Source organism: Syngnathoides biaculeatus, chromosome 18 (assembly GCF_019802595.1).
Source record: "Syngnathoides biaculeatus isolate LvHL_M chromosome 18, ASM1980259v1, whole genome shotgun sequence".
NCBI classification, from domain to species: domain Eukaryota; kingdom Metazoa; phylum Chordata; class Actinopteri; order Syngnathiformes; family Syngnathidae; genus Syngnathoides; species Syngnathoides biaculeatus.
The window spans coordinates 8,830,941-9,326,269 of record NC_084657.1 but is presented as its reverse complement, the minus strand read 5'-3'; the positions used below and the strand labels follow the sequence as shown (position 1 = coordinate 9,326,269).

General features: G+C 50.2%; 58 protein-coding genes and 3 non-coding genes across 165 annotated transcripts; 29 read left to right on the top strand and 32 right to left on the bottom strand.

The window, feature by feature from the left end:
• Nucleotides 1-10,126: 10,126 nt before the first annotated feature.
• LOC133492247 (uncharacterized PE-PGRS family protein PE_PGRS54-like) lies at nucleotides 10,127-17,428 on the top strand. Its single transcript, XM_061804324.1, has 29 exons — nucleotides 10,127-10,195; nucleotides 10,451-10,540; nucleotides 10,616-10,708; nucleotides 10,933-11,062; nucleotides 11,153-11,302; nucleotides 11,388-11,417; nucleotides 11,501-11,665; nucleotides 11,876-12,052; nucleotides 12,138-12,170; nucleotides 12,258-12,341; nucleotides 12,686-12,763; nucleotides 12,841-12,882; nucleotides 12,980-13,027; nucleotides 13,220-13,273; nucleotides 13,481-13,576; nucleotides 13,643-13,666; nucleotides 13,749-13,769; nucleotides 13,854-13,880; nucleotides 13,954-13,998; nucleotides 14,084-14,287; nucleotides 14,383-14,646; nucleotides 14,913-15,134; nucleotides 15,395-15,616; nucleotides 15,882-16,079; nucleotides 16,165-16,362; nucleotides 16,447-16,485; nucleotides 16,571-16,962; nucleotides 17,037-17,279; nucleotides 17,357-17,428. Exons 1-28 carry the CDS (start codon nucleotides 10,127-10,129, stop codon nucleotides 17,259-17,261), a joined length of 3,420 nt encoding a protein of 1,139 aa, XP_061660308.1. The 3' UTR covers nucleotides 17,262-17,279; nucleotides 17,357-17,428.
• A 5,314-nt stretch (nucleotides 17,429-22,742) lies between these two features.
• Nucleotides 22,743-30,124, top strand: LOC133491424 (LIM domain kinase 1-like). The gene is given in 14 exon segments (XM_061802502.1): nucleotides 22,743-23,116; nucleotides 25,520-25,658; nucleotides 26,333-26,442; nucleotides 26,518-26,679; nucleotides 26,748-26,853; nucleotides 26,937-27,184; nucleotides 27,261-27,588; nucleotides 27,656-27,787; nucleotides 28,105-28,164; nucleotides 28,239-28,304; nucleotides 28,395-28,563; nucleotides 29,083-29,138; nucleotides 29,303-29,460; nucleotides 29,527-30,124. Coding segments are annotated over 14 exon segments (2,283 nt in total). The 5' UTR covers nucleotides 22,743-23,072; the 3' UTR covers nucleotides 30,032-30,124.
• A 935-nt stretch (nucleotides 30,125-31,059) lies between these two features.
• LOC133491427 (septin-5-like) lies at nucleotides 31,060-36,950 on the top strand. Of its 21 annotated transcripts, XM_061802529.1 has the most exons (12): nucleotides 31,119-31,956; nucleotides 32,550-32,825; nucleotides 33,314-33,410; nucleotides 33,483-33,569; nucleotides 33,670-33,793; nucleotides 33,869-34,003; nucleotides 34,931-35,048; nucleotides 35,125-35,226; nucleotides 35,303-35,399; nucleotides 35,830-35,876; nucleotides 36,077-36,179; nucleotides 36,575-36,950. In XM_061802529.1, exons 1-12 carry the CDS (start codon nucleotides 31,906-31,908, stop codon nucleotides 36,907-36,909), a joined length of 1,572 nt encoding a protein of 523 aa, XP_061658513.1. In that variant the 5' UTR covers nucleotides 31,119-31,905; the 3' UTR covers nucleotides 36,910-36,950. The 21 variants fall into 21 exon arrangements, with proteins under 21 accessions (XP_061658500.1, XP_061658505.1, XP_061658513.1 ...); XM_061802523.1 differs by having other exon boundaries at nucleotides 35,125-35,399; nucleotides 35,830-35,992; XM_061802532.1 differs by lacking the exon at nucleotides 36,575-36,950 and having other exon boundaries at nucleotides 35,830-35,992; nucleotides 36,077-36,353.
• An 8,987-nt stretch (nucleotides 36,951-45,937) lies between these two features.
• On the bottom strand, nucleotides 45,938-55,642 carry LOC133491444 (lissencephaly-1 homolog A-like). Of its 5 annotated transcripts, none has more exons than XM_061802564.1 (11): nucleotides 55,512-55,642; nucleotides 51,404-51,595; nucleotides 50,353-50,437; nucleotides 49,474-49,548; nucleotides 49,199-49,405; nucleotides 48,917-49,085; nucleotides 48,739-48,841; nucleotides 48,373-48,601; nucleotides 48,203-48,304; nucleotides 47,440-47,596; nucleotides 45,938-46,645 (listed from the first exon to the last, which is right to left on the bottom strand). In XM_061802564.1, exons 2-11 carry the CDS (start codon nucleotides 51,433-51,435, stop codon nucleotides 46,572-46,574), a joined length of 1,233 nt encoding a protein of 410 aa, XP_061658548.1. In that variant the 5' UTR covers nucleotides 51,436-51,595; nucleotides 55,512-55,642; the 3' UTR covers nucleotides 45,938-46,571. The 5 variants fall into 5 exon arrangements, with proteins under 5 accessions (XP_061658548.1, XP_061658545.1, XP_061658544.1 ...); XM_061802561.1 differs by lacking the exon at nucleotides 55,512-55,642 and adding an exon at nucleotides 55,054-55,208; XM_061802560.1 differs by lacking the exon at nucleotides 55,512-55,642 and adding an exon at nucleotides 54,843-55,043.
• A 1,422-nt stretch (nucleotides 55,643-57,064) lies between these two features.
• On the bottom strand, nucleotides 57,065-59,103 carry LOC133491446 (coiled-coil domain-containing 92B-like). The gene is made up of 4 exons (XM_061802567.1): nucleotides 58,984-59,103; nucleotides 58,731-58,906; nucleotides 58,130-58,180; nucleotides 57,065-58,014 (listed from the first exon to the last, which is right to left on the bottom strand). The coding sequence occupies exons 2-4, from the start codon at nucleotides 58,861-58,863 to the stop codon at nucleotides 57,353-57,355; spliced, it is 846 nt and encodes a 281-aa protein (XP_061658551.1). The 5' UTR covers nucleotides 58,864-58,906; nucleotides 58,984-59,103; the 3' UTR covers nucleotides 57,065-57,352.
• A 1,074-nt stretch (nucleotides 59,104-60,177) lies between these two features.
• On the bottom strand, nucleotides 60,178-65,445 carry LOC133491426 (F-box only protein 40-like). 2 transcript variants are annotated; one of them, XM_061802511.1, is made up of 10 exons: nucleotides 64,871-65,445; nucleotides 64,320-64,474; nucleotides 63,752-63,787; nucleotides 62,969-63,491; nucleotides 62,372-62,889; nucleotides 61,700-61,879; nucleotides 61,293-61,534; nucleotides 60,987-61,115; nucleotides 60,603-60,870; nucleotides 60,178-60,382 (listed from the first exon to the last, which is right to left on the bottom strand). In XM_061802511.1, the coding sequence occupies exons 2-10, from the start codon at nucleotides 64,407-64,409 to the stop codon at nucleotides 60,179-60,181; spliced, it is 2,190 nt and encodes a 729-aa protein (XP_061658495.1). In that variant the 5' UTR covers nucleotides 64,410-64,474; nucleotides 64,871-65,445; the 3' UTR covers nucleotide 60,178. The 2 variants fall into 2 exon arrangements, with proteins under 2 accessions (XP_061658495.1, XP_061658496.1); XM_061802512.1 differs by having other exon boundaries at nucleotides 62,372-62,883; nucleotides 64,320-65,443.
• LOC133491431 (F-box only protein 40-like) lies at nucleotides 63,855-72,071 on the top strand. Of its 2 annotated transcripts, none has more exons than XM_061802538.1 (7): nucleotides 63,855-64,281; nucleotides 65,616-66,653; nucleotides 66,724-66,965; nucleotides 68,518-68,649; nucleotides 68,927-69,197; nucleotides 69,422-69,582; nucleotides 71,933-72,071. In XM_061802538.1, exons 1-7 carry the CDS (start codon nucleotides 64,279-64,281, stop codon nucleotides 71,964-71,966), a joined length of 1,881 nt encoding a protein of 626 aa, XP_061658522.1. In that variant the 5' UTR covers nucleotides 63,855-64,278; the 3' UTR covers nucleotides 71,967-72,071. The 2 variants fall into 2 exon arrangements, with proteins under 2 accessions (XP_061658522.1, XP_061658521.1); XM_061802537.1 differs by having other exon boundaries at nucleotides 66,724-67,010.
• liat1 (ligand of ATE1) lies at nucleotides 71,963-73,304 on the bottom strand. Its single transcript, XM_061802578.1, has 2 exons — nucleotides 72,811-73,304; nucleotides 71,963-72,276 (listed from the first exon to the last, which is right to left on the bottom strand). The coding sequence occupies exons 1-2, from the start codon at nucleotides 72,923-72,925 to the stop codon at nucleotides 71,963-71,965; spliced, it is 429 nt and encodes a 142-aa protein (XP_061658562.1). The 5' UTR covers nucleotides 72,926-73,304.
• Nucleotides 73,305-80,222: 6,918 nt separating this feature from the next.
• LOC133492246 (trafficking regulator of GLUT4 1-like) lies at nucleotides 80,223-81,225 on the top strand (the record flags this gene model as incomplete). The annotated part of the gene is made up of 2 exons (XM_061804323.1): nucleotides 80,223-80,351; nucleotides 80,692-81,225. Coding segments are annotated over 2 exons (477 nt in total), but the record flags the coding sequence as incomplete, so codon positions are not given.
• Nucleotides 81,226-86,003: 4,778 nt separating this feature from the next.
• Nucleotides 86,004-96,448, bottom strand: LOC133491447 (beta-crystallin A3-2-like). Of its 6 annotated transcripts, XM_061802573.1 has the most exons (7): nucleotides 88,044-88,170; nucleotides 87,430-87,541; nucleotides 87,270-87,340; nucleotides 86,929-87,047; nucleotides 86,653-86,794; nucleotides 86,435-86,577; nucleotides 86,004-86,321 (listed from the first exon to the last, which is right to left on the bottom strand). In XM_061802573.1, exons 3-7 carry the CDS (start codon nucleotides 87,306-87,308, stop codon nucleotides 86,174-86,176), a joined length of 591 nt encoding a protein of 196 aa, XP_061658557.1. In that variant the 5' UTR covers nucleotides 87,309-87,340; nucleotides 87,430-87,541; nucleotides 88,044-88,170; the 3' UTR covers nucleotides 86,004-86,173. The 6 variants fall into 6 exon arrangements, with proteins under 6 accessions (XP_061658557.1, XP_061658558.1, XP_061658552.1 ...); XM_061802574.1 differs by lacking the exons at nucleotides 87,430-87,541; nucleotides 88,044-88,170 and adding an exon at nucleotides 96,385-96,448; XM_061802568.1 differs by lacking the exon at nucleotides 87,430-87,541 and having other exon boundaries at nucleotides 88,044-88,244.
• On the top strand, nucleotides 88,338-93,318 carry vtnb (vitronectin b). Its single transcript, XM_061802558.1, has 6 exons — nucleotides 88,338-88,439; nucleotides 88,532-88,780; nucleotides 89,737-89,876; nucleotides 90,769-90,925; nucleotides 91,095-91,649; nucleotides 91,720-93,318. Exons 1-6 carry the CDS (start codon nucleotides 88,382-88,384, stop codon nucleotides 91,854-91,856), a joined length of 1,296 nt encoding a protein of 431 aa, XP_061658542.1. The 5' UTR covers nucleotides 88,338-88,381; the 3' UTR covers nucleotides 91,857-93,318.
• Nucleotides 93,519-101,754, top strand: aldh3a2b (aldehyde dehydrogenase 3 family, member A2b). Its single transcript, XM_061802553.1, has 11 exons — nucleotides 93,519-93,675; nucleotides 95,269-95,431; nucleotides 95,868-96,099; nucleotides 96,525-96,610; nucleotides 97,003-97,211; nucleotides 97,293-97,410; nucleotides 97,945-98,086; nucleotides 98,166-98,332; nucleotides 98,892-98,991; nucleotides 100,401-100,639; nucleotides 101,274-101,754. The coding sequence occupies exons 2-11, from the start codon at nucleotides 95,270-95,272 to the stop codon at nucleotides 101,304-101,306; spliced, it is 1,488 nt and encodes a 495-aa protein (XP_061658537.1). The 5' UTR covers nucleotides 93,519-93,675; nucleotide 95,269; the 3' UTR covers nucleotides 101,307-101,754.
• Nucleotides 101,755-103,176: 1,422 nt separating this feature from the next.
• On the top strand, nucleotides 103,177-106,603 carry ca4c (carbonic anhydrase IV c). Its single transcript, XM_061804322.1, has 8 exons — nucleotides 103,177-103,333; nucleotides 104,742-104,789; nucleotides 105,242-105,406; nucleotides 105,544-105,689; nucleotides 105,830-105,922; nucleotides 105,988-106,054; nucleotides 106,195-106,358; nucleotides 106,418-106,603. Exons 1-8 carry the CDS (start codon nucleotides 103,273-103,275, stop codon nucleotides 106,601-106,603), a joined length of 930 nt encoding a protein of 309 aa, XP_061660306.1. The 5' UTR covers nucleotides 103,177-103,272.
• Nucleotides 106,479-116,960, bottom strand: asl (argininosuccinate lyase). Of its 4 annotated transcripts, XR_009792409.1 has the most exons (18): nucleotides 116,762-116,960; nucleotides 116,562-116,641; nucleotides 115,956-116,150; nucleotides 114,486-114,569; nucleotides 112,604-112,660; nucleotides 112,434-112,531; nucleotides 112,086-112,262; nucleotides 111,908-111,985; nucleotides 111,055-111,107; nucleotides 110,914-110,976; nucleotides 110,729-110,843; nucleotides 109,764-109,843; nucleotides 109,521-109,580; nucleotides 109,380-109,463; nucleotides 109,240-109,320; nucleotides 107,995-108,101; nucleotides 107,816-107,918; nucleotides 106,479-106,598 (listed from the first exon to the last, which is right to left on the bottom strand). XR_009792409.1 is itself a non-coding variant. In XM_061802547.1 (17 exons), the coding sequence occupies exons 2-17, from the start codon at nucleotides 116,571-116,573 to the stop codon at nucleotides 107,741-107,743; spliced, it is 1,527 nt and encodes a 508-aa protein (XP_061658531.1). In that variant the 5' UTR covers nucleotides 116,574-116,641; nucleotides 116,762-116,958; the 3' UTR covers nucleotides 107,536-107,740. The 4 variants fall into 4 exon arrangements, 3 of the variants coding, with proteins under 3 accessions (XP_061658531.1, XP_061658533.1, XP_061658534.1); XM_061802547.1 differs by lacking the exon at nucleotides 106,479-106,598 and having other exon boundaries at nucleotides 107,536-107,918; nucleotides 109,764-109,848; nucleotides 116,762-116,958; XM_061802549.1 differs by lacking the exon at nucleotides 106,479-106,598 and having other exon boundaries at nucleotides 107,536-107,918; nucleotides 109,764-109,848; nucleotides 112,086-112,163; nucleotides 116,762-116,955.
• Nucleotides 116,961-117,059: 99 nt separating this feature from the next.
• Nucleotides 117,060-121,450, top strand: crcp (calcitonin gene-related peptide-receptor component protein). The gene is made up of 6 exons (XM_061802579.1): nucleotides 117,060-117,193; nucleotides 117,751-117,787; nucleotides 117,947-118,045; nucleotides 119,405-119,499; nucleotides 119,588-119,645; nucleotides 121,125-121,450. The coding sequence occupies exons 1-6, from the start codon at nucleotides 117,186-117,188 to the stop codon at nucleotides 121,251-121,253; spliced, it is 426 nt and encodes a 141-aa protein (XP_061658563.1). The 5' UTR covers nucleotides 117,060-117,185; the 3' UTR covers nucleotides 121,254-121,450.
• A 142-nt stretch (nucleotides 121,451-121,592) lies between these two features.
• tpst1l (tyrosylprotein sulfotransferase 1, like) lies at nucleotides 121,593-127,192 on the top strand. 4 transcript variants are annotated; one of them, XM_061802557.1, is made up of 7 exons: nucleotides 121,593-122,352; nucleotides 122,642-122,812; nucleotides 123,893-124,410; nucleotides 124,504-124,662; nucleotides 125,809-126,062; nucleotides 126,143-126,390; nucleotides 126,825-127,192. In XM_061802557.1, the coding sequence occupies exons 3-7, from the start codon at nucleotides 124,003-124,005 to the stop codon at nucleotides 126,893-126,895; spliced, it is 1,140 nt and encodes a 379-aa protein (XP_061658541.1). In that variant the 5' UTR covers nucleotides 121,593-122,352; nucleotides 122,642-122,812; nucleotides 123,893-124,002; the 3' UTR covers nucleotides 126,896-127,192. The 4 variants fall into 4 exon arrangements, with proteins under 4 accessions (XP_061658541.1, XP_061658539.1, XP_061658540.1 ...); XM_061802555.1 differs by lacking the exons at nucleotides 121,593-122,352; nucleotides 122,642-122,812 and adding an exon at nucleotides 122,819-123,145; XM_061802556.1 differs by lacking the exons at nucleotides 121,593-122,352; nucleotides 122,642-122,812 and adding an exon at nucleotides 122,819-123,227 and having other exon boundaries at nucleotides 126,143-126,335.
• htatsf1 (HIV-1 Tat specific factor 1) lies at nucleotides 127,187-131,161 on the bottom strand. The gene is made up of 9 exons (XM_061802559.1): nucleotides 130,767-131,161; nucleotides 130,229-130,387; nucleotides 129,908-130,163; nucleotides 129,680-129,834; nucleotides 128,971-129,134; nucleotides 128,619-128,715; nucleotides 128,449-128,538; nucleotides 128,226-128,363; nucleotides 127,187-128,136 (listed from the first exon to the last, which is right to left on the bottom strand). The coding sequence occupies exons 2-9, from the start codon at nucleotides 130,385-130,387 to the stop codon at nucleotides 127,903-127,905; spliced, it is 1,293 nt and encodes a 430-aa protein (XP_061658543.1). The 5' UTR covers nucleotides 130,767-131,161; the 3' UTR covers nucleotides 127,187-127,902.
• On the top strand, nucleotides 131,161-133,782 carry bod1 (biorientation of chromosomes in cell division 1). Its single transcript, XM_061802580.1, has 3 exons — nucleotides 131,161-131,352; nucleotides 132,471-132,595; nucleotides 132,675-133,782. The coding sequence occupies exons 1-3, from the start codon at nucleotides 131,209-131,211 to the stop codon at nucleotides 132,850-132,852; spliced, it is 447 nt and encodes a 148-aa protein (XP_061658564.1). The 5' UTR covers nucleotides 131,161-131,208; the 3' UTR covers nucleotides 132,853-133,782.
• A 147-nt stretch (nucleotides 133,783-133,929) lies between these two features.
• crebrf (creb3 regulatory factor) lies at nucleotides 133,930-148,706 on the bottom strand. 7 transcript variants are annotated; one of them, XM_061802508.1, is made up of 10 exons: nucleotides 147,944-148,706; nucleotides 144,288-144,448; nucleotides 142,862-142,987; nucleotides 142,012-142,193; nucleotides 140,900-141,939; nucleotides 140,606-140,803; nucleotides 139,394-139,583; nucleotides 139,248-139,321; nucleotides 138,120-138,239; nucleotides 133,930-137,038 (listed from the first exon to the last, which is right to left on the bottom strand). In XM_061802508.1, the coding sequence occupies exons 2-10, from the start codon at nucleotides 144,294-144,296 to the stop codon at nucleotides 136,920-136,922; spliced, it is 2,058 nt and encodes a 685-aa protein (XP_061658492.1). In that variant the 5' UTR covers nucleotides 144,297-144,448; nucleotides 147,944-148,706; the 3' UTR covers nucleotides 133,930-136,919. The 7 variants fall into 7 exon arrangements, with proteins under 7 accessions (XP_061658492.1, XP_061658493.1, XP_061658491.1 ...); XM_061802509.1 differs by having other exon boundaries at nucleotides 148,104-148,706; XM_061802507.1 differs by lacking the exon at nucleotides 147,944-148,706 and adding an exon at nucleotides 147,374-147,935 and having other exon boundaries at nucleotides 133,930-134,039.
• Nucleotides 148,707-149,738: 1,032 nt separating this feature from the next.
• On the bottom strand, nucleotides 149,739-154,831 carry LOC133491439 (prenylcysteine oxidase-like). 2 transcript variants are annotated; one of them, XM_061802551.1, is made up of 7 exons: nucleotides 154,547-154,831; nucleotides 153,230-153,436; nucleotides 152,956-153,130; nucleotides 152,644-152,855; nucleotides 151,787-151,927; nucleotides 151,058-151,466; nucleotides 149,739-150,233 (listed from the first exon to the last, which is right to left on the bottom strand). In XM_061802551.1, exons 1-7 carry the CDS (start codon nucleotides 154,677-154,679, stop codon nucleotides 149,990-149,992), a joined length of 1,521 nt encoding a protein of 506 aa, XP_061658535.1. In that variant the 5' UTR covers nucleotides 154,680-154,831; the 3' UTR covers nucleotides 149,739-149,989. The 2 variants fall into 2 exon arrangements, with proteins under 2 accessions (XP_061658535.1, XP_061658536.1); XM_061802552.1 differs by having other exon boundaries at nucleotides 151,058-151,463.
• Nucleotides 154,832-155,764: 933 nt separating this feature from the next.
• On the bottom strand, nucleotides 155,765-170,489 carry tcerg1b (transcription elongation regulator 1b (CA150)). Of its 4 annotated transcripts, none has more exons than XM_061802499.1 (20): nucleotides 170,428-170,489; nucleotides 169,350-169,620; nucleotides 169,037-169,189; nucleotides 167,494-167,797; nucleotides 166,536-166,778; nucleotides 164,342-164,401; nucleotides 163,850-164,053; nucleotides 162,882-162,988; nucleotides 161,825-162,074; nucleotides 161,683-161,764; nucleotides 161,485-161,620; nucleotides 159,418-159,507; nucleotides 159,215-159,333; nucleotides 158,992-159,142; nucleotides 158,599-158,763; nucleotides 157,862-158,044; nucleotides 157,608-157,787; nucleotides 157,443-157,526; nucleotides 156,862-156,962; nucleotides 155,765-156,775 (listed from the first exon to the last, which is right to left on the bottom strand). In XM_061802499.1, the coding sequence occupies exons 1-20, from the start codon at nucleotides 170,472-170,474 to the stop codon at nucleotides 156,574-156,576; spliced, it is 3,132 nt and encodes a 1,043-aa protein (XP_061658483.1). In that variant the 5' UTR covers nucleotides 170,475-170,489; the 3' UTR covers nucleotides 155,765-156,573. The 4 variants fall into 4 exon arrangements, with proteins under 4 accessions (XP_061658483.1, XP_061658484.1, XP_061658482.1 ...); XM_061802500.1 differs by having other exon boundaries at nucleotides 161,825-162,071; XM_061802498.1 differs by having other exon boundaries at nucleotides 161,683-162,074.
• Nucleotides 170,490-171,085: 596 nt separating this feature from the next.
• LOC133491437 (clathrin interactor 1-like) lies at nucleotides 171,086-178,825 on the bottom strand. Its single transcript, XM_061802546.1, has 12 exons — nucleotides 178,640-178,825; nucleotides 176,963-177,067; nucleotides 176,794-176,890; nucleotides 175,824-175,932; nucleotides 175,477-175,653; nucleotides 175,039-175,207; nucleotides 174,679-174,925; nucleotides 174,382-174,463; nucleotides 174,223-174,303; nucleotides 173,348-173,652; nucleotides 173,096-173,261; nucleotides 171,086-172,419 (listed from the first exon to the last, which is right to left on the bottom strand). The coding sequence occupies exons 1-12, from the start codon at nucleotides 178,678-178,680 to the stop codon at nucleotides 172,247-172,249; spliced, it is 1,752 nt and encodes a 583-aa protein (XP_061658530.1). The 5' UTR covers nucleotides 178,681-178,825; the 3' UTR covers nucleotides 171,086-172,246.
• Nucleotides 178,826-182,948: 4,123 nt separating this feature from the next.
• LOC133491436 (transcription factor COE1-like) lies at nucleotides 182,949-196,438 on the bottom strand. Of its 2 annotated transcripts, XM_061802545.1 has the most exons (17): nucleotides 196,198-196,438; nucleotides 195,778-195,934; nucleotides 195,618-195,681; nucleotides 194,342-194,397; nucleotides 194,148-194,221; nucleotides 192,548-192,616; nucleotides 188,328-188,409; nucleotides 186,734-186,875; nucleotides 186,499-186,632; nucleotides 185,790-185,916; nucleotides 185,186-185,274; nucleotides 184,778-184,843; nucleotides 184,395-184,539; nucleotides 184,128-184,319; nucleotides 183,827-184,039; nucleotides 183,642-183,707; nucleotides 182,949-183,458 (listed from the first exon to the last, which is right to left on the bottom strand). In XM_061802545.1, exons 1-16 carry the CDS (start codon nucleotides 196,320-196,322, stop codon nucleotides 183,643-183,645), a joined length of 1,800 nt encoding a protein of 599 aa, XP_061658529.1. In that variant the 5' UTR covers nucleotides 196,323-196,438; the 3' UTR covers nucleotides 182,949-183,458; nucleotide 183,642. The 2 variants fall into 2 exon arrangements, with proteins under 2 accessions (XP_061658529.1, XP_061658528.1); XM_061802544.1 differs by having other exon boundaries at nucleotides 184,128-184,539.
• Nucleotides 196,439-197,573: 1,135 nt separating this feature from the next.
• On the bottom strand, nucleotides 197,574-203,728 carry LOC133491429 (RING finger protein 145-like). 3 transcript variants are annotated; one of them, XM_061802536.1, is made up of 13 exons: nucleotides 203,443-203,728; nucleotides 202,241-202,486; nucleotides 202,007-202,115; nucleotides 201,826-201,917; nucleotides 201,485-201,720; nucleotides 200,361-200,536; nucleotides 200,137-200,277; nucleotides 199,883-199,946; nucleotides 199,764-199,819; nucleotides 199,540-199,687; nucleotides 199,334-199,456; nucleotides 199,028-199,261; nucleotides 197,574-198,907 (listed from the first exon to the last, which is right to left on the bottom strand). In XM_061802536.1, the coding sequence occupies exons 2-13, from the start codon at nucleotides 202,422-202,424 to the stop codon at nucleotides 198,593-198,595; spliced, it is 1,878 nt and encodes a 625-aa protein (XP_061658520.1). In that variant the 5' UTR covers nucleotides 202,425-202,486; nucleotides 203,443-203,728; the 3' UTR covers nucleotides 197,574-198,592. The 3 variants fall into 3 exon arrangements, with proteins under 3 accessions (XP_061658520.1, XP_061658519.1, XP_061658518.1); XM_061802535.1 differs by having other exon boundaries at nucleotides 199,764-199,946; nucleotides 203,356-203,727; XM_061802534.1 differs by having other exon boundaries at nucleotides 199,764-199,946; nucleotides 203,443-203,726.
• Nucleotides 203,729-205,035: 1,307 nt separating this feature from the next.
• On the top strand, nucleotides 205,036-211,694 carry ublcp1 (ubiquitin-like domain containing CTD phosphatase 1). The gene is made up of 11 exons (XM_061802566.1): nucleotides 205,036-205,241; nucleotides 205,364-205,531; nucleotides 205,792-205,883; nucleotides 205,994-206,079; nucleotides 208,018-208,133; nucleotides 208,208-208,306; nucleotides 208,381-208,418; nucleotides 208,494-208,592; nucleotides 209,614-209,730; nucleotides 209,795-209,922; nucleotides 211,162-211,694. The coding sequence occupies exons 2-11, from the start codon at nucleotides 205,378-205,380 to the stop codon at nucleotides 211,187-211,189; spliced, it is 957 nt and encodes a 318-aa protein (XP_061658550.1). The 5' UTR covers nucleotides 205,036-205,241; nucleotides 205,364-205,377; the 3' UTR covers nucleotides 211,190-211,694.
• A 2,149-nt stretch (nucleotides 211,695-213,843) lies between these two features.
• On the bottom strand, nucleotides 213,844-217,586 carry ubtd2 (ubiquitin domain containing 2). Of its 3 annotated transcripts, none has more exons than XM_061802575.1 (3): nucleotides 216,993-217,586; nucleotides 215,758-215,994; nucleotides 213,844-214,560 (listed from the first exon to the last, which is right to left on the bottom strand). In XM_061802575.1, exons 1-3 carry the CDS (start codon nucleotides 217,105-217,107, stop codon nucleotides 214,136-214,138), a joined length of 777 nt encoding a protein of 258 aa, XP_061658559.1. In that variant the 5' UTR covers nucleotides 217,108-217,586; the 3' UTR covers nucleotides 213,844-214,135. The 3 variants fall into 3 exon arrangements, with proteins under 3 accessions (XP_061658559.1, XP_061658561.1, XP_061658560.1); XM_061802577.1 differs by having other exon boundaries at nucleotides 215,758-216,030; nucleotides 216,993-217,133; XM_061802576.1 differs by lacking the exon at nucleotides 216,993-217,586 and adding an exon at nucleotides 216,070-216,945.
• Nucleotides 217,587-218,097: 511 nt separating this feature from the next.
• nup98 (nucleoporin 98 and 96 precursor) lies at nucleotides 218,098-237,129 on the bottom strand. 2 transcript variants are annotated; one of them, XM_061802490.1, is made up of 34 exons: nucleotides 236,970-237,129; nucleotides 236,101-236,210; nucleotides 235,760-235,855; nucleotides 235,488-235,679; nucleotides 235,237-235,376; nucleotides 234,627-234,734; nucleotides 234,359-234,539; nucleotides 233,735-233,901; nucleotides 233,445-233,582; nucleotides 233,238-233,373; nucleotides 232,866-232,961; nucleotides 232,262-232,402; nucleotides 232,034-232,167; nucleotides 231,435-231,622; nucleotides 231,242-231,358; nucleotides 230,711-230,885; nucleotides 230,097-230,196; nucleotides 229,920-230,033; nucleotides 229,679-229,817; nucleotides 229,443-229,620; nucleotides 228,890-229,327; nucleotides 226,524-226,641; nucleotides 226,155-226,393; nucleotides 224,843-225,027; nucleotides 223,750-223,997; nucleotides 223,209-223,466; nucleotides 222,897-223,054; nucleotides 222,668-222,808; nucleotides 221,939-222,105; nucleotides 221,644-221,865; nucleotides 220,451-220,692; nucleotides 220,201-220,355; nucleotides 220,033-220,144; nucleotides 218,098-218,706 (listed from the first exon to the last, which is right to left on the bottom strand). In XM_061802490.1, the coding sequence occupies exons 2-34, from the start codon at nucleotides 236,177-236,179 to the stop codon at nucleotides 218,531-218,533; spliced, it is 5,478 nt and encodes a 1,825-aa protein (XP_061658474.1). In that variant the 5' UTR covers nucleotides 236,180-236,210; nucleotides 236,970-237,129; the 3' UTR covers nucleotides 218,098-218,530. The 2 variants fall into 2 exon arrangements, with proteins under 2 accessions (XP_061658474.1, XP_061658475.1); XM_061802491.1 differs by lacking the exon at nucleotides 235,760-235,855.
• Nucleotides 237,130-237,331: 202 nt separating this feature from the next.
• trappc14 (trafficking protein particle complex subunit 14) lies at nucleotides 237,332-248,518 on the top strand. Of its 4 annotated transcripts, XM_061802540.1 has the most exons (13): nucleotides 237,332-237,719; nucleotides 238,646-238,953; nucleotides 239,026-239,121; nucleotides 240,071-240,200; nucleotides 241,206-241,292; nucleotides 241,363-241,483; nucleotides 241,666-241,813; nucleotides 242,037-242,119; nucleotides 245,202-245,353; nucleotides 245,605-245,741; nucleotides 245,883-245,961; nucleotides 246,212-246,326; nucleotides 246,947-248,518. In XM_061802540.1, the coding sequence occupies exons 1-13, from the start codon at nucleotides 237,524-237,526 to the stop codon at nucleotides 247,113-247,115; spliced, it is 1,821 nt and encodes a 606-aa protein (XP_061658524.1). In that variant the 5' UTR covers nucleotides 237,332-237,523; the 3' UTR covers nucleotides 247,116-248,518. The 4 variants fall into 4 exon arrangements, with proteins under 4 accessions (XP_061658524.1, XP_061658523.1, XP_061658525.1 ...); XM_061802539.1 differs by having other exon boundaries at nucleotides 238,646-239,121; XM_061802541.1 differs by lacking the exon at nucleotides 238,646-238,953 and having other exon boundaries at nucleotides 237,585-237,719.
• A 249-nt stretch (nucleotides 248,519-248,767) lies between these two features.
• trnav-uac (transfer RNA valine (anticodon UAC)) lies at nucleotides 248,768-248,840 on the top strand. Its single transcript has one exon. It is a non-coding gene; the product is annotated as a tRNA-Val (tRNA).
• A 132-nt stretch (nucleotides 248,841-248,972) lies between these two features.
• On the top strand, nucleotides 248,973-249,045 carry trnav-uac (transfer RNA valine (anticodon UAC)). The gene has a single exon. It is a non-coding gene; the product is annotated as a tRNA-Val (tRNA).
• A 223-nt stretch (nucleotides 249,046-249,268) lies between these two features.
• trnaa-cgc (transfer RNA alanine (anticodon CGC)) lies at nucleotides 249,269-249,340 on the bottom strand. The gene has a single exon. It is a non-coding gene; the product is annotated as a tRNA-Ala (tRNA).
• A 2,452-nt stretch (nucleotides 249,341-251,792) lies between these two features.
• On the bottom strand, nucleotides 251,793-255,145 carry LOC133491433 (endosialin-like). The gene is made up of 3 exons (XM_061802543.1): nucleotides 254,902-255,145; nucleotides 254,098-254,651; nucleotides 251,793-253,947 (listed from the first exon to the last, which is right to left on the bottom strand). The coding sequence occupies exons 2-3, from the start codon at nucleotides 254,435-254,437 to the stop codon at nucleotides 252,401-252,403; spliced, it is 1,887 nt and encodes a 628-aa protein (XP_061658527.1). The 5' UTR covers nucleotides 254,438-254,651; nucleotides 254,902-255,145; the 3' UTR covers nucleotides 251,793-252,400.
• Nucleotides 255,146-259,899: 4,754 nt separating this feature from the next.
• Nucleotides 259,900-275,568, bottom strand: LOC133491421 (EH domain-binding protein 1-like protein 1). 5 transcript variants are annotated; one of them, XM_061802493.1, is made up of 25 exons: nucleotides 275,187-275,568; nucleotides 274,121-274,178; nucleotides 273,588-273,683; nucleotides 273,463-273,516; nucleotides 272,965-273,143; nucleotides 272,557-272,675; nucleotides 271,276-271,392; nucleotides 270,804-270,963; nucleotides 270,489-270,653; nucleotides 268,725-269,921; nucleotides 267,947-268,141; nucleotides 266,113-267,573; nucleotides 265,590-265,847; nucleotides 264,983-265,052; nucleotides 264,767-264,915; nucleotides 264,641-264,689; nucleotides 263,767-263,998; nucleotides 263,519-263,544; nucleotides 263,411-263,459; nucleotides 263,305-263,318; nucleotides 262,342-262,462; nucleotides 262,138-262,237; nucleotides 262,009-262,082; nucleotides 261,817-261,931; nucleotides 259,900-260,960 (listed from the first exon to the last, which is right to left on the bottom strand). In XM_061802493.1, the coding sequence occupies exons 1-25, from the start codon at nucleotides 275,288-275,290 to the stop codon at nucleotides 260,873-260,875; spliced, it is 5,250 nt and encodes a 1,749-aa protein (XP_061658477.1). In that variant the 5' UTR covers nucleotides 275,291-275,568; the 3' UTR covers nucleotides 259,900-260,872. The 5 variants fall into 5 exon arrangements, with proteins under 5 accessions (XP_061658477.1, XP_061658479.1, XP_061658481.1 ...); XM_061802497.1 differs by lacking the exon at nucleotides 266,113-267,573 and having other exon boundaries at nucleotides 259,901-260,960; XM_061802496.1 differs by lacking the exon at nucleotides 268,725-269,921 and having other exon boundaries at nucleotides 259,901-260,960.
• A 795-nt stretch (nucleotides 275,569-276,363) lies between these two features.
• znrd2 (zinc ribbon domain containing 2) lies at nucleotides 276,364-279,837 on the bottom strand. Of its 2 annotated transcripts, none has more exons than XM_061804009.1 (4): nucleotides 279,716-279,837; nucleotides 277,662-277,813; nucleotides 277,497-277,581; nucleotides 276,364-276,931 (listed from the first exon to the last, which is right to left on the bottom strand). In XM_061804009.1, exons 1-4 carry the CDS (start codon nucleotides 279,786-279,788, stop codon nucleotides 276,495-276,497), a joined length of 747 nt encoding a protein of 248 aa, XP_061659993.1. In that variant the 5' UTR covers nucleotides 279,789-279,837; the 3' UTR covers nucleotides 276,364-276,494. The 2 variants fall into 2 exon arrangements, with proteins under 2 accessions (XP_061659993.1, XP_061659994.1); XM_061804010.1 differs by lacking the exon at nucleotides 279,716-279,837 and adding an exon at nucleotides 279,559-279,709.
• Nucleotides 279,838-280,709: 872 nt separating this feature from the next.
• On the bottom strand, nucleotides 280,710-284,831 carry LOC133492076 (arrestin-C-like). Its single transcript, XM_061804008.1, has 13 exons — nucleotides 284,742-284,831; nucleotides 284,588-284,632; nucleotides 283,032-283,211; nucleotides 282,895-282,954; nucleotides 282,445-282,521; nucleotides 282,239-282,374; nucleotides 281,987-282,144; nucleotides 281,777-281,914; nucleotides 281,532-281,615; nucleotides 281,426-281,449; nucleotides 281,292-281,341; nucleotides 280,982-281,001; nucleotides 280,710-280,907 (listed from the first exon to the last, which is right to left on the bottom strand). Exons 1-12 carry the CDS (start codon nucleotides 284,808-284,810, stop codon nucleotides 280,997-280,999), a joined length of 1,026 nt encoding a protein of 341 aa, XP_061659992.1. The 5' UTR covers nucleotides 284,811-284,831; the 3' UTR covers nucleotides 280,710-280,907; nucleotides 280,982-280,996.
• A 4,106-nt stretch (nucleotides 284,832-288,937) lies between these two features.
• On the top strand, nucleotides 288,938-298,987 carry LOC133492046 (proto-oncogene DBL). 3 transcript variants are annotated; one of them, XR_009792547.1, is made up of 26 exons: nucleotides 288,938-289,163; nucleotides 290,118-290,252; nucleotides 290,450-290,572; nucleotides 290,652-290,801; nucleotides 290,873-291,000; nucleotides 291,127-291,241; nucleotides 291,324-291,443; nucleotides 291,523-291,714; nucleotides 291,786-291,977; nucleotides 292,066-292,258; nucleotides 292,627-292,715; nucleotides 292,810-292,910; nucleotides 292,986-293,052; nucleotides 293,178-293,293; nucleotides 293,413-293,482; nucleotides 293,558-293,650; nucleotides 293,728-293,820; nucleotides 293,894-294,019; nucleotides 295,035-295,244; nucleotides 295,319-295,411; nucleotides 295,484-295,553; nucleotides 296,978-296,996; nucleotides 297,070-297,259; nucleotides 298,459-298,574; nucleotides 298,667-298,779; nucleotides 298,847-298,987. XR_009792547.1 is itself a non-coding variant. In XM_061803948.1 (26 exons), exons 1-26 carry the CDS (start codon nucleotides 289,113-289,115, stop codon nucleotides 298,926-298,928), a joined length of 2,931 nt encoding a protein of 976 aa, XP_061659932.1. In that variant the 5' UTR covers nucleotides 288,938-289,112; the 3' UTR covers nucleotides 298,929-298,987. The 3 variants fall into 3 exon arrangements, 2 of the variants coding, with proteins under 2 accessions (XP_061659932.1, XP_061659931.1); XM_061803948.1 differs by having other exon boundaries at nucleotides 297,186-297,259; XM_061803947.1 differs by having other exon boundaries at nucleotides 297,093-297,259.
• Nucleotides 298,966-306,012, bottom strand: f9b (coagulation factor IXb). 6 transcript variants are annotated; one of them, XM_061803953.1, is made up of 11 exons: nucleotides 305,433-306,012; nucleotides 305,158-305,349; nucleotides 303,681-305,016; nucleotides 303,497-303,590; nucleotides 302,586-302,755; nucleotides 301,720-301,744; nucleotides 301,538-301,651; nucleotides 301,337-301,468; nucleotides 300,976-301,274; nucleotides 300,774-300,918; nucleotides 298,966-300,690 (listed from the first exon to the last, which is right to left on the bottom strand). In XM_061803953.1, exons 4-11 carry the CDS (start codon nucleotides 303,576-303,578, stop codon nucleotides 300,131-300,133), a joined length of 1,527 nt encoding a protein of 508 aa, XP_061659937.1. In that variant the 5' UTR covers nucleotides 303,579-303,590; nucleotides 303,681-305,016; nucleotides 305,158-305,349; nucleotides 305,433-306,012; the 3' UTR covers nucleotides 298,966-300,130. The 6 variants fall into 6 exon arrangements, with proteins under 6 accessions (XP_061659937.1, XP_061659938.1, XP_061659939.1 ...); XM_061803954.1 differs by having other exon boundaries at nucleotides 304,360-305,016; XM_061803955.1 differs by having other exon boundaries at nucleotides 304,409-305,016.
• Nucleotides 306,013-306,095: 83 nt separating this feature from the next.
• LOC133492055 (fibroblast growth factor 13-like) lies at nucleotides 306,096-309,645 on the top strand. The gene is made up of 5 exons (XM_061803970.1): nucleotides 306,096-306,280; nucleotides 307,702-307,812; nucleotides 308,301-308,404; nucleotides 308,667-308,865; nucleotides 309,376-309,645. Exons 1-5 carry the CDS (start codon nucleotides 306,097-306,099, stop codon nucleotides 309,510-309,512), a joined length of 735 nt encoding a protein of 244 aa, XP_061659954.1. The 5' UTR covers nucleotide 306,096; the 3' UTR covers nucleotides 309,513-309,645.
• Nucleotides 309,646-311,551: 1,906 nt separating this feature from the next.
• LOC133492047 (actin filament-associated protein 1-like 1) lies at nucleotides 311,552-326,046 on the bottom strand. 2 transcript variants are annotated; one of them, XM_061803949.1, is made up of 19 exons: nucleotides 325,887-326,046; nucleotides 321,497-321,625; nucleotides 321,265-321,345; nucleotides 320,766-320,842; nucleotides 320,547-320,676; nucleotides 319,975-320,067; nucleotides 319,684-319,898; nucleotides 319,433-319,615; nucleotides 318,860-318,952; nucleotides 318,601-318,703; nucleotides 317,356-317,511; nucleotides 317,060-317,274; nucleotides 316,575-316,720; nucleotides 316,421-316,487; nucleotides 315,528-315,639; nucleotides 314,289-314,459; nucleotides 314,042-314,211; nucleotides 312,629-312,763; nucleotides 311,552-311,865 (listed from the first exon to the last, which is right to left on the bottom strand). In XM_061803949.1, the coding sequence occupies exons 1-19, from the start codon at nucleotides 325,906-325,908 to the stop codon at nucleotides 311,839-311,841; spliced, it is 2,325 nt and encodes a 774-aa protein (XP_061659933.1). In that variant the 5' UTR covers nucleotides 325,909-326,046; the 3' UTR covers nucleotides 311,552-311,838. The 2 variants fall into 2 exon arrangements, with proteins under 2 accessions (XP_061659933.1, XP_061659934.1); XM_061803950.1 differs by having other exon boundaries at nucleotides 319,975-320,064.
• LOC133492050 (lactoylglutathione lyase-like) lies at nucleotides 324,284-331,430 on the top strand. 5 transcript variants are annotated; one of them, XM_061803960.1, is made up of 8 exons: nucleotides 326,237-326,360; nucleotides 327,501-328,450; nucleotides 328,600-328,785; nucleotides 329,319-329,401; nucleotides 329,490-329,630; nucleotides 330,736-330,803; nucleotides 330,877-330,966; nucleotides 331,225-331,430. In XM_061803960.1, the coding sequence occupies exons 2-8, from the start codon at nucleotides 328,319-328,321 to the stop codon at nucleotides 331,317-331,319; spliced, it is 795 nt and encodes a 264-aa protein (XP_061659944.1). In that variant the 5' UTR covers nucleotides 326,237-326,360; nucleotides 327,501-328,318; the 3' UTR covers nucleotides 331,320-331,430. The 5 variants fall into 5 exon arrangements, with proteins under 5 accessions (XP_061659943.1, XP_061659946.1, XP_061659944.1 ...); XM_061803959.1 differs by lacking the exon at nucleotides 326,237-326,360 and adding an exon at nucleotides 324,284-325,809 and having other exon boundaries at nucleotides 327,501-328,785; nucleotides 331,225-331,360; XM_061803962.1 differs by lacking the exons at nucleotides 326,237-326,360; nucleotides 327,501-328,450 and adding an exon at nucleotides 324,288-325,809.
• A 199-nt stretch (nucleotides 331,431-331,629) lies between these two features.
• On the top strand, nucleotides 331,630-333,781 carry rnasekb (ribonuclease, RNase K b). Its single transcript, XM_061803969.1, has 3 exons — nucleotides 331,630-331,969; nucleotides 332,887-332,969; nucleotides 333,431-333,781. Exons 1-3 carry the CDS (start codon nucleotides 331,892-331,894, stop codon nucleotides 333,573-333,575), a joined length of 306 nt encoding a protein of 101 aa, XP_061659953.1. The 5' UTR covers nucleotides 331,630-331,891; the 3' UTR covers nucleotides 333,576-333,781.
• A 144-nt stretch (nucleotides 333,782-333,925) lies between these two features.
• On the top strand, nucleotides 333,926-337,552 carry c18h17orf49 (chromosome 18 C17orf49 homolog). Its single transcript, XM_061803967.1, has 6 exons — nucleotides 333,926-335,092; nucleotides 335,634-335,728; nucleotides 335,820-335,921; nucleotides 336,514-336,716; nucleotides 336,804-336,893; nucleotides 337,228-337,552. Exons 1-6 carry the CDS (start codon nucleotides 335,072-335,074, stop codon nucleotides 337,290-337,292), a joined length of 576 nt encoding a protein of 191 aa, XP_061659951.1. The 5' UTR covers nucleotides 333,926-335,071; the 3' UTR covers nucleotides 337,293-337,552.
• Nucleotides 337,553-337,706: 154 nt separating this feature from the next.
• Nucleotides 337,707-341,626, bottom strand: LOC133492053 (uncharacterized). Its single transcript, XM_061803968.1, has 8 exons — nucleotides 341,492-341,626; nucleotides 340,889-340,967; nucleotides 340,058-340,113; nucleotides 339,929-339,986; nucleotides 339,790-339,854; nucleotides 339,651-339,706; nucleotides 339,315-339,399; nucleotides 337,707-338,196 (listed from the first exon to the last, which is right to left on the bottom strand). Exons 1-8 carry the CDS (start codon nucleotides 341,578-341,580, stop codon nucleotides 338,109-338,111), a joined length of 576 nt encoding a protein of 191 aa, XP_061659952.1. The 5' UTR covers nucleotides 341,581-341,626; the 3' UTR covers nucleotides 337,707-338,108.
• ovca2 (OVCA2 serine hydrolase domain containing) lies at nucleotides 341,614-343,606 on the top strand. Of its 3 annotated transcripts, none has more exons than XM_061803965.1 (4): nucleotides 341,614-342,058; nucleotides 342,338-342,536; nucleotides 342,916-343,216; nucleotides 343,352-343,606. In XM_061803965.1, the coding sequence occupies exons 2-4, from the start codon at nucleotides 342,362-342,364 to the stop codon at nucleotides 343,548-343,550; spliced, it is 675 nt and encodes a 224-aa protein (XP_061659949.1). In that variant the 5' UTR covers nucleotides 341,614-342,058; nucleotides 342,338-342,361; the 3' UTR covers nucleotides 343,551-343,606. The 3 variants fall into 3 exon arrangements, with proteins under 3 accessions (XP_061659949.1, XP_061659948.1, XP_061659947.1); XM_061803964.1 differs by lacking the exon at nucleotides 341,614-342,058 and adding an exon at nucleotides 342,070-342,270; XM_061803963.1 differs by lacking the exon at nucleotides 341,614-342,058 and adding an exon at nucleotides 342,071-342,236.
• Nucleotides 343,607-351,555: 7,949 nt separating this feature from the next.
• On the top strand, nucleotides 351,556-361,614 carry smg6 (SMG6 nonsense mediated mRNA decay factor). Of its 2 annotated transcripts, none has more exons than XM_061804423.1 (20): nucleotides 351,556-351,718; nucleotides 351,824-351,956; nucleotides 352,460-353,707; nucleotides 354,105-354,702; nucleotides 354,811-355,003; nucleotides 355,076-355,186; nucleotides 355,363-355,469; nucleotides 355,929-356,007; nucleotides 356,090-356,425; nucleotides 356,806-356,867; nucleotides 356,959-357,104; nucleotides 357,180-357,305; nucleotides 357,380-357,548; nucleotides 357,620-357,839; nucleotides 358,355-358,534; nucleotides 358,717-358,878; nucleotides 359,261-359,405; nucleotides 359,530-359,771; nucleotides 359,895-359,976; nucleotides 360,822-361,614. In XM_061804423.1, exons 2-20 carry the CDS (start codon nucleotides 351,869-351,871, stop codon nucleotides 360,950-360,952), a joined length of 4,425 nt encoding a protein of 1,474 aa, XP_061660407.1. In that variant the 5' UTR covers nucleotides 351,556-351,718; nucleotides 351,824-351,868; the 3' UTR covers nucleotides 360,953-361,614. The 2 variants fall into 2 exon arrangements, with proteins under 2 accessions (XP_061660407.1, XP_061660406.1); XM_061804422.1 differs by having other exon boundaries at nucleotides 351,566-351,718; nucleotides 357,174-357,305.
• A 2,313-nt stretch (nucleotides 361,615-363,927) lies between these two features.
• Nucleotides 363,928-381,567, top strand: LOC133492303 (serine/threonine-protein kinase TAO1-like). Its single transcript, XM_061804424.1, has 21 exons — nucleotides 363,928-364,305; nucleotides 367,603-367,840; nucleotides 368,869-368,940; nucleotides 369,062-369,163; nucleotides 369,921-369,966; nucleotides 371,059-371,155; nucleotides 371,240-371,353; nucleotides 372,467-372,558; nucleotides 372,641-372,734; nucleotides 373,604-373,685; nucleotides 373,793-373,960; nucleotides 374,573-374,794; nucleotides 374,861-374,986; nucleotides 375,865-376,101; nucleotides 376,650-376,778; nucleotides 376,942-377,025; nucleotides 377,693-377,812; nucleotides 377,895-378,134; nucleotides 378,213-378,425; nucleotides 378,761-378,943; nucleotides 379,495-381,567. Exons 2-21 carry the CDS (start codon nucleotides 367,709-367,711, stop codon nucleotides 379,954-379,956), a joined length of 3,015 nt encoding a protein of 1,004 aa, XP_061660408.1. The 5' UTR covers nucleotides 363,928-364,305; nucleotides 367,603-367,708; the 3' UTR covers nucleotides 379,957-381,567.
• mat2b (methionine adenosyltransferase 2 non-catalytic beta subunit methionine) lies at nucleotides 378,701-385,119 on the bottom strand. Of its 7 annotated transcripts, none has more exons than XM_061804436.1 (8): nucleotides 384,402-384,528; nucleotides 383,784-383,978; nucleotides 383,176-383,290; nucleotides 382,960-383,112; nucleotides 382,692-382,885; nucleotides 382,141-382,254; nucleotides 378,967-379,075; nucleotides 378,701-378,840 (listed from the first exon to the last, which is right to left on the bottom strand). In XM_061804436.1, exons 1-7 carry the CDS (start codon nucleotides 384,516-384,518, stop codon nucleotides 378,974-378,976), a joined length of 990 nt encoding a protein of 329 aa, XP_061660420.1. In that variant the 5' UTR covers nucleotides 384,519-384,528; the 3' UTR covers nucleotides 378,701-378,840; nucleotides 378,967-378,973. The 7 variants fall into 7 exon arrangements, with proteins under 7 accessions (XP_061660420.1, XP_061660417.1, XP_061660415.1 ...); XM_061804433.1 differs by lacking the exons at nucleotides 378,701-378,840; nucleotides 378,967-379,075; nucleotides 384,402-384,528 and adding exons at nucleotides 381,712-382,074; nucleotides 384,627-384,737; nucleotides 384,832-385,119; XM_061804431.1 differs by lacking the exons at nucleotides 378,701-378,840; nucleotides 378,967-379,075; nucleotides 384,402-384,528 and adding exons at nucleotides 381,712-382,074; nucleotides 384,627-384,737; nucleotides 384,832-385,118 and having other exon boundaries at nucleotides 383,784-383,981.
• A 349-nt stretch (nucleotides 385,120-385,468) lies between these two features.
• slc23a1 (solute carrier family 23 member 1) lies at nucleotides 385,469-394,594 on the bottom strand. Of its 4 annotated transcripts, XM_061804427.1 has the most exons (15): nucleotides 393,902-394,594; nucleotides 392,411-392,514; nucleotides 390,757-390,894; nucleotides 390,539-390,696; nucleotides 390,373-390,461; nucleotides 390,225-390,292; nucleotides 389,964-390,145; nucleotides 389,764-389,884; nucleotides 389,529-389,685; nucleotides 388,182-388,329; nucleotides 387,977-388,082; nucleotides 387,780-387,909; nucleotides 386,597-386,740; nucleotides 386,428-386,523; nucleotides 385,469-386,012 (listed from the first exon to the last, which is right to left on the bottom strand). In XM_061804427.1, the coding sequence occupies exons 2-15, from the start codon at nucleotides 392,435-392,437 to the stop codon at nucleotides 385,762-385,764; spliced, it is 1,815 nt and encodes a 604-aa protein (XP_061660411.1). In that variant the 5' UTR covers nucleotides 392,438-392,514; nucleotides 393,902-394,594; the 3' UTR covers nucleotides 385,469-385,761. The 4 variants fall into 4 exon arrangements, with proteins under 4 accessions (XP_061660411.1, XP_061660410.1, XP_061660409.1 ...); XM_061804426.1 differs by having other exon boundaries at nucleotides 389,529-389,884; XM_061804425.1 differs by lacking the exon at nucleotides 392,411-392,514 and having other exon boundaries at nucleotides 389,529-389,884.
• Nucleotides 394,595-396,102: 1,508 nt separating this feature from the next.
• Nucleotides 396,103-403,343, bottom strand: pwwp2a (PWWP domain containing 2A). Its single transcript, XM_061802457.1, has 3 exons — nucleotides 402,384-403,343; nucleotides 402,150-402,351; nucleotides 396,103-400,451 (listed from the first exon to the last, which is right to left on the bottom strand). The coding sequence occupies exons 1-3, from the start codon at nucleotides 402,922-402,924 to the stop codon at nucleotides 398,873-398,875; spliced, it is 2,322 nt and encodes a 773-aa protein (XP_061658441.1). The 5' UTR covers nucleotides 402,925-403,343; the 3' UTR covers nucleotides 396,103-398,872.
• Nucleotides 403,344-403,999: 656 nt separating this feature from the next.
• Nucleotides 404,000-412,213, bottom strand: oatx (organic anion transporter X). Of its 7 annotated transcripts, XM_061802446.1 has the most exons (16): nucleotides 412,144-412,213; nucleotides 412,034-412,069; nucleotides 411,893-411,950; nucleotides 409,640-409,944; nucleotides 409,437-409,566; nucleotides 409,062-409,165; nucleotides 408,552-408,706; nucleotides 408,274-408,442; nucleotides 408,077-408,200; nucleotides 407,777-407,892; nucleotides 407,508-407,562; nucleotides 407,275-407,434; nucleotides 406,933-407,041; nucleotides 405,661-405,739; nucleotides 405,456-405,583; nucleotides 404,000-404,444 (listed from the first exon to the last, which is right to left on the bottom strand). In XM_061802446.1, exons 3-16 carry the CDS (start codon nucleotides 411,917-411,919, stop codon nucleotides 404,306-404,308), a joined length of 1,800 nt encoding a protein of 599 aa, XP_061658430.1. In that variant the 5' UTR covers nucleotides 411,920-411,950; nucleotides 412,034-412,069; nucleotides 412,144-412,213; the 3' UTR covers nucleotides 404,000-404,305. The 7 variants fall into 7 exon arrangements, 6 of the variants coding, with proteins under 6 accessions (XP_061658430.1, XP_061658431.1, XP_061658428.1 ...); XM_061802447.1 differs by lacking the exon at nucleotides 412,034-412,069 and having other exon boundaries at nucleotides 412,144-412,211; XM_061802444.1 differs by having other exon boundaries at nucleotides 412,034-412,198.
• A 121-nt stretch (nucleotides 412,214-412,334) lies between these two features.
• zgc:110540 (deoxynucleoside kinase) lies at nucleotides 412,335-417,647 on the bottom strand. The gene is made up of 8 exons (XM_061802450.1): nucleotides 417,452-417,647; nucleotides 416,728-416,855; nucleotides 416,539-416,622; nucleotides 416,350-416,459; nucleotides 415,504-415,651; nucleotides 415,315-415,430; nucleotides 414,253-414,352; nucleotides 412,335-414,152 (listed from the first exon to the last, which is right to left on the bottom strand). The coding sequence occupies exons 1-8, from the start codon at nucleotides 417,555-417,557 to the stop codon at nucleotides 414,126-414,128; spliced, it is 819 nt and encodes a 272-aa protein (XP_061658434.1). The 5' UTR covers nucleotides 417,558-417,647; the 3' UTR covers nucleotides 412,335-414,125.
• A 237-nt stretch (nucleotides 417,648-417,884) lies between these two features.
• Nucleotides 417,885-419,056, top strand: pfdn1 (prefoldin subunit 1). The gene is made up of 4 exons (XM_061802456.1): nucleotides 417,885-418,105; nucleotides 418,525-418,691; nucleotides 418,760-418,844; nucleotides 418,933-419,056. The coding sequence occupies exons 1-4, from the start codon at nucleotides 418,073-418,075 to the stop codon at nucleotides 419,014-419,016; spliced, it is 369 nt and encodes a 122-aa protein (XP_061658440.1). The 5' UTR covers nucleotides 417,885-418,072; the 3' UTR covers nucleotides 419,017-419,056.
• Nucleotides 419,057-419,096: 40 nt separating this feature from the next.
• ttc1 (tetratricopeptide repeat domain 1) lies at nucleotides 419,097-423,429 on the bottom strand. Of its 3 annotated transcripts, none has more exons than XM_061802451.1 (8): nucleotides 423,281-423,429; nucleotides 422,447-422,726; nucleotides 422,318-422,378; nucleotides 421,215-421,327; nucleotides 421,088-421,124; nucleotides 420,275-420,423; nucleotides 419,342-419,396; nucleotides 419,097-419,278 (listed from the first exon to the last, which is right to left on the bottom strand). In XM_061802451.1, the coding sequence occupies exons 2-8, from the start codon at nucleotides 422,711-422,713 to the stop codon at nucleotides 419,145-419,147; spliced, it is 816 nt and encodes a 271-aa protein (XP_061658435.1). In that variant the 5' UTR covers nucleotides 422,714-422,726; nucleotides 423,281-423,429; the 3' UTR covers nucleotides 419,097-419,144. The 3 variants fall into 3 exon arrangements, with proteins under 3 accessions (XP_061658435.1, XP_061658436.1, XP_061658437.1); XM_061802452.1 differs by lacking the exon at nucleotides 423,281-423,429 and adding an exon at nucleotides 423,119-423,274; XM_061802453.1 differs by lacking the exon at nucleotides 423,281-423,429 and adding an exon at nucleotides 422,928-423,104.
• A 1,490-nt stretch (nucleotides 423,430-424,919) lies between these two features.
• LOC133492244 (arf-GAP with Rho-GAP domain, ANK repeat and PH domain-containing protein 1) lies at nucleotides 424,920-434,553 on the bottom strand. Its single transcript, XM_061804321.1, has 25 exons — nucleotides 434,359-434,553; nucleotides 434,210-434,247; nucleotides 433,213-433,527; nucleotides 433,071-433,130; nucleotides 432,495-432,653; nucleotides 432,293-432,380; nucleotides 431,774-431,875; nucleotides 431,321-431,425; nucleotides 431,175-431,235; nucleotides 430,986-431,106; nucleotides 429,805-430,069; nucleotides 429,334-429,533; nucleotides 429,172-429,257; nucleotides 428,901-429,083; nucleotides 428,764-428,832; nucleotides 428,602-428,701; nucleotides 428,345-428,528; nucleotides 428,156-428,255; nucleotides 427,520-427,721; nucleotides 427,392-427,437; nucleotides 426,654-426,850; nucleotides 426,325-426,537; nucleotides 425,417-425,522; nucleotides 425,131-425,272; nucleotides 424,920-425,063 (listed from the first exon to the last, which is right to left on the bottom strand). Exons 1-25 carry the CDS (start codon nucleotides 434,439-434,441, stop codon nucleotides 425,013-425,015), a joined length of 3,276 nt encoding a protein of 1,091 aa, XP_061660305.1. The 5' UTR covers nucleotides 434,442-434,553; the 3' UTR covers nucleotides 424,920-425,012.
• A 1,896-nt stretch (nucleotides 434,554-436,449) lies between these two features.
• Nucleotides 436,450-444,458, top strand: LOC133491365 (platelet-derived growth factor receptor beta-like). 3 transcript variants are annotated; one of them, XM_061802369.1, is made up of 28 exons: nucleotides 436,450-436,586; nucleotides 436,958-437,036; nucleotides 437,349-437,423; nucleotides 437,519-437,613; nucleotides 437,702-437,900; nucleotides 437,967-438,227; nucleotides 438,298-438,428; nucleotides 438,627-438,708; nucleotides 438,788-438,862; nucleotides 438,932-439,121; nucleotides 439,717-439,832; nucleotides 439,901-440,012; nucleotides 440,098-440,188; nucleotides 440,258-440,366; nucleotides 440,438-440,532; nucleotides 440,604-440,736; nucleotides 440,818-440,922; nucleotides 441,391-441,495; nucleotides 441,594-441,696; nucleotides 441,810-441,886; nucleotides 442,742-442,857; nucleotides 442,940-442,999; nucleotides 443,141-443,252; nucleotides 443,317-443,416; nucleotides 443,702-443,807; nucleotides 443,874-443,976; nucleotides 444,050-444,185; nucleotides 444,249-444,458. In XM_061802369.1, the coding sequence occupies exons 3-28, from the start codon at nucleotides 437,366-437,368 to the stop codon at nucleotides 444,316-444,318; spliced, it is 2,940 nt and encodes a 979-aa protein (XP_061658353.1). In that variant the 5' UTR covers nucleotides 436,450-436,586; nucleotides 436,958-437,036; nucleotides 437,349-437,365; the 3' UTR covers nucleotides 444,319-444,458. The 3 variants fall into 3 exon arrangements, with proteins under 3 accessions (XP_061658353.1, XP_061658350.1, XP_061658351.1); XM_061802366.1 differs by having other exon boundaries at nucleotides 442,940-443,062; XM_061802367.1 differs by having other exon boundaries at nucleotides 437,349-437,451; nucleotides 442,940-443,062.
• Nucleotides 444,459-445,608: 1,150 nt separating this feature from the next.
• csf1rb (colony stimulating factor 1 receptor, b) lies at nucleotides 445,609-457,130 on the top strand. 6 transcript variants are annotated; one of them, XM_061802360.1, is made up of 22 exons: nucleotides 445,619-445,795; nucleotides 447,554-447,823; nucleotides 447,915-448,223; nucleotides 448,702-448,838; nucleotides 448,903-449,065; nucleotides 449,735-450,077; nucleotides 450,348-450,463; nucleotides 450,535-450,643; nucleotides 450,714-450,871; nucleotides 450,950-451,053; nucleotides 451,161-451,290; nucleotides 451,393-451,494; nucleotides 453,371-453,481; nucleotides 453,558-453,693; nucleotides 453,771-453,832; nucleotides 453,920-454,011; nucleotides 454,087-454,209; nucleotides 454,564-454,675; nucleotides 454,756-454,855; nucleotides 454,932-455,052; nucleotides 455,133-455,226; nucleotides 455,371-457,130. In XM_061802360.1, the coding sequence occupies exons 1-22, from the start codon at nucleotides 445,747-445,749 to the stop codon at nucleotides 455,430-455,432; spliced, it is 3,003 nt and encodes a 1,000-aa protein (XP_061658344.1). In that variant the 5' UTR covers nucleotides 445,619-445,746; the 3' UTR covers nucleotides 455,433-457,130. The 6 variants fall into 6 exon arrangements, with proteins under 6 accessions (XP_061658343.1, XP_061658344.1, XP_061658341.1 ...); XM_061802358.1 differs by lacking the exon at nucleotides 445,619-445,795 and adding an exon at nucleotides 446,791-446,915; XM_061802359.1 differs by having other exon boundaries at nucleotides 445,609-445,795; nucleotides 450,714-451,053.
• A 101-nt stretch (nucleotides 457,131-457,231) lies between these two features.
• Nucleotides 457,232-467,171, top strand: tmprss15 (transmembrane serine protease 15). Of its 3 annotated transcripts, XM_061802364.1 has the most exons (27): nucleotides 457,232-457,853; nucleotides 458,045-458,175; nucleotides 458,247-458,314; nucleotides 459,370-459,506; nucleotides 459,565-459,621; nucleotides 459,722-459,841; nucleotides 459,921-460,011; nucleotides 460,106-460,215; nucleotides 460,958-461,098; nucleotides 461,178-461,327; nucleotides 461,478-461,583; nucleotides 461,655-461,811; nucleotides 462,264-462,405; nucleotides 462,490-462,579; nucleotides 462,702-462,827; nucleotides 463,267-463,410; nucleotides 463,500-463,610; nucleotides 463,694-463,817; nucleotides 464,446-464,541; nucleotides 464,655-464,704; nucleotides 464,777-464,833; nucleotides 464,975-465,119; nucleotides 465,192-465,367; nucleotides 465,750-465,845; nucleotides 465,926-466,065; nucleotides 466,138-466,192; nucleotides 466,270-467,171. In XM_061802364.1, the coding sequence occupies exons 1-27, from the start codon at nucleotides 457,715-457,717 to the stop codon at nucleotides 466,383-466,385; spliced, it is 3,075 nt and encodes a 1,024-aa protein (XP_061658348.1). In that variant the 5' UTR covers nucleotides 457,232-457,714; the 3' UTR covers nucleotides 466,386-467,171. The 3 variants fall into 3 exon arrangements, with proteins under 3 accessions (XP_061658348.1, XP_061658347.1, XP_061658349.1); XM_061802363.1 differs by lacking the exon at nucleotides 458,247-458,314 and having other exon boundaries at nucleotides 458,045-458,246; XM_061802365.1 differs by lacking the exons at nucleotides 458,247-458,314; nucleotides 465,750-465,845; nucleotides 465,926-466,065; nucleotides 466,138-466,192; nucleotides 466,270-467,171 and having other exon boundaries at nucleotides 458,045-458,246; nucleotides 465,192-465,592.
• Nucleotides 467,172-467,366: 195 nt separating this feature from the next.
• Nucleotides 467,367-479,912, top strand: LOC133492083 (A disintegrin and metalloproteinase with thrombospondin motifs 2-like). 2 transcript variants are annotated; one of them, XM_061804022.1, is made up of 25 exons: nucleotides 467,368-467,654; nucleotides 468,550-468,941; nucleotides 470,500-470,680; nucleotides 470,756-470,853; nucleotides 470,915-470,998; nucleotides 471,677-471,760; nucleotides 471,838-471,991; nucleotides 473,058-473,163; nucleotides 473,248-473,391; nucleotides 473,900-474,032; nucleotides 474,255-474,368; nucleotides 474,437-474,582; nucleotides 474,816-474,908; nucleotides 475,801-475,883; nucleotides 476,047-476,180; nucleotides 476,406-476,529; nucleotides 476,794-476,874; nucleotides 476,946-477,109; nucleotides 477,675-477,834; nucleotides 477,899-478,031; nucleotides 478,150-478,357; nucleotides 478,423-478,552; nucleotides 478,665-478,739; nucleotides 478,804-478,915; nucleotides 479,108-479,912. In XM_061804022.1, exons 1-25 carry the CDS (start codon nucleotides 467,594-467,596, stop codon nucleotides 479,622-479,624), a joined length of 3,711 nt encoding a protein of 1,236 aa, XP_061660006.1. In that variant the 5' UTR covers nucleotides 467,368-467,593; the 3' UTR covers nucleotides 479,625-479,912. The 2 variants fall into 2 exon arrangements, with proteins under 2 accessions (XP_061660005.1, XP_061660006.1); XM_061804021.1 differs by having other exon boundaries at nucleotides 467,367-467,654; nucleotides 470,500-470,853.
• A 719-nt stretch (nucleotides 479,913-480,631) lies between these two features.
• ndufa2 (NADH:ubiquinone oxidoreductase subunit A2) lies at nucleotides 480,632-483,251 on the top strand. Its single transcript, XM_061803708.1, has 3 exons — nucleotides 480,632-480,809; nucleotides 481,679-481,785; nucleotides 483,056-483,251. The coding sequence occupies exons 1-3, from the start codon at nucleotides 480,706-480,708 to the stop codon at nucleotides 483,145-483,147; spliced, it is 303 nt and encodes a 100-aa protein (XP_061659692.1). The 5' UTR covers nucleotides 480,632-480,705; the 3' UTR covers nucleotides 483,148-483,251.
• A 187-nt stretch (nucleotides 483,252-483,438) lies between these two features.
• On the bottom strand, nucleotides 483,439-485,945 carry LOC133491945 (ribonuclease kappa-B). Its single transcript, XM_061803707.1, has 3 exons — nucleotides 485,693-485,945; nucleotides 484,649-484,731; nucleotides 483,439-484,187 (listed from the first exon to the last, which is right to left on the bottom strand). The coding sequence occupies exons 1-3, from the start codon at nucleotides 485,768-485,770 to the stop codon at nucleotides 484,043-484,045; spliced, it is 306 nt and encodes a 101-aa protein (XP_061659691.1). The 5' UTR covers nucleotides 485,771-485,945; the 3' UTR covers nucleotides 483,439-484,042.
• A 2,761-nt stretch (nucleotides 485,946-488,706) lies between these two features.
• Nucleotides 488,707-494,934, bottom strand: cdx1b (caudal type homeobox 1 b). 2 transcript variants are annotated; one of them, XM_061803704.1, is made up of 3 exons: nucleotides 494,100-494,934; nucleotides 491,562-491,710; nucleotides 491,199-491,479 (listed from the first exon to the last, which is right to left on the bottom strand). In XM_061803704.1, exons 1-3 carry the CDS (start codon nucleotides 494,662-494,664, stop codon nucleotides 491,312-491,314), a joined length of 882 nt encoding a protein of 293 aa, XP_061659688.1. In that variant the 5' UTR covers nucleotides 494,665-494,934; the 3' UTR covers nucleotides 491,199-491,311. The 2 variants fall into 2 exon arrangements, with proteins under 2 accessions (XP_061659687.1, XP_061659688.1); XM_061803703.1 differs by having other exon boundaries at nucleotides 488,707-491,710.
• Between the last annotated feature and the right edge of the window lie 395 nt (nucleotides 494,935-495,329).

The window sequence follows — 495,329 nt, the reverse complement described above, 5'->3', positions numbered from 1 at the left end:
TTAAGACAGTGCGTAGTAAATAGGGACGGATTCCCAATGCATTACTGAAAAAGATATCATGCTAAGAAATAATAAATAGCTGAGTCCTTGTGTAGAAAGTAAAAGACGCGTGTGGAGTCGGAGGCCAGAATCCTGTCGCTAGTGTGATAAATTGCGTTTTCCGCGCGCGCTGTTTTCAGACGGCGACAAACAGCAAAGCGGGACGGAAAGCGAACAAGTGGACGCGGGTCACTTCCTCCACGGGCACCACAAGTTTGTTATTTGCAACCTTTTTACGACACAATGATTCCCCCCCCCCCCGGCCCCCATGAATGCTCGCTCTGTGGCGCGCGCTCGCCCGCGCATGCTAACTTTAAAGCGTCGCCGCATTGCGCCGCGCTTCGTGCACGGCTAGCTGTCATGCGTCGACGCGAGGAGGCCGCAACATGTCAGCTAGCCGCACACGTGTGCGGCTGACATGTTGACGGCGTCGACTGCCGCAGGTGCGACTGCGATGATGTCACGCTAGCTCGAGGATGTGAGCGCAGTGGAAAGCCGCCCGTGCACACAAACACACACAATGTTGCCACTACACAACGTGTGTTTGTGCACGTGAATGCTTTCACTGTTTGTTAAGTGTGGTTGAATGGGGCCACTCAACGCAACGCGAGAAAATAAACGAAGCCGCGTAAACGGCAGCTGCCAAAAATGACAGCCCGTCAAAACGCCGCGTCTGGTCGGATTGGCCCCTTCCAACTCGTGGACCCGAGATAAAATGTCCAATAAGAAAAAAAATTCCTAATAAGGAATGAGTCCAGGAAGTCCAAGAACGGCAAAAAAAAAAAAACATGGAAAATTACTGTGCGAGAAGAGCAGTAGAATAGCGCCTGCAATTTAGTAAACAACAACGTATTTTTTTGTGGATTATTTTGCAGACGCGCGAAATGTTCATTGCCAGGGTTTTGGTCAATTCGCTCATCACGTTGCTCATAAGTGTGAACGTCCGGAGGCCAAACGAAAGCTAACAGCAGCTTAGCAATGTCGGCTTTCTGCAAAAATGGCGGAATCGAATCGATCAATGGAATTGCTCCGTGTTGCCACATTATCTGGGGAGCGTTATGATATGATGTGACATCATCTAAGAATGTCTTGGTGACAACGGGAAGGTTTGCAATGTTTAAACACACACACATGAGCAAAGCGTGCATATGGCTGCGAGCGAACATATACTTTCGCCCCCCCCCCCATTTCTTCTGGTGAGCGCGGCCACGTTTCAGCACATAACTATGCGCTGACATCAACGCAACGCAGGAGACGCAAACCAAACGCACACCGCCAAGTATGGCGGCTCAGGTAGGCATGTGCACACGCATGTCCACGCGTGCGCACGCGCACAAATCACACACGACGACGTGTACACGCTGCGCTCGACTAAAGTCACTAAATATGACGTCACTTGCCGGCCGCATAAATCAGCGCAATCAGTTTTGTCGCTCAATCAAAGCATTTGATGAGACATGATGGAGAACGTCGTCACGGCGACTATCATCATCACCATCTCCGCGACCATCTTCATCATCTCCATCATCATCATCACCAACTTCGCTACCATCTTCATCATCACATCTTCACATCTCCATCATCGTCATCATCATCAACACCACCATCACCAACTTCGCCACCACCATCATCATCATCACCATCTTCGCTACCATCACCGTCATCACCACCACCTTCATCATCATCACCATCTTCGCCACCACATTCTTCACCGTCATCATCACCACCATCATCATCATCACCACCACCATCATCATCATCATCACCATCTTCGCCACCACATTCATCATCATCATCACCAACTTCGCCACCACCATCATCATCATCATCATCATCATCACCAACTTCGCCACCACCATCATCATCATCATCATCATCATCATCACCATCTTCGCCACCACATTCTTCACCGTCATCATCACCACCATCATCTTCACCACCACCATCATCATCATCATCACCATCTTCGCCACCACATTCATCATCATCATCACCATCTTCGCTACCATCTTCATCACCGTCATCATCACCAGCTTCGCTACCATCATCTTCATCAACATCATCATCATCATCATCATCACCATCTTCGCCACCACTTTCATCACCATCACCATCGCCATCTTCGCCACCACCTTCATCACCGTCATCATCACCACCATCATCACCATCTTCACTGTCACTTTCATCACCATCATCACCACCACCTTGATCATCATCACCATCTTCGCCACCACATTCATCATCATCATCTTCGCTACCATCATCTTCATCAACATCATAATCTTCGCCACCACCTTCATCACCGTCATCACCACCACCTTCATCATCATCACCATCTTCGCCACCACATTCATCATCATCATCATCACCACCATCATCTTCACTGCCACCTTCATCACCATCATCACCACCACCTTCATCATCATCACCATCTTCGCCACCACATTCATCATCATCATCATCACCACCATCATCTTCACTGCCACCTTCATCAACATCATCACCAGCACCTTGATCATCATCACCATCTTCGCCACCACATTCATCATCATCATCTTCGCTACCATCATCTTCATCAACATCATAATCTTCGCCACCACCTTCATCACCGTCATCACCACCACCTTCATCATCATCACCATCTTCGCCACCACATTCATCATCATCATCTTCGCTACCATCATCTTCATCAACATCATAATCTTCGCCACCACCTTCATCACCGTCATCACCACCACCTTCATCATCATCACCATCTTCGCCACCACATTCATCATCATCATCATCACCACCATCATCTTCACTGCCACCTTCATCACCATCATCACCACCACCTTCATCATCATCACCATCTTCGCCACCACATTCATCATCATCATCTTCGCTACCATCATCTTCATCAACATCATAATCTTCGCCACCACCTTCATCACCGTCATCACCACCACCTTCATCATCATCACCATCTTCGCCACCACATTCATCATCATCATCATCACCACCATCATCTCACTGCCACCTTCATCACCATCATCACCACCACCTTCATCATCATCACCATCTTCGCCACCACCTTGATCATCATCACCATCTTCGCCACCACATTCATCATCATCATCTTCGCTACCATCATCTTCATCAACATCATAATCTTCGCCACCACCTTCATCACCGTCATCACCACCACCTTCATCATCATCACCATCTTCGCCACCACATTCATCATCATCATCATCACCACCATCATCTTCACTGCCACCTTCATCACCATCATCACCACCACCTTCATCATCATCACCATCTTCGCCACCACATTCATCATCATCATCATCACCACCACCATCATCTCACTGCCACCTTCATCAACATCATCACCAGCACCTTGATCATCATCACCATCTTCGCCACCACATTCATCATCATCATCTTCGCTACCATCATCTTCATCAACATCATAATCTTCGCCACCACCTTCATCACCGTCATCACCACCACCTTCATCATCATCACCATCTTCGCCACCACATTCATCATCATCATCATCACCACCATCATCTTCACTGCCACCTTCATCACCATCATCACCACCACCTTCATCATCATCACCATCTTCGCCACCACCTTGATCATCATCACCATCTTCGCCACCACATTCATCATCATCATCTTCGCTACCATCATCTTCATCAACATCATAATCTTCGCCACCACCTTCATCACCGTCATCACCACCACCTTCATCATCATCACCATCTTCGCCACCACATTCATCATCATCATCATCACCACCATCATCTTCACTGCCACCTTCATCACCATCATCACCACCACCTTCATCATCATCACCATCTTCGCCACCACATTCATCATCATCATCATCACCACCATCATCTTCACTGCCACCTTCATCACCATCATCACCACCACCTTGATCATCATCACCATCTTCGCCACCACATTCATCATCATCATCTTCGCTACCATCATCTTCATCAACATCATAATCTTCGCCACCACCTTCATCACCGTCATCATCACCACCACCTTCATCATCATCACCATCTTCGCCACCACATTCATCATCATCATCATCACCACCATCATCTTCACTGCCACCTTCATCACCATCATCACCACCACCTTCATCATCATCACCATCTTCGCCACCACATTCATCATCATCATCTTCGCTACCATCATCTTCATCAACATCATAATCTTCGCCACCACCTTCATCACCGTCATCACCACCACCTTGATCATCATCACCATCTTCGCCACCACATTCATCATCATCATCATCACCACCATCATCTTCACTGCCACCTTCATCACCATCATCACCACCACCTTCATCATCATCACCATCTTCGCCACCACCTTCATCATCATCACCATCTTCGCCACCACATTCATCATCATCATCACCATCTTCGCTACCATCTTCATCACCGTCATCACCACCACCTTCATCATCATCACCATCTTCGCCACCACATTCATCATCATCATCTTCGCTACCATCATCTTCATCAACATCATAATCTTCGCCACCACCTTCATCACCGTCATCACCACCACCTTCATCATCATCACCATCTTCGCCACCACATTCATCATCATCATCATCACCACCATCATCTTCACTGCCACCTTCATCACCATCATCACCACCACCACCATCATCATCACCATCTTCACCACCACATTCATCATCATCATCATCACCATCTTCGCTTCCATCATCTTCATCAACATCATAATCTTCGCCACCACCTTCATCTCCGTCATCATCACCACCACCATCATCATCACCACCACCATCATCATCACCATCTTCATCATCATCATCACAATCTTCGCTACCATCTTCATCACCGTCATCATCACCAGCTTCATCATCACCATCATCATCGACACCGCCATCATCCTCATCACCATCACAATCTTCGCTACCACCTTCATCACCATCATCACCACCACCATCATCATCACCATCTTCGCCACCACATTCATCATCATCATCATCACCATCTTCGCTCCATCATCATCACCACCATCATCATCATCATCATCGACACCGCCATCATCCTCATCAAGAAGGCGGCACGATTAAAAGTCCGCTGCGCGTCTGTCTTGCTTTCAGCGCGGCATTCATCCCTCGAGCCTTTTCTCCGTGTCTTGGGGACGCGGGAGGAAGACGGCAAGGTTTGGATGGTGAGGCCGACGTGTTGGCCGCGACTCCGCTGTGCTTGCGGCCCACAGCGAGGACGGGGTGGACTTTCGTCCGCCATCCCGCAAACAAAGAGCGAAGGCCCGCGGGTCGTCCTGTTGCGAGGTCTCATTTACTTTAATGGCTCCATCCATCCATCCATCCATCCATCCATCCATCCATCCATCCATCCATCCATCCATCCATCCATCCATCCATCCATCCATTATGGCTGCGTTTTTTAATTTGAGTCCGTTTCCTTCAGACCTACCCCCCCAAGCCCCCCCCCCCACTTGGCTCTCCATGTTCTCAATGTGGTTGGCAGCAAAGAGGTAAATAAACGCGTGCAGTGTTTGTTTGTTTTAATGTGGTGATCCAATGTGTTTTTCGCTGGTTGTCTATCTTGGTCTGGGAGACTGGTCCAATTAAGGAGTCCCGTCCGTCTAGCCCCCCCCCGACGGTCTGCCCCGATTAACCACCCCCCGCCCCCGCCGCCCCGCCGCTCTCCACAAAGGCCCACTGGAAGCTCGGAGGGATAAAACGGGCCGGCGCGCAGCGGCCCAGGACATTTGGGAGCAGGATGGCTGGAAGGACGTGGCGTTCGTACCTCGGCGGCGTCGCCCTCGGCCCCGTCCTCGTCCTCCTGGCGTTGTGCCGGCTCTCGCTCCAAGGAGGTGAGTCGCCGGCGCGTCACACGTTGGGCAACTAACGCAAAACAATTCCACAACATTTTCGCCTCCAGTTGAGTTGCCGCATGCGACACTGCTGACTAACGTCGTTGCTTTTCTTCACATCTCCGCATTCGAGTTGCGACAATTCATTGATTAGCAAATTCATCAATCATTTTGTTAAATAATCATTTAATTGTCCAAGTCCTTGAAATTTCAGCCTCAATAGATATGAAGGCAATATCTGTCATTTTTGTTCTGGTTGTTTTTTTTTTTGGGGGGGGGTGTCATTGCAAATGTAAATTCAATATTTTTGAAGATTTGCTGCACGATTTTAAGGAGCATATAAGAAACTAAATCACAATCAGTTTACGTTTGTGCATCGTCTGCTCTGTCGATTTCGGTTTTTAAATCAGGAGATGGAAATCAAAACCCGTTTTATCCAATAATGTCAATGTAATATAAAATTGACAAGTAAAGTGAGTATTTAAATAATGTTTAGTTGCAGCCTTTTTCATATTTCTTCACACGCCGATCACATCTGCACATCACCGGCATTGGGAGAAATCTCGCATTTCCTGAACTTTTTATGTCTTGATCCGTTCAATTTAGAAACATTTTTATTTCTTGTCATATGCTTTCCATCGCTCAATCATTTGTCAAAATAACACACGTCTGGCCGATTTTTGGAAAAAGTTAAAAAAAAATGGGGAGAATTTGCACATCCGGAGGTTTCCGGGCGACGATCTTTTCTCGGCCTTCGGGGTCACTTGAGACTGAGCCTGAAGAATTCTGCCTAGCAACAAGCACGTGACAAGCCAGGGCACATCACTTTGCCCATTCTTAGCCGCTTATCCTCACGAGGGTCGCGGGGAGTGCTGGCGCCTATCCCAGCTGTCAACGGGCAGGAGGCGGGGTACACCCTGAACTGGTCGCCGGCCAATCGCAGGGCTTCGTGGAGACAAACAGCCGCACTCACGATCACACCTTGAGGCAATTTTAGAACGTGCAATTAATGTTGCATGTTTTTTGGGGATGTGGGAGGAAACTGGAATGCCCACCCGGAGAAAAGCCACGCAGGCGCGGGGAGAACATGCAAACTCCACACAGGCGGGGCCGGGATTGAACCCGGGACCTCAGAACTGCGAGGCGAATGCTCTAACCAGTTGCTCCACCGTGCCGCCCTTATCATCATTCAATTAATAATTGTTCATAGTGGACCGACCTCATGACGGATGGATTTTTTTTTTTTTTTCATACTGAAAATAACTTTGTGGGAGGAGTCGGGGGGCTCCAGCAGAGTCTCGGTGGGCTTGCGGGGGGGGGGGGGGGGGGCGTGCGTACCGTACGTTTAAATGTAACAATACGTGACATCATAATGAGATTAGTAATTCACATTCTTTAGGAATCCCAACACACTGCCATATGTTGTTGTTTTTTTTTTAACCAATCGTAACTTTTCCTTTTATAGCCAACGTTCTATTTATGGACCTCGGTTTTCATTCAACACAACATGTCGGAAAAATGTGGATCGGTGTGTGTGTGTGTGTGGGGGGGGGGTTCTTCTGGACTCGGACCGCTCAAGGCGCGGACACAAACGGAAGCTCACATGCAGATAAAATCAAACCTCGTTGGTTCTCGTTGGCTGTTTCCAAACTGGGTCTTGGCACTGAAAGGATTTGCGCGTGCAAAGTCATTCAGGACTAATGAAATATTCAAGTCTAGAGGAACAGAACTAAGTCCCAGAAAACAAGTTCTTGACCCAGACTTCAAAGTCATCTAAGTGGACTCCGAAATGGACTTGGTGTGCAGGTGTGATCTTACCTTCCGGTGCCGGAGGAGCAGCTGGAGCTGGCGCGGTCGCCGGGACCGGATCGGGTCAGGATGGAGCGGGAGTCGGGTTCCGACAAGGCGGCGCGGGCACCGGATTCGGTCCCGGTGGCGCAGGCTTCGGACCAGGCGGCGCAGGAGGTTGGTGCTGTTGATTTGAAAACACAAAGAAAGAAAGAAAGAAACTTGTCTTCGGTGTCGCTCGGGTGGTTTTGTCAGTCAAGGACCGAGCAGTCCAGCCAGTGGTGGACTGGGAGGTGTGCTTGGAGGTGTTAGAACTAAATGCACATTTTATATGGGGCAATTTTTTTTTTAAAGATTAAAATGTTAATGATTGAAAACATTTCTTACAGGTGTGAAGCCCCCTAAATCAGGTAAGACTTTCTGGTCCTGCTAGCGAGCAGTATTTGATGGCTACAAGTCAATAATATTATGTATGTCTGTAATAAATTCCATGTCAAACTCGCCTGAAGGTGGCGCCTACGGTGGCCAAGGAGGAGTGGTCGGAGGCTTTGGACCAGGACAAGCAACTGTGGGTGGAGGGATAGCTCCAGGTGGACTTGGGGCAGGAGCACTTGGCGGCTATGGAACTGGGCTCGGGGGACCCTCTGCGGCCGGTTTGGGTCAAGGGGGTGCGGTCGGGGAACTGGGATCACAAGGCCCCGGTCAAGGAATCGGAGCAGGCCTCGTACCTGGAGGTTAGTTAAGAGCTTTGTTCCAGTCATCACAAGGAGGCAGCACCATCATGTTCGATGGAAGGTAAATCTGTGGATTTTCTGTTTTTATTAAGGTGGCTTTGGAGGAGGTTACGGCCAAGCTGGCAGTAGGCAGTACCCAGGACTTGGTGGAACTGGAGCCAAACCTCCAAAATCAGGTGAACTGATCAGCAACATATGTTCACTTGATTAAGAAACGGAAAATAACTGTGATTGTCATAACAGGTTACGGCCCAGAGGGTACGGGATTCGGACCTGGTGGTGCAGGGATCGGACCAGCGGGTGCTAGAGATGGGCTTGGGTTTGGACCTGGGAGTGCAGGGGTTGGGGCTGGACTTGGACCTGGGGGTGTTGGGTTTGGGCCTGGAGGTGCAGGATTGGGTCCTGGGGCTGCAGGAGTTGGGCCTGGAGGTGCAGGTTTTGGACCAGGAGGCGCAGGGTTTGGGCCAGGAGGTGCAGGGTTTGGGCCAGGAGGCGCAGGGTTTGGACCTGGAAATACAAGATTTGGACCCGGGGGTGCTGGGGTTGGACCTGGAGGTGCTGGATTTAGGCCTGGAGGTGCAGGGGTTGGGCCCGGAGGTGCAGGCTTTGGACCAGGGGGTGCAGGATTTGGCCCCGGGGGTGTAGGCGTTGGGCCAGGTGGGAAAACTAGTGGCAAAGCATCAAAACAACTTCCAGGTAAAGTCCTTTAGAAAACAACTTATTTTGTAAAATTTGGATGCTAAACCTGGGCTGTGCACTCATCCAGGAGTTGGGGTTCCTGGACTGTATCAGGGTGGATTTGTTCCAAGTCAAGGTATGTAAAAAGACACATACCAGGTCAAATTACTGAGACAAAAAAAACAACAACTAACAGACGAAACAATTTTTGCTTTCATTGGCTAGATTTTGGAAGCCGAGGTGTTGTCCCCGGAGTGCCCACTGGAACTGGACTTGGCCCTCAGACAGGTGCGAATCCGAGACTAGAGATATGACGTCGCTCCACAGAGCATAGCATAACAAGTTCGAGTGTTGCCTTCTACCTTGCAGGTGGTGGGGTACTTGGCCAAGGTGGAGACAGTAAGTGAAAACATCTTTTGAAACGGCAACCAAAAATTGAATTATGATAATTATCCAGATATAAAGATCGCAAATAAAAAGTTCCCCTAGCACGACTCAGTCAAAAACGGATATCTCGCTCTTAAGATGGTCGAGGGCAGCAGCTGCCGGGGGTTTTTCGTGGTTATCCCCTCATATCACCAAAGTCAGGTAACTCAAGTCTGAATTGGAATCATAATACCGAACCGGTTATTTTTGACAGAAGTAGAACCGGATTTTGTTTTATCAGGAACAGGGAAATCCAAAAGTCCGGCCCAAGCAGCAGCCAAGTATGGTAAAGGCGCTTGCTTTTGGTCTCTTGCCAAATGTCTCCGAGCATTATCCGAAACAAGAAATGCTTGAGATAACCTCATTGTGTCCACTAGGGGGAGCCGGAGCAGGTGCTCTCGATCAAGGTGGTGTCGGACTACCTGGAGGAGCAACAGGTTTCCCTGGATTCGGAGGTGGACCTGGAGCTTTTCCCGGATTTGTGGGAGGAGCTGGGACAGTCGGCGGGCCAGGAGCTGTTCCCGGATATGGAGGTGGAGCTGGAACAGCCGGCGGACTAGGAGCTGTTCCTGGATATGGAGGTGGAGCTGGAACAGCTGGCGGAACAGGACCAATCCCTGGATATGGCACTGGAGCTGGAACAGGTAGCCTCCCAGATTTAAGTGTATTTTCTCAGTGTTCTTCTTTTCAAGCAAAGCATTCATCATAAATGAATAAATGTTATTTAAGGGATTGAAGTCCATCAATGTTTTGTGCACTAGGTTACGGTCCTGGCTCAGCCAAAGCACTCAAATACGGTGAGACATTTTCACCATATGTTTGCATGCTGTGAATTGAAGAACCTTGAACAAGGCAAGTCTGGGATCACAGAGGACACACTCAAAAAATATTATGTCCAGGTCAGAGCGGTGGAACTGGAGGCCTTGGGGGACTGGGAGAAAGAGCTGGTGTTGGCACAGGTGGCCCCGGATATGCTCCACGTGGCGCCGGTTACGGCCCAGGCTCTACTGGAACTGGGTTAGGTGGTCCTGGATATGGGCAAGTTGCTTCTGGAACTGGTTTAGGTGGTGCTGGCAGTGGACCTGTTGGAGGAGGATTTGGGCCAGGTAGTACTGGTATTGGACCAGGAAGAGTCGGAACAGGACCGGGATCTGGGGGTAATTATGATTCAAAAGATCTTTTTCAGTAACTCCAGGAGCAGGTTGAGATGTGTTCATGTTGGATTATCTTCATATTTCAGGATACGATCCCAATGCCAAAGCCCGTAAATACGGTAGGACGGGTCATGCCGTTCAAAGCATATCAAAAGTTGCATTTACTGTTTGGTTGCATTTACAAAAGAAAAAAATATCCCCTGATAGGCATGTTCAGTGGCGCACAGGGCAGTCAAGGAATAAGCACTGGAAGACTTGGACCAGGTAGCGGTAACACAAGATACGGAGCAGGAGGAGTTGCTCCAGGTGGTGCTGCAGCAGGGTTTGGTCCAGGAGGAATCAGACCTAGTGATGCAGGTAAAAGTTACGGACCAGGAGGAGCAATTGGACCTGAAGGGGCTGGTACAGGTTTTGGACCAGGAAGACGAGTTGTCCCTAATGGATTAGGTACTGGCTATGGACCAGGGGCAGGAATTGGGCCAGAAGGTGGCGCCACTGCATTTGGACCAGGGGGACCACTTGGGCCCGGAGGAGCTGGCACTGGATTTGGACCAGGGGCAGGAGTTGGACCTGGAGGTCCTGGATATGGACCAGGAGGTATGAAAATTGATAAAGATTTGCTAAGTGAGGTCCAATGACTAATTCTCTGACTCTGAGATGTTGATTTGTTTTACTTTTTCAGGTTATGCAGGTGCCAAAGCCCGCAAATATGGTAAGAGAGACAATTTTCAATACTTCCTTCAACAAAACAAAATACAATTACAATTTTAGGTCTTAAAGTAACTTTGGGTGCAGGAGGAGTTGGTGTTGGAACGGGACCAAGTAGTGGCCTTGGAGCAGGAGAATTCCAAGGACGAGGTGCGGGAGGAGCTGGTGCAGGACTAGGGGCAGGTGGACAGGCTGGTTCCGGTGTTGGAATTGGGGGACAAGCTGGCAGTTTCGGAACAAGCGGTGCCGGAGGTATAGGTTCAACTATCACTTTTTAATAATTACTGCTACTGCCTGTTCTTATTGATTATTTTTAACTATTCAGAATATAATAAACAGTCTGGTTTCAAGTTGTGGTGGTGACAAGTCTCTCAAAAAACTAACTTGTTTTTTTAAAGCAACACTTGCTGTCATGTCAAATCATCTCAACAGATTTGATCAGATTGATCTTAAACTGTTCAGGTCTTCTTGGTGGTGGAAGAGGTCCTGGGACAGGCGGAGACGGAAGACAAGGGGGAGCACTGGGGACTGGCGGAACTGGATATGGACCTGGCGGTTACGGCACTGGAGTTGCCCCTGGAACCGGTTTAGGACCAGGGGGAGGCTACGGAGCAGGGACAGGAACTGGATTTGGACCAGGTTCATATGACTTTATAGAGCTATCGGATTGCTCAAAAATCTAAATTCTAACTGTGACTGAACTAAGCAACGTGTCATTTCACAGGTTATGGAGACGGCTCCAAAGGTGCCAAATATGGTACAAATATCTTCTTTGATTTTATTAAACATTATGAGATTATTATCCTCGCTCCAGTACTCTGAAGGATCCGTGTGATCGGTACAGGTCAAGGCGGAGGACTTGGAGGAGGACCAGGACAAGGTGGAGTCAGCGGTGGTGTACTTGGAGGCAGTGTCCAGCAAGGTGGTGGTGGGTTGTTTCTGTTTCAAGGTCATTTTTTGTCACTGATCATTATTTCCTTGTCACTGATGGGGACACACCGTGCTAAACCTTGAACGACCCCTAGTGGCAATAGAACAAATGACAGCAGCCTAGACTTGCAGTTCTTCACCTAACACACACACATCGACCAGAGCAGAAATCACTGGGGTGCTCGCAAGGGATCTTGCTGATTTGAATTTTCAGGTTGTGGTACAGCTAAGTCCAAGGCAGACAAATATGTATCAGAGAGTGTCAAGGTTTTGAGGAAAGCATTCAGTCATTGATTGGTGGCAAATTAAGCGCAATCATTTCATTATCCTGTGCATCGGTAGGACCAGTCAATGGCACCGGCGTCTACATGAACGGAACCGGCGCAAGCGGTACTGCCCACGCCACAACCGGACCCGGCGGTAAGATTCCGTCTGTGTGAGAATCCGATGAAAAGTAATACGACGCGAGTGGGTAATTCAACTGTGTGCTGGATCAGGACGAGGCGGTACACGCGGAATGCTGGTCCCGCTGCCAGAAGGTATGTCCACGGGACGCACGACACCACCTGCGAGTTTTAGTCGTTCTTCTAGCAACATCTTTGTGGGACCGTGACATATTATTTATGATTGATCCAGGGGGAACTCGCACTGATCTGGGAAAGGACCCAAAAGACATTGATGGAGGTGCGTGCCCAAAAAAAGGAGGACCAAGAAGGAGAAAATGACCTGAGATAGATTCCGTCAAAATGAGAAAAATGAATTGAAATTCACGGATATATTTCAATGCGTTCTATTCTGGTCTTCAGCTATCACTGTAAGCGTCACATTTTTTATGAGGACCACCAAGTTTAACTGTAACAATCTGTCCCATTCCAGGTGAGGACGGTCCGGGCGGCGTGATCGAGGGTTCTGGCATTGCTGCGGGAGAAGGTGTGTTGAAATGAAACCTGGTTTTTGTAGGGAGACAACATTGCGTTGTGCAGTCCGAATAGCCGCAGTCTTCAGACACGAATCAAGGGGGGCAGATTCATATTGAAGCCAGGATCATTTGGTTTTACCGAGTTGTTTTCCAATTTTGTTTTAAACGGTGTGCGCTGTTGGATACAAGTGCACATGAACACACCGCTATTGCGACAGGAGTCAGCGGCAGGGTCAGTGGGAGACCGTTTGGGGGAGGAGCTGATGGAGATGGTCTGAGAGGGACGGAAATTCCCGTCCTTGGAGGAAGACCAGGTACTTGTCACACGTTTGAAATGTTTCTTTGGAGAATGACTGTTGTTGACACTTTTTCTGAAACAGGTTTTGGTGGGACGCCTCTTCCAGGTCGGTGTTCGCATTGCAGATTGACCTTGTTTGTCTCGGTGGTCTATGTCTTACGTGGTTCTTGTTATTCCAATTCTTACAGGATCCACAGGAGCTGTACCCGGTAAGTTGATAGTTGAAAAGATGACACAACACCTACATGAAATTTCCCAAGACAAATTCTAGTTCTTATCTTCTCTTACTGCAGCTGGAGGAGGATCTGTTCAACCAACTGGTATGACTTTAGACATTCCTGTCAACTTACCCTGAGACAACCAGACCAAAACTGCCAGGTCTATTATTTGCAGGGGCAAGTGGGGTCCTACCAGGTGCTAAACCTCTCAAGCCACCAGGTGAACCACTGACACTTTTTAACTTGACCTTTTAATTTCTAATTATTAATAAACAACTGCTTGGTATTCTGTGCATTCCCTGAAGGAGTCCCGAGAGGCGATACACCTGGTGAAGGTCAGGGAGAAGCGCGTCTTGACGGAGGGACAGATGGCCGACGCAGGTTGGGAGGAAGGCGGACCGGAGTAGAAGGTAGCCCAACTGGTGCAGGACCAGTAGGAAGAACTGGAACCGGTTTTGGAGAAGGAGGATTAGCTCCAACAATAGAGTCAACACCAAAACCATCCAAAGGTGGCTCTTATTCCATTTAATTTTGTCTAAACGAGATCTTGCGAACACTGGAACAACATTTAAAAGCTAATCGAATCTAATGCATTTCAATACAGCATACAACCCAGATGGGACCAAAGTTGGACCTTTACCTGGTGGAGCAGGAGGCGGCACCGGGTTTGTAGGAGGAGGTCCAGGAAGATTTGGAACGGGACTCGGAACAACTGCAGAAGGTCCAAGAGGAGATGGGACTGGATCTGGTGTTGCTGGAGTAGGTCCAGGAGGATTCGGGACGGGACTTGGTGGAATTGGAGGAGGTCCAGGAGGAATTGGAAGCGGGACTGGGCAAATAGGAACAGGTCTCACAAAACCTGAAAAATGTGAGCTTCTTAAAAACTGCTCTTTGAACTGTGTGACACAATGAAGCTAACAGTGTAACTGTTCAACGCCTGATTTTTTTATCTTGATGTGTTGGGTCTGTCACAGACTAAACCTAAACCTAAAGAAAAATCCTGATGTATATACTAGTCCTTACCCTTGCCTTCGTCTCAGGTCTCGGCTTCTCGAATGGAGCTGGTGTCGGACGAGGATACTGAGTGAAAAACTGACATTCAAAAACAAATGTTTTTGTTTTCTTTTCGATCAGCATACGGGAATTCTGGAGCAGGAGGCCAAGGTGTAATTGGACCTGGTGGCTATGGTGGTCCTGGAGGTGTTGGTGCTGGTCCGGGAGTTGGCGCTGGGACAGGGATAGTTGGAGGAGGTCAAGGAGGATTTGGGACTGGACTCAGTGGGATTGGAGGCGGTCCGGGCGGAGTCGGAACTGGGCTTGGCGGTGTAGGGGCAGGTCTTGCAAAACCTGGAAAAAGTGAGCTTCTTAAAAACTGCTCTTTGAACTGTGTGACACAATGAAGCTAACAGTGTAACTGTTCAACGCCTGATTTTTTTATCTTGATGTGTTGGGTCTGTCACAGACTAAACCTAAAGAAAAATCCTGATGTATATACTAGTCCTTACCCTTGCCTTCGTCTCAGGTCTCGGCTTCTCGAATGGAGCTGGTGTCGGACGAGGATACTGAGTGAAAAACTGACATTCAAAAACAAATGTTTTTGTTTTCTTTTCGATCAGCATACGGGAATTCTGGAGCAGGAGGCCAAGGTGTAGTTGGACCTGGTGGGTATGGTGGTCCTGGAGGTGTTGGTGCTGGTCCGGGAGCTGGGGCTAGGACAGGCATAGTTGGAGGAGGTCAAGGAGGATTCGGGACAGGACTAGGTGGAATTGGAGGAGGTCCAGGAGGAATTGGAACCGGGAGTGGGCAAATGGGAACAGGTCTCACAAAACCTGGAAAAAGTGAGCCTCTTAAAACTGTTCTTTGAACTGTGTAACACAATGAAGCTAAAAGTGTAACTGTTCAACGCCTGATTTTTTTATCTTGATGTGTTGGGTCTGTCACAGACTAAACCTAAACCTAAAGAAAAATTCTGATGTATATACTAGTCCTTACCCTTGCCTTCGTCTCAGGTCTCAGCTTCCCAAATGGAGCTGGTGTAGGACAAGTAGACCGTGTGAAAAACTGTCATTCAAAAATAAATGTTTTTGTTTTCTTTTCGATCAGCATACGGGAATTCTGGAGCAGGAGGCCAAGGTGTCGTTGGACCTGGTGGCTATGGTGGTCCTGGAGGTGTTGGTGCTGCTCCAGGAGCTGGAGCTGGGACAGGAGGAGGTCAAGGAGGATTTGGGACTGGACTCAGTGGAATTGGAGGAGGTCCAGGCGGAGTCGGGACTGGGGCAGGTCTTGCAAAACCCGGAAAAAGTGCGTTGCTTAAAAACTGGTCTATGAAATGTGTGAAAGGTTCACAAGAAATGTGATGAAATTAACCGATTTGGCTTCCTATCAGCATATGGGAATTTCGGTCAAGCAAGCCGAGGCGGCAGTGGCCCCGGTAGCTACGGTGGCCCAGGAGGCGTTGGTGCCGGTCCAGGAGGAGTCGGGACAGGAATCGGTGTAATTGGAGGAAGTCCAGGAGGATTCGGAACCGGTCTTGGCGGCGTGGTGCCTGGCGGAGTGGGAACCGGTTACACAAAACCTGGAAAAAGTGAGATGCTCCAAAACAAATGAACCACATGAACAGTACACATTGAAAAATAAATTTCTTAATTTCAACTCTGATGCGTCCCAGGTTATGGTGCTGGCGGAGGTGGACTTGGACTTGGTGGAGGTACAGCAATTGTATTTTACTTGCAGAACAAAACACAGGACATTATTTTAAAATCCAGCGTAACTCTATGGGACTTCCATTGCAGGAGGCCAAGGTGGGGTTAGACCTGGTGGTCCCGGAGGTGTTGGCGCCGGTCCCGGAGGTGTTGGCGCCGGTCCGGGAAGCTACGGTACAGGCCCAGGAGGTTACGGCACTGGACTCGGAATGTATGGCCTTGGACCTGGAAGCTATGGTGCCAAGACAGGAGGCAGGGGTGTGCAAGGTAGTCTTGGTGGAACTGGGACCTTTGGAGCTGGTGCTGGTGGAGGTTTGGGAGGAGGACCAGGTTATGGTGATGGCGCAAGAGGACTGGGTGGATATGGTGGTAATATAATATTTATGAAAGCAAGGTTTTACGTCTTTAACAGTAAACATTATATTGATGTACGATGTCATCTTATTCAGGTTCAAGGTATGGAGCAACAAAGCCATCAAAAAGTACGCTGAGAACGACAAATAACCAGTCGGGCCTTCACCTTGAGATCTTTAACAGAAACCTTACTTCTTTGCAGGCTACGGGGCAGGTGCTGGTGGCTATGGAACTGGAGCAGGTGGAGCCAGTTCCGGTCCAGGGGATTTCAGACCAGCTGGCACCAGGCCTGGAGCATACGTGCCTGGCATGGCAGGAGCAACTTTGGGTGGTGTCGGAACTGGGACGGGTGGCTACGGACCAGGTGGTGGTGCCATGGGACCTGGAGGTTATGGGACTGGTGGAACAGGTCAAGGACTGGACATGAGGAAACCTCCTAAATCTGGTATGATGACAACATCCTACCCTGACATTGAAAATGCAAAGTTTCTACATTTCCTGTCTTTTTGGTCTGTATGACAGGCTACGGTTCACCCTCACTTGGAGTAGCTGGCTATGGCACTGGTGGCTTTGGACCAGGTGGTTCTGTCGCAGGAACAGGTGGATTTGGACCAAGTGGTGGCTTCAGACCAGGTGCTGCCGGCGCAACAACAGGTAGCTACGGTCCCGGCGGTGCTGGCCTCGGAACCGGTGGCATTGCACCTGGAGGTGGTTTCAGACCAGGCGGTGTTGGCAAAGGAACAGGTGGCGTTGTACCTGGTGGTGGTTTTGGACCAGGTGGTGCAGGCACTGGAGCAGGTGGATTCCTACCAGGTGGTGGTGGGACCATGGGCACGGGAGGGTTCACACCGGGTGCTGCCGGTATGGGAGGAAGAAGTGGTTTTGGACCTGCTGGTGGCAGTGCAGGAGCAGGTGGTTTCAGTCCAGGTGGCCAAACATTTGGCAAAAGAAAACCCATGACACCAGGTGCGCTCAGATTACATTATGGACAAAATCACGACAACATTAGACACTTGGACCAGATGCTAATATTTCATCTTTAATTGCGTGTGTGTTTCCCAACAGGGGGTGTTCTTTCCAATGAAGTCGGACCCGGTGTCTACGGCCCAGGGGGATATGGCCCAGGGCCAACAGGGATGGGCTCTTTGGGCTACGGGCCAGGGGGTGCCGGACCCGTAGGCTACGGTCCGGGAGCGGTTGGGAGCGGACCGGCAACAGGCGGCTCTGCTGGATATGGACCTACAGGACAAATGACTGGAGCAAGTAAACCTGCTAAATCAGGTTACGGATCAACCTTAGGAGGAGCAGGCTATGGACCGGGTAAACAAAAAGAAAAACACAACTAAGCAGTTCCGAATTGTTTCCTCTGAAGGGCTTGAACTTTTAGACTGCTCTCGATGATATTCGCTGCTGTTCTGCTGATGTTTGTGATCCAACAAGCTAAACACGATCTGTGCTCAGCAGGGGGCGCCGTCGGGGGTCTTCCGGGCGCAGGAATCGGGGGACTCAACGGAGCGGGTCACGGTGAGTCTCATTCCCATCGAGGTAAACGTTCAAAGGCCAAAGAAAACTGAAGACTCTGAGGGCTTAGCAACTTTGTTTTTACGATTCAAAGCAACAATAATCAATATCAGTAAATCAGCACAATCCCATTTTGAGATTTGACAAGTGAAAAGTCCAACGTGAGTCTGTTTCTCCAGCAGGGGGAGCGCTGAACAGATTTGGCGGAGCAACTGCTGGAGGCTATCCCGGTAAACGTGCTTCATCTTGTCTGGTGCATTCGCACACCTTCAATTTATCAAAAAAGATTGGAAAGATTGTTCAATGCTCGACGTTTCCCGTCAAGTCCAAACAGAATTTTGTATCATATTTGTATTGTATTGAGTCAGTCAACATGCTAAGAAAACGAAAGTGGGAGACGCTTGCTTGCATCAGCGTGACCTAATCCTTCCTGTTTTTGTTTTGTAGGATACGCGGGCGCCGGACAAAAATGTAAGATGTCACAATGCGAGCTCTGGAATGTTCACGTTTCAGTCAAACGAGACCGAACGTCGGGACACGGGACTCTTAATCCGTCAGTCATCATCGGGAGCAAACTTTTCTGTTTCCGTCGCACTGCAAAACCGTTTCCAACGTCTTCCTCGCAAGTTTGTCTTGAAAACCGAAATTGAAAGGGTTAGGGTTAGGCCTAAACCTGGCTCGAAGTCCCGAGACTTGTTTCAAAAACCTACTATTAATTTGAATCCCTAATCCTGTCTTGAAACCCAAGTTTGAAACCGTAAGTGCGTCTTGAAACTCAAAACCTGGATTTGAAACTAACTTCAAAGTTGAAGTCTGGCTCAAAACCCTAACACTTGTTTTCAAAGACCTACTGTTAATTTGAATCCCTAATCCTGTCTAATCCTGTCTTGAAACCCAAATTTGAAAACGTAAATCCGTCTTGAAACCCAAAGACTTGCTTGAAACCTGAATTTGGAACTAACTTCAAAGTCGAAGCCTGCCTCAAAACCCCGAGACTTGTTTTAAAAACCTACTGTTAATTTGAAGTCCTAATCCTGTCTTGAAACCCAAACTTGAAACCGTAACTGCGTCTTGAAACCCAAAGACTTGTCTTGAAAAAGTAAATTGAAACTAACTTCAAACTCAAAGCCTGGTTCGAAAACCCAAGACGTGTTTTAAAAACCTACTGTTAATTTGAAGTCCTAATCCTGCCTTGAAACCCAAGTTTGAAAATGTAAGTGCGTCTTGACACCCAAAGACTTACTTGAGACCTGAATTTGGAACTAACTTCAAAGTCGAAGCCTGGCTAAAAACCCCGAGACTTGTTTTAAAAACCTACAGTTAATTTGAATCCCTAATCCTGTCTAATCCTGTCTTGAAACCCAAAGACTTGTTTGAACCCCGAAATTGAAACCCCTAACTTCAACTTGAAACCTTAAGGCTTGTATTTTTTTTGAAACCCTGACCTAAAGCCTGTCGTTAAAGCTCGAAAGACAGTTTTGAAAATGTCAAAAAATGACAAATGACCAAAAAAAAAAAAAGTCTCCAGAAAAACCAAAAACTGTTAAAGCCGGTGGGAGGAGCGGGGACTTTTGACGCGGACTGTCATTAGCACACATGCCGCTAGTGAGAATCCAAGCGTTGACCTCCACCGTTTCCCGGGTGTGTTGCAGCGAGTGCGCAGAAGGCGGCCAAGTACGCAGCCATGCAGAACTTCTTGGGAGGCGGAGCCTACACAGGTAAAAATCACAGACACGCTACGCAAGGGCTTCTCCAACCGGGCCTAGCTTGAGGCTCTGCAAATTTACACAAATTGCGTCGTATCATCTTCAGTTAAAACAAATACAGCGATGCCTCGATTCTCGACCGCAATCCGTTCCGGAAAACGCTTCGAGAAGTGATTTGTTCGAAAACCGCATCGATGTTTCCCCATTACAATCAATGTAAAAAGAGATAATGTGTTCCAAATTTTTGTTCGAAAACGGAGGACGTTCGAGAACCGAGGCTTCACTGTATAGCTAACCAGTGACAACTTAACCTCTCCTTTCCAGCTCTCTGCTGCACCGCGCTCGTGTGCAGCAGTTTGGCGACATATTTAAAAAAAATTATATATGACAGCTCGAGCAGAGTATTGTCGTATGTTGTTTTGTTTTCAAGTAGCAGTTGTTTGTTATTAGCCGTAACCTCTATGCTAATTTTTTAGCATGTCGATGACGTTTCACGTCACATGTTAGCATGAAGCTAATACACGCAGTTGTGTATCCACGGATCAGTCATGCGCGCATGTGCATCGTTGTTGTTGTCGTAGGTGGCGGCTGCCAGGGGAAATACTGCGGCCGAAGGAGGAAGTGAGAGCGCGGCGCACAGGAAGTGATCTCATTGCGACGACGGCGGTGCTACATTGACCCCCAAACTCAACACGTCCTACCTTCCGTCGGAGCTTCGGTACATCCGGCAGATGTCAGCAGCAGTTTGCCGCAGCCGCCGTCGGGATTTCCTCAAGCCAGACAAAATCCGCATTTAGACAAACGCTAAGAAGCACTGAAACCATGACGCAATCCTTCTGTCTGCGACACGTACGTGCACACTGCTGATGTGGCGGTGAGCCTCCGCCGAGGGAACCGCCTCGGAGGAGGTCATCGCGCCTTTGACGCTACTCGTGAGGATGTGAGCTGGCGATTTCATGCATAAACAACACAATAAATGTGAGGTGCCGCAAGCGCGAGGTCGATGCCACGTCCGCTCAATCCAGAATAGCGTCATATTATTATTAAAATTGCATCCAACACACTGTGAGGTCAAAATATAAAATATGATATGAAAACCCCGGAGGAGCCTCCGTCATACATCATGAGAGTGTGCGCGTGCGTTAATGTTCATGTGTATTCGCCTTAAATTATAATAGTGACAAAGAGCGCAAGAATACAATGTTGACGTGTTTTTGTTTTTGTTTTCGTGAATGAAAAGAATCTCATTTTGCATCTTTGCGAGTAACGACTTCATCATGTAGCTTTTTTGTTTTTGTTTTTGTTGTTGTCAAAACGTCGTCACGTTCCGTGGCGAGGAAATGTTGCGCTTTTGTATGCGGCGCCGTTCAATTAAACTATCGACTCATGAACGCACTGCGTCGTGGATCTTATTTCATTATTATTTGTTTTTTCTTTTTATGTTATTTTCACGTCATTTCAACGTTATTTCATTGAGCAAAACCCCCCAAAAAACGTGTGTGGACTCAATGCAAGGCACATTGAACATAACCGGGAGTCATCAAATTTGATATCTTCACCTGGGGCTGCAGGGAGAAGAGATGGCGAGGGTGGACGACTTCGAAAACTTGGGGTCAACATTCCAGAGCAATGTTGAGTGTGGTAAGGAAGTGAAGAAACGGGTCCGAGCGGGGTTGGAACAGCTTCCGGGGGGTGTCTGGTGTTCTATGTGAGAGAAGAGTCTTTGCTAGGATGAAGGGAAAAGTTTATAAAACAGTGGTGAGGCCGGCCACGGTGGACGGATTAGAGACGGCGGCACTGAAGAGACAACAGGAAGCAGAACTGGAGGTGGCAGAAATGAAGGTGTTGAGGTTCTGTCATGTCCCTGCCGTCCAGTCCTGGCTGGAGGCGCACACCTGTGCCGCACACGGTCTGATTAACTCTGGTATGTATAGGACCCTGGGGACGACTGGTCCTTTGCCAGATCGTTGCCTCTCATGCCTCGTTCCCGCACTTCCGAACTCCTGACTCCGACCTCCCGTGTTCCAACCTACGCCTGTCTACCGACCTTCCCCGTAAGCCTGCCGTTTCTGATCCTTCTCCTTGTTTGGACTTACTCGCTGATCTATGATACTGGAACGGATAAAGGCATATACCGCACCGTTTTTCTGCTTCGTGCTTTTGGGTCCGAACACGAGCTTCGTGCGTGACAGGTTCTCGCTCGGAGTGAGCGTGTTGGATAGGATTAGAGGTACAGCCAAAGTTGGATGTTTTGGACACAAGGTTAGAGAGAGAAGACTTCGATGGTTTGGACATGTCCAGAGGCGAGAGAGTCTGAGGATGCAACTGCCAGGCAAGAGAGCGAGAGGAGGACCAAAGAGAAGGTCTAAGGATGTTGTGAGGGAAGACATGAGGGCAGAGGGCGTGAGGGAGGAAGTTGCCGCAGATAAACATAGCTGGAAAAAGATGAGGCGCCGTGGCGACCCCTAATCGGGACAAGTCAAAAGGAAAACAACAAGAACTGGGATGAAATCTTACAAATCGAAAGCAAGGTTAAAAACTGTTGGCATTGGACTTTTTTTGAAAGAGCACCGGGGAGGAGGTGTGGGGGGGGGGGGCTCAGTACAAAAAAACGTGGCCACGCCGGCTCGACCCGGCCCTGCGCGTAAAGACGTGCGGATGTACTCGTGAGCACAAAGCAGTTGCAGTTCAGACTTCCTGAAAAAAGAAAGCTGCGGATGAGACTTGACTTTTCGGAAGTGGATCCTCAACAGGAGGGAACAGGACCAGGAAGGTGGAGTCTCACTCTTACATCCGGCCGTGGAAGAACCACCATCTGCTGGCAGATTTTTTTTTTGTTTTGTTTGTTTTGTTTTTTTAAGCGCTCACATTAGCAGGAAGTCAGCGCTCGCACACACGCACACAAGCAACCCGTGCGGCGCTGGCACAAGATGTTCCCCGTGAGGCGCTTCGTCTTCTTCTTCTTCTTCTGTCAACTTTAGCGGGACAAACGTTGACTGGAATATACGAGCATGTCTCGGCGGGACCAGAGGTTCCAGCGGGGAAGGAAAGGACGGTAAGAGACGGCGTCAGTTGTCAGATGCACAACAATGCAAACAAATTTGCACACACCCTTACTGTACTTCCCGGATGTAACAGGTCTACGGCAACATCTCGATCTTTTAGGGGTCCAAAAACTGATGTGATATTTTCATCAGATTTTCTCTGTGTACTCTGTGATCATCAAAAGGTTTTCAGCACTTTGAAGGTTTTTTGTATTTGTCTCACAATGCTCTTCAGTTCATGTGCCTTGTTTGCCTCATCAGATCTGGCACCAGAACTGATGAGGCAAACAAGGTGGGAAGTCCGGAACCACGGCCTGCTCTAATTCTTTAATCCGGCCCACCAAGGATTTGCCTGATCAAGAGTCCCCTTAAACAGGGAGTCCTCGGTCTACGACTGAGATCCGTTCCCGCAGTAGCGACTTAACTCGAATCTCGACTTAAGTCGGATTCCGCCATTAAAGTCCGAATTTACATCAAAATACTTTGTATAAAAAAACAAATTAAGAGGAGCCAGATGAGGTGGCTGGGGCATCTGATCCGGACGCGTCCCCGGTGAGGTGTTCGGGGCACTCCCACGGGAAAGAGACCCCGAGGACGACCCAGGACACGCTCTAAGTTTTTCCGCCTTTGGTTTTATCGTAAATTTCAAGTGGCAGCCCCGAACAGCTTGTGGCAAGCTTGCAGCGCCTCTTATATGGAAAATTGTATAATTCATTTCATCAAAACAATATAATAGGATAATCTTGACAGAAAGCGAGTGAGGTTAAGCAAACCCTCTGACATCGTCGACACGGGTGCGGCTGTAAAAAAACACGCCGAGGGGGCCGTTCAACTGCGTGTCAGTGCGGCCTCGGCGGGAGAGGAAACGAGGCGCAGTGGGACAGGAAGTGGCCGTCCCCCACGTTTGTGCTGGTTTGCAGATAAGCCACCAAAACACTTCCGCGCTGGACATCAAACATTGTCGTTGTACAATGTCCGCTCGCACCCAAGTGAGGCGCATGCAGTCCACAACGTAGCCACCGCATTTACGATCAAAGAGTGCTCGAGTAACGGGAAGCCGTCTTCTTTCTGTGGCTGGCTTGCCGAGCTCGAGCTTCCCCTTATCAAGCCTGTGGTCATCGTTGCCACACGCATGCAAATATTTGGACATACTGTACGACCAGTCGATTGGGAACCGACAATATCAACAGGCGGCTTGTTGAACAAGGCCCATCCGTTTTCGAGGGCACGCGTCCTGATTATGGGGCCTACCCAGGCTTATTTTGGGGCCGGGGGGCACAAACTGGACTGGTCGCCAGTCAAGGTCGGTGCACCCATAGACGCACAAGCATTCCCCCTTTACTGAGGACATTTTGTTGCTCTCCAACTGTAGCGCCTCTCTAGTATAAAATACTTCGACGGGGTACCCACCTGAGTTCTTTCCTCACTCCAAAGTAGGAAACTAATCAATGAACTCAATGGTAATTACTCTAAATGTAATAAATGCGTACACACTGCACACATGAGCTAGGCTAACCAAAGCTAAGGGCCCAAACAAAAATTAATCTAGCCGGCAAAGCAAACGAAATTCAAACCCCAAATGTCACTGCGGTGCTTCCCCAGGCAGGAGTGAAGAAAGGCGAAGGTGTTTTTTTTCCTCTGTCCGCCGTCCTCACGGTCCTCGTCCTTTTTTTTTTTACTTCCTTGAAGTCCAAACACAAGCCTCACTAGCCGCGCTAGCCCGATGCTAGCGCCCTTTGTCTTCTCCCTCGTGGTCCAACGCACAGGCCTTGGTAGCTAGCGTTAGCTGGTTGCTAGCGCCCAAGCCGAGTCCCCACGACTGCACTTAGCCCCTGTGGTAGTGGCTAACTGCACCACATTACGGCGTGATTTGAGTAGTCCACTAAATGACATACTATCCTTGTCCGAGTCCTTGTCGAACACGTTCATCAACTTTTGATAAATGTCCACCGTGACTTTATTAGTCCTTTTTCTCAACCATCTCTCCTGGTCACACTGTCCAGCCCCCCCGTCTCTCTCAAAACCCAGGTGACCAGAATAAATCGACCAAAAAAAGTATTTCCTTTTCACGAATGAATCAAACACTGAACTTTTACCTGTAGCGACTTTTAACCGGGTTACACAATGAAACATGTTGTCGGAATGTAGGAGGTCGCCGGAATACCCTGAGAAAACCCGCAGCACCACAGAGAGAACATGCAGAGTCCACACAGAAAGGGCCACAGACCGGTTTTCGAAACCTTATCAAAGTGAGACTGCCCTGCTTAACTACCCGCATTTTTGTAAAATCTGGAAAATCCACCGGCCCATGGATCAGAAAGTACCTGAAACTGAGACTTTTTTTATTTGGTTTTACTGTGTTTCTCACTGAAGAAGCTTTGGAATCACTGACGCTTCCGCCCCCTGGTGTGCAGGTGCCAGGAATGCAGCTGCACCCTGTCCCACTGGTACTACGAGCGAGAGGGACAACTGTTCTGCAAGAAGCACTACTGGCAGCGTTACGGCGAGAACTGTCAGGGTTGCAACGAGGCACTCCAGCCGGGACTCGTCATGGTGACCTCTTTCATTTGCATTTTTTTTTTTGGACTGTCAGATAAAGGCCACTCTCTGTCAACGCAACTCACGAGACACAGCTGAAATTCTGAGCGTGCATTTGGCATATTGACGGTTGTGCCTGAAGCCAATTTTTTTAAAACGAGAACCCCCGGAGTGATTTCCTGTGGTTGACTAAAAGCTCGTCTGTCTTGTTAAGCCGGGGAGGAAAATCCTATGACGGGCTCCTGACAATGCAGCACTGTTAAGCCTTTTGATGCAGGAATTGTCACAAGTTCCTACACTGTGGTGGAGCGGGGCGAGGCAGAAAATATTATAATAGTCCCACGATGGGGAAATGTACATCAGTTCAGGAGAAAATGAATTAGCAAGCAAGTAGGACAGTGCCGTTCGACAGAGTCTCCTCCCCGGTACGATATTCCCGTCGTCTCCTCCTCATTCCACGGGGAACGCCGAGTCACCCTTCCACGGGGATCGCGGTGCTGCTAGCACAGAGTGCCGCGAGCCCATCCCGACTGACAGCGGCGGCTCCAGACCCGCAACAAATTGGGCGCCGGTGCCCGTGCCTAAACAGCTTCGGAAAACGCACCGATTCTCAGAAACACGAACAAACATGACGGTGGCTACGTAACGTTAGAGTCCACCTCTAGAAAAAACATTACATGTGCCGACAGGTCGCTGGAGAGCAGAAGTACCACCCAGAATGCTTCATGTGTATCAAGTGCCAGATCTTCATTGGAGACGGCGACAGTTACACACTTGTGGAACATTCAAAACTCTTCTGGTGAGTCAAGATCTTTCAATCCTGGGGGTCTTTTCCAGTTCCTTTGGTGGTTGAAGTTGATGTTTTTTCTGGCAGTGGTCAATGTTTCAGTCAGCAGTCATCGCCTCCATCGCCACCCATCAGGAGCCCCCACACAGTGGCGCTGGTGTCACTTCCTCCACAGACAAACGGCGAGCGAGGGCTGACTGTGACCACAGAACTCAACCAAGGAAGTGGCCCTCTTGTTACTGTGACTGCGTGAGTCAAACTTCAGAAACCTCCTCAGCTTCAGTCTTTCACTTGCGTATTTCCTCATGCTCCTTCAGGATACACTCAGACGTCCTTGGTCCGGACCTGCTGTCTTCGGTCCACATTGGAGACAATATCCTGGAAGTCAACGGCATCCCAGTCTGCAACGTTTGCCCCGATGAGGTTCTCGATGACGAAATGAATGATCTGCGAGCGATGAGTCGGACAAACCAAAGTCAACCTAAGGCTAAACTTGCTTCCTTTAGGTAGATCATGTGATCCAGGACACAAGTAGACCGCTATACCTGACGGTTGAACACAATCCACGGTCCAATACTTCCACCAAGGTCCATCAAGACCTCACCCGTGTCTGCGAAGAAGTGCCTTCAACACACCCGCTCCCAAACCTGCTGGAGGAGCTTGGCGCAGAGGTGGAAACGCTGGAACCGATCACAATGAGTCCCTCCTTGCGTCAGCACCGAGGCCCCGCGGGAATGCGATCCCGACACATCCTGTAACATTAACTCCTGACTGTTTGATTGACCAAATCCACCTTTTCACTTCTGGATAAGTTCCTCTTCCTCTCTCAGGCGCAGCTGCAGCATTGAAAAGTCCTCCTTGTCGCTGCTATCGCAAAAGAAAGACATGGTGCGGTCCGAATCGCTGCGCGCCCACCCCGGAGATCGAACCCATCGCATCTTCAGGCCTTCGGACCTGATCCAAGGAGAAGTTCTCGGCAGAGGCTTCTTCGGACAGCCGTCAAGGTAGCGCCGTCTACTCACGATCGTGCCAGATCATTTTGAAGACTTTGATTTTCATGTCGCTGTCAAGGTGACGCACCAGGAGACTGGAGAGGTGATGGTGATGAAAGAATTGATCCGTTTTGATGAGGAAACGCACAAGACCTTCCTGAAAGAGGTGAATGTCCTTCGAGAGGCGACGTATTCTTCAGCCATTGTTCTCTGAACTTCCGTCTGGTCTTCAGGTAAAGGTGATGCGCGGTCTGGATCATCCCAACGTCCTCAAGTTCATTGGACTCTTTTACAAGAACAAGCACATACACTTTGTGTCGGAGTACATCCAGGGAGGAACGCTCAGAGAAACCATCTCCAAAATGGTACCGCAGCCTTACCTGATCTTATCTTTCCACAAGGTCCACCTCAGTTCGTCAGGGTAGGATTAGGGACTGAATATCATGCAGGCGGGATGGCCCGCGCTTTGCTAACTGAACAGAAGGCCTTGACAGTGGGAGGGAATCACTTTAACAATGTAGACGCAGAATAAAACAAAGACAAAACAATTGCGTACCACTCCAAAGCCAACTACAGGAAGCTGAATAAAGACCGTCTTGACAGCAGCGTGTACGCGTTGTCTATGTTGATACAGGTGCAAAGCATGCTAATGCTAACACTGAGCTCCTACTGGCTGTTTTAGGACAAGACCTTTTCATGGAACCTCAGAGTGAGTTATGCCAAAGACATTTCAGCCGGAATGGTGAGTCGTTAGGCACTGGAAGAGGTCTATGACAAAATTAGCATATCACCTGATATCATAGCTCTCCTTGTTAGGCATATTTACACTCCGTGAACGTCATCCACAGGGATTTAAACTCCCACAACTGCCTGGTCAAAGAGGTAAACTCGTCTCGCCGTTTTTCGCCAAAGTCATGAAAACTCATGTTTGGGATCGTTTTACATTGCAACAGTTTCTTTTTCCCGGTTTAGAATCAGTCCGTTGTAGTGGCGGATTTCGGTCTGGCTCGTTTAGTGACTGCCGAGAGGAATCGCGGGAGACCCCCGAAGGGAACTCTCTCGGACCTCCGCAAGCTGAACCGCAGGAAGCGCTACACTGTGGTCGGGAACCCCTACTGGATGGCACCGGAGATGATCAATGGTGACGTTTGACGGTGAAATGATACGTAAATGACGATGAAATGGAGCGGTGCCTTGACATACAAGTGACTCCCCTTAAGAGTTTCTCGAGATACGACGCGTCAATTGGCCGAGATTTCGCTTTGACTTGCGAACCCAAACGTGAGCAACGAATGCAGTATGGCAGCAGGAACTCTTGGCTGATGTAAGGAAATAATCCTTCAAAAACGGGCTTCAAGCTGTAAATTGCCGCTACCGGTTCAAGTTGTCTCAGAAACTAACCGCGAGACCGAGAGATTCACACGTGCATTTGAGAAAAAAAAAAAAAAAGTACACAGCCGCGATCTGACGGAGAACACCGCATCCGGTTGGCCACGTGGACTGAAGGCTGAAGGTACGCAGCACTCGCTGAGCCCAGGCCAGATCTGGAATTGGCGGCGGATGATTATTTGTCGCAAAAGAAAGCTGAAACTCGTATCTCAAGGCAGGCCCGCATCAGATGTGAACTTCACGATGCTTGCGTCTTCTTTGCACCTCTCAGGGAAAAGCTACGACGAACGCGTGGACGTCTTCTCCTTTGGAATCATGATTTGCGAGGTAGGCCTTGGATTTCCCGTTCTCTCCTCCCTCGTGGCTCAGTTTTAGTATTTGGGACATGAGAGGTGCGCAGACGTAAGACGGGAAGGAATTAGTCGGTCCGGAGTGCCAAACTAACGGCGACGAAGTGTGCGGCGTGCGTGAATCGCTCTGAATGTTTTCAGATCATAGGAAGGGTGAGCGCCGACCCGGACTTCCTCCCTCGGCGTAACGACTTTGGTTTGAACGTGGCCGCTTTCATTGAGCGGCACCAGCCCCCGGAATGCCCTTCGACCTTCCTGCCGCTGGCCGCCCTCTGCTGTGACCTGGATGCCGATCAAAGGTAACATCAACGCGCTTCGGTCAGGGTCCAAATCTTTGGCCTTTCATCTTGCCGAACCCGCCGTAGACCTTCCTTCTGCAAGCTGGAGGAGTGGCTGGACAATCTTCAGATGCACTTGGACATCGGCCTTCCGCTCCTCTCCGAGGTGGAACAGCTCTGCAGAACCTTTTGGTGCAACCGCCAACACCGCGCCGAAGTGGAAACCTCCTCTGCTTCCCCTCCACGTTGTCAGAGTCCCGAGCCGGCTCCCGACAATGGAAACAATCCCAATCAACCTCCTCAAAGTGAAAACTGCACACCTGAAAACACGAGCGAGCCACTGAATCAAGAACTCCCAGAGCGAGCGTTAAATGCCAGCCCATCTTCAAACGGTTTCTCAGGATCAGTCTCTTCCGAAAGCATCGGGCACTCGTGAGAGGACTCGGGAGAAAGCCAAAGGAAACTGGAATACTCGCAAGTCCACAGCCGGCGTGCGGATCCGCCTAGCGGCTTCGGAAGGATCTGCAGAGCTTTGTGGTGCAGAGGCGCACGGACCAAGCGTCTTTTATGTGATCTTGGGGATCTTATGTGAGCATCTTGTCAACAGGTCCAACACGCGTGGGCAGGTCCACTAGAGTCCGGGAAACCACATTTAGATGCAATATTTTGAAATAAAATCCTTTTACATAACAAGCCTTTGCAGTCGCAAAGAGTTTTTGCTCGGCTGTGAGATTTTTCTGTCACTGTTCAGCAGATATGCTACTCATGCACTTGTGCTACGGTCAACCTGTGGATTAGTTCGGTCACGAAATTCCGAGAACCGACCGCCATCTTCTTCCCATTTCACTGGTCTTTTTTTCTTATTGCTCCATGCAAGCTAATCGTTGCTCTTTTCCTACAACGTTATCAGCAAATTCCTTTCCGCCTCATTTGTGACATTTTCGATCCAGATGAGGTTTTCGTGAAAATGTTCGTCCAGTTCTGCGTCAGAAATTACACGTTCAAAGGAATTCCACACGTTTGATTTCTGACGATGCTCCCGGCGTGGTCCGAAATGAGACTACTCCGGCGGATGTTGCCATTGAAAAATAAACTAATACCGTAAACATCTACTACATCACCTAGTTCCTTCCAGAATTTCTCTTTCAACTCGAGGTCATGTCCTACCCGTGAGGCACAGCTGCTAATCACATTTTACGTAGCACCCTCAATTTCAAATGTCAGCCTCATCACTCGATCTGGTACTCTTTTCATGTCAAAGACATTCTTAGCCAGCTGTTCCTTGAAAATACCCCCTACTCCATTTCTACTACTATGTTAAAATAATTTCAACCCTGCTCCTAAACCTCTCGCCTTACTACCTTTGCACCTGCTCTCTCGGATGCAGAATACGTCAACCTTTCTCCTGATCATCATGTCAAGCAACTCCTGATCTTTTCCTGTCATAGTTCCAACATTCAAAGTCCCTTGACTCAGTTGTAGGCTCTGTGCATTCCTCTTCTTCTTGTGCCGACGAATCCGATTTCCTCCGCTTCGTTGTCTTCGACCCACAGCAGCTGAATTCCCACCGACGTCCTGCAGGTTAACGGTGCTCAGGGCGGGCGCTGTTAACCCGGGCCACACCGATCCGGCGTGGTATTCTTTAGCTGAACGCTCATATACGTTTGGCACAGTTTTACGCCGGATGCCCTTCCTGACGCGACCCTCTGCATTTATCCGGGCTTGGGACCGGCCTACGGATTGGACTGGTTTGTATTTCTTGCTTTTGCTCTGCCTCAAATGAAGAAATAGCAACGCAAAATAGTACGGGGCTGTGGTGACTAGCGAACACAAGCGCAGGTACCAAACTGCATCATTAGGCTTTGCTTGCCAAAACTACCGAACCCAGAACGCTAACTAGCCACTGCTCTTTCAACTGCTTCATAAGAAAAGGGCAGCGTGGACTTGTAGCGCTCCCCAGAGTTCCAGATGGGCCACAAAAGCCTTGTAAGACAGGACTCGGCAACATACTTGGCGACGGCGCACGCATGCGCACACTAATCCCGGTTGAGTGCGTCGTGTGCGCACTAGCGTGTTGTTTCCGTGTCCTCGGCATGGAGCGCGCGTCCTCACCGGTTCGCTTTCGCAGTGACGCCCGAGGTATGTCCTGTTATCAATAAAGTACATTGACTCGTACACCTTCCTCGCCACTACCACAGTATTACGGTACATTCCCGAGTCCTAGTTTACACCTGCTGATCCAGTTAAATGTATTTGAACCGTGATTAATTGACACGGCCAGTCACTCTTGTACCGCTAACGGTTGCGTGTTTACATGCTCTTCTAGTCTAGCTTATTTCCTGGCACGTTCACACCATGACGGGTAATACGTGGAGGGCGTTATACACGCATGATGATTGGAAAAATGATACTTATATTCCACGTCTATGTGTTGCTTGAAGGTTGCATGTACTTGTAATCGGCATCATGTGTTTGCGTGCATGCACACCGACAGCTGCAACTTTGTCAGAGAAGGAGGTAAAACCCTTTCGTTGTTCTTCGCAGAGCTAGCGTTTGTCGTCTGTGCGTCGTTGTGTTGTGTATCCGTGTGTTCAACCCCCCACCCCGCACCCCCACGTCTGAGAATTAGAAGCGGGATTAAGCGCCCGCAAAGCTCTGCGGGTAATGACAAATGACAGTTTAAAGGAGCCCACAAACGACGGCCGGTCCGGTCCCCGGCGGCGGGCCTTTCCCAGAAGTCTGTCACGATTGTGAGGAAGCGACACCCTTCCGGGGTCACAGCGGACATTTTAGGAGAAGCGGCCGCGTGGGTTGTGCCAAGCCTGCGGCGGGTGAAATGAGGACAAGGTGGAAGACCGAAGTGACGACTCCGGTCATCGGCCGGGAAAGTGCGGACCGGCGGATAAACGGTGAACCGGTCGGGGCGCATCTGCACAAAAAGTCCTTTCCCGCTCAGATTCACACCCGCAGGTTGCTGGTCTACGCAGGACCGCCGGAGATGACTTTGAAGCGTGAAACTCACTAGCGCGGGGGAAGTCACGTCGACTCCCGTCGACTGCGCTGCCCTTTCCTTTACGTGCCACCTTTAACACCGCCTCTTCCCGTGCCAGCTGTCTGGTCTACGTGTGATGGACGACGACGCGGTCCACTTCCCTTTCGCCTCGCGGTACCATTCCCCGGTGGGTCCCGAGAAGACGGTGGCGCCGCCCTTGTCACCCTCCCCCGCATCGAGGGTCCCCGTCAGCCCCGGCCGGGGGATTCGGGACTCGTCTTCCCCGCCCACCCGGAGGACGCCCGTGCCGCAACGCTCGGGGGACTTGCATCTCGGCCCCGCGTCCCGCCCGCACCCACCCTGGGGACGCTTCGACCCGTACGAATCGCCAGAGGTGAGAACTCGGCAAAGGCTAACATGCTCGCACCGCAGGCCTTTCGCGCTTGACTTGTCGCAGTATCACAGGATCATTGATTTGCTTTGTTATTATCATGAACTGAATTTTAGATCATAGATTTTTTTTTTGGGGGGGGGCTGGGATTTCGCAGTGATCGTTTCTCCACACAGACTCATGTTGCAGATAAGAGGGACCGAGAAGCCAGCAGAGTCTTGAGTCTAGACTCCAATTTTGATGGCTAAAATGGGTATAAAATCCGATATCAACGCGGAGGTTCTCGTAGCAGGGTGGCGACTCATCGAGGGGTAGGGGGAGTCACTGCGTCGCCTCGGTTTCCAGAGAACTGTTCCGCCATACTACTATCATATCCAAAGCAATATTTTTCCCCCTCCCCAATCTATTTAGGTACATCTACCCGCAAGCCTAAGCCTACAAAAGCAATCTCCAGTGGAGATATGACATGACATTTGTGTGCATTTGCGCAGGACCAGGACAAAGAGCTTGTGGGCTTTGCCGGTTTGCCCAGTCAAGTTCACAGAAAAGCCGTGAAGAAGGGCTTCACCTTCACGCTGATGGTGGCAGGTCAGCCTCCGCACGCCACCGCCACTGCCGCCACGCGCGGCCGCATCCGCAATGACGCCTCCGAGTCCGCAGGCGAGAGCGGCCTCGGGAAGTCGACGCTGATCGACAGCTTGTTCCTCACCGACCTTTACAAAGACCGGAAGATTCCCGACGCGGAAGGTCGGCGGATCGTTTCCATCCGCTGCGGTCGAGCGGCTTGTTCGTTTGAGTATCGCCTTTCCAAGGTTGTTCTTCGCGGATTTCTTTTTTCTGATTCTAGAGCGGATCGGTCGGACGGTCAGCACGCTCAAGCGGACGGTCAGCATCGAGGAGAAAGGCGTCAAGTTGCGGCTGAGCATCGTCGACACGCCGGGCTTCGGCGACGCCGTCGACAACACGCGAAGGTCTCGGCTCTGCGCCGGCCCGCCCGCCTTCACGCGTTCATTTTTCCGCATCCCGTTTTCCCCTCCGCACGGCAGCTGGAAGCATCTGGAGGACTACGTGGAGCAGCAGTTCGAACAGTTCTTCAGGGACGAGAGCGGCTTGGACCGCAGGAACATCCAGGACAACCGCGTACACTGCTGCCTCTACTTCATCTCTCCTTATGGACACGGGTACGCTCGCCGCGCACTGCTGCTAGCTTGATTTCCAACTTTCACTCGCGCCGTCCTCAACTTCGTACCTGCGGTTGTTGTCATCAATGTAAAGAAATTAACTCGTTGGATAACGTGCGTGTATGGACCGTAATTTTCCAGCCTACAGAGCGCACCTGGTTATGAGCCTCTCCCAGTACATTAGGAAAGGAAATACTATTTGGTACATGCCGCAATGCCCAGATTGAAACACGAGATATTTACAAAGTATGTACACAGAGTGTTTAATGCTAGCACCACCGTGCTAACGCTAATGCTAGCGCCGCACCAACAGGCCCAGTTGATAAAAACAGACCAGTAAAAATCAATGACCACCGCGCTAATGCTAATGCCGTCACGCTAATGCCGCCACGTTAACACATGCGCTGGGCTAATGGGGCCGGTTAAAAAAAAGACAGACTGGTAAAAATCACTGAGACACGGCAGTAACTTCCTAGCGCAGTGCTAACAGGGCCAGACGGGTAAAAGTCACTTCCTCGGCACATATAATCCACTGGTCTCACTCTTACCTTTTCTGCTCGAGTGCCTTGCGGCTGTTGGGGAAAAAAATGCACAAATTAGCAGCATCACCGCATAAACCGCGGGGTCGAAAGGGCGTGACAAAAAAATCGCGGCTTATAGGCCGGAAATTACGGTAATTAGTCTGCATACGTAGTATTCGTTTCTTGAATGTATGCCTTTAATGGGCGTGGCCTAGTGAGGGACATCAGGGGCTAGTTTGAGAGCAGCGTTATCGTTTCTATTTAGCTGTTTGACTTTTAACTGACTAAAATCTTCCATTCTTAACTGCTGGTGTCATTGGACAAAAAAAAAAAAAATGTCAAGGTGCGATACTCGCAAGTCATGCTAGTTCTGTAGTAATACGCGTTTGTGTGCGCATTTGCGCAGACTGCGACCACTGGACGTCGAGTGCTTGCGGGCCTTGCACGACAAAGTCAACATCGTTCCCGTGCTGGCCAAAGCCGACAGCCTGACGCAGGCCGAGGTGCGCCGGAAGAAGAGCAAGGTGGGGCGCTGACGCTAATGCTAGCATGGAGCCGGGCGCCGAGCATGACTGCGAGCACACGCGTTTTTCGGCGCAGGTCCGCGAGGAGCTCCGACGCTTCGGGATCAACATCTACCAGTTCGCCAGCTGCGACTCTGACGACGACGACGACTTCAAGAGGCGGGACCGGTTGCTCAAGGTTCCCCCGGCGAGTCGACAAAATAACGCCCAACGGAGTTCACCGCGTGACGGCCGCCGTGTCGCGTGCGTTGCAGGACAGCGTCCCGTTCGCGGTCATCGGGAGCAACGTCCTGGCGGAGAGTCGAGGGCGGAGGGTCAAGGGTCGCACGTACCCCTGGGGGGTGGCGGAAGGTAGCGCCCCCGACGGTTGCCTCCGTGCCAGATGGAAAAGTCTGGTCGCCTGTGGACAGCACTTTCATTTGAGGAACTGATCCTTTTTGTATTAAGTAACAGTGTCAAGTAGTAGTCTGAGAAGCACCGCGCCAATAGCATTTCCGGACTATTTCCCTTTTTCCGAGGCCACGTTGATCACGTACAGTTCGGGCAAAGCTCTCAAAAAGTCCAAGCGAACGGGTTAGAGTAAGACTGCGGGAGCGTGAGCACGCGACCAACGCTTGACGCTTGGTCAGTCGCAGCTTCTGTTTGATAGGTTGATCTTCCTTTGGCACGGTGGTTTCTGCAAATGATCAGTTTAAACTCCCATCCCAAATCCCATCAGAAGTACTGAAGACGAAGTACTTGGACCAGATCTTTCAGACAAGCTTCCTTTACTTCCTCGCAGTGGAGAGTCCGGCCCACTCGGATTTCCTGCTCCTGCGGGACATGCTGGTGAGGACCCACATGCAGGATCTGAAGGACGTGACCCGCGAGAATCACTACGAGAACTACCGGGCGCGCTGCATCCTCAACATGACGCGCATGGTGGCCCGGGACCGCAAGCGCAGGCACGCGTGACGTGGCGGCGCCGGTCCCGGTCAGCTCCTCGGCTGCATCTACATTCTCCATTCATATTTTTTTTGTTGTTGCAGCTTGCGTGCCAAATATCAAGGAGGAGGTGCCGCAGACATCCCGCTGCCGCTGGCCGCCTTCGACGCGGACAAGGGTCGATTCATCTCGGAGGAAGACCGGGAGGTGCGTCGCTCAGCTCCACGCGGTCCACGACTTCTTCGGCCTGCTGTTAATTTTGTCAGACGGGGGATCGTTTGTTAGATTCATTGTTTGATCGTCCATTTGCTTCGGTATTGTTCTCTTTGCGACCCAGCGGACGTCTAGGGGGGGCGACTTCAAAACAGAAACTCCTCAACACCACAAACACGCTGGAAAATCAGAAACCCGCTGATCTCGAGCAGCTTTATTCGGACAATGTTTCGGGTTCTCCCCGTACGCGCCGAATTGAAGACCTCTTCTGTCCCTTCATTTGCAGATTTAGTCCAGACCAGTTAGGGGTTTCAACCTAACTTTGTTAATTGAGGTTTTAAGGATTAGGGACAATTAATTTGAATAAACTACTCATTTCTTTTCCAAAGTCACAGGGAGCCACAATAGAAGGATGAACGGACCACCGGTGGCAGGTCTGGACGAACCGGGCCTGTGCACGTCAACGGCAAAACGAAGCTTCAGATCTCCAAGAAGTCACTTGCGGATCGGGGGAAGCCGGAATCGACAACACGACGACGCACGCTGTGGACTATCGCCCCCTGGTGGCAGCGACGTCCAGGCGGCAGCGACGCCCCGGATTCCTCTTCACCCGCTCTCACGTTCCCTCCTTTTTCCATTTTTGACATTGACTGCTGCTGTTTCTACCGCCCTCTATTGGTCATCCATTATCCATCGTTTGTGTATAGTTCGGAAAATCCAATAAAAACTGCTGAAATGAGGACCCAAAGGATGTGGAATGTTGTAAATGTAATAATATTTATTAAGAATATTTTGGATTAATATCATCATCGTGTTAGCGGTCTGATGATATAACTTAACAACTTTCTCCATAGGGAAAACAGCATTGCTCGTATTAATATATAATATCAATATAGCGCGAGCCCCGACATCCCCATCGTCGACTTGATGGTCCCGCAAACATGCACCGGACTTCGCCATCGCGCCAATCCCGACGACTGGAATAGCGCTCGTACACCAGACTAACGCGACACAAACGGAAGCAGAAGCGCAAAAATATGGGGCGCGGTCACGCGAGTGACAAAAGACGACCGGACCTTTTCAGTCCCAAAAAATGTTTGTTTTGTTTTCCCGTTCTTGTGTGCGCGGTCACAGTGCTCAAGAGGTCGCGCGAAAGCTCGCCGCTGAGGCCACGTTCGTGTCGACAGCGAACGGGTGACGTTTCGCACGTTTGCTCACAATTCAGAAAAACGAATAAAGTTTGCAACGGAAAAAAAACCAAAACGATTTTCTTACCGTCATCAGGTGCTTGTTGTTTCTGTGGGACGCAGCAGAGGGCGCTCCAATTGCCCGGATGCCGCAAAAAAAAAAAAAAAAAAAAAATGGGAGAAAGCCCGGATGAAGCTCGTCAACTCACTTCAACATACTTCCTTGGCAGCCGGATGGCGCCAAAGCAGTACTTTTATATTAGACAGAGCAGGGTAAATTTCGCTTAGCCATCATCCTGCTTCCGTCCTTTTTGGCCCAGAGTGACCGCCAACATTGCGTCCCGCCGGCGAGTCGAGCGTTCAGGCCAGTTTGATGGTGCTAACGGGAAAAGTGGGCACCGTTACCATGGTGACGGCCGCCTGGCCCACCAGCTGGGGATGGGGCGCCAGCACCGCGGCGGGTTTCACCAATGCCGCCGCCGCCTGCTGCCCTACCGCGCCGCCGGCCTGAGGTGGGCCAAAGGCGTGCGCGATGTGGCCCACCACGGCGGGCTGAGACACCGACACCCCCTGCGGGTACAAGGCGGGCAGCCGGGACGGGAGGGGCGCGCCCAGCCGCGCCGCGACGTGTCCGACGGGCCGGGCGGGAACGGGGGAGGGGGCGATGTGCGGGAGGTGCTTGTGAACGGCCGGCGGAGCGCGGCTGACGGCACGGATGACAGACGGATGCGACACGGTTGAGGGGCGGGGTCCCACGGCCGCGCGGGCGATAACTGTGGGCGGCGGTACTGACGCCCGGAGGCCACGCGACGTGGAGGAGGACGGCGAAAGCGGGGCGGCCGGCGGCGGCTCTCGGAGGGCGGCGGGGGCCGCCGCGTCCTCGTCGGTCTCCCGCTCCAAGTTGTCCTCTCCTTCTGCGGACCCCGAAAAAAAAAAATCGTGATGAGCCAGCGTTTTTCGACGCGTCGTGATGAATCGGCACGAGCGCATCGACGCACGTTAGCATTAGTCGGCGGCAGTGTTGGGACGACTCAGCGCTTACTGATTTACGTCGGCGCGAGTCAGTTGCAAAGTCAACACGAGTCCTCAACTATGTCTTGACTCAGCACGAGTCAAGATGGCGCGTGACAACCCAGCAAATCCAATGAACACATGAGTCAGCACGAGTCAGCAAATGTCAACGTGACTCAGCAGCAATGTTGTCACAGCGAACACACGGACGTGAGTCAGCAACGATGTCATGTTAAGTCGGGGCCAGTCGAGATGAGTCGGCAAACGTCCGCGATGTGGATTTCGGTCGACGGACGACTCGGTGTACGCGAGCGCGACCCGGCGCGGCTTACCCGAGGCGGTGGAGGTGGACGCCTGGTCGTCTTCGGGTTGGACGGTCTGCCGGATGACGCGCTCGATGGCGACGGCGTCCATTCGCTGACTCAGCTCTTTCTTCAGCTCGGACAAACGCTGCTGGGTGGCAATCTTTTCGCGGGCCAGGCGCTCCATCTCGTGCTCGTACTCCTTCTCCTTGCGCTTCAGCGTCTGCGGCGCGCAGAAGAGGAAAGCCAAATTCGCCGTGACGATGCGGCGATGAAAAAAAAAAAAAAATTTCGCTGCTCCGTTTGTGCCGTCGAGCCAAACGCGAACGTGACGGCGAGGGGGAGGAGCCACGAAGGATTCACGCGATGTGACAGGAAGTTGTGCCCGATGCCGCAACGAGGCACTAGTTACCCTTCGCTACTCTTTTCCAAGTATTTCACTTTTCTCATCCATCCATGCATCCACTTTCTTAGCCACTTATCCTCACAGGGGTCACAGGGAGTGCTGGAGCCAATCGGGCAGCAGGCAGGGTACACCCTGAACTGGTCGCCAGCTAATCGCAGGGCACATCGAGACAGCGTCCAATTAAAGTTGCATGTTTTTGGAACGTGGGAGGAAACCGGAGTGCCCACCCGGAGAAAAGCCAGACAGGCACGGAGAGAACTAAACTTCATTGGACACTCTGAATTGCCCATAGGTGTGATTGTGAGTGCAATTAGTTTGTTTCTATGTGCCTTGCGATTGGCTGGCGAACAGTTCAGGGTGTACCCCGCTTCCTGCCTGCTCACAGCTCCGTCGCTCCTGCAACGCTCGTGAGGATAAGTGGAGGGATATATATATATATATATATATATGTACATAAAGCTACGGGGGGGACCCCGACCTCCGTCCCACCAAATCCGGCGGCTGTTGCCACGGCAGCGACGACATCGTTGGATCGCGAGCCGTTACCTGGATGTAACGCAAGGCGCTGCGCAGGACGCTGAGGTTGGACGTCTTCTTGTCGTCCACGTTGGGGACGTTCTTCTTCAGCGTCTCGAAACATTCCTTCAGGTGAGCGCGTCTGAACACAGCAGCAAAAAGCACAAGCTCACTTTGATACCGTACTTTGGTTTCAAGCTAACGTCATGAAAAAGTCGCAGCTGATCCCACGAGTAACAAACATTTCAAACGTGATATCAACACTTTCAATCTTTTCTTTGGAGGGACCACAAAAGACGGCCCACATCCAAATTTGGGCAATTTCATCTTGGATTGAAAATGGCTGCCACCGCTTTGGTTGCTGTTAGCGGCTCGACAAAGGCGGCGACGTTTTGCTGCTTTCCCGAGAAATGAAAAAGTTTTGGAGAGGCGATCCGGATCCGCTTCAGCCGGACCCGAAAAAGCGCGATTTTTTTTGTTTGTTTCTGAGACGCACCGATATTTACGACGTCAGGGTGAGTTAGCGAGCGCAACGATTAGCCAGCAGTTGGACTTTTGTGTGGCCGACTTGCAAGAGCGCACTTGAGATGTGACAGGTCGCGATCGCTTTGTTGGTGAGCAATTCTTTTCAAAGCCCTTTCAGGTTCCTCCCATCTGAAGCAAAACATACACCGAAGAGAACAATATAAAATCATTTAAAAAAAAATAAGAGAATTTGGAGCACGCGAGCTACGTTGCCGTAAGGAAAGCCTGCCGCCTTCATGCTAGCATCAAGTGCTAAGGTTAGCGTCGTTAGTTGTGATTTTACAGCGGTTTATGGAGAGGCTATTTACACAAGGTCGTCAACAACAACAACAAAAAAAAACGCTGACCTAAAAAAAAACAAAAATGACTGCATAGCGAATACACATCGAGCAGAATGTCCATTGGTTGAAGCCATTGGCCGCCATCTTGGTACTCCCAAAACATGTGGCTGACACAGTCTACAGGTTGGATTATGGCGGTGTTTTTCCTCAAAGTTTCGTAAAACGTTTTTGGAGAGCGCAGAAAACGAAGACTGACAAGTGCCGCTCGCGCTCACAAACGTGACAAGTAGCGACGGCTAACGCACAAACCTGTTCTGCTCCAGCTTGTTGTGGACCTCCCTGGTTCCGGTCCTGAAAGCACAAAACAGCAACATGTCGCAGGTCAGCGCACGTGCGCAAACGTTTCGCGTTGCCGATCGCACGCCGACAACAAAACGCCACGACGCCGCGTCGCTACTTTTCTCCACAAAATAGGGAACTTGTTTTCAGCAACTTTTGTTGTGGAAAAGATCCCTTTACTTTCCTGAACCGTCCAGCAGAGGGACTTGAGAATTTTGCGGTGCCTCCGTAAGAGAGGCTCCCGTTTTTTAGGGGATTCCCACCGAGTTCCGCGGGGCGGGACCGGCGGTCGACGGGAGTGGGCAGAAACTATGAAAACAAAAATGGCTGGAATGGAAACCGCGACCGAGTTGCAAGTTAGCCAAACGAAGACACGAACATTTTCCCTTCAGCGTAAAGCGTAAACTTTGCTATTCCGGCTTTTGAAATCAAACGGAGCGGGACCGACAGGGAGTCTTATCCATCCATTTCCCAAGTCGCCTATCCTCACTAGCGTTGCAGGAGAACTGGTCGCCAGTCAGTCGCGAGCCACATATCGAAGACCGTCGCTGAGCGGGAATCGAACCCACGCTGCCCACAACGAAGTCAGCCGTATGCGGCGCCACACCATAACCGAACCGTTTTATCGTAAGCAATTTGACCTTTTCAATACCCGAATTCATCCAAAAGCAATTTTTCTTTTATGAAATATAAACTTCATTGTATAAACTTGTACACTTTAATAATAAAAAAATATTAAATACTTTTTTGTAGCGGAGCGGGGTTACTAACCCTCCAGACCTCCTCTTGGCGTTGGCCGCTCCTCTCATGTCATCCAGTGTCATCCCATTAGACCCCAAGTGGGATGTGGGCAGAGCCTGGTGGGACGCCAGGGCGGTCTGCGGGGCCGGCCCGTTGACCCCGCCGACGGGGGGCGGGTACTGAACGTGAACCTGAGGCCGCTGCTGCGAACTGCTGCACCTGAGCGGCTGCTTGGCGCCGTCCACGTTGACTTGGGGGGAGCACGGCGGCTGGTGGGGAGCCGAGGGGGGCGGCGCCCGCTGCGGGGAGCCCGACGAGCCAGCGGGGAGCGTTGCGACCAGAGGGAGGGGCGTCGCCGTGACAACCGGCACCATCGGGACGACGGCGAAGGGCATCCGCGGGTGGCCCGGAGGCCGGGGGGGCCGCTCGGCCCAGTTGACGTGGTTGGCGGCGATTGGCTGCGGCGAGACCTCCTCCGAGCGTTTCGACTCCGCCTCCTCGTTGATGAGCACCTTCACCTTGCTTTGGTCTTCCTCTAAAGAGGGGACAGGATATGATGTCATCTTTCTATTCGTGGCACAGGTTTGACAACAGCGCACGAGCGGCCAGCACGTCAGTTTGACCTTCCAGGGCGGAGTTTAGCCACGTTAGCTTCGTTGAAGAGCGTCCAATCTCCACACACACATCCATTTTCTAGCGCTTCTCTGGGTCAGGTCCCAAGGGAAGGAACTTCAGCAGGGATACCGAGACTTCCCTTTCCCCAGCCACTTCTTCCAACTCTTCCGGAGGGACCCCGAGGCGTTCCCAGGCCAACCGAGCGACGGTCTCCCTAGCATGTCCTGGGTCGTCCCCGGGGTCGTGCCCGGCACACCTCACCGGGGAGGCGTCCGGATCAGACGGCTCCTCTCAATGCGGAGGAGCATCGGCTCGACACTGAGCCCCTCCCTGATGACCGGGCTTCTCACCCTATCTCGAAGGGAGAGCTCGGACACCCTGCCGAAGAAAATCATTTCGGCCGCTTGTGGAAAAAAATAACATCCCACGTTGCCGTGGAAACAGAAACCAAGTCGGGAATACCCCCTCCCGGGGAATCCGCTGACGTCAAGCGCACACGACTTCCTCGTGAGACGAGCGCGCGCCCGCCCGTCACTTGGTCGAAATTGTCATCAAGTTCAACATTTTAGTTTTGCGGCGGTCGTGTGACGTCATCTGGGGGTTAAAGTTCACCTGCCCGCGCGCACCTCGGCTTTTAAAAGCGACGTCGCAATGTTTTGAATTCGCTTTTTTGGCAATAAATGCATTGAATTTGAAAGCGCATGATTTGGAGTTGATCGAAGCGAAGGACGAAAACTTGACCGAAAGAACAAGATCCCGGATACGAGGATCCTGAGTGTGTCCGGAATCTCCCTGAGAGGGGGCGAGAAGCTCAGTCAAGTCTCAGAGTAGACTTCCTTTTCCTCCGCATCGAGAGGAGCCAGGTGAGGTGGCTGGGGCATCTCATTGGGGTGAGGTGTTCCGGGCACATTCCGGCGAGAGGAGAGACCCGGGGATGACCCGGGACACGCCGGAGGGTCTACGGCTCTCGGCTGGGCCGGGAACGCATCGGAACCCCACCCCCCTGGAAGAGCTGGATGAAGTGGCTTGGAGAGGGAAGTTGGGTGTCCCAGCGAAAAGCTACGGCCCACGAGAGCGACGGATGGAAAAACAGAAAAGGAAAAAAATTATATGACGAAATTTGTTAAACGGTCAACAATGTAGACGCCGCGCGTGCGCTTCACTGTCCACGAACGTTACGTTATGTAACCGTTCAGGCTTCCGTCTGTGTGGAGAGAGCACGTGGTGGCGGTGGAACAAATATGAGGGGGGGGTCAAGTGGGGCGGGGGAGGGATCACGCCAGACTCCAACGTCATCAGGAGGGGGAATAACGCCCCCCCCCTCTCCAGCGCATTCCTTCCTTCCCGAGTGCGCGTGCTCGTCGTCAACAAACAAGCGCGGACGTGGTGCAGCGACGCGCGTGTCAGGCGATCAAAAGCGCCTCCGCGGGCACGCGCATCAAAGTGGGACAAGTCGAACGCGCGCGACACACAAAGCACGCTTGGCGCCGATGACGTCACGAATGACAAAAAAATGAGCTCGTGACTGGAACTCCCTGAGCGTGCACGCGCGTGTGCGTAGGGCTCGCAGCTCTTCTTTAAAAAAATTTTAAAAAAGCAGTGGGGCGAAGCTTTGGACCGGAAGTGGAGGCTCAGCGGGTGCGAAACGAACCTCGAGACCTAAAGCGAGGGAGGAGGCAACAACGCGACGAGGCGGGCGCGCACGTCCGTCGCTGGGGTTCTTACCGTCTGAGAGGCTCCGCGGTTGCGGATCGGCGGAGGCGTGCCGGTCCCGGTCCCGCTCAGCCTGCCACTCCAGGTACCGGGCGGCCTCGAGGAGCGTGTCGATGCTCATATCGGACGAACCGGGTCGGCCGGGACCGACCCCACGACGACGGCCGAGGAGTTCGAGACGAGAGGGGTCGGGATCACGGCGGCCGCGTTCACGCAAAGTGCCTGCGCGCTTCCGCGGGCGGCTCGGGAATCCGGCTGGCTCGGTGGACCGGGCCGGACCTGACCGGACCGAGCAGGTGCTGTTCGGCGCCTGCGTTGGAAAAGTGTTGGAGCGTCAAGATGGCGATGGTGGCTGGAACCGACTCACAACAAGCACGCACGTCCCAGCCCTCCCGCGGGCAGGCCCCGCCCACGTACTACCACTTCCGGAAAACTCAGAAAGCTGCACGTGCTTCTCGGCTGCGCGTCAACCTCTTTCAGCCCCCCCCCCCTCCAAAAAAAAAAGTCGCCGGAACGTCCTACGTGCCTCCAGATGTCAGCGTGACGTCGCCATTTGTCTTTTGTATTGAACCCACTTCCGGTTTTGACGACTGCACGGTCGCAGCGCGTGAAGATCACCGATTGGCCGGCCGGGCGACTGCCGACCAATGAGCGGCAAGAAAAACAAGCGTGGTGCTGGTCCACATGGGCACACCCCCCCTCCCCCACGGAGCCAAAACCCGCGATGTGCGCGCGCGCGCGTGTGAGATATGTATGACGAGCGCGTGACTCTTAAGCCCCGCCCCCTGTGAGAGAAGTTGGCAGTTGAAGCGCGCAAGGGCGGGTCCATTCTCGCTTAAAAACACAAAATCGGAAAATTAAAAAAAAAAACAAACATCTGTCATTTCGAGTCCCAAAGTCAATCACATTTGTGTAGTTATTACACTGTTATTACATAACCTTTTTTTCAAACTTGTTCTCGTTTGTTCTTGATATTGCTCTGAATTACATGTTTTCACATTACACATTTCTCAATAAAGTCCTTGACTTGAAAACACTTGTAGGTTAAAGCCAGTCGGTCCAGCTCTCCCAGGGGGATCCCGAGCCGTTCTCGTGCCCAAAATGCCGCAACGTGAGGTCTTTTCGTTCTACGCCAGCCAATCACAACGGAGCAGGGTGGGATTCCCGAGAACGTGGCCAGTCGCCCCCCCCCCCCCTCCCACCCATATGAAAATGAAGCTCGAGTGATGAAGATGAAATCAGCGCGCTTCCTCCCACGTCATCTTCACCTCGAGCGAGGTCGCCCCAGCAACGGTTGCTGGGGTTACCGGTGAGCAGGAAGTAGGATGGAGCCGCATCAATAATTGATGAGACAACTCCAGACGCATTTTCATGTTGTCGGCTGAAATATGGAGTGGAAAATCCTTTACGGTTAGAATCCGATCAGTTCATCACTTCCCGCTCGGTGGTGGCGTCAATTCCGCGACTGAATGGCGACCAGTTCGGGGTGTCGTCTCACCCACAAAGCTAGCCGGGATAGGCTCCAGCTTTCCTGCAACACTTGTGAGGATAAGTGGCTTGGATAAAATGACATGTATTTGCTCATCTGTCCATTTTCTGAGCTGCTTATCCTCAAAAGGGAAGCTGTAACGGGCAGAACTTGGGGTACACCCTGAACTGGTCGCCAGCCAATCACAGAGACAACACTCACAATCACACCTTGGGGCAATTTACAGTGTCCAATCAATGCATATTTTGGGGATGTGGGAGGAAACCCGAGTGCCCACCCAGAGAAAACATACAAAACTCAGCACAGGCGGGGCTGGGATTCAAACCCCAAGCATCAGAACTGAGACCGCACGACTCCCGCAGTCGGGGCAGGCCGACTCGCGCTGTTCCCTGGTGATAGCAGCGGTCACCCGGAAAAAAAAAAAAAAAATCCCAAATCCCTCCCAAAATTGTTTCCAGTTTTTGGACTTGCAGTCGCACCGATTTGTCAAGTTTCACGTTTTTTTTCGGCGCGTCGTCGTCGCCAGTCGGGAGCGTCGCTAAAACTGTTTTTGGGACTGACGTCCCCGTTCGCCATTTGCCGAAGCGTTGCTTGATTTTCAATGAGCAAATAGCAAAAAAAAAAAAGTGCTATTTACACGAGTTTATTGAAGTTGCAAACATGACATCCACAAATACAGATACACAACTGCTACTGTGTGTTGTGTTGTGTGCGCATGTGAGAAGGTCATTTTTGTGCAACGTGAGGCAGCAGCCCTCATCGGGGGTCAGCAAGGCAGGTTAGCGAGCACTGGACGACAACGCGCGACCACACGAGTGGGCGATTTCCTCCACCGGCAAGTGCGTGTGATGCATTAAGGTGTATGTGTGTGGGTGTGGATGTGGGAGGGGGGTCTGGCGGTCATTGAAAAATTATCGTCACACTAACGCTGTTAATCCGATTCATCTCACTTACACATAAGCACACACACACTTTTACGTGGTCAGTCATACACCCCCCCACGCCCCCCCAACGAGAACAAGGGCGAGGGAGCTAAAGGGGGCGTGGCCTGCGTAAACCAGGAAGCGATTGGCCATGCAAGGGCAAGCTTACGAGCAGTCGCTCGGCCGCCGTCGGTGCAGGGGAGGACGTCTGCAATAATTTATATAAAAGGATGATCGTCATCTTGGTGGGGGGGCGGGGGATGGTTAACGGGACGGGGTCACAAGGGGGTCGGGGAGGGGGACGCGAAGCGGGGGACACCTGCGGACAGGAAACTGATTCAGCGGCACTGCCACACTTTGACAGTCTGGTCCACGCTGCCCGTCACCATGTAGGGGGCGCTCTTGTGGAAATCTAATGAGGAGAAGGAAAGCTTTCAGAAACTGCTAGCAAGGCAGCAAACAATTTTATCCAATCAAAACAACCAATTACTCTTATTTTTAGACACTTTACCATATAAAGTGTGGTTACTGAATTATTGCTTAGTAAAAACTTACTCTAGAATTTTGGATTTTCATTTTCCATAAGCCATAATCAATGTAATTAAAACATATTCTCAAAAGGCATGAAATATTTCACTGATCGCGTGTAGAGCAATTTCTGAAAAAATGAATTCCACATTTGGACCTGCACTGTAAAACCCCCCCCCAAAAAAAACAAAAACAAAAACAAAAAAAAAAGTTTGGACGTTCCTGTCAGGTGACTTGAGGTCAAAGATGACCAACAAAATTATTTTGAATGCTGTGTATCATTTAAATGAATTTCTTATATTAAAAAAAGTAAATTATATACTTACATGTATATTTTTCATACAAAGATGGCAAGAAAAAAATTATGCAGGCAAAATTTACAATATACATACAACATATAAATTGGAGCAGATCTGAAGTTCTGTAACTACAGTGGAAGCCAGAAGTTTACATACCCAGTGGAAAAAAGTTAATTTTTTTGTCTTAATGTCCACAGTCCGATAAGACTAACCCTAACCCTGTTTAAGGTCAGTCAGGATCACCAAAATTATTTAATTTCACACTTTCTTCAAGGTCAGGGTTTAGCGTATGCAAACTTTTGGCTTAGAACAGATTTTACCAAAGATGCCAAAAGACTGATGAGAGGAGGAAGAGGAAAGCGCTGAGGATCTGACTGACCCAGAGAGGTGACGAAGTGCTCGTGAGCACTCAGCGTCTTGGTGCAGCGTTTGTTTTTGTAGTCCCAAACTCGCAAAGTTTTGTCGTCGGCGCAGCTCAGGATGAAGGAGCCGCCGGGGTGCACCAGGACGCCACGCACCCAGTTGTCGTGGCCCACCTGAACATTATTTAGGTCAGTTGAATCTTTTTCTGTCATCGCAGGCACTCCCGACCAACAACGAGGCACTCTAAAGTGGCTGCGTCGGACCCAAACGCAGGTCCACGTGCGAGCCGTGACGCCAGAGTACAAAACAAAAATGTCGCCTTCCTCCTTGTGATGTGCGCACACTCGTGGCTGACAATGAGGCAGTCTGGAGCAGTCGCAGCACCACAGTATCTGACACCAAGATGGATTTTCGTGGGTGTCGGTTTGATATTCAAATTTGGTCATGCTCTCCAAAAACACTATTCCAGCCAGAAGTACGTGACAAGTGTCCTGTTTTACTAAATCACTTATTTTGACGTTTGATGAGTGCTTGTGACGATAGCTTAGCAATTAGGGCGTTTGTGACACTTTTGGAAGAAGCACGCTAAGAAGTGGCACTTCTTGGCTAGCATGGAGGCGATGATCAGTAACTAATGCGTTAACGTTGGACGCTCATCTACATCTTTTGTAAAAATTGTAAAACAGTCAAATGTTCTGCCATATTTGAATGAAATATGTAAAGGCCTACTGATTGTAGTAAGTGGATGTTGTGTAGCGGTTGCATGTGGGCGCGGTCACCAGGGTCATGATGCAGATTCCGATGCTCACGTCCCACATCTTGATGGTTTTGTCTCGAGACCCAGAGAGAAGGAACGGGCCTGGCTTCCCGCTCTTCTTGTTCTAGGATCAAACAAAGCGTCAGGAACATTTGGAGCCCTCCCAGCCCCTCTGATTGGCCCACGGGGTACCTCCGACCCGGTGGCCTCCAAGATGGTGGGGTGCGCGCTGTCGGGGGCCCAGGACACGCACTCCACCACGTGCTCGTGCTCGCGCAGTTCCGCCTTGCACTCCTTGGACGACACGGCCCACACGCGCACCGTCTGGTCGTTGGAGCAGCTGGCAATCAGCGAGCCGTCCTGGTTGGGCCGCACCATCCGGACCCACTCCCGGTGGCCTGTGAACGTCTTCACGCAGTACCTGTACGCGTACGCAGACCTCTCAAGTTTATCCCCAAATTTTACGCACAAAATGAAATTCATTTGTGCGCAGCGTCGCTGTCAAGACTACAAAGAGGATCCCGAAGAGAATAAAGATGGTTCCGAGGGAGTCCGTACCCGGTGGCCACCTCCCACATCTTGATGGTCTTGTCTCTGGACGCGGACACAATGTGATCGGCGTTGGGCATGATGGCGACAGACGACACGTTGTGGTCGTGGCCTGCACACCAAATCTCTTATGTAGCACCACCTCATTGGAAATCATTCGCCGGCGCCGGCGTGCGTGCGTGCCCACCGTGCATGGTCCTGATGCACTCGAAACCTTGGAAGTCCCAAAGTTTGATGCTCATGTCTGCAGAACACGAAGCCAGCAGCTTGCCCGACTGGTCGAACGAGATGTCCTGAACGGAGTCCGTGTGGCCCTTCAGGGTCCGCTCAAAGTCCCCTGCCTCGTAGTCCCACACCTGACGCACACGAGTGGAAGCATTTTCACACGGTTTTGGAGACAACATGAAAGGAGCCTGCTAATTTCTTGCGGGGACCCAAGTCGGAAGAACCCAAATATACGTGCGATCACCTTGATGGTGGCGTCCTCGGAGGACGTGACCATGACGGAGAAGACGGGATGGAAGATGACTCTGGTGACGGGAGCGCGGTGCCCGCTGAGGGCGTATCGCTCCGGGGGACGAGGAATCCACTCTTTGGGATCTCTCTTCTGAGCCACTGGCACGCCGTGCGTTATCTCCTCCTTGGCTTCGTTCAACTTGGACTCCAACTCCATCACCTGCGCAGAAAACTGCCACTCAGCACAAATACAACAACAACAAAAGTCCGCGGAAAACAACTTCTCACCTTCTTCTGTAATCTGATGACGGACGTCCATTTCTTTTCCAGAAGACCCGCATACTTTTTGTCCACGTCTTCGTTCTGTGCATCAAATAAACAAATGACTTTGGGCCAATTTGATACATAATGCAGGATACAGTGGATGCCAGACATGGCCACACATCAAACTACTATCACACTACTTCCTTGTTTGAGATCTCGGGAAAATCAAAAGAAATTGGCCAGGAAATCAGAGAGAATCGTAGAGCTCCACAAGTTTGGTTCATCCTTGGGTGCAATTTCCAGATGCTTGAATGTGCCACGTACATTTTTTTTCTTTTAACCGACCCTGTTAGCGCTGCGCTACCGTTAGTACTGTGCTAGCATGTTACTGGCGTGTCTCAGTGATTTTTACCGGTATGGTGTTTTTTTTTTTTTTTTTAATTTATTTTTTAAATCGGCCCTGTTCGTGCTACCGTGTTGTTGCTATGTTAAGCTAAAGTATTAAAACTTTAGAGTCTTTGTAAATATCTTGTGTTTCAATGTGGGCACTTGCGACTTTTACAGCAAACCAAATAGTATTTACTTTACAAATGTACAGGGTGAGCCTTATAATCAGGTGCGCTCTGTAGGCCGGAAATTACGATAGTATTTTTTTGTTTTGTTTACGCGTGATAGATGACCCTCTCCCCCCGCCCAAAAAAAGCCCAAATCAAACTGAGTGGCCCATTTTCGCAGATTTTTCCCCTCTGTAAAGTTACTGAAGGACAGTCTTTTAAAATAAAAAAAAAAAAGTATTTTTTGTCTGTAATTCATAAATGTATTATTGTAAATATGAAGAGAATGTTTTGAAATGAATCTACTGAGGCTGTAATAATTGTGAAGGGCTGCGAGTGAGTTACTGACCACGTCGAAGTCGGCCTCCTTCTTGAAGGTGGAGTACGCGCCGTCGTAGCCGTTGGAGCGCAGATAGTCGGCGATGGCCCGGTTTCTGATCATGGCGTGACACGTTGCCATGGGAACCACACACAAACATTAGGAAGTACGCTACATTTACAAGCAACATTCCAGTATTAATTTTTCAAAAGTAAAAAAAAAAAAAAAAAAAAGTACATATACAAATGTACATTTAGGGGATCCGTTCAAACACGACAAACGTTAATTTGATCTAACCACAAGTGCAGCGATCGCACACGTTCTCACGGATCACAGGAAGTTGTAGGAAAAGCAGCAAGCAGGGATGTCCCCATACCTTTCTGTTTTGATACATATATGATATCAGCACCAATTGATCATTCCGTAAATTATTTTGCAGTATGGAATGTTAGAAAATGCTTCAAATGATGTGATTCTCAAACAATAGCTTACATCAAGTGGAATCTTACACTTGAATAAAAATAAACACTGAATACTGAAACATCCAAAGGAAAAAAAAATTGAATAAAATACACAAATGGCTTTTCAATTCTCTCAGTAGACTTCTTCACGTTTGCGGCGGGGAAATATTTGCCAACACAGCATCAAACTGAACTGTTTGTGTATTTTTCAAAAATGTTGCTTCCAAGACACTTTTGAACTTGTTCACAGATCGCAGGTAAAGTTGGATCGACAATATCACGGTGGAAAGGAATCATGCGGCTCGAGGTGCTTGGACTTCCCCCAGTTTGTGCGCACGATTCCTCCCGTTTCTGCCCTGACCTTTGAGGGGCAGTGCGGTGTAGCTATTATTTTGAGAGCTGAAAATGACGCGAGCTCAATGCTAATTTTCATTAGCTTGTCAAAAGTGGATTTAATTGTTACCTTAGAGCTAGTGATTTTTTTTTTTTTTTTGGGGGGGGGGGGAAGAGTCTGATGGATTTGAACATAAAACAGGCATTATTTAGCCTTTTTGTTTCACAGTGAAAGTAGTCAGTAATTGAAATGAAGCCCACATGTTCCGAAATGCGCGTGCACTTACAGTTCGTCTTTTTGTCTCTGTGACAGCACCATGATGGCGACGGCGTCTCTCCCACTCGGGGAGCCCAGATGAGTCGGGCGACCGTATGCCCCGTGAACACTCGCGGACAGGAAGTGGAGAACCAGCACGGGACGGGAATGATGGGAAGTGACGCTTTGGGACGCTTTCTCAGCAGTTAGCAGCAGCCATCACCTGAAGGAAGGGACGAAATGCAACTCAACCATCACGAAATCTTACTGACGCAATGCATCATGGGATAGCTTGGTTTCCTTGGTAACCGGGAGTAGTTTGCTATTTTTGTGGGCTACCTTGGGGGAACCGTCCGGGAAATAGCGTGAGGAACAATCAGCACAATCAAATAGTAGGGCGAAACTTGGTATCACAATCATTTTCCTCTGCCGATATGTCTCGAGATTTATTGTATCAAAGCTTGTGTTTATAACCGGACATGACTAAATTGATCTAATTAAAAAGCTGAATGTTTATTTTACAATTATAAACATCACAAATAAGTCACTTACCAGTTAATCATCTCAAAATTAGTGATGCATTGAAATGGAAATCCTTGACCATAAGCATAAGTATTGTTAAATAAGAAACCCAAAGCTGAAAACTGAAAGTGGTTAGCAAAAATTCTATATTCTATATTATGAGAGCAGAGAAGACAGTCGCTGGGCGGTATTTCGGGCAAGCGAGTTCGACGTCGACCCGCAAGCGAGTTCGACGTCGACCCGCAAGCGAGTTCGACGTCGACCCGCAAGCGAGTTCGACGTCGACCCGCAAGCGAGTTCGACGTCGACCCGCAAGCGAGTTCGACGTCGACCCGCAAGCGAGTTCGACGTCGACCCGCAAGCGAGTTCGACGTCGACCCGCAAGCGAGTTCGACGTCGACCCGCAAGCGAGTTCGACGTCGACCCGCAAGCGAGTTCGACGTCGACCCGCAAGCGAGTTCGACGTCGACCCGCAAGCGAGTTCGACGTCGACCCGCAAGCGAGTTCGACGTCGACCCGCAAGCGAGTTCGACGTCGACCCGCAAGCGAGTTCGACGTCGACCCGCAAGCGAGTTCGACGTCGACCCGCAAGCGAGTTCGACGTCGACCCGCAAGCGAGTTCGACGTCGACCCGCAAGCGAGTTCGACGTCGACCCGCAAGCGAGTTCGACGTCGACCCGCAAGCGAGTTCGACGTCGACCCGCAAGCGAGTTCGACGTCGACCCGCAAGCGAGTTCGACGTCGACCCGCAAGCGAGTTCGACGTCGACCCGCAAGCGAGTTCGACGTCGACCCGCAAGCGAGTTCGACGTCGACCCGCAAGCGAGTTCGACGTCGACCCGCAAGCGAGTTCGACGTCGACCCGCAAGCGAGTTCGACGTCGACCCGCAAGCGAGTTCGACGTCGACCCGCAAGCGAGTTCGACGTCGACCCCGCAGCGAGTTCGACGTCGACCCGCAAGCGAGTTCGACGTCGACCCGCAAGCGAGTTCGACGTCGGACCCGCAAGCGAGTTCGACGTCGGACCCGCAAGCGAGTTCGACGTCGGACCCGCAAGCGAGTTCGACGTCGGACCCGCAAGCGAGTTCGACGTCGGACCCGCAAGCGAGTTCGACGTCGACCCGCAAGCGAGTTCGACGTCGACCCGCAAGCGAGTTCGACGTCGGACCCGCAAGCGAGTTCGACGTCGGACCCGCAAGCGAGTTCGACGTCGGACCCGCAAGCGAGTTCGACGTCGGCCCCGAGTCGACCCGCAAGCGAGTTCGACGTCGACCCCGAGTCGACCCGCAAGCGAGTTCGACGTCGACCCCGAGTCGACCCGCAAGCGAGTTCGACGTCGACCCCGAGTCGACCCGCAAGCGAGTTCGACGTCGACCCCGAGTCGACCCGCAAGCGAGTTCGACGTCGACCCCGAGTCGACCCGCAAGCGAGTTCGACGTCGACCCCGAGTCGACCCGCAAGCGAGTTCGACGTCGACCCCGAGTCGACCCGCAAGCGAGTTCGACGTCGACCCCGAGTCGACCCGCAAGCGAGTTCGACGTCGACCCCGAGTCGACCCGCAAGCGAGTTCGACGTCGACCCCGAGTCGACACTCAAGCGAGTTCGACGTCGACCTCGAGTCGACACTCAAGCGAGTTTGACGTCAACTAGTGCACCAAACAACATTCGTCTCCCAAAACCAAACATGTCGTGTATTTCGTCAGCAGAATGTAAGGTCTCGTGAATTAAACACGAATTTCACTTTACCCTAACGCGAAAAACAACCATCACTTAAACCAGTGTAACCAAGACAACCAGTTTTCAATTAAAAGCACATAAAACTCATAATAATTAGACACCAGGACAGCTGTCTCATCTCCTACAAGTTGAAGGTTGGACGTGAAATTGCAGCAATAAAGATTAAGTGTCTATATAGCACAACCTTTGTCATCGATCGGTGATTATTTCACCGTGACGTGACCTTTAATCTCCAGCTTTCAGGCCGGTCAAGTGAAGCTACAGGACAAATTTCTCAGCTCGGCAGCACACTTTCATTGGTATTACTTAATTAAATAGTGAGAAGTTGGAATAAATGATTTTACAACTAATGCAAAATGATTCCTAACTCAATGATTCGGTTAATCGATGGAATAATTCAGAGAATGGTTGATTTTGAAAATTCCACCCGCAGGTCATTTTCGTTTCTTGTATAGAGTACAAAAGTAAAAGAACTTTTTAAATTAGAGCTAAACCAAACGACACCGTTTCCTTGTAGAAACAAACGAGATGTGCACAGAACAAAAAAAAAAAAATTTGGAGCCCCAAAATTGCAATGTACAAAACTGATGACTTATCGGTACGTCGTGCTACATTTAGCAAGCCGTCCCAAACTAATTGGTCACGTTTTCTTTTTGGTTTCCCATTGAAAAGAGAGAGAAGGACGGATTGACTCCACCTGCTCGCTCGTCGGTTTTCCTGGCAACGTTGCAGCCGGTCGAGGTTGAGCGGCACCGAAAGCAGCTACGCCCTTTTCGCGTGACGTTAGCTTAACCACGGGCTAGTTAGCCACGAGCTAGTTAGCCGGCTGCACCTGTCAGCCATCCACCGTCTGCGTGAGCCTACCTGCCGAGCTCGCGACTCCCGCCCGCGAAAGCCTCCAGCTCAAACGAACCGATCCGCTGAGCTGTAAAGCAACACAACTTTTGTTGTTAGCCGTGGACAAAACAGGGCGTCACACACTTGGTCGTTATGCGCACATGACGTCAGCCTTTCGAGCTTAGCATCCGACGAGCGGAACGCGTCCAAATGTCGACGCCACAACCACGTCAACACATTCAAAATCTGGACACGCTTAAGCTAGTCGCTCCCCGACACAACTTTGAAGGCTGCCGTTAGCCAGACGCCAACACGCGACAACGCTGGAGCTCAAAACCGGTTGACGACACTCTCGAGCCCGCCGCGGTCGACTCACTTCGCCGCGAGAACGCTCCGAGGTCGAATTTTTCACCGGGCTGCTAGCTTTGCTCCGCTTGCGGCCTCTCCGCCATTTTGGGACAGACGTGAGCGAGCGAAGGCACGCGTGCGCAGTGCGGCTTCGACGAAATCTCGACACCACCCCACCCACAAAAGTGTCTCCCCGGTGCCCCCACGCGGGGCCGCGTGTCGCGGGAGGTTTCACTCACCCGGACGCTGACAAACGTCGGCGTTAAAAAGTCTCGCCACGGAAAACGCCAAAACGTTCTCTTGGGCGGCGCGCGCGCGAGTCGGCCGGGAGCGAGCAGCGGGCGTTCTGCTTTGCTGCACGCGCACGCCAAAACGGCGGCGCGCACGCTAAGGTCACATCACAACGATTTACAAAACAAACAAACTTGTTTTTATTGTTTTTAATTTGACTGTTAATAATCAGCAGGGCTTGTGGCTGAGGTCCCGTGACCATATCAAGCAGATCAGTAGTCGGATCGACACCATCTTAAACTAATCAAAAACAAGGCAGTTTTATTCCTAAAAAAAAAAAAAAGTTTTTAATTTTTTTGCTGGGTTGCTGTAACATGAACACTGCATAACTAAATCAAATGGATACGGAACCACTTTAGGCTTAGTCACAGAAAAGGTGAAATCTCGGCTGACCGCCATCGCTCACATCTCCGGCTGTTTCTTTGGTTGACCGGGAAGCGGTCCGGTCCGGTCCGGGCGGAGGGCAGCGTGGTCCGGAGACGATTTAGGTTACGACGAGTCCTCGGGCGGGCGCACGTCACCCGTGATGCTTCCGGGCATCCTTTCAGTCGTAAAGTAGCGAGGGTGCGAACAGTTTTGGCGTGCATGACTGCATTTCTGTATTATTTTAATAGCATGAATAAATAAATGTGAGTGTCCCCAAAGACGATCCCTGACGTCTCCAATAGTGTTACAGAAGAACATTCTCATGTGAATGGACAATGACGTCATCAACCTGCAACTGCGTGCCGTGCATGATGTCACTTCCTGTCTCCGTCTGCCGCAACCTTGAGCGTCAAAATAGCGCGTGCGTGCGTCCTCCGCGGTCCGCTAGCCGGTTACCAGGGGCCACGCTTCATTCCAGCTCCAGTGAGGGATGGACGATGCCATGGCAACGAGGCCGCCGGCAACTCATCGACTTCCCTTGTGGGATTTTCAAAACAAGAATTGGAGATGATGACGACGTGATCCTGATCTTGACCTTCAAGTCTATATTCGTTTGGACGTTGTTTGTGTTTCCAGGTTGAGTTGCATTTCAGCAGCGTGAGAGCGAGTCACGATAAGGTTGTACTTCCTGCACGTGACGTCAACATTTTCAAGGCGCCATATTGCCGGTCAAACAGCTGCTCGACATCGTGGGAGACGTTAAACCAGAGGAGAATATTTACGATAACCGAGAGGTGTTGTGCTAATGGTTGTCACAACAGACGAGACATATTCAAAGAGATTATTCTATGCAATACCAGGTGAAAAGACCGGAAAATATCGATTAATTTCGGCAATTAAACGTGATGAATTTTTGCCCAACCAAAATACACGCCTATGTAGCGATCGCTTCATTTCAGCTAGGAATTATTCTTCTCAATTTCAAATGACCAAAAAGTATTTATAAATCCAAATTAGCTCATTTGATAACAATGCGTTTAAAAAAAAAAATCTGTCACAGACGTTTACGGCGGTTAAATGTGGCCGCAATACGCTTGTGTGTACGGAGGAGAGGACTTCCTGTCCTAATTTTTTTTTCCAAGTTTGTAAAACCAGGGGTCATTTATTTAAATATTGGTACTAGCTGAAAAGATTCCGGCAAAGGTGTGGCTGGACACGCTTCCGCGTTCACGAGCCGTCAAAACCGTCACTATGTGCGATTTATTCCTGATTGAGAACAGATCCAGCGACAAATTATTCGTATGCGTCTAGACTTTTCTACCCTTTCAAACTCTTCCGTGTAAATCTCGATGACTTACACACAAGATCCATTGCAATCGGGAACCAATTATAACAGTCCAATTTCTTATCGGCGAAAACATCGATTTCGGAATTAAATACGGATCCTCTATGCCAAGTTTATCTAATTTTTTCACGTAGCGTCGTTTATTTTCACCTTCTAAATGTCTGACAGTATCAGACAAGACTCTGGGCGTCGCGCGACAAGACACATTTCCGTCTTAGCATTGCGCAATGCTTAGCTTGACCGGCAATATGGCGACGTAAACAAAAGACACGGAACTTTATGACGTAGGTGCATAAGCTCTATTTAGGTTTGTCAATCTAATGATTTTTTTTGTTGTTGTTGTTGTTAAAAATTTGAAATGGAGACACCAAAAGTTTGTAAAGTTGTGACTTCATTTGTCATCGAGTCAACATGAAGACACAAAATTCTCGTGATGTCATCGAGCGCATCTGTCCGATAAAAAGCAAGAAAGTGCAAAAAAAATGACACATGCGCGCTTGGCTTCCTGCCCTTCCAACGTGAGCGAACGGACGCCATCACAAGGCCGTCTCCCCCTCGGCGCCGCCCATGTCCACGCGCCCCCGCAGGCCCCCGCCCTCGTCCACGTCCTCCCAGTCGTCCGCCCCGCCGTCTCGCAGTCCGATTTGTCGGCTCCAGCGGAGGAGGCGGTACCGAGGGGCCACCAGGAAGAGGTTGGGGTCGGGCATCGGGCCCGGCCTCTGTGGCGACGTCACCCTTTCCCGGGGGACGCACGCCCTGACCCGCTCCGCCCTCACGTTGGGTCTCGCCGGCGGGCGGCATCCAGGGGGCGGCGACGGGAGTCCCTCGGTGCCCCCGTCTTCGTCATCCGCCCCATCTTCATCCTCCGGGGTTAGCGGGTCCCCGTCTTCCTGGGCGGCGCCCGCCCCGCGACGCCGGCTGCGCAGTTCGGCGCGGGCGGCGCTCAGCTGGCGGCACAGGGCGGCCGTGGCGCCCTTCTGCCGCTGCAGCTCGCGACTCAGCATGGTGATTTTGTGGCTGCGCCGCTTCAGCTCCTCCAGGAAGTGGCGCTCGTCCCTGCGGAGGCTGCGTCCTAGATCGGATGCCCGCGCGCCCCCCAGGCGCAGCTCCCGGTGGGCGGCCGCCGTCGCGCCGCTCCGCTCCTCCAGGAGGCGCTGCGCCGCCTCGCAGCGCGAGGCCAGTTCCGCTTCATCCTCTCCTGCACGTAAAACCAGAAGAAGTGCTGCTTTCAGAGCCGATATAACATCTGGACTGCCACGCGGGAACCGCCACGGCGCGGCCACGACGCTCGTCATCAGTCGAACGGATCTCACCTGCCGTTGACGTCCGGTGTGGGAAGCGGGAGTCGAGCTCGCAACTCAGCTCTGCGTGCACACACATATACGGGAAGTTCATTAATCAAAGCACATTAATCAGTCTCTTGAATTCACTCACTCCTCGATTGCAATTCTATAAATCTAAATAAAACTATCTCCGTCGTCCATCGATTTTCTTAGATGCTTATCCTCACAATGATTGCAGGATCGCTGGAGCCGAGGCCATCTGTCATCGGGCAGGAGGCAGGGTCAGACAACAGTCACGCGCACAATCGCACTTTCAGGGGCAATTTAGGGTGTCCAACGAATCAGAGCATGTTTCGGGGATGTGGGAGGAAACCGGAGTGCCAGAAGAAAAGCCACGCCGGCACGGGGGACATCGTGGAGACTCCGCTGAGGCGGGGCCGGGATTTGAGCCCCCGGTCCTCAGAACTGCGAGGCCAACGCTCTAACCAGTCACTCGCTCCAAGACTGAAATAAATGAGTCCAATTTCTGGGAATAGATTCAGCCCGTCGGTGCAGGCGAAGGCCATGCCGGTCCTGACTGTTCGCCACCCGGAACCACAACGCGTGTGGGCGCCCGTGCGCGTGCACGTACCCTGGCATCTCCTCTTGAGCTTTGCGATTTCCACGTGCAGGCCGGCCAGCAGCGCGAGGTGCTCGTGCTCGAGGAAGACCATCCCTCTGTGCACGCTGGCCACGTGACGCTCCAGCCTACAGGTGGCGTCCATGGGCGAGCGGAAAGCGCCTGCGTGCACGCGCGTGGGGGGACGTCTGCGGGGGTTCGAACGCACAAAACACGGTTTTAGTTCGATGCACATTCGCAATAGTGGGCGCGCGTGCCGGCCTACCTCGTGACGTGACGCGGATTCCACGCAGCGCGAGAGAGATGCGTCGCGACGGCCCCTCGCCGGCCAGACAAAAGATGCACGGCAGACGGACCCCACGTGCGCGCGCTCCGAGCGGCCGTGGACGAACACGGGCCGGGGACGTCGTGGAAAAAAACAATAAAAAAAATTGCCTCGTCTTCGGCTTCTTCGTGGACGCGCTTAGGCGACACCTTCGCGTGCGCGACGAAACAGCCAGCTCTGCACGTGCGTGCGCAAGCGTGTTTGCTGGAGAGTAGCCCCACCTAACGGCCGGAAGAGGAACTGGCATGCGCGTTTGTTTTTGTTTTGTTTTCCCCACGTCCGAGCCTCACAAGGGTCGCGGTCGAGCCGGTGGCCTGAGCTGACAGGAAGACTACACCCTGAACTGGTCGCCGGTCAGTCGCAGGGGATACATCAACACTATCGATGAGCAGGAATCGATCCCGTGTTGCCCCGCACCCAAGCCACGAGTGTGTACCGCTACACCATCAGGGAAGGTGTCGATGGTTGCGTGTACGCGCGACAATCAAATGTTAAAATATGCGAAAACGAAAACCGAGCCCATCAATCAATTATGATAAAGATTTTGTATAAGCGGAGGACCAAAAAAATTTAATCGTTGTGCATTGCCAGATTCCATAAAAAGTTGGTTGGGGTATTTTTGGTGCGTTGCACGACGCCGAAAAGCCCGCTTTCTGCATCTTCTACTGAGTCCCCATTTGATGATTGGCAGCTGGATTAATTTAGTACGTGAAATGAATTTATATTTTTTATTGTTTTGCAGAAAAAGCTTCACTATTAATTTTCACAAAAAACTCCAGTAGTGTGAGGGGTGCTCTGGAGTGTCGGTGTTCTTTTTTTTTAAAGAACATTTCCGCCTGTTCTTTGGATTTCTTGGGAGAGTTCAGTCACGTGTCCCGAAAACATTTATATTATATAGTTGTAGGTTCAACTCTGTGTTGTTCCCAGGTACGAAAATGTAAGGGGTGTGTAGTTCCATTTCAAAATGCGAGCTTTGAGATACTATAGATTAGAAACGTTATCGCAGTAAAGTTCTCCTAAGACAGCGGTTTTCAAACTGGGGGGTGTGGCTCGGAGATTGCCCGGGAGTCCCTTGCCCGAGCATTCTTACAATGCAAACAAGCTTCCGTCTAAGGTGCCGCCACGCGTCCGCGCGTCATCGGCGCGAGGCCGTGAAATGCTTGACCAGGCTGTGCCTCCGCTGGCAGCCATCTCGCGGCGCGGCACTGAGGAGGGCGACGGGCCTGTCGGGCAGGGAGGTCTCGTAGAAGGGGCAAACTTTCAGGTGGGCCCACATCGGGGGGGCGTCGCTCATCCTCCACGACAACACCGGCGAGAATGCGCAGCTGAACTCCCAAACCTGCAACGGGACCGCCGGCCGGTCAACACCTTTGGCTCATCCTAGATCGGTCCCCTCTTTCAATTTCCAACAGCTCCCGGAACCAGTTTTCGATTCCAGCCCCCAAATGTGCATGTTAAAAATCAGGCAATTCAGAAAAGAAATAAGAATGAGTTACACGGGATCCAAAATGCATGCAAATATATCACGGCGGCGGTTCCCGGTCTCGACGCGGTCTCACCGGCTCGGACACCCAGCGGACGCCCCCCCCGGGGCGGGCCGCCTTCCTCCAGCGCAGCGAGACCATCCCCCGCATGGGCAGCAACGTGGCGCAGACCCGCCTCAGAAGGGGCGACGCCAGTGCCAGTTGTGACAGGGACAAAGCGTCCAGGAACGTGGCCACGTGACGCAGGACCTCAAAGGGCAGCGAGCTCAGAGCGTCAAACGAGTCGGCGGACGCCGGCGGAGCGTCGGCCGACGGACGCAGATTGAAGGAGGCCGCCAGGGGGCTGCGGTGTCGCACAGAATCAAATCTTCTCATAAAATTCGATTCAAGTCAAAGTTTCAAATCAAATTTTGCAAGAAAATGCTGGAATCAAATCTTGAAAAACGTCTGAGGTCTCACTTGTATGTGACGGCAGCGCATCCGGCGGGTCGGAACCTTGTGCAGGTGTAGGTGCAGCCCAGGTACGCCAGGGGGCAGCGCTGCTCGAACCATCCGCTCAGACCCGAGCGAATGTCGCAGTGGACGTTCCTGAGGGCACACGCGGGTGGCGGCGCATGACGTCACTGTTCCGGCGCGGTTCCAATATTGAGGTTCAACGTCCTTGCTACTTGCTTGACATTCGAGCCTTTTCTTGACTTTTATCCGAACCAGAACCATCTTAACTGATCAAAACCTTGTTTGCGTTTTGGACTTCCGGCTTCTCACCTGACGTGCGGAGCGTACTCCCGGCGCAGGAAGCTGCGACCGCACAGGAAGTTGAAGACGCAGCGGGCGCGGTTGTGTCGGCCGCTCGTGCTCTCGTCCCGCAGCGCCAGGTGAAGTCGTCGTGTCCGGCCCGCCGTCACCTGCGCCAAGGTGCTGTCCCGCTTGAACTGCGCAGAGCGGAACCGGTGCGTTTGCGTCCCCACGTCCACGTACAGACCGTCTCCCGCTTTCCACTCGCTGATCTGGAAAACGGGCAACAGCGCGTCGTACTTCGAAATCACAGCACTTCGATAGCTCAAAATGCGGCGCTGTAAGCTTATCAAGTCACTAGCGGGAAAGACTCAAGAACAACTATGAAACACAAATTAGTAGAGTACAATCCTTGTTTTAACGTAGCGCGTTCTGACCTTGTGTCCTCGCGCCTCCCGCTCGGCTAACTCCACCAGGGTGTCGTCGATTTCATCGTCGTAGAGGTCGTCCGGGCCGACGGGGAGGTCGGACGTGTCCCCGCCACGATGCTCGCTGGGGGCCCGGACCCCCGCGTCGTAAAGCTGTACGCGGCTGCAGTAGCGGTAGCTGGTGGGTACCTAAGTGTGCATCAAAACGCAACAGAGTTTCGGGCCGGGGTTCCAGTTTCAAGCTTAAAGTAGGGCAGGACACCATGGTTAGGGTTTCAAGTAAGAATTTGAACTAGGTTTCAAACCAGGGTTCTGGTTTCATACCGAGACCTTTGTTAAGGTTTCAAGTCTGGGTTAGAGTTTCAAACCTAAGTGAGGGTTTTGTATTAGAACCAGGATTTGAAATGAGGGTTTATCACCCAGAGTTAGGGTTTTCAAGACAAGGATGGTTCAGGTTTTAAACCAAGGTTTCAAATGAGCCCATAGATTCCAACCAGAGGTCTCCTTTCAGATTTGGTTAAGGTTTCAGGTTCGGCTTCCACGAAGTTTCAAGCCCGGGTTTGGGTTTCCACGTTTGGATTTCAAATGAGACTTTCGATCCGTGTTTAGGGTTTTTCAGTGAGGATTTCAAGACAGGGTTATGGTTAGGGTTAGCGTATGCTGTGCACGTTCGCAGGTGACCTTGAAGGAGCGCAGGGTCTGCACGGGGATGGGTTCCAGGCTCCCGTAGACGAAGTCCTCATCTCTGGGCGTGCAGGCGCGGATGTGTCCGAACGCCAGGAGCATGCGGCCGTGATGGACCACGTACATGTTGTACTCCTGTGGGCTGAGCTCCTGACCCAGACGCTCCAGAACCCCATCCTGCCAAGGCGCCAGGCCCATTTTTCCCATGTCCGGGGTAGCGTCACCGGCATTTCTGGCGCTCCCCGGACTGCTCTCGGCCCTCCCTGCGCTTTCACCCCTGGCTTCTGCGTGGTTCCCCTCGGCCTCGGCCGGCGCCCGGCCGCCTTCCTTCATCCCGGCGCTCCCCGGACCGCCCGGGGCCTTCCCCGTGCTTTCCCCGTCGGCTTCTTCGCGGTTCCGCTCCACCTCGGCCGGCGCGCAGCCGCCTCCCTTCATCCCGGATGTCATCTCAGTCACCTTCGACTGGTTTCCCTTCGGCACTGAACGCTGCTCGGCATTAGCACCCAAACCTGAACCTCAAGAGAATATCAAGCGAGAGAAAATAAAGTTGCAGAACATCACAGAAGGACATGCCAGGCATTTCCAGGACTCCACCTGTGTCCTGGTCTGGCCTGGACCTCAACTCTTCCTCCTGTGCCTGCTTCTCTTCTTCTTGCTCATTCTGCCACTCCGTCATCTCTGGGTAGAGTTCGCCCATCTTGAGACGAGCGAAGAGCTTGTCCTGGTCCGCCATCGCCAGGGCCGCGTCCAGAGCCTCGGGCCTGCCTCGCTCCTCCCCCTGGACGCAGTGCGGGTCCGTGCGGTCCACGGGCCAACGGTTCCACTCTGCGCCGCAGACCACCACGCTGGCGGGGCACGCCAGCAAGTGGGCGGCCAGCCGGTCGCGGGGCAACCGGGCGGGGCAGCCGTAGGCGGCGTTCAAACAGGGCACCTGGGCGCGGGGGCACAGCGGGAGGTGACCCTCTTCTTTGCACATGTGGAAGACCGCCCCGCAGCGCAGGCGGCACGCCACCAGGGCGCAGCAAACACCCGCCTCCACTTGCGCCCGGCAGCGTCCGCTGTAGCAGGACGCGCAGTGGGCGTGCTGAACCACCCCGCTGGACGCCCGACGGGCACTCTGAGAGGTGAAAGGGCGCAGTCAGTAGCAAATTCCGGGAGTTCACATGAACATGACAAAAATATATATCTATATATAATAAAAAGATAATGAGCAAAAGTAGTGCGGACTGTGAGAATCTAGGGAGTCGTAAAACCGGTAGCACGGAGTAGAACATGGCGACAACATCCCACGTGGAAGCAACATACAATGACGCAATGAGGAGAAACAAACAAAACATACATAAAATGACACACACGACAAGCTACAGACACACTTACCATAACGCTGAACTCTGCACACAGCCTTTGCCTGTCCTGGGAAAGACAACAAGGCCCCACAAGTGTTTTAGTGTGACTTGTGAAGTCCAACATTGTTCGTGTGTTAAAAACAGAGATAGTATGCGGGCACCATAAAATGTCCCGCGAGTCAAAAAGCAGGTTTGTGTTACCAGGAAGACAATTTTGCTCATTTTTATGTTGCACTTGGAGATGATTATTGCTGCTGAACACGTGGACGAAAACTTATATGAAAACACGGTTATGAACAGGTGAAAAGTGCGTGAAGACGTGAGGAGGACGGAGTGAGAACTCTCGCCGGTTTATGCGCCGTTTGGAAAAGTCGGGGGCGGGGCCGGTGCGGCGTTCGGCTAATTTTAACTTCAACAACTTCACACCTCCCGGAGATCCTTGAAGGAAAAGTCTACACGCACTTTCTGCTCCTCACAGAGGCGCACGTGTGAGTCCACTTTTGTTTTTCTTGGCAGCTGGCGCGATTTTAAGCTTGTGAGGACGCCCGTCAGGACAATATGGTGAGTAGGAGCTGTGAGACTAGGCCATAGAAACTCACCCTGTACATAGATAGCGCCGTTAAACGCTGAATCTTACGCCGATGTCGCCGCCATATTGAATCGACCAAGGAGGAACACGGAAGCCACATCTCGTTAGATTTCCATTAAGATGCGGTGACAAAAGCTGTTTTTGGTTCCTGTCTGTATCCCAAATCTGTATTAAAAGTAAATTTGTAAAGTGGACTTTAACAACTTAGTTCCAATAGCCTGAATGAGTTAACATCTTCCACATGTAATATGGCGGCTGCACCAAGTCAAGGCCCGGGGACCAGATTCGGCCCGCCGCATGATTTTATGTGGCCCGCGAAGGGGAATCATCGGTGTCAAAATCCGTGATTCTTGTGAAACTATATCCCAACATTTCAAATTGTCATGTCATAAATGATAATGTTGAGATATCATAAGCATTACCAAACATGAACAATGGCTGAAAAACCCATTTCTCTTGATTTCTGATTCCGAAACTAGTTTATAAATTTCATGTGTAAATACGATGAGGTGATTCAGGATTTCTGTGGTTTCACCATAACGGCCCTATGAGGGAACTCACAACTACAATGGTAGTCCGTGATAAAAATGAGTTTGACACCCCTGATGTAGAATAAAAACTCCACCGCGCACTCTGCATCCAACATTGGTACCGCCATGGTCAACGAGCTCTGACTTCCTGTCAGGGCCAAAAAAAAAAAAAAAAGCATGGTAAATAATACACACATTATGGAAAATTATGCAATAAATCTAGACACTTGGGATGTTTTGGATCCCGAGAAATATGAATCTAAACATTTGCAGCACGCCCAGGGAGGTTTAAGAGATGTATTGACACGCACATTCATAATTATAATAATTAATTCTGAAAGGTTAAACTGAAACATTGCGACTGCCTGCAGTTTTGACAGCCAACAGCGCAACAAGATTCACCCATATAGTCACCCAAAAAAAAAAAAATACTTAAACCGAACCTACCGCAATATTATGTTTCAAAATGTACAATTGTAAGGATATCAAAGGATGTCAACTTTCACGTGCAATTGTACCCAGAGCAACGTTTTGCCCTGACCGGAAGTTGAAGCCGAATTAGCACCTAAACAGAGTCTAGTTTTTAACTCTACGTCATTGAGCTGACTTGCAAGATGAGGTGTCGAGCCCTTGTACTGTTTTGAAAACAAAAAACAAAAACGCAATTACATTATGTTGTGGGTCATTTTGACCCGGATTGTGTAAATCCACTCAAAACGAGTCCCCCCAAAAAGATGGGTGTCTTGTGTGTGTGTGTGTGTGCGCGCGCGTGTCAGCATGCCCACTGCGAGTCCTGCTACAACAGGCGTTGCCAGGCCCAGGCGGAGGAGGGCGTGTGCTGCCCCCTGGTGGCGTGCCGCCTGCACTGCGGGGCGTTCTTCCACCTGTGCAAAGAGGAGGCTCACCTGCCGCTGTGCCCCCGCGCCCGTGTGCCCTGCCTCAACGCTGCCTACGGCTGCCCGGCCCGGCTTCCGCGCGCCCAGCTTTCCGCCCACTTGCGGGCGTGCCCCGCCAGCGTGGTGGTCTGCTGCATGGAGTGGAACCGGTGGCCCGCCGACGACGGCCAGTCGTACCCGAGCCCCGACCTGCACCGCAACCTGATGAGGGAACGGCAGCGGGGGGAGTCTCAAGACCAAGACCTGGACCTGGACCTAGCCCTGGCACTGAAGGACCAGGAACGCTTGTTCCGCTCGTTGAAGATGAGGAATCTTTTCCCGGAACTGACCCGCTGCGCCGGAGATGAGGATGAGAGGGAGACGAGGGAAGAGGAAAAAAAGAAGCAGGAGAAGAAGCAGGCTGCCTTGGAGAAGGAGGCGGCAAAAAAGACCTGGGAGTCTTTTAGTCCTTTTCAACTTAACGTCACCCCTGAGAAGGACGAAAACCTAGAAGAGGAGCTGAGTGAGCAGGAGCGTGAGGCTCTGGCCAGGAAGCCTCTGGAGGTGAGGGAAGCTGGGCTGGGGAACTTCAGCGCCTGGGAGAGCATGTTCAGCATGGCCATGGGTGGCTGCCGGGAAGCGGCGGACTGGGAGCAGGATGCAAGCGGGCCCAGGAAGCCAGGCGGCGTCACGGAAGGTGCGGAGATCCCCCGAGTCTCCCCAGAGTCGTTCCCCCTCGCCGAGAAGAAGGCCTTCCCGGATGTCCACGTGGAACCCATGAAGATCGTGACCGTGAGGACCTTCAAGGTTCCTAGCAGCTTTTTGGCCAAGCAGAGTCGCATCCGCAACCCAAGATTCTACAAGAAGGATAATAAGGCCGTCGACACCGCGGACCTACAGGAGGAACCGCAGGGTGTGCCTGTCTGGGAAGAGGTTCAGGTCAGACCGCACTTGACAGCATGACGCTGATGAGGATGATGATGATGATGAAGTGATTGTCGGTCATCAGGCGTCGCTGTTGTGCTGTCTGGAGAAGGAACAGCGAGGTCACCTGATCACAGAGAAGCATTGCACCGACGGCCTCCTGCAAGACGAGGGCACGCAGACTTTCCAGTTCCTGTCGGCGCCCTTCGCCAGCACCGCGTCCCTGGCGGACCTGACGGCCGGCCGGGAGCGGCAGCTGCACCTGCAGCTGCAGCTGGAGAACGTCAGCAGGCGCCACCACAAAGCCAGCTCGGCCTTCACCGCTGTGTGCGGGCACACCGTGCACAGGCGTGAATACGCTGCGCATTACAAGTTTGTCACGTGCACTTCACACTTGTGATTGGACTACCTTGATACACAGAATGTTGACCTGGTGACAACCATCACGACCGATCATTGCAATCTAACGCAGTTTTCCCATCCATCCATTTCCATTGGCACTTGTACTCATTTGGGTTACGTGGGTGTCTTGTGGGCAAGAAATTGGGGCATACCCTGGACCGGGTCCTCACATCACAATAACTAAACCTACCCATCCAGGTCCAAGGTGAGGGGCTCGAGAAAGTTCGACTAAAGGGAGGTCTTATGATTCAGAATAATGTTGAACCTAAATTTCCTTTGCCTAGGCAAGCCGAAGGAAAGCCTGGAATTGGGGCTTGATGAGATTGCTTGTAGCCAGGACTGTAGGACTGTACCAAGGGGGATTGGGCACAGCCCAAAGAGGCAATGTGGGTTCCCTTTATCGTGGGCTCCCCACCTGTGAGAGAGCCGAATGGGGTCGGGTGCAAGGTCAGCTGGCTGGCGACCGATGGTGGGGACCTTAGCGGTCCAACCCCATGCTACAGAATTTGCTTCTTGGGACATGAATTGTCTCCGGCTGGGAAGGAACCTGAGCTGGCATGTAATCTCGAGAGGGTCCGACTTGACATAACAGTATTTGCCTGATGTATGGCCAGGGCTACAGGACTGGGAACAGGTATTCTGGACCTTTCTACTATGAAGTTTCCTCTGCTGAGAAGTGCCAAGCAGATGGGGGCATACCTATTGTCCCCCAGCTCAGTGCCTCACCGTTAGGGTTCATACATAGTAGTAATAGCAGAGGCAGTCGATAACCAGAACCCGAGCGCTGACTTCTGTTCTCTTAACAGATTGTCCTTAACAAGCACCATATTCAAGCATCCTCTAAAGGTGTCCACACATACACTTGGCACCAGACCACCTGTGGAAACAGTTCCACAATGGGCTTTCTGGTCTGGTCATTGTACTTGCAGTTGCATGTCTTGGACACTCTGGTGGAGAGAAGGGCCAGTGCTGTACAACTAATCACAAGCTGGGGGTGTGTTTGCTTTTGTGGGTGGGGAAACCTTGCAGTCCAAAAGGTAACGTGAAGGTCCACTGACAAAGTCAGGCCGAGTTCCTCTTTAAAGCCCCACCTCTGGCAAAACTTTGACCATGTCCAGGGGGCGCGGAGGACAATGAGTAAGAGTAGGCCATGTTCCGTTGGGATCTCCTGAAGGAGCTGGACCAAGGACATGGGTGAAGGGAAGTCTCGGCTTCTCTGATTCGGCTTTCCCTCCATCGAGATTCCGATTAACTGGAAGAACATGGATGGATGTTCCAGGGTAAAACTGTGGCCACCATAAACTTAACAGTCATACAAATTCAAAGTAGAAGCAGAAGTAAGAGCAATAAAACATCCTTCAGTCGCATCTTTACATGACAAATCAAATCCAGCAATATTTTACAAATGTTACAAGCTTCCTCCCTCCTCAATGAGCAGTTTTACTTTGTTGCAGTCGTTGACTTGTTGTCGATGCAGGAACGTGCACAGCGACATTCAGATGAGCGTCAACGGATGGTTCCTGCAACGATGTCCGCTGGCGTACTTGGGTTGCACCTTCAGCCGGCCCAGGTTCACGCCGTCCACACACCAGGCCAACGTGGTCCTCACGTAGGTTCGACACAGCACTTGGGTCGGATCAGATCTGACTAGACGCACGTGGCTGCACTACACCATTTGCTTCTCATTTCTGGGTTGGATTCTCAGTTCTGGGCTTTCTGTACGAGGTGTGCATGTTGTCCACGCACTTCTGTGGGTTTTTTTTTTTTTATCTCCCATATCGCAAAATACATTTGAGCCTGTTTGCTGAAGACGAAGAAAGTATTCATGTGCCTAATTTTCCACGGAAACGAGACATGTACGTACTGAAACGGAATTGTTCCTCCAGGGAGGATCTGGGCTTCTTCCAGCTGCGTCCCGTCGTCCCGGCCGTCGAAAGTCGCACTTCCTCTTGCCTTACTCTCACCTCGCTGCCCTTCGAGCTCCTGTGTCACGTGGCGACGTTTCTGGACAGCGTGTCCTTGTCTCAGCTGGCTCTGGCGTCTCGCCTCACGAGGCAGGTTTGCGCCACGTTGCTGCCCACACGAGGGATGGTCTCGCTTTGCTGGGAGAGGACAGCCCACTCCGGAGGGGGAGTCCAATGGCGTGCTGAGCACAAGGTGAAGGGAAAATCATTTCACTTGCTTGAAGTTGGGGAAAATAAACTTCAGAAATTTGGTTTTTGGGGAGGTTGTTGGAGGTTTCCCTAAGACAGACATGCCTACCCAATTCCACGTAGCTTGGTTGAACTGGTTTCAGGAGCTGGATTTTCAAAAGGTCCCACAAATTGTCTCAGTGACGAACACACGAGTGAAACGTGGCCTCGGCTTGTGTTTGCACGCAGGTGTGGCACTTCAGCGGCAGCTTCTCGGCCGTGGACACGTGGAAGTTCCGGGAGGTTCCATCCATGTCGGAGCACTTGAAGTTGTGTCCGTTCTACGAGCGGGAGAGCAGAGGCGAGCGCTTTCTGCTGCCAGACGTAAAGCGCAAAGGTCATTCTGCGAGGTATTCAAATAATTACCAATTATTCGTTCTGCATACGATGAGAATGGTCTTCTTTTCCTTCGGGCTTGTCCCGTACGGGGTCGCCACAGCGCATCATCTTTTTCCATGTCAGCGTCTCTCCTGCATCTTCCTCTCTAACGCCGACCGCCCTCATGTCTTCCCTCACAACATCCGTTAACCTTCTCTTTGGTCTTCCTCTCCCTCTTTTGCCTGGCAGTTCCATCCTCAGACTCTCTAGTCTCTGGACAAGTCCAAACCATCGAAGTCTGCTCTCTGGGACCTTGTCTCCAAAACATCCAACTTTGGCTTCCCCTCAAATGAGCTCATTTCTAATCCTATCCAAGCGAGAACCTCAACATCTTCATTTCTGCCACCTCCAGTTCTGCTTCCTGTTGTCCTTAATCCGTACATCATGGCCGGCCTCCCTAACTGTTGTATAAACTTTGCCCTTCATCCTGGCGGAGACTCTTCTGTCGCATAGAACACCGGACACCTTCCAGCCAACTGTTCCACCCCGCTTGGACCAGTTTCTTCACTTCTTTTCTACACTCTCCATTGCTCGGTATTGTTGACCCAAAGTATTTGAAGCCATCCACCCTCGCCATCTCTTCTCCCTGAAGCATCACTCTTCCCCCTCCGCCTCTCTGTCACGTGCATATATTCTATATTCTTCCTCTCCTTTCCAGTGCATGCCTCCATCTTTCTAATTGTTCGTCCGCCTGCTCCCTGCTTTCACTGCAGATCACAACATCACCTGCGAACGTCATGCTCCAAGGGGATTCCAGTCTAACCTATCCATTACCACAGCAAACCGGAAGGGGCTCAGAGCTGATCCCTGATGCAGTCCCACCTCCACCTTAAATTCTTCTCTCAGAACTACAACACACCTCGCCACTGTACTCACCTCATACATGTCCTGTACTATTCTAACATATTTCTCTGCCACACCACTAGTACCACAGTTCCTCCCTTGGTACTCGGTCATTGGCTTTCTCTAGATCCACAAAGACACAATTTAGCTCCTTCTGACGTTCTCATGAGCATCCTCAAGAAAAATAACGCATCTGTGGTACTCCATGTCGGCATGAAACCATACCGTTGCTTGCAAACACACTTCGGTCCCAAGTCAAGCCTCCGCTGCTCTTTCCTACAACTTCATTGTTATCCAAGCCGCTTTATCCTCACAAGGGTCACGGGAAAGCTGGAGCCAATCCCCGCTAGCTTCGGGCGGAAGACAGAATACACCCTGAATCGGTCGCCAGTCAGTCACAGGGCAGCTATGCAGCTATCGACACCTGAGCGGGAATCGATTCCGACTTTAAAACGCCCGTCCCCCGTCCGCCATATTGTCTGTTCATGTTCGCCCTCCTTTTGAGACATGACGGACTCAAAGAAGAAAACCGTGTCTGCAGCCAAAAGATCCGTTACCATGGAAACGAAGCTCGAGATCATAAAAACAGTCAACAAAGGAGACACCGACGAACATCGGGAAAGAGCTCGGCTTCAGTCGGTCGACCACGGTAACTATTTGTAAAACCACTGGTGAGTCGTAGTCCAGGTGATGGTGCTTTTTATGTTGCGCCGTTGCTAATTTTCAGTTTTTAATTAAAAACCACAACCTCATTTGTAGCAAGTAAGGAGACAGAGGTCAGAGGTCATTAAGGTGTCTCCTCGTCAGGCCAACAGGGGCACTGGCTTTATTGAGATTGCCGAAAGTCTTGCGGGAAGTTCATATTTTTTTTAAACAGCCTGAAAATCTGAACTTGCTCCACCCCCCCCAAAAAATAAACTCCTTTCTTAAAAGAAATTACCGTAATTTCCGCCCTATAAATCGCAACGTTTTTCCACACGCTTTCAACCCTGCGGCTTGTGCGGTAACGCGGCTAATTTGCGAGCAGAAAAGCTCAGAGTGACACCGGTGGAATACATTTCCGAGGAAGTGCCTTTTACCGATCCGGCACTGTTAGCGCTGCGCTAGCGTGTTACTGTCGCGTCTCAGTGATTTTTACCAGTCTGTTTTTTTTTTTGTTTTGTTTTGTTTTACCGCCCCTGTTAGCGTGGTGGCGTTAGCTCGGCGGCATTAGCATTAGCGCGGTGCCGGTAGCGTTAAACTCTCCGTGTACCGTCTCTCTTTGTAAATATCTCGTTTCAATGTGGGCACTTGCGGCTTTTACACGGCTGCGGCCTACGTATGCACCAAATGTACTCGGTGAGGCTTATAACCAGGTGTGCTCGGTAGGCCGGGAATTACGGTATTCCTATCCATCAATAAATCCAGCAAAGCACCTGATTGTGTGTTTGTTTAGAAAAATAGTAATCATTTAAAAAGACATCTTGTTTGTTGTTGCAGAGGCGAGGACGTCCGTGGCGACCCGCAGAGCTAGTTTAGCTGAGCATCCCGCAGGGCCGCGTAACGGCGCCTCCTATTGGCCCGGTAGGCTTCCAGCCTTTCCTCCTCCGCCCAGGGGTCCGGCAGGACCCCCTCCCACCTCAGGCACTCCCTCGCATGCTCGTCCAGCACAGTCTCGTCCGGCGCAGTGACCGGATCGTCGTCGGGAGGGATGTCGTCGGCGGGTGGCGGCGGCTCCCTCGGCGGCTCTTTGTTCTTTTTGCACGCCGCTCGCCGTTTGGACGTTTGACCTCGGGGCACCGGGGTCACCCGCACGGCCGGCTCGACCGCTGGGTTTGGGTCAACTAGGGTTGACAAAGGTTCACTGGGGTTAGGGAAGGGTCGGCGGACGGAACGGAGGCGATATTTACAATCGATATCGATCAAATCGGCATCTTCTAGTCTCCCCGTCCAGACTGTAACAATATTAATGTCGTGTAAAGCTGTTTTTATCATTAAAGTTTCAAAGAGTTGAAATATGTATTCAAATTACATGTGTGTGTGTTTGGAGGTGTAGGGGGGTATGGCCCAGTATGCTTGAAGCGTATCAGGGCATGATCATTTTTACAGTATCATTTCACAAAAACTGTTCTATTATTTTTCATTTCACGTGACGATGAAGCCATCAAGGAATGAAATTAATAAAACCGCGACATTTCTGCGCCCCGTTCCCTCGACCCTTGTGAGGATAAGCAGCTCGAATCATGGATTGATGGATGGATGATGTGTACGTGGACTCATTTACAATAAACGTATGAATTAATAATATGTGATTATGACTTATTAAACATCATTGGAGGGCACGTTCATTTCCGTCTGAATGAAAACAGAAATGTTACCCGTGTATCGCGGAGGTGTGTGTTTCTTCCTCTTCTTCCTTTTCTTTCTCTTCTTCTTCTTGTCGTCCGAGCTGCTGGAAATCTTCAGCTTGTGCTGCTGCTCCTCCTCCGACATGCTAACAAACTAATGGCTGCAAAGACAAAAAAACAAACAAACAAGCGGTGCAAGATGTCGGGCTCGTCAAACCCCCGATAGACTTTACTTTAGTCCACTTTATTTGTTGTAAACTTCGCTCTCGGTGTACAAATTTGTTCAGGACGCCTTGACCGACACAAAAGTTTGACGACGAGCTTGGGCCGCGTGACGTTTCTATGGCAACAGCGCCGTATTGCTAATTGCCATTAAAAAAAATTGTTTTGAAATAGAAAACAACGAAAATGAGAATCAAATGACTGAAGAAATACAACAAGATCCGAACGAGTGTGTGTTTAGAAGATTACACTTGTGCGCTTTCAGTGAATATTTAACTTCCGGTTCTCGAGGAAGTCCGTCAGGTTGGAAAAAAAACCGACAAAAAATAAACGCGTCATCAAAGCTTCGGCGTGACGTTGTTCTAACGCGAAAACCTCTGATCCGGATGTACATTTAGCCTGCCAAACCATTTGCACACTATTTTACATTTTATCACTGTATAGTTTCATGCGTGCACTTTCATTTTCATAACGTGCGCGGCAGGTTGATCGAAGCCGAATTTGCTGAATGCGCCCCGCGACCAGTTCACATCCGCATCCGGTTCATCGCCCCAATAACTATTGATTGCTCAAAATAAAGTCAACCTTTGACCTCCTTCGTCACTCCGCCCTACTTCCGCTTCCCGTCCGCCGCACAGGCGACAGCATCGTCACCCTAAACATTAAAAAATGTGAACTACTTGCCCTCAAGACTTGTAATATCTCTTCAATCTGTAATATACCTGTAAAAGACTGCGTCACACATTTAGGCATATTTATAAATAAAGATATGGAAACTAGATGTGATTTAAACTTTAGTCCTGTTATCGACAAAACTCAGAAAAAACTTAATCAGTGGCTGCAAAGGGATTTATCTTTTAGGGGCAGAACTTTATTAACTAAAGCTGAAGGTAAATCCCGGCTCACCTATGCTGCCTCATCGCTTGGTGTTAATAAAAATATTCTAAAAAATATCGACAAAATGCTCTTTAACTTCGTATGGAAAAATAAAACTCACTATATTAAGAAATCGGTTGTAATGAATACTCATCACAAAGGAGGCCTAATTTTTTGAGACTTTCAAACATTAAATAATACTTTTAAAATTAATTGGCCGACCCCTCCTCAATTTGGAATTTCATACCAAATTTTGTCTTTTCTAAAGTAGGTGGCCTACATTTTCTTTTACTGTGCAATTACAAGATTGAAAAAATCCCATTGAAATTATCAAACTTTCACAAACAGATGCTTCTCTCGTGGTCTTTAATATATAAACATAACTTCTCTCCGCACAGATATTACATATGGAATAAAAAAGACGTAACATACAGAAACAAATCCTTATTTTACCCTGCCTGGTTTTCTCACAATATACTACTGGTTCACCAGCTGTTTGATTCCGATGGCTTGCTGTTTACTTATGAAGAATTGATTTCAAAACACAATGTGTTAATCCCTACTGACGAATTTAAGATAATCATTAATGCAATTCCTGCTGGTGTCTCTTTGCTATTTAGAAGCCCAGCGGACCAAATACCAGCTCCTTTGCATCTTGATCCATCTAAAAGCGAAGTAGGCAGGATTTGTTTCTCGAGAACACGTAAAAACAATCATTCCATACGTGCTTTATTTCAAAGGGACATAGTGTCTCTTCCTCGCATAACATCTTATTGGAATCAATTATTACATAATCTTGACTGGAAAAGAATCTGGATCTTACCAACTAGATATATGATTAACAACAAAATAAAAGAAGTATCTTTTAAGTTAATTCATCAAATTTATCCTTCCAAAATATTTATTTTACAGCGTTTTAAAAAACAAATTGATACTGATTGCTCTTTCTGTTCAAACTGCCCTGAAGATCATTTTCACTTATTTTGGTCTTGCCCTGTCTCCAATAATTTCTGGAAAGATGTTTGTATTTTTATTTCTACTTTTATTGACAAGTTTTACTCTTTGTTTTGAAAATATACTGTTTGGTTTCACGTCTTTTACCTCGTCTAAAAACAGACACTATTATACGATTAATCTTATAATTTTACTAGCTAAATTTCATATTCATAAATGTAGGTGTATTAATAAAAATCCTTGTTTTATTTTCTTTCAAAATGAAACTAGACAGTATATTCATACCATTAAGAATTCTTTGAACGCTCAAGCCATTAAAACGGTAAATTTGTGTAGTTTATTTCATGTTTTTCTGTAGAATGTAATCTTGTTTTTGACCCCCCTGGCAAATTGTCTTCTGGGTTGAATTGTTTTGTTCTGTTTAATGTTCAATAAAGAAAAAAGAAAAAAAAAAAGCATCGTCACCCTCGACGTCATCCTCATCACCACTGATGACGCGATCAATCGCTTCATTGAAACTTGGGTCATTTTCATATCGTGCAAAAATAATAATTCATACAAATCAGCATTTTTGATGGCACCGTGACTTCATCATGAAAATGCCAAGCTTGAAGTCATATTTTCAAAAAGCTATTTCAAATTGTTGCCATTCATAAGGTGGCAGCCTCCTGAAATACATTTCCTTTATGAAAATGACACCATTAAAAATATTCCATCCGTCCCTTTTCTTTGCCGCTTATCCTCACGAGGGTCGCGGGGACCATTCCCATAATGTTACCCTTCAAACTCTGCGGCTAAATTGCAATACGTGATCCAAACTGCTCATTAAAACCCTTCCAGCCTTGTCTTGATCCGACTGGAACACACAATTTCACAAACGTGTACATTTTTCATTCACGTCTCAGAAATCGCAAAATTTATGTTGCAATCTGCTCTTGTGCGAATGCAAAATGGCGGCCTCATGACAGATCCCGTCGGTGTATTGTCATAATTTAAAAAAAAAAGGAAGGAAGGGAGCTCTTTATAAGAATTTCGCAAATAGGAGAAAAATCTGATGTATCAAAAAAATTTAACCAATAATAATTTTTCAAACAAGATGAAAATGAGGCGGACGGGGCGGGGCGTGGCCACAATGAGCCAGGAACTCGTGCTTACCGAGGTCATCACGCAGGCAGCTGATCGGCGTGGGAAGCCGGCGGACTTGGGCGTGGACGCGCGCGTGTCTTGCGCGGAAGGTGGCCCGCAGCCCGCCAGCCGGACCGCCCCGCTCACTGGAACGCGACCGAGCCGGAAGCAGAAGCGGGACGACGATCGGCGACTATCGGCCGGTTCCGAACAAGGCGGGCCCGCGTGAGTGGTTGTTTAACTGGATGCACACCGATCGATCCGTCGGCTGCCGGTGGTTCCGAGACTTTTTAGTCCACTTGTCGTCCCCAGAGGGGTTGGGTTCGCCATACAGGTCCGGAAACATGGCCTGCATGCTCGTGGCGCCGAACGTCCGGACAACTTGACACGGGCTCGGTCCGTGCATTTTTTTTTTTTTTTTTTTTGACAGGACGTCGCCATGAGTGAGTCTTTTGGACTTCGGCATAAACGGGACCTCAAAATGGGGGAGCGGTTCTGTAGACTTGGCTACGAGTTGCGTCAATCTGTCCAGTTTCTCAAGTGAACGCGTTGATTTTTGCGCTGCCATTGGGGCGAATGAAGAAAAACTAAAAGTATGTAAATATTGTATATCTAAAGTCAAGAGGCAGTATTGATGTAAATAAAGATCGTGTGTATGCCTGACACTTGTGAGGATTGCGGTTCAAATTCCAGCCCCGCCTGTGCGGTTTCCAAAACATGCACGGTAGGTTCATTGAAGACCGTAAATTGCCTGTAGGTGTGAACTTGAGTGCCAATGGTTGATTGGCTGGTCACCGGTTAGCTTGGGATTGGCTCCGGCGATACTGCGACCCTCGTGAGGATAAGCGGCTCAGAAAATTGATGGCTGGACTATATTAAGATGGCGATGCAACTAGACACATATTTACATCTAGAAATATCTTTGCTGTTGGGGAACAGTGGATCAAAGCGTCGGCCTCACAGTTCTGAGGACCGGGTTCGATCCCCGCCCCGCCTGTGTGGAGTCTGCGTGTTCTCCCCGTTGCCTGCGTGGGTTTTCTCCAGGGTGTGCACTCCGGTTTCCTCCCACATCCCACAAATTGCCCCTAGGTGTGATTGTGAGTGTGATTGGTTGCCCGTTTCTATGTGCCCTGCGATTGGCCGGCAACCGGTTCAGGGCGGCGAACCCCGCCTCCTGCCCGTTGACAGCTGGGATAGGCTCTCGCGACCCTTCGTGAGGATAAGTGGCAAAGAAAATGGATGGAAATACTTTGCTAGTGTGTAGAAGGACTGCTAAACTAGTAAAATTAAGGGCGGGCGGAGAGCAGTGCAGTGATTTTAGCACGATGTCACGCGATTCTTTCTGGCTTTGTTTTGAGAAATTTGACTCTTGACACGGCTCAAAAGTGAAATCGCGACCGTCTTTTGTCTTCCCGCAGGATCGCCGGACGGCAAGTCGGTCCCCCTCCTCCCCAACGCCGGCGAGAGAGAGACGACTGGCGCGCAGAACAGTTTTTCAGCGGCGAGCTTTATGTCGGTGCCGCTTTCTAAAGCTGCCAGCTGAAGAACCGTTCTGGTCAGTTCTGCGGGCCCGCGAAACGACGACGATGGCGGCGGCGCATCCCGTCCTCAATATTCGGAGACGCCGTCACGGAGTGCGAATCGGGCCATTTTTGGGGGTCAACGTACGCGACCTTGGCGTCGACAGTCGATCGGATGTCGCTTTTGTGTCCGTTTTTAATACTGCACCATCGTTTAGGTCATTAAAAACAAATTTGTGCATGTGAGCTACACATAAAATGGTGTCAACAGCTATTTTGGACTGCGCTTCCTGTTATTGTTTAATGTGAGATCGAGATGAAAGATGAAAGTTCTCGTCCCATCCATCAGAAATTCCAACAAATATGATTTCATGTTCCAAATCTGGAAAGTTAGGTTGTCTGTCTCCGTCTGCTTTGCGATCGGCCGGCAACCAGTTGGGGGCGTAAGCCCGCCTCCTGCCCGACGACGGCTGGGATCGCCTGCGGCACTCCCGCGACCCTTGTGAGGATAAGCGGCTGAGAAAAGGGATGGACGGATGGAGTTCCAAAGAAAAGAAAAGGCTTTCGACAATGCTGCGCTTTCCCATTTTCACCGCTTGGTGGTGCTGTTTAAACCCGCTGACCTGTGCGAATCTTGGGAGTGCGTTTTCGAAAAGTCGCCAGTGTAATAATTCCACAAGGTTATTAGAAATAATTTTTTGATCGATTAATGTTGTAGTCACACCAACCGACTGAAATAAACTCCCACCCACCCCCACGTTGTTGCCTGCTTGATTCTATTAAGAACATTCTGATCAGTTCAATAATTGATGACTGCGCGCATTGCTTTCCATTATCACCGATTATCCACTTTAAAATGCACGTGACTTCCGGTTGAACGTGGCGTCACCACGGGGGGCCTGCCGCCCGGATGACGTCACCAAGTGACCGTGAATCAATTTGAAATGTAAAAGTGACGGAAAGTGGGGGCGGGGGGGAGTGGTTTTAGTGTTAAAGTGCAACTAGTATCCCAAGAAATTGCATGTTTCATTTCCTGCTACTAGTACCCACTTTTTGTCCGCACTGAATATTTGCACATGAGTAGTAGGATGACATATCGTTAATGAAACAAAAACTCCACTGTAGTTGACATCTGTGTACCACCTATACTGGCCACCAAATGTCATGCAGTACTAGTAGCGACGACGTACATTTCTCGAAGGTAACATCTTTGCTTCACGATACTAGTGCACTGATGTCACAGAGTGCACAGTTTCGCCTCACGAGGAACATGTGCAGTAGTTCTCCTACAAGTATGGACAACGTGTGTAGGAGTTCATGGGCCTTTTTTTGTGTGTGTCAAAGTTCTGAAAGAGTCCAGTTTATGGTTCATGTACAAGTATGCACTTTGTCATCACTCGTAAGACTATTTATCACACGAATAGGATGCCGAGCTTCAGGTCCACGTCCTAGTGTAGACTTTGTCCTCACTGTTGCTCGTGAGGCAAAACTGCATTCAAGTACACATTTGCTACTAGCAACACTATTGAATTTCTCTAGTTAACATTTAGTGCTTGACTAGTAATACTATTAGCCCGCAGATGTTAACTAGCTCACAGTTTGACAGGCAACCACAAAGTGCTGAAAGAGCATTGCTTCTGGTTCAGGACCACGTACTAGTACACTCCTTGTCGGGACTATTCAGCATACTAGTAGGATGTCAAGTTTGAGGCCCATGCACTAGTACACTCTTCATTCTCATGAATAAGCACAACTACATTAGTTGCGATGCAAAAATGAGTCGACGTGAGAGCTACTAGTGACGTAAGACACTCCTTTGTCGTAACTATTCAGCATAGTAGTAGGATGTCAAGTTTGAGGCCCATGCACTAGTACACTCTTCATTCTCATTAATAGCACAACTACATTAGTTGCGATGCAAAAATTAGTCGACGTGACAGCTACTAGTGACGTAAAATACTCCTGGTGAATATCCTTTGCTTCACTGGCAGTATTAGTAGCGTGCAGATACAGATGTCGTCGTGCTACTAGTAAGACGGACAAGTGAGATAGTAGTATATGGAAAAATGCCCTTTTGAAAAGCAGTCGGATCGTCTAGTATCGCGCTGAATTGTCTGAGCAGTAATGGCAGGGAGCGTAGCTACTAGTACATGGAGTGGAGCTAGTAGAATGTGGAACCTAAATCCGTCTCAGCACGAGAAGTCCCCAAACCGTTTCTTGAGCTTCACATTTTCTCACTGCTACTAGTGCTCTGAATCATCTCACTAGTGCTGACAAATTGTGTACTAGTAGAGGGAGAAGCGTTGAAAGCAGAATCCCTTCCTGAAAGGTCCATTAAGCGCAGTCCCAGTTCCGGTCCCGCTCGGACTGAGCGCGTTCATAAATGGGACGCTTTATTGCTGCGCAGGGGCGCGCATTGGGGGGGGGGGGGGGCGTGGAGCCGCGGGGATGAGCGCATCGCAGCCTCCGCGGCGCTCGCACTGATGGACGAGCGCGGCGCCGGACGGAATCGGTGAACTCGCGAGCCAAAGATCACATTTCCCGATCCGGGGCAACATGGCCGTCAACGGCGACAGCGTGGCGGCGGTCCGGAGAGAACCGCCCGCCAACGGAGACTCCCACGACACGGAGAAGCTGCTGGAGCGGCAGGGCGGCGCCGGCCACCCTCGGGACGCCGCGCCGGAGTCGGCCCCGCCGTCCCCCGGGCCTCCGCCGGAGGCCGCCGCGCCCCGCGGCCCGTCGCCGTCTCGGGCCGGGCCGCCGTCGTCCACCGCCGGCGCGGCGCCGCCGCCCAGCTACCTGTGGATGGCCGTCCTGTCGTGCCTGTGCCCCGGCGTGCCGCTCAACGTTTGCGCCCTGTGGTACGCCAGCGTGGTGAGTTTCCGCAAACGTTTGACGTGAGCGCTAAATTCCCTTCTTGGTGTCTCGGTTAAGCGCCAATGGCAAAAGCTTTCGCCCGTTCCCGATCTTGACGCGCCCTCTCCAGTTTTACGAGCTTCGGGACTTGCGAAAGGAAAACGACGTGGACGAATTTGGGAAGGCGGGTTCAAACCCACGTGGGGAAAAAAGCGACCGTCCGCTAACCGCTTGTGTCGAAATGAAACTCTTCAACTCACTTCAACACGGAGTGGGATTTGTAACATTTTTGGCCTCTGACGCGTACGTACCCTCACCCGACCTCTGACCTGTGACATGTCCTCTGCCCCCCCGCCAGTCGCGCTCGGTGCTGAACGACGGCGACGTGGAGGCGGCGCGCAAGTACGGCCGCGCGTCGCTGCTGCTCAGCTGCCTCGCCATGCTGCTGGGCGCGGCCGTCATCGTCTTCCTCGTCTTCACCGTCGGTACGTGCGCCGCCGTCTGCTCGGCGTCGCGGCCCTCGCGCCGGACAAACAACGAGACAAAAATGAAAACCGCCACGCGTGTTGAGGTACTGGCGTGTGTCATCATCAAGGAGAGGGAAGCCATTTTCAACAATTGTCCAAATAATACACGCCGGGAACGGCGCCAGAACAACCTTTTGGACTTTTTGTTTTCAAATTCAATGAATTTGAATTACTTTTAGAGCTAGGAGTCACCAAATGTTCCAAAAAAGTTGGGACAGTGTTGAGGAAAGCTACAAATATGTAAATACTGTCATTTCTGGTCCATTTGTAAAGGAAATACCATTTGGTACAAACATACGCCGTAGCCGTGTAAAAGCCGCAAGTGCCCACATTTAAACACGAGATATTTACAAAGAAAAAACGGTACACAGAGAGTTTAATGCTAGCGCTAATGCTAGCGCCGACATGCTAACGCTAGCTCTAGCACCGCCAGGCTAACGCTAACGCTAGCACCGCCACACGCGCTAACGCCATACGCTAACAGGGCTGGTTAAATATCAGTAAGACGCTAGCGCAGGGCTAACAGAGCCAGACCGGTAAAACTCACTTCCTTGGAACATATATTCGGTCCCACTCTTACCTTTTTCGCTTGAGTGCCTCCTTGCGGCCGTTAGCAAAAAATCGACAAATTAGCCGCGTCGCCGCAGGGTTAGCAAAAAATCGACAAATTAGCCGCATCGCCGGAGGGTTGAACGCGTGTGGAAAAAAGTCGCAGCTTGTAGGCCGGAAATGATGCTAACGTGTAACAAAAAGAGTGCACTAGTACGTGGATCTCAAGCAGGTTAGCGAGAAATGCGCATGTACATATCGTGAAAGCTCCATGAAACGCGTGTGTGCGTGCAGAGTTCCAGCAGTGACCCCGGGGTGACCTTTGGACTCCGACCCAGGAAGTGATGGAACGGGTGGAGAAGAAGAAGACCTGATGCGACAGAAGTGCAAGCGACCACATCGGCGGGATTCTGCGCTCCCGCTTGACCCGAAGGTCAGAATCCGAGGAAGGGGGGGGGGTGGGGGCTCGAGACCCACACATACGCACGCGAACACACTCGACAGCGCCACCTGCTGGCCACCGACGGAATTCTGAACAATGTTCCTCTCCAAGATGGCGGCCGGCGAGCGCTTTTTGGGGCTGCTCCCCGAAAGCCGACTGCACGACTGACACGTGTCCTTTCTTTTGCATGTGTCGAATAAACTGGAGAGAGACCATGTGCAAGTGCGACCTCTGACTTCCTCGAAAATTGCATTGTGCAAATTCAGCATCTTTGAGTTATGACGCTACTATTAAAAATAATAATTCAAAAAAAAAAAGAAAAGAAAAGAGAGGAACTTGCAGCTGAGAATGTCGATGGCGGGAACACCGAAGAACAGAAAGTCACGCATGTGTGGTCGCCACGGCGAGGAGGACTCGCGTGAACAAGTCCATCCATCCATTTTCATTGCCGCTTATCCTCACAAGGGTCGCAGGGAGTGCCGGAGCCTATCCCGGCTGTCGACGGGCAGGAGGTGGGCGGGGTACACCCTGAACTGGTCGCCAGCCAATCGTTGAGACAAACAACTGCGCTCGCAATCACACCAAGGGGCAATTTAGAGGGTTTGCCGGGGGAGAGAAAAAAAAATCAATAAAGGTTTCAGGCCCCGTCCGTCCTTCGATTTCTCCCCATGAGCCGCCGACAGGAAGCGCCGCCGGCACCGCGTGGCGCCTTCGCGGCCGGTCGGTCGAGCGTGAGCGTCCCGAGGAGACGGGTCACGTGATCGCACGCGGAAAAATGTCCCAAAAAAAAAAAGCCCGCAGAAGAGCGAGACGACGGTCCGGCCGGGGAGGTCAGACCGGGCCCCCCCCCTCCCTCCCCGAAGTCCCCGAGAGGTTGACGCGGGCCCCCGAAGAGCCCGGAGAACTTGGCCCGGGTTGGAGGAGTTCCAAGGCAAAGTTCCAACAGGGAACTGCCGACTTCCTGCAATTCGGGCTGAGAAGTATTCAATGCTTGCGAGAAACAAACAGGATCTTATTCACACGGCGTCATCATCATCATCCTCATCCTCATACTATGATTCTCATCATCATCATCATCCTCCTCCTCATCGTCCTCCTCCTCCTCATCATCATCATCATCCTCATCATCCTCCCTCTACCCCACCTCCTCCTCCTCCTCATCCTCCTCCTCCTCATCGTCCTCCTCCTCCTCCTCATCATCATCATCCTCATTCTCATCCTCCTCATCATCCTCATCATCGTCCTCCTCCTCATCATCATCCTCATTCTCATCCTCCTCCTCATCATCCTCATCATCATCATCCTCCTCCTCATCATCATCATCCTCATCATCCTCCTCCTCCTCATCCTCTTCATCATCCTCATCATCCTCCCTCTACCCCACCTCCTCCTCATCATCATCATCATCCTCATTCTCCTCCTCCTCATCATCATCCTCTTCTCCTCATCGTCCCCCTCCTCCTCCTCACTCTCCTCATCATCCTCCTCCTCATCGTCCTCCTCCTCCTCCTCGTCATCATCCTCATCATCGCCCTCTACCCCACCTCCTCCTCCTCCTCATCATCATCATCATCCTCATTCTCCTCCTCATCATCCTCCTCCTCATCGGCCTCCTCCTCTCTCTCCTCATCATCCTCCTCCTCATCGTCCTCCTCCTCCTCCTCGTCATCATCCTCATCGTCCTCCTCCTCCTCATCATCTCCTCATCATCCTCCCTCTATCCCACCCTCCCCCTCCTCATCATCATCATCATCATCCTCATTCTCCTCCTCATCATCATCAGCTTCCGCTCATCGTCCTCCTCCTCCTCAGACAGATCAGATCCTCAACATCAGCCTCCTCCTCCTCAGCATCATCTTCATCGGCCGCCGCCTCCTCATCCTCCTCCGCGGATCAGCCTCATCATCCGCCCTCTGACCCCACCTCCTCCTCATCAGCATCAGCATCCTCATTCTCCTCATCCATCAGCATCATCAGCTTCTCCTCATCGTCCTCCTCCTCCTCACTCTCTCAGATCCTCCTCCTCATCGGCCGCTCCTCCTCCTCGTCAGATCCTCATCGCCTCCTCCTCATCATCATCCTCCTCCTCACGGCCTCCTCCTCCTCATCATCATCATCATTCTCATCCTCCTCCTCATCATCCCATCATCATCATCAGGAATCCTCCTCCGCCTCGTCCTCCTCCTCCTCAGATCATCAGCATCTCATCCTCCTCCTCATCATCCTCATCAGCATCATCATCATCATCCTCCTCCTCCTCCTCCTCGTCATCATCCTCATCGTCCTCCTCCTCATCATCAGCCCTCCTCATCGTCCTCCTCCTCCTCCTCATCATCAGCATCCTCCTCCTCCTCATCATCATCCTCATCCTCCTCCTCCTCATCATCCTCCTCCTCTTCATCATCCTCATCATCCTCCCTCTAACCCCACCTCCTCCTCCTCCTCATCATCATCATCATCCTCATTCTCCTCCTCATCATCCTCCTCCTCATCGTCCTCCTCCTCTCTCTCCTCATCATCCTCCTCCTCCATCCTCCTCCTCATCGTCCTCCTCCTCCTCCTCGTCATCATCCTCATCGTCCTCCTCCTCCTCATCATCATCCTCATCATCCTCCCTCTATCCCCACCTCCTCCTCCTCATCATCATCATCATCATCCTCATTCTCCTCCTCATCAAATCATCATCTTCCTCCTCATCGTCCTCCTCCTCCTCATCATCATCATTATCCTCAACATCATCCTCCTCCTCCTCATCATCATCTTCATCGTCCTCCTCCTCCTCATCCTCCTCCTCTTCATCATCCTCATCATCCTCCCTCTACCACCACCCCACCTCCTCCTCATCATCATCATCCTCATTCTCCTCCTCATCATCATCATCCTCTTCTCTCTCATCGTCCTCCTCCTCCTCACTCTCCTCATCATCCTCTCCTCCTCATCGTCCTCCTCCTCCTCCTCGTCATCATCCTCATCGTCCTCCTCCTCCTCATCATCATCCTCCTCCTCATCGTCCTCCTCCTCCTCATCATCATCATCATTCCTCATCCTCCTCCTCATCATCCTCATCATCATCATCATCATCATCCTCCTCCTCATCGTCCTCCTCCTCCTCCTCATCATCATCATCATTCTCATCCTCCTCCTCATCATCCTCATCATCATCATCATCATCATCCTCCTCCTCCTCCTCCTCGTCATCATCCTCATCGTCCTCCTCCTCATCATCATCCTCCTCCTCATCTCCTCCTCCTCCTCCTCCTCATCATCATCATTCTCATCCTCCTCCTCATCATCCTCATCATCATCATCATCCTCCTCCTCCTCGTCATCATCCTCATCGTCCTCCTCCTCCTCCTCCTCATCATCATCCTCATCATCCTCCTCTCCTACCACCCACCACCTCCTCCTCAATCATGATCCTCATTCTCCTCCTCCTCTTCCTCATCATCATCATCCTCCTCATCATCATCCTCCTCCTCCTCATCCTCCCCCTTCTCATCAACACATCATCATCCTCCTCCTCCTCATCATCATTATCATCATCATCACACCTCATTGCCTGGAGTGGCTGCGGCGTCGTTATGGACGCTCGAGTCGTCAGCGGCATCTCTGAGAATCAGACGGGGGGGGGGGCGCAAACAATTTGGTGCGGTTGAATTTAGTGGAGGCACTTAGAAGTGAGTGGACCCCCAGGGAGGCGGGGGGGGGGGTGGGGGGGCTCCTATTACAGGGCCAACCATTGAAGAGGCCACCTCACAATGTTTGCTCTCTACTGCTGATGCCAAAAGAAAAAAAAACACAAATAGGAAATATGAAGTTGAAATTTCATTTCTCCGTCCCAGCCACCCAATCAACCACAATCGTAATAATAAATTTCACGCGTAAAATTCCTCATTTTACATGAACGCGGCTTTACTTGGGTGTTGCGGGGCAACAAAAAAAAACCAACAACAAACAAACAAAAGAAGCAAATCCACCCGAAGTGCTTTGAAAAGCTTCGCAATGTTGACGTGAGTCCACGTTAAGGTCGCAAAAGTCGCCGACCGAGATTGCCGTTCGGCTCGAGCTTTCTTTTTCCCGCGGCGTCGGACAACGTGAAAGAAAACGCGATCAGTCGTGGAAAAGAAGAGACGAGAGCAACGGGACGCTGGCGCTCTTGTTTCTTTATTCAAACAGTTTGAAGCGAGCCTGACGACGGAGCGACGGGCACTTCCTCTACTCGCATCTTTTGTCACGTCAAGGTATAAAAGTCTCGCAGCTCGCAGCCGAGCGCCCGGAATCGATCCGGCTCGGACCGTGGGAGGAAAAGGGCACGGGGGCCCTCAGTCCTGGATCCGCCTGACGGACTGGATCTGCGGGCTCCGAGCATGGGAGCCGAACTCGCGGTAGCATTTGTACTCGCCTCCGCCGAGGTCCGACTCCACTACGTACTGCTGGCCTCGGTAGCCCGGATACTGGTAGCACACGAACCTGACGGAGGAGAGACGGGCTTAATATCGGAAGCTAACAGGTTCGTATCGTACGTAAGCTAACAACGTTTACGATCACCGAAGGTCATCGAAGGCGGCGACCGGAGCACTTACGCGCCGGTCCGGACTCGCATGGATTCCACTTGGTTGTTGGACCAGCCCATGGCCTGCAGGGACGGGTAGTCGTCACACAGCTCTAGTTCCCGACCCGTCATGTTCTCCTTCTCGTAGATGGTCATGCGAGCCTCCTTTTGGTTCTGAAGGACAAGGAAAAGCGCGTCGCGTAAAGCGCATCGAGCCCGACGCCGGCGCCGGAGTTGTCGGGATCTTACAGCGCAGCGGACGGGCCTGAAGGAGAGCATCCTTTCGATGCGGTAGGAGTTGCTACCGCTGTAGGCCTCGAAGCACGGGTAGTCCCCTTTCTCCAGGACGAACTGCTGGCCGCAGAAGTTGGAGTGCTCGTAGCCCACCCAGCTGGAAGCAACCGCAATCAGTACCCGGTCGCTGTCACTCCACACCAAGAATCAGTTGTCATCTCGTCCTTCAATCGGCAACCTGAAAAGCGTCAAGGTCCCGCTTGAGGACGCCGGACGTCGCGGCATACGTACGCGCCGCACTCCACCTTGAGGGAGCGGACGTTGTCCAGGCCGCACTCCGCGACGTTGTGGCAGCCGGCCGCGAACTCCGCGCGCTTGCCCTGGAAGTGCTCCTGGTCGTAAACCGTGATCTGGACACACAAACCGCGTGCAAGCGCAAGCTAGCGTCAGCGTCGGAACCGGGACCGGGCCGCTTGTGTCGGATTGACGCGCGGTAAGGGTTCGGCGCTCTTCCCAGAGGAACCAATCAGGCCATGGTGATGATTTATCATGCGTGATTGACACGCGGTCACCCATCTCGGGTCGGTTATGATTTGGCGGATTTCGGAGTTCTCGTGTTTACGCAGACTCACCTTCCCGGTGCCCGCCAGCAATGGGTTGGTCGGCGCCATCTTCTTCCCGTCGGGGGTCACCGCAAACGTTCCTGTTCAGAAAAATGAGACCTCCGCGCGTACTCGTGCTTTAGTTCCCCCTCGGGTGTCAAGCGCGTGTCGCGGGGTTCCAGTGACGGACCTGCAGGGGCGCCGTCAGCGGGGGTTTATATACGATGGTTGGGGGGGGCTCTCGTGTCAGCACATTTTTTTTTTTGGAACTGATGTCGTTGCACACACACGCAGGCATGTTTCTACAGGACAAACACACACATACGCAAATTCCGCAAGACGTCCGGCACGATTTTCCGCCCTCGGACCCAGCTTGACCTCTATGGGGACGACCAAAAGAAGGAACGCGCACTTCAACGCACACTCCATTCACAAAAGTCTATTGTGGATTTTCGTTGATGCCTTTGTGTATAGGTGTGTGTGTGTTTTTGTGCTGACGTGTGCGCCTTTCGGACGCGACAAAGAGAAATGCAAAGTCAGCGGCGTGTCGACGTCACAACGAGGGGGAGAAATAAAAAGAATAAAAGAAATCATAACGCATGTCAAAAGTGTCATGGAATCACTTAGCTATGCATGCTAACAGGTTTTACGCAACGCAAGAGAAAAAGAAAACATCGGACTCTAACTCGCGACCCCAGAACGGCGAAGCAGACTCCCCCTAATCAGATGTTTTTTTTTTGTGGGTCGTTCCCATCGAGGTCGTAAGGTCAGGCGTGTGTTGTTTGCGTTCCCGCAAAAGCAAACCTGATATTTGACATTTTCGGCGGTCGGACCAATCGGATCGCAGGACTCCTGAGAGACGCCCACGCCGTCCCGCCGGACTCTGACCGGCACGCTCCGACGCTCGGGACGGTTTTCGGGCTTTCGCCGCCATGGAGATGCCGCGCTTCTTCGTCATCTCGTTGATGGCGATGGCGATGATGGACGCCATCTTGGCTGCAGATGGTACGCCAACTCCGACGCGCACACATTTTAATAAATTAGACGTATGTAATTGAGCGTGTGTGTGTGCTGCGTGCGCAGAAACGTGCACGGGTCGCTGCGGTTCCTTTGATCAGTCGAGGAAGTGCCAGTGTGATTCCATGTGCGTCTACTACGGGAGCTGCTGCGACGACTTCGACAAAACGTGCAGCATAAAAAGTGAGCACGACCGCCGTGCGCGTCCCTCGGCATGGCGCGACAGACGCCCCGAAATGTGTCGCCGACTTGACCGTATCTGCGCTCGCCTCCAGCGGTACGCGGCGACACTTTCGAGGAATACGAAGGGAACCAAACCACGTCGGCGCCGACCGCGGCGCCGACTTTGGCCGCGTCGCTCGCCGCCTCCGAAGAGTCTGCGCCCGTGCGGGCTACGACGACCGTTCAGCCGCCGACGCCCGTGCGGCCCACGACGCCCGCGGACCGAGACGCCGACGCCTGTTCCGAAAGGCCCTTCGACGCCTTCCTGCAGCTGAAGAACGGATCTGTGTACGCCTTCAGAGGTGCTCCCCCTACAGGAGAGACAGAACCCCACGGATTCCCTCGAATGTCCACTGAAATCTCCGATTTTGATTGCCGGTGCAACGACCGAGTTGGCAACCGTTTATCGTTCCCGCCTGCCAAATCGGTAGATACGTGTTTTTTGTTTTTTTTCCTAAAATTCGATTAATAACGGTAAAGACAAAAAATAAATCGATGCCTTCTTGGTTTTCCACGCGTAAACCAGGGGTGTCAAACTCATTTTTGTGGCGGGCCGCATTGTACGTGCGGTTTCCCTCAAAGGGTCGTTATGGCGGTGAAACGATGAAAATCTTTAACTGCCTCATCATATTTACACATGAAATGTATGAACTGGTTTTGGATTCAGAACTCAAGGGTAATTGTTTTTTCCAACTATTGCCCTTTGGTAACACAAAAATGTGTGTAATATCTCAACATTATCGTTTATGTAAGGACAATTTGAAACTTTGGTACAGATCTGAACAAAAAAAAAATCATGGAAGTTGATCATCATGATTTGCCTCCGCGGCCCACATGAAATCATGCGGCGGGCCGGATCTGGCCCTCGGGCCTTGAGTTTGACACTGTGGCATAAACGCTTGAAGTCCTCCATCTACCTATTTTCTTAGCCACTTATTACATTTATTATACTTTATTTATATACTTATTTTTTTATACTTATTACATTTCAAATGTCAGGGATTCATAGTACGGAGATAATTCTTCACTTGTGTTGGAAAAATAAAAAAAAGGTAGCGTCAATTTGATATTCTGAACTTTTATATACATAAAATGTGGATCGTCTCCTTTAAATTTCAAGGAAAATTGTGGCGGCACATTCAAATCGAATCACGATTTTTGTTCCCCCCCCCCCCCCCAATTCTGATCTTCGGAGTGACAATTCAAAATTCATTTTCCACGTGAGCCTGTTTGTTTGCTTTTGTCTTCCCCGTCGCAGGCGAGTATTTCTTCCAGCTGGACGACACGTCGGTGCTCCCCGGTTATCCCAAACTGATCCAGGACGTGTGGGGCATGCCGGGGCCCGTGGACGCCGCCTTCACGCGCATCAACTGCCACGGGAAGTCCTACATTTTTAAGGTGAGCTGAGCTACGCTCGTCTTAGCTAAAATAAGATCAGGGCTGCCTTTCCGAACCTCCGCCAAGCCAAGGCTGCCATTTAAAAAAAAATAATAATAATAATTCCCGGGAGGCGTGGAAGGAAGCGGGTGACCGTTAGCGACCAACAGATGCCAGCAGGTGGCGGCGTTGTGTCAGCATGGCTTTCGAGTAGAAGGGAAAGATTAGGCCCCGAATCTTGGATCCGTGAGAATGATTGACAGCTCCAGTTAAGTGTCATCCCTATCAACATTCCAAAATAGATATTGTCATAAAAAATACATATACCATTATTCACTTCAATGTCTATACCAAAAAATAAATATGAGCATCCAAAGTTGCGGAAGTGTCATTCGACGACATACAAGTGGTCGCCATGTTGGCTGTAGTGGAGACCAACGCGCCCCTTCTGACACGGAAACTCTTTTCCAAGAAGAGAACATCACACAACCGAGTAAAGTGACCAGGGCATATTTAGATGATATGCGGATCACTAACAACAGACTCCCGGACAGTATGTATGAGCCAGCCCGGCCGAAGGCGTGCTCGTCCGCGAGGCACGGCTTCGGCGGCGGCTTGTCCGCCCACCTACTATGGGACGCGCAAGCGCTGTTCGGAGAACAGGACATCTCACAATCGAGTAAAGTGACCGGGCCAGTATTACCCGATCCTTTCGAACCATATTCAGATGATATGCGATCACATCCGATCCATTTCCGCGGCGGGGATGAGCCATCACAGCTTGGCCGGGTGGCTTATCACGAAGCCGAGGCGGGCCGCTTTACGGCGTTGTCCATAGCCGCCGCCGTCCGCGATGAACAACACCGTTGAGCCGGGGCGCTTTACAGCGTTGTCGTTACACACGGCATCTCAGGGAAGGAGGTACTGGCGCTTTGACGGCGACGTCCTGGACGACGGCTTCCCCAGGGACATTTCCGAGGGCTTCGACGGCATCCCGGACGACCTCCACGCCGCCTTTGCCGTGCCTGCAGCCAATCACCTCGGCAAAGAGAAGGCCTACTTCTTTAAAGGTACCGACGACACCACGTGGACGTCGTGGAAGGAACTCCCGAGGCTTACTTCCTGTTGTTGGCGTGCCTCCATTTGCTATGAACAATAAGCTCCCATCAGCAAAGTTTCGCAGAGCGCTTCCGATTTTCAGCGGGCGCGTCTTTACCTGACGTGCGCACGCCTCCGCAGACGATCGCTACTACGTGTACAAGTTCCTCCGGCAGCCGTCACACGCCGACTGCGTCCAGACGACGCGCTCGTCGCCCTCGCTGGTGTTCTCGCGCTACGCTGACCTCTTCTGCCAGCAGGATTTGGACGGCCTCTTCGCCGATCTCTTCGGGACTACAGGTCAGGTGCCCGCAAGTCGCCCCCCCCCCCCCTCGCCATATCCTCTCCATCTTCATCGTTCTCTTTCAGCCGGCAGCCACTCTTCTGGACCGCACCGCATCGCCGAGAACTGGGCGGGCGTCGCCCCCCCGGTGGACGCAGCCATGGCGGGCCGTGTCTTCCTGAGCCCCAGACCGGCGCCGCCGCCCGCCAAGAGTCCAAACTCGCGCAGGTGGAGGAAGCCCAGCAGGAAGAACCGACGACGGCAAAGTCGACAAACGTTTTTCGACGACATCTGGAGCGATTTTTTGGATTTCGGCGGAACGTCGACGGAGGAGACCGTCGCCGCGACCGCGCCGGCACGGGCGGACTCTCCGGTCGTCAAGCCCGTTCAATACGTCTACTTCTTCAAGAGAGGTGAGACCGCGCACGAGCGCACGGGGCAGCTTCTCGAAGGTCACCCGCACTTGTACGCGTCCCTGTCCAGATAAATACTACCGAGTGGACCTGCGGAGTAAGCGCGTGGCGCCCGCCGCGCCGCCTTACCCGCGATCCGTCGCCAAGTTCTGGCTGGGCTGCCGGCAGGAAGACGTTCCTGACAACTCGCGCGGCGAGAGGAGATGAACAAAGGCAAGACGCGGCGGCTGCGCCAAAGTCTCATTCACGCGAAGTCAAAAATGAACTTAATCCAACTTTTCACCGTATCAGAAGTCTGCGGGGCGAAGACCGCCAGCGCGGACGGAGTCGGAGTGTGCGCGCAACTGCGCCCCCTGCCGGCTAAAGTCATCCTCACTTGCGAGCCTGCAAAATAAATCGAACTAATTCGAGCCACCTGCCACAAGAATGTAACACGAGCTGACTTTTTGTCTCTCTCTCTGTGCACTTCTTCAATTGATCAAGTCAGTTCTGTAGTTTTATTATTAACGCATAAAATCATAAATCATTTACCTGTCATTTCAAGACTTTCTTTCTGATGACTCAGACGTTCATCTTTTCATGTTCAGTCCTGCTTGTTAATTAGTGTTGACCGTTGTGCCTCGGTTGGAACCATCCATACATTTTCTTAGCCGCTTATCCTCACAAGGGTCGCGGGGAGTGCCGGCGGTCAAAGGGCAGGAGTCATGCTACACACCCTGAACTGGTTGTTAGCCAATCGCGGGGCACACGGAGACAGACAGCTGCACTCACAAGCACCTATGGGCAATTTTTTTGACTGTTGCATGATTTTGGGATGTGGGAGGAAACCAGAGTGTCCACCCGGAGAAAACCCACGCAGGCACCGGGGAGAACATGCAAACTCCACACAGGCAGGGTCCGGGATTGAACCCGGGACCTCACAACTGCGAGGCCAACGCCACCGTGCCGTCCCGATTGGAAACAATCCATGACAAATCATGAGAAATAAACAGGAACCGCAGGGATTCGAACCCAGGCTCTCCTATATACCAGGCAGGTGCTTTGACCAAAAATGTCGTGATCTGACGAGAAATAATGTTGCGTACTGCTTGTGATAAACTCGTTATCCACCGGCGGGACCCGCACCGCAGTTTGACTACCCCCGGACGAGGACATAATCGGAGGTCGGTAAATTTGAGGCATGCCGGTGGAACCCGCTCGCCACGCTCTCACGCATCTTGGACCACCTCACCCGTCGAACATTAACCGCGCACATAATCGCTCCCGATAAGACAGAAGCCGCCCGGTTTATGTGAACGGCGGCCGCTTGACCTGTGACCCCTAACGTGCGAACAAAGTCCGCGAACGAAGCGACGCGGCTGGAGAGATCTTTTCCCCGACTGTTGACCCGAAAGCGGCACGACGACGACACTTTGAATAAACTAAACCAAATGAACCAAAATAATTATTATTATGAATTTTTTAAATGAATTACTTATCAATGAATAACACTAACCCGAATTAAATGAAAGCTTTGAAATCAAAACAGCGGACTTTTTTTTTTCTTGCAGTTTTTTTATGCTGCACGGGAGCTCTGCATTCATAAAGTTGCCAGGATCTACCGGAAATCACCCCCCAACTAGTTTTCCTCGCTATTGTTTTCAAATTTGTATTCTGATGCAGAATAGTCGGTTTTCTTCTTTTGAATACGGTTGAAGTTTGCCTTTCATTGTGCTGCGTCACGCTGTGATGCTCCTTTTCCAGAACATTCGGCCTTTATTCTCTCCTTCCGCGTGGAAAAAAGAGGAGGGCCAGCCTCAATTTTTGTTCGTGGACTGGAATCGGATCGAAGGACCAAAGGACGCGCGGCGGCGTTCTTGTTGTTGTTGTTTGGTGTCGTCGGAGGCCCCGCCCACAAGGAGGCGGGACATAGCGGGACTTGCCTGCCGTTCCGACTCCGGCCAGATCCGCTAGCGTCCGGCCCAGACCGTCCCCCAGTCCGTTCGAGTCCAGAGGCACGCGCGCACACGAGCGGACCCCCCTTTAGGTAAGACCACCACACACAGCGGCCGACGTCTCCGCGTTCGGGTTCGCCTCGGGGACTACTTTTCATGGCGGAAGTACTCGCCGCCAATAAAAAAAAAAAAAAAGTCAAGAGCCGCTGATCGTGCACGCGCGTCTCCGCCAGCTCGCCCTTTGTGTGAGCGAGCGCTGCGCGCGCGCGCGTGCCCGAGCCTCGCGAGACGTTCACTCGGGGCTCGGAGAGAGATCATGTGACGCACGCGGGGGCGCGCGCCCACCCTTCTTCGGCGGCTTGCAGCGCGACATCCCATAATAAGCCAGCGAATGCTAAAAAAGTGAAAGTTTTGCGACTTTTGCTGCACGACGACACGCAATAAACATTTTGTGAGCTTGTAATGCCTGCCTGTGCCCACGAGGGGAAGGCAAAGGAGAAAGTACGGCACTTGGAATTCAACTCCGACATTGCAGTGAGTCCCCCCCAAAAAACCCAACGGATTGTTTTTCCCCATCAAGAAAATATAATCTTCTAATATAGTCGTGCGTGCATATATTGATCAAAACATAAAGCGCCCCTGTCAAAACTCAAGGGCCGGGGGCCAGATCCGGCCCGCCACATGGGCTCATGTGGCCCGTGAAGGCAAAATCGTGGATATTGACGTCCATGATTTTTGTTAAAAATCTGTGCTAAAATCTCCAATTGACGATGTTTCAATATTGCTCGTTTTGCCAAACATCAACAACACTTGATTTCTGATTCCAAAACCAGTTCATAAATTGAAATATGGTGGGTCAATGAAACATTTCTACGGCGTCATAATGGCCCTCCGTAACTACGACGTGGCCCGCGATTAAAAAAAAAATGACTTTTGACACCCCAGATGTAAAATATTACCGTGTATGGACACTTGCGCCACCTAGGGGGCAGTATAAAGCAATACAGTCATCGCTTTCGCTTCCTTATTAAAAATTATTGAAGCGGTTTTACAGATATTTACCACGTCTTTATGTAGCGCACCGGAAAGTGTTTTATAATTTAGATTATAAATTTATAATACTGCATGTGTTGTTTTTATAAGGTTTTATAATCAATTACCTCTTTTTGTCTCAAAAATGCAAAGTGCAAATACTTTTTACATATTTGGGAACATTCTGGTTCCCACATAAACAGAACCCCCCACACCCCCCGCGGTTTTTCGCTTTTCGTGGGTGGTTCAGGTCCCAACTCGCCGCTCTATGTAGGCGATAAAGAATATATGCTCGTGAGTAGTGTCAAATTTGTCGTTAAATTATTATAACACCGGAACACCGATGCTGTCCTTTACCCGATCAGGTGTTTATTACTATTATTATTATTTAAATCAACTTGTACCAAAAATTAAAAAAAAAAAAAAAAATCTGGTCACTCATATCTCAAAGCAGGGTTGAAAAAAAAATGATCAAGAAGTGGACCGCAAATCCGACATAGCGACAGTCCAGTTGGGACCGGCGCCTTCGTTGGGGATCACCACTGCCAAATACCAAAACGGGATTTTCCCGAATCGACAGGGCGAGTCCGCTAAGTCCGGCACGCCGAGGCGGTTCGGAATTTTTGCGACAGCCCGTTTTTTTCTTTTCGCAGGATGTCTCGCGAGCAGCAGGCGGTGGCGGCCGCCAGGCGGGCCTTCGAGACCGGCCGCTCCAAAAGTTTGGAGCATCGCGTCCGGCAGCTGAAGAACCTTCAGCGCTTCCTCACCGAGCGCCGCCACGACATCTGCCGGGCCGTCAAGAAGGACCTCAACAAGGTAGTACACTTAGAACTAGATCAATCTATTATTCTGGAAAAGATATCGTAAAAAGTAGTCCGATAGTCTGGACCCAGTTAAAAGTCAGCCTTTCAAAATCAAAGCAGGCCGGCATAAGGAACAGATTCGGCACCGCTTATCTGGCCCGATGGTGGCCTCTTCCGCAGTCCCAAAAATAGTCCCAACTATTTTGGTCTTGTTTCAGCGGGACCGTCATAATCAGTTCTCGTGGCCCAAAAGGTGTTCTGAAACTATCGTACTGCACGTTTTTATTTTGGAGGTTTGACTTGAAATAGGAAACTTGGAACTGTTTTCACGGAACTTCCGAACGACGGAAGATCGTGAAAACAGACTCCGGAAAACGAGCGAGACGGTCCCGTCGTCATCGCAACTCACTGGCTCGCCCCGCCTCGGCCCGGTTCCGTTTACCGTTCAGAGCGAGGTGGTGGTCCAGATGTACGAGACCCTGGGCCTGGAGGAGGAGATCAGCCTGGCCCTCCGGAAGCTGAAGGAGTGGGCGGCGCCGCGGCCGGTGGAGAAGAACCTGCTGACCATGTCGGACTCCGTCTACGTCAAAGCGGAACCTCTGGGTGTGGTCCTCATCATCGGGGCCTGGAACTACCCGTGGGCCATCACCCTGCAGCCGCTCGTCGGCGCCATCGCCGCCGGTACGACTTCTCTCCTAACAAATCTTCCCGTTTGACGTGACGTGAGTATAATTTGATACTTGTGCAGTCATGTGACCCAGTCGACGCTTCACTTCCTGTTCTCGTGCTCAATACTTCTTTGGCTCAAAGGTAAAACTCGAGTGACAGGACTTGTATTATGTTGAGTCAGCAATTTGAAAAGAGTGAAGAGTCACATTTTGGCATCAGTCCTCCTGTGAGAACAACTGCTGCTAGCTTGCGCGTACGCTAACGCTTTGTGATGTAAAGTGTACATATTTGTCTCACCAAAACCTTTGGTTTGCCGCTCGGTGGTGCAGCGGGGTCGGGTCGGGAAAGGTCCGCGTTAGCTAGCTCTTAGCGACCGAGCGCTCGGACGGACGGACGCGCGCAGCCCCCGCCGAGCTCATCGCTTGTCGCGTCGCCAGGTAACGCCGCGGTGGTGAAGCCGTCCGAGGTCTGCGTCCACACGGCCAAGGTGATGGACGAGCTGCTGCCCCTGTACCTGGACAAAGTAAGACATACGTGAAATTCGCGAATGGCGAACCGCCGCTATACTGGGGGCTACGTCGTATTACAGAAGAAAATGGTGGAAAACTAGTTTGGAAATCAAGAACTCAAGATTGTTTCTGGAAACTGTCAATTTTTACTTTAGAAAAGTGTTTAGTACAAAACAGTCTCTCAATAAAGGTGAAGACTGACGCACGTGATTAGCTGCAGCAGGCCACATCAAATAACGTGGTGGGCCAGACGTGACCCACGGGCTGCACGTTTGACACCGGCGCGTAGTGGGAAATAAACATACAAATGGACATTGAGATTTATTGAAGACGATTAAAAATGAAAAGGGAGGGTAGACACGGGCAGTGACGCGGGATCTCGTCAATCAGCTGTTGTGCCGACCAGGAGCTCTACCCGGTGGTGACGGGCGGCGTCCCCGAGACGCAGGAACTGCTGCGCCAAAGGTTCGACCACATCTTCTACACGGGAAACAGCGCCGTGGGAAAGCTCATCATGGCGGCGGCCGCCAAGCACCTGACACCCGTCACCCTGGAGCTGGGCGGGAAAAGCCCGTGTTACGTCGACAGCAAGTGCAACATCGCCATCGCCTGCAGGTAGCCAGAATCCCCGAATCCTCGCCCTCGGGCCGCGTCCTCCCGTCAGGACGTCTTCCTTCTTGCTCGCTCTGTGCGCAGACGTGTGGCGTGGGGAAAGTTCACCAACTGCGGTCAGACCTGCATCGCGCCGGACTACATCCTGTGCGAGGCGGCCGTCCAGGAGCGCCTCATCCAGGAGCTCCGCAAGGCCATCAAGGTACTACAGAGTCTGCTAACCTTAAATCAGCTCCTCACACCTTCACTCTGAATTTTCTCAACAAAACCTGCTTAGAGTACCTGGAGTGAGTCCACAAATCCACAGGCAAGGATTCGTATAGCTCTTTGGCAGAGACACGCCATTCCCGATCTGTTGTCTTTGCACTAGCTGGCTGTTTTTTCTTGACCCTGAACGAAACCACTTCAGGAGTCCCTTTCCAGGGCTTTCACTGCTCAGCGCACATTCATCCTTCCAGGATCAGGTCTCATTTCATTGTCCTAGTGACCGAAACTTTGAATCACTCACGCGAGATGAACAACTGTGGAACGCACTTGCACCTGAGCTCAGAACCAGCTCTTTGGTCAGACCTATCAGATGACTAATTGTTGTGTTTTGGTCTTGGTTTTTGAATTAACTGTCTCACGTTTGTGACTCGGTATTCTATTTTGTATTTTAAATGGAAAGCGCTTTTTGTATATGTCGTCTCTTTGAGAAGGGCCAGAAAAATCAAAACGTACCCGTGTTCTCTCGCAGGAGTTCTACACAGACGACCCCAAGACGTGCTCGGATTACGGCCGCATCATCAACCAGCGCCACTTCAGGAGGATCATGGCCATGCTGCAGGACAGCACCGTCGCCGTGGGCGGAGAGAACGACGAGGAAGACTGCTTCATAGGTAATGTTTGTGACATACTCACGTGGACCGCCAGGTCCTGTTGGGCGCTGACACAACTTCTGGGTGGGCGAGGGTCCAGCTCCCACAGTGCTGCGGGACGTCAAACCTGACGCCAAAGTGATGCAGGAGGAGATCTTTGGACCTCTGCTGCCCATCGTGACTGTCACTGGTGTGGACGAAGCCATCCGGTTTGTCAACAAGGGCGAGAAACCTCTCGCGCTCTACGTCTTCTCTGATGACGACAAGGTACCACACACAGACACACTCACCTGCACCCCAGGACTAAATACAGACCGGAAAATCTCTGAATTTCTGGACTAGAAAACGTGATCAGTCTTTCATTACTTTGTTTTCAAAGAACAATACGCAGCAAAATTGTAAATATTCCAAATTGCAGATTGTAAATACGCAGACAATAAAACAGAGTCAAATAAAATCATTTCCAGTGGGCGATATACTTCAGAAAACTGATGTTTTTTTTTTTTAAATCAAATTGTAACCAGTGTTTCTCGATCTCTATCGGATTGGCCTCACGCCAGAGATTCCAAACCCTACGGAGTATGTAGAGATAAGCTTCAGACGCCAGAATTTGGTTACGTAACAACCAGACATAGAACAAGAGACCCGAGCATGCGGGCATAACATTTTTTTCCCGTGGCAGTTAGTTACTCAGTTAATCGATGCAGTACCTGCGATCATCAGTTCCAGAAAGAGTCTCTTAGTGACAGGCCTGATTGCTTTGCTACTAAATGTGCTCGTGACATGAACTTTGACTCTGGTTTTTTTTTCCCTGCCCTGGTCGAAGGTCATCCAGAAAATGAGAGACGAGACCTCCAGCGGCGGACTTTTGGCCAATGACTGTCTGGTGCACTACTCGGTCAGCTCGCTGCCTTTTGGGGGTGTTGGTGAGCACGCACACCTTCTGATAAGAATCAACCTTCAGACCCAGGCAGAACTTTAGTCCTTTAACTATGAAGACATATAGGCGACAAGTGAAACGTTGGCATTTTGACGTATATTGTGCAGGAGTTCAACCCCGACAGAGCCCTTGTCTATCAGTCCTTCAGAGAGACTAAAGTCTTTCCAAGTGTTTAGGTCTTCATACTTTGAAAACCTTTAACCTGTGAGAATGTCCCCACTTACCCCTCTGTAATTTAGTCCTTGAGAAAGCCCATCTGGAATTCGTTCAGACCGTATGTTCTTCAGATCTAGTCCTTCTGTCTGTAGTTGAGGAGATCTTTACAACAGTCGCCATTCAGCTTGATTGATCATCAGTCCTTCTAACCCTTCAGCGCTTCAGAGGGTAGTCCTCCAGCTTCCCTTCTTCAGACCCCAAGTGTTTTTGCTGATTGTCCAATAGTCTTCAGTCCCTTAGATTTCAAGTCCTTTAAACCCCATATCCTGGCCTTCAGATAGTCTTAAATTTGCCTGTTTTTCCAGACCTAGTTCTTCAGTCAGTCCTTCAGCTCCTTCAGGGCCATCTTGTTTTCCTTTTAATCTAGTCCTTTCTTCAATCCATGAGACGAGTCCAGTCCTTTAAATTTTCAAATGTGCCTTTAATTCCTTCAGACTATTTGTCTTCAGCCCTTAAGACTCCTAACTCCTCAGGGGGTCCTGTTTTCCTTCAGCCCATCAGTCCTTCTACATGACACACTTTGGATCCTTCAGTTTCCAAGGTTTGCCCTTTAGTTTCAGTGCCTTATACGTCCAATCCTCCAAGCGTTCCTGCTTTTAGTCCTTCAGAGTTCAGCCCTTCTGTGCTTTGTTAGCCTTTCACCCTCTCAGAAATCCAGACCATTTCTGCTTTAGTTCTTTGGTCTTCATACGTCAACCCTCCAATCCTGCAAACTCGCTTACTGCGAGAGGTTGGAAATGACAAAACCTGAATCCAGTCAGACTCAAATCACCCAATTTTAGGACTCTACTTCACTTAGACTTGGTATTCCTCAGAGTAACCTTGACCATAACTTGACAAGTCTTGGCTGTTTACATAAAAAAAAAAAAAAAAAAAAAAATCGGCATTTTCAATACTGTGAAAGGAAAAAACCTGATCGAGATGAACAAATTTGGATTCAAGGATTATGTTTTGAGGAAAAATGGGGAGAGAGAGAGAGAATGCCACTATGTCAGTTTGTAAGTCAAAGATCGAAGAGGACAACTAGGATGTTTGGGTTCATCAGTCAGTCCAGAAGCCAGTTTCCCCTTCCGTCCTCCCGGCAGTAGTGTCGCCGTGCGAGACAAATGCCACGGTTTTGGCAATGGACGCAAGGCGCTGGTCCGTGGTGGTTCACGCCGCGTCCGTCCTGTCCCGCAGGTAACAGCGGGATGGGCTGCTACCACGGCAAGCACACCTTTGACCAGTTGAGTCACCTGCGGGCCTGCCTCATCAAGGCTCTGAAGATGGAGGGCATGAACAACATGCGCTACCCTCCCCACACGGCCAAGAAGCTGGGCTGGGCTCGCTTCTTCATCCTCAAGAACTTCAACTTGGGCGGGATCGGTCGCCTGCTGCTGCTCGCCGTCGTCGCCGTGATGGCCGCCGCCGTCGTCCAGGTGAGGGCGCTCTCGCCGCCTGAAACCGGGCACTTCCGTGCGGGCCGTTTGCGGTCCACCTGGCTTCTTTTTTCGGGAGCGGTTATTGCAAGGTGGGGATTTTTGTCGGATTCCGGAAGATCCAACTTCAGCTTCTTAAATTCATCAGAAATGGAGTTTTTGTCACATTGCAATTGAAACCCATGAAAATTCTGTTACTTAATAAATTGAACCACAGTTTGGATCAAAGGTTTTTTATTCTAGACTCTAGATCCTAGACTATTCTCGATTTTATGTTAGTCGACATCATTTTGACCAATTTTTGAGAGTAACCGCTTTACTCTCCAAAAGGGGCGTTGAGTGCACTTCAACAAGCAATTTTACAGAAGTGTGAGCGGCCCCCTACTGGCCGCAGGAAGAATGCACAGCAGACCAGCACATATTTTTGCGACTGAATCTCCGGCAAACTCACGTATTCGCTGTTATTTTGAAGGGGAAACCGACGCCCTGCTTATTTGGAATTTGTGGGGAAACTTCTTTCGTGGTTATAATAACGGAGCTTCAATTATGATTTATTATCGATGTTATTTACAGCCAGGTTTGGTCGCCATTGACGTCGACGTGCCAATGACTGTTTTGTTGTCGTTTTCCCCAGAAGTACCAGCTGCTGCAGAAGTACTACGGCTAAAGCCCACCAGGATCCGGTTCCCCCAGCACTCGGAACCGACGAATCATTCCACGCGAAATCGACCCGTTGATTTTTTTGTCCTTTTTCCTTTGTTTGGAACTTTTCAAAGCGGCTCGCGCATCCCGGAAAGCGAGCTGCACCTTTTGGTCTTCACGAGAAGGACCAAAACCTTTTTTCCTCCACTTCCCAGGGAGTCCTTTTCATTTCACGAGTCAGCGTCCGCCCGGACCAAAGTCTCCGGAAGGTTCTGACCTTCCGTTTCTTGTTGGTCGTCGTTTATTTTATGACACTCGAACGCATCACGTGGCTGCGTTAAGCAGAAGCCAGAAGGAACGCGTAGTGACTGTCGTTGCTCGAGGTTTTTACAACACTTGTAGGTTTTATGACGGAAAAAAACTTCACGTGAATCTCCTCTCGAATGATATTCTAATAAATACATTCAACATCTGCCTCTTGGACTGTTTTTGAATTATCTGTTGCTAGGAGGGGTGGCACGGTGGGATCAGCTGGTAAAGCATTGGCCTCACGGTTCTGAGGTCCCGGGTTCAAGCCCGGATCCGCCTGTGTGGAGTTTGCACGTTATTCCCGTGCCTGTGTGGGTTTTTTCTGGTCACTCGGGTTTCCTCCCACATTCCAAAAACATGCAACATTCATTGGAAAGTCTAAATTGCGCCTAGGTGTGATTGTGAGTGCGACTGTTTGTCGCTATGTGCCTTGCGATTGGCTGGCGACCAGTTCAGGGTGTGCCCCACCTCCCGCCCACTGACACCTGGGATAGGCTCCGGCACTCCTCGTGAGGATAAGCGGTGAAGAAAATGGATGGATGGATGTTGCTAGAAGAATATAACTTGTGATTTTTCCAACACGTATTGTTGCTAAAAAGGGAAAGTGGTTTGAATCTGGAGCCCATAATGGGCTGGGATTTGAACCATCCCTTATTAGCTGCTGATGGGCGAATGGTTGGATTCTCTGCCACGTACAAGATGGCGACTTCAAAAATGTGAAGGGAGCTCTTGAATATTTATATGTTGAATCCAGAAAGGTTCCGGTTTCAAGACCGGTTGGTGGTGTGAAAAGTCAGATCAGGGGTGACAAACTCGTTTTTATCGCGGGCCACATTCTAGTGACGGTTTCTGTCAGAGGGTCATTATGACCGAAATCAGGAAGATCTTTAACTGACCAATCCATCCATCCATCCATCCATCCATCCATCCATCCATTTTCTTCTCCGCATATCCTCACAAGGGTCCCAGGCTGTCAACGTGCAGGAGGGCGGGGGACACCCTGAACTGGTCGCCAGCCAATCGCAGGGCACACGGAGACAAACAGTCGCCCTCACAATCACACCTAGGGGCAATTTCGAGTGTCCAATTTGGGATGTGGGAAGAAACCGGAGTGCCCGGATAAAATCCACACAGGCGGGTCCGAGATTGAACCCGGGTCCTCGGAACCGTGAGGCCAAAGCTTTTAGCAGCTGATCCGCCGTCGTCGCCTCGACCCATCATATTTACGCATTTCAATTTACCAACTCGTTTTGGAATCAAAAATCAGGGGTAATTGCGTTTTTCAACTATTGCTGATATTTGGTAACACAAAAATGCTTGCGATATCTTGATGTCATCTTTTGGATGTGACAAGTTTGAAATTTTGCTTCGAATGTGAACAAAAATCATGGAAGTTGATTTGCCTTTGCGGGCAACTTAAAATCGTCTGGCGGGCGGCATCTGGCCCTCGAGCCTTGAGTTTGACACTTGGCATTAGATAGCAAACTTAATCGGGTCCTTATTTGCAATGACGTGACTTTTCCTGCAGGTGTCAGTGTTTTTCCGTGTTCAATCCAAGGCATAAACTGTACACTACACACCCACCTGGAGCGGGTGGAGATGAGTCGTCTCCTCCCCCCTCGGAGTGCCTCAAAAGTCACCTCAGAGGAAGGAGAACCTCCACCGTTGTTGGTAGTCCCACCATGGAACGTCGTCTGCTGGGCCTGATGCTGGCGCTTCCTCCCCTCTTGTCTCCGTGCGCAGGTGGGACATCGCGACGCCGCGTCTCGGCGACCTTCATTTTACCAATCTGAAGCGAGAAAAATCGGGCCACGGGTTTCACGTCGTGATCTTGACGGAAGACTGAAGGAGTTTTCTACCCCAAATCTTTGGGCAGCGGACAATTGTCCTACCGTCAATTTAGTCCACGATGACTGCAGAAGGGGCAAGTGGGAGGTCAAAGGGACTGAAGGGAGCCGGTCGGACGAAGCTGCGGATTTTGGCGAGGTGATGGGAACGCAGGTGTAGTTGTGTTTGTGGGGGGGGGGGGGGGGGCACACAACAGGTGTCCAGTCCCAGTCTGCACGCATGTGTGAAACGGGACCAGGTGCGTGTTAGGGAACAAAGACCGAGACGGGACAAGGTGACGGCGGGAAACTCGGGACGTCGGCGTGGGAAATCCGTCAATGTGAGGGAACGGCTCCGGCACGCGAGAAGGGAATCGTTCCTTTCGAAAACGACGGCGGGAGGAGAGAAAGAAAGAAAGAAGCAGGATGAAGGGGAGGGAAAGGAAACAATAGAGGAAGAAGACTCCGTTGTGAGGATTGGAGCAGAGGAGGAGGGGCTTCAAAACATTGGAAAAAAAATGTAATTCTGAATGGTTTTAAAAACAGAGTAGAAACACTAAAACTGAACGGAAACCAATGAGCAGTATATTCTACACACATAGTTTTTGTATACTCAACCGCAATCCGTTCCAGAAAACAGTCCGAGAAGTGATTTGTTCGAAAACCGAATCGATGTTTCCCATTACAATAAATGGAAAAAGAAATAATGTGTTCCAAGCCTAAAGAAATTAGGCTTTTTAAAGCAATTTTTTTTAGCTTTTCCTGATCATAAACTACAAAGTAGAAATAGATGTATAGTTTAAATACTTTACATCATAAAATAATGTAAGCAATATATTTATTTTTTCCTTCAAATGTATGCTTCAGTAGTAGCGTGCACCAGGCTGGGAGTGCATTGCCGTATCCGTAGCGACTCGGCCCCCGGCCTCGTAAACTTTTTTTATGAACAAAAGTTCATCATAACCTTAAACGAAGAACTTACCTTCTTTGGAGCCATGATTGGGGGTTCATACGGTCGAAAAACAACAGTCACTACCAGGACACGTCTGTGTACAAAGGCTGGGTTATACACAAGAACAAAAGTGCGCTGGTCGCGCCGCGTTATGTCATTTTAAATTTTTTTTTAAATTTTCGGGGTGCGTTCGAATAGACAATCACAAAGCGCGTCGCGGGTCAGCTGGTCTGGCCGCGCGCAGTATGTCATTTCTGGGTTTTGTCCGGGGGCCTTCGAGTACCGATTTTTGTTCAAAAACGGGGACGTTCGAAAACCGAAGCTTTACTGTACATATTTTTTGGCCTGTGCTGATGATGCTGCGTGTGTGTAGGAGGGTGGTGCTACCAGAACCAGTACTCCTGTGACGACACTTGCAGAGGTAAGGCCGCGTGATCTCTTGTGATGCAGATTTGCTTCCAGACCAGCAGGTGGCGTTGCAAGTGGCTGATAACCAATACAAAAATCTTTTTTGGGTAGCTAACAAGCATTTAAAATGGTTGAAATTATGAATTTGCCTTCTTTGTAAAAGGAACTCGTGCAAATTTTCACAGGGTTGAAAATATAAACATATCGCATTTACAAGTTTAAAGTGCTGATTTTTGTTGTTGTACACAAATCAGCAGATTTTTTTTTTTTTTAATTATTATTTATGTACAATGTGCCGTAGCCCAATCACAATTCAGCGTTCTCGGCCCCTCATAGATCAATAAAATTGGGATCAACACAATGTGGACGAATTATGATTTTTGTATTGGGTGTGATGAAGGGGGGGGGGGTGAGACACCTCATCAAGTCTCCGAGGCGTCGTCGGCATGTTTTTTTTGGGTCCAGACCCGAGCAAGTGGTTTTCGGACTTCCCTCGCTGCGGCGGCCTGCGCCAGTCGCCAATCAACATCGTCAGCCGCAAGGTTCACGTCAACACGGCGCTGCCCCCGCTGGAGTTCATGGGTCATACGGATCGGCTCAACGTCACCGTGGAGAACAAAGGACATTCAGGTAAACGGGCGACGTCTCAAAAGGGGCCGCGAAAACCCAAACGGGACGAGGCTGGATTCCGGAACCGGCGAAAGAGTCTGAGGGCTTTTGACTCACCCGCTCCTTCCTCGGTTTCTCCGGTTCCGGCCGGCGTTCAGCTCACTTCCACCTGCCTCAGTCGGTGCGTCTGACCGGCGGCGCCCTGCCGGGCCGCTACCGGGCCGCCCAGTTCCACTTCCACTGGGGGGCCAGCGGAAGCCCCGGATCGGAGCACACCGTCGACGGAGAGAGATTCCCCATGGAGGTCGGCCATCGCGACTTCCCGACTGTAACCTTTGCACCTGTCACACGACCGTTTCTGCACTTTCTACCCACCTTTTACAACCGCTTCCGTCATTTTGACGGTTTCTGGCCGCCCCGTTTTTCCTTCTACCGCGCCGACAGCTTCACATCGTGCACATCAAGGAGCCGTACGGATCGCTGACAGAAGCGGAACACGACATGGCCGGAATCGCCCTCCTGGCATTTCTCTTTGAGGTAGCGTCCCGTCCTTGATCCGTTAGCATGCGCGGGAAATAGCGGATCCGCCGTTGCGCTGACAGGAAACCACCGAGGACCACCCTCACCTGGACGCACTCATTGCGGCGCTGGGACGAGTGCAGCGCAACGGTAGGGGCCCGCTTAGGCCGCGGTCGGCCCATCTTTGTCCTGTCCTCCATCTTTGGTTCACTTCCCCCGTTACACGCGGGGTCACCTGTGCTCTTCCTAATTCCGAATTCCGGCCGCGTGTCGCTCCACCCGTCGCGCAGGCTCCACGGCGGTGCTACCCGACTTCCGGCTGAGCGACATCGTCCCGCCGTCCACGGAGCTGCGGGGCTACTATCGCTACGTCGGCTCCATGACGACGCCGGGGTGCGAGCAGGCGGTGGCGTGGACCGTCTTCCTCAAGACGCTGCCCGTCAGCAGCCGGCAGGTAGGAAGGCGGCGGACGGACGGACGACCGGTTTCTAACGGTCCGTGGGGCCTCCTCAGCTGGACGCCGTGGTGCAGCAGTGTCGCTTCTGGACGGGTCAGCCCATGATGGACATCTTCAGACCCACTCAGCCGCTGGACGGGCGCGTGGTGTATCGCTCCAACTCGGCCCGCGCCGTCACTCCCGGGCAGCTGCGCTCGGCCGCCTTCTGGGTCGCGCTCATGTCAGCCGTGCTCACTCCTTGAAAACACCGAAACATAAAGACGCAAACACCCTGCACACTACTTTGAGTTGAACTCAAATAAATGTTCCTCATTAAAATTCATTTATAAAGCTGTTTTCCTTTAAAAAAAATATTTTTCCTTTCAAAAAACATTTAAAAGGAAAAATATTTTTTTAAAACAAAAATCTAAAGAAATGATTTTTCTTTTACAAATGTTTCCTTAAAAAAATCTCCTCTCCCAAGAAATTCCTTTTAAAATAATTTTTAAAAATTCCTTAAAATAATTTATTAAAAAATATTTTTCCTTTAAAAAAATCTTTTTAAGAAGAATCAAAAAAGAATTTCTGTAACTGTAAACTTCACTTACAAAATAATCTATTCATTTCCTAAGCTGCTTATCCTCAAGAGGGTCGCGGGAGCGCCGGAGCCCATCCCAGCTGTCATCGGGCAGGAGGCGGGGCACGCCCTGAACCGGTCGCCAGCCAATCGCAGGGCACACGGAGACTCACGATCACGCCAAGGGGCAATTTAGACGATGTGGGAGGAAAGCAGAGTGCCTATCCAGAGAAAAGCCACGCAGGCACGGGGGAGAACGTGCCGACGCCACACAAGTGAGGCCAGGATTCGAACTGTGAGGCCAAGACTCTACAGCTGCGCCAGCGTGCCTCCCTCTTACGAAAATTGTTTTCTTAAAAAAATAAAAATAAATGAAATAAAAAAAACATTTCATTTCATTCCACCTGAAAAAAATGTTAATTCAACTTTTGAACGAGCGAGAAATTGTTCCATCTTTTTCATTTTCATGCTGGTTTTTCCACATGGACATTCAGATGGTCGTGGTTATTTGAAGATGAGGTTTAAAAAAATTAAAATAGAATAAAAAAGACGCATGGAAGGGACGGATAATAGACTTTTGGAGTAAAATAAACTTGACAAAATGAAAATCTTCACAACTATTTGCTTACACTCATTTATTGAACTCGATATGAACGAGCGAATTCAACAACTCGGCTAAATTAACATTTTTTTTTTTTTTTTTACTTTTTAAATTGACATGCACGGTTATGCCGCATGTTTTTAAAAGACACTTCATTAGGGACACCGTACGACCAATCCTGCACGATCGGTTCCGTGCGAGATTTTGAGCGTCTCATCTTTTTTATTCCGCGTCCGCCGACTTGACGGTTTGTGTTTGCGGCTTGTGCCGAGCCATCCAGGCGCGCAGTTGTTGTACCTGAGCGCGTACGCTGCTCTCGGCCGTGCCGCCCGCCGCGGCGTACTGCTCCACGCTCGCCGCGTAGTCCCACACGGACGCCACGTCACTTTCCACCAGCGGGCTGACCACAAACAACAAACAACACGCTCGCTATCGGTACGTTCGTGTGCGCGCGTGCCGGCGGATGAGCCAATCACCTGATGCCGCGCAGGTCCTCCAAAGTCAACTGGTTCAGGGGAACGTTTTTGGATTCGGCCGTGAAGACCGCTTTGCCCGCCAGACCGTGAGCGTCCCTGAACGCCACCTGGGAGGAAAAACGATGGCCCGTCACACGACTTTCAGCCGCCGCGTTAGCATCTGCTAGCGTCTTCGCTCGCTGCGCTGTTTCAGAGCCGAGCACAAATCTGTACGTGACTTTGTCTACTTCAATAAAAGAATAAAATAAAATTCTCCCTGAGTGTCTGCATGTCTCTTGAGTACTTATTTTCAGAACTAGCTAGAACTAACGATTATTTTAATAAACAAGGAAGCGGACAAAAGCATTTGTTGGTGTACATTATTTCAAATTGAGAGCGCTGAGACCACCGTGCCGCCCCCAGTTTATAACATCTGTCAGAAAATTGACATCTGACGAGCCGAACGCGCGTCGAGGTGGAAGTTCTCCCGAGGGCTATTTTGATGTGATTATGCCAAAATTAAACAAGTTTCAATTTTAACTCATCAAATCAAATTTAGAAATAATTACATTTTCATTTGATGGGACTTTAATAACAGACGGCACAATTACACGAACAACAATACATGCAGTCAATAGTATGCACTCACATTTGAAAAATGGACGGGTGTGGTCGGTCATGCCCACAGATATTAAGTTGCGGGTGTGTGTGTTCTGTTTGTAATTACGAGTGTACCCCTTTAAGAGTGGAGGGGGGCGGTGTCAGGTAAACTCGGAAGTAGAAGTAGGCTGGGCAGCAGGCTGTGGTTTACTGAGCTGGGTCGGTTTTCATGTGGGTTAAGAGTGTGGTGACAAGTGCGCAATTGCGCAGCTTAGAGGGCACATTGGTCATGACTACATGTAATAAGCGATGTATTTCAATATCTATGTATTTCTACTCGTAACAAAATTTTACGCGCGTGATTTTTTTGTGCTCGACTGTGCAAATATGAGAGTGCGATGGCGTGCAGGTGCATGCGCACCCATCAAATCACAGTGACGGAGTGTGACAATTTTTTTTTTTTTAATCATATTTTTACAACATCAACGACAAATGCTATCAGATTTGTGATTGGATGATGGAGGACGCGGGGGCAGAACTTGCTTGGAGCTGCTTGCCTGCTTTGTGGTTATCATCACACTTCATGTAATTGGCGGACGAGTGTTTGGACCTTTGGAGGTTCCGGTGTACGGGTTTTTTTCAACTGCGTGTACGGCTCGGGCTCACCCCCTTCCTCACGAGGTAGTACGCCAGATCGGTGGCCAACATGTCCGGACTCAGCGCCGCCTCCATGGCGCCGGGGTTGATCTGGAAAAAAAAAGGGTTAGCGACCTCTGAGCGAGCGCACGGCTGAGGCGTCCGCCGACCTTCAGTGTGGACACGACTCCGGCGGCGACCTGGAGGACGGCCAGGATGGAGTCGTAGCAGTCGAACATGGCCTCCTTGTCCTCCTGGCGGAACAACAACGCAAAGTACCACAGAGAGAACCACGAGAAAGAATCTGGTACCTGCAGGTCTTTGTTGTAGGAGCTGGGAAGGCCCTTCAGCGTCATCATGAAACCTGTGCACTGAAACGACACCAGGACGTCAAACGGGAAAAACCGCATCTGGCTCTGCTGCGGTCTTCTTTCGTAATGCAGCCGGAGGACAGGAACGGACAACCGACGGCGAGTCGAAGGAAGACCGAGAGTTCCGGCAGAGGTCGGGGCCCGACGCAAGTGATGGATGGTGTGAAAAGCGGGAGGTCTTACTCGCCCGAAGATCCGTCCCGCTTTGCTCCTGATCAGCTCCAGACTGTCGGCGTTCTTCTTCTGGGGCATCAAGCTGCTGCCTGTGCTGCACCGCACAAAATTTGGACGTCAAATGTGGATTTTGACACAACAGCTGCGGTGTCCAAACGTGCTGAAAAACGGAAGGCTAGCGCCGCGCTAACACTAGCACAAACGCTAATGCTAGTGCCGTGATAATGCTAGCGCCACGCTAAGAGGGCTGGTAAAAAAAAAAAAAAAACGTACCTCTAAAAAAAATCATTGGGACACGGCAGTAACATGCTAACGCTAGTGCCGTGCAAACGCTAATGCCGTGATAATGCAAGCGCCACGGTAACAGGGCTGGTAAAAAAAAAAAAAAAAAAAAAAAAAAAAACATACCTGTACAAAATCATTGAGACACAGCAGTAACACGCTAACGCTAGCGCCGCGCAAACGCTAATGCTAGTGCCGTGTTGATGCTAGCGCGCGCTAACAGGGCTGGTTAAAAAAAAAAACATACCTGTAAAAATCACTGAAACACGGCAGTAACACGCTAGCGCCGCACTAACAGGGCTGGTAAAAAAAAAAAAAACGTACCTGTAAAAAAATCATTGAGACACGGAAGTAACACGCTAACGCTAGCCCTAACGCTAGCGCTGCACACGCTAATGCCGTGATAATGCTAGCGCCACGGTAACAGGGCTGGTAAAAAAAAAACAAAAAAACATACCTGTAAAAAATCATTGAGACACAGCAGTAACACGCTAACGATAGTGCTAACACTAGCGAAGCCCCAATGCTAATGCTAGTGCCGTGATGATGCTAGCGCGCGCTAACAGGGCTGGTTAAAAAAAAACATACCTGTAAAAATCACTGAAACACGGCAGTAACACGCTAGCGCCGCGCTAACAGTCACTCCCTCGGCACATATATCTGAATATGATCTTGAGGAACGGCGGCCTCACCTGTAGGCGTCCGACAGCGAGACAAAGGAGAACTCTTTGGTGCTGTACAGCAGAAGGTCCTCAGCCATCTTACTCAGATGAGTGGCACACAGCGAGGCCCAGAACAGGAATTCCGCTGACACACACGGTACACACGTTGAACCCACTGGTCCGACTGACAGCGGATAACGCGCTGCTGGACCTACCGACAAAGTCTCGCTGTCCGGTCGCGTCCATGCTGTTCAAGCTGACGTCATCGAAGCACAACTCTGCCGACAACGCAACGCACGCTTAAGCCGACAGCGTGAACGCTCACGACACTCGCGGACGTGAACGTCGGCTCAGACCTTTCCTCAGAAGCTCCCTGTCGATAGCGAACGGCGTTCCGGCGACGGCGCCGCTGAAACCGCAGGAAGGAGTCCGGTCAATACGGGACGTCAAAAACACTGACCCACATTTACAAGCTTCGAAGACATTGTACCCCTAATAAATGTTGATAGTGATGGACTTGGCGCAGTTGGATTATTTCATTTCATATAGTACCGCTTAAATATATATACCGTAATTCCCGGCCTACAGAGCGCACCTGATTACAAGCCTCACCAAGTACATTTGAAAAGGAAATACCATTTGGTCCATACGTACGCCGCAGCTGTCTGAAATCCGCAACTGCCCACATTGAAACATGAGATATTTACATTGTACACAACAGACCTTAAGAGCTTAACGCTAGTACTAACGCTAGCCTCGCGCTAACGCCAGTGCTAACGCTAGCCTCGCGCTAACGCTAGTGCTAACGCTAGCCTCGCGCTAACGCCAGTGCTAACGCTAGCGCCGCGCTAAAGCCACTGCTAACGCCAGTGCTAATGCTAACGCCGCGCTAAAATAAAATAAATAAAATAAAACTTAGCAGTAAATGTCACTGAGACATGCCAGTAACACATCAGTAACATGGCAGTACAGCGCTAACGCTAGCACAGTGCTAAGAGGGCCGGAAAAAGTCACTCCCTCTGCAAATATAGTCCACCGATCTCATTCTTACCTTTTCTGTTTCTGGCCGTTAGAAAAAAAATGCACAAATTAATCGCACGGTTGAAAGCGTGCGTGGAAAAAAGTCACGGTTTGTAGGCCGGAAATGACGGTAATCGCGTTCACGTCATATCGACGGCGAGCGCCTCCAATGTAAAGGAAGTCACACACCTGCCCAGGGGCAAAATGTTGACGCGCTTCCGGATCTCCTGAAGCCGCTCCACGTCGCGCTGCAGAGCCACGGCGTGACTTCCCGAAGAAAGAAGTCGAAAGAACGGAGGCGACGTGAGATGAACAAGAGGACGGTGAGTAAAACGGGACAATAAATAAAACCCGTTTCCCGGCTTACCTCAGAATCCAGTGGCTCCATCTGATTGGCTGCGCCCGCTGCATGTGGGTGTAACCAGGAAACAGGACGTCGATCTCTCTAAAGAGAAGAACGACGAATAGAACTGAAGGTGATTGGAGGAGTTGCGGCTCTATGTACAGTATACGCCCAGGTCTGGCTTGTATCGCCCCCAGGTGGCTGAGGAACGACAAACCAGGAGGAGCAGCACAATGTCCCATGAAGTGAATCATTAAAAAAAAAGAACAAAATTCTCGACATTTAAGTGTTCCATTAATGTATGCCTTATAAAGTATAACATCATACAGTAACCGGAACGGAGGATATTCGGCGTTTGCGTCGTGGTCTTACGCCGCGGCCCGCTCCACCATGGCGGAGATAAGGACGAGGGCGTCGCCCGTCAGCGTGGCGACGGCGTCACGCAGCCACAGACGCATGTCGGTCACCACCTGCGCCAAAGACGCGTGTCAACCTCGCGGACAGGAAGTGGCCCCCGTGCGACATGGCGCCCCCCCCCCCACCTGGTCGTTCCTGCTCCTGCCCGTGTGCAGCTTCCCCGCCGCCGTGCCGATTAACTCCTGCGCACACAAACACGCGCCACCATCATACATCCGTATATTTACATTATTATTTCGACCTGCACATATAACCGTCGACCATAGACAACCGGTGTCAAATACGGCCCACGGGCCAGAACCGGCCCGTCAAAGTGTTCGATCTGGCCCGTGGGGGATTGGCGAACACGTTCACTGCTATCAATAAAAGTAACTTTTTGGTAATTTTGTCCACTAGAGGGCGCCCTGACAACACTTAGTTACATTTTTTTTAATCCGTACATTTACAAAGGACGCATAACTGAATAGTGCACGCGCAGCGATTTGTAATACTGTCGAAATCATTTTTGGTCAACATTTTCAAACTAGGGTTAGAATAATGAAGAAATGAGAGTATATCAAAATGAAGAAATGAGAGTATATCAAAACAATGGGGAATTTTAAAGCCATAAATATAGTAGCCCGGCCCACTTGAGATCTACCGTAATTTCCGGCCTACAGAGTGGACCGGATTCTAAACCTCACCCAGTACATTTTGTAAAGGAAATACCATTTTGTACATACATATGCCGCAGCCACGTAAAAGTGCCCACATTGAAACGTGAGATATTTACAAGAAAAACGTTACACGGAAAGCGTTTACAAAGTTTTTATACCTTAGCTTATCTTAACATAGCAGCAACATGGTAGCATGAACAGGGCTAGTTACCTAAATCAATGAGACGCGGCAGTAACACAGCAGAAACACGGTAGTGCGGCGCTGACGCTAGCATGGCGTTAACAGGGCCGGTTAAAATAAACATACCATTAAAAAATCACTGAAACGCAACAGTAACACAGCAGCAACACGCTAGCACAGTGCTAACAGGACCGGTAAAAAAAAAAATAGACTGCTAAAAATCACGGGGACACGGCAGTAACACAACAGCAACGCACGAGCACAGCGCTAACAGGGCCAGAACTCAGAAAAACTAAGCTAAACTAGCTCTGCGGGTCACCACGGACGTGCTCGCCTCTGCAACAACAACAAGATGCCTTTTTAAATTATTATTATTTTTCTAAACAAACACACAATCAGGAGCTTTGCGGGATTTATTGATGGATAGGAATATTGTCATTCCCGGCCTACAGAGCGCACCTGGTTATAAGCCTCACTTGGTACATTTGTAAAGGAAATACCATTTGGTACATACATGGGTCGCAGCCGTGTAAAAGCTGCAAGTGCCCAGATTGAAACGAGAGATTTACAAAGAAAGACGGTACAGAGTTTAACACTAGTGCTAACGCCGCCACGCTAACTAGGCCGGTTAAAAAAAAAAACAACAACAACAACAGACTGGTAAAAAACAACTGAGACACGGCGGTAACACGTTAGCGCAGCGCTAACAGGGCCGCTAAAAGTCACTTCCTCGGCACATATATTCCACCAGTGTTACTCTTAGGTTTTTCGCTCGCAAATTAGCCGCGTTACCGCATAAACCGCAGGGTTGAAAGCGTGCGAAAAAAGTCGCGGCTTGTAGGCCGGAAATGACGGTAATTGGGGTAAATGTGGGCCGCAAGCTAAAATGAGTTTTATACCCCTGCTAAAGATCATATGAAATGATCTACAAATGAAATATTTTGATATATTAAAAGATTTTTAGCAATTAAATTACGTAAAAAGGACAACGAGATGAGAATGGTCTCGAAACAATAGCTGAGATGTTGAGATTGATCATAAGAAATACTTTTGCTGTGAAATGTTTGCCTCGAAACCAAATGGCTAACAATGACGTGATCATCTCCACACACAATTATGCTCCTGCTCAAATCTTAAGCGAGATATGGATCACATGACTGGACTGCCCACCTTGAGTCTGCGTTCGTTGGCGGTGTGGATGTCTTCGTCGCCGTCTCTGAGCACGAAGGCGCCTTTGCGCCACTCCTCGCCGACCTGCAACCAGACCGCCGGCATCTTGGTCAGTATGACGCCATTTTTGACCGCTTTATATTCTTACGACTTCCCACACTTTCGACGTTTGTGCACGTCAAACTATTTATAGTTACTCCATTCCTCCATCCATACGCTGAGCCGCTTATCCTCACGAGGGTCGTGGGAGCGCTGGAGCCGATCCCAGCTGTCGGCGGGCGGGGGTACACCCTGAACTGGTTGCCGGTGTGACGAAAACTTGTCGCCGAGTGCTCACGTTCGCTACGGAGGTCTCACAAAAACGTACATATTTGTGTATATCTTTTTTTTTTTTTTAAATCAATTTTCTTTTGAAGTTTAGGTTAGGGTTAGCATATAACGTATGTTAGCTCGCTCTCTGTAGAGAATGGGAACGATGAGACCGGGTAAGTGTCTGATGCGTAAAGCCACACAGGCGGGAATTGAACCCCTGTCCTCGGGACTGCGAGGCCGACGCTTTCCTTGTGCATTTTCCCGCAGCACTTCTGAGGTTCCGGGTTCAACTCTGGGCCACGGCCGTCCCACGTGGTTTTCACCTCCCTGCGTGGGTTTTTTGTCCGGCTCATTGGGATTGAAAATTATGATTTTATTCACTTGGAGATTACGGCAAGAGTCGATCCCTTACGCTAGGGGTGTCAAACCACATTGTAGTTACGGAGGGCCATTGTGACTGTGAAACCATAAAAAAAAAAGTTTCACTGACCCACCATATTTACATATTAAATTTACAAACTAGTTTCGGAACCGGAAATCAAGGGGAATGGGTTTTTCCAAGTATTGTTGGTGTTTGGCAACACTTGCAATATTGAAATACTCGTCAATTGGAAATTTTGGTACAGATTTGAACAAAAAACATGGAAGTTAATATCTGTGATTTGCCTTCACGGGCCACATAAGATCATGTGGGGCGGGGGCCGGATCTGGCCCACGGGCCTTGAGTTTGACACCCGCGCCTTACGCAACCGGGCTAACACGGAGACGCTAATGCATGCTTTTCTTTTTTTAATCATCACTAATCAGATTGATTTGTGAAATGTTTTGCTTTCTGGTCTTCCTAAAAAAAAATGTGTTTCGGATTTACAAAAATCATGAAAATTGTTTTAATGTACAGCGCCAGTGACTGAAGAGCAGTTCGGGGCGTAGCTTGGCCTCTCGGCTCACTTAGTTCTCCCCCGAGCCTCATGAGTGGAAGCTGGGTGGAAAATGGATGGAGAACGTTTTAGCGCACGTCCTTTGTTTGGTGTCTGGATGTTTTGTTCCGAAGCCCCCCGCCTGTCTCGTGCACAGCAGGTCACGTGACGTCTCGTTTTGTCGTTCTGGAATGCGTCCCCACCTCGCTGACTCCCATTTGTGCGTGTTGCGCGCCCGCACCTGATCCAGGCCTCGCAAAATGGCGCCCATCTCTTCGGTGCTGACCAGGCCGGCCCGGCGCAGGGCCTTGACGTAGGCCCTGCTGCCCGTCAGGTCCGCATCCCACATGCGCTGGTCGTACGCTACGGACGTGTTGAAGCGCTCCATCACGGGGTCGGTGGCACCCACGAAGCGGCCCCCCCACAGCTTGGACCCCTTGACGCACAGAAGAAGACAAAGTCAATTATTTGTCGTTCTAAACTGCTAAATCTGATTTTTTTTGTAATAATTTCATATTGGAGTTCTGTCAAGCTGCATCATTTGCACAATTTAATATGATCAACATTATTGTACATTTCATTTTCCCAATGACTTCATGTACTTTTCACAATATAGTAAATAACTACACTTTCTCCTACAGCAGGCAAAATTCTTGATTTTTCTCATATTTGGGCAATTATGATCATTTTTAATTGCTCGTGTGAATACGAAAAGATATGACATCTATCCATGGTCACAATTACCCACATTAGGTACACCTATTAACGCAACGAATTGAAACATCGGGTGTTTACGTATAAATTTGTTTTTATTATTCTTTTTATTTATGTCAGATGAGTAACATACCTCTGCAGTCATCTCGAAGGAACAAAGTTGTCTCCTGTTCTTGAGCGTTGATAGAAGCTGATAAATCGGTCACAGCTTGACTGGTTTATTTCGTTTTAAAAGGACCAAACGAATAAAAGATGAAATGTGAAAAAAAAACTACATTTCTGTATCTGTTTACACATGACACCTGTAAATTGTTAAGACTTTAAAATACTTACTGTATGCCTACCGAGTGTTGAAACTCATACTAGCTCAAAAAAAAAAACAAAGGTACGTCAAAATTTTCACTCGATCAGAAAAATGAAAAAGGTTGACGTGTGGTTAAGCAAACAAAACAAATCAGAATAAATAAAATAAATCGACGGTGTCGGAAGTCAACTTCGGTGCAGTTTGCTTGTGGGCCGAAATGCATAATGGGATACCACGATTCAAAATACCTTCCTTTTGGCATCCTCACGAGGAAAAAAAATAATAAAATGAATAATTATTTCGATATATTCACACTGGTTTTGCGTGGAATTACTTTTCATTCCTGGATAATTTAGATTTTTTTGTTGCTTCTAACGCGGGTGTGTTCGGAACCAATGAACGTCTAATGCCTTGTTTCACACGGACTCTTTCGTCCGGAACCACAGCGGAAACATGGAAGTGTAAGTCACAAACAATATTTTATTTTACTCTTCTATGACTTTTTCTTCTCTCATTGGTATTCAAATACACCACATTTCTTTCACTTACAGATGATAATATTGATGATTAAACTCATGTATTCATTGTTTCCGCTTACTGATATTGTTCATGTCGACCAAAATGAACGTAAAATACAAAAATCGCATAAATACTGTTTGTTCTCTCTCTCGCTTTGTCTATCTATCTATCTATCTATCTATCTATCTATCTATCTATCTATCTATCTATCTATCTATCTATCTATCTATCTATCTATCTATCTATCTATCTATCTATCTATCTATCTATATACATGTGTAAAATATCACTAGAATCAAATACAGACAGTATATCATGTACTTGTAATGTTTTATAATTTACAAGTATATAATTATACTTGTATTATACTATATATGTGTGTGTATATATATATATATATATATATATATATATATATATATATATATATGTGTGTGTATATTATACTTATACTACTTGTTGTAAATAATAACAAGTAAACTCTGTATCTTCTTATTAGGAAAAATGCTAACGCAGCCATGCTCAGTAACTATGAGGTAAGACAATGTTCTCCGTCTCATTTCTATCCTCTACGTCCGTTCTGAATGTCATCGAAATGATGTTGGTTGTGTAAATATTGGCATACATTAATTTAAAAACAAATGTGTGTCGTGTGTACGTGTTTGTTCGTTGTACTGTCTAAATGTTTGCGTCAGGTATTCCAGCTGCTGACTGACCTGAAGGAGCAGAAGAAGGAGAGTGGCAGGAGCAAACACAGCGCCGGCCAGCAGAATCTCAACACCGTCATGTACGAAGTGAGCGCATTCTGTCGTCTTTCGCGTCACGCGCACCCTGGACCGAAGAAGATATACATATACTAATGCATATATAAAAAAAAAAAAACAATAATGGCAAAAGTGTTTAAAAAAGTGTACACACTGAATTAAACACAAGTATGAAAGTCAAACGTTTTATTGACTGAGACATTTTGCTAACGCTTCTATTTTGGCATATCACATTGCAGTAATCCCTCATTTTTCACTGTCAATGGGGACCAGGACCCCCCACCCAAATGTGAAAAACCGTGTAATAGGTCTCCACTGCCCCACACACAATTTTCATGTATGTATATCTGGGTACCGGAGTGACTAAAATATCCATCCATCCGTCCATTTTCTTTGCCGCTTATCCTCATGGGGAGAGGCGGGGTACACCCTGAACTGGTCGCCAGCCAATCGCAGGGCACATAGAGACAGACAACAGTCGCACTCACAATCACACCTAGGGGCAAGTTAGAGTGTCCAATTAATGTTGCGAGTTTTGGGGATGTGGGAGGAAACCCGAGTGCCCGGAGATAACCCAGGCAGGCACAGGGAGAACATGCAAACCCCACACAGGCGGTGCCGGGATTGAACCCGGGTCCTCAGTACTGTGAGCCCAACGCTTCACAAGCTGATCCACCATGCTGCCTGATTAAAATATGTAAACGGTATTTATACTTTACACACTAATATTACAACAATACATGTATTTACTTAAATCTTTAATTTTAAAACCAAAACATAAAAAAACAAAATTATTTTGACAATGCAGTCACTCACATTTGAAAAATGTACAGGTGTGGTCAGTCATGCCCGCAGTTGTTTGTGTGTTGTTTGTAATTATCAGTGTACCCCTTTAAGAGCGGAGGGGGGCGGTGTCAGGTAAACTAGGAAGTAGAAGTAAGATGGGCAGAGACCGTGTGCTTCCGTGTTAAAAAAAAAATGAAAAAACAAAAAAAGACGTCAGGCTGTGGTTCACTGCGCCGGATCGGTTTTCATTTGCGCGACAAGTGCGCAGTGGCGCAGCTTAGAGGGAACATTGGTCAAGACTACCCAAAATAAGTGACGTCTTTCCATATCTATGTATTTCTACTCGTAACAAATTTTAAGCACGTGATTTTTCGTGCTCTGCTGCAGATTTTAGACTGGGATGGAGCGCGGGCGCATACGCGCCCGTCAAATCACAGTGACTGCAATGTAAGGGGTATCAAGTACAAGTGTCTGTTTTCAAATGTTAGAGGGAGAAAAACTTGTTTCAGGTGCAAACAAGTGAAAGTAAATACAGCAACCAAGTATTTCTACGAGTATTTTTCCCACCCTTCCCTTCTCCCGCTCACGTCTCCCCAAATCCAGACGCTGAAATACTTGTCCAAGACGCCGTGCAGCCGCCAGAGTCCCGAGATGGTCAAAGTGTTTCTGTCCACCATGATGCGTCACAAACTCACAAAGTCAGTCAAAGCGTTTTCTTTCTTTCGTTGGCACGCACTTCTGTTTACATATTGATATCATCTCTTTGCCCTTTTCACACTTGAACAGAGCCGAGAAGCTGCAGCTCCTCAACCACCGACCCCAAACCGCGGTGGAGATGCAGCTAGTGAGTGTTTTTGCCTTGTTATTTTTTATCCTCATCAAGTCAAAAATACAAGTGCAGATTATTTATGTTGCGGCTCAAAATGGCTTGAATCCGCCCCAATTCATCCACGCAGCATACAATCAACGTGAAATCGGTGGCAAAATACAAAGACGACAGTGAGCGGCGCTCTACCGTGCGATGATGTATGAGGCAAATATGAAAAAATGTACATATACAATAATTGTCGGTCCATCCATCCATTTTCTTCGTCTTATCCGAGGTCAGGTCGTAGGGGCAGTAGTTTTAGCGGGTATGCCCAAATTTCCCTCCCCCTCTCCCCGGCCAATCGGTCCTACCCTTCCAGGTGATCCCGAGGCGTTCTGAGGTCAGTCGGAAGACAGACGTCTTTCCAGGGTGCCTCTGGTCGTCTGCTGGGTTTCCTCCCTGTGGGACTTGCCTGGACCACCTGACCAGGGGAAGTGGGCATCCGAATCTAACCCTAACCCATCCACTTCATTTGAGGAGGAACAGCTTTACTCTGAGGACCTCCTGGATTATCCAACTTCTCACACCGTTCTCTAAGGGAGAGCCCTGCGGATGAAACTCATTTCTGTTGCTACGATCAGTAATCTTGTTCTTTGGGTTACGAGCTGTGGGTCGTAGGTAGGGTCAGAACATAGTTGGGGGGGGGGTAAGTATACCCGCAACAGCTTGGCGCCTCTCACCCTGGGCAACTCCGGAGTGGAAAAGGATCCGACATCCTCAGGAGGCCTGGTACAAGAGTCCAAACCATGTGTGAAGGTGAGGGCGATGATATTTAGTTGGAACTTCTCCACCTCATACACCAGCTTGGGCTCCTTCCCTGCCAGAGAGGTGATGTTTAACATCCTCAGAGCCAGCTTCTGTAGTCGGGGATCGGTTCACCAAGGTCCCTGCCTTCAGCCGTGGCCAAGCTCACAATGCGCCTGACTCCCGTAGCCCCGCCCGCAGGTGGTGACCCTGTGGGAAAAGGGATCTAGTTACCCTTCGTGGCTGTCGTGGCCGGGCCCCACGGGTGCAGGCCCGGCCACCAAGGCCTCACCTCCAGGCCAGGGTTCGGCGATTGGTGACCCGCGTGCGGACAAGGGAAATGGATGTCCGTTCGTGTTAATCATCATGAGGGTTCATTGGGGCCGTGCTTTGTCTGGTCCCTCACCTAGAACTTGTTCGCCATGGGTGACCCTGCCAGGGGTATGAAACCCCAGACACAAAAAGTCCACCATCACAATCGAGGTCACAATTCTACTTGACATGAACTCGCTAGCACACGCTTGTGCAGCGTGTCTCCTCGGGATCCAATTCTTCAGGTACACCATCTTTTGACTGGTACCAAAGCCGGCCTGGAAAGAATTCTAACACCTTTCAGATACAGCCCGGCACCCGTTGCGAGCGTCCGCATGTTTACAACACGCGTGTGGTTGAACCTGTACTTTTTTTGTATGTGTGGCATTTGCACATCAGATGGTGGAGGAGAGCGAGGAGCGTCTGTCAGAGGAGCAGATCGAGGAGCTGATCCAAACCATCTCAGAACTGCTTCCCGGCGACCTGGAACAGGAAGACGCTGCAACTGCGGACGCGGAGACGGCTTGAGCGCACAGTGCTTGCCGTGGAGCTCCAACCAACGCGACAGCGTCGACCGCTCCGTCAGATATTATTGAACTCATCTTTAAAAGTTTTCCAGATGCCCTTTGAATGCACCGCAAAAAAAGAATAGAATGTCACATAACGAAGCGCTGCGCAACGTATGGACGATGACGGCCACAAGAAGGAAGTTAACCTTAAAAGGGTTTTGCGCTTCCTGTGTCGCTTTTCCTGTTTTCACACGACGCCACTGTGAGGCAACATCATGCTGATTTCGTTCCCAGCACTTCGGCTGTCGAGCACCTCGTTCTTCCTCTTCGGGTGGAGATAGTTTATTGGCTGCTGTCTACGTTTTGTGCAGCACTTGGCCAAATTAAAGTCCCTCAGGAGAGGAAGCCGATGGCTTTCAGGAGAGTTGCCTATGGACAATTTAGAGCTTCCTTCCTCCGGGTCCAGATGCAGAAAAAAATCGAAAGCCGCGGTGGCTACTTTGACGTCCTTTTGACTCTGATCAACGCGCTGAAACCGATCTATGAAGCGATTGTACAGTACATGCAAGTAGATTTGAGAAAGTGCTGCATTGCAGCTTCCTGTTCAAGATTATTTTTACAATTTGGGGGGACGAGGGAGGGGGGCTCAGCCCCACATCCCACTAGAATAGATCTGCCCGTGCCCTGAACAGATCTCCTTATTCACAAACTACAAAAATAACATTTATAATAATCTGCCAGAATTTAAACTAGTGATTTGTTCATTAAAAAAAAAAAGTTTGATGCGCAGCAGGAAATAGATGGAGACATTTTTGCTTCCCAAAAAACTTTTTTTCTTTATTCAATGCTTTATAAACAAATTGTCTTAGTATGTTAATTGGAATTTTTTTGTCAACAGCAAGTGCGCGTTATTTACGTCACTTCCGATTTGGCGGTCCAGCCATCTGGTCGGACCGGATAAATCAATCATTTATGACTGATTGACGTCTTATTATTGAGTCTGAGTCACGTGGGCTCACACTGCGCATGTGCGCAAGGCATCGGGGCTGCTTTATTCTTGGGAAAAAAAAAACTTTTAAAGCAATGTGTTTTCACAATTAAGTGACAAATTACTTGTGGTGAGTTTTGCACTCAGGAAGCTCGTCCCTGCTGAGCTTTTAGTGAGAATGTCAAAAAATAAGTCGTCTATTAAACGTTGTTAATGTCGAGTGGGGAAGTAAAATAGATTTTTTTTTTAGTCTTGTGCCGGAAATGACGTTTCATTGTTCTGCCAATGGGAAGGATTCAAATATGCACTCGTCCAATCGGCGCCTAGCTTTCACAAGCGGGCTGTCGTGAGCGGCAGTGTTTTTTTTAATATATATTTTAATATATATATTTTTTGTTGTCCCCCCCCCACCCACCCAGCCCTCGGTCGTGTACTCGTTCTGGTTGACGCCTTCTCGATACTCGCCAGCGGACAGCGACACTGCTCCCAACTTCATTTTGAGGACTGCACGGCAAAAGCGTTTCCGCCGCCGGAGGAAAGCTGAGAGTTTCCCCCCGCAAAAGCGTCTTTTCGTTCCGGGGGAGGCTCGGGTGAGTCCGGTCCGTTCGAGCTGTCGACGCCTGTTAGCGGCTAACTAGCTGCTTAATTCGGTCTTCGCGTTTGCTCGCGTTTTACGGGCCGGGTCGGACCGGGCCCCGTTCAGCTCCGACGCGGTCCTTCAGCCGGAGGTCGGCTGCCGCGGCCCGGCCAGATGTGGCGCCGCTGGCCGGCAGGCCTCGACGGGAACGCGGGGGCACATCGACCTGTTGATGGCGCTGCTCCTGGAGCTCTCTTCTCCGCTCGTCGCGTCATGGAACGCACGTTCGCTCTTCTTTGGATCACAGCCGACTTCGAATCACATATTAGTGCCTTACCTACAAGCAGTAAATTGTTGTCTTGAACCTTCAAATAATCTCGAGTTTCGTGACTTTGTTCAGATAACGAACAGCGATATATTCCGCGTCGGTGGGTAGAACCTTTCTATAAGTGAGCCATTTGTTGGGCTCCTTTCTGCGCAGAACCGATTAATAATCTGGTGAGCTCTATACTCTGGAAATTACGGTACTCTCAGAGGTCACATGAGCGCACTCGATGGAGGCACAGAACCAGAACGTGCCCAACTTGAAAGCAAGAAAGCGGTAGTGCTAATGAAGCTCCTGTCCGCATATTGGACCTCCACGCTCAGAACCGGGACCAGCTCGACTTGAAAACTAGAACGCGGTGCTCTGTGCTCCGAAACTGCGATGAAGTGTCGGCGCTAGCGGAGCGACTCGGTCTTCAGATGAGCACACTTGAGGCTATCTGGGTCGGACCCTTCTGTGCTCATAACCCGTCAAGAGGCCGAAGGGCTGATGGAACTCCTTCGTCCAGCGAGCACACGAGTGTCGTGTCGTATTAGATCTTGGGGGGGGGGGGGGGGGGAGGAAGTGGATCCGTAGGTGGGGTCAGCGCTTTTTTTTGCAAAATGAGGAAGTGTGCGGTTCTGCCAGGTCGATCGTAACGCTATCCGCCGGCACAGCTGATGAGGGTGAAGATGCGTAATTAGCGGAGTCGAGAACTCGGATCTGGCGGCGCCCCTCAAGTACGACGTCGGACGCGACGTAAACGGTCTGTTTTTGTTGTCGTTTTAGGTGGACACGATGGACGCGACCCGGCCCGCGGGCCCGGCGGGAAGCTTCCTCGGCCTCGTCTGAACGTCCCAGCAGAAACCGGGCCGGCCCGCGCCGCGGACTCGGCGAAGATGCGAGTGAGCCGCTCCGACGTGCTGCTGGGCTGCGTGCTCCTTTGCTCCGCCTCCCTGCTCTACCTGGGCCTGAGCGGGCTGGACTGCCCCCCCGAGAGTCCGCGGTCCCGCTGGGCCGAGCTCCGCCGGGCCTCGGCCGACCCCAACGCCTCGCTCAGCGAGCGGCTCCCCGAGGACACGCCCCTCATCTTCATCGGCGGCTTCCCCCGCAGCGGCACCACCCTGATGCGGGTCATGCTGGACGCCCACCGAGCCGTGCGCTGCGGGGAGGAGACCCGCGTCATCCCCAGACTGCTCACCATGCGCGCCTCCTGGAGCCGATCCGTCAAGGAGCGCATCCGCCTGGACGAGGCCGGCGTCACCGACCGGGTCCTGGACTCGGCCGTGCGCGCCTTCCTCTTGGAGGTGACGTCGGCGTGCGCGACAACCTAGTCCAAAAAAGTGAAAACGCCGCGTCACTGTCAAAGGTCTTTCTCTTGTGTGTGGGTGCGCAATCAGGTGATCGTGGGCCACGGAGAGCCGGCCCCCCGTCTCTGCAACAAGGACCCTTTCGCCTTGAAGTCGCTCACGTACCTGGCGCACATCTTCCCCAAGAGCAAGTTCGTGTTGATGGTGCGAGACGGACGTGCCTCCATCCACTCGGTCATCTCACGCAAGGTGAGCGCCGCCTCCCACTGCAGCTTCCAAAGTCCAGATATTCTTTTTCCAAACATTTTGGGGAACAGCGTATTGGGATGGAAATGAGGGGAAAAATGTAGGCAGAGGTGCCTAAGTGTAGCCAAATATAGTATTCAAGTGTTAGTACTGTTACTTTCGAGTAATATGACTCACGCAAACATAAAAAGTACCATAATTTCCGGACTATAGAGCGCACCTGATTATAAGCCTGACGCAGTACATTTTTAAAGAAAAAAACATTTTTTACATACACAAGCTGCACCTGATTAAAAGCCGCGTGTGCGCACATTGAAACATGAGATATTTACAAAGAAAGATGGTACACACAAGAGTTTTCAAAATTTTAATTATTTACCTTAGCTTTTTCTTTCAGGCCCGGTTAAAAAAAAAAATAAGACATACAGGTAAAAATCACTGAAATGCGGCAGCAGCACGCTAGCACAGCTCTAACAGGGCCGGATTAAAAATCACTGAGATGCAACAGCAGGTCGCTAGCAAAGCACTAACGCTGGCAGAACGCTAACAGGACCGGTTAAAAAATCACTGAGATGCGACAGCAGCACACTAGCACAGCGCTAATGCTAGCACAGCACTAAAAGGGCCAGTTAAAAAAAAAATACAGATAAAAATCAGAGATGCGGCAGCAGCACGCTAGCACAGCGCTAACAGGGCCGGTTTAAAAAAAAAACACCGTTAAAAATCATTGCGATGCGCCAGCAACATCCTAACCCAGTGATAACGTTAGCACAGGGGCGGTTAAAAAAAAAAAAAAAGAAACGGTGGTAAAAGTCACTTCCTCTGCACATATATTCCACCAATCTCACGCTTACCTTTTCCGCTCGAGTGACCTAGAAAAAATGCACAATTAGCAACATCACCGCATAAGCCGCAAGGTTGAAAGCGTGTGGAGGAGAAAAAGTCGCGGCTCGTGGGCCGGAAATTACGGTAGTCGTCCAAACTGCTAACATGACTTGACGCAGAAGTTTTTTTGCCGTGTGACACCGTAAGATCAGCGGGCGGTCATGTGACTGCCCTGTGATGTCTGATTTGGTTAATTGGGAGTTAAATGACGTGAACGACCGCGCCGTCGTAAAAGCTGCATAAATTCGCCGGTGCCGTCCTCAGGTGACCATCTCGGGCTTCGACCTGAACAACCCCCGCGACTGCCTGACCAAGTGGAGCAACGCGGTGGAGACCATGTTCAACCAGTGCGTGGCGGCCGGCCCGGACCGCTGCCTGCCCGTCCGCTACGAGCACCTGGTGCTGCAGCCCGAGCGCGAGATGAGGAAGCTGCTGCGCTTCCTGGAGCTCCAGTGGGACGCCGCCGTCCTGCACCACGAGGAGCTCATCGGCAAGGCCGGCGGCGTCTCGCTGTCCAAGTGAGTTGCCGCTATCGGAGGGAAAAGGGCTGTGAATGGGGGCCGGCCGGTAAACGAATGGCTGCGGACGGCGTGCGCAGGGTGGAGCGCTCGACCGACCAGGTGGTGAAGCCGGTGAACACCGACGCGCTGGACAAGTGGGTGGGCCGCATCCCCGAAGACGTCGTCGAGCACATGGCCGAGGTGGCCCCCATGCTGGCGCGGCTCGGCTACGACCCGCGCGCCAACCCGCCCGACTATGCCCGCGCGCCCCCGCTCGCCAAGCCCGCATTGGTAACGACCTGCGTTCTCCTCACAGACGTACACCGCGTAGAACCAAACCGACCAGGTACGACTCGTAAGTCATCCGAGTAGCGTTCAACCGCTGCGTACGCAAGTGCAGCGGAAGCGCACGGAAGTCGGGAGCAGAGAAATCGGCTCAACTTTTCGGGCGAGGTGATGCCGATATTTGGCGCCGGGCCTTTCCCGTCCCCAATTCATTAGAAAACGAATGCCGTCATTTCCGGCCTACAAGCCCACGACTTGTTTCACACGCTTTTCAACCCTGCGGTTTATGCGGCGCTAGTGTTAGCCCGGCGCTAGCGTAGGGCAGGGCTCGCGTTACCACACCTGGCTATAAGGCTCGGTACACAGAAAGTTTAACGCTAGCGCCGCCGTACGCTCTGTGGGCCGGCCGGGAATTACGGTACAATCTTTCCGAGGTGTCTTAATGTTTACTTAAAAAAAAAGGTGACAATAGTTCTTTTTGTTCTATGTTGTCAGCCTTGGAAGGGGGCGGAACCTTCCGGACCCGCTTAGACGGGCAAAAGAAGGGGAGAAGCTCCCGGACCTGACTTCACCACCACCACCGACCCACCTTCAAGGACCACTTCCTGTTTCCGAGGGCACCCGTCACATCTCTTTCTGTTGTTTCCTTCTTGCGGACGCGGCGCAAATGCGAACCGCACGCCGGAACTTTCCTTAAATTATTGCAGAAGACTGACAGACTCCTCCGGCGGCGGGCGTTTCCCGATCCGCGCCGCCCGACCGTACGGGAAACAGCCACACGAGGTCGCTGCCATTACTGCACAGCTCATCTCCATGGTGACCAACAAGCCAATAATAATAATAATAATAAACAAATGACACAATAGATGCTGTTTTATTTAGCGGCTAAAGGTTAGCTTCGGCGGTGTTGCGTAGCGCGCCGGCTCGCGGGCGAGCATGAAGTGTCGGACTTGATTCACTTGAATCCTTTCCGAGCTTTTCTGTGCATCGCATCTTTCAACTGCTCCTGTGTACGAAAATGTCATGATTTCAAATTCAATTTGTTCCAAATATATTGTGAACTTTGACATTTTCTGTTGGAAATTTTATTGCTTTTTTTTTAAGGGAAGGGGGGACCCACAGAAAAACTCGTACTAGTGTATTTTTGGTGCCTTCTGGACGCACATTGGTGCCATCGAATTTTTTTTTTTTTTTAGGTGGGCGTTAAACTGAGGGGCGGAGCTTAAAAATCCCATATTTAAAATGTAATCATATTTTGGGGGAATAGAAGAAATGCTTTTGCTGCCGACGTGTTTAGACAATAAGCCTTGATGGACGAGTGTCGATTGCTTGCGGATTTTGCGGTAGGACTGGGTCGCTCTTGGTCCCGGCCAATCGCGGGCCTTCCTTTGCCGCAGAGAACCAATCGAATGCCTGGCAGCGCTGAAAGTTGTGGGGAATTGTACTAGAACGGTGAGGTTGCGGATTTGCAGTGGAAAGCGGAATTTCCGTGTGCCGAAAATGAGTCTGGCGCCCGAAATGGACGGATGGAGCCACTCGATGAACGCACTGCGCCGTTCATCGCGGCGTCCAGTTAAGCGGCGTTGGCGTCGTTGTCGTCATCGTCGCTGCCGGCCAGGCTGCTGTCGGTCGACCCGGTTTCCTCTTCCTTTTTCCCTTCAGGCTGCGGCTGCTGCGACGTCCGAGTTTGGGGCGGCGCGCTGCCGGAAGCTCCAGCGGCGCCTGGGCCCTCCGCCGGCTTCCCCGCCTCCAAGAACGAGGACCAAGCCTTCAGACGCTCTTCACGTTCGCGGCTCGTCTCCTCCACCTTTACACGCAACATATGACGGCATCACCACGGCAACCAGGGTTCTTTAATCTACTTTGTGGAATAGCAAAGGCCCCGCCCACTCGTACCTGATAGTCAGTGTTGCCGTCCCAGAGCATCGCGGCAAGCTGGCGTCCGGCGAACCAGCGCCCGTGGAAGGACGCCACGCAGGCGTCGGCGTGTTCCAGCTCCTTGAAGGCCACCGACGCCACGCCGTCCGGGTGGCGCTAAGCGACCACATACAACGACAGGGTCCACATCCGGAACGGCCGATCGGGACGCGGCGACGACGACGGGCGGGCGGCCACTCACGTCGAACAGGATGACCTTCTTGACCTCGCCGAACTTCTCGCATTCTGAGCGCAAGTCGTCACGGTACTCGTTCAACACCAGGGGGTCCTCCTGATGCGCACACAAACACGGGACGTTTTGATTGCGGACGTCGGCACGACTCCCGTTTATGCCAGCGCACGTGGGCACACCTCAAAGTCGGCGGGACGGAACATGTTCTTGACGATGACGACCTTCTCGTGTCGCTTCCTGGCATCCGCTTGCTTCTCGGGCCGCCAGTCCAACTGCCTGCCGGGACAGACCCACCGACGGTTTAGCGGCACCCGCACACCTCCCGACTGGAGGTTCTGCTCCCGAGACGGATTGTGAGCAGAGTGGACCAGATGCAGAACATGAGCAGATGGTTCTGGTGTTACGTTCGCCGAAGCGGCCCCTTTTCCCACTTTGCAATCCAGACTCAGAACTCCTTTCTGAGGCCGATCACGGACCGCCTCCTCGAGCTCATCGACAAAAGAATCGGAACGACGGTTTGGACGCACGCACTTTTGCTGTTGCTGCATCTTCTTGCGGTACTCCTTGTTCTTCTTTTTCTTCTTGCTGGCGTCGTATTGCCCTTTGAGCTGGAAGCGAGCCACCTCCACGTGCAGCTTGTAACCTCTGACCTCCGACTCGTCCAGAAGACGCACGGCCAACTCCACCGACTCCCTCTGAACGCACACACAAAGACAGTTAGCCTCCGTAAAAAAAGAAAAAAAAAATGTCTGGCAGGGAAAGAAATGAAGCATTTTTGTCACACGGTTTCAACTGAAGGCTGCTGCGCCTACGCCACCTCGAGGCAGGACGGCGCCAACGCTGCCCATTCAGACACGTTTGTGTTCACAACACGCATGCTAACTAGTGTTAGCATTTAGCTACCAGGCCTCTCTTAAGGTAGTTTGTCCACTTGGTCTTTGTTTCGTGTTTATTTTGAGAGTAAACCTTAAATGGGAGTCGGAGTAACAGCTTGAAAGCACTTTTTTAATTAAATAATCAATTTTCCCAAATTCACCTAAAACGGATTCAAGTTCACTGTCGCCAGACTCGGCGTGTACTGGATATCGAGCTTGCGCTCGCAAAAGTTCGTCCGCATTATAAAAATGACAGCTCGTGTGTGGAAACCCAGAAGCGGAGTCCCCGATATAATGAGGATAAGCGGAAATAAACAGACAGACGGTCTTTAAGGCGCGTGTGCTCGGAGGTGGTCCGTAGAGACCTTGAGGTAGCAGCACAGTCCATCTCCTTTCAGGTTGCCGTCTTGGTCCTTGTACAGTTTGACCTTGTAGTCCTCGCTGAGCGGGTCCCGCATGACGATGCCGCACTTGGACATCAGGGCCACGAACTCGTCGGGGCTGGTGTCGGGCGGGAGGCCTGTGCACGCACGGGTCGACCCGTCAAGAGGACGTCGGCGCCGGGGGAAACTCGCGGGGCGGTCGCAACCCACCTGTCACGTACACGTTGGTGTTCTTGTCGTCCTCCATGTCGAACCAGCCCGGTTCTGGTTTCCTCTTCTCTCCTTTCTGCTTGCAGTCTTTAGCCGCCGCACTCTTTGGCTGCTCTGAGATCGGCTCTCGCGTGGTGGCCGCCGCCGCCGCTGGCTGCTGCTTCTCCGTTTCCGCCGCGGTGCCGCCGGCGTCCGGGTCGCCCTCCCGTCCGAAGCCGTAGTTGGCCTGATAAGCCGCCATGAAGTCCTCCGTGATCTGAACACAACGACGACAACGGTAGTCAAGGTCCACTTCCCGCGTGACGCGCGCGTTTGTCGTACTTTGGGGAACCAGGCCTTCTTGTCGTGGTCCCAGTCGTACACGGTGCCGTCATCGGGGTCCGTGTACGTGAACGGGTCGGAACCGTCCTGGCTTTTCCTGCTGTAGAGCTCCTGGAGGCGCAGCTGCTCCTCAAAATCTTTGTTGGCCTCGCCGCTCATCTACAACAAAAACAATGATCCGCCCATCCATTTGATGAACCGCTTATCCTCACAAGGGTGAGGAAGTGCAAGAGTATATCCCAGCTACCATCGGGGCAGGAGGCAGGATACACCTTGAACTGGTTGCCAGACAATCATTCATTCAATCATTTTTAACCGGTCTATATTTTGACACTAATTGAATCGCATTAATAATGATAACATGTTTTAGTCTGGTTGGGTGAGAGTTATATATTGCAGTGGTCTGAAATGTGAGGACGCTCGCTTCGAGCGTAAACAAATTTGAGTACTTGGGTTATTTTGGTGCATGGACGCGATCGCTATTTATACTAACACACGCACACTTGATGCTACTTTAGCCGGACTCGGCGAGTCTTACCTTCGGACGGCCTCGGGTGGTTAAAAGCTGAGAAGACGGTGCAGACGTAAGCAGGGATAAAAACCTCCTAAATAACCATAATTATTTAAGATAAAAGTGTTTTGAAATGAATTTCTTGAAGCTAACGACGCTATGCTATTGTTTAGCTCGACGGATTCGCGGTGAGGCTTGAATCAAACACATCCGGAATCGGAGTTCGACTACGCATGCGTGTTGGAGTCTCTGGCGAGCGTTCGATTTGTTGTATTCGCTATCCCTGCGAGGAGCGGTTCCGGCGCCAAATTACTGTACTACCCACCACTCCGCCCGCACATTAGGTTCTGGTCGCTAAATCCATCGTACATGCTTAAGCGAAATAGCGTCGTCGGGCTAGTTTGAGTTAGCCAGCTAGCTAGTTTCATTCAGGTCGTGGTTGGAGAGCTCCTCGAACCGTTCTTGGGTGATGGCGGAGGTCGGCGGGAGCGTGGACCCAACCAGCCTGCCCCCGGGGGACCCCCAGCTCATCGCCATGATCGTGGAGCACCTGAAGAACCGAGGACTTTTCGACGAGTTCCGCCGCGACTGCCTGGCTGACGTCGACACCAAGGTAGCCGCTGCCATGTTCACTAAGCTACATGCTAATTCACGTCCTATATATCGAAAATTATATAATTTCCAACCCGTATTCAACTTTTTATTTGAATTAGCCTAACGGGATAATCCCTTGTTTTTCGCGGTTAACACCCCCCTCCCTCGCGAAATGTGAAAAAACGCGAAGTAGGAAAACACACACACACACACACACACACACACACACACATGCGCGTTCCATGAGTTTTTGTGTGTATGGGTACCAGAATGATTAAAATATGTAAACAATATTTCTACTTTACATATTTGATACTAGCGGCACGTAGGGTTCAATAGGAAAGTGTTGGCCTCACAGTTCGGAGGTCCCGGGTTCAGTCCCGGACCTGCCTGTGTTGGAGTTTGCATGTTCTCCCCGTTGCTGTGTGGGTCCCCCCGGAGGACTTCCCAGTCGGTACAACAGCTGCGCAAAGTGGTTGATTCCTCCCACTGGATCCCTAAAAGGGTAAAATTGCTCGCGTTGTTAACACTTCTTGGGCGCTTCGGCTTGTCTTGGGCAACTGGATCTACACGTGGATCGGGTGAGTAAGTCGTCGAGATTTACACGGAAGAGTTTGAAAGCGTAGGAAAGTCTGGACGTGTACAAATACTTCCTTGCTGGATCTGTTCTCATCAGGAATAAATCCCACATAGTGACAGTTTTGACAGCTCGTGAACGCCGAAGCGTATTCGACTACACGTTAACCTTTGCCGGAATCCGTCGATCTTTTCAGCTAGTATTCAATACAAATACCGATAATCAAAGAAATGATGCCCTGGTTTTACACAAACTCGCATTCATTAACTATGATTGGGGCAGGGAGTCGGCTCCTCCGTCACCGTTGTGACAACCAACAGCACAACAGCTCTCGGGTATTGTGAATATTTCTACTCGTAACAAATTTTACGCGCGTGATTTTTCGTGCTCGACTCTGCAGATTTGTGGGCGCACATGCGCCTGTCAAACCACAGTGACTGATTACAATTTCCATTTTTTTACTCGTTTTATTTGGCCAAAGGGTGGGTAATAGCCTGAGGATAATTTAATCCGATAAGATTGTCTCGGCACGGTCCAAAATGAGTTCTTGCCGCTTTCAGCCGGCCTACCAAAACCTGCGTCAGAAGGTGGACAACTTTGTGACGTCGCATTTGAGCACTCAGGAGTGGAAGGCGTCCATTAACAAGAACCAGATGAGGAACGGACTCAGACAAAGTGTGGTCCAGTAAGTCTTTGTGTACTTACGTACTTTGTGTATGGGCGCGCGCGGGTTTGCTGACGAGCCGTGTGGTTTTTGTCCGGAGGTCGGGCATGTTGGAGTCAGGGGTGGACCGCATCATCACTCAGGTGGTGGACCCCAAGATGAACCACACCTTCAGACCGCACATCGAGACAGCCATCCAAGACTTCCTATCGGGAGACAAGAGGGACGAGGCCGCCGAACCCTCCGAGAAGCCGTCCGAGGAAGCCAAAACCCCTTAAGCCGCGCGGGTTGCGGATTGTGCCTGTCGAGGGGCGGGACTTGACAGGTGTTTAAGAAGCCCACGATGCGCGATGACGATCCGCGACGGAGACGATTCGTCATCCTGACGTCGCACGGGTTGCACGTCTTCTCCGGTCAGTCCCTGTCGTCCATTCTGGTGACCGCCAAAGATCGCATGACTGGGACGCGCCGTAAACATGTTTGCGTGGACTTCGTTCAACTTTTCTGACAACACTTGTTCCGTTTTTTTTTTTTTTTTTGGGGGGGGGATAATTTCCTCAATTCTTTTCACAGTGTGACATTTTCTAAGATGTTTGACATTTTTCAGAGGAATTATTAACCCGATTCCAATGATGTCGGGATGCTACTAAACGTCAATAGAAACAGAATGCAAATCATGTTTCACTTATATTTCATTGAATACACTACAACTTTCGGTCACGACCCGCAGCTCATGCCCATAGGTGGGGTTAGGAATGTAGATCAACTGCTACATTGAGAGCTTCGCTTTTCGACTTGGCTCCCTCTTTACCACACCACACCGGACCGATACAAAATCCGCATCACTGCGGACGCCGCACCGATCCGTCTGTTGATCTGCCGCTCAGTTCTTCCCTCACTCGTGAACAAGTTTGTTGAAGCTTTGTGAATTTGTTCCCATTCTAGCTTGTTGTACAGCGTCCGCTGTTCAACGGTCTGGGGTCTCCACTGTTGTATTTTACGGTTCGTAATCCGCCACGTGTTTTCAATCACTTAAAACAGCGGTGCCCAGACATCAGATCTACTTTTCAGGCAGCCGGCCTCTCGCGAGCTCCCGGTTTTCACATCGAAGTGATTTTAACGGCTTCGTTTGATCCGCGACTATTTCAGCGATCATCTCTGTCATGTTGTAGCGTCGTCGTACCACCCGTCGCTTCTCTTTGACGGGTTCAATATGGCGGCGGTGTTCGCGGAGGAACCCGAACCGGAACGGAGCACGACACGGAGATCATTGGCCGACACTGGCCACGCCCGCTCAACCCACCAGAAGAAAGGAAAAGGACCCTGATTGGCTAAAGAACAAGAAGACGAAGAAGAAGAGTTTCAGCATCCACGTTTATTATTGAACAAAGTAGCACACAGAACACCTCCAAAGAAGAGAACGACATTTACTGGCGGGAATTCTCTCTCCTTTCTTTTCCTCGACCTGGAAAAACCAAAAATGCCACAGAGTTCCCATCTTTGTCCCAACACGCACACGGACGCACTCACACACTTGGCAGCCAGTCGCCGTCAGTTCAGCCGGTGGTCGACCCCCCCACGCAACTGACAAAAAAAAAAAAAAAGTTTGCTACTTCAGTCGAGGTGGTTCTGAGCGGATCGGAGTCAGCGGCGTCCGCCCTCCCGGCTTTTTATTGATTTGTTGTCGAGTAGTTTGGTAGAAGGCCATAAAGTCCAGATTGAGTCGTGGTTGGAGGCGTGCCATTTACAGTACAGTGATATAGAACTTCTAAGCCCCGCCCCCTCATGAACTCACAAGTAGAAATCAGTTTACAAACGCGAACAATATAACGTTGAGCTTTCGAGGCTGTACATCACCCTGAAGAAAGTCAAAGCACAATTTGCTTTTCCGTAGGCAAATGGCTGGGCCCCCGCGCCTGGGACGTACGCCAGGCTTACCAGTAACCGCGCCCACCCGGTCCTAGAACCCCTCCCCTTCCCCATCCGGCCGGGTCGTGGACCGGCGGATGGGATTGCACCAATTTTAGGTGACGAGAGTCACAGACCGGGTTGTAGACCACACCGATCCGGGTCGAAGACGTTAAGTCGCAGACCGGATCCTAGGCTGCGCCCAGTTTGGTCAGGGACCACGTCGTGGACCGCGAGCCAAACTGCACCGAGCAAGGTCACGGCGCTAGACCGCACCCGGCCGGGTCGCAGACTCGTTCATGGAGACCGTACCACGGATCGAGTCGCAAGACCGCTACGATCCAGAACGCAGACCTACGTACGGACCAGGTCTTGGCCCAAACAATAGACCGCACCGAGTCGGGTCGTAGACGAGCCGGGTGATAGATGGGTCCACAAGGAGCGGCCTAGCAAGTGGCGTTCAAGTACACTTGCAGCATTCGCACGAGGCCTTTTTTTTTTTTTAGCAGCAAATGGAAGAAAAAATGCTTTTCTTTTTCTTTGTTTTTGTATTTTTTTTCTTTTTAAAACAAAGTGCAATTGCGTTAAACATATAATATTCTTATATATATATATATATATATATATATATGTATTATATATATATATATCTATCTATCTAGTGACTCTTCTATCGTGTCGATATCAAGCACACTTAACGTTTTGAACTATTTACAAAAGTGGAAATGGACGGGAGTGGAAAACGAGTCAAATAAGAATCTTGGATCATCGTTTCAAAGAGCACCAAGTTCTCCCTTCTTTAGACGGAACCACATCGGTAGAAATATAAAGGTTTATATATATATATATATTGAATATATATTTATGTACGTACGTGTAACACAACCCGCTTTTCAATCCAACTTTTTTTTTTTTTTTTTGTGGCGGAGAAACAACAATTCCGGAAGCGTCCACTCGACGCTTTCCGCGCGTGTCGAAATCCGCGGGAATGTCGGCCCGTCCTGAAACCTTCGATGCCGGCGAGCGAGCAAAAGTACAAAAATAGAAGCACAAATTCTCGAGGTTATTATTAGTATTTTTTTTTTTTTTTCAACGCAAAGGAGACGTGCAAGCGGGACGTACTCGGTGCCAACTGTGACTTTTCTGAAGCTTTTATGTGCAATTTTATAATTCATAATATTTTTGGTGCGGAATGCATCGCTTGGAGTTTATTCATTTCTCTAGGGGAAAGCCGATTTGAGTTACGATACTTTTGAAATAGGAGCACGGTGACGGAAGGAGCCCGGCTCGTATCTCGAGGCGGCAACCGTGTTCCCGCTGACGAGAAAAAAATATGGATTTGGGTAACTGTTGTCTCCAAAGTGTCGGTGACAAACAGAGGGAAGGAGCGGCCCGCCGTTTCCTTTCCGTCGTCGCGAGCGCGCCGATCGAAACGTTTGCGCGTCCGGCTTTGCGGCGCGCTCGCTTGAAGAGGAGCCGCTGCAATTTCAGAACACGTGTGGGGGCGGGGCGGGGTGGGCATTTTGCTTTTTTTTGTGTGGGCGACGTTTCCCGATAAAAAGCTAGCTTATCTAGTTAGCGCACTTTGCTCGTAACAAGGACCGGGGGAAAAAAAAAAAAAATCACGAAATGTTGTATTTGTGGACCCGACGAGCTTCACAGTTCCGTTGGGGTCCCTCGGCCCCCCCCCCTCCGCATCTACATTCAGTACGGCGTCATGTAAGCTGTGCAAAACCTTACGCTTGCCTGGCTAGCTCGCCATTTTGTTGCATGTCTTTGGTACAAAAACAATCAATGAAAATAGATTAATAAGAGTGTGCAAATATTTAGTTTTGTAACTCAAAACGAGCTCTCGGCCTCGCCCGCCCGGAGAGTACCAACACGCAACGGTCATCTATTGCAGAGGCCTCCCACACACACACTCGCACACATTCGCACACACAGTGACTCTGTGGCATCGCGCAAGCAGAGCTCTCATATTTACGCACATTTACAAGATCTTTGAACACATCACAACATGTCTTCCCCACACGCGCACAAATATTTTTTTTTTTTTAACCGCCGTCACGCACGCACAAGGCACAATGAATAGATTCGGATCACTCGCGACACTAGCATGAACCCACTCACGTCTACTGTACAAGACGGGGGCAGCGCCAGCTTCCTCTTTTCGTCTTCCCGTTTCCTAGTCCGACGCCCTGGTTCGGCCCGCCCACGTACAACTAGCACCAAACTACTTCCTGTTCCGCTCGGGAACGTCGAGGCGTGAGACGACGAGGACTTCCACGCGTTCACGTCACGGCCGGCCCGAGGGGCGGGAGGGCGGGGGTGGGGACGGGGGCCGGGGCGGGGCGGGCATGCGACGACATAGGTGCATGGACGTCGGGCGGGAGGGGCATGCAAAAGGGGCGTGGTTATAAGGAGGGCGGGCTTCCATCTACATTTTGGAGGTGGGCACCCGCAGGCCCACCAGCCCGCCGGTGGGGTCGCCGGATCCCGTGTTCTCCAGGATCTTGTTGACGAAGTCCGAAGTCTGCCCGGCCACAGGCGGCGACACTGCCGGCACAAGCGGGAGGTCGACAGAAGACAGGATGTTGACGGCAAGAATCATCAGAACGTCGTGGCGCAGCTCGGGGGAGTACCGCCATTCCCGGGCTACAGAGCGCACCTGGTTATAAGCCTCGGTACACAGAAAGACTTTTAACGCTAGCGCCGCGTTAGTGTGGCGCTAGCGTTAAAGTCTTTCTGTGTACTGTGTTTTATAACCAGGTGCGCTAACGTTAGCTAGCGCCGCATCACCGCATAAACCGCTGGGTTGGAAGCGTGTGAAAAAAGTCGCGGCTTGTAGGCCGGAGATCACGGTAATAGAATAGATGTCAGTTTTACGTCGTATTTATTAATAATCAAGTCATTGTTATTTTTACCTAATTACAGGTGCAACAAGTAATCGACATCCACTTTCATAATCGGTTGCACATGTAGAGACCTCGTTTAAATCAAAATTGCAATTCCCATCTGGGATTTGTGTCGTCGTCAATGGAAGCAGTCTTTTCAAGAGACGACATTTACACACGTCTGCTTTTACTTTGGAAAACCATCATCATTTTTGCTAATTTCCTGACGGATGTTACAGACCAAATCAGGAACGGAATCAGAGTCAGAGAGAGAGAACGTAAAGAAATGAACTTTTTAACGACTGTATGTACGGTAGTCTTCCTGAGCTCGAGGTCTGCCTTTAAGGAATGTGGCCTTGTGAGTGATGTCAGGATCTGGAATCTGCGTGTGAGTGTCTGGGCGTAAGATGTAACCTACAGCAGCTCCCTGCGAGTCCTCGCTGTTTGTTTAGTCCAATAAAGAGCAAGTGTGGATCCTCCGTCACAGAACCTTCGTCGATCCATTTTTCATTTCACTCGAGCGGCCGAGTATCTGACGTTATCTCGGAACTCAAATCGGCACTCACTACACGAAAGAAAAGTGAACCCGATGACGTTTGAGTTAGTGTGTACCGGAGTCGGGTGTTGGTTCAACTCGAAGCAATTGGACTACACGTTTAGGAAAACAGCCGAGTTCTGTCGCGTATCGCTGAGAGCAAAAACCTATCAGAAAATGCCAAATAGGACCTCAGGGCCTCACTCACCGAGCTTGTCCCGGATGATTCTGTCCAGCGTGTCGCTCATGCTCCCGGCGCCGGGGTTTGGGTCTTCCGCGCGGGTCACGATCTCCCCCTTGATGGCGTTGATGACGAACAGCAGCCGATCTACGCGCAAAGAGAGCCGCCGGTCAAACTGCGGTCGCCGCTTTTACGACTCGGATCGCAGCGGCACTTTGACGTAGCGGGCGACTCAAAGGCTGAAACCGTTCATAGGATAGTCTGATTTCTGTAGGAAAGATTAGGAGGCGTACCACCTTCTGGATTTGGTTTGTTTCAAGGTACGAGGACACCAGCTAAGGGAAAATACCGTACTTTCTGGCCTAAAAGCCGCGACGTCTTTCACATGCTTTCAACCCTGTAGTTTATGCGGTGATGCGGCGCTAGGGTTAGCGCACCTGGTTATAAGTCTCGGTACACAGAGTTTAACGCTAACTCTTTCTGTGTACCGAGACTTGTAACCAGGTGCGCTATGTAGGCCGGGAATTACGGTAACCATCTTTCAATGTGACATAACGTGAGGTTGCGTCGTAGCGTCCACCCATCCATCAATTTCCAGAGCCGCTTCTCCTGGTGCTCATCGCAGCTACTTTCGAGCGGGAGGCGGTGTACGCGCTGATAGCGATGAATCAACCAGACAACATGACGTAATCCGTACAATGCTTACCTCTGCCGCGCCCCTCGTAGGTATCGCACCGATCGGTATGCTCGGAAACAACATTCGTGGCTACCGATGACGTGGTTGTAAATGGTAAGAGAGAGACCGCGAAAGAATTCAACATCAATGAATCTATGGTTTGGCAGCGGAGGAATCACGAAAACGAACTGCGCCAAGTTAAGAAGACCAAACAGGAGTTTCCCAACTGGCCACAGTTAGAAGACCAACTTGAACAATGGATTATTGAACAGAGAACAGCCGGGAGAACCGTCACCGTTTGCCTGAAGGCCATCACGGTCGGATGTCATCGTTCTTGCTACGCGTCCGCCTGTCGGCCAGACCTTGTCTGGTTTTTTGCCCGGTTCATTCTTAACGCGTCTTGAAATATACCGGAGCAAACCTATTAACTGTCCTGAAAGCTCCGCGGGAACGGCGCGGCATCGAGTCCGGAGACGTACCGTACTCGGTGCTGAGTCCCCACAGCTTGACCTTGTTTGCTTCGTACTGCGCCTTCTTCTTCAGACGGCAGGCCCTGCACGCAGCCTCACGTGAGTGCGGCACCTGCACGATCGCGACCGGGGGCACGACCGGGGCGGGTCCTCACCTGGACGCCAGCTTGTTTTTTTCCTTGCGTGAACCCGGCCTGGCGATGAACGGCAGCTCACTGACGGGCGTCAGGTCCCCGATCACTTTGTTGAGCTTTCGGAGCTCGATGCCGATCTGCAGGAGCTTCCTGGGGTTGGGGGTCAAGTCCTCCACGTCGGTGCGCCGGGACTTCTTCAGTGTGTACTTCCCTGGCACACAACCACAGAGAGAAATAGATGGATAGGACACGCCTCCTTTTGAGTCGCATCTCTACGGCGACAGTCGGCACGTACCGCGTGCGAGGATGGCGGGAAATCCACAGGGATGCCGCCACGTCGCGTACGAGTTGTACGATGGCGTACAAAGTATCCTTTCGCAGGCAAAAATTTGTTTTGCGCACACTAGCGCCGACAAAAAAGTAAGCCTCATGAAAATCGGTTGAGAAATGAGCGATACGACTTCCTTCCGGTGTCCACGGCGCCCACTTTGATGGGAACGTCCGCCTCGGAAACATGGCCGCCACTCAAGCGTGCGGGTTAGCCGTATCAGCCGCATCTACGCCCAGATCGATTGCGGCACGTTCAGATGAAGATGTAACGTAATCCTCTCAGAATGTAAACATAAGATCCGCGTACGTAAGTCAGGCGTGCTAAATGTGTCGCCTCGTCCGCTGAGCGCGGCTCAGCCGGGCTGGCTCATACGTACTCTCTGGCAGTCTGTTGTTAGTTAGAAGTGAGCCGCATATCATCTAAATATGGCTCAAAACGATAGGGTAATATTGCCCCCGGTCACGGTCATGTTCTCTTCTTTGCAAAGAGCTTCCGTGTCCCATACTAGGTGGAACAGGGTATTTTCAATGGTCCAAATGACAGGTAGGTGTGTATAGAGCTACTAAAAATATATATAGTTTGGGGGGAGGCGTAATCCTCTCAGAATGTAACAAAAGATCTGCGTACGTAGGTCAGGGGTGCTACGGACTGCTTCAGTGGCGCCTTGACTGCTGTGGACGGCTTAGGCTCATCCTGTATTTGCAGTACCAAGTCAAAATAGACGGAACAAGGCTAACGCAAAAATAATGTACATGACAGCAACGCGGAGTAAATGTCTTTTGCAGCCGATACCGATCAGATCGGTGTGAAGTCTGTTAGGCATTAGGAGTCGCACACCGGCGGCGGCGGCGGCACGGGGACCCCGCACGAGATCCCGCTCGGAAACAATCTGGAACGTTTACCGTGCAGGGGTTTGTTCTTCTGGTACAGGTTGCTGGGCAGAGTTTGCCGGTCCCACTCGGACGGTTTCAGCAGGCGCTCCTGCTTGGATGGCGTCAGCTGCTCGCTGTACTCCCAGAAGTAGCGGTGCTTGCCGCGCTTGCGGCTCGACGCGCCCGCCGCCGAGCCCTTGGCGTCCTCCGGGAGGGACCCGTCGCCGCCTGCCGTCCCCCCGGAGAAGATGAGGAGAAAGGGACGAGTAGAAGATGAGAACGGGAAAGACAAAGAAGAAGAAGAAGGCGAGCACGCGTGCTTACCGGGCTCAGACAAAATGTCGCTCATGTCGCCGTCCTTGTCGGCCTCGTAGTCCTCATCCTCGTCCTCCTCCTCTTCCTCTTCCTCGTTGTCGGAGAGATCGTGCTCGGTCCCGAAGCCTTCGTCGCAGTCCTCGTTGTGGTCGTCGTCGTCCAACTCCTGCCCGTCGCCCTCGTCGTCTTCTTCATCTTCCTCCTCGTCCTCTTCCTCGTCGTCGTCGTCCAGCCGCGAGAGGCTCCTGGCGGCCTGGCGGCTTCGGGTGAGGAACAGCGAGTAATTGTGTTCTTCCTCTTTGCTCTTCTCCTCTTCGCCGAGGCCGCCGGCGCTTTTTGGGCCCGGGGCCTCGCCCTCCGGGGCACCGCGGACCTCTTCCTGCAGAGGAGCGGCGGCGGTGGGCTTCCCAGCACTGAAGCCGCAGCCGGTGGCCGGCGCCGGCTCGCCGTTGCCGGCCGACGCGACCACATCGAGCCGCAGAGCCGGGGGGACGTCCGCCTTCTCGAAACGGATCCGCGAGGGGGCGTGCAGCTGAGCTCTCTGAGAGCTCAGGCGGACTTTGGCCTTCCGCACAAAGTCAAAGTTGGTCGACGGAGCCGACGTCTCTGAAGCTCGCGCCGGGGCTTTGCCCGAGGGCTCTCGGTCACGGACGTGCCGCCGGTGCTCCTGAGTCTTGGTCATGGTTTCGGTGCTGGAAGGGACCGGCCGGGTGGCCTTCTGGAAGCCTTCTGGGAAGTCCGGGAGGAGGCTCCGGGAGAGGCGCGACGACGAGGCGCAACTGGCCGAGGGGCGGGTGAGGCCGGCGCCCCAACCGGGGAGCGGCATTCGCTCGGCGGGGGCCGGCGGCGGCTGGGGGCCCGGAGGAGTCGGTTCGGCGGGGGGGTAGAGGGCCTCGCACACGGGCTGTGAGTCCTCGCCGTTGAGCTGGGCCAGCGTGGGCGTCCGGCTGATCACCTCCTCATCTTGGTATGGACTGGAGAAGTCGTCCAAGCCCAGGAAGTCCACCTCCTTGGTGCCCCAGATGTCGCAGCTGGTCAGACGCGTGTACCTGCGGGCACCACAGCCGTTAGACCCCGGGAGCCGTGCGGGGTACCGACCGACGTGCGATTGTGGCGTCTACCTCGTGAGGTCCTCCCAGTACCCGTCCCACTCCTCAAACGCCGAGCCAGCCTGCGCCGCGTCGCACTCGCCGGGCGCCATCATCAGCTGCTGCTCGGGGCCCGCCTCGCAATCCTTGGCGCCGTCGGCCACGCCCGCCACGCCGTCGCCGTATGGGCTCTGTCGGTGACTCGTGTCTCTGTCCTGGGCGGCGGAAGACGTGAGATCGAGGGTGAAGCCGGCGACGTAGGCGCACCGTTTGAAAATAAATATCGTGAACACGACCAGCGGATTTTGCTGAAATCATAACGGCGTTCCGTTTGGCTCTCTTGACTTCGGTGACAAAACTCTTTCGGTCTGAAACTGATATTTTGGACCACTTCCAGCCAACACATTTTTGGGTGGCTGAAATTTCCACGCGTCGCTACCTCGGCATTATTTAACCGCAATTGAGCGTGGGTCCGTCTTCGATTGATTTGGTCTGGACCTGGACCGCGGTCCGCCATTTGTGGATAGCCACAACGGACTCTTGGGAGTTAAATTTCATGGAACAATTCTTACATTTTATCTCGGGAGAAGCAAAAAAATAAAAGCCGCGGAAATCTTTTGTTGTTCGTCAGCCGCATCTGAAGCCGTCACCGCTTGCTATCACATGCTAGCGGCTAACATTGAAAATCGATTGATGAGGATGAGGGAGCATCCGATTAATCGAGGTCACGCTCAGAAAAAGCCCGACGTCGTGATCGGGGAGCTGGCAACGAGGAACGGTTCCCCCGATCAGAGCAGCGAGCGACAACGGCCTCCGGTGCTCGTTGGAGAAGCAAAACCAAAACGGTGGCGTGCAGGACGTAAAACGCGCGCCCATCACTCACCAGTTCGTACATGAAGTCGGGGTCCAGGGTGTTGGCCAGCAGCTCGGTGCTGGTCAGCGCCTGGTCGGCAAAGAAGAAGTGCTGAAAGTCGTCCCCAAAGGGAGGCTCCATCCCATTCGCGCTGGGCTGCATCATCATCATCATCATCAACATTCACTTTCGTGGGGCAGCAACTCACAATTCATTTGTTTTTTGATTCACTCATAAATATGATTAAAAACACTTTTATGACCATCACATTCCGGCCGATAAGCCGCCACGTTTTTCGCACGCTTTCAACCCTGCGGCTTATGCGGCTAATTTGTGCATTTTTTTTTTCTTCTAACGGCCGCAAGGGGGGGCACTCGAGCGGAAAAGGTAAGCGTGAGACCGGTGGAATGCATGTGCCGAGGAAGTGACTTTTACCGGGCCGGCCCTGTTAGCGCTGCGCTAGTGCGTTACTGCCGTGTCTCAGTGATTTTAGTGTGGCGCAAGTGTTAGCGTGCCGGCGTTAGCGGGGTGGCATTATCGTTAGCGCGGCGGCGCTAGCATTAAGCTCTCTGTGTACCGTCTTTCATTATAAATCTCTCGTTTCAATGTGGGCACTTTTGTGGGCTTTTACACGGCTCCGGCCTATGTATGTACCAAATGATATTTTGCCGCGCTAGCGTGTTACTGCTGTGTCTCAGTGTTTTTTTCCAGTATGTCCTTTTTTTTTTTTAAAAGGCCCTGTTAGCGCGGCGGTGCTAGCGTTAAACCGTGTAGCGTCTTTCTTTGTAACTATCTTGTGTTTGCACTTGCGGCTTTTACACGGGTGCCGTGTTATGTATGCACCAAATGGTATTTCCTTTACAAATGTACTGGGTGAGGCTTATAACCAGGTGCGCTCTGTCGGCCGGGAATTACAGTATTCCGGTTTTAATCCACAATATCCATCCAAAAAAATCGGCAAATACGTTGAAATTTTTTTTCCCCACAAACTATAAGCAAATGTTTGCAAATGTCTTCTTTAAAAAAAAAAACAAAGATAATCACTTTGCTCTCATGGATAACAACAGAAATGAGATCATATTTAATGTTGAGAGGGTGAAATTCCCAAAATTTGGACAATTTGAAGCTAAACAAGGCTTTTAAAAGAAAAATAGTTGCGGATTCATTTGCTAATCGTCGTGACTGCACACGTTGTCGTACTCGTGTCGCATCAGCGGCTTCGGGGGTTGGACGGTCCGCCTGCATGTGAGCATTTCGGCGCGAGTTGGGGCTCACAGCAGGTTTAACGGCTTCGTTTTGTTTTTTTTTACCTCCCACCCGATCCGCGGCGTATCTGCAGCACGCTCGAAACGCGCATTTCAGCCGGCGGCGCAAAACAAGACATCGGTCGGGCGACGAGCACAAAAAAAAAAAAAACGGCAGGAAGCGACGCTGCACGACGCATGCCTGAGCCCACCTGAGGCATCGCAAGGCACAGCTTGGCGCTCCAGGGGTGGGGAACCTCCGGGCCCGGAGTCCGGTCCCAGCGGTGCGGGGGCACTCGGGCGCAGGGGGCGGGGAGGGGGGCACAGCGGCGGCGTGGGCGGCCCCTCAGTGTCCCGCCTGCTCGAAGAAGACCTACGAAAAAGAAACAACTGAATAAAACAAATCAAGTCCGACTTGGACTACGACAATTTTCACTCCATCTGTCCATTTTCTTTGCTGCTTATCCTCACAAGGGTTAGCAGCTAATAAGGGATGGTTCAAATCCCGGCTCATTATCGGGCTCCGGATTCAAACCACTTTCCCTTTTTAGCAACAATACGTGCTGGAAAAAGCACAAGTTATATTCTTCTGGCAACATCCATAGATCCATTTTCTTCAGCGCTTATCCTCACGAGGGTCGCGGGGAGTGCCGGAGCCTATCCCAGCTGTCAACGGGCAGGAGGCGGGTGGGGCACACCCCGAACTGGTCGCCTTATCTTCCATTATAATTCTGAATGACTTGATGAGAAAACTGTTTTCATATTTCACGTGCACCTTTGGCGGTCTGCATGTGTTTGAAGTTGATTTTGAACATAAAAAGAAAATCACACGAGTGAGAAGAAGTATTTGGATCATTCCTGTCGATTCCGCGTCGTGACAAAAAGTTCGGGTACCGATACGGCTCCGTGGGGGGCACCGGAGGTGGAGCCACATCAGTTGTGTGGAAAGACCTTGACCTGGGGGGCCTTTGAAAGTTTTTGCAGAAAGTACTACTTAGTAGTAGTACGCCACGGGCCAAAAACTCTGCAGTACTGCAGTAAAGTCAAACAGAAGTCACGCAAGCGACCGTCGCCTTCGCGCGCACTCAAAGTGACTCAGCACAAATCTGCAGAATGACTCAACAAGTGCATGCTTCTTTCAGAACATCACCGTTGTTTTCGTATTAAAAAAAATATCAAAATCAGCCCTTGTTGTATCACAATAATAAAAAAAAAATCTCTAATGTTTTCTTTTTCAAAGTGCATATTCAAGTGAGAATTTTGAATCGCGGGTCTTAAGTGCAGTACGCGGTTGTGCCGCAGCACGCCGGGCAGCTCCGAGCGCCACTGGAAGACGGCGGAATTAATAACTTATTAATAATAACAAGAAGAAGAGGCAGAGTAATAATTGTTGTTCAAACACGGGTGAGAGAAAATACGCCCATGAGTATCGTGATCAGCGCTATTTGTATGTTGCTTGAACTTTTTTGACATGATTTGTAACAGCTATGCTAATTTCCATCAGACCATCTGCTGGGATCCGCGTTAGCATTAAGCTAATTTCATTATTACACCATTTGGTTGAGTTCTAAAATCAATATTGTAATGAAAAATACATATAACATGATTCACTTCAATGTCTATAGGAAAAAAATAAATATGAGCGGAGAGGGCGTCATCCGTGTGCAAAGTCGTGGAATTCTCATTTGACGACATCCAAGTGGTCCCCATATTGGCTGCATATTCTGTCCGTGACATCACACCGCGACATTCGCCATTGAAAACACGCTGTGCCGACTGCTACGGGACACGGAAGCTCTTTTCGAAGAAGAGAACATCTCACCATCGAGTGAATATTACCCTATTGTTATTGTTTCATGTCATATTTAGATGATATGCGGAGCACTTCTAACTAACAACAGACTCCCCGACAGTATGTAGCGTACTCAGGAGGAGCCATGCCGGGCGCGGGGGAGGAGCTCCTTTCTTATCCCGCACGGGGCCAAACCAAACCATGTCCGCGTGGGGGCCAACTCGGAAGCCGTCGCCAGCGATCAAGTTGTCGGCTGGAGGGCGAGCTGTGGCTAGCGAGCCGACGCGCGAAGTTGGGTGCCCAGACGGCGGTGGGGGGAGAGCCCGGCAAAACCACCTCCCCGCCCGATTCACCTCCACGTCAGGGCTAACGGCGGGCTCGGCCTCGGCGCCGATCCACAAGGCGGAAGATGTCCAAAGCAACGCATCGACACATGTACGTCACTTCCTGTTTCTTCTCCAAAACAAATCCCTCGAGAGGATTTTCATGGCGGGAGGGACAAAAAGCCATAAATGTGAAAAAACAGATGGGTCCCAATCCGGCTGCCTTTTTTTTCCATTAATAACATACTAAAAATCACGCATTTGATGACAGTGGACCTTTAAATATAAAATGTCAAATTGTCTTTGTTGTTGTTTTCCAGTCACCTGACAAATGAACAGCTTGAAGCAAGCACGCTTGGCCTCGTTTTTTGTTGTTTTTTTTTGGGGGGGGGACTGCGAAAGCCGGCGCGTGACAACGAAGGAACACAACAAAAAATTGTTTTAAGACCAAAAAAAAAGTGTCTTAAAACAAGTTTTTTTGTGTGTTTGAAACAGCTGTGAGGGTTAAAATTATTGACAAAAAATATTTAAAACGTATATGAACAGATGGCTCCTTGAACACAGTCCGCCCGATAAACAATGCCGGGATTGTTTCTAATTTCATCACAAAAAAAATGTAACTTCATAAAAAGGTTTCCACGAGCTCTTAATGTGTTCACTTAAGTGACAAAAACATTGTCCACGACAGGTTATGAGTTCACTCCATAGCACAACACAGAATTTTTGCTCCATAAAATATGATGGCAATAATAAACAACACTGTTTGACACTTTTTTATGGAAGGGTTAAAACATCAGAGCAACAAGGAGGACGTATCCGCCGCAAATCCTTTCAAATTCAAATTCCTTCCAAAATAAAACCGTCCAAAAGCTGATTTTTGAGCATCCTTGCGCTGAGTTTAACTCACCGAAATAAAAAAAAAGCGTCGAAAACCGACGCGGGGCCAACACCCACGTAATCCCGCCTTCCTATTGGTCGAGCGACGGCGTCGGCACGCCTCCGCGCTCCCGCGATTGGCCGAGGGCAACGTCAGCGAACGCGCCCGCGCTCAAGGTCGGTTGAGGCGGCAGATAAACAAGTCGTAGGCCCGCGCGGCGTTGGCCCGACAAAAAAGACATTTCCGGCATTTCCGTGGTTGCAAACGCACAAAAACCTCGACGGCATCCACGTAACGAAACTCAACTCGACGCTCCGACGGCTAACTGCCGGATGTCGTCAATGGGGAGTGCACAAAAGCCCGCTTTCATAAACACGGGCGGTCACGTGACGTCCAAATTCGAAGCCACAGACGACAAAAAGTCTCTCAAAAACATTTCCGCATGTTTGTCTTGCTTTTTCGAAACAATTTGCTTATTATTTTTTTGTTAAACCGGGCGAGAGAATAAAGCGAGCCAAAGGATGAAGGGAATGTTCTAGCATGGCTCGCGCGCGTGCTCGTGTGTGTTTGGGGGGGGCGTGTACCCTCTGCGAGCGAAAGTCCCCCCCCGCGTTCCACGCGAGAAATCCGCACGCGGGTGGGAGGCGCGGTTTGCGTCCGTTTCCGAAGTTAACAAAAACGACTTGTTACATAAGTGTCATTTGCAGCTGTCGCCGCCAGGAATTAGACGGGCTCCCCGCGCGTGCTACATGCTAACCCGAATCGCGATGGGCTCGTGTTTACGTTGCATTCGAATGGAGGGAGCGAGTTTGTGGGTGTGCGTTCGCGGGGTGGGGGCCGCCAAGACGAAGCCAAAGACGTCCATATTGCTCTTACTCTTGTTGTTTTTTTCCGCCCTTTGAAAGGCGAGAGCTCCGTTGGATTGGGGCTCCGTCGGCCGCAGCGAACAAGGATGACAGCTCGTCGCCGGGCGAGTAATCCTGCGGGGAGGGGGGAGCAAGATCTTTTGAAAGCCAAAGAAGAAGCGCAAGCAAACCTTTCGCCTCGGTTTCGTCCCCCGTAGGAAAATAACTAAACAAACAAACTTCCGGGCAAGCCGCGCTTGGCGCCGCAGCGAAACTCCTCCGGTCCGAGTCCCGACTGGGACTGGGTTGGCTCTCGTGTATTTCTTTCCTTTCCCTTTTTCTTTTCCTCCTTTTCCTCGCTCGCTCGCTCTTGTTTTTGTTTTGTTTTGTCACTTCCTGGAAGGCGCGTGACTGCCGGACCACGTGGAAGGCGGCTCGGCCAATGGCAGCCGCCCCTTCCTCGCTCCACACCAGACACGCAGAATTCAACGGCGACGTCCTGGACAAAAATGGTTTTCATTTCTCTTCCCGATGACAACGCATTTTTCTTGGCACCTCCAAAAATATTGATATCTAAATAGGAGGCCCATGTCTTCACGAAAACGTCACAAGTCGAAGTAAACATCGTGTTCCATTTAGTCCGACTCACGTTTCCAACCTGCATATTAAATATATTATGATTTCTTGTATAAAAAAAGCCGCACTGAGATCCGACGGGAGCAAAATGGACATATTTCCCGAGTCAGCATTCATTCAATCTTATATCATGAAACACTTTCTGTACTGTGATGAATTCGGAAATCGCAGCGAGCCGGCAAAAAAAAAAAATCCAATTAAATTCAAAAAATTGCTCAGTTGATTAAAAAAAACTTTCTTGAGAATCTTGGCTATGAAAGGGAAATTTTAGATTTAAAAATTGTAATTTTTTTTGTTTTTACAGGCTTCACGGCAGCTACTTTTTGAAGTGAGCAATTGATTATTTGTTGCAAATCAGACCGATTTCACAATAATTTTGAACAAAAATTTTTTTTTGGGTCAACTGTATCAAATCATGACATGGTAATAGAGCTGTACCTGACGTAAAAGCCATCCTTTTTTTCCTTGCCGCTTATCCTCACGAGCGTCATGGGAGTGCCAGAGCCAATCCCAGCGGGCAGGAGGCGGGGCACGCCTCGAACCGGTCGCCAGCCAATCGCGGGGCACGTGGAGAAAAACAGCCGCACTCGCAATCACACCTTGGGGCAATTTAAAGGGTTCAATTCACATTGGGTGTTTTTGGGATGTAGGAGGAAACCCGAGTGCCCAGTAATCCCTCATTTTTCACGGTCAATGGGGACCAGAACCTCTCCAGAAATGTGAAAGGTCTCTACCGCCCCACACACAATTTTCATACATGTGTATCTGGGTACCAGAGTGATTAAAATATCCATCCATCCATTTTATTTGCCGCTTATCCTCACGAGGGTCACGGGGAGTGCTGGAGTGTATCCCGGCTGTCGACGTACACCCTGAACCGGTCGCCAGCCAATCGCAGGGCACATGGAGGCAAACAGCCGCACTCACAATAACACCTATGGTCAATTTAGTGTCCAATTAACGTTGGGTGTTTTGGAGATGTGGGAGGAAACCCACGGGGGGGGAACATGAAAACTCCGCACGCGCGGCTCCGGACTCAAACCAGGGTCCTCAGAACTGTGAGGCCAACGCTTTCCAACTAACCCACCGTGCCGCCTCTATGTTATTATTATATATTTTTTTTAAAGCGCTAATTACTCTTCCAATCTTTTAAAGTTAGCGATGATGCTAAAAAAAAAAACGGAAACAGACACGAAGCTATTGGGGGAGTCGGGGGGGGGTGGTGTTATTTAATGAACTAAACAATCCAAAAAGCCTCATAAATTGCCACAATTTGGCGGGAGGGGTCAAATTTATGGAATGAATATTGGACAGGATCCTCGTTGCAGCGAGCCGTACACGCGGCCCAGCCTGCGGCGTCCGGAACCCCAAACGTCCACGCCAGGCATGCTCAAATTGGACCAAACGCTACTTTCCAAGCCCCGCGAGGTCCCCCAGGAGGTCAAAGTTCAGTCTTGATCCTGTGCATGAGGTCCTTGCGGTCCACTTGGAGGCTGCGCCCGTACCAGCGGTGGTAAGCCAACAGGGCGACGTTCTTGGCGGCCACAGCGCTCATCTCCGCGGCACCGCCCGCCCGGTCCACGCCGTTCAGGTAGTAGAGGCCGGGCCGCATCTCCACGGGGGCCGCCGTCGACCCCGCCCGAGGGTACGCCTGCCACTCCGTCGCCTGTGCCGAGTAGTACGACCTGGGGGGGGGGGGGGGGGGGGGGCAGCGCAGTACACGGAATTTGGTTCACGGGGAGAAACCGAAAGAGTGCCGGACCGACGAGGTGCGCCGGAACCCGGCTGGAACCAAACAAAAATGCGGAGGTCGGGGGGTGGGGGGGTGGGGGTGTCTCATCTCCATGATGACAAGTTGGGAGTTCGCTGGAGTCGGTTCCGAGCGAGCTCAGTCGCGCGGACCGGCGCAACTTCACGCCAGGCATCCGCCGATAAGAGATCCGTTTCAAACCGTGTCGACTCCTTAGGGATGGATTTCAATTTTCAGACGCTGGGGATATATTTATTCGGTGTACAATTAAAAACTCAACATTTCAGCTCGACTGAAGGACACAACTTGGGGAGTTGTTGATTTCTTTGACTTTGTGCGTCTCGGGAGCCGCTCGGCCCTTCTGACAATTTGAAAACAAAAAAAAACGCTTTTGTCTCAGATCAATGAAAACCATCACAACATGTTTGGAATCCAAAAACCTTCGAGCAAGATCGAGATTTGGCGTTTTGTATTATTCCAAAACGGCAAAAAAATATCGACTGCGATTGTATTGCTTATCAGTCTCCGACAATGAAAAATTGCTATCGACCGCAAAAAAAAAATAGTTTTTGGTCTTTCTCTAGTTTTTGTCTCACCGGTGCAACTTTTCTTCGAAAACGTCGCAATTATGAGCACGCAGGTGATAACTCGAAAACGACATTGACCGTCATCGTAAATCCCGCCTCTCGCAAAAAGATAATTGACATAATCTGGTGGGGGGGGGGGGTAAATGGACGCCGAGGAGCGGCCGCGACTCACCTGAAGAGCGTCTTCAGCTGCTCCCTGGTCAGCACTTTGGGCGAGAAGACTTTGTAGACGCCGGCCTCGTGCGCCCCCTTGCGGCGGAAGCCCAGCGACACGTTGACGGGATAAACGGCGGCCACGCCGTTGAAGAACAGCGCCGGCGCGGCGGTGGTCAGCACGCCAGCGTAGGGGAAGAGGCGCGGGTCCGGGAAGCCGAAAAGCGACGTGTTGAGGTAGCCGTGCACCACCGTGGCCACCATGCCGTAGTAGTCGCCCTGCGCCGGCTCCAAGGGCGGGTCAAAGTCTAGGAAGGAGACGCCCGAGCCGGACCCCAGCGGCGCCGCCAGCACCACCGCGTCGTACGCCGCCGTTGCCGCCTCCTCCTCCCCGGCCACGCTCAGCTGGTACTGAAGCACGTCGCCTGCTGGACAAAACCCAAACATTAGCACCGTCGTGACCAAGAAATCCACGCATAAGTCCGGGGGGGGGGGGGGGTTGGAGTCCAGAAAACCCCCTCTGGCGGTTAACGTCGCGAGAGACGGCACCAGAACTCTCCGAACTTTCGTCATTTTGGATGAAATGTGACAAAGCGGAGAATCAACAAACGCTCCGCACGCTCAAAGACTTCGGCGACCGCGAATAGCCAAAGAACGACTCGCAGCGCATTCCCAAAAGTACGCGTCCGAGTAGAAAACGGACATGCGTCACGGTCTGTCGCACGCGAAAGTTGTTGTTTTTTCTTACCCGAGCGGAGCAGTCGCACCGAAGTGACCCGCGCGGGCACCAGGTTAGCGTTGGCCGTCTTCAGCAGCCCCTCGCAGACCAGCTTGTTCCCGCCTTCCACCGCCCAAAGGTTGGAATGGGCGCCCGCCAAAGACACCGCACCTGAAAAACACGACACAAGACAAACCGACAGACCATTCGAGCGATGGTCAAACGATGCCGCTTTGCAGGGAGACGTTTTTGCCGTCGCCCAATCCGAAACCTCCGCTCAACCGTTCGACACGTGAGGCAGCCTATTCCGATAGGGCGTACGCTAAACTCGATTGGAGCGACCGTGCGCATCACATCGTTTATCGAGAAGTGACCGGCGGTGGTCCGTCACCGTTTTGAGGACGTGGCTAAACGGTGACATCGCAGCGCGGGGGCGACTCCGCCCGGTTCCGCGCTGATCCGACGGGACGGTCGACGTGACAAACGGAACATTCCACCCCTGTGGAACCAAACGGGATTCCATTGGGATTCGGCCCGTTTACTTTCCGTTTGGATTTGTAAACCGATTCGAATCGGAATTTGAGACGCGCCGCGTCAACCCGGATGAAATAATCATGACGCGCTGAGTCTGGAATATTTAAAGAATATCCAAATCCAAAATTTTAAGTATTCGGGAGCGTTCGATTGGTGGTTCCATCCCTGGGGTGGATTATTCGATCCAACGACTCCCCAATCACCGCAAAAGAATTTTGAGCGGACTTTTGAGGAACTCCAGTCTCCAGATCCACGATCTCCAAATCCCGCTCTCGCGACGAGCTTCTGGCGTTGACAAATCCTCTGCGGAACGCGACAAAAAAGACAAAGTCCGACAAGCGAAGGGCTCTGACCCACGAAAGCGGGGACGCTGACGTTCTGGCCGTAGTTGAGCCTGATGACGGGCGCCACGACCTCGTCGATGAAGCGCTGGGACACGCCCAGCTCCAGCAGCGAATCCGAGAGCGGCCTGCGCGTCATGTTCAGGAAGCCGCTCCCGCCCAGCGAGTCCAGCAGATCCTCCACCGAGCTGAAGGCGTAACCGTGGGCCTGGTACTTGTAGATCCTACGTGCGACAGTCACACACGCTAAGCTAATCGCTTTGCTCGAGAACCCGAAAGAATTTGGCCATTGTTTTTCCTGCTGACTTGGATTTCAACACGCACCGGACAAACTTCTCCATGATCTCCTCCACCCACATCTGCAGGCGGATGAAGCTGATGCCGTAGCGCCACCACAGGCGGAAGAGGTCCAGCAGGTACCAGTCCGTCTCCTCCAGGATCACCTCGGCGCCGTCGAACACCGCCGTCTTCCCCGACACGCCGCGGCGGTACTTGAGGCCTGCGCCGCGCACACCGTCGCCCGCGTGAGCGCACGAGGGAACCTGCGCCTGCACGGCGACCTACGGCGTACGTACCGCGTGAAGGCGGCTTAGCTCACCCAGCTGCTCGACAAAGTCCCGCATGTGCAGGTTGAGCGAGTGGAGGACGGCTCCGCCCGACTCGTACCGCTCGCGGTTGACGGTGACGGTGGACAAGCGGCCTCCCACCTCGCCCTTCTCGTACACGTCCAGCTGCACGTCGGCGCCGAAGTGCCGGCGCAGGAAGTGGGCCGCGGCGCTGCCCCCGATGCCGGCGCCCACCACCGCTGGAACGACAGGTTGCCACGGTTACGTTTTGGGCGACACGCTTGCACGTGGACTCGCTAAGAAATCGAAATTCAAAGTTGAGCAGCAAATGCAATTTCTTGTTCGCAGGAACAGTGAAAGGACTGAAAGTTCTGCGCATGTCCTCAATCGGCTCAACGGTTCTGAGTTGAAAGGCTTTCGTTAAGTCAGTGGGGAAATTTGGAGCCGTTCTATAAATGAGCAACCCACTTTCAAATCGCGACGGCCTGTCGGAATCGGCTTCGACAAATGTAGCGAGCGTCCGGAGGCCGGGCCTGCACCCATGGGGCGTAGCCCGGAAGGGTAACGTGGGTCACCACCTCTAGGGGGGGAGCCACAGGGGTTAGGTGGCGTGTGAGCTGGGCGGGGGCCCAATGCCCCTGCAGAATTTACCTCGGCGATCCGATCCCCACCTACAGAAGCTGGTTCTAAGGATGTCGGACATGACCCTTCAGGCGGGGAAGGAGCCCGAGCTGGGGCGTCAGATCGAGAAGTTCCGACGAGATATCATCGGGCTCAGCTTCACACGCGGCTTGGAGTTGCGCCAAGCAGGTCTGGGTATGCTTATTGCCCACGAGCTTGGCACCTGGAAGTTGGGGTTCACCCCGGCGGACGAGGAGGTAGCCTCCCTCTTGTGCCTATAAACCAAACAGCAGTTCAGAGTCCCCACTCTTTGCCGGAGGTGGTCATGGAGTAGAACCGCTGCTCCTCCGCATCGAGAGGAGCCAGATGAGGTGGCTGTGGCATGTGATTAGGATGCCGCATCCCAGACCACCTCCACGGTGAGGTGTTCCGGGCACGTCCCACGGCAATGAGACCCCGGGGACGAGCCAGGACACGCTGGTGAGATTATGTCTCTCCAGGTGGCCTGGGAACTCCTCGAGGATCCTTCCGGAAGAGCTGGATGAAGTGGATGGGGAGAGGGAAGTCTGGGTGTCCCAGCTAAAGCTGCTAGCTAACGGGAAGAAAATGGATGGATGGATGGATGGATGGACTTCAATTGGGAATTTGAAGGTGGTAATAGGAAAGCAGAGCAAATATTTCCCGTTATGTCATGAAAATGATCAATGATGCCCCAAATGTGTTCTTGCCTATTCTCGAAGGCGGAGTTCCATCCACATGAGCGGACGCGGTTGCAGAGGAGGCCGAGGAGAGGGCCAGCAGAGCGGCCAGCAGCGGCCGGAAGCCTCCGCCTCCGCCAACGGACCCGGGGAGACGCCGCATGCTGCCCGCCTGCCGGCCGAGGAGGAGGAGATGAGCAGAGCGGACGGAACGTGTGAGACGCTCCCTTGGCTCGGCTCGGCTCGGCTAATGCTTTGCAGCTAGCAGGCTCGTCCACAACGCGGCCCAAAAAAAAAAAAAAAAAAAAAATATATATATATCGATCGATTGATCGAGTCTGACGGCGCAATATGGACGCGTGCCAAGTGATGACCAATCACATCAGAAACCAACTAATGACGTCATTTTTTGTCGACATGGACTGTACAGTGTACATTAATATTTATGGATATGATCTGCTCCAAGCGACATCGTTTCATATTTCAAGTTTAAAAAGGCACATTCATTATATATTATTATATATCACTATATTCTGCATGTGCTTTACTCAAGTCTTACAATTTACGGGACTTTGAACACCATCTTACAAATACTTTTCATCTCACTGACTTTTCATTTTAATTTCACATTGTAATTTACAAATATTTTTTACATTTAGGCCTACTAATTTTATTTTTCGCATTTGCCACGTTATGTATCATTTGTCCATTGTCGCACATTATTTTCATGTTATAGTTGTCTTAATTTTAAATTTCACTTCACTGACATCCATCCATCCATCCATTCCCTGAAGTGCTTATCCTCACAAGGGTTGCAGGAGTGCTGTCAACGGTGTGAGGGGGGGGGGGGAGCAGGGGTACACCCTGAACTGGTCGCCAGGCAATCGCAGGGCACATCGAGACAAACAGCCGCACTCACAATCACACCTTTGGGCAATTTAGAGTGTCCAATTAATGTTGCATGTTTTGGGGATGTGGGAGGAAACCGGAGTGCCCGCCCGGAGAAAAGCCACACAGGCACAGGGAGAGAACATGCAAACTCCACAAAAGCGGGTCAGAACTGTGAGGCCAATGCTTTCTGGCTGATCCACCGTGCCATCTCTTCTTTTCATGTTACTATTTAAAAAATGCTTACTTGCCATTTATTATTTTCATTTCTCTTACTTGTTTTTGTTGCGCATTTTTCAAAATGTTACACTTGGGTCAGCAGGTTACCCGGAAAGGTCCGGCACATCACGTTGACGCGGGTTGAAAAAGACAAGAAGTTGCATTTATTCGAACGTGGAGACAAAGTTGGGGAACATTCCAGATGGCAGCGGCGCTGCAAGGCTCCATCTTGCCTCCGATGCGCACGCAAACAAACGCACTAAAGAGGATTTACACGAACTATCGTACACCAGCGGCTGCGGACTCCGAGGAAGCCTCTCCGCCGTCGTGGTCGTCGTCATCCCTCGTGGCAGAGGTGAAGGGTCAAAAGGTCCCCGGCACCCCCGTCTTTATGTGGACGAGCCCCCGGTCGGCTTGCGAAACTCTCAATTTTCAAAAGATGGAAACTTTCCATGGGAATTGATGGAAGGTTCTCTCATCACAGGGAACTCCAACAGCCACGCAACTTCTATTTTGCCGCAATCCTGAAAACTACAAGCAGGTCTCATGCAAGTTGAGTACAGCGACCGACACGTGACTCCCACGCGCCCCAATTAGCCGTGTTTCCGGTAACGATTTGGTTTTTGCTCTCAGGCGCAAGCTTTAGTTTTGCTGCAAAGGAGCCGTTGAGGTCCTGCGGCGCCATCGACTATTCGCCGTCACTTTTGTGTCAAAATATTTGAACGCGATCTTTTCCGTGAGGTTCCCTGTAAATCCTATAAATTCCCACGGGAAGTTTCCAACTGGGAATTGTGTCCCTTCCCAAAACTGCCGGCCGAACTTCCCACGGAAACTTCGTTGGGAGCTTTCCATCCGTTTGCAACCGGAGCGCCCAGCGACAGCGCGGCCTCGACGGGGGAAGAGGGGCGCGCGCCGGGGCGAGGGGGGGCAGGGGGTGGGCCCCGCGGGGGTCACTTGGTGGAGCGGCGCGTGGGCTCGGAGGCGGTGGGGGGCGGGGGCGGGCCGCGGCGGTCCAGGTCCTCGATGTAGAACATTATGAGCTTGCGGCGCTCCTCGGGGACGCACTCCAGCACCAGGTAGCGCTTGTCGTTCTGCAGGATCTTCTCCACGTCCTTCAGGTGCTGCTCCGACTCCTGGATCAACTTCCGGGACCTGGGGGGGATTGTCAAAAGATCACGCGTCATAAACCTTCCGGCACCTCTTCGGCCGTCTAACGCGGGCGGGAAGGCGGGCCCGACCTGTACGTGATGAACTTTGTCTCCTTCAAGAGGGTTCTGAAGTCAGCTTTGGCGGTGATGTATTTGTCTTTGATGTAGTCCTCAAACTCGCGCTGTCGCTTCTGCAAGCAGCCAAACATTCGGGAGGACACTTGCTCATCGACCGCCAGACTTTCTACAAACTCTCTTGACAGTCCCGTGGCTAAACTCGTCCGATTTCCAACATTTGCCCCCTCGCAATCGCGGTTCGCCACCTCATCTTTATCATCTACTTAAAAGTTGTGCTGGTCTCCGATCCAAAACCGTGGAATGCTGCCATCTGGTGGAATCTATTCATTATTCCAATGGTTTACAAAGCAGAATTTGACAGACAAGCTGAGGAAGGCCGTCTTCCACGGCCTCCCACTGAAGAACGGACGTGAAGGAGTCACACGGATGTGTGTGAAAGGAAGGCGCAGACGCCGCTGTGCGTAACCATGACGACGGACCAGGAGAGAGGCAAATTTAAGAAAAGCCATTTTTTGCTTTAGCAATCTTAAAAGATGACACGCATTTTAGGCTATAAACCGGAACATCCATTTGTGAAAATTGCGAGGTCTTACTCTGTCACTGGAGGAGAATTTAATGCATCGAGGGTCCTCCTTGATGACCTTCTTGACCTCCTTCCAGGTGGTGGTCAGAGTGATCTTGAAAAGAGAAACCCGTCAACACAGATCAGCGTGGAGTCGCGCCGCTTCGACCCGTTAAGGCGACGGGCGGACGTTCACCATGGTGGTTTCGTCCAGGAGCTGCCTGAAATGCTCCTTCTTCTTCTTGGCCAGCGCCTCCACGTGGTCGTTGAAGAGCTTCTCCTTCTCCTCGCGCTCCAACAGCGACGCCGACTCCCAGCGGTGGTCTTTGCGGAGGTTCCGCCGCGTGTCCGACCACGTCGCGTCCGGCGAGCGCACCTGCAACCGGGAAGCTTGCGCGACTGAGCGTTCTGGAACACGTTTCGCAGGCGAGCTCGCGGTTCCTTCCTCACCATGTCGGACATGAGCGCTTTGAAGTGCTGGATGGCTTCTTCCCGCTTGTGCTGCTCTCGCTCGCGGTCGATCTCTTTGGTCTGTTCCGATCGGGCCTTCTGGACCTCCCGCTCGCGCTCCCTCAGGCTGGCCTCGATGCGCGCCTGACGCTCCAGCTCTCGCTCCTTCTCCAAGTCCAGGCTCTGCGGGACCGCAAGAGCACAGCGGCTCGGTTTAGGCGCGCTCCAGCGCTAAATAAATCACCGTTCCCGTGTCACGCTTGTACCAGCGTTCCTGCTCCAAAGTTATCGTCAGTCGTCTATGACATTTTTGCATTATAGGTTATCACTAGGCGAGTGGACTTGCTTCATTTGACCATGTTGATGTTCAATTGCGGAATGTTTATCAGAGTGCACCTTATAAGCCTCACCCAGTACATTTGTAAAGGAAATACCATTTGGTACATACGTACAAGTAAAAGTCGCAAGTGCCCACATTGAAACACGAGATATTTACAAAGAAAGACGGCACACAGAGAGTTTAAAAGTAGCGCCGCGTTGACTCTAAAGCTAGCACCATGCTAACAGGGGTCGTTTAAAAAAAAAAAAAAAACAAAAAACATACCGGTAAAAATCACTGAGACGCGGCAGTAACACACTAACAGGGCCGGACTTTCAGTTCAGCCATCCTAAGGGAAGTACTGTTCTTGGCCTTTGTTTTAAGAAGACCGCAAACATAGATCGTAAGCGGCGCTCACCTTGGCCAGCTTGTCCAGGTACTGCTTGAAGAACTCCTCCCTGAGGGCGGAGGTCTCCACTGCCTTGTAGCGGGGGTCCGTCTCCATCCTCTCCTTGACTTTGCTCCAGCGCTGCCCAGCTTCCACGTGCTGGTCGCTCAGCATCTCGAAGAAGTCCTGTCTCACCTGCCGCCAACACACACGTACACAGAACATCTCTCTTGAGACCAGACCGGCGAGCGCCATCGAGTGAAGGTGAGATTCTACGCGCTGTGTTTAGCAGTTGGTTTCATCTCTTGGAACACGGCTGCTGATAATCTCGACAGAAATTATGGCAGCGGTAAGACGTGCGTGTGTGAGAAAAAAAAAAAATGCTGGAAAACATTTGAAATCCTGGAACTTTGGTCTCCCAACCTTGTCCCCTCGGGACTTGGAGTCATCTTTGTCCCGCTTCCTCAGGGCCGTCATGTGCTCCACGAAGATGGCTTCCCTGTCCTTCATCTTGTCGATGCTCTTGAAGCGAGGGTCTCGGCCGTGCTTGATGGCAAACTCGCTGAAGGTGGTCCTGAGGAGAAGCGAAGACCGCGTGAAGACGACCGTCGGCGCCGGGCGGTCCGGGCGGTCCGGGCCTCCTCACCTGGCCGTCAGCTTGGCCTCGTCCATCATCTTCCTGAATTCGTCTTTGGTCTGCATCAGCTTGTTCTTTTTCTCCTTCCTCTCCTCCTCCGCTCTGGTCTTCACGTACTGGTCGAACACCTGCGGCACAGCGACGACAACGCGGGATCACGCCTGCCGGGCCGGGTCATGGGGTAGAAAGAACCGGGAGGCACGGGCGGCCACCTGCTTGCGTTCTTTGGGGTTGAGCAGAAGGTATCGAGGGTCGAAGACAATCTTGTGAAGCTCTTTGTCCCACGTGGAGAAAGCAGACACCTACGCGGGCGCAAACTTACACTGAATACTCGGTTCGCGAACACCCCTCGACAAAATCCAGAATTAATATAACGCGCGCGGCCAGATCAGTTAACAAACGACCCGCTTCGTTGTGAATTGACCCCTCCGTGGATATTGCGCAAGCCGCGTCACTGACCAATCAGAGGCCAGAGATCTGCATAAACCAAAGCCCGTTTTTGCTCCCGCCATTTTCCCAGACAACATTGCATGGTCCAGTATAGGTTTTGTTAGCGTTTTATCGCGTATTTGGGTTATTTAACAAAAAATATGGTTAAGAGGTGTAGTCACGGACTTTGTAATAGTGACGACAGGTATCCTGAAAGGCTAGTTGGTGGAGTTTGATTCGTACCCTTTCCAAAACCGAAGACCCAGTACGAAAAATGCCTTCGATGGATCAAACTTTGTGGAAGACCGTATCGTCAACTAAATCCATCTAATATCAACCGGAACACATATGTTTGCACGAAGGTATGCCCTATATTTGATTTTCAATACATGTCTCGTATAAATTAATTTGAAGTTCTTCGCTAGCATAACACCGCTACGTGTGAACAATTGACACACTTATTCTTTGTTGAGCGATATTTTGCGATGATCGGACTGCACAAACGTGTCGCTTTCTTGCTGGCTCGCGGCCGAAGCTTAACCAGACAGTGTTTGCACGAAGATATGCCATAAATTTGATTTTTAATACACGTCTCGTATAAATGAATGAGACGTTCTCCGCTAGCATAACATTGCTACGTGTGAACGATTGAATGAAATCAGAAGCATGGCGTCTGTCTCAGTTAACAATGTATTGTATTGTATTTGCCATTTTTTATGAATTGTTTGTCTTACGTCAGCGCACGTGGTGTGACGTCACTTCGGGAGGCATGGTTAAGTGCCCTGTACGGAGGGGTCAATTCCCACGCCGTCGAAAAACCCAGAAATAGCATAATGCGCGTGGCACAACCGGCACGACGCGCTTTATTACTCTGTATAACGCAGCCTCTGTATGCAGACGTGTCACGTTTTTTTATCTTCTTCTTATTGAGGACCATTAACCCCCATCAAGGCTCCAAAGAAAGTAAGTGGAAGCTCACTACCAAAGAACTCCTGCACCTTCAGGACGAACAGAAGATGAGCCTGATATCAAAGTTACTTGTGCTAAAGGGGACAAAATCCATAATTTCGTAGAACTTGATCATCCCGATAAAGCTGAATGTAGCAGAGCGCTGAAAGATTTTAATGTTGCGATGAGCCACTTCACAAAAGTGCTTAAAAGAGGGCAGAAACAGGTGACACTAGATTCCTTCTTTGTGAAAAGGGGGCGGGTCAGGCTGAAAAAAAAAAAACTGCTTTAAAAAGCACAATTTTTTTAGGCTCGGAACGCAATATTTCTTTTTCCATTCATTGGAATGGGAAATATCCATTCGGTTTTCGAACAAATCGCTTCTCGAACCGCCTTTTGGAACGGATTGTTGTCGAGAACCGAGGCTTTACTGTATTTTATCGTTTCAGTGACAGCTGACAGAGTTGTCGTCTCAGGCTCGGATCGCGTCAGACGCCGCAAATTGCAAAACCTCCTTTGCACGTCGTCATCTTGTGTGTCCTCGCGCTGCACCGAGACCGACCGACCGACCGGTCATTCATTTGAACAAACTTAAGACGCCTCCGTCAGACATCTTTGTAGGTTTTCGCCACTTCTCCTTCGGGGTCGGCGACAAGGCATTGAAAACCGAGAACCGATACGTTTCCATTTGAACGACTTAGAGAATACTGGAACGTTAGTCCCGGTTCCAAGTGGCTCTCGATGCCCAACCCTATCAATATCCTTAGTTGACGTCACAATCTCAAATTTCCCAACATTGATCCTGAATTGTTTCAGATTGCAGCATATATAATGGGACAACAGGATGCGGGCCGAGTACAAAACGGATTACCCGGGATGAGGGGAGAATGTTCGCGGCTTACCCCTCTCTCCAGCAGCATGTCTTTGAACTGCGTTATCCTGGACTCCAGGGGGACCACGGCTCTCTCCCGGGCCGCCCGCAGCTCTGCTTCCATCACTGCTTCCTTCTCTGAGTCTGCTTCGCTCACATCCTCCTTCCTGAGAACGAGAGCGAGCGATAAAACTGTCCGCTCAATATTATAAAGACGCACACGACTGACTTTCTCTTCTTTGCTTTGGAGGGCTCCTCATCGTGAGCGTCGTCCATGGTGAGGGCCAGCTCGCTATCGTCCTTGCTGAAAACTGTACACACAAAGAAAGTTACAAACTCAAATAACAGAAAAACCAAACGCGTCGGGTCACCTGTTCTTCTGGCGTCGTCGAGGCCCCGCTTGTGCGGGGGCTCCTGGATGTGTTTGTCGACGTCGGCGCGGCCCACCAGCTCGTCTGGCCGGTCCCACATGGACAGGCGCGTGGTGGGGTTGTAGAAGAAGACGCGCTCGTCGCCGGTCCACACCACGCACCACGGCGTGCCCGGGATGGGGTTGGTGGCCACCGGGCGAGCTTTCTGGGCCGCCTTCTCTTCTTCGCTCATTTCTTCCTCCTTGCGCTCCTTCGGCAAACGAGACATCATTTCATGCTCAGAAAAAGTATTTACGCAGGAGCGGTGTCGCCACCCTATGAGCGACGGACATTTGGCACATATAGACAGACACTAAAACAGTACTCAGTCATATTCGATATCTCTTGGCTTGCTGACCTTCTCGAAAATGAGAGCTACGTCCAGGTCACTAATCAACGTGAAGGGCTACTAGTTTGATACACACAGTAAAGCCTCGGTTCTCGAATGTCCCCGTTTTCGAATGAAAATTTCGAGATTTTTTCCCTTCTGCGTTCGAACCCGAACGACTTTGACCAAACACGGAAATAAATTGCGCGCAGCCAGACCGGCTGACCCACGCTGCCGGAAAAACACAGAAATAATAAAAAAAATGCGCGCGCCACAAGCACGTGACCCACAACGCGCTTTATTATTGTCGATTCGAACACCCTCCCCCCAAAAAAAACGGAAATAACATAATGCGCGCAGATATGGCAATGTGCTCCCAGCCGAGCGTAGTCTACTGCTAAAGCGTACATTTTAAGACAAAAATAAATACATTTCTTCAATCATTTTATTATATAAAGTATTTAAACTATACATGTATTTCTACTGTGCAGTTTATCATCAGGAAAAGCTAAAAAAAAAAAAAAAAAAAAAAAAGGCAAAGAAATACAAAAGAAATTTTGTTGAACAATGTCATGATCATCTCCAGTAAATGGAATGGAAATTGCGACTTGGGACTTAAGTATCTTTTGTCATTGCATTTCTGGCTGAGAGGTTGGTGCGTACCTGCGGCGCCGACATGTTTCCGCCTACCTGCTTGATGCTATTCATGATGAGGAGTTTGGCCTCCTCCTCCTCCATCTCCATGGCCTCGGCTTCCACCTGCGCCAGATGCTCCTTGGCCTTCTCCGCTTCCTTTTCTGCAGCCAGGCATGCGCACGGTCGGAAAAAGCAGTTTTGTTTTATGAGCGGTGTGATGCCTTCTTGACTTTTGCAACCCTACATTTCAAATCATACATCAGTACGTTCTCAACTTCTTGTAAAAATATAAGGCCCCCCCACCCCAACCCATTCCAGAGCAAACTGACTTAATCGCTAGCATGGAGGAAGACGCTCAGTGACTTTAATGCGTTGACAGCGGATGCAAAGAGAACATTTGATCTCCAGGTCTTGGAAGTCGGGGGACGGAGGAAAATAGTACCGTCATTTCCGGCCTACAAGCTGCGACTTTTTTTTCCCCCCACACGCTTTGAATCCTGTGGCTTATGCGGTGATGCGGCTAATTTGTGCATTTTTTTTTCTTCCTAACGGCCGTAGGGGGGGGAAACAACAACAACAACAAAAATTCAGAATGGTGGAATATATGTGCCGAGCAAGTGACTTTTACCGGCCCCGTTAAAGCTGCGCTAACATTAGCACTGTGCTAGCGTGTTACTGGCGTTTCTCAAGCGATATTTCCCAGTAAGTTTTATTTTAACTGGCACTGTTTGCGCTAGCGTTAGCGCTACCTTCAAACTCCTTCTGTGTACCGTCCGTCTTTGTAAATACCTCGTGTTTCAATGTGAGGACTTGCGGCTTTTACACAACTACGGCGTATGTATGTACCAAATGGTATTTCATTTACATTCATTTGTACTCAGTAAGGCTTGTAAGCAGGTGCACTCTGTAGGCCGGGAATTACAGCACTTCTACTTCCCAAAGGCATCTATCCTTGTACTCAAGTATAGCGCGTGAGTACTTTTTGGAAACTGCGTAGCCGAGTGCGGCGCGAGCATCCCTACCTCTGTCCAGCATGGCCTGCGGTTTTTCCCAGGTGGACTCAAGAGTGCGGTTGTTGTAGTAGTAATTCTTGCCGTCCACCGTCTTGTACTCGGACCACTCGGGGAGCTGCAACGCGGCGGCCACGGAGGCGGCGGGCGCCGCCGACAACGCCAACTGAGGGTGCATCATGGACACCAGAGACGGGCCCATGCTGGGCAGCATTCCTGCAGCGGGGCGATCGGCACAGCGTTGTCGACACTCGTGCGTACGCGGCAGCCTGCGCGCAACCGATCTGATGGATGTGCATCTCTGACTAAAGCGTATGAGTGTACAACATCACTTAAAAAAAAAAAAAAAGCAGAACACATGCCTCCCACAAACATAACACCCCCCCCCCCAAAAAAAAAAAATCCACTCAACATGATGCGTGTACATGTTATATGTCTGGGTGGCGGACTAACTAGCATGCCATCTAGCGGGCGACTGAGAGTCGGGCGATAGGGTGCGTTTACCGTTGGCAGCGGGGCCTGCCTTTACACAGGGAGCGCCAACTATCTGCATCATTGCTACACCTGCAACAACAACGCACAAGCAAGCATCTGGTTGGAAACCAGCAACATACTCTGTGTGTGTGCATGCAGGTCCCGGTCAGAGGTCATGCTGTGTGTGCTTCTACCAAGGGTGGGTCACATTTGAGTTTTAAAGCAGTTGAGCGACGGCATTTCTCCGCGAGGTGGGGGTGGGGGGAACAGTGCCTTGAAATTTGAGCTCAAATGTTTTCCATGAACAGACTTGTAACTCAAAACATTTTTTATCATCGAAATGACTGCGCTGTACTTAAACAAACGAAAAAAAAATACTAATAACTCGGGATGCACATACGTGAATATTATTGACCGATACAGAGGAACCAAAGGCCTCACGATTAGTAAAATTGCATTTATGACTGCACAGCTGCCACCCAACAAATGATCACTTCCAGAACTATGTCTAAATTTCCATTTTTTTTAAATGACATCATGCAGTATATTACTTAACGGGATAAAAATAATTTGGAATGCTGTTTAACAGCACAGCATAATCACTACACTATAATTGCAATCGTTTGCCATTTATGGCTTCCACATTTGCTATTTTATATATTTCTCAAATAAACCTTGCAAAAGCGGAAAAATTTGCAGCCTGAATAAAAGGATGAGAGTTTCACATACCGTCATCAAAACTACCCTGTCTATGGACTGGACACTTTTTAATATATAATAAAGAAAGTAAGTGTATCAAATCAGATTCTGATTGTATCTTGCCAATAGTTATTAATATGTAATAAAGAAAGCAAGTGTATTAAATCAGATTCATCTGCTCTCCAAAGTCAAAATTGAAACCCAGCACTTTATTTTGCAAACAATCAAATAATAGACTGATTTTGACAAGTTTGTTTGTCTTTTGTGCAATGCAATTCTTAACGAAAGACCGGCACGCTATTTTTGCATTTCCTCTATCCACTATTTCTGCAGAAACTATGCAAATACTCCTGACATGAATGTATTTTGAACTTATAGGCCCCTGTTCCCAGGCTACTACTAATGAATTTCCTGTCCCTGCGTGGCCGTCTCGCTTTATTGTGTACTGCAGTATTTTCTTTCAAGACGGTTATTAATTTGCCCGCTATCGCGCGCTACAAAAGTTGCTTCCTATCCATTACAATTCGCTTTCAGCTGGACCTGTGTGACAAGTGTACTGCATTTCAGTGTTAAGACTTGGGTTCATCATTCCTTAGCATGGCATCCCCGTCTTTTGACTCCTCACACCCCTCGGCGCTAACGACTGTAGCCGACACGTGACCGCCGAGCCGAAGGCTACTTATGCTGCGTTACAAACGGACGGAAAGCGAACGTACGCATCCGTGGTTCCACATCGCGTCAGCCATCACGACCACCCGTTTCGTCCGTGACGTTTCAGCGACAGAAGGTTTTGGGACGAGCGAAAATGCACTAGCCCCCCGAGATTTTCAGTGACCGACTTTATGGTGCATCCCTAGTAATAACATAGTAATATCATGATTTAAGACATCAATCCAACTCCACAGCCTAAAGACAAATGCCAGAAGAGACACGAGGAGGAGGAAGCAAGCAAAAGTCATCCAGCACATTTACTTTGGAACACTATTTGCGTGCTGACTGGCTGACTACCTGCAGCTCAAAAAGTCACTCCACGTAAAAAAGTACCTTTTTCATCTGTTGTAAACAATTTTAGAGTCCCGAGGACAAGGAATGTGAACTGAAACAATTCAATCTTTCGCCATCTGCCCATTTGCAAAAGGAATAATTTTCTAATCATATATTTGACATCATCTCATCTCGCCACCTGTGACTTGACAGAGAGGCTGACTGAAGCGGCAGCCGCTCTAAATGAAAAAAATAAATAAACTGAGCTGCAGTGGTAAATATTAGCACTGGTTAACAGGTTGATGTGCGTTAGGCTCTGATAAGCGCTATATATTCGAACATTGGGTAAAATTATCGATGAGGTGGTGGGCAGGCAGTATTTGTGCACACAGAGGTACATTGAAGGCAGAAATGTCTACATCGCATTATTAATACAAGCGTTTGCATGTGAATGTGACAATATCAATCACAGGACGAACTTACTGGCAGAGTACACTTAGCCACCGCGTTTACGGGCTGTCGATTCCGAGCTGCGTCTCACCTGGCAGAGGGATGTGCATGCCCGGCAGGGGCACCCGGAAGGGCGGCACCATGACGGGCGGGAAGGCGGGGATGGCGGCGGCGGGCTGGGCCACGCTATGAGGCAGGGCGGCGGGCAGCAGCGGGACTGTCTGCACAGCTGTGACGGGGGACGGCACCGTAGACACCGTCACCACGCTGACCGGGGACACGGCGGCGGACGAGCTGGCCGCGGGGGCGGGGGCGGGGTCGGCCACCGGATTGGCTGGGGGGAGAGGAGGGAAACCTTTGAATAAGTATGTGTGGTGCAGAGGGTTCAAAGTCCAGACCGTGACGTCACGGCACTTCTTTTCATGCTGTATCGCAAACTTTTTAGCTGTCCTTTTTTTTTGGTGCCTTTCAGAGTTAAGAAGCATGCAAGCATTTAGAGTTCTGCACCTCCAGTGCAGAACCGCGTTGTGTCACAACATGGCAAGAGAAAAATTCCATCTCCACAGTCACTTCATCCAGAAGATTTTATGGGTTGTAAAAAAAATACTTCCTAGCCTAAATCATTAAAACGATTTTTAAAAAGTAAAACATTACAAAGTATAAAATGCACATTGTGTACAGTACTACTCTACATTACTGTATGTTTAAGAGTTGAAAAGGTATTTAAAGTGTATAGAAATTTCCTGAATTTTGATCTCGTTACGCACAAGAGAACATTAATTAAATTATAATAATTATATATTATATTATAATAATAATTAAAACGAAAACTGACAAGAAAATGGGGGAACCATGTCCTAAAAAAAAAACAAAAACACCGACCATTGTTCTGAAATGTGGGAAATCAGATTCAATTGAGGGTGGGGGGCCTAATCGACCCAATGTTGCACCTTTGTTTTTTTACTGGGTGCTTCACTTGAGAGGAAAAAAGTGGAACAGTTCTGATGACAATTGATCGATTGATTGATTGAGTGTGCGTGCGTTGAAACCTGCTATGGTGACGCTGGGTGCCAAGGTGGTGGTGCATTCCGGGCTGGAGCTGAGCGTGCGGGCGGGGGCGCTGGACGGGGCCGTGACGGCTGAGACGACGGCGCCGGCTGTGGTGTTGATGCCGCCGGAGCCGGTGGCCGCGGCACCCGCCGCGCTGGCGGCCCCGACGCCGGTGCTCGCCGTGGCCGCGCCGGTGCCTGCCCCGGTCCCCAGTAGAGGGTTGAGTTCTGACTGCTGGATGACTTTCACGCCCTCGGGTTTGGTCCATGCCGACTCTCGGGTGCGAGCGTTGTAGTAATAAGCCTGGGGAAAAGTCAAGAAGACTTGCGGTAAAGACACATACCGGAATTGCCTATAAGTCACGACTTTTTTTTTTTTACACGCTTTCAACCCTGCGGCTTATGCGGAGAGGCGGCTAATTGGTGCATTTTTTCCTAACGGCCACAAGGGGGCACTCGAGCGGAAAACATAAGAGCGAGACCAGTGGAATTGATGTCCCGAGGAAGTGACTTTTACCGGTATGTTTTTTTTCCCCCACTAGCCCAGTTAGCGCTGTGCTAGCGTGTTTCTGCCGCGTCTGTGATTTTTACCCGTATGTTTTCTGGTTTTTTTTGTTTTTGTTTTTTTTTAAAAAACTCGTTAGCCCCGTGCTAGATTTAGGTATGTTTTTTTATCATGTGCTCTGTTAATGGTCCGCTACCGTGCTGCCACCGCGGAAGTTTTTTTTTTTTTTAAACCGGTATGTTCTTTTTTTCCAACCTGCCCTGTTCGTGCTACCGTGTTGTTGCTATGTTAATCTAAGCTAAGGTATTAAAACCTTGAAAACTCTTTCTGTGTACCATCTTTCTTTGTAAATATCTCGTGTTTCAATGTGGGCAATTGCGGCTTATATATGTACCAAATGGTATTTCCTTTACAAATGTACTGGGTGAGCCTTATAATCCGGTGCCCTCTGTAGGCCGGAATTTACAGTAACTAGGGCTGGGACAATCAAATTTTCCTGTTAATTGGTCAAATAATCAATTATAGTAAACCCAACAACTGTCATTGTTTTGGTTTAGAACTAATAAGATGCATTTTATTCTTATTTATGAGGGGTGGACTTCAACCCTGAAACTGCAAATGTTGGTACGGAGTGTATGGTATAAATTTGGCGCAAGGGCTGCACAATTATTCAAACTATTTTTTTTTTTACAATTATAGATCCACAGGCACGTGGTGAAGGGCTGCCTATTTGCAACATCTTGTGCACTGCATTTTATGCATTCCATCTTACATATGTATTTTAATTTATTGATTTTTACCTTGCACTTTCATATGAGCTCCCCTACTCCTCACACACAATCACATTATATGTATATTCCACAGGCATTAAAAAAATGCGTTCATCTTTGAAATATTTGGTCTTAAATTGCTATTTTGACAGGCCTAGTCGGCACCATCTGAAACTTTTGAGAGAAAGATGCGGACATTCTCCCGCGCACATGAAGAGCGCCACGTATTATGTAATTTCAATAAATTTCTTTTCAAGCGTCAACTCACTTTTCCCTCGGGTGTCTTGTTCTCCACCCAGATCTCCTCGGTCGGGTTGAGCGCGGGGCTTCCAGAAGAAGGAACCGGGGGCATCCCGGGAGGGAAGAGCATCCCCGGAGGGGGCGGAAGGTTGCCCATGGGAGGGGGGAGAAACGGGGGTCTCTGCAGGAAAAAAACCATGGATGTCGATCTTGACAAATATATTCGGTCAGAGTACTCCAAGGAAGATGAATTCCTATTTAATGCAGTTTTAAAGTCTTAAATATATAAAAAATACATTATTGCATCCATTTTCTGCCTCACTTTATCCTCAAGGGTTTACCTGCAGGTGCGGCGGTGCCATGGGGGGTGGCATGCCTCCCGGCGGCGGGATGGGGGGCATGCTGGGGTCAAAGGGTGGCCGCGGAAACGGGGGGCGAGTCGGCGGTGGCCCCCTCATCATTCCAAAGGGGGGCGGCGGCGGCCTGAGTAGAGGCGGAGGCCCACGCAACACGGGAGTCTGGGCGGGGGGCGGCACGGTGGAGGTGGAGACGGGGGCCGTGGGCACGGGCGCCGGTCCGGGTCCATGAAACCGCACGGCCTGCTGGGCCATTCTACAGAACGCACATCAAATCGCTGTCATTGTATCCGTTGGCGTGAGCAGACTACAGACTGACATAATCCTGTCTACATGTGGTGCTTCACCCTGAGCTGGTTTTCCTTCCATAATAAAAATTGAGTGAATCAATAGATAAAATATTGATATATTGAAATAATAACAAGGCCGTTTGTCCATCCGTATGCGTTCCCTTGGGGGAAAAAAAAGAAAAATCTGCCTCGTTGACAACGCAAGGCATCATGGGATATCGTTTTTCAAACGACCGTCGTTGTTGACTCCTTTTCATTTTTGGCACGCACTGCGGGTTTAACCTCTACTCGCTCCACAGTGCAACGACACTACAGATCGGGCAACCCATTTTGCACTGTAGAGGATCCTTGGAATGAGCCCCCCTTCCCAACACAAACCCCGGACGGCGATGAAAACATTCCTGGGCAGTCGAGCTGCAGCTGTCTCTGCCGTGAGCTTTCCTGCTAATTTACAGGAACAGATTCCCCCGCTTGAACACAAACGAGGACCTATTGCGTGGAGGAACACTATTAAGCATGATAATATTTCAATAAATGAAGCGAAACGTCCTCGTCCGTATGTTTACCGCGTGTGTAAAGGCTAGCCCCTGCCCGCTAGCTATTTAGCTAAATTCACATTAGCCTCCGTGGCTACATCCACAAATAGTGCCTTTGTTTAACTAATTCTTCCGGCGAAAGTGCCGTTCGGGGAGTTAATTCCACAACAGCGACACGTGTCCAATATCAAATGGCTGTGGGGGGGACATAAACACTTTTGTTCGTCATTTTCTGACCTGTTGTCGCCGAATCCGATCACTTCGCTCTCCGCCTGGTCCGCCATTACAGGAAAATGTTGTGTCTTCCTGGAAACGCCCCTTAATTGAGTCCGCCTTTTCCATTCGACGGAGCACGCTGTCAGTTAGGCGCTACGTAAGCTCTGATTGGATAATACATTTCGTCACGGTCAAGCTCCACGTTGATTTGTCATCTTCTGTCCAATGTGTTGCGATGCCTTTGTCCCGTCACAATGTAGGCGGCGCGATCATTGGTCAAATTCTCCCCATTCTTCCTGTAGCAGACTTGTGTTGTTGATAGTTGCTTATTATTATTATTATTTTTTTTTTTTTTCAAAAGTAGAATCATAATTTTACCAACTTTGTCAGAAACGCACAAGGAATGATTCCGGTAGCTGGAGCCGCTCAAGTACAACTGACAGCGAATTGACAGAATACTCTTAAGACAAAAAAAACTTCATTCATGCCACATTTTGAGTTCATCCAACATTTTTTTTGTGTAGAAATATGACTCCATCCACCTATCCTCACAAGGGTTGTGGCGTTCCGTGAACAGAAACGGTCAATAGTGCAGATACTCAATAAAGCTTCTAAAGTACAACATAGTATTTGGTGACTTTTTATCACTTCTCACATGTAGTCAAATGATTTCAGCGACTCAATGTTTGTTATAATTTAATCGAATGCCACATGAAGTACATGAAATAGACAATTGAAACAGGCTGTACTGAAAAGGGAACACAGTCATAAACAGTGTTCAAATATGATGCATGGAATCGCCCTTCTAACAAAATAAATATTTGGTCATTCAGAGCACACAAAAGGCTCAAAGTCAAGCACACGCATTCACACACGCAGAAATATTCCAACCGGCTCCCGCGAGAACGAGTTCATCGCTACAAGATCATCCAGGCTCCTTCCTTCCTTCCCACGGCACCGATGACACGCGGTTTGGCGCCGCTTGCCGCGTACAGAATGCAGAAGAAGTGCTAGAAAGTCCTTCGTGGTGGAGTCGGTCAGGTGCTGGCCGGCGGGACGCTCGTCCAAAAGGAGTTTCTACGCAAAATGTTGAGATCGCGGCTCGGGGTGAATGACCTCCCATGTGCCAAATCTTCCAACTTTTATTCCACATATTCAACTCTTCACGTTTTCAGTAATTTTCCACATAACTTTCTATACAAGACTGCCCAGTTCTTCACCTTTCTGCGATTCCTCCAGTCTCTTCCGAAATATGTTCTCGTTCCAATTTGATTTATTTTAAAGGGACTTTTCATGGTGCCGTTCGCATTTTAAAGGGATTAAAACATTCCCGAGGACGGCCACAACCCGTTTGAAGCCCGGTGCGGTCAACCGCTTGCTCGGGCGTCGTCTTGGTCACGTGATGTAAAAAAAATTGTCAACGGAATGATGGAGGAGACTGCATTAATAACCTATTCGACATGGAAATCAACTGGAAGAGTCACAGAAAGGCTTTCGAGTGGAAGTCCTCGGGAGTTTCGAGAAAACCAAACAATCCCGTTCAGTTCTTGGTCGGAGAAGACAAAAGTTGTGCCGTAAGAAGTGAAAATGAAGTCGATCTGGAAAGGTTAAAGTGCGTTTTAGGTCCGTCCTGGAACGTGTGGTGGGTTGTGTGTATGGGGGGGGGGGGGGCATGGATCTTTCTCAGCGAATGTGGAAGATCCCACGAGGAGGTGGCCAAAAGAGTGCAAAGGGGGACGCCGCCCGTGCCGCCACAAGCGCACGTTTTGTCTCAGGGTGCCGCACGTCCTCCGGTGGGTCACGCCCTCCTCGTTTCGACACCCCGCGCGTGCACGCCCGCTCATTTCCCAAAGTTGGCAAAGTTAGAAAAGGCGTCTCGCTTCGCCGGAGTCATCATCACCGTGTTCGCGCCCATCGTCAGCGAAGTTGGCGCAGTCGCGGCGGCGGCTCGCGGCACCGAGCTGAGGCCGAAACCTCCAAAGTTGTCGGACAGCACGTTGACGGGAGGCGCGCCTGCAAACACGGACGACGGGAATCACCGCTCGGGAAGTATGTTTTTGTACAATTTCAATTAGAATAGAAACAAAAAAAGAGGTGTGGAAGTAAACTGCATAGACATTGTGACTGTCAACAGACTCCCCCCCCCCCCCCCCCCAACCAAAAACCCTTCACCGCCAATTATTTCTCTCTTCTACTCAAAAGGCTCAAACCCGAACAGAACACGGCGTGCAAAGCCATGCAACCCGCTGCTCAACTTCATGCGGTTTCCATCCATCCATTTTCTTTGACGCTTATCCTCACGAGGGTCGCGGGGACCGCTGGAGCCTAATCCCAGCTGTAAATGGGCAGGTGGCGGGGTACACCCTGAACTGGTTGCCGGCCAATCGCAGGGCACATAGATACGAACAACCAATCGCACTCGCAATCACACCTAGGGGCAATTTAGAGTGTCCAATTAATGTTGCATGTTTTTGGGATGTGGGAGGAAACCGGAGTGCCTGGAGAAAACCCACGCAGGCAACGGGGAGGACATGCAAACTCCACACAGGCAGGGCTGGGATTGAACCCGGGTCCTCAGAAATGTGAGGCTGACGCTTGACCGGCTGATCCACCGCGTTAATGCGTTTTTTCTAACTAAATAAAGCATACGTGGAAACAACAAAACCATTTTGGTGAAGCGCCACACTACCTTGCAGCTGCATGATGTTGCCGAGGCCAGCCTGGGACTTTGCGGGGTCGAGGCCGGCCGACAACAAGTCTAGGTTGATGTTGACGGACGGGTCGGACCAGGTGCAGCCTAAAGACGCCTGACCTCCGAGCACACGCTGGGACTCTGACGTCAAAGCCCCAAGACTCTGACATCGCACGAAAATAGGACAAACGCGTGTTACGGACAGGTGAAAACGCACCTAGAAACGCAAAATGGAGGACCGGTTGAGACCTGCTGGGACCGCGACAGCGGCAAGCTCAGCACTGTGGGCAAAGTCGGCACGGCAACGGACGGGAAGGTCAAACTCTGCGAGGCGCTCAGCGGAGCGTGCGCGTTGGTTAGCGGCTGGCTCGCTCCGCCCATCAGGTCGAAGAGCTCGGCGGAGGGCGGGACGCAGGCGGGCTTGGGGGCGGGGTTCGGCGGCGGCGTGCCCAGCAGGTCGGCGATTGGCTGGGAGGAGGCGGAGAGCGACGGCGCCGGGTTGGCGAAGGCGCTCCAGTCTCCAAATTCTCCGCTCCCGTTGGCCGGGGCCACAGCTAGTCATGTGACATTATTACATATTAATACATACTGCATTTTGTTCCAATGCTCATAATACATTACAACGTAAGACACTGATAAACTTACACCCCTATCCATCCATCCATTTTCTTTGCCGCTTATCCTCACGAGGGTCGCGGGGAGTGCCGGAGCCTATCCCGGCTGTCAACGGGCAGGAGGCGGGGCACACCCTGAACTGGTCGCCAGCCAATCGCAGGAGACCGAGACAAACAGTCGCACTCACAATCACACCTCGGGGCAATTTAGAGTCTCAGATTAATGTCGCATGTTTTTGGGATGTGGGAGGAAACCGGAGAAAAGCCACGCAGGCACGGGGAAAGACATGCAAACTCTAGACAGGCGGGTCCGGGATCGAACCCTGGACCTCAGAACTGTGAGTCAAGCTTCTATCTAACTAGTATACGCAATTGCTTAGCGATAACAACTGGAAACGGAAAACGTACTGCTAAAACGGATGGTTCGGTGCCTTGCCGCTCATATTTAGTGTGCAAATAATTATGTGCGTTTTTGTTTTTTTGTATGATTTTTTTTTTTCCCCAGTTTACCGGTGGATATGGGCAGGCTGGTAGACGCCACTGGCGACGAAAAGTCAGCGAAGCAGCCGATGAGGTCGTTCGTGTTTCCGCCTAGTGGCGTGCACAAACACACACAGTGAGACAACTCCACGCACACAATCAAGTGCACGCACACAGTCAAGGACTTACCTACAGCAGAGCTCTGATTGGCTGACGGGTGGATAACCAGAAGGTCGGCCACGCCCCCGCCGCTCAGCCCCCCGACGGACGCCTGCGGTTAAACCGACCCACCGTGTGACCAATTTCAAATTAGTGTCTCTCAAACTGTGTTTGCAAATTGTATAAAATTTTGCCAGAAAGAAAATATCAACATGAAGAACTGGTCCCGGCCTGTCCCCGATTTAGTTTTTACACTTGGAACACAACAAAAAGCTACGTTGTGACGCATTCCGAAATCTTAACAACAATAAGCGGCGAGCGGCCCACCGCGTCGCCGCCACCGCCGTCGTCGTCATCATCATCATCATCATCGGGAATCTTCCCTCCGGTGTAGTGAGCGGCGGCGCCGAGGTCCAAGGTCTTGTTGGCAGGGGCGCTGGTGCGTTTGCGCGCGGAGGTGGTGTCAGCGGCCCGGGCGTTGTGGGTGCTCTTGGCGGCGACAGTTTCCTCGTCGTCCTTGAACTCGCGGGCCTCCCGCTGGCCGTTCCCAGACGCTCTGTCGTCCTCGTCGTCGCTAACCGAGGCCGCGTGACCGCGTCATGGCAGAAGTCGCGGACGGAGATACAAAGATGGTGACACACAGACACACACACACACACCGGCGCAGAGGTCAAAGAGCGCGGTTACCTGATCCTGTCCGGCGAGTCGTCTCGCTCCTTCTTGCGGAACTTGCTGATGGTGTCGTCGATGGTGCTGCCGATTTTCTCGCCGATCTCGCCGAGCTTCTCGCTGAAAGGGAAGGCCGCTCGGCTCTTGTCCCAGTCCTCCTCCCATTTGCTGCGCTCCGCCTCGCAAGCTGCCGAGACACACAAAACAGACGCGCTCGGGATTCCGCGGGGCCAAACGGGATGACAATCCCAATCTTGCGTTTTTAGGATTGGGGGAATGGTTTCAGCCCTTGAGTCAACAGTCACATTCCTAAAAATCTCTTCCTAGTGATTCGCGAAGTAAGGAACGAGCGCATGAGCTCAACGCAGAATCTTGGACGCATTGCAATCACATCGCTAGGATTTTAACAAGTCCTAAAATTAATGGACAGCAGTGTCAGCAGCGTGACCTACTCACAGTTCTTGGCGCTTCCTGTTCCGCCCCCCACGCTGTCCGAAGAGACCCCGATGTATTTGTCCTTGTTCTTCTTGGCTTTCTTGCGCTCCTCTCGGAGTCGGTCGTCGTCCTGGACCAACTCCACCATCTCCTTCACCTTCTGACGAACGTTGACGCCTTGGTCCTTGCCGTTGTCATCTGTCCGACGCAGATTTCAAAAGCCACGAACCGTCAGACAACATCCGGCAAAAGACCTCAAACAGTTCTAGAACAGGTGCCCGAGACCCGTGACGAAAAGGCTACCGGCCACGGGCACAAGGAAGCGTTTTCAGCCACAGAAGAAGTCTGGAGACGGAACATGCGCTGACCCATGAAGTGGTAGTTCTCCAAAGATCTCAGGTCGTAGATGTGTTCTCGCGCGCTGGTCACCACTCGTTCAGAACCGTTCCGGATCAGGTAGGCCAGCAGCAGCAGTGCCTGTCGGGACACAATGAGAAGAAACGATCAGCGTACACTCTTACCCCACCGGAATGCATATTTTTATGCAATTATGAGCGGAATGGACGATGAATGAATCGTTTTTTTTTTTAAATTTCTGAATTTAGCCAGGCACAGTCGGAGCGTTTCTCGGCTGCATCAGTTTTTGACGTACTTGGCAAACAAAGTCACTGTTCTCCTAGTTTTCTCTGCTAACCCTAAGCATAACCTTTTCTGTACTATTATCATTTTTTGTTACTTGTTCAGATATTTCATTTCACTAGCAGGAAATAGTGCGATAGGCTACAAGGAGGAGGAAGTTCCAATATGCAAGAAAAATGATGGTGATTCTGATTCTCAAAAGATTGGCGAAAATTTTCAAAAACAGCTGGCAAGAACAGAAACTGGTCTAAAAAAAAACACCTGCCAGTAATCAAGGTATTGAGTCCTGGTGTGTTTTTAAATCTGTTAAAATGTGTTTAAAACATGAGGCCTCCAACTCCAGTCACTCACATTTAAAAAATGTACAGGTGTAAAGTATAAAGTTACGGGTGTGTGTTCCGTTTGTAATTATGAGTGCACCCCTTTAAGAGCGGAGTGGGGCGGTGTCAGGTAAACTAGGAAGTAGAAGTAGGCTGAACAGGGACCGGGTGCTTCGATGTTTAAACAAAGACTGTGGTTCACTCCGCTGCATCCGTTTGAGTGTGTGCGACAAGTGCGCAATTGCGCGGTGACGCAGCTTAAAGGGAACGTTGGTCAAGACTACGCAAATTAAACCACGCCTTTCAATATCCATGTATTTCTAATCGCAACAAATTTTACACGCGTCATTTTTTTCTGTGCTCGACTGCGAGTGTCCACCTTGTACACGCGCCTCCAGTTCTTCTTGTTGTCTTTCAGCATCCTGCTCCACAGCATGTTCATCACCTCGGGGAACTGCTCATACATGAACGTGGACCTGCAAAGGACGCACGCACCATCAAGTCCAGGAAATCCGCGTACACGTGCGTACGTGTCCGCATGCGCATACTTGGCGATTTCCCCCATCAGCTGACCGGATGGGCCCCAGGGGTCGTCGTTGGTGGCCTCTCTCACCTTGGACTCGATCTCGGAGTAGTTCATGACCACGTTGGTACTGATTGCCAGCACACACGCACAACGTCAACGTAAAGTTCACGACGAGCATCAACATCGTAACGTGCCGCCCCGTTTTGTTTACTGTCGCCCTCCAAAATGACAAAGCCCAAACACACGAGCAACAAAAGTGACGGCATTTGTCCCGTTCTGTCCGAATCGCTGAATTTCAGGTATCCTCGTCTGTCGTTTCACAAAGTTCTTACAAAATATCAGGAGTGAAAACTGAAGGCTAACCCTAACCCTTTTGAATCTGTATGCCATACATCTACGTCTCGGTGTCTTTTACATCCCATGTGGACGTTAAAGGAGAAATCCAGTGGTTTGCATGAACAATGAATCCAATCAGTCATGTAATATGGACCCTTTTTTGAAAATACGATGTTAAATCCTCGCTCATTTAATCGTGTTTTGAGAAGATTTTTGTGGACAATTACGAATTTTCACGGGCGCTGCCAATTTCGTGAGTCACATGACGTACGTGGGCGTATGTGGCGTGTACCGTGCCGTTCCAAACGCTGGCTTGCACGGGACACCATTATGCCCGGCGCCGATTTCTCGGATTTATCCTCATCTGATGAAGAAATAGCAGTATCGCTTGATCGGGAAGACGGAGGAATACTTCCGTCCAGATTCGAACCTGTGGCTGGAATAAATGTTGAATATTCGGATGGTTCTTCGGGTGGAATGACGCCGAGTCTGACTACTTGGAAGCCTACGCGCGACATAAGTGCGTAAACAAAGAACAGCACAGTACACGTCACATTCGCCCACGTACATCATGTGACTCGGGAAAATGGCAGCTCCCCTGAAAATTTGTAATTATCAATAAACCTCTTCTCAAAACACTATTAAATGAGAGATGATTTCGCATCACATTGTCAAAATAGGGTACATATGACACGGCCTATTGGATACACTGTTAATGCAAAGAACTGGATTTCCCCTTTAATGCCGCACTTTCGTTGGAATCACTTTTTTTTTCAATTATTATTTTCACATTTATAAGAGGCCTTACTGGGCTTTCAAAGATTACATGGAGTTTTTTCACACCACCTCAACAGCACTCTTGCTGTTCTGTTCTGTTTTCTGTTGAGTTTTTGTGCAGGTGGCTAACGAGCTGTTTGGGTGCTGGGGGTGGTTTGCGGGGGGGGGGGGGGGGGGGGTCAATCGGCCTCATTTAAACCTCCCCCAGGACGACGTTGAAGTCATTAATGTAAATCATTTCCTTTTTGCACTGCTAGGGGCGACCTGAGCGCTGGGACAGAAAATGTCCCGAAGAGGGCGTGTGATGCCGCCGCACATAACGGGCTAAGCTAGGCTAGGCTAAGCCAAGCCATGCTAGTACGATTATGCTAGCTGCTCGGCTAGTTGTCATTCAAAATAGAGGACCAAACAAAAAATGATAATAAATCACATCTGTTGAGTTAATTCCTTGGCGTCGGCGTGCGTCCAAATCGTAAATTGAGCCCTTTCAAGAGAAACTATTCAGCGCGTGCTGAAGGGCTAACGGCGGCTAACGTGACGTCACAACCCAGCTGTTCGCTTCGCTCGTCAGCGAGCCGCTACTCACGCTTTGTCCACCAGCTCTCGAACCTTCCACATGTTCAGCATCTTCTGCGCGCACACGCCGCCGAGCTTCTGCCGACCCACCCGCGCGTGGACGCACGCCCGCCACCGCCGCAGCTTTCACGGCCGGTACGCTACCTGACGTCAGCGTGACGTCGACGCCGGGCCACAACCTACCGGAAATAACGTCAACTTGCAGTCGTCCAACGGGTGCATAATTATGATGATGACTACAGTAGGAGTTTAAAGAATATTATAATAACATGTAAAAAGTATTTGAGCTACTGCATATATTTACACTACACGTGGTGTGGCCTCCAATAAATTAAAAAAAAAAAGGAATGTAACGCAAAATTTCTGAGAAACCTTCAAACGTCGGAGTTTGTCTGGGTGGGTTTTGGCGGACCGGCCCCCCTTGACCCCTGACTCCTCCTCTCGGGTGTGTAGGGTGGGGTCCTCGGTACCCCAGGGGCAAGCGCAGCAAAAACAGGACACTTGTGACGGCGACATTTTGTTGTTAATTCACTCGCACTCACAAGTGGGACACGTTCATTTATCGCGACAAATAATTCATAATTCTTTGCCAACTTTGTGGGTCTCCGCTCAAACTTGAAGTAAACTTCTGGCTTCAAATGTGTGTACTACGTGGGCAGTAAATGTACGCACAATATCTGCGCCTGTCTTTGTAGTTGAAGGATAAACGATGGCTGCACCAGAGGGCGCCACAACTCCTTTCTGTTGGCTCTCGAGTGACGAAAGGGTGAGGGGCGGGGGGTGAAGGACTGCGAGGCAGACGCTCTCGCCACTGCAACACCCGTCCGTCCATCCACTTTCTGACCCGTTTATGCTCACGAGTTTCGCGTGACTCGCGTGAGCCTATCCCGGCTAACGTCGGGCAGGAGGCGGGGTACCGCCTGACCTGGTCGCCAGCCAATCGAGGGAGACAAATGGAGAGCCGCTCTCACAATCACAATCACACCTTGGGGCATATTTTTGGGGGTGTAGGAGGAAATCGGAGTGGCCACCCAGAGAAAACCCACGCGTGCAAACACGATTGCAGAGTAGGGAGTCAAACTTGAGAACCACTTTTTTGCCGCGGTCTCGCTGGCTTCAAATGTAGCATTTGCGAAATATATATTTTATATTTTTGTTTTGGGTCACGTGTTTGTAAGTCAACATTTTCTGCCATCTGTCACTTGCGTGTAGCGTGTTGGTTAGGTCACATCTCGCGTGTGGGGTCACGTCGCAGGTCGCGGGTCGTGTCGGGCGGAGGCTGCACAGGAAGCGGCCGAGCAGATGGGAGGTAAAAATGGGGATGCGCGCGTCAACTGTACGCAGGAAGCACGCAGCTGTGCGCGTGCTGCTTGAGTGCCCCCCCCCCCTGGCCCCCGAGGTCAGGACCCCCCCCCCCCCTTGTCACGTCGTCACTTAAACACGCCGTGCGTGTGTGCGCGCTGGCGGCAAAAGAGAAGTGAAAGTTTCCCAAATTGACTTCAACTGTTGTGTCTTTTTATAAACTGCGCCAGGTGTTTTTTTACGTGGCTAATTTTAGAAGCGCAACGACCGCCATCGCTGCAAAAAAAACAAAACAAAACAAAAAAAAAAACACGCCACACAATCGCGTGCATGCGTGGATACGGCAGTCAAGTGGGGCCAAAGGGCTGCAAATTTCTTTTTGTATTGTTCGAGTAACAGCGCCGCAAACGCGCGCGTGCTTGCGCACACAAACACGCATGCATGTGGGTGCGTGCGTGTGGTTTGCATATCTGCGTGTAAAGTACAAACAAGCGGCACACACAGACGTGTACCAAACACTCTCAGCGGTGAGTTAATGGCAGAAAAATGAAAGATGTTGCGTTGACAAATACATAACAACACGCACGCACACGCGTGTGTGTGTGTGTGTGTGTGTGTGTGTGTGTGTGTGTAAACATAAGCAGCGAAATAAATGAAAGTGTTGAAAAAAGTGACAGAAATGCTGAAATCTCACGTTTAGACAACCTGCGATGTTCGTGTGATATAAATGTCACACGCGCTCACACGCACACAACAAAGTGTGTGAAAAGACTTTTGGAAGTGTTGTTGTGTTGCCCCCCCCCCAAAAAAAAAGTGCTGACGTGTTCGTGTGTCCTTCCATTGTGCCTTTTTGTGTGCGCGCATTTGTGTATAGTGCGTGTGTGTGTTTGTACGCGTGCGTGTGAAGGTTTGGATGCATAGCGGAGAGCTTTTTTTCTGGGTAGCTGCAGGTTTGGGGAGTTTCTCTTTCCTCGTGAGGATAAGCGGCTCACATAATGGATGGGTGGATATTTCCATTTATTTTTGGGGGTCATTTCTTGGCGATACCGCACCTCACACCTTTGCAGCTGCTGCATTTATTGCGCACGCACCGCGCGAGTCTAATTATCCGCGGAACTTGGGTTTCTATTTTCAGACTGACGGATTGGTGACAGATCCGAGTCGCTCTCTTCTCCTTCTTCTTCGCTCGCGGCGTTTGTTGTGTTTATGCGCGCGCTCTCCCGCGCACGACCACACCCACCCGCAGGCACGCACGCCAACGTTTGATTTTGCTCTCGTTAAATCCGACCCCCCCACTTGAAAGCGACAATCGCGAAGGTTCCCTCAGTCGCTTGTCACGATTGTTTTTCCGCGCAGCCGAAACCGCGTTTGTAGAAGTGGTCAGAATCCAAGTCCCGTCCGGCCTATCGGTTCTTGCCGAGACAAGCCGAAAAGAAAAGAAGAAGAAGATCATCATCATCGGCGTCTCACACGCACAGAAATGACGCCCGGTTGCGTTGGTTATTATGCAGATGACGTCATTGAAGATGGAATAAGGCTGCGGGTCAGGTCAAACCTTTCAGCGGCGTCTTGTTTCCTTTCTTTCAGACAAATGGCTTAAATATTTGAAACGTGACGCACACACACGCACTGAGGCGGCCGGGCCTCAGACGACGGCGCGCATGCCAAAGATGATGGCGTCATCGCGCGCGAGTGCGATGAGCTCACCGCGCTGATCTAAAACATCATGCGTGCCCCCCACGGTCGGCCGGTGATGTCATTTGGGAGGAGGTCAGCGGGTGGGGCGTGCATGTGAAATGTGTTTGTGTGCATTTTCACTGGCGAGCAAGCAGAAAAGCTCATGAAGGCAAAGCGGAGACGCGCGTTGCTTAAAGTGCCACTGACATGAAATGCAGGATTTTTAGTATGTTATTAATGGGAAAAAATACAGCAGCCTACATAGACCCATGCGTTTTTTTTCCACCACAAAACATGATTTTGACGTATACAGCTTTTTGTAACTCAATCCTCTCGAGGGATTTGTTTTCGAGGAGAAGCAGGAAGTGACGCACATGGCGGGATCGCCCTCAAGTGGACTCGTTTGTTTCTATTCGTTTTACCTTCGGGAAGGTCGCTCGTCGTTCCTTCCTGTTAGCCAAAATTCCGGCTCGTTGCATTGCCGGACGTTGCTTGAACACTCGGGAGGACGGATTTACCCTTCAGAAGTTTGCAAGAGACCCGGTTCGTCGTGAAAAATGGATTGCACGGGTGCAACGGACGAGAGCTTCGTGGGTTCCAAATGACAGGTCGGTGTGTATACAGCTACTAAAAAAAAATAATAGTTTGGGGCAGACCACGTAATCCGTCTCTCATAACGTAACAAAAAATCTGCGTACGTATGACAGGCGTGCTAAATGTGTCGATGTGCGTGTCGGACAGCGTCGGAAGAATGCTGCCGACAATGCCGCACTCAGCCGCGCGCGATGACAACGCCGTAAAGCGCCCCAGCTTGATGGTGTTGTTCGTCGCAGACGGCGGCGGCTATGAACAACACCCTAAAGAAGCCCGGCTCGGCTCCGTGATAAGCCACCTCGGTGCCGAAAATAAGCCAACCCGGGCGAGCCGGTCACGGCTTCGGCGAAGGCTGTGCGTCGGGCTCTCGGACGGCGGCGGCTCTGAAGAACGCTGGCAACAATGCAGCACTCAGCCGCGTGCGACAACAACGCCGTAAAGGGCTCCGGCTCAACGGTGTTGTTTATCGCGGACGGCGGCGCCTATGAACAACGCCGTAAAGCGGCCCGGCTCGGCGCCGAGATGAGCCACCCCGGCCGACAGCCGGCTGCGACGAGCCACCCTGCCTGGCAAGGCCGCGATGGCTCATATCCGCCGTACAAGTGGAGTTCTTCTTGTTTGATTTGGCGTGATTCGAATCCAAAAATAGCGACTCAGCATTCGCTGTTCCTGGCGCGGTGAACGCAGATCGCAGCCTCGCAGTTTCCGTTCACCTTCCGTGAAAGCTGACAAGTGAGATGCTGACAGAAAAAGTTTAATTCAATATCACAAATGTTTTTTTTTTTTTACACTCCAAAGTGAAAACCCAATAAAAAAAAGAAGTTCTTGACCGTGTTTTGCTTTTGTCCAGGCACACACACACACACACAAACCAAAAGAAAAGAAAACGCAGATCTGTCTTGTTGTCATGCAAGATGGCGGACGAAGGCCTCGTTGGCTTTAAAAAGGAAGAACCAAAAGCCGACTTGAGAGACAAACTCGGTTGAAATTGTCACGGCGTCCAACAGCTCGTCACTCGTGAAGACTGAAATTATTTCACAATTGCAGAAACCATTTGGCAAAATTCTTCAATCCAAAAAAAAAAAAAAAAAATTCTCAGCTGTGTTTGGCTGATTTCCAAAAACTAAAACTACATGAAAACTTCCTTCCCGTCTTCTCGCTTGGGGTCCGGATGAGTTGAGGAGCTTCTTTTGGAGCGTTGAGATTGTGTCAGTCACCCGCAGTCGCCGGCGTTTAAATCGGCACGACGGGCGTTCCTGGCGTGAGGAAGAGGAAGAGAAAGGCAAGTTTTACAGACACTAACATGAAAAAACACGTTGGGAAACCGTGCGATGATGTCATATCCGGTTTCGTTCATGAACCGATGGGACGACGGGAGGGCGGGGCCAGAGGGAGAAGTACACGCAGGAAGTGAGGTCACGGGAGGAGGCAGGACATACTTCAGGTGAAGGCCAACCCCGGAAGGGCGCCCGACGACAACTTGACGCACGCCGCAAAGTTTGCGTCTGCACAGACGCAAATGTACGCAAAACGCACACGGAAGAAGAGAAGAAGAAATGTTAGGATCCAAAAAGAAGAAAATGCCCGACGACGTCCTGGGGGTCGACTGTCGCCATTGCGTCACCTTGGAGGCCGTTGGCGTTGCCGCAAGATGGCGGCGAAGGCGAGGACGAGGACGAGGGCCTGACCACCGGGGCGAACGCTGACTTCTGCTTGACGGCGGACGACACCAACGTGGCGGGCGAGAACGAGAAGACAGATGCAGCCGCCGCCGACGGCGAACAGTTGGCGGCCAGCGACGTGGATGACGACGACATCGTCGGGCTGGAAGGGACCACTGCGTGTAGGTGCGCACACGCTGTTAATATTTGCGGGAAAGTGGAAACCCCACCCCCGTGCGCCGTCTCACATGCACACACACTAACTTGCGTAAGGCGAGTTTGCCGCCGACGGGTTGCCGAACGCGAGAGACGCTCCCAAGTTGCTGACGGCGGTGTTGTTGGCGTATGAGCTGATGGCGGCGTGCAACGGCGGCGGCGTGTGCGGGTAGCCGGCGTGGTGCGGCACGGAGGCGGCCGCGTAGCCGTGAGGCGACGCCGCGCTACTCCGGATGAAGCCTGCAGGGGGCGCGCTCGTCACATCAGACGCGTCGGACACGGCCCCGGCGGCGGGAATTTGGGAAAGGTACTCACCCTGATCCGCGCGCGGGGGTTCCGACACGTCGACGGACGGCTGGCCCGCGAACGAGCCGGCGGCCGTTGCGGCAGAGTGGGCGTGTCCTCGAGGGACGCCGTACAGCGCGTCGGCGATGTCCGCCGCTCGCTTCGCCGCCGCTTCCTGCGCACACATCACGCAACGGACGCCACGTGATCCCATCGGACAACGCACGACACGACCAGGGCCCGACCGAAAAGGATTTCGAATAGTCGACGCCGATTCCGAGTAAAACTCTGACAACTGATTAATTATACATGAAAAATACATCAATTCCTTCGACGCTTACAATTGCGGATTGGAAAAAGGGTTAATATTTGTCGCCGAAATTGGTCGCGACGTCATCGCGCGCCGAGCTGACCTGGTTGTTGTGCGGCAGGACGTAGAGCGCCTCCACCAGGTCGGCCGCTCTCTTCAGGATCGCCTCCTGGGGGGGGGGGGGGGGGGGGGCACAAACTTAAACTTAACTTAAATTTTCTTCTTCCTGTGTAAAGAGACGCACCATCGCCCCGGCCCCGAAAAATGAAATGCGAATTATGCTCGGCACCCCGCATACTACGACGATGACGTGGCATCATGTGCGTGCGACGGCGGCCACGCTAAGCCACGCCCCCTCGCCATCATTTGATTCTGCCCACGCGTACACAGATGCGATCGTTTCGTGACTTTCTTTGTGGCGGTTCTCAAACACGAGCGTGACCTCATCATCCGAGATGACATCATCACGGGGGTCAAATTGGGGAGTGGGGGCGTGTGTGTGTGTGTGCACCTTGGGCAGCCTCTCGGGGTCTCCGGGGTGACGGGGGATGACCTTCTGCAGTCTTTGGAAGCCGTAGTCGATGGTGGGCTCGTTGAGCGCTTCACGGGACACGCGGAGACAAGAGAAAATTCACGCGATTGGTCAACATCTGCAAACATAACACTAACATATAATGTGAAAGGCCATAGACGGCTAACGGAAATGGGCGTCGATGTTTCAGTAGTTGGAAGCCTTCAAAGTGCTTGTGCACGAACAGCAACACGCAAGCAGACAATAATACTCCCGTGCATATTTCACATTTTTTTGCTTTGGTTTAATTACGCCGCGTCTACATCTGGTCAATGTTGTGGCGAAATGTGGTACTGCAACTACTCCCAAATCTGATGCGTTCATTGAATATATCATTTGAAACGTCTTCCTAGTGCGCTCCGGCACGGTCGCATTCAGTTCTCCGGGTCTCACGCCGTTGTAGACAAAAAAGTATGGATAAACATTTTCACGAGGAACATAGCAAAAAAAAAAATATTTGTCCGTTTTAGGACGGGAGGACATTGACGTGATCACGCCAAGTGGTTCAATCCTCCCGCGATGATGTCGCGTGGCGAGTGCGTACCCGTGTATAAGAAGCGTCCCGGCGTGCCCTTGCAGAAGTGTTTGGACTTGTAGGAGAGCGTCACCTCCACCACGCCCGGGATGTGCCGCGGCGGCGTCTGCACGCGGAGGGCGTGCGACGTGATCAGCTGCGGGGGGAAAAGTGGCCGGGGCCGCAGAACATACAGATACAAACGTACATCAGAGAACGTTCCAGACCGACTTGCGGTAGGTGGAAATCTGGCATCTGGAAAGACCTGATTATAGCGCGGTTTCTTGGAGTTCCATCCATTTTCTTTTACCGCTTATCCTCACGAGGGTCGCGGGGAGTGCTGGAGTCTATCCCAGCTGTTAACGAGCAGGAGGCGGGGCACACCCTGAACTGGTTGCCAGCCAATCGCAGGGCACATCGAGACAGTGTCCAATTAATGTCGCACGTTTTTTGGGATGTGGGCGCCCACCCGGGGAAAACCAACGCAGGCACGGGGAGAACATGCAAACTCCGCACAGAAGGTGCCAGGATTTGAATCCCGGTCCTCAGAACTGTGAGGACAACGCTCTACAGCTGCACAGCTGCACCGCCGACAAACAGATGACAGATATTTGCACATTTTTTGGCGAGGATGGAACCAATTAACGGCGCTTTCAATCATTTCAATCAATGATTTGATTTCCCAAGTACTCTTTGTATCAGTGATGAAATGAGGATGAAGAGCACAGCGCGGCCTCACCTCGCTCCAGGCCATCGCGGACCCGAAGATGACCTGCAGGCCCTCGAAGAAGTTTTCCCCGATGACGATGACGGCAGCGCCCCCTGTGGTCCAACCTTCGCCGGGGCTGACGGCCTTGATGCACGGCGACGCCCCTGCGCGGACGGGCACGGGCGGGCACACGGGCGGTGACGCGCTCGGATCCGCCGACACCGCGAGCGCAAAAAACACAGCGAGAGGAGCGCGGCGACGTTACCGTGGCGGAGGTGCGGCGGCGCCGCGTCCGCCGGGTCCAGCCTGCGCGCCCGGCGGCCATGTTTGGAGTTGTTGTGGACGAAGACGTTGTCGGACACGGCGAGCACGTGACCCTCCACGCTCACCGTGGTCAAGAGCGCCACCTTGGGAGGACGAGCCGGTCAGAAAAAAAAAAAAAAGTGACTCAACGGGAGTTTCGACGTAGCCCGCTGGAAATCCATTTGGAGTCGTCGCGATAAATAGTGAAAACGTGACGAGAAAAAGAATAAAGTGCAACTAAATGATAAAAGCAAAAATCCAGAACGAAATAAACACTTGAAAAAATGTACCAGAGGCGCCTGAAACAAGGAAAATATTTCGTACCAGTTCAGTTTTTTTCAGTTACCCGGCACAAATGCAACGTGCACTTAGCTAGCTAGGGAAGCAGTTTTCCCTTCAGGTCATTTGCTTTTAGAGCGCCTCGTCGTCAGGCGCAGTCAAAGACGGGGTCCAACTTGGGAGGCAGGGATTTGAACAAGAACTTTGTGCTGATCTGAGTACGTTGGAGAGCCTCGTTGTCATGACGTGGAAAATGCCCAGGATGGCCCGGTGGGATTTATTCCTTGGGTCTCAAGCAGAAATATTTTGCCAGCTCAATTTACAATTTTACATACACAATTGGCAGTAGAAAGATGTCGGACTAACTTGTCTCCATTTTTCCAGGTCATAAAAACGCTATTTGATTTGCGCGCCTCAGACACAGACGATAGGTCCGTTTTCATGTTTTTCCAAGCTTCATTTGGACAGGACTGTTAAAAAAAATATTGATGTCAAATTATCAAACCTTATTTTCACTTTACGGCGGACGCCGCTCTTGCTCTGCTTTCGGGATAGCGAAAACGGGATCAAATCGGCCAGTTCTGACATCGAACACACACACACAGGAAGTGACTGGCCGGCGGTCTGTCGGCACTCGCGTGAAGGGTCCGGCCCTTAATTATCCCCCCCAGAGAAACGCCATCATCTGCTGCGGTTCCGCAGTCGGGCACGGCAAGCACCCTGCTTCCGACTGTGACGCTGGACCCCGAGTGTGGTCAAGTGGTTTCTCCCTGGTGGCGCGCGACAGCCAATGGACGGAGTCGTCACCTTAAAGGGCCACTGTCACGAAATGCATAATTTTTAGTATGTTATTAATGGGAAAAAACGGCAGCCGACATGGACCCATGCGTTTCTCTCGCCGCTAGGAAAATCTTCTCGTGGGATTTGTTTTGGAGAAGAAGCAGGAAGTGACGTACACGGCGTGATCGCCCTCAAGTGGACTCGTTTGTTTTTATTAGTTTTACCTCCGGGAAGGTAGCTGAAAATGAGCCTTGTCGGCTGGGGTGGCTTGTCGCACCGCCGGGCCGCGATATCGCGTATCATCTGAATATGGTCCGAAACAAGAGGGTAATATTGCCCCGGTAACTTCACTGGGACACTTCCGCAACTTTGCGCATGGATGACGCGCTCTCCCCTCATATTTATTTTTTCATACAGACATTGAAGTGAATAACGTGATATGTATTTTTCATGACAATAGCAAAAGGGATGACACTTGACCTTTAAGAGCGACGCACCTGGAACCTCCTCATGTCTCGCGGGTTTCCGGCATTCTTCAGGCAGTTCTGGTTGCACTTGAGGAAAAACTTGAGGAAAAACCTGTTGGCATGGAGGCAATTTCATAAGAATTATATTTAAGGCACGTTAGAGATATGTCAAGAAGGAACATTTTATTCTAGTGCTCCAAATTCTTTTGTGTGATCGGCGTTTTGGGGTCACCTAAATGTTTTCAAAGCGTTCCAAAGTCTTACTCAAGCATTTTATAATACGTTGATATTTTGAAGATATGTCACTTGAAAGTGTCATAATTTATCTGAATACCGTAATTTCCGGCCTACAAGTTGTGCTTTCAACCCTGCGGTTTATGCGGTGATGGGGCTAATTTGTGCATTTTTTCCTAACGGCCGCAAGGAGGGGGGGGGGGGGGGACACGAGCGAAGAAGGTACGAGTGAGACCGGTGGAATATGTGTGCCGAGGAAGTGACTTTTACCGGTCGCGTTCATGCCGCGCTAGCATTAGCACTGTGCTCGCGTGTTGCTGCTGTGTTGTGTCAGTGATTTTTACTGTTTTGTTTTGTTTTTCTGTCGGCGTCGCACTAGCATTAGTGCTACGCTAGTGTTAAACTCTGTGTACCGTCTTTCTTTGTAAATATCTCGCGTTTCAATGTGGGCACTTGCGGCTTTTACACGCCTGCGTCGTATGTATGTACCAAACGGTATTTCCTTTACAAATGTACTGGCTGAGGCTTAGAAACGGGTGCGCTCTGTAGCTTGGGAATTACGGTAATCGCGTTTTGAAGTGTCGAGAGTCAGCCGAGCGGAGCGCTGGAAGACGTTGGAAGGTTCTTCACGAGTGCGTCGAGTCCGCCGGTCTCCTCGGACTCGCGAGAGTCCGCAAAGCCCCCATCAGAACAAAGCCCGAGTGTGTGAAACGGTGCAGCACCGACGGCGTGGCAGGTCCACGCGTTAAAAGTGTGCGCTAACGAGCTCGGGCCCGGTTAGAACACGGGCCGGCGGGATTCTGCATGGCTAATTGTGTTGACCTCTCACCCCGGGGTGACAGCCTATCACGGCGCGGGACAGCCGCACTGACCCCCCGCGACCTCACACTGTCTCGTCCTGCTCACAGCGCGCACGCAAGTCTGCGGATTACAAGTAGAATTCGTCAAACGGGAACCTTCCCGTAACACTGCTGAACCAGAAATCATATTTAAAGAGACATCCGCATTTAAAAAAAAACAAAAAAAAAAACACTAATTACCCGGGCCCGGTAAGGATTCATGCAGATTCCCATATTTGGAAGAGTAAATCTTTGCTAAGCAATTAAAAAGCACATTCGTTTTAAAAATATAAGGAATAATATCACATTTCACTTCCACCATTAAAGATCTGAACTAGAGGCAGAACTTTTGAGTGTTTCAAGAGAATTACGACGATGGTTTATTACGGAGGAGAAGCTATAAAAATATGCAGATTTTGGGGCCAATTTTTATTTGAATGGACATTAGATAATACAATTCATGGCGTGTGTTAGTATGTAAAAAAACAAAACAAAACAATACAAATATATAAATAAATATAAAATTAAATTTATAAATAATAAAAAATATATAAATACATATAAATATAATAATAAATATATAAATACATGTAAATATAATATCAATAATAATAATAATAAATATATAAATAAATATAAATGTGAATATAAAAATACTGAGGCTTTGCCGCTTATCCTCACAAGGGTCACGGGGAGTGCCGGAGCCGATCCCAGCTGTCAACGGACAGGAGGTCTTTGCGGGTTCCATTCCCCAAAGACTTCAGAACAACACGCATCCTCGCAAAACGTCCACGCGTAAAAGCGTTTTTCTCACAAATGCACGGTTGTCGCGTCAACACAACAACACATCGCACGCGTCCCCCCCCCAATCTGCGGCAAAGCTCATTAAGACGACAAAACAAGGCGACGTGCAACAACGTGAGCGGCGCGTGTGTGAAAATAGAAAGAAACGCTTGACAGATTAATAGAAGACAAAATGTCAACGCGCAACATTTTAAAAGGTGAAGATCGCGCGCGCACGTATCGACGCAACAAAATTCATTTGCGACTATTCAATTAACACTTTCGGATGCGCCGCGCTCGTCTGCCGCTACTTCCTGCTAACGCTAATTAGCCCGCGTAATTTGGGTTTGATTTCCACGACTCGTTATAACACACACGCACAACAAAAGTTGTTCTAAGATAGCACAACCACCAACGGAGCTGCGGCATCAACAACTGATCAGAATGACAAAAAAATGATTTAAATGGCAGCCGACGGCGCCGAGCCGAACGCTGCCAATTGCGAAGGGCTCCCCCTAGCGGTGGCGGGGACACGACACGGTCCGACGAAAATCCCTCGGATGGGGGGCCCTCCTCGCCAGCGCTAACGCGACCACCGCCATTGTGACGCTCATGGTCCTGACAGGTCACAGCTTCTGCTCACATGTGCTATACCCTCCCCCCTCCTCACCCCCACCCCCTTTTAAGAGGTATTTTCACGTAAACAGATTCCCAGTGGGTGTATGATCGAATGAAAGATGGCCGAAGTTGCACTTTCTAGTGAGGCGTAGATAAAAAAATTGAAAAAAAAAATAAAAAAAAAAAACAGTTACACCGGCAGCACCTCCAGCAGATGATCCGTGCACATAAACATACACCCCCCCCCAAAAAAAAATCAAAATGGTGGAAAAATCACATGTAAGGGGGATAAGATGCCTTGCATATGACCAAGAAAATGAAAATAGGGTACAATTAAAAAAGGCAATAAAATTCAAATTGAACGTAAGTTTGGTGATTATTTTTGGTGGGGGGGTTGGGGGGTGTCCCGGGAAAAGAGGGCGGGGTTTCGTGATGAGCACAGACCACAACGATGCACCCCCCCAGGTCCAAAGCGGCCGGCGTTGAAACAAGATCACAGAAAAAAACGCACCGCTAACAATGCCATCCACTAGAGGGCGCCAGAGAGCCCGGTGTGCTCCTCTCCTCACACCTAAACCCCGAACGTGCAGCGGGATTAGACAAGGGTTGGGGGGGGGGTGAAGAGGGGTCGCACCCCCGAGGAAGAGACGAAGAAGAGGAAGACGAGGGTTTATCGTCCCGGAATGGAAACGCGAGCGCGTGGGGGGGGGGGGGTGTCGGGTTTGTTTCCTGGCATCAAACCTGACTTATGAGGGGAGTCCTGTCAATCAAAGAATGTTAGAGCAGGGGGAGTGGGGTGGGGGGGGCGTTTTGGCTGTCAATCATTTGGAGGAGGGAATCTGCTTCCAAACGATCTCTTCATCTTTGCCGCCTTTGTCTTCCTCACACACACCTTACTAAAAGATCTCCGCCGAGCTCCGTGCGCCGAGCCGACTATTGCGACGGCGGCGGCGGGCTGACGCAACAAAAGCGCGCTGAGCGCGCACACGAGGGTCAAGCTGCATTTATGTACGCACACACAAATACATTTTTGGAGTAATAAGCCGTCACTTACACACGCACACATGATGTCATCGAAGAATCCTGACAAAGTGTGCGCGCGCGTGTGTTAGAGGCGCTCAAACAGGAAGTCACATGATCGCATTTGATCGAGTTTCACGTTCTGGTCAGTATGTCACACGCCGCTAAAAAGGTCAAAGTTCACCGGCGACGTCACGTTGCTGACTTCCAGATGTTCCAGCGCGAGTCTGCGATCGGACACCGACAGGAAGTATCCCACGGTATCCACGGCAACCTTGACATTCCTTCCCTCCTCCTCCTCCCTGACATCTCCCATCATGCTCTCTGCTCCTCACACACGCGCACGCACGTACGCACACGCCGGGCTATTTCGAGGAAAGCAAGTTGTCTCCTTTTGAACCGCGACAAAAAATAAAATAAAAATTCATCTCTCTCGTTAAACTGGTGAGAGGAAGAGGTGAGGAAGACATGATGAAAGGAACGACAATGGTGGGGGGGGGGGGCAGGGGGAGGGGTGTGTCGCATACGCAAGTACGCACCAATTTTGGCACTGTCAAAAAACGCATCTCGACTCTGGTTTCACTTCTATCATTTTCATTTTTTTTTTTTTTTATTATTCGTGACCCATTTTAAGCGAGTGATGAGTGTGCGTGTGCATGTCACCATATCTAACAATTGTTATCAATCATATCTGTCTTCACAAGCGCACAGCCTTGGAAATGTGTGCGTGGCAGCGGGAAGTCACTCGCGCGGTACCTGTCGATGATGACGGGGTCCGACGGCGTCTCGTTGCGATTGCCGCAACTCTTCTTGTCGCAGCAGCGGCTGCGAGGACGTCAAAAACAGCTGTTAGCGCGCGGCGTCTGTCGTCGTCCGCCTGTTAGCGCGCGTGCACGCGCGAATAGCCGCGGCGGAACACGGGCGCTCGCAGAACAGAAATAGATGCCAAAGTTGTGCCGGAGCGGTTTATGCAGATGGGTTTGCGTCTGGCGTAAAACTGCGCCAAACGAATATGAGCGTTCATCTAAAGGTGACGCGCTAACGGGACAAGCCGAAAGGCAAAGAAGAAAGAAGAAGTGTGTGTTCAACGCACACCATCAAGATAGCTTTGTTTGCGTGCGTTTCTCGATATCTCCTTTCTGTTAGCCTATCTGTGGCATTCGGCATTATTTTTTTTAGCATCAAAGTAGCCTGCAGCACGGTGGATCAGCTGGTAAAAGCGTTGGCCTCACGGTCCTGAGGTCCCGGGTTCAATCCCAGACTCGCCTGCGTGGGTTTCCTCCATCCATCCATTTTCTTCACCGCTTATCCTCACGAGGGTTGCGGGGAGTGCCGGAGCCTATCCCGGCTGTCAACGGGCAGGAGGCGGGCCAATCGCAGGGCACATGGAGACAGATAAACAGACGCACTCACGATCACACCTTGGGGCAATTTAGAGTGTCTGATTAATGTTGCATGTTTTTGGGATGTGGGAGGAAACCAGAATGCCCACCTGGAGAAAACCCACCCAGGAACGGGGAGAACATGCAAACTCCACACAGGCAGGTCCGGGATTGAACCCAGGACCGAAGAACTCTGAGGCCAACCCTTTTACCAGCTGATCCACCGTGCCGCCCCTCCCACATTCCAAAAAAGATGCAACATTAATTGGACACTCTAAATTGCCCCTAGGTGTGATTGTGAGTGCAACTGTTTGTGCCCTGCGATTGGCTGGTGACCAGTTCAGGGTGTCCCTCGCCTCCTGCCCGTTGCCAGCTGGGATTGGCTCCAGCACTCCCCGCAACCCTTGTGAGGATAAGCAGGAAAGAAAATGGATGGATGGATGAAGGTAGCCGACGGTGATGAGTTGCACATTTTGGCGTAAAAAAAAAAAAAAAAAAAAACTCGGGTTCTCGTGCCAAATTATTATTATCCAAGCCGCTTATACTCACAAGGGTTGCGGGAAAGCCAGAGCCTATCCCAGCTGGCTTCGGGCGAAAGCCGGACTACACCCTGAACTGGCGTCCAGTCAGTCTCACAGGGCAGATATCGATGGCATCGCCGAGCGGGAATCGATCCCACGCATGCCCGAACACAAAGGCAGACGTGTGTGCCGCTACGCCATCAGCGACTTCACCAATTTCCATTTTGCGCGTGTGTTGATGGTGGTTCAATTTCCGCCAGCCGAGAAACGACAACAGTTCTCACTTGGATGACGGCTTTTCTTTCCGTCCCAACTTAACCAACCGAGTACGACGCGCGACCAAAAGATTTGCTTTTGAACAAAACGGTTTTCTTGCATCGTAGAATTCATCGCAAACTAGTATCACGGCGCCCCACCCCCCTGCCCCCCGCCCTCCTCGCTTGCGGTCCTGACCTGCACATGATCTCGTGCGTGAGCAGAACTCGGCACATGTCGGGATTCTTGTCCTGGCCCTCGTAGACGATCGGCTGCAAGAGACGACAGACGCGCGACTGTCAAGTCCGGTCCGGGACTCGGTTTTGACATTTCCAACCGGACCGACGTCACAAACGCAGAAAGAAAAAAAAAACACTCGGCGGGCCGCTCACCTCTTTGCTGGCGGAGTCGATGAGTCTGACGTAAAAGTCTTGCTCCGTCCTGACGCCTGCGTGCGGAAACAGGGAAGACATTTTTTTGAATGATTTGACTCTTGTGATCGTTCAATTTTAAGACGTCCACTAGTCCACCGTAACGCCAGCTCCCTTCAGTGGTGCGTGAAAGACTTCGCAAAATCTTCAAACCGGCCAAACTTTATCGTAGCTAAACCTTTTTATATGCATCCATTTTCTTAGCCGCTAATCCTCACGAGGGTCGCAGGGCGCGCCGGAGCCTATCCCGGCAGTCAACGGGGAGGAGGCGGGGCACACCCGGAACCGGTCGCCAACCAATCGCAGAGCACATGGAGACAGACGGCCGCACTCGCAATCACACCTACGGGCAATTTAGAGTGTCCAACCGGAGTGCCTGGAGAAAACATGCAGGCGGGTCTGGAATTGAACCCGGGACCTCAGAACTGTGAGGCCAATGTTTTCCAGCTGATCCACCGTGCTGCCACTTTATTTATTTTATATATATACCTAGTAGCTAATTTTCAGTTGCACATGCTTAAAATCTGCTCCACCAATGTAATTTCCGTATTCCGTAAAAATATTCAATACTTGTCACCTTAACATATTTCAATCATGTGCAAATAGAATAAAAGTTGGATCCAAGTCAATTCAAACGTCATATTTCACTTTGAAGTACGGTCGTTTATACATCCAAACTTATTTTTTCCAGACAATTTTCTTGCAGCATGTGCATTATTTGTCTTTGATTTTCATCCAATTGAAAGCCGCGCAAAATACATTTTGTTTTGTTTGACGACCACATTCCTGCGTTTTCATGTTGGTCACATGACTTGGAGAGGTAAGTATTTTAGTATGAACGTGATCGTTTGCCTTGACTGCATCCCTGCGGATATATTATTATTATTCTCATTAGTATGTTTTTTTGTTGTTGTTCTGGTATCAACTCGGGGTGCACGGTGGGGCAGTTGCGCTCACAGTTCTGAGGTCCAGGGTTCGATCCCGGCCCTACCTACGTTCTCCCCGTTCCTGGGGGTGGCCACTCCGGTTTCCCTCCCACATCCCCAAAACACGCAACATTAATTGGACACCCTAAATGGCCCATAGGCGTGATTGTGAGTGCGAGCGATTTTTGTTTCGCGGGGAGTGCAGGGTGTACCCCGCCTCCTGCCCGTTGACAGCTGCGGCACTCCCCCGCGACCCTCGTGAGGATAAGCGGCTGAGAAAATGGACGGACGGATGGATGTTTTCAACTCACCGTTGGCGTAGAGCAGCTGCAGCTTGTAGTGGATGCCGTTGTTGGTCTTCTCGCCCGCGCTCTCCTGCGCGCGCACGACAACGATCGCGTTCACGTTAATCGGAAGAAAGGAAGGCGTCGTGCGCGCCCACGGGCCGCGCGTCGCATCGCGCCGCGCTACCTTGTCTTTCTCCACGAAGTCCACGAAGGCGCTCCTCTCCACTTCCACGGGGTGCCCCCGGGGGTCGTACAGCGCCACCACGAAGTGGAAGAAGTTGGACTTGCGCAGGTTGGACGGGGGCTGCTTCTCGAAGTGGGCCCGGCCCACGGACACGCCGCTGCCGAACCCAAACCATGCCAATTATTGACAATATTTAATGCGGCGCAGCCTCCATTTTCTTTAATATTGATCGGATTCGGTATGGGGGGAAAAAGAATACATTTTCAAGTTTAGCGTTCTGCGCTTTGTTCGGATGTAAGTAAGGACGTGCTTATCCCTACAACTATTGAAAACTGTTTTTAAAAAAAAAGATAGCGCGCGCACGTGCAAACAGTGACAGTAATTCAAGTAACAATTATGAATTCATATATTGATCCTGACCTCTGCGCGGCGGAATCGGCGCGCAGCACGCCGCCCTGCATCCAACCCCGGACGGCGTTCATGCCGCCCAGCGGCGGCGGCTCCTCCTTCAGGCCGCCGGTGCCTCCGCGTCGGACGCCGAACATGAGCGAAGCCAACGCCGCCTGCAGTTCTGCGCTCGCGCTCCCGGGTCCTCCCGCCGCCTAAGTGACCCGAATGGAGGCGGGCGAGGAGGCGCTCCGCAACATCCTCCTCGTGGAGGGGAAGGGCCCCCCCGCAGTCATCGGGTTTTCATCACCGGGGGAGGTGAAGCGGGACTTTCTGGAGGTTCCTCTTGAGCTTCTCCAGCGAGGAAGAGGTGGTGCCGGCTCTGGGGGGGAAAGGGGCGTGGCGAACGATATTGACCACGCCCTTTCTACAGAATATTGGATGAATATTGATAACACGGGTGTAAATAAACTTTAGTGTGAAAGGGGTGTTTGTGTACGTGTGTGTGTGGGGGGGGAGGGCAAATGTAACTTGACATTGACGCTTGAGTCTTAAATTCAATGAATCAAAACAAAGGATTAGCATGATTTATATAAATATGAAATTCAATTACTGTGGGTCAAAGACAAAGAAGAGGAGGAAACCGCATTCGTCTTAAGAAAAAGAGGAATGCACAGAGCCAACAACTGACTGTAGGGACTTTGAATGTTGGGATGATGACAGGAAAAGCTCAGGAGTTGACGTATTCCGCATCCAAGAGAGCAGGTGGAAGGAAAGGTAGTAAGGCGAGAAGTTCAGGAGCAAGGTTTAAATTATTTGACCACGGAGTAGATGGGAACAAAAACGGAGAGCTGGCTGAGAATGCCTTGGAGGTGAAAAGAGGATCAGATCGAGTGATGAGACTAAAATTTGAGTTTGAGGCTGTTGTGTGTAAGGCAGCGATGGAAAAAGATGACACGCTTGTGGCCACCCCTAACGGGACAAGCCGAAAGGAAAACAAGAAGCAGCAGCATGATATATCTGGTTGTGTAACAAAGTGCCCAGGGTACATACAATTAAACATTTCAAATCAAGAAAGCAACACCGTGCAAAACTATTAAAAATGTCTTGTAGAACGACGGTCAAAATTGCAACTCACGTGTGGCCGAGGTTGCAGCGCCATCGTGCGGCCGACCTTGAAAGTGCAACAATGTGACGTCACACGCAAACGCGCTTTCCCCACCCGAAATTTTGCTTGATAGATTTATTCATTATTTTTACTCTCTTCCTCTTATATTTTTGGGTAATCAATTTATCAATCAGATGTGTGGTATGCATGGTTTTTTTTTTTGGGGGGGGGGGGGGCGTAACTCATCCATGTAAATTATTGAATTTTAACCAAACCTGTGAAAGGAAGAATTTTATTCATGTAGCACATCCTACAATTTTATTAAACAGCTGATTATGAGATTCAATTAAAGGTTCGACAATCAACAACTAACCACTGAGCAAATTAATTAAATTCTATTTTTACAGCAAAATAAAAACATTTGCAAAACAGCCGTTCAACATTTTTTTTTGCAGATTTTCTGACAGATGTTTGCACAAAACCAGGAAGTCAATCATCAAATTTGTGCACTTTTAATTTCAAATGTCCCTTTTTCCAATAAAGGGATGATTTTTTTTGTTCTTAGCCAATTCAGATAAAATAATTGACATATGAATTGATTTAAATTGTTAAGTGACCCTTTTAAATGGGCAACAATTATTTTGGCATACAACTCAGATGGATTTATGAGTCGCTGGGTTTACACACGACTCGGCCTATTTTTTCATCTTAAAAGTGGAAAGCGTCGCCAGTGGAGTCCCCAAAAACGCGTGCAAAAAACAAGAACAAAAAAAAAAAAAAAAAAGATCTTTTTATCCTGAAAAGACATTTTGATTGGCGGCGTTCATCATACATTGCTCGGCGGGCACGTATTCATTCTGAACGCCGCTAACACTGCGCAAAGGTAACAGGCGCCGTCCGCGTCCCGCCGATCTCGCTCCACCGCGCGGGGCGGTCACACCGGCCGGGGACGCGTCATTCGGGCCGGGGTCGAAGGTCGAGTGACTTTGGGGAAATGCAGGCGGCGCAAAAGGTGAAGGGGGGAGGGGGAGATGTTCGAGATGCTTTGGTAACTGTGGAAACGTGCAGCCGCTCACGCATGCATCTTCATAATCTTCAATACTGTGATAACGCCTGCGCGGTGATCGGCGAGTTCGCGAGGCGGCCAAACCGTCGCGTTTCCCCCGAACCTGCCGATCGCCGCGGAGGGATTTCTGGTGGACATTTTAGGGCCGGTCGCAGTCTTGCTACGTGAGAATCCAGACGTGGACCGCAACGTGGAACACGCGCGTTCGAATGTCAACGACATCACCTGTGATGTCGCGCGAGGTAACAACCAAATCACATGTGGGCGGGGCTCAGAGGTTCGGCGCCGCCCGAAGGGACGCCGGGTTCGACCGAGCTCCCGCCCGCTGCGGCTTCCCGATCTGTCTGGTCAGAGGAGGGCGCAAAAGACGAAGACGGAGCTCCTCGGTCCTCCGCGGCCTTCTCCTCTTCCTGTCCAGTGGGCGCACGGTCAGTTGGGGGCGCGTCGGACGACTGGCTTTTGAGTTGGGCGTGACAGAGCGGACACGTCTCCTGCACGTACAGCCACTTCTTCAGACAGCCCGCGTGGAAGAAATGGCTGCACGGCGTGATGACGGCGCTGCCCAAGTCCTGGGGGGAACGAGGCAGCACGTCAGACGGGGGGTGGGGGGGTGCACCACACTGCAAAGCGAGAAGCCACACAAGATGGCGACGCGCGACGCCAACCCGAGGATGAGGGCGGGCGCAGACCTGGTAGCAGATGGCGCAGATGTCGTTGTAGCGCCGCAGCTGCGCGGCGCTGGCGGCGGGGAGGCTCTTGATCTTGTTGACGGCATCGCGGCGCAGCAGGAAGCTCTGCCAGCCCAACTGCGCCCGCAACCACACGTTGTAGTACGAGTGCACCAGGATGATGGTGCCGCCCATCACGCTCCACTCGCCGAACACCGTCTCGGACACGCCGTAGCACACCACGCACAACGCCACCTGGAGGACAAATGCAGCTCGGGCAAATGTGCGGGCGCAGGCCGCGACGCACGTGCACGCGTGCGCCCGTACCAGGAACTCCAGCAGCCTGTAGGTCCCGTTGACGCAGTAGATGACTTCGTCCATGTTCTCCACCGGAGCCTTGCGGAACTCCTCCACCATGAACAGCACGTAGATCAGCAGCGTGCCCAGCACCTGGACGTGCCGGATCCAAACTTGACACGCCCGCTCACGTGAAACCAACCGGGGGGGAGGGGGGGGTCCCCCCACACGCTCACCTGCAGCGACGTGAGAACGGACGATGAGATGATGATGAGAAGCCAGAAGTCCATGTGGAAGAACTGGCAGATCATGTAGGCCATGTAGGCCGGGAAGACCAGCAGGAAGAGGCACAGCGACACCGCCCGGAAGTGCTTCCACAAACTCCTGGCAGAAAGGGGGCGAGAGGTCGTTTCGGCCGTCGCCCGCACGTTGCCCGAGCGCCGCCGCCCGCGCCACCTACTTGTCCCTGGACGCCCCCAGTGCCAGCACGATGGGGTCGGCGATCTCCAGCATGGACTGCAGGATGGAAGCCACCACGATGAAGAGGATGATGGACAGGAGGAAGGCTCGGTGGATCACCTGCAGCTCGATCAGACCCGTCTGAACCGCCAGGATCAGCAGGGTGATGCCCTCCGTCACGCCCCTGGGCACAGGAAACGCAAGGCCGCCGCTAGGTAAAAATTGCGACTTGAAAGACAAGTCGTTGAAAAGGTCCAAACCGAGACCGGTGCTGAATTTCCCAGAGATTGAAAAACTGCAGGCAAGGTTACCCGGAATTGAAACGACGGCCGATGGCGCTAAAAGTGTAGCGCGCGTGCGGCTCCCTCGCCCACCTGTGCATGGTGTTGTCGTTGATGAACGCCCGATAGCCCTGAAGGTAGAACTTGCACAGCGTGAGGACGCCCAGCGCGATGAAGGACACGGTGAAGACCAGGCCCAAGAGCGAGTACGGCGTACTGCAGCATTCGGCCACGCTGCGCGGGAGGCACAGACGGGCGTTACGAGCGCGCACGCCAGGGGGCGCCGCCTGCGACGGACAGCGTGCGGGGCCGCGCACCTGGTGAGGAAGAGGAAGAGGAGCCTCTCCCTGGAGACGGGCCGGTCTCGGGTGCTGAAGTACGAGTAGATCTGCAGGGCGAAGAGGAGCAGCCAGAAGCTCATGAAGAGGACGGGCAGGACCAGCTGGTTCCACAAGGACATCCCCAGCGCCAGCAGACCGTAGACCTCCACCACCTGGAAGGAACCCGGTCAGAACAAAGTGTGTCAAGCTAAATAAAGGTGACATAAAAGAAATTAATAATTGCAGCAGAAGCGGGTTGGCAAAGAGGGCAAACCGGGCGACTTTTTCCACTTGGTAGCATCAGCACTTTTTTTTTTTTCAGACAGTACCATTAAACATTAAAAGTGTTTTCATTTATCTTATTACCGTAATTTCCTGCCTACAAGTTGTGACTGTTTTCACATGCTTTCAACCCTGCGGTTTATGCGGTGATGCGGCTAATTTGTGCATTTTTTTTTCCTCCTCACGGCCGCAAGGGGGCACACGAGCGAAAAAGGTACGAGACTGGAATATATGTGCCGAGGAAGTGACTTTTACCAGCCACGCTTGTGGTGCGCTAGCATTAGCGCCGTGCTAGAGTGTTGCTGCTGTGTTACTGGCGTGTCTTGGTGATTTTTAACGGTAAGTTTTTTTTTTTTTAACTGGCCCTGTTAGCGCCGCGCTAGCATTAGCGCTGTGCGCTCTGTAGGACGGTAATTACAGTATCTGTGGAATAAACTAGTCCAGGACTCGAGTTACTTGAAAGAGAGAGTGCTAGATGGAAAGTTGGACATAAAAAAAAAGGATAAACAGGACATTCACATTGAAACGGTTGCCAAACATTGCTGTTCAGGTACTATCGGGGATTGCTTGTCGCACCCTCCTTTGCGCCGACGAGCTACAGCTAACGCTGCTAAGTTCGACGCTGAGCCACGTGGGGAAATGTGTGCTTGGCGTCCGAGGTCAAGGCCGCTTGGGTGGCGCCAAATAGCGCTATCGCCAAGGGAAGACGAGGAGGAACTAACGTGAGAAGGATGAGATGCGATGCTAATTGCTAAACTAAAACTACACACCGCATCCGTGTTACTTGCTGGCGTTGCACATGAACAACCCCCCGTTTAGCGTCACGACGTCGTCCTCACCTGGACCAGCTCGCGGTACGCCGTCTTGGCCAGGTTGTAGGGCACCAGCAGGTTGGACGCCAGGAAGTAGATGACCTCCAGTCCCGTGAAGATCATGGAGAACTTGTTGATGAACACGATGGTCTCCAGAGGCACCAGGCACAGGCGCGCCACCAGGGGGAGCAGGTGGGCCGAGAACAGCCAGATGCGCTTCGTCTGCATCACGCATGAGCACAGCGTGCACACCACCAGCTGACCTGGGACCAGCGCACACATACAAAATGAAAGATGGAAGCATATTTACATTGAGTTCGCCACAGTTATTATTATTATTTTTTAGCACGAGCAGTTGCCTTACTTACCTACGAGCGCCGTGGCGAATCTGTTCATGGAGAGAGGATCCAGGTACACGGGACCCTCGTGGCCCGACTCCAGCTCACTGCGCACGTAATCCCTGACCACAAAGACACAAAACCGACGCGCTCAAAACCCTCCCGGACGCCGCTCGCTTGCTCGCTCTCGCGCAAGCGGGCGCTCGCGTACCTCGACACCTGATGGCCGGCAAAGAGCAGCAGGGCGGTGAGGACGTACAGGTACAGCTTGACCAAGTGCTGACGGGGCAGCGTGAGCAGAACCAGGCTCAGGATGTAACCTGTAACATCATTAAAAAAAAAAAAAAAAAAATATCAACATGGACGGGTGTTGAGCACGGGTGCCTGCCAAAACGAAACGCTACCCCCCCCCCCCCCATCCCGAAATCCTGAGCAATAAACTGACCCACGTAGTGCAGGTAGAGCGCCAAGTACTTGTACTGGAAGAGTGGGTTGTTGGACAGGCTGGACCGCTGAACTTTCTGGAAGAAGGAGCTCACGTCCCAGCGGTACAGCACGTCCAGCAGCATGATGCTGGGCACCCGCAGGCCCACGTTCAGCACCGCCTCCATGCGCTCCTTCACCGCCATGGCCGGTGCCGCCGCGCCCCTCCCACGGACCGGCGGGCACGGCAAAGCGCTAGGATGGGACCCTGCGGCACAAGACCAGGGTACGGGTTCACGGTTGTGACGTGCTCCGACGTCGCAACGAAACATTTTACACGAGGGGGCAGGTGGCGGAGCACAATGGCGCACCTTTTTCATTCGCATACTTTATAAATTTTGTACAAAAACTATGATTGTAATAATAAAATGTAATCGGTTTCAACTACGCACGATGACGAGAGGTTCCTTGTTCCTATGATACATATCTGTTTAAATTACAAAAATGGGCTGACACTTGATTTGTAATAAACTGGATATTAAGATAATTATATAAAAATGGCGACGTAATTAAATTGACATCTATATTTGGCGCTCGTTGAGGGACACATCGCCGACTATTTGGAAAAAACTCGCACGCTGCTGTCGTCATCCCGACAACAAATTACATAATCGTCAACGCCAATGCCGCTTACATAACTTCATCGCGGTCGTCGACAGTATTTTTAACAGCCTAATCCCGCGCGCTCGTACTGAGGTTTTTTTTTTTTTTTTTCAATCGCGAGCGGCGACACTTTGGTGGACTGGCGTCGATCCCCACGCGTGAACTCGAGTAACCTTTCTCCCCGCCCGCCCCCGCAACCATCCAACCCCTTCGCTGACATTCGCTGAAGAAAACTAAAACACGCGCCGTGCCAACACCGCGTTGAGTACGATTATTTATCCAATAAAATGATGATAACGGGACAAGATTGAGCGCAACGACGTGTCCGCATCGGCAGGCACGACGCCAACAACTCGCGCTAGCTAGCTAGCTAGCTAGCGAGCGAGTTTGTCGAGGAAACTGAGGTCACGTCTTCGGTTCAATTCGCGAATATATAAAATAATCGACGCAGCTCTCCAGCGGCGCTTTACTCGCCGTTTCAGACAACCCGCGTTTATCCCAGTTTAGCCGGTTACTTGAGAAAACAGGTTCAAAATGGCCGAAAAAGGGTCCACAATTTACGCGTGAAGGCCGCCGCTGCGGGTGCGCGCGCGAGCCCCGGTGGAGTGCTGCTGCTGCTGCTGCTTCTTCTTTCCGGCGGAGGCACGGAGCATGTTAGCGGGGCGCCGCCCGCCCGAGTTTGACGTCCCTGACGACGGGGCCGTGTCGAGCTCACAGGAGACGGCCGAGCTGAGCATCTCGCTCGGACGCCATCGCGGGAGAGAGGAGGCGGCGGCGAGCGGGATTACGCATGCGCAGCTGCTGCCCTCAAGGTTCCGGCCGTGGGGATGTTGTGCTCAACAAATGGCCAGAACCCTAAACCGAACAGAACCCCCTTACCACCCTCGGAAAAAAAAAAAAAAAAAGATTCCACGTGTTTAGGTCAATTTTTTTATTGTTTTAGGCCCCCTGAAACTTACGGAAGCGTATTACTGCCACCCCCCCCCCCAAAAAAAGGTCGCCTTTCACATAATTATGTGTAAATATCACATAATTATATGTAACGTATCACATAATTATGTGTAACGTTTCATATAATTATGTGATATTTACACATAATTACAGAAGCGTATTACTGCCACTCCCCCCCAAAAAATGGTCGCGTTTCATATCATGTGTAACGTTCCACATAATTATGTGTCACGTTTCACATCATTCTGCGAAACGTATCACATAATTTTGTGAAACGTGAGACATAATTATGTGATACGATTCACATAATGATGTGAAACGTGACACATAATTATGTGATATTTACACATAATTACGGAAGCGTATTACTGCGACACCCAAAAAAAATGGTCGCGTTTCACATCATTATGTGTAACGTTCCACATAATTATGTGAATCATTTCACAATTCCGTGAAACGTATCACAGAATTGTGATACGTTTCACATAATTATGTGTAACGTTTGACAGAATTATGTGAAAGGATTCATATAATTCTGTGAGACGTTACACATAATTACGATTCACATAATTATGTTTAATTAATGAATTTTTTTTGGGGGGGGGGGGTGGCAGTAATAGGCTTCCGTACCATCGCACTAATTATTAGTTTTAGGGTCGCTTCAACTGAGGAGGTTGATGTTTGCTCTTTACTGACATCTACTGGATCTCACAAAATGCTGCTGGTTCGGGTTTTCAAATTAATCCATCCATCCATTTTCTTTGCCGCCTAACCTCGCGAGGGTCGCGGGGCATGCTGGAGCCTATCCCAGCTGTCAATGGGCAGGAAGCGGGGTACACAATGAACTGGTCGCCAGCCAATCGCAGGGCCCATGGAGACAAACCGTCGCACTCACAATCACACCAAGGGGCAATTTAGAGTTTCCAATTAATGTTGCAGTGAGGAAAGTACAAGTAAAATGCCGTCAAATTACGAGGAGAGAACTGACGTGTTTTGTTTGTTTTTTTTACTGATTAAAACAAATCTATTCTTCTATACTATACTATTCTATACATGGAAAAACAGTTGAGAATTGAACAATTTCGATGTCCATCCATTCCCTTTGGATGGGTCCGTCGACCCGACCAACATGGCCACCGCGGTGTCACCCAGCTCGAGCGCGCCAGCCCATCTAACGTCCGGCTCGTTTCCAGCCGCGCGGTTGCCCTGACGACGAGGCTTTGTTGCTACGTCACTACCGGCAGGAGGCGCTCCGGAGCCTCGCTTTGCTCTCTTTTCGCTCACATTCTTGCCTCCCGCGTCGTTGTACGAAGAAGGAAAAAAGCGGTCGGACTCTGAGCCGGAAGTCGCCACGGCCGCGTTCGTCCCCGCGTCTCATGGTAGCGTCACACGCTCGCTCGCTCCGTCAGGTGAGTCCGTCGTCGCGCGGACGTTTAGCCGCCTAGCTCGCCAGTTAGCCGCCTGGGCTAAAAACATCAACATGGCCGGCAACGTCTTGACTTGTTTTTTTTTTTTTTTTGTCGCGCCGCAGTGCGTGTGAGGAGCATGTCCGTGTCCGTGATCATCAAGTGGGGCGGCCACGAGTACGCCATCACGTCCCTGTGCGAGGAGGACACCGTCATGGACCTCAAACAGTCTATCAAGACCCTGACCGGCGTGTTGCCCGAGAGACAGAAGCTGCTGGGACTCAAGGTCAAAGGTAAGCCGGGTGGGGAGGAGTAAAAGCTTCGGCCCCGAATGCACCAAGTGGCCTCGAGAAATCCCACAATGCAACGCAAATACGGTCACTCAATCACGATTCCGGATGATGCCAAAACGCATTCAGGCGGCCGACAGGCAACTGAAATACAATTGACTGGAGGGAGGAAGCGATTCGTCGAATACGGCGGGGTTAGGGGGACGAATCGTTTCCGTTTTTCACGTCGCAAAGTTCTCACCAGACCCGTTTTTGTGCGCCAGGAAAGGCGGCGGAGGACCAAGTCAAGCTGGGCTCGCTCAAGCTGAAGCCCAACACCAAGATCATGATGATGGGCACCAGGGAGGAGGGCCTGGTGAGACGCACTCACACTCATAATTATCATCATCATAATGCAATCCCAATTTTTTTACTTCTCTCTCGTGACCCGTTTTTTTTTTTTTTTTTTTTTTTGCTCCGGCGCAGGAGGAGGTTTTAGCCCCCCCTCCCGAGAACGACGACGTGGTCAACGACTTTGACATCGAGGAGGAGGTCGTCGAAGTGGAGAACAGGTTAGACATGCGCGCGGAGGGTTTAACTACGACCTACATATTAAAAAAAAATAATAATGGCAATTGACCCCTCCGTACAGGGCACTTAACCACGCCTCCCGAAGTGACATCACGCCACGTGCGCTGACTTAAGACAAACAATTCATAAAAAATGGCAAATACAATACAATACATTGTTAACTGAGACAGACGCCATGCTTCTGATTTCATTCAATCGTTCACAGGTAGCAATGTTATGCTAGCGGAGAACGTCTCATTCATTTATACGAGACGTGTATTAAAAATCAAATTTATGGCATATCTTCGTGCAAACACAGTCTGGTTAAGCTTCGGCCGCGAGCCAGCAAGAAAGCGACACGTTTGTGCAGTCCGATCATCGCAAAATATCGCTCAACAAAGAATAAGTGTGTCAATTGTTCACACGTAGCGGTGTTATGCTAGCGAAGAACTTCAAATTAATTTATACGAGACATGTATTGAAAATCAAATATAGGGCATACCTTCGTGCAAACATATGTGTTCCGGTTGATATTAGATGGATTTAGTTGACGATACGGTCTTCCACAAAGTTTGATCCATCGAAGGCATTTTTCGTACTGGGTCTTCGGTTTTGGAACGGGTACTAATGGAACTCCACCAACTAGCCTTTCAGGATACCTGTCGTCACTATTACAAAGTCCGTGACTACACCTCTTAACCATATTTTTTGTTAAATAACCCAAATACGCGATAAAACGCTAACAAAACCTATACTGGACCATGCAATGTTGTCTGGGAAAATGGCGGGAGCAAAAACGGGCTTTGGTTTATGCAGATCTCTGGCCTCTGATTGGTCAGTGACGCGGCTTGCGCAATATCCACGGAGGGGTCAATTGGTTGAAGCATGTTGGCCGCCATCTTGGTACTCCCAACATGCGTGGCGGACACGGTGTACTGGTTGGATTATGGTGTTTTTTTTCCTCAAAATTTGGCATGTAGAATTAAAACTGATCGTGTGAGCTTTTTTTTTTTTTTTTCTGTTCTGGTAACATGAAGGATTTATAATTTGACTTGGTAATACAAAAAGGCTAAATGCAAAGAAAAGACATAGAACACCGTGACTAGCAAGATAGCTTGCATATTACCTACGGCCCGATTTCTGTGACGTTAACTTTTCCCAAAATACGCACTGCCATCATAACGTAGCAAAAAACTAAGCATTTTTTTTGTCATAAAAACATTACATTTGAAGTCAATCAGTTGGATATATTTTTGGAAATGTGGGAAAATACACGCTAAAAGCATTGTTCGTTTGTCATCTCCGCGGCGTCCTATTTCAGATTGTTTCCTCGCATTTGGAAATCGAATCCAATTTGCAGAGTTCCGTATTATGGAATTCATCAAAAATTCACAGAAAATGTCTTTTCTTGCATATTTGCTGATGAAGTTTGGGAAAATATTGACGTTGCTTTTTTCGCAAAAAAACGTCGGCCTATAAAGGTGAAGCAGAGTGAAGAACCACAACCGTAAACAAAACTTTGTTCAAGTGAATTAATATAATCAGAAAATAAAATTTAAAAAAAAAACTTTAACAGTGTCAAAGTAAATCGTTCTAACTTACCTGTGGAATGTTTTCTCACAGCCACGAAACTGGCGGGTCGGCTAGTGTTAGTGTTTTGGGAGTCCCTAGATGGCGATTTCAGTTTTGGTGGCCAGTGAGCCATGCAGTCTTTTTTTTTTTTTTTTTTTAGATCAGGGGGTTTAACTGCGACCGGCGTCATCGTCACAAACTGTTTTCAGGGACATTTGAGCAAATAAGATGATATACGCCAGATGAAATCATTGAAGTCAAAAGTAGCGTCATTAACTGCAGAGCCCGCGTTTCAAGTCACATCGTGGACAAAAACCAACATTCATAACCAAAAGTCACCTGGCGAAAAAAAAATCCGCATTTTGCAGGGAGGAGAACCTGGCGAAGATCGCTCGGCGCGTCAAGGACTACAAAGTGGAGGAGATGAACTCCCCCAGGGAAGGAAAAAGACTTCTGGTCCTGGACGTGGACTACACTTTGTTTGGTGAGCGCCGGCCCCGCCCAGACGGCCCTTCAGACACGCCCCTGCGCCGCGCACTCAACGTTTGTCGTGTGCAGACCACAAGTCGTGCGCGGAAACCGGTCAGGAGCTGATGAGGCCGTACCTGCACGAGTTCCTGGCGTCGGCGTACGAGGATTACGACATCGTCATCTGGTGTACGTGCGAGCTCGCCGCCGGCCGTCGTGACGTCGTCATCGTTGATCTTGTGTGTGTGTGTGTTTCCTTCCAGCTGCCACCAGCATGAAGTGGATCGACGCCAAAATGAAGGTCGGTAAAACAAAAGCTGTCAGAAATGAAATCAGAATCTCGTGTAATGCGCGCGCGTGTGTGCATGTGCATCAGGAGCTGGGCGTGATCGACAACCCCAACTACAAGATCATGTTCATGCTGGACAGCGCCGCCATGATCACCGTGCACACGCCCAAAAGGGGCGTCGTCGAGGTGAGCGCTCGCCGAAACGCTCGTACACTTCTCCAGAGAAGAGGCCCCGCGTGCTTGCTTCAGCGTGTTTTGCTTGTCACGAGTCCCGCATGAGGGTGATCGTGAAACTGACACCGGATGAAGCAAGTTTTTGTGCGTTTGTGTAACAAACTGGTATTGTGTTATTATGACAACCGCAAAAAAAAATAAGTGGTCTGAATGACGGCTTGTATCTAAAAAAAAAAAGGTTGGGCCACTCATATCTGAGGCAGAGAATTATCAAACCAAAGCGCATTAACACTAATATGGAATGAAAACAATATAATGCGATAATGGGAATTAGCATCCATGCAAAGAAGAGGCCAGGCGTGCTTGCTTCAGCGTGTTTTGGTTGTCGCGAGTGCCGCCCGCTTGAGGGTGATCGTGAAACTGACACCGGATCAAGACAGTTTTTGTGCGTTTGTGTAACAAACTGGTATTGTGTTATTATGACAACCGCAAAAAAAAATAAGTGGTCTGAATGACGGCTTGTATCTAAAAAATACCGCCAAAGGTTGGGCTAGAAATATCAAATCAAAGCACATTAACACTAATATGTAATGAAAACGATGTAACGCGCTAATGGGAATTAGCATGGAAGTTCGAACCACTGCAATCTTAACACACGCAGTGAAACAACGCACACAGAGTACAACAAGGCACACGTCGCCTGTGTGGGTGCACGTGGGTTTCATAGCCGCTTATCCTCACAAGGGTCGCGGGGCATGCTGGAGCTGATCCCAGCTGTCTACAGGCAGGAGGCGGGGTACGCCCGGAACTGGTCGCTAGCCAATCGCAGGGCACAGAGTCAAACAGTCGCACTCACAATCACACCTTGGGGCAATTTTAGAGTTTCCAATGAATGTTGCATGTTTTTGGGAAGTGGGAGGAAAGCGGCAGTGCCCGCCTGGAGGAAACCCACGCAGGCACAGGGGAGAACGGGCAGACTCCACACGGGCGGGGGCCGGGATTGAACCCGAGGCCATTTTTTGTGTGGTCGCAGGTGAAGCCGCTGGGCGTGATCTGGGGCAAGTACGAGCGCTTCTACAGCAGGAAGAACACCATCATGTTCGACGACATTGGGCGCAACTTCCTGATGAACCCGCAGAACGGACTCAAGGTAGCCGCGCCCGTTCTCGGACCGCGGCCGCCGGCGTGTACGCAACGTGCTTGTGCGTGTGCAGATCCGACCCTTCACGAAGGCCCACGTGAACCGCGAGAAGGACCGCGAGCTCCAGAAGCTGAGCGAGTACCTGAAGGAGATCGCAGCCCTCGACGACTTCACCGCGCTCAACCACAAACACTGGGAGAAGTAAAGCAAAAAAAAAAAAATGCACAACTACACAAAAACCCCGTGGGGGGTGGGGGGATAGCGCAGACGGCGACAAACCAAAAACCGGTTCGGACCCAGAACGCCAAATCTCCCCTCCCAATGCACCAGTCAGCTAAAGCTTGGATAAACTTCAAAACATTTGAAAACTTTTTTCTATTTTTCCTGACAATCACTTTTGGGCTGTTGTAGTGCTTTTAAGTCTTGAAAAACGTCGGCTTCAATTGAAGGGATCGTCGTTTTTTTAACAGGAGACCTCACGCCGAGGGGTTGGGGTTAGGGTCCCTTCAAGGTAGCTTCCACAGTATCCTCAAAACCGATTATCTGATTAATCATTACAGTCCGAAACTAGTCCACAATCTAAAACTCCTGATACTGGCATTCAGGAGTTTCAGACCAGCAGTCCATCCATCCATTTTCTAGCGCTTCTCTGGGTCGGGTCGCAGGGGAAGTATTTCCCCAGCCATTTCTTCCAGCTCTTCCGGAGGGATCCCGAGGCGTTCCCGACCCAGCCGAGAGGCTACGTCTCTCCAGTGTGTCCTGGGTCGTCCTCGGGCTCTCTTTCCGGTGGGACGTACCCAGAACACCTCACCAGGGAGGCGTCCGGATCAGATTCCCCAGGCACCTCGTCTGGCTCCTCTCAATGCGGCTCGACACTGAGCCCCTCCCTGATGACCGAGCTTCTCACCCGTTTTCTCAGGGAAAGCCCGGCCACCACGCGGAGGAAACTGATTTCAGCCACTTGTATCCGGGATCTTGTTCTTTCGGTCATGACCCGCAGCTCATGCCCATAAGTGAGTGGAGGAACGCAGCTCGACTGGTAAACTGAGAGCTTCGGCTTTCGACTTCGCTCCGTCTCTACCGCTACGCACCGATACAAAATCCGATCCGTCTGTCGATTCTTCCCTCACTCGTGAACAAGACCCCGACATACTTGAACTCGTCTACTCGGGGCAGGGCCTCATACCCATCCATCCATTTTCTTTGCCGCTTATCCCCACGAGGGTCGCAGGGAGTGCTGGAGCCTATCCCAGCTGTCGACAGGCAGGAGGTCGGCCGGGTACACCCTAAACTGGTCTCCAGCCAGTGACTGGGTACATACAAACAGACAACCATTGATTGCCCCTCACATCCACACCTACGGACAATTCAAACAATGGGAATCCTCTTTCTTCGCCTAATATGTCCAAAAACGAGGAATTTGTTGTAATGTGTGTGTAGGTACCTGTCCAAGAGACAGCAACACTGACCACAAAGTACGCGAGACCACGACGGCACACCGGAAGAACGTAGATCCCGCAGACGAGCTCCGCCCACTCCACGCCGACGACCGCCACCGTGGGCGTGCACGTCGCCAGTCTCCGCTCGCCACGCCGGTGCTTCCTGCCACAACACCCGAAGAAAAACAGCAACCGCAGTGTAGCAACATCAACACAAAAAAAATGAAAAGTGTTTGTGCGGCGACACAAGAACAGAAAAAAAAACGACGTCATGTAGCCAACACGATCGCGCGGCGTAAAATTCTGAATTGCAAAAGGTGAAAAACATCTTTAGAGAAGATGAAAATATAGCAGCGTGCATGTCGTCATGGAAACAGCTGGAGGAGTGTTTGTGCGTCTGGAAATGGTTAGCAGAGCGATTGTTGTTGTTGTTGTTTGGGTGAGGAGACGGCATTTTCAAACATTTGGCATGTGCAAGTCTGACCCGAGTTAATAAAAACATTTTTTTTTGTACCCAAACTCTGCCTGCTTAATTTCATTGAGTTGCTTTTATGAAATATTTGACTCGCAGCTTTTTCGCGATATGAACGAAAATGTGTCCGGCGCTATGAAAGTGGAGCATTCGCTGCACATCTGACAAAATCATTTGTGCACTTGCAGAATTTGATTTTGAAATTTTTTTGTCATCAGGAAGCGAGAAGTTTACTTCGGCGGGCGACCTTGAAGGTGGGCCGCTGGGGCGTTTTACACGCGTGATGCAGAAGTACGGAAGTAGCGTAATTTCTGGCCGACAAGCCGCAACTTTTTTCACACGCTTTCAACTCTGCCGTTTATGCGGGGATGCGACGCCAGTGCTAGTGTGCTGAGGCTTATAACCAGGTGCGCTAACACTAGCGCCGCACTAGCGTTAAACTCTGTGTGCTTATAACCAGGTCTGCTAGCGTTGAACTCTGCGGACCGAGGCTTACAACCAGGTGTTATAGCGTTAAACTCTGTACCAAGGCTTACAATCATGCGTTATAGTGCTAAACTCTGTACCGAGGCTTATAACCTGGTGCGCTAGCACCGCACTAGCGGTAAACTCTGTGTACCGAGGCTTATAACCAGGTGTGCTAGCGCGGCATGAGCGTTAAACTGTGTACCGAGTCTTATAACCCAGTGCTATAGCGTTAAAACTCTGTACCGACGCTTATAACCAGGTGCGCTAGCGTTAAACTGTGTACCGACTCTTATTACTAGGTGTTATAGCGTTAAAACTGTACCGAGGCTTATAACCAGGTGCGCTAGCGTTAAATCCTGTGTACCACGGCTTATAACCAGGTGCGCTAATGCTAGCGTTAAACTCTGTGTACCAGGGCTTATAACCAGGTGTGCGCTCTGCAGGCCAGGAATTACGGTTAACCAAATCCCACCAGGATTTGAATTCGAAATCCCAAAGAATCCAGGATTTGAAATGTAACGTGATCATATTTTCGCTAGTTGCATTTCAGTGTAACTTTTCAACGTTTTGCTGTCTGAAATTCAGTGTCTGCGCCACCAGGCAAGGTTATTTCAGGTCAGAACAAAACAGCCAGCCAATCCAGTTACGCGTTCTTAGCACGTGACGTCACGTGGGGTGCACGGGATACACGACTGTCTTCGGTGCAGGCAGCGTAGGATCGATTCCCGTCCAGTGATGGTGTTGATACCTGCCCTGCGACTGACTGCCGACCAGTTAAGGGCGTAGTCCGCTTTGGCCCGAAGCGAGCCGGGATAGCCTCCAGGTTTCCTGCAACCCTTGTGAGGATATGCAGCTTGGATAATGACATGACGTGTTCTGGCGCTTTTCATACAGCCTAACAAGCTAGTTTCGTATTTGGTCGTGTGTACAGTGAATTCTCTGTTCTCAAATGTCGCCATTATCATTTTTGGTTAGTTACAAAGATTTTGAGTTATGAGTTAATGTTTTTAGATATTACTTTTTGAAAAAATACAATGTTTATCTATGCTCCGCCCCCCCTCCATTATTCCGTGTTTAAAGTTATTCTGCACTGCAACAAAAAAAAGTTTACACGGTGGGGGCTGAGTCGCTACAAAAAGCTGAAGCATACATTTTAAGAAAAAAATAAATATATTTCATAAATTATTTCATTATTTAAACTATACATGTATTTCTACTATGCAGTTTATTATCAGGAAAAAGTTAAAAAAAAAAAAAACGCTTTAAAAAGCAGATTGTTTTGGGTCGGAACGCATTATTTCTTTTTCCATTCATCATAATGGGAAATATCGATTCGGCTCTCGAACAAATCACTTCTCGAGCCGCCTCCCGGAACGGATTGCGTTCGACAAGTACCGAATATAAAAAAATTTAACGGAAGGCACGCGAAGAGGTCACCGTACGCAATCCTACCGGTCCACGTCCAGGCCCGCTGCGCGGAATAAACCAGAACCAAGACTTCCTCCAGAGAACCCCCTCATACTAAATCGAGTCTCTATGTACAATAGACGAGAAATAGAGCAGAATACTGTTCATTTGTAGTAAATACGCGATAAGATAAATTACAGCACCAATAAATTGATTGCTATCGACCGAGAATGACGAGACCAAATCGATCTTACCGGTTTCGGCCTTGCGGTCATTTCGTAAAACCGGAACCGGCAGCTGAAAAACTGACCCGTCTTGTCAAGAACTACATAAACACAAAGGAAGCTTGTTTTTAATTTAAAAAATGGATTCTCAAATCAAAATATGTCGCGATCAATTTTCCACTTCCGGCATGTGGACTACTCACACACACACACACACACACACACACAAAAGCACGATTACGTTGTGATGCTAATCCAGCATCTTTTTTGGTTTGTCCTCGACGTTAGCATGAGGAGCTAGCCGCAAGCGCGTCGTCACGGCAACCGAAAGCATTTGTTTTTGTTGTTGTTGCGGATTCCGTAGCGGCCACCGAAACAACACGTCGCCCCCTTCGTGGCTTTTCTTAAGCGTCGACGGGCGCGGGTTCCGGCCGCGTTTCAGGGGGTTGGCTGATGATGACCTGGACCACGTAATCCCGCGAGACGTTCATCTGCTCCAGCCGCAGCCGGTCGGCGAGCGGGCGTCCCGAGAAGAACCAGCGCTGGGCGGCGGCGGGCACGCCCTCCTGGCCGTGGAGGCGCCGCTTCATGGCGCCGACCGTGTCGGACGAGCGCGCCCGCAGGCGCAGGTCGCGGCCAGTGGAGAGGCGCAGACGCAGCTGCCGCTCGCCGCCGTCGCCCTCGGTCGCGTCAGTGCCGCTGCACGAGTCCCGGTCCGAGCCGTCGGGCTCGTCGGAGCGTTCCTCGATCATGTTGACGGGCGGCGCCAGGCAGTAGACCGGCAGCTGGTAGCGGTTGCCCAGCTCGTCGTAGCATTCGCTCAGCGCGCCTGCGGAGGCGGGAACGAAAATACGCTTCAGAGAGTGGCCCCAAAAAAAAAAAAAAAAAAAAAAAAAAGCTCATTCTTACCGGGACCCCCGAAAGCACCACACTTTACGGCCAAATCCACACATCAATTATTCAACCCGCTTATCCTCACAACGGCTCTGCAGCTACTCCCAGTACGGAGGCAGGCGCAAAGATACGCTTGAGTGGTTGCAAAAAGCTCATTCTTACCGTGACCCCTGAAAGCACCACACTTTGCGGCCAAATCCACTTACTGCATCCATCAAGTATTCAACCCGCTTATCCTCACAAGGGTCCCGCAGCTACTGCCAGTGCAGAGGCGGGAGCAAAGATACACTTGAGAGAGTAGCTGCAAAAATCTTATTTTTACCACGACCCCTGAAAGCACCACACTATTCACTCAATTCCACTTATTGCATTCATCCATCCATCAATTACTCAACCTGCTTATCCTCACAAGGGTCCTGCAGTTACTCCCAGTACGGAGGCAAGCGCAAAGATACACTTCAGAGAGTGGCTGCAAAAAGCTCATTTTTACCATGACCCATGAAAGCACCACACTTTTTGGTCAATTCCACTTATCGCATCCATCCATCCATCTATTATTCAACCCGCTTATCCTCACAAGGGTCCTGCAGCTGTTCCCAATGCGGAGGCGGGAGCAAAGATACACTTGAGTGGCTGCAAAAAAACTCATTTTTACCGGGACCCCAAAAAGCACCACACTCTTCACTCAATTCCATTTATTGAACCCATCCATCAATTACTCCACCTGCTTATCCTCACAAGGGTCCTGCAACTACTCCTAGTACGCAGGCAGCCTGCAAAAAGCTCATCTTTACCGCACCACACATTTCGGTCAATTCCACTTATTGGATCCCTCCATCAAGTATTCAACCCCGCTTATCCTCACAAGGGTCACAGGAGTCCTGCAGCTAATCCAAGCCATCTCCTGGCCACTTATTTCATTTAATTCAAATCAAGTTTCAGTCCATGAAAAGGGAAAACCAAAAGACTTTGTGATCAATTGAGCAATCAACCAATGTAAGATCTTTTAATTTTATTCTTTCTTTTTAAACACACAAAAACTAAAATACAAGAATTCTTTCTGGTGAGTTATGGCAATTAAGCGTGTATATCGCCCCCCCCCGCCCCCGCAGAACGGCGTCGGGCCACTGACCGTGAGGCAGCGTGATGCTGGCGCCGTCCAGGATGGCCTGGGCCAACGGGTGGTCGCGGCTCTCGAAGGCCCCGGCGGCCGCCCTCAGCGCGTCCCAGATCTCCTCGCGGCCCTCGAACGCCGGCGCCGTGTCCCAGAACTCGTCGCGCTTGCTGCGCAGCTGGCCCTCCGTCATGGGGTAGTCGCTTTTCCATTTGGGTCGCTCGCGCCTGAGGGGCTGGTTCCGCCCCATGGCCACTGACCGGAACAAAGGTCATTAGCCTGCTAGCATCTCTGCGCAATAACAAGAGTACAAATGTGCAATAATCTCACCAGTGCAAGAATATGGCCAAGAAGACTGTAGACATTTTTTTTTTTTTTAGTTCTTTTTAGCAATCATGGTGCCTTGATTGTAAATATTTCATCTGAGAATTTTTATTCGATTGTATTTATCTTGCTTTTCTCATCATCTTGTCGGATGCACAGATACATAATCACTATAAAAGCTTTTGATTGATCCTTTCATGGAAGACGAGAAATTGAAAATATGTACTCTTGTGGAGGGTTCAATTCTTTACATTTGGGCTTTCTCCAAAATTACTTCATTTCCTAATCAATTACATGTCTAACATGTGCAGCTGTCAAAATTATTCAAGTTTCAAGTCAGTTTACTTTTAAAATTTGAGTTTCTAACCAGGGTTCTAATTATTGTATGAGTTGATAAAGTAACTGGGCCTATCTGAACAAATACAGGAGGAGAAAATACAGATGAGCTGCCAAATGTAGCCAAAGCAAGTAAAACGTCGTTTTAAAAAAAAAAAAAAGAAAAAAAAAAGAAATACGACTGTGAATAATTTTTATGGTAGTTCCGAAGTACAAAATTTTATGCCGGTTACTTCCCACCACCGCACTTAAGTCTTTGAAAGTCGTTAAATTCAAAACACTTGTAATCTTGTAAAATGAGTGATTAAAAAAAATAATAATAATAAAAATAAAACGTGCTAGCAGCTGACTAGCATGCTAATTAGCATGCTAACTAGCTTCCCATGCTACGCGAACAAAGGCGGACAACCGCGTCGGTCCAGCGTTTGCAAATCTTTCCGCACTTTGCCATGTTCTGTCCGGACCTCCCCCCCCCTCGAGTTGGCGAACCGACGAACGAGACGAACCCGATCGAAACGTTCCCGGCCGAGCTGCCCCGGCCCCCTCGCCTCAACCACCCCCCCCCGCCCCCCCAGCTAGACGTCGCGAATCACCTCCGGTGCCGTCAGAGTTGTCGTTCAAGCTGCCCGAGGAGTCGTGCTGGCTCCCCACACAGCCACCCATGGATGGGACGGTTCGGCTCGGCGGCCCGGCGAACTCGCCAAGCATGCATCAGCCAGCCAGCCCCGGGAAAGGAGAACTGAGACACGATCCTCATGTGCGCACTCGCATCCTCCTGGCCTCTCTCCTTCCCCGCTACCTCGTCCGCTTTCCTTGACTTCTTGACCTCCTTTGTCGATGTCACATATTTCGCTTCCTCGTCTCCTTCCCTTCCTCAGTCACGCTTCATCTCCTCACCTTCTCCCCAAATTCCAGAGTTTTGATTTCAAAAGCAGCCTTTAACTGCATCCACTCATCGTTTGTTGTTTGTTTAGGCGAGAAGTCAGGAAGCGCTTCCGGGCGGCAGACGGCTTCATCAGTTCTTCCACAAACACTCCCGAACTTTCGAAGTTAAACGTCAAAAATGGTCCGTTGATGCTTCGGACCGACGGCTTCCGCGCTCGATCCATCGCACGCCGCAGGCGGCCGCCATCTTCCTTTTAACCCTTGACCCTTGGAAGGAGTGCGCACCTCTAACTGCAGTAGCCATACCTGGCCAGTGGGTGGCAGTAAAAAAAAAACACTGATCTAAAAATAAAAGACCGGATAGCTCATTGGCCACCAAAGCGGATATTCGCCATCTTGCTACTCCCAAAACAAGCATGCCGACCTGACAGTTCGTGGCTGAGGAAAACATTCCACCGGTAAATTGGAAAAATTGACTTTCACACTACTAAAGTTTGTTTGTAAACGTTTTTTTTTTAATTTTCTGATTAGCTTAATTCACTTGAACAGTTTTTACAGTTGTTGTTCACTGTTCACTCTCTGCTTCACCTTTATGGATAAGATTCCAGTTATGCCATTGTGTGTGTCATAGAGGTCAGAGAACACAGGTGATTGGTGAAGCGTGAAGGTTTTTCTATCATTAATTCATTCATTCATTCAAGTGAAATCGCAGCGATTTCCGGAGGAGGCGAAAAATGAGCAACTCCGCCGGAGAATTGAAGATGTCGTTTCGAAAAAAAAAAAAAAAAGTGAGGAAGCGAGACAACAACAGGCCTTATTTGGATCAGACTTTATTAAAATGTTTCAACACGCAAACGACGCCGTCAGGCCAAAGTTGTCACCGGATAAGTAAAATATGGTAACCTTATTTTGCTTATTTGTACAAAAAGGAATTCCAAGCTTGTTGAATTTTTTTTTTTTTTTTCTAAATCTGCGTGAAGCCTTTTTCAAAACACTCAGCGAGGACATTTTTTAAAGTTTAACATTTGCTTACAAAAAAAAAAGAAAAAACCTCTACAAAAATAGACCATTGGACATTTTGTTCCATAACACATCACATAAGATTTTGCGGCTTTTCCTCTTTCTCGATCGCTCTCTCTCTCTCTCACACACACACACACACGCACACGCACACGCACACGCACGCACGCACGCACGCGCGAAATGTCCCCAACGTACTGATCATGGTTAAGTCGACGCCGGGTGTTCATTGGCCGACGGTGAGCTGCCGCAGGTACGACGCGGTGAGGCCTCGCAGCTCCTCCAGGGCGTAGTCCTCGGGCATAGGCAGCCGCGTGATGTGCGGCGCCAGCTGGCACGGTGCCGGGCCGTGCTGCAAACTCAGCACCACCCGCAGGAAGTTGGCCACGCACTTGGCCATCTCTGGGTGGGGGGGTGGGGGGGGGGGAACACATCCAAATTTGGGTCACAGCTGGGAAGTAAGACCCCCACCCTCCCACCCCCAACCTTCTTTTTTGCCACAAAATCCAATTTGCCATTCAAATCATTTCCGGAAAGTTGTAACATTCTGCGGAAAAAGTTGACATTTCGCGTAAAAAGCAGTCACTTTCCGAGAAGAAACGGATAATTCTGAGGGAAATAAATGGAACATACTCTCCCTCGAAATTATGAAAAGTAATTTTATTTAGAAGAAAGTTTGAATGAGGAAACAAAAGTACCGTAATTCCCGGCCGACAGAGCGCATCTGGTAACAAGCCTTGGTACACAAACAGTTGAAACTGTGCCGCGGCTTATAACCAGGTGCGCTAACGCTAGCGCCGCATCACCGCAAGGTTGAAAGCGTGTGGAAAATAAAAGTCACTGCTTGTAGGCCGGAAATTACGGTAGTAATAAAAAATTGTCGTTTTTGGCAAATGTTTTTTTTTTTTTCATAGAATAAGTTGAGATTCAGATTAATTTAAAATATATTAATAGTAAAATTTAATTGCCTAACTAATAATTACCAGAATTGCCAGCCTTCAGAGCGCATCAAGTTACAAGCCTCGGTACACAATCGGTTTGTGCGGTTAATGCACGCGCGGGGGCTAGCGTTAGCGCGGCGCTAGCATTAAACTGTGTACCGAGGCTTATAACCAGGTGCGCTAATGCTAGCGCCGAATCACCGCAGGGTTGAAAGCGTGTGGGGAAAAAAAAAAAGTCATGGCTTGTAGTCCAGAAATCACAGTTTTTATGAAAAGTTGTAGTTTTTGAAAAAAAAAAAAAAAAAAAAAAAATTGTCAGACTACAGAGCGCACCTGGTTATGAGCTTCACCCAGTACATTTGCAAAGGAAATACCATTTGGTACATACATACGCCGCAGCTGTGTAAAAGCCACTGTAAAAGTGCACACTGCTTTGAGATATTTCCAAAGACTGTACACCGAGAGTTTAACGCTAACACTAGCGATGCAGTAACGCTAGTGCCGTGCTAACAGGGCCAGACCGGTCAAAGTCACTTCCTCGGCACATATATTCCACCGGTCTCACTCCTCACTCCTTTTCCGCCAGAGTGCCCCTTTGTGGCCGTTAAAAAAATGCACAAATTAGCCGCATCACGGCATAAACCGCAGAGTTGAAAGTGTGTGAAAAAACTCAATAGGCCGGAAATTACGATACAAGAGAAAAAAAAAAAAATCATTAACCTTGACATAAGCCGCAGAAAACCAGAGTTTCCCGTGCCCCGGGGCCGTAAACATTTTGGAGGCGTACCTGACTGAGCCAAGTGGTCTCTGGCGCCCCTGCAAGGCAGGAGCTGGATCCTGCCGCACAAAGACGTCACTTGACTGTGAAGACGCTCCAGCTCGTAGCCGCCCGTCTCCGCCTGGTGTGACGCAAAGCCGTCAGCCCGCAACACGACCACCACGACGCGCAACCCACCTGCTGAACGTCCCGCAGGGTCTTGGTGAGCTGGACGTAGTCCAGGTACACCTTGCCCACGCTGTCCCAATCCTGGACGGTGGCGCTGCGCTCGGGCGCCGCGAGCCCCTCCAGGAACTCCAGCAGGTAGTCGTGGTTGTCGTTGATGATGCAATCTGGAAAAAATTAAGACAGAAATCAAAAACAATTTTCACGTTAGAATTTTTTAAGTTCTCATTTTTCTGAGGACTTCCTGTCGCTAGTTCAATACCCGGCGCCAGGTGCGTGACCAGCAGCCGGTGGCACTGGCTCCAGTGGCCGGCGCGGTAGAGGTGCAGCGCCTCCCGGTGCTTGTCGCCGCGGTGGCGCGCGCGAACGCTCTTGGCTTCGTGGACCCACGGCTCGGGGACCAGCAGCCGGCGGGTCAGGAAGCGCTCCCTGCGCAGAGACTCCTCCGTGTCCTCCAGGGGGCAGTGCAGCGCCAGCACGGTCCTCACCGCGCGCTCCCGCTGGCTGGGGGGGAAGCGGAGGCAGAAAAACGATCGTGAGAATTGATGTACCGTCATTTCCGGCCTATGAGCTGCGACTTTACCCGCACGCTTTCAACCCCGCGGTTAATGCAGTGACGCGGCTAATTTATGCATTTTTTTGCTAACAGCTGCAAGGGGGCACTCAAGTGGAAAAGGCAAGAATGACAGCCGTGGAATATATGTGCCGAGGAAGTGACTTTTACCAGTATGTTTTTTTTTTTTTTTTTTTTTTTAACCGGCCCTGTTAGTGCTGTGCTAGTGTTTTGCTGTTGTGTTACTGCAGTGTCTCAATGATTTTTACCATTATGTTTTTTTTTTTTTAAACCGGCCCTCTTAGCGCCGCGCTATCATGTTTCTGCTGCGTCACAGTGATTTAAGTATTTTTTTTTTTTAAACCGGCTCTGTTAGTGCCGTGTCACCGTGTTGCGACTGTGTAGCTGCTGTGGCTGTTTTTTTTTTTTTTAATTTTAACGAGTTTTTTTTTTTTTTTATATATATACCAGTCCTGTTTTTGTTACCATGTTGTTGCTATGTCACGATAAGCTAAGCTATTAAAACTTTGAAAACTCTGTGTTAAGCCTTTCTTTGGAAATATCGCGTTTCAATGTAAGCACTTGCGGGTTTTACACGGGTGCGGTTTACGTATGTACCAAATGGTATTTCCTTTCCAAATGTACCGGGTGAGGTTTATAATCCTGTACGCTTCTGTAGGCCGGAAATTATAGTAGATTTTTTTTACAGCACTGAGAATCACTGCTCTATTGTTTGTTCACATTAACTGTGGATAAAGTCGAAATATTTTTGCATCGTGACAAACCGCAAGAATGCGGCGAGGGGTGTGTAGACTTTTGCAACATTCCGGATCCCAAAAAAAAAAAAAAAAAAAAAAAATTTGAACCTCGCAGAGGGTGACGGTTCTGCGGCGCATACGTACGCGTGGTCGGGGATGTGCAGCAGGACGAAGACGGCCAGGTGCCAAAGGCCGGCGCTCTCCAGCTGGGCGGCGTAGCTGGCGTGAAGGAGGCCCTGGCGCGCCGCACTCAGGTGGCCGAAGCGCAGCGCCTGCAGGACGCCCCAAAGGTGCCAGCTCAGGCGGAAGTCCAGCCGCTCCCGGGTGCCGCTCAGAGGCTCCAGCAGCTGCTGCAGGCCGTAGTGTCTGCGCCAGAGCACAATCTGTGAATCGTGCGTCTCGGCGTCTGACGTTTGCGGATAGCGCGGCTTGACTGTACCTGTCGCTGTAGAGTTTGAGCAGGTGGAAGCAGACGTCGTACAGCGGTCGCTTCGACTCCTCCTCCTCCTCCTCATCATCATCTTCCTCATCGCTTACGTCTGTCTGCTTGTCCTCGAGGTATGGCGGCAAGGGCTTGCAGGCGTATTTGCCCCCCTCACACGAACCCTGCACCACACAGTTCCTTAAAGGTCAAGTGTCATCCCTACAAACATTCTAAAATAAATATTGCAATGAAAAATCCTTATATTATTCGCTTCAATGTCTACACGGAAAAAAATATGAGCGGAGAGCGCGTCGTCCATGAGCAAAGTTGCGGAAGTCTCACTCGACATCCGAGAGGTCGCCGAATCATTTCAGCAGATTCTTCCATGTTCAAATTGATCAAATCCTTGCAATCTCGGATTGCTCAACAGTAAACAGTAAATATTAGTCGTCAACCAAGAAAGTGGATTGAATTGATTATTATTTTTTTGTTAGTTTTTACTTTGGAAAACAATGTTCAACATTTTTGGCTGATTTTGTAAAATGTTACGAATCAAGTCAGGAAATGAATCATAATCAACTTATGGAAAAAGTCAGTTAAGTCTATTAAAGAACCGGCGCGACGACGACAGTCCATCGCGTCATACTGCTTTGTTTTTGTTTAACTATTAAACAATAACAAAATTATTCTGCAATAAACTAAGAGCTGTTAGATGCTCATTCGCTGAGGCTCGGCCCGGCTCACCTGGAAGGCGTCCTGGTACTTGGCGAGGGCGTCGGCCACCGAGGCGGTGGGTGGCAACGTGAACCAGAGGTGGACCGCCACGCAGCGCTTCCAGTCGAGTCGCGAGCACGTGTTCACCACAGAGTCGGACGTCTGCCAAACCTGCAAACAAAAAAAAATAAAAAATCCTTTGATCTGATCTTCAAAGGAGCCTGCAAACAGTTTAAAAAAAAAAAAAAAGACCACGTACGGGCTTCCCGGCGAGCAGCGTGAAGATCCGCAGGCGTTCTTCCGTCAGGTAGGCATCGGTCTGCGTGCAGTTCCAGTCGGCGAGCTGCAGGGCCAGCAGCTCGCGGTTGTACTGCGAGCCGGCGGCCTGCGACAGCAGTAAGGCCAAGCGGTGGTCTCCTGCAAGCACGAAGGAGATCATTGGGCTCGCACCTCGGATGATGGCCGACGTCAGGTCCGGGCAAACGCTTGCGCCGAAGGGCTGACACGTTTTGAGTTAAAAAGAACAGGACACGTACAGCCGTCGCCCGCCTAAACGGAAAAGCAAACTTGCCTTCCTTCTGCGCCAGGCGACACGCCTCGCCGACGCGGTTGCCCGTCAGGTAGCTGAACACGGCCTCCGTGTGGCGACCTCTCTCGGCCAGCGCTGCCTCCTCCTCGACCCGGTGAGCGGTGCGGCGCGACAGCCAGGCGGAGAAGCTGCGCCGCCTCTCCAGCTGCCGCTCGTAGTCGTCGAGGGCCTCGGCGTGCGCCTGGCGACCCCACAGGGCCTCGCACAGCGTCCACACCTCGCACCAGTAGGACAGCAGCGCTGAGGACGGGCCAAACGCTCAAATGATCGCAATTGCGCGACACCACGGATGGGACCAAGTCAAGCAAGTTCGAGGTCACTTAGCGGAATTTGCGGCCTATAAGCCGAAACTCCCCCCCGCTTATGCGGTGATGCAGCTAATTTGTGTATTTTTTCCCCTAACGGCCGCAAAAAAATGTGTTATTCACGGGGGTGTGAGGAACATAACCCTCACCAGTAACGGGAGCAACACTATACAAAAAGGCCTCCTGGAAGGCAGTTCCAGGCACGTGGAATTACTTACGGTTGGCGTGCGCCGGCTCGTCGCTAAGCTCGGTGACCCAACTGGCGTAGTCTTGCAGCGCCGCCACGCCGGGCTGCGGGTGGATCAGGGGGCAGGCGGAGGCGTCCGTGGTGATGGTGCTGTGCTTAAGACAGATCTCCAGGGGGCTTTGGAGCGCGTCTTGGCTCTGCTCCTCGCTCATCATCTCTCCGGGGGGCTCCAGACCAACCAGCTGCTCCAAAACCACCTTGTAGGGGCTTTCGACCAGCCTGCCCCAGGCCAGAATTGGAATAAAATGCTCAAAGGTCAATGGAGTCCCGTCAAAGGTCTCGTGTCATCTCTATAAACATTCTAAAATTGATACTGAAACGAAAAATACATACAAGATTATTCACTTCAATCTCTGCACAAAAAAAATATGACATCCAAGTGGTCGCCATATTGGCTGCATCTACTGTCCATGACGTCACCCCAGACATTCGCCATAGAAAACATGTTATGTACTTTCTGTGCAAATAAAAAGTATTTTTTTTAGTAGCAATAATAAAAAAGTAGTAAGTTTTTTTCTCCCCTCATTTTTGCTTGTTTAAAGTTATTCTGCAATTTTTTTTTTAAATAAAAAAGGTTTACAAGGTTGGGGGCCGAGTCGCTACAGATACGGCGATGCACTCCCAGTCTATGATACGCTACTAGGCTAAAGCATACATTTTAAGGAAAAAAATAAATATATTTCTTAAATGATTTAATTATATAAAGCATTTAAATTATCAGGAAAAGCTTAAAAAAAATGCTTGGAACGCATTATTTCCTTTTCCATTCACTGTAATGGGAAAATGTGCTTTGGTTTTCGAACGTTTTGGTTTTTAACCAGCCTTCTGGAACGGATTGTGTTCAAGAACCAAGACACCACTGTATTTTGTTGGATTTATTACACTACAGTGCTTTGAAAACATACATTTTCAATTTAATCGTGGTATATTTGTCTGATATTCACATTTGATGATCTTAAACATAAAAGTGGGAAAACTATGTCAAAATAAGAATATCAAGGGGGAGGGGGGTAATCCTTTTTCTCGACATCGTATAAACCCCTTGATGAGCACGCACAACTTACGGCTTGTTCCTGGAAGGTTTTGGCAGGAAACCAAAGTCCGCGTTGGTGGCAACTTGTTTGTGGCAAAGTTCCGCATCCGGCGCCGAGCTCAGCAAATTACCGCAATGTGCCATCATCCAGCCCGGACCCCAGCCCACCCGAAACGAACGCCCTGCCGTCAGACTGGCATCCATCAGGAAGTTTTCCTGCAAGCAAATGTATTTGCGTCACTGAAATGAGTAGAAAATAAAAACGAGAGGAATCGCCGATTCACAGAGCTTTTAGTTCCATTCATTCCTGTTTTTTCTTGTCATCTCGGTTTCATTTCATTTTCAAAACTCGCCAGCGTCGCGCCAAAAATAGTGAGTGCCCTTCAAAACAAAAAGGGCTACATGCTTCAAATAGGAAGTTAAAACTTGCACAAAAAACGTTTGACAAGATAAACCATCCCAAATAACTTTTGCAATGCTATATGGAACTTGTCACTACATTATTACCTTTTCGTCTATAGATTTGATATTGATTCTGGTTGAGGACCCAAAGTCAAACCATTTGAGTCTATGCTATGGGCAGTGAAGAAAAAGGGTGTTCATAGACTTTTTTTTTTTACCCATCTCCCTAAAAGAATTTAAAAAAAAAATATAATAATCGGGAATCATTTGGGATCAGAATTGAAATGAGGAACCGAAATTGCTCAAATTCAAACAATGCCCAACCCTAATTTTGCTAACGTGTTGGAAAGCGGACACAATTTGGCACCCCCCCCCCTTCTATTAGAGATGAAAGCGGACTTTTGTGAAAATTCCTGAAAATACAAATGCGAGAACTGAAGGCGTGAAGTCCAGGTAGGGGGTGCGGCGGCATGCCCCCCCCCCTCCGGGAAATTTTTGAAATCACGCATTACGTGAAGCAGCTCTGAAGATGCGTTTCTGGCCTAACTTTCCTACATGCTCAGTACGGTTAACTTGCATTTCCTCTTTCCGGGTGAATACCGGTTGTTTTGGCGCAGGCTTGTTTAGTTGACAACGTTTATGAAACAAACACGTAAATCAAATTATTAAATTTTAAAAATGTCTTGAGAGTATGCGATGGGAGGGGCGTTACCGTTACCGTGTTAGTGCCTCAACACGGCTACGCTCGTGAAAGCAAAACAACGAACTCAAATGCACGTTCGTTCCGTGTTGTCAACTAATACCCGGATTAATTTTGGGCAATTTTCCGGAGGAATTTTTGTGAAAACCTGAAAATCCGGAGGACTTTCATCACTGTTCTATACGTGTAGATCATTTGAGTCTCTGCAATTTATCCATCCATCCATCCATCGAGCACTTGCCTTTCCTCGTGCGATCGACTCTTCCAGGGGAACGGGGCCTCCCAGACGCCGGATCCCAACAGTCCTCACCGGGGGCTCCGCAGGCTTCGGGGGCAGCAAGGAAGAGGACGGGGAGGGCGTCAGCCAGTGCTGCGAGCGAGCGGTTTCGACCTGGGACACCGCGAGGGTGGGCCTGCGAGGCGAATCGGGCAGCTGGGAGGGCAAGCCTGAGGAAAAGCGGGCCTGAAGGAGACCGCCCGCTGCCCAGGGAGGGGAAAAAAGATTTCAGAAATTATGATAATAATTCAGAAAAGGTAACGTCGGCGCTGCGAGAAAAATATTTTGGGGCGCCGTGCAGTCATTTTGTACAATAAAGTTTAAAGTTCATACCGGAGGGCCGCCCCGAGAGGACGAGGCGCGGCGAGGAAAAGTCGGAAGGGACCTTCACGTGTTCCTGGAAGAAGTCGCTCTCGTCCTCATCCTCAGCAAACAGCGACGCCTTCATGATCTAACAGCAAAGATACGGAGCGGCTGACTTTTCCGTACGTTTCGGAGTCGACTTTCGACGCGGGTGTGTGCAGAAGCCATCCGCAAAAGAGTCAAAATGGTGGCGGCCATGACATCAATTGCGGAAAATGTCGCTTTTGATGGAAATGTGCAAGACAGCAGCATAAAGGAAGCACTATGTTGTTGTTTAATTCAAATGCGAAATTTTTGATTCACTTTTTTTGTGAGCTGATATTAAACATTCTCCAGGAGAACAGACCAATTATTATTATTAATTTAAAAAAAAAAGACATTTGCTTTTGAAAACGATCAACATTTTTACCAATTGTCTGACAAGTTTTAGGACTAAACAAGGAACTGAACCATCGTCAATTAATGGTTGCACATTAATGACTGTCAATTTGAAATAATAATCAGAAATAAAAGACTTTTTTTGACAGATTCATCAGAAAATCGACTGGAGCCGTTGTGTAGTTGTTAAAAGACTCTCCTGTTTATTAGTCCCCTTACGCCCTAAATAATTAGTAGCAGAGGCTTGACTCAGGACGGAAGGAAGTATCTGCGAGCAACAGGATGGTTTCATGCCTAGAAAGAGTACCACAGATGCATTATTTGCCTTGAGGATGCTCGTGGAAAAGTACAGAGAAGGTCAGAAGGAGCTACATTGTGTCTTTGTGGATCTAGAGAAAGCCTATGACAGAGTACCAAGAGAGGAACTGTGGTACTGCATGCGTAAGTCTGGTGTGGCAGAGAAGTATGTTAAAATAGTACAGGACACGTATGATGGCAGCAGAACAATGGCGAGGTGTGTCGCGAGGTGTACCAGTGGAATTTAAGGTGGAGGTGGGACTGCACCAGGGATCAGCTCTGAGCCCCTTCCTGTTTGCAGTGGTAATAGATAGGCTGACAGATGAGGTTAGACTGGAATCCCCTTGGACCGTGATGTTCGCAGACGATATTGTGATGTGCAGTGAAAGCAGGGAGCAGGCGGAGGAACAATTAGAAAGATGGAGACATGCACTGGAAAGAAGAGGAATGAAGTTTAGCCGAAGTAAAACGGAATACATGTGCGTGGATGAGAGGGCCGGAGGGGGAAGTGCGAGGCTACTGGCAGAAGAGGTAGCGAGGGTGGACGACTTCAAATATTTAGGGTCAACAATCCAGAGCAATGGTGAGTGTGGTAAAGAAGTGAAGAAACGGGTCCAAGCAGGTTGGAACAGCTGGCGAAAGGTGTCTGGTGTTCTATGTGACAGAAGATTCTCCGCTAGGATGAAGGGCAAAGTTTACAAAACAGTGGTGAGGCCGGCCATGATGTACGGATTAGAGACGGTGGCACTGAAGAAAGAACAGGAAGCAGAACTGGAGGTGGCAGAAATGAAGATGTTGAGGTTCTCGAGGTTGGATAGGATTAGAAATGAGCTCAGAGGGACAGCCAAAGTTGGATGTTTTGCTGACGAGGTTTGAGAGAGCAGACTTGGATGGTTTGGACATGTTCAGAGGCGAGAGGAGAGAGTGAGTATATTGGTGGTAGGGTGCTGAGGATGGAGCTGCCAGGCAAAAGGGCGAGAGAGAGGAAGACCAAAGAGAAGGTTTATGGATGTGGTGAGGGAAGACATGAGGGCAGTTGGGGTGTTAAGAGAGGAAGATGAAGGAGATAGGCTAAGATGGCAAAAGATGACACGCTGTGGCGACCCCTAACGGGACAAGCCGAAAGGAAAAGAAGAAGACGCCCTAAATAATTGCAACAAGGTGAATGCTAATAAACCTTGTGTGTTTTTATCCCCCTTACTTTTTCTGTTTGTTTTTTTTTAAATGTTGCATCCAGACAGCGGTCTACTTTCACGATGTTTTGCAAGTCAGCTCAGCTATAAAAGTACCTCGCTAAGCTGGAGTGTCAAAGCTAAACACTAGGGGGCGTCATAGCCGGGATATTAAATTATTCAATAGTTAATTAATGAGTATTTAAACTTTTCAATAAAGCAAAAGCGTAGTCACGATAATAAAGCTTTTTATTTTCTAAAATGTGTGGTAACACACCTCATTTCATTGTAAAATAATTTTTAAACTTTGACAACACCTATGCATTAGACGCACGATTGACTTCTTTAGGGAGAAAATTGTGCATTATACATGAGAAATGAGGGTAAATTGACCAATGGACTGGTTAAATAGCAAAGCGGCAATGTAATTTTTCTTTTGTTGCGTTCAGAAGGGGCAAGAAAGACCGGGAATGTCGTGCCGAGGCGTACTTGTAGGGAATGCGGGTTGATGCCCAGGGAGGACGCCACGTGGCCCGACGGTGAGAAGTCTTCTCGCTCGGCACCCGCGGCGTCCCACGGAACCTCCGCCAGCTCGCCTCCGTCGTCGTCGTCGTCAGCCGGCGCGGCCTCCGGCGGAAAGCTTTGAGTGACGTCGGCCATGTCGCTGTCCAACTCCACCGCGGAGCCGACCAGATCCACAACCGCCGTCGTCTGATGAGACGGGAAGAACGCGGCCACCTGGCAGTTTTGTAGCGTCGTCGCTACCTGAGCATGCGGTGCTGCCCCGTGTTGGGAGTGGGGAGGAGTCTGCGTCGGCCTAGCGGCAGGAAGTGACATCTTTGTCTTGAGCTTCTTGGCATCGGTCTTGAGTGGAACGTCCTCATCTTCGTCAGAGTCCTGCAGGCCGTACTTGGAGAAATGAGCCACCTGCGGGATAGCAGAGCATGCGCTGATTGGCCGGGTAAAAACGTCAAAGAGGATACATGGATAGTAAGGCTTTCTTAAACATGCTTATCCTCACAAATCCCCGTCACGCACGCACCTCAAAGACCCAAGACCCGGTCTCCGGTCTGTAATCCAGGAAGCGGGCTCCTTGTTTACGGGCCGCCTTCTCCAGCCGGCCTTCGTAGTTCATGTCGGCGAGGCGCTCGGGGCTTCGGATTTGCGTGCAGCTCGTCTTGTCGTTGGGCCAAACGCCGTCCAGGGTCACCTCGGCCCGCCTGCGACAAATTGCCGCGCGTCAGATCAACCCGGCGAGCGAGCGACGACTCTGCTCACCTGTTGAGCCCCTCGCCCTCGGCCGGCTTGTTCTTATCATCTGGGTACACGATGACTTCTTTGCGTCTGAAGTGAACAATCTGGTCCAGGTCGAGTCCGGTCACGTTCACCGTTCCGGGAAAGAAGATGGAGCCGTAACCTGCGGGGGGGGGGGGGGGGGGGGGGGGGGTCGCAGCTATGACCGCAGAGTTCAGGCGGGAGTCGTGCGCATGAGCGCTCAAAAATGCCACACAGCCGTTACCTTTCCTGCCGACTGTGAAGTTTTCCACCACGCACTCGCCGCCGTCGTCCACCATGTCGGCCAACTCGTCCATGGAGGGGATGGTGTAGTAACCCACCCGCCTGAGCACGATGCCTGGGAAAAGGAAGCGACCGGGTCAAACAGGAAGTAGTGGGGCAGGAAAAAGTTGGCGTGCACCTGCAGGGTGGGGAGGCCGGGCGGACTCGTGTAGAACGTCGTCGCCCTCCTCCTGCAGGGACTCCTCGCCCAGAGATGCCGACACGTCCTCGCTGCTCAGCTGCGGGCCGCCATCAAAACGTCCCCGCAAATCACACGCATACACCATTATGGGGGAAAAAAAAAAAAAATGCTTTCATACACACTCACACAACTGCCCCAAAACATTTAGGAATCACACTTGCGTTCTAGGTAGGCCACACCCTACTCCAATCTGATTGGCTGCAAGACACACGCCGCTTTAGTCCGGTAGAACATGAATGGGTGCTTCCAAATAGGAAAAGAAGTGCAATGTGACTTAAATCTGGCGGCGAATGAATTATTATGAATCCCACTAACTCGAACCCTAAACCATTTTTTATTTTGTCCAAATATAATGCATATTTAAGATGGTCATCTCATTTGCATATATGAAGCAAGCCAGCCAATCCCACGACTATGACCGTCTTCCGGCGAGATTCCGAAATGACATTTCTCTAAAACAAATTTGCACAGTCATATTCGCTCTCCTTCCGTCTGTGGACCGCCCACCCACGCAACCTTCCTCCCCCTCACTCGCGGCGGGACGGCCTCACCTCTAGGCCGTTCCTGGCGGCCTTGTGCATGTTGAGCTCGCAGATTGTGTCCTGCAGGCTGGCTTGGGTGCGGCCTTGCGGCACCGGCTTGGCGATGGGGTTGACGTAGAACTGCGTGATCTCCGCGTCGTCGTCGGGGGCCGGCGCCGACCTCGGCTCGTCGTCCTCATTTTGGCTGCAGGCGAGCAAACGTGATTGAGGGGGCAACAACACCCGGATCGTAGCTTTAAGCCGACGGTTCTCAAACTGGGGTGTCCACCGGCTGTAACTTTTGAGGTCCGTGAAATAATTTCCTTGAATTTAGAAGCTCCACGCCATGTTGTGTATGCTAGGCAGTACTGAGGTCTACCGCAAGAACATGAAAGGCTTCGTACTAAAAATTGTACCTAGGCGGGTTGGCCTGTCAAAACTGGTACGGACCACATGTATTCACGACCTAAGTTTCAATGGATATTTGAAACTTTTTTTTTTTTAACTGAATTATTCACGCCTTTAAATCTGAAATCTACAAAATGTGCAAAAGTTGCGGACCTGTGTCCGTTCTGAGGGTACGCCAAGGCCAAGCCCAGATCCTCAGCGTCTTTATTTGTGGGACTGCTGTACTGGCTGCTGTTCAAGTTCTTCAGCACGAGTTTCTTGATGCTCTTCCTGCAGACCCAAACGCGCACTTCAGTTGATGAGAAATCTTCCCTTTACCGCGTCGCCCCCGCGTGGCAGAAGTCACCTCGGAACGAAGGCGCCGTTGGTGAGCGAGGGCTCGTCGTCGTCCAGGCCGTCGAACAGCTGCGACTTGGAGCCACCCGATGAGGTCAGCGCTTTGGGGCGGACCCTGGTCGCCGGTCGGGGGGTCAGCTTGTAGTGTGTCGGCGTGGTCAGGGCTTTCTGGGCCGTCGGATTGGTGGGTTTCAGACGCTGTTATGGTAAGAAAACAAAAATTAATTAATAGATCGTTAAAGCATGTTTGTTGGCCACAGAACTAGAACCTCGAGAGCTGCAGCACACGGGCTGAATGGACGGAACTGAAAACTCAAATTTCAACAACAAACTTCATGCTTTGCTTTTTAACCACAGGCGCATGGTAAATAATAAATAGGTATTACTGTAAAACAAAAATGCTGCATACAAATTATTTGAACGGATTGGCGGCAAACGGCTTTACTTCACTCGCACCAAAAAAGGCCATTTCCATTGAGATGTGCGCCCTTTTTAATTAGATGTTCCACCGGTAACGCTTCGGATTCAAATTTAAAATCCGCGCATTATTTGACAGGTCAAGTCGTGCTCGCCAAGAACCGTTGCCGGAAGGACGGATGGTCCACTCACCTCCTCCTTCTTCTTGGGGTCCGACAGAGGGTTTCGGAAGAGCGGAGAGTCCCCGTAGGGCGAGTACGCTAGCACGCTGAACTGCTGCTGCAGCATGGCCTGCTGGGCTGCGGCCGCGTTCGGATCGGTGAGCGCTGCGGGGACAAAAGTCAAAAAGTGAGGGACGGCCTGGAGGAGCGCAGATCGCTTTTCCCGCGAGGATTTGGAAATGCAAGTTGTGGTGCTGACCGACAGGTTGCTGAGGCGCTCCGAAGCCGATCGCGCCCGTGCCGCTGGTGAAGCCGCTTGTCCCGAACGTTCCCATCGTTCCCAGTGTGGAGCCCAATTTGTTCTGGTTGTTCCCAAAGAGGGACGCGGTCCCGGTGCCCACTGTTCAACAAACAGACTCATCAAAAGTTCAACAAATGCAAAAAATAAATAAATAAATAAATAGAATGTCAACTGCTCTGATGAACAGATTAATTTTTGGATAAACCGAATTATAAAACAAATAATTAAAACATTCCCATCGGAAATATGAAAAAGAAACACTTCATACAGAATAACTTTTGTTGAACAAACTGAAATAAAAGAAAAAAAGGTTTGCAGGAGAGACAAGCGAGGTGGCGGACGAGTTTGCTGCACGCGATTTTGAACATTATAAAAATTGAATGGGCTTTACAAAAATTTTAGGGAAAAACAAGTTTCCCTTGTAATTTACCATCAGTTTTAAATGAGCCTTTCTGGGTCACCAATGAAATGCTCAACGGCGAGCTACAATAAATGGCTAACGTTTAAGAAAGACCCAAAAGAGTAATCGGAAGAGGTCAACTCACTGTGGACCCGCCAATACCTGCTCCGAAGGTGGTTCCCAGTCCGGTTCCGAGCCCTCCGGCGGTTGACTTGTTGCCAAAAAGATTCCCTCCAGCGGCGTTTGCGCCAAAGCCGGCTGTGAGCAAAATTTAAAAACAGTGAGAGATAATTCAGTGCAATCAACGAGTTTTTGTCCCTTCTAAAACCCCCAAATATGCTGCCAAATTTATTCAGAGAAGAGCAATTGGTGTCAAGGAAGTTCAGTTTCCCCAGAAACATTCAGTAAAAAAGTCCATACACCCACCCCCCCTTTATAAATTTTACAAAAAAAAAAAAAAAAAGTTGAATACTCCTAAATGCATGCATGAAGATGTGTTATGGTCCCATGAAAGCAGGAAACGTTTGCGCTTACCAAATGTGGAAGGGTTGGCGCCGGTTCCAAGCGTCAGCGCGGGCTTGTTGCCAAAAAGTCCGGTGCCGGTCCCAAAGGACGGGGCGCTGGTAGTGGTGGTGCCAAAGCCCGTCGCTTTGTTCCCGAATATGCTCGGCTGGAGGAGGCATCGGCGCACGTTAGCAGAGGCCGGTGTCATTTTACAACTTTTACGCTTGTCAATCTTGCCTGAGTGCCCACGTTCCCAAAGCCGGCGCCGGCTTGGCCAAAGAGACCGGTGGCGGCGCCGAAGCCCGTGGCGGCGCTCGTCTGGGCGGTGCCGAACAAGCTGCCCGACTGAGACGCTGCTGTGTTGCCGAACAGACCCTGGAACAGCACAAAAAGATTTCCTAAGACACTCGACATCGTGGTTTTTATCTGTAAGCTGAGTGATCTTTTTCACAATATTCTTCTTTTTTTGCACCTGCATCTATGCAGGCGACATCATGACGGCTAACGTGTGCGCGTTTGTCCCTCACCATGGTACTGGTGCTGGCTTGACCCATGGTATTGGTGTTGCCGAAGGAAAAGCCGCTGCTCTGAGCAGTGGTGGCCTGACCGAACGGCTTGAAGAGGCTCCCGGCTTGCTGCTGGTTGGGTTGGCTGAACAGGCCCCCCGCGGTGCCACTGAAGCCCCCCGTCGAGGCTGAGAGGGAGAAGTGTGGCTGAAGTGAGCATTGGGCAAGGGCGCGCCGGTACGGTCAATCGCCGCATATTTACCTGTCACTGGCATTTGGAAAATGTACAGATGTGGGGAGTCATGCCCGCAGATATAAAGTTACGGGTGTGGCCCACCAGTCATGCCCGCAGATATGAAGTTATAGGTGTGTGTGTGTTCTGTTTGCAATTATGAGTGTACCCCTTTAAGAGCGGAGAGGGGCGGTGTCAGGTAAACTAGGAAGTAGACTCAGTTTGAATCTAATATTACAACACTTAAGGCTCTGTTGCGCTAGCTGGGTGCACCCGCCACCTGTTGATTTGTCCAAAACCGGACAGCGCAGACTAGATGAGTTCAAGCTGTAAACATCATTGCGCCGTGGCAAAGTCTACGCGTCGTGGAGTCTGCAAACGGTCGGGGACCATCCTCCTCGATCAGAGCTCACCTTGACCGAAGGTGCTCTTATTTTGGCCAAACGAGAAGTTGTTGTTGGACGCCGCGGACCCAAACAGGCCGGCCGGCGCGCTGGAGGTGGTGGCGGCGGCGCCGAACAGGCCGCCCGTCGCGGCGGGCATCTGGTTGGTGCCGCCCTTTCGTCCCGCCTGGTAGTCTTCCAACCTCAACTCCTGGAGCAACACAGAGCAAAATGTGAGGGGGTTAAAGGTGGGACCGACCAGACCGGCGCCGACTTGCTGATCCGCCCGCGCGCTCACCTCCAGGGATTTGTTCTCGTACTCTTTCATGGCGGTGATGCACTGGTGCTTTGTGTTGATGTTTGTGGTCACGCCGGCCTTCACCATGGTGTCGTTTCCAGTTGGAGCCTGGAATACAACACAGATGGACGCGATCTTTGGACAAATCAAACCCTGAGGTCCAGATCTCTACCACTGCATCGATTTCTGCAACCTACTGAAGAGTCTTGTTTGTAAAAATGAAAAATAAATGTTCCTGTAGCCACTTCATTCGTCATTTATGATTATTTCAAACTCTTTTCTCGATGTAAAACTATTTATTCTTCAGGATGCACGATACATGTTCCCCCTGCCCCTCCAATAACCAACTTGCTGCCACTCCAATTAAATATTAAAACCAATGTAATATTTTTAATGGTTTATATCAAGGGCCTTTAACAATTTCCAGGGCAATGACCCCCAAACTGGCGCAAAGGTCAAACGATATAAAATTTGTTTTTTGCGAGTATTATTAATGACTGTTCACACTGACAAAAAAACATAACTGTAAGATTGGGGGGGGGCTGTGATGTGCTTCTCGAGTAAAATGAGTTTAATATCCCTGGTCCACATTTGGGCTAAATCTACTCACGTTAAATTTGACGGTCGTTCCGGGCTGCTGCGCGGCAGAGAAGCCCGAGCCGCCAAACAAGGACGTGGCCCCTCCGAAAGGGTTGGAGGTGGTGTTGGCAGACCCAAAGAGCCCGCCGCTGGTGGTGCTTGTCCCGAAACCTGCACGGGGGGGAGAAACAACTTTTGTCAACACATGGGGAAGAAAAAAAAAAAAAAAAAAAAAAAAAAAAAAAAACAGCACTAAAGTGTATTTTTGACAACACGACTCACTTCCGAAGGTTGTGGGTTTGTTGGCGCTGAAAGCATTGTTCTGTTGCGAGAAGAGCCCGCCGGCCGCCGTGTTCCCTGCCGCCGTGTTGCCAAACAGACTGGAGGAGGTGGCGCTGGGTGCCCCGAAGCCAAAACTGGTGCTGGTGGAGGACGTCGCCGGCTGGCTGAAGGTGCTGGTTCCGAACAAGCCGCCTGGATGACAGAAAAGAGGCGGGTGTCGCGCCGGGTTGCAGGGGGAGCGCCGGCGCGGCAACACAAGAGAGTCCACCAACCGGGTTTATTCTGTGTGGTGCCAAAGAGCCCTCCGGTGTTGGTGGTCGCCCCGAACGCAGACGTACCAAACCCCCCCGTGGTCCCAAAGCCCGCGTCTGCACACAAAGAGCAACACGCTGTCGCCCAACATGCCCAACACCAAAAAATAATGAGCGACGCCCTCGCGACCGCCATCCCCGCCGAGCGTTCCTCCCTCGCCCTCCCGTCTGGAACGCTTCATCGAAATGACACGCAGCGACCGCCGCGAGTGACCTTTTTTTTTTCTTCCCCCCTTACACTTAGCCCGTTCGTCCAAAAGCGGCGGTCACGTGACGACTTGACAAAAGGTTGCTCGACTCACTTTGCTGCCCGAAGGTGGAAGAGGTGCCAAAGCCCCCCGAGCCTCCACCGAAGGGGGTCCCAAAGGACTTGTTGAACATCTTGCCCTGCTAGCTGCCCAGCACGGGGGAACTGCACACAAGGGAAGCACAAGTCGACAACATCATGTCTTGTGTTTGCTGAACTCATTTCAAAATAACTATTACCCTTAATATGTTCAACTTCTGCTCAGTTTGTTCATTCTCAGATCTTAATTTGCTTTTTCAACGCATGTTTTGAGTGCCAGATTATAAAAAATAAACAATTTGCATCATAAAATATGATGTGCTTAAAAAAAAAAGCCTTCCAGTTTAACCAACCTTTTGAAATAGATAAAGCTGGTCTCATGCGACTCGATTAAGCTGACATTTTTCATCCATACTTGCATAGTGCAATCGGATAACGCGAACGGCAGTCAGCGTGATGGAAGTTGCGCTGCAGCCCATTGTTTGACACACTTCATTTTGTCCATCGCTAATTCAAGTTGACAAAAACCACACTTGACTAGTTGTCGAGGATGCTTTCGTGTAACAAAGCTGATTGGGGGGGGGGGGGGGACCCGTTGAGTCACAGCCAGAGAGGAGCCTTCCACGATGTTAGCACACTTTTGACTTCCCGCTAGCATGTTAGCTCGCCCGGGCTCAACGCGCCCGTCGTCAACAAAGTGACTTTCGTCTTACGTGGGGCTCCGACGAAGTCGCTTTGGGACGTCTGCTCGCACCGCCGCCGAGGTGGACGAAGATCGTCCTTGTCGCCAAAGTTTCCAGTGCCGAGAACGTTAGCCGCGGAGCTCGGTGACAGCGAGCGAACAGACTTAAAAACAACACGGCCCTTTCCTGTTACGCGACTTACCTTCGGCGACGACTTCCTCACTTTCCCCCAACCGAGCGTCTTGCTTGCAACTAAATAAATTAAATCCTAATAACGGCCGACAGGGTTGGAAATTGTGTCGCTAGCTGCACTGCTAGCTTGGTCAGCGCGGAGGGAAACGAGACGACGTACGTCACGACGCATTTTCAATTGTACGTGACGCGTCATAACAGATTTGTGTGGTCGTCGTCAGTCGCAGGTGCTCGACTTGTCTGGGTGGCGGCCATGTTGGGAAGGTCCACCTTCACGTCAAAAAACATTGCGTCGACATTGAAATGAAGGCTATATTCTCATTTCTCAACCGATTTTTGTGAAATGTACTTTTTAAGTCAACGCCGAAGAGTGAAGCTATCGATACAGAACATTTTGAGAGCGACCTTTTTGTGGCCTTGTTTGCCGACGCCAGACATGACGAGCCAACTTCCGCTGCGTCGAACTCTTGCAGTGTCCACGTCAGCTCCGCGAGGTGGCGCCCGAAACCATCCCCGGGGACGCGCGCTATTGTCTCCTTTCTCCTTCCTCCTGCACCCGTCGCCATGGTGCAGATGATGGAGTCTCAGTGCGAGTATTTCATGTATTTCCCGGCGGTGCCCATCACGGACCTGTCCGAGCCCGCCCGGTACCGAACCCTCCCGCGCCGGAGCCACCTCTACCTCGGAGAGACGGTCCGCTTCCTCTTGGTGCTTCGCTGCAGGGACGCTGGCAGGGCGACGCCGACCGAGCCGGGCCCCGGTAAGCTGGGCGGGAGGGGGGCGCGCTGGGGGGGGGGGGTCATTGATGTAGACTGGACAGGCTGGTTTTCATGATGCGTCAAACAGTTCGCCATCAGTCCAAAAATAAAGGTCACAATATTACAAATATCTCTCGCTATGCTCGACAATTATGAACGGAAATCTTGTGAAATTTTAACATACAATTTCAAATAATGGTGGCAACGGTGTAGAGCGTTGGTCCCGGGGTTCAAATCCCAGCTGCGCCTGTGTGGCGTTTGCACGTTGTCCCCCGTGCCTGTGTGGCTTTTCTCCGGGTGGCCACACCGCTTTCCTCCCACGTCCCAAAACATGGACTCATTGCAGACTCTAAATTGCCCCAAGGTGTGATTTGTCTCTATGTGCCCTGCGATTGGCTGGCAACCAGTTCAGGGCGTACCCCCGCCTGCTGCCCGATGACAGCTGGGATTTGCTGCGGCACTCCCGCGACCCTCGTGAGGATATGCGGCACACAAAATAATGGATGGGTAGAATTTCAATTAAGCTCAAGGCCTCTTTTTATGTAATATGGAAAATTTTTAAAAGAACATAAAAGTACAGCAAATAAGGATATATAATTATATTTTTTGCAGGAAAAAAAAAGTCAAGAATGAACAAACGGTTTCAGAATGCTTTCTTGTCGTTGTAATACACCATCCATCCATTTCCCGGAGCGCTTATCCTCACGTGGGTCACGGGTGGGGTGCCGAGTATCAGGCCACGGATAACAGAAGCCCGTTTCCAAAAAAAAAAGGAGACAATAAGCGGGGAGGATCCCCTCATGAGCATTTTTGCCGTTGAAGAACAAAAGTAATTATGAAAAACGGGCAGGGGGTAGGATGGACTTTACGAGCTGGGTCACGGGACAAATTAAAGTTGGAACGGTAACGCGGTCGCCCCTTCCAACAGGGGACGACGCCCCGGCGGGTTTCGGGAGCGAGTCGTGCGGCGGTCGGGCCTGGCGCCAGCTGGCCGGCTCGCTTTGCGCGGTGGCCAGCGTTAGTCCGGGTGAGAGCGGTCGCCACAGGGCCGGCCAGCACCAGCACGACTACGACGACGGCGGCGGCGACGACTACATGGCGGCGGCCGAGGCGGCCATCGCGGCGCTGGGCAGCAGGGTGGATTCGCGATGTCGGGCCTTCAGGGACTGCAAGCCGCTGCTCATCCACAACTCGCGCGGCCCGGTCGGCCGGGAGCTCCGCAAGGCTCCGGTCCAGGTCGGTGGAGAATGTGTGAGAAGTCCACAGTGTCTGAAGCGCTTGTATGTCTTTGTCTTTCACCCCGTGCAGTCTCCCCTGGACGACCCCATGGTTCTGGCAGACGAGGTCATCTTCCCACTCACCGTCTCCTTAGACAAACTCCCCGTCGGCACCGTCAAAGTCAAGGTGGGTTCTCACATGTCCGCATTTCATCAACCGTCTGTCTTTCCTGAGCTTCACGCACCAAAGTCTAACATCCAGTGTCCGGTCCCCAACTCATCGGTCTTCATCCGACCTTCGGTACGAGGTGAATGCGACAAGAACAAAACGTGATACTGAAAGCGAGGGAACGCGACAGCGCAAACGGGATACTACGAAGACGGAAGCGTCGAGCGGACAAATACTCAAGTGAGAATAAAACAACAAAAGTAGAAAGACAGCCTCACAACACGAGATTGACCTCATCAACAAGAAAGAAGGTCTTTCAGCAAGCAGAAACACAGAAGAAAAAGAACCGAATGATGAGTTCAGCGAGCACTACAAGATAAACGCAGACTCATCGCAACACCAGGAACGAACAAGCCAGAAGAAAAGTACAGCAGAGAAACGAGAAACAAGTACAGCAAATTCTAGCATGTATCTTGAATTTGTCAACCCATTAAGTGGCAACAGGATCGGTTCTGATGGACAAGAGTCGGCGCAGGAGACTCCGCCCAGCCACAGCATCGTGCACGCTGCAATGTCACATTCAGTACCGCATAGCTAGCGTCGATGTTTTCCGTATGCGTGACAAGAGAAGCGATTTCAGTCCGTCTGTTCGCCGAGAACCGAAAAAGATGTTCCGGATTCCTTTCTACGAGAGGAAAGTCAGCTTGTTCTGTCTTTGATCAGCCGGCTGTGCGTGTTGCTCCCGTCGTATGCGTGCGGATCAGATCACTTACAGGAAGCCACGCATTTCAGATACTGCGGGTCTCCGCGTCCAATTGTCTGACTTCTTTGCAAAAATAATCAACAGCACAAGTGACTTCATTTTGCGGAATTCTCTTTCAGAATCATGGGTATTTTTCTTTCCCCATAAGAGTCCACACTTGTCTTCACGCACCTTTAGCTCTGAGGTCCACTTTGTGGTTCTCAGGTGATGGTCACGGTGTGGAAGAAGGAGGCGGAGCAAGCGGAGGTGCAGGAGCTGGGCTACCTGAGCGTCCTGCAGCAGCGAGAGCCGTCGCTCACCTTCAGACACGACCTGAACACCTTCAAGGCTCAAGGTTTGGATCCCGGCACGCATCGGCAGCACTTCGCTTCGGGCAATCGAGGACGGGTTCTCGTTTGTGGTGCCGACCCGAAAGCCGACAGCGGAGTAAAAGAAAGAAAAAGCAAGCAAAATACACGCAACAAAATGTACAATGTGATATGGTAACATATTTACTGTCCGCAATAGATACGGAATAGCATGTACGGATTAAAAACCGGCGCAGCAATCATGTAGAGAAAACTGAGAAGACCAAAGGTGGTGCGAAGTAGATGTGCGGGAGGTGGTGGTATGTATGGTGAGCAGAGTGGCAAGAAAGGCTGGGGTCTTTCCAATCCCCGTCTTAGAGAGAAACGTGGACCAGTGACTTTGTCTGCGTGAAAGAAGCCAACCGAACCAGGGGGCACAGTTAAGATCGGTCAATGTCGCGGATGGCGGCCTGCTGCCGTGTGGTGGTGGTGGATAGTCCGCCATTTTGAGAATCTTTTTGTCCGCGTCACTGCAGACGGTTGTGGTTTTCCACTTCCCTCGTGAAACAAGACCCCAAGATACGTGAATGTCTCCACTCGGGGCACAATCTCATTCCCGAGCCAGAGAGGGTACGCCGTCCTTTTCCGACCGAGGACCCCCGTCTCGGATTTGGTGCCGAGCCTCATCTGGACCGCTTCACACTCTGCTGCAAAGCGTTGCGCTGAGAGTTGAAGGTCATGGCCGATGCCGCCAACGGCGCCACATCACTTGCCAAAAGCAGAGAGAGCTAGCAGCACTAGCAATACCGTGGCCTCCAGCACCGGAGCCCCCGGTACACCGCCCCCGCCTCCATGAATTCTTTCCATAAAGGTTATGAGCTGGTTATGAGGTGTCAATAGGTCGTATTGGCACTGCCGCTCCTGAAAGGATGAATTTGAAACGTGACGGGTTGATGAAACCGCGCCGTCGCTAACCCAGTTTCCGTTCCATCGGCTGGCGCTAGCGTTTGTGGATGCGTTCCTCACGGCTGTCCGCACCTGTCTCCACCTAGTGAGCACCACGTTGACCGTCCTGCCGCCTCCCGCAGTCCGCTGCAAGCTGATGAGCGTTTCAGGGCGCCACCTGGCTGTCATCAAAGGTAGAGCGCGGCGACGCTCGGCCCGGTCAGGCTGCCGCCGGAGTGACTTTCCTCTTCTGCTCCTGCTCAGTGCTTAACAAGTCATCCCAGGAGGAGGTGAGCGTGAGGGACCTTCGTATTCTGCCAGACCTGAACGCCTCCTACCTGCCCGTGATGCCCGACGGCTCCGTGCTGCTGGTGGATAACGTTTGGTGTGTATGCTCTCAGCTCCCCTAACTACTTTAAAGTCTCAAATTGGGACCCCTGGAACCCTGGAGGTCTACGAATTGGGGTAGACGTGGTAGTCCTTTTTAATAGGGCTTAGGACTCCTATAAGTTGGAGACGTGTCACTTAGATATCCGCGTGACTGAGACGTCGCTGCGCCCCCTGCAGCCACCGTTCGGCCGAGGTGGGCATGGCGTCTTTCTGCAAGGTGGACAGCGTGGCGTGCCGCCTTCCCAGCATGCTTGGGGCCTTGGAGGAGCACGACTTCCTGTTCCAGCTGCACCTCAACGACATGCCACAGGATGAGTCCAACGAGGTGCGTTTGGAATGAACGGAGTCATGAGTGTTAGACAGCGAGCGAGTGAACGTTATGTCGGGACACTCCAGTGAGGTGAACCCAAGTCCACGGTTGGCTCTACTCGACTTGCTTGAAGGTTAAGACTTGAGACTTGGTTCTGACTTGCACAGCGGACGTGAGCTGCCGCCTCCTCGAGGAACTGACAGGGGAGCGAGGCCAACCTTTGTGTCCTTTTGCTCAGGGGATGGAGGTTCCTCTGGTTGCCGTGCTGCAGTGGTCGACTCCCAAGATGCCTTTCACCAACTGCATCTACACCCATTACAGGTACCCGCAACGCCACACGGCTCTCGAAGCTGGGGGAGGGGTGCATTTTCACCCCTGCTTAACTCCTTCGCTCGCTTCCGCTGGAGCCGGAGTGAGCGGTCAAATCTGAACGGACCCGTAAGCAAATGCCGCGCCAAGTTGTTTGTGACTAGCTACCGGCTGACGCGCCGAATACAGCGGTCGGTGAGCCCCGTACGGCAGTTTGGAGTTGGGGATACCGAGAAAAAGGAAATAGTCGTGGAAGAAAACTCTTCAGGATTCAGCCCCTTCACTAAGTTGAGTTCAGTAAATCGACGCTAACATTGCCTCGTTCCTTTACGCCAGACATGTCCAAATTCCGGCCCCCGGGCCAATTGCGGCCCGTGGACAAATTCTTACCGGCCCGCGGCCTCTATCATGAAATCAATAATATGCGGCCCCCCAGCACTGTTGACCACAGTATAAAATACATGTGTACAAAAAGCTATTTTTCATATTTTTCATTTCACCAGAAGATGGCAGTAGCCCTGTGGCCGCACTCTGGCCGCCGTGACCCTTGACCTTGCGTGATCGTTTCAGCCCAGCCCATTTCTAACATGGCGTCTGTAAACAAAAAAAGGAAAGTTGACCGCGAGGGCCGCCGCTTCCAGGACAAGTGGAAATTTTAGTATTTTTTCACTGAACAACTGTCTGCCTAATTTGCCAAGAGACTGTGGCTGTTTTCAAGGAATTCAACATCAAGGGGCACTACCAGACGAAACATGCTAGCTACGACAAGCTAACTGTGAACAAACGCGGTGAAAAAGTGAAGCAACTGGAAGCTGTTTTAACGGCACAGCAAAGAGTCCGTGAGTCAAATGAAAATGCCACAAAGGCAAGCTACGAAGTGGCAACGCTGATTGCAAAGCACTGCAAACCTTTCACTGAGGGTGAATTTATTAAAGACTGTGTAATGAAAATGGTTGAGAAAATTTGTCCCGCGAAGAAGCAAGAGTTTGCCAATATTTGCCTGGCTCGTAATACTGTGGTACGGAGAATTGAAGACGTTTCATTAGATATTAAGAGACAGTTAGAGGCAAAAGGAACTGAGTTTGACTTTTTCTCGTTAGCGTGCGATGAAAGCACGGATGCGTCCGACACCGCTCAGTTACTGATCTTTTTAAGAGGAGTGGACAATGACATGAACGTGAGTGAAGAGCTTCTGGACCTCCAGAGTCTGAAGGGCCAAACAAGAGGAACGGATTTATTTGTTTCTGTTAGTTCCACTGTAGATGACATGAAACTACAGTGGAATAAAGTCACCGGGATTATTACGAACGGCGCACCTGCCATGGCTGGCGAGCGGAGTGGATTATCAAGCCTTGTCTGTAACAAAGTCAGCGAAGAAGGAGGCAGCGCTATTAAACTCCACTGTATTATTCGTCAAGAAGTTCTCTGTGCCAAATATATGAAATATGATAATGTTATGAAACCGGTGATAAAGACTATTAATTATATTCGCTCCAAAGCGCTGTGCCACCGCCAGTTTCAACAGTTTCTTCTCGACATCCAGGCTGAATACGGAGATGTTTTGTATCACACCGACGTAAGGTGGCTCAGTCGGGGGTCTGCGCTGCAGCGCTTCTTCTCTCTCAGGGAGGAAATTGGACAATTGTTGACTAAAAAGGGACAACCCATGCCACAATTAAATGATCCTGTTTGGCTGGCTGATTTGGGATTTTTAGTTGACATAACGCGACATCTGAATGCGCTGAACACAAGCCTTCAAGGGCAAAATGCAGTGGTAAGCATTCACACATCAAAGCCTTTCGGACCAAGCTGCTACTTTTCCAAAGTCACCTGTCAACAGGCGCAGCCCAATACCGCACATTTCCCGTCGCTGCAGGAAATTGTGACCAGTTTCCCACAGATCAATATCAGTGCGCAAATGACAAAGTATGCAGCAGACATCTCATCTCTGGTTGAGGAGTTTCAGCAGCGCTTTCGGGACTTTGCAGCTATTGAAAAGGAGATCACGCTTTTTTCCTCTCCTTTCTCCGTGGACCCTGATGACGCTCAAGACCACCTGCAACTGGAGCTCATTGAGCTGCAGTGTGACGCCGAGCATCGCAGTCGGCACCAACAGCTCGCTCTTGTCAACTTCTACCGCCAGCTGGATGAAGGCAGGTTCCAAGCAATTCGGACATTTGCTAAGAAAATGCTGAGCTTGTTTGGCTCCACCCACATACATGTGCGAGAAGACATTCTCCGTTATGAACATTAACAAGAGCCGCATGAGGACGAGACTGAGTGACTCTCACCTGCGTGACGTCTTGCGCATCAAAACCACTGCTCTTGAGCCAGACATGGACTACATTACATACTGCAGTCAAGATCCCAGTATCACCCTTCACATTAGTGCAGGCAAGACCTTTGTTAAGTCCTCTGAGTTGAATAAATTCTTAAATCTCAGTTAATTAATTTTTTTGTGATGGTCAAAATCACAGTTTGAATATGCAGTGATCATTGTTTTGTTTTCAGCACTTTTCCTACAGTGAGCATATAATAGTGAATAATATGTAATGTTTCACATGAACTTAGATATCCTTTATAGTTTTCTTAATTTTTTGTGGTTTGTGATTTCGGTAAAAACCTAAAAATGGTAGATAATGGATGGATGGCTTACTTCGACCAGTTTCCATCGCCGCACCGTGGCAAAACCTGCAATCTAGGTTGGTTTTGCGCCCGTTAGTGCCATAATTCCTCGGCAGCCTCCTTTCTCGCTAGCCGGCTCCCTGGGTAGCTTGCAGTCCACCAATCTCCCGTCATCTCCCGTGCCGTGTTGGATCCGAGATCTAACTAAAACTGGGCAGACACTTAGTCCAGTAAGCCAAAATGGTGTCGGCCATGAGCACAGGTTAAAAATGGTGAACAATTTTGCACTTTTTGAAGTGGCAACAGTTGCAGCTTTCATCAGGGTAAAGTAACTAGCATGATATCATCACCACACATTTGTGCAGTATAAGAAATTGTCAAATCAAGGACCGATACCTGAGAAATGTACTCGAATTTGTACTTGGTAAATTCCACCCCCCCCCCCCCACCCCCACTGTCTGTCCGGCAGGTTACCAAGCGTCCGTCTGGACCGGCCGAGATTCGTGATGACGGCCAGCTGTCCCAGCACCGTCAAGGTCAAAGAGCACTTCAAGGTCAAATACGTGTTGCTCAACAACCTCCAGGACTTCCTGTCCGTCCGGCTCGTCTGGACACCTGAGGGTGGGTTTTGGCTTTCGCGGCCCCCCTCTACTGGTTCCACACTCACACAAACCACGACAGAGCGCTACCAAACCCAAATTTGTCTACAGAAACGGTGGAGGAAGACATGTGGACATTGTGAAGTAAATTGGTCTGGTTGGACACATAGTCACTGAAATGACGCCCCAAAAAATGTCCAAAACAGCTTATCTGCCTTCACTGTTTCTATTTTTCGGAAGTTTGACATTTTTGCGTTTCGTCGTGTTTGCCAGGGCGCGGTCAGAGCGAGGACGCCACGCTATCCGCCGTGGTGTGCCACACCCCCCTCAGTAATTTAGGCCACTGTCGCAAAGGCTGCACCCTGACCTTCAGCGTGGCCTTCCAGATCCTCCGTCCAGGACTGTACGAGGTACCATCAAGTTCACCGTTGCGCGCCGCTCACGCTAACAACATGGCTGCTTGACGGGAAGGTCGAAAGAGAAACCACTCTGGTATCGAAAACTGCTGGACGGATGATCCAGTTCTCCTCTGTGTTCTTTTGTCTCCTCAGCTCAGTCAGCACATGAAGCTCAAGCTCCAGTTCACGGCGTCCGTGTCCAACCCGCCGCCCGACGCCAGGTCGCTCTCACGTAAGCAGACGTCGCATCCAAGTCGGGGGGAGGTTTTCAGGAGACAGGGCAACGGTCGGCAGAACTGTTAGGTAGACCTCGGGTAGACGCTCGGTTGACATTTTTGTTCGGTCGACGTTCGCCGTAAGTTAGGCAGACATCGATTAGCCGTTGGGAAGACGACGGCAGGTAGACGATGTCTACGGCCCGTCGCCTCCCGCGCACGTCGGGATCGATAAAACTGTCCGGCTGCGGCTCTGCATCCACCCAGGAAAGAACAGCCCGTCCAGCCCGGCGATGCGAGACCTGCTGGACCGCCACCAGGCCAGTTTGGGTCGCTCCCAGTCCTTTTCCCACCAGCAGCCGTCTCGCTCGCACATCATGAGGTGAGCCGGGGGGGTGGCGCCGATTTTTGCTCGTTTGTGTTTCGTCCTGACTTCGGGGTGGCCGTGGGGGGGTGGAATGGCCTCTACAGTGAACCCCGTTTATTGTGCGAGGAGTCTGTTTCAGATACTGCATGTCTGTCCTTTGCAGAACTTTTAATAAATCTTGTTTTTGTTTTGCTCCCACAACCTACGTTAATACTACAATGCGAAGCGCCATAGAATTAGCATCAGTAGCATAGCTGTTCTAATCGTTATAACCCTTACAACAATTGGGTCACACGTGTTCCGTGGCGCTTCTCCTCACTCGGGTCACGGGTGTGCCGACCGTTATTCCTGGGCCCGCTAGCTTCAAGCTAACATAATGCAAAACGTTTCTGTTGCCTGTTGACGCAAGTCGACTTAAATCAAGCTCAGTACCGACTGGCGTGTTGCGGTACAACGAGGTGCGACACCAAAAAGTGCAAAACTGTAAAGTCTGACTCGACTCCCTGTACCGAAAACACAATTAGATTTGAAAGAAAAAACCCGCTACGTAGCGCCAACGATGAACTGCAATATAGCGGGGCTTCACGATTCGCAACCGTCAACCGGTTTGTCATTCGTACGTGTGTGCGGCACAGGACGGGTAGCGCCATGGAGCGGCGGGCCATCACCCCCCCGGTGGGCTCTCCGGTGGGCCGGCCGCTGTACTTGCCCCCTCAGGACAAAAGCCTCCTGTCGCTTGACAAGATCGCCAAGCGGGAGTGTAAAGTTCTGGTGGTGGATCCGGAACGTGGGGAGAACATCTAGGACGGCCGGCGCAACATTGACGTCGCCTACGAGGTCTTCCAAAAGCGACGTGTCGGCGCAGGACCCTCAGGAGGACGTCAAAAAGGACTTCCAAACGCTACCAGTTGCGGTTTTTTGTGCTCTTCTGTAGAAATATTGCTTGTGGAGTACTTGATTTATTAGTACGAGCAGTAATATGAATAAGAAGGGGTCAAGGAGGTCATTTTTGCAGTGTTATTAAGCTACATCAGTATAAACAATAAAACACATCATATGACAGAATAAAGTTTTGAATTCATGTTCAATTTTATGACTTCATTTCTCCATCTCATTCGTGGTCATTTACAAAATAATTCCTGTATTAATAACGTTAAAATAAAGCCTGGATTATGAAACAAATCGTACAGCAGTACAAATATTATTGCCAATGAATACAAGTGCCATTTTCCATTCTAATCATTAACTAAAAACTGCCATTCACGGAGCGCACCTGAACGCCATGCATGAAAAGCGGATTACAGTAATTTCTCGATTATGATGCGACCTGAAATATAATGCGCATCCCCAAAGTTGACCTAAAAAAAAAAAAAAATCAGGAAAACCCTTCTAACAATGAACAATGCGCACCACCAATTTGCTGCAATCCATATGCTCAAAAATATTGGGAATTATCTGTATTTCTATTTTGCTAGGTTTGTACTTTTATTGTATTTCAAAAAAATCAGTCATGAATAATTATCTTTGTGCATGTACTGGTGCAGCAGTAATATATATCTCGGGCAATTGTTATGCTGTGAAGCACTATCATCATAATGTAGCAAAAAAAACAGCATTTTTTTGTCATAAAACATGAAATTTCAGTTGGATATATTTTTGGAAATATGGGAAAATACATACAAATAATAGTATAAATACAATACGCGTTGTTCATTTGTTGTCTCTGCGATATCCCATTTCAGACAGAAAATTGAAACTTGTTTCCTCGCATTTGAAAATCAAATTCAACTAGCAGAGTTCTGTATTATATGAAATTCATCCCAAAATTTTACAGAAAATGTGTTTTCTTGCTTATCCACCGATGAAGTTTGGGAAAATATTGACATCACTTTTTCCCGAAAAACCGTCGGCCTATAAAACTGAAGCGGAGAGTGAACAGTGAAACAACAACAACCGGGAACAAAACTTTGTTCAAGTGAATTAAGCTCAGAAAATTAAAAAAATACCTCTACAAACAAACTTTAACAGTATCAGAGTAAATCTTTCTAATTTACCTGTGGAATGTTTTCTCACAGCCACGAAACCGGTGATTAACGCACAGATCGCCATTATTTTTTTTAGATTAGTGTATGCGCTATCCTTTTAAAATAATAATAATAATGATAATAACCGTACGATCGTACTACGCAGTTTAAGCGTATGTTGTTTTGCTTCCGGCTTCATCACGTCATCGGCAGTAGCAACAAATGTGCTAACCGAACGATCGTAAAACGTAAAGCTTCGGGAGGTCAGAGTTCAGAATTCACGACTACACAAGGTGTTTTTTTTTTTATTTGTCATCCATACCTAAATATAATGCGCTCTATTGCCTCTATGAAATTATGAATTATTCTCGAGAGCTGGTCACAGTACTCTATAGTTAGTACTATATAATAACAAAAACCTCCATCCGGATAGGTTCCATAGTGTAGCGGTTATCACGTCTGCTTTACACGCAGAAGGTCCTGGGTTCGAGCCCCAGTGGAACCAAATAGACTTTTTACCTCTTTTCAAGACGCAGAAAATAAAACAATGTACCAAAAAAAAAATCGTCCATTATTGCGGTCCCGACGTGTTGTATGTTGTATTATATTTTGGCATAGTAAGAGGAAGTCGGCGGAGGGTTCTATAGTGTAGCGGTTATCACGTCTGCTTTACACGCAGAAGGTCCTGGGTTCGAGCCCCAGTAGAACCACTCTTTTCCTTACTTGGAAAAAAAATAAGCACTTACAAATACATCTGACAGTGAATATCATCACTTCATCTGTGCATGAAGTTTCATTTTTGTGGATCCCAATTTCCTTTTCGCTCATTTGATGCATTGCTGCGACTTCAATGGTCAGCAGAGCAATGTTGCGTTCCGATATGGTTATTAATTTTGGAAACCGTCGTCGTCATGGCGATGCTGTTACTAAAAATGGAGATGCCGGGGATTGAACCCGGGACCTCATACATGCGAAGCATGCGCTCTACCACTGAGCTACATCCCCACGGGTCTCAACCACCTCGTGCACTGCATAGATATACACGTAAACCGCGCCGGGTGGGTGTTTGTTGAGGAACTTTATTTCATATGAAGACGCCGTAGATAAAATACAGAAATGATGATCGGGCATCCCCCAAACGAGCCACTAGCTTAGGAAAGTCTAGTGGGGTTTTTTTGTTTTTTTTAAAGCTAGCGCAATGTAGCAACCCTAGCTTACCGACGTGACGACGTGGCGGCCATGTTGGCAAGGTCGACCATCTCATCGAGGGCAATGCGCCGACGTTCAAATTAAGTCGGAACTTGCTCATTTTCATCAGGTTTCCTTTTTTTTTTTTTTTTCGTCAACCCCAAAAGCGTGTGCTGTGCATAGAACACACAAAAAAATTGCAAAATAATACAAAGGTTACTCCTAATTGTACTATCTCGTCCTCCATCGGCGCAGTTGTGATTGTCCGCTTACTACAACCGGTGTGATTATGATGGATTGCATAACTGCAATGCACGTAAAACTGCTCGGCAAATTAAAAAAATATGCTGGTGAATTGAAAAAAAAATGACGTATACATAGCAACAAGTGTTATTCAACAGAATACTAGCGGGCGAAAAGATGCCTGAAGAATGGAGGAAAAGTGTTCTAGTTCCCATTTTTAAGAACAAAGGGGATGTTCAGAGCTGTGGGAACTATAGAGGAATAAAGTTGATGAGCCACACAATGAAGTTATGGGAAAGAGTAGTGGAGGCTAGACTCAGGACAGAAGTAAGTATCTGCGAGCAACAGTATGGTTCCATGCCTAGAAAGAGTACCACAGATGCATTATTTGCCTTGAGGATGCTCGTGGAAAAGTACAGAGAAGGTCAGAAGGAGCTACATTGTGTCTTTGTGGATCTAGAGAAAGCCTATGACAGAGTACCAAGAGAGGAACTGTGGTACTGCATGCGTAAGTCTGGTGTGGCAGAGAAGTATGTTAAAATAGTACAGGACATGTATGATGGCAGCAGAACAATGGTGAGGTGTGCCTTAGGTGTGACAGAGGAATTTAAGGTGGAGGTGGGACTGCATCAGGGATCAGCTCTGAGCCCCTTCCTGTTTGCAGTGGTAATGGATAGGCTGACAGATGAGGTTAGACTGGAATCCCCTTGGACCATGATGTTCGCAGATGATATTGTCATATGCAGTGAAAGCAGGGAGCACGCAGAGGAACAATTGGAAAGATGGAGACATGCACTGGAAAGGAGAGGAATGAAGATTAGCCGAGGTAAAACAGAATATATGTGCGTGAATGAGAAAAGTGGAGGGGGAAGAGTGAGGCTACAGGGAGAAGAGATAGCGAGGGTGGACGACTTCAAATACTTGGGGTCAACAATACAGAGCAATGGAGAGTGTGGTCAGGAAGTGAAGAAACGGGTCCAAGCAGGTTGGAACAGCTGGCGAAAGGTGTCTGGTGTGTTATGTGACAGAAGAGTCTCTGCTAGGATGAAGGGCAAAGTTTACAAAACAGTGGTGAGGCCGGCCATGATGTACGGATTAGAGACGGTGGCACTGAAGAAACAACAGGAAGCACAACTGGAGGTGGCAGAAATGAAGATGTTGAGGTTCTCGTTCGGAGTGAGCAGGTTGGATAGGATTAGAAATGAGCTCATTCGAGGGACAGCCAAAGTTGGATGTTTTGGAGACAAGATTCGAGATAGCAGACTTCGATGGTTTGGACATGTTTAGAGGCGAGAGAGTGAGTATATTGGTGAGAGGGTGCTGAGGATGGAGCTGCCAGGCAAAAGGGCGAGAGGAAGACCAAAGAGAAGGTTTATGGATGTGGTGAGGGAAGACATGAGGGCAGTTGGGGTTAGAGAGGAAGATGCAGGAGATAGGCTAAGATGGCAAAAGATGACACGCTGTGGCGACCCCTAACGGGACAAGCCGAAAGGAAAAGAAGAAGAAGAAGAAGACATAGCAACAAGTGTCATTGTAATGTCTTTGATGTTTCTAGTCATTGTGTATTTTATTAACATACAACTCAGTGACTCTTTAGCGTGGTACTCGTGCTACGTCAGTGTATAGAAATGATTTTCATACCTAAAGAAGACTATTTTACTTTTATTGCACTTTCATTATTTGCTTAAATACGACCTTACACATTTAATATGACAGATAAAGCGTCGCCCGTTTGCTAATCAGACAAGGATGTGTTGTGGAGCGCAGCGGCCGTCCTCGATCTTTGAACGCGGAAAAGCGGCCGGCGGCATCCTCCTCTCCCAGGTGTTGCCGTGGAGACCAACTACACCAGATGAGCAGAAAGTTACCATCCAGGCCCAGTCCCAGGACCAGGACCAGGCCGTTGGGGGGGCACTCACTCCCGCTATAGTTTCAAATGCTAATGTAGCTTACCGCTCGTGACGCGAGGGACAAAAACGCGCCGTCGGAGGTTCGTCGACCACCAGACAAAGTTTGTTTTACTCCTTTTATTGTTTTTCAAAAGGGTCAACGGAAGTGATTTATTTACAGAAGGCGCTTCGACCGACGGGAGTCGGCCCAGCGGTGGCCTCGTGACCGCGTCGCGCGATGCGGTGTGGAACACGCGAGCCTGACCGACGGCACGGGACCGTCTTGTCGGCACGTCGCGCGGGACGACGGCACATGATCATGACCAATGTCGCGTGACCTGTCGTCTGACCGCATCATAGATGACGGTGGTCAGGTATGCGTTATGAGGATTTCCACCTAGTGTGCAGCCAGGACACGCCCCCACCGTGACATGATTGGGTCCTGCGCCACGGAAAGCAGACGGAACCCGATGGCCGACCCAAACGTGTCTGACTTTGGAATGAAATCGATTTGGTAGTTTTAAATTTAGGTTTGGGGTTAAGATCGGGATTAGATCGATTCCCGTCTGGGAAGCAGTAAGGCGTGTTTTACTCGACTACCACAGCCGATCGTGGTGCAGGGCCACTAACATTAGACCAGGGCGTGTCCTGCCTGGAAACTAGGTGGGAATCCGAATCGCGCTCATGTGAAACACGAGGGAGGCGTTACACGACAACGTCACGCGCAGGAACGTTTTTTTCCCCGTCAGCGTCCTTTGGGCTCGGCGCTGTTGAGGTTCGGCGTCGGGAGGATCCAGCGGCAGCATTCCGACAGGCGCATGTTCTTGTCCACGGCGCAGCTGGTGCAGTAGACGATGCCCAGCGCCAGCATCACCACCAGGAACACGCAGAGCGGCACCAGCAGTGCCACCAGCAACCAGCTCTTGTCGTGTTTGACCTGGTCTCGGTTTCCGTCACCTTGACTTCCTCCTTGGATGCCGGTCTCACTTGTCACGGGCGGCCCCTCCGTCTGGTGCTGCTTCCGCAGGCGCTCGTCAGACTCACCGGTTTCGGGGACGTCTGTCATCCGTCGGACGTCCGAGTCGGGCCCAGCGTCATGCGGGTCTTCGCGATCCAAGTCCGGCAAGTGGGCCGAGTTGGTGGGGTTCGGGTTCAAAGTGGAGTACTCTTGATCGGCGGGCGTCGGCCGGCAACCCAGCCCGTCGGCTTGTAGCTCATAACCGTCGTCGCAGTAACACTGGTAGCTGCCGTCGTAGTTGAGACACTGCTGCTGGCAGGGCGACGCCCCCACGCACTCGTCCACGTCCTGACACGTGCCGTCGCCTGACTTCTGGTAACCGTGGCGACAGTCGCAGGCGAAGGAGCCCTCGGTGTTCTGGCAGGCGCCCTCGCAGCTCCCCTCATCCTCGCACTCGTCCACGTCCACGCACTCTCCCTCATCGTCGGGTCGGTATCCAGCGCGACACACGCAGTGGAAGGTTCCGGGCACGTTGACGCAAGCCTGCGGGCACGGCTCCTGCCGGCACTCGTCCACGTCGGAGCAGTGACGCCCGTCCGGGCCCATTTGGTACCCCGGAGGACACGTGCAACGGACTCCCCGTGACGTTTCCGCGCAGTCGTGCTCGCAGCCCATGGCCGCGCACGCCGCTTTGAGGCGGGGTGGCTCGGTGCTCGCGGCGCCATCCGAAGAAGAGGGAAGCTCGGGCGGATCCGTGGGACCAAAGTTGTCCGGCTCGCAGTTGTAGCCGTCGTCAGCAAGAACGTATCCTTCCGAGCAGTAGCAGTAGTAGTCGGAGTCCGTGTTCTGGCAGTGTTGCTGGCAACCGTGGTCTCCGACACACCAGTCCTGGGAAGGTGGCGGCACGCTGGCTCCGCACAGCGGCGTCTCCCGGGACCAGCCCACCGACCCGTCCTCTCTCTCTCCGCACACCGACGTCTGCTCGCCAGGGGGTTCTGCCCCCGACGGCTCGGGCGGACACGCGAGAGTAGCCACCGAGCCATACGGCACGTGGGTCAACTCCCGGCTGGTCAGCTGGAACGGCGTCGAGTAGGCGGCCGGCCCCTGCCCCTCGTCCTCCAAAGGCGGGCACATGCCCTTGGACGGGTACTGGCACACGAAACCGTCCAGCCCCAGACCGCAGGAGCCGTCCAACCACTTGAAGTTGTCGCCGCTGTCGGTGTCGTGGCGGGCGTCGTCCGCCGTGTTCACCGTCACGGCCACGCATCGTGGCGCGGCGCACGCACCCGCCGCCTCCTCGCGCAGCCAGTTGGTGAACTGACCTTCCTGGTCGCCTGCGGGGGGGCGCAACATACACCATCATGTCACACCGGCGCCGACTAAAACATCACACTTCAATCTAGTTAAATCAAAACCATGTAATAAGAATAATATTATGACATCATCTACTGAATTTTGATACAATCTAATGAAGTGCGTCCTACCCGTGACCCAGACGAAGCCCCGCAACGGGCGCGCGGCGGAGCACTGGCGAGGCGCCCGGTGCAGACCGATCCACAGGCGCAGGCGCACCCGGGCGCCTTGCGGCTCCGCGACCGCCAGCAGTCGGTGGACGGCATCGGCAGCCTCACGGTCGTGCAACGTCGCCAGCGTCCCGCCGCGCTCCCGACAGCTGCGCCCGGCCTCCCGGAAAGTTCTCCTCTGGACGTAGACGGCCAAGCATCCCCGCGGGTGGCACAGGGCGTCCTTCTCCTCCAGCTTACCGGCGACGCACCCTCCACCGGCCACGAGGCACAGCAGCAGCCAGGCCTGGACCGGCCCCATTGGAAAGTCCAAAAACAAAAAACAAAATCAAGAAAAACCTAAAGAAGATATTCCGGCAAAGTATCGGAGCCGAGTCGCCAGGTGGTACCAGAACCACAAGCAGACGGTGCGCAGCCTTGACGTAGCCAAGTGGGTTATTTATTGGGTCTTTTGTTTGTTTGTATCAATCAGGGTGGAGGTTCATCCGTCTCGCCTCTGCCGAGTTCTCCTGCGACTGAAAGAGAGGACAGAAGGTTGGATGAGGGTTCGGGGGGGAGGGGGGGGGAGTGTAGGGAGGGGGGGGGTGTTCTTTTGCTTTGTCAAGGAAAAAAGAGAGTTCTGTGTTTTTGGAAGAGGGGGCTGCAAGAAGTGTAATAAAACCTGGACTGGAGGGGTTCATTCAGTGTGTGTATGTATTGGGGGTTGGTGGGGCTAGGGGGGTTATGAAAACCATATGCCCCCCCCCCATCATCACACGCACGCACCAGAGTGGAAAGTGTTTGTCATCCGAGCGACATGAAAGCGTCGGACCCCGCGCCGTCGCCGTCTCTTCCTCGCTGGAGAGGAAACGGGAAACGCCAGATGCGCATCGGGAAGGTCTCCGAGGAGGGTTTGGTGGGGGGGTTGCCTTCGAGCCGGACCACCCCTCATCATGCGTGCGTAGCGTTTCAGCGCAGGGGCCACGTTCAGCAGGAAAAATAGAAAGACGGCACCGCCAACCTGAGGATCCCGAAGAGCCTTCTGGCCTTGCTCCGCCCCCCACCCCCCACTCCCCTCCTCTTCTTCACCCCAACCCTCCCACCACCACTGATCCGTCGGTTCGCTGGTTTCTTGCCGTCTGCTTTCTCCATCATCGGCAGCACTCGCCGCCTCTCACACATTCCACCGCGGCGATGGATCTCGCAGGCACGCTCCTCGTTCTCGGGTGAAGCAGAAGCCCCGCCCACCAGGTCCTTCGCTGAGGTCTCGGACAATCTTACCTACTTACTTTGCGGGGCGACTTTTGAGGACGCCCTTCCTGTCCCGTTTTACAGTGCATGAAGCTGACTTCTTCAGGAAATGCTCGGATGAGTGCGGCGTAGAAGATCAAGAAGAGCGCAGTGACACAAGCGAACGCCAATCACAGCTGAGACCTGGTTACACTCACAAGTCACATTTCAGGGTGTCGAGACTTTTGGTGCGCCGCTTTCAATTCATTCTTTTGAGGGGTCACGGGTTAGGTCAAGTTGTGTTTTGTACCATTTCTCTCTGAGAATCTTGTGGCGGTTCTCCAAAAGTTCGTGGTACCTGTTCCGTCCCTGTACGACTGTCGTCAGAGTCCACAACTCAGTTGAAGTCCTTTCCGGTGAGGATTGGATTCTGTGAAGTCAAGGCTGCCCTTTGTCACCAGTTCTGTTCGTAAACTTTATGGACAGAAATCCTCGGGACGGCTGAGGTTTTCAAAGGGTCCGGTTCGGTGACTTGTTCTAGATAACGTGGTGGTGGTTTGTTCATCGAGCCGCAATCTTCAACTTTGATGAAACCCAACATCTCCAAATCTGACGCCGTCATCCTCAGTTGGACAAGGGTGGAGGACTGAGATCCCGGCCCAGCCGGAGGACTTCAGGTACCTTGGGGTCTTAGCGACGAGCGAGGGAAGATTGACAGGTTGATGTCTGCAGCGCCTCCAGCGAGCCAAACTCTGTATCAGTCTGCGGTGGTCAAGAACGATCCTACGTTTAGCGCTCGAACTGCAACTCTCACCTTGCCTGTGGGTTGTGACCCAAAGACCAAGATGGCAGAAACAAGCGTTCAAATGAGTCCGGGCTCTCCCTCGTAGAGGGCGAGAAGCTCGGTCATCCGGGAGGAGCGCAGATTTGACCCGCCGCTGCTCCTCCGCATCGAGCAAAAGGGCATCCGGTTAGGACGCCCCCCCCCGGTGAGGTGTTCCTGGCCCGGGGAACGACCGGCAGACACTCCAGAGAGACCTGATCCCCCTTGAGTTGGACTAGGGAAAGCGAGGGCTTCGGAAAAAAAGTGTTTGTGATCCAACGACAAACAAAATGTAACATTGAATACTTAAATTATAGCTAAACGTCACTTTTTGTGGTCCCATGAAAAGATACCAAAAATATTTTTGCAAAAGGCGAGTGCTGTGAGCCACTTCCCCGTCTTGTGTTCCTCGGTACGAGAAATGCTGAGCTCACAAATAATTTTCATCTGTGCAAAAAAAAAAAAAATAGCCGCATCGAAGAATCCATTTAATGTGAAACTTCGCGGCGCTGGTGTTGGTTTTGGTTTGCGACCCGACGCGAGCGCGCCAGATCAAACACTCGCGCGCTCTTCCCGACCGCAGGTGTCGTGTGTCTCGCACGCACACCGTAGGGATTAGCTGCGGCCTTGTGCGTGCGTGTCGCAGACGACCCGGTGCACGACGTTCGATCCCTCGCGGCGGACCCGGAGCGACGTGAGCCGTCCGCTTCCCCCGCGTGACGAGGAGGAAATAGCTTGCTGAAGGTTCTGACCCAATCGGCTTTGACCTTGGATTGTGCGGGAGTTGCAAATATGCACGCACACACACACAGAACGAGCAGCAGAGAAGAAGTAGAAGTCATGGAAAGTTTGACAAATGACGAGAGTGCCGAGCATGTGGAAAAGTAGGACGCGTGGAAGCTGACTCGAGAACGAAGGTGCTCACATGCGTGCGCTTTCGGGGGGGGGGTTGTCCGGTCCAGAAGAATACGGCGCAAGCCTCGGAGTGACAAACTACAAGCTACGCAAAGCTGCTGACTTGGACGAAAGCAAACACACACACACGGAAAAAGCGCACCGATTATGAACAATTTTTCCATAAAACCAGCCAGATGCACACTCACACACAGACACGCACGCTGTGTGTGTGCGGCAAGTTCGAGTCCATTTGAACCGGTTGGGGTTCGGTTGAACTCGTTTAGGCCCAGTTACAAAAGGTCCGCTGCAGTGAGTTCCAGTTCCACTACGTCAGGGTCGGGTTTTGTCGGATCCAATTAGATCCGGTTAGGGTTAGTTCTCTTTCGGGTCCAGTTAGATCCAGTGGGATCACGTTAAGGAAGTCGCTGTCGTTCCATTTCAGGACTAATTCGAGTCCGTTCGATCCCGTCACGGCGGGTTACTCTCACTTCTGTCACGTTCAGTCTAGTCTAGGTCTGGTTACGTTCAAATGGACCCGGTTACATCCGGCCTGATCGAGTCCAGTCCAGGAAAAACCTCGTCTTATCCACTTAAGTAAGTCGGTGTCGTTCCATTTCAGGATCAACTTGAGTCCGTTCGAACCCGTCACGGCGGGGTTCCTCTCGCTTTTGTCACGTCCAGTCTAGTCGAGGTCTGGTTACTTTCAAATGGGCCCGATTACATCCGGGCTGATCGAGAATCCAGTCCAGGAAAAACCAAGTCTTATCCAGTTCCGTGCAGAAGAGGAATGTTCACATGATTTACGCCAAGAGTTCCTTGGCCCGACCTTTGACCCAGCCTCCCTTCCCTCCTCCGGTCTCGTCGTCCTCCGCTCAGCCGGCCTCAATGTCGACTTCGGGCCTGTTGAGGTTTCTCATGTTGCTCCTGGCGCCGCAACACGTTTTCGCCTTCTTTTCGTTTCCTTCCCTCCCCCCCCTTTCGTGGTCATGAGACGTTTGGCTTCCTCTCAATTGAAATATTGTCTTGTTACTCGCACACCGCGGGGGGAGGGGTTTGATTTTTTGGGGGGCTGCAACTAACTATTATTTGAATAATTTAATAATTGGTTGATAACGTCGACGCGCTGATGAATGGTAACAAAAAAAAACAACATTATTTCAAGTTGAGAGTATTAAAAACGCACAAACCCCTTCAAAAGTATCGGAACAGTAAGGTTTGTTTTTGGTGAATATTGAAGACATTTGGGCAAAAATGCCCGAGACAAAAGTTGAGGATTCCACTTTTAACTTCACGGGATTCGCATTCACATGCGTTCAACAACATCTTTTGTTTGAAGAGAGCAAAAGTTCCGTAAATCCTGGCCTACAAGCCGCGACTTTTTTCCACACACTTTCAACCCCGTGGTTTATGCGGCGCTAGCGTTAGCACACCTGGTTACGTGGCGCTAGCGTTAAACCGCGTATACCGAGGCTTATAACCAGGTGCGCTAATGCTAGCCCCGTGGTAGCGTTAAACTATTTTCTGTGTACCGAGGCTTATAACCAGGTGCGCTAATGCTAGCCCCGCGCTAGCGTTAAACTCTTTCAGTGTACCGAGGCTTATAACCAGGTGCGCTTTATAGACCAGGAATTACGGTACTGGAACAGAAATTCTTATCAAAGGAGAAATCTGGTGTCTTGCATGAACAGCGTATCCAATCGCTCATGTTATATGTACACGATTTTGACAGTGTGATGCTAAATCCTCCCTCATTTAACCGTGTTTTGAGAAGATTTTTGTCGCCGATTACAAATTTTTAGGGGCGCTGCCATTTTCGCGAGTCACATGATGTACGGATTTATCCTCATCTGATGAAGAAAGAGCAGTATCGGTTGATCGGGAAGACGGAGGAACACTTTCGTACAGATTTGAACCTGTGGCTGGAATTCATGTTGAATATTCGGATGGTTCTTCGGGCGGAATGACGCAGAGTCTGACTACTCCGAGGCCTACGCGCGACATGGACGGACGGTTCTTTGGACGGGAATGATGCGGGCCGCGAGCCGAGCTTTCAGGCGGCGGAGGCCTTTAGCCGAGCTTCGGCGTCCGGGCTAACGGCCTCCGCTGCCGTCCGCTTCATTAGCCCTGCACCCTGAAGCTAGGCTAAAGCCCTCCGCCGCAACCGAACGCGGGCAATGAGCTCCGCTGGCGGGCCGCGAGCTGAGCTTTCAGGCGGCGGAGACCTTTAGCCTCGCTTCAACGTCCGGCGCTAATGGCCTCCGCTTCGTTAGCCCCGGACGCCGGACCTAGGCCAAAGGCCTCCCGGGACGTCCAAGCTCGGCTCGCGGCCTGTCGCTGGAGCTCATTTTAGAACGTTAGCAAAGCATTTCTCTCTCCATACTTTGGCATTCCGTGTTTGTGAAATCGCTCTGAACAATTTTCCCTCTTCTCTCGGACTCGAAATGGTTTGCTCTCCGGTCTTCACGCTTGCTTAGCAACAAATGCAATTTTGGAACTAGCAACACCTGAGTAACTCGATACTTTTGCTCGTGTGAAAATTGGGTGGCTTCGAACAAAAGATGCTCACAACTGAGTCGTTGAACACATCCAGATGTCAAAACCATCAATCAAAAAGCTGGAATTTATACATTTTTGTTTCCTATTCATCTTTTGCTCGGAACCACAAATGTACACCGCAAAAACAAAAAGGAAGCCATCTCGCGGTTTCAATACTTTTTGGTGGGCACCGCCATTTGATGACAACGCAGTTACGAGTTTGCTCCGTACTTTGTCAGCAAAATGTTTGACAATGTTTTTCCAAAGTGAAAGCAGATGTTTGGAAATTATTTTGAGTCAACAAAGAAAATCTGTGTGCTTTATTAATAGCATCATCATCATCATCATAAATGTCATTCTTAATATTAAGTGTTGAGGAGCGGAAATTGAGAGAATTTGGACAATTGTGAGTTGAAGGCATAAAAACGATGACTCGATGAATTTGATGACGGATTAGCCGATAAATTGGTGAGTTTGTATGATATATTTTATATTTATATTCTATCATTATTCGTTTGTTGTCATTTATATATTCATTTATTTGTCCGTTTGTTTGTTTATTTATTTATTTGTATTCATACTTATATTTTGGACCGCACGTGTCAGTGTTGAAAATCTGTGTGCTTTATTAATATCATCATCATCACCATCATAAATGTCATTCTTAATATTAAGTGTTGAGGAGGTGAAATTGAGAGAATTTGGACAATTGTGTTAAAGGCATAAAAACGATGACTCGATGAATTTGATGACGGATTAGATGATTAGCCGATAAATTGGTGAGTTTGTATGATATATTTTACATTATATTTATATTATATCATTATTTGTTCGCTGTCATTGATTTATTTGTTTGTATTTATACTTATATTTTGGCCCGCACGTGTCAGTGGGCGTGTCAACCGTTGTCCCGAGGCAACTTTTGGCTGTGGCGCCCCCTGCTGCTCGCCCACTCCCAATGCGCAAAATTCACACAAAACAACTTCCTTCGGCGTTATCAATCATCATAGATGATAAGATGATGTAAATGATCTTGGTGACGCTCACGCTCATTTCTCGTCTCACTAAAGAAAATCCTCAGAAAAAAAAAGAATCACGATAAAAGCAGGAATTTTGACACTCCAGATGGACGACAGCCGCCGTGTTGAGTCCAGCTCCTCCACAAATGTATTTTGCTTTTTTTTTTTTTTTTTTAAAATACACACGTCAGCATAAAATCTACTCACAAACAAAGCAAGAGTGGCGTGACAAGGAAAACAGCGGCTGCGGGCGCTACTGCACGACGCACTTGTCCTTGTCGTCGTACTTGCGCCTCCTCTGCGCCAGGCCGCGTTCCAGGCGCTCGTCCTCTTCCAGCGCCCTGCGCACACGCACACAAGTGCCAATCATCGCACAACCGGAGTGAAGTTGCCAACCGGGGCAATATTACCTGATTGTTTCCAGCCACATTGAGATGATAGGCGGATCACGGGCAAACCACCTGCAGAAGTGGTGCCGCGGGGAGGTGGTTTTGCCCGTGATCCGCATGTCATCTAAATATGGCTGGAAACAATCGGAGAATATTGCCCCAGTTGGTAACTGTGAGATGTTTTCTTTGAAAAGAGCTTCTGCGTCTGAAGGGGCGTGTCCTACAGTAAGGGCCACCGCGTGTTTTGATTGGTGAACGTCCGGGGTGATGTCACGGGCAGTAAATGCGGCCAATACGGCGACCACTCGGATGTCCAATGAGATTTCCGCAACTTTGCGCATGGATGACGTGCTCTCCGCTCAACATTGAGGTGAATAATCTTATATGCATTTTTCCTTTCAAGATCTATTTTAGAATGTTTATCGGAGAAAAAAAAATGTAATTTTGTCCATCTGCATTGGTGGTCTCAAACATGCAGCCACGGGCCATTGGCGGCCCCCACCTTAACATGAAAGTATAATGGTAGAGCGGCCCTCGAGTTTTCTACGGATGACACTTGTCTCTCATTTTTATCTGTTGAAAACGATAACTACTGCGATAACTGCAGTAGTTCAAAGTAGCCATCGACGTAGCGTAACACCGATGTCGTTACCGCGTCGTTCTGATTGGTTCTCGTCAAACAAAATCAGCGCTGATTGGCTCCCGTGCCCGTCCCGTTCTAAATTGTCGACACGCGCCTCCCGGAAAGGCATTTTTGACGTACGTGGCGCACTCAGACGAACGTTTCGATCAAGTTGCCGGCACGCACCCTCGCTCCCTGGCGTCCATGTTTCGGATGACGTCGTCGCGCTGGTTGACCAGCGACACCAACTCCTGCAGGAGGCGCTGCTCGCGCTCGCGCTGGGCACACGACTTCTGCCAGTCTGCAAGGCACACGGGCACGTGCGGGGGTCACGCGGCGGGTCACGTGACGGCGGACGGGCGACGGCGGTCGGCCGACCTTCGACGGCCATCGCCGCGCGCAGCTCCCGTGTCAGCAGCTCGAACCGGCGCTCCAGGTCCTGCTCCTCCTGCCTGTCATCACCATCATCATCATCATCGTCGTCATCATCATCGTGGCGTGACCTACATGAGTTCCAGCTGGTCTTGTCTTCGGATCAACGCGTTCTTCTTGTTGACCAGCGTGAACCACTCCTGAATCAGACGCTCCTCCTCGGCGCGGTCACTTCCTGTCACGTGACACGCCGCCAGACAGTCAGCAGAGTTTGCTCGCGTGCTTTTTTACGCCCTTCACGTGTGAGCGTAAGCGACCCGTCCCCCGTTCGAATCCCACCTGTTTCCATGAGGCTCCTCAGCCGCCGCTCCACCACTGCCGCCCTGCCGTCGACGTGCTTTTGCTCCGCCTCCAACGCCGCCAGCTCGCTCAGCACGTATCGACTGGCGTCGCGGAGACGCTGGCCCGACGAGTACACACACACACACACACGTGAACACGCGACACGTGTGGAGCCCGAGAGGAAGGAAGGAAGGAAGATACAAAGAAAAGGAAGAAAGATGGGAGGAAGTCAAAGGAGAAATCCAGAGCTTGCATCAACAGCGTATCCAACAGTTCATGTACCCGATTTTGACAATCTGATGCTAAATCCTCTCTGATTTAATCGTGTTTTGAGAAGATTTTTGGCGACAATTACAACTTTTCAGGGGCGCTGCCATTTTTGCCAGTCACATGATCTACGTGGGCCGCCGCCGCCCGCTTCGTTAGCCCCGGACGCCAAAGCTAGGCTAAAGCCCTCCGCCGCCACTGAGGCTCAGCTAAAGGCCTTTAGCTTAGCTTCGGCGTCCGGGGCTAACGACCTCCGCCGCCGCCCGCTTCCTTAGCCCCGGACGCCGAAGCTAAGCTAAAGGCCTCCGCCGCCACCGAAGCTCGGCTAAAGGCCTCCGCGGACGTTGAAGCTCGACTCCGGAGCTGGTGGCCCGCCTTCGGTGGCGGCGGAGGACTTTAGCCTAGCTTCATCATCCGGGGCCGGAGCTCGGTCGTCAGAGTCCGCGCCATTCCCGTCCGAAGAACCATCCGGAAATTCCATATTAATTAAAGCCACAGGTTCAAATCTGTTCATGCAAGCCATTTGATTTCCCCTTAAATGAAGGAAGTGCGGAACAATCAAGCAAACAGGAAGCTGCGACGATTAGAACGCCGCGATCATCGACGACATCATCGTCCCCTCAAGGTCGACAGCGTGGACGTTCTAAACAAAGGGCAAAAAAAACAAACAAAAAAAAAAAAAACACAACTGACCGTCGTCGAGTCTTCTGGGGGTACAAACGAACACAAAGACACATAAAGACACGGTAAAGTACGTGAAGACGTTTATGGTTGCGTGCGCGCCGCACGAGGTTCTGACCAGTTTCTTGTCGGCTTCCCGCAGACCCGCCGGCGCGTTCTCCCTCATTCTGAACACGACAGCAAACATGAGACGGACTCACACGAGGAGGAGGAGTGTTGACCTCACCTCTGGAAGAGGAAGCGTGGACTCTTCTACAAGAAGTCAAAAAAGGTCACGTATGAAAATTGAAAAAGTCCCACTTTTTGGGAAGCTTTAAAATTAGCGTAATTCCCGTTAGCCCGTCTATGGCGTTTGGGATTCTAGTGGAGCACCGCGTGCCGGCAGTCCCGCACCCACGCATTTCACCTATCCACACAAGAACGAGCGACGGTCTGCTTCAACCGATCATCGATACTCTCATTCTTCCATCTAACCTTTAAGCGGCCTCCTGGCTCTCGGCGGCGCGACCAGAACGGCGCCAGGGGTGGGGCCATAGGGGCCAACGTCGCTCTCGTCGCGCGGCACGCCGAGCTCCCGCCGCGTGAAGTGACTCCGGAGCTGGCTGACGTACGTCATGACGATGAGGCGGTCCGGAACAGAGAGCAGGACCAGGTCGGACGGCTCCAGGAGGCGCGAGATGCCCAGAGACTCGAACGCGGCGAAGGCCTAGCGGGGAGGAAGGCAGCGGAGTGAGGAAACTTGTCGATGAGCCTCATTTTGTTTGGGTTGAATCGTCTCACAGTTGACTAGACTGGATTCTCAACCGTTTTCTGGGACAGTACAGAAGCGCATCAAGTTCCCACGCGGAACACAGTTGCGACGTGGCAAAAAAATATGACGCCATTGGTCGGCGGATGTACCGATGTTTTCAGAGGCCATTTTGAAACATTAACGAATCCTTATTCTTGACTTCTCTGAAAGTGGGTCCAGACTTTGCGACGATAGCTAAATGCGAGTCCCACGCTGTGTCAGGGGCACGGCCAAGCCGCCGCCTCTGGCTGCGGCCGCATCTGATGCTAACTAGACCAGGCATTTAAGCCTCGAGTCCCGCAATCGGGTCCAGTCCCTTGCCCCGTGCCCATGAGACGCTGACAACAGTTGAGAACCAATAGACTGGACAAACTTCGACGATGCAATTTCTGGAGGAATTGCGGCGCCGGACCTGAAAAACTACAGATCTGCCAGACGAACCTGAAGAACGTGTACAGCGCTAGCCACATGCGGTGACTCGTACGAGTGCGCCATGAGACCAATGACTGGATAAGAACGACGACGACATAATACAACATCAGCAGTGGGGCTGCTCACCTTCTTGTTGTTCATTTCGATGTCGTGACCTTTCAACTGGTCGAAATCTCTGAAGGGACAAAAAGAGGACACTTGGTGACCGACAGCCGCCAATCCACCGACAGGTGCACGGCGCGCGGCGCGTACACGAGGTCGGGGTGGAAGTGATGCAGGATGGCGCAGAAGGCCAGGCCGTTCCTCCAGGAAGCGCTGAAGTCGGTGACCTTGACGCCCGCGTAGCCGGCCGTGACTTCCTGACACCACCGCAGCAGCGACTGGCTGGAGGTCACCGGGCTCTGATGGTCACACCGTCGAATATTAGAGTCTTAATTTGCTGCACTTGCTTGTTGTGTTTGCGTTTACCTTGTCGCCGTCGTCCTTCCCGTCGGCCTCCTCTCGGGTTAGTCCCGCTTGTGAAGACGGGTTCCCGTTACTAGGGGGGGCACCGACATTGACACATTGATTGATAAACCTGCCGCGGATCGAGAACATCATCATCCTGTCCATCAGCAGCAGCCTGATCTGAATCCTCATCAACATCGTCCTTATTCTCGTGACTGGCAAACTCATCATCACCAACATCCCCATCCTCATCAGTGTTTCCCCCTGCGTGGTAAGCTTTACTTGGGTGGTCCACCTAAGTAAATCGACAACCTCCAAAGAGGATGGAACGACAATCCCCACCCTGGAAAACGTGGTTCGGGTTTAGGAGGGGGCGCTCCTACTGTGCTGGCCATACAGTTTCACCATGGCTTAAATTGTTGGGGTAACACTTGGCTAGCAACATGGTGGTGGAATCAGGGTTGGCACCGTCGTGATCACATCCTCATGCTCCTCATCTGAATCCTGATCAGGATCACAAACCTCCACCTCATCCTTTCAGGCAGCCTCTAACCCGCCATTTTAAGGTTTTTGTTTCTTGGCGTCCCAACCGATGTGCGGGTGTGATGATATCACCACGGCGACTTACACGCAGTCTCCCGACGGCCCAGGTGAACGCTCAACCGATGGCCGGCCGTCATCCGTCTCCGCGTCCTGGATCTCGCCGGGGGCGGGAACCAGGACCTTCCTGGTGCCGGGGGGCGTGTCCGGCGACCCCACCTGGAGTCTGTCCAACAGGAGACGCTCTTCCTCCTGCAGAGTTTGCTGGACCCCGACGCACTTATCTTCGCGGGCGGCGCCATTTTGTGCGACATGGTCGTGGTCCTGACGGAGTGCAGCCGGTCCGCTGTGAAGAGAAGGTTGGAGAAGCTCGTCAAATGCGCGTAACCTTTTGCTCCAATATGGCGGATTTTGACATGCAAGTGTGACTTTCAAGCTGCAGTACCACACTCTGCCACAATGCACACGCGTCCTCAACCTCACGTCAGCCAAAACCCGACGACGATGCAGAAGATTAACGACACGCATGCAAAAGCTCAAGGGTGGCAGCACCACATGCAGACCGCCAAATAAATCGGCAGAACTCGCTCCCTGTTCCCACCCCCGCTCACCCTGTAGTGCGGCCCACCACGTAGAGCCCAGCCAACCGTTTGGAGCCAAGATCTCGGAGACCTGGATCAAACTCCAATTCCTGCGCATCGGCACCGGCCTCCTCATCCGCAACTGAGTCCAGACCGGGAGAACCGGGAAGACCAGGGAGACCAAGAAGAGCAACATCTTCAGAAAGATACGGAGAACCAACTTGACCAGAAGGATCCAGGGTGGCAGGATCACAAAAATCAACGGGAGGACTGAGAGGACTGAGATTGCTAGGAAGACCCAGAAGACTAGGAGCACCAGGATGATCAGGGGGAATAATAGGACGAGAGGGACTCAGATGACCAAGATCCCCAGGAGGATACGGAGAACCAACTTGACCAGAAGGACCATGGGTGGCAGGGTCACAAAAATAAACAGAAGGACTGGGAGGACTGAGTTTGCTAGGAAGACCCAGAACAGTAGGAGAACCAAGATGATCAGTGGGACCAATAGGACGAGAAGGACCAAGATCCCCAGGAGGACCTGGATGATTTAAAGGACTAGGAGAACCAAAATGATCAGAAGGACCATGGGTGGCAGGGTCACAAAAATCAACAGAAGGACTGGGAGGACTGAGTTTGCTAGGAAGACCCAGAACAGTAGGAGAACCAAGATGATCAGTGGGACCAATAGGACGAGAAGGACCAAGATCCCCAGGAGGACTTGGATGATTTAAAGGACTAGGAGAACCAAAATGATCAGAAGGACCATGGGTGCCAGTATGAATAAAATTGTCAGGAGGACCAGGAAGACAATGAGGATCAAGACTGGCAGGAGGAACAGGAGGACCAAGAGTACCAGGAAGACTCCAATGACCAAGATGACAAGGATCAGAAAGGTTTTGGATCTCAGATGGTTTGGGGGGTGTTATGCGATGCTCTTTATCATTATCATCGTCATCATCAGCAGCAGCTTGACGCGTCTCCTCATACGCAACGGCATTAAGCTCCGCCTCCTCGACTGGCGGTTCAACCTCTGATTGGCTGATGATGACCTCCTGGTCGTGCTGTCCATCCTCGTCCTTATTGTGCTTCACTTCCTCTCGTCCTCCTGGGATCCCCCTCCTCGTCCTCTGCTCCTCTTCCATTTCAAGTTCTTCGCCTCCTTCCTTCTCCTCATCTTTCCCTCCATTCGATGTTTCTCCTTCCTCCTCCCTCCATTCTTTCACTCTCCTCTCTGGCTGTCCTTCCTCCTCCACTTCCTCCTCCTCTGTCCTTTGTCCCCTTCCACTCCTCTTCTCTCGTACTTCCTCCTGTTCCTTGGCAGCGAGACGCAGTTCGGCGACAAGACTGAGCCGCGGCCTGTCTGAAAGTCTTTGCTCCGGTTCGGTGGTGGACGCAGTCAAGGGGAACGTCTCTGCCACGTCATACGCGTGGACCTCAAGCGAGCCTTCGGAACTCATCAGGTTCCGTTCGACTGCTGCCGCCTGGCAACTATGGGACAAAACAGACGTGAGGGACAGGGTCAGCCGGTCCGTTCAGAAAGTTCTGGAAGACCATCCGTGAAGTCACACCCTGCCATGAAGTTAGATGATTCAAACTTATAGAGTGATAATTCAAGAGATCCCATCATAAAGCGGGTCGATACAGAAACATTTTTGGTTTCCAGTTCCGCCGGACTATTTCAAAAATTCAAATTGCCGCAAAAACAGTGGCCAGGAGCCGGGCCACTCACCACGAGGAGGCGCTGAACGCCGAGTGCCGTTCAACCTGGATTTTCTTGTTCTGATTTCAATCATTTTGTCTGCGTTCATGTTCAAAATCAAAACGTTCCAATCAAATCAAGTCGGACCAGGCTCACGCTCACCCCAGTTCCACGAGCTCCTCATCCTCCTTAGCTGTCGGCGTCCGCACACTTTCTCCGGGAAGTCCCGATGTCTTCTTGTCCGCTGACTTTGACACGTCTTCTTTAGTTTCTTCAACTAACGGGACAGCAGGAGGACCAACCGGCGAGGACTTTGCCACTATTAGCCTAGCAGGAGCGTCCACTTCGGCAGTTTCACTGTGAAGAAAACAAAACAGAGGGTCCACTTAAGACAAACCAGAACCAGAACTTTGTGTCTGTACCAACAATGGTTGTTCCCGGACAAGAAGCCTGAAGCTAAAGTTCCCTGGTTGGACTTGAATTTGATTTTAGAGCTATTTAGAGTAAGTCTATGGTAAGTTTTAAGTCTTTCCAGAACCTTTTATTGTGTCTACAACTTTCCTCTGTTTCTACAACTTCCCAAAGTACGGAATAAGCACTAGAATTTTCCAGTTTCCCAGTGTGTGTCTAGAACTATCTGGTGTTTCTAGAACCTGCCCCCCCACCCCAATGTTCTCAAACTTTCCAGGGGTTTCCAAGCCCTTTCCAGATTATCTCTACAATTTTGCAGTGTTTCAGGATTTTCCAGAGTGTGTCTAGCCCAGAACTACCATGACTTTCTATTCTAGATCCCGGAACCCGAGAAGGTCCTCGTGTGTTTCGAGGACTCGAGAGCTTTCCAGGGGTACCCTTAGCACTTTCCAGTTTGGAAATTGCTTTTCAAGGTTTCCAGGGAGCAGGCCTTTGGGCTTTCGCCGAGTGAGCCAGAGGCCAAACTCACCGCTGATTGGCTGCCCGCGTCTCTCCCGATTGGCTGGGACTCGGGGGTGCATTGCAGCCGGTGTCCAGCAGAGGGAGTCGGAGAGCATCGCGCTTCGGCTGCTCTTCCCGTCCCAACTTCTCTTCGTTCTCTCGCCTCAGTCTTGTCATCTCTTTGTCCATTTCTACCGTCACCCTCTCCTCCTCCCCACACCTCCCGTCTTCCATTTTCTTCCTCTCATTGTCCTCCCTCAATCTTTGCTGTTCCTCTTTTTCCACCTCGACCCTCTCCTCCTCTTCACACCTCCTCCCCCCGTCTTCCACCTTTCTTTCTTCCTCTCGCTCCCTTTCCTTGAGCTCCACTTTCTTTTTCTCCATCCTTTCCTTCTCCTCTCTCCATCTCTGCATGTCTTTTTCCTTCCACTGTGTTTCTCCCTCTTCCTCTCTTTGGTGTCTTTCCCTCTCTTTCACCTCCTCCAGTTCCTGGCCTTTCTTTCTCTCCATTCTTTCATTCTCCCCCCTCAACCTGTGCACCCCACTCTCCGTCTCCCTCCTCTTCCTCTCCCGTTCCTCCTCTTTCTTTCTTTCTTCCGCTTTGCTCGCCTCCTCGACCTTCTTCTTTTCCTCCTCCTCCCCGGAGCTCCTCTTGCTCTCGTCCTCCTCGCTTTTCTTTGCCTCCATCCTTTCCTCCACCCCTAACCTCCGCTCCCCCTCGTCCCTGCTCTTTTTCCTTTCCTCCTCTCCCATCACCTCTTTCTGCCTCCTCATTCTCTCCTCTTCCTCCCTCCTCCTCTCCGCCTCCTCCTCCTTCTCTTGTTCCAGCATCCGTCGTGTCTCCTCCTCCCTTTTCCTCCTTTCTTCCTCCTCCTCCCTCCTCCTCCTCACATGTCCAACCCCAACCTCGCAGGCCTGCTGGCGCCTCCTCTCCTCCTCCTCCTCCGCTTCCTTCCGCTTCTTCTTCTTCTCCTCGTCCTCCCAACGCAGCCGTTGTTCACGCGCTCGCTTTTGCCGCAGGAGCTCCTCCTCCTGGCACCTCCTCCTCTCCTTCAGCTTCCTCATCTCCTCCTGCTCCTGGAGGAGGCGCCGCTTCTCCTCCTCCAGCAGCCTTCTCTTCTCTTCCTCATGTCGCTGCCGCCTCCTCCTCTTCTTCTTCTCCTCCTCCTCCTGCTCCTGCTGCTGCTGCTCCTCCTTCTCCTCGGCCAGGGCAGGCAACCCGAGGCTGCAGGGGAGAAATCGAAGAAGGCTCAACCTCCCCTTTTCTCTGGCTACCTCCTCTTCCATCTCATTTCCATCCCTTCCCGCCCTCCTTCACTTTCTTTCTCCTCCTCTTTACATCTATAATTTCCCTTTCCCGCTCACTTTTTCGTTCCCCCTCTCCTTTCTCCTCTTTCCCTTCCATTCCTCCTCCTCCTCCTCCTCCCTCAATCTTTGCATGCGTCCCCTTGTTTGACTCTCGGCTCCTCCTCCTCCTTTCTGTTTCCCGCAGCCCCCTTTTTCTTCCTCCTCTCTCAATCTTTGCATCACTTATTCTCCCTCTCCATCATTTATCCTCTCCCCTTCTTTTACTCTTTCATTGCTCCCCTTTGTCATCTTTTCCGTTCCTTCCTCCTCTTCTCTTTCAAATCTCCTCTGCTTTCACAACTCATGCTCTTTTTTTTTTTCTTTCCTTCATCCTCCCTAAAAATTTTCCCTTCTCCTCTTCCATCCCTCCCTCCTATTCCTTTTTTCTCTCTCATTCCTCTTCTCCCTCCCCTCTTTTCTTTCATCCCTTCTCCGCCGAACTCACCCGCCCGGGCCCCGCTCCGCAAAGCCGGCGCGCGGCTCGCCGACAACGTCCACACGGCGACGGAGGTTGTCGGCATCCTCGTCGCCGCGGAGACGGGTCTGCTCGGGGGCGAATGGCCACGGAAGAGCCGGGGCTACGCTCGCCCCGGACTGCGGTTCCCCGGGACTGGGGCACATGGAAAAAAAAACGGAGATCAGCTTTGATCTGGGCCGCTTGGCTAGCGAGTGTGAGCATGGCGTTAGCTTGGATGAAAAAGGTCAGAGGTCGCTCGCACACTTTTGCCGTGACCGTGTGCGTTCGTAGGTGCGGCCCCACCTTCCGCTTCCGAGCTCATCCCGATTAGTCGCCTTGGAACCCTGCACTGCGATTGGCCGTCCCGACCCTGCGATGTCATCAGCAGGCGCGGGATCCTGGCTTCCCCATGGCGTCATTTCCATGGCGACGGATGTTGCCCCTGCCTCTTCGTCTGTGGTCCCTGCGTGTGCACAAATTAAAAACTGACGGGTGTGGCCAAATTCCATGAATCTTTAACGTTGTAAAGGCTCCGTGCGAATAAAGCAATAATTCTTCTTAAAAGTGAACTTATACAATCAATTTTAGCACAATCTTAACTAAAAGAACCTCACGCTGGAGTGACCCCGCCTTTTGCGGCGACGGATAGTTGCCACTTTGGGAAAAATATGTACTTCCGTGAACCACACTCCTTTAAGCAACAGATACTCAACACAAATGGTGAAGCAACAAATGTAGACATACAATGATCTAATCTGAACGCCGCCCGACATACCTGCAGGCGGAGGGGGCGAGGCTCGCGGCAGCGAGGGCCGAAAAGGCGCGGGGGCGGACTCGCAGAGGGCGTCCAGGTCCGGACGGCTCAGCAGCGGCACGGCCGCGAGGGGCGGGGCTGGCGCCAGAGAGGACAAGAAAATCATTCATCGGACGTCGCGACGGTTTGACGCCCACCGAAATCTTTGTTGTAATTGTTTGTGATGGCTTTCCATGAAACACAATCAAAGATTTCTGGCCCTCTTGTTCTCGCGCTGCCCTCTTCAGGTTCTCCTTCAGCCTCCGTGATGAAATTGATTGACGGCAACCCTCCGAATCAAACACCTCCCCGACGCGCCGCCAACGCCGGCGCTGAGGGCGGGAATGGGAGTACCACTGACGACAGGAGCAACCGAAAATACGAGTTCCGAAAGAAATTGCGACAATATTCGGGAGACTGCCAAAGTGTGCCAAGAACAGCGCTGAACTTCACTTCTTTTCGATGACGCATAAATCTTTAAATCTCTAAATTTCGGCGAGCTGGGAGCGAGTCGCCGATCCCCAGTACGAGCAGAAACCTCCGTGCTACCTTTTCCCCGGAAGATGGCGGGCAGCGGCGGCGGCGGCGCGATGAGGGGGAGGGGTGCGGGGGAGGAAGGGAGGGGCCAGGTCCCGCCGGCGGGGTGTAGGGCGGGGTCACGGTGACCGCCCCCTCGGAGAACCCCATGATGGATGGATCGGGAAAAAAAAAAAAAAAACAAGAGTGAAGATGGAGATTAGGATGAACAGGTCTGGACGGCACTTCAGTCGACAGGCACGGGAATGTTCGGGCCAGGCGGCGTGCACTGGAACAGTCGCGGGAACACGGCAGGGAGAAGATGGAGTGCAGTCAGAGGTAACATTCACAGAAATGGCGCATGATCAGTCAGAGAAGGACCCGAAGGACTGCGGCGTAAGGTGCCGGGGCTGGGGTGCAGTCGGAGGAACAGTTAGTGGAAAAGTTAGCGGAGCGTTCAAAACAACTGAGGAAGAGTTAGAGGAACGGTCAGCGGAACAGCCAGAGGAATGTTACGCTGCAGTCATTGAAAGGAACGCAGGAGGTGGAACAGCCGATCGCGTGCTGCACCAAGAGCAGGAAGCTACCTGGCAGGTATCTGGGCTCAGGTGGCGGAGGGGCGGGCCGATCGGGCCGAACGAGAGGGCGGGGAACAACTGCGTTTGCCGCAGCGGAGAAACAGCCAGGACGTGAGAGAAGGCAAACGAGAATAGGCACGCCTTGGAGCGCCGTGACGCCGGCGTTTACCTGCCGCGCCGCCGCCGGACTTCCCGTCATCGTCCTCGTCGCTCTCGTTGAAGTCGTCCAAGTTGGCCACGTCGGGTTTGACGCTCATCAGGCTGGCAAGGCTCTGCATGTCTTCGTCGCTAAATAAAGCTAACGTTAGCATAGCTTAGCATCACAATCTGACTTTGTCAGGAAAACTAGCGGAGGACTGTACACGCAAGGATAACAGGGCAGCAAACACGCAGTACAAGTCGCAGATTTGGCAAAATGTCATCGTAGTCATTTAAGATTTGAAAATTCTTCACGTACGTATGAAGCGTATGAATTTCGCGACATTTCATGGGTCCGGCCTTGTTTGAGTTGCCACTGCAATTGCGCATGTTCCTCGTCGCTAAAGAATTCCAAGATTAGCTAAACTTTGTGACTCACGTGGCTTTTCCTTCGCGCACAAAGATGCAGGACAGCGACAGCTTAAGCTCCGCCTCCACCACTTTGACAGACAGCGGCTTGAGCGGGAGCCTGATGTCCGTCTGCGTCGGCGTCGCGCTGGCGTAATCCCTCAGGTTGATGGCGGCGGACGCCAGAACCTTACGGTGGCCTTTGCACTCCTGCCGGATCAAACAGTGCAGTCACAGGAACACCCGTTGGAACGATCCGGTTGACAGGCATGCAGAGGAACAGTCAGAGGCACAAGTTAAAGAGGGCCACAGTCACAGGGAGAGTCAGAGCTACGGTCAGAGGAACAGCCCAAGGAACAGTCACAGGAGCAGCTGAAGGATCGTCCCGGCCTGGCGGCGTGCGGAGCAAAACGGTCAGGAGAAGAGTCGGACGTGCGGTCAGAAGAACAGTCAAATGAACAAAAGCAGCGGCAGCTACAAGACGGCCGCCCTGGACTCGCGATCGAAGGCGGGGCCACGCCGTACTCACGCCCTCGACGACGAAGGTCCACTCTTTGTCCTCAAACGCGTCAGCGCCCGTTTCCTGGAGAGTCAGCAAAGTAACACACATCAGCCCCGCGAGCGCCGCCGCCGACTTGAGAACGTGGCCGCTACCTTGAACAGCGTCACCGAGATGTCCACGTTCTCCGGGACGGGCCAGAGAACCGTGCCTCTGTACGGGTTCTTGATTCCGGGCTGCCAACTGTGCAACTACACACAGAGACACACAACTGCTGACTTTCTCGGCTGGCGTCTGAGTCTCCAGCATTTTTGTATTGTCTGTAAACTAAAGACAAAAGAGCGGCGGACAGGTCGCCGTTGACTTCAAGCGACTAGAACTGAAAACATGACAAAAACCTTTTGCGCTTGAGCAGACACTCCCAGATCAAGTCTTGCAAAAACTGTCAAATGTTCTGATTGCAAACTCAAAACTTTACTGTTGTAACCTTCAACCAAAAAAATAGTAATTTTGTTGATTTAAGTGTTCTCTGAATTCAATTGGGACAAATATTGGAATCGGAACTCTGAAAAGCCCCCAAAAGCTCGGTGGGGTGCGTCCGGATGGTTCCAGAACCTGACGGCCATCCCGATGACTGAAACGTTCAATGTCAGTCCCGGGCACTTGGTGCAAGAGTTGCGTCCATCACCTTGGAGCACATGCGCCGGTTCCTCCTGGTCCAGACCACGCGCAACTTGTCGGGTTGCCTGCGTGCACACAAACACACACACACAAAGTTTGGTGTGTATCGGGGACACATTTTCCAGAAGCATCTTCGGGTGGCCCGACTCGAACGTTCTGTTCGCGTTTGCACTTTGGGAAGGAAGCGAAAGAGGAAGTTGCGGAGCAGTTACGTGACCGCCGAGCAGGACACCCGCCCCGCTGTCGCCATGGCGCAAACACACACAAATGTCACTTGACTGTTGATGACGCACACACACAAGTCTTTTTGTGTTTCAGGGTCGTGCGCACAGAAGGAGCTGTTTGAGACATTTTTCATATTTGTATGCATTTCTGCTCTGCGTATTAAAGTCAAAAAGCTGTTCAACATCTGCCCTCATTCAGGGTTAGCTTGTTTAAGATGTTTTGGATTATTCTTTACATGAAATGATACAGCTCGGGTGACCATTTTAGTGTTTAAATACATGTTTACAAAAATGCCAAATTAACTGCTCGAAGCAAGCACTCGGGACCTCTTTTTCGTAGAACCGCACAAGCCACGGAGTCTTTTTGTGTCTTCTTCAAAGTGATGCCGCACGGGAACAGGAATTCTCAAAAGTCACAAACTGAACTGTGTAAACGCGGCTGGAACTCAAAAAGGGGACCGTGACTGACCGCCGTTGCGGTGCCCTTGGGCAAGGCAAACTCTCAACTGGCTGAATGTGCTTTGGGGACCGTGTAGTGTAGATTGGGGCGGGGGGGGGCGCTATAATACTGCAACCATTAACAATTGAAATCACGAGATCTACACTTTTTAAAAGCCCCCCCCCCCACCCTCACCCACGCGCATGTTCACATATCGCTGGTCGGTGAAAGACTTCTTACCCCGATCCACGGGGGGGGTTGACTTCCCTGTACTGACAGCTGACGCGGGCGCGCGCCCCCGGCGCCATCCCTTCCGGAGGAACCAAAGAACCACGCGAAGCGCGACACACGCAAACCACCATCAGGCCATCCCACCCACCGCAAAGATCTCGTGTGTGTTGCCCACTCACCATTTTTCTTTGCATTCGAGCAGCAACTCCTGGTAGGAAGCAACAAACTGAAACTTGGAAGCTTTTTTGCCCACCCGCTGGAGTCTCTTCCACACTGACGTCATCGCGGAAACAAAAGCAGCCCGAGTGGGCCCAAGTCCAGTTCTTCGCGCGTGGCGGACTTTCGCACTTGCTCCGGAAGCCCCACGCAGGGGACAGGCGAGGCGGCGTGTCCGCGCGCGTCCTCTCCTTTCAAGTTGCGTGGACTCGTACACGCACGCGCACAGACGCCAAGCGCTCCCGAGCGTTTCACGTCCACGCAAGACTTTGATCCTGCCACGCGCGCGAAGGCGGCTCGGAGTTTCCGCACTGACTCACGCCCGTGTGCGCGCTCACGCCGGATGACAGCGTGGGGGGGAGGGGGGGATATTTTTAGGGTGAGTGACAAGGACAGCCGCGTGGAAGGGGCGGGGCGGGCGTGACTCGAGTGCTCCCACGCACGACGGAGCCAACTTTTGTTTTGACGCGTCACTCAAACACCTGACCCCGCCCACCTGAGCAAAGCACGTTCGGTGACGTGCAAAACACCAACTTTCAAGCGACTGGCGGTTTCTGCTATTTGGCGGCCTCTTGTGGAGAAAGCGGGTCGCGCACGCATCGCGTTCCGACGCTTCTGCGTCGAAATAATAATCCAGTGATTCTTTTTTCCTTTTAACAGAGCCATCTTGTTGAAAAGTAGCAAAAAAAATTTTTTTACCATCATCGAGTAAGCATCCAAACTTTCAGTCTTGAGGCGACAAATCACAACGCGGCCCCCGCAGTCAGCGAAACCCATTACACAAAAAAAAAAGAGCCACGGAACTGAGGCAGACGCGCTAAGGGTAGGTTCACTTTGCTGCCCGCATATTTACCGTTTGCAAATTCATTTTTTTGCGGCTTGAAAAATTGAAAAAAGTATTATTTGCCAAAAAAAAAAAAAAAACCAACAATCCTATTTGCCCAAGTACGTGAAAAACTTTAGTGAACAACGGCGGGTCAGTTCCCAAAAATAAAATTTACAAACATTCGAATTTGCAAACGCTGAACGGACAACACGCCAAATTTCCCTTTCGACTTCCCCTCGGACAGGAAATTTTTTGGTTATCGTTTTATGCGGACGGGAAGCCCGCCAGTCGTGTGGACAAAGACTCGCACGCGGTTGCCAGGGAAACACCGGAATCGTTTTAATGGCCGACCTCTTCTAAAAGAGGAACATAACTTACAAAAACAACAACGCCGCCCGGAAGCCACCGGCACAGCCCGCTTCAGAGTTCAAAGGGCAGCCGGCCCTCATTGGCTGATCTCGCGCAGGCTCCGCAGGGAGGCGGCGCAGCTGGAGATCAGCTGGCACAGCTGGATGCTGGACTCCAGCGAGGCGCAACTCTGCAACTGGCCGCTGGCCCAGCGCATCTTGCTCAGAACCGCCTCCTCGGCGACCCGCAGGACGGGAGGAGCGGTCGCCGGAAGGGAGGCCGCGCTCGCCGGCGTCGCCCGGCACGGCGCGGGCGAGGTGGCGACGGCGGCGGGCGGCGTGGGAGGCGCAGGCGCCGAGGGCGCGGGGGCGACGGCTCTGCCCCCGGCCGCCGCCCCCTCGCAGTGCTCCGGTCTGGGCTGCGGGACGGCGCCGCCGGCGTCGCCGTTGACGTGGGCCGGGTCGCTCGGCGCCGGAGAGTGGGCCGCCAGACGCCGCTCGCGCACCTGGGACAGCGCCGCCTGCGCGTTGAGGGCTGACGAGACACCAGGGACAGTTGTGAGTTTGATTTCCGGTCTCTAAATTCTCCGCAAGGATTTTGACACTTGACTTATATATATTTTTTAACCGGCCCTGCTAGCGCTGCGCTAGCACTGTGCTAGTGTGTTGCTGCCGTGTCTGCGATTTTTACCGGTATGTTTTTTTTTTTTTTTTAACCCGCCCTGTTAGCGCCGCGCTAATGTGTTTCCGCTGTGTTACTGCCGCGTTAAAAACCGCTTTAAAAAGCCACATTTTTTAGACTTGGAACGCATTATTTCTTTTTCCATTCATTGTGATGGGAAACATCGATTCGGTTTCATCACTGTATGTGCCAAGGAAGTCACTTTTACCAGCCCTGTTAACGTTCCGCTAGTGTTAACGCTGTGCTAGCGTGTTGCTGCTGTATTACTGCCGTTTCTCAGTGATATTTACCGGTAAGTTTTATTTTAACCGGCTCTGTTAGCATTAGCTTTAGCACGGCGCTAGCAGTAGCGCCGCGCTACCGTTAAACTCTTTCTGTGTACCATCTAACAAGAGTTCCTTGCGAGTGCGTACGTTACCAGGATTGTCCTTGTCAACGTCCGAGTCCAGCTCCTGACACGAGACGCAGTAGTTCCTGCGTGCGCGGTCCTGCATCAGAATGTTCTGCAAAGCAGACGACGACGACGCGCACCGTGAGACAAAACGGCCGAGCGCGCCCGCGGGCCCACGCCGGCGCATCTCACCCCGCAGACGTCGCAGCACTCGGCCAGCATCTTGTACCCTTTGAGGAGGTATTCCCCCATGACTTTGCTGATCTGGTCCTGCCTCTCCCTGCGGGCCTGGATCACCTTCATCTCGGCCTCGGTGGGGGGCTCCCACTCCAAGTCTTCCTCTTCTGATGCGGCAAAAGATAGAATACAGTGAAGACAGGAAGGACAAGTTTAGTTCTGAATAGTTTACAAAATAAAATAAATCCATGACAGTGATTGTGGAATCAGGAACATGGGAGTCCCGCAATGCTGACGGAAGACAATTGCAACAAATATCCAGCAGGTGGTTTCATGTGCACGGGAAGCATCAAGAAATTAACCATTGGCGAGCGTAACGATGCCTCATGAAAATTCATTTTGTATTGGAGTGATGGATCATGGCATGTAGCCGCAGATGGTTCGCGGCTAACGGCCTTTGCCGCTCCCCACTCCGTTAGCCCCGGATGCCGAAGCTAGACTCAAGGCCTCCGCCACCACCGAAACTCGGCTAAAGGCCTCCCCAAACGAAGGTCGGCTTGCACCCTGCCGCTGGAGCTTGTGGCCCCCCTTCGGTAGCGGCGGAGGGCTTTAGTCTCGCTTCGGCGTCCGGGGCTAAAGGAAGCTCGGCTGGTAGACCCCCGCCGCCTGCTTTGTTAGCCCCGATTGCCGAAGCTAGGCTAAAGGCTTCCGCCACCTGAAAGCTCGGCTCGCGGCCCGCCGCCGGAGCTCGCTCGTCGGACTCCGCGTCATTCCTGTCCGAAGAACCATCCGAATATTCAACATGAATTCCAGCTACGGGTTCGAATCTGTACAGAAGTATTCCTCCGTCTTCCCGAGCAAGCGATATTGCTATTTCTTCATCAGATGAGGATAAATCCGAGAAATCAGCACCGGACATAACGGTGTCCCATGTAATCCAGCGTTTGGAACGGCACGGTACAAGTCACATACGCCCACGTACGTCACATGACTCGCGAAAATGGCAGCGCCCCTGAAAATTCGTCATTGTCGACAAAAATCTTCTCAAAACACGATTAAATGAGAAAGGATGTTCTATTGGATACGCTGTTCATGCAGAGCCCCTTTAAGGGCACTGAAAAGTCTTGAACACGTAACCACGTCACTTTCCAACAGAATACAACTGATAGGCAAACAGCGCGTGCCTAGCGACCCGTCCCCAAAACAACCTCAGGCCCAGTCAGTACGCACGTCAAGATAATCGGGTCTGGCTCGCTTCTGCCACTTCCCGATCAAGGACGCCAAATACCAGACAAGTTTCGGTCTTTTAAAAGCGTCTGATTCGATGACAATTAGGTTTGAGGTCTGTTAAGAGTGGATTCGTCACAGCAACCGCCCACAACTCGTCTCAAGACCTCAAATTGTGACGCGGAATTGGACCGCAGTCACTCAAGTAGCGCCCTGAAACACACTTCGGTCAAGCTAATGTGGAATTTTTGAATAATAGCGGGTTGACCAGACAATAATATATTTTGCAAAGCAAGTCAAAGCTGGAATAGAATCCAGCACTCCCGCGACCCTTGTGAGGATAAGTGGCTTTGGAAAACGGATAAATGGAAGGTTTTTTGTTGTTGTTTCATTGTCGGCTTAGTCATTCATTACACAAATACGAAAGAAACATCCGCGCAACATCTTTGGTAGTATTTCGTTTTTGTTGGAATACGTTTGATCACGCGGCGAGGACTGAATTCGACCCCGGTCGTGGAACGCAGTCTACCACGCAGTAAACGACCAAAATATTTTTTTTTTTTTTTTAACTCTTATGTGTGGTTTTTGTGTAAAAGAATTGGAACCTTTTCACAATTGGGGAAAACCCCCCTCGAGTGTGTCACGGGCCTAAGCGTCAAACGTGACTTTTTTTCGCGATCGCCACCTGAGCTCAACTCCTTGCTCGACTTGCTCCGAGCTAGCAAAGAAAACGTGCCGGAGTTCGCCGGAGTCAAACGACGACCGCGAAGGTATTCAACGCGTCCGCAGCGAGCGTGAAACTCAGTCCGACGGGCCGCACAGCAACAAATCAACCAACCAACCTCCATTCAGCGACATGTTGCTGCTGCTGCGGGGTGATGACGTCACGTCCCCTTCTTCTCTTGGCCATTGCATCCTTCCCGGGATCGCTGCTGCGCCCCCACTGGCGCCTTGTAGAACTGCAGGTTCCGTTTCACAATTTCTTGCATTGTGGTGAGATCGCGGACTACAATTTAGCACCCTTTTGCTGCTGGATTTAGCAGCTCCTTAGAATTTAGATTAGCTAGCATTTTATGAAGCGCTTAACCTCACAAGGGTCACGATATTTGCACCCAAAAAAAAATCAATTCATCCATTTTCTAAACTGCGGGTTGTGGGCGTGCTGGAGTCGATCCCAGCTATCTTCAGGGGACACCCTGAACCGCAAAAAGACTAAAAAAATCATTCACACATACAGGAAATTTATTATCTTCAGTCATGCGGCCCATCTGTAGGCCGGTCCCGAGCCAGTTATAATGCAGAGGGTTGCGTCAGGAAGGGTATCCGGCGTAAAGAATACCAAAACCGGATCAGCCGTGGCCCGGGTGAACGTCTGTTCCCGGCCCACTTAACCCGAGAGTATCAGATTGGGTTTGAAATTGAGGGTGTTATGTATGACGTGAATAGCGGCTGTACCCCACAGGTAGGATGTGAGCTAGAGTTGAAAGAGAAATTCCGGAAGGATCTAGATGAAGTGGTTCTGAGCGTCCCAGACGAAGAGTTGTGATTGGTTTGGATTGGAATGGACTTGTTGGCGAAGACAGCCATGATGGGTAAGGACGGCGTCCAGGAAAGGAACTTTGAAGGATGGATGGTGTGGATTTTTCAAAAACTACAAAAATGGCAGGAGTGAAGGCTTTTAAATCCCTAGAAGAGGCGGGAACATAGAGTACACAAACAAGAGCAGCGGTACAAGTGTCACAAAACAAGCAGCTGTCAAATTTGTTTTTCAGCGCTTCTTAGATGTCATCTCACAACACCCTCACACTGCGTATAGAAGCTAATAAATAAATATGACAAGTTTGAATGTTTATTTGGACACGAGCAGGCAGGAACATACAGTGAAAGGAAAACTGTGCGCCGCAAAAGAACGCAGAGTCACGCTTTGCGCGTTCAAGAGATCAGTTTCCCTCCGTTGCCGCTCCCACGGGTCGTTTCCTCTCCGCGACGTCACTTCCCGTCTCGACTCCGCCCACCCGCAGGCTGACGTCCTCCCTGAAGGCGCGAAACGTTTGCGGCGCATGAGAAGCGTCCGTCATGCCCGCATGTGATGGGCGCGGCCTACTTACACGGAAGCGGAGCCTTTACTCTGGTCGCGCCGCGATGAAGACGAGGAGAGAGATGCGCAAAAAAGCAGCACATGACTTATCATTTTTCTCAATATTTAAATTTTTTTGCGGGGGGGGGGGGGGGCTCTGAATAAGTGAAACTATCCAAACTGGGATCAAGGTCTCGGGTGTGTTCAGTTTTGTGTTGTCCCTCTCACACTTTGTGCCCAATTTGGAGACTTTCCCTTAGAGGTGCCGGCACTTTTGTTGCTAGCGGTTGAGTCTACTGAGGGGAAATTGTGTGAGTGTGTGTGTGTGTGTGTTAGGTCACCTTCCGGTTTGGGGTGCATGAGCATGAGCGGCACCTCGGCGGTGACGTCGCTGCGGAGTAACGCAAACAAAAAAGTCAGACAAAGACCTGCGGGGGGGCAGGCGGCCACGCGACAGGAAGTGCGGCGTCTTCACCTGGAAGTGAGTCCGCCCAGCAGGCTGCGGGGAAAGCACGCGAGAGGTGAGGGGTGGGGGGTGGAGACTTCGGCACGGACAACCGTGACGGCGAGGGAGAACTCACCCGCCTCCGCCCACCATCAGGTTGACTTTGATCTTGTAGGACACCAGAATCCCCAGAACTTCCTTCTCAACACCCGGGCGCAACCTGGAAGCCGTCCAAAGACCAAAAATCAATCAATCTTGCGTGCCACCAGATGGCGGCAGAGCAGCAATTTTTTTGCCCAAAAGCGCTCATTTTCAACTCAGTCAAGCAGGTTCTTCTTCCAGTATTTGGACCGGTGCCAAAGAACCGAGTGTTTTGCTCACATGGTGGTGGAGGCCAGGTTGGTGTCCTCGTCCTTGAGGCGCCCGTCCAGCGCCAGGCCACGCTTCTCCTTGTTGTCGGCCAGGAGCGGCACAATGACCAGCGAGTTCTCCAAGGTCCCGCCGGCCTCCACCGTTTCACTGTGGGGTGAACGGAGCCGACGTCAGGGCCGACGTAGGGGCGGCGGTCTGGGCGGCGGCCTCGGCGCCTACCTGAACTCCTTGGAGAAGACGCACTTGGTGTACTTGTCGGCCGAGTAGAGCACGATGTCGGTGGTTTGGTCCACCGAGACCTGGATCTTCTTCACCGTTTTGTTGGTCTCGTTGTTGATCTTGAACTTGATAGGGATGGATTCGCCGTGGAAGTAGAGCTGCGCCACATGCATCGCGTCAACCTCGTCCGCATTTAATCCATATTTTCATCCAATGTGATTAAAATCACGTGTCGGGAGCACATTTACGTACGTCCTTCTCCAGGGACACCTCCAGGTGCACGGGCTTGTCCGACATCATGAAGCTCTTGCAGATTTCCGCTTTGGGCCCGGCGCCCACCTCGGACGGCGCGTACTGGATTTTCCGCACGATGAGGCGCGCCGTGTCCCTGAAGGCAACACGGACAGTCTGCGTCAATGCGAGACCGCGATCGTGCGGCGCAAGAACGCGGAACTCACTTCTTCTCGATCTTCTCGTCGGGGTTGGACTTGTCGTTGGCGAGGTAGGCCTTCACCTCAAAGTCGACGCCACAAGCCTGGAACATGCAACACACGCAGTGAGGCCCTGCAATGTCGCGGATTTTGAGCTGATCCATTTTTTACAATCTACAGTGATGCCTCGAGATATTCTCTCGATCCTACGGGTAGAACAACTAACGTTAGCGCTCCGCTAATCAGCTGCGAGGAATTAAGACGTAACCGTAACCCGGTGCGATGCGACTGGCTGCCGCAACGAGGAAAGGACTGCCTAGAACTCCAGGGGGATTCATGACCCCAGCTCAACGAAGAGGGTCAGGATGAGACGGCGGGGAAGACCCGAAACACACCGGAGGGACTCTACGGGTCTCAATTGGAATCTATCGTTGTATCATGTTCGGGGTGGGCTAACTTCTGCTGTCGCGCCTTTACCTTCCCCTTGTCCTCTGGGCCCGGCTGCAGCGACACGGAACACGGGAGGTTGTTGGGAATCTGCACACGAACGTTCCCTGTTAGCTCGTAGCATTAGCGGCATCGATATTTGGCATGTGTCGGGCAGTCGGTCCTACTTGGAAGGTGAAGGCGCGGGCATCCTCGCCCGCCTTCTTCAGGAGGGTTTCGTGCATGTCGCTGAGCGCCGGTTTGTGATCGTCCGGGTAGATCTGAACGTGCTGGATCCAGATGTCCTTGCGGAAGCACAAGCCCATCACGTCCAGGTCGTCGCTGCCGTAGCGGAAGGCGCACGCCAGCTGCACAAATACTGACGGGAAACCAACATGTGACCAGAATGTTAGCGCGTAAGGTTACTAACACGTTAGTAGAATCCCATAATATCATAATAAAACCTTAACACATTTGCACATTAGTGTGTAAGAATATTAGCATGTTAGCATGACTGCATGCAAGCACAGCAGAATGTTAGCATGTTAAGATGTTTACATATTTAGCATGTTCACCTATTAGCATCCGGTGATCCGAGTGAGGATAAAGCAGGACAGGAAATGGATGGATGGACCTATTAGCATTTAGTATCTTAGCATAACAGTATGTTAGCATGGTAGAATGTTAACATGTTACTGCAATAGTGTTAGCATATTACAATGATAACACGTTAACATATTTAGCATGTTCACCTATTAGCACCCGATGATCCGAGTGAGGATAAAGCAGGACAGGAAATGGATGGAATGACCTATTAGCATTTGGCATCTTAGCATAACAGTATGTTAGCTTGGTAGAATTTTAACATGTTACCGTGACAGTGTTAGCATATTACAATGATAACACGTTAACATATTTAGCATGTTCACCTATTAGCATCCGGTGATCCGAGTGAGGATAAAGCATTACAGGAAATTGATGGATGGACCTATTAGCATTTAGCATCTTAGCATAACAGTATGTTAGCATGGTAAATTTTAACATGTTAATGTAATAGTGTTAGCATATTACAATGATAGCATGTTCACGTTAGCGTGATAGTGTGGTCATGTTTGCATGTTACCATCTTAGTATATTCAAATAATATAGTTGCATATAAGAATATTAGTTTAAAAAAGGTAGCATATTTAATTGTGACATGTAAGCTCATTAGAATGTTTGCGAGCACATTAGAATCTTAGCATCTTCATTTAGCATTTTATCATATTGGAATATCTGCATGACAGCAGAGGCAAATGTTAGAATATTAGCACTATAGCATGTTAGGATATTAGTGTATTAATATGTCTGCGTGTAATCTTTTTAGGATTTAGCATGATGATTGTTCATGTTTGTATGATAGCATAAAAAACTGTTAGCGTGCTTGAATATTAGCATTATATCGTTTTAGAATATCACCATGTCATCTTGACAAGTTAGTATGTTATCGTGTTAGCATATTAGCGTGTAGCGTACTGAATGTTAGCACGTTAGCGTATGGGTATGTTTCCAATGATCTTGTGTGTCACAGAGGTCAGAGAACACAGGTGATTCTGCCTATTGGTGGTGACACACAAGATGGCGGAGTTGGAAACCTGTCCCGCATGATAGAATGTAGCATGTCATCATATTACAAATATTATCTCGAGCGCGTATTACAATATTAGCCTGTCGTGCGTGAGTGAGTGAGTGAGTGTGCCGTCACCTTTTCTGTCTCCAAAGTTTGAAGTGTCCAACTTGACAACGCCGTCTACGAGACAGGTGGGGGGGGGGGGGGGTCATGCGGGACGTACATTTTTGAAAATAAACGACATATATTTTCTCCAAATTCCAACACGCTCTCTCGAACACACACGCACCGAGTGTGTCCACGGTGCTGACGTGGTCCACGTAGTCTCTCTTCCCCAGGTAGAGCGTGAGGCCGCCATTGCCGCTCGTCTTCTTGAAAACTCTGCGGATAACCGCGAAAAAAAACTGGGGAAAACGTCGCAATATGATAGGCTCCTCTGTCTCATTTAAATATGAAATAACGTCGGCACATCGAAGTGGATATTGCAGTGGCACGTGCACGGCAGCCAATCGTGTCGCAGAAGGGCGTGGCCGACAGAAGGCGGGCGGAGCTAATCCCCGCCGGCCAATCGGGGATCTGTTGTCGCGCGCGGAGCGGCTTGACCCGGCCGCACGCGGATCCGGCGGTCGCCCCAGGTGAGGCTTAGCTGCGACTTTGGCGACCTTTTGACCTTTGCCGTCTTTGTCATTTTTTTTTTTTAGCAGGTGTGACGTCACCGGCAAGCACTTTCAAAATGGATTCACTTCGCCAAATGACTTCCTTTGCCAAAATTACTAAATTATTCAATCTCAAAAGTTGGATATGTTACGCAAAAATAGATTTTTTAAAAAAATATAACAATCAATTAAAAATATATATATAAATAAATAAAAATACAATAAATAATAATAAAATATTTTTTCCTGTCTTTGTTGGTTACTTCTTGGGGGAAAAATATAAAAAAAAATGATTTTTTTTTTCAAAAATGAATGATCATTTTAAAATGGTAATTTTGTAAAAAAAAAAAATTGTATTACTTCGATAAACGTTGTGTATTTTCTGGGAAAAAAGAAAGTATTGCACCACTTTCACAAAATCATTTTATTTCCTTGAAAACACGTTTTTAAGTCATTTTTGTCATAAATATGCCAACTATATATTTCCAATTTTGACTTTTGACTAAATATCTAAAATACTTGTGATTAGGAGCGAATGAAAATTCAATTGCCAAATATAATCTGAGCTAAATGAAATGATGCGACAAATGCGCATGTTTTGAAATGTTGCACTTGGAACTTACTTTGCCATGTCCGGAAGGTTCTGGAAGCGTTCTGGTGAAGTCAACCAGAAAAGAAAAACAGGCGTCAGCGGTTCGGTTTCTCATTTTTGACGCGATACGATTCGATCGTTTGTGATCGTTCGGTCGGAGTCGTGGGAGGTTAATCCCCGAACGATGAGATTAGCGCAGCGTTATTGACGACGACGACGAGTACGGCAACGCTATTCCCAGAACGCTAACTGGATCATGGGGGGGGGGGGGGTTGTCAATCGGCAAATTAATCGGACGCTAAATCCTCCAAACCTGCCAGATGAGGATCAACGGGGGCGGGGCCGGCGGGCAACCGCGTTCCCACGCCGCCCCCTCGTTGTTGACGACTCGGGGGCGGCGAGGAAGGCCTACAATTCTAAATATTTTGTAATAAAATAATCCAATCCGATTCAAGCAGGAAAAGCGTTTGCGTTCAATATTTTGATTCCAAACGTGAAACTTGGATAAACAAGCATGTGCGCGCAAAATGCACACAACAATTTTTTGTGTGCATGTTCATGTTCATGACAATAAAGACGATACTTCTTATTTTCTTATATTTCTATATTAAACAAGGAAAATACATCTGGATCTGCACTACAAATGTTTGCATCTACTTGTTTATATTTTTACTGTACATTTTTGTAATTGAGGTGACAAATTGCTTTTTGTTAGCTATAATCAAAACTTGCCAAAAAATATATATCATATTTGATTGTTTGTAATGACTATATCTAATAGTTTCATCTTTGGAATCATACATCATATTACAATGTTAAGATGCAATATATATCACTGTTATTACAATATTACATTATGGTTTAGAGGAGGTTTAAACGGTATAAGAGGAACAATTTTCGCAAATGATCAATATGTATCCATCTACGTATGTGTGTATGTATACACACACACACCACACACACACACACACACACATATGTTAAAAACAGCATACAATTTTATACATATCGAATCATAACATAACATTATATTTGACCAATATTGACTTTTTCGTACATAAATTGAAACTTTAAACAAATCCCGACGGCCGCTTATGATGAGATTTTCATCAACTTATTCCGAGGTTTGAGATGGCGCACACTTTGGAACGTGACTCAAATCCTTGCGAAATGACAAAAATATTATCGTCATCGTTTAGTTTGTTCCATCGCCGAGGGGAAAAAAAAAAAAAAAAATTCCTCATTCCGAATGTACGTTTCGCCGAGATAATAAAACGATTGTGATCGTCGTCGCGAATCGTCAAGAGAGTTCTAACCTGAGCCGGGAGGACGTCGGGACGCTTGTCGGATGCCGAAGCGTGAGCGCGACCGTGCAGGGCGCCGGGCCTTTTATTGCGGGCAGCCTTTTGGGGGGGGGGGGGGGGGGGGAGCGGCGCTGCGGATTAGCCAACCCGGCGGGCGTCGCGCTGGCCTGTCCGGTTAATCCCATCAAGCAATCAGTCGCTTTTGGAGCACAAAAGAGTTGAAAATAATCCGCGACGCCTTTTCGTGGTTCATCCGTGTGAGCCCGCCCCTACCTCGGGTCAATTTGATCAAAAGATGACAACATATCTCGTCAAACGTCGACGGCGTCATTTTTTTACGCGGTTGGACTCATGTTTGCGCGGGGAAAAAAATGAATAAATAGTGATTAAAGAGGGGAAATAAGACAATTAATTTTAATCTGACCCACAGTGTTCAATCTGTGGAAAAAAAATCTTAATTTTAATAATTGAAAACAAATCTGAAGTAATTAAAAAACGATAAAAAGTAGTTTTCTTCATTTTTCATTAATCAAGCCATCTTTTTTCTCTCTCCTTTTCAAATGTGTGGTTATGACCCGTTGTGAAGAGAAATGATTGATAAAAAAAAAAAAGAGAGAGAAAAACAAAACTGTTTTGTTGCCCATCTGGAAAAACGTCAGCGGCTTCTCGTCCAAGTAGCTTTGTGACGCAAGATGGTCTCGATTTAGCTTGCGCGCTTCCTCGAAATGTTTGTTGCCCGTTTCAGCGCCGCCGCCAAAATAAAGAAGGGGGGGGGGGCGGTCCCGGATCAGCGTGCGGACATTCTGCCAGGTTCTAAATATGGGCCGGGCTTGCAGATTTAGGACTCCCACGCCGGCTGCGCCGCGGCTAAGCCGTTGATTCCGACGTCGTGTCGGGAACGTGCTGGAGATTAAACACCCCCCCCCCCGACCCGACCCCCCCATCCCATCACACTAATCGCACTGGATTGTCTTTATTTTAAAAAGTTAACAAATATTGCTTTTAACACATCAAACCAGTTGGACTCCAATTTATGAAGGTCTCAATGTAAACAATATTTCATTGACAAAGTACAAACCAAAGCAAAATCTTGCCCAATGTTGGGCCGGGATTCGAACCCCGGTCCTGACGACTGTGAGGCAGACGCTCCGACCGGTCGCCTCCCAAAAAAATTTGTCCTTTCAATAAAACAGGCCCAGAAAACAAAAGAGATTTCAACATTGTACGTTCCGAAAAAAGATGCTCAACAAAACTATGATTATGTCACGGGAAATGCCATAGATGGACTACCGCAAACTAGCATACTTGTTTTTTTTTAAATTCTAAATCGTAAACTACAACATGAAGGTTCTTATACGCTGTCATCCTAACATTCTGAGGTGCTAAGATCCGAAAAAGCTATGCTAAAATGTTAAACCCTAACATGCTAACGTACTATCATTCATGTTACCATGCTAACATTCTTACATACCAATACGCTAACATGTTAACATTCCAATATACGATTATATTTTATTTGATAACATCCTCTTACACTAAGACGCTAACATTCTAGTGTACTAAGAATCTAATACAATAACATGGTAACATTCTATGCTAACCTGTCAAGATGCTAAATGCTAACATTTCAACACTAACACTCTTATATGCTATTACGGTAACATTCCAATACAATCAGCTGACATAAATTGCTAGCATGCTACTATGCAAAGAATGCTAACGTTCTCACACCGCCATTGAACTATGCTAGTGTGCTAATATTTCAATATGACTGCACGCTATTATGCGAACACAACCAAGTTAGTACGCTCAATTCAAACCTCTTGTGTGTGGCGCCATCTGGTGGCCGCGGCGCAATTTTCCTCCTGCAGTCTTTTCTGCTGTTCCCGTCCAAACGTGTCGAATGACGTCACAACAACGTCGCGCCGGCATGAAAAAGTCAGGCGCGTTCCTGCTGCAGAGGCCGGACCGCCTCCCTCCGCCCCCTCCCCCTCCCGTCCGGCCACTGCGGGGAGGATTCAGTCACGCATCCTCCGTTTCTTCCTCCTCCTCGCGTCCCACTGCGGACTTCCCGACCGGTCCGGATAGCGACAGGACGGAGCGGCGCCATGGCCGAGTCCAAACCGCAACGGGGCTTCCCGCGTCTACGCCGCGCCGCGGTAAGGGTGGAGGTTCGCACTGTGTGTTTGGGTCCGGTCCGGGGGGAGGGAAACCGTAGCAGCAGAACCGTGAGGTTCTGCCTTTGCAAATGTTTGCGACACGTGCGCGTCACCTTGAGGAGTGCGCGGGAACATTGCGGAATTGGTCACGTGACGCGGTTCCGTCTGATTTTGTCAACCCGTTTTCATTCCATTCGTGCCGGCGCTCATCACGGGGCGAGAGGCGAGGCACACCCTCGACCGGTCGCCAGCCAATCGCAGGGCACAAATAGACAAACGTTGGTACTCGCGGTCACACCTACGGGCAATTTAGAGTCTTCAATCAATCTGCTGTCGGGTGTCTTTGGGTTGCGTGAGGAAACCCGGAGTACCCGGAGAAAAGCACCTCAAGTCACGAGGAGAACACGCACGGGCCGGATTTGAACCCGCAACCTGTGAGGCCAATGAGCTGACCAGTCATCCACATTCACGTAGTCCCTCGTTTTTCAAGGTTAATGGGGACCAGAACCCCTTGCGAACTGTGGAAAAACCACGAAGCAATCGATGACCGGATTAAGCGTTGTAGTTTTTGAAAATTATTAATAAACAAAAACTACAAATTGGAAGTTCAACGTGACAAAATGTCCCACAACTTTTCCAAATTAGCAATCGAAATACATTTTTTTTCCCCACTGGTACAGAAACTGGATGGAGGGATGGCGAGGCCCCCGGACCATCTCGGCTGTCTGCTCACCGTGCATACCACCCCCCCCCCCACACACACACACGCTGTTCTTTTTTTTTTTTTTTAATAATTAAACTGTATTAAAATGAGTGTCGCGTGAAAGATGAGTCGGGAAGGACCGAACGATTGGGAAGGTAGCGAAAGGATATTCGTGTAAAAATCAATTTTTAGTGACTCGATCACGACTTATTGATGACGCTCACTGAAAACTTTTGCTCCTCCCCCCTCAGACGTCGTTTCCCGGCAACCTGCACCTGGTTTTGGTCCTCGGCCCCTCCACCTTGTTAAGCTCCGCCCCAAGCCCCTCCTCCAGCACCGACCTGGGCTTCCGCTTCAGCCACGACGACTTCCTGCTCAAGATGCCGGTAACGGGAATTCGGCGCGGTGGCGCGCTTGCGCCGCGACTCTCGCGGGTTTGTCCGTGACGCGCGCGCGCGTTGCGACGCCGCGTGACCGGTGTCGAATTGTGAATTACGCAAAATGCAAGCGGTTAGCGTTAGCTTCACGTGTACGTACGCCACGTTGCGTCGCGCAGCTAGCGTGTCTACCTTTCGCCGCTCAGGTGGTGATGCTGCGCTCGGTGGGCGACCTGCTCCGCTACATCGACGACAACCGGCTAACGTCGGATCCGCGCGGCGGCGGCGGCGACGAGCGCTTTCGCGGCGACTGGATTGTCCTGCGTTCGGTAACCAAACCCACAATGCGTATTTGCGTCGTAGCGCGTTTAGCGTTTGAAGGGACAGAAAGCGGCTGCGTGCGCGCAGGCCATCGAGACGTTTGCCGTGACGGTGAAGGAGGTGGCGCACCTCCTGCAAGGTTTTGGCTCCGAGCTGTCCGACGCCGAACTCCCCGACGACGCCGACTCCGTCGACTTCCTGCTGCGCTCGCAGATGCAGCGGTACAGACGCATGAAGGTGTGTGGTTCTTATCGCGGGGTTGTTACTGCGTGTTAGTTGTAACCGCGCGCGGGCGTCGCGCGTCGCAGGAGGACGTTACCGTGGTGCTGAAGGAAGGGCGCCTCCTGCTGGACAACCTGGAGACGCACACGGCTTCCAAGGAGGACGCCGCGGAGGACGACGGGGACGTCCAGTCGGACTTGCAGACAGTTCAAAGGTCAGCGCGGTCACCCGGGGTCCGCGTCTAAATGTCGTCCGACAACAAATTGCACAGCAAAGAAGGAAAATATTGTCATATAATAATATATATAATAATATAATCGTGTGTGTGCGAGCGACGCAGGCTCCTGGATCAGCTGCGGGACATGGAGGAGGCGTTCGACGGCTTCTTCGAGAAACATCACCTGAAGATGCAACAGTGCCACCAACTGCTGCTCTACGAGAGAAACTTCCAGAAGGTGCGTGCGCCCGTGCCCGCGTGCTCATGTGCCCGCCCGTGGGCCTCAAACGCGCCGCCGGCACTAAAACGCCGGCGCGCAGATGGAGGCGGAGCTGGAGAGGACGTCTGCCGAAGAGAAGGCCATCCCGGCCGTGGGGAACACGCTGCAGCGCACCGAGCAACTCCTCCAAGATCTGAACGCACTTGAGCAACGCGCGGAGGTCGCACTCGCACGTTCGAAACATGCAGACGGGCACGCTCGCGCACTCACGTGCGGCTTTTGTGTGCGCGCGCCGCCAGGAGGTGATGTCCCGCGCTCGGGTCCTGACGCTGCAGGGCCACCAGCTGGCCGCCCACCATCATTACGCCCTGGCGCTCATCATGCAGCGCTGCAACGAGTTGCGTCATCACTGCGATGTCATCGGCGGGGGGCTGCGCGGCAAACGGGCGACGCTAACGCGGGCGAGAGACCTGCTCGCGCGACTCGACCGGGTGAGTGCGCCCGCGCGCCATCGTGGTTTTCGCGCGTCACCCACTTGACGCGGGCGCCTGTCGGTGCGCAGTCTCTGCGCTGGTGCGACGAGGGCGCGTACCTGCTGGCCAGCCAGATGGTGGACCGGTTCCAGAGCAGGGAAGGTGCTCAGGAGGCCCTGCGGTACCTGAGCTGCCACCAGGAGAGGGCGCCAGACGTGCTGGACAACAAACATGACGTGCTCAGTCTGGAGTTCGAGGCCATACTCACCCCCCAGCTGCAGGTAGAGCCACCCGGCGGCCTTCCTAGGTCGACGGCAGAACCCCCCCCCGACCCCCGCCCTCCCCGTCTGATCACGTGACCTTGGTCAGAGTCAGATCTCCATGGTGACAGACAAGATGGCGTCCATGCGGGCCATGATCCACAACAGAGAGCAGTGTCTTCGCAAGATGGTGGACGTGCGGGTCAGACCCGTCCAGCCGGTGGCGCCGCGGCCCGAAGCGGAAATGGCAGAACCGCCCACGCAGAACGAACCCAAGCAGCTGCTCTTCTCGCCCAAACACAGTAATGCCGTCGTGAACATGTGACTTGCACCAGTCAGAATCCTGTACCGAGTCTGGTTGTGGTACTGGAACTAGATCTGGTGGTTCTAGATCTGATTCTGGCTCTACATCTGAATATGAATCAAAATCTGGGTTCTCATTCTGGATCTGGTTCTGAATGGGACAGATTCTGGATCTGAATCTTAATCTCAATATGGAACTGCTTTCCATGTAGATTCTGTTATGGATCTGGACCTGAATCTGGTGATCCTGATGTTTCTGATTCCGGCTCTCAATCCTAACCTGCATCTGCTTCTCATTTTGATTGTGCTGCGATTTTACATCTGGTTCTGCTTCTGGATCACGATCTCTTAATCCTCTTCTGTTCAGGTGTGGACTTCAACCTTCTCAACTCCAGGTTCTCCTTCGATCTTCTTCCCGGAAAGAGAACCTCCAGGAGGACCAGCGACCAACGAAAGGTGCGTCGTTCTGGTCAAATATCTCCGCGGGCTCATAGCTGATGTCGGCGACTGGTCCCATGTCGACCCGCTATTAGCGTCGTCTCGTCGGCAGATTGAAGTGATGCACGACTACCAAGGCAACCGCAGCTCCTTGTACGGCTCCGCCCCCGAGAGCGACTCGGAAGTGGAGGAAGGGGCGGAGCAGGTGACGATGTGCGTACGCGCCAGCCGACGCTCCGAGGCGGTCCCGATCATTCCGGGTCTTGACATAAACTCTGAACCTTGCAGCCGCATCATGAAGGAGCTCATCTCCACCGAGAAGATTTACGTGGACCAGCTCCTCGCCGTCCTTCTGGTGAGGACGCTCCGGTTCCTCTTTCCCTCTCGTGGCTTTCCTGCGCGTCGTGACGGATTGTTTCGACGTTGTTTGCGATCTCACGTGTCGAAGACGCACGCTGATGTTGCGTTTGCCGTGTTCAGGGCTACCGAGCGGAGATGGAGGACCCGTCTATGTGCAATCTCCTCCCGTCGCTTCTCCGCAGTCGCAAGGACGTCCTGTTTGGGAACATGCCACAAATCTACCAGTTTCACAGCGGGTACGATCGCCGTCCTCAACACGCTGGAGGCTCTTCGCCGACCTCATCACGTTCACCACCTTCACCTTCTCACCGCCGTCCAGCCTGGATTTCAACAGAACCCTTTTGTCTGATTCCAGAACATTCCTGCACGATCTCCAGCGCTGCCTGGACACGCCGGAGCGGGTGGGCCAGTGCTTCCTGCGGCGGGTGAGGAAGACGACTTCAGTGGCGAAAGAAAAGACAAAAAATCATCGGTACTTGTGTGCGCGTGCGTTCATGTAGAAGGAGAACTTCCAGATGTACGAGGAGTACTGCCAGAACAAGACTCAGTCGGAGTCGCTATGGAGGCAGTGCTCGGACTCTGCCTTTTTCCAGGTGGGTACCAAAACCTGCGTTTGCCTGGGATTTGCGAGCCGGCCTTACATGGCGCAGACCTGCTGTGCCCCCTGCAGGAGTGCCAGAAGAAGCTGGACCACAAGCTGTCTTTGGACTCGTACCTGCTGAAACCCATCCAGCGCCTCACCAAGTACCAGCTGATCCTCAAGGTTCCGTTCGCACGCACGTCGCACACACTTGACGGGAAGGTCAGCCCGCGCCTCACGGACGCCGTGTGCGCAGGAACTCCTCAAACACTGCGCGGAGCCGCAGTACCGTACGCAGCTGCAGGAGGCGCTGGACTGCATGCTGGACCTGGTCAAATCCGTCAACGACTCCATGCACCAGACCGCCATCGTCGGCTACCAGGTAGCTGCCGAGCGAAACGGTCAGGAGCGGTCAGACGCGTAAATACCTGAAGCAGATCCACAATGTCTGGTTTCTGAATTCAATTGACCCCTCCGTGGATATTGCGCAATCCGCGTCACTGACCAATCAGAGGCCAGAGATCTGCATAAACCAAAGCCCGTTTTTGCTCCCGCCATTTTCTCAGACAACATTGCATGGTCCAGTATAGGTTTAGTTAGCGTTTTATCGCGTATTTGGGTTATTTAACAAAAAATATGGTTAAGAGGTGTAGTCACGGACTTTGTAATAGTGACGACAGGTATCCTGAAAGGCTAGTTGGTGGAGTTCCATTAGTACCCGTTCCAAAACCGAAGACCCAGTACGAAAAATGCCTTCAATGGATCAAACTTTGTGGAAGACCGCATCATCAACTAAATCCATCTAATATCAACCGGAACAGATATGTTTGCATGAAGGTATGCCCTATATTTGATTTTCAATACATGTCTCGTATAAATTAATTTGAAGTTCTTCGCTAGCATAACACCGCTACGTGTGAACAATTGACACACTTATTCTTTGTTGAGCGATATTTTGCGATGATCGGACTGCACAAACGTGTCGCTTTCTTGCTGGCTCGCGGCCAAAGCTTAACCAGACTGTGTTTGCACGAAGATATGCCCTAAATTTAATTTTTAATACACATCTCGTATAAATGAATGAGACGTTCTCCGCTAGCATAACATTGCTCCGTGTGAATGATTGAATGAAATCAGAAGCATGGCGTCTCTCTCAGTTAAGAATGTATTGTATTGTATTTGCCATTTTTACTGTTTGTCTTACGTGAGCGCACGTGGCGTGACGTCACTTCAGGAGGCATGGTTAAGTGCCCTGTACGGAGGGGTCAATTGATTTGCTCCCCGCCTAGCCAAAAGATTCGTAGTTGTATAAAGGTGCCACCAGATGGCAGCAAAGATGAGCCCGAGCACCAAAAAAAATGGAAACTTTTCAGCTAATATCAGGGGACGGGTTGCAGGGTGAGCTGGGCCCGCTGGGCCGCGTGCTTCTGCAGGGCGGCTTCAGCGTGTGGATCAGCCACAAGAGGGGGGCGGCGCGCATGCGGGAGCTGGCGCGCTTCAAAGCCGCCCAGCGCCACGTCTTCCTCTACGAGAGCGCGCTGGTCTGCTGCAAGCGCCGCGACGACTGCCGCCGCTCGCCCGTCTACAGCTTCAAGTCCTGCCTCGGGGTACCTAAAAAAAAAAAAAAACAACTGCCGTCCTGACGCGCGCCGACGTTAACGTAGCGATGGCGTCCGCGCAGATGAACGCGGTGAGCGTGACCGAAAACGTCAAGGGAGACGCCAGGAAGTTCGAACTCTGCCACAGAGGAACGCAGGAAGTCTACATCCTACAGGTGCGTCAGTTTCCTTTTTCGAAAACGGCGTGGGACAAACGGCACGTCCGGATCAACGCTTTGCCTGCGCAGGCTCCCAGCGTGGAGGTGAAGGCCGCTTGGCTCGCGCAGATCCAAAAGGTCGTCGGTCAGCTGCACAAAGGTGAGGACAGACGGCCGCAAAGGAATCCGTCCGCTCCGGATTTCTTTCACTTTTGCCAAACCAATCGAGTGCTTGTCTTGATAATGAGTCAGGGATGTTTTAGGAATGAATGAATGAATGACCAACCGAATGAAAGAATGAACAAACGAATGAATATGCCTTATGAATGAATGATCGACCGACCAATGAATGAATGAAATGACTAACCGAATGAATGAATGAATGAACGGACGAATTATCTGCCTTATCAATGAATGACCGACCAATGAATGAATGAATGACCAACCGAATGAATCAATGAACAAACAAATGAATGATATGCCTTATGAATGACCACCGACTGAACGCATGAATGACTGAGCGAATGAATGAATGATATGCCTTATGAATGAACAGAACAAACATACGAATAATATGCCTTATGAATTAATGATTGACCGACCAATGAATGAATGAAATGACTAACCGAATGAATGAATGAACGAACGAATTATCTGCCTTATAAATGAATGACCGACCAATGAATGAATGAATGACCAACCGAATGAATGAATGAATGAACAAACTAATTATATGCTTAATGAATGACTGACCAACCAATGAATGAATGAATGACCAACCGAACGAATGAATGAACGAACAAATGAATGATATGCCTTATGAATGACCACCGACTGAACGCATGAATGACTGAGCGAATGAATGAATGATATGCCTTATGAATGAATGAACAACAGAACAAACATATGAATGATATGCCTTATGAATGAATGAATGAACGGCAAAACAAACCAACGAACGAATGATATGCCTTATGAATGAATAAATGACCGACCGACCAATGAATAAATGACCGACCAAATTAATGAACGAACGAAGGAATGAATGATATGCCTTATGAATGAGTGAATGAATGATCCACTTTCAGAACCTGTTTTTTTTTTTTAAATGTCTCCTGAATGAAACAGACACGAAGGTATCAAAATCATCATTGTCACGAATGAATGATGTTCATGAATGAATACATGAGAAAATGTTGAGGATTTAATGAATGCGATTTACCAAATTCATGTCTTGTGAATGAATGAGTGTTCTGAATAAATGGAGTGAGCGGCGTCTTATAAAGGCATGAACAAATTGTTTTATGAATGTGATGAACGAACTCATGCTTTAAAAATGATGAGTCATTGATGAGTTAGTGGATGAATCGTGTAAATTTAGGGAAAAGTCTTTGTTCAACGAGTGACTGCGTGTCTGTAATAAATTACGTCTGATGAATGATGTGAACGAATTGACGATAAAGAAAGTTTAGTGAATGAATATCTATTTTTGCCATGTGAACGGGTGAACGGTGTGCCTTCCGACTGACTGCAAAATGTCTTCTGAAGGTTAATGCGGGTCAACGTGTGTGGTCTTGATTTCAGATGCCCTCGCCTCGGACAGGTGACCCCGCGCCCGCGTGCACGTTGCCCTTTAGCATGGCAGCTCAACGCCCTTGGGCTACTTCCCGTTTAAGCCCCTCCCACCGTTGCATGACAGTCCCGCACGACACTCGAACGCCCCTCCCGCGCGTGAGGCGTGCGTGCTTGGGGGGTGGGGAGGCCGCTCAGGCTGTCTTCCTGTCGCTTGCAGCTCCGCCGGATGGGAGGAGTCTGTCAACACCAGCCCCGCCCACTCGGACCCCACTCCGCACACGCCCCCGCGAGGTGAGTGGACAAATATCGAGCTCGTGCACCGACGAAGTCACGTGACTGCCCGGAAGTGCCGGTCAAGCAGGGCAAGTCGGTTGGAGACGACGCGGAAATACGCCCGCTAGCGCGCTAGTTTTGTCCGATACCGTTGGACATTTACAAGGTGATAATAAACGAAGGCACGTTAAAAAATGGCATAGAGGACACGGATTTGTTTTCGCTTGTCTTGGACGACCGGATGTACGCATGGATCTGGTAAGTTGTCGAGATTTACACGGAAAAGTTGGAAAGCGTAGAAAAGTCTGGACGTATACAAATACTTCCTTGCTGGATCTGCTCTTAATCAAGAATAAATCCCACATAGTGATAAAACCACTCTGATTTTTTTCAATACAAATACGAATATTTCAATAAATAACCCCTGGTTTTACACAAACCCGCATTCATTAACTATGACGGAAAATTTTTTGAGGACAGGGTGTCGTCTCCTCCGTACACAGAGGCGTATCGCTGCCGCACGTTAACCTCCGTAAACCTCCCTGCCACAGACGTTTTTTTTTATTTTAAATATGCATTGTTCTCAAATGAGTCCAATGTGTATCTAAAAAAATAAAAATAAACAGCTGTTATAGGCTCCGCCCCCCCGTACACGGAAGCACGTTGCGGCCACACGTTAACCTAAGTAAGTGTGACTGATGGTTTATTCTCTTTTTTTAAATACGCACTGGACTCATTTGAGAACAATGCATATTAAAAAATTGAAAAGAAAAACATCTGTCAGGGAGACGTTTACCGAAGTTTAACGTGTGGCCGCAACACGCTTCCGTGTACGTTGGAGACGACTCCATGTCTTTTTTTTTTAAACGCATTGTTCTCAAATGAGTCAATTTGGCATGATAAAAACTTCTTGGTAATTTGAGATTGAGAAGAATAATTCCTACCTGAAATGAAATAATGTATTTGGTCAGGCGCCATCCATCCCGTTTAATTGCCGAAATCCATCGCTATTTTCTGGTCTTTTCAGCTGGTATTCCGTAGAATGATCTGTCTCAATATGGCGCCGGGAAAATGGTGACGTCACGTACACGAGCTCTACATCCAAATGGGCGCTAACATTCAAGGCTAATTTCCTTAGCCTTGACCGTTAGCATCCTTTGCATTGGCTAACATGGTTGAAATGTGCCGTTTGTTTTGTTCCGCGGCGACCCCCGCAGCCCGGCCGGCGGCGGCGGCGCACTCTGTGTCCACCTGTGACGGCTCGGAGGACTGGGGGGCCACAGACGGCTCCAACGCGTCTGATACCGACGACGACGAGCGCCCCGCGCCCCTGGTCAGCGCCAAAACGCGTTTGGGAGTTAATTCCGTACGGTCCTCACATCAACCGCCGACACGACATTTTGTGCTCCCGTTTGCGGGCCGCAGGTGGCGGGACGCTACCGGGTCCTGGTGACCAGCGGTGTGGCGAGCGGTGATGACATCATCTTTACGCGCGGCGATGTCATCCAGCTGCTGCATTGCGACGCGGACGGATCGTGGTAAGTGTTCCCGCGGCTGCGTTTGTACGACGACGGGGCTTTGCGTTTCCTTTTGTGTGCGCGTCAGGCTGGTGAGGAACGTGAGCCGAGACGAAGAGGGGCGCGTCACGGCCCAAGACCTGCACAGGATTCTGGGAGAGACGCGCTAGGAGCCGAGCTGCTCGCTCACCGTGACGCCGCGCACAGGAAACGCATCGGGACGTCATCGCCGACGTTAATCAGTCACGTGCCAAATTGATCAGCTTTGAAACTAAAAGTTAGCGTAGAACGTTAGCGTAGCACTTGCACAAACATGTCCTCTTGCTTTTTTTGTACGTGTTGTCGGCATGTCCAGTTTTCGGTATTGAAACGACGGGACCTTTTTTCAAGGTTTCAGGTACTCACAAAGGCAACCAACCGTCGATAAGACAAAAAGTCCTCGGCGGTTGTCGGCGGTACACTAGGACACGTCGGCGAATCGCGGGTGTCACGAAGTTCGTAATTATCTTCCAACGTGTCGATTGAAATTTTGTGTATCAAAAGTACTCATGATATCGATACTCTGTATCAGTGAGTACACAAGCGTGAATACTCGTAACGGGTATCGTTCTATAAAAAAGTGTTAGCGGGCAGCAAAAGCGAAGGCAATAAAGTCAAAGATTGCCACGGAAGAGCATCAGAAGTGCCTTACACGTGACGGCCAGCAGGGGGCGCCTGGGCAAAAAAAAAAAGACATTAAGAGCAGCTGGAGATTATGGAAAGGGGCGGGGTCAGCGCCCATTAGCACTTTGTTGTCATTTTCGAAGCTTGGGTTGTCGTTTTGTTTTATTTCGGGGTCGGCCCCGTTTTCACATCAAACGGATTTTCATTGACTTGATCCTGTCGGGACCTTCACAATAAAAGCACACAAACGATTGTGAACTGAAACATTTGCGTGTTTTTATCCTAAACGTTTCGCGACTGACGTTGAGAAAAAGAACGAAAAGCGGTCGCTCAAAGATGGAGAAAAACAGGAAGTGGCTGCTCAAGGAAGAAGAGGAATCGCTTGTGCACACGCAACAGGCTCGCCATGTTTGATAGCTCGCTACGGCAAGTACAATCGGACCAAAAAAAAGGACATTTCCAAGCTAGCGATGTGATGAAAAAGCCTGCGTATAAATGGGATTCGTTGTAGGGGAAAGGTTCGGATTAGATCGTTAGTATGTCGGGTTTCAGGAACTAGCAACATTTTTACACGTGTACCACCTCCAGGTTTCGGCTTAGACTTCAGGTTAGCTAGTTACGCACGCCAAGGAAAATAGCGTCCCGGCGGCGGTTACTGATCGAAGACGGACAGGAAGTGACTACTGACAGAAGAGGAAGTGTCCGGTGCTCACGAGTCAGTCTTGATCCCGGTGGTGTTGGTGATCCAGGCGTAGTATCGCGAGATGCGCGTGTACACGCCGTACTTCCCGGGCTGGGCGCAGCCCTCGCCCCAGCTGATGATGCCGGTGAGGAACCAGGTGTCCCGGTGGCGGGTGACGTGGGGCCCCCCGCTGTCGCCCTGGCACGCGTCCTCCTTGCGGTTCCGGAAGCCGGCGCAGAACATGAAGGTGGTGATGCGCTGCTCGCTGCTGACCTTGCACCTGCTGCGGTCCACGAAGGGGACGTCCAGCTTGCGCAGCTTGGTCGACTGCAGCCCCTTGTCCCGGACCCGCCCCCAGCCGCTCACGGCCGAGTTGGCCGCCCTCTCCAGGAGGTTCTCCGTGAAGGCTTTGGGTCCCAGGCAGACGGGCCGGCGCCGCTCCGACAGCTCCACCGGGACGGCCAGCTTGAGCAGCGCCACGTCGTGGTTGAAGCGCGACTTCTGGAACTTGTACGACTTGTGAACCAGTTCTTCCGCCACCTCGTGGTCACGCTCGGAACCCTCGTCCGCCTGCACGTCGTGCTCGCCTGCCGGGGATTGAACACCGCTGTCATTCTCTGCGCCATTCCTCCTCGACTTTTACGCCGATGGAACTACTTCGGTCGCTCACCCAGGCGCACGAAGAAGGTGACCCCCATCATCCGGGCCTCGACGACGCAGTGCGCCGCCGTCAGGACCCAGACGTCGCTGAGCAGGGACCCCCCGCAGAAGGGCTCCGCCTTCTTCTTGTCGGCCGAGTGGGAGATGAGCGCCGCCTGCGGGAGCGTCGCCGGTGAGGCGGGCGCCGAGGAGGGCCGTCGGTAACGTCGTACCTGCCAGGGGACTTCTCCCGGTTTGGCCTCGTAGCCGCCCACGATCCTCAGGTCGTTGTGTTCCTGCGCCACGATGGTGGGAATGGTCGGGAAAAAGTAGGACCGGGACGCCCTCGCCGAGCGCCTCCCGACGGGGGAACTCGCGTTTGCGCCGGCCTCCGCCTCGTCCCCGTACTCGTAGTCCAACCACTCGTCCGGGATGACGTCGTCGTCGTGGTCGGAGTCTCCGCCGTCGGTCCGGTTGGATGAGCGCGGCGCTTGGGCCGACCGGTCGGCCGTCACGCCGCAGCTAAACTCGCCTGCCCGGAAACGACGGCACGCTTGCTAACACTTTCTTAGCGTTTGCGTTTCTCTTCCTCACCTGTGGCCTCGCACGTCCTCTGGTCGGCCGCCAGCTTGTACCCGTGCGCGCAGTGGCAGCGGACAGAGTTTGACTTCATCTTGCAGAAGTGAGAACACCCCCCGTTGCCGATCGAACACTGCTTGGTGACCTCTGCCGGGGGACGGGGGGGGGGACAAAACGTATGCGTGCGCACGTGGACGGACGCGTGGCCTCACTCACCGATCTCGCAGTTTTTCCCGGTGAAGCTCGCATTGCACCAGCACGAGTACGAATTGACGCCGTCGTGGCAGACGCCTCCGTTCTGGCACAGGTCCGGCTTGCACTGGTCGCCGTCTGTCCCGGGCGCGTGCGCACGTGTTAACCGCGTCGCGGGCACCCCTGCGTCAAACGACGATTCTTACCGACGTATCCTGCCCAGAATTCCATCTGAAATGACAAAAATTGTCTTTGCTGGGTGCATATAATCATATTTAATGACGTTATTAATCGGTTGACAGGATGCTCCGAGTTTCCCGGACCTGCGAGAGGATTTTATGCTTGTGTGTGGCCTGTGATTGGGCGGCGACCGGTTCAGGGGGTACCCTGCCTCCTGGCCAACAACAGCTCGGACTTTGGACCCTTGTGAGCATAAGTGGCTAAGAAAATGGATGGAAATATCACTCGAGCCGTCTTTCCTGTTAGCGCCAGTGCAGCAAGCCTCGTGACGTTGTCGCAATACACCAGAGGGATCTGTGAGTTGAAGGGCTATTTCCGGTAGGTGGTATGTCATGTGCGTATAACACGTGACGATAAAGTTACCGTAATTTACGGCCTATAAGCCTCAACTTTTTTCACACTTTCATGCGGCGACTCGGCTAATTTGTGCATTTTTGCCAACGGCCGCAAGGGGGCAATCGAGCAGAAAAGGTAAGAGTGAGACCGGTGGAATATATGTGCCGAGGAAGTGACTTTTACCGGTCCTGCCCTGTTAGCGCTGCGCTAGCGAGTTATTGCCGTGTCTCAATGATTTTTACCAGTATGTTTTTTTTTTTTTTTAACTGGCCCTGTTAGCGCGGCGGTGCTAGCGTTAGCGTGGCGGTGCTAGTGTTAGCTTAGCAGCGCTAGCGTTAAACTCTCTGTGTACTGTCTCTCTTTGTAAATATCTCCTGTTTCAATGTGGGCAATTGCGGCTTTTACAGGGGTGCGGCCTATGTATGTACCAAATGGTATTTCCTTTACAAATATATATATTTCCACAATATAATATATAGTAGACCCGGGCACGTACGGTTTTGCCGTCGTCCTCAAAGATCTCGCGGGCCTCCTCAAAGCTGCACGATTCCTCCCGGCATTCTCGCTCCAGGTTTCCCGCCTTCAACTCCTCGAACGGGTTGGCGTTGTAGCGGCGTTGGCGCCTCAGGACTTCGGACGCCTCTCGGCGCGGCAGCCACACGCCGCCTGCGCACAAATCACGTCCCTTTATTGTGAAAGGTTCTACGCTTTGTACTTAGCTCGAGACCGAAGCACCGATGAGGTAAATTTAAATATTACTCTTGTGAAATCTTTTTTTTTTTTTCTCTTTACCAACAGGCTAGTTTTATCCAATCAGATGTTTGCATGCCAATCAAATCTCGCCACCGCCGATCACAAGCAAGTGTTGGTAAGTTTGTATGTTTGCAATTTGTGTAAATTTTTGTATGGTTTTTTTTTTTGTGTGTGTGTGAGCTCGTGTAAATGTGTTGGTAAGTTTGTGTTTGCAATTTGTGTATGTTTGTATGTTTTTTTCATGTGTGCATGTGACCTTGTGTACACGCGTTGGTAAGTTTGTTTGCAATTTGTGTATATTTTTGTTTTTTTGTGTGTGTGTGTGAAATTGTGTACACGTGTTGGTAAGTTTGTGTATTTGCAATTTGTGTATATTTGTGGTTTTATGTGTGTGTGTGAGGTTGTGTACTAACTACACGGACTGGGGGTAAAAAATATCTGAACCTATCTGAGTTTGTTTTACTGACATCAGCAGCATTTGAAAGATTCATTTTTTGTCCTAACGACCCAAAAGAAATGTAAAATGCACACTTTTCAGTCCGAACGAGTGACAGCTGGCGCGGCGGACGAAGCCAAAAGGCCACGACCGTTCCAATCAGGAGGTCGGAGGTCACGCCCGAGTAACACAACATCGTCCCGCTCGCCCTCACTCACCCGGGTCGCCCTCGACGACGTCGGCGTCCCGGAGTCCGAACGACATCAGCATCAGCAGCAGCACCAAACGCCCGGACGCCATCTTGCTTGCGCTCTGCTCAAATCCAAAGTACAAGCACAGATGCACGCGCGCAATATTTGCTCAGCGCGTGCGCAAACTCGGGTCAGCGTCCGCAGCGAAAACCTTTCGATGGGCTCGACGTCCCCGCGGAAAACTTTTCCGACTTCTGTTTGCTCTTTCCCGACCAAACGTGGCCGCACGTGATCGTGAGCGACGCCGCTTCTTCTTTCGTTCTTTGCGGTTCCGGAGAGGCTACGTCGACGCTACAGGCCGCCGGGTTCTACCGGGACACCTGCGAGTGGCGCCCTCGAGCACGAGTGGGGGAAGCGTGCGTGACGATTTTACAGGATTTACACGTCGGCGTCCTGCTTGCGGACGTCCTCAAAGTGGCGGAAGCGTCTTGCCAGATTATTACACACAACCATAACCTGTTCCATGTGATCCCACCATTGAATCTTCATAACTACGCAAGATTATATTACAATTAATGATATATGGCCATAATTGGTGACGCATGAAATTTGTCACTGACATTTATGACGTAGACTACAGTTGCGCGTATGCTTCCGACGACAAAAACTTTGCGAGTGTCAAAATGTTTGCTGAGCGAGCACATCTGCTCGTCGGCAACTTCCTGTTCCTCCCTTCGGCGCTTTTTCCGACGGGCAGGCCCGCACTGCAGCGGCCGTTTGCGTCTCGACACGGAGTCGCGTAGCAGCGGAACGGACGGACGGACATCGGCCCGAGCGGGCATAATGTGTGCTATTATGGGATGCATACAGGCAACAACATTTACACATACACTTTGAGAGCATTTTGGGCTCTGTCTAATCCTTGGGGGAAGCACAAACCCGGTCGCGACGCGAAAGGACGGGTTGTCGACACGTCGGCTCAAAAGGCAGCTGCCGAGCAAAAGACCCGCAGGTTCGATTCCCTGGAGAGGCGCGGCCCAGGTCGGCGTCCGGGCGGGGAGATTTGGGAAGCGTCCCGGGCCGATCGGGGGTGGTGGAGATGAAAGATTGATGAGGTCTTAATGGCCCGTAATGTCCTCTAACGATCTCCCGGGCCGGCCTAATGGATCCCAAGCCCCCCCCCGGAGAGAATCGAGCGCTCGCAACTTCCGCGATTTCCTCCCCTTTCGGCCGCCGACGGGACGTGGCCGAACGCCAAAAGCGCAGACGCTCCGGAGCTCCAACGGGCGCAGGATGACCTTCCCTCTACGCAGAGCCACCTCAGGTAGGACGGGGGGGACGAGGCCAGCCGGACAGTTTTTCGGGAGTTGAGGCCGGCGGAAAGCTTGTCGCGTGTAGCGGAATTCGGTTTTCTCTTTTTGAAAGCATCGAGGCAAGTACTGATTTGGAGTTGCGCAGGTTTAGCGGAGTGCCAGGTCGTACCAACGTAGCAGGGAAGGACTCGGCGGTTAGCCAGAAAAAAATCCTTGTTCCTCACAGTGCGCCATCTGTAAATGTAGCAATTGCGCAAAGGTTAGGAATATTGTACTCAGATCAATTCCCTTATTGTCCAATCCATGGACTTTCACATTGTCCCAGTTGAACATTTGAACTTTGTGTTTCGACAACGTGGGAAGGCTCCAGCTTACATTGCGTGTGCGCGTGTGTTTCGGCTCCATTGGTGTTCCACGCTGCACACGCGCTTCCGGATTCTTTCATTGATTTCTCAAATTTCTGCGCTCTGCTGGAAACCCGTGGCCGCACACCGAACGTGACGCGGGTCAAAGCAGTCGCATTTCCTCATCTTCATTCCTTGACTGACGAATTTAGCGTGGCGCCCTCTGGTGGACATAAGCGCAAACAAGTGGCATTTAACACGAAGATCATCAGTACCGTCGTCGTGATTATGATAATAACTACGTACCCTACCGGCGGAGGTTGTCGTGGCGATGGAAGAAAACATGATGAACAGGAAGTGTGTGTGTTGCGGAGATCTTCTTGCAGCACCTCTGCACCAAAACAGCCCCTCCCCTCCCTGTGCAGCCTCCTCCATCTTCGTCTTCCGCACATGAATGTAAACACGCTTTTTTTTTTTTTTTATGTATGGCACCGTTCCATTGACAAACTGGACTGAGTATGTGTGTGTGTGTGTGTGTGTGGGTACCACACACACACAACATACACACAGATGGAAACACACACACACACATTAAAAACGTCATACACACTCTTGCGTGTGCACGCACACAACTACACACACTCTTCGTCTTGCGCACACATATCAACACTCACAAAAGTCGCACACTTTCTCTCTCACACACGCAAGCGCTTTCCGTCTCGCGCACATGTTCAGAGGGGTTAGCAGATGCTCGGATGCAGACGTCGTCCGAGCGGAGAGGCGTCGCCTTGGCGACCGGGCTGAGCAGGAAGGGGCGCTGGGGGCCGGGGGAGTCGTCGGGGGTCTTCACGGGATTCAAAACACACGGATGGACGTGACGGCAGCCGTGATCCCCCCCCGGGCGTGAACACCTCGCCGTCTCCGCCCCCCCCCCCACACACACACCCCACCCCACCCCACCCCGGACGACATGTCGCGCGCGGCGGCCATCGCCAGCTCGCTGATGCATCAAAAACGTCAAGCGCGCGAGCGCGAGAAAGCGAGCGCGTGCCGCGGCGACGGCGGCGGCGACGGCGTGAGCAGCAAGTTGAGCGTGTTCGCACGCGTCAACTTGTTCGGCGGCCGCAAGAAGAGGAAGAGGAGGAGGCCGCCAGGTGAGCTTCATCGCCGCCGCCGCCTCAACTTGAGCTCGCCTTTCCCACGAGTCTGAGGATGAGAGTTGGAATCTCGCCATTGATTTTCAAACAATTTTAGCAATAACGGCTAAGGCACGGCCCACTGAATTTTCTTTTGCAAATCAATTCGTTGGACAGATATGAATAACTGGATTATGTTATGCATTCAAATGATCATTGTTTCAGAAGCAATATGCCAAAATGTCTTCACCGTTATGTATCCCGAATGAAGTTGGATGATTTGCAATACATTTTGTGAGGATGCACATTTTTGGACGTCCTGCATTTTTCTCCTATTTCTTAATTTTCCAAAGAAAACAAACGTGGCGTTCCCTGCACTTGCGCTACGCCAGACGGCCGCCGCCAAATCTCGTCGTATTTCGGGAAGGCCGCGGCCCGTCTTTCACGATCACGGCGCTTTCTGTCATCAAATCGAACGAAGATACGCCCCGTTACCGTGGTGATGACAACAACAATGGATCGCGCCAACGTGGGGCGGTGTGTGTATATATATTCACGTACGACATGGGTTGCAAACAGGCAACAAATGCTACGGAGACTAGCAAGCTAGCTCCATCGCCGTCTCAAATAATGTCCTAAAGCTTTGCTAAACATTGCTTTGCGCGCGAGTATAAATGCTAACGAGGGCAAGCGTGGTGGGCGGAGCCTGGTCGCAACAGCCAATCCTATTGGTCGATGTCAAGGTGCGCTGTAAGAGAGTTGTTGTTGACATGTAATCATACACAAAAGATATCCATCCGTCCATCCATTTTCTTATGCCGCTTATCCTCACGAGGGTCGCGGGGAGTGCTGGAGCCTATCCCAGCTGTCAAGGGGCAGGAGGTGGGGCACAACCTTAACTGGTCGCCAGCCAATCGCAGGGCACGGAGAGACAGACAAGAGTTGCACTAGCAATCCCACCTTGGGGCAATTCAGAGTGTCAAATTAATGTTTTTGGAATGTGGGAGGACACCGGAGTCCCCACCCGGAGAAAAGCCACGCAGGAACCTGGGAGAACACACAAACTCCGCACAGGCGGGGCCGGGATTGAACCCAGGACCTCAGAACTGTGAGGCCAATGCTTTACCAGTTGAAGCTTGTGCGTTTGCCTCGTTTTTGGCATCGTCGAGTCAAATTGCGACTTGAGATTAAGCTTTCGCCAAATTACGTTTTGCTCGATTTTTGCACAAAAATGAAATGCGATTCGGAACAATTTCCATCAACGCACGTAGTGTTATGCCGGGGGGGGGGGGGGGGGGCGCAACTGGTCAAATGACTTTGAGCATTTAAGTTTGGTGATGTGTGACTTTGGCTGGCAAGCAGCGAGGCGGTTGGAATTGGCTCAGATGGTCCGTGAGTTTGGCACTTGTTGTTTTTTCTGCCCCCCTCCCTCCCCGCAGAGCCCCAGCTGAAGGGCATCGTGACCCGCCTGTCCAGCCGACAGGGCTTCCAGCTCCGGCTCCAGCCGGACGGAACCGTCGACAGCACCAAAGACGACGACAGCGCATACGGTCAGCTCGCATTGCGTACGCGACACTGTGGAAAGTCTACTAGTAGAAAATGATCCAGTAAAATGACAATGTCTTACTAGTACACTAGTAACACTACTAGGACCAACTGGAAAACATACCACGATGCCTTAGTTCTGGAACACAATCGACTCCAAAAGGCTGGTTGAAAACCAAAACGTTCGAAAACCAAAGTATGTTTTCCAATTACAATAAATGGAAAATGAAATAATGCGTTCCAAGCCTAAAAAAAAAAAAAATTTTTTTAGAGTGACTTTTTTTTTTTTTTTTTAGCTTTTCCTTATAATAAACTGCATAGTGGAAATACATGTATAGTTTAAATTAATTAATTTATTTTTTGCTTAAAATGTATCCTTTAGGCTGGGAGCGCATTGCTGTATCTGTCGCGATGCAGTAGTGCATTTTTATTTTTTTTGTTTACTAGGAACTCAGTCACCAACTGACTTGTTGTGCTCCGTGCGTGTGCACAGCCGTGTTCAACCTGATCCCCGTGGGACTTCGCGTGGTCGCCATCCAGGGCGTCCAGACCAAACTCTACCTGGCCATGAACGGCGAGGGCTTCCTCTACACTTCGGTAAGTCGTCGCGCACGCAAACGCCGGCTTGTCAAGATGACGGCGATGCGAGAAACCTCACCCGGAGCGACTGCCAAAAATGCGTCTGTTCCTTCCCGGTTCCCCACCCCGGCAACCGCCCCGGCATCGGTGTTCCAGGGAGTAGCCGGCTGCCAAGGAGACGCGGGAAGGAGGAAACGCAAACGTCAGCGGCGCGACGACGTGCGGCCGCGCGTAGAGCGATTTCTCACTTGTGAAATGATGTTGTCCCCCCACCCCCCAGGAACACTTCACACCTGAGTGCAAGTTCAAGGAGTCTGTGTTCGAGAACTACTACGTGACCTACTCGTCCATGTTGTACCGCCAGCAGGCGTCCGGCAGGGCCTGGTACCTCGGCCTCAACAAGGAGGGCGCCGTCATGAAGGGCAACCACGTCAAGAAGAACAAGGCCGCCGCCCACTTCATACCCAAACCGCTCAAAGGTAAACGCTGCCTCGAGGAAACGCTCAAAAGCCAACGCTGCCATCCCGAGGCTCGCATGGCTAGCAGGACTCTTGTAACAGGATGCAGACTCAAACGCGTCACTAATTCAATACGGCGAATCTGCTAACTTAATGGTGAAAAAGGCCATAGATGTGCTAACAAAATCCACAGACAGCAATACTCTCAGGCCGATTCGCCGACGATCATCAGGGTTTCGTTGGGAACATTTTCTCAATCTTCTTCTTGGTCTAAACGAGGCTACGTGGTTTTTAAAATGGAGCTCAGTGCTGCCCAGCAGATTGTGGAGCGATGTGGTACTACACTGACGCCCCGCGACGCTCAATTCAGATTTGTCGGCAACGAAACCTGGTTTATTGGAATGCCATCCGGTTCACAACACATACAGGAAATGTATTTTTCCAACATTTGAACAGATTAACTGGATTTACATTATTTTCAAAGGGAAACATTACTTTGGTTTTCTCTTATGCCTCGTTTTGTGTGTGTAGTGGCCATGTACAGAGAGCCGTCCCTTCATGACCTGACTGAACTTTCTCGATCGGGCAGCGGCACGCCAACCAAGAGCCGCAGCGCTTCGGCTCTGCTCAACGGAGGGAAGTCTCCTAGCAACAACGACCTATCCTAACCCCCCCCAAACCCACTTACCCCTCGCCTCCGTTAACTCTCTCTCTCACACACAAACGCTGTGCTGGGAATCTTATTTAGTCACCCCCCCCCCCCTTCTCCATGATCACTAGATTTTTATAAATGGGACTTAGATAGTTCTTAACAAGTCCTTTTAAAAATCTGGTTGTAGTAATTGAGGAATGGGGAACGACTACAAACTCAGTACCGCATCCCCCACGGCGACCCTTTGCGTATTTTTGCTTCGGTATTCCCAAATTCCATTTGGTAAACAACCTCCATAAACCTCAGAGAAGCCGTCTTTCGGCTCATTTTCCAGAATCTCGGTGGAACCACGTGGAAGTGAGTTAATTCGGACAAAAGTCGTGCTTTGCTAGCTTCGCTTAGCATACATCGGCAATTAGAAATTTTCGGGGTTCAATAACTCGGGAACTAACCTGTTATTGGCATTTAAAAACTTTTTTTTTTCTTTTTTGCTCAACCTGCGCCATCTTGGCGCCGAGTAAATTTCTTGACGGCGGACGAGGAGCAAATTCAGACAAAAGCAGTTTTGGACGTCACTGTTTTTCCCGCTTGTCCTGCGCAATCTTTTGGCGGAAAGTGGCGGACTCACCGTGCGGTTCACCACGTGAATCGGATTCCCAAACACAGCCGTATGCACACACATGCACGCTCGGTCGGGCTGGACCGGAAGAAAGACAATCAGCCGGCAGACGCAACCAAAGAGGAAAGCGAGCTGTTGCTAGGCAACAGCGGGCAATGTTTACACGGAGCCGGCGGCCACGCTTGTGGGCGTGAGCGAGGCGCGTGCGGACGCCCAAACGTTTACGAGCCCGACCTGCTCTTGATGTGTGAATGCGGAAGAGATTCCTTTGTAAATATTTTTCCACGCAAAAAAAAAAAAAATAATCTTCAGCTCATTCAGAATATCTGAGACATTTTTTCCAATATCGGCCTCCCCTTTCCACATTTCTGAAGCGACTGAAAACTTTCCCAATTTCCATTTGTTCACCTTGCAAATGATCCTTCCGAACGTTTGACGTATTTAGCCGACAGCTCCGCATTTCACAGCTGATTGAAAGCGTCTCGACTTCGGGCCATCCCGGCCGCGTTTGAGTAACACAACTCATATTTTCCACTGGAAACGCTTACTTCACTAAATCTAAATTTCCATATTTGTCGGTGCCACGGAGGTGCATGTGGTTAGAGTATTGAATTCGCACCAGATGCGGTGACGCGGTTTAGCCAAAGCTTCTGCTGTGAGGACCGGGGTTCGAATCCCAATGTGACGGTCTGAGCGCTCCCCCATGCTGAAAAGTCTCCTTGTGGTTCACGCGCACGCGGCCGCCTCCTTCCCAAAGATAGCTGGGATGGGCGACCCTTGTGAGGATAACAGAATTTATGGTCAATGTGGAAACCTTGTGCCCCCCCCCCCCCCCCCCAAGAGTCGACATCTCCCCGCCAAAATGAGACGTTTTTCAACCATTCCTCAGCTCACTCAGGACATTTGCGCTTTCCATACTCAGGTTGATGTTTTGCTATCTCCGTAGCATTACAACTGTTAGCATCTCTCGCTATGTTAACGGCACAATGTGCCATACCCCCCCCCCCCAGATTCTGCATTTCTTCCATTTCAAATGAATTTTATAGCGTCGGTTCTTCGGCATTCACACGCGATTGCCCCCCCCCCTTTCCTCCGTTTTGTTTGTGGTGCTTGTATTGCTGCATGAGCGCTGGCGGACCTCAACCCTTGTAGCAGCATGCTGAGGTCCCCGCCCCCTTTTTCCGTTTACGCTCGTCGTCGGAGGGCGTCGAACCAGAACACTCGTGATCGTGCCGATGGGAAGTGGCGGCCGGAGCGGCGGGAGGGCGAAAGGGGAGTTTCGCTCCTCCGTGGACTTAACTCGACATGCACTGAATAAACTTTGTAAACAAAATCTTTTGCCCGTGCGGTGGGTCTGATTTCATCGGCGCAGTACATACGGCGGACACCGGGTGATGCTGTTACTCCCCCCCAAAAAAATGAATACAACATGAACGTTGATGAAGTCTTTTTTTAGTTCAATTACATAAAGTGCAAAAGTATAATACACAAAATAATAATAATTTAGTTGCTAAAAGTCATCCAATCAGAAGCCGGGGGGGATGGGGTGGGGCTGGGTCGTTGTTCATGTTCACGTTCATATTTCTCAATGATTTCCAGGCGAGATGAGGGGCAGGGCCTCTGCTTACCTATCCTGCCGTTGTCGTCGCCGCCGCCGCTCGCTCGTGCTCACGACGTCCGCGCGTTCCTTTGGGTGTCATCCTCGTTTCTCCAGCTTGTGCGTTTACGTGCACGTTTTGGATTCCCACTCCTGGAAAGAACCAAGTACAAATACTTTCTTACTGTACTTACAGGCAGTTTACCAGATATCTGTACTTTATTTGGAAATGTCATTTTCCGACCACTTTTTACATTTTGACCCATTACTTGAAAATGGCTCGTTGTACTTTCTAAATATGTTGTCACAATACCAAAATTAGGATCTCCGAGAGATGCGGAGAATGATACTGAAACGATACCATAACCGATGCAATAAGGATACTAAAATTAAAATTATGTTCACTCAACACAGTAGCTAAGTTCATTTTAAACAAACATAAAATGATCCGCTTGCAGTTGCTGACATTTGTAACTTTGACAAAATATACAAATTGCGACAGAAAGATTTTTGTCATAATAAAGGAACACTTGAAAAGCAGTACACCCCCCCCAATTGCAATTATAATAGCTGCAATTATGCACGGATTCTCAGTCTTATTACACTGTTATAAAAATTGTACATCGGAATCTCAGTGAACCAATCAATTTTGGCCTTTTCAACAAATGTCATCATGACATCATATGCCTAGATTGTCACTCAGTAGAGTGGATTAAACTGCAAGTTAATGCTGGGGGGTTTGGGGGGGGGGTACTGCTTCAAAGCTTGTTTAGAATTGAGAAAATGAAGACATTAAAAAAAAATAACATGCACAACCAACCCACCGACACCAACCCACCCACATACACACACACACACACACACACACACAACACACACACACACACACACACACACACACACCACACACACACACCTTGGCCTTCTGCATGACGTTGCCCTTGGAGGAGGCGTAGAGAGAGGGCGGTCGTTTTCGGAGTTCCGAAGCCGAATTGACGGGAACGACGACATCGTTTTTGTTGGAAACTTTTTTTGCCTCGTCGCCGCGCTTCTGCAACACAAACGCACGCGCATTAGCAACGTTAAAGAATCCTGGCTGAAAATGAGCTAATTATCTTTATTAAAAGCAGAAATCCGGTGCTTTGCACGAACAGCGTATCCAATAGGTCATGTAATATGTACCCTATTTTCACAATATGATGCGAAATACTCTCTCATTTAATCGTGTTTTGAGGAGATTTTTGTGGACAATTATGAATTTTCAAGAGCGCTGCCATTTTTGCGAGTCACATGATGTACGTGAGCGAATGTGACGTGTACCGTGCCGTTCCAAATGGTCGAATACATGGGACACTATTATGCCCGGGGCTGATTTCTCGGATTTATCCTCATCTGATGAAGAAATAGCAGCATTGCTTGATCGGGAAGACGGAGGAATACTTTCATACACATTTGAACCTGTGGCTGGAATTAATGTTGAATATTCGGATGGTTCTTCAGACGGGAATGACACGGAGTATGACGAGCGAGCTCCGGCGGTGGGCCGCGAGCCGCCCTTTCAGCCGGCGGAGGCCGTTAGCTAAGCTTCGGTGGCGGCGGAGGCCTGTAGCCTAGCTTCAGCGCCTCCGCTGCCGCCCGCTTCGTTACCCCCGGACGCCGAAGCTAGGCTAAAGACCTCCCCGGACCTGCCGCCGGACCTCGTGGCCCGCCTTCGGTGGCGTGGAGGGCTTTAGCCTAGCTCCGGCGTCCGGGGCTAACGGCCTCCGCTGGAGCTTGCTCGTCAGACTCTGCGTCATTCCGCCCGAAGAACCATCCGAAGATTCAACATTAATTCCAACCAGAGGTTCAAATGTGTACGGAAGTATTCCTCCGTCTTCCCGATCAAGCGATACTGCTATTTCTTCATCAGATGAGGATAAATCCGAGAAATCAGCGCCGGGCATAATGGTGTCCCGTGTAATCGAGCGTTCGCCCACGTACGTCATGTGACTCGCGAAAATGGCAGCGCCCCTGGAAATTCGTAATTGTCGACAAAAATCTTCTCAAAACACGATTAAATGAGAGAGGATTTCACATCATATTGTCAAAATAGGATACATATTACATGACCTACTGTTGATACAAGCACTGGACTTCCCCTTTAAACGCTCCTTATCAAACGTAGCAATGCTCATTTGGCTCTGCGCGCGTGCACTGACAAAAACTGATAATCGTTACTCAGTTGAAGGATGTGTAATTACACACACGCACGCAAGAGATGTATTATCAATTCAAAGGGTGAGACTTTTTGCTGTTTGATAAGTGAAGACCCAACAACGCAATTTGCTACCTTGGTGGTGGGCGACGCATTAGTGGCCGGGGCCACCACGGCGCCCCTGGCCAGCGACTTGCTGAGGTTTTCTTTGACTTGCGTCAGCTTCAGCTCGAGCTCCACCCGCTCCTCCTCCTTCTGCCTGCACAGCGCCTCCAACTGGACCAGACAGCGATCTACACCGGCATCTGGGTACGCACGCACACACGCTGAGTGACGTCCACTCTGGCTCAACTTTGCAGTCGCTCGACTCGCGTCGAGTCACCTGCGCCAGGATTGTCCTTCGACTCCTTCAAGGTTTTCCTTTCGGCCCGCAAGGCGTTGAGGGCCCGTCTCAGGTCGTCCTTCCGCCTCTCCAACGCCGCCTGCTCCGTCAGGTACCGCCTGGCGTCGTCCTCGGCGCGCAGTTTCCCATAGCGACCGTATTGGTTGATGTCTGGAGGGGAAAATGCGGACCGGGTTCACGCTAAAGACCCCTCAGAGTCCCGATGTGGTGATTTGGCACTCCTGCCGACTGATAAAAATTTACTTTAATTGCATAATGTTTGTGAAGAATTACAATCCTAACCATTAATAAATCACAAGCACTTTAAGCCTGCACCAATATATGCAATTATTATGGATTCATTCGCATTTTGCCAACTTTGTTCTGTCTCTTCAAACAGTCGACGGTAATTTCCAGCCTGAGTCGCGACTTTTTTCCCCACACACTTTCAACACTGCTGTTTATGCGCTGATGCGGATAATTTGTGCATTTTTTTAAGGTAAGAGTGAGACCGGTGGAATATATGTGCCGAGGAAGTGACTTTTACCGGTCCGGCCCTGTTAGCGCTGCGGTAGTGAGTTACTGCTGTGTCTCAGTGATTTTAGCATTTAGTTTTAGCATTAGCGCAGCCGCGCTAGCATTAAACTCTCTGTGTACTGCCTTTCTTTGTAAATATCTCGTGTTTCAATGTGGCCACTTGCGGAAAAGGCAAGAATGAGACCGGTGGAATATATGTGCTGAGGAAGTGACTTTTACTGGCCCTGTGAGCGCTGCGGTAACATTAGCACTGTGCTAGCGTGTTGCTGTTGTGTTACTGGCATTTCTCAGTGATATTTACCGGTAGGCTTTCCTTTCACTGACCCTGTTAGCGTTAAACTCTTTGTGTACCGTCTTTCTTTGTAAATATCTCGTGTTTCAATGTGGGCACTTGCGGCTTATACACAGGTGCGGCTTATGTATGCACCAAATGGTATTTCCTTTCCAAAATGTACTGGGTGAGGCTTATAATCAGGTGCGCTCCTTAGGCCGGAAATGACGGTAATCGCATCGGCCATAGCGGCAACTATACTGGCCACCATTTAAAAATCTTTATACAGTAAAGCTCCACTTTTTATGGGCAAATTTGAACATCTGCGGCTAATTGAAGCTCATTATGACTGTGTTGGTCATCATTCCCTCCTCGCCAATGACTGCAACGGGACTTTCCAATAGTTGACGATGTGAAAATCCTCAACTCACTGGAGGCGTGTCTCTTGATGGCAGCCTGCTGCTCTGTCCTATCCGAGTCCCGGCTGGAAAAGGAGGCGCGGCGTCTCACTTGGACGCCGCTGACCACCTCGTCCTCTTCATCCTGTGCGACGCGTGACATCAATAAAAAAAGCTTTAAAATTACCGATAAGAGGTCCCAAGATGGGGACAAAGCACTATCTTTGTCTAAATACAACTAGTCAACTTACTTCAACATAGTTAGTTGGGACCAAGACGGCAAAAGATGGCACTAAAGTAATACTTTTTGGCCACAAAGACAAAAAAAAAAAAAAAAAAAAAAAAAAAACTAAATAAATAAATAAATAAATACATGCAAAGAAGAATTTGCTGATGCTGAATTGCCAAGATGGTGTTCACGGTGTAGAGATTGGGAAGGGCCGCCATTTGAAATCATTCACACATTCCCTATTAAATACCCATCCATCCACTTTCTTCACTGCTTATCCTCACAAGAGTCGCAGGAGTGCTGGAGCCTATCGCACCTATCATTGGGCAGGAGGCGGGGTACACCCTGAACAGGTCGCCAGGCAATCGCAGGGCACATGGAGACAAACAGCCGCACTCTCAATCACACCTAGGGGCAGTTTAGAGGGTCCAATTAAATTTTGCATGTTTTTGGGATGGGGGACGAAACCTGAGTGCCCACCCGGAGGAAACCCACGCAGGCACGGGTGAGAAGATGCAAACTCCACACATGCGGGTCTGGGATTGAACCCGGGACCCGAGAACTGTGAGGCCAACGCTACAAGGTATAAAGTTGCGGGTGTGGGTTCTGTTTGTAATTAGGAGTGTGCCCCTTTAAGAGCGGAGGGGAACGGTGACTGTTAACAACATTCTGATGCATTGCGGAAGTGCAACCTCACCGCCACACTTTCGTAGACCTCATCGTACGTGGCGCCGCCCCCGAGGGAGGAGTTGGCGGCAGCCCACCTGAAGAGAAGGCAGGCAGAAAACGTGACATGAAGGCGGATAGCGGGGAAGTGCGCGGCAGGAAGGAAGGAAGCAGGAGCCCCTCACAGGAAGGAGTGTCTGGCGGCGTGGCGGATGTCCGTCAGCGTGTCCACGTCGATGTAGTCGTAGTGGAGCTCTTCGGGGGACGCGCCGCTGCCCGTCTCAGCCAGCAGGACGCCCAGCCAGCGGCCGAGACTCTCCGAGCCGCTGGCCTGAGGAACGCTACGCTGTCAAGACTGCATTTCTTTTCCAAAATACTCTTCAATAGTTCGAAATTTGAGTTTAAAATTAAAACTCCCGTTTTGTATTCAATGTTTTTATTTTTATTTTATTTAGACATTTTTCCACATTACTTTGCTTGTAAATTCAAATTTTGGGATGTAAGATGATAAAAAAAAAACCCTATTTTTCCAGATATCATTTAAAAATTTAAACAGTTTGACTAACCTGCTTTCCTTAAAATGTAGGTTTAAAACTCAAAGTTGGACTTTTGGTGCATATTTTCCAGAATATTCTGGTTTGAAATTCTAAACCTTTGATATTTGAATCACCTCCAAGGCCGCTAGCTCCACCCCTCCCTGCAGGATGCGGAAGCAGAAGGGACGCTTGGGGCCGAGGCCCCCGGGCATCACCTCGGCCCCCCGCAGGGGGACGGCCATGACGGGGACCCGCCGGTCGCCCGGGTCCCTCTGAAGATTCAGAATTCCTCCTCGCACCGTGCACCAGCGCTCCTTCCAAACTCCTCCCACGCATACGCTCAGATAACCTGGGGGGGTGGGGCGCAAGACGGCAGGCGTGACTGGAAGAAGGAAGTCGCTCACGCCGACCAATCGGCGAGGAGCCTCACCGCAGCCAGGGTTGTCATGGCGACCGGAGGGAGCGGGCTCTCCCGCGACGGAAGGCTTGCGTTTGGAGAAGGTGATGATTTGATTGATGGTCTTTCCCGCCGCGCGGCTCATGGACCCCGTTAGGTCCGACAAGGTGCTGCCGCGCTTTCCCCGGCCTGCAACCCAAATATGCGCCCAAGCGCTTGAATTTTTCCATTTCCTGTTTAATCCGCGAGTAGGCAAACGTGCGGCGGTCCGCCACCGCAGTGCCGTGTGTTGATGACGAGAAACGACGGGGGACTTTTCTCCGCCCCGGGTGAGCGTTCAAAGCGGGAGGGACGCGCGAGGGAAGGACGCAGGAAGCCGACGAGGAGCGGGAAGGTTGCGACGACAAGAAGTAAAAGACATCAAATGGGAAAATGCCGGAGCATTTGAGCAAGGTGAAGAATTCATTCCACGGAGAAACGCTGACGTGCTCGAACGAACGGAGCGCAAATCGGTGATGAACGTGCAAGATTACCAATATTCTGTTGACGTCAACTTTGTGCCTTGTTTATTACGAGTACGCCCGTGGCTGAAGCGCGACTTATTTTGTATGCGGATCGATTGATCTGTTCCAGGAAGAAAATCGATACGGCATGACAACGCGATCGTGGCTAGGGAAGTATGGAAGTAGATGAGTGCCGCCGGGATTTCAGTTTGAAATGTAAAGTGATCATATTTTCAATAGTTGCTACAATTCGCTGTCTGAAATTCACCGTCTGTGCCATTGGGCGGGGTTACTTCAGGTCACCAAACAGCCAGCCAATTGCAGTCACACTTTCTTAGTCACGTGACGTCACACACACTAAGATAACAGATGGTGAATTTCAGACAGCTATTTGTAGTAACTCTTGAAAATATGATTACATTTCAAATTTCAAATCCTGGCGGCACCAAGCTCGTCGAGAATTGTGTTTGCATTCATTCAGTCTTTCTTTACTCCGAAATCAGTTTGGAAGCTTGTGACGTCACGGGGATACAATAGCAGGAAGTGGACAGGAAGGATGTGCTATCTCCTCCTGTCTGACTTCCTGTCGCCCCTTCAGTCCACAAGAGCACAAAACGAGCACATCGGAGCAGAAAGCGCTCGTCGTATGAACTATTACGGCGAATTATGAATTCAGATGACTGAGTTAACGCAATGGGTCACTTATCGGAGTTATACACGGCTCATCTGCGCATGTTGAAAATAAGAGATGATTTTTGATGGGCTGTCAACCTACTGAGTGTGTCACCAGCCTCCCGTCCCGGTCCTGGTCCAGGTCCACCCGTGGACGACTGCGACCCAGCGGCGGGCCCGCTGTCCGAGTCCGACGTCTGCAGCATCTGCGGCGGGGAAGGTTTTCGAATCGCGTCGAAAGTCACTTGAAAGGTTGCAATATTTACGTCGACGACTTACTACCGTCATACTTGAGGCAAAATATTAATTTGGTTTTCTAGTGCATTGATGTCTGTGCGTGTTTAGTGAGGATGATGATGAACCTTGTCAAGTTCCATCTTCCTCTGGACGACAGGAGAAGTCGACGCGTTGAGGGCGTCCATGTTGCCGCAATGGCTGCCGACGTCTTGCGCCACCTGAAAGTTGTGTAAAAAAAACAAACTCAATATGGACAGCATCGAAGAATATCATGTTATTGAAATGCATTTTTTTTTTCATATTTATGAAGGACATCTCTGTGGTTGCGGGTTCAAATCCCAGACCTGACCTGTGGTGAGTTCGCACGTTTCTCCTCGCGCTTTTCCTGGCTTCTCTCCGGACACTCCGGTTTTCTTCCCACATCCCAAAAAACATGCACGCTTGATTAACTGAAGACCCCAAATTACCCGTCGGTGCGAACGCATGCACAAGTGGTCGGTTTCTATGCGCCCCGCGATCGGCTTGCCCACCACTTCGGGGCGCGGGCTGCCTCTCGCCCGAAGACGGCCGGGGTAAGCCTCCGGCACGCCTGCAACCCGTGCGAGGGTTCAAAGCGGTTTGGAAAATGGATGGCTAGATGAAAGTTCTACCCATCCCTCAGCGCGGACCACCAGGCGAGCCCGCACGCCGACATGTACCTTGATCCATCGCTGGGCCTGCTCCCTGCTCTGCACAGCCAGAACCAGAACCTCTCCGGCGGGCATGGAGAAGCGCAGCTCGTGTCTCTTCTTCTTGCGTCCGTCCTTGTTGACGTAGAGGACGCTGCACTGGCTGAGCGGAAGTTCCGTGTGGGGCGTGCGCTCCTTGATGCTCTTGTAACACTGCGCACTCGCACTCGTGAGGAAACGCAACAGGCGAGGACCGCGCACTTCCTGTCTTTCTCACTCACCTGCAGTTTGTTGTCTCGGACGACCACGAGCTGCTTGGCCCACTGCCCGAATCGCTTCTTGCGCGGCAGAAAGGCGCAAATGCGGCAGTCCTGGACCGGGGCGCCGGGACTCCCGTCGGCGTCGGTCCACTTCTGCGGGGGACTCTGCGCTTTGGCCTCTTCGTCCTCTTCCTCGTACGACTCGTAGGAGCTGCTCACTGCATCCGAGTCGTTATCTGAGCGCACGGACGACGGCGGAACTTCTCAAATCGGGGTCTGGGGTGACGACCGGGTCTACCCTGGCACACTCACAGGAGTTTTTGGGAGGCCCGTTGATCCTGGTGGTGGGGTAGTTTTCATCTGCATCTTCGTAGTAGGCGTCTTCCTCAGAGTTCCTGCAAGCTGCTGGGTGGAAAAAAAAAAAAAAAGAAAAAAAAAAAACAAGAGCAGCTCGTTACTCGTCAAAGCTCCTTAAATGCATCTCAACACAGTTCCTTAGAACCAGGATTTCGCAAAATTGCGGCAATGGAATAGTTGTCAAAATGAAGCTCCTCGATTCATGTTAACATAGTTCCTCGGAAACGGGATGTTACAAAATGGCCACCGATTTGCTTGATGACTCTAGACTTTGTACATTAGTGTTTAAGTCCCGATTCCAACATTAGAAGAGCAAAAGTCCTCGTGATGAGTTTTTCAGTGAATACCGGGGGGACAGGTTCAACAAAAAACTCCCTCAGATGTTCGACGTGCATTGTGGGATACGTCAAGGACGCTATACGCTGCTTAGCCTCTACTCACGACACAGTCTGACGGCACTACAAAATGGCTGACTCACAATATACTCGTGTGGATATGAGTGGCGGCCAATGTTTGTGCGTGCCCACCATCCATGTCGGCGGGGCAGTACTGGGGGGCGGAGCCCGGGTCCATCGGGACGGCCTCCTCGTAGTAGTCCTCCGGGAGGGGCGCGGCAGGCAGAGGAGGCGGCGTATCCGCTGGCGAACCCGTGGAAGACTGAGGGCGACGGGCAGGTTGTCAGCGGGCGTACGATTAAAAAAAAAAAAAAAAAAAAAAAAAAAAAAGAGACCAGTCGGGCGACTCACAGACTTGGCGGCCGGCGTCTCCTCTGCTTCCTCCCTCTGCTGGACGGGAGAGGTACTGAGCGCGTGGAGATCGCAATCTGCCGACAGGAGAGATGACATCGTCGCCATTGGCGTTGCGGGGAACGAATTACGTGAATGAGATGACGGAAAGTCAGTCCAACATTGACGCCATGACGTCAGCAAGAGAAAATTGGAAATTAAACTACAAACAATCTCCACAATTAAAATTGTAGTTTCATTTGAAAAAGATCTGAATTTCTATATCACTTCCTCCTTCGAAAGCCACGCTACACTGCAGTATATAATTCATATTGATGTATATGTGTATTTACAATTCCTGGTGTTTTCTCATCAATTTATTGTGTAAAGAACAAGTATGTGGTTAGCTCCCAAATAACGACCGATACGTTTATCCCACTTTTTTTTCGAGGAAAACATCCAAGTCACGTTGAGGATAATCATTTGCACTGTCGCGCGGCTCGTCGCTCAAGGGGCTCACCAAAGTGGTCGAACAGAGACTCCACAAAACTGGTGCCGTTGCCGTAGAAACGGCTGTTCACGTACACGTCTGGGCATCCGCCTGCAGAGAACGGGACAGCGAGCCGCCGTCAGACGTCTCACGACATTCGGAAAGGCTTTTTTGCGTATTCAGATGCAGCGTTCACTCGGCTGCATCACAGTCAACAGATTTGCTATCGTTCAATCACAAACGTAAACGCTCGGTTTTATACCTGACACCTGCATTGTGTCCAGGATGCTCCGCACCGACGCCATCTTGTGGGCGGTGGCAGCGCTGACCCGTTCGTCGTCCAGCATCTTCAGCAGGGCCGCCAGTTCGCTGACCAGTCGCTCCATCGCCTCTGCACAGACGCACATTTTCCCGCACAGCTGAAGAGCAGAGACACCACTAAAATCCGATAGTGGCCATCTTATTTATTATTGCCATCTTTGTTTGCAAAATTATTGTGTTCGTGTGAAAAGACGGCATCCTGCCCGGGCGCGCGTGTGAACCTCGACACGCGTCGCAACGTCCTGCTCGCTTGGCCGGGATGTTTCCTTCCGTGAAGGAAGAGAGGGCAAATTGAATTGATCGTCATCGTTATTAATAAGCACAACATTTGTGATAAAGACCAGGAAGGCCCGTCGTCATCTCTTATCGCCTGGAATTAATGTTAATGATGTGCAAATTTTGCTTTTTGTCACAACAGCTACGTCGACGCGTCACTGTCAAAGGTCGAACACGCAACTTGAGCTCTAAGCAGAGCCTCGATTATTAATTGTTTCTAACCACATATCAAATTAGTCAATTTTGTACCATTTCGAGAGGGACCTTGTTTGAACTTCAAACTGTCAATTTCAGCTTCTCAACAGTAAATAATTCTATTTGATTAGAATCATAAAAAACACGGATTATCTTTGTGTTTCTTACAAAATAAAAGACATGAGCAAGCATCTTTTACTTTACAAAGCATGAACATTAACATTTTTGCAGATTTTCTGACATGGAGAAAACCAGGAACTGAATCATAATCAATTTATTTGTGCATATATATTTTGCAATCAATTTGAAAGAAAAATGTCCTACATTTCTCCCAAAAATGGACGGGAATTTTAAAATGTTTTTTTTTAAACAATTCATTGATTAATTGGAAAATGGACTTGACAGATGAACTGACTATTAAAATAATCCATACATGGGAGCTAAGCGGCAATGATTGAACACAGACGAAGGTCAAATGCGCAAGTTTAAAAACGTAAGAACAACACAAAAACCGAACGAGGATGTTGAAAATGGAAGACAAGCGCAAAAGTTTGAATATGTTTAGTTGAAACGTGGAAGTTGAAAATAGAAGTTGAATGAAAGTTAAATGAAAACGTAAACAGGCGACCAAAGATGCCCAGAACGGACGGAAAGTCGCCTCATGTGCGCGGTCTGGACGTGTGTTCAACTTTGACCAAAAAAAAAAAAAAAACAAATTAACCTAAACAAAAACAACGAGCGCCAATGCGTGTGGCGGACTTTCTTGGTCCCGATGAAAACAACAATCTCCCACACGCAGCGAGAACAATAGCGTATTGTCTCGTGAGATCAGAATTAGACTCAAACGGGGAAAAACACTCAAAGGCGAGCACACCCAAAAGGGGCGTGGCCAGCCACAGCTGTGAGCGGCCATTCATGCGACAGCCGGCAGCTGTTGTTTCCCTTCTGAGTTGTTGACAAGTATTTCCGAGGCTGTTGGGGATCGTCCTCCGCCAATAGATAGCGAGGAGGCCGTTTTGGAGTCCTGTCGGAACGTGGACCGCATTGGGGTTTTCTCTGTGCTATTTTAGTGCCCTGACGCCTTCCAAAATAATCAACAATGATGTTTTGTTTTGTTTTTTTCCCTAGAAAAGCACCACTCTACAATATCATACTTCATAAAACAATATAGCGTTGACGTAATTCAATAAAATTAGGATGACTGCACCAGTTTTTGTCACTTTGCGTCAGTCGGAGCTGGGGGGCACAAAACACGACATGAATGCGCTCAGATCAGCTTGTAGATCCTTGTAGAGGATAAAGAATATCTTATTGTGCTCCTGCCCCATTTGTGTTCAAATATCAGTTATTACAATAAGTTCCTGCATCAATTAGCCATAAAATAAGCCACAAGAATAAACAGTCTCTGCTTCGACAAATAGCACCCAATCGTATTTTTAGCGAAAATAATCACTGACAGGACATGTAGGGAAAAGGTAAGTGACTGACCCTTGACCCTTTGTCAGCAATAATCTTAAGGAAACGCTTTCTGCGGTTGTGGATCGGCATCCTGTTGCAGTCCGGCAAGACTCCCGCAGGGGGATATCGGCCGTGAACGGCTCTCGTGGTCACGCTACAGCAGCTCAGGACTTGGACCGACCGGGCCACTGCAGAACACGTATTTTCTTTTTCTATGTTGTTTGTGTATGCTAGTTTTCATATCACTGTCCTGTGGATATTGTTTTAGCTTCAAATCCTTTGAACTGACAGCTTCAAGATCTCTCAAAGATGAAATTAGTTTTTGGTTTGACGATGACCCTGAAATGGAAAAGTACGCCCACGCCATAATGCTCTCCCTACCGCGCTTCAAAGGTGATGAATAATATTTTTTCAATCCATGGTCCCATTTGATTTTCAGCACCAGACAAATGGTCTGAAAATGTCTTCAATAATCACACGATATAAGAGAATTAGTCAAATAACTCTCGTGATTCGATTACAAAATTCTTTGAAAAAAACTCGGAAACAGAATGTGACTTTATTTTGACAAACATGAATTGATTACTATTCCATAACCACTTTAGTCCATAATGTCCGTCAGAAAATTGGCAAAAATCTCGATTATTGTTTTGTCAAAGTAAAAACTGACAATTGTAAATCTCTTATTTTGAAAAAAAAAAAAAAAAAAAAATTCACTCCGCTTTTGTGGAGGACTACAAAAATATTAATATTTAGATTAGAAACTATTTACAGTTGAGAGACTGAAGTTCTAAGAATTCGTCAATTTGATAATTGATCAGTAAGTCATCAGATTACCGTAATTCCCGCCCTGCAGAGCGCACCGGGTTATAAACCACGGTACACAGAAAGAGTTGAACGCTAGCGCAGCGCTAGCGTTAGTGCAGGAGGCTAGCGTTAAACTCTTCGTGTGTACCGAAGCTTACAACCAGGTGTGCTAACGCTAGCCGCCGCATAAACCGCAGGGTTGAAAACGTGTGAAAAAAGTTGCAGCTTGTAGAACGCAAGTCACTTGACCCTCGTCCTCATTTTCACGTCAATCCCTACAAGAAAAACTGGGCGAAGTTTGAGGCCGCCTTTCATTCTTCGTGGCCGGGAGGGAAAAGAGGATCGACCATCATACTAGCTGGCGCTTGGCCTCGCCCACACTGACGGCATTGTCGAACCCCCCCACCACCACCACAACGCACTCGCGCAGTCATGAGACTGAAACATGCGACTCCAATTGTGGGTCGTCTCGGCGTGTTTGTCATCTTCTTCGCACGCCAACTGACGACATGGTGTGCGGTTCCTGCTTTTCTCTTTCATCTTCCACCAGACGCTGGTTTTCTTCAGGGTCGGGAGGGTCAGAGTTCAACCCTCTGCACCCCCGGCAGGGACAAACGCCGTCTTCACTCTCTCAGCGGGGCGTTATTTTAATTTTTTTTTTTTTTGGGGGGGGGGGGTTTCTATGGCAACAACGGGACAGAGCATGATGCTTTCGGCACTCCTTTAGCGACTCGCCGCCAACTGTGCTGAAAACATCAGGGGGGGGGGGACGGCAAGTGACGGAGCCGAGGAAGTGCAGGAAGGAAGTGGGAGATAAAAAGGAAGGAGGCAAGGGAGCAAGGAAAGGATGGAAGGAAGCAGAGGGGGAGGGGTCAAGTGAGCAGACGAAGGTTGATAATACAGTGGGGCGGCCTGTAATTAAAGATTATTTTATTCACCCATTCATCTCTTGAGTATTTTTCCTCAGTTAATCACTTAAAAAAAAAACTTTTTGAGTTAACCCTTAACTCCATGCAAAAACAGAAAACGCACAAAGAATCTCGTGATAATTCAGTTCATAATTTGGACATCCTTCAAAATGTTGACACTCCCCCCCCCCCTCCCCCCAAAAGTAAAAGCAGTCATTTCGAAATGTCTTGTTTTGAAAAGCCCAAATGTCAAAAAGGGAAAGGGGGACAATTTGTAGTCCAAACAACCGCCCTAGACGATTAATTACGTTTCAAAAACAGTAGATTAACTTGATCATCAAAGTTGTGAATTAATCAATTAATTGTTGCAGCCCTCGAGCGAAGGAAGTGGACAAGAATTAAGGCTTGAAACAGGAAAGGGAGTGAGGGAACTCGTTAATAGGCGCTTCCGGTCACACACTTCCGCCTTACCTGCGTCTACAGAGCGGGGTATGACGTCACTTTCCCCCGTGACGCTTCTGTCCTCAAGCACATTTTTAACTTTTTTCCACGTTGTTTTAAAGAGTTCGCTCTCTTCTACCTTGTTGCCGTCGAGTTCGGGAACTTTTCGGTGAGCGTTTGTGTTTGAACGGAGGCGGCTAGCAGCGAGCTAGTCGCCGAGTTAGTTGAGTCCGAGTGAAAACTCACCGCTGTGGCGGCCGGGGTCCATGTCGTGAAAAATGTCCTGTTCTCCACTTCCGCCGCTTCATTCAAAAGCGTCCCTGGGTGCGTCGGCGTCTCCGGGGAGGGGGACCGCCGCGAGTGAGCCTCAGAGTGGCCGCGGCCGAGCACACTGACCCCCGCCCACCGGATGGACCCGGGGAGGGAGAAAAGGAGGGGAGGCCCCCCCCACCCCCACGTCCCCGGGTCCTAGCGCCACAAAAAAATCATGGCACCGTCACCGAGGGCGTCGACGCTGTTTCTTTAAGAAGTCCAGTTGCAATCCATATTCATCACGACCCAAACGTGTCCAGGACCGCTGATCTAAAAAAAAAAAAAAAAAAAAAAAGACTGGATAGCTCATTGGCCCACCCAAACTGACGTCGCCATCCGCCATCTTGATACTCCCAAAACAAACCAGCCGACCTGCCAGTTTCGTGGCTTTGAGAGAACATTCCACAAGTAAGTTAGAAAGATTTACTTTGACACTGTTAAAGTCTGTTTATCAAGGTTTTTTTGTTCCATTATTTTCTGATGAGCTTAATTCACTTGAACAAAGTTTGGTTTCCGGTTGATGTTGTTGACCGTTCACGCTCTGCCTCGCCTTTATACGCCGACCGTTTTTCGCGAAAAAGCGACGTCAATATTTTCCCAAACTTCACCAGCAGATAAGCGAGAAAACACATTTTCTGTGAAATTTTTGATGAATTTCTTAATACAGAACTCTTCAAATTGAGTTTCATTTTCAAATGCGAGGAAACAAGTTTAAATTTTCTGTCTGAAATAGGACGTCGCAGGGACAACAAATGAACAATCCCACTTATTTCCAAAATTATATATCGAACTGATTGACTTAAAATTAATGTTTTTATGACAAAAAAATGCTTAGTTTTTTCCCGTGTTATGATGATAGTGCTTCACAGCGTATTTTGGGAAAAGTTAACATGTCACGGAAATCGGGCCTGAGGTAATATGCAAGGTTTCTTGCTAGTCACCGTGTTATATGTCTTTCCTTTGCACTTAGCCTTTTTTGGCTTACCAAGTTGAATTAAAAATCCTTCATGTTACCAAAACTGAAAAAAAACGTCAAGATCACACGACTAGTATTAATTCTACATGCCAAATTTTGAGGAAAAACCCCGCCATAATCCAACCCGTAAACTGTTTCCTCCACACGTTTTGGGAGCACCAAGATGGCGGCCAACTGGCTCCAACCAATCGTTACGCCGCTAGATATGTATCCGCTATCCAGTCATTTTTTTTTATTTTTTTTTAAGATCAGTGTCCAGGATGGAATTCGGACGCTGTCACGCTACAATGTCTCCTAAAGCACTGGGTTTCAAAGTTTTGACACCACTGAAAAAAAATAGCCAACTTGGATGAAAAAAAAGCTATGGAACGACTCGCATGATACAATTTTAACTTGTACCATACAAGAAAATAAAAGTTCAATGTTTTCTGTGGAAAAAAATATGATTTTTAAGAAAAAAAATCGTCATGCTATCCTCACACAAAAGCATCGGCATACATCCGTGTCGGCTTTTGTGTAAACACACACTTGACGTGCTGTCAAAGTTTCCTCTTGTATTGTTGACTTTGCAGACAACTTCAGCATCTTCGTAGCTATTGGCAACCGGCAGCATCCTTGCGCACTGAGCCTGTGCGAGCAGCAGAGGGCAGCAGAGAAGGGGGGGACCCAGAGACAGATTGACACGAGAGTGTACTGTAGCAGGACTGTAAAGTGTATTTGAAAGAGATATAGATATGATTCAATGGCATTTGACACGTGAAATTCCCAGGAAATGTTTTTAAAAGTGTATATAGATAGATAGATAGATAGATAGATAGATAGATAGATAGATAGATAGATAGATAGATAGATAGATAGATAGATAGATAGATAGATAGATAGATAGATAGATAGATAGATAGATAGATAGATAGATAGATTTTGTGGAAAAAACTCGCGGCACGGTGTATCAGCTGGTAAAGCGTTGGCCTCACAGTTCTGAGGACCTGGGTTCAATCCCGGACCCGCCTGCGTGGAGTTTGCGTGGGTTTCCTCTGAGTGAGCCCTCCGGTTTCCTGCCACATCCCAAAAAACACGCAACATTAATTGGACACTCTAAATTGCCCCTAGGTGTGACTGCGGCTGTTTGTCTCCATGTGCCCCGCGATTGGCCGGCGACCAGTTCAGGGTGTACCCCAGATCCTGCCCGTCGAGAGCTGGGATAGGCTCCGGCACTCCCCGTGACCCTTGTGAGGATGAGGATTATTAGCAGCACATTCCAGTTTCATCACAGCTTTAGGGTTGTCACACCCTAACCTTTGTCCTAACTCTAAAAAACAAATTTTTGGAGCGCCACCATTGGCGATTGGGGCTGGTCACTAAGCGACCATTATCGGGGGGCACTGTAAACATGGCGGGAGGGTTGCCCCAAATCAAATTATTTTCGAGGCCGTCTAAGACTTTCGGCCAGCGACATTTGTGGACACACGTTGGCGCACGCAGCCGCATTCCTGCGACGACAACGCCCACGCGATGCCTTCAGGTGCACTCGTCGACATCAACCCCGTACACACCGCGCACGCCGGTTTTTGCCCGTCGTCTCCGGGAAGACATTCCGGCTTCTGCAGAAGCGGCGGCAAACTGGTCAAGGTCAACTTTGAAAAGATCTCGCATAAACTTTCATATTCCCAGAATCTGGAATCCGGGAGCGGGCACTTCCCCAAGCCGCGCCTGAACACAGCGCCAGTCGGGGGGCGTTTCTCGCCACGGTCGTCGGCAGCGACGCCCGAGACTCGTCTTTCCTCCGCCGTCATGGACAGAGGTTTATCGGAAGAAGCGGTGGCCGACGCCTGCAAGGACGGCGACCCCGCCACCAAGGTCACGCGTCGGCCGACGCCATTTCTCACTTCTTCGACGGGTCCAATTGTTTTTTTCTGACGAGGCCTTCTCGCTCGTGTTTGTTGCTAATGCGACGTGACAAAAACGCAAAGAGAAAAACTTATTGATAAAAATGTAATCGGATATCGAGCGGTGACTCCCGAGTACGACGACGTGCCGTGAGAGGTCGTCAGATGTTTCGGCAGCACATGATTTCACTTCGTTGGTTGCGAAAATATGACCAAATATTTGGTAATATATACCGCATGACTGCATTATTTTATACTGTTCATAATTTTGGTATATAATATCATAAGTTACATTCTTAAAATGTGGTATGAGTCGTGTTTTTTTGTTAAATTCAAAATAAATCGATGAACCGGATAAATGACTCCAAACTGAATTAAGACATTCGAATGAACATATTTCGGGACGGGAGGTAAAATGAACGCGAGGAATTTTGTGGCGTTTTTTGGAGATTGCGCGTATGCAAATGAGCAGTGATGTCACGACGGTGTCTTTGCTGCCTTCAGGACTACATGATGCAGCAGACCATGCTGAGGGTCAAAGATCCCGCTCGCTCCCTGGACTTCTACACGCGAATCCTCGGAATGACGTCGGTCCCGCACGCCTGCCGATGCCGTCGCGCAACTCGCGTGTGCACAACAATGCAGTGTGTGTGTGTGTGTGTGTGTGCGCGTCAGGCTGCTCCAGAAAATCGACTTCCCGTCGGTCCGCTTCAGCCTTTACTTCCTGGGCTTCGAGAACAAGGCCGACATTCCGGCCGACATCCGGGAGAGGACGGCCTGGACCTTTTCGCGTCGGGCCACCTTGGAGCTCACTCAGTGCGTACGGAATGCGCATTGGACATTTAGCTTTTGTCCATCCGTCCATTTCCTTTGCTGCTTAGCCTCACGAGAGTCGCGGGGGAGTGCCGGAGCCGATCCCGCAGGAGGCGGGGCACGCCCTGAACTGGTCGCCGGCCAATCGCAGGGCACATTGGGACAAATATCACAATCGCATCTAGGGGCAATTTAGTGTGTCCAATCAATGCTGCATGTTTTTGGGATGCGGGAGGAAAGCGGTGGGCCCACCCGGAGGAAACCCACGAAGGCACGGGGAGAACACGCAAACTCCACACAGACGGGTCCGGGATCGAACCCGGGACCTCATAACTGTGAGGCCAACGCTTTCCAGCTGAGTCACCGTGCCGCCCCCATTTTCTTTTCATCTCAAGATAATCTACCAGTTGATCAATCGATCGATCATCCACCTATCCATTTTCTGAGCTGCTTATCCTCATGAGGGTCACAGGAATGCTGGAGCCAATTCTAGCTGTCATCGGGCACGGGGTGGCGTACACCATGAACTGGTTGCCAGCCAATCGCAGGGCGCATCGAGACAAAGACCCGCACTCGCAATCACACCTCGGGGCAATTCAGTGTGTCCAATGAATGTTGCATGTTTTTGGGATGCAGGAGGAACGCAGAGCCCCCGGAGGAAACCCACGGAGGCACGAGGAGAACATGCAAAATCCGTAAATTTTATATATATATATATATTTGATTTAGGGGGAGCGACACGGTGATGCAGCTGAAGAGCGTTGACATTACAGTTCTTAGGACCTGGGTTCAAATCCCGACCCGCCTGTGTTGAGTTTGCACGCGTGCCTGAGTCACTTTTCTACGGCTGGGCGCTCCGGTTTCCTTCCACATCCCCAAAACATGCAACATTCATTGGACACACTAAATTGCCCCAAGGTGTGATTGTGAGTGCGGCTGCTCGTCTCCATGTGCCCTGCGACTGGCCCGCGACCAGTTCAGGGTGTACCCTTCCTACTGCCCGACGATAGCTGGGAGAGGCGCCGGCACTCCCGCGACCCTTGTGAGGATAAGCAGCTCAGAAAAAGGGATGGATCTACTGTATGATTCATTTGCGCACGTTTTCCAGTAACTGGGGGTCCGAGTCGGACGCAAGTTTATCTTACCACAACGGAAACAGCGACCCCATTGGCTTTGGTGAGAATTGCAGCTGCCCCTTCACATCATGAACTATATTCATATAAATTCATGGGGTTTTTTTTGATTGAAGGTCACATTGGCATTGCTGTCCCCGACGTGGGCATCGCTTGCCATTTGTTTCAATCTCTGGGCGTCACCTTCATCAAGAAACCACACTCCGGTAAACACCCGCATTAAATACATCGACAAGACTTTATTGATCATTATTTTTGTACATTATACATTATTTTTGTCCTCAAAAATGACTTTGTAGTGATCGGGAATGATGAACGGTCGAGAGCACTCGTCCCAGATCTACTAAATATCAATTTGTATCCACGAATCATCCCCGATGACTACAACGGAATTGTTAAAAAAAAAAATAATAATCAGGGTGAGCTTTTGTTGCCGTGCCAACTGTTCGTTGTGGCCCCGGCAGGCAAGAGGAAGGGCCTGGCCTTCATTCGGGATCCCGACGGCTACTGGATCGAGATATTCACGCCCAACAAGATGGCGGCCTTGATGGCGCCTTGAGCGGGCGACGGACTGACTTTGGAATTCCGGCAAAGCGATTTTCATTCTGTTTCTCTTTTTGTTAATATGGTAAGAAGATGGCAGATTTTCAGCAACGCCAACAATGTCTCCTTTGGATTTCTTGACCAATAAGATGCGCGATGACATCGTTGTGTCATTGCGACGGCGTGAACATTCACATGTGATGTCATCATACACGGACGGTCACGTCTAATGTCACATCATGTGATGTATTTTTATCATTGTGGTATGATAGCATCAATTATGTTGATATTACACGGAGTGATGTCATCTTACTGGTGTTGTCATCGTGTCATAACGTCATGGTGATGTCATCGCCATAATGCCGATGTCGTCATCACGTCATCCAGGCACCAACACGCCGCTAACCCGAAACAAAACGATGATGGCCGAGTTTTGCCGAGCTCGGAGATCAGCTGACCCAAAGCGTCCGTCGACGTCAGCCGTCCTTCCCGGGCCGACGACTTCCTGAAACGGTTTTTTTGTCTTGATCGAAGAGTCCCAAAAACAGAAGACACCCGTTGTTGTGGACGACTCGCCGACCGAGCAGGATGCCGTCGTTGCTTTTCTGCGGCCCCAAGATGGCCGCGTGCGGCATCGTCATCAGCATCTGGGGCGTCATCATGTTGGTAAGAAGCACACTGCACGGGTGAGACGAGTTCCTGGACCAGCCCGGGAGCCCAAGTTGCATCGTTATTTATTCATCTCTTGCGGAATTCGGAGGAGCGACGGGACGATGGTCGTTCGCCTCGTTGTGGTCGAGGAAAAAAAAAAACATTTCAGCGATAGAAACGCGCGCCGACGTTGGGCTCCAGTGTGTAGACGGAGCCGCACCAAACAAACGCGAAAATGAGTTACAATAAGAGTCGCGGCTAACGTTTGCCGATGATCAAACTTATGCGTAAAGGTCAAATAGCCTTAGAGGGGAAAAATGGAGTCCGTTAATCACGTCTTTTTATTTTTTTAGTTTTTTGGTGGCCGGTGTCTTCACGTGACTTTCAGAATTCACGTGACTTTCAGAACAGGAAGTTCCCAAATATAGAAACGCAATCAGACTTACAATATTGCATTTTTCTTCATGTTTTTTTTTTTTTTTTTGCATGTGTGGAGGAGCAATTATTTGATTCAAACGAATTCATCATTTTGAACCGTAGACGATAATATAATTTAGGCATTTTAAAAATTACGAGGCAAACTTTTTTTTTTTTTAACTCAATGTAAATGGAACATTTTTGGGTGAAAGAAAAATGTCGTTTACAATTAAAGTGTGAATTTGGTTAAAAATGGGGAGTTTTGTCTACTCTTACGTGAACGGAAACAATTTATTGAGATTGTAACAATCAAGCATTTTGTTAACAATAATGCAGATGACAAATGTGTTTACCGTTGTGGCGAATGGGCCCTTTTGTTTACAATTTATTGCGAATAGGAGTATTAACGTCAATAGACAATAACCTTCTGCCAATGATGAATTTTGGGATTTTTTTTTTACAATTATGTAGCAAACGGAACATTGTTTGTATGACTCCGCTCTTTGTCGTCGCAGGCGATGCTGGGGATCTTCTTTAGCGCCAAGTCGGCCGTGCTCATCGAGGACGTCCCGTTTACAGAGGACGACATCCGCAACGAGTCAGTTATTGGACTTGATAATATATATACACACACAGGCATAGTATATACTGTATATATTTCACATTACACTAGTACTGAAGTAGATTTGATACATTTATTCCCAAGCAAGGGAGCGTATCAAAAAAGTTAAAGTACTGTTACCACTCTCAGTACTTTTTTATGAAACATATTGTATTAAAAGAGGGAACAATTTTTTTTAGTTCCATGCATTCAGCTTACCTGTTTGGTCTTCACTTATTTGAATATACTGTAACCTCCTACTTCCTGTCTTTAGTGACTTAATTGAGCACATTCACAATAATGAAAAGAAATTCATTGATTGATTAATAGTAACAGATGTAGGAGGAGGTTGGTATGTGGAACAAGTCTGGAATTTTTGAATGCGTCAGGTGCAAGAAGGCCGTTTCCTGTTTTGACAGGAAGTGGACTCACACGCTCGGTGTTGTTTTTCCCCGCAGTAAACACCCTCCCCAGAACATCTACGGTCTGTACAGCCAAGTGGGCATCAACTGCTTCATCGCGGCCGGCGTCTACGTGGCGGTGGGCGCCGTGTCGCTGTGCCAGGTTCGACTCAACAAGCGGCAGGAGTACATGGTGACATAAGAAGAATTCCAACCCCCCCCCCCCCCCCCCCCATCCTCTCGCGGTGATCCCTGTAATTTATTTGTGGTTTCAATGTTCTCTGTTCCTGGATTTATTCCCCAAATGCTGTTGGCACCTTGTCGATGTGTTTTCTGCATGTAGAAATGTGTGACAGGAAGTGCCGATGTCAAAATAAAAGCCGTGACGTGGTTTTGTGTGGGAATGAAGACGACCCAACAATCATTTGGAACCGTATTCTTTTGGAAAATAACCGCGGCTAGACGGAATATTGACAATGTGGGGCAAACGTGGCATATTTCACTTAGGGGTGTGTACGCTTTTGTTGCCGGAAGTTAAGTCACTAATGGCTGTATGTTGACTTAGTTCGAGGACAGTAAAGGGATGGCATTATCCAAGTTGCGTTGCCGATCGAGAACAGACAAAATTAAACTCCCGAGTGTAAAAGACCATCAAAATTGCAGAAAGAAGGAACTGCATGCAACTCGAACTAAGACAAGAGCAGGCAGGATCTTATCGGACCCGAGTCCACATCCTGACTAGCAGCTCTTCCGGCTCCTTCCCTGGAGTTAGTCATTACCGAAAAATGCGAAGTAAAACTAGCACCCATTCCAACAGCGTCATCCCTTTTGCAGTTCATTTCTTAGCTAACTTATGATTCAACTGCCACATGCCGCTAGTTTTTTTTTTTTTTTTTTTTTGCCTCGGGTTTGTTGTCAGGTTCTGCCAGGACAATTAGCATGATTTGCATTTGCGCAATAGACAATGTTCCAGATTATGGCACAACTCACTCCTTGAAGTCTTAACACCCTTTGCAAAATGGTCATTGCACTGGAATATTGCTCTATTCACTCTAACTGCCCGAAATGCTAGACGACTGCATCCTTTGCACAAATCCTGACATCCCGCTGCGGAACTCAACATGTCAGAGGGCGACTTTACCAGAGACAAATTCCTTGTGTTCTTACATACTTGGCCAATAAGGATGATTTATGTTTTATGTGTGAATTCTACAATTTCTACTGCATCTATAAAAAACATAAAATATTATTGTTATCGAAGCGCTGCAGTCGACGGAAAGCGCTTCAGTGAGTCTTGTTCCAATTTGCGATCTCGTCTTCACTCGGTAAATCTCGACGGTGATCGGCACGGGGAAACAAGGCGACCAATGAGAAGCGTCGAATCAGGACGCCCCGCCTTTCCGGTTAAACCAACCAATGTCGTTCACAGTCTGACATTTCCTGCACTCCTGCTTCGTATTGTTTCCCATTTCTTTCTGCTAATTTCACTTTTTTTCGCGTCGCTAAATAAACTTCTGGAACTGTTCCCTTTCTTTTGGCTCTTGTTGTTTTAGGAATGTGACCCGCCTGCGAACGGAAAGCCGCTAGCAAGTGGCAGCAAGCCAACGCCAGCCCGGCTAACGTCAGCTAGCGGCTAGCTGTGCTAGCGCTTCTCATTGTTTTTGCAACGACGGAGAAAAGCTGCTGAATTTTATCGTTATGACGTCTGCTTCAGCTAAGGTAAATTATCCATGATACAATGTCGACCGTCGGTGGGTTGCCCCAATAAAAAAAATGCCTTTAGTTATCAAGACGTTTTAAAATTTTTGTTTTACGTCACTTGAAGGAAATGACGATTTTTGCCACGATTGAGAAAAGTTGCATCAAATCCTTGGAAGTGCTTCGATTAAATGTTAACACTGGAGGAAATTCATAGGAGGGGGATGTAGGAGAGAATTTTAAGATTCAAGATTACGACTTCCATTCATAGTCATAATCGCAAATGAATGGATAGGTTTCTAATGACGTCACCACCACGTTTTGACCAATCGGATCAAGTAACGATAGAAGGAAAAAAAAACATCGCGCTTCACCAATCACCTGTGTTCTCTGACCTCTGTGACACACAAGATGGCGTAATTGAAACCTATCAAAAAAAGTGACATCATGAACAAGAGTTGCCTTCATATTATAACCGGGAACAAAAAGTTGCTTTTTTTTTTTTTCCCAATGTGAACGGCGGTATTGTGCCGGATGTTGAGCAAAATGTCTGTGCGCGCAGGTGGGCGAGATCTTCTCGGCGGCCGGCGCAGCTTTCAGCAAACTGGGCGAGCTGACCATGCAGCTGCACCCGGTGTCCGACAGCAGCCCCGCAGGGTGAGCCGCCTGCCGATTCACCAACCCCCCCCCACCATCCGCCCCGGTAACGTCTCGTGCGGCTAACCGTGGCGCCGGCGGCGGTGTTCAGGGCCAAGTGGACGGAGACGGAGATCGAGATGCTGCGCTCGGCCGTGCGGCGCTTCGGCGACGACCTCAACAGCATCAGCAGCGTGATTAAAGATCGCACCGTGTACGTACGCCGGGTGACCATCTTCAAAGTTTGTCAATACGCTGAAGTTATCGGGAGTGTGGTAGAAAAACAAAACAGTTTTAGTACTTTCACCGAAGCGTTTCACACCATCAATATGAGGACGAGATATGCCAGCGCTCTATAGCTGCCCATCTCCAATTCCAGGCTATCCATCCAATTTTTCCCCCCTCCCGCTTATCCTCACGAGGGTCTTGTCCAATTAATGTTGCATGTTTTGGGGATGTGGGAGGAAACTGGGGTGCCTGGGAAAAAAACCCACGCAGGCACAGGGAGAACACGCAAACTCTACAAAGGTGGGGCCGGAATCAAACCCGGGTCCTCAGAACTGTGAGGCAAACGCTTTACCACCTGATCCGCCGTCCAATGACAGGCTATATATTTCAAACCCTCCCTGAGGGACACCCTCGAAAGTCGTTCAAGAAAACGGATATTTCGACACAAGGGGTGCAGCGACAAACAGACAATATGCTCGGCCATATTCTTTATCCTCTGCAAAGAATGTCTCATTGCGGTACTGCAAAAAAATTGTGATTGTCTTCTGTAATTTAATTTCAAATGACAAACTCAACAGCGCTCAGATCAAGAGCACAGTGAAGAGGAAGTTGTACGAGGACAGCCGCCTGCCGCTCTCCGTCGACTCGCCCAAGAAGAGCGCCAAGAAAGCCGCGGCCCCCGCCTCGCCCGCAGCCGTCCCCGCCACGCAGGTTGGCGCGACGACGGGCATGCAGAGCGGCCCCTCTCTGGCGCCGCCCATCAAAAAGCAGAAGACCGCAGGTGGGGGCACAAAACAACGTAAAACAAAGTGTTGCACTCGGCACGGTCGCAGATGAGCAAATTCCGCCGGTCTGTTTGCGCTCGCAGACGTGACTCTGAGCGCGCTCAACGACTCCGACGTCAACAGCGACCTGGTGGACATGGACGGACTCGGCAAGAAGCTCAACTTCGACCAGGGTGAGCGCTTTTCATTCACGTACTGCCTATAAATATAATAATCTCTGACCATCTTGGGCAAAATTTAATACGGCAGCGTTGGAAGGCTTAATTCTTCATTCAAAATGTGATGGTTTTATTCCTAAAATGTTCTAGTCAATTATCGGAAACCCCTGTTGAAATAGTCTGTGAACATGTGCTGCACCACCGTTTGTGTTCAAATACCCTAGCGGTTAGCACGCGAGCGACGTTTTGGCCGGCCGTGGCCGCACGCAGCTCGAAGCGTCTTTGTTTGCACTCCGCGGCGCCGCTCCAGCGACCGAATCCGTCAGCGTCTGTTCCGTTTCTCCTCCAGAGAATCTCAACCTGGACTCGAGCCTCATCATCAACCCCGGAGACCTGCCGCTGCTGTCCCGCTGACCGGCGCTGCGCCGCCTGCAGGTTTTTTTTTTTTTTTAAGCGGACCACCAGCTCGGAACAATCGCAAGATATTAAATGTTCGCGTGAGTGTTTCCTGTTTGTCAAATGTTTGGTGACAGCAATAATTTCTGCAAACACGGAGTGAGATTCCTTTGTGAAGCATCCCGGCTGATGGACAAAATCATCCTGATTTTCCATTGTAGACTTTTGTTTTATTTTCATAAGGTTGCATAAAAATAGTTCAGTTCTCACATAGACAATTTTTGTTCCTTTTTCTTCTCCGTCTTGTGCTTTGACTTCATCCAGTCCCCGCTTTCTTCACGCAAACCCGTCGTCCTCCGCCGCGACGGAAATGCCGAATGTTCTTTCAAAGTCATTCGGGGACGGAGGAAGTGGAGAGTCTCTCCCGGCGGTGTCTTTGGCTCCAAAAATTTTCCCGGGGAAAACAAGTCTCGACGTCGGCAAAAGCGTCCTTCCGACGTTGACCCGTTCTTGTTGCCGGCGGAGGACGTCCGTTGAAATGGTTAGACTCTGATGTTAGCGACATGCTAAGCTAAAGTACTGTGCAGAAGTCGTTGGTCCACCATTACATTTTGGGTACATGATGTGGGGGGGTGGCTGTAGAAATATGGAACTCCAACGATAACTCTGTTGAGGAAGTCCTCTTAGCAGCGGTGTTGCCGCTCGGACAGGTCGCAATCGGCCAACGGAGACGTCGGGGTCGTCCTCCTTGCTTAAGATTTCAGCCGCGCGTCGTGGAAAGTTTCCGCTAAATTTTTGCGGGAAGAGGTGGGTCTTGTGGGGGGGGGGGCGGGGTTAATGCGGCGGGCGGGTGGCGGATGGCGTGAAAGCGGGTGAAGACAAAGGACCGACTCCCCTGGAGGCGGAGTCTGCGGCTGAGGCGCTGGGGGCGGAGACAGTTGACAGTTGAAATGAAGTCAGGACCACGATACCATGTTCCGTTTGTTTGTGTACAAAGCGAGGAAAAAAACTTTTGATCACGTTCAGATTTTTGTTTTTTTCCCAATCCATATTCAGTGAATTGCACAGGATACGTTCCAATCTCACCCGCAGCAAATAAGAATCGGTGTTAGGGAGATTTCTTATCACACCTCCCACACAATTTCTCATTTAAAAATCAAAACAAATGTTTCAACAAAATCATATTTCACCTGAGCAAAGTGTGCTAGCTTCATGCTAACAAGTACAGTAATGCCTCTGTTCTCGACCACAATCCGTTCCAGAAAACGGTCCGAGAAGTGATTTGTTCGGAAACCAAATCGATGTTTCCCATTACAATGAATGGAAAATGAAATAATGCGTTCCAAGCCTTACAAATAGTCTTTTTTTTTCCTTTTAGCTTTTCCTGATAATCAACTGCATAGTAGAAATACATATGTAGTTTAAATACTTTATATAATAAAATAATTTAGGAAATGTTTAGTTTTTGCTTAAAATGTCTGCTTTAGTAGTAGAGTACGCTAGGCTGGGAGCGCATTCCTGTATTGGTAGAGAGTCGGCCTCCGGCATTGCAAACTTTTTATATGAACAAAAGTGCAGAATAACTTTAAACAAGCAACTTTCCTTCTTTGGAGCCACGATTGGAGGTTAATACGATCGTCCTCCATAAGAAGGAAAATAACAGTCACTAGCGGGACACATCTGTGTACAGAGGCTGCGTTATACGCAATAACCAAAGTACGCTGGTTGCGCCACGCGCGGTTATGTCATGAAGGTTTTTTTTTTTTTTTTTCCAAATTAACGATGATAAAACGCATTCCGGGTGGGTCAACTGCTCGGGCCAAGCGCTTTATGTCATTTCCGTGTTTTTTTTTTGGCGGCGTGGGTCAGCGTTATTTCCGGGGGCGTTCGAGTACCGATTTTCGTTCTGAAAACAAGCAAAAATATCTCGGGAATTTTTGTCCGAAAACGGGGACGTTGAAGAACAGAGGCTTTTACTGTAATACCGACATTCGATTGCCATGTTAAATGGGTGGGGCTTCAGAGTGTTGTGATTGTCACCTGATAGTGTAGCTACTGTTGTGGGCGGGGTCTAACACTGCAGTCACAAAAAGCTTCTTGGGTGGACCGTCTGACTCCGCCCCCCCTGAGAGACACCACAACCTCATTGTAGACCGCCTTCACTACGGAGGCCTCGGCGTACGAGGTCAAGCGCATCCATGATCAAGCTAGTTATCGTCACATGACCTCAATAGCTCCATTTTTTTTTTTAATTTAAAAAAAAAAAAAAAACAAGCAAGCATTACCTTGTAACGAGATAAATTGGGCGAGTTGGGCACTCGTAAGTCAAGGCGGGACAATAAAAACTCGAAGTGGATCGATTGAAACAATACGAACCTTTCCGCTTGAGCGGCGTTATGGCGGGCCACCTGCTGTAGACTCCGTCCACGGGTCTGCCAAAAAAAGGATCAGCGAGTTAGCCGACGTGATGAACTGAGGGAGGGGGGGGTACGAGAAATAAAAGGTGCGGTAGAACCTGAACCTCCTGGTGGGACTCGGTGAGGAGTTCGGCGTCACTCCGCTGTCCGCCGAACGGAACCACTGAGGAAGACGTAAACAGGGCCGTAAACACTCACATGACGAAAAAAAACACCAAAGTGACCGTGAATCAACACCTCGGACGGGCTTTGGTGCCACGGGCTGTCGGGCGGCGCGGGAAGCTGACAGGAAACTCTGGAAAGCAAACAGGAAGCGTCAGGGCGGGCGGCTTCGGAGCGGGCGGAGCAGAGCGAGGGCGCTGGCACCTGATTCTATGTACGGCGGCGCTCCCCCCCTCGAGCGACGACTCCATCTTGTCCTCCTGCAAAGGCGCACGGCGTCACGTCATGTACACGCTGGGCGGACCTTCCAAATCAAATCTCACAATTTTTTTTCTTCGGACAAAGTCCGTTTGGAGGAAAAAGCAAAGGCCAAATCACATTATTTCAATGTCGACATATTTCGATTGACCCCCCTCTTTTTTTTTTTTTTTTTTTTTTTAGGATGGAAATTATTTATCCTTTTACGAACTCGCTTGTTTGCTTACGCTCAAGGGTCGCGGGGAGTGCCGGAGCCTGTCTCGGCTGAGGTGGGCCAAACCCCGAACTGGTCGCCAGCCAATCGCAGGGCACGTGGAGACAAACAGCTGCAGTCACAATCACACCTTGGGGCAATTTAGAGTGTCCGACTAATGTTGCATGTTTTTGAGATGTGGGAGGAAACCGGAGTGCCCGGAGGAAACCGCACAAGTGGGTCTGGGATTGAACCCGGGACCTCAGAACTGCGAGACTTTGTGGGTTGCGGTTATCGTGGGACAGTTAAACCGACACTTTTCTGTCATCATGTGCGGGATCAGTAGCAGATTTTAAAAAATAATAATAATCTTTAAAGATTTGAAAAATTTGAATATGCGTACTGAGTCGTCCGAGCTGATTGCGCTTTTGCAAACAGGCTCCTCTCCCTCGACGGCCATATTGTTAGTGTAAGGAGTGCACCTCAGTGAGGACACATTTCCAAATATATATCGACATAAAAAGAAAAAAAAAATCCCACCGAATCACCAACCCCGGCATCGTCCGTCGCGAGCGCTCACTGACCTGCGACGGGCAGCTGCAGTTGACGGAGCCTCGTCGCTGTCGCACCCAGAAATCGGGACTGCACGCGGCCATCCGCTCGCTGAGGGGACAACGGCACGTTACGATCCGGACGGCTCGCGCTCGACGGCGGGACGGTCGTACCTCGACTTACGAGCCAATGCTTGTGACATTTTTTTTTTCTTTTTTTGAGGGATAAAATTTCCAATTTTTTCAAAAAAACCCAAAATGACAACAGCCGCCGAGAGCCGCTGCCGCTCGCAGCCAGACGCTCACACGCGGTCAAACCGGCCAAGCCGACAGACTCTGGTGCCGCTTCCGCACATGTTTCAAAAAACAAAAAATAGCACCCGCGCCCTTGCCGACTTTCAGCTTGTCCCAACGTACAGTGAGTAATTATTGTAATTTTTTTTTGTTTCTTTAATGATTTGATTAGCTCGGTCACAGAACAAATTCAACTTGTAAGTCAAGGTATGGCTGTACAGCGTGATCATTTATTTCCCTCTTTTTTTTTATTAATTTGACGTTTCCCCACATGCTCAGTGACGTCACTAATCGACGTCACGTTGTTGTTGTTTTTTTCTGACGGCCCGCGGTACCACAAACCTGCCACTCGGAATCATGGGGGCGCTGATGGAGCGGCGCAAAGCCCCGGCGGCTGCGCCTGCGCACTGGTCCACTTCCATCCGCTCCATTCTGGCCAGGCGCAGGCCCGGCCCGTGAAGCCTCCCGGGCGGCCGAGGGGCTCTACGCGAGCCCGCTAGAAGCCCGAGGCCTCGCTGCTTACCTCCACTCGCCGAATGCGGGCTCGGAACGGTTACGCGGCCTCCTCCTGCCTCCCTACCGCATCGCCCTCGCCGAGCCGATGCTGGTTCCGAACGTCACTCGAAATCCACAAGGACCCCGAGACGCCAAATCCCCGCAAAAGTCGGGTCAAAGTCAGCAGCAGGACAGGTCCAACTTTGTCGCGGAGGCCGAAACACACTTTGTGGACTTTTGGAGCTCTCGAGAGCGCGCAGTGCTACATTGGCGTCGCGGAGCCGCCACGCAGTTGCCCGAGGCGGGGGGAACCGGACCCGGGCCGCGTCGTCGCTCGTACGACGTGCCGAAAACGCCGCCGGAACGTCTTCAACATGTTCGGAACCAGCAACTGCAACTTCGACTCAAAAGCGAGTGAGAACGGGACCAAAAAAAAAAAAAAAAAAACGGGAAAAAAAAAACAAAAAAGCTGAGTCCTCAGCTGAGAGAGCGATCGGCGCTCTCTTGTGGTCACGCGGAGAAATGCTGCAGAATCGCTGGCAACTTTGGCCATTTGTTCAAAGTTTTTGAGGACGCGAAGAGAGCTTTCCAGGTCACAAGTCGGCTTTCATTTACGTACTTTCTTTGTGAGTTGGGCGTGTCTGTGCTGCATGCGAGCGTTTGATCACATGTTTGTACTTTGTTCTTTCCCAGCTCCGAGCTCACCAACTAGCTCCGATGAGCTCGCAGCAGCAGGCCAGCTGCGTGTCCGCGGCGCCTCTGCGGGTCTTGTGCTTGCACGGCTACCGGCAAAACGGCGCCTCGTTCCGGGAGAAAACCGGCGCCCTGAGGAAGCTTCTCAAGAAGAAAGTCAACTTTGTGTACGTGGACGCGCCGCATTTGCTCGAAGGAGGTAAGCCGAGGCTAAGCTAACGCCAAGATAAGCAAAACACACGTCAAACTTAACTCGGAACGTCGCTTGCTGCGTGCCTTACCGTAGCAAGTAGTCAAATACTGCATCGGGCGTTCAAATTGTGCCCCCGTAAAGCTATAAAAATGCCGTTTTTGCCACGGAGCCAATTTTACAAGAGTCAAACTTGAAAGTGCGCAATTAACGAAGACGCCACAAGATGGCGGGACGCTAAACTCTTGAAAAGATCATAAAGGTCACATTTACTTTCCTACGCCATTTTGTTCCGTTCCTGTTTTGCTTATCTGTGTTTGCGCGCTGGACGTACATGGAAATTTGTTCCACTAACCTCACCGTCGTGGCCTTCGACGTCAACGTGCAGCCCAGGGGAGCGGCGGCGAGGAACCGGAGCGGCGAGGCTGGTGGTTCTCGGACCCCGGCGCCCGGACCTTCAGCGCGCAACAGCGCTGCGAGGAGAGCTCGGGCCTGGACGAGAGCGTGGCGGCGGTGCTGCAGGCGGTGCGCCGCGACGGCCCCTTCGACGGCATCCTGGGCTTCAGCCAGGGTGCCGCCCTGGCGGCCATGTTGTGCGCGCTGCAGGAATCCGGAAGGAAGCCGGACTTGGCCTTCCGCTTCGCCGTCCTGGTCGCCGGCTTCCGCAGCGGGTGCGCTCAGCACCTCAGGTAAGGCTGGCGAATTTGTTTCTTTCAGGACCGCCCCTCCCCCCCCATGTTTTTCCCCGCCAAACTCACCGGTCCGTCCGACTTCCTGGAAGAAATGCGCCGTAAACTTTGCCCGGCCCCTGCGCTCTTCTTCAGCTTCTACTCGGCGCCGCTGGCGACGCCGTCACTGCACGTCCTGGGCCTGGACGACGGCGTGATCCCCGCCGACATGAGCCGCGACCTCCTCCCGGTTTTCCGAGACCCGCACGTGCTCACACATCCCGGTGGCCATTTTGTCCCGGCCGCGTCCGCCCACAGACAAAACTACCAGAACTTTCTGGAGCGATTCCAGTGACTGGAAGTTCTGGGACGTGGTGCTTCGTTGCGCTCAATAAATGATTTCGTAGCTGACTTTTCTGGCGTCTTCAGCGCCGAGTGTTTCTTCTGTGCTTTTGAGTTGTACAAATTGTAGAACCTGTACATGTTTTGGACTTTGGATTTTTAGTCATACTACAGAGCAATACCAGATTAATAAGTCTGTGTAGTCGTAGTACAAGTAGTCCGGCGCTGGCGTCTTGTCCAGCTGTGCCTCGTCGTGTTGCCGGTTCGGTTGCTTTTGCCTCTCCGCCGTGCGCTCGGTGTCGTTGCGGCGGTGCCACCCGGGTTCTGGCCCCTCGGCCTGTTGTGACTTCACCCTCGATCCTTGTTTGTTTTTTGTGCGTAAAAAAAAACAAAACCTTTTTGGAGACCGGAGGACGTTTTGGGTCCTCGACGTGTGGAAAATGTCTGGCGTGATGCGTTCAAGGGCCACCTGAGGTTTATGAAATGGACGCTTGGGGCAGGTTGTTATGAGAAGAGCTGACTTAAAAAAAAAAAAAAGTTTAAGAAATTACTCCAGAAAAGAGTCAAAAAGTAAAATTTTTTCAATTGGGCGTCCACATTTGTTAGTTCTACCAAAGTTCTACTGTATCATGATTTTTTTTTAAAAATTTCATTTAATGCGATACTTATTTTTTTGTCCTTGTATTGTTGACATGAACACAACAACAACAACTTGCTTTCGTCTTGTCCCGTCTCAGATCAACGCTCATATAGTCCAAAAATCAACGAAAGTCCACTCAAGCTCTTGCAATGAAATTTTTTTTTATTCTTATTTTACGTGTAATTTCTCCTGCGATTGGCTGGCGGCCTGGGAGAGGCTCCAAGCACTCCGTTTGTGAGGATAAGTGGCGAAAAAAAAATAGATGGATGAATGTAATCTCCCCCAATGAGTTCAAATAATAATAAACACCACGCACTCGTGTAAAAACCTTTTGAAAAAATGTTCCCAAATCAGCGTCGGCGGCAAAGACGTCATAATCATATCAACCCATAAAGAATTTTGTCTCGCCTCCGTCGGATGCTTGCATTTCTTTTCCGTCACGTTTTTTTTTTTAACTTTTTTTGGCTCGCGAAACGCTTTGTGGCCTCCCGTCTGTGAAATGTGCCGAACGGACGAGGAAGAAAAAAAAATTTTGCTTGATTTTTATAACCGGGTGAAGTTGCGCATCCACTTTTATGACGACTTTTCATTTCCGTTTCCACCCGCACGACTTTCAGGAGACGCCCGTCGTAGTCGCGGCCGTCGGGGGCAGCACGGGTCCGAGTCGCGGTCGACGTGACGAAGCCCCTCCCCCTAGCGACCATGGCTGTAGACTGTTACCGTGGTTACCGCTCGCTAGAGTAACAATCTAGAGCCACGGTCGCCATGGAGACAGCAGCCGGGCTGGCTTTGGTCGCCGTGGCAACTGAAGCGGGACCCGCTCTCATTGGCGCTCGCCGGGACTCCTCGGCGGGGCCCCGTCTTGTCCGTCCGTGTCCAGTCGTCGGCGCTGTTGCCGGGCGTCGGTAGCCATGACTGTAGACTGTTACTGTGGCGGGAGTGCGCGTAGCAGCAGTAAGCAGTCTAAAGCCAAGGTGCCGATGCTCCAGCCGAGGTCGTCGGGCTCCAGAACGCTCACCCAGTACGAGTCTGCAATGTTTGGAAGTATTTGGCGCCCGTCCAGGAGTTTTCTGGTGGGGGGGGGGACAACAGGTCAGCGTCATTCAATTGCATTTCCATTTTATTTTTCAAGTCGTTACAAATGAGGGGCGGCTGGAAAGCGTTGGCCCCACAGTTCTGAAGTCCCGGGTTCAATCCCGGACCCACCTGTGGAGACTCTAAATTGTGATTGTGTGTGCAGCTGTTTTGTCTGTATGTGCCCTGCGACTGGCTGACGACCAGTTCAGGGTGTAACCCGCCTCTTGCCGGTTGATAGCTTGGAGAGGCTCCCGCGACTCTTGTGAGCGTTAGCGGCTAAGAAAATAGATGGATTACAAATGAGTCGGTTGGGGTTAGGCTGAGGAGGCCGAACGTGGGGGCTCCGGTCAAGGTCGTACGGAAAGCGGCAAGATCGACAAGTTTAGCTGCAAGACGTGACGCTAACCCTGCCGGCTAGCGTCGTCTTGACGGCGCCCCCGTCCGATTTCCCGTTCGTCTGCGACGTCAGTCCGAGCAACGCAAAGTTACGTTTTGTCGAATTCAGAAAAATGAAAACAAGCCACGTTAGCTAGCAACTGGGCACGAGTCATGCAGACCTTTTTGTTCTTATAATTGATTGCATTTCCTCTGTCACAAAACTTCAAACCGATAAATGCTCACAAATCAATCGTAATCTGCTGTGACCACGTGACACGCTTGGCACGGCTGGCACAGTTTTTGCTACCCGGAGGGGTGCGCGCGACCTGCTCGTGGGTTCAAAGTCAATGGAGTTTTATGTATTTCCAGGCGTCGTCTCGTGCGCGAGGGGTCCAAGTAAACGACCAAGAAGAAAAAAGAAGATGAGGCAAACAATTGCAAATTGTTCATTTACAACAGGGTCAAGATCTGCCTCCCAGTTGTGAGGTTGCGGGTTCAAATCCCAGCCCTGCCTGCGTGTTCTCTCAGTGCCCGTGCAAAATTTCTCCACGCGAGATTCATTGAGGGCTCTAAATTTGCTCCTATACGTCCTGCGATTGGCCGGCGACCAGTTCAGGGCGCACCTGCAAGATAGCCGGCGTTTGCTCCAGCACACCCGACGCGCTACAGAAAGGTTTTGTGAGATTAATAACTGCGAGACAAAATCTATTACAATGTAACTGCAATTAATTGCGATTAGGGGAAAACTGACTCAACTAAGGCATGAAATATGATCTGCAAAGGGGAAATCTGCAATTATGAAAATTACAAATATGACAGGATGCTTTGCATTAATAATACTAATGGTAATCATTTTTTGGGATGTAAAATTATTCTTAAATCACAAAAACGACATTTAACCAATGCCTGAGAACATGTTCATTATTTATCCATCTTGATCCATCCTTGCTGTTTGTATTTAAAAAAAAAGTGAATACATTTTCCCCGTTTTTATGCTCAGGACGAAACAAAATATTCCTTTGCAGCATCTTGTCACATTTAGGGCGAGAGAACTTTGTTGCGGTGATTTGAAAGCTTCTGCTTTGCCCTCATCTTGTGGCCTCCACTTCCAATTAAAAACTGGATTTTGTACATTTAATATTATATAATATCATAATATTGTATATAATTAATTTTTGGTCCCACATCCCGAAAATGTCTTGATAATTTTATTGTTTTTGAGGAAAGCGGGGGAAATTGTGCGTTTGGCACAATTTTATCATCAAGCAATACACACGCTTGAATTTTGTGATGTATATTTTTCCAACCAAAAATGTGGTCACGATATATTCACGAAAGGAGATGTTGCTCGTGCAAATTTTAAATATATGTTTTAAAAAATGTTTTGAAGGCAAAATGAGCTTTTCCCGACATTTCAGCACCAAGCGTTCTAAACAGCGCCCTTCGTACGGTGTGGTGCGTGTGTGTGACGTCACGCGGGCGGCCAACCAATGGGCTTCGGAACCCTCTCGGGCTCCCGACGTATCAGAGCGCGCCCGCTCCTCGGTTGCCATGGCAGCAGCAGCCCGCCGAGTGGCGGCAGTCCACCTGCTCCGGGCGACATCGCGCTCTGACGAGTAGTGAATGAAACAAAACACTGCGCAATCCCTCCCACGCACACCGCGCGCGTGTCGCCTGCCCCCCTTCCCCCGTTTTTTCCCCCCGCCTTGTAGTAGGCAGTCGTGCGCCAGCGTGACGCGTTGCTGACGTCACAGCTATGCGAAGGCGGGAGGGAGCGACAGCTGGAAGTCCATATAAGGAAGAAGGGGGCTCCCGGCCCGGAAAAAGACGTCCTGTCCTAAAAGTGACGCGCAGTTTGACCGGAAGTGATCGTCGCTTTTCACCGCGATGACGTCGAACCGCGCGCGTGAGTCAGACTGCAGCAACGCTCACCTTCCTCCTCCTCCTCATCCTCAGTCAATCACTCACCTGCTGCACATTTGCTGCTCGAGCTTGAAACGGCGCCTTTTCTTCTTCTCCTCCTCCTTCTTTTCCTCTTTTTCTCCTCCTTCTCTTCCTTTCTTTCTTTCCTCACCTCCTTCTAGTTTCCCCGTTGCGGTGCGCGTCCGGCGCTCGCCTCCCTCACAGAGCGGCTCTCCCGTCCTCCGTGGGCTTTTTATAGAGATGTCCTAGTAACTGTAAAGGAAGAGGTGGGGAGGTGTGTGGGGGGGGCGGCGGCAGCTCATTCATTGAGAGATTCACCTACACATGTGCGCGTGGGCACGTCACCGAGGGGCGTGTCTTCTATTTCTAAGGGGGGGAGACACGCAACCGGGACTTGAGCGCGTTTCGTAGGTGACACCCCTTCACTATCTCTATTGGTCACCCGCAATCCGAGCGTTGAGTGCCACCCGCGTATCTACTCGTCCAAAATTGTGTTTTCGACGGCCCCGCTCGTCAGTGAAGTTCGAGCTCCCGTGCAGCGGTAGTGGCACGCAGAGGCCGGAAGATGGCAGCGCAAGTGTGAGAGTTTTTCGAGAAGAAGAAGAAGAAGATGACAACTCAGCCACGAGGGAGCGGAAAAAACGCCAACGTGCTGGGTGTCAGGTCTCGTTCTTCCGCGTCACGTTTGGGCAGCCAGGCGAGCATCGTTGCTGTCTTTTTCCGTATTCTTTACCCTCGCTAACTTCTGTCTGCGTGCTATTTCTGGTTTCCCGATTTCTCTGCGAACAGTAAGTCCAACAGTGCTCTTGGTTTTCATTTTGTTTTTTATTATGATTTGATGGAATAAATGGCAAACGGCATCTAGAAAAAGCCACCGTCTGAATTAAGAAGTATTTTGCTGCCAATCTTATTTTTCCTGCTTTATAGTTTGAGGTGTCACAAAATCCATCCATTTTCTTCACCGCTTATCCTCACGGGGAGTGCTGGAGCCTATCCCAGCTGTCAAGGGGCAGGACTGGTCGCCAGCCAATCGCAGGGCACACCGAGACAAACAGCCGCAGTCCCAATCACACCCAGGGGCAATTTAGAGTGTCCAATTAATGTTGCACGTTTTTGGGATGTGGGAGGAAAGCGGTGGGCCCACCCGGAGGAAACCCACGAAGCCACGGGGAGAACATGCAAACTCTACACAGGCGGGGCCGGGATCGGACCCGGGTCCTCGGAACTGTGAGGGCAACGCTTTACCAGCTGATCCACTGTGCCGCCTGTCGCAAAATACCCTCCCCACCCCCAAAAAAACAAAAAATGTTTTTTTTAAATATCAGGTTTTGTCCGCTTCTTGGTGAGAAACGTCCGTTTTTGGTGAAATTAACCCATGTTAACTGCTGATTACTAAAGAACAGAACAAGTTCAGAAGAAGAGCATTTCATCTTTGTTTTGGTGGCTTGGCTCATTTTTTTTGTCACAGAGGACAAAAATGAGTCCCAACGCTCCAAAATGGCCGCCATTCAAGGAATTCCTTTTTGAAGCTTTTTAATGATTTGACTTTCTTCTTGTAATATTGCCGCGTACACAAGGGAGGAGAAGTGTCCCCCTTTCTCTCTGCAGGTGGTGCCACGCCGGAGGATTTTGGCTTTCGTGACTGTATTTGTCTGTCCATCCATGTTTTCCTGAAAACGCCCCAAAATCTTCTCCTCCTTCCTCACCCCCCCCCTCGTCTGACTCATGCTGAAAACCCTGAGAGACGGGAATGAAAGAGGAGCAGGAGGTTGATGCAAGATTGGGAAGAGCGGAGAACACGGAGGAGAGAGGAAGGACGGGATTGACTGCAACGAGAGAGAGAACGAAGAGGAAAGAGGAAGAGGTTGCGTGGGAGGGCTGAAGGAGTGAAAATGGAAGAATAGAAGGTAAGCCTAGAGAAGGAAAGAAGGACAAGGAGGCGGAGGGAGTCGTTTGCGGCTCAATCGCTGCATGCCCCCCCCCCCCCCACCCACGAGCCTCCGCCCCCACCCCGTTCAGAGTTTGTCCGTGTGTGTGCGTGCTGGAACTTTCTGCAAAGTCATCCAAGTGTGACTCACGCGCCAATTCCCGACCGCCGTCTCGGACCTGGACGGCGCCCTCAAGTCTCACCACGCACGCTCCCAAACGTTTGCCTGATCAGTCCGGCGGGATTACGGTTTTAATCGCCACCTGGGCCTTTTGGATCCCCCACCCGAGTCCCGGGTCCCCTGACACCGGGGGCCACCCTCCGTTTCACTTTCACCTCTCTGTGCGCCACTAATTAAAGAAAATTCATCTCTTTTTAGTTCCAACAAGCGCATAACTTTGCCTCCCGCTCTGCTAGCAGCGAATCTGTTGCAGTAGCATAATGCAACAGATTGAACACAAACGCTGCAGCAACCCGTACGGACAGAAAACACGCAAGTACCATCACATATTGGTGCTTGGGCACCTGCGCAGATTGGAGATTTCTGTTGGGTGGTGACAACCCTGCCAAAAATATGGCAGTACCTCTCCATGCACTTTTTCAAGATTTTTTTTAAATGTGTTGGAGAACACGCCTATCCAGCCAGTCACACATTCTTCGTCGTCTGTGAAGAACAACTAATAGTGCTGTACTGATGAGCCCCGAGGAGCTTGACATCCTAAAATCCGTCCGTTGCGCACACCACAAAGAGCAGCACAACGACCCTTCGATTGTGACAAATTGTTGCGTCCATGATGTCACGGCTGTATCTTTTCATAAAGTCCAATATGTGTTACGCGTGCTGTTCGAAGACCGCCGCGACGCCTTGCACTGGAATGTAATTTGTACTTAGTTACTTCCGGCTCGCGGTCAGCCTGCTGTCATGAAGCGGGTCCTCCCTCGCTCTTGCCTGCGTCATCCCGTGCGGGGGAGTCGGGGGTGGGGGGGGGCGTGATCAGGCTGCGCGGTGAAACCCCCTTTGGCGGGCTGGATGAGATTCACCTGCACAAAACGCCCCCGCGTTTCTCTCTCATTTGTATTCGCGCAAGGTTTCATCTTCCTCCGCCTTCTGCGTGCGCGCGGTGAGCGCCTGAGCGCGTGTCGTCATCCTGCATCGCTTCACCTGCGGTTTGCTGCAGCGCACACGCACAGCACTTCCGGCGTGTACCCCCCTCCCCCACAAACCCCCTTTGGCGCGCGCGCACACACACAACACCCTAAAAGTGGCGCAGGCTGCAAACACGACAGCGGGACGATTTCATGAGCTGAAACCAAACGACGGGCGTCGTCGGCGGGCTTCTCGAGCTTCCGCGCCCGGCCAGAAAATGTCTCCTCATATGAATATTAAATGTATCCTCGCGGATTTGTATGCAGTTATGAACTGCTTCATATGCCCCCCCCCCTCACCGTTCCAAGGGACCCAGTGATGCATACCAAGTGCGGATAATCACCAAATCATATCAAAACATTTCTTTATTTCTTTAAGAAAATCCCAGATTGTATGAGCTGAATTGTCAACTCATGAATATCCTCACGTACCACCGCACAATCATATTTATTAGCGTTTATTCATTTCATTTTGGTGTCAGTCGCGACACTTCCTCTACTATTTCCATCTTTATGCGCTGTTCGAGCGCTTTCCCACCACAGAGTCAAAGAAACTTCCTAAGGAGGTTTGTGCGGAAATTTCTGATCACGAGACCAACGAAGGAATGTAAATATTGCAAGCTGAATAATTCAGCAGCACCACAAAGAAAGAAGAAGCGCTCGCAAATTTTTTTTTTTTTTTTTTTAGCTGTTGCTGGGCAAGAGCGCGCGCGGACTCGAACGGCGGCGGCCTCGCGCATCTTCTGCGCACGAGCCGCAAACGGAGGCGCAACCTGCACCTCACCCGTGGCGACGTACCCACCTGCGCCTTTTCAAGAGCTGCAGAACCGGTTGCAAATTCTAAGCGTTTACCCAAGTTGATAGCGAGTGCAATTGCGCGGGAATACGCATCGATATGAATAATAATGATAATCGAGAACAAATAAAACCAAATGGGCAAGCGAATGCATTTTACATCCGGCCGATCGAAATCCTTCCTCAATTGTTCCATCTAGTGGACATTACACGGAACTGAAGGCACACTGATTTGAAGTGGACACGTCAAAATATCTTGACTCGGCGGGTTTAAACTGTCGGAAAATCACGATAAGTATGAAATCCCAATGCTAATATTTCCATACGTATGTGCTTCATTACCCATTTCGCGAAGTTTTTCAATTTTCCGTTGAAGTTTGTCCTGCTGCGACCTCCGTAGGTGTGTTTCGCGTTTTCGTGTTGTTGTGCGTTGGGGCCAGCCAAGATGGCGGAACAACTGGACCGAGTGAGAATATCCGCCGCCGAACTTCGAGTCCAAAGCGTCGCGGCGTCCACTTCGACACTTGACAAAGGTGAAAAGGGGACAAAAACACATCAACGACAGCAGGAGGGGACCTCAAAACTCCCAAACTGGCCCACGGTTCAAGTCTTGTAGTTGGCAAACGTGCGCGTGCTCGGCTAATGTTGCTAATGCTAATCGTGCTAACGCTGTTTGTGCGATCGGCGCGCGTTGCTTTTCAACGTTGCTGTGACATTTTGCCACCAGCAACAGTTTGCCTTACACACACGAGAACGACGCACCGGTTTGCGCGATTTTATCGTTTCAAAGTGGACTTTAAACCACTCCAAAGTAATGTTGCTGTCGACGTCACGAGGACAACCGAAGGGAGCGTTTGGAAAAGGAAAACAGCGAAGCACTACTAGATCGTGTCATTTTGTTGTTTTGTACATGGGGAAACTTGTCAGACAGTTTTGTCGCCGGCCACGTTGTTGTTAAGGTTTTCCTTAAATCCAACTTGTGTGTGTGTGTGTGTGTGTGTGTGTGTGTGTGTGTTCGCGCTCTCTTTGAACGCAGAGAACGGTCACGTGCCCAAGAAACACGGTCGCCATCCCGACCTGGAGCGGTACCGGCGAGGGGCCGGACAGGGACGCCAGCGCAGCGACAGCGAGGAAGCCGAAAGCGGTCCCACGCCCAAAAACGCCCCAAAAAACCTTGTGTGCACTGACAAAGAGATGGGAGGCGACGACAGCAACGTTCCCGCTGTCGACATCGAGGCCGCTCGGGAAAAAGACCCGCCGAAAAACCACCAAGAAAGTCAGGATCCCGCCGGAGCCGTCAAGCCAAAGAAAGCTCGCAAACCCACCCGAGAATTTTACCAGCCCGGAATCCGCCGGAACGCGCAGGGGAAAGACTGCAGCGGGCCGCGAGAGCAGGATAAGCCTCTCTCGGGGAGTTGTGAGCGTACAGCCGACCGGGACCGGCGCGGCGACGAAAGAGCGATGAAGGAGAACGCGGATGACGGAAAATGCACTCGGGAAAACACGAAATCCGACGAGGGAAACGGGAACGAAGGACGGCAGGCTCAGGTGAAAGTCGCGGTGGAGAAACTTGCGAGCAGAGTGGAAAAACTCAACGTCAAGGAAGAAGCGTCTCGCGGAGGTGGCGAGGACGCAGCCGGCCGCAGAGGGAAACGGACGCATCAGGAAAGACGGGAAGAAAAGACGGGAAACTGCCGAAGAAGAGGCGGCGAGAAGGAGAAGAGCCACCATGTCGTCGCGGGGCCGAGCCAGCGGGAAAAGGAGGGAAGGGACGTGGATGCGGTCAACAAACCGGGAGAGACTCGCCCAAACGAGCTGAGAGCGAGCCGAAGAAGAAGCGCCGACGACGACTGCAAAAAGAACAGCGGGAAAGCCGACGAAGGCGCCCCCACGCGGAGAAGCTCGCAGGCCGCGGGCCAGCAGAGCGAGCGCCGCAAATCGGACGGCGCCGCCCCCGCCTCCAAGCGCTATTCTAAGTCGGACATCCGACGCCGTCGCACGTACAGCAGCAGCTCGGCCGGCAGCGTCGCCGCCGCCAACGGCCACGGCCGCCCGCAGAGTGGGACGTGCGGATCACGCCTCCGCGACCGCAACCCCAACGGGGAGTCCTCGGCCGACTCCGCCGAAGTAAGCGACGCGGCAGACAGCAGGAGGACGGACGGCGCGTGCGAGGGACGCGACGCCTCCCGGCGGAGGAAAGGCCGAGGGGTCTCCGCGCAGAAGAAACGGGGCGCCTCCGGGGATCGCCACAAACACGGGCCGGCTCCTCGAGGCCGCGGCGGAGGTACGAATGCGGGGCTCGAGCGCACGGAAACCTTCACGTTGATAGCCTAGAATCAAACGGCAATGTCAAGACAAAAAACGAGAGCAGCTTTCCGGCGCGATTATAACAATTTTTAATCTAATCTATTTTGGGCTGGAACCGTCATTTGAGTAGAAGCGTTCCAAAATCTGTTCCTCGTAGCGACACACGGACGAATGTTACCCCCCAGCACGATGGAGGCGAGCTAAGACGCGTCAAAGATTGAAAATGTCCAAAGTTTGCCATCAGTTCACATTTAACGCACGTTTAACGGCAGCCCTAAAGAGCGTACAATGTACATGCGCAACTTTGAATTCATTATTGAACAACGAGTCCAAATTGAGGGGTGTAGTAACACAAAGACTGGCATGTCCGCCAGGTATCTTGGTGCTGCCGGCCCACAGTGACATCTCCAACCCGTCCGAAGCGAGCCAGCGGATGCTCTTCGCCGGGCTACGCGGAGGAGCTGCCTCGCGGGTCCGAGGAGGCCGCAGCGGAGGCGCGAGGCGCCTGTGGGACCCCAACAATCCCGAGCAGAAACCAGCGCCGGCCCCCGGCGGCCGGCGCTCCCTCCCGCAGGCCGACTACCCGCAGATGGGTTACGGACAGCTGCACTTCTTGGACACGGACGACGAAGCAGCGGGGAGTCCCCCATCGTCGCAGCGCCGGACGACTGCCTCGGCCCGCTACAAGTTCCAGAATTCGGACAACCCCTACTGCTGCCCCGCCCCCTCGGGCCAGCGCCACCCCTTCGCGTCGCCTTACCAGACGGCCAACGGAGCGTACCTGACGGCTCAGCTGCATCGAGGCTATCCCAGGCCGGGGGGGCCGCTGACGGTGGAGGAGGCGGCGCAGCAGGCCAGGGGCGAGCTGGGCCGTGTGCTCAGGGCGGCGGACTCGCAGGAAGTCCAGCTCAGCAACCTGCTGTCCCGAGACAGACTCAGCGCCGAAGGGCTGGAGCGCATGACCCAGCTCAGGTCGAGTGGTTCATACGTGTGATATTTCGAGAGATTTCCTTGCCCGTTGATTTGCGTTCGAAAGGCGTCGATTGTGACTGGCGCGCGTCGCGTGTTCCCGACCGCCAGGGCGGAGCTGCTGGCCGTGTACGAGCGCGTGGTCCTCAGCGACATCGAGCTGGCCGACTCCCACGGCGTGGACCAGGCGCTGTGGAAGAACGTCTTCTACCAGGTCATCGAGCGCTTCCGCCAGCTGCTCAAGGACCCCGCCGCCCCCGACACGCCGCACATCCGCAACATGCTGCTCACGCTGCTTGACGAGGTAGACGCCGATAAAAACCTGACTTCAACATCGACCAGTTCCACTTGAGACGCATTTCTGGCTCGTTTCCAGGGGGCGCAGTTCTTTGACGCTCTGCTCCACAAGTTGCAGAGGGTCTACCAGTTCAAACTGGACGACTACATGGACGGCATGGCCATCAGGGCGCGGCCGCTGGGCAAAACGGTATGCGAGCGTCTGCCGACGTGCCTTAAAAATGGCCCGAGTGCTACGGGAAAAAGTGTCTAAACCTGTAATTTGGTCCATCATTAAATCTGAGATTATTTGGACATGCCGCCAGATTTTTGGGGAGCAGCCAGTACTATTCCAAAAACCGTAGTAAGAGTTCATGCTGTTCTCAGGTGAAGTACGCGCTGATCAGCGCCCAGCGGTGTATGATCTGTCAAGGGGACATCGCTCGCTACCGCCAACAAGCTAGTGACTCGGCCAACTATGGGAAAGCCCGCAGGTATCAACATATTTGTGGAAGATGATGATGATGATTATGATCGAGTTAGACTTTGTTCCTTGTATGGAAGTCCCCTGCCAAACTCTGCTGCAAATAGCATTTAAAAATAAAAACACACACACAAAGAATTGCCTATGATGTCAAGCTAGGAAAATGATTGTTGATTTGTTTGGATAAATTAACAACAAAAAAAAAAGATCTCACTTTCGAGAGCGTTGGCATGACGAGAAACAATTATTTCCTCAATGTATCTTTTCACTTCTTCCCATCCTGTGCTGTTCGATCAAAACAAGTTAAGCAAGCGTTATTTCGTTCTGGCGGCTGAAACGGATTATTTTCATTCCCATTCATTTCAATGGGGCAAGTTGTTTCCGTTTCTGAACAGACTCATAAATGAAGTTGAGCTCTGCGTTTGCACTGTATATTGAAGGCGTTTGTGTTCTTAATTCATTTTCTCAGCTGGTACCTGAAAGCCCAGCAGATCGCCCCCAAAAATGGGCGTCCGTACAACCAGCTGGCCCTGCTGGCAGTCTACACGGTGAGTGACAAAACGCGGAGCTTCAGTGGCGGCTCGTTAGCTCATAGCACGTCGATCCCCGGGCGTCTGTCCCCTCTGGCAGAAACGCAAGCTGGACGCCGTGTATTACTACATGCGCAGCCTGGCGGCGTCCAACCCCATCCTGACCGCCAAGGAGAGCCTCACCAGCCTGTTCGAGGAGGCCAAGCGCAAGACGGAGCAGTTGGAGCGACGCCGGAGGCAGGACGAGCGGCACGGTGGCTCCGGGGGGCCCGCCGTCAGGGGGCGCGCCGGCCCCGAGGACGGGGCGCGCTCCGAGGTCTGGGTGCGCCCCGGCGGGCGCTCGGGCGCCGAGGCCGCGTCCGCCCGAGGAACCGCTGGCGAGTCTGCCGGGGACTGCGAACTCGACGCGGAGCTCGACGACCTCAGCGCTAGCGACGTAAGCGCTGCCCCTCGCTTGCCCGCCGGCATAACGATTACAAGATGAACTTTGTTGCTGTCGTTTCCAATGTATGACATGCACGGCAGCAATCGATGTCTTCTACCCGTGTATAACACGCAGCCAAAATTTCATTACATCCGTATGATGACGTGCTGGTGGCAAGTCGCCTTTAGTTCAGGATTTTGGGGGGAAAGAACAGTGGATCAAATATGTGACGTTACGGTGAGTTCCACAATGAGGAAAGCTCTTAATCATTTCATAAATAGTGCTGAAATGCGTCTCCCTTGTATTACAAGTTCTTAAAGATCAGAGAGACAACAAAATCCAAGACGGGAGCATTTAGATGAAAGACTTGTTTATTATTTATTCCTCTTCAGATCAGCAAGAGATTCAGCCTGAGTTTTCTGCACGCACACGGGAAGCTCTTCACCAAAGTGGGGTGAGTCCGACTCCACTCAGGTCACGTGACTCCGGTTTCCCTCACACCCGGTCCTAAAACGCGACCGTCCCCCTTCCACGCGGGCTGGCAGGATGGAGTCGTTCCCCAGGCTGGCCCAGCGGGTCCTGCAGCAGTTCGCCGCGCTGCTCCAGCACGGCCCGTCCCTCCTGGGCGCCACGCAACTGTTGCAGATCGTCACCGTCAACATGTTCGCCGTGCACAACGCCCTCAGTCGAGGTGACGCCCTCGCCCGTACGCCCGTGACAACTCAAGGATAAAACGCGGGTGCGTCTGTCCGTGGTGCAGGCGCAGATGAAGGAGGAGGAGGCGGTGGGGAGTCTCGCTCGATGCTGCAGGAGCAGAGCACGGCGCTGGGCCTCGGCATGTTTGCGCTGATGGTGCAACGCTGCACGCAGATCCTCACCGACACCCCCGCAGGTACATCGCTGCTATTACACCTGTATTCTCTGCATGACGCTTTTTGTGACGTTCTGGCTCTTGGTCCATCCCAGCCCCTGCGTCGGCGGCAGAGCAAGAGGACAAAGACGGCGAGCTGGAGGCTCTGCTGAGGGTCTCCGATTTCCCGGCGGACCTGCGCGAACTCTTGCCCGCCGTCAAGGTCTGGTCCGACTGGATGCTGGGCCACCCGGACCGGTGGAACCCGCCGCCCAGACTCATCGAGTGAGCTTCCCTTCTCGCTTTACGGTCCTCGCCCTCCGCGTTCCCTCACTTCCTCCTCCTCCATCTCGCAGCGTCGGCCCAGACGTGTGGCGCTGCCTGGCCCTTCTCTGCAACGTGCTGGCGCGCGTGGACCACGGCGAGGTGCCGCTCTACAAGATGGACACGGACGAGGCGGAGGGGGACGAGGAGCTGACCGTGCTGCAGCTGGACGAGGACAGGCTCCTCGCCGGCTTCGTCCCTCTGCTGGCCGCGCCGCAGGAGCCCTGCTATGTCGACCGGCACACCGACACGGTATCGCGCACGCGTCGCGTACTAGCTACCAAAGAGACACTTGCGCCTAAAGATTGGCGACAGGGCACGTGGAAGACACACAACTCCCTTTGTAACGGCAGTGACTCACGTTTGAGAAATGTGCAGGTGTTGTCAGTCATGCCCCCAGATATAAAGTTACGGGTGTGGTCCACCGGTCATGCCCGCAGATATAAAGGTGAGCGCGTGTGTTCTGTTTGGAATTATGAGTGTACCCCTTTAAGAGCAGAGGGGGGCGGTGTCAGGTAAACTAGGAAGTAGAAGTAAGCTGCGCTGTTGTTAGAGACTGTGTGCTTCCGTGTTAAAAAAAAACGTCAGGCTGTGGTTCAGTGCGCTGGATCGGTTTTCATGTGCGGTGAGGGTGTGCGACAAATACGCAATTGCGCAGTGCCGCAGCTTAGAGGGCGCATTGGTCAAGACTGCACAAAATAAGCGACGTCTTTCAATATCTATTTGTATTGGTACTCTTAAAATTAAAAATTTCAATTTCTCTCCAGGCCATCGCCGCCGACTGCAAACGGGTGACGGTGCTCAAGTACTTCCTGGAGGCGCTGTGCGGACAGGAAGAACCTCTGCTGGCCTTCAAGGGCGGCAAATACGTCTCTGTGGCCCCGCCCCCTCCCTCCGCCGCCTCGCCGGACGTCGGGACCGGGCAGGACTCGCTGTCTGACAAGGAGGTGACAAGTCCAAATTTTGAGCGCTTGCTCCTAAAGAAAAAGCAAGATGTGTCAAATTGACACCTCAAAGACGGGCGTTTCTCTTGACGTCGTATTTTTGAGTTACTAACTATGCGTTACATATGTGGCGTGGGGTCATGTGACACGTATTCAGCTCGTAAACGTGTTTTTTGTGTTCGCAGGCCGACGATGTCATCGTGGAGTCCTCGATGTCCGCGTCGGAAGGCGAGGAGGACGAGGACGCGGAGGGCGACGGCGAGAGCGACATCCGACAGCTGAAGGCGCGGCGACACGCCCTCGCCAACAAGCTGGCGCAGCAACAGAGACGCCGCGACAAAATCGAAGTAAACGCAGCGGTGCCCCTACTTACGAACGTCTCTGGTAACGAAAAATTCAAGATATGAAAGGCTAAAATAGGCGCTTGGATCCGCAGCCTCCAAATTCCACCCAACGTAAATATGCTGCATCTTGGTTGGTGTGCCACAATAGAGCCGCTCTCTCATTGGCTATCACCGTTCCTGGCGTCCCATTGGCTAGGAGGGATGTCAATCTTTACCAATGATGCTCTTCGTTGTCACCGAATCACACGCTAGACCTATCACAAGCTAACGCACTTTGGAAAAGAACAACTTTTTTTTTTTGTTGAGGCGCTAACAGGGCCGGTTAAAAAAAGAAGAAGAAAAAAAAAAGAAGACATACCGGTACGTTTTTTTCCCCGCGCGCCAGGCGGTGCTGGAGACGACCGGGCGGCTGCAGCTGGTGGTCCAGCCTCTCTTCCTGGTTCCCGACACCAACGGCTTCATCGACCACCTGGTGGCGCTCAAGAAGCTCCTCCACTGCGGAAGCTACATCGTGGTGGTGCCCCTCATCGGTAAGATGGAAAACTGATTCTTACAGTCGCAAGAAATTGGAACTGTTGTCGCAAACCATCCGTCCTGCGCCTTGGAGTCGAGTCCTGGTTTCCTCAGTTTCTGTTTTTGGTTTTGCCGCGGCAGTGATTACGGAGCTGGACGGCCTGGCGAAGGGCCAGGACGCTTCTGGGTTAGGAGGAGGAAGAGGAGGAGGACACGTCCCGGCGGCGGCACACGTGCGCAACGTGCAGGAGAAAGCCCGCCGCGCCGTGCAGTTCCTGGAGGAGGCCTTCGAGGTGAGGGAGCCGCGACTCCGGGCGCTCACCAGCAGGGGGAGCCAGCTGGAGTCCATCGCCTTCCGCAGCGAGGACACCTCGGGACAGCAGGTCAGAACTTCCCGGCGGCGGCGTCCGAATGTCATCCCGGGATGATGCGTCGGCTCCGATAGACGAGCGAGCGCGCCGGCGGGCTTCCTGAACTGACCAATCGCAAGTGTTTTCTGTCGTCAGGGCAACAACGATGACGTCATCCTGTCCTGCTGCCTGCACTACTGCCAGGACAAGGCCAAGGACTTCATGCCCCATCAGAGAAGTACGGAAGCCGCCCGCCTGTTTGCCTTACGGCTAGCGAAAAGGGCCAAAGTCACAAAAATGAAACTGGGGGGAAAAAAAAAGTCACAAATTCAGAGGATGCAATATTAATGCAGAAATCTCTCGTTTTGGTCTTTATTTCATAAACCATCGCTATTTTGGCCCGATGTGAACTCGGCGTCATTTGGCCGGACTACAACATACAATTTCAATTTCAACAATTATTATTTCATAAGGAGCTTCATATTTAGGCCCTTTAAGAAAATATGACACCCGTGTAATTAGTGGTTTGGCGTGTTTTGCACGTTAGGGGTGCATCCCTACCCGGCTAACGGTCATGCGCAAAAATGTGCACAATACGCGGAAGCGTTTTGATGCATTTGAATAGATAAATGTATTTATTCATTTTTTATCATATTTCATTTTTAAATTTGCTGGGATACGACAAAATGAAAATTCTTAGCTCAAACTGAAAATGAAGAAACCAAGGCCTGGAACCTCCCCCAGAAATTTGTTCGTGCGTGTGTAACACAATGAATGAAAATATGGTCGAAAATGTATTTCATGATTCATACATTTACTAGATCGATTTTCAGAGGGAAAATTCTTGGCTAATTTCGACAAATTTTCTCGAGATGGTGGATTTTGTCTTTTGGTCTGCTGTAATCTTCAAAATGGACATTTGAAGCAGGACCAGCAACGGTGGATGCGCCTTAGTTGAAGATTTTTTTTTTTATTTCCTTCCAATTTTCTCAGTTTTTTAAAATGTTTTACTTTATCTTAGTTTTGAAAATGCAATGTAATTGAAAAAAATGCTCCACTGTTTTGTCCCCGCCCCCTTTTCAGACGGGACGGTGCGCCTTCACCGCGAGGTGGTCCTCCTCACTGACGACCGGAACCTGCGCGTCAAGGCGTTGACGCGCAACGTACCCGTCCGGGACATTCCTGCTTTCCTCAGCTGGGCCAAAGTGGGCTGAAGGTTCTGCGGGACCGGCGGCACCTCCTGCTGCGGGAGGGGGGGGGCCGCCCACCACGGGATTAAACACCCCCCTTCCGCCCCTCCTCATCCTCCTCTTCCTCGGGATGACGCGTGCGAGGCGGTAAGTGCGGCCATTGGACGCGCAACGGCGCGCTCCCCGCGCCCACGGCGGAGAAACTTCCGGGCGCTGCGCTCTGTTCTGTTGCGCCGGGCTAGCCTGCTAGCGCGCGCGGGGAAGTTCTCACTTCACTTTGGAGCGTTTGAAAGAGAAAAGTTTGTCGCGATCGGCAGCAGTTTGGCAAGTGTTGCGCTTTGCGTGCCGCTTCTTTCGGATTGAAGTTACATTCCGTTGATCACAATTTCAAAGTGAACATTTCAAATGTCCTCGCATCCTTTGGCGATATTTCTTTTTCCTTCAGTTTCACTTTGCATTTTCAACGTTTTGTGTGTCCCACTTTTTAATGGCAAAACTTTTGGCGTGCAAAGGGTACGTTTCTCTTTTGGAATTTGCGTCTTCATCTTGTGTTTCGGCTCGTTTGTGTCTTTTATTTATTGGACTCCAGAATTTCTTTCCCGCTGGTGTTCCAATGCAGCAGTTTTGCGTTTTAGCAGCCTGATGAAACATTTTGCCTGATCTGTCATTAAAGTGTTTTTGACGGCGGTGTTGTGATTGTATATCAGCTTTATTCGCAGACAAATTACCGTCATTTCCGGCCTACAGAGCGCACCTGCTTATAAGCCTCACCCGGTACATTTGGAAAGGAAATACCATTTGGTACATACCTAAGCCGGAGTCGTGTAAAAGCCACAAGGTTCCGCATTGAAACACGAGATATTTACAAAGAAAGACGGTACACAGAAAGATTTTTCAAAGTTTTAATACCTTAGCTTATCTTAACATAGCAACAACACAATAGCACGGACAGGACTAGTAAAAAAAATAAAATAAAGATCCGCAGCAGCTACAAAGTAGCAACACGCTAGCGCGGCGCTAATGGGGCCGGTTTAAAAAAAAAAAAAAACATACCGGTAAAAATCACTGAGACATGGCAGTAACACAGCAGCTTCACACTAGCTCGGCACTAACAAAGCCGGTAAAAAAAAATACATACCGGTAAAAATCACTGAGATACGGCAATAACACAGAAGCTACACGCTAGCGCGGTGCTAACGGGGCTGGTTTAAAAAAAAAAACAACATACCGGTAAAAGTCACTTCCTTGGCACATATATTCTTTCATTCTTACTTTTTCCACTCCAGTGCCCCCTTGCGCCAGTTAGAAAAAATGCACAAATTAGCCGCATAAGCGTGTGAAAAAAGTTGCAGTTTATAGGTCGGAATTTACGGTACGCACACCACTCCTAAACAATCATGAAAATAGATATACAGCAGATGATGTCAAAAGTGTACACACTCCCCATTCAATTTTTGTGTGTGTGTGGTGGAAATGAGACCAAGATTGTGAAAATTGTGACTTTGACAACTCAACTGAAAAACTAAATCAACAAACGATTCCATAACTGTGCTCACCCTCTTCAAACAGGCATTGGGCCGTGTTCAGAATGATCCGAATGAAGTTCATCTTTTCTGGTCGGCTTTTCCTGACATTTTATTTTTATTTCATTTAATCACCCCCAAAATAATGTGACACAAATGCTACACTTGAAAAAAAATGGCAATTTTGAATTTTGAAGCAGTTCTACATCATTCATCGTCTTCACTCATTTCAACCCCTGCAGAGATGTTACTTTTCTATGCCATATTACATGTATCACCCCACATACTTCATAATTGTATTTTTTTTAAATATATGCAATTGAAAATAGAATTTAATTAATTTTTTTGAATGTAAGGGATGTTCAGTTTTCATTTTGCTACATTATATTCTGCATCTGGTATGACAGTAGTAGCAGTGCATATTCCACAAGTCTGTAATATCAAATACATTTTTGAATATGACATGTTGGGACTCGAATACAAAAATGCCAACCGCACGAGGACTGGATCGGATCCGCCTCGGCACCAGCAGCCGCAGCCGCCGCCTGCCAGTAGCGTCATGACAACAGGGGCCGACGCGGTGGCCAATCAGCGAGCGACGTGACGTCTCGAGCCCTCTCATTGGTCCGCCGAGCTTTGGCAGAACGCTTGGTGCCCCCGTCCGTCCATTTTCTGAGCCGCTTGTCCTCACGAGGGTCACGGGAGTGCCGCAGCCTATCCCGGCTATCGTCGGGCAGGAGGCGGGTGGGGTGCACCTTGAACTGGTCGCCAGCCAATCGCAGGGCGCATGGAGACAAACAATCGCACTCACAATCACACCTACGGGCAATTTAGAGTGTCCAATTAATGTTGCATGTTTTTGCGTTGTGGGAGGAAAGCTAAGTGCCCACCCGGAGAAAGAAACGGGGAGGACGGGATTTGAACCCCGGTCTTCAGAACTGTGAGGCCAACGCGCAACAGCTGCTCCGCCCAAATGCACTTTGTTATCCTGAAATATTACCACAGGAAATCTGTTAGCATGATTTCATAACCAATTTGATACGAAGTTATTTAAGAAGGGAGGAAAGAGGGATGAAGATTTTATACATCCCTCGAATGTGCTTACGGAGGGAGACCAGTCGCTGAAAAAGTTCGGTCGCTTTCATTTCACAAGCGCGGACACGATGTCAATTCACGTGAGCTGCTGTGGGCTACTGCTCACACCCGGGAACTCACACGCAGAAGCTGCCAGTGCCCCCCCCCTCCCCCCCAAAAAATCTTTCATGGCGTCATAGCTGCCAATCAACAGATAGGAAGGGGCTTCCTTAACCCTGCATAGAAATCATGTAAAACCCCAAACCAGGCTCGGGGCCCTACTTGAAACCCGAATCAGGCTAAGCCCAACGCAATTGTGAACAAAAACAAAAACCACATGAAAATCGAGGCAAGCTTCCCTTTGTCGGCGGTCGCCAGGCAGGCAGCATCTGCCCCCCCCCCCCGCCTCCTCCCGTCCTCTCGCGAGCTTGTCATTCACAACATTGCCTGCGTCCGAGGCAGCGGGGCCGCCGAGCGAACGGCGCACAGCGCGGAGTACACCCACGAGGAGAAGCCCGACAGCCCGCCCGGAGGCCTCCTCCCTTCGGCATGCCCGCCCTTTAGCCCCCCCCCGCCCGGTCGGGAAGACTTTGCGCTGCGGCGTCGTTCGGCCGTCGGCTAACGCTTCAAGATTGGATTCCACTGAAGGACGCTGGCTCGCGTTGGCGTCGGCCGCGCTTCTCCGGCCTCCGGAGCGGACACCCCGGCGGCGGAGTCCGAGACCAGCACGCCCGCCGCCCGTCGTCGAGCCGCGCGGATCTGCCTTTCGCCTTTGGCCAGGTGAGCCTTCCGCGGCTAGCTGCTAGCACCGCGGCTATCTGGCCAGGCGAGAGTTACCGTCGCTCTTTCTCGGTGACAGCTTCCAAAATGCCCCCCGGAGCTCTTTTCGTTGCATTTGCCGCTTGCCCGGGTGCGTATTTGATCGGGCGGGTGTGCAACGGCGATGTGCGGGGGGAAAACGGAACCGTTGAGGATTGTTGTGCTAACGGCTACGTTAGCGAGCTAATCCGCTTTTTTTTTTTTTTTAATCCCTGGGGGGGAGCTTGCTAACGTTCTAGCTCGCTCGCTTGCCACTCCCTCAACGTTGCTCAGCACTCGGCTTCAGGGGGCTTCATGTGACTTTGGGGGGGGGGGGCTTGTTTATTCACGGGGACAATACAGTAAGGTCTTGTTTTCAAGATTTGCTTTTTTTTTTTTAAGTCAGCCATCGGGGACACCGTGTTCACATCGTGCAGAGCGATATGTGGCCTTGCGCAAAATGGACTTTTCAGTGTTCGGATGTTTACACTTGTAGGCTTGGAGTGGAGAACTAAAGACTTAAGTTATGGAAATGGACCTGGGGAGACTTTTTTTTCACCGATTAGGGTCTGGTTTCGAAATAGAGCTTTGTAGCCTTCTTGAGGATTTCAAGTCAGGTTTCCGCTGAAAGTGCCACTGTCATGAAATGCATGATTTTTAGTATGTTATTAATGAAAAAACGGCAGGCGACATGGACCCGTGCGTTTTTTTCAACCACAAAACATGATTTTGACATATGGCTTTTTGTAACTCCCGCCATGAAAATCCTGTCGAGTGATTTGTGTTCGAGATGAAGCAGGAAGTGACGTAGTGGCAGCACCGCCCTCAAGTGGACTCGTTTGTTTCTATTAGTTTTACCTCCGGGAATGTAGGTCGTCATTCCTTCGTGTGAGCCAAAATGCTGCCTCGTCGTGTTGCTGGACATTGCTCGAACACTCGGGAGGACGGATTTACCCTTCAGAAGTTTGCAAGAGACCCGGTTCGGCCTGAAAAATGGTTTGCACTGGTGCAAAGGACGAGAGCTTTGTGGGTTCCAAATGACAGGTAGGTGTGTGTATAGCGACTAAAAAAAAAATAGTTTGGGGCAGACCACGTAATCTGTCTCTCATAACGTAAGAAAAGATCCACGTACGTATGACAGGCGTGCTAAATGTGTCGATGTGCGCATGGGATGGTGTCGGGCTTGCGGACGGCGGCGGCTCCGAACAACGCTGCCGACAATGCCGCACTCGGCCGCGTGCGACAACAACGCCGTAAAGCAGCCCGGCTCGGCTCCGTGATAAGCCACCTCGGCGCTGAAAATGAGCCACTCCGGCCAAGGCGCCGCGTCCGCCGGTCACTGCTTCGGCCAAGGCTGCGCGTCGGGCTCGTGGATGGCGGCGGCTCTGAAGAACAATGCCGACGATGCCGCACTCAGCCGCGTGCGACGACAATGCCATAAAGCGCCCAGGCTCGAAAAGCGGCGCGTCTTGGCGCCATGATAAGCCACTTCGACGCCGAAAATGAGCCACCCCGGCCGCCGGCCTCATCTCCACCACGGAAGTGGATCGGGCGGCCATATTTATTTTTTCGGATAGACATTGAAGTGAATATTGTTCTATGTATTTTTAATGACAATATCTTTTTTAGAATGTTTATAGGGATGACGCTTGACCTTTAAGGTTTCAAGTTAGGTTGCCAAAGTCGGGTTTTCTATCCTAAATGGCGCTTCACAGTTTAGGGCTTTGCCAGCCAGAAAAGTTACAAAATAGGCGTTTAAGTTTGGGGTTTTTAGCCTGGGTGTGGGTTTTAAAAAATGTGTCTTTTCACGTTTAATGCACTTTGGCGGCTCAGCGGTGGAACGCGGCGGCCGCCTGACACAGTTTGGCCTGGTGGTTGTCATGGCAACGAAGGCGAGGCTCGCCATTGGCCCAGCACTATTTCGAGGGTTGGCGTATTGTCCGAAAAAGCACCCCCCCCCCAAAAAAAAAAAAAACACCAAAAAATGTGTGCGCGGTTCTTGACCCCCACAGACATGTCATTAAGACACCAGGGGGAGTGTTTTCATAATTAATAACAATCTAAAGTAGCGATTCCATCATATTATCTGATTATGAAATTGTACGTCGACGCTCACATTGTTTCAAATGTCGAACGTGGGTGGTGACTGCGTTGCACGAGCACGCTAAAAACGTTGCAGGAAGCTGCGCTTGTTGTTGTTGTGCGAGCACACTTTGGATCATCATCATCTGTAAATGTCAATGATGATGATGATGATATCAGGCGCCCTCCCCCGTTCTCGTGTTCTTGAAGACTGACGTGATTTTTTTTTTCCTTTTTTTGCTCTGACTTTCTTCTTCTTTGTGTGTTTTCGTGGTTGCCAGGTGACCAACATTCCCTTCCGAGCCAGAGTCAAGCGCAAAATCGCGATGACCGTAAAATAGGATATCGTCCAAGTGGCTGAGGGTGGCGACTCCAAGTGGACAAATATAATACTCGGAACTCACGCCGACAAGTTGAATATTTGTGCAATGAACGGATAGTGTAACTCCTCCCAAAGTTTTTTCGTTTGGGTTCAGAGAAAGCCAAACTCCAACCGAGGATTTATTTAGTATTTATTGTTGCTTATTTTTTATTTATTTTTTATTATTATTTATCTTCTTTTCGTCACTGGACGTGACCAGCAAGTCATCTTGAAAAAACTAAAAGAAAAGACAAATACCGTAATTCCCGGCCCACGGAGCGCGCCCGGTTACAAGCCTCACCGAGTACATTTGTAACGGAAATACCGTTTGGTACATACACACGCCGCAGCCGTGTAAAAGCCGCAAGTGCCCCCATTGAAACACGAGATATTTAGAAAGAAAGATAGCGCTAACGCTAGGGCCGCACTAGCGCTAATGGTAACGGGGGCTGGTTAAAATAAAACGTACCGGTAAATATCATTGATACGCGCCAGTAAGTAACACAGCAGAAGCATGCTAGCACAGCGCTAGCGTAGCGCTAACAGAGCCGGTAAAAGTCACTTCCTCGGCATATATATTCCACCGCTCTTTTCAGTTGGAGTGCCCCCTTGCGCCCGTTAGAAAAAATGCACAAATTAGCCGCATCGCCGCATAAACCGCAAGGTTGAGAGCGTGTAGGCCGGAAATTACGGTATCGACTTACATCATACGAAAGCAAAATATTCAAATACTGTGTGCGCCTTTTGACCAAACATTCAGGAGTGGTTAGTCCAATTTCCAGCGCGTCAACGCGGCCTCATGCCTGTCCGTCCGTCCTTGCTTCCTGTGCCCGCAGGCGTCCATGCGCGCATCCCCGTGGCGCCGCCGTATCCTCCAATGAACGCGGGGCTGCTCCGCCGTAGCTCAGCAGCCTCAGCGTCGCGCGGCCGAGTCCTCGCGGGATGCCGTCGTCGGCGCGAGCGGGGAGCCTGAAGGACCCCGAGGTGGCCGAGCTCTTCTTCAAGGAAGACCCCGAGAAGCTCTTCTCTGACCTGCGGGAGATCGGCCATGGCAGCTTCGGCGCCGTCTACTTTGTATGTTTTACCGCCGTACGCATTATTTACATTCCACATGTTGTTCTGGAGAAATATTAACTTTTTTTCCCAACATTACTGGTAAACAAAAGCTCTGAATCAGTGGTTCTCAAATGTTCCCCACCGCAAAAAAAAAACAGCAACTGAGTCATGACTAACATTAAGACAGTATGACTAAGTAACTAACTCACTCATTAAGTCGACGCCCCCTCCCCAAAAAAACTATAAATTGTATTGAATATTATTCAAACCCACTTCAGCAGTACACCTGAATATAAGAAAATTCATGAAGTACAGTACAACTTCGGTTCTCGACCACAATATGTTCTAGAAGGTGGTTCGAGAAGTGATTTTGTTCGAAAACAGAATCAATATTTCCCATTGCAATGAACGGAAAAAGAAATAATGTGTTCCAAGCCTAAAAAAATTAGGCTTTTTAAAGCATTTAAAAAAAAAAACTTTTCCTGATAATAAACTGCGTAGTAGAAATACATGTATAGTTTAAATATTCTATATGATAAAATAATTTCAGAAATGTATTTATTTTTTGCCTAACATGTATGTTTTAGTAGTAGAGTAGGCTAGGCCGGGAGTGCAATGCCGTAATCTTGTCAACTTTTTTTTTTAATTTACAAAAATTAATAACGGTTACAGTCCAATGTATTGCACTTCAAACTTCAATAAAATTTGTACGTAAATGAATGCTTAGCAACAAATAGTTGTTAAAGGTTTCATTGCAACGATTTTGACAAACACAACATAATGTCCTGCGGTTCCTTTGCATTCCGCTAGGGTGTGGTCTTTTTTTATTATTATTATTGGGGGCCGCCTAAGGCACACCTTTGCAATAAATGTATTGCACCGAGTGCCACCGCATGGCGGTCACACCAGATGTTGTGTTTCTGCCCTTCCCGCCCCGGTCCCCCAATACAGTCGCAGTCCACATGACAAATCCCGCGGTATAAATATGGCTCATAATATTCAAAGAGGTTTTCCCATTGTGTGACGTTCCTTGTCGATGCGAACAGGCACACGACGTGCGCACCAACGAGGTGGTGGCCATCAAGAAGATGTCGTACAGCGGGAAGCAGTCCAACGAGGTGACGCAGCATGTGACACGACACGCTTTCCAATGACAATTTATATGCTGCAATATCGGAAGTTACCGTGATGGAAGACGGGAGAAAGTTTTGCTTCTGACCGCGATGTTCTCCCCCGCAGAAGTGGCAGGACATCATCAAGGAAGTGAAGTTCCTCCAGAGGATCCGACACCCCAACAGCATCGAGTACAAAGGATGTTACCTGCGCGAGCACACGGCCTGGGTCAGTTTGGCTTTCGTTTTGTTGTGCGATTAGCGGGGGAAAAACAACAACAACAACAAAAAAAACCTCCGGTCCGCAAGGGGAAAATGGAAAGGCTTACGTGCCGAAACGGCAGGTGGCGCTCTAACCGCGTCGTTTTAGCCCGAACGAGCCCGAGGAAAGTCATTCCGGTCACGGAACGACGACGATGGAGACGTCCGTCAAGGGACGCCAGAACGCCACCGAGGCCATTTAATCCCAAGTGGCAAGTGCGCAATACTGCCCCCTAGAGGGCAGAAGTCATACAAGTTGAATGCTGCCATTGTAGTTATTGCACCTTTACAGGAAATAGCTCTCTTCGGGTTTCTGATTGGCTGACATGGCAGCACTGCTATCCCCCTCCAGTCCTGTAGGAGGTGATATTGTACACCTGCCACAAAATGCAAGCCTTTGAGCCTTCACCCCCAAGTGAACTGAAAAAAAAAAAAAAAAACAAATTGAACATATTTTTGCCCTCTTTGAATTATTGATCTTTAACTAAAGTACTACATTATTTTTAGGGTTATTTATGGAATTTTCATTATATTTTACCAAAGTGTTCTTGACTGTTGGGAAATATTGACATCAAGTAGAAATAAATGTATTTAATTTTTTTGTTATTGCCTCTGCAAGTTTTTGTAGACGATTACTTTTTTCACATAATTTTGCAAACCAACAAACAGATGAAAGAAATACACAAGAACAGTGCAAATTGTGTGTTTTTGTGTGTGTCGCACAGCTGGTGATGGAGTATTGCCTGGGCTCGGCCTCGGACCTCCTGGAAGGTGAGTGCACGAAATGCGTTTTAAAGCGCCTCGTCGTCGGCCCCGAGTGCGCGCACGTGGCTCAGAGAAAGAATGACAAGCGACGGGCGGGAAAACACGCAAGAAAGTGCGACTTTGAGCGGCCTTCTCCGTTTAGAGCGCCTTGTTGTCGCAGCGAGGATGCGCAGGGGAATATGTTGGCGGCCGTCGGGCTAAATTGTGGCACCTCCAAAAACGTGACTTTTCAGGAAAGATGGGGAAAAAATGGCAAGTTTGTTGCGCTATTAAAATTGTCATCAAAGAGATTTCAGACACTTTAGATCAATAATATGTAAAAAGAAAAAAATTAATTTGACCAAATTTGGACATGGATCATGTTGGCTCTGTGTCCCGTTAAAGCCAGAAGTTTGCATAGACTGTGTAAAAAGACACATTTCCTCTTTTTGTCTCACTGTCCGAAGTCAAACCAGACTAAAACTCTCCAAGTTTAAAAAGTTTTTTAATTTTGCTAAATGCCACAATAATGCAAGAGTGATTTTCTTGGAGGTCAAAAGTTGACATATATTTCCTTAGTATGGAGTAGCGTTTCCTTTGAACTGCATGACTTGGGTCAAAGGTTTTGGGTCACCTTCCACGAGCTTCTAACAGTGCTCTGCTGGGATCCTGGTCCATTCCTCTTGACAGAACTGCTGGAACCGAGTCAGGTTTGTCGGTTGCCGCACGCCTATTACCTGAGCGGTATGATGGCCGGACATGTGGAAATTGCACCCAAGGATGAGCCAAACTCGGAGAGTCGCGATTCTTTCTCTGATTTCCCAGCTGATTTCTTTTGACAAGGACGGACAGCGTTTGAGGTCCGGCCTTCAAGACATCCCCAGGGGTCCGCTCAATCAGCTCACATGTTGTCCGTTTACCCTATCAGGAGCTTCCAAAGCCATGACCTCATCATGTGGGCTTCCCCATGTTCTTTAAAGACACAGTACTTTTTTGTACAAGTCAACTTTTGACCTTGAAGAAAACATCAAGAAATTTGACCTTAGAGGGATTTTCACAAATGAACCTTTTTCAACACGATAGTCGGAAATGGATGAAAGTTGTGTCTTGCTTTCCAAGTTCACAAGAAGCCTCTGCAAGAAGTGGAGATCGCCGCCATTACCCACGGTGCGCTGCAGGGGCTGGCCTACCTGCATTCGCATAACATGATCCACAGGTGGCTCCCCGCCGGCCTCGCAGCACGTACGCCGCCGACGCACCCACGCGGCACTCCGTAACAACGTTTTGTCCCGTGCGGCAGGGACGTGAAGGCGGGAAACATCCTGCTGACGGAGCCGGGGCAGGTCAAGCTGGCCGACTTTGGCTCCGCCTCCATCGCCTCGCCCGCCAACTCCTTCGTGGGGACGCCATACTGGTCAGTGACACTTTCACGCACACAAAAAAAACCCATTCCAACTTCAGCTTTATTAATAACAACAATAAAGCAAAATACAATACAAAAAATTCCAAAAGCTCACTGAAGGCGGCAGCACTTCAGCTCTTTCGCATCGAAACTTTTCTATCGTAATTTCCAGTCTACAAGCCGCGACTTTTTTCACACCCTTTCGACCCCGCGGTTCATGCGGCGATGCGGCGCTAACTTGAGCGCAACTCGTTAATAAGGCTCGGTACACAAAAAAAAGACTTTAACGCTAGCGCCGCATCGCCACACCGCTAGCCGGGCTAGCGTTCGTGCAGCGCTAGTGTTAAACTCTTTTCTGTGTACCGAGCCTTATAACCAGGTGTGCTCTGTGTTTTTTTTTTTTTTGTTTTTTTTTTTTCTTTTTTGATACTTCATCCTATAAAACAACAAAACCAAAAGTGACAAAATGGCCACGAGAAACTACACGGTTCCAGTTTAACATTAGCAGCTTTTTTTTTTTTAACACGCCGTCGAACTGCGTCCGCTTCTTTCAGCGCGGCGACGCACATTTTCCACTCGCTACACAAACTCCTCACATTGTCTGTTGGGGTGCGCGGCGCCGAAAGCATGTTGCCATTTCTCTCCCTAATAGTTGACGTGACAAAGTGAAAAAAGCATAAAAGTTGTATCGTAATTCCCGGTCTACAGAGTGCACCTGATTATAAGCCTCACCCACTACATTTGTAAAGGAAATACCATTTGGTGCACACATAAGCCGCACCTGTGTATAAGCCGCAAGTGCCCACATTGCAAAAAGGGATATTTACAAAGAAAGACGGTACACAAAGATCTTAACGCTAGCGCCGCAGCACTAACGCAAATGCTAGCGCTGTGCTAACAGGGCCGGTTTAAAAAAAAAAAAAAAAACATACTGGTAAAAATCACTGAGACACAGCAGTAACACGCTAGCGCAGCGCTAACAGGGCCGGACAGGTAAAAGTCACTTCCTCGGCACATATATTCCAGCAATCTCATTCTTACATTTTCCGCTCGACGCGGGAAATTACGGTAGTAGCTGCACACAAGACAAACTCCCCCGTCCCTTTTTTTTTTTTTTTTTGTCAGGATGGCACCCGAGGTGATCCTGGCCATGGACGAGGGCCAGTACGACGGGAAGGTGGACGTCTGGTCTTTGGGGATTACGTGCATAGAACTAGGTAACGCTCGTCTGTACGCTCGAGACATATTGGAAACGGGAGTAATATCGGGAATAATGCTCGCCGTTTGTGCCCGTCGCAGCCGAGAGGAAGCCCCCCTTGTTCAACATGAACGCCATGAGTGCCTTGTACCACATTGCGCAGAACGAGAGTCCCACGCTGCAGTCCAGCGAATGGTAAGCGCGCACGCCCGACGATATCGAGGGAAAGGAAATTGAAAAGTTCGTCAAATTGAATCAGGCATCAGACAATAAAATTATTAATAAGTTAAAAAGTGAAAAAAAAAAAAAATAGAGAGAACGTCCTGCATTTGTCTGGTTCCTTTTTATTCTTTCAGTGTTCCTCTTCTGACAAAAAAATGTATATGTATTTTTTTTTGTCAGCACGACAGTAAATCTGTAAAATGTGTGTTTGGCTAATCTGAAATGAAAAATGTTTTGACGCAAACATTTTTGGCCCCTCGTAAGATCAGCTGGCGCCTTTGGCATTCAGAGAAACAATCGTTGAGGATGAATAAATCCCCCAAAATAAGATTATAAATATTGCAAACGACTCTCAGCGTGTTGCAGCGCAATTTTAAAGATTTTCTGGCAAGATTTTGTCATAAATACAAAGGACAATCGCCACAAAATGTAAATTTTTGTGATGACAGTGGTATTGTTTTTTGCTTTTTTTTTTTGTAGTGATTGAACTATGAAATATGTGAGATACATTTTTTGAAGCAAACTTTCAGTCATATTTATTGACCGTCAGTGAGGAAATTTGCTTTTCAGTCAAGGGAGATGACAATAACGATCAGGCGTATGAATACAAAATATTCAAACCATATCAGTAATAACCACCGCTAAAATGTTATCTTGTCTCTATGAAGCTATTTAATCGCAATTGGCAAGTTGTGACTTTTGCTCCTGGTTTTTGTGACGAAAGCAGCAGCGTTTTTCCATAAAAATACATTTTTTTTTTGTTTAAATGAAAATGTTGTGCTGTACTTTGCAAGAAAAATGCAAATTGAAGGCAGGATTTGTTGCTCGTGTTCTCTTCCCAGGACGGATTACTTCCGCAACTTCATCGACTCTTGCCTGCAGAAAATCCCGCAGGACCGCCCGCACTCGGACGACATGCTCGGCGTAAGTGCGCACACCCCGCCGGGCGTGCCCTGTCGAGACCATCTTTGAAGAATTTATACAACGTACCTACGTACATGTCAAACTATAACAGTTAAAACGCCCCCCAGCACGTGTTCCTGCAGCGCGAGCGTCCCGACTCGGTCCTGATGGACCTCATCATGAGGACCAAGGACGCTGTGCGCGAGCTTGACAACCTGCAGTACCGCAAGATGAAGAAGATCCTCCTGCAGGAGGCCCACAACGGACCGGCGCAGGAAGCCCCCGACCCGGACGAGGTACGCAAGATGCTAATCGATACGAACTCGGGCTTGGCGACCGCTCACTTGACTTACCGTTTGTTATGTCAAGTGTGGCCCAACAAATTTCTCCATTGAAATGAACTGAAATGCCATTAATCTGTGATGGGGGGGGGATACATGTTTTCAATAAATATAAACAGCACAATATCGCATCAAAATACGGATGGGCGACTAGCATCACCAGACATCGACGTGGGGCCGCTACCGGTCGTAAAACTCGAGTCGTCGTGAAGTCTGAATGATGGTTGAGGCAAAAAAAAAAAAGTGATATGGAATAAGTCCTCCTCGCCAGGGGTTGGCGCTGCAAAATTTGACACGTCGGCAAATTGTCGTGTGCATCAAAAACAGACGAGATTCACAAGGAGCAGCAGTTGAGCAAATAATGAGCAAAAGTTCAACAAAAGGGGTTCAAGATGTTTATCAGCATGTATGTAACAATACTCGCAGGCATATGTTCTTTATCCTCTGGGAAGAGCGCGAGGGATTCACGGCATTCCTGTTCATTTCCACGGTGTAAGATAGTCGGACCGCGGTCTAATCTGAGCGCCAAAAAAAAAAAAGTGACAATTGCGCACCTGCGGCGGTCAGGAACTGGAGGCGGGTGGCGGGCGCACGGGCACGGTGAACAGCGTGGGCAGCAACCAGTCCATCCCCAGCACGTCCATCAGCGCCAGCTCGCAGAGCAGCTCCGTCAACAGCCTCAACGACGCGGCGGCGATGACGGCGACGCACGACAGCCGCAGCGAGCTCGAGCTCATGGACGGAGACCACACGGTCATGTCCAACAGCTCCGTCATCCACCTCAAGCCCGTACGTACGTGAAAACGCCAAACGCTTGGCGGCTTTCACGAGGTTCCGTTTGGAACGTGTGCCCAGGACGAAGACGGCGAGACGTTCTCGGGGGAGCAGGCGTCCGGCGCTCAGCCTTCGGAACCGGCGGCGGCTCCCAGGAAGCATCAGCGCAACAGAGAGCACTTTGCCACCATCCGCACCGCCTCCCTGGTAAGAGATCTGCAAAGTTGCTCAAGTCCTCTTCCGGAATCCACAAGAGTCGGAACCAGATTCAGAAAAATAGCACATTCGTCCTTGTTGTAAGCAACTACAGAATTTGAGAGAATTGATGGGATTTCAAAATATAATCAAATGTGTTTCGACTCTTGAAATCAGATGAATTTGTCTACGGGTATTTTTTAACAGGGGTTAGCATGCATGGCGCACACTTCTAAGGTTGTGGGTTCAAATCCTACACTGGCCTGGCCTGCGTAGAGTTTCTCTCGGGCACTCCGCTTTCCTCCCGCACCCCAAAACTTGGCGCGGGAGCTTCATTGAAGACTTTGAATCGTTTGTGTCTCTCCGCCCTGTGATTGGGTTGGCGACCGGTCGAGGGCGTAGCTGCCTCTCGCCCGGAATCAGCCGGGACGGTCGTCGGCAGAAAATGGATGGGCCAAGGTCAAATGGATTTGAGCTTACTCCAGCCACACCCACCCAGTTATGGTGTGGCAGTGAAGTTAGTGTATTTATTTTCCTGGTGGTACAGTGGCGCAGAGCATTGTCCTCACAGAAATGAGGTCCCGGGTTCAATTCCGGACTGGCCTGTGTGGAGTTTGCATGTTCTCACCGGGCACTCCGCTTTCCCCCCACATCCTCAAAACATGCATTCATTGGAGACTCTAAATTGCCTGTAGGTGTGATTGTGAGCGCGACCGTGGTCTGTCTCCATGCGGCGACCGTCCAGGGCGTTCCCCAACCTCCCGCCTGCGGACCGCTGGGATAGGCTCCGGCACTCCGGCGACCCTTGTGAGGATAAGCGGCTACGGAAAGGGACCGACGGCGTAACGGATCCAAACTCGGGGAAGACTAAGACGCAGAATGTTCGGCAGGTGACGCGCGAGATGCAGGAGCACGAGCAGGACTCGGAGCTGCGCGAGCAGATGTCGGGTTACAAGCGGATGCGGCGGCAGCACCAGAAGCACCTGATGGCGCTGGAGAACAAGCTGAAGGGCGAGATGGACGAGCACCGGCTGCGCCTGGACAAGGAGCTGGACGGCCAGAGGAGCGGCTTCGCCCAGGAGATGGACAAGCTGCTCAAGAAGCACCACGCCGCCCTCGACAAGGACGTGAGGCTGCCGCGTGCTCGCTCGCTCCAATTTTTCCTCGTTTGATTTACTTACTGTCAACAAAAAGGAAATGTTTTATTTCCACATTATCCGAGATATAACCACATTGGAACAAACAAAACACAAAAATCAGCAGATCGTTTCTCAAGTGTATCCGGAATCCTAAGGTAAATACTCAAGACCAAAGTCTAGTAAAAATTGCCAAATGTTATTTTTATTGTTTCAAGCTTCAAGGACCCAAAACGTACTTTATTCCCGTAATTCCCGGCCTACAGAGCGCACCTGGTTATAAGCCTCGGTACACAGAGAGTTTTTACCGCTAGCGTTAGCACGGCACTAGCATTAAACTCTGTGTACCGAGGCTTATAACCAGGTGCGCTAACGCTTAAGCTAGCGCTGCACTAAAGCTCGCGCCGCATCACCGCATAAATCACAGGGTTGAATGCGTGTGAAAAAAGTCGCGGCTTGTCGGCGGGAAATTACGGAATTGACACCCGCCGCCGTGAGAACGCGCCGGCGCTAACTAGCGCCTTTGTGCCCGCGTGCAGCTGAAGACGTTCAGCAACGACGAGAAGAAGTTCCATCAGCACATCCAGGTGCAGCAGAAGAAGGAGCTCAGCAGCTTTCTGGAGTCGCAGAAGCGCGAGTACAAGTTGCGCAAGGAGCAGCTCAAAGAGGTGCGACATTTTTGAGGCTGATTTGTGATCGGGCGGTGCCAAACGCAGTCCTTGCCTTGAGAACCATTTTGTCCCCGATCCCAACAAACTGGTTTCCAGCAGACTTTTTAGGAACCGTCTCGGTCCGCTGTTTCCCCGCCCAAATTCTCTTTCCGTCACTCAGGAGTTGAGCGAGAACCAGTCGACTCCAAAGAAGGAGAAGCAGGAGTGGTTGTCCAAGCAGAAGGAGAACATCCAGCACTTCCAGGTCACGTGACAACTCTCATGCACACACGTACACCGAGTCTGTCAAGTATCTCCTGGTTTGTTTTCTTTTCCTGGTGGTTCCTCCGATGGTTCTCCTCATGCTTCCCCCGGTCCTTGCGATGGTTCTTCTGTTAGGACTTTGGAACGGGTTGCACTTCTTTGGCTCTTTCATGTGACGCTTCCGTTGGTTGATCGCACAGCTTCTTCTAACGGTTCTTGCAATGGTTCTTCTGTTCGGGCTTTGGAACGGGTCGTACTTCTTCGGCGCTTTCGTTTGACGCTTCCGTTGGTTGATCGCACAGCTTCTTCTAACGGTTCTTGCGATGGTTCTTCTGTTCGGGCTTTGGAACGGGTCGTACTTCTTCGGTTCTTTCGTTTGACGCTTCCGTTGGCTGTTCTCACAGCTTCTTCTAACGGATCTGGGAGTGGCACTTCTTTTTTAATGCTTGTGGGGATGGCGCCAATGTCGTCTCTCTATGATTTTATTGTTTCTTGTAGAGTTCTTCCAGTCATACTTCTGATGGTCCTTCTCTTGCTTTTATCAGTGGTCACATTCTTCTGTTTTGACGTGGTTTTTATTGATGGGCCTTCCCACGCTGCCGTCTGTTTTTGCCGGGCTTTTATCGGTTCTTCTGATTTTGTCTGGTGTCGATTGTTGCGCGGCGCAGGCGGAGGAGGAGGCCAACCTGCTGAGGCGGCAGAGACAGTACCTGGAACTGGAATGTCGCCGCTTCAAGCGCAGGATCCTCATCGCCAGGCACAACGTGGAGCAGGACCTCGCCCGAGAGGTTCGACACACACGGGTGCGCACACGCCACGTGCCGACGCATACTCACGGGCTCGGGGGGTGGGGGGGTGGGCGTCTCGCAGGAGCTGAACAAGCGTCAGACGCAGAAGGACCTGGAGCACGCCATGCTCCTCAGGCATCACGAGTCCATGCAGGAGCTGGAGTTCCGGCACCTGGCCGCCATCCAGAAGGCCCGCGCCGAGCTCATCCGCACGCAGCACCAGACGGAGCTGACCAACCAGCTGGAGTATAACAAGAGGAGAGAACGAGAACTCCGCCGCAAACACTTCATGGAGGTCCGGCAGCAGCCCAAGAGCCTCAAGGTACTTCTTCGGCGTCCACGGCTCAACTTGCAAAAGCGGCCGTCCGTCTGACCGCGGTTCGGTGCGGCGCGTGTTCAGTCTAAGGAGCTCCAGATCAAGAAGCAGTTCCAGGAGACGTGCAAGACTCAGACGCGTCAGTACAAAGCGCTGCGCAACCACCTCCTGGAGAGCACGCCCAAGTGCGAGCACAAGGCGCTGCTCAAGAGGCTGAAAGAGGAGCAGACCCGCAAGTTGGCCATCCTGGCCGAGCAGTACGACCACTCTATCAACGACATGCTGTCCACGCAGGCCGTGAGTTCCTCGCTTAAAGCTTTGCACGCTGCGGCTATCCAGTGTAGAACGGGAATTTATACAGAACCGCGTAGTCTACCGATTATCCCGTCGATAAAAGGTGATTTTGTGTTAATAATGTGACACGTGTAAGGGTGCAAGTTTTATTTTCTTGTCCGCTTGGGGTCGCCGTCGCATTCTGTAGCTTTAAAAGGCGGGGCTCGACCTTGTGAGCGACGTGGGCGTCGGCGAAGGGCATCCAATCGGTCGTTGAGCGGCAAACCATCCGCCGGTCCGTCAGTCGCGGCCCGCACAAGCTCACGCGTGAACGCGTTTGTTGCGTTTGTGTCTTGCAGCTGCGTCTGGACGAGGCTCAAGAGGGCGAGTGTCAGGTCCTGCGCATGCAGCTGCAGCAGGAACTGGAACTACTCAACGCCTACCAAAGCAAAATCAAAATGCAGACGGACGCTCAGCACGACAAAGAGCGGCGAGACCTGGAGCAGCGAGTCAGCCTCAGGAGGGCGCTGCTGGAGCAGAAGGTGGGTGACAACGAGGCGCTCACATGTTCCCTACTCCTCAATCGTAACAGCGGCGTCCACCGGTAGTTGTTTTGTTAGACTCGGTTGGCTACCTAGTTCGCCGTGACTTGCTCCGCAGTCGAATGTCGTCCACTGTATGAAAAAAAGAAAAAAAAAAATCAAAAACCAAACCAAAACACGCGTACCTGAAAACATCTTTTAGCATTTAATCAAAACTAAAAAGAATGTAAATGCGATAAGTCTAGAAAAGCAACTGCGGCACTCGGCAGCTCCGGCGAGGGCAAAAACAGACGAGCGACGAGTCTGCTCACAACTTTTAGATCTTGATGCTGAGGAGTCGTAGTTGTCGGCTCATCAACTCGGTTTTTTTTTTTTTTTTTTGAGTCGCAGGAACAATGAACGGTAAACGAGGTCGACAAAGAACCTTCCGTACATTATATAGAATTGTTCACATTTGGGAGGATGGACATACTATTACATGCTAGTCGAGTACTCGGTTCCCCCGTCCGTCTGTGTCGCGTATTTGTTTACGACGACGTTTGTGTGATCAGATCGAGGAGGAGATGCTGTCCCTTCAGAACGAGCGTTTGGAGCGCATCCGTTCCCTCCTGGAGCGGCAGGCCCGCGAGATCGAAGCCTTCGACTCGGAGTCCATGCGGTTGGGCTTCAGCAACATGGTCCTGGCCAATGTGGGCCCCGACTCGCAGGGGGGCTGGGGCGGCGGGGGGAGCAACTGGCCCGCCGGAGGGGGCGGAGCGGCCGGGGGGCACCGCGGTCACCAACAGCAGGGCGGACCCCGGCAGCACTGGGGCCAGGCCGCCGCGGCCGGGGCGCCGCCCCCCTGGAGCCTCCATCACCCGGTGGACGGCGGCCAGAGGGGCGGCGCGGGGGCCGGGGTGGCGAGGAGCAGTCCGCAGGCCCTGAGGAGGACGTCATCCGGGGGGAGGAGCGAACAGAGCATGAGTAGAAGCGCTAGCATCGCCTCCAACGCCTCACACCTCTCCTACACCTGACGCGTCCGATGCGGCTCGCAGGAAGTGGCAGAAACTCAAAAGCCGGATCTGAGATTCAAAGTCTGCTAGGTAGGCCGAATTTCCAGGTAGCGGGTACTGAAGGCAAAAAAAAAAAAAAAAAAGAAAAAGAAATCTGACATTGACTTAGTCCTCCTCACCAGTAGTTGGTGCTAGTCCCGCGCTTCTGGGGAAAAAAGGCCTTTGTTCACTGAAATTTGATGTATCAAAAGTACTCGTGGCAGTGAATATTCAAGAGACTCCAAACTAGTATCATTCTGGAAAAAAAGTGCTAATCGAACATCCCGACTGCTAGCTTCGTTAAATAAAGACAAAAGCACTCTGCTAGCAACCGCATGGTAACATCGTGTTCCTTTCGCATTAGCGTCACGTCTGCCACGTTAGCACCACGCTCAAGCCATTTCATTGTCATTTTTGTGTCATGACTGCCGTGTTAGCATCATCCTAGTCCAACATCAGTGCCATATTAATCGCGTTAGCGTCGTACTTGCGTTTTTCTGCCATGTCAGCGCCACGCTAATGTCTCGCAAGTGTTATACCGTCATGTATGCCAAGGTAGCGTCGAGAGCACACTGATCCTGCTATCATCGTCGTAACGTCCTCGCTGCCATCTTAGTGTTAACACCGCTATTACCGATACGCTAGTTTCTGTTCAGCATTATATTAGCGTCAAGTCTGCCAAACTAGTGTCAGAATTTCGCTAGTGTCCTGTTAGCTTCCCGTCTGTCTGCGTCAGGACAAAAAAAAAAAAAAAAAGGCGCATCGTTCCGATGTTAGCTGTTGACTTTCCACCAAGTCCTGCGTTAGCCTTATTCACCGCAACACTCTAAGAACACGTTATTAATAATTTGACAATAATTCCCAAGTCTGACATATTTTGGTCACTTAATGCCAAAAGTTGACCGGCCTCTCTAACAACTGAGAAACTGAAATGCGTTTTACGACAAAAATCTTCACGTACTCGTCCACAGAAACGGTGGAAACGACGAGTCGTTTACCCAACAGAGACGACATTACGCAACAAGAATACTTGTCAGACTCGAACATTTGGACTTTTCTGGCTTCATCAATGCGCGCGCAGAGGAGGCCACGCTGCGATTGGCTGCTGCGCTCCTCATAGCTTCCTTACCGCGCGACTTTGCTAGCTTCTGATTTTCCCACGTCCTACTTTGTTAGCCTCCCGCCGTCCCAGTCGGACCTCCTCTGGGGTGACGCCCTGCTCCGCCTGTCACCTACCCCACCACCGTCGCTCCCATTTAGCGGCTTCCTCCTGTCAATCAAAGTGTATATAATGTACATGAAGATAACGATCGAGTGGCGTCACAGGTGCAAATGTACAGTCGAACATGTTCATATTGTAAATTGTGTCAAAAGGTTTAACGGGGAAATTTACGGACAAAACCACGGCGGGGGTCGCACGGGCCGAAGCGCCTGCGGTGTTCTTCGCCGTCGTTGGCGGAAAATAGGCCGGGAGGTCACGTTGCACAAAAGACAAGTTGGGAAAATTGGAAGAATGTTGCCATTCGCTTTGTTTTTTTGTTGGAGGACGACGACTGGATAAAGAATTCTGTAATAAACAGTATTTTTTTTGTATTCGGCGTCGTCGTTATTTTGAGGGTCGGAGAGCAAATCACAGAACTACAGTACCCAGGATGCAATTTGAAACCAGAACCCTGTTTTGGAGCCCCTAATTTGAAACCTTGCCGGTGTTTTGATACCCGCATTTGAAAACCTTCTCAAAAACAGTCGAGAAGTTTGTTTTTGACAAACGTTCAAATTCAACTTTATTCTTAAGTATTGTCCTCAGCAAATATTTTAAAATTTAAAAAAAATGAAAAAAATTTTTGGGAGAGTTTTACATCACAAATGTGGAAAAAGAACCGTTAAGAAGAACGAAGAGAGGCGGCGGCGCAACCACGGCGATCAGTGGAAAACGGTCTGCCGCCAACGTTTGTCGGGCGTGAAAGGCCACAGGCAGTCCGCCACGGCGGAGGCGAACGCTCGCGGCTCCACGCCGAGGCCCAGGACTTCCAGACGGGAACAGTCCAGGCGGCTGTCGAGCGGCCGCAGAGCGCCGGTCGTCGCCGGCAGCTCCATCAGCTGCCGGCAGGAAAAGGGACGTTAACGGTCGCTCCGTGGGCGGGCCGATGACGGCGGGTTTCTTACCGGGACGAGGTGACCGGACGGAAGGTCGAAGGCCCGGGCCATCGCCAGCGCCATCTCGTATTTGGTCATCTGCTCCTTCCCGGAATAGTGGAACATTCCTCGGATGGATTCGTCCTACGTGCAACAAATGGCGGATTGTCGTCAACGCGCATCACTCGGAACATGTGCGGCGGCCACCGCGCCGACGTTTATTACTGTCATTTCCGACATATAACCCGCGACTCCCCCCCACGCTTTCAACCCTGCAGCTAATTTGTGCAATTTTTTTTCCCCCTAATGGCTACAAGGGGGCACTCTAGCGGAAAAGGCAAAAGTGAGACTGGTGGAATATATGTGCCGAGGAAATTGACTTTTACCGGTATTTTTTTTTTTTTCTTTTTAACTGGCCCTGTTAGCGCCGCGCTAGCGTGTTTCTGCCACGTCTCAGCGATTTTGGTATGTTATTAATTATCGATAACAATAGGGTAACGGAGCAACAGATAGTCATTAACATTTTTTCGTAAAAACTTGAACAGCTGTACAGTTAAGAGATATTAATAATAATCACATACCCGAGCAGCAGCGTTGCACAGGTTCCAGCAGACGGCGGCGACGTCTCGGGTGTGCGTGGGGAACCTCTGCTGGCAGTGGTCCAGAGCGCAGCTCTCGCCCGCCCGCAGGATTCCGGGCCACAGCGACGTGACGGCGCTCTCCGATAGGGACTCCACCTCTCCGAACAAAACCGGAACGCGCAGAACCGCCGAGCCTGCCCGACGGGAACGGCGCGCGTTACCGACCTAGATCGAACCGCCGAACCGGGCTGACGCGCGCGCAACTCACGCGCGCAGTGTCGAAGTGTTTGCCGCTCTCCTTCCAGCTTGCTGCGTCCGTACGCGTTGAGGGGGTTGGGGACGTCGTCCTGGCCGTACGGCGGGCGGCGCCCGTCGAACACGTAGTCGCTGCTCATGTACAGCATGAACGAGCCCCGGCGCGCTGCGCAAACGCACGCGTCAAGGACGGGCGCGCGTCGCGGGCGCGAACGTGCCGCCGACTCACCGGCCTCCCTGGCGAGCGCGGCGGTGGCGTGGACGTTGATGTCGTCGGCCGCCTCCGGGTGGCGCTCCACCACGTCGGGACGGCGCTCCGCCGCGCAGTGGACCACGGCGTCGGGCTATGGTGACACAAACACGGGCAAGGCGGTATAACAGCAAAGGTTTGGCCCTGTGTGACTTTGGCTTTTTCTTTGGTCCCTGTTCCAAGCTGCACAATGTTTCAGGGCCTGGCTTTTATTTTTGCTAGGTTTCTACTTCCTGCTCGACTCTGCTTTAAGCTAGCTCGCTACTTCCTGTTTGGTCTTGACGGGCTGTCCGGCTCCTTGAGCACATTTTCATTTTGCTTTTAACTCTCAGGGCATTGAATCGATGGCAATCGGACTGCTGTGGTCGTTGGTTCGATTTAAGAACCGACGGGAGTCGCTCAGCAAGAGGGGAAACGTCTTCGAAGACAACCGCAACGGTCCGCTTGCCGTCCCTTCAACTCCTTGAGAACGAAACAAGCCGCATGGAAGGAGAACAACGTCAGGCTCGCTTGCATCATTGGCCGCTCGTCCCGTTGAGTAAACGGCGACCGCGGCAACGTTATGATTCGCTCGCCACCTCGGTTACCTCGCATCGGCTCATGAGCGCTTTGACGGAGTCCTCGTCGGTCAGGTCGCAGCGGAGGAGGCGCGGGCCGGCCCTGCGGTACGCCGTCCCAGTCGCCGCGCAGCCGCGCTTCACGAACTCCTGGAAGACGGCGCGTCCCAGCAGACCACTCGCGCCCGTCACCAGGACGCGAAGGCCGCCCGCCGGGGGGTCCTCCTGCTTCGCAAAAGCACAACAAATACTCAGCGCTTGCATTAGCATCAGATTGAAATGGCCACTTTGTCCAAAACAATGGATACGTTTCCGATGTCAACGGGCACAAGACGGGGTACGCCCTGAACTGGTCGCCAGCCAATCGCAGGGCCCATGGAGACAAACAGTTGCACTCACAATCACACCTAGGGCCAATTTAGAGTTATCCAATGAATGTTGCATGTTTTTGGAATGTGGGAGGAAACTGGAGTGCCCGGAGGAAACCCACGCAGGCTCGGGGAGAACATGCAAACTCCACACGGGAGTTTAACCTCAGAACTGTGAGGCCAACACTTTACCAGCCAATCCACCGTGCTGCCTCAGATAAATTAACGATGGAGGAGGGGAAAAAAAAAAAAAAAAACACTTCACGCTTCAACCTATCACCTGTGTTCTCTGAACCGTTACAACACACAAGATGGCGGCCGTCGCAACGCATGACGGGTAATTGTAACCTATCAATTTACGCAACTCCATGTAAACATCAAAAATTAAAAGTATCATTTACATCGCGTCCTAAACGCCTCCATTTGACGACTACATGGCGCATTTTTCAAACGTATTCTTCCTTTGACCATTTTTTGTGCAGCTTCGTCACGATGTCAAAATTACCTGCAGCAACTTGACGTGTCCCGGCCTGAAGTCGATCGTCAGGTGGCTCATATTTGACAACAGCAATAATAATTATTACTATCGACGTTCCCAAGGTGTGGTTAGACGCACCTGACGCCGATTAAGGATAGGGTTTAAATATACGCGTTTACGATTAGTTTCGGATTTCGACGGTTGCGGATGGATAACAGGAACAGCCAATTACCGTAAAGCAACCACCAATGTCGTTAAAGGACGGGGCTCCTTTGTCGTAATCGGATCTCGCGTTGTTGCGCGTGGACGGCGGCCAAACACGTCAGTTGACCACGAATAATAATCATCATCATCATAATAGAAAAGGGGTGTCAGACTCCTGCTATTCCGCGAAGAATGCAGGAGAAGGAAAAAAATTCAGTGCCAAGTGATGTCGCTCGGCTCTTTTTTCCTGTGGCCGCCACTCAAAATGTTTTTTGTCCTTTTGTAAGATCTTCCCTTAGAAGAGCTGATTTCATTGATCTTTTTTTTTTTTTTTTTTTTTTGCGCTTATTGCGTCTTTTGCTGCATGGAGCGGAATTGTATTACCAAGTCGGATTTTTGGAGAGTTGACCAAATGACGTCAAGCGGAACACGGTTCCGGGCTGTCCGTCGATGTTTATGCTCCCAAGAAACGGAACTCGTTTTCAAAAGGTTCCTGTCCGGTGTCACGGCTTTATCCAAAATAACGCAACACATAATAGCTGACAAATATTTTGAAGTGGTGAAAAAAATATGCTCATCTGTTGAAAGCAAATATTTTGATCAAAATTGTCTGCTGGACAGACACACTTTTCTTTATTTGGATATATATAAATCGAAGTCTTTATTGGTCCCTTTGAACAAAATTAATATATTTTAGATTTTCTGTCATGGAATGCAACACACATATTTCACAGTATAAATCAGACTTAAAAAAAAAAATAATGTGTTGTCGAGGCCTAAAAATTTCAAGTATCACACATGACAAAAATAATTGATAAGAACATACGCCATGTGTACAAATCGATGCAAATGACAAAACGTCTGACGCACAGAAACGCTTTAACGCGCCCATCCTACATCAAAATTCAAAACACGCAATTTCCACGTGTGCAGGCGGCAGCGTCACGTGGTACACGCGTTAAACCTTGGTGGACGTGTCGGCGTCTTCCTCCGTAAGCTCCGCCCCTCGCTCCACCTGGGATGCTCCCCGCAGGGAGGGCGTGTCTTCGGGAGCGCCCCACCCCCTGAAGGTGGGACAGACGGGCAACCTCCTGAGCCATCCGACCCGTCGGACCAGCGCCATCCCGGCGGGGAAGTCGTACGAGGGCGACGAGGACGCCGACGACGTCAAGGCGCTCCACTGCAGGAGGCCGCGCTCCTCTCTCGTCCCTGAACGCAAAGAAAACGTCATCACGGTCACGTCGTCGGCAGGTCGTCTGTCGTGAAAACGAAACCTCGATTACAGAAACGCTTTTATCGTCATCGTCGTGCATGCTTTGACGAAATATCAAAATTGTCACAGAAGCGTCAAAGCGGCAACGATGTGGCGACAACACATCGGCAACGACGGGATGAGGTTGTCGTGGCGACGCCGACGGGTCGGCCTGCGGGGATGGAATTTGTTTCAAATCGATTATTCGTCCAATTATCCTGTCGCCAAAGTGAGTAATTGGATAAAAAAATGATTCATCCCCTTGAAATACAAGCCCAGTTTCTGCTTATTTTCGTCATCAAATTATTTGAGCCATCGGAATCACGCTTGCGGCTGTCGTCGTGGTAACAAGGAAGGCCCGCGCGGTGCGACCTGGAATGGTGTTGTCCAGGCAGAAGGCCAGGAAACCTCCGACGAACATCTCGGTGGACAGAAGAACCGTCAGGATCTGGTTGAGCTCCTCCACACCTGCAAGCGCACGAAAGCTCGTTTGTCGCTCGGGCGTTCGGGGACACGGCGTCGCGGCGTCAGGCACGCGCACCCGTGTCGATACACTTGGGGTGCGCGTCCAGGTAGGCGGGCAGCGTCAGGCCGAAGAACATGGAGAAACCCAGCACGAAGAGGTTGCGAGACGAGTTCAGGTCCACCAGCTGCAGGTTGGAAAGCCCCACCGCTGTGATCATCCCTACAACAACAAAAAAATTATATCGAGAAAATCATAATTTCATGAAAATGTACATTAAAAGAAACAATCCACGCGGCAAGGGTGGTGACTGAAGTCGCCGCTGGTCGCCCGATTTTGGGTTCAGTGACGTTGTGGTCGCCCGTCTTTATATGCGCCCCGCGACGGACACGCAACCGGTTCAGAGCGTAGTCCGTCCGCCTTTCACCGGAAGTCAGCTGGGATGGGTTCCAGTGCCCCGCAACCCCAACCATTTTCGTACCTGCTTATCCTCACAAGGGTCGCGAGGAGGGAGTGCCGGAGCCTATCTATCCCAGCTGTCAACGGGCAGGAGACAGGGGACACCCTGAACTGGTCGCCAGCCAATCGCAGGGCACATCGAGATAAACAGCCGCACTCACAATCACACCTACGGGCAATTTAGAGTGTTGCATGTTTTCTGGGATGTGGGAGGGAAGCGGAGTTCCCACCCGGAGAAAAGCCACGCAGGCACGGGGAGAACATGAAAACTCCACACAGGTGGGATCGAACCCAGGTTCCTCAGAATTGCTTTACCATCTGGACCACCGTGCCGCCACCTGTTGAAAATGAACGGACGCCAGACGATTGGTCTGCACGTCTGCCCAAGGACTTCCCAGTTCTCGGTTCAAATCTGTGTGGAATTTACATGCTCCCCCCCACGCCCGTGTGGGTTTTCTCCGGGTTCTCCGTCTTTCCTCCCCCATCCTCAAAACACGCGCGCTAGGTTCATTAAAGACTCTGAACTGGTCTGATTTTTGAACGCCAACGTAGGTTGTTTGTACGTGCTTTCTGATTGGCCGACGACCCGTCGAGGGTTTACCCGGGCGAGATCTCGCCCAGAGTTGGCCCAGAGGGGCGACGGGGCAAATGGCTGGCGGGAGAGCGAGGCAGAGGGAACTTTTTTTTTCTTTTTTACCGACAATATCGACTTTTGCATAAAAGGGCACACCCCTTTTTGTTGCCGCATGTACATAATATACGGTACAGTAGGTCCAACAGCGGATACTAGTATGTGATTCACCAAAGAGCGTGCAGAACATCCCTCCCAGGATGGGATCCGGCAGGGACGCAAACAGAGCCGTGAACTTTCCGACGCATCCCAGCAGTAGCATGATGCCGGCGCCGTACTGGACCACCCGACGGCTGCCCACCTGCGGCGCACGTCACAAAATGAAGCTTGGCGCGTAGCGACGCGGCCGAGTTGCGACCCGCGAGGACCTTCGTGATGGCGAGCACGCCGATGTTGGGGCTGGAGGACGTGGAACCGTTTCCGGTGCCCAAGAGTCCGGCGATGATGCAGCACACGCCCTCGGTGAAGATTCCTCTGGTGGGTTGGGGGAAGGGGCGGGGACGCAAAAAACACAAGACAATCATCTGAGGTCAACACCTGTCCGGGGTCAAAGCTTTCACTTCCTGTCCGCACCTGTTGATGGCGTGGACCGGAGGCGGCGCCGCCCCGGCGAGGCGAGCGCACGCGTAGTAGTCGCCGATGGACTCCACGATGCCCGCCAGGGTGGCGCTGAACATGCCCAGCACGCCCGCCAACGTCACCACCGGCACCCCCCACTGGCCTGGAGAGGCAGCGTTTCACATTTGGTCGGCTCGGAAGAAGTTACGCGGCGAAAGGATTGGGGGCGGGTTGCTGAGTACCGAGTACTAACGGTTGGTTCCGTGAAGGTATTGGCCCCTTCCTCAAATTCTTTTTTTCCGGTCTAAAATCATCAAACAACCGTTAATATCACACAAAGTCATTTATGCCCCTCCCCCTGCTCGTGGCGAAACACATTTTTTGGGGTTGATCTTTCTGGGCGCAAACCACAGGCCTGACCGCCACCGGACCCGTTCAGTCATGAATCACTCAAAGGGAAAGTCAGGCAAAAGATCTTGAAGCGCCGATAAAAAAAAAAATGCCAAACAAATTCAAGAACGGACGAGAAATTAATTAATTGATGAAGGTGAGAGCGATTATCCTCACATGGAGAAAACATGCGAGAGTGTTGACTACAAAATGACCCTGAGAACACGGCGACCTCAACAATCTAAAGACCTACTGGCCTCCCTTGCCTGGGTTTTTGCTGGACAATATAATCTGGACTGACGAGGTGAACATTTTTGGGAGGTGTGTGTCTTGTTACATCTGGCGTCAATAAAGCAGAATTTCAGAAAAAGAAGGTAGCAACAGCCAAACACAGTGGAAGTACTGTGACGTGTCGTGGGTCGCTTTTCTCTCTCATGACCTGGACAACCATGAATTCTGCTCTTTGAACATAAAATCCCGAAGGAGAATGTTCAGTTGTCGGTTTGGGATCTAAAGTCGAAGCCCAAGCTTCCACTCTGCAGCAGGATCAGGATTAGAAACACACCGGGAAGTCAACTACCGGATCACACGGACTTGACATGCGGGTCCGGGACCTCCAATGGGGGGGCCGTTGGGGTTTGAAAAGCTCACGCATGTCATGACTGAAGATTGGGCCAAATTGAGAGACGCTTGTCGATCCTAAAGGGGGGGTCCAACCACTTCTTAGCGTGAGGGGCAACTACTCCCCCCCACCACCACCCCCCACTGGGCCAGGTAATGTTGAATATTTGTTTTCCCTTAACAAATTAAATTACGATTGGAAAAACCGCATTTTATGATTACGTTTCTTTGATGATCTGAAACATGAAACGTTCGTGGGAGCTATGCCCCCCCCTCCACCCCCACCCCGAAAAAAAGAATGCGGTCGCTAATACTTTTTCGTTGTACAGATAGATAGATGTGGGCTCTCACAGGGGTACGGCACCCTGAACCAGGGGGCGGAGGCCATGATGTCCCCGCGGGCGTCGGTGCGCGCCTTGTGGCCGTAGCGCTGCGGGTCGCTGGGCAGGAGGTCGCTCAGGGTGAAGATGTAACACAGGAGCCACACCAGAATGATTGCCAGGATGATCTGAAAAAAAAACCCACACCAAAAAAAAAACCTCGGCGAACATTCCGGACCGCGTCCAGCCGGCGCGACGTCGGTTACGGGAAACATCTTGAAGACGTGAACTCTGCTCAAGGTCAGGCCTTTCTTGCAGGTGCAGACGGGAACGGGAAGCGACGTCGTCCGCAAGTACTGCGCGAACAGCACGATGAGGAGAATGCACCTGCGTGCACGCAAAGAAATCAAAATCAAAATCAAAATGCAAGCTCGGTCCACTTGGCGACTGCCGGCGTACGTCTCACAGCGCGGAGAAGCCCCAGTGCGACCCGGCGCGGTCGCCGGCCGTGGTGAAGACGGACAGGCCGATGAGCGACACGGTGGGCGTGACGGTCAGCGGGCCGATGTACTCCAGCAGGATGCCCGGGAGACCCAGGAAACCGATGGCCACCTCCACCGTGCTCGACACCATGATGGCGCCCTGGATCTGACACACGTGCGCCAAAACGTTCCCGTCGATGGCAAGACCGAAGACGACCAGAACGGACGGACAGACGGAAGGACACCTCTCTGATGCGGGGTTGCCAAACGTGCGACGTGTCCAGCGGGAGACTCCAGTTGCCATAAATCTCCTCTGTCGGCGCCAAATGTGAGGATGGAAAATCCGACGCGGACGCGGGCGGTTGGTCCGGGTCCGGGTCCGGTCGCGCTCACCTTGGCTGGGGCAGGTCCACCTTTCCAGGCCGAGGATGGCCTGGGCGGGGATCAGGAAAGCCAGCGCAGACGCCTGAAACAAAGGAAGTCTACGCCGCCGCGACGTCCGTCAGACCCCGACGACCCTTCAACTTTCGGAATATTAGCCAACGCTGAGAATATGGACCTGATTCCCACGGTGGTCTGTATGAGCGTGGTGATCCCCACGGTGGTGAAAATGGTCCCGATGAGCTGGCTGATGGTGTTCTGGTCCCGGCCCACGCACATGGCCTCGGCCAGCAGGAAGGGAACGGCCACCGTCCCGCTGAAGCAGGTCAGGTAGTGCTGGACACACGGCACGCGGGTCACCCGCCGTCGCGCGGACCGCCGACTTTGCGGGGGTACCTGCAGGCCCAGCAGGATGCACAGGTACCAGGGGGGCACGTCCTCGATGGTGTAAATCATGTCCGACGCCGGTTTCTGCTCTCCCGTCGGCTCTCGGCCGGCCTGGTGGCGCCGCCTCCTCAGAACCTCATCTTGACTCTGCCGACGACAAACGTGCGACGCGTATTACGATCCGGCACTCCCTGTCGCGGCACATCCCGTTTCCCGCCGGCCGGCTCTCGATTCACCCCCCACCCCCACCCCCGGCGGGCCACGCCTCCGGGAAAAATCTCCCGAGCTCCCATTTGCGTCCGCCGCTTCCTGTCAACTTTGACCTCTGAGCAACCGACGGGCGGCGCGTCACGCGACTTCCCGCGCGCTGTCGCGTGACGCCGCAGTTTGCCGTGTGCGCCTGGAGAGGGCGACCCCGCTCGGGTTAACCCCTCGAAGGCTGCAACAACGGCTGACGGGGGACTCGCGGTGACCGTCGTGGCGTCACGGGTGGTGCATTTGATGTTTTAATACACATTTTGATTTTCTGAGCCACCTATCCTCACGAGGTTCACGGGAGCGCCGGAGCCAATTCCACCTGTCTACAGGTAGGAGGCAGGCGGGGTACACCCTGAACTGGTCGCCAGCCAATTGCAGGGCACATGGAGACAGACAAACAGTCGCACTTGCAATCACACCTTGGGGCAATTTAGAGGATGTGCGACCCACCCGGAGAAAAGCCACGCAGGCTCCATGCAGGTGAGGCCCGGGGATTTGAACCCCGGTCCACAGAACTGTGAGGCCGACGTTCTAAAGCTGCGGCACAAAAATCAGGTTTTTCCTTTTCTTTTCTTATTTTTACGACATATTTGAATTTTGACTTCCTCCATTTGAAATCAGATGTCTGCAATTTTTTACTTTTTCAAAGTTTTTCCACCTCGGCAGATGACAACATGCCATAAAGAAGAAAATACACAGAGGGCGTCGTCAAATGCAAAAATCTGTAAATAACTGATGGAAAAATGATAATAATCGGACAAAAAAAAATGCTCAATATAAGCAGTGGATTGGGTACAAAAAAATAATCATAAAGAAAGCAAGCAAAACCAGGAAATAGATGCCATCCAAAAATCAATTCACTGAAACAACAAATGGGGACGACAAAAAGTCCATTGTGTTATCCGCCACATAAAAATGAAAATAATCATCAATTAGGGAGTTTCTGATCCGTCATTTTGGCAATCATCCGCTCCTCCTCTACTGCAAAATCTCTCCGTTAGTTTCTTTTCTCCACCCGATGCGCATAAACACAATATTTTTGGGAATCAGTTAGCATTGGCATTAGCGCCTTTTGACATCATAAATGGTGAGCTAGCGCTACGTGTGAAATATCACTTTTGTTTTTTTTCTTCTGACTTGAGCGGAGAAGTTTTTGTTTCCAATATACCGAGTTATCAAAAACACATATTGGAAACAATGTAGCGTGAACGTTTCTTCCAAAAACAAAAACACTTTTGTACATTTCAGTCCGTATTCCCAAACTTTCGCCACCGGAGCTGAGCGCCAACTTCGTTTTTTTTTTTTTTTAGTTTTTTTTCCCCTCACGCGAATCTGTCGCCACTTGCATTTCAGTACGGCGCGTGGGTACTCTATAGCCACCTGCGATAATCAATAATCCCGTTACCTTCCACTCCTCCGGATCGGCGGCCATGTTGACGCAGCGAAGACCCGAAATGCGTCCCGGTGCCGACGCGGAACAGTCAGGAGAGAACCTGGGTGGACTTTCACCTGAAACGCGCAAAGCGCTAAATCAATTACCGTAGGAGTGCCGCCTCATCAATGATTACACTATTAGCCATCAGCAGCGTTGAGCTGCCGAATATTCCGCCAAAATGACTTTAAAGGGCCACTGTCATGATTTTTTTAGTATGTTATTAATGAAAAAAAAAACGGCAGCCGACATGGGCCCGTGCGTTTTTTCACCACAAAATGTGATTTTGACGTATACGCCTTTTTGTAACTCCCGCCATGAAAATCCTCTGGAGAGATTCGTTTTGGAGAAGAAGCAGGAAGTGACGTACGTGGCGGGAACGCCCTTAAGACGACTCTTTTGTTTCTATGAGTTTTACCTGCGGGAAGGTAGCTCGCTGTACCTTCGTGTTAGCTAAAATGCCGGCTCGTTGCTCGAACACTCGGGAGAACGGATTTACCCTTTGGAAGTTTGCAAGAGACCCGCTTCGTCCTGAAAAACGGATTGCACTGGTGCAGAGGACCAGAGCTTCGTGGGTTCTAAATGACAGGTAGGTGTGTCAACAGCTACTAAAAACAAAAACAATAGTTGGAGGGGGTGTAATCCATAAATCAGGGTTGCTAAATGTCTCAATGTGCGCATCGGAAGGCTTCCATGCAGGAGCCGCTGAAGGACGGCCTCCGCTGGCCTTGTGGATCACTACTGGCCCGCCGCCGGCCTTGTCGGCCGGGTAGCTCGTCGTGGTGGTGGCGGCTCTAGTCCGCCGCGGAAGGGGACCTTTATCACCGCCCCGCGGAGGCGGACAGGGTCGTGATCCGCATGTCATCCAAATATGGCTCGAAACAATAGGGTAATATTGCCCCGGGACACGTTACCCGGTTGTGAAAAGAGCTCCCGTGTCTGAAGGGGCGTGTCCTACAGTCGGGGCCACCGCGTGTTCTGATTGGCGAACGTCTGGGGTGAGGTCACAGACAGTAAATGCAGCCAATGAGGCGACCACTTGGATGTCGTCGGATGTAGACATTGAAGTCAATCATCTTATCTGTATTTTTCATTTCAATATCTATTTTAGAACGTTTATAGGGATGACCCTTGACCTTTAAACAGCAAACTGTGTCCAATAATGCTAGCTTAATTGCCACCCCCCAACCCGGCGCTCTCCCGGAACTAATTTCCGGCCTACAAGCCGCGACGTTTTCCACACGCTTTCAACCCTGCGGTTTATGCGGCGATCCGGCTAATTTGTGCATTTTTTTTCCCCTAACGACCGCAAGGGGGGGGCGCACTCGAGCGGAAAAGGGTAAGAGTGAGACCGGTGGGATGTAGCTGCCGAGGAAGTGACTTTTACCGGGCTTGTTGGCGCTGTGCTAAAGAAAGAAAGAAAGAAAGAAAGAGAGAAAGAAAGATATTATTTGAGATTGATACCTGAAATGAAGCGACCGCGACACAGTCGTGCGTATTTGGTCGGCCGCCATCCATCCCGCTTAATTTCCGAAATCCATCCATCTTTTCATCCGATATTCCATCGAATGACCTCTTTGAAGATCTGTCTGGTCTGTCGTGAGAAGCAACAGCACAACAAGTCTCGGCATTGTGAAAAATCTGCTCGGGTTCGACTCCCACAACACCGAGCAGCTTTGTCTGACCGGCAATATGGCGCCGTGGAAAATGGTGACGTCGAGTGCGCGAGCTCTGTAGTATTTGTGACTTTGAAGGTGCGTGGCTTTAAAAGGCGGGTCCTGGCTCGCCTGACAAGAAATGGACTTTTGCTATTCGGTGTCCCAAATGAAGTTTTTCGATTGGCAACACGTTTTATCAAGAATCTTATTCAAGTTTTGGATCGATCAGTTTTTGCCATGTACAATTCCAATTCCATTTTTACAAGACACGTCATAGCGAAAAGACATACAATGTAAAAATGCGAAAAATTGCAACAAAAAAAAGGAAAAAAAAAGATTTGCAATATGATGACGGACCGAATCTGCAAAATTGAGCAATGTCAATTTTCACTTTCAATATTTTTTTTAAAATCAATCTCTGATTATCAGGAAGTTTGTGAACTATTGGCTAAAATCACTCAAAAGGCCGTCAAACTCCCTTTGAGCAAAAATAAAATTTTTGACACGTAATCAATGTATTATTCATCTTTCCATATTCCTATTTGATTCATGTAGGGATTTCAATCAATCAATCAATCAATCAATCAATCAATCAATCAATCAATCAATCAATCAATCAATCACATTTGACAGCACGTGCAATCTTTTATTGCCTCGTCAAATCTCCTTCCAATGACAACTAACAATAATGACAAGGCGGCGTGCTAAGCTAGGCTAACGTGAAGCGGCGCTCGTCCCTGGCGAGTGGGGGCGGAGACTTCGACCGTCGGGCGGCCCGGCGTGATAAATATATTTGTTGTTAAATATCGATGGGTGATGGGCGGATGGGGGGGTCGGCCCGGACGGCGTCAGCAGCTCTTCAGGGAGGCGGAGCTGCAACGACACAGAGGTCACATGAGGTCATCGCGCGACCACGTCACCGCGAGCGGGAGGTCACGTGACGCTGCGGCAATGCATGCTGGGAATTCTCTGTCGCCTACGGGAAACCCTTCGAGCATCAGTTTAAGGGTGAGGGGGACTAGTTCCTCGTTTGGTCTTGAAGCAAACTAGTATTTGCAAATCGAATCTCAAACAGCCCACCATTTGTCCAATTTCTTTGACAAACAGGTTTAGCTTTGTGTACTAGTACTCTTTGGTGCCCCAGATAAGATAAAGCACCCAAGCTTCGTGTACTAGTACTCTATGCTGCCCCCAAATAAGATAACACAACTAGCTTCATATACTAGTACTCTTTGCTGCCCGTGATAACGCACCGTAGCTTCATATACTAGTACTCTTTGCTGCCCGTGAAAACGCCCCCTAGGTTCATGTACTAGTACACTTTGCTCCCCCTGATAAGATAACGTACCCTAACTCCGTGTACTAATACTGTTTGCTGCCCCTGATATCACTACTAGCTTCATACACTAGTACTCTTTGCTGCCTGTGATAACACACCCTAGCTTCATGTACTAGTACTCTACACTTTGTTCTTGCTAGTAAGCAAATTGAGCACACTAGTACAAAAATTGGCTAACTACTAATGTTTTTCTACTATTGTATGACTTTGCTGTCCAATTATAGGACTAGTGTGCACTACTAGCACAGCGCTAGGTGTTAGCTAGTAGAATTTAAAGTATCAAGAATTACTATAGGCACAGTTTTCAACTAAACCAGTTTTGTCTCACTAGTCGTTGGCTATTAGTCCGCCCTAGTCATTCTACTACTGCACAGAAATGTCTCATAGTGAGCGAGCCATTCTTGTATGCATTCGGTATCCTTGATATTCAGTGTAAGAGCTGCACGACTGCATTAGAGCCTCACTAATAACATTATGTGCAAAAATTACATTTTTTAGGGGGGGGGGGCTACTGTGCACCAGTAGAAGAACTAGAGCGCACTATAATTGATACGGAAGTGTATTACTGCCACACCAAAAAAAAAAGTCGCATTTCACATAATTATGTGATAAGTTTCTTATAAGTATGTGAAATACGACTTTTTTTTTTTTTTTTGGTGTGGCAGTAATACGCTTCCGTAAACTGACTTGCTACGTGTTCAGTATTTTTTTTTTTGCAGTACAACTAGCGTGTAATTCTCAACTAGTGCACTTTGATTTCAACAATATGTAGCTTTAGTACTAGTGTAACTTAGTTGTTCTACAGGTGTATCGTACAGTCGTGTGGTAAAAAGTCAGTTTTAGGAGTGTGGACATAAAGTGTACTAGTACACATACATGAGCGTAGCACCCATTGAATTAAGGCCACTTGGTGGCGCCATCTCCTAGCGTGCGTTTGGACCGCTTGTTGAATTTTGCTCCCCCCAATACGGATTGACGGCGTGCTAGTGGAGCCACGCTACAGCGCTACTAGTATTTTCCCACTCTGCTCGCTTGCTTCAAAAACACTGTTTGCAGGTAAGAAAATCCAAGAAAAAAATTTAAAATAAAAAAAAAAATGCTGCGAGTCTCGCGAGCGCAGTCGTGGCGGCGGAAGGGGGGAAAAAAAGCTCAAATTCAACCACAATTCCAAGAGAAATTTTTATTTAAGGTTTTGAAACATCAGAGAGAGGAAAAAAAATAACATTTACACAAACTTGTTTTTGTTCAGAATCTCTGATCTGCAAACAGGCTGGAAAAAAAAAAAAAAAAAAGTCCGAAAATGGAGCAGGAGACTAACAGAGGGGGAAAATACACCGTCACCATCATCAACACCATCATCATCGGAGGTGGAGGAGAAAATTGGGGTGGGGGGGGGGTCAGCTAAGGGTGGCCGCCGTGCCGATTTGGTACTGACGACGCGCGCGAACGACTCGGACCGCTTCGGGCCCCCTGACCTCGGTTTGGAGAACATTTTCACAGCTTTGATTCAGTTCTTCGTCTCCGCGGCGACACACGCGTGCACAAATTATGAATAAATTAAAACGCTCACGGCAAACGCACTACAAAAAAAAATAATAATAATAATGAAAAAAAAAAGTTTTCGCCGCCCTGGCTAGCTTAGCTTTTAGCGCAGCGCTTCCCAACAACGGAGCCAAATGACATTTATTGTCATCATAAAAAAAATAACTGTACAATGAAATTTGGATCGATTGACAATTTATTCGATCGTCAATAATCAATCCCGAGGCTCCGCCGCTCCCGTGACCCTCCTGAGGATAAGCGGCACTGGAAAATGGATGGATCACTCGGCAATGTGAGATAGCCGACCACAATCGCTTAATAAACAGTCACGGGAAAGATTGTGCAACATTTTTAGCAGATCGTTTGAGTTACTGATGGAATGATCGAAAATAAAAAGATTTGATAGTGACAACCCAACATACAATTTCATTTCATATATCTGAATAATGTTATACACACACAAAAAAAAAAAAAAAAAAAAAAAAAAAAATATGTTTATTGCACAAGCTCCGCCAGTGACGTTTTTGTGACGGGGAGAACAATAAAATGCACTTCCACTAGATGGCAGAATAATTCTGCATTCGCTTTTGTTTCACATTTTAGTTCAGTGGCGAGTTTGTTTACAATATTTGTTTCAATATAAAATATTATTTGATATAATTGCTTTTGACATTTGATACTCGTGTTGGCTAATTTTTTTTTTCTCGCCTCGGCTCAGGAAATCTTAAGAGCAACTTTCATGATCAGAAGACGGGTTGTGGGTAAATTTTTATGAGAATTATTATTTTTGGGGTGAACTAACTAATTTTGATGAATGTTTTTGTGTACGACTGTCAGGAGAAAATCCAGTCCAAAGACCTGATCTCATTCGAACGGGATTTTGGACCGGATTATCCATAGACGACATCCCCGCAAAAATTTCCATGCAGTTATGTTTTTTTGGTGAACGCCTCAATGTTGCTACAAAATTATTCATTTTATGTCCTCCCTTCCTAACTTTGCCCAGTGCGGGCACGACACCAAATATTGGAAAACACGCCACATTCATTTTGAATTCCCGTGGAAACAAAAAACATATAATTTTTTTTCTGCCGGGGGTTTAACCATCCATCCATCCATCCATTTTCTATAGCGCTTCTCGCCCGTCAGTCCCCGTCCCGGCTGACTGTGGGAGTTCAGGATGGGTCGCCGGCCAATCGCAGGGCACGTTTACAAAAATAAAACAAAATAAAAATGAAAAATTGCACTCACATTCTCACCTTCGGGCAATTCAGTCTTCAACGAAGCTATCTACCGCGCACGTTTTTTGGGAAGTGGGATCTTAATTCAAGAATTTTTGGGGGGTTAAATTGTGTGTTAGGGTTTGAATTATTTGCAGATTTTCACGATTAGCGGTCTGGGCTGGTATCGAGGCCCTCAGCCCCAATAACAAGGCTCCATTGGAGTGACGCGTAGAACAACAAAAATGTTCTTTCACCGGATGGAAGAAGCGACTCATCGGAATTTCTGGCCTACAAGTCACGACTTTTTTTTACCGGTATGTATTTTTATTTTTTTTTTTAAACGGGCCCTGTTAGCGCCACCCTAGCTTTAGTGCTGCACTAGCATTAGCGCCGCACTCTGGAGGCCTGAAATTACGGCAATAACCTTTCGAGAGAGTTTCATGCAGTCGATCTTTTCGAAACTCAAACGTTCGCTTGAGCTAATTTCGAGGTTTGGAAACGCCGGCTTGGCATCGAGATGAAATCTGCCTAGCAACTCCCAAAGAACCGCTGTGGAGGGAAATCTTATCACAGGCGCGGCGGGCGGGGGCGCAGCAAAGGACGCGGGACAAGAGGACAAGCCCGGGGTGGCGGTGGTGGTGGTGGGGGGGGGGGTGAACGGCCCAGGCTACCGCTACGTCTCAAACTGCGTGAGCAACGCGCGCACTTCGGGCGTTAGCTGCTTGGCGGCGCTGGCGGCCTCGGCGATGGCGCGGCGGTACGGGCCTTTGCGCTTCCTGTCGAAGCGCAACTGGAAGCTCTCCAGGAAGGGCGAGAGCTGCGAGAGCGGCAGGAAGGAGGTGGTGGGCGAGCCGAACCAGGACACGCGGGCCTCCTGCCTGGTCGCCGCCAACACGGCGCCGGACCGCCGCGCCACCGTGATGCCCAGCACCCGCGCCGGCCACCAGGGGAAGCCGTAGATTTTGGCCCAAACGATGTCGCCCACGCACACGGTGCGCCCGTCGGGCAGCAGACATTTTGACACCGACTTCGAGAAGACGGAGGACGACGACGTCGACGACGAGGAAGAGGACGACGACGTGGAAGATTTGCGACGCCGTTTCAGTTCACCTCCTTCCTTGTCGCCGAGCGCCGCCTCTGCGGAGGACGGGCAGGGGGGCACTAAGGAAGACGGGTCCAGGGGCGGGGAGAGGTCTACGGTCTCTGAAGGAGGAGGAGGAGGAGGGGGAGGAGGAGCCTCCTTGTCCTCCGGAGCAGTACAGTAAGGAGAGGGCGGCGTCAGACCGGGACTGAGGCGCGGGGGCGGCTGCGCGGGGTCGAACGCGGGTAGGTTTGGGCTTGAGGTGGCCGAGCGAACGTTGTGTTTGGGGGGCGAGGAGGAAGCGGGGTGGGCCTGAGGGTCGTCGGTACGATACCTTTGGGGTTTGAGGCGCATTCGAGGCGGCAGCGCCGTGTGCGAGGCGGGGCCGACGAGCTGCAGGCGGCGGGTGAAGTGGACCTTCTGGCTGTGGTTCTGCAGGGCGGCGGTGCGCGTCACAACCTTGCCGTCCTCTCTGTCCCTGTTCTCACCGAGCGGCGCCGGCGGAGGCTGCGAGTTCCGCGCCAGCTTCTTGAGAACCTGTTGAGTTTTGGCGCCATCGGCCGAGGTTCCTTTGGCCAGAACCTTCTTGGAGTTAAGCTTGAGCCGCACGGACGAGGAAGAGGACACGGCCCGCAGGACGCGACCCGAGGACGGCATCCCCGACGGCCCGCGTCTGTCGCCGCGGCCGCTCTTGTCGTCGCTCCTCAGCCGCTTGACCTCGGCCGAGACGGGCCCGTCCGCTGCCTTCCGCCGCCGCGACGCCTCCTCGCCCCTCAGGTCCACGGGGCCCGGCCGGCGCCCGGCCGCCGCCACGACGCATTTGCACTTGTCGCACAGCACCTGGCGGGGGCGCAGCTTGATGGCGTTCATGATGGAGGTGGGCTCCTCGCAGCGGTAGCGCCGCTTGGGCCGCTTGATCTTCCGAGGCGGCGGCTGAGGTAACGCCTGGTTGTAGGTGTCCCTGATGAACAGCGGGGGCGGGTACGGCGCCCCCTCCTGGAACAGCGGCGGCGGCTTGGCGGTCCACAGGCAAGGGGGCGCGTCTTCGCTGGGCAGTTCCTGCTTTGGGGCCACGGGGGCGGCGGCCTCCGCGGGGACCGCCACCCTTTGAGGTCGGCTCTGGTCTTCGCGTCGAGGAAACAGCGTGATGGGAATTCCGTAAGGCCCGAACCTGAGCACACGACATGCCAACCTTTAGAGACTCAAACGTGACAACCTTTCAAATCGAGACGCCTTCACAATAAGAGCTGAGGACATCGAGCGCAACTTGCTGTTCGCAGAACCTTCGTAAACACGACCTTTTGGCAATGGCGTGGTTCTGGCCCATTCGCTCACACAAACGTCCTGGGAACAAAAGCTCCACGTTTTAGATCGCTTTCCCGTCAAGCACGTCCTACGTCACGGAGCCGGAACCGATCCGACGTACTCCTTTCGTCATAGTTCCTCCTTGGCCAAAAGATGATTTCCAGATCAATATTGTCACATATGGCCCGGGCTCGGGCAGATACATGAATAAATAACCAGAGACAAACAAATGACTACGCGAGGCCAAATCTCGTCGACCTTCACGCCAAAATGATTTCATGGCGCTTTTCATACATCGTCGTACACATTAGTCCTCATTCTAGGACTGCTTGCGGCTAATGTTTATTTGAATTCTCGAGTGTCTGCCTCTCGGGTTCTGGCCTGTGTGGACTTTGTGGACACTCTGATTTCCTCCCTACGGAGCACCAATAGGGACATTGACAAAAAAAAAAAATAAATAACTTGTTTCTCATTCCAATGAGTAAGTTTCTCATTGTAACGAGTAAGTGTAGAGAAATGTTTACCTACGGGTCGTAGCTTATTTACCTCCAAGCTAGTGGTAGCTTCCTGCGTTCAGGTAGCTGTAAACTACAACTTGCTTTGCGCATGTCACATTAGAAAAGGCTAAGAGGACTTGGTCTCTCTCCTCAAAACAAGGAATATACCTGACAGTGTTATCGATCAACTCAAACAAGATAAGGTGAGAGTAACTTTAATCTTTTATGACACGAACATAGCAGTATAGGCTTCCTTTCCGCTTGCTAGGCTAAAATGATTGACATTTAAGACTTCAAAACTCCACTCCCTGAGAAGGGTTGCGTCAGGAAGGGCATCCGGGGTAAAAATTGTGCCAAACATATATGTGCGTTGATCTGACACGAAACTTACTTTTACTATGACACAACATAATGGTGACGACTTGCTAGTAAAGCAGCAACGTCTTTATAATAAAGTCCCAGTTGAAAATGGAACCGAACTAACTCTTGCATTGTCATTATTGCATAGAAATGGACGCTGAAATGAATACGGGTCTTTTATACACGCACACATGCAACGGACTAGTTTCTCATTACAATGAGAAAAGTTTTTTTCAATGTCCCTTTAGGGGCTCCGTACGTCCTACATTCTCCCCTTGAAAGAAAAAAAAAAAAAAAAAAAAAACATGGTCACATCGAGGACTGTAAATTGCCCGTAGGTGTGAATGTGAGGGCGAATGGCTGTTTTGTTCTGCGATTGGCTGGCGACCGGCTCAGGGCGTACCCCGACTCCTGCCTGAAGATAGGCTCCAGCACCTTTGTGAGCATAAGCAGCTAAGAAAATGGACGGATGGTTTGGCCCATAAGATTAGCCAGAAAAATGGCAAACATCTGTCTGTCTGAAAATCTGAAGGTTTGGCAATTTTAAGTCAAACAAAGTCTTCATTCGGGGGGTGATTTGTTTGAAAATGGGTTGATTGTCTTATCGATTAATTGTTGCACCTCGAGATAATTCGGTTCATTTAATCGATTTCGGATTTCGTTGAGTTTGGGAACGCCTGCGCAACGACGACCAAGTCGCGACGTACCTTTTGGAAACGTCCATCAGAACCCCGGAGAAGACTTTCTCGCCCACCCGGAACGACACAACCAGCGCGTCATCGATGACGTGGTCCAAGCAGACCGGGACCTCTGAGCCCAGGCTGAGACTCAGGTCCTGCACGCATCCGCCGAGCCTCGGAGCGCACGGGGTGACTTCGGCCGGATCGGCGTCCGGCTTCGGCGCCGGTTCTCGCAAGCCGCCGTTCTCGGGCAGCCGTAACCGGTCTCCGAATCCCCGTCTTGAGTAGCGGCGGGCCTCCGCTCCGGTTGGACTGAAGCCGGGTATCCCCGGTCCCGGCCAGCGGCTTTCGAAGTCGGTTCCGCCGGCTCCGCCAGGGACAGGCCGGCCTCGGCGCCGGGCGGGGGCCTGGCGGCTGGGAATGAGTGCAGGAAGACGGCGGAGGAGGAAGGCTTGGGCTGTTCGAGGATGCTGCGGTACGCCTGCGCCGAGCCGTTCCGAGCCGCTTCCCTACCGGCGCCACTTCGGTTCTGGATGAGCGGGCCGCTGGTGGCGGCCTCACCTTGGCCTTTTCCCCCCGAGGGCTCTGGCTCGACATGGCGGCGCTCCTCCCCGTCCTCACCGTCTCCCGACCGAGGGCTACACAGCTCCGCGGCCAGCTCGGACTCCGGCGCTCCTTCGGGCCCCTGCGAGACGAGCGTGTGCCCCGAGCCGCCGCTGGTGCTCGGTTCCGGAGAGCCGTCGTCGTTGGTCGCCGTTGTTCGAATCGCCGTAGCTCCTGGCTCGGTGGCCACGGCCGCCATTTTGCTCCGCTATGGCTACGAGCGCGCATCGCCCCGCCCTTGACGAAGGTTCAACCGTGATGCGGCCTGTGATTGGCTGCCGTGGCTGTCAGTCAATTGCAACACCGAGGAGCGCGCACCGATTGGCCCGAAACGCGGAAACGCTTTGACGTCACTGATAGGTTCCTCTTTACGCGAAACAAAACATCGGCCAGCGTCTAATTGACGAACCGAGAAAAAGGCCGATTTTCAAATCATTCGCGACATGTTCCATCCACACTTTTCTCATTCACTTCATGCGAGGCGGCAAACGAGATAATTTGGGGGAAAAAAATGTGTTGGCAGATATTGTCAACGTCTTGTTCAGCAAATCATCGATTATCCATGATTTTATCCTCACTCGGATAACAAAAAAAAGTGGACGTTTTTGTAGTTTCTTCGACATTTAAGACCTCTTTAATATGATTAATTATTATTATTATTCTTGATTATGTCAAATGCTTCCATTAGGCCAGATTTTTGCTCTCGTGCAAAACCTCCCCAAAAAGTTTCACCCGAACATTCACATCTACTGGGTTCCGAGTTGAACTCGCTCACCGGTTGGAGACCGGTTAGAGCACCTGCCTTGTGGTTCTGAGGGCCGGGGTTCAAATCCCAGCCCACGCCCGTGTGGCGTTCGCACGTTCCCCCCCATGCCTACGTGGCTCTTCTCCGGGTGGGCACCCCGATTTCCTCCCACATCCCGAAAACACGCCACATTCATTGGACACTCGGTGTGATTGTGACTCTTGCCCGTCTCCATGTGTCCTGCGATTGGCCGGCGACCAGTTCTGGTCGTACCCCGACTCCTGCCCGGCGACAGCTGAGATTGGCACAACCCTCGTGAGGATAAGCGACTCAGAAAGCGGACGGATGTTTGACCTCCACCTTCACTTTTTTTCCCCCATGTACCTTAACCCAACAGTTGACATTTTAGTCACCCTAATCCCCTTATTTTTGTGTTAAAATAATTTCCACAATTTATAAACACCACCTTTTCAATTGGACATTTTTTTTTAACACTTATATTTAAAAGGTTCATTCACGAACATAACGCCGTCATAACTATTCTTTCACGTGTTCTTTTATTTCAACTAGTTTGCGGACATCCAAGAGGATTGCAGTACATTTGCAAATTCAACCGACGACGGTGTCTCCATGGCGATCATTTATCGTTGTGTTTATGTACGAGCACATTGGCAAGGCCTCCAATTAATCATTTCAAATTCATAAAATCCATGCGCGACTGTGTAACAATTATAAATACACAAGTCACATGATTGCCGTGTAACAAAAAAAAAAAAAAGTGCGGACCGAACGATCAAGTCTGCGAAGGGGTGGCGAGGGCGTGACCTGTGATTGGTCAGAGGGCGTTGAGACCGCTCCCTTCAACTTCCTTAACTTGTTTTAAAGACAACGCCACTTGCTCGTCTTCTGAGGACGCGCCGCCGCCGCCCTCCTCCTTCTTCTTCTTCTTCTGGTCAGCGCGGATTCTCCCAGCCCTACCGACGCAAATATAAATCAAATAAAAACACTGCAGTGAAATTGATTTGAAAAACGAGAGGGCACCGGCGTTTGTCGTTAATGTCGATCATCAACCCCGAGGAATCTCAAATACTTGGTTCTCGGCTGTTTGATGCCATTTCAGATTCTGTACATTTTTAAAAACTTGTTCTCTAACAATGAGCTGAACAGAAAAAAAATAAAATAAACATCACAACAGGTGATGATCCGTGACAATTTCCAAGGATGTCCACTTTTGCAGCTCCAAAGTTTGGTCAAACAAGTTTCTAACGTTACATTCCAACGTGAGCTACCAATGTTACCTCTCACGTTAAATTATGGCATTATCTTCAGAAATTGGCTGCCAAAGTTACCTCTGATCTACTAGCTATGGAAAATCAACATTAGCTTCCAAAGCTAGTATCAATTTTCACTTGCAATATTAGGTTTAGTTTCCAAAATTAGCTTCTGAAGTTAGCGTTAACATGAACCCTAATGTTAGCTTTTAACATGATCGATCAATGTTAGATCTGTTAGTTTTCAAAGTTAGCTTAATCACAGGTTCAAAGTTCTTACTTTACCTTCCAACTTTAACTCCGTTAGCTTCCAACGCCGCCATTTGTCGATACGTTCTGGTTAGCTTCAACATTAGCTTTCATGCTCAGATTCCAAAGTTACCTTCTCACAGTACCCTAGAGCTAAGCTTTCAAGATCACATCTGCTAGCTTCAAAAGTTTGCCTCTGATATTAATTTTCAACACAGATTCCCATGTTACCTTTCAACATCACATCTGATGTTACACTGCAATATCTTCGACATGAATCCTAATATTTACTTCCAATATTTTTTAAACTAGTCTACTTCTGATCTTTTTTAGCTTATTAGCTCAGTGATCCAAATTATTCACATGAATTATTTTGACGCTTCACACTTTGGTCACTTGCTAACTGACACTTCTGTTCTTTGCGTGAAACAAGATGGCGGTCCGTCGTTAGCTAACACCGCTCACCATCTCTCCTCCACGTCTTGGACCGTGTCCGGCAGGGAAACGTTGAGCGTCTCTGGCAAGAAGCATGCGAAGCCCGAAGCTAGCACAGCCGCCCCACCGTACACCACACTGGGCAGCGCGGGGAATACCTGGAGGTTAAAAATGACACGACACGATTTAAATTAAAAGTCTGTTCACAAAAACAAACAAAAAAAAAAGGGTTCACCTCGTCCAGGATGAGGACGGCGGGTGCCGCCATGCTGCCCACCCGGGCCATGGTGGATACCAGACCCATTCCAGTTTGCCTACCGACGCCACAGACTCAAAGTGAACATTTCAACAGTGGTGGGACAAAAAGTGCAATTACCTTTGCGACTCTTCTTAAGTACATTTTTCTGAATATCTGCATTTTATTGGAGTTTTTTTTCCCCCTCAACTTTTTAATTCGACTTCCTACTCTGTCAAAATATGAACTGATTATTTATTTCAACCTCTGCGGGTAATGACACAGATTAATAAAATGTAAGTAGAAAGATTGAAAGTCAACCATTAGATTGATGGTACACCATATAATCAAGTATAAAAAAAAAAAAAATCCCTGTATATGTCGTATTTGATTCATATTTCCAGCTGCAGATCAACTATATACCGTAATTTCCGGCCTACAAGCCGCGACATTTTCCAGACGATTTCAACCCTGCGATTTACGCGGTTGATGCGGCTAATTTGTTAATTTTCTTTCCCCTCACGGCCACAAGGGGGCGCTTGAGCTGAAAAAAATGTAAGAGTGAGATTGGTGGAATATATGTGCCGAGGAAATGACTTTTAATTACCCTATTGGCGCTGTGCTAAAAAAAAAAAAAAAGATTTCAAGTTTTGCCAAGGAAGTGACTTTTACCGGTCGGGCCCTGTTAGCGCTGCGCGAGCGTGTTACTGCTGTGTCTTAGTGATTTTTACCAGTATGTTTAGTTTATTATTTTTTTTTAAACCAGCCTTGTTAACACACCGCTTGCGTTAGCACAGGGCTAGCATTTGGGTTTCTTTGTAAATATTTCGTGTTTCAATGTGGGCACTTGCGGCTTTTACACAGATGCGGCATATGTATGTACCAAGAGTAAGCGTGAGACTGGTGGAATATATGTGCCGAGGATGTGGCTTTTACCGGTCCAGCCCTGTGAGCCCTGCGCTAGCCTGCTGCTTGCTGTGTTAAAGCCGCGTCTCAGTGATTTTTACCAGTATGTTTTTTTTCCAACTGGCACTGTTAGCTAGCGTTAAGGTCTTTGTGTACAGTCTTTCTTTGTAAATATCTCGTGTTTCAATGTGAGGACTTGCGGCTTTTACACAACTACGGCGTATGTATGTACCAAACGGTATTTCCTTTATAAATGTACATGGTGAGGCTTGTAACCAGGTGCGCTCTGTAGGCCGGGAATTACGGTATATATATATATATATATATATATAATTTTTTCTATTAATTGGAGTGTTGTTGTCATACCTGATGATGGTGGGGTAAAGTTCTCCGGTATACAAGTAGACAGTGGTGAAGGACGCCGCTGTGAAGGCCTTACCGAGACACGCTAACGTGGTTCTGACGGCCTGCATGTCTGACAGAGGGACCGCCGCCATTAGTTGTCGACATCGCGGCGTATCTGAAGCTCGTTTAAATCTCTTTATTGCGGCACTAACACGGTAACAAGGTAAATGAGGGCAAGATCAGAAGTAAGAATAAGACGCTCTTAAAAGTCCAAAGGTCAGACAAAAAAAAAAAATCTAATCCACATTTTGGCTCACAAATTAGAAAAAAATAAAATAAAATAAGTGTGTGTATGCAGGTTACCCATTGGGACGAAGATGTTGGCGAAGATGACGAGGGCGGACATGAAGAGGCAGAGGGCCTGAGTCAGCCTCCTCCCGAGGAAACTGAGCATGCCCAGAGCCAAAAATTTGGCAGGAAAATCCACAGCCCCAAAGATGAGCTGCATCACATAAATACTCACCTGCGTCGAGGAAACGGGAGCGCTTAGCTCGGCTCTGTGCTGCGTTCTGGGCTAAAAATGTTTGCGCGCTCACCCCGAACTTCTGCAGGTCCATCGCCAGGCCGTAGTAGGCGAAGCTGGTGGAGAACCTGGCACAAGAACACGGGCGGACGCGTGGTGAGCAGCTGCCGGAGTTGAAGATGTCGAGTAGCTGCGAAACTACGAGCAGGTCATAAGTCAAAGTCGTGCAAACAAGTCACCCCTCGGACACCCCCCGTAAAATTGGCATCATAAGTCTGACTTTAGTCAAGTCATGTGACTGGAAGCCCCGCCCCAATGCAATCCTCCCGGTTTGTTCCTCACCAGACGACAACGAGGCCGACAGAGATGCGTCTCATGGCCGGCGTCCTCAGCAAGTCGTAGGCGGTCAGCATCTTACGATTGGACTCCAGCTCCTTGCTCATGTGGGAGTGAAGCACCTGCGGGTCACATGGCGCGAACGTCAACCTCCCGTTGGTCGGGATGGCGATTCCCAACCACCCGCCGTAAAATATCATCGAATCTGCCACGATTTAGCCAAATATAAACTTCGATTACTGTGGTGGGTGGTCGGGAAAGAGGACCTACTACAGGACCTCATTTGGAGATGCATGACGGGACAACCTCCAGAGTCAGCTTGTCCAGCACTTCGGTCTTTCCGTTGATGCGAGCAACCCTGTGGAGAGTCTTCAACGCGTCCTGCGATCGTCGCCTGAGGATCAGCCACCGCGCCGACTCGGAGTACCACCTGAGCGGTCACACAATGCGATCAGACGGCCATTTTCACGGGAGAACCGCCTGAGTCCGGAACGGGGACGGACCAGCTGTAGGCAAAGAAGAGGATGTGGGGAGCACACACCACCAGGTGCAGCTTCCTCCAGTCCTTCAGCCAATACGCCAGACCCGCCAAGACAAGCTGACCAAAGGTGAAGTAGAAGGAGGTGAGCGTGCCCACCAGAGTCCTGGTCTTGGTCGGGATCCACTCCACCTCTGATGACAAAGGGCAAGGGCAAGAGCGTCGGTTGAGGTTGACGGACGGCCGCTTGGGGGGAGTGGGGGGTGGGGGGAAAATCGGTGCAAAAAGTTGTCAACGTGTTACTCAGGGAGACGGAGTTGAGGATGATGCCGGACACCGCCATGCCGCTCAGGAAGCGGAACACGCAGTAAACGGAGTACGACTGCGACAGCGCGCAGCAGGAGCCCAAGACGCCCAGCTGCAGGTACGACCAAATGAGGACAGAGCGCCGCCCAAACCTGATGCAATAAAATAAAATAAAGAAATACACATTTAGGACACACAGTAAAGGCAGTGATGAACAAAGCGGGACAAATTTTAATGGCTTCAATTATGATTTTAGCACTTGCCACTAGCACGGTCAGACGGTTGCGGGCAGAAGGGTCAATTCAGCGTTTACTGATTTGTTTCGTGTATTTTCCCCTCACCCGATGACATTCTCTGAGAATCAATATCAATACAGAACCACACTGACAATGGAATCGTAATGCGGGTTTTGGCGTGCATTGCTCCAAAGCGCCCGCTAGAGGGAGGGAGAGAGCAGCAAAGTGTGCTGGCCTTCTGCCGTTTGAAAGAACCGAGAACGCCTCTCACCTGTCGGACAGGCCACCGTAGATGACGGCCCCCGCGAGGACGCCACCCATGTACACCGTCTGGATCATCTGCTTGAGGGGCCGCAGGTTGCACACCAGATCCCACTGAAGAACATAACGCAGCCTTAAACTACCTCCTTGTTCACTTGAAATTCCTTCAGGATCATTAGAGGTTTCAGATCACTTGAAAATACCACTGGATCATTGGTATCCCTCTTTTTGCAAGAACGTTACAACTTCCTGCTGAATCGGTGGAACCTCCTGCTTGATCACTTCAACGGACCGCTGTCTAATTCTTACTTGATGACTCGCTTGAACTTCCCGCCAGATAAAAACGCGCACCACACATCTTTGCTTCTGACCAGATTTGGCTTACCTCGGAAACGGTGGTCGCGAGGAACTCCGTGCCATCGAAGGTCCAGCCATCCACGCAGTCTTCGGTTTGAAGGTGGCTGGAGTTAACTGAGCCGTTAGCCGTTAGCATCTCCCACTGAGGCGTCACGTACCTGAAAGAAAGCCGGCGTTTAGGAGCAGACACGCCGCCGCCGCCGGACAAACGTGGCTCGGTCCCGTAAAAACCTCCTGCAGCGGTCGAGTCTGGTTCCCGAAGAGTCCGGCGGGATGAAGGCCTTCAACAACTCCTGGCGGTCCACCTGAAACACGACAAAGCGGCACCAAATCGCACGGCGTCCGACGGCGTGCGAGCTGAACGGACGGCGTACCTGCTCCGTGATGTTCCAGAGGCTGTAATTGGCCGAAAGGGTGCAATGGTGGGACGGCGTTCCCGAGACAAAGTTGTTCAGGAGGTTCTGGCTCGCCATCAACAGGCCTGGGAAACTGATGAGGGTCACGTGGAGCCACTGGTACCGCCCGAAACCACCCATCTGATAGGTTTCACACCCCAGGAGATTTAACACGTGCAAGTTGACCTCCAGCCAGGATTACAACTTCCAGATCAATCACTACAACTTCCTGTTGAGTTTGTCCAATCACAGGAGACGAGACAATGGACCGGCCGCCACTTGTTTAGGGGAGCAACTAATAACGTGATGATTTCATTTGATGACAAAAATGTACGGAATAGAAACCCGCGACTCGACCTTGAAGCGCCACCTTGTGGTGCAATCTTTTGGTGTGCAGGAGATTCTGAACCGGTTAAGAGTCCAGGGCTCAGCAACCTTTTTGAGGCTGATGGCTACTTGGTCAGCACCGATCGTACGAAGGGTTGCGTGACCCGTTTGCGGAAAATTTCAGACTCAGTTCATTACACATACAGGACATATTTTTGTTTTCATTTATTGTAGTAAATGACATTACAGGTATTTTAAAATTTGAATTCACGTAAGCAAGTCAGATTCAGAATTTAAAACACAAATAATAAATTTGTGGCCTGTGGTATTTTTAGAACATACTTATATGGTCCTCGCGGGCGACCGTTCGCCAGCGGGCACCGCGTTGGTGACCCCTGAATTAGACTGTTACATTTGACAAATAAATAACGTTGGAGTAGTTCTATTTTTACAATTTTGGACTTTTGTACGCAACTACTAGGAAGTACTACTCTCTAGATTAGGGAACAACAGGGTATCTTGTTTTCAAACTCCTAATTGGTAGAGGATTGCATCTTGTTGCATGAACTCTCTCAATTGGCCCTTTACTTATTCTATGATGATTTATAATCAAAATTAATGTTGCTAGCCATCCATCTTACTTTCTGCATCATCGTCCGCCGACCTAACAGTCACACGACATCGTCTGCACAAAATAGAGTCCACCTGCGTGCTTCTCTATGTTTCTACCTTTTCTGAAACAACCAAGAAAAAAAGTGTTCACCGCTGCCATTTCCATCCTTTTTTTTTTTTCGCAAAAATCCACCACCATCTGTCCCTCAAAGTTGTCCTTCACCAACAAGTCCAATCGCAACCACTTCGAGTTGCTTCCAGAATTTCGCTTTCAACATTGTCTCTCCAGCGTGTCCTGGGTCGTCCTCGGGTTCTCTTTCCGGCGGGACGTGCCCGGATCCGGCTCCTCTCAATGCGGAGGAGCAGCGGCTCGACACTGAGCCCCTCCCTGACGATCGAGCTTCTCACCCTTCCGCCCATCTACTCCGCGGTAAAATAATTGAAACCCTTCTCGCCTTACTAACATTCAAAGCCCCCACCCTCAGTTGTAGGCGCTGCGCTTTCATCTAGTCTTTCCGTCGACGGATCCGCTTTCCTCCTCTCCTTCTTCGACCCACAGCAGCCGAATTACCACCAAGGGCCAGCACGACAACGATGCCGGCAAAGGAGGTTGTTGACCCGGGGCCACGGCCGATCTGGTATATCTCCATTTATCCGAACTTGGGACTGATCTACAGATTGCACTGGCTCGTGCCCCCCATTTTCCATCATAAACACCAAATAAATCATGTCATAAAAATTGCATATCATTGATTTGTAAATTGAGCTAATCACACCTGTGATAGTTTATTACCTATTATTGATTTATAGCATATTTGTCAAGAATTTTGAAGGCCAAACGTCCATCAATTTCCGAATGATCCTTAAATCATGCAACATCTATCCGTCATGTTTTTTTTTCCAGTTTATTTGCATAAAGAAAGACGCGATTAATTCCAAAATACACCAATGAAATGTTGGGTTTGTTGCATCCCTCCAAAATGAAGAAAAAGTCATCACGTTATCGAAGGTTAATCATTCGCGCTATCAGCGCGGATGCTGATTCAATTTGGGAACCTCGGATTCAAACCGCAACACGTGGCCTGCGAGCCGGGCGCGCCCTCCACCGTTCCGCTTCCGACCCCACGCACGCAAACGTCCGACGACTGACCTCGTCCAGCAGCTCGCTGAAGCCCATGCTGACGGCCGACGACGATCTTCAAATCAACCTGCCCAAAAAAAAAAGAAAAGAAAAAAAAAGAAAATCTCAACCGTGACCTGCCGAAAGTCGTCATGACGGCGGCATCTGCACCTTCTCACACTTTGGGAAGGCGGTCTGCTGAGTCGCCTTAAAGGATTAGAAGTGTGCAACATTCACAAACAAGAGGATTTTCCTCCCTCCATCGGGGGACTTCGACTTACCCGGCGGGACCCGACGAGCAGAATAAGGGACAGCGTCCTACTCGGGGACGTGCAGACTTTGACACCTCGCTCGGCTCGGCTCCATGTGACACCCCCCCCCCCCCCCACAAAACACCCCCCTACCGCGGTGTCGGTTAATGTTCCCGGGAGTCTTGCCGCCATTAACACGATGAGGCAAGAACTCATCGCGGTTATCACGTTCCCACAGCTTGTAAACACGCAAGGGTCTGATGCCCGTTCCGACTTCCAGGAGAGATCAGAGATTCTCAACTGGTGGGTCGGGATCCAGAAGTGTCACGGGGGGGCCCATCTTGGGAGGGTTGCAGACAGCAAAAAAAGACGGACATGTAGAGTACTCATCTACAAAATTTTTTTTAGTTCAGAGGCGCAGCAAGTTCCCGAGCTGAACGACAGAGAATTAAGCAAGCGACAGGAAATGTTCCACCCTTGCACACCGGCTACTAGTTCAGTTTAGGAAACAGTTTGAGCCAACCAATTACTGGGGGGGAAAAAAAAAATTCACACTCCTCCGGGTCCCTGCTAAGGTCCACTCAGGGATTCTGGAGTGAAGGGTCCGTCGGAAAGTTAAAGCGAAGTGTAGTTTTCATCCTGACCACGGAACAGGCGACCAGCTCTACGCCCTCCGTGGGGTCTGTACGAGGACTTCGCCCAACTGGTCTGTTGTGGACTTGGAGAAGGTGTTTGACCTGTGCAGAGTACCCTGGTAGTACGAGATACAGGACCTGTTTCAGCCTGTCTTGGTGAAAAAAAAAAAAGAGCGTTTGAGTCTCAACCATGGATGGTTTTACGTCAATCTACTTTGGGACCCTAACCATGTGGGTTGTGACCAAAACCACGACATCGCGGATAGAAAGTCCAGGCTTTCCCTTAGAGATCGGGCTCACGGAACCTGAACCCAGTTAAGTGGATGAAAATGGACAGTTGGATGTGGTGCCTCTACTTAGGAAATTAATCCGTTCCAGAAGTTGTTTCGTAAGTAGAAGGGTAAAGATTGACGTCCCTCCTAGCCAATGGGATGCCAGGAACATGCGACGGCGAGAGTCAATGGGAGAGCGGCTCTATTGAGCCAAACAAAGGAGGATACTGTACATAATGTTTACGTTCGGTGGAATTTGGGAGCGGCGAATTCCAAGCGCCTAGTTTTGCCTTTCATATCCTGAATTCCCTCCATAACTTGAGACAATATTTTTCCAGGGAACCGTTTCATAACTAGAGACGTTTGTAAGTAGAGTTTGTCAAGACTTTGCAACACGCGAGTCCCAGGGTGGCAACAGTTCCCAACTACTGCACTAGTTCTCTACAGCGAGCTGCTGGATCATCTGAACTTCGTCAAGACTCATGACAACTTCGCAGTCCATCTGCGTCACCAAAGATGGAAAGCCAATGGCAGCCAAGTTTGGGGGAAAGGCCGGGTACACTGGACCAGTCGCGAGTTAATCACAGGGCACATAAAGACAAATAGCGGGCCGGTCACCAGTCCTCGCCCGCTTGCCGAGCAGGACCAGCTCCCCGCTACGCGAGCGGCGACCTTCGCTTGGAATTCACCCCCCGCGCGACTCGGAGCAACAAACAAGTCGCCGGGCGAGCGGTTGACAGGTCACCAGCTGAACGCAGCGCTTTTCTGGCGCTTTTCTGTGGAAAATGTTTCCTTTGGCTCGGTTGAACATTGACGGCCGGCTCGGGCGCTTGCGAAATCGCCCGGGGAATGATTCCTAACGCTTGTGAGACGCTCAAACGTTTAATTTCGCTCATTCACAAAACAAAAAGATTTCTGCGCGTGAGTCTGTGAGGAAAAGAAAAAAAAAAAAAGACCTCCAGGCTTGATGAAACTGGTCAGTTCAGGGGAGGACAAACAACAACACCCCCCCGCCCCAAAAAAAAAAAAAAAAAAAAAAGCAGATGGGCCAAGCCCCAGTGGTCTTTCATTTGGGGAAGGGGTGGTGGGTGGGGGTATCTTTCTTCTATAACGTGGACAGAAACTCTCGCACCTAAGAACATAAAAATGGCACAATTTAAAAAAAAGCAAAAAAAACAAAACAGGAAGCATTTCAAATTTTTAAGAAAAATTGTTAAAGAATCCAAACTTGCCCGGTCAACGATGGCTTCCTGCTTGATGCGATCGTTCTTGAAATCGTCATTGACGTCCAAAACCAGGATTGGAAGTTCCTTCAGGTAGTCAAAGTCCAGCCTGTAATCAAGTCAGCGGGGAAAAAAAAAAAAAAAAAAAAAAAGATAAAATCAATTGTTTCAGTATTTTGACGCCGTTTCAACAAGTTAATATTTTACATTTATGTTGAATATATCAAAATGTGGAGGTTCAACAACTTTACGGAACGATTGACCTTTTTCCTGGGGAGCTACAAAAAAAAAAAAAAGGACATGATTTCTTTTTAATTTGGTGTTTAAAAAAAAAATAATATATATATATATATATATTGTTTCAGCATTTTGACGCCGTTTCAATGAGCTAATATTTTACATTTATGTCGAATATATCAAAATGTGGACTTTCAACAACTTTACAGAACGATTGACCTTTTTTTCTGGGGGGTTGGGGTGGACTTTTACAAAAAAAAAAAAGGCATATTTTTAACCAAAATTGTTTAACCCAAAAAAAAAAAAAAGTGGACATAATTCCAATATTCAAATGAATGAATGAGTGCCATTTATTGTCATTATATTCTATACAATTGAATTTTTTTTGGTTACATTTTGTGAAACCATCAAACGTTTAGCGCTTTCATAATAGTGTGGATGATGTTCCATAATTTTGTTTTAAAAAGTCGTGCTTGATGACTGGTTAGCGCGTCAGGCTCACAGCTCCGGGAACCTGGGTTCAAATCCCGGGCCTGCCTGCGTGGAGGTTGCACGTTCTCCCCGTGCCTGCAAGTCGGGTGAACTGAGGGCTCTAAAAATTGCCTGTAGGTGTGAACGTGTGTGAAAACGATTGTTTTTATGTGCCCTGTGATTGGCTAGCGACCAGTTCAGGGCGAATCCCGCCTCATGTCGGAAGAAGTGCGACAGAAAACGAATGGATGGCACTGAAAAGCGTTTACGTACGACACTCCACAAGGACTATTTTTCCATCCTTTAACCCTTTCAATGCTGTGTCGACGTGCGAAATTTGCAAGAAAAATCCTGCAGGCCAACCTGAGCTTCCTGTGGACCAGCCAGTCCTCGTGTTTTTGGTGAAGCTGTTCTAGGTACTCCAGAGACAGTTCGCTCTCTTCGTGGCGGCCGCGCCGTACCAGACGCCGCATACAAAACTGAAAACAAACAGTTAGCTGATGCGCACCAGGACAGGTGACAGGAAGTTGCCGAAAAGAGGAGGAAGAGCACCTGCGGCTCGGCCCTGAGGTAGATGAACGCGTCCAAGGTGATGTCGGCCTGGAAGGCGTCCAGCAGCCAGTAGTGCCAGTCCCGGTAGATGCTCCACTCGGCCTCGCTCAGGCTGCCGGCCTCCAGCAGCGCCGACATAAAAACATATCTGGAAGGCAAAACGGCCCACGTTTGCCGATAATTTTGTGCGCATTAGTTTCGCTAATTATCTGATGGGCTTATTTGAGTCGGTTTTCATGTTGTTGTTTCTTTGAATGTCATTATCATGTTTTTTTTTTTTTTGTTTGTTTGCGTGAAAAAAAAAAAGGTTAAAAAAAATAATCTTGCCCTTTATTGTTAATTTGAAATAAAAACAAAGACCAAATAATAAAATTGGCACTGCGAATACATACCTGTCAACTTTTCGGAGCGCCAACCTGTATAAACTACCCCAAAAAAAATCGTTGTAACATACCGAAGCATATTATATGTCAAAATAACGGAGTGAAAAAACACAAACTTTTTCAATGATTTTACTGTAGATCTCTATAATAATATCTGAAGTTAATGTCTAATTATCAAAGTCTATTTAGTGGCATTACTGTGTTCACCAACTCTAAATGCTGACCCTTCGGCTCAAAATTTTCAGAATCCGTATGATTTGCGATATACGGCCGCATACGTAAGATTCACCGCAAAATCCGTGTTAACCGTACGAGTTGACAGGTATGCGAATAATCGGTCGGGCTTTTCCAACTCGCTCCTAAGACTACTCCAAAAATGGCTCAGTAGACCGCCAACTACTCCCCTCTAGTGGTTGCGGGGCACTAAAGCAGGTGTTTGAGGGTTTCAGCCGGTCCGGATCACCTGTCTGAGTAGACCGAGCGCTCGTACAGCTGGACCGGATTTTCAGCCTGCCGCAGTTTCGGAGATGGCGACTGACGCTGGGTGCGAAGTCTGCAGAGTGACACGTAACTCTGAGACGCAAACACACGAGAGAAAAAGTGAGCGCTTTCTGGGGTGGGGTGAGGCCGGGAAAACCAGCGGCCGTCGTACCTGGAACGTGTAGGACCAGCGCTCGGGTTTGTCGTAAAGCATCTGCAGCAGATTTCCGCCGCTCTTCTGCGACGAACTCAACTCCTGACGAGAGAGGAAGGAGAGCTTCGACTAAAAAAAAAAAAAAAAAAAAAAAAAAACGATACACGTGAAAGTAACGTTGGCCTTTATTGCAAAAGCGTGGGTGACCTGATAAATGTTGCGGCCGCCGCTGTCGTCGTCGTGAACGTTGCACCATTTGCTGACGGGCTCGGGGATGACCTCCCACTCGGGCGACGCCCCCTGCAGGAGTCGCACAAACGTGGACTTGCCCGCCGCTGGAACCACAAACAAACATTCCAAAAACACGCAACATCATTTGGACACTCTAAATTGCCCCTAGGTGTGATTGTCTCTGTGTGACCTGCAATTGGCTGCCGACCAGTTAAGGGTGTAAACCCGCCTCCGGCACTCCCCGCGACACTTGTGAGGATAAGCAGCAAAGAAAATGGATGGATGGATGTTTGAATTGATCAATTTTTTTGTCTACCTTGGAGTACTGAATGACTACGAAGTCTCTTTTGCGATGAAGTTTAAGTTCAATTTTATTTTTGAAATGTTTTTATGTGGGAGCCACAAAACGCACCAGCTCCTTCTCCATTTCATAACGACAAAGGCTGACATAATATTCCACTCATCCAGACTTTCGCTGCCCGGGACTTGGAAACCAGACCGGCCGAACATCCAGAGTCCATTTCGGGCAGCCATTGAAGCGGATTCTGATCAATTCAAGTCCTTCGGAAGTTTCAGATCCTCACAAAAATCGGCTTATTTTGTTTGCGTGAACACCTTTCCATCCGAATTCTACGTAAGGTTATTTTAAAACACAAGTTTCACAACTATTCCACGTTTTAGAAATGAAAAGTGAACTTACCGATATTTCCTTCGATTGAAATCTTTTTGGGTCGTAGGGGGACACTTTCGGAGCGCGACGACGGCCTGTCGGGAAACGAACGTGTAAGCTTTGGAGGAGTTGCCATGTTTATCTATTGTCTGCTGTTGGAATTACTCAGGTCACTCCAACAATGTCGCTTGTCCTACGAGAGTCGAGTGTTGCATTCTTCTTTGTCGCCTCCATATTTAAAGTGCCCGCGCGCGGATACTGGCACAAGTATTTCCGGGTTGGAGAGGCCACGGACGACCGGACGTCCCACTCTGTCCATGTTTGACTTGTGTTCTTCAAGTATGCGTAAACTACATTCACGTTGCTTCGCGAACATTATCGTATCTAAATCTTGTTTTGTATTGTACGTTTCGAAATACATTTGTAGTGAGTCACTAAGCTTAGTTGAACTGCTTTACCGACAATTTTACCGGACGATTATGGCATTTTGATAAGAAAACAAAACATTAGGAAAAACAGGCTGAATATAAAGTTTTTACGAATTGTTAATAGTAATTAAATTCATTAAAATAGTTGATGATAAACGGCAGCCGGGGAAGCGGATGTTTTCAAAGCGGAAGTCGATGTTGCGCATGCGCTTTGGAATAGAAAATGGCGGCGCCCGTCGATCTGGAGCTGAAGAAGGTAACCAATTAAATTAAAACGGTGGCGAATTCATAAGCGTAATTCAACATAAACACGTGTAATATGCACGGTTAGGATATCAATCTTCATCTAATAGTGCCATTCACGACGGTTGAAGTCATTTGGAGGCAACGCGTCACCTCGCCTGAAATTGACGATCCCAATTTGTGTGTCAATTTTGCATGTTGACTAAATCGTACGTGTGAATGAAACAGACCGGCGCCCACTCAACCCATGTCCCCAGCCACTGGCTGGCGACCAGTCCGGGGTGTACAACTCCCTTTCCATCACTCAGCTGGGATCGGCTCCGGCTTTAGCTGCCGCACGAATGAGAAATGCGCTGTGGAAAACGTTTTGAGCGTTTTGTCGAGGTGATTTGAGTTAAAGTACACTCATTGACCGGCGCCGGGCGTCGTCAGGCCTTCTCGGAACTGCAGGTCAAGATGATCGACACGCAGCAGAAGGTCAAGCTGGCCGACCTTCAGATCGAGCAGCTGACGCACGTGCAGAAGCACGCCAACCTCACGCACGCCGAGATCAACACGCTGAGCGACGACACACGCATGTACGAGGGCGTCGGACGCATGTGAGTGACTGTCGCCGCGGCTCCCGAACGACCTGACGCCCTGAATGACGCCCGCGTGTGCCCTTCAGGTTCATCCTGCAGTCCAAGGACGACATCACGCAACAGTTGAAGATCAAGCAGAAGACGGCCGAGGAGAAAATCAAAGAACTGGAGGTAGGAACGGACGAACCTTCTTTATCCAACCGTGAGCCGGGCCACGGACCCGAACGCCCGATTGACGTCACGCCCTTGTGTTTTCCAGCAAAAGAAGCTGTACCTGGAGCGCAGCGTGAAGGAGGCAGAGGACAACATCCGCGAGATGCTGCTGTCCAGGAGGGCTCAGTGATCGATAAACCGCCGCTCATTAAAACCGTTTCCGTCATCGCGCCGTTGATTTGCGTCATTCATCAGCCTCGCGTTTGGGGGTGCGACAGGAAAAAAAAGTTTTATTGTGAAAAGGACGGCGCGGCGCGGTCACGTGTTGTTGTTGGTCTTGTTGACAAAGTTGATGGAGTAAGAACCCGTGTCGGCGTCCTGGTTGACCTGGAAGTTGTTGGTGGACAGGCCGAAGGGTCTCAGGACCATGTTGCCCAGCTCCTTCAGTTTACCTGCAAAAGGTCAAGAGGTCAATCATTTTGACTCAAAGTCACGTGGACCGCACACGCTCCTACCTAACATTTCCTCCTTCAGCTTCTCGTTCTTCTCGTGGATCTGCTGAGGTAATCTCTGTGGGAACAGGAAGTGATTGTTGGGCCGTAGTTTTATTTTGAAACCAAACAAATGTACCACCTCACTTCCAAAACAGATTCAGGAAGCCCCGCTGAGCCTGCCCCAACTCAAAACACCAAATACAGCCAAATGCCCACAATTCGTTCTACGCGCAAACGACATCGGCATTTGGCAAAACGGGTCAAAGCACTTCCTCGTCTTCGCTCGCTAAAGTGGCCGTGATGGTGCAACCGCGGTTACTTCAAACTTAACAAAAAACTAAAAAATTAAACGAGGTCACTGCTGAGCCACCAATGTTTGGGCTTCATTTGTGTTTGCAGATCAAACTTCTATCGATTAAATCATGAAAAAATAGATGTTACCGTTTACGGAAGGCACCAGACAAAGTTAACATTTTAGCAAGTTCGGCTTCCAAGCCGTCGTGCTAATGTGCAAAAACGTCAATTTGCCAGTTTGCGAGTTTACGTGTCACAAGTCAAAATGAAATTCAGCAACTCGCACTTGTTTTTGTACTTAGTTGTCGAGGTCATTTTTAATACAAAGCTTCCTGTCTTGGACCTCATCTGGTGAACTCAGTGGCACGTGACTGCTTCACAATTCTGAGGTTCCATGTTAGAATCCGGCCTTCCTCTTTGGATCGCGAACATTTCGCTTTCCTTCTTGGGTTCCAAAAAATTTGCTAGCTTCATTTTAAAGTCTAAATTGTCCATAGGTGCGGCAGTCTTTGCTCATATTTCTGCCACGTCCGGGTTGTACGCAAACTCCGGCTCACCTGTGACGACTGCGGAGAAGCGCTACGTTTAAGCATTGTAGATGATTTAGGAACATGAAAAATAAACAACAGCCGGAATGCCAGCGGTGGTCCCTGAACTCACCGCGCAGGCCTGCCGGGCTCCCGCCTGCGTCGGGTCTCGCTCCAGGACCTTCTGGTAGTCGTCCAGCGCTTTTTCCAGCTGCTCTGTCTGCTCGTAGAGCTCCGCCCTCCTCAGCAACGCCTTCACGTAGTCGGGATTCAGCTCCAGCGCTGGGATCCAAAAATCAATCAAATCGACATTCCGGCCGTGACGTCGCGCGCACAGGTGTTCGCTAACCGTCCACGACGACTAGTGATGGGCAAAGTGAACCCGAAAGAACCACGACATTTTGTCTTTCATCGTGTCAAAAGTTCCATCACTTTGATTCATTCATATTCGCCCTTTAACCCCCCCCTGCTGTTCAGTGAGCAGTATTACAGATGTATTTGAGAGTAAATCCTGTCATTTTCACAGCTATCCTGAAGTATCAATATGAACTGTTCTTAGTTCATATTGATACTAATATAGCATTTTCTCTCAACACATACACCAATACATGTATAAAGGTGCACAATAAAGATGGTGGGTGAACCACTGTCACATTTTATTTTATTTTTTGCGTTTTTCTTTGCCGCAACTTCCCCGGCTTTTGAAAAAAACTCGTTCACATGCAAAGAAATTGATGCGCAACCACGTACAAGAGGTGTTACAACAATTGAATCTCACCTATGAACAACCGAACTAATTGTGACTGGCTAAATATGAATTTTCGAACTCGCAAAACAATTCTCATCACTGACAAAAAAAAAAAAAAAAAGAGACTCCCTTTCCCCACACGGAGGTTTGACGCCGCAAGTCGCTTTGCCCATCGCCAGTGACGACGACGCGACTCACCTCTGGAGCAGTCCGCGATCCCGTCGTCCTTGCGCTCCTGACGTGAGAGAGCGACACTTCCCGTTAGCGTTTCCCGGGCTAGGTCAGGGCTCATCTGCCCCGGTAGCGTTAGCGTGGGCTACGTTACCATGTGCAGCCTGGCGGCCGCTCTGTTGGAGAACAACACCGCTCGCTCTTGGCCGAAAGAGCGCGGGCACAAACGCAGCGCTTGCGTGTAGCTTTGCTCCGCCGTGGACCAATCTGCAAAATAAAATAAAATAATTCTTACATGCTGCTCAAACAGCCTTCATTGCTAAAAGGGGTCCGGACAAACCGGTCCTTTAGCTGGAGAGGGCCAAGAATCAACTCATCTATCATTTAATGAATCGACAACTTTGGGTCACGGATTACCGTAATTCCCGGCCTCCCAAGCCTCACCGAGTACATTTGTAAAGGAAATACCATTTGGTATGTACGTACGCCGCAGCTGTGTAAAAGCGAGATATTTACAAAGAAAGACTGTACACAGAAAGAGTTTAACGCTAACGCTAGCACAGCACTAACACTAGCGCCTCACTAATGCTAGCACAGCGCTTAAAAAAAAAAACATACCAGTAAAAGTCCCTTCCTCAGCACATATATTCCACCAATGTCACTCTCACCTTTCCCGCTCGAGTGCCCCCTTGCGGCCGTTAGAAAAAAAATGCACAAATTATCCGCATCACTGCATAAACCGCAGGGTTGAACGTGTGTGGAAAAAAAGTTGCGTCTTGAAGGCCGGAAATTACGGTGATCATTTAGCCTCATTGTTTCATTTCAAATTGTTCAAATTCTCGGAATTTCAGCCCGTCAACAGGAAATACTCGCAGATTTTGCACACGTATAAAGACAAAGACGTTTGCACACATCGGCTCCAGTTTTGCGACAGATGTTCCGGACCAAACCCGCAACCGAAACAATCAATCGTGTGAATTTCAAACTTCACTGGCGGCGAGGAAAAGAGCTCACGGGTCATATTACCAAATTGGGTTTCATTTGGATTTGCATCATCGGTGAACAATACCAAATACCCCTAACGGGACAAGCCGAAAGGAAAAGAAGAAGGTGAACAATACCAAATAACACTAATTGGCTACAAAACAGTCATCTGGAAAAAAAATGGAATAAACAATGCAATTTTGTCTGATTGATTGGATCAGTGGTTCAAAAACTATTTGAGGCAGGTCGGTCAAACTTTGTAGTTGCGCTCACCTCCACTTTTAAAGTGACAATTTCCTTCGTCCTTCAAGGTGAGACTGCGCAGTCGTCGGCTCTGAGGTGACAGGAGGGTGAGAGCGGTGGCGCCGATCCGACCGGACTTTGAACAACATTCGCTTTTACCTCTTTCTCCTCTTGCGACAGTTTCTCCTCTTCCTCTTCCTTCGGCTGGTCATCGTTCTCCGCTTCGCCGTCGGAATCGTCCAAAGTATCCCCGAGCGGGTTCGCTTGCGCGTCATCTGCCGGTTCGGGTTCCGCGTCCGTCTTCATGCGCCGTCCGTCCTCGTCTCCTCTGTCGCGAAGCTCCAAAGTCTCCTGGCAATCGAAAAAGTCTTCCCGGTCGACAGCGTCCTCCTCACTGCGTCTCTGGTCGTCCGCTGGGCCGCTCATCCTGACAAATGAACTGCGGGGGGAACAATATCATATCGATACGTCACTTCCTGCCGGAATATCTTTATCTCGGGAGAATCGCGACACCCACAAGACCCATCTTCGCAACCTCGGAGAAGACTTATGAGAACATGTAGACACTTGGAACCTTCTTAAAAACGGAAGTCACAACTTTCTAGTGGACAACCAGAAAGTCCTCGAAATCTACTCGAACCTGTTCGGAGGACAGCCGAAGCCGCAGAACGTCTGGAACCTTCCATGAATGAATGATGATTTCGTGATATGTTATGTCACACACACACACACGACTGTATACGACCCATTCATTTGCATACAAACGAGAATAGATACAAATTGTGTGATGTAAAATTTGAATAATTGTCTTGCAGAATGATGTTTACCAACCGAGTTAATGGCTAAATGCTAGCAAGTCCATATAAACGCCAGACAAACAAGCAGAGAGCTGCCGCCACCATGTCAGCAAATAGTTGCCCTACGTAACATCTTAACAAATTCACATTAGGAGGACGAAAAAAAACGTCCAAATTGTCACATTTGTTGTGCTACCTGACAACAACGCCAACCTTTGACGACTTCGCCGACGCACTTCCAGTTTCTTCTTCTCAGAATAGCAACAGAGTGTGCCAGCATGTGCAATGTCGTTACCGCCCCCTGTAGGAAGACTACCGTACTGCCATCAAGACGTCGACCTACGATAGATACAATCCTATTTTGAATACATTCTGAAGACTATTTTACTTTTATTGCACTTTCATTATTTGCTTAAATATGACCTTGTACATTTAATCAACGGATAAAGTGTTGCCCATTTGCTAATCAGAAAAGGATGTGTTGTGGAGCCGGTGGTTGTCCTTGATCTTTGTACGCACAAACCGGCTGGCGCCATCCTCCTGTCCCAGGCGTTGCTGTGGAGACGAACGACACACCAGAGAAGGAGCGGAAAGTTACCATCCCGGCCCAGGACCAGACTGCGGGGGGCAGCCACTTTTACCATGGACCCATACATATAAAAACCTCGTGTTACTGGGCAGCTTTTGTCTTCTTCTTTGGCTATCCTGCCAGAAGACACACCTAGATAAGACCCGGACGTCTGTATTGCTCATTCCTTTGTAATAAATCCATTTGCTGTTAACTTTTTCCCAATCATTGGTCACATCTTCCTCGATTCGTGAACACGAGTAGGGTCCAAACTCGCAAATCCCTACAATTCAAAATGTTTTTTTGCATCAGTATTACTCAAAATAGAATATAATGAGAATATTTTGGTGGTGCTGAAGTTATACTTACGAAGTGAGCTGAAGGAGGGAGTTCTTGGTCTACGACTGGGATCCGTTCCTACAGTGAGCGACTTCACTCGAATTTCGACCATTAAAGTAAGAATTTACATAAAAATACTTTGTATAAAAAGAAATATATTGAAATAAACAAGATGACGTACTTAGCGTTAGTGCTGAGAGGTGGATGGAGAAGAAGAAGGGGAGGCTGCGCTTAGCTATCGCCAAGGAACCTGGTCCTCAACCCTCTCCATCTCCACAAGTATCAAAGAACCTTGTTTTGCGATCATTGTATCCGACAGATGAATGGAACCCTTCGCAAGTACGAAAATTCGGTCTTTGTCTTTGATAATTGTCACCACGGTCGACCGACTCAAGCCTTGGGTGTTGGCGTCTCTCATTTTTCTCCAATCTTTTCATGATCTTGAGCTTCGTTTCCATGGTCATGGATTTTCTTACGGCCGCGGAAGCACTCCTAAAAGACACAGCTTTCTTCTTTGGGGGCGTAATGTCACAAAAGGAGGGCGAAAAATGCGAAGATACTCCCGGCGCACAAACATGGACAAGCATTAGCGAGACAAAATGGCGGACTGGAGATCGACGGGCGTTTTAAAGTCGAAACGTCTTCGGTCGAGACCATCTTAACCAGAGGACTTGTCATCGTCAAGTGGAAGCCCAATCAAGCAACATGTTCATCGTCATCACGCATCCATTTTTCTTCCAGCGCTTATTCCCATTAGGGTCACGTGAGAGACAGGGTCCACTCAGGACTGGTCGCCAGCCAATCGCAGGGCACGTATAGACAAGCGTGAACAGTTCTGGACGATTTTTTTTAGAGTTTTCAGTACACGGTTTTGGAATGTGGGAGTAAGCCAGTAAGTAACCTGACAAAAGGCACTCGAGTACAGATGTCAGAGCCTAAATCTTTAATTCTTTTCGTGAAAAACAAGAAGTTAAACAACATCAGGAGAGTTGAAAATGAAAATATATCTTGTTGTTGTTGTTCAGAGGACGGTGATCTCCTCTTCCCCATCCTGGTACTGCTGCCCGTGTGTCTGCAAAGCGCTCAAAGTGAGTCTTCGCAGTCTGCCGACCGAACGCCACGACCGTCACGTGACCTACCAGGAAGAGCGGCGCGTGGTACAGGACCAGCTCGCGGGTCAGCTTGAGCAGGTCAGCGTTCAGACTGTCGAAGAGCGTCGGCACCAGGACCAGGGCCAGGTTGTGGGCTGTCATCTTGTTGATCTGAGAGAACGTCTGGACCCTAGCCAGAACCCGACCCGCCGGTGAAATCAGTGTGAGTGGTGATCATGGACAGAATTCGGGATTCTCTCGCACACACACGCTATTTAAAAGGCTGATGCGTTTCACTTGTGATGTGAGCGAATCCTTTTTCAGTAGTACTTACATGTAAAAGTGTCCAAACAAAGCATTCAGCGTCACGCGCTTATCGGTGGGCAGTTGCCTTAGCAACTTACGGTAGGCGGAGAACCTGGCACGCTCATCTAGAATCACTGGAGACACAAATGACTACGACTAGGACCGTGTTCTTCAGTTTAGGTACTGGCGTACAGAGTACACTTCGGCACATAGGCCGCTATACTGTTCAGTGGCTAGGGAGTGCTAGCTAACACGGCGCCTGACCACCAAGTGGAATAAAGGAATTCATGTCATCTATTGTCATTATACATAATTCCATCTGTCCATCCTCACAAGGATCGCATGAATGCTGGAGCCTATCCCAGCTGTCGACGGGCAGGTGGCGGGGTACACCCTGAACTGGTTGCTAGCCAAACGCAGGGCACATCGAGAAAGACAACAGTCGCACTAACAATCACACCTAAGGGCAATTTAGACTCTCCAATTAATGCATGTTTTTGTGATATGGGAAGAAGGTGCCCATAGAGAATACCCACCCAGAACTAACTACAAAGGAGACAGCAGAGTCGAGCAGCAGTTCTGAGGACCGGGGTTCAAATCCCGGCCCCGGCTGTGTAGAGTTTGATTATGCTTTCTCGTGCATTAATTGGACACTCTAAATTGCCCATAGGTGTGATTGTTAGAGCGACTTGTCTGCTCTATGTGCCCTGCGATTGGTTGGCAACCAGTTCAGGGTATACCCCGCCTCCTGCCTAATGACAGCTGGGATTGGCTCCGGCACTCCCACGACACTCGTGAGGCTAAGGGACTCAGAAAGTGGATGGATGGATGTGTAAAATGTACTGCTCAAGATGTTGAAAGGAGGTATCTTTGCATTAATATCATAGCTAGAGGAAAGATGAGAGTTTAAGGTGGTGACACAGCAGTACTACCCACCCGCAGCACGCATCCAGTCCTGGCGGTCGCTCTCGGGGAAGAGCTGCGCTTCCCGTTGCCGTATGTACTGCTTGAGTGCAGCAGCAGCGTCCAGCACACCCTGTTCGTCTGACTCCAGGTGGGCGGCACCCGGGGATTTCACCAGGGTCTCCACGAGTTGGGACACCTTAGAGGCTAGGCCGCAGCGGCGGTACATGCCTTCGACCTTTAGACCTGAAACATGCGCAATGCAAGAACATTTGCACTGGGAAAACACTCAAGAGCAGAAGAAGAAAGAGTAACAGAGGAAGAAGAGGAGTAGAAGAGGATGATGCACAAGTAGAAGAGACCGTGGTTTTTGACATGTCGGATGCATCGTTGGATGGCAAGCGGCACCAAGTCCATCTCAGTGAGGTCACTCAATGGATACAGAGTCTGACTGGACATTACAGGGGATTCTGGAGCGTCGTGCTTGGCCAGAGCATCGTTCAGGAGGCGGTACCATCTGCCACAGCTGTCGTGCTCGTCAAAGTGCAGGCAAACTCGCCTGCACACACATGACATGTGTTCCCAGAACAAACACAACACACAACCATGCGTGTTGGTCAGGTGCTATGAGTCTTGTCAAGAAGTCTTGTTTTTTTTCTGGTGGACTGCGTTGTTTTGGGTTACGTCATCTTAGTTTTGTCAGGCAGTGTCAGGCTAGTCAGTTTTTTTGCCTGGTTGTCTGAGTCTTGTCAGTTGGTATGAATCTTACAGGTACCCTGAGTTGTCTGATGGTTCTTGTCTTAGTAGGTTGTATGAGTCTTGTAAGGTAGTCTTAGTTGTGTACGGTGGTCTTGTCAGGTAGTCTCAGACTTGTCAGCTGTCTTGCCTGGTGGTGCGAGTCTTGTCACCTAACCCAGTCTTCATTTGTCTAATGCTCTTTGTCTCACCAGTTGGTCTGAGTTTATGAAGTCAGTCGATTGCCTCGCCAGGGGGTCTGAGGCATGCCACGTTTCTGGATTTTGAGGCCAGCACACATGTAACAAGTGTTGCAACACACAGCGACCCAGAATAACAAAACCCGTGTGTTGGAGCACACGCACCTTTGTCCTGATACCAGCGTAACGATGTCTTCCGACGGATCCATCCCTGGAGGAATATTGATTAGTGTTCTTTGGATGTGGCTCAACGTCTTTGAAATGGTAGACGTACAATGCGGAAGGATGCTTACCGTGGTGACCGAGCGCGCTCAGTTCCATTTTGACCACCTGCTTGGAGCCTCTGCGAGCTCGGTGGACGCTCACTCCACCATCCCACAACAACAACCAGGCTTCGGAGTTGTCCAAGGCTCCGCTGTCTTCTAGCACACAAACTTTACTGACCCCCACTGCACTGCACACTTCTGCGTAGGACACACCACTCGGGAGAATCACCTAGAAAAAGGGATTAAGAAGTGGTTTGGCTCTTGTAGTTCTTATCTGAGGATTGTCAGGTAGTCTTTGTCTTGTCGGGAAGTCTGAATCGTCTTGTCTGGTTGTCTGAGACTAGGCAATTGTTCTTCCAAGTGTTTTTTTTTCTTTTTTTTCTTGTCTGCTGATGAGTGGTCTGGGTCTTGTCAGGTGGTAAGCAGTCAGACAATTTTCTTGTCAGTTGGTCTGAATCGTGTAAGGTTTGTGAATTTTTCCACATGGTATGAGGTCAGTCTTGCCAGTTCCCTCGTCCGATATTCTGAGTCTTGTCTGGTGGTCTGAGGCCAGTGAGCTGAAGTTGATTTCATCAGGTTGTCTTTATCTTGTCAGGTGCTTTGGAGCAAGTCTTATGATATGAGGCACAATCTCTTCTTTTCAGAAGTTCTTGGCAGTTTTACCTTGAGGATATGGACCAGGTGGATGAGCAGTTCGTCCTCGCTTTCGGCCACACAAATGAGTTGATTGTCCAAAGTGATCAACTCAAACTGAAAAGTCGTCCTGGAGGAACGGAGTAACACTCGTTGGTTTACCTCTTGCCCCGAATGCAGTAGTATCGTATCGATTGTTCGCACGTGTGGAATATTTACCCATCTTTTCGGAAAAGTGACAAAACCTCACGCAAGTCGAGGACATCGCACGCTGCTGAGTCGTATTCCAAAGAGAAGAGGAAGCGATCTTCTTCCAGTTTTCCGTGAAGCTCCTCGTCTTCCTCTCCTGAGGGGGTGGACTCAGTTCTCCGATATCTTGATTTTGGCAGGTAAGGTGGAACCTCTGTTTAAAAAATATATATGTTAATATTAATATTGTGTTTGTGTGTGTGTGTGTGTGTGTGTGTATGTTTGACCTGTGTACTCATTGAGTCTGAGTAGCTCGACCTGAAGAGCTTGACCTGCTCTCTCAGCCAGCTGGATGACGGAGGGGCACTGAGGGTCTGTTTGACACACCTGCAGAAAGGAAGTGACGTCAAATGATGTCACAGGATGTCATGTGTGTGCGAGTGTGTGACCTTTGCCCCCGAACAGATGAGTAAGAAAGTTTCTTCTACGTCACTGCCACAAACAACCTCTCGCAGCCTCTGAAACAAAAGACTGTAATCAGTGCGGCGGGACGGGGGCACGGGGGTACGGGAGCACGGCGTCGCACCTGCTGCATCATCTTGGGAGAGGAAGCAAGGGCGTGTACTCGTCGGTAGCATCCCTTTCTGTATTTGTCCTGGATGAACTTTGATCTGCTCTCATCGAAAGCCTCTGGACTGATCTGCTCTGAAGAGGGTACCAAGGGGGCCCAAACCTGGTTGGCCAGACGGTTACCATGGGCAACAAACAGCTATGAGAAAGGAGAGGGTCCAAAATGAGAGAGACAGATGAGCACCTTTCCCGAATGGCTAGTTCTTTCCTGGCCTCCTCCCTCTCACCTGTATGAGTGGTTCAGTCCAGACCTTGTTGTCCATCTTCAGACTGCGGACCTTAGACAGGGTGCAGCTCAGAGCTCGATGTTGGCCTGAGGAAAATCCATGAACATTAGCTTATTAGCGTTGACGACAGTGACGGGGGATCCGTGGGGGTTCCAGGTTCACCTGCGCAGCTGTGACAGACGACGAGCAGCAGGTTGACCGCCGCCCACTCGGGGTCGGCGGCACCGCAGTCGGCACACTGCCGATTGGACGGGTTCTTCCACAGGCGTGTCGCCACCTGGCTACAGGAAAGAGCGCTGCTGATAGACGACGACAGACCTTCTAGCCAGACGGACAGATCCTTCGAGGAATCAACAGACAGGCTGTCGCCAATAGGCGGGGCAGAGAAAAAGGGTAGGTTGAGGGGGAGTCAGACAGGATGGTCTACGCAAAGATGGACATCTCGCACGCGTGACTGAAGTCTTCTCCAACACATTATTTTAATTGGTCTGGAATAAAATTCTATCACACACCACAGAAACACGTTTTCTCTTTGTTCTCACATACCCCGAAGGAATGCTCTCACATTCACCACATACTGTACACTGCTGAAATACTACTCAAAGGACTAAAGAAAAGCCGCCATCTGCATACTTGAAGGTTCTGAATGGCGTGGTGAGGGTAAAGGAGTGTTTCCCGGTGGTCCGGACTGTGACGAGGTTGAGGGGAACGCTGTAGCAAGCCACACCCAGCTGGAAGCTGTCTTTGTTCTGGTAAATCCAGAAGTCGTGGCCCCACACGGCGGCGTAGAAGCGGCTCTTGGGGTCTTTGACCGTAATGGGTCCATGGAGGTCGGGGGCGGCGGGACTGGGCTGACCCCGAGACGCCAGCAGAGACTGTACCCAACCATCCTGAACATCTGCCATGTAAAGGGAGAGTGTACAGCAAAAGTATAGAGTACAATGTAGTATAGTAGAGCAGTAGAGTGTAGTGTATAGAGAAGCATAGAGTGCTAGAATATAGAGAAGATAGAGGAGTAGAGTGTAGGGCAGTTTAGTATTTAGAGCTGGAGCATAGAGCAGTAGATGGAGAGTACTGCAGTAATGGTGTACCGAGCAGTATGGTGAAGAGCATTCAGGTGCAGAGAAGTTGAGCATATAAAACCAGAGTGTAGACCATATAGAACTGGATTGGGAGGCGCACACCTGCGCCTCATGTTGGCTGATTGGCCCCGGTGTATATAGCACCCTGGGGACGACTGGTCCGGCGCCAGATCGTTGTGGTTCATGCCCCGTTCCAGCATTCCCATATCTCTGATCCTTCTCCCATGTGTACCGACCTCCGCCTGTTCTCCGACTGACCCCGTAAGCCTGACTCCTTTGATATTACTGCCTGCTTTGATTGATATCCCGTGTATCGACTCCTGCCCGCCCGTGGACCTGCTCTCCACGCCCGACGTCCTGACTACCGCTGCTGTACCTGACTGCCTTTCCGATCCCCGACCTTGGAATAATAACCTTTTTTCCCGAATTACATCTGCGTCTCCCGACTCCTGCATTTGGGTCCTACCTCCGTTTTGATGGGTCGTGACAGAAACTTGAGTCAAAGTCGATTAATCGATGTCATGGATATTTTTTCCCCAACACAAGATGAGATTACAAAAAAAAAAAAAAAAAACCCTAGCAAACTTTAGTCGCATTCAAATCATTAGACTTCATTGCCGAGTAGTAAAGCGGACTCAGTGACGAGTCGACTTATTAGTTGAAGCCCTTCTTTGGAGTAGTAGAGCATGTACAGAAGTATTTTAAAAGCAGAAAAAAAGTGTAGCATCTGACCGTCGCTGTGAGCTACAAAGTCGTAATGTTTCTTCTTGAAGTAGACGGAGAATCTTCCCCTGTCGAGTTTTTTCACGTTCGTGATGCTGGACACGTGGAAGAGAACCTCGCTGAGCTGGTCCTGATCAAGCACAACGTGCACGACCGTCACTCATACGCACACAAACTGACACTCGCTCACTCACTCACTGTTCGTTTTTTCCACAGAGACATCAACTGTCCGTCCAGCGTTGCCCAGAAGACGTTGTGTCTAAAAGAAAGAATCGGGACAAAGAAAGATGTGTAGTATCCGTCCATCGACCTGCGTGTCGGTTTGAAGCTTGATCCCCTTCTACCTGAAGCCCTTCCAAACGTCCAACCAGCTCGCTCGGGCAATCGCGCCCTGTGGACCGACGGGCGGGCCGTGTCCTTTCTTTCTCGACACTCGGATAGTTGCCACGCTGCGACAGCGTCACGTTGACCAAGGGGCGGGGTGTGGGTCGGGGGGAAGGGGGGGAGACAAACGACGACATGAACATGAGTGGCAACAACGATGACGATAACAAGACGAGCAAAAACGACAACCGGGAGTCACGACAAGCAATGACAAGGACAGAAACATACAATCGCAACAATGGCGTGAACTGCGACAACAGCGAAAATAACAACTAAGGCGATAGCAACAACGAAAACAAGAACGATGTCATCATCAATGACAATGTCAACAACAAAACACAACGTCATCAACAACAACATGCGTGTGTGAGTCCTCTCACGGAAACACAATCGGTTGCGTGTCTGGTGTATACCTGGGGGTCTTTTGTCTGGAACGCTTCCTGTTCTTTGCTGATTGGCCAATTTGTAGAGGAGAAGGCGGGGCTGGCCGAGGGGGCGTCACGTTCACCGAACGACTGAAAGTGACGCAGCAGAGCAAAGCGGGATCAGTGTACTGAGAAGTGACCCATCAGATGCAGTAACAAGTGTTTTTTGCAGCATGAAGTGCGGTCATAATTGTAGACCACAGTGTCGTACCACATGTACTGCCAAGTATCAAGCTAGTTGTACAATTTACTCAGTGTTGTGCCAAATGCAGTAGTCAATGTACTACCAGGAATAGCACCAGTCGTTCTAGCTGTAATACCAGCATTAAGGGTCGTATTGGGGAGAGCATTTCTAGTCGTAGATGTGGTTCAGATGTAGTTCTGAATTAAGTACCAGGTGCTGCACTCGATGTAGTAGTAGGTATACCACTACTTTCTGGTAAAAAAATGTAATAGCAGGTGTAGTAATAGAATGAGATGTAGTACCAAGTGTAGTCCTATGTGTACTTGGTGCTGTTGAGCAGGTTTTGTATGTGGTCTCCTCTCATTGGTCCATTAGCTGCGGAGGAGGCGGGCCAGTTTTGATAAAGTAGTTCTGAATTAAGTAGCAGGTATACCGCTACTTTCTAGTAAAAAGTGTAATAGCAGGTGTAGTACGAGATGTAGTATGAGATGCAGTACTAGGTGGAGTCCTAAGTTTACTTGGTGCTGTTGAGCAGGTTTTGTATGTGGTCTCCTCTCATTGGTCCATTAGCTGCGGAGGAGGCGGGCCAGTTTTGATAAAGTTCCTCCTCATTGGACGAGTCGGAATCCGCGTCGTCGTCCCAACTTTCCAGCACGGTGATGTAGAGGTCGTCTTCCTCTTCTTCTGTGGTGTTTGGGGACGGGGCAGGAAGAGGAAGTAGGAAAAACAATATGGGGGGTTTATAAGTTCTGGCAAATGTCCACATTTTTAAAATCCCCTTGAAGTGAGTCGGCCGCAAGTAATGAGTGAATGATTGTGAACGCAGCCACTCTGGATATGTTCTTCAGACGCCATAAAGGCAGTTTTGATAATTGATATGACTGTCAAAGGTCAGGTCGGAATCCATCAGAACACCAAGGTTCCACCTTTCACGAGTCAGCATTCAATCTTATATCATTAAGCATCATCCCCTCGCCTCTGAGTCCTGCAATTGGGTGCAGTCCCTTGCCTCGTTCACACAACAAACACGGCAAACATTGGTGTGTCCAAAGGCGCGTGAGGTCGCAAGAAAATGTCCCATTGAGTGTGGTCCAACGGTACCTGGTCCCGCGAGTCCGACATCGCCCTCTGCTGGCGCTGGTGAGTCCACGAAAACAACATCTAAGCCAGAAGAAGTACAAAAAACAATGAATGAGAGTCACACCATCACCTCTAATCTGAAATCCAGTCCTGATTGATTTACCAGATGGTGTCAAAGGAGGCACGCCTTTGTCAGATTGTGATGGTGAGTTAGCCACCGTGCTAAGCATACTCGCTAAACTGGGTATGTTTGATAATGAGCTAACAATGGCGCCCAAGCTAGGAGGCGCCGCACCGGAGGAGCTAGACGCGGGAGCGGCAGTGGGGTCGGAGATGGTGCTGGCGGCCCCCGCTAAGCTCGGTATGTGGGTAGCAATGTTGCTAACCATGCTCTGAATCGAGGGCGGGGACGAGGTGTGCGGGCAGGAGGCGGAGTCCGACGCCACCGCATGTGGAACATCAACGGGTACGTCTTCATCTGAAGGGGGGAGGAGACAGCGACATTGACATGTAACGCTTGGATGGATGGTACTCGATACTTGTGAGATATTCATGAACGCGTGTGTGTGTATTTCCAGATGATGCCGGAGAAAAAAAATCCTTGTGTGTTTTTGCACACTTGGCCAGCAAAGCTGATTGTGATTTCTGATGTCACAAACTGGTTTAAAAACTTGAACTTGAACTGGTCGCCAGCCAAAACTTGTTTTGAAACCAGTTTGTGAGAAAGATATTAGTGTGACCTTAGCTTGTTAACTTCTCCTGAACAGGAGGGATCCAACAACTGACCCATGAGGGACCCCATTAATCATTGACATTGTTGAGATTGAGCACTTGCAATAGTTGCAAAGTGGCTCTTTTCCTCTGAACCCGTTAAGCATCCTTCCATCTAGTCCTCCCCACATTTCCACCCCGTTTAGGACTATATTTTGATTTATGGTATAAAAGCCACACTAACATCCAACAAGACCAAAATTGACACCTTTTCGTGAGTCAGAATTCAATCTTATATCATCAAGTATCATGCCCTCGCCTCGGAGTCCTGCAATTGGGTCGCCAGCCAAAACTTGTTTTGAAACCAGTTTGTTAGAAAGATATCAGCGTGCCCTTAGCTTGTTAACGTCTTGCTATCAAAGAAATTCCGAAAACCCGTGTGCGTATACCTGTGCTCAAGCGAACTCCATCATTGGCGCTCTGACATCTGAAAGACAAGATCACACACACGCACACACACGTTCATGTCTGCGTGTACCGGTCGTGATACACAATTATGTATACGCGAGTGTGTTTCCGTGTACGCACGTACACTTACCTGACGTCTGGTGAGGAGCCGGAGTTCAGGCTGTCCCTGGCGTAACGAGCTCTGGGCTTGGGGACGGGCCGGGGCGACGCCATCTGTCGGAGAGGAACCCCCCCAACCCCCCACCACCACCACCGCCACCACGATTAATCGATGGTGCGATCGCAATCGGAGATTATCGACCGCAGCTCAGGAAAAACCTTTCGTTCTTCCACCGACCAGATTGGCCGTCGTCAATCCAATCGAGATGTTTCTGGAGCGACTGTGCTAACGCTAATGCACTAATTAGGATGACGGTCGGCTTTTCCTTACCGTGTTACCCCCGAGGGTCACTTATCGCTCGTCTTCTTCTTGGGTTATTTGCTCCGGCGTGTCGCGGCCTTCTGTGTTGTTCACGGGCCACGCGTCTTCCTCCCGAGTGACGAGTGGTTGTCTAACCTGCTGAGTCACTTTGTAGTTTTGTTTTGTTGTGGGTTTTTTTTCACACAACCAGTTCCTCTCGCTCACGTCATCATACAAGTATGGGTACATTTATGTATGTTTATACATATATATGTGTGCGTCTCTATTTTATGTGCGTGCACTTCATTTTGTCCACATGGACTTCATTTGCAGATTATTTCCTAACTGGGATTCAATTCACAATGTGGTTTGATGCTCGGACTTGTTCCGTGGGTCTTATCAGTGTTGCGTCCCCCAAGAACTTGGTCTTGTTCTCAAGGCTCTTATCAAAGCACAAGTGCATGTGCGTTAATATTCCATATTTTTTGTGGTTGCATGACTGGACTTTGTCATGGCCCTGCCGGTCCCTGTCCTGGCCGTACCGGCAATCAGCGGAGGAGCAAACGTCTCTAGTAATTACGTCCCAGTTACATAGAACCACATGTACGGTCTGGTCTTTGCCAGATCGTTCCTTCGTGCCTCATTCACGCACTTTCGTAATCCCGTTCTTGACCTCCCGAGTACCGACCCCTGGCTGCCCGCCGACCTGCCTCCTACGCCTGACGTTCTTGTTCCTGCTGCTCCCGTCGACTGCCTGCCTGATCCCCGACACTGGACTCAATAAATACGTTTCCCGAACCGCCTCTACGTCTCCGAGTCGTGTATTTGGGTCCGACCCCGTGTTCCGGTCGTGACGGACTTGTTCCGAGGGTTTTTATCATGAAGTGGGTGCCATTTTTAATGGCACAAGCGGGAGGTTTTTAAAATGGATGTGCGAATACATGGCACACACGTTAGTAGAGTTTGTCAAAAATTTACAGCCGGCCATCTCGGCAATTGGATGTACCAGGTTCTTCACAAATTGGGCGTTGTCATGGTCCTGCGGGTCCCAGTCCAGGTCCCCTGCACACCTGCGCCTCATCAGGGATAATTAACCCTCGTATATATAGGACCCAGCGGACGGTCCGGCTTTGCCAGATCGTTGGCATCCATCCCTCGTTCCCGCACTTCCTCGTTCCTGATCCCGAATCCCCGAATCCCCCGTGTACCGACCTCCGATCCGGTCCTCCGACCAACCCCGTAAGCTTGACGCTCTTGATACCGCTGCTCTCTCTGACTGACTCTCCGTCTTACGACCTCAGAACGAATAAAGACCTTCCCCTAACTGCCTCCCTGTCTACCGTGTCGTGGATTTGGGTCCACACTCGGTACACACACGTACGTCCGCACTGCAGACACATTTGCGCAGCTCTCGCATATCTAGTCGAAAGTATTGGAGGGCAGAAAAACTGATTTCGCGGGGTTAAGACAATAAAACTTTGCTATGAAGTCACAAGACTAAATAATTCAGAGGGCTTGAGGCCTAGCGACGCAACTGGAATCCATCTTTGTTGCACATGTGGACTTCATGGGGAAGAAATACAGACGTATTAGTGTAGATCTTTCGAGTGGGTCATAAACGAAGACGCATTAGAATAGATTTTAAATGAAAACACGCCAACTTTGTGGAATTCTTGACATTTTTTTTGTAGCTTTCCAACTATACGACTCACTGTGTGCGTCTGTGTGTGTGTGCTGGACTTCAGTTGACTTCCTGTCGGGTTTGGCAGCGACGCAGATTGGAAACAGACGCTTCTCTCTTTCTCTCTTCCACTCCGTAAGCGACTGCGCTGGTTTGCAGTCATCGGGCAGCCGAAAGGGAACGCGGCGGAAAAAAAGAAGAACTGCTGGAAAAAGGAGGAAAAGGAGAGAAAGGGGAGGAAAAGGAATGACAAGGTTGGAAGACAACTATCTTTACGGTAATTGTTTTTGTTTTGTAGAGGTGTGAAATCTTGTTTCTATGGCAACCTCGTTGACTTTACTCCTCTGGCGGACGGGCGATCAATATTTTTCCGAACTCATCGGATCCAATACAAATTCTGAACGTTGGAATCTGCGTCAGACTTTCTGTGGACGCGAAGACAAAAAAGTTTGTTGATGCTTTTAGCAGACACGTGTTGACTTGGTGATATTTGACTCCGCCCCCCTGGGGGGGTGAGCCTCATATTTTCCACAAGCTGCTGCTACTACTGCTGCTTCTTCTTCTTCTCTGTCCTCTTCTTCTTCTTCTGGTGACGTCGTGAAATGAATTCCTTTGATGTCAAACAAGGTCCTGTTTATTTTTGTGCAGGTTTTCATCTTTATTTCCCCCATCTGATCCACACCAAAGTCGATAAAAAATGGCCGACTAAAGAGCGCCAGTGACAAAGGTGACGACGTCCGGTTTCCGTCCGTGCAACGAGTAACAAAAAGCAGCGTGTGATGTGTAACAAATGCTGCTACTCGTAACATGTGACATGCAGCATGGAGTGACGTGATGTGACACGTAACATGCAACATATAGTGTACGACGTGTTACGTGTACCATGTAATAGCTCATTAATTACATGTAATAAGGAATGTGTAATATTTAATGCATTTCACTCAACGTGTTGTAACATCTTACAAGGAACATGACTGACATAGCTACAGGACTCAATTTAAAAAATGTAAAAAAATAAAGATGTGTCTGTGACGTAAAGGGTCAGAATCAGGAGCCATGCTGACGTCGGTCAAAGGACAAAGCAGGAGTCTGAAAGCGCTGCACTTCCTGCTGGGTCAGTAGCAACGCAATGACAACAAAAGGTCTGTCCGGCCCACTCCGATTGGCTGGCTGGACTTTCTCCCGGTCTGTGTGCGTTTGTGTCTGCAGGTGTGCTCCTGGTTCTTCCAGGGGTGGGGATTTGTCTGGAACTGATTCCACTGGCCTCGCAGGTTCTGCTCCAGTCTAACTCCAACTTTACTGTGGTCAGTAGGCCTTCACCTGCACGGATTCATCTCGTGCTCAGATTTATTTTGTTTTGTTTTTATCCGTGTGGCTTCGGTCGTCCCTCAGGTATGTTCCGGCTGGAGCGAGGTGTCCTGGCGCTTGCCGTGGCGGGATCCTCACGGGGGCGACGTTGTAGTGGAGAGGCAGGGATCCCGCAGCATCCTGCAGCTCTTCAACGCCAACTGGAGGAATTCTGGGAGATACGTCTGTGAAGAGTCATCATCCGATCAGATCAGGGAGATGGACATCTTCGTACCTGGACAAGGTGGACTTTGACCCTTTGCCGGATGAAGCGTCTCGCAGTCTGACGATGGCTTCGGGCCCACCGCAGGTCCGGACGAGTGGTTTGTTCCGGTGGGCTCAGGTGTGGTGATGAAGCGTGAGGACGAGGACACCATCCCCTGCGTGGTGTCCGACCCACTTCTGAATGTCAGCGTGTACGAACGCGGGGAGAAAACGGCGGTGCCTGGGCTGACGTACAAAGCCGGTCGCGGCTTCACCGGACGCCTCAACGACTCGTCGTACGTGTGCCTGGCCTCTGACGGTTTGGAGGAGATGCGGTCGCAGGTCTACTATGTCTTCAGCGTCTTAGGTAGCTGTTCGGGTTCATCGTGTCTGCAGCGCTCACGCGTGTCTCAGAATCTGCTCCACCTGTCTACCAGTTGCCAAGGAGATGCAGGTGGACTTGACGGCATCCAGCACCATCTTGAAGCGGGGCCAACAGCTGGTCGTCAACTGCAGTGTCCAAGATGTTGACATGGTCTACTTCTCGTGGAGCTTCCCCCGCAAAGACGTATGTCCGCCTTCACCTGCATTCCGGACTGGCTGACAGCTGAGGTCGTGTTTGGCTTTGATGGCAAAGTGGCTCCCCGTAGTGTCTTTTCCAGTTTTTAAGTCTTTTGACACACCAGGGACCAGTCTTTCCAACTTCCGGGGGAAATGCTTTGTGTGTTTCTGTAATATTGGCCCAATGATTCCGATTCTGATTCAGGAATTTCAGGCGCTCACCGAGTTGCTACCCAATCAAATCCGTTCATTTGTGAACATCCCCTCAGTAACGCTGGCGGACTCTGGTAGGTGTCGACGCCGCTCATTACTGGCGTGGCGGGGCGGGTTCCACGGTAACTGAGGCATTGGGGATGCTTTCCCCAGGTGTGTACGTATGCGCAGTCCAGGAACCACTGCAGGGAGGGCGAGTGGAGCACAACATCACGATAAACGTCCTCGGTGAGTGCACACAAGACAAACACGAGCGGGCACACTCGCAGGCGCAAACACACGTGAATTTAAGCGCAGATCGGGGTTACGTTTCTGCACGTGCAAGTCATGACGCCAACGTGACTTCGCTGGTCGGCCACACGGCGGTACTGCGGCTGGCGGTGGACGCCCACCCTCCGCCGAGCGTAGCGTGGCACAAGGACAACCGGAGCATTGTCGTCGCCACAGAAACAATCGGCATGTCGAACACCCGCCTGACGGCCGGCAGGTAAACTAAGCGTCACGCTAACAACAATGCTAACATGGCACTTGCATGCTAACAGCAAAGCTAATGAAGTGTATTTTCCCCTTGAGTCCGGGCAGCAAATGGAGGAAGCACTCTCAGAGACTGAAGTTTGGGCCGGTTGTTTTATTAAGAGGTGTCACAGCCGTAAGCTAGCAGTCTGGTCGTCTGTTGACTTCCAGAACCTGCCAAAAAGTTCTTCCCCTTCCTCTGTCCTCTCCTTAAAATATTTCCCCTACCCCTGTGCGTGTGGACAGGAGGTTCCACTCATGTCTTTCCTGCCGGGGACCTTCTCTTCTCCAACTCACCTAAGTCGTACCCCCACCCCCACCCCATTCTGGCCCCAGGAACTCTATGGGCCTTGAATACTTGAATGCAATAAACAAATGAGTGCACATTTGGAACCAGAACACCTCGTGATAACCCCAGGTGGTCACCCGTGAGGATGCTGACTGCAAGGGCTCCAAATGCCCATAGAACTTCTTTGAGTCCTTTGAGTCCTTAGAGTCCTTTGTCCTTAGAGTTCATTTGGCGTGGAATTAGCTGTGATGCCATTAAAGTACCAACCGGCTGGCCGCAGATACGTGAGCACGCTGACCTTGGCGAGGGTGCGCTTGGAGCAGACGGGAAGCTACGTGGCCAGCGTCAGCAACGAAGATGACCAGCAGGAAGTTGTCTTCTTCTTAGAAGTTAAATGTGAGGGTGCCATTATTAATGAACACAAATGTCTTCCTACAGCTGAAAGTGTGTGTGTGTGTCCGCAGCACCGCCGAGGATCACATCGCTGACGGAGTCGGGCACTCGGGTTATGTTGTGCGTCAGTGAAGGAGCTCCGCCCCCTTCTGTCAACTGGTTCACGTGTCACAGTGTCCACGGGTAAGAATCACGTCACCTATCTTCGTATTAGCTCACAGCAAAGATGGTGACGCAATTACAGGAAGTGTTCCGTTTTTGACTGTAGGTGCACTAACGGGACAGGGAGCTGGACAGGCCAGCCGGGCACGGTTCTGCAGGAGAACGTCACTGTCCTGGCAGACACGGGTGTATCCGAGGTAACTGATGAACCCCCGTGTGACCTCCTTGGTGGTTATTGTTGACATCGTCAGTCCTCGGTCTTGCAGGTGCGCAGTGTGCTGAGGCTGGAGACCGCCAAGACCTTGACGGCCATCCGATGTGAGGCTTCAAACTCTGCTGGACGACGAGCCCGAGACCTCAGACTGGCGTCACCTTGTAAGTTGGAAAAATGATCAGATGACGGAAGACGGATGATAAGTTCCGGTGACAAAGCACCTCCTGTCCAGCTCTCTTGTCCCAGGTGACCATGTTGGCGCTGGTCCTGGTTCTGGTGGTCATCGCCATCATCTTCCTGCTCATTCTCATCATCTTGTGGAGAAAAGTCAGTAGTACTCGATGGAATTATTGTATGCCGTGAAATCCATCTGGAGTCGAGGTACTCTTGTCCTTCAGAAACCTCGTTACGAAGTCCACTGGCAGCTTATTGATTCGGTGAGCCCTGATGGACAGGACTGCACCTTCCTGGACCCCGCCCAGCTCCCGTACGATGTCGCTTGGGAAATACCCAGGGACAACATTGTTCTCGGTAGCGTCAGTCCTACGTAGGACAGTAATAGTGCTAAGTTGAATCCTTCCCTAAATCCTAGTTTCCATATTGTGTGTTCAGGTGAGGTTTTAGGTTCGGGGACTTTCGGCAGAGTGGTGGAGGCCAAGGTGTCGGGTCTGCTCCGGGACCAGAACACCACCAGAGTGGCCATCAAGATGGTCAAATGTGTGTACCTCGCCCTGCTTCTGCGTGTGTACCTGTATCTGTGTGTGCATTACCCTGCTTTTTTTGTGTACCTCTCCTTGTGTACTTCTGAATACTTACCTGTGCAGTTTTTTTGCGTCTGTACCTGTACCTGTGTATACCTCAAATGTGTTTCTACCTTCACCTTTTTGGTTCTGTTGCTGCTTGTGTAGATGGTACTGCTATAACTATGTACCAGTTCCTCTGTGTATACCTTTTGCTACATGTACCTCCAACCTCTTGGGTACCTGTTTGTGTTTATACACTACCTTGCCCCACGTCTTCCTGCTTGCGTAGATACTTTTACCTGCCTGTCCAGTACTTCTACCGGTTTGTGTGTATACCAGTTCCTGTCTCGAGACACTTACCTGCATGTCTACATGTACGTGTGTGTGTGTGTGTGTACACCAATGTGTATCTTTGTGTATTTTTGTCCTTGTGTGCCTTCAGCTAACAGCGGCGCGGGTCAGTTGTTGTTGTCCGAGTTGAAGGTTTTGTGTCATCTGGGTCCTCACGTGAACATCGTCAACCTGATCGGAGCGTGCACGTCAGGAGGTGACCGGAAATCTCGGCGATTGGACGTCAACGCGCTGCACGAACAACGCCGCCCCCAACTGGCCATCAGCGTGCTTGACCGTCCGTCTTCTCCGCAGCTCCCGTCTATGTCGTCACTGAGTTCTGTCGCCACGGAGACCTGGCGAACTACCTGCGACGCCACAAGCACAATTTCGTACATTGCAGCACACAAGCTAAGAGGTAGACAAATACACACATATAAACACGCTACGCTACACACAGAAACAAATTAACACACAAGCGGTCATGCAAACGTGTACATAAACGCAAAGACGCGCAAACACTGCGTGCAGAGAGGCGGACGGAGGTTACATGGACGTGATGGGCAACCGGGAGGGCGGAGCCGGCGGCGATGACGGCGCGGCCTCAGGTGAGGCAGGAACGGCGTCAGTGACTTGGACTTGTCTGTTAAGATTTCTGTGTACCTGTGCATGTTTCTGTTTTTACCTGTACCTGTGTGTAGCTCTACTTTCGAATGCACTTTGTGTGTGTATAGTATCGGTTTGCCTCTGTGTACTACCTACTTATTTGTGTAGACGTGTACCTCTGTGTGCCTCCACCTGCTTGTGTGCGTATACCTGGAACTGTGTGCACCACTTCCCTCTTGTGTAACTGTGCCTGTGTTAGTCACTTCCTGCTTGTGTAGCTGTTTGCCATCATGTACCTTTCGTTTTGTGTACCTATTGGTAACTGTGCAAGTTTTTTCAATTTGTGTGTCTATACCTTTGTGTAGCTCTTCCTGCTCCTGTACCTGTTTGTGTGTACAGCGGTGCCTTGAGGTACGAGTTTAATTCGCCAAGTGACTGAACTCTTATTTCAAGTTCCTCAAATGCCAAAGCGGATTACCCCATTGAAATCGATGTAAATGCCATTAATCTGTCCCACTTTGTATTTATCACATCTTTCGATTGCAATTGCTTTCTTGGGCCGCGTCGTTGAAATTTCACTTGTACTGAATGCAAAATAACGGAACGCTAGCACAGCTGCGCAGAGATGCTACCGAACCGAGGTGCACAGACGAAAAGACCGAGTGAAGCTTGAAAAGATGAGCCGAACTTGTGCTTTTCGACATCTGACGATTGCGACAACATCTACTGGCAATCGTTCGTACTTCAAATCAAGGAAAAACTTGTTCGGCAGCGGGTCGTATCTCGAAAAACTCGTATGTCAAGTTACTAGTATGTCAAGCTTCGACTGTATATATATTTTCCTGTGTATTCCTCAGACCAGCAGGAGGCGTCGTTGCCCCTCCTCAGTGATTCTACCGTGCTGGGCGTCAGCGACCTCCATAGTTTCTCCTTCCAGGTTGCCCATGCCATGAACTTCCTGTCATCACGCAACGTATGCTCACGCAACTCAATAGCGAGATTGAGATCGGCTAGCTTGTGATTAACGTGCGGTTAGCACGTGTCATGTGCGGCAGTGCGTCCACAGAGACCTGGCGGCCAGGAACGTCCTGGTGTGCGAGAACCGGCTGGTCAAGGTGGGCGACTTTGGCCTGGCCCGAGATCTGGTCAAGGATCAGGACTACGTGGCCCGAGGACACGTCAGTGTGACACGATTGAGTTGCGTGATGTCACGAGCGGCATTAGTTTCATGTTCTGCGCCTGATTTTTCCCATCAGGCCTTGCTGCCACTTAAGTGGATGTCCCTGGAGAGTATTTTCCAAAGTGTTTACTCAGCGCAGAGCGACGTGTGGTCCTATGGGGTTCTGCTGTGGGAGATCTTCTCTCTGGGTAAGAGGTACCGTGACAAGCCACAACACGTCATACGATTGTCATGAGTGTTTTTTTGCTGCAGGTGAAAGTCCGTACTCGGACCTCCCCATGACGAACCAGTTCTACGTGGCACTGAAGAGAGGACACCGCTTGACGCGGCCACAGAACGCCGATTCCAACATGTACGACTTCCACCAACATACATGACGTGAAAGGATCGCATGATATGACAACGTGACTTGACGGCATGCATGACAGCTTGCACGAGGGTCACGGGAGTCCTGGTGCCTATGCCAGCTGTCATCAGGAAGGAGGCGGGTTACACCCTGAACTAGTTCCCAATCAACCACACATGACAAAAGTTATGCAATAGGTCACAAGTATGACATCTGACCCGACTGACATGAAGAACACGGAACATGTTTGAAATATGACAACTTGTATGACGAGATGATCTGCGTGCTCAGTTACGACGTGATGCGGGCGTGTTGGAGCGAGCATCCCGGTTCCAGGCCGACGTTCTCGTCGTTGGTGGCATCTCTGGACGCCACCTTGACAGAGGACTGCCGAAAGGTGACGTCCGTATCGTTTGCTGAAAGCGTCTCGTGAAGATCTACCTCAACCGTGTCCACTTTGCAGACGTACGCGAGGCTGAGAGACGACTTCCTGTCAGGTGACCACCCGGCCGTCGTCCGATCCCGACTGACATCCGTGACCGTCAGCGTGCCGAGCGACACCAACGGTGAAAACGCCGTCGCGTGTTTTCGCGCAGGGGCCGGCAAGAGTCTTGTGTCAATCGTAGCCTCTCTGTACAGGAAGTACCGCCTCCGAGGCCAATCTTCACCTGTTGGCGACAGGGCCGGAGGAGGCGGGACCTTCCCATGGCGACTACGTCCTTCCTGTCATTGCGGAGACACACAACGGTGGCGGCGCTGCGCTGGACGCAGACAGGTACCGTCACAAAAATGAGGATAATTCGGATCGTGATCATGGCTGGTGTGTCTCCCCATTCAGGACTCAGGACTCGGTGACCTCACAGAAAGTGACATCGTCGCCCGAAAAAGAGGAAGAAAGCTGCGTGTGAGAAGCATGCACATATAGCATGAAAACATACATGTAACAGACACTATATGATGACATGATAGTGACACAGTACTCCCCTCATTTCTTTGATATCAACTTATTATCCATCCTCAACATAAATTAAAAACATTTGAAATTCCAGCTGCCCGTGGACTTTGTTTTGTTCTGTTTTATGCCCTCACCATGAAAACACAAAATCATTTCAGCCAATAAAATTATGCAGAAAACGTGGTCGCGCCCAACAGCTGGAGTCAAGGTTGCGTTTTATGGTTCTCCTTCAGAGAAGGTTTTTCTGGTGTCTGATTCCCATGGAGACCCAACGCCCAAAAAACTTTTGAGGGTGGTTGTTGTCCACGGTTGATAGGCATCTGAGGTCATTGGAGGTCTCAGAACGTTTAAGGTCTGAGGCTCTTGGACTTTTAAGGCCATTGGAGGTCTGAGACTATTGGAGGTCTAAGACTGTGGGGGTCTTAAGCCATAGGTTCTTGCGGGGGCGTATGAAGATTGAAGCTGTGAGGCTCTAGATGATTTAATACTTTAAATTTTCCATTTTTGTGGCCTGAAATAGTTTGAGGTCTGAGACTGATAGCACACTGAGGCCACTGGAGGTCTGAGACCATTGTGAGTCTGAGGCCACTGGCGGTCTGGGGTGACTGTTGAATATCTGGGACAAATGTGGGACGTTTACACACTCTTATCTCTTACCAGGTCTAAATGAAGAAGAATTTACATCTTGCACATCTGCGACTCTTATAAGGAATAGTTCCTATGAACGGAAATGTCTCTTGTTCTTTGTTCTAGTTTGTTGTTTGTTCTGAATGTCGTACCAGGGCAGCACCGACTGCTGGTGAAATATTCCTTGTCTGTTCTTACACACTTGGCCAATAGAGCTGATTCTGATTCTGAAAAAAAAAACTGTTAGAATTCTGAGACTGTTTTGACAGTCTGATTTAGGTCTCTATGGTCTGACATTTTTGATATCTGAGGCCGTCGGAGGTCCAGGGCCAAAGAAGGTTTGAGACTGGTTGAGGTCTAATATTGTTGGACATCCAAGACATTGATGGTCTAAGACTGTTGATGGTATGGGCCCATTGAAGTTCTGAGACTCTTGGACATTTGACATCATTGGCTATCTGAGATTATTGGATGTCTGAAGTCATTGTCTGTGGTCTGAGACTATTGGAGGTCTGACTTTATTTGCAGGTCTGAGACCATAGAAGGCTTTAGATCGTGCGACGTCTGCGACTGCCAGAGCGCCGACCCCGTTGAGGGTCTCGGGCTGTCGGATGTCTGAGACCCTGGAAGAAGGGGCGAGGGAGCTCGGCGAGTTAGGCCGGGGGCCGACGAGGTGGGCTGACCCAGTGAGCGACTATCAGGAAGTTGGAGAGATGCTCGAGTGTCAGTTATTCTGAACAAGGAGAAGACCAAGATGAAGATGTTGCTGCTTTTGGTCCTGCTGTCAATCATCTCTGCTGAAGGTAAGAAGACAAAAATAGATATGATTAATATGTCAGGGACTATAAGAGTCATCAGTAGCTATTAATGCTATTTAGTGGAAAGAGGAACTTGTGCTTAAGGCAAAAAAAAAACAAAAAACAACAACTTTGGATTTGGTCACGTTAATTAAATTTTTTTACTGTCCAGTTGCGTGTTCATGCAAGCCTGTCAAACTAAATAAAGTATTGATGAAATATTGTGAATAAACCCGCATTTGGAGACAAGCGGGTTCCGTGACAAACAGTCCACTGATTGACGGTGTGTAGGCGGAGCTACCTGGCGTTTGTCACACCGGTGGTTCGTGCCTAGGTGGGTTCCCGGCTACCTGGAGAAAATCTATATTTTGTAGATCTGTTTAGAATTGGATCTTGACAACTGCTCAATTTCTTTCCTGATCCTGATAAGGACAGCAGCTTTTCTTCCTCTTTTTTTAAGTTCTTTTCCAGATGCACACATTTTGCTTCCAAACTGCTGACAGACGTTAAAGTAAAAAGTTTCACTTCTGTTTTTCTGCCCATCTTGTGAAATTCAACCGTCATGTGGAGAAAATCTCTTATTCTCCTTCAAAGTAAACTTCCTGAATCATCTGCAAGAATAAAGACCTTCAAATTATATGCTTAAGTTCCTTGTACAGTGGAGGGCAGCACAGTGGTGGAGTTGTTAGAAGATCCACCGCACACTTCTGAGGTCGGAGGTTCCAATCTAGGTTGTGGTTTCCCTGCGAGGCGTATGGATGTTTGCTTCAGTACCCGCAAAAAAACCACTGAAGCAACCAGTCCTGGGTAGATTCCCCCGCCTCTCTGCTCAAGTCATTTGGGTTTGACTCCCGTGCAAGCGCAATACTGATTCCCAACCAGTCTGCTGTGAGAGATGATTCGAGATCTTCTTTTTGCGTTGGGCTTGTCCCGTACGGGGGAGCCGCAGCTGATCCTGCTTGTCCATGTCACGCTCTCTCCTGCATTTTCCAAATGTTTCCTTCCCAGACAACGTTTGGTCAACCTGCTCTTGGGTCTTCCTCTTGCTCGCTCGCCAGGAAGCTCCGTCCTCGTCGCCCATCGGTACGCATGGAGGACCCAAATGCAGGACTCCGGAGACGCAAAGGTAGTTCGGGAAAATTGTTTATTCGGTCCAAAGTCCGGGATCAGTCAGAAAGTCAAGTGGGGCAGCGGTAATCAGGACGTCGGGCGTAGATGGCAGGTCCGCGGGCAGGCAGGGGAGCTCGATCAGAGAAGGCAGGACTATCAAAGAGCTTACGGAGTCGGTTGGACAGGCGGAGGTCGGTACACCAGGGTTCACGGTCAAGGATACGGGAGTGCAGGAACGTGGCATGAGTTGCAACGATCTGGAGAAGACCAGTCGTCCCCTGGGTCCTATAAATACAGGGGTTACTCAACGAGGATGAGGCGCAGGTGTGCGCCTCCTAATCAGCGCCAGTACGCTGGGACCCGCCCAGCCAGGGCTGGACCGGCAGGAACATGACATTCTACCGATATTTCAACTCTTTCTCCTCCGGACCTATCCAAAACACCCAGGTCTGTTCTCTCTAAAACGTCTAATCTTGGCAGGCTTGTTTCTAATCCTAATGTTCCGCCCCGACTCCTGCAGGGAAACTGAACATCTTCATTTGCTCTCCTTCCTGTTGTCTCTAATCCATCCATCATAGCTGCCCTCACCACCATCTTGTAAACTTTGCCCTTCGTCCTAGCAGAAACTCTTCAGTTGATGGGTTTGTCTTCCAGATTTTCCTCCTCCGGTCATTCACCTGAATTCCGACACGCTCCAGAACCGATCAGATGTGGTTTTGACCGCCGGCTCCGCCTTCATCCTCAGTTGTCATGGCAATACATCGTTGCAGTGGTCAAGCACGGCGTTCTTTTCTGCGTCCAAGGTGCGCCCCGGCGTACTGGAGGTCGAGAGCGCCAAACCTAGGCACACGGGAACATACCGGTGCACGTACACCAACAGCAGTCTGGAACACCTACACACCTCGGTGCACCTGTACGTCAAAGGTGAGTTCCACTGATGGTTCCTCAGACGATGTCACTTCCCTTGTGGATCACACCGTAGATGATGTCACTTCCCTTGTTGATTATCCCTCAGACACGTCGGACCCGACTAGTGTCTTTGTCACGCCTTACTCTACCCCCAGCGTCTGGCAGGGGGACGATTTCCTGTTCCGGTGCCTGCTGACCGACCCGTCCGTTACCAACCTAACCCTCGTATCGGTGGGAAACCAGGCCACAGGGGCAGGGCAGGGCCTTCCCCAGGGCATGAATGTCAGCGTGGATCCTCACCAAGGAGTCGTCATACACAAAGTGGACAGGAAGTTCAACGGACGCTACGTCTGCACCGGTTGGAAAAACAAGACACGTGTCACGTCCAACACGCTACACCTCATCGTCATGCCACGTAATGAGCCCGTCTAACCCTCACCTGCCTGTCTGTCTGTCTGTAGGGTTCTCTCTAACCAATCTGTTTTTCTCTCACACCTGTACCCATCTTACGCTCTTGGTTGTCTCTCTCCAGTCCACTGTTCACCCGAGTTCACAGGAAGGAGGGCGTTCTCTTCTCGCACTCCTTCCGTCGTTCCAAGCCATCTGTTTAAAACTAGACTCCAAACGTATCCCTTCACAAAACCTTTGGACTTGGAATGAAGGTCTCAGTAACTGCGCCCACCTCACGATCTCAGCTTCAGGCTCACATTTCATCCTATCTCCAGTTCTTTCTTGTGATGGTTCCATATTATTTTCGTAGATTGTCCTTGTTTCTAACATCGGGAAGTGCATCGGAGCACCTCGGTGTGCTTTTGCGCTATGAAAGAAACAACTTGAAATCTGAAACGTCTGTCATTTATTAGTCCTGTTTATACGGGTCCGTCTGTGTTTAGGGCAGCGTCGTCCCCCTCAGGTTTCCGTGGATCAGACTGATTTTTTCCGCGTGGTCGGAGAACCTTTTGCAGTGACGTGCATGACCAGTAACCCCTCCCTGATCTACAAAGTCTCCTGGATGCACCCTGACGTAGAGGTGAGACTTGCTCTTTAATGTTGTTAGATCTTCCCGGCCATTCGACCAACGTTCTCTCCTGCAGGCACCAAATGTGACGCAGACCATTCGCCATACCAGCAGCCGAACTTACATGAACAGCACGCTGATCGTCGGCGCTGTCAGCGAGCAGCACGGCGGGCAGTACACGTGTACGGCGCGCAACGAGGCCGGCGACGCCGCGGCGACAATCCGGCTACGCGTCTTAGGTGAGGAGTCGGCAGAGGTTGCTTTCCCCCTTCCCGATTACGTGTTCAATATTTGCGACCAAAACTCTTTGCGTGTGGTAAAAGTCAGCAACTCCCCGAGTCACGACCTGGTTGATTGTAGTGCGAAATAGAAGTCACCCAATCAAAGGTTTATAAAAAGAGATTCCTCAGATGCCAAGAAGTATTCATCTGCACCACTAGCGCCTCCGTTCACTAGCGCAACACTCGGGAAAGATCGAGGCATACAGTGAGGTCTCGTTGTTTTTAAAGGATCACATGTGATCACGCGAGATTTCAACATTGGTAGCGGAACTTTAGGCCTGTGTTAGTCTGTGTTGCGATTATCGTAGCACAGCGCAGACAATATCATCCAAACTGTTACATGCCAGATTTTTGGGGGATCTTTATGTGTCTGTCACCCACAAAGAATCTCTAAAGATATGAAAAATCAGTGTGTGTGTCATGCCTTGATCACATGTAACTCTTAAGTCATGATCTCCAACTTTCAAGCAAGACCCGAGTTGCTTTGGCAAAAATTCAATCAAGTCTTTCAAGCTTGCTCAGTCACCTCGACAAGTTCACGTCCCCAATATCAGAGGCTTACATCTTGGTGGATCTGCTCGCGTAATCCGAGTCCGTCATGAGTTTGTGGCGTGTTCTCTCCGGCAGATGCTCCCTTTCTGACTGCTCGCCTCCGGCGCCGCACTCGCACTCGAAACGGCACTGACGTGAGCACAAGCGGCACGGAGCCCTTCGGACGTCCGCTTGCTAACGCTAGCGACAAGTCGGTGATGGACAAATGGGAAGTGCTAGCTAACGTTAGCGTGGACGCGACGAAGGGTGACCCGGTTAGCGACAGCGGCAGCACGGTGGACGTGCTCGAGGGTGGCGACGTTACGTTGACTGTCGCCATGGAAGCGTATCCACCAATCAAGAGCCTGGAGTGGACCGTGCCGTCATCCGAGAACGACAGCGCGGCGCGCGCGCAGAGCTACACGGCTAATGGTTACAGGTTGGCGTGAGCTCGTTAGGCTTTTGGCACTCTTCAGCACCTCCATCTTGTGGCGCCGCTTGGCACACTACGCCTGACCCATCCGTGCTGTCCCATTGGCTACTTGTTGCGTCTCTTCTTCACGTGGTGTGGCACTACCTGGCTCGCTAACCCTGTCCTGTCCGCTCTTATATGCGACTAGCTGTGACGCTTTCTCACAGAGTGGCGCACTACGAACTAGAGATTACTCCTCCTAATTATAAACAATTTCAAAAAAACTTCCATTCGCAGGTCGCAAGCGAGCCTGTTGCTGCGTCACGTGCGCGACGAGGAGAAAGGCCGCTACGCCCTCCGCTACGCTAATGCCGTCTTCCGTGGCTCCTTCAACTTTGACCTGCGAGTTCTGCGTAAGCAACTTTTCACCCTCCTCGTCCTCGAACACGCTATCGATCCTGCCGCTTTCTCTCACGCGACGCAGGCGCTCCGACCGGTGTCATCACGGTGGAGAACGACACCCTGACGTGCAGCGGCTCGGGTTTCCCGCCGCCCACCCTCTGGTGGTCGCAGTGCAGCGGCCTCGTCAACACGTACGTACGGTCTTCGGTCTTCCGCTCTTTGTCCGGCGAGTACGCGTCACTCGGACTTCCCCCCGAGCAGGTGCGGCGACGCCTCGGCCGATCGGCTCGATGGGACCGCCCGGGAGGGGGAGGGGCTGAAGAAACACCTGGCCCTTCCGCGGGCCTCGGCCGATGACATCACCATCGAGTGCGTGTCCGTCAACAGCGTGGGACGCTCGCAGGATGTCTTCTTCCTTCGTGAGGGCTTCAGAATCAAACAATTTCCGTTCGACGTGTTCACAGGCGTTGGTTCAAATGATGTTCTTGTTTTTTCAGGTTCCGCTGGTGGAAGCGTGCTGACGGCGCCGCTGGCGGCTGCCTCGGCGGGGGTGGTCTTCCTGCTCCTGCTCATCGTCTTCCTCATCTTCAGGATCAAGCGGGTTAGTGGGCCGCGGTTACGTCCGTCTGCACCCGGACACGTCTCTTTCTGCTTTGCTCTTTGCTGTCATCATCTCCATCAACGTCATTTTTTTTTGTTTTTTCTCAGCGACCAAAGTATGAAATCCGTTGGAAGATCGTGGAGAGTTGCCACGGAAACAATTACACCTTCGTGGACCCCAGCCTCCTGCCTTACAACAACCTCAAGTGGGAGTTTCCCCGAGACAAGCTGCGCCTCGGTAACCTTTGACCTCCGTCCGTCCGTCACCTCTTTGACCCGGGCTCCGGAATGAGGCCGCCGCTGACCCCTTGACCCCCGTCTCGCGCGCAATCTCCCTCAGGTGGCGTTTTGGGATCCGGCGCTTTCGGGAAGGTCGTGGAGGCCACGGCCTACGGTCTCGGCAGCCAGGACGAGACCCGCGTCGCTGTCAAAATGCTGAAACGTAAAACCGCAACAAATACTAAACGACCACAACACTTCTACTTCTCTTCACAAATTGTAGTCAACTACCACACAAATAGTCCATGACAACTTAACAAGTACTACACAAATAGTACGCAGCTACCACACACTACAAGCACCCCTACACGACTACGCAACAACTGTACAACTACTACGCAAATACACAACAGATACGACACGACCACAACACTTGTACTTGCCTTCACAACGACTACACAAACAGTACGCAGCTACCACCTACTACTACGCAACTACTGTAAAACTACTACGCAAATACACAACAGATACAACAAGACCACAACACTTCTACAACCGTTCACAACTTAACAACTACTACACAAATAGTATGCAGCTAACAGACACTACTCCCACCACTACATTGCTACGCAACTACTGTACAACTACTACGTGAATATACAACAGATACTACACAACCACAACACTTCTACTAGCCTTCACAACTACTACACAAATAATATGCAGCTCACACACACGACTACCACCACTACACTACTGTACAACTACTACGTGAATACACAAGAGATTCTGCACGACCACAACACTTCTACTACTGTTCACAACTTAACAACTACTACACAAATAGTACGCAGCTACCACACACTACAAGCACCACTACACGACTACGCAACAACTGTACAACTACTACGCAAATACACAACAGATACGACACGACCACAACACTTGTACTTGCCTTCACAACGACTACACAAACAGACAAACAGTACGCAGCTACCACATACTACTACGCAACTACTGTAAAACTACTACGCAAATACACAACAGATACTACAAGACCACAACACTTCTACAACCGTTCACAACTTAACAATTACTACACAAATAGTACGCAGCTAACAGACACTACTCCCACCACTACATTGCTACGCAACTACTGTACAACTACTACGTGAATATACAACAGATACTACACAACCACAACACTTCTACTAGCCTTCACAACTACTACACAAATAATATGCAGCTCACACACACGACTACCACCACTACACTACTGTACAACTACTACGTGAATACACAACAGATTCTGCACGACCACAACACTTCTACTACTGTTCACAACTTAACAACTACTACACAAATAGTACGCAGCTACCACACACTACAAGCACCACTACACGACTACGCAACAACTGTACAACTACTACGCAAATACACAACAGATACGACACGACCACAACACTTGTACTTGCCTTCACAACGACTACACAAACAGACAAACAGTACGCAGCTACCACATACTACTACGCAACTACTGTAAAACTACTACGCAAATACACAACAGATACTACAAGACCACAACACTTCTACAACCGTTCACAACTTAACAATTACTACACAAATAGTACGCAGCTAACAGACACTACTCCCACCACTACATTGCTACGCAACTACTGTACAACTACTACGTGAATATACAACAGATACTACACAACCACAACACTTCTACTAGCCTTCACAACTACTACACAAATAATATGCAGCTCACACACACGACTACCACCACTACACTACTGTACAACTACTACGTGAATACACAACAGATTCTGCACGACCACAACACTTCTACTACTGTTCACAACTTAACAACTACTACACAAATAGTACGCAGCTACCACACACTACAAGCACCACTACACGATGACGTAACAACTGTACAACTACTACGCAAATACACAACAGATACGACACGACCACAACACTTGTACTTGCCTTCACAACGACTACACAAACAGTACGCAGCTACCACACACTACTACGCAACTACTGTACTGTACTGTAAAGTACTACACCCCGACCCGCTGTTTTGTGCGCAGCGAGCGCTCACTCGGAGGAGCGAGAGGCGCTGATGTGCGAGCTGAAGATCCTCAGCCATCTCGGTTACCACGACAACATCGTCAACCTGCTGGGGGCCTGCACCCGAGGAGGTCTCGCGACTCCGCTTTCCAACTTGACCCCTCCCCACTCGAAAACGTGCCAACTTGACTTCCGTCAAACTCGCAGGGCCCGTGCTGATGATCACCGAGTACTGTTTCCACGGCGACCTGCTCAACTTCCTGCGCGAGCACGCCCACCGCTGGGTGGCGGCCATGTTGGAGCCGGAGCACGACGCCAAGTATTCCAACGTCAGGATCAGGAGGTCAGGCGACTTCTTCTTGTGCCAGTTTCACAAATGTTGCACCCACGTCGCAATAATTTCGCGCGTGGGCGTTGCAGTGACAGCGGGATCTCGTGTTGTTCCGAATATCAAGAAATGCAACCGATGCTTTCACATGCAGGTATTTTACGCACACACACACACACACACACACATTTCAAACAAGCGCACAATGGCGCTCGAGTCTTTATCTGCGTCTGCCCTTCAGGTACACAGCGGAGTGCCCGTTTGCTCGTGAGCGACCTGATGAGGTTTTCGTACCAGGTGGCTCAGGGTTTGGACTTTTTGTCGACACGAAACGTAACAACACACACGTACACGCACACGCACTCCGTCGCGGCAAATGTGGCCATTGATTGTGTGCGTGCGTCTCAGTGTATCCACAGAGACGTGGCGGCGAGGAACGTGTTGCTGACCGACCGCCACGTTGCCAAGATCTGCGACTTTGGCTTGGCGAGGGACATCCGCAACGACGACAACTACATCGTACAAGGAAATGTGAGTACACGCGTGCGCGACTGCACAACCCGACTTCACCTACACAATAAGCGTGCAGCAACTACACAATTATTACTACATTATAACACAACGACTACTACCAAGCTCCTCATCCACTACTGCAGATGACAGGTTTGTCCATGACTTTTATTTTGACGGGGAGTTTCCTGTCGTCTTTTATTTTTACATCATGCTGCATTGCACTCGGCCCCGCGACTTCCTGCCGTGTTTTCCTTGGGCAGTTCGCTCTATGTTGTCGTTCGCTACGACACGGAGCTTCCTGACATCTTTGACATTCAAGTCCCTCTGCGGCGTTTTCTTCTTTCACTTTGACGGGCCGCTTTATTTTGTCAGGCGCGTCTGCCGGTGAAGTGGATGTCCCCCGAGAGCATCTTCCAGTGCTTGTACACGGTGCAGAGCGACGTTTGGTCCTACGGCGTCTTGCTGTGGGAAATCTTCTCCCTCGGTAACCGCGGCGAGCGCTCCGCAAAACACGCAGGTGACGTGACCTCGCGTGACCTCCCGCGTGACCTCTGACCCCTTCAGGAAAGAGCCCTTACCCCAACGTGGCGGTGGACACCAAATTCTACAAGATGATCAAAGACGGCCACCACATGGAGCGGCCCGACTTTGCGCCGCCGCAAATGTGAGTTCCCCCGAAATGTCAGACTGGCAGTTGATCGCGGACCGACGACCCCCCCCCCCCCCCGTTTTTTTTTCAGGTACCAGCTGATGACGTCGTGTTGGCGCCTGGAGCCGACGGACAGGCCCACGTTCAGGACGATCGCCCGGCTGATGGAAAGGCTCCTCTCGTCGGCCGACAAGGCGACTCCCGGCGAGCAGGTGGGGGGCGGGGGCTCGGACCGCCGGCCGCCGCGTCGATCGGCGGTCCTAGCGCTCAAGCGTTTTCTTTGTCGCTCAAGCCGACGTACAAAAACATCGACGAGCGCGAAGAAGACCAAGCCAGCGAGGAAGAGGAGGGCATGGGCGAAGACTCGCTGAAGGAGGAGGAGCAAGGTGACCTGCTTCCTCCGACTTGAAAATTCTGTCTCGAAGCGGTCTTGAATCTCTCTGAGTGCGTCTTGACTTTTGTCCCTAACGGAGTCCCCGTCTGGGTCTTGAATCCGCCCCGAAAACCTGATTGTGTCCTTTCTGCTTCAGGTGGCGGCGAGGAAGACGAGGACTCAATAAAGATGAGCAAAAACATCTACCAGCTTTCCTGATGCTCTCCTCCAATCGGCTTTGACTTTCTTTCGTCGTTGTCAGTTGATCTCCCACACCGTCTCCCACCATCCGTTCATTTTCTTAGCCGCATATCCTCACGAGGGAGTTCTGGAGCCTGCCCCACTCTAAATTGGCCCTCGGCGTGAGTGCCGCTGTCGTCTGTCTCCTTGGGTAAGCTCCAGCACTCCCCGCGACCCTTGTGAGGATAAGCGGCTAAGAAAATGGATGGATGGATGTTTTTACAGCATACCCGCAGGTTCCATTTTAGAGTTGCCCTTTTGGTGTAGTACCACCTTCTGCCACAACATGCCGAGAGCACTGCAGTGCACTGTACTCAATGCAAATGGGTTGTCATTAAGAGCAAGAAGAAGAGGAAGGGAAGGCCCCCTACTAAGCAGAGCAAATATATACACTACTTGTGAGCATTGCCGTAAGCTCTTCTTGTATGTGTCGGTGCTCTGTGTTAAAGGAGAAGTCACTTAAAAGGTTTAGAACAACCACAAAATCGATCCTAATTTCTGTCGGCCAGCCTTTGGCGTTTTGCATTACGTTTTAGCATTAAGATAGCATCATTGTACACAGTTTGCTGTTTAAAGATACGTTTGCTTCCCTTATGTATCCCGTATTATATGATTTCGGTTCACAATAGAACAAAAATCGCGGGAGTCGATCCACGTGATTTGGATTCGCGGGCCACATAAAAATCACGTGGCGGGCCGCATCTGGCCCCCCGGGCCTTGTGTTTGACACCTGCGGTTTAAAGTGTGTGTGGATGGAGAAAAATTTTTTTGTTTGTTTGTTTGTTTATGGTCACTCAATATGTCCCCGCCCCTCCAATAAACGGGTTCACTCCACTCTATCATATTATATTATACATGAAATATGATGCAGCCATATCAAAAGTCTTTCGGACGGAATTGGACGTTTATGAGTCGACACGTGTTTGCTCACGTTGTCCTCTTGTACTTTTCCACCACATTAATAACAATAACGCAGAAATCGTCTGACACTTTTACTGCCGCCGGGACTTTTTCACGTGCGCTCGCAGGGAGGGGGGGAAACATTTGCGTGTGATTAGCATGATGTGCTCGTTATCAATGTTTGCTGCTCGATTATAAAAAGGCCGGAAAACGTTTTCAAACGCTCAAAACGTTTGGACGGGAAAAGAGCTCAAGGTAATCATTTCATAATTTGTGTGTTTATTCCTCCGTTTATTCATTCGCTCATTTACTGTGCATGTTCATTTGTTCATATTTGTGCTTCACTTGCACTTGACAAATGTACTCATTCGCTTTGTTCTATATTCATATTTTGGAAACATTGGTTATAATTTCACCTTACGTAGTTTACTATTGAAGTGACTTTATGGAAGTAATATAACGAATTATGTTTGTTTGTACTTTGGTGACTTTTCTTAATTTAGAACGAAAGCGCCGACGGCCCTCGGATATTCTTTGGGGGGGGAAATGAATTCAAACCACGGATTATTATTATTATTTACACAAATACTGATGATTTCACAATGAAATACAAATACATGATGAGAAGTTGTTTGCATTATATTTGCACAATGTGGAAAGCATGATACCCTGTTGACCTTATGACAAATATTCACAATTTTGCTTCATTTGAAAACCCGATAAGTGAATGTTCCATTTTTTAAAATAAAAAAATATTAAAGTCTTTGGTGTCGAAGTGTCGATCAAACAAACGAATAGGTCGCACCGCAAGCTAGCGCTTGGAAGTCATATTTGGAAAAAGTTTGTTATAGCAGAACGTCACATGACCAGAGAGAGAGCCAATCACAAGCGTCACTTGACAAAACAGGAAGTGAGATGAACAAAAATATTGAGCTTTGTAGCTAAATATAACAAAAATTGTAATTGTGGAAAATATCCGAAAGCGCCCGCGGTTTAATTACTCATTTTCCTTGCGATGTAGGCCGCACGGTGTCACAAATGGTTAGAATGCCCGCCTCACACTTCTGAGGACCGGGGTTCAAATCCCGACGCCGTAATGTGTGGAGTTTGCGTGTTCTCCGCGTGGCTTTTCTCCGGGTGGCCACTCCGCTTTCCTCCCACAAACACGCGACATTCATTGGACCGACTCTAAATTGCCCGTAGGTGCGATTGGGAGTTCGACTGTAGCCCGTCTCGACGTGCCCTGCGATCCGCCCGCGACCCTCGTGAGGATAAGCGCCAAAAGAAAATGGATGGATGCATAGTAATGTAATAGATTGCAACGAATGAATTGAACAATCGACGGATCCGTCAGGTCGTCAATGTGCCGCGGGTCCAGGATGCGAGCGGGCGGCCATTCTTGTTCTTCCCTCAACCTCCTGCTGGTGGCGCTGTGCGCGCTGCTGCTGCTGTGCTGCGCCGCGCTGACGGCGCTGATGTGGGCGGACGCCCGGCCAGCCGGTGAGCTCCTCAATAATTTACCCGCAATAATAACGCCGCCACCCCGCTGTCGGGGAACTATCAACTCGAAGTGAGTTGAGGAGTTTCATTTGGGCAAAAGTAGTCGTTTGTCACCCTCTTGCGGCGTCTGTGGGTAATCGTAAATGTTTTTGGGGCGTGCGCTGACGCTTAATTGACGTCCGGCGTTTCAGGTGAAGACGCGGGCGCGGGGGCGGCGCTCAGCGGCGTGATGACGATCGCGCGCGGCGCCGAGTTCAGCCGGGATCTGCAGAACCGGAGCAGCGCCGCCTTCAAGTCGCTGGCGTTCGACGTCCAGCAGCTGGTGAGCGGACGCCGAGAGGCGACCGGCGAGGGGCCGCCGTCCCCCGAGGCTGACTTGCGATTGGCCGGCAGGTACGCGAGGCGTTCGGGCGCGGCGGGCTCGGACGGCGCTTTGTGGCGTGCGACGTCGTCGGATTCGCGTGAGCGACGCCCACGCACGCGTGATTATTCACCATTATTGATCGTTTGCACGCTGCGATTATCAAGAATTAAAAATGTAATTTGACACTGATTGTTGAATGTTGAAAACATTGATCAACAACAAATGACACTTGGCTGATTTTGTGTGTAATTATTTACTCCTGATAATTGAATAATAAAAACAGATGATTGATCATGAACACATTGATTATTGATAATGGACATTGCTTATTTTAAACGATTAAACATATAGTTAATGGAACACTGTGATTATCGAACATTATTTACAAGTCAATATGTCTACTTGACATTTGACATCTGAAATCGTGATTATGAGTTGTTAAACATTAACGATTATTAATCATTCACTATTAATCACTGATAGGTAAACACAATTACCGATACATTCATGGTTGATAATTTGTGGATTGTTGAAAATATTGGTGGTTGATTATCGTTTATTTGTTACTGATCACTGATTATTGAACGCTTATCACACAGAACTCCTTGATTACTGATCTAGTGATTATTCAACACATTGACGATGGATCACTAAAAACATGAATAGATTGATTATTGATTTTTTTCAAGTTTACTTTTCATTATTTCACATTAGTTTGCAATTATTGACCACTCATTATTGACCTCACTTACAGTTTTATTGATTGTCGAACACCTTTGATTGACCACAAAACACATTGACCGCTGACCATTGAGAATTTTTTTGTTGACATAATCATTTTTTGATAATCTTTTATTGGTTACTGATCACTGATTATTGAATGCTTATTTATCACACAGAACTCCTTGATTACTGATCTAGTGATTATTCAACACATTGACAATTGATCACTAAAAACATTAATATATTGATTTTTGCAAGTTTACTTTTCATGAGTTCACATTTGTTTGCATAATTGACCACTCATTATTGACCTCACCTATTATTGATTGTTGACCACAAACCACATTGACTGCTGACCATTGAGAATTATATATTTTTTTGCGACATATTGCTCATCTGGTAATTATGAATGACGGGGTTCTCACTCAGTCAGGGCAGCGTCGTGGTCACCTTTGACCTGCGGTTCACACAAGCGGTGAACGGCGAGGAGGCGGAGCGACAGATGAAGGCGGGCTTGGAGGAGAGCGGCGGATTGGTTGTTGACCGAGGCAGCGTCCGCATCACGGGTAAGGTCCCGGCAGACGTGAGGTCGGAGGTCACGGGCCTGATGACGCGTTTCCACAGAGAAACAGCAGGAGGCGACCACAATCGCAAACCTGACGCCAACCACACCCGCCGCAAGTGAGGAAGCCAATTTTTCTCGTCTGGACAGTGAAATATGAATTTCATGCACCTGACGCCGACTGGTCACTCCCCCGTGACATTTCCTGCGTCCATCTAGTCGCGTGCCCTCCCTACCACGTCACCTGCGTCCGCTCGTCAACGTGCGTCCCGACGGACCGCCTGTGCGACGGCGTCGACGACTGCGCCGACGCGTCCGACGAAGACGCCGCCCGCTGCGGTCGGTGCTCTCCTCTTCGGCCGTCTTGCGTGAGTGGCGTGTTGTTCGCCGCGGCGACCTCATCCTTCTTTCTCCACAGCAACAGCCTGCGACGGACAGTTCTTACTGCGGGGGCCGACGGGATGGTTTGCGTCGGCCGCAAACGGCGCCTTCTGCCGCTGGATCATCAGGTCCTAAAAAAGCAGACTTTGTATACTTACCAGAAAGGTCAGCAACCACCCATTGCTGAAGGCTAACTGCAAATGTTTTTGTTGTCGCCTTCAGAGTTCAAAGCGGATTTTCGGTTCAGGTCAACTTCCACAAGTTCAAAAGCAGAGAGAACGTCGACATTGTCAGACTTTATGAAGGAGTCGGCGCTGAGAAGAATTTGGCAGGTCAGGAGGGCCCACGGCTGGTCAGTGTCAGGTCCACGATCAGATCCAAGATCGGCTCTTGAGTGACGTCCTGGATCAGGACCTGGGTGAGATCCTACATTAGGTCCTGAATCAAAGTCTAGATCAAGTCTTGGATCAGGCCCTAGATCAGACCTGAGATCAGGTCTTGGGTAAGATCCTCGATCAGATCAAAGGACTTGGATCAGGTCCTGGTATTGGTCTTGAGTCAGGTCCTGCATCAGATCCTTGATCAGGTCCTAAATTAGGTCCTGAATCACAGTCTAGATCAATCTTGGATCAGGTCCTAGATCAGACCTGAGATCAGGTCTTGGGTAAGATCCTTGATCAGATCAAAGGGCTTGGATCTGGTCCTGGTATTGGTCTTCAGTCAGCTCCTGCATCAGATCCTTGATCAGGTCTTGCATCAGATCAAAGATCAGGTCCAGGGTCAGGTCTTGGATCAAGTCCCTAGATCAGCCCTTGGAAAGGTTCTTGAATCCCTTTCAGATACCGGTCTTTGATCAGGTTCTACATTATGCCTTGGATAGGCCTTGGATTAGGTCCTTGATCAGGTCTTGGATCTGATGTAGGTCAGGTCCTTGCACAGGTTCAGCATAAACTACTGGACAAAGTTTTGGCTCAGAGCTTTTGTATTTAGATCCTGGATCTGTTCTGTATCGGGACTTGGAAGAGGTCAAAATAAGGTTTGATTATTTAACCACCATTGACTCTTCAATTGTAGCTGAGCTCTCAGGCGACACCCCTCCCGGGACCGTATGGCTACTCACCAACCGATCCACCATTGAGTTTTCCACAGACAATTTTGATGGTGTGTCAGGATTCAATGCCACCTTCAGTACCAGCGATCTGTCAGGCCTCGCCGGTGAGACACTCCCCGCGTCCCGCCCGGCGTGACTTGACGTAAGTTGCATCAACATGTTGACGTCTTTGCTGTGTTTCAGATTCAAAGAAGTTGTCGTGCACATTTGAAAGCGGGCTTTGCTTCTGGAGGCAGGAACAAGATGACGACGGCGACTGGCTTCGGAGCAGAGGGGCCACATTCCCGCCTCTCAGCGGCCCGAGTGTAGACCACACTCTGGGAAACCCTTCTGGTGAGATCACTTTGTATTGTCATCGGTGCTAATCACACAGGTATTTAAAGGTCCTGGATTTGGTTTTGAGTCAAGTGTAGAGCAGGTCCTGGATCGACCTTTTCACACTGTGTTAGCATAGCTGCTAATCACACACGTTTTCTGCTTCAGGTTTCTACTTGGTCACCCCTCTGAGTCCTGGCCAATGGCTGAAGAGCTTCAGAATCTACAGCCTGCCTCTGACGCCGCCCGACCATCCCATTTGCCTGCGTTTCTGGTAAACAAAAGATGCTAATGAGGAGATGATTGACAATTGTCACACGGGAACTCAACTGTGTGTTCCCGAAGGTATCATATGTTTGGAGAAGACGTCCACCGTTTTCAAGTGTTGCTGCATGGTACCTCTCCAGGTGCCATCCCTAAAGTGGTGTTCCGCAGGGACGGTAACTATGGCGACAACTGGAACCACGGACAAGTGCTCCTTAACTTCACTGTTGACACGCAGGTGGGTTGAGCTCGGGTTTTCAACTGGAGAATTCGCAAGTAGGCACGGGGAGAACATACAAACTCCAAACGGGGGAGCCCGGATTGAACCCGGGTCTGCAGAACTGTGAGGCAGATGTGCGAACTACTCGCCCACTCTACCGCCAAACCTAATATCAAACTGACTTCAATCTGATTGTGAGATTTTCCAACCAATTTCAAATGTCTTGCTTGTCGACTGGTTTAAGCCTCGACGAGATCTAAAGCTAAATATAGTTTTCAAACGGTTTTTAAACTTTGAAGTCAATCTGAAAACATATTCCTTCTGATTTCAAACGGCTTTAATTCTTATTTCAAGTGATACAATCTGTCGTAGATCCGATTCTGAAATGATTCCCGACCCCTTTTGAAGTCATGCTGCAAGATTTAAGGCTGCTCAAAACGTCTCTGACTGGTTTCAACCGGTGTGCGCAGGTTGTGTTCGAAGCTCTGAAGAGAGGTGGGCTGAGGAATGACATCGCGTTGGATGACATCACATTGATGTCTGAGCCCTGTGGACCCGCCCCCCCTGAACCCACCCTGGTGCCCACTCCTACTCCTCTGCCCACCATTCCAGGTGAACCAAGTCGGCCAACGCTACCGGGCCGCTATCAGATCCCACGAAAACCACCTGACCGTCACCTCTTTTCCGACCACTCAGCTGACTGTGGCGGTCCTTTCGACGTGTGGGAGCCAAACTCTACCTTCAAGTCGCCAAATTACCCACAGTCCTACGGGAACAGAGCTCGCTGTAAGAACACCTTGGCTCTGTTGGGAATCGCACCCTAGGAAATATGGGAATGATTCCTAACCCAACCCAACACCTCGTTAATGAAAGCGATATCGAATCACCGAAACTTTTTGCTCACATAGGTTTGTGGACGCTCCACGCTGTCCCGGGTCGAAACATCCAAGTCCACTTCTTGGACTTTGACATTGAAGATAACTACGACATAGTAGAGGTCCGCGACGGGATGGGGCCCAACTCCACCTTACTGGGTGAGCTGATTTTCATTATATTTGCATATTAATCCATTGTAACTAGGGCGGAACAATGTACAAGAGCTTACTTAGCATGTCTGCCTCACAGTTCTGTGGGGAGTTGTTCGTCTGTTTGCCTCGGTTTTTCCTTCCACAAAACAAAAACAAAAAAATGTTAACATGTGAGCCTACTTGAAGATCATAAAATTGAGTATGAATGCTTGATTGTCGGTATATGACCTGGGATTGACCGAGAACCAATCCAGTTTTTGTATGTGCCTCGACACTGGCTGATGGTTTTTCAATTCTTTGTCTATATGTGCCCTGATATTGACTGGCAACTAATCCAGCTTTTTGCTTAGGTTCCAGCTCACAGGCCACCCTAAAGTGGGGAATCGCTGTTCAAAACTGATTTATGGCAGTTTTGGCGTAATCTTTGTCAACTTGCTTCTTGTAGCCGTTCTCACTGGCAGTGGTGTCCCCGACCGTGACTTAATTTCAACAACCAATCACGTGACGGTCTGGTTCTTCACGGATAGTTCTGGCCATGGACGAGGGTTCAATGCCAACTTTACCTCCGGGGTCAGTTTGGGGTCTCCAGGTAAATTCTGACAAACTGAAGCAACAACCTCCAAGATATGAAATTGACAGGTCTGCTCAACTGTATTTGTCCTTCGGTGCAAAAACCAGAGCCGTGTCCTGCAGACCAGTTCCAGTGTCGGACAGGCAGCTGTATCCAAGGAAACCATCAGTGTGATGGAACAGTCGAGTGTGGCGACGCTTCAGATGAAGCTAACTGTGGTGAGGTTTGCCTGGATTATGTCAAATCGGATTTGGTCCCAAATACTAAATACTCAATGCTTTACTTGGACATGTGGTTTCAGTTGTGTTGCAGATGAACTCTTCCAGTCGTCTCCAGTTTCAGATCGCTTCCTTTTGGTTCACCGTGTGTGCAGACAGCTGGACGCCGCGCCTGTCTCACTTCACCTGTCAATACCTGGGATACAGGTAGACTCCTTCAGTATTTGGGATACCTCTAGCCCAACTGTAGGACCTGACATGACGTAGAGGACCTATATAACCTGAGAGTTCCTGGAATACAGGTAGAGGACTTGGAACCTGGAAAATCAGTTCCTGGGATACAGGTAGACAATTTGTTGGACCTTCCTGACCTCTCAGTACCTGTAATACTGGACGAGCACTTATAAGACCTGAGCAGTCAGTACTGAGAATACGGTAGACTACTGTACTTCAGTACCTGAGATGTAGGCCTGACCCTGACTTGTCAGTGCTCGAGATAGAGGTAGACTACTGCATACTAATCTATCTGAGATGCAAGTAGACCACTTGTAAGACCACCACTACCTGGGATACAGATAGACTACCTCAGTGTCTGAGATACAGGTCGTCCAATTGTAGACCTGACTAGTCAGAACCTCAGATACATGTAGACCAACTATAGGGCCTGCCTTACCTTTCAGTAGCTGTGATATAGGTAAAATATTTGTAGTACCTGATGGGTTTAACCACTTGTCAGACCTGACCTGACAAAACATGAGATACAAGAACTATTTGTCAACATCTAGAATACAAGCAGACACCCTTTATGGTCTTTTAGCTCATTTTTCATTACCAGGTCCGGCGAAGCCACTCTGGTGCCAGCCTTACCAGTTGATTCACCCTTCACTAGTGTCAAAGTCACCAGTAATGGAAGTCTGGAATCCACCGTGAGGTACCAGGGCACATAGTGCGAGGACAGTGTCTCTTTGTAGAAAAAATGAAGAGTTGACGTAATGCACACTGGAGCGCGACGCAGAGTCACAAGAGTCAGTTGTTGTTTTTCAGCGAGCGTTGTGTCAACGACCGTGTGATTTCGCTCCGCTGTGACAACCAGCGTGAGTTTCTGACAATATTCATTTCTCCGTGCTGCAGTCGCCGCGTCTCATCGTTTTGTCTTTGTGTTTCAGCCTGTGGAGCTCGTGTAGCCGCCCGTGACACCGTGGACCACTCAGCAACCAGAGATGGTAAAACCCGGAAACCACAGTTAACATTTTTGAATGCACCTTTGTTTCCCAAATACTGCACTTGTGTTTCTCTTGGTTTACTGTGACAAAATGCTTGGCTATTTCCAAAGAGATTTGGACTTGACTTTTTCCTCCACTTAGGGGAGGTCCGAGTGGTTGGCGGGTCGGACGCAGACAGAGGGGCCTGGCCGTGGGTGGTGTCGCTGCATTGGAATGGTCGCCACGTGTGCGGTGCCACGTTGCTCGGTCGCCGTTGGCTGCTGACCGCCGCCCACTGCGTGTACGGGTGAGACGCCCGGCGGATGACTGAAATGTCTGACGGCACGCCACCGCAGCTGGGCTGATGGGCTTTTCACAGGAAGGAACGCCCCCTGAGCCGGTGGTCCGCCAAGTTGGGTATCAGGGCTCAGAACCACGCCGAGGACGCAAACTCGTTCCAAATCGATGCCGTGTTCATCAACGTGCACTACAACAGATTCAGCAAACAGGCCGACATTGCCATGATGCGCCTCAGCACCCCCGCCAACTTCACTGGTATTTCTGCACACAAGTCCACACATCGACTTCCTGTTCCTGTGGTAATATTGCTGAAGCAGACTTTTAATTCCCTTGGTATATATTGAGGGAGAAGACATTGTTTTCCATAGACGTCCTGTTCCTGTAAAGGTTTTAGGGTATCGGGTTCCTGTTTAAGGATCCTGTTTCTCTGATACAAGTAAGTGGACTAGGTTTTCTCGATACTACCGGTTTCCCGTCATAATGGTGGTGAAGTTGATGTCCTCTTCCTTGATTAGTAGTGAGGTAGTCAGCTTTCTTTTCCATGGACTTCCTGTAACTAACAGTAGACTTCCTGTTCCTGTGAGAGTGGTAAGAAAGCGGACTACTTATTTAGTGAACTTGTGCGTTTGTTATGCAGATTTGATCCAGCCAGTGTGTTTACCTGAAAATGGTCAAGAGTTCCAAGCAGGGAGGAAATGTTGGATCGCCGGATGGGGGCGACTGGCCGAGGAGGGTCAGTCACCCGAATATCCGGACATCTACCCATCTCTCCGTTGATATCTTGATCTGCTTGCCCACTTGTCTCGGCACCAGGTTCTCTTCCAGACATCCTGCAGGAGGCCGAGGTTCCCCTGGTGGACCGGCCCTGGTGCCAACGCGCTTTGCCCGAGTACGCTATCACGTCCAGCATGCTTTGCGCGGGCTTCCCGCAGGGCGGCATCGACTCCTGTCAGGTGATCACGATCCATTCGCTCGATCGGCCGTCCCGGAGAAAGTTCAGAGTTCATCGCGTCTTTTTCCGACAGGGTGACTCCGGCGGTCCGCTCATGTGCGAGGAGGAGGGACGCTGGACTCTGATTGGTCGGTTTCTTTTCAAATGCGTCCCTTATCGACACCGACGCTTGGGTGCCAACTTCCTGTGTGATTGTCCGCGACAGGCGTCACGTCCTTCGGGATCGGTTGCGGTCGGCCTGACCGGCCCGGCGTCTACACCAGAGTGTCGGCCTTCGTCGCCTGGATCGCGGAAACGCGACGCTCCTCGCCCGCATCATGAGATTCTTCTCCTCCCCTCCTCTGCAAGCTCCTCCTCTTGTTCTCCCTTTGACTCGTCTTCCTCGCTCTCGAGCACCACCTCTTTCTCACTCTATCATCTTCCATCCGCCACCCCTCCCTCCTCCTTCCACACATCATTACCCCTCCACCACAACCTCTTCCTCCCCTTTTTCCTTCTACCCACCTTTCTCCTCCTCCTCCTCCTACTCATCTTCATCCACCTTCTCTTCCTTCTCCTCTTATTGCAATTTCTACTTCTTCGTGTCGAGTCAAATCCTGTTTATTTGTTTGACCCACAATCCTAAAAGAGCCTCAGAAACTCAAAACCCCATTTGAGACACCGCGAGAAGGGACCGCAGATGGTAGACCCCCCCCCCCCCCTTTCCAGGATGACCGGGCTGGAAAGGATGTCGAGTTGGCAACAGTTGTCGCACAGTACGGCGCTCCGCGACGTTCAGTAAGACATCATTTGAGACACTGTCGGCGGATCTGCCTCGGGACACGGATGGGTCGACTGGAGCAGAATTCTCCACGAGCCAAGACTCCCGGGGGAAGGGGTCCACCTCGGAGCTTGTCCCAGTTGGTCGGTCCGGAACCCAACAGCGGCAGACTCTGATTGGGTTAACGTCGCCTGACACGCGCTTCCAACAGGAGAGGAGATAAAACAAGCGGCAGGAAGAACCGCCAACGTGAACTTGAAATAAAATAAATGCCAAAGAGTACGAAAATAAGTCTTAAATTGAGATTTCATGGGCAGGTCATTTCAGAGTGCTGTAACTTTAATAAAAAATCCCCCCCCATCTACTCCTCTTGCTTCTGCCCCTTCTGCCCCCCACCCCCTGCTCCTCCACCTCCCACTGCTTTACTCCGTACGGAGGCCGGGATGACTGATGACATCACCCAGCTTCAGCTGCTCCGATTGGCCGCAGAGCACAATCCATGTGCACAAAGTTATTATTTCATCACATGACCGTTTTCTTTCTCACTGACTTTGAGTGTGTAGCGACACACACACACGCACAAACACGCGCAACGCATGCACGAGCGTGTGGGCGGAGTCAGGAGTCGAGAGGACTCGTCGGTTGCGTGTGAACACGCGCCCACGCACGCGCGCGCAGTGAGAGTCAGTCCCCGGTACGTGAGGACGTGAAAAAAAGATATGAACGCGTGACGCCGTGATCCCGTGTGAAGACATGAAGACGTGAAGACATGGACTTGTTCGTGTGCACGGTGTTCATTTTGTTTGTGCGCGTCGCCGCCGTCAGCACAGGTAACCAACCACGAGTACTCCTCATATTGTCATATTTTGCGCCTGAAAAGAAAATGCGCCGCGCAATCCGCGGCATACTTTCTTCACAGTGCTGACGTTATTCGTCCGGAGAACAAATATGCATTTTGATGGGATGATGAAGTTGTTGAGTGTGTTGCGGACCGCGCATGTGTCTTGAATATTCTCGCGATTGAGTTTGGAAAGGCTGAAAAAAATGGCAGCGGGCGCTTAATTATCCAGTTTTTGGGGGGGCTTTATTTCACGTTTGGACGATTTACAGGAGCTTTCGGTTCCAAGCTCAAATCAAAGACAGACGTTGAGAATCTGCAGAATTCCGTGTCAGGCCGAGCGTTGTCCACGAAGAACAATTTCCATCGAACAGAAAAGCTTCGGTCCGCATAACAAAGACGCCATAAATAATAATCGTCGAATCCCAGCGGCGACGTCTCCCATCTCCTCTAATGAGGAACAAGGAGGCGTCTTCGGAGCCTTCCAGAAAGTTTCCAGGCTGCAGTTCACGCGCTGGAAAGTCTTTTCTGTGACAGCTGGAAAACTTATCAATGAGGTGAAGATGATCGATTGAGTTTGTCGTTGGAAAATGTCATCGCTGATCGATGGTATGATTTTTTTTTTTTTTTTTTTGAAGAAACCTAATTGCTGAATGACATGATTGATTGTGTTTCTCATTCAAAAAGAAAGAAAGATGTAATGGAATGTGTGTGTTTTTTTTTAATCACATGATGGATTGAGTTTCTCATTTGAAAAACTAATCATTGATGATTACATTGTAGGATTGTATTTTGGATTTTTTTATTTTTTTAAAAAAGCAATGATTAGTCAGGGATGTTTTCATTTCAAAAACGTGATCATTCAATAAAGCGATGGTCTTTCTCAGATGCGCTCCATGAGGTCTTGTCCGAGTTCCGCGTGGTTCGTCCGGTCAGAACCGACGCGCGGGGGCGCTTCCTGTCGACGTCGGTCTCCGCCCGCCTCCCGACCCGCGACAAAAGACACGCCCCCTGGAGCAAGACGTCACGGACGGACACGGCGGATCCTGAGCCGGAGTCCGGGTCGGAGCTTTTCTACAACGTGACGGTGTTTGGGCGGGAGCTGCACCTGCGGCTGCGCGCCAACCGCCGCCTGGTGGCCCCGCGAGCCACCATGGAGTGGTGGGAGGAGTCGGGGCTCCAGCGCTCAGAGCCGATTGGAGACGCCGGCTGCCTGTACACGGGGGGCGTGTCCAACATGCAGGGCGCAAGCGTTGCCGTGAGCAACTGTGATGGACTGGTGGGTGCTGCCTCTCAAAAACCTCGTTTGGTAGCTGCTGGCATGTTAGCGTCACTAAGATTCTGTTACCCAACTGGCAGCTCATTAGCTTAGCTCAGTAGCCTGTCAAGTCGTATCATAGCAAGAATAGCATCGAATATGTGTACGACAGGGCTAGTTTTTCATCCCGAAGAACAAACCTCGGGGTGTGATCGGCATTTTCCATTCCTGAAAAGGGGTCCATAGGGTAAAAAAGAGGGGGGGCAATGCGACCCCAGTGACCCCCAACCACACACACACACACACACACACACACACACACACAGTGTGGGCGTGGTGTATCATCACAAAGAGATCCAATTTCACTTCATCGGTTCGAAAATCTTGATTTATCAAGAACAAATAATGTCTCCTTGGTCACCTCTCAGTGCCAGTGACGTATCGTGACAGGTAGAACAATGAAATGTTCTTCCACTAGATGGCAGGAGGTCCGATGAACTGTGTGTCCACCTGCCGCCGTTCATATAACCGCCTTGTGTTCAACCAAGCGGGGCCAGTTTGTGAGCAAACGGAGACAACTGGACCACCCTCCTCCAATGTTTTGGGGTTCGTCGTTCACGACCCAGGCTCGGAAGCAATTGGGTCAAAATGTGAGATCCAGTAGCTGATGTACTGAAGGAGAGAAGAGTGCGAGAGATCAAGCGAGAGAGCGAGTGAAGGCTGTAAAAGCGGCGGCGGCCACGTGCACACTGGCCGCACTGGGGGCTTTTTCAACGTCTGACTGCCGGAGTGCAGCTGTGATGGGATCCAGATGTTGTGGAAAGATGAGACTTGTTGAAAGGAAGGAGCTGCACAAACACTCGCAAGGGCAGGACTTCTCCTTGCTCTAACTCCTACACCCTCTTATTTTGAAATGGCTGCCCAACACTTTCCTGTTCTGGTCTCCACCACTCACTTTCAATCCCAATCTTTAATCTGCCGCAGCCGCTCTAGAGTCTTTCTAGACCCTCAGTGGACGGTTAGTAGAACCACAGCAGACCATCAGTAAACACTCAGTAGATACTCAGTACACCCCAAGGAGACATTCAGCCTATCCTCAGTTGATCCTTATCCGATGATGTACCTAATAGATACGGTATTTTGTAGATCTTCAATAAACACTTACACAGGTACTGGATTCAGTCAAGTTTTGGTAAGCTCTCAGTGGATCTTCTCTAGGTCTTCTGTGGGTCCTCAGCCAATCTTCAGGAGATCTTTGGAATGTTCTGTCGCTCTTAAGTAAATCTTCAGTAAACACTGAATAGATCGTCAGTAGACTTTCTGTAAACCAGCTGGAGATCCTGGACAGATGCCCGGTAGAACTCCAGTCGATTCTCTGTAGATCATTTGACCTTTGTAAACACTTATTAGATATTTGTTAGATTTTCAGTAGACGTCCAGGAGGCCAAGGGCTATTTGCTAACCCTTCAGTAGATCATTAGTAGGTTGTGATTAAATGACTATAGATCTTATAGAACAACAATATAGTAGATATTCTGTAGAACTCCAACAGATTGGTGGATTGCGTGTGCGTCGGCAGGCTGGGATGATCCGAACAAGCGAGGAGGAGTTCTTCATCGAGCCGTTGGATCGCTGGGGGCTCGGAGGTCAGAGAGTAGACGATCATGATGAACAAGGAAGACGGCACATCGTCTATCCATCGTCCGCTATCATCAAGTCCAAACGACGGGCACTCAATCAAACTGCTGACTTCCTGCGAGGTGAGAAGAACTCTTCCTCGTGGTCGTCCAATCCCACGCTGAAATCTGTTGAGATTTTCCTTGTGGTGTCATCAGGACCTCTCTTAGGTTCCTTGAATCAGCTAAGGTCCAAATCCACTGTAGGTCGGCGCCAGCGGCGCTACATCGAAGAAGCGGATATGTTCAACATGGAGGTAAGGGAAATTGCCTGCCCCTCCGCAGCCAATCACAACGCTCATTCTACCACCTCGGCAGGTCCTGCTCGCTGTGGATTATTCCGTCCTTCTTTTTCACGGACAAGAACACGTCCAGAAATACCTTCTGACGCTGATGAACATCGTAAGTGGACGCGTCAGAGGTGGGACTAAGTCACAAATTGTGTGTGCCGGTCATGATAAAAGTAAGTCGCAAGTCTTAATCGTCATGTTTTGAGTGACCCCCGCGTTACCGTGGCAAAAATCAAGCCGGTCACCAAATTTCATACATGTCAGCCATTTAGTTCAGGCTTTGACCAACCACCGGTGAGGTAAACTGTGAAGGTAACGTGGCGTACCCGTCTATTGAAAATGGATTTTATCGTGACAAATGAAGTTACTGTTGCTGTTGTAGTCTTGTCTTATATTTGAATTGAAGATTTCGCATGTAGTCACTCTTTTTGCTCAATTTGATGAAACCGTCATTCACGAATTCGCGTCCGAATTCCACATCATGGCATCCTGATTGGTTGCCGGTTTGCACAAACGGTAGCTTTTGTTCCAAAAACAAAACAATTGGCGTGCTATCTCGAAAATGGTCAACAGGAACACTTGACAAGTTGTCTAATCTGTCAAAGTCAAGTCCAGTGTCATGAATACCAGGTCAAGTGGAGTCTTTCATAAGTTTTAGCCAAGCAAGTCCTGAATCCTGAAATTGTCGCCTTCAGTCTCGTCGACTCTGGAGTCCCCCACCTCTGAAAACAGGGATCGAGTTCAGTGCTGAAGTTTGCGATGAACGCGAGCAGATTCTGATGTGTTGCAGGTTAACGAGATCTATCAAGATCAATCCCTCGGTGCCAACATCAACATCGTTCTGGTGCGAATCATCATGCTGTCTCCATCCAAGGTACCGCTAACAATGCTCAGCCTGAAGTGAAATAGTGATCGATAGTTGTGAAAACTCCCGGCGGGTTTCTCCTCCAGTCCCAGGAGCTCATCTCAGTGGGAAATGCCCAGAGGAGTCTGGAGAACGTTTGTGGCTGGTCGTACATCCAGCAGAGGGAGCAGAACCCCAACCAGCAGCACGACCACCTGGTCTACCTGAGCAGACGAGAGTTTGGACCCTCCGGCATGCAGGGTACCAATGCTAGTATTCAGCTAATATTACCCTATGCTAATTCTTGTGACCCAATCCTAATGCTAATACTAACGGTAATGCTAATATTCTCTATAATAATGCTAATATTCCCACTAAACACGACTACTGCTCACTCGGCACAAATGCTAATATGACCTCTACTGCTAACGACATCCGCCCGTCCATTTTCCATACCACTTGTCAGGACTACTTGAGCCTCTCCCGTCTGTTTTTGGGCAAGAGCCACAGTACTCCACAGTACTCCCCGAAATGGTCACCAGCCAAGTGCCCTCACATGGAGAGTAAACAAACGAACGTCCATCCAACAAATTTTCGGATGCTTTCAATGAACCTAGCATGGATTTTTCGGATGTGGGAGACAATAGAGTACCCGGAGATCACGTACACATGCAAAATCCTCAGAACTGTGAGGGCTAACCCTAACCAGTTGGCAACCCCGCTTCCCGCCCAAACTATGCTAGTCCTAATAGTCATGCTATTGTGACCCTACGACCGCTAACAGTGTACTAATGCTTATATTAATGCTAATCTGAGCTCGACTACTGCTGCAAATACTGCTGCCAACACCGTGCTTGATCTAATATTGTTATTACTACTAATATGACCCACTACAATTGCTAACACTATGCTAACATAACCTCTACCATTACTGCTAGCACTGTCCAAATGCTACTAGTAATGCTAATGTGACCGTTACATTACGGCTAACATTAAACTAATGCTGATAGTAACAGTAATATAATTGCTAATGTTAACACTATACTAATGCTAATATTACTTTTTCAAATACAGCTACCAATTTACTACTGCTAATATGACTCCTACTACTAACACTACTAATGATCATAGTAAGGCTAATATGACTTCAACTATAACTATATTAAGTCTATAACTACGATACTAACTACAAATAAGGCCGCATTATTGTTAAGGCTAACAGAAACGGTTACGCTAATATGAGCCCGCTAACTACCGTAGCACGAGTCTGAGCACAATTAGCATAATACTAGCACTGATATTCCAGTAACAGTAGTGCTCTGTGCAGGCTATGCGCCGGTCACGGGAATGTGTCAGATGCACCAAAGTTGTGTCCTGGTCTTCGAAGATGGCTTCTCTTCAGCTTTCGTCGCTGCCCATGAAATCGGACACGTGTGAGGCGCACAAACATGTAAACACAAAATCCTGGTGCGGTTAATCCGCACTAGCGTTAGCATTAGCCACGTGTCCCGGCTCAGGTTGGGAATGGAGCACGACGGCGAGGCCAACGACTGTGACGACGACGTGTCCCTGGGCAGCATCATGTCACCGCAGGTGGAGGCCACATTCTACCGCTACCACTGGTCCAGATGCAGCTGGAGCGAGCTGCACAAGTACCTGCAGTGAGACAAGACCACAATCATGCTACACTTCCTGTCCTCTTTTCTTTACAGTTCCTGCCCGCTACCTATCCCCTTCTAGTCCACTTCTCGTTGACTGCCTGTCCACTTGACTTACTGTCCATTTCCTGGCCACTTCTTGCCCCATTTTTTTTTTAACCTACTGTCCCATTTTACGCCTAATTCCTGTCCACTTCCTGCTCGCATTTTGCCTGATTCCTGTCCATTTCTTGTCCACTACTTGCCCCCTTCCTGTGGACTCCTGGCGCATTTTATGTCCATTGTCTGCCCCCCCTTCCTGTGCTTTCCTTGTGCCCTTGTCCTGTGTGTCCAGGTCTTGTCCACTTCCTATGCACTTTCTGTCCACTTTTTGCCCCATTTCTTTCCAGTGCATGTCCTTTCTTTCACTTCCTCTCACCTTATTGTCCACTTCCTTGTCCCTTCCAGTCTACCTTTGTCCACTTCCTGTCCCGTCCTCATGTTGCGAGCGCTTGTGTTTCCCCGGTTATAGCACGTACGACTGTCTCCGGGACGACCCGTTCAACCCGGACTGGCCGACTCCGCCCCTCTTGCCAGGGTTTGAGTACTCCATGGAGCAGCAGTGCAGCTTTGACTTTGGCCCAGGATTTGGAATCTGCAATGCTGTAAGTTTGAACTTTGACCTTTTACATTTTGTCACAGTTGGTTCCATTGCAATTCTCATTGTTGTTGTTTTTGTTGTCATCAGTGTAGTTGGCATTTTTCTGGTTGTGGACGCAGCCCTCTCTCTGCCGTCTAATTTGGCTTCTTTATGAGGAATACCTGTGCTGGTCTCTTTATTAGAAAGGTGCTGATCCACTCTGGGCTCTGTTTGATGTTCTTGTCAGTATCCCAACACGCAGCCTTGCCAGCAGCTGTGGTGCAGCGACTACAACCATCCTTTTTTCTGTAGATCCAAGAAGGGTCCGCCTCTGGACGGGACACCGTGCGGAACCGGCAAGGTGAGTGCCCAGTTCGTCGGTGTTCTGAACGGAACCATATCCACGGCGAACATCTCCGTCTTCCTCAGCACTGCTTCAAAGGTTTCTGCATCACGCTAACGGCCAACCTCCTGCGACAAGATGGGGGCTGGAGCTCGTGGAGCGCCTACACCAGCTGCTCCAGGACCTGCGGGGGCGGCGTCCGGATCCGCTACAGGGAGTGTGACAGCCCGCCGTGAGTGAGCGGCTCGTCGAAACGCAAAGTTGAAGGCTGTGTTAGGACTCACTCTCTAGTCACAATATCATGCGCTATATAGTGAGTTGAAATTTTAACAGAAATTCAAGATGTCCCGTTTAGTCACCTATGTAGTCCACTATATACATGTAGATCCTTCCCAATTGCGGGATTAATGAGTTGGGTAATGTTTTTCAAACACAGTAAAAGAGGCTTAATCTTGCTCTCCCCAGGCCAGCCAACGGGGGGCGCACCTGCTTTGGAAACAGTTTTGAGTTCCAACTGTGCAATCAGCAACAGCAGTGCCCACCCTTGACGGACTTCAGGTCAGTAAAAATCCAAAGTCCAAAGTGGACCGAAGAGGTAACTGGAATCCGTTCGTGACTGGTTTGATTTGGAAAGACTTGGCGACTTGTCTTTGAATAGCATCATTCTGCCCCGTCGTCGTGTTTTTAGGCCATTGAACTGATTGGAATTATACTGTTCTGGTTGCCCTAGAAGAGAGAACTGCGAATGTTCTGGTCTGGTTGTTTTGGACAAAAGAAACAGAAGAGTCCGCCTGCAATTGATTCAATGCCCTGAGAAGACTTAGACTTGCTGACTGAAATGAATTGGAATGACAAGGAATAATTTAGTGGATTGGCACGAGGTGATGACTGGAATAACTTGACATGACCAGGAAGAATCCACAGCGTGACGTGGTATCTTTCAGGGTGGAGCAGTGTAGCATCTGGAATGACTGACATAACTTGGAATGATCTGGAATGACTAAACCTGACTGACTGAATGACCAGGAATAATGTGATGAATCACAATGAGCTGAGGACTGGCATGATTTGATCAGTAACGGAGACTTGGAGTATCTTGGAATGAGCTTGAAGAACTTGATGAATTTCATCAGGATGAGGACTTGTACTGGAGTTGGAATGTCCTGGAATTGATTTGACTGACTTGATGCCTGAATTGAGTTGGGAGGAAGTATCGAATGACCTAATGACTGAAATAAATTGGAATGACGGGGAAAAACATTATGAATTGGAATGATCTTTTGATGCTTTGGGACGGCTCAAAATGACTCGGCACCACCGACGACACGAAACCATTTGGGATTACTTGACGAACTGGACCGGGATGACTCAATGATCTGTAATAACTCGAGATAATGTGGCGTGACTTGGAAGGAACCGCAATGACTTGGCATGACGTGGTGTCTTTCAGGGCGGAGCAGTGTAGCGCCTGGGATGACGTTTTCGAACACGAAGGACAAAAACATCAGTGGCTGCCCGTCGAACAGCCCGACCGTAACTACAGACACACACGCACACGCATGCGCCGCACATGTTGAAGTCATCCGGCCGTAATCCGGGGGATGTAGTCTTCTCTTTGAAACCACGGACACGTGGGATCCCCGGGCAGGACTGCGCCTGACTGTCACACTCCCCACGCTTGTCCGTGTCTTACCAGCTGACGAACGCTGCAATCTGTTCTGCCGCTCCAACGAGACGGGCCAAGTGGTGTCCATGAAGAGAGCGGTCCACGACGGGACGCTGTGCTCCTACAACGACGCCTACAGCGTGTGTGTTCGGGGAGAGTGCGAGGTCTTTATCTCATCTCGTCTTGTCTTGGATTTCGTCGTTGTATTTTCCACCTGAGTTTCGTGTCCGCGCCAGTTGGCGACTAAGAGATGTCTCTTCATTCTGATTTCTGCTGTCTGCTTTTCTCCCTTTCCCACTCGTCTCATCATCTCAATTCTTCGTCTCCTACCCCTGTTGACTGGTCCTATTTGCTACTCTCCATCTCGTCGCCTCCCGACCTCCTCGCAGCACGTAGGCTGCGACGGTGAGATCGCGTCGGACCTCCAGGAGGACCGTTGCGGGGTGTGTGGTGGAGATCATTCCCGCTGTCACGTGGTCAAAGGGAACTTCACTCGCGGCACCAACAAAACAGGTGACATGACAATCACGGGTAAATGTTGAGCTCGACGACCAGGGCACCCCAAAGCCGGAAATCAAATGAGGTCCGGCCGCCACTACCAAAGGGAGTGATTTCAAATTCAACACAACCTGGAGTATTGGAGAAGACCAAAGTGTGTCAACGGTCTTTTAGTGTTGCAGTATGATCACAAATTAATATTATTTGCAGAAATGGAGTGCCTCCAAGTCTAATTTTGCACAGTGTCTTTGAGTGGGTTGATTGTCGGCTGTGGCCTAGGTTACCTGAAGATCCTGGAGATCCCTCGAGGGGCGCGACACCTCCTGGTGCAAGAGTTCAGTAGGACCCCTCACGTCCTCGGTAGGCTGTCGTTTCCCGTGCCACTCGCGGATCCCGCAGAGCAGGTGGCCCTGACTTTCTCGCCGCTCTAGCGGTGAAAAACCAGGAGAGCGGCCACCTGTTCCTGAACGACGAGGGCACGGAGCCGACGTCCCGCCTGTTGGTGGAGATGGGCGTTGCCTGGCAGTACACCCACAGCGAGGAACAGGAGGTGGTCCAGACTGAGGGGCCGCTCAAGTACGCCGTGATCCTCATGGTGAGTCCTGGACCTCGGGTCTGGGAACGTGAAGCTAAACACGTGAAGACGCAGCGTCCAACTTGAAATTGGATTTTTTTTCAAGGAAAATAAGTTTTGTCAGGGACGAAATGTCACGTATCACTCGCGAGAACCTGATTACACACATATTCAGAATCACTGATATTCACATTTGCCCCTCTATTTCATTATTATCCATCCATCCATTTTCTTATCCTCATGAGGGTCTCGGGAATGCTGGAGCCCATCAGACCTGTCTTCGGGCAAGATGCAGGGTACACCCTGAACTGGTCGCTGGCCAATCGCAGGGCACATAAGGACAGACCACAGTCGCACTCACAATCACACCGACGGGGCAGTTTAGAGTCTTCAATGAATGTTGCACGTTTTCGGGATGTGGGAGGAAACTGGAGCCCGCAGAGAAAGTACATGCAAACTCTACAGAGGTGGGGCCGCGATTTGAACCCCGGTCCTCAGAACTGTCAGGCCAAAGCTCTACAGCTCCTCCACCGTGCTGCCTATTTCGTAATTATATACGGAGCGTGACAAGCACTCTTTCCATCAGCTCCGTTCCCACGGCGACGCCAAGGTGACCGTGTCCTACAAGTACGTGATCCGGGACCACTTGCGCTCTTCCCTGGAGTCCAACCTGGTGCAGGAGGACGCCATCTTCTACGAGTGGGCGCTCAAGCAGTGGTCTCAGTGCTCCCAATCATGCGGAGGAGGTACGGGGGTGGCGCCGCTCGCTGTGGAAAGAAGACGCCGGTTGACTCCTCCTGTGGTCGCCAGGGAAACAGTACACCCGCTTCGGATGCCGCCGGAAGGCCGACGGGGTGATGGTCCAGCGAACGTTCTGCTCCAACATCACCAAACCGAGAGCCATCACACGCAGTTGCAATACTGATGTCTGCAGCCCGCCACGGTAACAGTCGTCGCGGTAACACTCAACCGAGTGTGACATCCCATCACCATAGTAACACTCTGTGATCTGTGATTGGACTGTAAAACACACTGAGCGCTTCCTGCTCTCAACCAATCAGCTGGATGACCGGCGGCTGGGAGGCCTGCAGCGCCTCCTGTGGACAAAGTGGCTGGCAGCGTCGCTGGGTGGGCTGCCAGCTGGTGCCCGTTGGCGGGCGCCGGCTTTCTGTCAACAGCGAACTCTGCCAGGACCGCCGGCCGGAGGCTAAGCGGCCCTGCAACCGCATCCTGTGCCCGGCGGTGTGGCGAGCCGGGCCCTGGACTCCAGTAAGGAAGAGGGCGGGGGGCACGGCGGGTTCGTACACGGCAGTGATGCAGCTTCTGCGTTGCAGTGTTCCGTCACCTGCGGCAACGGAACACAGGAGCGTCAAGTAGCCTGCGTCCGGCCCGAGGGGTCCTCTGGGAACTGCAGTCTCGTCCCGCCCATCGCCAAGCGCACCTGCCGAGCGCCAGCGTGTGGCGGTAAGCTCTCGTCACGTGTCCGATGCCGTGCGTACAGTCCGGACTCGAGATTTTAATTTGTTGAAATTCTACCTGTTTGAAATTAGATCAAATATTTGTTTCTGTGCTGCAGGCGACCCGAAGAACTTCATGGTCCAATGGCTGTCCAGATCCAGTATCGACGCCCCGCCGGCAAAGACCGCCTCCTGTAGGGCAGACTCCTCCCGCTTGCACTTCCTGTTACGCGGCAGCTGAGGTTGTTGTTTCTGCAGGGCAGCGTTGCCGTGCCGACCGCTCGGCGTTTTGCCGGATGGAGGCGCTCAGTCGCAACTGTGCCAACGCCGCCTACCGACAAATATGCTGCAAGTCCTGCGGCAACTTCAGGTGACCTGTAACCGCGTTTCGGAGTGTCCGTACAGTTTTAGAAGTGGTTCTGGAACTGGTTGATTCGGTCGTCTTCATCTTTGTTCCACACAAGTGTTCATTTGCGCGTTTGCTAGCGTTCGTATGTTCTTGAAGGCGTTCGGACGTCTTCGCAATGTTGTCATCGTGCTCTTTCTGTTTTGTTTTTTTTAGTGTTTCCACCACAGTGACGCCACAGCCGAGCCCCTCCCCCTCCAGCAGCACGTGGACAGCGACTCCGCCCCCCAGCACCACCGACTTTATTTACGTGGATTACGACGACGACGAAGCGCTCGTCGCCCCTGCGACCGTGCCGCCGCTTTCCCTCATGAAGCCCACGCCCACTTCTGCGGTGGCGACCTCTGTTGCCATGGTAACCGCCACGGCGAACGCAGCGCCGACCCCGCCGCTGGGGGCCACGTCGTCGGCCGGCGTCCCGAGCGGGAGGAGCCCCGCCGGCGGACGTTCGTCCCCCTTTCGGGCGACGTCGCCAAAGATGGCGAAGGACTCCGCGGGCGAGGTCTCCTACAGCATCGTGGGATTGGAAGTTTACGGGGCGAGGGGCCCGCAGAGCCACTTTGTGCCCCGGGTGCCGCCCGTCCGGGAGCGGACGCAAAACAAACGCATCCAGGAGCTTCTGAACGAGAAGCTGCGGAAGCCCGGACGGCGGCGCCGCCCCGGCGCCTTGTAGGACGCCTTCTCAGCGTTTTTCTTCCCCGTTCGTCCGCATTGGTGGCGCCGGCTTCTTTTCGGGAATCGGATAAAAGTTCAAAGCCTCAATTTTTCCGATAAAGTCAACCACGAGATGACTTCGATCCATCGCCAGCTGATATTTTCCCATTTCACGTACAATGATTTACTTTCACTTTTTTTTTACACATATTAAAAAGATGGTGACAAAAAAAACTACAATTTTTTTTGCAGTTTTTTTCTATGTGAAGTTGAACAAATAAAAATGAAATGTTGTAAAACAGTCAAATGTTCAGCCTGTAGTCCTTATTTTTATTGTTGGAAGCTTTAAGGGACCCAAAAATATTATTTTTCACAGTCCATCCAATGTTTTGATCCGCTTATCCTTGCATATTATTTAAATTGATTGACCAATTTATCAGATGTCGTAATTTTATTTTGCTAAATGTCAGTTCAGAGTGTAGTCGAGCTGGGATAGGCTCCAGCGCTCCTGTGAGGATAAGTGGCTTGGATAATGAATAGATTGATCTTGATCTCATCTAATGGAAAAAAACTGGCTTTGAAACAATGCCGTGTCGACTTTTTATATAAACTGTACATCAGAACTTTCTGATCGAGCTGAGAAGACAATTAGTTGTAGCATCTTTGTTTTTTTTTTTTTTTTTTTTTTTTTTGAGTGGCCTGGATTACAGATATTATTATAGAGTATCTTTTACTCTACTTTGCGCTATCTAAAATTTGCTTCAAAGCAGTTGCAATATATTTCGGAATCCAATCGTAGATATATCAAAGCGGCGTTAGCGAGAGCTACAATTCGCTAAACATGAATTGCATTTGACTGTCATGACTCCATACACATAAATGTGAGAAATGACATCCTTTGTCCTCAGAGAAATATAATATCCGTTTTGACGAGGCAAATTTGAATTACAGATTTCAACGCATATCCAGTCAAGATTTTGTAAATTAAAATGCTTTCCATAGCTGCCTGTCCGGCCAAATTCGGGGCGAAAGTGCGGCTTGGGCCTGCCAGGTCAAAAACTGGGCTCTAGCGTCCATGTTGTGCGACACAATAAGCCAAGATGGCGGCCGCCGTCGTCCGAGGTCTCGGCTCTGCTTTAGCGAAAAACCTCCGCGAAATCCGCATCCACCTCTGCCAAACCTCCGCCGCAAGTCAGGGGACTAGGTGAGCCCCCCGGTCCGACCGCAAACATGCTGCCGCATATGACGGCACGTAGACGAAGGAGACAAAGTCGCCTTGTCCTCGGCGACCTGACAAGCGGCTAGCAGATGCTAAATGCTAACGTCAATTCGTCGATGAATGGACAACTAACGACTCATTTGTCGAGTTCATCTACTCGAATTTCATAATTGTTAACCTTTTAAAGACTGTACGTTGTGTAAATCATTTATTGTGCTAAAGAAATGACGAAAACAGTAGTAAACTCGGGTTTTGTTGTCCTTCATGAAAGCAGTTTGTGTTTCGTCAAAATAAGACTTCTGCTTTTCCTCCACTAAGCAATGAGAAACATTTCTGCATAGTTTCTGACATATGTTATAATGTCATAATCCGTTTCTGAAAAGAAGTTGTCACTCCGTGAGAAAATGTTTTTTTTGCAGCCGTAGTAGGAAGTTTCCAATGACGCCATCTTGTGTGTCAAAGAGGTCATAGAACAGAGGTGAAAGGTCAAGCGTGAAGTTTTTTTTTTTCCCTATTATGAATTCATCCGATTGGTCGAAGTGTGGTTGTGACGTCATAGGAGGCACCCTTACAAATGTGGAAAAACAAAAAAAACCCAGCATTTGAGCAATATGTATGTGTAAAGAATAAGTCGGTAATCAGGAAAAGAGGGGGAAAAATCTGATTAGTGGATTGACGAATTTGCAGCTAAATCACGAATTAAAGAATGAGTCAAAGATATTAAAACAATTGATGTAAAACTTGAAGTGGAAAAAAAAGTTCAGAGCGTTTTAAGAACGAATCTTCAATCTTGCTTTTGTGATTCGAGTTTGATGTGCTTCAGTGTTTGTTTGTTTTTTTTCCCCACTTTTCAGAGACTTTGTGGCGCAGCACTACGTGGACCTGAAGCGGGCCAACGCCCACTTGCCCATCCTGGTCCGGGAATGTTCCGGAGTGGAGGCCCGACTGTGGGCCCGTTACGGTGAGTGGCGCCGAAGCGTCGCGGGAGGGAATTGCGCGGGACTGCAGGGCTCGACGTTAACATTTGCGGCGACCTTGCCATAGCTTTTGACAAATTTTGCATGCTGTTGATAATCCCTACATCATATAATTTTATTATTGCATCCATGTGACAAAAAAATAAATAAAATAATAAAAACTTAAGTCTACATTTAAAAAAAAAATATGGTAATAGTTTGGGATGATAATAAATGACTAACAAATAAAATGACTAAATACTAAATGACTTTTAACAAATAACTAGTGAATTAAAAAAATATGGCAAAAGGTTGGCACAATAACAAATGATGAAATAATGACTAATAGCAAATGAATCAAATGCTAAATAATATTTTTATTGCTCAGGAAATCTGGCAAGTCATCTTCCTCAGCACAAGTCAATCGGAACTATGAATTGCCAAATCAGTGTGTAATTTCAAACGTGGATTTGTTTACGACCGATATGTCGCTGGTTCATCACAATATTGTGTCATGTCAAAATATTATTGGCATCGATGACAGCACTTATCATTTGTATTAAAAAAAAAATATATATATATATATATGTGTGTGTGTGTATGAGTACTTCGGACTTTGTTACCTCAGATTTTCCTCGAATGTATTACGATGTTCAACTATTCATGACCAAAGCACGAGGCGGCCATTACACCATAGAAGAAGAAGGCAGCTCATTGGCTTGTTCAGTGGAGCTCCAGCGAATCAGAAACTCGTATGTTAAGGTGTTGTTTCATGCGATGTCGGCCGTGAATTATCAACACTATTTGACTCGGACACAATCATTTTTTTTAATCAATGCAAAATTACTATATTTCTGTGAAAATTCCCACTTGCCCGGTCGGGAAATCGTGCCGTACGTTTACTTTCTCGAAAACTTTCAGAATTATTCTTCAAGTCTTATCCTGGTTGGACGTGCTGAAGCTTGCTAAGTTTGCACGCGCGTTGACGGAGCCCTTCGTCGTCAGATAAAGCAAATATGATTTTCAAATTCAAAACCGTTGATGTACTTGGGCAAAAAAAAAAAAAAAAAACGCGCGTGAGTTCCACACGATCACGGCTAAAGGACAAAACCAACGTTGACTTTGTGGGGCGTTTTGCCGACTTGACTTGCGAGCGACTGCGCGTCCGATCTCGTTCCGCGGTCAAACGTTCCCAACCGCCCTCGCGATCTCCAACGGCAGGAAGTTGACGCGTCGACTCGCTTCAGACCCGCGTCTGCGTGTGTTTATGGGCAGATTTCGGGAAGGAACGCAGCATCTCCCTGGAGAACAAGTCTGCTGATCAAGTGGCCCAAAGTCTGCAAACTCTGGTTCGGTCCGGGCCGTGATGAAAGCGCCAAAACCGGGACCGGTCTTGTCATGCGCTGATGTGGATGAGAGAGAGAGATGTTTCGCTTGTTTATGTAAAAATTAATAAAGTATTGTCAAGTCATGAACTGTGTGGTCGTCTTGGCAACGGTGCATCGAAGCAGCCGTGGGCTGCTGTGCCTGCTGGTCCTGGGGAACCTTCTGCAGTGACTCTCGTGCCCTGAGGGGGGCAGCGTAGGTCGTAGCCCATTTACCCATCAACCACTTTTCCAAATGCTGGCGTCTCCATTTCAGGATCAGAGTTGGATAGCTAGGCTAATGTTTGAATATTTATAATCACAAGCGTTCAATACATTTGCTGTACACCTGTCAAAAAAATTACATAAACGAAAAAACAAAAACCCCCATCAGATGAAAAGTTACTCATTTTGTAATTGAGGCAATGTATTGTTTTTTTTTTCCCACTTCTGACTGAGAAACGGCTGACTTGTCGTTTTTAATTTTGTATTCTTGACAGGAAAAAAAATGGATCGTGGCATCCCTTTACTGTCCTCGAACTAAGTCAACATACAGCCATTAATGACTTAACTTCCGGCAACAAAAGCGTACACACCCCTCAGTGAAATATGCCACATTTGCCGCACATTGTCAATATTCCGTCTAGCCGCGGTTATTTTCCAAAAGAATACGGTTCCAAATGATTGTTGGGTCGTCTTCATTCCCACACAAAACCACGTCACGGCTTTTATTTTGACATCGGCACTTCCTATCACACATTTCTACATGCAGAAAACACATCAACGAGGTGCCAACAGCACTTGGGGAATAAATCCAGGAACAGAGAACATTGAAACCACAAATAAATTACAGGGATCACCGCGAGAGGATTGGGGGGGGGGGGGTTTGGAATTCTTCTTATGTCACCATGTACTCCTGCCGCTTGTTGAGTCGAACCTGGCACAGCGACACGGCGCCCACCGCCACGTAGACGCCGGCCGCGATGAAGCAGTTGATGCCCACTTGGCTGTACAGACCGTAGATGTTCTGGGGAGGGTGTTTACTGCGGGGAAAAACAACACCGAGCGTGTGAGTCCACTTCCTGTCAAAACAGGAAACTGCCTTCTTGCACCTGCCGCATTCAAAAATTCCAGACTTGTTCCACATACCAACCTCCTCCTACATCGGTTACTATTAATCAATCAATGAATTTCTTTTCATTATTGTGAATGTGCTCAATTAAGTCACTAAAGACAGGAAGTAGGAGGTTACAGTATATTCAAATAAGTGAAGACCAAACAGGTAAGCTGAATGCATGGAACTAAAAAAAATTGTTCCCTCTTTTAATACAATATGTTTCATAAAAAAGTACTGAGAGTGGTAACAGTACTTTCACTTTTTTGATACGCTCCCTTGCTTGGGAATAAATGTATCAAATCTACTTCAGTACTAGTGTAATGTGAAATATATACAGTATATACTATGCCTGTGTGTGTATATATATTATCAAGTCCAATAACTGACTCGTTGCGGATGTCGTCCTCTGTAAACGGGACGTCCTCGATGAGCACGGCCGACTTGGCGCTAAAGAAGATCCCCAGCATCGCCTGCGACGACAAAGAGCAGAGTCATACAAACAATGTTCCGTTTGCTACATAATTGTAAAAAAAAATCCCCAAATTCATCATTGGCAGAAGGTTATTGTCTATTGACGTTAATACTCCTATTCACAATAAATTGTAAACAAAAGGGCCCATTCGCCACAACGGTAAACACATTTGTCATTGGCATTATTGTTAACAAAATGCTCGATTGTTACAATCTCAATCAATTGTTTCCGTTCACGTAAGAGTAGACAAAACTCCCCATTTTTAACCAAATTCACACTTTAATTGTAAACGACATTTTTCTTTCACCCAAAAATGTTCCATTTACATTGTGTTAAAAAAAAAAAAAAGTTTGCCTCGTAATTTTTAAAATGCTTACATTATATTATCGTCTACGGTTGCAAAATGATGAATTCGTTTGAATCAAATAATTGCTCCTCCACACATGCAAAAAAAACATGACACTCAACATGAAGAAAAATGCAATATTGTAAGTCTGATTGCGTTTCTATATTTGGGCACTTCCTGTTTTGAAAGTCACGTGAATTCTGAAAGTCACGTGAAGACCCCCCACCAGTCAAAAAAAGTAAAAAAAAGACGTGATTAACGGACTCCACTTTTCCCTTCTGTGGTTATTTGACCTTTACGCGTAGGTTTGATCGGGAAACGGCAAACATAGTCGCGACTCTTATTGGAACTCATTTTCGCGTTTGTACGATGCGGCTCCGTCTACACACTGGAGCGTCGGCCCGCTTTTCTATTGCCCCAAAAAAAAAAAAAAAAATATATATATATATATATATATATATATATATATATATATTAAATCAAACATAACGACGCGGACGACCATCGTCACGTCGCTCCTCGGAAATCCGGAAGATATTTATAAATAAACGTTGCAATTTGAGCTCCCGGCCTGATCCAGGAACTAGTCCCGCCCGGACAGTGTGCTTCTTACCAACATGATGACGCCCCAGATGCTGATGACGATGCCGCACGCGGCCATTTTGGGGCCGCAGAAAAGCAACGACGGCATCCTGCCCGGTCAGCGAGTTGTACGCAACAACGGGTTCCTTCTTTTTTTTCGGGACTCTTCAACCAAGATAAAAACCGTTCCAGGAAGCAAAGCCGGCGCTTGGGTCAGCTGATCTCTCTCTGACAGCGTCGTCGTTTGTTCGGTTTTAACGGCGTGTTTGGTGCGCTACCGCCCCCTAGTGGTAGAAAGTGCACCTCGGTCAGGCGCAGTCAATAAATCTCATTTGATCCGTTGTGACTGACACCCAAATATACATTTTAAAATAGTGTTATGAAAACTACATATAATATCAATTTCCATAGGGGAAAAAAACTGAGCGCAGAGAGCGTGTCATTAATTTCAATTATTTTATGCCCACAACATTTCATTTGACTGTTATTCATGTTCAGTTTCATTTGACTATATTTAAGCACAGTGTTATTATTCAACCTATGCATATTTATACAGTGGCTTAGTATGAAAGGAGTAAAACTCCCGTGTTAGTACTATCAGTAGTAGTAACGGTGAGGATGGCTCCAGAAGCTACATATGCAAACGTGTACGAAAGCTTATTCATACCCACTGTGTGTACGTTGCGTCGACTTCCTGGTCATGAGTGACCTCTGAACCCTCATGCAGGAAGTCATTTCACAGCCTGTGATGTTGTTCGTGTTCTTCTTCTTCTTCTTTTATATATTTATATCCATATAGACTTATGAACTTGGCGGCACGGTGGAGCAGCTGGTAAAGCGTTGGCCTCACGGTTCTGATGTCCTGAGGTTCAATCCCGGCCCCGCCTGTGTGGAGTTTGCAAGTTGCCTGCGTGGGTTTTCTCCGGGCGCGCACTCCGGTTTCCTCTCACATCCCAAAAAACGTGCAACATTAATTGGACACTCTAAATTGCCCCAAGGTGTGATTGCAAGTGCGCCTGTTTGTCTCGATGTGCCCTGTGATTGGCTGGCGACCAGTTCAGGGTGCGACCCGTCCGCCTCCTGCCCGTTGACAGCTGGCGAGGGCTCCAACGCTCCCGGGGCCCTCGTGAGGATAAGCAGTGAAGAAAATAGATGGATGAATGGATAATTATTAACTTTTACAAGCCTGCGGGCGTGGCCACGGGGGTGCGGGGTAAAGCGGTGGACATTTTGTCTGCCGTCACTTTTTCTTTTTCTTCAAATGTGGGGCTGCGTTTTCTTTCTTTCGTCCGCTCGGTAACTGGAGTAACAAAAGACACGATGACAGCACGTGCACACATCATACTAATCATCATCATCATTATCATCACTCATTTCAGGCGTCGCAAGATGGACCATTTTTTTTTTTTTTATCAGAAACATGCCATACAAATGTGTGGCATAAGTATGTCACAAAGTTATTATTCATATTATACGTGTATATAATCTACGGAAGCGTATTACTGCCACACCCAAAAAAAAATGGTTGCATTTTACATAAATATGTGAATCGTTTCAGATAACTATGTGTAAATATCACAGAATTATGTGATACGTTACACTTAATTATGTGAATCGTTTCAGAATTAAGTGAATCGTTACAAAACGAAATGAGAATTATGTGAAACGATTCACATAATTATGTGAAACGTTACACATAATTATGTGAAACGTTTCAGAATTATGTGAATTGTTACAAAACGAAATTAGAATTATGTGAAACGTTACACATAATTATGTGATACGATTCACATAATTATGTGAAACGTTACACATAATTATGTGATACGATTCACATAATTATGTGAAACGTTACACATAATTATGTGATACGATTCACATAATTATATGAAACGTTTCAGAATTATGTGAATTGTTACAAAACGAAATTAGAATTATGTGAAACGTTACACATAATTATGTGATACGATTCACATAAATATGTGAAACGTTACACATAATTATGTGATACGCAACCTTTTTTTTTTTGGTGTGGCAGTAATACGCTTCCATAATAATCATTTGTCATAAATTGTAGCGTTATGTCCTTACTTGCCCGGAAGTGTGCAGTACATAACCGTATCATAATTGCATATAAGTGTGTTTTGCAGCGCTTTTGTCTGTTTTTTTTTTTTTTTTTCAGGACAGGATTACCCACAATTAACTAATAATGGGTACAATTACTTTTTCACACAGGTAACTGAATAATTTTGGAGTTTTTTTTAAATAAATGAAATCACTATTTAAAAACAGCATTTAAGTTCACTTGCATTTAAAATTGTCTGATATTAAATTTCCTTGATGATATCATAGCAAGTGGGGAAACTTGCAAATGCAGTATATAATTTGAGAAGTTAGCCAATACTTTTTCACGGCGCTCCATGCCATAAACGTGTATAAATAACCTCACAATGTATAAATGCGCACGCCATAATCAGCACGTCCTGCGTTCATGATTTGCTGAATTACATTTTTCTTCTTTGTGTTTCAAGCGAGGTGCGACGACGACCTTTCTCAGCTAGCGCGTTAGCGCCCTGCTACACGGCGTTTGTGTCGACTGGGAACCAGATATCGCCGGGGTGAAGGTCACACACACACACACAAATACACAAGCTTTTTGGCATGTGTGTCTGTTTATACGCGAGTGTGCCTATATGCATGCATATTCGTGCACGTGTACAAGTGTTTGTTTGCTTCTTTTTGTGTTTGCAAGTGTGCGGTATGTGCATGCGCGCGTGGATACATTAATATATATATATATATATATATAATATATATATATATATATATATATATATATTTTATATATTTTTTTATATATATATGTGTACGCAACCCTTTGAATGAGGTTCTGTGTGTGTTCGTGTCTTTGTATGTCCGTGTCCATGCGTGCGTGTGCGAAAGGTCAGGCAAGTGAGTAAACATTTGTGCGTCTCTGCGCCGAAAAAAAAAAAAAAAGGTTTTATTGTCGTCATCCTCAATAAAACTTTACGGCGGCCGCGGTGAGCTCCGCCCACCTCGGTAGCGCGTTTAGGGGGGTGGGGGTACATCCAAATGCCGCCCACGGCAAGCGCTGAGCGAAACCTGGCGCCGCCGCTACTTTGCCCTTTAAAACCCGCTGACGAGGCCGCAGGTCAAGATGGCGGCGCGGCTCTGCTAGACGCGCACGCAAACGGGAGGCAGATTTAAAACCAGTGAAGAAGAATGTCAGGATGGGCACTCATCTCTGTCAGTGGACACAAAAGCAAAGTTTAAGATGTGGCGATGGGAAATACAGCAAAGGACAAAGGTCTTGCACGCACACTTGTTGAGGTGTGGCGTTCAAAGAGCAAACACAACGAAGTTTCTTGCTATCAGTGCGAGTGTGCGCGCGTGAGGTCATGTGGTCTGGTTGCCGATTGAAAAATAAGTCGGGAAGAAAGTATGAGAAAGAACGATGGAAGAAAATCAAAATGATTTATGAGACGAGCGTCCCTCGATTGATCCCGGCCTCTCTCGCCTGCCGGGGGGCGGAGGGGGGTTCCGATCGAGAAGCGTCGACGAAAAATGAAAAGACAAACAAAACAAAAGATGCTGGCTGGCGGCGGGAGCTTTTAAATAACACACAATCATCTCAAAGGATATTGGACTTCTAAATGCTAATGTTGCTAATAGCTAATCCCGACATTGAGTGGCATCAGCATGCTAATGTCACTGATTGCTAGCACAGCATCCGAATGTTATCAGCATGTTAGCGTAGCTAACAGACTTGTTGAATAGCATCTGACTGCTAAAGAAGCTAACTCACACCCTCACAGTTGGACGGCGTCAACATGCTAATGTAGCTAGTAGAACATCAATTTGTCATGACCCTATTAAGGTAGCTAGTAGACTAGTTCCTGGTCTTGTACTTCAGTGTGTCTCTGTGGATTGTCATTCATGCAGGTCTTGGTAATCTGAGACTGTATTTCAAATCCTGGCAACTGGACTCTTCTTGTAGGTTGGAGACGTTTCACTTTGAATCCGAGAGGTGTCTTTCTCATCATATCACCCCAATGAATTTTCAACCTGATAACACCCTCGGACAAAAACTGGTCCACCCCAAGGACAAAATCCATAGAAGAAAATGAGGCAACATTGTCTATGTATGGTAGAAGACTAGGTTGCTCGGAGTCGCACACTTATGGAGTTCCACAGAGTTCCATTTTAGCACCATTGCTGTTTTTTTTTTTTTTTTAATTTGCTGAGAAACTATGCATGGGATTTCTTTTAATTTCTATGTGGCTGACCGTCAGATTCAGTTTTATGTTCCACTAAAGAAAGAGGACGTGTTGAGTACCTTGAAGACTTGCTGACATTTTTAGAATTCAAAACTGAAGTCTTGGAACTTTGGTTCCAGTGGGCCTTTCTTGACTTGGATTCCTTGACTACTATCACAAGCCAACAGTCTCGAAGTTGGATCTTAAATTGGATCCTCAAGTTCAGCTTTTTAAAAAAATATTGAGCCGATGGCTAAAGTAAGGTCTCTTTATGCAAAGACCGCTTTGAAACCGTAATCCATGCCTGCGTTACATCTGGTCTGGATCTTGTCTCGTCAGCCATTCCTCCCTCAAAATGCCGCCGCTTGCCTCCTAAATGGAGCTCGTAGGGGGGAACGTATCGCGTCACTTCTGTGCGTTTTAGATTCACTCGTAAGATTTTGGTTTATCTGTTCTTAATCCTTCAATGGTTCAGCCCCACCTTACCTCTCTGAACTGGACCTGCCCCCACCAGCTCACGTTAAACTAAACAAAGGCTCAGAGAGGCCTGACCTTTTTCTGGAGCTGGTCCTTCTCTTTGGAAATTTACTCGAGTGCAGTGCAGTGCAGTGAGGAGTGTAAAAGTTCTCGATGTTGGGGAGACGAAGCAACCCCTGCACAGGATTGGCGGGAGGCCTTTTTGTGTCCACAATCAGTGGTTCATTTCTGTCTCAAGATGAAGGACCGTTCCTTCCGGGACAACAACGTCCGAATCGTGGGGAACCGCCGGATTGAAAGAGGTCTAAGAAAAGGCGTCTCGAAATAGAGGAGTTGTGAGACATTCCCGATCGTCTTCCGTAAGGAAGGTCCCAATATCGAAAAGTGGTGCCAATGAACTGTTTTGCCACAAGAAGAGTGAGTGCTGCCTTGGTCCACAGGACGGGTTTTTTCGTAACCACGCCGGTCAACAACAGCAACACCCGATTGTTGGCCACCTTGAGGGAACACAATCGCGGGGCCCAAGTCCGCATCAGAAGATTCGAACTGAAGATGCCTTTTGGATTCAAGGGGAAACGTCTTCAACGAACACAAACAGTCCAGTTGCCGTCGTTCAAAACCTTTGCGCGGTAAGCTAACAGTTTCACGGCATCAACATCCTAACGTCGCCATTTGCTAGTTCAGCACCAGGAGGTAATCAGCAGGCTAATGTTGCTAAACTCCTGCGCCACAGTCTAATGTAACTAACTATCGTTTTGTTTCGACGTCACGCCGTCTCCCTGGTTCACGGTCATTGTTCCCCCCGGGTTGTCCTTGTCGCTCTCCAGGAAGTTCCATGGAGCTGGCGGAGAGGCCAGATGGCGACCAGAAGAAGAAAAACCACCAGGGAGGCGGGTTTAAAACTCTTCTTTGATGCTGATGGAGAGCGACGACGGCGACACCAGGCCACTGCTGCTGCTGGTCACCATGGCGACGCTGCCGGACGAGGACGAAGCGGGCTGCTGCTGCTTCTTCTTGCTGAGCTTGCGTTCTTTGGCGCGGCGGTTCTGGAACCAGATCTTCACCTGGAGGCCCAGTTTGGACAGTTAGACTTACGGGTGTACTCACTTCTGCTGGCGGCTCTTTGGACTGGAACGGTCCCCTCACCTGCCGCTCCGACAGGCTGAGGGCGCTGGCGAGCTCCGCCTTCCTGCGGATGGTGATGTACTTGCTGTAGTGGAACTCCTTCTCCAGCTCCAGGCGCTGGTGGTCGGTGTAGACCACCCGGTACTTGTCCTTCGTGCGCGTCTTCCCGTCTGCGAGTGCACAATTTCCTGTTTACATTCTTCACCTGGTGAGTCACGTCCGTCTACTTCCCGTTTAGCACCCGGGAAGCCAATTCTGTCTACTTTCTCTTAGCTTTTAGCATTTAGCTCCAATGAAGTCGGCTCCCTGTTGGGGCTTCTTTAGCGTCGGCGAGTGCCTGTCGCGCACTCCTCACCTGGAATGCGCCAGCGTGTCGTTAGCACGCCGTGATCGACAATTAACGCTAAGCACACATGGCCGCACTCGCCTGCTCAAAATTGACAGATGTCTTGTTAAAAAGTGACAAGAGAACAAACACAATCGACTCCGCGCCGTGCGTGTGTGTATACAAAGTTATGTTGTGTGGATGTGCAGTACTGTATATTAGTGTGCATGTGTGTGTGCGGCCCCAATCGCCTGGGGAATCTCTGCGCCTCTTGCACAATCGACATTGTCCCAATTTTCGCCCTACTGGTCACTGTCATGAAATTAAAATGATATTATTAAAAAAAAAAAAGTTTGGGGCAGACCACGTAATCCGTCTCCCATAACGTAACAAAAGATCCGCGTACGAATGACAGGTGTGCTAAATGTGTCTGTGCGTGTCGGACAGCGTCGGGCTCGCCGGTAAAGGTTGCTGTGTCGACTAGCCAGTCATGGCTTCGGCGAAGGCTGCGCGTCGGGTTCTCGGACGGCAGCGGTGCTGCCGACAATGCCACACTCAGCCGGGTGTGACGACAACGCCGTAAAGCGCCCCGGCTCGACAGTGTTGTTCATCGCGGACGACGGCTATGAACAACGCCGTAAAGTTGCCCATCTTGGCGCCATGATAAGCTAACTTGTCAGCCAGGGTGGCTCGGCGCAGCCGGCCGGGGTGGCTCATCTTGGGCGCCGAGGTGGTTTATCATGGCGCCGTGGCGGGCCACTTTACGGCGTCGTTCGTAGCCGTCGCCGTCCGCGATGAACAACACCGCCGAGCCCGGGCGCTTTACGGCGTTGTCGTCGCACGCGGCTGAGTGCGGCACTGTCGGCAGCGTTGTTCAGATCGCGTCGGCTCTTCCCCGTCGTGGGAGTGGACGGGGAGGCGATTTGGCCATGATCGCATGTTATCTAAATATGGCTGGAAACAATCGGGGAATATTGCCCCGGTCGGTAAGTTCACTCGGTTGTGCAATGTTCTCTTCTTCCGTGTCTGAAGGGGCGTGTCCTACAGTCGGGGCCACTGCGTGTTTTGATTGACGATTGTCCACGGTGACGTCACGGACAGTAAATGCGGCCAATATGGCGACCACTCGGATGTCGAATGAGACTTCCGCAACTTTGCGCACGGACGACGCGCTCTCCGCTCATATTTATTTTTTCGTATAGACATTCAAGTGAATAACGTTATATGTATTTTTCATTACAATATCTATTTTAGAATGTTTGTAGGGATGACCCTTGACCTTTAGACAGCATCCGTTTCCTTCCTATATATATATTGTGTGTGTATGAGTGTATGTGTGTGCGCGTGTACGCGCGCGGGCATTACATTCATTTATATTTTATACAGTTAGAATGTAATTTGAACATGTACATCATCATTTAAAGCAACATCTATTCAGAATCAGAATCAGCTTTGATGGCCAATTATGTCACAAAACGTAGAATTTGTCCCCGCCCTGGTTCGACATTCGGTGAAGAAAAACAAACAAACTAACAAGAAGGAAGAAAAAAAGGCATTCAATGAATCAGGAACTCCATTTTTTTTTTCTTTTAAGGGTCACAGTTGTGCAAATATGCAGAGTATTTGGGTTGTATTCCAGTAAAATATTTTATTTTATTTTTTTTTATTTTAATCATGTCCAACTGAAAAGGAAGTGTTTATTTGGCGTACTCTATATACAGCGTATACTTTGTTTTGACCGGAATGAAATACATTTGCTTTACTTTGCCTTTTTAATTGACAATTATTTTAAAAATTGATTTATTATAATTGGGATTATTATTATTGCATTATTAAAATGTAACAAATCGCAGTGTCGTTAATTACAATCAATAGTAATATGCATTTTCTCACGAAAATATGAAAAATGTAACAATAATAATAACTAAATAATTTAACAAGATTTTAAAATTACTGTGATTGAGTAAAGTCAGCTGATGCTCGTGACAGTTATAATCATAATAACTTTATAATAATCATCATAATAGTACTAAGTAATTGTAGAATGTGAGTATATCAAATTTTTGACAAACGTCATTATTTTAGAATGATGATTATGTGTTCACTGTAGTTCGTGTTGTTGCCATGATTTATACGCAAATGATATTGTATAACGTTGTTTGTAATAATAATTACAATTCATTTTAATGTGTTAGTAATAATCCTCTTTTTTTGTGGGGGGGAGGGTGTCTTACTGGGGTTGGCGAGCGGCGTGGAAGCGCGTCGAATCCACTCGTAGGCGCTCCTCCTCTGCGGGGAGCCGGCCGAGCCTTGCCCGGGGGCCAGAAGCGGCGGCGGCGGGGGCGGCGGAGGCTGGCCGGGGAACTCCGTCGGACTGAAGCCGATGTTGGGCCCCCCGGCGCCGGCCACGGCATTGGCCGAGGGCCCGGCGATGACGGCGGCGGCCGCCGCCGCGTAGTGGTGCGCGGCCCACGAGTCCTCCCGGGCGGGCTGAACCGGGTGCGGAGGCGGCGGGGGAGGGAGGGGAGCGGCCGGGTAAGCCGGGCTCCAGGCGCCCCCGACCCCGCCGCCCGGCGCGCTCTGCTGGACCGGGTGGTGTTCCGCGCCGAGGCCCTGGTGGTGGTGGTGGTGGATGTGGTGGTGGGGGTGGGTGTGGGGGTATCCCGAGAAGTCCGAGTACTGGGCCGCGCCGGGCACCGGAAAGTTCTGCGGGCCTAGGCCGAGGCCCGGGTGTCTGCCGACGGGGTTCTGGTGGTACATGGGGGGGTCCTTGTCCAGTTGCAGGTAGCTCACGTACATGTTGGCTGGGGGGTGCGCTCACCTGACTTGCTGCGAGTACGAGTGCGGGTCTTCACCTGCTGCCGTTATAAAGTGGCCCGGTCACGTGATCCGCTTTACGGCTCTCACCTGACCCCCCACCCCGCGCACCTATTCGCTTGAAACTTCATCCAACGTGATGCCCACACTCATGTTCAAATTCGAAAACGTACTTTGAAATCGTGACATGAGCTCCAGAAAAGTGCGTTGAAAAATGACTTCGTCCAGATCTCATATTTCTATTTTCATAGTTTGCAGTACCTACTGTACGCACGAATGCTCTTTTATAAACTCCTTTTTCGTTCACATTAAAATGACCACTTCCTATTTTTAAATCACAATTCAATTCACATCAATTGGAAATAATTTGTACACATTATTGGATTCATAACGTACCGCAATTAATAACTTCGTATTCAAAAAGCAGATTTATATAATCATTTTGATGTTGAGTTATTTATTATTTATTTGTTTCCCCTCTTACAGAACTCTTCACGATCACGATTACTATTACATAATTTTAAAAGGTTTCCGTCATTCATCATATGTAAATCAACTACAGTATATTCATCATCATCATCATTTATATATTATATCATTTATGTCGTTGGACGTTAATACTATATTTGCCCGCGAAAAAAAAAACT

Coding starts and splice junctions, on each gene's coding strand:
- oatx (XM_061802446.1), bottom strand. CDS start 411,919: ATGGGCTTCAGCGAGCTGCTGGACGAG. Junction 409,567..409,639: donor AGACTCGACCGCTGCAGGAG/GTTTTTACGGGA, acceptor GCTTTCTTTCAG/GTACGTGACGCCTCAGTGGG. Junction 404,445..405,455: donor CAAGACGTGGAGGAGAGATG/GTGAGCGGTGTT, acceptor TTGCGTCGGTAG/GGCTGGGAGAATCCGCGCTG.
- crebrf (XM_061802503.1), bottom strand. CDS start 147,437: ATGAAAGCGGGCTTTTGTGCACTCCCCATTGACGACATCCGGCAGTTA. Junction 139,584..140,605: donor GAAGAACAAACCCCTGCACG/GTAAACGTTCCA, acceptor GTTGTGTGCCAG/GGAAGTACACACTGAAGAAG. Junction 138,240..139,247: donor GGGACTCAGCACCGAGTACG/GTACGTCTCCGG, acceptor CTTTGCGCGTAG/ATCGGCTGCTGTTCGTCATC.
- LOC133492055 (XM_061803970.1), top strand. CDS start 306,097: ATGTCGCGCGCGGCGGCCATCGCCAGCTCGCTGATGCATCAAAAACGT. Junction 307,813..308,300: donor AGACGACGACAGCGCATACG/GTCAGCTCGCAT, acceptor GCGTGTGCACAG/CCGTGTTCAACCTGATCCCC. Junction 308,405..308,666: donor AGGGCTTCCTCTACACTTCG/GTAAGTCGTCGC, acceptor CCCACCCCCCAG/GAACACTTCACACCTGAGTG.
- vtnb (XM_061802558.1), top strand. CDS start 88,382: ATGTGCGTCTACTACGGGAGCTGCTGCGACGACTTCGACAAAACGTGC. Junction 88,781..89,736: donor ATCTGTGTACGCCTTCAGAG/GTGCTCCCCCTA, acceptor TCCCCGTCGCAG/GCGAGTATTTCTTCCAGCTG. Junction 90,926..91,094: donor GAAGGCCTACTTCTTTAAAG/GTACCGACGACA, acceptor ACGCCTCCGCAG/ACGATCGCTACTACGTGTAC.
- ndufa2 (XM_061803708.1), top strand. CDS start 480,706: ATGGCGGCCGCCGTCGTCCGAGGTCTCGGCTCTGCTTTAGCGAAAAAC. Junction 480,810..481,678: donor GCCGCAAGTCAGGGGACTAG/GTGAGCCCCCCG, acceptor CCCACTTTTCAG/AGACTTTGTGGCGCAGCACT. Junction 481,786..483,055: donor CCGACTGTGGGCCCGTTACG/GTGAGTGGCGCC, acceptor GTTTATGGGCAG/ATTTCGGGAAGGAACGCAGC.
- LOC133492047 (XM_061803949.1), bottom strand. CDS start 325,908: ATGGACCCCGGCCGCCACAGCG. Junction 320,677..320,765: donor AGACGCCGGCCGCCAAGTCT/GTGAGTCGCCCG, acceptor CGTCGCCCTCAG/TCTTCCACGGGTTCGCCAGC. Junction 319,616..319,683: donor TCCGAGACAACAAACTGCAG/GTGAGTGAGAAA, acceptor GCGAGTGCGCAG/TGTTACAAGAGCATCAAGGA.
- mat2b (XM_061804429.1), bottom strand. CDS start 384,518: ATGATACTTTTAATTTTTGATGTTTACATGGAGTTGCGTAAATTGATA. Junction 383,979..384,401: donor TAACGGTTCAGAGAACACAG/GTGATAGGTTGA, acceptor TTTGCGAAGCAG/GAGGACCCCCCGGCGGGCGG. Junction 383,291..383,783: donor CGCTCATGAGCCGATGCGAG/GTAACCGAGGTG, acceptor GTGTCACCATAG/CCCGACGCCGTGGTCCACTG.
- LOC133492303 (XM_061804424.1), top strand. CDS start 367,709: ATGCCGTCGTCGGCGCGAGCGGGGAGCCTGAAGGACCCCGAGGTGGCC. Junction 369,164..369,920: donor TGCGCGAGCACACGGCCTGG/GTCAGTTTGGCT, acceptor TGTGTCGCACAG/CTGGTGATGGAGTATTGCCT. Junction 378,135..378,212: donor AGCAGCCCAAGAGCCTCAAG/GTACTTCTTCGG, acceptor GCGCGTGTTCAG/TCTAAGGAGCTCCAGATCAA.
- LOC133492244 (XM_061804321.1), bottom strand. CDS start 434,441: ATGGCGTCGCCCCGGCCCGTCCCCAAGCCCAGAGCTCGTTACGCCAGG. Junction 430,070..430,985: donor CTTTGTAGCTCACAGCGACG/GTCAGATGCTAC, acceptor TTTACATGGCAG/ATGTTCAGGATGGTTGGGTA. Junction 429,534..429,804: donor ACGCCATTCAGAACCTTCAA/GTATGCAGATGG, acceptor TATTGGCGACAG/CCTGTCTGTTGATTCCTCGA.
- htatsf1 (XM_061802559.1), bottom strand. CDS start 130,387: ATGAGCGGCGAGGCCAACAAAGATTTTGAGGAGCAGCTGCGCCTCCAG. Junction 128,539..128,618: donor TCCGTCCCGCCGACTTTGAG/GTGTGCCCACGT, acceptor TGTGCGCATCAG/GAGGACCCCCTGGTGTTGAA. Junction 128,364..128,448: donor AGAAGGTCATCCTGTTCGAC/GTGAGTGGCCGC, acceptor GTGGTCGCTTAG/CGCCACCCGGACGGCGTGGC.
- LOC133491429 (XM_061802535.1), bottom strand. CDS start 202,424: ATGGCGGTGAAGGAGCGCATGGAGGCGGTGCTGAACGTGGGCCTGCGG. Junction 201,918..202,006: donor GCCGGCCATCAGGTGTCGAG/GTACGCGAGCGC, acceptor CTTTGTGGTCAG/GGATTACGTGCGCAGTGAGC. Junction 200,278..200,360: donor CTCTTCCTCTTCCTCACCAG/GTGCGCGGCCCC, acceptor CCTCCCGCGCAG/CGTGGCCGAATGCTGCAGTA.
- LOC133491431 (XM_061802537.1), top strand. Junction 66,654..66,723: donor CTGTCTGGGAAGAGGTTCAG/GTCAGACCGCAC, acceptor GTCGGTCATCAG/GCGTCGCTGTTGTGCTGTCT. Junction 69,583..71,932: donor CGCAAAGGTCATTCTGCGAG/GTATTCAAATAA, acceptor TTGTTGTTGCAG/AGGCGAGGACGTCCGTGGCG.
- LOC133491427 (XM_061802513.1), top strand. CDS start 31,906: ATGTGTTTGCGTGCATGCACACCGACAGCTGCAACTTTGTCAGAGAAG. Junction 32,826..33,313: donor ACCCGTACGAATCGCCAGAG/GTGAGAACTCGG, acceptor GCATTTGCGCAG/GACCAGGACAAAGAGCTTGT. Junction 35,877..36,076: donor TGCTCCTGCGGGACATGCTG/GTGAGGACCCAC, acceptor TTGTTGTTGCAG/CTTGCGTGCCAAATATCAAG.
- ca4c (XM_061804322.1), top strand. CDS start 103,273: ATGGAACGTCGTCTGCTGGGCCTGATGCTGGCGCTTCCTCCCCTCTTG. Junction 105,690..105,829: donor GAGAGAGATTCCCCATGGAG/GTCGGCCATCGC, acceptor CCGCGCCGACAG/CTTCACATCGTGCACATCAA. Junction 106,055..106,194: donor GGGACGAGTGCAGCGCAACG/GTAGGGGCCCGC, acceptor CCCGTCGCGCAG/GCTCCACGGCGGTGCTACCC.
- c18h17orf49 (XM_061803967.1), top strand. CDS start 335,072: ATGACGTCTGCTTCAGCTAAG. Junction 335,729..335,819: donor TCCGACAGCAGCCCCGCAGG/GTGAGCCGCCTG, acceptor GGCGGTGTTCAG/GGCCAAGTGGACGGAGACGG. Junction 336,894..337,227: donor GAAGCTCAACTTCGACCAGG/GTGAGCGCTTTT, acceptor TTTCTCCTCCAG/AGAATCTCAACCTGGACTCG.
- LOC133492247 (XM_061804324.1), top strand. CDS start 10,127: ATGGAGGTGGAGCTGGAACAGCTGGCGGAACAGGACCAATCCCTGGAT. Junction 12,764..12,840: donor CGCCACAACCGGACCCGGCG/GTAAGATTCCGT, acceptor GTGCTGGATCAG/GACGAGGCGGTACACGCGGA. Junction 15,135..15,394: donor TCTTGCAAAACCTGGAAAAA/GTGAGCTTCTTA, acceptor CTTTTCGATCAG/CATACGGGAATTCTGGAGCA.
- LOC133491444 (XM_061802564.1), bottom strand. CDS start 51,435: ATGGTGCTGTCACAGAGACAAAAAGACGAACT. Junction 50,438..51,403: donor CAGAGACAAAAAGACGAACT/GTAAGTGCACGC, acceptor CGCCATGATCAG/AAACCGGGCCATCGCCGACT. Junction 46,646..47,439: donor GCACTTCGTCACCTCTCTGG/GTCAGTCAGATC, acceptor TCTCCTCATTAG/ATTTCCACAAGAGCGCCCCC.
- LOC133491426 (XM_061802511.1), bottom strand. CDS start 64,409: ATGTGGCTTCCGTGTTCCTCCTTGGTCGATTCAATATGGCGGCGACAT. Junction 61,535..61,699: donor GGGAGGCGCGAGGACACAAG/GTCAGAACGCGC, acceptor CCCGTTTTCCAG/ATCAGCGAGTGGAAAGCGGG. Junction 60,383..60,602: donor TCCGCTGGGTGTCCGAGCCG/GTGAGACCGCGT, acceptor GTCCCGTTGCAG/GTTTGGGAGTTCAGCTGCGC.
- LOC133491446 (XM_061802567.1), bottom strand. CDS start 58,863: ATGGACGCCACCTGTAGGCTGGAGCGTCACGTGGCCAGCGTGCACAGA. Junction 58,181..58,730: donor GCTCAAGAGGAGATGCCAGG/GTACGTGCACGC, acceptor GTGTGCACGCAG/AGCTGAGTTGCGAGCTCGAC. Junction 58,015..58,129: donor ACACCGGACGTCAACGGCAG/GTGAGATCCGTT, acceptor TTTTACGTGCAG/GAGAGGATGAAGCGGAACTG.
- LOC133491447 (XM_061802568.1), bottom strand. CDS start 88,230: ATGGCGTCCATCATCGCCATCGCCATCAACGAGATGACGAAGAAGCGC. Junction 87,048..87,269: donor TGCTGGCGGGCACCGGGAAG/GTGAGTCTGCGT, acceptor TTGTGTGTCCAG/ATCACGGTTTACGACCAGGA. Junction 86,322..86,434: donor ATGCGAGTCCGGACCGGCGC/GTAAGTGCTCCG, acceptor CTCCTCCGTCAG/GTTCGTGTGCTACCAGTATC.
- LOC133492053 (XM_061803968.1), bottom strand. CDS start 341,580: ATGGAGCGGATGGAAGTGGACCAGTGCGCAGGCGCAGCCGCCGGGGCT. Junction 340,968..341,491: donor CCCATGATTCCGAGTGGCAG/GTTTGTGGTACC, acceptor TTGTCCCCTCAG/CGAGCGGATGGCCGCGTGCA. Junction 340,114..340,888: donor ACTGCAGCTGCCCGTCGCAG/GTCAGTGAGCGC, acceptor GCGCCTTTGCAG/GAGGACAAGATGGAGTCGTC.
- rnasekb (XM_061803969.1), top strand. CDS start 331,892: ATGCCGTCGTTGCTTTTCTGCGGCCCCAAGATGGCCGCGTGCGGCATC. Junction 331,970..332,886: donor TCTGGGGCGTCATCATGTTG/GTAAGAAGCACA, acceptor TTGTCGTCGCAG/GCGATGCTGGGGATCTTCTT. Junction 332,970..333,430: donor GAGGACGACATCCGCAACGA/GTCAGTTATTGG, acceptor TTTTCCCCGCAG/TAAACACCCTCCCCAGAACA.
- LOC133492050 (XM_061803959.1), top strand. CDS start 328,441: ATGCCTTCAGGTGCACTCGTCGACATCAACCCCGTACACACCGCGCAC. Junction 329,402..329,489: donor ACGCGAATCCTCGGAATGAC/GTCGGTCCCGCA, acceptor TGTGCGCGTCAG/GCTGCTCCAGAAAATCGACT. Junction 330,967..331,224: donor CATCAAGAAACCACACTCCG/GTAAACACCCGC, acceptor TGGCCCCGGCAG/GCAAGAGGAAGGGCCTGGCC.
- LOC133491421 (XM_061802493.1), bottom strand. CDS start 275,290: ATGACGTCAGTGTGGAAGAGACTCCAGCGGGTGGGCAAAAAAGCTTCC. Junction 264,690..264,766: donor CACTTCCACCCCGACCTCGT/GTACGCGCCGCG, acceptor TTGTCCCTTCAG/AGATTTCGACCAGTTGAAAG. Junction 262,083..262,137: donor CAAGACCAGCTGGAACTCAT/GTAGGTCACGCC, acceptor TGGTGATGACAG/GCAGGAGGAGCAGGACCTGG.
- slc23a1 (XM_061804425.1), bottom strand. CDS start 393,982: ATGGATGGATTTCGGAAATTAAGCGGGATGGATGGCGGCCGACCAAAT. Junction 390,895..393,901: donor TCGCGGTCGCTTCATTTCAG/GTATCAATCTCA, acceptor TGTCGTCGGCAG/AGTCAAGATGAGGTTCTGAG. Junction 390,146..390,224: donor GGCAACCCCGCATCAGAGAG/GTGTCCTTCCGT, acceptor CACGTGTGTCAG/ATCCAGGGCGCCATCATGGT.
- nup98 (XM_061802490.1), bottom strand. CDS start 236,179: ATGTTCAACAAGTCCTTTGGGACCCCCTTCGGTGGAGGCTCGGGGGGC. Junction 222,809..222,896: donor CGCTGCTCGCCGGGAAGCCC/GTACGTGGTCTT, acceptor TTTTGTTTGCAG/GTTTGGCAGACGTCCGACTC. Junction 220,356..220,450: donor GGTCACGCACCTGGCGCCGG/GTATTGAACTAG, acceptor AATTTTTTCCAG/ATTGCATCATCAACGACAAC.
- f9b (XM_061803951.1), bottom strand. CDS start 303,578: ATGGCGTCCGGGCGTTTGGTGCTGCTGCTGATGCTGATGTCGTTCGGA. Junction 302,756..303,496: donor CGTCGTCGAGGGCGACCCGG/GTGAGTGAGGGC, acceptor ATTTGTGCGCAG/GCGGCGTGTGGCTGCCGCGC. Junction 301,275..301,336: donor GAGGACGTGCGAGGCCACAG/GTGAGGAAGAGA, acceptor GTTTCCGGGCAG/GCGAGTTTAGCTGCGGCGTG.
- tmprss15 (XM_061802363.1), top strand. CDS start 457,715: ATGTGCCGCGGGTCCAGGATGCGAGCGGGCGGCCATTCTTGTTCTTCC. Junction 462,406..462,489: donor TCCTCTGCCCACCATTCCAG/GTGAACCAAGTC, acceptor CCGACCACTCAG/CTGACTGTGGCGGTCCTTTC. Junction 464,705..464,776: donor GCTCCGCTGTGACAACCAGC/GTGAGTTTCTGA, acceptor TTTGTGTTTCAG/CCTGTGGAGCTCGTGTAGCC.
- bod1 (XM_061802580.1), top strand. CDS start 131,209: ATGGCGGAGGTCGGCGGGAGCGTGGACCCAACCAGCCTGCCCCCGGGG. Junction 131,353..132,470: donor TGGCTGACGTCGACACCAAG/GTAGCCGCTGCC, acceptor TGCCGCTTTCAG/CCGGCCTACCAAAACCTGCG. Junction 132,596..132,674: donor CTCAGACAAAGTGTGGTCCA/GTAAGTCTTTGT, acceptor TTTTGTCCGGAG/GTCGGGCATGTTGGAGTCAG.
- LOC133492076 (XM_061804008.1), bottom strand. CDS start 284,810: ATGGCGGCCTCACGCTCTACCTGGGGAAGAGAGACTACGTGGACCACG. Junction 284,633..284,741: donor CAGCACCGTGGACACACTCG/GTGCGTGTGTGT, acceptor CCTGTCTCGTAG/ACGGCGTTGTCAAGTTGGAC. Junction 283,212..284,587: donor AAACTTTGGAGACAGAAAAG/GTGACGGCACAC, acceptor GTATTTGTGCAG/CTGGCGTGCGCCTTCCGCTA.
- cdx1b (XM_061803703.1), bottom strand. CDS start 494,664: ATGTACGTGAGCTACCTGCAACTGGACAAGGACCCCCCCATGTACCAC. Junction 491,711..494,099: donor CACGCCGCTCGCCAACCCCA/GTAAGACACCCT, acceptor GTGCACTCGCAG/ACGGGAAGACGCGCACGAAG.
- LOC133491433 (XM_061802543.1), bottom strand. CDS start 254,437: ATGGGGCCGGTCCAGGCCTGGCTGCTGCTGTGCCTCGTGGCCGGTGGA. Junction 253,948..254,097: donor GGGCTTCGTCTGGGTCACGG/GTAGGACGCACT, acceptor GCCCCCCCGCAG/GCGACCAGGAAGGTCAGTTC.
- tcerg1b (XM_061802498.1), bottom strand. CDS start 170,474: ATGGCGGACCAGGCGGAGAGCGAAGTGATCGGATTCGGCGACAACAG. Junction 159,143..159,214: donor GAGGCCAAGCTGACGGCCAG/GTGAGGAGGCCC, acceptor GCTTCTCCTCAG/GACCACCTTCAGCGAGTTTG. Junction 158,045..158,598: donor ACCTGGACAAGCTGGCCAAG/GTGAGCGCCGCT, acceptor GCGGTCCCGCAG/AGCCTGGACTTGGAGAAGGA.
- LOC133491437 (XM_061802546.1), bottom strand. CDS start 178,680: ATGCTGAACATGTGGAAGGTTCGAGAGCTGGTGGACAAAGC. Junction 175,933..176,793: donor ACTGGAGGCGCGTGTACAAG/GTGGACACTCGC, acceptor GTGTCCCGACAG/GCACTGCTGCTGCTGGCCTA. Junction 175,654..175,823: donor GGAGAACTACCACTTCATGG/GTCAGCGCATGT, acceptor TGCGTCGGACAG/ATGACAACGGCAAGGACCAA.
- smg6 (XM_061804422.1), top strand. CDS start 351,869: ATGGCGGAACAACTGGACCGAGTGAGAATATCCGCCGCCGAACTTCGA. Junction 355,004..355,075: donor TGCTCACGCTGCTTGACGAG/GTAGACGCCGAT, acceptor GCTCGTTTCCAG/GGGGCGCAGTTCTTTGACGC. Junction 355,470..355,928: donor AACTATGGGAAAGCCCGCAG/GTATCAACATAT, acceptor TCATTTTCTCAG/CTGGTACCTGAAAGCCCAGC.
- LOC133492083 (XM_061804021.1), top strand. CDS start 467,594: ATGGACTTGTTCGTGTGCACGGTGTTCATTTTGTTTGTGCGCGTCGCC. Junction 467,655..468,549: donor CGTCGCCGCCGTCAGCACAG/GTAACCAACCAC, acceptor GGTCTTTCTCAG/ATGCGCTCCATGAGGTCTTG. Junction 478,358..478,422: donor GAGCCGGGCCCTGGACTCCA/GTAAGGAAGAGG, acceptor TCTGCGTTGCAG/TGTTCCGTCACCTGCGGCAA.
- crcp (XM_061802579.1), top strand. Junction 117,788..117,946: donor CCATGCTCAGTAACTATGAG/GTAAGACAATGT, acceptor TGTTTGCGTCAG/GTATTCCAGCTGCTGACTGA. Junction 118,046..119,404: donor TCAACACCGTCATGTACGAA/GTGAGCGCATTC, acceptor CCCCAAATCCAG/ACGCTGAAATACTTGTCCAA.
- znrd2 (XM_061804009.1), bottom strand. CDS start 279,788: ATGCAATGGCCAAGAGAAGAAGGGGACGTGACGTCATCACCCCGCAGC. Junction 277,814..279,715: donor CAACATGTCGCTGAATGGAG/GTTGGTTGGTTG, acceptor TTGCCGCATCAG/AAGAGGAAGACTTGGAGTGG. Junction 277,582..277,661: donor AGTGCTGCGACGTCTGCGGG/GTGAGATGCGCC, acceptor TCTGCTTTGCAG/AACATTCTGATGCAGGACCG.
- LOC133492046 (XM_061803947.1), top strand. CDS start 289,113: ATGGCCGAGTCCAAACCGCAACGGGGCTTCCCGCGTCTACGCCGCGCC. Junction 290,253..290,449: donor ACTTCCTGCTCAAGATGCCG/GTAACGGGAATT, acceptor TTCGCCGCTCAG/GTGGTGATGCTGCGCTCGGT. Junction 293,651..293,727: donor CGGACTCTGCCTTTTTCCAG/GTGGGTACCAAA, acceptor TGCCCCCTGCAG/GAGTGCCAGAAGAAGCTGGA.
- trappc14 (XM_061802539.1), top strand. CDS start 237,524: ATGGTGCAGATGATGGAGTCTCAGTGCGAGTATTTCATGTATTTCCCG. Junction 237,720..238,645: donor GCCGACCGAGCCGGGCCCCG/GTAAGCTGGGCG, acceptor CCCTTCCAACAG/GGGACGACGCCCCGGCGGGT. Junction 245,742..245,882: donor TCCGTCCAGGACTGTACGAG/GTACCATCAAGT, acceptor TTGTCTCCTCAG/CTCAGTCAGCACATGAAGCT.
- pwwp2a (XM_061802457.1), bottom strand. CDS start 402,924: ATGGCGGCCGTGGCCACCGAGCCAGGAGCTACGGCGATTCGAACAACG. Junction 402,352..402,383: donor AGACGGGGATTCGGAGACCG/GTTACGGCTGCC, acceptor GCGGCTTGCGAG/AACCGGCGCCGAAGCCGGAC. Junction 400,452..402,149: donor CTGATGGACGTTTCCAAAAG/GTACGTCGCGAC, acceptor TCGTGTGCTCAG/GTTCGGGCCTTACGGAATTC.
- aldh3a2b (XM_061802553.1), top strand. CDS start 95,270: ATGTCTCGCGAGCAGCAGGCGGTGGCGGCCGCCAGGCGGGCCTTCGAG. Junction 97,411..97,944: donor AGCTCCGCAAGGCCATCAAG/GTACTACAGAGT, acceptor GTTCTCTCGCAG/GAGTTCTACACAGACGACCC. Junction 100,640..101,273: donor TGGCCGCCGCCGTCGTCCAG/GTGAGGGCGCTC, acceptor CGTTTTCCCCAG/AAGTACCAGCTGCTGCAGAA.
- LOC133491436 (XM_061802544.1), bottom strand. CDS start 196,322: ATGTTCGGCGTCCGACGCGGAGGCACCGGCGGCCTGAAGGAGGAGCCG. Junction 195,682..195,777: donor ACTTCGTGGAGAAAGACAAG/GTAGCGCGGCGC, acceptor GTGCGCGCGCAG/GAGAGCGCGGGCGAGAAGAC. Junction 194,398..195,617: donor GCAGCTGCTCTACGCCAACG/GTGAGTTGAAAA, acceptor TTCCGCACGCAG/GCGTCAGGACGGAGCAAGAC.
- ttc1 (XM_061802451.1), bottom strand. CDS start 422,713: ATGAGCGGCCCAGCGGACGACCAGAGACGCAGTGAGGAGGACGCTGTC. Junction 422,379..422,446: donor TGTCGCAAGAGGAGAAAGAG/GTAAAAGCGAAT, acceptor CTGTCACCTCAG/AGCCGACGACTGCGCAGTCT. Junction 421,328..422,317: donor TTGTCACTTTAAAAGTGGAG/GTGAGCGCAACT, acceptor TTTATTTTGCAG/ATTGGTCCACGGCGGAGCAA.
- pfdn1 (XM_061802456.1), top strand. CDS start 418,073: ATGGCGGCGCCCGTCGATCTGGAGCTGAAGAAG. Junction 418,106..418,524: donor TCGATCTGGAGCTGAAGAAG/GTAACCAATTAA, acceptor GGGCGTCGTCAG/GCCTTCTCGGAACTGCAGGT. Junction 418,845..418,932: donor AGAAAATCAAAGAACTGGAG/GTAGGAACGGAC, acceptor TGTGTTTTCCAG/CAAAAGAAGCTGTACCTGGA.
- csf1rb (XM_061802359.1), top strand. CDS start 445,747: ATGAAGATGTTGCTGCTTTTGGTCCTGCTGTCAATCATCTCTGCTGAA. Junction 449,066..449,734: donor AATCCGGCTACGCGTCTTAG/GTGAGGAGTCGG, acceptor TCTCTCCGGCAG/ATGCTCCCTTTCTGACTGCT. Junction 453,694..453,770: donor TCCAACGTCAGGATCAGGAG/GTCAGGCGACTT, acceptor TGGGCGTTGCAG/TGACAGCGGGATCTCGTGTT.
- zgc:110540 (XM_061802450.1), bottom strand. CDS start 417,557: ATGGCAACTCCTCCAAAGCTTACACGTTCGTTTCCCGACAGGCCGTCG. Junction 416,460..416,538: donor GCTGGTCCTACACGTTCCAG/GTACGACGGCCG, acceptor TTTGCGTCTCAG/AGTTACGTGTCACTCTGCAG. Junction 414,353..415,314: donor CTGGTCCACAGGAAGCTCAG/GTTGGCCTGCAG, acceptor ACTTGATTACAG/GCTGGACTTTGACTACCTGA.
- LOC133491945 (XM_061803707.1), bottom strand. CDS start 485,770: ATGCCGTCGTTGCTTTTCTGCGGCCCCAAAATGGCCGCGTGCGGCATC. Junction 484,732..485,692: donor TCTGGGGCGTCATCATGTTG/GTAAGAAGCACA, acceptor TTGTCGTCGCAG/GCGATGCTGGGGATCTTCTT. Junction 484,188..484,648: donor GAGGACGACATCCGCAACGA/GTCAGTTATTGG, acceptor TTTTCCCCGCAG/TAAACACCCTCCCCAGAACA.
- ublcp1 (XM_061802566.1), top strand. CDS start 205,378: ATGTCCGTGTCCGTGATCATCAAGTGGGGCGGCCACGAGTACGCCATC. Junction 205,884..205,993: donor GCACCAGGGAGGAGGGCCTG/GTGAGACGCACT, acceptor GCTCCGGCGCAG/GAGGAGGTTTTAGCCCCCCC. Junction 209,731..209,794: donor ACCCGCAGAACGGACTCAAG/GTAGCCGCGCCC, acceptor GTGCGTGTGCAG/ATCCGACCCTTCACGAAGGC.
- LOC133491439 (XM_061802551.1), bottom strand. CDS start 154,679: ATGCGGCGTCTCCCCGGGTCCGTTGGCGGAGGCGGAGGCTTCCGGCCG. Junction 153,131..153,229: donor GGACTTTGTCGAGCAGCTGG/GTGAGCTAAGCC, acceptor TGCGCGGCGCAG/GCCTCAAGTACCGCCGCGGC. Junction 150,234..151,057: donor CAGCTGAAGACGCTCTTCAG/GTGAGTCGCGGC, acceptor CCCCCCCCCCAG/GTCGTACTACTCGGCACAGG.
- liat1 (XM_061802578.1), bottom strand. CDS start 72,925: ATGTCGGAGGAGGAGCAGCAGCACAAGCTGAAGATTTCCAGCAGCTCG. Junction 72,277..72,810: donor CACACCTCCGCGATACACGG/GTAACATTTCTG, acceptor TGTCAACCCTAG/TTGACCCAAACCCAGCGGTC.
- ubtd2 (XM_061802575.1), bottom strand. CDS start 217,107: ATGCTTGGCGAGTTCGCCGGGCCGCCGAGCCGAACCGTCCCATCCATG. Junction 215,995..216,992: donor CAACTCTGACGGCACCGGAG/GTGATTCGCGAC, acceptor TGTTCCGGTCAG/TGGCCATGGGGCGGAACCAG. Junction 214,561..215,757: donor CAGCATCACGCTGCCTCACG/GTCAGTGGCCCG, acceptor CCGCCTCCGCAG/GCGCGCTGAGCGAATGCTAC.
- asl (XM_061802547.1), bottom strand. Junction 112,661..114,485: donor CCAACGAACGCAGACTCAAG/GTGGGCAGTCCA, acceptor TTGTGTGCGCAG/GAGTTAATCGGCACGGCGGC. Junction 109,464..109,520: donor CCTACAACAAAGACCTGCAG/GTACCAGATTCT, acceptor TTGTTCCGCCAG/GAGGACAAGGAGGCCATGTT.
- ovca2 (XM_061803965.1), top strand. CDS start 342,362: ATGAGCTCGCAGCAGCAGGCCAGCTGCGTGTCCGCGGCGCCTCTGCGG. Junction 342,537..342,915: donor GCCGCATTTGCTCGAAGGAG/GTAAGCCGAGGC, acceptor GTCAACGTGCAG/CCCAGGGGAGCGGCGGCGAG. Junction 343,217..343,351: donor GGGTGCGCTCAGCACCTCAG/GTAAGGCTGGCG, acceptor GCTCTTCTTCAG/CTTCTACTCGGCGCCGCTGG.
- tpst1l (XM_061802554.1), top strand. CDS start 123,032: ATGGCGCTGCTCCTGGAGCTCTCTTCTCCGCTCGTCGCGTCATGGAAC. Junction 123,228..123,892: donor CAGCGATATATTCCGCGTCG/GTGGGTAGAACC, acceptor TTGTCGTTTTAG/GTGGACACGATGGACGCGAC. Junction 124,411..124,503: donor TGCGCGCCTTCCTCTTGGAG/GTGACGTCGGCG, acceptor GTGCGCAATCAG/GTGATCGTGGGCCACGGAGA.
- LOC133491365 (XM_061802366.1), top strand. CDS start 437,366: ATGCTGACGTCGGTCAAAGGACAAAGCAGGAGTCTGAAAGCGCTGCAC. Junction 440,367..440,437: donor CCTCAGACTGGCGTCACCTT/GTAAGTTGGAAA, acceptor CCTCCTGTCCAG/CTCTCTTGTCCCAGGTGACC. Junction 440,737..440,817: donor CAGGGACAACATTGTTCTCG/GTAGCGTCAGTC, acceptor TTGTGTGTTCAG/GTGAGGTTTTAGGTTCGGGG.